Here is a 417,607-nt window from a genome sequence, read left to right on the forward strand (position 1 = left end):
TAACCCGTTCAAAAACCAAGGCATGGCTTCCGATTGGCTGCATGATTGGCCAATCAGAAGCTGCAGAAGCCACGACGGACATTTGGCTTCCAAAAAACATTGCAAACTGGAACACTTACTTCCAGGTTTGCAGTGTTCGGGAGCCAATTTGTTCAGGAGTCAAGCCGTTTGACAACCAAGGTACCACTGTAGTAAGGTAGATCAAAAAGATGGATAGAAAATCTCCAGCCAGCATCTGACCTGTCGTGAGAAATCTGACCTGTCGTGAGAAATTCCCCCGTATATTGAAATACCCAAGGTTGATTATTTGAAGAAGTTTTCTTTCAAATTTGTGTTCCGCAGAGTTGAGAGTACATTGTTGGTTATCCAAGACCATTCCTGTTATTGAATTTGTATCTTTTCAGTTATGCTGAAACAATGTGTGTTTGCGCGGATTCCTTGCATGCAGATAATAAAGAACATACTTTGCTCATCCACACTTGCTTTTTCTGATTTGTTATCCTGCTTTCAAACATTGCTTCATCCTATAAGGGCGGTAGTTCACCACCACCTTAGTTACGATGTGCCTTATTTGGGAACGCAAAAAAAACATGGTGGACGAGAACCTCCCGTGACAGCAGATAGTTCTTTGTAGGACATTATGCAGCGTGCAAGAGCCTGTTGAATTTGCCCCAGGAGGACCAGCGCTTCTTCGCTGCTCTCTGTTTCTGAACAGCGATGAGTGCAAGAACAGGAAATTCCTTGCCGCTGACCTGCGCAAACTCGTCCCAGAGGTCTCCAACCTCTGTTCCCCCATCCCTGCCCAGCCGTGTGCTAATGAAGGGGGGGAAAGCAGAGTAATGTGAATTCCTCAGATTCCAGCCTTAATCTGTCGCTCTGGATTCCATCTCAAGCTTAGCAGACAAGGAGGGAGGGAGCTGCCTTCCAGACGTCTTGGAACGGGGGGAGGGGGGGCTAGCTTTTCCGGGAATCGCAAGGCCAACATGACCCAGGCAAAGGTGTGGTGGAGCAGCAGTTGCCTTGTATTGAAGCCGAAGAACGAGAGAAACCTGGCAAGGAGTACAGTTTCCAAGCACTTAGCTAAGAAGTGTTTAAAATGCAGAATAGGACCTGTTTTTTTGGGGGGTGGGGAATGTGTCAAAGCCCTAGGTCAATATAGCTGCTTCGAATTTTTTCACTTTGCGTAATAGGTAAAGGGACCTCTAACCATTAGGTCCAGTCATGACCAACTCTGGGGTTGCAGCGCTCATCTCGCTTTACTGGCCGAGGGAGCCGGCGTACAGCTTCCGAGTCATGTGGCCAGCATGACTAAGCCGCTTCTGGTGAACCAGAGCAGTGCACGGAAACGCCGTTTACCTTCCCGCCAGTGTGGTACCTATTTATCTACTTGCACTTTGACGTGCTTTCGAACTGCTAGGTTGGCAGGAGCAGGGACCGAGCAATGGGAGCTCACCCCATCGCTGGGATTCGAACCGCCGACCTTCTGATCGGCAAGTCCTAGGCTCTGTGGTTTAACCCACAGTGCCACCCGCGTCCCTTGCGTAATAGATGTGCTTATGTTAGGACCGGTTGATGTTGCCATGATTGGTGGTGTTTTTTTAGTGTTTTCTCAACTGACCCTTATTATGGTCGTGGGGGGGGGCTAGCATTTTCATCAATTTTTGAAACTTACTCTTTAAAGAGAGGGTTGAATTCATGAGAGAGACAACATCGATTTCAAAAAGGAGTGGGAACCATTTATAAACTACAGTGGACGCTTGGGTTGCGAACGTGATCTGTACGGAATGCACATTCGCAACCCGCAGCAGCACTTCTGTGCATGCACGGGTTGCGATTCGGCACTTCTGGGCATGCACAAAGCGCGATTTAGCGCTTCTGCGCATGCACGGCCGCCGAAACCCGGAAGTAACCCGTTCCGATACTTCCGAGTTTTGGTGGGTGCGTAACCCGAAAAAACGCAACCTGAAGCTGCTGTAACCCAAGGTATGACTGTATATAAAAAGACAGTATAAAGATTTGGACTCATTGGCAGGTTTTGACTAAACTTTCACAACTATATAAGAGGTAAAACCAGCAGGGTATAGAATTTGTTTAATAAATTAATACGGAAATACGTGGGAAGACAAAGTGGGGAGGGGGGAGAAATATGGATATATAAATTGTTCGATTAAGATTTGTGGAAAATTTGTTCTTACAATTTGAAAATTTAATAAAAATTATTAAAAAATAAAAATAAAGAGAGGGTTGGATTCCCCAATGTATATCGTATAGAGAAGAGCAGGGCAGACTTCAGCACATTAGTTCCTGCAACATCCCTGCCCGACCCCATCCCACCGCTGCCAGGAATTTCTGCAGCACCCTGTTCCCTCTGTCTGGCTCTCTTGGAGAAACCACCTAGGCAGACAGAAAGACAGCGGCTGGATGGTGACCTTTGTAAACGCAGAAGGAAGGCTAGCCAACCAGTTGCTTCTACTCATTTTAGAAGGCGCAGCTGTCTACCTTTTCCCTGCTCCTGCCAGGCGCAACTCCATGCTTAAAAGCACCCTGTCTGAGCATTGCTGCTGCCTCTGCCCCAGCTGCAGCTGTTACCCCCTGAGCTTTCCCCACGAAAACCTGCTCTTTAGCGCTCCATCGGAGCAAACGTCAACTTGTGTTTCAATCGGATTGCTGTTGGCTCCGATGGAGCTTTAAAGAGCGGGTTTCCGTGGGGAAAGCCCCAGAGCAGAAAGGACAAGTGGAAGGAATTGTGGGGTATAGGGAACCGAGAGGAGCCCTCGGTGGCCCAGAGATGGAAGGAAGATAAAGTCCCTACCAGAGAAGAATGGCAGATGAAGCTGATGGATTATGCCGAAATGGCTAAAATTACCGGAAGAACCAGAAATCGGGAAGACCAAAATTTTCATAAGGAATGGGGGAAATTATAATTTATCTTAAGAACCATTGTAAACAGCTAAAACCGTTAGTAGGATTGGAATGACACTTGTAGTTTAATGGTGAATTTTGGACATAACGGAGATGTAAAAGATTTGGATTAGCATAAAAGATGCAGGAGGAGATGATTAACAATATGTTTCTGAACACAGCATGTTTCCGAGCACAATTCAAAGTGTTGGTGCAGACCTTTAAAGCCCTAAATTGCCTCGGTCCTGTATATCTTAAGGAGCGTCTCCACCCACTTTGTTCATCCCAGACACCGAGGTCCAGAGCCGAGGGCCTTCTGGCGGTTTCCTCAATGTGAAAAGTGAGGTTACAGGGAACCAGGCAGAGGGCCTTCTCGGTAGCGGCACCTGCCCTGTGGAACGCCCTCCCATCAGACGTCATATAAACAACTATTTGACTTTTAAAAGACAACTGAAGGTGGCCCTGTTTAGGGAAGTTTTTAATGTCTGACGCTGTATTGTTTTTCATATTCGATTGGAAGCTGCCCAGAGTGGCTGGAGAAACCCAGCCAGATGGGCGGGGTATAAATAATAAAGTATTATTGTTATTGTTATTCTTATTCTTGTATGTTGGGTATGTGATTGTAAAACTTTAATCTGAAAGACCAAATAAATAAATAATAATAATAATAATAATAATAATAATAATACAGTGGTACCTTGGGTTACATACACTTCAGGTTACATACGCTTCAGGTTACAGACTCCGCTAACCCAGAAATAGTACCTCGGGTTAAGAACTTTGCTTCAGGATGAGAACAGAAATCGCGTGGCAGCAGCAGGAGGCCCCATTAGCTAAAGTGGTGCCTCAGGTTAAGAACAGTTTCAGGTTAAGAACAGACCTCCGGAACGAATTAAGTACTTAACCCGAGGTACCACTGTAATAATAATAATAAAGAGGAGCCCTTCGTGGCTGTGGCGCAAGAGTTTGCTCCGCCATTGGCTGCTTGCAGTCCAGGGCCATTCAGGAGAGCCTTCTTTGCAGAGAGATCTCCGGAAGAAAGCCCGGGTTCTGGTGGCGCTTCTTTCCCCTGGGGGCAGTGGCGTAGCATGGGTTGTCAGCACCCGGGGCAAGGCAAGTAATTTGCGCCCCCTAACCCGTGGATTTGCGCCCCCTAACCCGTGGATTTGCGCCCCCTAACCCGTGGATTTGCGCCCCCTAACCCTAACCCCCAGATGTTGCGCCCGGTGCAGCTGCCCCCCCCTGCACCCCCACGCTACGCCACTGCCTGGGGGGGTCAGGTGATTGTTGGAGACCTTCCCAATTTTCTACTTCCATGGATTTGCTCTCCGATATGCCACCGACCCCCCCCCCTTCCCAGCCGCTTCTTGTTTCTCTCTCCTCCCATGGTAAAGAATCGCAGCCCCCTTCAGAGGCGTGTGGTAGCCTCTGGCTTTCGTCAGGAATGCCTGGAATGGCTGTTGCATGTGGTCATTTTTCACCTTAGGCCTTTCCTAATCTGCAGGCAAGAGGCTGGATAGAATGTGCTGAGTTTTGATATATTTTCCGGACCAACTAGAGTTTAATTTGCAGAACCCCCCCCCCCATATTCTATCAAAACAGTGTCGGGAAATCCAGTTCGCTTACGCCAATGCGACTTTTAGTCTAGCTTCTCAATTTTTATTTTTATTTTGTGAATTTAAAGTTTAACGTGTAATTTCCACGTATAATTCTCGGTCGTTATCGCAAACCATCCAATTCCGTTCGTCTAATCCTACACAACTACAAATTTCAGATTATAATGCTTAAAAAAAGAAAGAACCGGACCCGCCTCAAAGAGCTAAACGCGACAGCAACATGAAAGTGTGTGCGAACGAGAATAACTACATAAATATCTGTCTTCCCATAAGGAGACGCGCACTTGGCCCAGGGTTCCTGATCGCATGGAGGAGCTCCTCGTGTGTTTTCACTAGCACTGAATGGTGATTTCAAAGACGCACTTGGTGTGTGCGGCCAGATGGCACGTCCAAGGCATTATTGCCAGCAGCAAATAATTATAATTATAATTATAATTATAATTATAATTATAATTATTTATTATTTGTACCCCGCCCATCTGGCTGTGTTTCCCCAGCCACTCTGGGTGGCTTCCAACAAAGATTAAGAATACAGTGGTACCTCGGGTTACATACGCTTCAGGTTATATATGTCTCAGGTTACAGACTCTGCTAACCCAGATATAGTACCTCAGGTTAAGAACTTTGCTTCAGGATCAGAACAGAAATCGTGCTCTGGTGGCGCGGCAGCAGCGGGAGGCCCCATTAGCTAAAGTGGTGCTTCAGGTTAAGAACAGTTTCAGGTTAAGAACGGACCTTCGGAACGAATTAAGTACTTAACCTGAGGTACCACTGTACACCACATTGGCTCTCAGTGTTCAGTAAAGAGGCTGGAAGATTCCCCACTCAACTCAGTGAAAACTGATCTTGGGGAAAGGTCTCTAGGAATGGCATCGTTTATTCCTGAGCGGCCCGTTTTATCTTTCGCCTGTCCTATCCCAAGGGACGCGGGTGGCACTGTGGGTTAAACCACAGAGCCTAGGACTTGCCGATCAGAAGGTCGGCGGTTCGAATCCCCACGACAGGGTGAGCTCCCATTGCTCGGTCCCTGCTCCTGCCAACCTAGCAGTTTGAAAGCACATCAAAGTGCAAGTAGATAAATAGGTACCGCTCCGGCGGGAAGGTAAACGGCATTTCCGTGTGCTGCTCTGGTTCGCCAGAAGCGGCTTAGTCATGCTGGCCACATGACCCAGAAGCTGTATGCCAGCTCCCTCGGCCAATAAAGTGAGATGAGCGCCACAACCCCAGAGTCAGTCACGACTGGACCTAATGGTCAGGGGTCCCTTTACCTTTATCCCAAGTGTTACACCTCATACCTTGGTAAATTTCCCCTTTTTGAACTCCCAAGTGCTTTCAAGCCTGGAGGGTGTTAGATGGGAAGATCTTGTTGTTCTGCATTTGAACCCCTGGATGCAAGGATTTAAATATTTATCAGGATCCCGAATAGCTGACGCCCAGGCATACTTTTGTACCTTTTTTCTGTTTGTACTTCTTCACTCCCCTTCCAACTCTTGCCTCTTCTGGAGGACAAAAAGGTTGCCGCCATTTTGTGACACATTTGGCTGGTCCTAATAAAAAATATTACGCTACTGTGGATTACTTCTGCCCCCCTTATGGGCCAGCGTGGCTCCCTTTCCTCATTGTTCCTGCTTTGTGGCTCTTAGATGTTCTGAGAACTTAGTTAGGCCCCCTGTCTTCCCCCACAGCCTGATTATGGATGGCAAAAGGGTAGAGTTTCTGCTTTTTTAAATAGCCTCTGTGGAAAATAAAGGAGATGCTGAAGACAAAGGTCAGTTTGGAGAGGTTGGGGGACTCCCATCCACTCCCCCTGGCCCAAATTTTATATGAATATTATATAACCGCCCTGGATGTGTGTATGAGTTTGTTTTACTTGTGTAAACTATTGAGAGGTGGAAGCAGTGTGCATTAAACTGATGAATTCTGTCACATGTGACCTTTGAAAACAGGATCTTCCTGATTCTATGATCTGATGTTGGCACCAGGCCCATGTCCTTCTGTGACATTGTTGACAAGGAAATCCAGCTTTCTTTCACATTGCCATTCCCTGTTCCCTGCCCCGAAATGATCAGTATATGCCCCTCTCTTGGCAGTTTGCAAATGCAGAATTCTATGCTGGTCCCCTACCTGGAGCAAGTCTGACCCATGGAGCGATTTTCTGGATAAATAAGGGTCATGCAGATGACATGAAGCAGTTTCCCATGGTTCAATTCCCTTTAGGAGATAGTTACACTCGGACAAGTCTTTGTAAATGTGCTTCTCAGCAGCCCAATGGTCACTTAAGGCCGGTATCTGGCTTGAGGACATGCCGGTGGCTAACCAAGCCAGAAAGCAGAACTGCCGACTCAGGATTTAACCGGGAGGCATTGACGTTTTTATTAAAGATAAGATACAACGTTTAAGAGTTTGCATTGTGGTTACAGAAGTGGATGTTTTTTACAAATGGTACAGATCTGTAACTAATAAAGAAAATGAAGATCTACTTGAGCCCATGGGAATGAAATGCAATGCAAAATAAACTTGAGATAAAACAAAAGCTATGCAGTTTGCGAAGCTGGCATTACAAATATAGGAAGCAAGCAGCCAACTGAACCACGTCCGTCGTTGATTAAATAATTTGCTCTACTTGGTCCAAAGTGCAGAAATGCAGTGGGGAGAATAATTCTCAGTCTGGCTTTTTATACTTCTGTTCTGGTTAAAGGAGGAGCTGTCATGGTTGGATGATGTGCCCATCACCAATGGAGGAGCTACCTCCAGCTATCGCAATGGCCCTTGCGTTTCCTGACAGGAATGTCTCGCCCCTGACTTCTTACTGTGTGTTTGGACCCTCCCAACACCTGGGTATCTTGACTGATTCAAACATCCTTCCTTGGCACCATCTTCTGTCATGGTTCTGACAGCATGAAATAATCTGCGTCTCATCTGCAGTATTGCTGTTCCTTAAGAACTGATGTTGTTGTTGTTTGGTTGTTTAGTCGTGTCTGACTCTTCATGACCCCATGGACCAGAGCATGCCAGGCACTCCTGTCTTCCACTGCCTCCCGCAGTTTGGTCAAACTCATGTATGTAGCTTCGAGAACACTGTCCCACCATCTCGTCCTCTGTAGTCCCCTTCTCCTTGTGCCCTCCATCTTTCCCAACATCAGGGTGTTTTCCAGGGAGTCTTCTCTTCTCATGAGGTGGCCAAAGTATTGGAGCCTCAGCTTCAGGATCTGTCCTTCCAGTGAGCACTCAGGGCTGATTTCCTTCAGAATGGATAGGTTAATTCAAAAGCATCAATTCTTCGGCGATCAGCCTTCTTTATGGTCCAGCTCTCACTTCCATACATCACTACTGGGAAAACCATGCCTTTGACTATACGGACCTTTGTTGGCAAGGTGATGTCTCTGCTTTTTAAGATACTGTCTAGGTTTGTCATTGCTTTTCTCCCAAGAAGCAGGCATCTTTTAATTTCATGACTGCTGTCACCATCTGCAGTGATCATGGAACCCAAGAAAGTAAAATCTCTCACTGCCTCCATTTCTTCCCCTTCTATTTGCCAGGAGGTGATGGGCCCAGTGGCCATGATCTTCATTTTTTTGATGTTGAGCTTCAGACCATATTTTGCACTCTCCTCTTTCACCTTCATTAAAAGGTTTTTTAATTACTCCTCACTTTCTGCCATCAAAGGTGTGTCATCTGCATATCTGAGGTTGTTGATATTTCCTCTGGCAATCTGTACTTCATGCCACATGTACTCCTGAGGCTTGTGCTTCATGTTAGTTCTGAGACAGCAAGTTTGTCCCATCATCCATTTGTACTTTTCTGATTTGTACAAGTTAGAAGTGGCTCAGAAACTAGGAAAGGGTACGTTCTATCATATGTGGTGGACCTTGAAAAAGGGAAAAAGAGTGATGGGAAATAATTCACAATGAACTGAAAAAAATGTTTAAAAGCACTCTCCCCCTCCCCCCCAAAAAAACACACAAACCCAGAGTCCTTTCTGTTGGAGATAATTCAAACTGAAATTCCCAGGTGTCAAAAAGGGTTATTTATGTATGCCACTACTGCAGCCCGTGTTTTGTTAACCCAAAAATGGAAAACGAGCGTGGTCCCAACTAAAGAAGAGTGGCAAATTAAACTGATGGAATATTCGCAGCTTGCGGACCTAACATATAGAATAAGAGAACAAAAAGAACATATGTTTAGAGAAGATTGGAAAAAGTTTATTGAATATATGGAGGAAAATATTTGAAAACGTGGGCAGCATTAAGATAAATCCAGCAGTGTAAATAAGTTTTGATGGATGTAATAATGGAATACTGAATGGTTTAGTTTATGTAAAATATTCAGCAATTTATGTTGTGCAAAATGAACCATGGAAAGAGAGGAAGGGAAGTCGTTGATATTTTAAGGTTGTTTAAGTGAACATTAGGGACGTGGGTGGTGCTGTGGGTAAAACCACAGAGCCAATCTGAAGGTCAGCAGTTCGAATCCCCACAACGGGGTGAGCTCCCATTGCTCAGTCCCTGCTCCTGCCAATCTAGCAGTTTGAAAGCACGAAGTGCAAGTAGATAAATAGGTACCGCTCCAGCGGGAAGGTAAACGGCGTTTCCGTGCGCTGCTCTGGTTCGCCAGAAGTGGCTTAGTCATGCTGGCCACATGACCCGGAAGCTGTACGCCGGCTCCCTCGGCCAATAAAGCGAGATGAGTGCCGCAACCCCAGAGTCAGTCACGACTGGACCTAATTGTCAGGGGTCCCTTTACCTTTAAGTGAATATTAAGTGAATATTCTAAAATGTAAAACAGAAATTCATAAAAATTATTTTAAAAAAAGAAAAGGTCTCTTCCTCAACAGGCAGACAGCTGGCCAGGCCTGCGGAATCTCCCTGCTGGGGTATCCCCTCCTCCCCTCCAAGCACGTCGCATCTTCCGCTGACACTTCCCTTGTCCGTGGCCCACCTGTCTGGCCCCCTTATGAGGTTGCTTGCGCATACCAGGGTCCACACAAAGTGCCCCTAGGAAACATGGTAGCTGTGACATGGGGGCTGCCTTCCGCATGAAATAAGTCTCTGGGGGTGGCAGACGGAGGGGTGGAATCATGTGCCTCACAAATAGCTTGGAGACGCTGCTGAGGGGGCCTTCCTTCCTGTTGTGCTTTTGCTCCCCGCAGTACGAGTTCAAAGCCAAAAGTATAAAGAAGAAGAAGGTCACTCTCATGGTGTCCGTGGACGGCGTGAAGGTGCTGCTGAAGAAAAAGAAGAAGAAGAAGGTGAGCTCCCGATTTCTCAGGCTGCAATAAGCTCTGGGCCCCGTCTGTGCAATTCCTCCCTTAGACTGGATGGAAGGAGATTTTCGTGCAGGAAATCGTTGACTTTCATGAGGCGGGACTGTCCTATCTGGCTCCGTGAGGTAAAAGAGAGCCGTCTCTGCTCAGCAGGACGCAACCTGGGTGGCAAGGTTTCTTTTTGTCTCTGCCGGACAGGCCCTTACCAGAATTGGTCAAATCAGATGTTACAGAGGGGGATGGCCCAATCTTACAGGCAGCAATGGCAGTGGTGGGGGACGGGGACGGACGGACAGACAGACAAGACAGAGGACACTTCTTTCTCTCCTTAGTGGTCCCTGTCCCTGCTGCTGTTGCCATGAGAAGAATAAGCAGTAGACCTGCATTTTCAAATGCACAGCAGCATTTCTTATTGCGTTGAGGGGGAAATGAAGGAGAGAACGGATCTTGTGAGAGGTACAAAAAGGTGCTTTGAAACGCAGTCTTCTTGTGCTTCCTGCAGCCAGGTGGGGTGGGGAAGAGACCAAGGAAAGAAAGAATCTTCCTTCTCCTCTTTGCTCCCCTTCAAACCCCACTGCCACTGCTTCCGGGTGCACAAAAAAGGGACGCGGGTGGCGCTGTGGGTTAAACCACAGAGCCTAGGACTTGCCAATCAGAAGGTCGGCGGTTCGAATCCCCACGACGGGGTGAGCGCCCGTTGCTCGGTCCCTGCTCCTGCCAACCTAGCAGTTCGAAAGCACGCCAGTGCAAGTAGATAAATAGGTATCCCTCCGGCGGGAAGGTAAACGGTGTTTCCGTGCGCTGCTTTGGTTCGCCAGAAGCGGCTTAGTCATGCTGGCCACATGACCCGGAAGCTGTACGCCGGCTCCCTCGGCCAATAAAGCGAGATGAGCGCTGCAACCCCAGAGTCGGCCACGACTGGACCTAATGGTCAGGGGTGCCTTTACCTTTACCTTTACAGCTTACAGGCCTTGTTTGGCTGTGCGCTCCTCTTACCCGAGTAGAACCTAAGCCTTGCCCATCAGCTGGCTACTGTGGGCCATATTCTGCTGCATTGGCTGCAGGTGCCTCTTCCTTCCTGTCAAATGAGAGTCAAATCTCATCCCCCCCACCCTGCGGGTTGCAGGTGACATCAGCTGATGCCAGGTCACCTGAAGGATGATGGGTGCACCAGACCTTCCTTGTGAGCTTTGTAAAAACACTGCCACACAGTGAGGCATCTGTCTTGCTTATACGCAGCTCTCTTTTGCAGAAGAAAGAGTGGGACTGGGACGAGAACAAACTGCTGGTGATGCACGACCCGATCTACAGGTGAGATCTCAGGAGCAGGGAAGGAGTGTCGGCTCATAGAGCACTTAATTTGGGTCGGTCGGTGTCTGGCCAAAGGAAATCTACAGTTGGACCTCTGGCCGCTGCTGGCAGGTTAATGAAAGGGGAAGCAGAGCCTTGTCTCTGGAAGAAGGGAACCTCGCACTGCAGACGAGGCACAAGGGGAGGATGGGCTCGGTCACTTTAAAAGCAAAAAACCCCCACATAAAATGGAAAAGGACATGGTCTTGCTTGTCACTATTCACAAGACTATTCACATGCCCCCTGCAGGCTGACAGCAGGTGGACTCTTCTGGGTGAGGGATCCCCTCGTCACTCTGAGCGTTCCCACATGAAGCCTGGGGTCCTTCATTAGTGCCTGATGTCCTGTATGCAGAGGGATGCGGGTGGCACTGTGGTCTTCACCACTGAGCCTCTTGGGCTTGCCTATCAGAAGGTCGGCGGTTCGAATCCCCGCGATGGAATGAGTTCCCATTGCTCTGTCCCAGTTTCTGCCAGCCTAGCAGTTCGAAAACACGCTGGTGCAAGTACAGTGGTACCTCAGGTTACATACGCTTCAGGTTACATACGCTTCAGGTTACAGACTCCGCTAACCCAGAAATAGTGCTTCAGGATGAGAACAGAAATTGTGCTCCGGCGGCGCGGCGGCAGCAGGAGGCCCCATTAGCTAAAGTGGTGCTTCAGGTTAAGAACAGTTTCAGGTTAAGAACGGACCTCCAGAACGAATTAAGTACTTAACCCAAGGTACCACTTTAGATAAATAGGTACCACTGCGATGGGAAGGTAAACGGCATTTCCGTGCACTCTGGTTTCCGTCATGTCCTGTTGCGTCAGAAGTGGTTTAGTCCTGCTGGCCACATGACCTAGAAAGCTGTCTGCAGACAAATGCCGGCTCCCTCGGCCTGAAAGCGAGATGAGTGTCGCAAGACCATTGTTGCCTTTGACTGGACTTAACCGCCCAGGAGTCCTTTACTTTTACCTTTTATGTTTATGCAGGTAAAGGTAAAGGGACAACTGACCATTAGGTCCAGTCGTGGCCGACTCTGGGGTTGTGACGCTCATCTCGCTTTAGTGGCCGAGGGAGCCGGCATACAGCTCTGGAGGTCATGTGGCCAGCATGACTAAGCTGTTTTTGGCGAACCAGAGCAGCGCACGGAAACGTTGTTTACCTTCCCGCCGGAACGGTACCTATTTATCTACTTGCACTTTGAGGTGCTTTCGAACTGCTAGGTTGGCAGGAGCAGGGACCGAGCAACGGGAACTCACCCCGTCGTGGGGATTCGAACCGCCAACCTTCTGATTAGCAAGTCCTATGCTCTGTGGCTTAACCCACAGCGCCACCCGCGTCCCTTCTTTATGCAGAGCCCATCCCAAATAACCATTCCAAGACAGGAGTACTTGCCCTTGTCCTGATTTCCTCTTGTGCCCGGGTGGGAAGCTCTTATTGGACTCCCACCCAGGGCAACCAGTATGGCCAGTGCCCAGGGGTGATGAGACTTGTGAGTCCCCCACACGTGGAGGGCCACAGGCTCCCATCCCAGCCAAAGTGCATGGGAGCCTCATTTGCACATTCTTGGGCACCTGTACAATTATTGTGCCGTTCCTGCAGGATATTCTACGTGTCCCACGATTCCCAGGACCTGAAGATCTTCAGCTACATTGCCAGGGATGGCTCCAGCAACGTTTTCCGCTGCAACGTCTTCAAGTCAAAGAAGAAGGTGAGCTCCAAGCTGGTCTGGCCTGGCCAGCAGCAGGCAACCCTTGGGGTGGGGGCCTCTGAGTATCTCTCTTTGCGGGGCAGGATCCTGGTGTAAATGTGGAGATAGCACCTCTGGCAGAGCTTGCAGCTGGAGACACAGTGTGGAACCTGAGACCTACTTAGATGGGGATTGTGAGCAGGTTACAAGGAATGCAATTTTCTCCCCCAGATTGAAGCTAGTATGAGAAAAGACCACCTCTGGTGCCAAAGGATTTTTCCTTTCTTCTACTCTTTCTTTCTGTTTTTACATGCTATGGTAGACTGAAATATCTATAGGGCCCCCCTCTGGACTGAAGAATTGGCTTCCCATGGAGATGCAAAGAGGTGGAGGGAATGTTCTTTCATATGTGGGGGAGTTGTAAAAGGGTAGAAGAGTATTGGGAAATGAGCTATAACAAATTGGGGAAAGAATTAAAAGTACTTTCCCAAAAAAACCAGAGTCCTTTCTGTTGGGGATAATTCAGACTGAAATTCCCAGGTGTCAAAAAAGGTTATTTCTATATGCCACTACTGCAGCCCATGTTTCGTTAGCCCAAAAATGGAAAACGAGTGAGGTCCCAACCAAAGAAGAATGGTAAATTAAACTGATGGAATATGTGCAGCTTGCAGACTTAGCCTATAGAATAAGAGAACAAGAAGAACATACTTTTAGAGAAGAGTGGAAAACGTTTATTGAATATATGGGAAATAATTGTGCACAGCTGAAAACCCTGGCAGCATTAAGATAAAATCAACAGTGTAAACAAGTTTTGATGGATGCAATAACGGAACACTGAATGGTTTAGTTTATGTAAAATATGCAGGGATTTATGATATGCAAAATGAACCATGGAAAGTCATTGATATCTTAAGGATGTTTAATGAATATTTTAAATTGTAAAATGGAAAATTTAATAAAAATTATATGAAAGAGAGAGAGAGAGGGTGGGGGAGCTGGGGGCAGTTACTTGGGCACAAATGCCTTGCCTGGACTGCTTGAATGGTCAGGATCCTGTGTGGCGCTACCCCCGGTTGGAGTTGCATCCTTGAGTTTCTCTCCAGTTTGCATCAGGGCAGAGGTGGCAGGAGGTTCTCGATTTGGCAAAGGGTCCGTGGTTCTTTGTGTCCCGGGAAGAACCTCTTTCCTTGCCTCTCTGCAGAGTCAGGCCATGCGCATTGTCCGAACTGTGGGGCAAGCGTTTGAGGTCTGCCACAAGCTGAGCCTGCAGCACACCCACCAGAATGCGGACGGCCAAGAGGACAGCCAGAGCGAGAAGGGCAGAGAAGACCCGGAGGCGCCAGGTGAGTGGTCGAGGGCAAAGAGGTTGCTGCTAGCACCCCCAGTCTGGATGTTCCTCCTCCTCGGACTACCGTCTTTTTCGCTCTATGAGACACACCAGACCACAAGACGCACCTAGTTTTTGGAGAAGGAAAACAAGAGAAAAAAATATTCTGAATCTCAGAAGCCAGAACAGCAAGAGGGATCACTGCACAGTGAAAGCAGCAATCCCTCTTGCTGTTCTGGCTTCTGTGATAGCTGCACAGCCTTCATTCGCTCCATAAGACGCACACACATTTCCCCTTACTTTTTAGGAGGGGAAAAGTGAGTCTTCTAGAGCAAAAAATACGGTAAGTCCTGAAGAGAATCACTCTCTTCTCAGAGCAACAGGGCTGGAGAAACCACTGGGGTGTGTGTGGATCTGTCATAGATGCTTCAGTTGAGATTCCTGGAAGGGTCCCTTCCAATGCCACAGTTCTGTGACTCTACGATTCTATAACCACCCCCGGGTGGGGAGGAAGCCCAACACCGTCCTCATAGTGTCAGCCTGCAGCAACGTGACGAGGAAAGTTTGAGAAACTCACTCTGACGCCGAGTTGAGAGGGTGTGCAGAGCAAAAATCTGGCTCCATTCTGTCAGGGACTGGGCAGAGGAGGAATGGTGGAGACGGCCTCCCCGGCCTGACCCTTCCAGAGAAGAAGAAGACAGTTCAGAATTACAACAGGGGTTTGAGGGAGGTCACAGCTCAGGGGAAGATGAGGGGGAAAGCTGGGAAATAACGGGAGAGGAGGAGGAAGAAGAAGAAGCACCAAAGGGGCATCAGTTGATGGACTCAGTGTCTTTAGAAAGCATTCCAGACCACCCTTTCCCAGAACCTGGCGAGCCTTGAAAGTAGGAGAGCAAAGAGCTCAAAGGCAGGGGGCACGTAGCAGCACCCGTAGCTGTGACACATGAGAGAAGAACGGGGGTGGACACTCACTCGGGGCAACACCATAATTCCGAGAGGCTGCATTCCCAAGCCTCTCTCTGTGAATATTGAATAAAAAGCAGTTGGTAAGAACTTTCCCTTGCCTTATCCGTTCCTGGCGTCCTGCCATGGGGGTTGGATCTTCTGCCGCCTGACACAATTCCCCCACAACCCACTGCCTGCCCCTTGGCAAGCAGGCCACCAGGAGCCACCACCAGCCCCCTTGACCCTTGGAGGAGAAGCTTGTGGACTTCCTTCCATTTTCTACCAAGAGTTTTTGGGGATAATTCCCTCCATCACCACCCTGCCCTCATGTTACCCTTTGTTTTCTCCTAGCCTTGCCTGAAGCCGAGCCGGTTGTCGCCGCCGAGGAAACGGACATTGATGCCGTGGACTCTGGGCTGCCGGGGAGGCACCACTTGGAGTTCAACAGGGGAGTGACGGACCTTGATGCTGTCGGGGGAGAGCTGCCTGGACTGCTTTGCACCAAGGTACATTCTTCTTGAGGGACGCGGGTGGCGCTGTGGGTTAAACCACAGAGCCTAGGACTTGCCAATCAGAAGGTCGGCGTTTCGAATCCCCACGACGGGGTGACCTCCCGTTGCTCGGTCCCTGCTCCTGCCAATCTAGCAGTTCGAAAGCATGCCAGTGCAAGTAGATAAATAGGTACCACTCTGGCGGGAAGGTAAACGGCATTTCCGTGTGCTGCTCTGGTTCGCCAGAAGCGGCTTAGTCATGCCGGCCACATGACCCAGAAGCTGTACGCCGGCTCCCTCGGCCAGTAAAACCAGATGAGTGCCACAACCCCAGAGTTGGTCACGACTGGACCTAATGGTCAGGGGTCCCTTTACCTTTACATTCATCTTGGGGGTGGGGAGGACTGCAGCCTATGGAAATCTGTTGGCTCCCATTCCGTAGAACCATGGACCTGCGAAAGAGCAGGCTGTAGCCACAGCACAGGAGCAGAAGAGAGGCCTGCAGAGCAAATTTCCCAAGCCTTAGAGTCATCTCGGGGGGTGGGGGAAGACCCACGTTTCTGTGGATCTAATCTTGGGCGGGGGGTTGATCTTTCTTGCCTTAGATATGGCAAATCAAAGCAACTCCGTGGTGTCTTCCCCCAGTCCAGTGCCGAGGGCCTTCTGGCAGTTCCCTCGCTGTGAGAAGCCAAGTTACAGGGAACCAGGCAGAGGGCCTTCTCGGTAGTGGCACCCGCCCTGTGGAACACCCTCCCACCAAATGTCAAAGAGAAAAACAACTACCAGACTTTTAGAAGACACCTGAAGGCAGACCTGTTTAGGGAAGCTTTTAATGTTTAGTAGATGATTGTATTTTAATATTCTGTTGGAAACCGCCCAGAGTAGCTGGGGAAACCCAGCCAGATGGGCGGGGTATAAATAATAAATTGTTGTTGTTGTTTCTGATCCCCTGCACCTTGTTTGTCTTTTTCAGGGCTTGCTCCACAACGAGGACATCCTGGCGGCTTCTCCCAAGATGCTGCTCCCGTCTTCTGCCCCGCTGTCTGAGCCAGGGACTCCTCTCTCTGCTCACCACCAAAGGCAGCTTCTGCAGCAGCTCTTGCAGCAGCAGACGCAGCAGACGCAAGTGGCCGTGTCCCAGGTAGTTATCTCTGTTCTGCGGGAGGGAAGAGCACAAAGGGATCCACGGGGCAGAGCCGGTGCATGAAATTCTCCTGTCCTAGAAATCACCAGATGCCTTAAAGGGCCAGTGGCTGGTGTCATGGGAGAGATGCCCTATTGGGTCCCCGTGACTCTGTGGGGTGTAGTGGTTAAGAACGGTGGACTCGTAATCTGGTGAACCGGGTTCGCTTCCCCGCTCCTCCACATGCAGCTGCTGGGTGACCTTGGGCCAGTCACGCTTCTCTGAAGTCTCTCAGCCTCACTCACCTCACAGAGTGTTTGCTGTGGGGGAGGAAGGGAAAGGAGAATGTTAGCCGCTTTGAGACTGCTTCAGGTAGTGATAAAGCGGGATATCAAATCCAAACTCTTCTTCTTCTTCTTCTCATTCACTCTCCTGCGTTTTTTTTTTATTGCTCATTCAGTATTTCCACAGAATGTTGCTCAGGAATCAGTTCCTCATTCCTAACTATTTTTAATTCTGCCTGCTATCCCATTTTTTTAAAAAACTTTTTTAATTCAAAATTATAATACATATCCAGAAACATATCATCCTTATTTCCCCCCCATTTTTCCTCCCTCCCCCTTCCTCCCCCACAAAACCCACCCACCCCCACCCCCAACTTCCCTCAGTTCCAGTCTCTAAAAATGCTGTTTTCCGCATGTTACGCAGTTGTATAGATCCTCAAACTATTTAGCTGATTATTATCGATAAAAAGTTTGTGAATGTTTATTCAAAGCCAGCCTAGGGGTCCAGTTCGCTTTGTTGCGTCTTCAAATACTTCCTAAAGGGTTCCCATTCATCTTTAAAGTCACAGTTATCCTTGTCCCGTAGCTTGTATGTCACTTTTGCCAGTTCTGCGTAGTCCATCAATTTTTCTTGCCATGATTCTTTAGGTTTTTATTATTATTATTATTACTCGTTCAGTGTTTCCACGGAATGTTGCTCAGGAGTCTGTTCCTCATTCCTAGCTATTTTTAAATGTGCCTGTTATCCCAGCATGGCTTCCAACAGTTATCTTGGCTTTCAATATCACCAGAATACTGCTGTTCTCCCTCTTTGCCCCCGCTCATTCTCCCTCCGTTCAGTCTGGCACCTCCAACTGCTTATCCTGCCTAATTGGATGTCTCATCACAATTTCAAACTCAATATCTTTTCTCCTAAGCCTTCCTCTGCTCAGTTACTCTCTGTAGCCAGTAGCAACAGCCACGGCTTCTTCTGTTGTCCAGGCACCAAGCCTCAATTTCAGCTTTGAATGCTCCCTCTCTCTGGCTCTTAGCATCACTCAGTGCCCATCACGTTTCTCCTCCCTGTGCCATGTTGTGAAAATCCACTTTTCCTGGGCGCATTTTCTACCCACTCTTTAGAAAATGGTGGCGCTGTGGGTTAAACCACAGAGCCTAGGGCTCCTCAAACAGTATTTGGTTGTGCACAGCCTGCCTTGGGACGCGGGTGGCGCTGTGGGTTAAACCACAGAGCCTAGGACTTGCCGATCAGAAGGTCAGCGGTTCGAATCCCCGTGACGGGGTGAGCTCCCGTTGCTCAGTCCCAGCTCCTGCCAACCTAGCAGTTTGAAAGCACGTCAAAGTGCAAGTAGATAAATAGGTACCGCTCTGGCGGGAAGGTAAACAGCATTTCCGTGCACTGCTCTGGTTCGTCAGAAGCGGCTTAGTCATGCTGGCCACATGACCCGGAAGCTGTACGCCGGCTCCCTCGGCCAGTAAAGCGAGGTGAGCGCAGCAACCCCAGAGTCGGCCATGACTGGACCTAATGGTCAGGGGTCCCTTTACCTTTACCTTTAGCAGTTTTGTGACGGCCGTAGCAAGTGTGTGCCTACATGGGTGCAGAGTGTCTTCCGAGAAGATTTCCCTTTGCTTCCTTCCCCGCTTCCTCTGAGCATCTCACCTGAGTCTTCCTTTATCTCTGTTCCTGCAGGTGCACTTGCTGAAGGACCAGCTGGCAACAGAGGCCGCTGCCCGCCTTGAGGCCCAAGCCCGAGTGCACCAGCTCCTGCTGCAGAATAAGGACCTCCTGAACCATATTTCGCTTCTGGTGAAGCAGGTGCAAGAACTAGAGGCAAAGCTGTTGGGATCCAACCCCAGTAAGAGCTCCTTCTCCTCCATATTCCTCGTCCCTTGTCATTCTTCTGCTCCTCCTTAACGCTTAGAGCAAGCTTTTCATCTGACAGTTGCTCTTCCACCTTTGTGCTTACCATCGCAGTGACACTGCGAGCAGGGGCGGAGGAAGGGGGGTGCGGTGGGGGTGGGCCGCCCTGGGTGTCACCACTGGGAGGGTGACAAAATGCCAGATGGCACTCACCGTGGGGTCTGCAGCGCGCCTGAGCCACCTGTCTCTCCTGGGAGTGAAGCGATGGCTTGGGCACCTGCAGGCTCAGCTCTGCCCCAAACGGTCCGCCCACCGCCTCCCCCTCAGGTATAGGGCGGCTGAGTGGGAGGAGGTAGGCAGACTCTTCGGAGGCCCCACGGAGCGTCCTGCCCTGGCTTGCCCCGCCCCGTGGGTGGCTGGCCCCGTCCCTAGCATAGCTGTCAACCGTCCCTTATTTGGCGGGAAACTCCTTTATCCCAGCGCCATGTCCCGCTGCTGTCCCGGATTGATGATGTCCCTTAAATTTCCCGGGTTTCATGCTCGCCCGGCAAGCAGCGGCTCGGGGTCCTCCACCACGAGAGAGCGCCCACATGAGATGCCGCATCTCCGTCTCTCCCTTTTCCCCCTCAGGGGCGCGTCGTGAGGAGACAGGTGGTGGCGGGCGGGCAGGCAGCCCCTCTCTTGCGAGACTTCCGCCGCGCTGCCAGGGGAAGCCGGAGGCGGCTGAGGAGGCGGCCTGAGGGAGGAGGAAGAGGAGGGGATGGGGAGGGACGCAGAAGGGCGGTGCTTCAGCGGCCGCCGTGGTGCCACAACTGCCTCATGCTGGGCTTGCAGGCGAGAGTCTCTCTTCCTCCCTCCCTCTCTCTCGGGTAGACAAGGGCCAGTGGAACTCCTCGCGCCAGGACGACGGCAGCCCCGACGTGCATAAGCTAAGCAAAATCTCTTATTTTGGCTGCTGATCCCTTATTTTCGAGGCTGCTGGTCCCTTATTTTCAAATCTGTAAGTTGACAGCTATGGCCCCTAGGCGCAGGGCACATGCGCCACCCCAGGCGCCCAATCGGCTTGCTCCGCCGCTGACTGTGAGGCAGGGATTTCCCCCGATCTGTTCATTAAAATATTTATATACTGTTTTCCCAATTGCTAAAAGCAGTTTGCAAGGCAATCAAAGCAAAACAAATCAGAATGCACCAGCAAAATCCCATAAACAGACACAGGAAGATGTCACCCGAAATCCAACCTAAAGAAACATGTATTTTCAGCCCATATAAAATGAAAATGGGGGGTTAGCTTGTACCAATAGAGGGAGTCTGTAAAGCACCAAGGAGGGTGGTGTTCTCAAATACTGACTGTCCAACTGACTTGACTTTCACAAGCCTCATTCTCACCAGCTCCCCGAAGGTGGCCATATTCTCTCCATTGGGTTTCAGGCTCTAACGCCATGGACCCAGCTGCATGCAATTTCCCTTGTGTTGGACAGTCTCCTCCACTTGGCTGCCCCAGTGCTCATCCCTAACCCTAGATCATTAATGAAGAAGTTAAGAAGCACAGGTCCCAATCCTGATCCTCGGGGAAATTCCACTTTCTACATCCCTCTGTAGGGAGAACTGTCACTTTTCCCCCTGCTCTCTATTTCCTGTTGCTTAGCCAGTTGCTGACCACAGGTGGCACTGTGGTCTAAACCACTGAGCCTCTTGGGCTTGCCGATCAGAAGGTCGGCAGTTCAAATCCCCGCGACGGGGTGAGCTCCTGTTGCTCTGTCCCAGCTCCTGCCAACCTAGCAGTTCGAAAGCACACCAATGCAAGTAGATAAATAGGTACCGCTGCGGTGGGAAGGTAAGCAGTGTTTCCGTGCGGTCTGGTTTCCGCCACAGTGTCCCGTTATGCCAGAAGTGGTTTAGTCCTGCTGGCCACATGACCCAGAAAGCTGTCTGTGGACAAACGTCGGCTCCCTCAGCCTGAAAAGCAAGATGAGCGCTGCAACCCCGTAGTTGCCTTTGACTGGACTTAACCATCCAGGGGTCCCTTTACCTTTGTTTACCTTTTTTTACATGACATTTGCTGTCGACCTAGAGGATCTCCGGCCTGAGCCTCCCTCTCTCCCATCAGGCAGACTGCATCATTGGCGTGACACTGCTTCTTCTCCCTTTGTCTTTCAGGAGGCTCTCGGGACAGCTTGCTGGAGATCACCTTCCGCCCCGGCGGGCCGCCCGTTCTGTGTGACCCCAGCACCCCTCTGCCCGAAGACACTCGCCCCCTCCAGCTCCACCCCAGCTTCTCCAACGCTGTCAGCTCTCTGGCCAGCCCCTTAGGTAGGAGTGACTGCCTGGCGAAGCTGGAATGTTTCTGCTTCCTCCCTGGCGACGGCCCTCCCTTGGGCAGCTTGGAGCTCCTCAAGTTCCGTGAGTCGGGGATCGCCTCCGAGTTCGAGTCCAACGCGGACGACAGTGAGGAGTGGGATTCGTGGGGCCAGGAGGACTCGCTCCGCCTGTTCAGCGTTCTCAACAAGCAGGGCCTGGGAGATAGCTTGGATGAAGAGGTTGCCATTTAAGAGGAGGCAGAGATCTCAGGCCCGCGGCAAGCAGCAGGGGAGGAGAGCGTGGGGGGCTCAGGCCTCCTTGCAAACAGGCCGGGGAAAGCCTGCTTCTCTGTTTTTCTGTGTCTTGGTACCTGAAAATCAGGAGTAGGGTGGCGGTTTTCCTCCTGAAGGCAAGAGCCGCTTTCCAGGGCGCCCAAAGCTCTCAGGAATTGTTTTCATTTATTTATATATGTATTTTAATGCCATATTGCACCACCAAAAAGGGATACTGGGTGCAAATGACAGCATCTTGAGGATCCTCATCTTTCTTTTAGAAAAGGTGGTCATGAAAGTGTGCCGGCAGTTCCTGGTGAAACCTTAAAAAGCCAGCAGTGAGAGTGTGCAAGGTTGCCGGTGTCCAGGTATCTCTTCATAACACTCCCCCTCCCCCAAAGACCTATTAGACGCTGGATAAATTATGCAGATCTAGCAAGGACCTTCAAGTTGGCCTCCTTTGCATCATGCATACAGGTGGCAGAATTCAGAGGGGCCTTTTGTGTACCTAGTGGGTTAGATTCGGCTACTGAGTCGCATCCGCAAAAGCCCTGCAGGGGGATTTCCCCTCCTCCTCCCTCGCTGCGTCCCATACTTAGGATAATCCCTAGTCAACTTCCAGACAGGACAGACAGCCTTACGTTTCTGCAAACCTCTGAAAGAAACAGTTCAATTATGACAGGGGTTGTCTGTGGAGAAATGATCGAACCTCGGTTGGAATTTGTATTAGAACTGTGGGCCTGATAACGTCTCCTACAGTTTTTGAATCCCGTTGAAATTCTTGACACGGCAGCCTCGGTTCCAGAAGCTCAATTCGTACTCTTTTGTCGTAACTCTGGCACCTTGGTCCCCTGAACGTATAACTGCAGGAACATAGGAGCGGGTTCCTTATGGAAGCAACTCCACAAAAGAGGCCTGTGTGCCTGAAAGCTCAGGCTGCCTCTGCGTTCGTCCCAAAAATCTCCTAGACGAGTCAGAGCTACAGTTGCGCTTGGAACTGGGCACGGGAAAAGTTAGAATTTCTATGTCTAAACTCAGAAAACGGCTCAGTTCTTTCTAAGCAAGTGTGCGGAATGGATGGGTGAGAGGCAGAGCAAAGACTATGGTTGTTCCTCTCTAGCTTGGATTTGAACCTGAGCCAGAGAAGAACTTTTGTGGGGTTGCAATGCGTGTTTTGTATGTAGGCAAGCGTTATATACACTTTGCTGTATTTGTTCTCTGAGATGCACTCAGGCAATGCTTGGAGTCATCGGTAGTTAAGCGTTCCATTGGCTCCATGTTGTGATTGTCCTTTGGGAAGTAGCATCTCAGCCCTGGCCTTCCATTGGCCAGGTTCTTTTCCCCACATGGGACATGGCCTTTCCCGCCCTGCTTTCTCTTTTGTGGCTTTCTGAGGGATAGGGCAAGCGGTGTACTGCAAGCGAGAGGTCCAGATTTTTTAGTTTTAACTTAAGACACAAAAGAATCCTAAAGGAGCTTCAGTGTTCAGAACAGGTAAAGGTAAAGGGACCCCTGACCATTAGGTCCAGTCGTGGCCGACTCTGGGGTTGCGGCACTCATCTCGCTTTACTGGCCGAGGGAGCCGGCGTACAGCTTCCGGGTCATGTGGCCAGCATGACTAAGCCGCTTCTGGCAAACCAGAGCAGCGCACGGAAACGCCATTTACCTTCCCGCCAGAGCGGTACCTATTTATCTACTTGCACTTTGACGTGCTTTCAAACTGCTAGGTTGGCAGGAGCTGGGACTGAGCAACGGGAGCTCACCCCGTCACGGGGATTCGAACCGCTGAACTTCTGATCGGCAAGTCCTAGGCTCTGTGGTTTAACCCACAGCACCACCCACGTCCCTGCAAAATGGACTTCTCACTTTCAGGGAGCTGTTGAGTAAAACAACGGGGCGGTTTCTTAAGGGTCCCTGCACAGCATAAACTGAACTAGAACTCAGTCGTGCAAGACAGCATTTCAATCTCTGAGGACTGGCCCATATTATGACAGGCAACTAGAAGAAGCATCAATGCCCCTCTTCCTTCCAGCTCTTACCCTGACCAGAAGCTGCAGCAAAGGTGGTGCAGAGATCCCTGCTGCCGTCTTAATACTGCCCTGAAGAAGCATCATGTGCTCAGAAACATTATGGGGCTGTTGGGCTTTTGCTCACTTTGACCTTTCCTTAGGTGTTTCCATAGCTCAAATTTTGTTCTATTCTCCTGCAAGCCGCTGCAGACTTTGCCATTATTTAATTTGCAGGCCGTTGCCTCGGTTTGTGAGGAACGATCGCTTCCGGCCTTCCCTGTTGGGGCACCAAAGGAAGGTTTACAATTAATATTTGCCAGGGCGTTCTGCAAATCCTCCCAGGGATTTGCTTGCAAACAAGGGTCATGGGATGTAGTTGGAGGAACTGCAACGATAAACAGGGAGAGGGGGAGATACAACTGCACAGGGAGGCACGTTGCATTTAACTGCTGTGCAGTTCTTATTAAGCAAATTGGATTTTTTAATGATTTTTATGCAAAACTACTGAATTGGGGAATGCAGTTTTCACATAGCATCCACAGGATTCCACCTGCGTCTGCAAGACAATACCTTTCTTTTGCGGCTGCTCTCCACCCTTTCCCTCCACCCCTGTTTCAGATGAAGCAATGCAAATGTGATAAGCCATTGAACAAGCTGCGTCCCTTCCCCTCTCTTGCGCAGCTTCAGCAAAGCTTTCTTGGTTTCCTGTGGCATATCCAGGTTTGGAGGGAGGGAGCCCTTAAGCTACTGTTTCCTGGTCTGGATCTCACAGGAAACCGTGGCTTAGGAAAACAAGTGAAGTTTCCTGTGAGAGGGAAGCGGCACATGGCTCGGCCTTAGGTTGAGAAGCCACGGTTTATCTGACCAGGGTTGTTACATCCGGAGCTAGTTTATGTCTGCCACTTAAGAGCCAGTGTGGTGTAGTGGTTAAGAGCGGTGGACTTGTAATCTGGTGAACCGGGTTCGCTTCCCCGCTCCTCCACATGCAGCTGCTGGGTGACCTTGGGTTAGTCACACTTCTCTGAAGTTTCTCAGCCCCACTCACCTCACAGAGTGTTTGTTGTGGGTGAGGAAGGGAAAAGGAGATTGTTAGCCGCTTTGAGACTCCGTAGTGGAGTGATAAAGCGGGATATCAAATCCAAACTCTTCTTCTCTTCTTAACCCGGCGAGTTTGAAGCCAAATTATCTCCCCTGAGGAAGTCAGGCCCATTGTTTGCTCAGCAGTTTGGACTTTCAGGGATGCAGCTCAGGGAGAAAGTGCCTTTGGGGTGAATTGAGAGGGAGGGCATAATCCTGCTGGTCTTGTTCAGGAAGAGGAAGGGAGCATCCGAGATACTTCTGTGTTTTGGCTAGAGCCATGAAGGGGCTGGGCTGCTGCTCTCAACCTAGGTCAGGCCCTGATATCCCAAGACTTTGCTGAAGACGGGAGGGGGGCATGAAAGTGGGAAGGGGGTGAGCAGGACTGTGCTGAATGAATGCTTTTCGAGATGGAATGAGTGTGTGTCGGTCGTAAGGGCAGGAAAGCGCGTGCCATGGAGCAGCCGGGGCAGAGGTGCCAGCATGTCCAGCAACACTGGCAGATGCCTCAGGCAAGAAAATGCAATTTGAAAAGGAAGGCACCTGCTCTCCGTTCATGGGGCAGCTCTCTCACAGCAGCCCAGACTGCTTAGAGCAAGGGCAGGCAAACTAAGGCCTGGGGGCCAGATCCGGCCCAATCACTTTCTAAATCCGGCCCACGGACGGTCCGGGAATCAGTGTGTTTTTACACGAGTAGAATGTGTCCTTTTACAGTGGTATCTCGGGTTACATACGCTTCAGGTTACAGACTCCTCTAACCCAGAAATAGTACCTCGGGTTAAGAACTTTGCTTCAGGATGAGAACAGAAATTGTGCTCCGGCGGCGTGGTGGCAGTGGGAGGCCCCATTAGCTAAAGTGGTGCTTCAAGTTAAGAACAGTTTCAAGTTAAGAACATACCTCCGGAACGAATTAAGTACCTAACCCGAGGTACCACTGTATTTAAAATGCATCTCTGGGCTATTTGTGGAGCCTGGCTGGTGTTTCTACATGAGTAGAATGGGTGCTTTTATTTAAAATGCATCACTGGGTTATTTGTGGGGAATTTGTTCAGTTGTTTTTTTCCCTTCAAAATATAGTCCGCCCCCCCAAAAAAGGTCTGAGGGACAGTGGACCGGCCCCCTGCTGAAAAAGTTTGCTGACCCCTGGCTTAGAGGGACTCTCAGAGGAAGGTCTTTCTCCATCTCCTGGCATTCCACAGATGGTTCCTTCATAAAGCCTCTTAGGAGTTTCCTCTGCATTTTCCCTTTCGTTCTCTCCTTTTGCAAAAGCAGTGGATGTTATGGAATTTCTTTCTCTGTAAGTGCACTTAAGCCCCGGCTGGTGGTGTTAGAGCTTCTTGCCTATTGCTAAATAAATCTTCCTTATTTCTAAAGCTGAACTGTCGTCTCTGCTTCCTTTGCTTTCCTTGTATCTTTTCACACTTCCCTCCTTTCTTCTCGATCACCTCGAGTGTTACAAGAAAGATGGCTGGTTTGTTCAGGGTTCCTTACAAGGAGTAGCACAGCAACCTTCAGTTAGAGAACAGGGACCCAAATTTAACACCCTGAGTGGAAAAGAGAAAAGGTCATGTGAAAATCTGTGGCTAACACTGGCAGGTCCCAAGGCAGGGTAAAGGTAAAGGGACCCCTGACCATTAGGTCCAGTCGTGGCCGACTCTGGGGTTGCGGCGCTCATCTCGCTTTATTGGCCGAGGGAGCCGGCATACAGCTTCCGGGTCATGTGGCCAGCATGACTAAGCCGCTTCTGGCGAACCAGAGCAGAGCACGGAAACACCGTTTGCCTTCCCGCCGGGCCGAGGCCATTTTGGGGTTTAAAGGTCAGCACCAACACACTAAATTGTGCTCGGAAACGTACTGGGAGCCAATGCAGATCTCTCAGGACCAGTGTTATGTGGTCCCGGCGGCCACTCCCAGTCACTAGTCTAGCTGCCGCATTCTGAATTAATTGCAGTTTCCGGGTCACCTTCAAAGGTAGTCCCACATAGAGCGCATTGCAGTAGTCCAAGCGAGAGATAACCAGAGCATGCACCACTCCGGTGAGACAGTCCGCAGGCAGGTAGGGTCTCAGCCTGCGTACCAGATGGAGCTGATAAACAGCTGCCCTGGACACAGAATTGACCTGTGCCTCCATGGACGGCTGTGAGTCCAGAATGACTCCCAGGCTGCGTACCTGGTCCTTCAGGGGCACAGTTACCCCATTCAGGACCAGGGAGTCCTCCACACCCACCCGCCCCGTCCCCCAAAAACAGTACTTCTGTCTCAATCTCAACTTCAATCTCTTAGCCGCTATCCATCCTCCAACCGCCTCCAGGCACTCACACAGTACCTTCACCACCTTTACTGGTTCTGATTTAAAGGTGAGGTAGAACTAGGTCCGTGCTTTCCAGGTCCAGGTCTGAGCACTCCCCCTCCCCCACCCACTGCAAAAGCCCGCTTTTTAATGCTGAATTGGAACAAACGGAAATTTGGGATTTCCCCAGATTGCTGTTTGCTCCAATTTAGCATTAAAGACCAGCTTTTTGCAAGGCAGGTGGCCAAAAAGTGGGTGAGGGGGCTCAGACACAGTGCAGGCCTGTACCTAGAAATGCGACGCAAAAGGAAGTCTGGATGAGCCCTCGGGCAGCTGTCCCGGACGAGAGTGTGCCTTGAGGCGTGCAGTAATGTTAATGGTGTGTGCCATCCGGAATTATGGTGCTTGGGCTGTTCCCAACATCCTCACCAAATGGTCTGGGAGCTGTCCTGATTGTTCTTCTTTGCTTAGCAAAATGCACACCCGCCTCTACGACTGTGCACTCCTAGGTGGGGAAACCCTGTGAAAAGGCTGCACTCAGAGGCCTACCGTAAGTAGCCGGAATGCTGTGCCTTGGAGGCCCTGGCTGACCGGTGAAAAACCGGCTCTGAGGAATAGCAAAGGGAAAGAGACACTGGGAGGAAAAAGCAGGAACCAGAACAGCCTTTTAAATGGTGGCACGAGAGGGTCAGGCCACCCTGCTTAGTCAAGCTGCCGGAATAACATGGTCTTCGCCTGCTGACAGAAGGACAACGAGGAGGGAGCCAGTTTGGCTCCTCTAGGTAGGGAGTTGGCACCACCGAGAAGACCCTCCTCTCCCGCAGCCCCACCTGCGAAGGTCTAGGGACAGAAAGAAGAGCCTTCTCCAAAGATCTCAGGGCCCAGGAAGGTTCATATGGGGGATTAGAGTCCTTCACACAACCTGGGTTTCAGCCAGACTCTACGCAGACGTTGCTCCTTCGCACCGGGGGCAGGGGCGAGGAGACAGACCTGGCTGGGCCGTGTTCCCCCTCGTGTGGAGGAACTCTGCCCCATCCCTCAGGGTATAGGCACAGAATCCATTCCCCCACATCTGCCAAATGTGAGGATGATAGCAGGGCGTTTCCCCCCTACACTAAATGGTCCCTGCCCCCCCTTTAATCTTTCTCCCTAGGTAAACTGCTCCTGTCCCCTGATCATTGTAATTGGCCCCTTGCTACACGTTTTTCCGAAACACAAAAATCCTTTGGTGATGCTGCAACCAGGACAGGACCAGGACTGAACTGGAAGTGACCCCATACCTTTCCTCTCTAGGAGAACCCCGGACCGGGCTGGCTGGGGCAGATGAGAGTTGGGGGCCCAAGAATGTGGAGGGAGACACCAGATTGGCTACCCCTGTTTTATAGACCTCCCACCACCCCCATTTTACCACCTCAGTATACAAAGTCAACAGTCTCATTGAGCATTCCTCCATGAGCCAGCGTGGTGTAGTGGTTAAGAGGGGTGGACTCGTAATCTGGTGAACCGGGTTTGATTCCCCGCTCCTCCACATGCAGCCGCTGGGTGACCTTGGGCTAGTCACACTTCTCTGAAGTCTCTCAGCCTCACTCACCTCACAGAGGTGTTTGTTGTGGGGGAGGAAGGGAAAAGGAGATTGTTAGCCGCTTTTCGACTCCTTAGGGTAGTGATAAAACGGGATATCAAATCCAAACTCTTCTTCATGATTTTTTCCTAGTCACTTGCAAAGCTTACATTTGAAGTTAGGGAGTGAAGCCTCAATGTACGGGGCCTGCCCACTGGATCTCAATTTTCATTTTGTTTTCCGTTCACCATGTTTGTAGCAGCTCTGAAAGGACCATCTGTTTGGATTTTCACTATTTTAGTAAATAACTCAAGTGTCCTCTTCAAACCTGGCCACCTTGCTGCTCACCCCATTTCTAGGTCATTTAAGAATAAATCAAATAGCATCACTCTCAGGACAGATCATTCTTTGTGTTGTGGAATCTTATCAATTTATAACTGCTGTCTCTGTCTTCTTTCTTAACCTTTTAAGGATCATTAATGCTGGCCCAATCCAGGGAACGTTCCCAAAATGATACCTTGGAGGTTCCATCCTATATCCAGCAACCCAGAATTTCTGTGCCCCTGCATTAGGTAATTAGATAGCTAATTTATTACAGTCAAAGACCAGGTGCCTGCATTGTTTCTCACTAAGTGCCTGTCCTCCTTCCCATTGCCATGCAATCCTTTTAGACCAGACATGTTCTAAATCAGGTACGTCCAACAGGTAGATCGTGATCTACCGATAGATCACTGAACGTCTGAGGTAGATCACTGGCCGATCACAGGCTCCCCCCAAAGAAGCTCAAAAACTTTGGCTCCCCTAGAAAAACCTCAACTTTTGTGCCCTGCACCCTTAAAAAATGGGCCTTCCTCCTCTTCCTTCCCCAAAAAACAACTTTTCTTCCTAAAAAAAGCTCAGCAACTTTGACCTGAACCCCCAAAAAGGGGGGGTAGATCACTGCCAGTTTTTAACTCTGTGAGTAGATCGCACTCATGGGAGTTGGCCACCCCTGTTCTGAATAAAGTGCTCTGTGCCTGTTATCTAGGGTACCAGCCAGGTCCATAACAAATTATGCAGCTGACCCAGTTTATTTTTCTGCTATCTTCCCACTTCTCCTGCCTGATACTTCTCTTGCCTGATTCTAAAACGTGTTTCGGAAGCCAGAGATGAGGGCACCTCTCCGATAGCCAGCCTTAAACACTTGCCACAAATGAACCTTCCTGCTCATTCTGCTGTGGCGTCTGCTCCAAGCCTCTTCCAGAGCTACTGATGGTACAGGGCTAGGGTTGAGGAAGGTAGGGAATGAAGCATGCGTGTGTAGCATGTAACTGGCAAGACTGCAGCCTCTCCTGCCATGCAGGGCCAGGCCTACTCTAGTCCCACAGTGAGGGCAGGCGAAGGGCCAGTTGAAGGCCAAAGCCCCCTGAATCGGCACAGAAGAGCTGCAGGCAGTCCGCCCCCCGTCTCATGTGCAGACATGCCCTTGATGCCTCTGTGGCCTATAGGTTGAATCTGCTGCCTTGGTGTGTCTCCAACTGGAGCGACTGCCCTTTCATGGCAGCCAGGCGCCCTGAAGGTGCCAGGAAGAGGCTCCTGGAATGGTTTTAGCCAGCCTTGCCAGCCTCACTTGCCTTGGTGACTGTGCCAGAGAAACACAGGAGCCTTAGTAAACAGCCACCAGACGAGCGGTGGGGATGCTTCGGGACAGGGCGAGCCGAGTTGCGGGCAGGCCTCAGCCAGCACCAGAGTTTGTCAGCAATGTCTAGGCAACACGATGACCATGTACATACGCAATAGACAATCTTTATAGAATTCCTTCAAACCATAAGAAGTACAAAATGAAATCTTTCGTCTCAAAGTCTCTGAAAATCTTTAAATGAGGCGAGGTACCAGACTTTGTACGATGAAAGACAAGCTGTGAAGCTTTGTGTATTCAGCGAATATGATGTCCAACACTGGACAGTGATTCCGGATATTGACTACTGTTTTGTAGAATTCTTTGTCAGTGTGGTGGGAGGATATAGAATTGCATTCTACATTATTACATGAGCACTGTTCCACAGCATTTGATATTTTCATTTACATAAAAAGGTAAAGGGACTCCTGACCATTAGGTCCAGTCGTGGCCGACTATGGGGTTGCAGCGCTCATCTTGCTTTATTGGCCAAGGGAGCCGGCGTACAGCTTCCGGGTCATGTGGCCAGCATGACTAAGCTGCTTCTGGCAAACCAGAGCAGCGCAAGGAAACGCTGTTTACCTTCCCGCTGGAGTGGTACCTATTTATCTACTTGCACTTTGACGTGCTTTCGAACTGCTAGGTTGGCAGGAGCTGTGATGCAGCAATGGGAGCTCACGCCGTCACGGGGATTCAAACCGCCGACCTTCTGATCGGCAAGTCTTAGGCTCTGTGGTTTAACACACAGCGCCACCTGTGTCCCTTTCATTTACATACATTCATCCAAAATAAGATGGATTTATGAAGCAATTCTATATCCTCCACCACGCTGACAAAGAATTCTACAAAACAGTAGTCAATATCCGGAATCACTGTCCAGTGTTGGACATCATATTCGCTGAATACACAAAGCTTCACAGCTTGTCTTCCATCGTACAAAGTCTGGTACCTCGCTTCATTTAAAGGTTTTCAGAGACTTTGAGACTAAAGATTTCATTTTGTTCTTCTTATGGTTTGAAGGAATTCTATAAAGATTGTCTATGTGCATGGTCATCATGTTGCCTAGACATTGCTGACGTTCTCTTTGCAACACAGGGGTTTGTTTGGTTACTTATTGCGGCACCCAAGTTTGAGCAGCATCAACTGTGGAAATAACCGTGAGGGGCAAGCTCAGGGAGGAGGAGGTCTGAGAAAGAGGCTTCTCCCTTTTGGGAACAGAGACCCCAGGCGAGGAAGGGAGCGGGGCTGCGGTGGAACAGCGAGCTTGCTCTAAGCGGCATCAATAACTTGCTTTATTTTGGGGCTGCGGGGGAGAGGACGGGCGCCCGGTGGCGCCTCTCGCAGACGGACATTGCTATTTGAGCATTTTGTGGCTGCCCGCTGGGTGATTACTGGGGCGCCATTTGCGCTCCTTCCCCCACAGGGCTTTGAGCTTGTGGTAGTAGACCTGGCAGCTGAAGCCCTCCCGGGCTCCGCGTTTGATGTGGGCCTTGAGCGAGCGCAAAGTCGGAAACATTCGGCAGCAGGCCACACATTGGCACCCATGCGGGGGCCGCCACTTGGAAGCCAAGAGGATGTCCTGGGAAGTGATGCAGTCCGTGGCCTTCCCGCTGCTGCTGCCACCGCCGCTCTCTTGGGGATATGTTTTCTCCAGGGATCCGGACGAAGAGGAGCCACTGTCCACGTTGTCTCCGGCAGGCCCAGTGTCCGCTGGGACTTCTTGGCTGTTGCCTCCCAGTGTCCCTGGGAAACCACAGGAGTCGGTTTGGCTGTCTTGGTCCATGCACACAAAGTAGCTGTAGGGGGAATACCAGGGGCGGTAGATGGTGCAGTTCTGCTGCGGTGGCTCCCCGCTCTGCAGTTCCACGAGGAGGCAGTCTGGCAAAAGAAAAGGGGGAGTGAGCCTTGTGATTTTCTCATACCTGGCCAGCACCGTGTGATGGTTGGTGTGGTAAGCTAAAAGGTACAGGCAATGGTGGAGCAAGCCGATCAGGCGCCTGGGGCGGCATGTGTGCCCTGTGCCCAGGAGCGGGGCCAGCTACCCGTGGGGCAGGGCCAGCCGGGGCCGGACGCTCCGCAAGGCCTCCAAGGAATCTACCTTCCTTCTCCCACTCAGCTGGCCTACAGCTGAGGGTGAGGCGGCAGGCGGGCCGATTGGGGCAGCGCAGAGCCTGTGGGCGCGCTGCAGGCCCCGCGGTGAGTGCCGCCTGGCATTTTGGCACACCCTCGGTGGTGACACCTGGGGTGGCCCACCCCCACCGCACCCTCTTCCTCCACCCCTAGGTAAAGGACCCCTGGATGGTTAAGTCCAGCGAAAGACGACTATGGGGTTGTAGCGCTCATCTCGATTTCAGGCCGAGGGAGCCAGCGTTTGTCCACTGGCAGCTTTCCGAGTCATGTGGCCAGCAGGACTAAACTGCTTCTGGCACAACGGGACACCGTGACGGAAACCAGAGCGCACGGAAACACCATTTACCTTCCCGCCACAGCGGTACCAATTTATCTACTTGCGCTGGCGTGCTTTCGAACTGCTAGGTTGGCAGGAGCTGGGACAGAGCAACGGGAGCTCACACTGTTACGGGGATTCGAACTGCCAACCTTCTGATCGGCAAGCCCAAGAGGCTCAGTGGTTTAGACCACAGCGCCACCCGCGTCCCATACATTCCTATACTACCACAGGCTAGGTTCCTCCTCATCCTTCTACCCCATTTCACATTTCATTCAGAAAACATTTGCTTCTGTTCAAACTGTTCCGGGGGTACTTTTTCCCGACACTCCCCCCTCCCCCTCCAGCTCACCTGGCAAGCTGCTTTTGTGCACAGGGCATGTTAAGTCAGGTACACTCTTCAGGGCAAAGCTGGGGAGGCGTGGCCCAGAGATTGTCAAGAGGGAAAAATTTTCCATGTCCTCTCAGACACTCCTTCATTAAAAGGGCCCATTTGTGGAGCAAAGCTTTCTCCGGGAAAGGACCAGGTAGCCAGCTGGCCTTGTGACATCATCTCCTGACCTAACAAACAGCGACTGCTGGCACCTGGGCATGACTTTGTGGAGGCTGTTGGCTGCCAAGGGCAAGTTGTAGGGGGAGCCTTTCTATGTGGGTCTCATGCTGAATCCTCCTTGAGGGGAGAGATGCGTAGGACAGGCTATACAGATGCAACTGAAAGTGGTTCTGTGTCCTTCGCGAGGTATCTCAGCCCCATCGTCCTAATTTACTGCCTCTAATGAGAAAGGCAGCAATCGGTGGATTAAAATGAGACACAGGCTCTGAGCTCAGGCTCAGGAAGGATTTGCCAGGAAAATCTCAGCTAAAGAGATGCCTTGCGATAAGTTTTTTAATGAAGTGATTGAAGTGGCTTAATCACGGATGAGAAGAGTATTACAAAAACAATATGGTATAACCAGGGAGAAGGGGAAGGAGGCAAAAACTGAGGTAAAAATATTTGGCTTGGCAAGCAGATTTAAGTCAGAATGTGGAGGGAGAGAGGAAAAGAGTGGAGAATTAGAGAAGAGACACTTAAAAGATAATGAGAGCTTGAAGCAGATCTGAAAGGAAAAGGGAGTCGAAGGGAAGAGGAGAAACGTGATCACAATGACACGCGCTCTAAAGGAGACCATTGGCCAAATTTTGAATAGGAGTAAGCAGAAGGGGGAAATGGTCAAGGTGAGGTGTGAGGAAGTTCAAGAGAGTTTGAGAATACTCATGAAGAGGGGAAAGAAACAATGGAAGAAGGGTAATGGGAAATATTTCCATCTGGAGAGATGGAAACCAACATGCCGAAATGGAATGAGGGTAATAAGTGCCAAAACACAACCAGCTGAGTGAACTGAAAAGGGAAGAGGAAATTAACCAAATGGAAAGAGAAAAGGGCGAGTAAATGAATCGCTAGTGAAGAGTAGATTAAAGCAACTTGAAATGGAGTAAATTGTCGTTGGCATCCATTTGTCTCGAGAGACAATGGAGTGCGCCTCTGGGGGGTGAAGTCAAACCACTGTGTTAGCAGCACCAAAGTGGTCTCTCCAGGGCACAAGCCTGGGCAGTGGTATGTGAAGGTCCTGGGAGGCCCAGACAATAAGACCTACCTCTTGGCCTCACCAATGCATAGCTGTCAACTTACAGATTTGAAAATAAGGGACCAGCAGCCTCGAAAAGAAGGGATCAGCAGCCAAAATAAGGGATTTTGGCTTAGCTTATGCATAAATCCGCCACTCATGGAGCCATGCTGCTTTGGCTGCCACTGACTGTGTTTTGCAGGGGGTTTGGACTAGATGATCCTAAGGGTCTACAACTCCGACCAAAGAAGAGGGGCAGACAAAACTGATGAACGACATTGAGATGGCAAAGCTTACAGGCAGAATTAGAAACCAGGAAGAGGACCTCTTTCATAAAGAATGGGGAAAGTTTATAATTTATTTGAAAAGCTGTTGTAAAGAGTTACATGGGTAGGAGTGACAGAAAACTTGTAGTGTAGTAAAAACGTGAACTATGGATGGACAAATGATTTATAAAAATAGAGTTATGAAAGGGATGCAGAGGAGGAAATCACTACATTAAGATGCTGCACTGGTTGGAGGGTACGCTAAGCAGCACGTCGGGGCTGCCATCGTCCTGGCGCGAGGAGTTCCATTGGCCCTTCCCCGCCCGAGAGGGAGGGAGGGAGAGAGACTCTCGCCCACGCTGCCCGCGAACCCAGCATGAGGCGGTTGCGGCGGCGCCGCGGCCACTGAAGCACCACCCTACTGCATCCCTCCCCATCCCCTCCTCTTCCTCCTCCCTCAGGCCGCCTCCTCAGCCACCGCTGCTGCCTCCGGCTTCCCCTGGCAGCGCGGCAGAAGTCTTGCAAGAGAGGGGCTGCCTGCCCGCCCACCACCACCTGTCTCCTCATGACGCATCCCTGAGGGGGAAAAGGGAGAGACAGAGATGCGGCAGCTCGTGCGCTCTCTCTCTCTCTCGAAGCAGAGGACCCCGAGCCGCTGCTTCCCTCCCAAGCCGGGCGAGCATGAAACCCGGGAAATTTAAGGGACATCATCAATCCGGGGCAGCAGCGGGAAATGGCGCTGGGATAAGGGAGTTTCCTGCCAAATAAGGGACGGTTGACAGCTATGCACCAATGGGGTCCAAAGGAAAGCGGAGATTTATAAGCCTGCTTCTTAAGGAAGCAGGAAACAAGAAAGCCTATGTACCAGAAGTGTCCTAGGACATAAAACTGGGAAAGTAAGTATGGGCTTTTTAATTAGCTGAACAGAGTCTTCCCTTTGGGGAACTTGGTTTCTTAAATGCACAGCTTCCCCTTCCTTGTGTCCCTGGTGAGAAAAGCCAATCATGGCTTTCTTCTTTTGGCAACTGAGACAGCAATGGCCATTTCTAGACTGGGAGAGCCTCGCCACAGCCATCCACGCAGTGATAATCTCCATGTTGGATCGTTGCAGTCCACTCTATCTGGGGCCCAGAAAAGCTGCACTTGGTGAAAAATACAGCGATGTGGCTACTCACTGGGGCAGAATATGATCACGTTATATGTCTTGCTGAAAAAATTGCACCGGCTTCCAGTTAGCTTCCGGCTCAGTTCAAAGGGCTGGTGTTAGTTATAGGCTCTTGAGACCAGTATAGCTTAAAGTTGTCTCACCCCTGATAACTATGTTCCTCAAGAGAAGGCCTCCTGCAGATACCAATTCACTAGGAGGTCCATCCCATGCCGTGTTAGAATTGGGATTCTCTCTTACGCTGTGTTTCAGGCAACCACCATCTCGGTTATCATTTCAGCATCTATTGAAGTACTCACTTTTCTTTTTCCTTTTTTAAAATAATTTTTATTTGTTTTCAATTACAATCCAATGATAGCCTCATTATAACAATGCCAAATTATAACATAATTACTAATACCAATCATTCAGGTACCAAATTATATCATTTAGGTGGCCCCCGCTTGCTATATATGATGGTTTGATTTAATTTATTTCTGTGTTCCAAAATCTTATTAATTTCAATTACACTCCGGTCAAAATAATTCCTTATACAACCTATGATATTAACAACATCCATTCGTATTGACACATTAAATAGTTTATAAAAACTACAAGTGAGGCAGTCAAACTATATCCTTGTTCTTCCGGTGTGTGGCAATTATTCTGTCTGTGGTATTACTGTATTTTTCGCTCCATAAGACGCACCTGACCATAAGACGCACCTAGTTTTTAGAGAAGGAAAACAAGAAAAAAAATATTCTGAACGAAACAGTGGATGTATGATTTTTGTGGTTCATGCTGTGGCCACAGAAATGTGATTTGACTGTGAGTTTGGGGTAGCCCAATGCAAAAATCCTGAGAATCCATGTGGATCCGTGCTTTGTAACCACATTTTTGAACCATTGCAGCCCCAGGAAACAGTGGATGTGTGATTTTTTTTTGTGCAGGCTGTAGCCATGGACATGCTATGTGATCTGATGGTGAATTTGGTGGGACCCAATGTAAAAATCCTGGGGATCCGTGGGCTTTTACCTCCCCCCTCCCAGGCAGCCTCCTTTATTGCTAGCGTCCCTTATCTCGCTTCCGATCACTTGTGATCAACAGCTTTGTTTCAACACCCACTTCCCTCTTTCAAAAAAAAAAAGCATGATCTGCTTTTCGCCCCTGGGCAATTCGGCTTCAGGGACCATGCATGCGCTCCATAAGACACACAGACATTTCCCCTTACTTTTTAGGAAGAAAAAAGTGTGTCTTATGGAGCGAAAAATACGGTATGTCTACCTTTTCCCGGTTGTTGCTGTTCTCCATCATGCCTTGGGCGAAGCTAATAGCCCATTGTTGTTTCAGAAATTCTCCCTTGCTCCATCCTGTATTTCATTGCTTTGCAACTTTAACAGCGGCTGCAAAACTCCCACTGTCCCAATAAATAACTTGCTTTCGCCATTTTTTCCTCTCAGCCTGGGAAGGAGAGTGATTTGAAGAACTCGCTTTTCCAACAAGCCTCTCAACAGAAGATTTTCATCCCAGCTTGCGTTTATATTGGACTTGAAGTTGTTTTAAAATATGCTTTGGTTATTGATGCACATAGATTAAATCGCCTTGTGTTCTATGGGAAGAAATTCATTCATTAAACAGATAACAAATGCACATGAAAAACAATTGGTCAGGCTAGGCTGGGTAAAGAGGGATTTTCCTGGCAACTGTCCCACTCACACGGGTGCCATTTTGTTTCTTTTCTAGTTGACCAAAATACGTTTGAGAATTCAAACACTACCGCTGCAACAAAACTGCCAGCTGCCAAATCGGTCTCCCTTCACCCCAGATCCTCCCCCCGTGTGAGCCCTCGAGGCCACCCTGAGTGGGTGGGGGGCAGCCAGCACTTAAAGAACCTGAGCAAGACGGTGGGTGCGAAAGTCAACGACTTGCTACGCAGGAAAGAGACCAGCAACCACAGCAGCTTTGGGGTAACCGAAGTGAATGAGCGTGCTGGAGCTGCCCTCTCCTGTGGGCAAGGCCAGGACCAGGAGGAATGGTAAGTGGGCTCAATAATAATAATAATAATAATAATAATAATTTATTTGTACCCCAGCCACTCTGGGCGGCTTCCACAAAGACCAATAAATACACTAAGATGTCACACATTAAAAACTTCCCTGAACAGGGCTGCCTTCAGATGTCTTCTGAATGTCAGGTAGTTGTTTATCTCTTTGGCATCTGGTGGGAGGGCGTTCCACAGGGCGGATGCCACTACCGAGAAGGTCCTCTGCCTGGTTCCCTGTAACCTCACTTCTCGCAATGAGGGAACCGCCAGAAGGCCCTCGGCGCTGGACCTCAGCGTCCGGGCAGAACGATGGGGGTGGAGACACTCCTTCAGGTATACTGGGCCAAGGCCGTTTAGGGCTTTAAAGGTCAATGCCAACACTTTGAATTGTGCTCAGAAATGTAGGTCTTTCAAGACCAGTGTTACGTGGTCTCGGCAGCCACCCCCAGTCACCAGTCTAGCTGCCGCATTCTGGATTAGTTGTAGTTTCAGGGTCACCTTCAAAGGTAGCCCCACGTAGAGCTCCATAGCCATTAGTGGTCACTACTGTTTGCGGCTTTCGCAGGTCATGGATATAGGAATTTGGGACTTTACCTGAGGCCCCCCTCCCTCACTGCCAGAGGACGCAGGTGGCGCTGTGGTCTAAACCACCTGAGCTCAAAGCCTGTGTCTCATTTTAATCCACCGATTGCTGCTTTTCTCGTTAGAGGCAGTAAATTAGGACGATGGGGCTGAGATACCTCGCGAAGGACACAGAACCAGTTCCAGTTGCATCTGTGTAGCCTGTCCTACGCATCTCTCCCCTCAAGGAGGATTCAGCATGAGACCCACATAGAAAGACTCCCCCCACAACTTGCCCTTGGCAGCCAACAGCCTCCACAAAGTCATGCCCAGGTGCCAGCAGTCGCTGTTTGTTAGGTCAGGAGATGATGTCACAAGGCCAGCTGGCTACCTGGTCCTTTCCTGGAGAAAGCTTTGCTCCACAAATGGGCCCTTTTAGTGAAGGAGTGTCTGAGAGGACATGGAAAATTTTTCCCTCTTGACAATCTCTGGGCCACGCCTCCCCAGCTTTGCCCTGAAGAGTGTACCTGACTTAGCATGCCCTGTGCACAAAAGCAGCTTGCCAGGTGAGCTGGAGGGGGAGGGGGGAGTGTCGGGGAAAAGTACCCCCGGAACAGTTTGAACAGAAGCAAATGTTTTCTGAATGAAATGTGAAATGGGGTAGAAGGATGAGGAGGAACCTAGCCTGTGGTAGTATAGGAATGCATGGGACGCGGGTGGCGCTGTGGTCTAAACCACTGAGCTTCTTGGCTTGCCGATCGGAAGGTTGGCAGTTCAAATCCCCATGACAGTGTGAGCTCCCGTTGCTCTGTCCCAGCTCCTGCCAACCTAGCAGTTCGAAAGCACGCCAGCGCAAGTAGATAAATAGGTACTTCTGTGGTGGGATGGTAAACGGCATTTCTGTGCGCTCTGGTTTCTGTCACGGTGTCCCATTGTGCCAGAAGCGGTTTAGTCCTGCTGGACACTTTGCCCGGAAAGCTGCCAGTGGACAAACGCTGGCTCCCTTAGCCTGAAAGCGAGATGAACGCCACAACCCCATAGTCGCCTTTGACTGGACTTAACTGTCCAGGGCAGGCATAGGCCAACTCGGCCCTCCAGATGTTTTGGGACTACACTTCCTATCATCCCAAGCTAACAGGACCAGTGGTCAGGGATGATGGGAACTGTAGTCTCAAAACATCTGGAGGGGCGAGTTGGCCTATGCCTGGTCCAGGGGTACCTTTACCTTTTTGCTGCCAGAGGACTCTTGGCTGCACTGGGGCTGGAGTTGGAATCGTCACAACATCTGAACTCCCAAAACTCACAACCCCCAGGGGCTCACACCTTTCAGAGGTTTAAGTCCCAGGACATACAGCTAACAGAAGGTCGTGAAAGTGGTACTAGGCCATTTTGCCCATCGCTACACTTGATTTAGGGACGCAGGTGGCGCTGTGGGTTAAACCACAGAGCCTAGGGCTTGCCGATCAGAAGGTCGATAGTTCGCTCCCGTTGCTCTGGGTGAGCTCCCGTTGCTCGGTCCCTGCTCCTGCCAACCTAGTAGTTCGAAAGCACGTCAAAGTGCAAGTAGATAAATAGGTACCACTCCAGCGGGAAGGTAAACGGCATTTCCGTGCGCTGCTCTGGTTCGCCAGAAGCGGCTTAGTCATGCTGGCCACATGACCCGGAAGCTGTACGCCGGCTCCCTTGGCCAATGAAGTGAGATGAGTGCCGCAACCCCAGAGTCGGCCACAACTGGACCTAATGGTCAGGGGTCCCTTTACCTTTACATTTGGTTTACTTGTGCACCAGAAAACAGTACACCACAATAGGCAGGCGGAAGATGGGACAGGCCTCTCCACCAGATCAGCCCTGAAGAACTAAGGACCTGCACTCTTACGAGGTGTATTCCTTCAAAGAGCTGGAAGAATTTGTGCCACTTTTTAAGCTGTGCTGCCCCAGTAGGCGAAGTGCTGGCTGCACTTTGCTGTCTCCTGCGTGCTACGCGTTCTAGCTTTGGTCGAAATGGAAGCCATTAGCTCTTGCCATCTTGTTTCTTAGAAAGAATCTGGTGACACGGAAGACCTGTGAGCCATGATTGGTTTCAAGCCACACTTTTCAAAGGATTCGGTAATGCACCGTTCTCATTGAGTGCCTCCCTTAACCATTTCTTCTTATTCTTGTAGGCAGGTTCCTGTCGATGCCATTCCGCGGCTCAATCCACCCCCGGAGATTGCCAAGAAGCGCACCCCAAGAGCTCTGAAGACCACCCAAGATATGTTGATTGCCTCCCAGCCATTGGTAGGTAGCGTCGAGGCTTCTTTTCCCGAGGGAAGCCAGGAACACGCATGCCAGCCTTCCAGGAGAGAGACAGCGCAGAGCGAAATGGGTTTGTTGACGCAGGAGGATGTTGGGACCAGCCACAGCCGGGCCTGTGAGGTGCCTGATCTCATCTATAAGGAGAATTTGGAGCCTAAACAAAACACTGCTTACAGGATACCTCCTTCCCCGGAAAATGTGGCGCTCCAGCTCAGTTTGAGTGCAGGCAAGAGCCCTCCCGAATGCCAGTTTGAGAGCAACGTGGGCCCCTCAACGGCGGAGACGTCCACCCTGGAAGCTGAAGGTCACAGTCCAGATTTGCTGTCGTTTGAGTAGAATCATCTCGGCTGCTCCCGTTTCGTAGCAAGACTGTCCCTGCTTCGGCTGCTCCTTTCTAACATTTCTTGAGCCTGATGACGGAACAGACCCCACATCGCCAGAGGGTGGCTCCAGTTGGGTAAAGTTGTGGGCAGGAGGTCAAGAAAGCCAGGTGTCCTTTCCAGCACCCAGAAATGTTTGCATTTGGCATGGGAAGCAAGCCATTGGGGGCTCTGGGCTGCCTGGGCTGCTCTGCTAACCAGTGGAGCATCTGTGGACCCTCCTGAGCAAACATCACCTCCGTTGGGGCGTTGGGAATGCTGAAACTGCACAGCCAGAATGAGAATCACTTCCCTCCAGAGACCGGTCCTTGTGAGCAGAGCTGGAAAGTGCTGTTGTTTAGCTGTTGTCCGGCTGTTTTACCGTAGCGCTGTGCCTTCTTCATGCCAGTTCTGCCACCCGGGACTCTGAACCCTACAGCTGTCTATATTCATCAGAGCTTCACGGTGGCTGGGGAACAATTCAGAGTCAAATCACCGCTGTGCCGTTAGCCTTGCCAGTCGCTAGCCTTGCCACCTAGGAGTCTCCTGTCATGAAGCATCTTCATCTCGTGCCGAACTTCTGCATAAGGAAGCACTTTAAGCCAGCTTCGTTGACGAATCCCTTAAAACCTCACGGTGAGAAGCAAAAGGGTCTTCTGCTTACAGCCACTCTCACAGTCTTGTTCCTGTTACTCCTCTGCTCGGACCAAGACCCACCTTCCTCTATTTGAGCTGCGTTTGACTCCAACAGGCCTTCTAATAAAACTCTTCTTTCTGGAATTCCTAGCAGAGTCCTATTTATTCAGATGACCAGGGACCTTAATCTCTCTTGCCAAGTTGATGTTCTCGTTAAGCACACAAGATTCCTAGACCTTGTGGGGGGAAATCCTTCAGGATTATGCTCAAGAGCCGCCTGTCCTGTCAGTGTCTTCCAGGAATATAGTCTTTGCTGCTTCTGTCTCCCTTAGGAGTATGTACCTCATCGTCTTTCTAGAAGTCTTCAGTCCTGGCCTTAACCTTTTCCTCCCCCCTTTGCTGTCCAGACTCAGCGCTGGGTGTTTTCAAGCCAAAGAGAGAGCAATGAGCAACTTGTACTGAAATCAGTGTGCTCTTTGTCATCTGCTGGTGTTGCCTTTACTCTTCCTCTCAATTTACCTCAGGATATGAAGATGGCAAAAGCCCCTTCCATCTGACTTGCACTACAGATGCCCGGCTACATTTCAGATGGATGGCAAACGTACTCAGCAATACTATTTGCAAATGCCAATCAAATGGCTTTAACTCTGTTGTGCGTGAAGAGCTGATGAAACGCCACAGCTGCACAATCACCACAGATGCTCAGATGATTTCCAAACAGTCTCAGGCCACCAGACATTCTGGACAAGGGAGTTTCACCTCGCTGGTGAATTTTCACATACCTGGTTACATCATTTGTCTTGTATACAAGCATTTGAAATTCAGCAAACCTTCCTATTTATCGCCAAAGTGTTTATGTTACTTAGCAAGTTTTATATACCACTTAAACAGAAAAAAAACAATCTCTTAACAGTTTACGTAAAATGGTACAAAATGTTAAATGAGATACTTGGATTTCAATGTGCAATTTTTAATTAACATTGGTAAGGCTCTTCCCCATTCCCCTTTTTTTTTAATCTCTCAATTTTGCTGGGTTTGAAGTGAGAAATTCCACGAGTTGTCAGTTACTGAAAAGTACTAATTACGACTGCACGATATATCAAATGCTGTAAGAAGAATTAGACACACAGAAAAAGAAAGAGTAGCTGTGTGCCTAAGAGTCAGACAAATTCCCGATCTGAATCAAGCTGATTTGGAGAAATTCAGGAGATGTCTGAGCCAAACTGGGCTCCCTCCAAAATGTTCCAAACCAAATTAGATCCCCTCAAAGCCTTGCGCACATTAATCCAGAGATTTGGAGGCAGAGAGAGAGAGAGAGACAGGCAGTGTATCTGCAAAAACTGCAACATTTATTCCCAAGTTTGCTTTTATCAGGAAAACACAAGGGTGGGAAATGTGGGGCCGTAGTTTTGTGATGGACAGCTTTCATTTTTAGCTGGGGAATCTTTCCCAGGGTTCTCCATTCTTCCTTCCCATCGCAGTGTGAGTGTCTGGAAGCGGTTGGAGGATGGATGGCGGCTAACAGATTGAGGTTGAATCCTGACAAGACAGAAGTACTGTTTTTGGGGGACAGGAGACGGGCAGGTGTGGAGGATTCCCTGGTCCTGAATGGGGTAACTGTGCCCCTGAAGGACCAGGTGCACAGCCTGGGAGTCATTTTGGACTCACAGCTGTCCAAGGAGGCACAGGTCAAATCTGTATCCAGGGCAGCTGTTTACCAGCTCCATCTGGTACACAGGCTGAGACCCTATCTGCCTGCGGACTGTCTCGCCAGAGTGGTACATGCTCTGGTTATCTCCCGCTTGGACTACTGCAATGCGCTCTACGTGGGGCTACCTTTGAAGGTGACCCGGAAACTACAACTAATCCAGAATGCGGCAGCTAGACTGGTGACTGGGGGCGGCTGCCGAGACCATATAACACCGGTCTTGAAAGACCTACATTGGCTACCAGTACGTTTCTGAGCACAATTCAAAGTGTTGGTGCTGACCTTTAAAGCCCTAAATGGCCTCGGTCCAGTATATCTGAAGGAGCGTCTCCTCCCCCATTGTTCTGCCCGGACACTGAGGTCCGGCTCCGAGGGCCTCCTGGCGGTTCCCTCACTGCGAGAGGCCAAGTTACAGGGAACCAGGCAGAGGGCCTTCTCGGTAGTGGCGCCCGCCCTGTGGAACGCCCTCCCATCAGATGTCAAAGCGATAAACATCTACCTGACATTCAGAAGACATCTGAAGGCAGCCCTGTTCAGGGAAGTTTTTAATATGTGACATTTTAGTGTATCTTTCATCTTTGTTGGAAGCCGCCCAGAGTGGCTGGGGAAACCCAGCCAGATGGGCGGGGTACAAATAATAAATTATTATTATTATTATAGTGCTTTTGGGAGGGATGCAGAAGCAACTTGTCAGAGGCTGATCCTGTGCTTTCGGTGCATTTTGCGGCTACATGTCTGTGGCAGCAGCAGCACACAGTGCTCCAAGGATGCTCAAGGCCCATCACTGTGCTTTCCGTGTTTGGGTACTGCTGGCACCAACTCCCCTGGCAGCACATGGAGTTCCAGGGGATCTCCACAAACCGAATCAAGCTGTGCCAGCTCCCCTGTTGCCTGGCAGCGAAGGGCACGGCACCCCTTCCTGCTAAAAGCAGCTTAATAATAGAGGACCACAGGTGCCAGGCAGCCAGCCTGGCTTGCCATTCTGCTGCCTCCTCTCCCACTGCTTAGCATAAAGGCCAGGAAAGCGCTCAGCATCTTGCTCTGAAACGGAAAGTGGGTTGCATACCTGTTCTCGGGCTGAAAGAATAAAAGTGTAAGGGAGTGCCCTGGGGGCAAGCGGGGTTGTATGGTTGCACTAAGCACTAATATAACACTGTGCGGGTGTGGGTGTAGCACAGTCACACAACACAGAACGCAGCAAATTGCCTACAAAACGGGGAGGGGGGGTCCCTTTTAGAAACACCCCAACTTTAAAGCGCAGTCTATTTTATTCTGTCAGGGATGAAACACTTTAAAGTTTCTTTCTGCAGAAAGAAGAAAAGAAAAGAAAAGTTAAACAAAACAAATCAATACATTACAATACATAGAAAAGAAGCAACAAAAAACAATACAGCAAAACAAACAAAAAAGCAAAGACAATTAAAAACACATCCAATATTTCCATATCTTTATCTTTCATTTACTTGTTTCATCGACCTCCTCACACCTCCCTTTTTTGTATTCTAGTTCAATTAGCTATTTCAGCAAATCCTTTCCATCTTTCTCAATTTTTGTTCTATAATTTATCTTAACACAATCTAACCCTAATTTTTCCACTTTGGCCCATTAACAATCTATTTTTACTTAATTCTTTATAACATTTCTGCTAAAGCCATATAACTTCATTCCAGCATCCTTCTAACATTCAGTAATTTTACAGTATTTCTGTAGATAGACTTTAATTTTTTTCCAATCCTCTTCCACCGACTCTTCCCCCTGGTCTCGGATTCTGCCAGTCATTTCCGCCAATTCCATGTAGTCCATCAACTTCATCTGCCATTCTTCCCAGGTGGGTAGATCTTGTGTCTTCCAATACTTTGCAATGAGTATTCTTGCTGCTGTTGTAGCATACATAAAGAAAGTTCTATCCTTCTTTAGCACCAATTGGCCGACCATGCCCAGGAGAAAGGCCTCTGGTTTCTTCAAGAAGGTATATATATATATATTTAAAAAGTTTCTTCCTGCAGTGTTTTCAGCTGAGCAGGAAAACTAAAAGCACCCTAAAAGTGTTTTTCATTCATCTTTACAGCCATTCTCCTTCAGATTCGCTGCCTTCTTTACTGTATATGGATATAAATTGCCCACAAAACCACAGAAGGGAGAAGGAAATAAATCCCTTTGTAGTGCCCACCCCGCTCTAAACATACCTAGCACAAAAAATCCCTGCACCTGTCCATCTGAAATTTTCCAGGTTTCTTACCAAGAAACACTTCTATGTTTTCATACAAACTGACCCCAGAATAGGGAAGGTTAAGTTACACCTTTTAAAAACTACCCTCAAACTTGCAGGAAAAGCCATCCTCAAATTTGGTGGGAATTATCTTCTGGGAAGGGACTTCTGGGCCTGAAAATTTCATCCAGTTCTGCCAGAAAAGTTTGTTAAAATAATAATAATAAGCCAATGTATCGAAGATGCCCAACACACACACAAAAGTCTCCAGTTATTGATCTGGAATTTGACAAGCTTCATCCTCTCAGAAAGAAAGGATATCATTCAATTCTGTCAAAAAAGGGGGGGTGGTCAACTAACACAGGGAGATCAAGAAATGGCTATAACATTTCCCCCTCTTTTTAGAGGGTAGTAAAAAAAATGGATTTACTTCGTCTTCCCTATTCTGCAGTCCATTTGTATGAAAAGAGGGGTTCTTCTAGGTTAAGAAAGCAGTCTGAAGCGGTCAGTTCTATCAATCAAATACAATTAAATAACCTGCGAACTATCAAATATTATTAAATAGCAAGGCATGCCAGCTTTCTCGACACACCATATAGTTTTCAAACTTTTTCCCAGGGGACCCCGAGTTGTTTGGAATCTTATGGCCTGTTCCGCAGTGAGGACAGATCCACAATGGCCTTCCTTGAAAAACAGTGGCTAAAGGCTGCTACTGATCTTCTTTTGCATTGTGCAGCCGCAAGGGAACGTTGGGTGTGTTTGTGGGCACAATTCCCAGTCCATGGTGTGCAAGAGAAAATCCCAAGAGTGCCCTTGCGTCACTGACTCTGCCCTCGCTTTAGGGCATGCCCCAGAATCCTTTGCGACTTCTATGGAGTCCTTGGCCAGTAGCTGATGCCGCAATGCTCCCTGAAGGTTATGAAAGGTTATGGGACGCGGGTGGCGCTGTGGTCTAAACCACTGAACCTCTTGGGCATGGGTAGGCAAACTAAAGCCCGGGGGCCGGAATCGGCCCAATCGCCTTCTAAATCCGGCCTGCGGATGGTCCGGGAATCAGCATGTTTTTACATGAGAAGAATGTGTCCTTTTATTTAAAATGCATCTCTGGGTTATGTGTGGGGCCTGCCTGGTGTTTTTACATGAACAGAATGTGTGCTTTTATTTAAAATGCATCTCTGGGTTATTTGTGGAGCATAGGAATTCATTCATATTTTTTTTCCAAAATATAGTCCAGTGCTCCACAAGGTCTAAGGGATGGTGGACCGGCCCCCTGCTGAAAAAGTTTGCTGACCCCTGCTCTTGGGCTTGCTGACTGGAAGGTCAGCAGTTCGAATCCCCGCAATGGGGTAAGCTCCCATTGCTCTGTCCCAGCTCTGGCCAACCTAGCAGTTCGAAAGCATACCAGTGCAAGTAGATAAATAGGTATCACTGCAGCAGGAAGGTAAACGGCGTTTCCATGCGCTCTGGTTTCCATTACAGTGTTCTGTTGCACCAGTAGCGGTTTAGTCCTGCTGGCCACATGAACTGGAAAGCTCTCTGTGGACCAACGCCAGCTCCCTCCGCCTGAAAGCGAGATGAGCGCCACAACCCCATAGTCACCTTGGACTGGACTGGACTGGTCCAGGGGTCCTTTACCTTTTTTTTAACCTATGAAAGGAGCTATGGTGGGACTAGGAAGCAACACTGCAAGCTTGCTGTCAGATAACAGCTACTGAAGTAAAATATTACTGAGCATGAACTACGCACATCAGATATTTAGAGAATATTCTCTATTAACGTTTGTAAATAATAATTATGAGAATTATTAACTCTTAGGACAGGCAGAAATTCAGCAGATGATGTTTTCCCCATCGATGCTACTGAATTCTTACTACCTTAAGACATAGTGCCTCTTTTAAGAAACAACCCAAAACCTATTCACGTGAAGAGTTAGACACAACTAAACCCAGTGGAATCATTGTGCTGAAGCACAATAACTCTTCATAGGAGTGGGCTGTGATCCATCCAGCACCTCTGAGCGAATTGTAATTCTGGGTAACAGGTCTACTCAGATTGATGTTTGCGTGTGAGATGATGAACTGTTTGGACATGTATTTGTTTAGGTACAGTTAAAGAAAGATAGTTAAACATTGCCTTGTGCATATTTTCTCAAAAGTAAAGCCCCCGGTGGTGATCAGTGGGGGCCTACTCACAAACAAGTGTGCACAGAACCGCAGCCTCATTTTCCTGAGAAAAGAATTACCTGGGGAAAGTATGAAAGTCGAATCAACTCCTGCTGAAGTGTATTCATTCTTCAGATGTCTTAACGTTGTCGCTCAGAGACCTGTTTCAGATATGTATGTGTTTATGCGTATGTCCTATATAAAATTATAATGTATTTTGTACTGATATGTAGAAATTGAAGAAAGAAATCTTCATCACTTTTTAATGAAGGAGAATCTGCAACAGCACTAGTATTTGAAAATCACAGGTGATAGAGCTTTTAAACTCTGTAATATAAATGTGTTCTGGTGTGGGCAGTTCATATTGCACAATAAACTCTTTTCACCTTATGAGTTGCGGTGGTTTTCCCCTCCTCTCCATAAACTGAAACACCACAAAAACAGGGTGCCTACATCTGACTTTCTCTTGCTGTATGTCTGCCTGACCTTCTTGCACACATCTTGTGCCTTAAGACCTTGAGCATGGTGCAAAAATGTTCCTTTTATGTTGCATTTCTTATGTGGAGAAAGGATCCTAAAAGAAGGCATGGCTGGCTGCAACACCTGAATACCAACACTGCACCCCAACAGAAATCCTTGCAGGTAATCTGTTTTATGTGTATAAAAAGAAACACAACCACTAGCATCCCCTCAAACTGTACCCTTAAAAATATTTTATCTCCCCCTGAAGTCTTTTCAGTGCAGCTGGGGCTTCATCCAAATGCTGGACTCTCCATAGACCATTTTCTAGTCTTGTCTACAAAGGCACCTATGTAGATGGTCACAGTTTGAAAAACAAGCACAGAATAGGGAGGGTTTTGCTGTATCAAGGTAGTTCTTGCACTTTAAAGCTTTAGGTTAGTTGGACTGCCATCTTCTGGCAGTTTTCTGTAACTCTTCACACAATAAAAGCAAGTGCCAGAAGAGATTTGTTCATCTGGGGAATCCCTCTATATCTTAAGAACTAAAATACATGTGATAGTAACCACTACCATGTCCTCCTTTGAAAGGAAGCAGGTGCTGATTTTTATATGATTTTTAGCGCAGCATATCTTGGATTCAAATCTTCACAGGCAACTCAACTTATTTGTTCATTAGCCTTTTTAAATTTATTTTTTGCCATTGCATCGCCTACACCAGCTCAAAGGTGGCGCTGTAGGTTAAACCACAAAGCCTAGGGCTTGCCGATCAGAAGGTCGGCGGTTCGAATCCCCGCGATGGGGTGAGCTCCCGTTGCTCGGTCCCTGCTCCTGCCAACCTAGCAGTTCAAAAGCACGTCAAAGTGCAAGTAGATAAATAGGTATGGCTCCAGCGGGAAGGTAAACGGCGTTTCCGTGCGCTGCTCTGGTTCGCCAGAAGCGGCTTAGTCATGCTGGCCACATGACCCAGAAGCTGTACGCCGGCTTCCTCGGCCTATAGAGCGAGATGAGCGCTGCAACCCCAGAGTCGGCCACGACTGGACCTTATGGTCAGGTGTCCCTTTACCTTTACACCAGCTCAAAGGCATTTGCCACAGAAAATTAAGCATTAATCTTGAATATTGTGCTGTCTTATAAATATTACGGGAAATGCAAAGTACAGTCCTATGCTATTCCCAGAGCATTCGCTCATCTCTTCTGGAGGAAACATCTCATTAATGTAGTCTCCATGTTGGAGAATGTTAGCAGTATCGGATTTTGATGCAGAGGCTAAAAACTCCAGCATGCTTGCTGCAACTTCAATAATATCCTTTTCTGAAATTGACGTAATTCCCTGCAGTGGTACCTCGGGTGACATACGCTGCAGGTTACATACGCTTCAGGTTACACACTCCTCTAACCCAGAAATAGTGCTTCAGGTTAAGAACTTTGCTTCAGGATAAGAACAGAAATCGTGCTCTGGCGGCGTGGCGGCAGCAGGAGGCCCCATTAACTAAAGTGGTGCTTCAGGTTAAGAACAGTTTCAGGTTAAGAACGGACCTCCGGAACGAATTAAGTACTTAACCTGAGGTACCACTGTACTCTTTACAGTTCTGAAGCCTATAGAGTACATTCAAGTGAGCTTATTTCAGGATTGAGGCCCAAATGCTATTGTTTGTTTGTTTGTTTGAAGGAGCAAAAGTGATTTCTTTATCCTGGCTCCTTTTAATCCACATCTTGAGTACTTGAACGGCACTTAAATTGTTGGATAAAAGCTTGAAATTAAGGCTACAGTAGGCTTCCGTTGTAGGATTAAGGTAAAAATGCATTGCACCCTTTCCCCACCACAGTCTGCTCAAAACTTTTAAAGGCCAGGAGATTTAAAAGAGAGAACATATTGCTGAGAGAAACCAGATATTCAGGTACTTGATAAGGCATACCTTCCCCAAAACATCATGCTACCCCCTCTATTAATAGCATCTTTGAATCAAGTCACAGGGAGATTCAGCTATTCAGTGTGCCATGGAGAGCTGCTGCCTAAAATAGCTCCGTAATCTTTTATGATTCTCTAATAGGAGGGTACATCACACACATGCTTATGTTCAGCTCTGTCCAACAAAGCAAGACCAATGCCGAAATTAAATTAGGGGGTGAAATGGTATTATCTGTGCTGAGACCATCGTCGCTTCGCTTCTAATGCTTCCTTTTCTGATTATATTTCCCACTTAACCATGTATAGACAGCGGCTTCACACTTTTACTGTAGCAGCTAGCTACATAACCAGAAAAGCCATGAGAGGAATGATCTGTTCCCTTTCAAAGCAATTTAAACATTTCTGAACCCAGCATTGGATGTGTCATTTGAACGGGAACAAGAATTTGCATCTGAGTCTTTAATTTCCAACGTATTTGCAAGAGAGTTGATTGCATCCCAGTGTTGGTGCTAATCAGATACTTAAGAGACCACCATGTTATATCTCTTTGGCGATCACTCATAGCCGAGTAATAATAATAATAATTTATTATTTGTAGCCCGCCCATCTGGCTGGGTCTCCCCAGTCACTCTGGGCAGCTTCCAACAAAGATTAAAAATACATTAAAATGTCACACATTAAAAACTTCCCTAAACAGAAAGATTGTCTTCCATGAAGTCTTAACAGTGAGTCCATAAGTGACTGTGGAGGCCAATTCTGGATCCACGCGTCCTTCCACAGTGGGGACATTGGTTTCTGGGTGAGAGTTGATCACGGTGTGGATTTGCCAAGCGTGCCTTCCTCTTAGCATGTTTCTCCCTTCTGTCCTGAGTTCGAGTGTCTTCAAAGCCCATGACACCTTTGGTAAAGGCTGTTCTCCAACTGGAGCACTCGCAGGCCAGTGTTTCCCAGTTGTCAGTGTTTATACTACATTTTTTAAGATTTGCCTTGAGAGAGTCTTTAAACCTCTTTTGTTGACCACCAGCATTACGCTTTCCGTTTTTAAGTTCGGAATAGAGTAGTTGCTTTGGAAGACAATCATCAGGCATCCGGACAACGTGACCAGTCCAACAAAGTTGATGTTTGTTTTTTTAATAATTTTTTATTAAGTTTTACAATTTTATACACATTACAATCTCCAAGAAAAAATACAATTTCCATATTCCCCACCCCCATGACTTCCCTCAACTTCCTCTTCTGGTTCTTTACGTATTAACTTCTCCTGCTTGCTTTATCATACCTTAATATTAAATTCTTTAGATTAAATATTGTTCTATTCTTATACTTTTTATAAAGTAATTGTTTTCAAATTGCCTCTTACACTTTATTATTTCCCAATTTTTACACCTCAATCTCTATGTTCATTTTGTTAATTGTGTTTACCCAAACCCTGCTAGTGAGTTCACTTCATTACAATGTTTTTGTAAGTATAACATAAATGGTTCCCAGTCTTTTTTAAATTCTCTATTGTCTTTGTCTCTACGTTTCCCAGTTAGCTTCGCCATTTCCACATAGCCCATCAGTTTATCCTTGCCGTTCTTCTTTAGTTGGTATCTTGTCTTTCCGTTTTTGGGCCAGTAGTATCCTAGCCACTGTTGTGGCGTACATAAATACCATATTTTTTGCTCTATAGGATGCACCCGACCATAGGACGCACCTTGTTTTAGAGAGAAGAAAAAAAATCTCCCCCTCTCTGCGCAGCGCCCCTTCAGCGAAGCAGCAGGAGAAACGGAGCCCCTTCCATTTCTCCTCCCGCTTAGCTGAAGGGGCGCTGCTCCTTAGCTGAAGAGGCACCTACCCTTCAGCAAAAGGTACCCAAAGGTACCCAGTGCTCAGCAACCCCTCTTGCTCTCCAGGCTTCAGCGAAAGCAACGCGAAGCCTCCGGAGCGCAGCGGGACCGCTCCCGCTGCGCTTCAGAGGCTTCGCGTTGCTATCGCTGAAGCCAAGGAGCCTGCATTCGCTCCACAGGACGCGCACACATTTCCCCTTAATTTTTGGAGGGGAAAATGTGCGTCCTATAGAGTGAAAAATACGGTAGTTTCCTCTGTTCGTTTGGCAAGTCTTGACCTATAATGCCTAGCAACAAAGCTTCTGGTCTTTTAACAAACGTTATCTTAAACATTCATGTCATTCGACGAAGTTGATGTTGAAGAATCATTGCTTCGACACTGGGGATCTTTGCTTCTTCCAGGACACTGGCATCAGAGACAGGCTTTTAGTGTAGCTGCCCATTTTGTGCAATAGCATTTCTGTTGAGAAGCAACAAGTTCCTACTAATATGCGCTCTCTGGAAACAACGGAAGAGATTTTTGTTCTGATAACCTTCCCCAGCTGGACTAACAGGTTTCTGTCATGAGAGACTCCTTGGCATGGTTTCTGAATTCATTTGTTGCTTTTGTGTTGCTTCTTTTCAGCTGCTTTTGTGGTTTGAGCGTTGCCTTGAAAGATGGGTGGAAGGTGATTTTTTTTAAAAAAATAACGAAAATAAAATTATGAACTTCGATAGATACTTCCAGGGCAGTTCACATAAATACAGGGGTACCTCTGGTTGCGAAAGGGATCCGTTCTGGAGCCTCGTTCGCAACCTGAGCAGAATGCAACTCGCGTCTGCACGTGCGCAGGTCGCCGCTTCTGCGCATGACGTCATTTTGAGCGCATGCGCGAGCGGCAAAACGCAGAAGTATCCCATTCCATTACTTCCGGGTTGCCGCGGGACGCAACCTGAAAAGATTTAACCCGAAGCGACTTTAACCCAAGGTATGACTGTACAAAAAAAAGAGGGCATCAAACATCTCTGTGTAAATGAGACTGCAAAAAGCACTTTAACTGGTACCAAAAAAAGACAAAGACTCTACCAAGAACACCAAGACACGCCATCATCAGTGTAACCACGCATCTTTTGTTATCCTCCTCTGGACATGCCCCAGAATGTGTCGGATAAATGTGGGGCCCAGACCTGACCTTTATGCTTGTTTTGCTGTTCCGACACATTTGCTGTAGACTGAAACCCATATTATATTCTTATATTAAACAATGCATACCAGTAAGGTCTTGGCAGCTTACAGAGCTTTGAGAGGTCTTTTAGGGTCTGTTTTTATTTTCTGGGAGGGGGGAGCAACTCCTCTACAAGGCATACGAGAATTTTATAGAGCTGTAAAAAACAGCAACTCTCTATATTTCTTCCGTGCCTTTCGGATAATGTCACTTATGGCCTCGAAAGGACACCAATTCCTTCCTCATGCCTGAGATTACACTTATGCTACATTTTGAAGGGAGCATCTGTTAGATTTGGCATTGTTTATATTTGAAGATAAGGCAACTGGGAGAAACTTGTTTGCTTGTCACCTGCTTTGATATACAAAGCAAAGTAATAATAAAACCCTAGCATCCTGGTTAGAAATCCAAGAAGAAGACATCTCTATCTGCATGGACAGAGCATTCCGAATTAGGTCAAGAACTGCGGGACCCAATAGGTGGCCTGGAGATTGCCTAGTCTTTCTTAACTCACGAATTTTAAAAGATAAAATAACACAAGCAAAGAAGAAGAAAAAACTCAGAATTGGAGAACAAGAAATTATAATCACGCGTGAAATACCATCTAGGTTGAGGAAAATATAAACGCTTAACAGATGCACTCAAAAAGAATAACATCCCCTTCCGCTGGGAATTCCCAGAAGGAATTTCATTCACTTATAAACAGAGCGGGAAGAGGCTGAACTCAGAGGAAGAAGCAAAAATTTTTTGGAGGAGATATCATAAAGCATTAGGAGGGGGAAATGGATGGGACAGGAGAGATACGAGAGACGAACAAGAGAGTGACTAGGGGGAAACAGAGGAAGGTACAAGACGTTAATGGCAGAGTAGAAATAAGGAGGAACTTTTAGACAATATACGAAGCAAAACACTTTGACCAGAATATTTACATATTTTATTAAATCTTTACAATCAGCAATTATAATTAGGTACACAATTTTATATACAAGGATTATATATACACTTTGAGCTCAGACTTCTACATCACAGTACACAGTTGCCCTTAGGAATATTGTACACACTGAAAATTACCAGACAGTAAAACCCAACAACGGTCGTGTTGCAGCACCCCTTATTACACTTTTCATAAATTACATCATAAGAAAATATATGGCTGTAAATTGGGCTGGTAAAAAGTCTTATAAAATCTGGATGTACGGTTATGCATTCATAGAATGTTTCCTCTGTTGTCCTAACTATAGGGTTTCTCTGGGATCTCTATGAACCTGCTATAAATAACTACGCCGAAACAAGCACAAGACAGCAGGTTTAGGAAGATCCTGATTAGAAATTAACCCTGTTATTGTGCCAGCTCATTTGATACCCTTTCCTCAACGAACGCCCCAACCACATGCAGGAATGCTTGTCCAAAAAAAGGGCTTCTGTTGTGATATGAAGATATTAACTCATAATTGGTAAGCTCTCTCCAAAAGACAAGTCTCCAAATTTAGCTATTAACATGTAACCCTTTTTTGCTATTGTCCAACAGGCTTATGGCTATGATGAAGAACAAAAAATATATAAAAGGGCAACCTATATCTGAGGTAGACTCTACCACCGTTCAGATGCTCCTTTCTAATGGCAAGGGAATCTTTCAATAATCCCTGAATCAATGAGGAAAACTCAAAAGGTGTGCAGATATTTCGATGTCAATACATCAACTTAAAAATCCACATTATGGACTATGTACAAATAAGCAACAGGTAGCTCACTTTCTTAATAAATTATCGGTAGGAAGAAATGGAATTTAGCAGCTGCTGTTTTGTCTAAAACACTTGGTGAAGATACAATGACTAAAGATTCAGTTCACCAGAAACACCAGTTCACCAGAAACACCAAATGAGCCGTAACTATTGAAGGCCTAATAAAAATAGCAGTTTGATGGGGTAAGTTATAGCCTAGGACAGAGTTAATATTGAGAAGTTTTTTACGAGTGGCACTATTACTCAGACATGCAGAACATCCCACTTGCTTTTTACAGTTCTAACTTAAAATTAAGTGCATTTGGCCCGAAACGCACACATTCTCCTCTAAGCTCTAGGCCTAAGTTACTAAAGGACACTTTAGAGAAGCCTCTATTCAAATTCCCTGAAGGAACAGTCCACGTACAAAAAAAAATAATCATTACAAAATTAAAGCCTCCGGTCTAAACATAATTCATCTCTGGGAACTCCACAAAAAAAATGCTGAAGGCCCCACACCTAACACTCACATGTGCAAATGGGAAAAAAGAATTGAAAAAAGTTAAAGGACACTTTTATTCATTTGTCCACTAAGATTTCGCACCACTGTTTCATCCATAAGAATAAGGTCTTTCCACCTGGCTGATATGTTTTTTAGAAAGGTGCCTTTGCACCTTTTTGTGCTAGGATCAATCCTCGGGTGCGGACCGGAAATGAACCTAACTGTTATATAGCCAGTTTCTAAGGATTTGTGTTGCACGCGACATTGACGCAATCTGGGACTGGACGGATAAAGGTATACTTGCCCTTTGAACTGCTCAGTTCACTGGGGTACAAAAGCAGAGAGCAGGTTTAGTTCACATACCAGTAGAATCCCAAGAGATACAGCTTTACTTTCTCCCTATATGTATGTCTAAGTCAACGGTTGATAATTCACTTCTATGGGGAAGGTAAAGTGCTGTCTTAAGAAAAAGTCTGTGCGCTCCAAAAACGCCCGTCGCCGAATGAATTTCGGTTGAGAGCACTGGGGTACAACCCTGCTCTCCCCACATACAGCCCAGCACCCTAACAGGGATTCTGCTAGTTCTCAATTAAAACAAAAACACATTTATACATAAAGTGGCAGAACAGGGCACAGCGCATACTGTGCCGTGTCAAATCGGTTTCCTACAGCCAAAAAACCCGAGAACAAAAAAGACAAACATAATCAAGACTGGATATAAATAAGCAACGTCTGGCAGTCTTGCGTAGATGCAGCTGTATTGTTTTTCTTTGTCTTTTAGCTACACGTGGGTTTGTAAAAAAAAGAAGCTCACTTTAAGACATTTGTGAAACATGATCGCTGTCAAACACACTAGGATTTCTACAACTTTTTTTTTAAAAAAAAAAATCTACACATGATACCAGTCTTTCACTGACTTCATACTTTCCTATGGACATACTGGCCTTTTTTGTGCACAGAAATTTAAGCTGTATACAGGAATAGAGAGATGTTACTGATGTAAGGCTGATTTAAAGTTGCAAAAAAAATGAAATGAAATAAATTCTATCCCAGCACTATCTGATTTGGTACCTTTCCCAGGAAATCGGCAAGGAAGCAAGTTTGGCTTATTTTAGCTCACGATTCACTGTGCAAGGTGCAAAATCAAAGTAATGGGAGTGTAGAGAAGAGGCTATGCCCCATTACTCAGATTCAAGTTTCAGAATTAACTGCGGTTTTAATCTTTTTTTTGCTAATCGAGCACATAGTCTGTAAATCAAAGGCAATCTTGACTTGAACTAGGAACTTAAAAAAAGAATAAACCCAAGTTATCTTGGTCGCTCTTCAAAATAATAAATGGAAGATGTGATAAAGGAGGTACAGCACACTCGCTATATAAAGTGGCACAGGACACGTCAGAGCTGCCTGCTGTTCTGCCCTCGCTATAAAGGCCACCACAGCCTGAAGTACCTTCTGCCGTGTCTCCATAAAAAGGCTTCTGAGATACGGTATAGACCCTTGAAAAAGCATCATCGCCGACAGCCAGCCTGTAGCCATCATGTGCAGTGCCCCAACTAGCCATCCAGACTCGGTGGTGCATTGAAATCCCCGTTTCATTCATTCTCTGCTTCCTAAGGCTTAGACAAAGCTCACTTACAGCAACGTGGAACGCAGGAGGAATCCAAATCATTCCCTGAATGAACCTCCTGTGCTACAGCACCATGCAAAGGAACCCTGCAAATGGGTCAATTGCACATTCCCATTTTCCATAAAACAGGGGGAAGAAAAACAATACAAATTTTAACACATGCTGGCTTTTGCCAATGGAACCTGGCTGCTCCTCCCAATACTGAACAATTCTCTTTTTTTTAATTTTCAGATGCTAGGGTCTTTACTATCCTCCATCAAGTTCACCACTTTGTAGTCCCACAAGCACTTTATTAGAAGTTATAGTTCATCCTTTTCCATCATTTCAAAAGCTTCTATGTCTTCATTCCAATCAGCTAATATTGATTCCATAGACTGTCCTTTATTATTATCCCAGCTATCAGTGGGATTGGAGTCAGTTTCAATCTTTGATTGCTCCTCGGGGTGATTTTCCAAGTCTGATGCTTGACTACTGGTTTCCTGGAGTTTATTAGTTTCCTGGAGTTTAGGGATACAGGATTCCTGATCCATAAGGGAAACACTATTGCTGCCCAACTCTGCAGGTGACTCCAACCCACCTTCTCCTTCTGGGTCTTGATTGACCAAGTTCAAATCTGCTGAAATCTCTTCTGACCTCTGGTTATGAGAATCATTGTCAGATGACTTCTGATCCATGCTTTCCATTTCCAAATCTTAAGAGGGGAAAGGAACACAATGATTTTTTTTTAAACAACTGTAGTTTATGGCTCTTGAGTACAGTCGTACCTTGGAAGCCAAGCGGAATCCATTCCGGAAGTCCGTTCGACTTCCAAAATGTTCAGAAACCAAAGCGCGGCTTCCGATCGGCTGCAGGAAGTTCCTGAAGACAATCAGAATACGCGGAAGCCCCGTCGGACGTTTGGCTTCCAAAAATAGTTCGCTAACTGGAACAGTCACTTCCAGGTTTGCGACGTTCAGGAGCCAAAATGTTTGGGAACTAAGCTGCTCCATTTCCAAGGTACAGCTGTATCTGTTTTCAAGTTTTTATCAAATAAACACAGCTATTAATAATGTCATAATTAACCCTCTTATTACACATGTTTAGTGTATAAGAGTTTGAGGCTGATAGTTATTTTTGGAACAATTCCGAAGAAATTTTCTGCAAAGAAAATATATGCATGGTTTCCAACGTCTCTAAAAATCAATTACTATAATCTGCCCAAAGGACCCTTTCGGTCTGAACTAACCAATGGCTGATCTTTCAAGTGGTTTATCTGCCCCAAAGTTCCTAGAGATTATTAGTGTCCATATGTCACCTATGAGACCAACATGAGAACAGCACCTCAATGACTTGAAACATACATTACTCATGAATCAAGGATTAGGCTGGTTCGTTTTGCATCACAATTCAGCATTGTCAAAGCGAACATCCCAAAGGAGAAATGCTTTCAGAATTTTGGGCAAAAACATACAGATGTTTGATACTTACTGCTATCAATAATGTAGTTTGGGATCATTTTATCTTTAAATATAGTTGCTGACAATCCAAGGGTAGCACAGGAAGAAGGGAAAAAGCACATATGCATTTTAAATTCAGAAATTTCCTAACTTACAATGGCAATTCATTCATTAACATAGCTGCTGCTTTAAAAAATGGTTTGAAGGGACCGCACACCAACACAAGAATACTGTTGACATGCCCTCCCTGCGTACAAAGGCATCCTCGCTTTTGACTTTCAGACATCTCTGGAAGATTATTTTTATGCTATGGGGTCTACGACATCCTTTAAGCAGCCAATCATTTTAATTATTGCTTTGTATTGCTTTTAAATGTCTTTATGTTGTTGTACACCAACCTGCTGTTTTGTGAGAGGGCAGTTCCCAAATGCTTTTATAAATAAAATGTGATACAGCGGTCAGAAAGTTGCCACCCGAAGAGAAATATTCTAGGAACATAAAAGGTGGGAGAAATCTAGGGAGCTTTAAGGAGAATGCTAAAGGTAAAGGATCCCTGACCATTAGGTCCAGTCGTGACCGACTCTGGGGTTGCAGCGCTCATCTCGCTTTATTAGCCGAGGGAGCCAGCGTACAGCTTCCGGGTCATGTGACCAGCATGACTAAGCCACTTCTGGCAAACCAGAGCAGCGCACAAAAACATCGTTTACCTTCCCGCTGGAGCAGTACCTATTTATCTACTTGCACTTTGACGTGCTTTCGAACTGCTAGGTTGGCAGGAGCAGGGACCGAGCAACGGGAGCTCACCCCGTCGCGGGGATTCGAACCGCCGACCTTCTGATTGGCAAGTCCTAGGCTCTGTGGTTTAACCCACAGCGCCACCCACGTCCCAAGGAGAATGCTAACTTGGCCCTAATCAAGAAGAACCTACTTGCATCTTGAAATAGATATGACAAGCCTGCAAGCCATCTTAAGTCAGCCTTTTAAATTACGTTCCTGCTAAAACACCCCAATGGGAATCAACAGGACTTCAAGGTGGGATAGTGCTCAAACTGAGATTCATCATGCCCAAGGCATATCCACTGATTTACATGTTTAACTACTGTAGCCTTAAAATTTTCTACCAATTACCTGAAAAGTTAGACTGAGAAGTGTATAATTTCTTGGATTCTTACTTAAGTTGGTGTTCTATTGGCTACCTCCTCAGCCCTTTGGGAAGACTGACCTTACTGCTGTTATGCCAGGCATAGGCAAACTCTGCCCTCCAGATGTTTGGGGACTACAACTCCCATCATCCCTAGCTAACAAGACGAGTGGTCAGGGATGATGGGAATTGTAGTCCCAAAACATCTGGAGGGTTGAGTTTGCCTATGCCTGTGTTATGGGTTTGCTGATCTTCCTGAGACTCGCATTCATCCTGTTATTTTGGCCTCCTTTGCTGAAATTTGGACTGAATTAACTGAGCCGAGGCCACCTTTCACACGCTAACATGGTTTTCGCTCTTACCTCTGTCTTTTGCTTTGTCAGAAAGCAGCACTTCTACAGCTTCATATTCCTGGATGGCATCAAGGATAATACTGCCTTCCTTGTTGAACAGAAACAGCATTGGCACAGTGATGTCGTCTGTATTCTTGCCGTCACCCGCCATCTGGAAGAGAGGGGCTGTGTCGCTGCTGCTTCCTTCGTTGTCATCTAGGTGAAATGAGCAGGGTTTCCATTAATATTAACTTTCACCCACTGAATTCTCAGTGCAACTTGAAAGTTACTTGGGACCTTCAATCAGTATAAAACCTGGTTAGCAGAATTCAGATCAATACAACCAGATTCACTTATACAGTGGTGCCTCGGGTTACATATGCTTCAGGTTACAGACTCCACTAACCCAGAAATATTACCTCGGGTTAAGAACTTTGCTTCAGCATGAGAACAGAAATCATGCTCCAGCGGCGCGGCGGCAGCAGGAGGCCCCATTAGCTAAAGTGGTGCTTCAGGTTAAGAACAGTTTCAGGTTAAGAACGAACCTCCAGAACGAATTAAGTAAGTAACCAGAGGTACCACAGTAAAGGTAAAGGTACCCCTGACCGTTAGGTCCAGTCATGGACAACTCTGGAGTTGCAGAATTTGTCCACAGACAGCTTCCGGGTCATGTGGCCAGCATGACTAAGCTGCTTCAGGCGAATCAGAGCAGCGCACAGAAACACTGTTTACCTTCCCGCTGGAGCGGTACCTATTTATCTACTTGCACTTTGACGTGCTTTAGAACTGCTAGGTGGGCAGGAGCTGGGACCGAACAACGGGAGCTCACCCCGTCACGGGGATTTGAACCGCCAACCTTCTGATCGGCAAGCCCTAGGTTCAGTGGTTTAGACCACAGTGCCACCCGCGTCACTTATAATACATACCAATTTTAAATAAACTTCTAGCTGCCTCTTTGTCTACAGGTGCTGGTCCTTATCTTTAAAAATCCTAAATGGCTTGGAACCTGAATACCTGAAGGCATGCGTCTTCTCATACAACCCACTGTGAGCTCCTCAGGAAAGGTGGGATATGAATGCAATCCAGGCAACCAGACCATCTGGAGGTCTTCGACAGCCCTTAACCAACCACCTACTCTATCAGAAATTCATTATTCAACCACAAGGGCTTTTTCACCCATGAGGCATCCTGGTTTTTGGAATAAACTCAGTATGAGGCACCCATACTGTGATCCTTTAAATGCCAAAGTATTTCATTTTATTTTATTTAATGAGACAATTTGCATTGCCCAAGCCTTAACCTGGGTAATAGTTTGCATTACTTCATGCCGTACACTGAATTAGAAGGAGGGTCGTATACAGTGGTACCTCGGGTTAAGAACTTAAGAACATTCTAGAGGTCCGTTCATAACCTGGAACTTTTCTTAAATCTGAGGTACCACTTTAGCTAATGGGGCCTCCCGCTGCCACCGCTGCGCGATTTCTGTTCTCATCCTGAAGCAAAGTTCTTAACCCGAGGTACTATTTCTGGATTAGAGGAGTCTGTAACCTTAGGCGTCTGTAACCCGAGGTACTACTGTATAAAAGTTTAAAAGGTTTTAAATACAGTAGACATCTGCGCACGCGCGGGTTGCAATTCGGCGCTTCTGCGCATGCGCGACTGCCAAAACCCAGAAGTAACCCATTCCGGTACTTCCGGGTTTCAGCGGTCCGTAACCTCAAAAAACGCAACCTGAAGCGTCTGTAACCCAAGATATGACTGTAAATAAATATTATAGATAGGCTGGGGTACACATCAAAACTGTTCACATTAAAATTATTAAAGTGCACGAGTCACACCTGCCTTAACATTTCAAGTGTCTTACTGTTAACCAAAAAACCTTTATATAAGTTTTCTGTTTCACTTACCGATAACAATGCCACCTATAGCCCCAGCTTTTTGGATGTTCCGTGCCTTTTCAGCAAACATGCACTGCCCTCTTTGCATCAAAGCAATTTTATCCTTCAGCGCTTCAGGGTTGGTGATCTCAGAGCATCCATTATATGGTTTACTGACTGCTACAAATCCTCTTGCCTGTTAAAGAGGTGAAAGGCTTTAGTATACGGTATTCAAGCATGTAAACATTTGCATCTTTCGCACTAAAATATATGAAGAGCATAATACGAAATACAACCCTCATCATCAGGGCCAGATTTAGGTTTGATGAGGCCCTAAGCAGTAGGTAATGGGGCCTGTTATATGCCCAGCTATCCTTTGTCAACAACAAATTGTCACTGTTTTTTCTGTTGAATATATGCTATATGGTAATTTATGGACCTAATAGGCATCTAAAGCCATTTGCACATGCGGAATGTAGGCACCCTATATATAGAAATAAGCAAACCAGTGATATTTTAGGGAGCAGGCTAGCAGGCGGGGCCCATTACTTACATCACAGGAGCCTACACAACACAAAACACTGTTGCTGTATGTAGGTTTTGTTTTATTTGTTTTTTATCTTATATTTTGGAATTGTACATCCAGGGTTTTTTTCTTTAAATTTTTTGGGGGCCCCCAAGAGAGTGGGGCCCTAAGCTATAGCTTGTTTAGCTTATATGTAAATCCAGCACTGATCATCATCCAACCCAGGGTTGGTGCTCTTAAACCCAGTGAAATCTAACAGCTTCGGCACACTGCACTGGATTGTGCCCAATAACTGCAGTGAAGGCAGTTATTGCAGAATTCATTCATAGAATCATAAAGTTGGAAGGGACCCCAAGGGTCATCTAGTCCAACCCCCTACGATGCAGGACTCTACCGACTCTCATGCTCTACCGACTGAGCTACCCCAGTAGGATAATTCATTGCATGCTAAATTAGAATAGTGGCATTTGAAGCTACTGCACTTTATAAAAACGTGTTGCCTGCAACAAATCATGCATCAGCTAATGCGCAGGAAGTTTAACACAGTTGCACTTCTATCTGCCCCACACCTGACATCACATACGCTGTCAGGTATGGGATGGGTGGATATGGTTTGGGGCAAATGGCCTGGTGAGCAAAATTGGGAGCCTCAACTGGCTTCATACATAAAACAATCTTGCCCAGCACCTATTCAGACTGTTCCTCTCCGCTCCATCTCCTGACGAATGAGTTAGCCATCTACTTTTGGCCTTAGTTATTCAGAGTTGCTATGTTTTCTTGACTTAGGGGGCTTCTAGAACAACTCTTCTTGTTGTTTTTTTTAGACTTAACATATAGAATAAGAGAACAGGGAGAACATACGTTTAAAGAGATTGGAAAACATTTATGGAATATACGGGAAATAATTGTGTACAGCTGAAAACGCTGGCAGCATTAAGATAAATTCAACAAGTTTTGATGGATGCAGTAATGGAATACTGAATGGTATAGTTTTTGTAAAATATGCAGGGATTTATATATGTAAAATGAAGCATGGAAAGAGAAGAAGGGAAGTCATTGATATCTTAAGGATGTAAAAATGAGTATTTTAAATTGTAAAACAGAAAGCTTAATAAAATGATATGGAACTCTTTCTTTTAGATACAATAAATTTCTGTATGTTAACAATTTCCCATAAGTTCCATATAAACCATACAAGTGGGGGTTTTTTTAATCACAAGGCTGTAAAGACAGAACGCACCCCTGATTTGTGTTTGGAGAGATCCATTCCAAACTGCGCAGGGCCAGCTGTCAAAACCACTCTGCCAAAGAACGGGTGGGAAACAATTTGAACGGCACGAGGAGGTAGCTGCTGCTCTTTTTGTTGTTGACTGGACAGCTCAATCATTTCTTGCATGAACCGTAGACCATCTTCCGCATCGAGTGAGCTTGCTGCCTAATGAAAAAGGAAGCAAAATCTAGCATTTTTTCATTCTAACCCTGCAGACAAAACATGCAACAGTATTTCCTGAGGAAACATGCTAATTAGTTTGTTCCGAACTTCTAGACATCCAGCGTTAGCCAAAATATTTTAGAATTAGTTTTTGGTTTTTTTTAAAAAAAGTAAATAAACAGTTATTTGTATCTGACAACACTTCCAGGGGTATTTTCAGTATAAAATTCCACGTGCATACTAAAAATATAAAAACACAGGCAAAAGAACCATTACACTGCCAGCAGCAAGACACAATACTCCTCAGTAAAAAAAAAACAGTTCAGAGAATTCAAGATGCCCTCTGGAATAAAGCAGCCCTACTCGGTGCCAGAAAGTCCTCAGAACAAGTGAGGAGAAAGGCTAACCTGGAAAGTTCTAGAGCATCGGTGTCACCACTGACGAGGACCTGTCATGGTAATGACCTCAAAATTTGAAACATATTCAATTCAACTTTATAGCTCAAATATTTTGAAAAACCTGTCTCCCACTAAAAATTCAAACATGATTGAATGGACTACTAGACAGTACAACTGTGTTACTTGCAGAGTATTTGAAGAATACTTTATTGTGTGCCTAAATTTAAGAGTGCCAAATTCTACAAATATTTGTAGAATTTTTACTGTTAAAATAGAAAGGGGTCGAACCATCGCAAGAGGTGTTGAAATTTTGGGAGGTTGGATAGTTACAATGGTCTCGAGGGTGGGGTGCACATATTTATTTATTATTATTACTTTGTCAAAATACAAAATAAAAATAAATGATGTGAGTGTATAAGGATTAGTAAACAAACTCAATGACTTAAGGGCAATACCCTTATAGGTCAGTCCGACTGAAATACAGTGGACCCTCCGGATACGAATTAAATTCATTCTGGGGGTCCGTCCACAACCCAAAAAGTCTGTAGGCAGAGGAGCCGCTTCTGAACACGCACATGGTGTCATTGCTTCTGCGCATGCAGCAAAACCCGGAAGTATATAGTTCCAGGTTTGCCGCATTCGTAACCTGAAAGTTACATATCCAGAGCAGTACGTAACTAGAGGGTCCACTGTATAAACTTATTAAGTTTTTTTCTCCCAATAGTTCAGATGAACTATTGGTATCCAAACTGGCAGTGTCTGGAGCAAAATGAATTGATTATAAATTAAAAATGATTATAATTAAAATCGTAATTCTAAATAAATCATTATTTTATATGCAGGTAGTTTGTTCATAATGGAAAGTCTTAATTTATTCCAATGTATTATATCCATATTTATACCTCTCCGACCTTACTATAATTAAACTGAAACTTGTTCCAAATAAAATAAAATAAAATGCCTGCATGTGAACTTCCTACTGAGGACAACTACACTGAGGTGCTATGACAGGGCAAGATCAAATCAAATTTTATTAAACGGTCACAGACCAGATTAACTTGTACAGCTAGTCAGCAAAGCATAACACCGAAAAAAACAAAGGACAATTTCAATACAGATTAGGCCATAACAGCAATTTAAAATTAGACAGCATAAATAAAATTAAGTATTTGCCTTCGCCTGCATATTGGCATTGGAAAGCTCTTGTTTCCTGAGCCTAATAGCGGCTACACAGAATTTGGCAACATTGATCGTAATTTCAGGAACCTTATCTTCTACCAAGGCTCTCATACGTTGGAGCTCTGGTTCATTTTTAAGCTTTTGTAGAACTGGGGCAATAAAGGTCAGGCGTAGATCCTCGTAGTAACTACAGTGCAGCAATACATGCAGACTTGTTTCCACTTCCAATGAGCCACATGGGCAAACACGTGACTCATATGGTTTGCCCTCATATCTGCCTAACAGCAGGGCAGAGGGCAGAACGTTAAATCTGGCCAGGGTAAAGGAGTGTCTATACTTAGGGCAAGATCTTACTTGAATAGCATGTTGCACCAGCTGAACTCTTCCATCTTTGAGGTGTATCAAGCTGACTCCCATCTTCTTTAGGATCTCTAAATGCTCAGGATTACTGGCCATGAAATCCCTGGCTCTCAGGGGGGGCTTTGGTCCGGTGCCCAAACTCTCTTCCCTGCAAGAGAAAGCATGCCACCTACATTTTAAGAACTGAATTGATGGTACCTGAATAATATACATGAGGTGCATAAGACTAAAACATGCTATGCGTAGCCGTCAGAGGCCACTGAACGGATAATAAAATGCATGAAAAGGCTTCTGGAAGTTGGCAGGCTGAAACACAAGCCGTGCTTTCTCTTATTGCACGCAGATCTTTTTGACTACAACTCCCATCATCCATTGCAAATAGACAAGCTGCAATCAGGCTGGGAAATTCTGATACAAGAACCTTAGGCATATTCCACTGCGTGGAGTCATCCAAACCAAACTGTATCGAATGATTTCATCGTTATGCGTTAGTCAATGCATAAAAGTATATCAGCTCAATATAAGCAGCTGTATCACCTAGTTAGGGACGTGGGTGGAGCTGTGGTCTAAACCACAGAGCCTAGGGCTTGCCGATCAGAAGGTCGGCGGTTCGAATCCCCGCGACTAGGTGAGCTCCCGTTGCTCGGTCCCAGCTCCTGCCCACCTAGCAGTTCAAAAGCACGTCAAAGTGCAAGTAGATAAATAGGTACCGCTCCAGCGGGAAGGTAAATGGCATTTCCATGCGCTGCTCTGGTTTCGCCAGAAGCGGCTTTGCCATGCTGGCCACACGACCCAGAAGCTGTCTGCGGACAAACGCTGGCTCCCTCGGCCTATAGAGTGAGATGTGCACACAACCCCAGAGTCGTCCGCAACTGGACCTAATGGTCAGGGGTGCCTTTACCTTTACCTATCACAGTTCTGAAAGGTATAAACAATGCTCTTACGCTCTGGAAACACCCCTAGGACAACTCTTGTCCACCACATTTTTCAGAGGTTCCCTGATGCTCTGAGCATACATTGGGTCATTTGGAAAGAGGATCTGAGTGTTGGGGCATGTCCAGTCAAAGTTGCTATCATCCAATTCTGTGTATTCTGTAGTCTGCAAAGGGGGAAAGAGGTAGAATTTAAGTGTTGTTTTCTCTTTTTTTCTTTAACCATGTGCAGTCACAATATCCAAATGTGTTTGCAACAAAAGCACAATTATAAACCTTCCAACCACAAAAAGGAATATGCAGAGTTAAAATGTCAATCAATATATTGTTACAACTGTACAATTCTATGATTCTATGTCAGGAATCAAGTTACAAAAGACCAAATTTTCATTTAGAAACTCATTACCTAATTTATGTTTGCATAAACAGCAAAGAATGGCACAGCTTGTGCAACAACAGAAGAATAATCTAAAAATATTCTAAGAGTTACTTTTACTGAGGAAGATAAAAGCTAGTCTGCAATTAAAGCAATTCAAAAATATGAAGCAACACTCACAATGTTTTTCCTAGGGGCAGTTTGGTTTGCAGTAGATAGCCAGAGAGGTAACAAATGAGCTTCTGTGGTAAAGATATAGTCTTCTATATCGAAAGTCAGGTCTTCCTTATCAGCAAAGAGCAGGTATAAATATTTAAACATTTCAGCCAGGAAGAAAGAATCCATCCTAGAAAGAGGGAATAAATAGACTAAGTATCATTTTTCATTCTTGATACACAGTCGTCCCTTGGAAGTCAAACGGAATCCATTCCAGAAGTCCGTTCAACTTCCAAAGCGTTTGGAAACCAAAGCGGGGCTTCTGATTGGCTGCAGGAAGCTCCTGCAGCCAATCGGAAGCCCCATCAGACATTCGGCTTCCAAAAACAGTTCGCAAACCGGAACACTCACAAGCAAGACATACTTTTGAGTAAAGTCAAAATGACAACCAATGGGAAGAACTTTGCTAAGTTTTTCCAAAGAATGCATACATGGCTAAAGACTAAATAGCAAAAATTTCACGTAAAGGATCGCTTAGTCTCACATGATCCTGCCCACCCACTTGGGTCACTGATAGAAATCCTGCTCTGCGCCAGCATCTTAAGGGCCTTCTCAGACGCTGCACCTAGTGGCGGCGCGTGCAAACGCTGCGGCTGAGAGCTCCCGGGTGGGGAGTCAGGGTTTGTTAGGACGAATTATTTATAGTCGATACGAAATGCTGTTGTACAGAGACAGAAGTAGCAGCAGATACAGATGTAGAAACTGTGCTGTGTGGGAGCAGCTACGGGCGTGCGAGATTCCAGAAATCGTAAATCACTGGTGTTGGAGGAGGAGGAGGAGGAGGAGGAGAGAGCGGAAGCAGAAGAGAGGCTGCAGAGGACAAGGTCAAATGAAAGAGAGAATAAAGATAAGGAAGATAAGGAAACAACGATGCAAACTACCTCTTCCAAGTATCTTTTACGCTAATGTGAGATCATTGGCAAATAAACTTGACGAATGGAGGCTTCGGGTAGGAGTGGAGGAAGACATCCGGGATTGTTGTGTGCTGATACTCACAGAGACATGGTTAAATTCAGCTATTCCAGACACAGCTGTTGAATTACAAGGTTTTACAACGTACCGGTGGGACAGGACACAGGATTCTGGCAAGAAACAAGGTGGGGGTGTGTGTATTTTTGTAAATCAAAACTGGTGTACGGACTCTGTCAAGTTGGATACCTACTGTTCTCCGGATGTGGAATTTCTGACAATTAAATGCAGACCTTTCTATCCTCCCCGGGAATTTACAACAGTGGTGTTAACAGCGGTGTACATAGCACCAACTGCAAATGCATGCAGGGCCATGAGCAGTATGCATGAAAACATCAATGCTAAATTGAGCAGATACCCGGAGGCTGTGCACATTATTGCGGGAGACTTCAATCACACAGATGTGAGGGCAGTACTCCCAAAATTCCATCAGCACATTGAGTGTGCAACAAGGGGAGAAAATACTCTTGACAAGGTGTATACGAACATTAGACGGGCATATGAGGTCAAGACCTTGGCGCACCTCGGTGGTTCAGATCATGTGTCCCTGCTTCTGACACCAGTATACACACCCCTCAGGAAACAAGGCCAGATACAAACACGGATGGTTACGGTGTGGCCTGAGGGAGCCTCTCAGCAACTGCAGGACTGTTTCCAGGAGACCGACTGGAATATCTTCGACCATCAAGATCTAGAAACTTATACATCAACGGTCCTGGATTATATTAGATTCTGCACAGCAAATGTCACCAGGGAAAAGTATGTTAAGTTGTATCCGAATAGGAAGCCCTGGATGACAGGAGAGGTTAGGAGATTATTGAAGGCCAGAAATTCTGCTTTTAGAACTGGGGACCGGGTATTGTATGGCATAGAAAGAGCGAACTTGAAGAGGGGTATCAGGAAAGCAAAAGCGGAGTACAGAGGAAAAATTGAGGACCATCTGAGAAATCATGATACTAGACAAATGTGGCAGGGAGTCCAACATCTGACTGGTTATAAATCAAGGAATTTATCAGTGGTAGAGAGTACTGCTTCCTTGGTGGGAGAGTTGAATACCTTCTTTGCCCGATTTGAGGTGACACCAACAGTGACTCCAACAGGGATGCCAGAGCTATTGGCGTCACTACCTACAGGAAATGCTGCCAGGGTGGAAGAGGGAGAAGTGAGGCGAATATTAAAGGAGGTAAACACAAGGAAGGCTATGGGCCTAGATGGGGTGGCTGGCAGGGTGCTAAGAGATTGTTCGGACCAACTGGCAGGAATCTTTACGAAGGTTTTTAACCAGTCTCTGGCCCAAGCCACTGTTCCACCCTGTCTGAAATCCGCTACCATTATACCCCTGCCAAAAACATCAAAGATAGACAGTCTGAATGATTTTTGCCCTGTGGCGCTGACACCCATTATAATGAAATGTTTCGAAAAACTGGTGAGGAAACGCATCTTATCTTGTCTCCCAGTGGGACTTGACCCTTACCAGTTTGCGTACAAGGCAAAGAGATCCACAGAGGATGCTGTGGCAATGGCTTTATATGCTGTCCTGACTCATTTGGAGAAGCAAGGGAACTACGCGAGATTGTTATTTGTAGACTTTAGTTCTGCATTTAATACTATTCTTCCGCATAGATTGGTGCCCAAATTATTAGACCTGGGACTTCCACCATGTTTGTGCAGGTGGATATTAGACTTTCTATCAAACCGTTCCCAAAGGGTCAGGTTGGGTTTCCACGTCTCTGCGGATCTCATCACGAATACAGGGACGCCGCAGGGGTGTGTGTTGAGCCCGCTTTTATACATGCTCTATACAGCTGACTGTGCCCCCAAATACCCCAGTAATAAGATCATTAAGTTCGCAGATGATACAACGGTGGTTGGTTTAATTACGGCTGGAGAGGGGGAGACGGCCTATAGGAAGGAAGTTGAGCAGTTGGGGGAGTGGTGCAGGAAAAACAACTTACTGCTTAACTTAAAGAAAACAAAAGAGATCATTGTGGATTTTAGGAAATGTAAATTGAATATTCAGCCACTTATTATTGAGGGGAAGTGTGTGGAACAGGTCTCAGTGTTTCGTTTTCTGGGAATGGAGTTGAGAGACGACCTAACCTGGGGAGAGAACAGCAAAGACCTGGTGAAGAGAGCACAGCAGAGGTTATATTTTCTGAGAATCCTCCGGAAAAACAATCTCTCAAAGGACCTGTTGATGGCATTCTACCATTGCACTGTGGAGAGCGTACTAACTTATGGTCTGTGCATGTGGTTTGGGAGCTGCACGGCCAGGGAAAAAACAATGCTATCCAGGGTTGTAAAGACTGCAGAGAGAATTATTGGGTGCACTCTTCCCACCTTAGATCAAATCTATGCTGCCAGGTGCCACAAGAAAGCGGCAGAGATAGCACGATAGTACGCACCCCGGAAATGATCTCTTTCAGCTTCTGCCTTCTGGAAGAAGGTATAGGGTTATAAAGGCCAGGACTAGCCGCCTGAAAAACAGTTTCTACGCTAATGCAATTCTGGTTCTAAACGCGGCATAAGGGGTCTCTGTAGTACAGTGTATTTTAAAATGGGGTTTTAGAGTTTTTAGGGGTTTTTGAATGTTTTATGTAGTTTTATGTAGTTTCGTGGTAGTTTTATGTAGTTTTTATGTAGTTTTATGTAGTTTTTCAATTTCATTGTTCCGCAAGGGACAATGACAATAAAGATATCGTATCGTAGTGGCAGAACTTCTTCCCCCAAGGGCCTAGTCTGACCGCCTCCTTATTGACATTTCACAGCAACTTAGTCCAGACAGTCCAGTTTGGCTGTGCCTTCAATTATTTGTGTGCTGTTTTGATCTTCTCACCTTATTTTCTGCTTCTGACGAGGGCTTGGACCCCAAAAAAGTGCCTTTTCACTAGCAGACAGCTATTTCTGTTCATAGAAGGGCTGTTTCTGCTGTGAGAAAAGTGACCCCAACTTCTTCTGCGTCTACAAGCTTGAAGACCATTTGATTTCCCCCAATTATGCCACAACTGTAGTGGGAAACTTTTTCTGGCTAGTGGGCCAGATCCTAACTTCCTAGACAGCAATTTTGTCAGGTGGGTGGGATCACCTGACATTATTATGAGGCAGGAAGTTCCCCATGCCTACAATTCATCTTCCGTTAGGGTAGCACAAGTTTACAGAACAGCACTATTTTCCCACCTGTGGCTGTTTGGATCTAAGCCCTTGTTTTCATGCTATTTAAATGTCTATTGTTAAATACATTAACAAGTTAAATACTTAAGTTAGTTGCCTTGAGGAGGATCCACTATATATATATATATATATATATATATATATATATATATATATATCTTAATAAAATAAAAATCATGAAGCACTTGCTAACTTTTACTAAAGTATTAAGCCAGAGAAGATTTAATGTACAAAGAAATCCTACCAGCATGAAAGCATGGTTGCAAGATTAAATTAGCAAAACCTGGCAATACTTTTCAGCTAATTACCTGTCTTCATGGCTTCCAGTACGAACATCTTTCATAGCAGCAAATCCACAAGGTACACGAGCGTATTTATTTAAGTTTTCAATCAGTGTTTTTCCTACTTCTAGGTAGTAAGGATCTCCAGTAGCCTGTTTTTAAAGGAAGATTTGTTGCACTTACTCCTAGAGATACGCTATACACACAATACATTCTTATCTGTTATTATACTTTGATATTTGACTTCTGCCCACATTTTAAAGTCTTGGATTTAAAGTCCACCTGCACTGCTAAATACATCCTAGCCTGGACGGAAGAATATTCTCAGAGGGAGAACAGAGCTGAGAAACTGTTTGCAGTCGGCAATTCAAGGGGCTTTCCAGACTCAATAGAAAGCTCCTTTATCTTGCGCCACAAGTTAGAAAGTCTCAAGCTCATCGTATTGTTAAAAATACTTGCTCTGCATAAGTATTGTTCTTGAGCATGCATAAGAAGGTGTCAACCCTCTGAGACCGGAAGTACAGCCAACCCGCACCACAAACAGGGACAAATCAGGAGCCCAGGGAGGAAGTATAGATGGAAATTACCATTCTCTGCTGCTTGGCCTAAGCTTCTGATAATAATCCTACTTATATTACCTTTCAGTTTGGAAGCTGCACTTAGCTATCCCAGTTCATAATCATCAATAGGCCTCCTTTTTCAAAGCCCTCTAAGGTTAGAGGCTGTGTGAAGTAGTACCTGCTGGCATAATTTCAGAGCAAGTGAAAGAGAAAAATCTCTTCCCACTATTCATGATTTTGAAATACTTTCATATCCTTCCCCCTAGCCCCAATTCATTCATTCATTCTAAGCGAACAAACCTAATTCTCTTTAGTCTTTCTTTATGGGGAAGTCGCTGCATATTCTTAACCATTATAGATTCCTCTTTTTGTACCTTATCTGTGCCTGTAATATGCTTCTTGAGATAAAGCAGCCACTTCAGTACAAAGTATTTTAGTGCAACTGCATCACAGTGCCATAAAAAGGTGTTAACATTTTCAATTCCTTTCCTAAGATTATCAAGGATTTAAGACACCTTGAATTGGATGAATGAAATCTTACTTTATACAAGAAATAGGTACTCTCTGCAAATTCTGGCCTTAAAGGATGTTGAGCCCAGTGAACCCGGAAGTCTGTTGTGAAAGCCTGAAGGAGAAAAGAAGAAAGACATAGGGAAATACTAAACTGTATAGTACTTTGGTCACAAATGCTTTTTTTATAATTATTATTATTATTAGTAGTAGTAGTAGTATACCACACTTCATCCGAAGATTGCAGGGTGGTTCACAACATAAAAATACAAAATGAGAACATAAAATACATAATAAAAACAAGAACAGAACAAAAGCAATAACCCCACCCTCACCCCCACTGAAAAGGACAGAGAATGCTAATCAGCCAAAGACCTGGTAAAAAAGAAACATTTTGCCTGGTGCCTAAAAACTTATCAAACAGTCCCTGTTAGCCAGGTAGGCAGGTGTTTTCCTTTGCGGTAGTCCTCACCTGTAAAATGAGGAGTAATCATCTACATCACAAGGGTTTTGTGTGGATGAAAATAGGATTCCTAATACGTTAGGTGCTATTTTATTATTCCCGTTACAGATTAGCTATCAAGAGAAGTTTGCAAAGTTCACTCAAACATGACAACTCTATGCTAGGCCAAGGTATTCCATGCTCTCATCTGACATTATCCACTGGGTCGCATAATTTCAGATACAAGGAAAGGAAAGAGAACCAAGATATAGGATAGCATCCAATTAGTCCTATTCGGAGTAGATCTACTAAAATTGATGGACTTTAGATGTGTCCAATGATTTCAAAGGAAATACTCAAAATGACTTAGTTGGATACCACTCATAAAACTAGATTCGAAAGTAAATGAGTTGTGCACATATGGCAAAGCTTTTCACTGTATGAGTGTGATGTAGTGGATGAAATGGTTAAGAGCTGAATATCTGGGTTTGAATCACTGTCGTGCTGACACATTAGCCAAACCCTGGCTTCCACATTGCATTTTGTTTGGAAAGAACCAGGAGCGCTGGTTCGGATGAGACACTAAACCAGTCTCCCCCCATTCATGTGCAACCATTGTGTGAACAAGTGAGCACAAATATGAAAAAAGGAATTGCAGGCAGATGTAGTGATGCATGGAAATATCAAGGTCAACCATATGAGCAAGAAATGCACTAGACTCCAGTTCCTACAGGAGGAACAGAAAGTTAAAAAAAGATCAAAATATGCAAAGGGATGCTGATTAGTGCATGAATGACTAATCAGTAATTAGAAATCAACATCTCCCCTTTCCCAGTATTATTATTATCCCCACAATGATAATAATACAAGCCTACCGCCTTACCTCTGGAAGAAAGTTATGCTTTTTTATCACCTGATACAGCATCTCGTGAGTTTCTATAGCTGGCCTGATATCACCTTTCAAGACCTATAATCCAAACAGATAGTACCAATGTAAGGCCATTTAGATATGCCACTTTCCTGCCAGATAATGACCAATTCCATATCTCCCACCACCTGCCCCCAGCCCATGGTTATTTCTTTTTCTTACACAGGCCACGGCATAAGACAAGGAAACATGAGACAGCAGAATGGCACTTGGTTAATTAAGCAAAAGACAGAATAATCATATGTACATATGTGCTGAAACCAGTGATTAACATATATTTGGTTTGGTCTGTCAGGTTGGCCATATGTTTATATTCTTAGCATTAAAGCTATTAGCTCAAATTTGGGTACTGCTTTGATAAAGTTGCTTTCTGGAAATCTTAGATGCCAAACCAGATATTTCCAAGAGTACTCATGTGTATAGAGGAACCTGTGAATTAAACAATGTTTATGTAATTCCTAATGCATTCCCAGCCACAGAAATTTCTACTCCAAAATGATGGGGGTGGGGACAGGAAAATTCTCTGAAACCTTGCAAAAGGCAAATAAGGAAGGAAAATGTGCTCTCTTATTTGTGCAATGTCTCCTTCCTCTTCCTCCTCCCACCATGGTTTTTGGCAAAATGGCTGCTGCAGACCAGCAAAACACAAAAAAGTAAGGCTTGTTGAAGGCTGTTTATTTGTCTGCAGTATCATAAGCCGGACCAAATTTGGAAGCTAGCATTTATAGAGGAAGGAAAGGAAGATTTACCAATAAAGATCAAAATACTGAGAGAATATTCTAGTCAAAAAAATAATAATTTTGGAACACTGTGTATAAGAGGCAAGAGAAGGAAGCAGCAGCTAATAACATAAAAGAAAGAATTTAAGGATGTAAAACAAAATATCAACAAAACTCCTTAAAAATGTGAGAGTAGGGCATTTGTTGGGCTATTAGTAAGTAAGCATTATTGTACGAAAGGCCATGACAAAACCATTAGAGCTATTGCTCTAATGATACTATGAGCCTATTTTAGATGTTTGATATGCTTTATATAATATAGAAATGAGAAACATGTGCTCCAGGTTAGTGGGATACAAAAGATATTTAATTTCACAAAAATCTGATTTTATTTGCAGAACACAGCCACCAAGTGTTGACTGCACAATGCTAACATGGCTAAAGACAGCAATTGTAAAAGATTATTCTTCCCCACCAGATGACTACTTTTCCATGACATCATATTTCAAGTTCAAAAGCTTACACCAACCATTCTTTGCTATTTTTTTCCAATTACAGCGTCCTGAACATTTATAGAGCTTTGAAAACAAATACTTCTCACACTCAAGCCCACAACTAAATAGTCATCATTGGACAGAAAAGTTAAATGCTTCTGCACCTCTGATAAACCTACCTGCAAACCAGGGAAAAAGGCTAGTAGGGAGTCCATCCAGGTCCGAGCATTAAGCATTGGTTTGTGTATGTGCACATCAAGCAGGAGAGGTGGTTGGCTAATGTATCTCATTATGGCATCATAATGCTGCAAAACATCAGACCCTGGTGAGTCCACATTCATTTTTCATACCAAATTCATTTGCAAAGTTAAGATCTAAACACACTAAATTGTATGTTGCACTCGCCTCTCCTTAACGTCATGCAAAACAGCTGAGAGGACACCGAACCACACAAGAGAATAAAGGTAAAGGGACCCCTGACCATTAGGTCCAGTTGTGGCCGACTCTGGGGTTGCGGCGCTCATCTCGCTTTATTGGCCGAGGGAGCCAGCGTACAGCTTCCAGGTCATGTGGCCAGCATGACTAAGCCGCTTCTGGTGAACCAGAGCAGCGCACGGAAACGCCGTTTACCTTCCCACCGGAGCAGCACCTATTTATCTACTTGCACTTTGACGTGCTTTCAAACTGCTAGGTTGGCAGGAGCAGGGACCGAACAACGGGAGCTCACCCCGTCGTGGGGATTCGAACCGCCGACCTTCTGATTGGCAAGTCCTACGCTCTGTGGTTTAAGCCACAGCGGCCACCCACGTCCCTGATTAAGTCATAGAGGCTTCGTAATCAACAAGAGCTCAGCTGAGAAAGGAGGGTAGGAAGGTCTCATGCAACTGGCTGCAACAGCAAGGGGTCTGCCACGCTTGGCTTAACGTTGGATAATTTTAGTGAAGTGCATTGATTAAATGAAATTAAACAGACAGGAAGGCTGGAGGGGGGGATTTATTCCAGGGATTTCTTGTTCCTCTTTGAATGATTTAAAGCTTGAGCTCCCACAGCCCTGCCATATAACAAAATTGTTAAATATCACACAGATTAATTGTTTTACCCTCCCTTCGTGTTTGAGCCGGATTGTGACACATAAGCTGCTCTGCCTTTAGCACATCGCTGCTCAGTAAATTCCCTCAATCTTTTAGCCAGGGTGACATCCAGATTTAAGCTATACATCTGATGCTAGAACTTAAGTATTTTAAAGTTGATGCATCAAGAGTTCATGTAAGGAGGCTAGCAGCCTTTCACCTGAAAAGGGTTTTACCCAGGGAGAGTAGCTTTAATAAAAAGCAACACAGTCCAGTCTTCATGTTTCGCAAATATATTGCATTGTGTTTGTTTATAAAATTTACATTTCCAACTCACAAATGTAGCCAATATTTCACTACTAAGCCACTTTGAATAGGGATACTCAATTAAATTCAAAGGGAATCCTTTTACAAACCCTTCCTGTAGATTTATTCATGTCTGGAGCCAGATGGACTTTTATGGCAAGCAGATACACTGGCCAGTGGTCGCTTCTTAGGATATGCCAGAGTACCATGGCAAAAAATATTTTCTGGCTCTGCAATAATACATTACTGAGGGAAGAAGTACAACCAATGCTGCAAGGAGCCATACAACTCATTATACTTCATGAAATGCACAACCCCTAAGTCATGCAAGAGACTTACCGTGTTAAATCTTTCCAGAAAACTATCATCTCCAAGCAAGACGTAAGCCTTTAATAAATATTCGTAATATGAATCTATACCTGCTCCAACACCACTATCTAGGAAAAAGATGAAAAACCTGTTATATATTTAAGATTGACCTTACAACTAGTTTTCATTCCTGCGAAAGAAGCCCCCGTTAAAGAGTTTTGGCAGGAGTGCAGCCAAGAAACAAATGAAGAAGCTGTGAGAAGCTGCACTCAGCACAATACAATATTTTCTGTTTTATTTCTTAAAATCCACATGGATCAGGGGTGGGTAGCCTTGCCACCCTGATGGGCACCTTCCACCTTGCCAGCTCTTCAAGGGCTACACACAGGTAGGTGCAGCTAAAATGGTTCTGCCGCACATGCATAGCCATGAATACAACACATTCATTCATTCATTCATTTGTTCGTTCATTCACACCCCACATTCATTCCCATCACTGTGCTGGACCGAGAGCAAAGGTTTAGCCTTCTCCAGGGCTGCAGTGGGACTATTTCCCCACCATCGCTGGGTGTGGAGAAGCCGTCCAGCACTCTGACAGGGAAGAAGATGGGGACTGGCAGTCCACTTCACACAGCTTCGCAGGCCTGATCCAGGCCACAGTGTAGTTTAAGATTAAGGGGAGCAGCCACAAGCAGCTCATCTTATTTATAGCCCATACATTTAAAAGGTTAACCACTCATTCATTAGGTTGCAGCCTGACAAATCCTAGGTCTCTCATGTCAGGGTCAAGCATACAGACCTCCCCAGCATGAAAGAGGTCCAAGACTGCATATGTGCTTTGCAAATTCCCCTTTCTGCATGAGCCACAGAGGGCACACAGTTGCAAAGTGTCATACCTTTGCGGACCCAATCACCCGTATGAATATTAATTGTGACTCCCACCAAGTTGCTGCTGCGTTGCCTTTTCTCCCAAAGAAAATCAAGTGCCTTCCGTGCATATTCCTGCAGCAAACAAAGTCAACATTTCCAGTTAAATGCTGTTTAAATACAATGGTGAAAATGAAAAAAAAAAATTCTGATGCAAACAACTGGTGTATCAATTCATTCCACATTTATAATTAGAGAGTTCTGAAGTATTTTGCATAGCTAAATTAAGGTACAAAGGAGTAAGTTAGACCCACTGAAATCATGGAATTAGGTAACTTACCAATTGATTCCAATTAGTCTATGGAGAGCATAGATCATGGGTAGGCAAACTAAGGCCCAGGGGCCGGATCCGGCCCAATCGCCTTCTAAATCCGGCCCGCAGACCATCTGGGAATCAGCGTGTTTTTACATGAGTAGAGTGTGTCTTTTTACTTAAATTGCATCTCTGGGTTATTTGTGGGGCATAGGAATTTGTTCATTATTATTTTTTTCAAAATATAGTCTGGCCCGCCACAAGGTCTGAGGGAAAGTGGACTGGCCCTCTGCTGAAAAAGTTTGCCGACTTGTCATAGATTAACAGAATCAATGATAATCACCCAAAAGCAACTCTCTGCTTTCACAATTATTCCACTCTTTGCTGCCAGTAATGGCTATTCATTCCTGATTCCACATATGTCAATGGAGATTCTATCCATCAGCTGGAACGGCAGCCCTTCCAGTTTAAGAACCAGTCATTCTTTAAGACTGGAAGGAAATTACCCAAGTGCCAAATGCACAGCCTTTAGATGCTACCCTGTGTAAATTGCTACTGTCATAAGCAACTAGAAAATTGCCAAATTACAAGGCCGCCCTAAGCCTCACATAATACCCAGATAGTAATAGATAGCAAACAATTCCACAAGCAAAGTTATTAACAATGTAAGGGGGAGGGGGAAGAGAGAGACTGAATAGCTTAAGGCAATTTGGGTAATATTTAGGAGAAATCTGAACTGGGGATTTTTGGTCCAGCGTTCAGTCTATTTTGGTACAGTAGAGCAAAGCTACAAGAATATTGGGGTTGCTACTGTTGGGAATCAATATCAACATAATCAGTACACCATAAGAGAAAAAAACATTGGTTTCTTCCTTGATGCAAGTGCAATGCCCACCATAAATACAAATACATGCCAATAAATAGCAGCTCACGGTATACAAAGGTTTAACAATAAACTGCTGCTTATACCATCAAGTTTATGCCAAGATGTTTACAATACTGATTAGAGTACAACAAACAAGACACTGATAAGAAAATATACATTACAGAGCAATCCAAGTACAGAATTTCTGGAATATTTATCACAAAGCCTCCAAACAGACAGAGAAACCATTTACTAAACTCCTATATCACAGATTTAGTTACCAATTCAGCAATAGATATACTGACACTGAAACGCTATAAAACACCACACTAACAGAAGTTATAAATTAAAAAAGGAATGATGAATTATAACCCGTATTCAAACCTCAAATATTGATGCTCCTGTGAAGCGGCTCAGAGCAGCAAACTCCAAGATCAAGGTACCTGCACAAGCTGTACAAGTGTCAGTCTCTGTTCCTGTTCGAGCTTCTGGACTCCTTACACCAAATTTTAAGTTAACCTAGAAGAAAAGGCACCAAAACTGTTTACTGCTACAGTAGTAAATTAAGCAATCATTGACAGATAAAATGCAACTTATGAAAACTGCAAGAAAAAAACGTTCCTTGAGTTCTGGATAGAGTTTAAAAGCAAAGTACCCGAGGCACCAACAAAGGTCCGTATAGTTAAAGCTATGGTTTTCCCAGTAGTGATGTATGGAAGTGAGAGCTGGACCATAAAGAAGGCTGATTGCTGAAGAATTGATGCTTTTGAATTATGGTGCTGGAGGAGACTCTTGAGAGTCCCATGGACTGCAAGAAGAACAAACCTATCCATTCTGAAGGAAATCAGCCCTGAGTGCTCACTGGAAGGACAGATCCTGAAGCTGAGGCTCCAATACTTTGGCCCTCATGAGAAGAGAAGACTCCCTGGAAAAGACCCTGATGTTGGGAAAGATGGAGGGCACAAGGAGAAGGGGACGACAGAGGGTAAGATGGTTGGATAGTGTTCTCAGAGCTACCAGTATGAGTTTGACTAAACTGCGGGAGGCAGTGGAAGACAGAAGTGCCTTGCGTGCTCTGGTCCATGGGGTCACGAAGAGTCAGACACGACTAAACAACAACCCGAGGCACCATGAACAGTTGGTAAGCTGGCTTTCAGACAAATGTCAGAATTTGGTGCCATACATACACAAACAGACTTTATACAAACTACCAAAGTTAACATTAATCCTTAAGGTTTCCATTACCTGACAATGTGGACCAAGACATCTTGACAAACACAAAAGTGCAACGTTCAAAACATTTATATTTGTTGGCATCGTGTAAAAGTGCGTTAGGCTTTAGACACGAGATAGATAGATAGATAGATAGATTTATTGCGGCCATTGGCCCATATCAGAAACAATACATCAAAATTTATCCATAAACAATACAATTTAAACAGTTCCAAAATTAAAACACCCATATAAAACCAATTTTACTTCAGTTAAGTAAACACTATACACAATAAGCTCCCTCTATGTAAACTGCAATTCAAATCCATCAGATTTTGGGGGGTATGCGTCTTAGTTCTGGCACTTATTGATGGTACTTAAGTTTAGCTAAGCTGTCAGAGTCATACAGAGATCCATTTCTCCTCTTTTGAAATAAAACATTAATCAGGTATCTAGCGACTGCAAGGGATCTACTTGTATCTTCGTCGTTTAATAAGTATATTATTTGGGCTTCCTGAGGTCTATCAACTATTCTCGATAAATATGGGGCCAGAAACTTGGACCGTGAAGCCGAATGTAATGGACAACAGAAGATTATATGGTATAACGATTCTATAGATCCACTTTTACAGTCACAGAGGAGTGAGATCTGTCCTTTGGAGAGTCTGTTACCCAACACGTTTGATGGGAAAACATTGAATCTAGCCTTTATAAAGGCATACCTGTGCGTCACCACAGATAAGGTAGTTAAATAAGATGGAAGTTTCGTAGGTGGTGTTAAGCCAAGGTTTATCGGCGAACAGGTGCCACCACCTGTCGCAATATTAAATTGTAAATCCATCTCCTCTAATTTGTGAGTTATAATTCTCTTGGCAGAAATTAAATCCAATTTTAATAGTTCAGATGGAGATAGTCCTAGGGACACAAGTTTCCCATGTAGTATTTTTGCCCAGGGGCTAGGGAAGTCATCTCTCCAGAGACACTGTATCAAGAGGAGATTTGGAAGTTTATGCCATAATGCCAACCAGTAACAAAGGATGCATTTCCATAATGTGGTTTCTAGAGATGTAACATTTAGTTCCAGACGTATAGCAGTATTGCTTACACACCTGGGTAATTTTAGCAACCTTCTTAGAAGCTGGTTTTGGATTACCTCCAAATGGGTTAGATTAACAAAGGGCCCCCATATTGGGATTGCATATGCTATTGTTGCAATCACCTTTGCCTTGAAAACTTTTAACATTGATGGAATATGGAAAGCCCCATCTGAAAAGAAAAAACGCAGTAGCGCAAAGGCAAGGGCTTTTGCTCTGTTTAATACATATGCAAGATGGACCTTCCAGCCCATGTTGTGTTGGAGAAGGACTCCCAAGTACTGAAATTTAAAGACTTGGTCAATAGCTTTTCCGTCTATTCTCCAATTATAGGTTTTTCGACTCTTGGAGAAAATTAGGACTTTGGACTTAGCATGGTTAATTGTAAGAAAATTTGATTTGCAGTAAACATCGAAAATTTTTAATGCCCTCCTAAGGCCGACTCTTGAGAAGGAAAGGATCACTGCATCGTCTGCGTAGAGTAGAAGGGGGCAACGATATTGGGCAAGACGGGGGGCGTGGATCGTTTCTTGAGAATCTATCAGAGGCACCCTCATATCACTTATAAATAGATTAAAAAGGGTCGGAGCAAGGATACATCCTTGACGAACACCTCTATTGATAGTTACTGAATTTGAGAGGTCGCCGGCCGGAGTGATTCTCACCCTGGCGGCCGATCCGTCGTGCAATTTAGTTATTAGCCACAAAAGTCTTTTGTCTATTCCCCATCGGGCTAATTTTCCCCAAAGTAATCCTCTGGGGATGCTGTCAAAAGCGGCCTTTAAATCAATGAAGGCCGCACAAAGTTGGCCTCTATTTGGGGAGGAATATTTCCGGGCAAGGTGGTATAAAACTAAGACATGATCAACCGCTGACTGATTCGCTTTAGACACGAGAATGCTTGCACATTTTTTATGTCATCTAGACTAAAATAGGAATGCTAACAGCACACTTCCAGATGACTATTTTAAAGCAACTTTCATGGCTAAGCATGTAGCTCACCACCTATAGACTATGGCCATAGCTTAGGGTTGCCATATTTCAAACAGTGAAAATCTGGACAAGACAGTTGTGGAGCTTGCTTGGGGGGGGGGGCAAAGTTGTTGACCTTTTTGAGCTATTTTTATGGAAAATCAGCGAAAACAACACTGACAACATGGGTTGCCATAGATCTGCCTTCTCCCAGACATTTTGCCGATTTACACCTGGACACTGCTGCCCCCCGCATGTAGCTATAATCGTTTATGAAGTTTGCGGCAGCAGTTCCCAACACTGAAATCTCTGGTGCTTTGAGTTCAAGAACAGCTTGCCGTTTAGAGTGGAGAGAACAGCAAGTTCACAGTAAACTCTGGCAGTACTCCTGACTTTCAAGCATACAGCGTGCTTGGAACAGAGAACTTGAAAATTATTTAATAAAGGGCACAGGAGAGAAATGGTGGCAATTGTTTTAAATACGAAATAAGCTACAAACAGGATTAACTGGCATCGTATGCTTCTTAACAGATTTATATCTTGCAATCAAGAGATATGGAAAATATACAATGAGATAGTTCAGTCAGTAGAGCGTGAGACTCTTACCCTTAGGGTCGTGGGTTCAAACCCCACATTGGGCAAAAGATTCCTGCATTGCAGAGGATTGGACTAGATGACCCTTGTGGTCCCTTCTAACACTACAATTCTAGGATTCTATGAGAATTCACATCTAAATCAACAAGAAACAAAATTATCAACTGCCCTCACAATACATTATATACTTACTCGTGGATATGGAAGACCGCTGGTGGTGTTAAAAGCTGGCAAAAGCTTGTAGCCCAACTGTTTTGCCATATGCAGAAGTTCTCCGTTGTACCATTGCATGTCTTCGCCCTTCTCTTTCAGCATAATTGCTACTGAGTGCCCACCTAAAAGACCTCTTAAAACACAGAAAGGACAACAATAAAATTCAGCACATAAAAATACCAAACTCAAACATGGTATTGCTTAAGAGCTGGTGCCAAACGTTCAAGCACTGCAGCAGAGCAGAACCACAAGGTGGGGAGGATGGATTACATCTCCCTGCAAACCGCTTCCTTAAACTGTGGTTAGCACATTTATTTCACATATTTATTACATTTCCCATTCCCTTCCAGGAGCTCAAGGTGGTGTACACGGTTGCCCACCCCCGTTTTATCTTCAGAACAACCCTGTGAGGTAGATTAGGCTGAGAGACAGTGATTGACCCAAGATCAACCAGTGAACTTTGTGGCTGAGTGGGGATTCGAACCCCAGTCTCCTAGCTCGTAAACCAACACCCTAACCATTACACAACACGATCTGTATCAGTTCCAAATGTAAGTCGAGTAGCAGAAAATAAAGTCAACAGATCTAAATGCTCTTCACTTCTGGAGAAGACGTTTAAAATGGGGCTATGTATATACAGTCGTAAACTTCAGGATACGTAAGCGGCGAACCTGGAAGTATACTTCCGGGTTTTTGCCGCACACGCATGCGCAGAAGCACTCTACCGTCGCACGTGCGTGAGCAGAAGTGGTCTCTCCAGTTGTGAAAACCTCAGGATCCGGCCAGACCTCTGGAACGGATCCCGTCTGCAACCGGAGCTACCACTATACTGCTATTCCACTGGAATGTAGAAATCACACAAAATATGCAGTACAGAATGTAACTTCCTGAGAACTTGAGAAGAGCTCTGCCAGGTTACACTAAAAGCCTAGATTAGTCCAGGATCCGGTTTCCTACAGTAACCAACAAGGGGTCTGTAAGAAAGCAGGACAGAAGGGCAGACAGTGTCTCTTGCTGTTGCGCTCGAGCAACTTGCATTCAGAGGGCTGTTGCTTCTGGGCATAGAGGCAACATTTATCCATTGCTAGTTTTATCCCACGTGAATCTGTCTAATCCCCCTTTAAAGCCATCCAAATCTTAGGCCATCTCAGCTTTTAGGTCTTTAACTTATCTAGTCCTTATGCAAACATTTCCCACAAGTATGGGGAAATGCCCACGGTATATATTATTTCAGCTATCAAACTTTCACCAAAGGACACTTCTAAGGATTTGAGCATGCAAGGTTGCAGCTAAGTTGAGATGAATGCAGGAAAAGCTAGAACTAAAACTTTTGCTGCCTGTTTCTTAAGGTAACAGATGCACCATTTCTATTATTCTTAAACACTTATGGAACAGGCATATTCACCTCCGACTAAAAAGCAGCACAGAAAGTACCAGAACTCGACAAACTGAAATGTGGTTTATTTTCCTCTGGCATCAAACTTACCCAAGGACTCTTATGTTAGTTTCAAACACTGATACTACAATGTCGTTGTCTAAATTAACATCTCTGATCACTTTTTTGACAGCCTCTTCAAACTCTTTGGTTTTATTTAACACCTGCAAAACAAAAATTAGCTGTAAACAATTTCACCCCCCTGCTGTGAAACTTATTAATGAAGAGGTAATTACAGGTATCCTCCCAAACCGGACAACTGACTTTTTGGCAGGTTTCCAGCTTCCAGTATATTACACAAGACCTGTAAGATTACTTGGATCTGGGGAAACTGTACTCGTGGGAAATTGAACCTTACCTCCAGAGGTCAACTTATGTGGCTAAATAAACATATCAGGAATGTGGATGTTAGGCACATGATCAATTCATCATCCGATACATTCCACATACTGAGCTGGCATATTTACCATGCCACTCACTGCTAAACCCACTTTCAGAAGTTTTGTAATGTCGCAATTAAGTGTGGGCTGAATTGTAAGGTGGGTGTAGGGAGAAGGGAAATTAACTACACTTATTTCAAAAGCACCCACAGTTCCTCCTGAGTCATCCAAGTCTGTGAGGGCAAAAAGAAATAGAATGTGCAAAAGAAGCAAGGAGGTGATGCAAGCAGGAAGAGATCAAGTACAAGTTGACAGGAGAGGGATAAGTTCAAAAGAGTTCCTGCTATGGAAGAGGAGAATGCGATACAGAGCAAGAAGGCTGGTCGGGTCTCACAGTATTTAGAAATACTCTTGTATTCTCCAAGGCTGGTCCTAAGTCTGAGACTATCAGGGAACCACTTTTTATTTGCAATACAATGCGGAAACCGTTTTTCTTCATAATAATATAGGTCTCTAAAGCCATCTGATTAAAGTAGACTTAAACCATAAGTTACACACACGCACGTCAAAGAATTTACTTCTAAAAAATGGAAGTGCAAGTATAACATTCAGAAGTGACCCATCTTACCACAAGAGTGTCCAAAGTATCAATCAGTGTCAGTGAAAACCTGAGTGAGGGAGAAGCAAGCAGAAGAACACATTAGAACCCAGTACACTTCATCTGTAGTGACAGCAAAACATCCAAAAAACAGTATGACACATTATTACTAACAAAGAAGACATCAGTTTGAATGGAGAAGTTCCGGTGCAAAGGAGCCAGAACTTCATTGTGCATGTTTTGAGTGCGCAGGAGGAACAAAACTAGCGCTGTCTTCATAGTCCTCACACCTAGTGAAACAAGATGCTGTCTGCAATTCTTGTATTTTCTGTGTAGCGTCAAGACCATTACACATTGGTACCTGCCCACTCCCAGACAAATGCTGCCACAGATGTCAGAACTCCACCATTTTCAGTATCCACTTTTTAGACCAAATGTGCAAAAATTTACCACATATTTGGTGTATGGAATTTTATCCAAATAAGTACAATGGTACCTCTGGATGAGAATGGGATCCGTTCCAGAGCCCCGTTCACATCCAGAAGCGAACGCAACCCGCGTGTGCGGGTTACGATTCGCCACTTCTGCGCATGTGCGTGACGTCATTTTGACCATCTGCGCATGCATGAGCGACAAAACCCAGAAGTAATGCACTCCGTTACTTCTGGGTCGCTGCAGCACGCAACCCGAAAATACTTACCCTGACGCTACTTCAACACGAGGTATGACTGTACTACGAAGGAAGTAAGGTAAAAGGGTAAAGGACCCCTGAATGGTTAAGTCGAGACAAAGGCGACTATGGGGTTGCAGCACTCAACTTGCTTTCATGCCGAGGGAGCTGGCGTTTGTCCACAGACAGCTTTCCGGGTCATGTGGCCAGCAGGACTAAACCGCTTCTGGCACAATGGAACACTGTGACGGAAACCAGAGTACACGGAAACACCGTTTACCTTCTTGCCACAGCAGCACCTATTTATCTGCTTGCACTGGTGTGCTTTTGAACTGCTAGGTTGGCAGGAGCTGGGAGAGAGCGACGACAGCTCACTCCGTCGTGGGGATTCGAACCACCGACCTTCTGATTGGCAAGCCCAAGAGGCTCAGTGGTTTAGACCATAAAGGAAGTAACCAACTGCAACTTATTCCAGCCATGAAGCAATATAGCTAGATGGAAGGAGGGAGTGGCATTGACTTATGGCTCCACAATACAAACTTCGCAAGCTGTGTGGCATGGGAGTAGAGCTTTGCTCTACTTTCCATAAAACCCTTAGTGTAAGCTAGAGCTTGTATGAACAAAAGCCTTCGCTAATAGATTCTACTTATGTATTTTTTTGTGGCAAAAAAGGACTGCATGGGCAGGGCCCACTTCCCAATGAAGATTCCATAAAGTGCCTGGGTCCAGGGGTTATTTCCACATTATTATATCCAAAGACTGTGGAAATGAATGCATTTGCCTGTGTTTTTCTTTATAAGGCCCGTGGGGCTGTGTTTCTACAGCACCGAACCTGAAACAAGATTTTTGCTGTTTCACGGAACTAAAATTATTTCGAAGTACTAACTTTCCCAAGGCATCATCCACATCTCCACGACTTGGTTCTTGACCACGAACTCTTCCACGGCAAGTTAAAGGCATGAGCTCGTCGGCTGGGTAGGCATGTTCCTGTTTAATGCAAAAAAGTGCAAAGAGTATGCTGAAATTTGGGGTACATTGGTGGTTAGGGAACAACAAAATGGACATGATTACTGAAACATACACATATAAACATATGCAAGTATATGTGTATTGAATACAAAACACAAGTTACCCAAGCTGTGGCCACTGTATTAACAATGAAGTTCTCCAAATAATACAGATACTGATGGATGAGATCTCCAAGTTTGTATCTCATTTCATATTTCTTTGGAAGCAAATAGGAGCATTTGCACCTCCTTAGCATCACCCCATAGAAGTGTGGAAAATTCAACATTGATGCAAGGTTACAAGCCCTGTGCAATTCTTTATAAAACCCCCAATGGAAAACAGCTATTTTTAGGCTGCAATCCTAACCCCATAGAACTCAGTGAAACATATATTCAACTAGACACGTATGGAATTGCACTGTTAACCACAGGCAGAAAGCTTCCTGTTACATACTGTGTTTAATAATGGGAACATCGGTTATATTTTGCAATGTAGCAGATATACCTTCAAAACAAAACAAAATTAAAGCAGCAGTAAAAATCAGCACTTTATGGCAGCCTGCAGAACATGTCACTATCAAACCATCTGATAAAGTACAAAACCATAATCTCGCTTGCCAGGTTCGCAAACACAAGAAATACAATTCGTTTATTTAATACCCTAGTATACGTGGCAAATACATATCCTTTTGACTTGAAAGCTTCCAGGATATGCCAAGTCATGCTTTCACATAACCCAAACATTTCATGCTACAAATGTAAAACAGAAAGCCACTGTTTCCCTGCAAAAAGTACAATCCCAGCTCACTATGGTGTTTCCCTTCCACAAGAGAGGTTCAGTTTTAAAGTCTACTGAAGGACATTTCCTAACACCTTATGCACAACTGACTTTGTTTGTTTGTTGTGTTTCTACACTACCCTTCATTAGAGGATCACAAAGTGGTTTACAATATAAAAAACTCAAAAATACATAACATAGTAACAAACAAAAACAACAACCTTCCAACACACAGTATAAAAGGCCATAGAATTGTTTAATAATTAGGGTGCAAATCCACACCACTGTCTCAAAGACTGCATTTTATTCCTAAACACATAACAACAGAGCATCATTTATGTAAACTGTGCATGTGTCTATGCACTGTGTCTACAAGTATGCACACGTAAGCAAGTATGCACATGTAAGCAAGACAGCATAAAGCCAAAACACAACAACCACAAACAATTAATAAGATGCTATATGCACTTGTATTTCACATCAAGCAGTGTAAATTTGAATTCCATTGTTCCTTCTTCACAATAATCCCACACTCTAATTCAGATTCAGTACTTTGACCACTGTTGCTTATTGCCAAACTGGAGTGAACTATGTACAAGGAGATGGTATCAGCAGATTTAGGGAAACTCTGAGGTTTGCAAAAATATTTAGTAAAAAACATGGTTAGTAAAATCAGCGCCCACATAAAATGGATTGTTGAGAGCATAAACTGAACAACCAGAGGGCTGGTTTTTTTGGAGGGATAGTAGAATGGAAGGACTGGAAAATGAAGCCTGAGAATGAGGAAAACAGGTCTATAAACACCATCTAAATGTCTAGAGAGGCGATTTTCTGGTGTATACAAAGGAATTATTTTTATGTGTCCCCAAGAACAGAAGCGAAAATTATCCACATAAATAAAAGGACAGAGCCATGATTTTAAAGTAGCTAGGACGGGGCACCAGTGTGTGCATTCTATGCTCAGCAGACATGGTGTGGCTGGAAACCTGAACAGTAGCAATTATCACTGCAACATTTTGTTGTTGCAGAGGCCCACTTGAACTAACTACATGCTCCAAGTGCTTTTCATACACTGGGTCAATAATGTTTACCATACCCCTGTAAGAAGATTACTATTGCCCTCACTGAACAGAGGCGTAATTAAAAGAATAGTGGCTTGTTCTAGCATGTGGAGAATTTGTGGGAGGAGTGAGATTTCACCAGGAACTTGCTGGATCACAGAGCTTGCAATCCCAGGTGCCTGTGCCATGCTATTTGTTATCAGAACATAAGGTAAAAATGTTATCTGAACATAAGGATACCTTATCAGAACATAACTTATCAAACTACCCTTGTTAGCTAGGCAAACAGGTGTTTTCCCTTTGCCATAGTTCTCACCTGTAAAATGAGGATCATCTACATCACAAGGATCTTGAGGGGATAAAAATAGCATTCCTAGTATGTTCTCTGCTGGGTTTTTAAAAAAACTGCTATTGGCATTATTTATAAGTTTTATGTAGATTAGTCAATTCTCTCATCTATTAACTGTAGAACAGTTAACAGATGTAAGACTTAGGTGTGTACAAGTAACTCTCAAGAGATAGCTATTTAAGCAGGTGCAAGTTGCCCCGAGGGATAGCTCAGTTGGTAGAGCATGACTCTTACTCTCAAAGCTATGGGTTCAAGCCCCACATTGGGCAAAGGATTCCTGCACTGCCAGACTAGATGATCCTCATGGTCACTTCCAACAAGATGATTCTGCGATCTATTATCTAAGTGGCATCAAAAAGCAAATACAAAAACCCTGCAGTAATCACACTATGACAAATACACAGATTTGTTGTACTCTATGGCTGAATTTTGATAGCACACTAAATCATGGTTAATGCAAACCATAGTCCATCATTTGAGCTTCCTAATATTTAGAAACTAAGGTTCAAAGCAGTTTCTCTGCGTTCATTTTCCTTCCAGCTGTGGAGCATCAGTCACAACTACAATTTAATTCAGATATCATGCCAAACCGTAAGGACATGCTGATCCATCTCAAACCATGTTTCCAATTTTAGTCTGCTAGCTAGTCTGTGAATACAGACATTACATCAAACCACAACTATGCTCTCTCAACCATGGTTTAGTGTAACAACTAAATCAGGCGCATAAGTACTTATAGTTGCAACATTACAGACAAAACTCAGGAGTAAATCCTATTAAGACTATGCAGGACCACAACCATAGCCTCGTTGCGGTCTAGGAGTGTCACTTAACAGCAACTGAACTTGCTTCCATATAGGATTAGAACACAAGATTATAATCCTAAAAAATAAAATAATGAAATTCATCACCTATTGACCATATGTTTATACCTTATGTATCTCTCTCAGAGTGGCCTGGTTCATACGTCACATTAAACCATAGTGTAAAACAGACTATGATTCAATATGAACAAACAATATGTGGCCGCAAGATGCTGGCTGCAAGTCTGACTTGTTGTGTCATCTGAACCTAGGCTTGTACTTTATTTCCCCAGAACAAACCACAACCAGTGAGTGAAGAGCAAATTGTGGTTCTCTTCAAACTTGCCACAAAGATGGGTTTTGACTCTGGATTATTTGTCGGTGTCACGATGGCAGTAGGAGCACAGCGGGAACTTTGGAGCACCATGGACCAGAACACTGCTCAACCACAGATATCATAGTTTGTTTTAAGCTATGGCTTAACATGATATGTGATACACTGAGTCAAGGTAGAAGAAAGCAATTATTTAAAAGTACATATAGTCATTTTACTCACCATGTAATTACTATAGGCATGATCAAACATTTCCACTACTTGATTCCTGCAGAAGAGACAAAAACGAAAATGATTTAGCTGGTGAAGTAAAACCTTCTCTGACCATGAGGTTTAAACAGAAACAATTCATCACATTTAGGTCAAGCAGAGCACTGTTGCACCAACCTCAGTCCACCTTCATCTGCCTGCCTTTCTTACTTTCAACCATACCAGGTTTGTGCCACTGCCTGTCGCTTTCTGCCTCCTGAACTGTTGCTCCTATAGACCTCAGTAGGGAGGATGATGGAGGCAAACCTGGAATCCATTTGCTCTGCGTGCCATTGGCTCTGCCTCCATGTACTGATCGGCCTCCCTGCCTTCCACCCTACCAGTCTCAGTGGGCCTCAGCGACCACTGCACCAAGAGATTTTAAAAGACTATCAACATGTAGTAAACAAGATACTTAGGCTCTTATCAGTCATAATTTGTCAGTTCGGGGTATAAAGGAAAACAATACTACCTAAAGCTGCAATGTATTGTAGAAGACAAAGTATATTCAGTTAAAACCCAGCAAAGCAAATGATAGGGCTGATAGCAGTTGTGGTTCAGAATATCTAAACTTCTAAAGGGAACCAGGTTGGCAGAACTGAAAATATGGCTTGCAAAATGTAGGAAAAGATCCTTATTTCCTCTAATTACTAAAGAAGGCATAAGTGAAATGGTAAGTCTGAAAATGGGAGGGTGCAGCCCCACTTGGACTGATTAGCATAGCTTCTTGGGCCCTCCAGGGACTCAGCTAGATTGGTAAAGAAAAAGTATTTTATATGTTTTGTATATGTGATATACACTGTGACACCAGATGGCGCTGTGGAGTCCTGTCTTTCCCTACCAGATTTCCCTGTATGGGCTTACAAGGCATTTAACTGACTCACTTCTTTGACGTATCTAGATCCAGGCCAGCTTATTCACATGGCTTTTATTTCCCAGTGATGCCCATCACAAGAATTTCAATGCATGCCTATAATCTATAGGCGTGCCATTTTAATCCATTTCATCTTCCTATGCCCTGTATCTAAGAAGAAGTACTAGAAGCTCACCCATTTTGCCCTAGCTATTTTTCAGAAAGGCACATGTTGGGAAAGTCTGTTGCCAACAGTAGCCACAAATAATGAACCAACATTGAATATTTGCATAACTTGTCCAAGGTAGGAAGTGTGATGGACGGCATATTTCACACTGACAGTCTCAGAAAAATCCCACAGGTTATTGTCAGTGCTTCCACTTCACCTCCTTTGCTTTCACAGCAGGTTTTAAAGAAAATGCAGGAAACAGAAAACATTCGTAGCTCTGCTCTTTGTGTCCCTTCAGAATCTTGACATGATCACGTGCAGCATCACATGCCCTTTCTTTAAGTATCTGTCTTGCCCCCTTCCTCACCTTGAACAATAAATTAAAATATATAAACACCAAATAAAATATAAAAACAATTTGGAGCAATAAATTTCATATATGAGCTTTTATTCCTTTATTTTAATAATTCACCTTGTCAGCAATCATTGTTCAATTTATGGACAATTCATTACTTCAATAGGGCACCGCTGCTGTGTATTTATCCAAGCATCATTTTAACCAATTCTATACCCTGATCAAGGGACGCGGGTGGCGCTGTGGGTAAAACCTCAGCGCCTAGGACTTGCCGATCGCATGGTCGGCGGTTCGAATCCCCGCGGCGGGGTGAGCTCCCGTCTTTCGGTCCCAGTTCCTGCCCACCTAGCAGTTCGAAAGCACCCTTAAGTGCAAGTAGATAAATAGGTACCGCTTTATAGCGGGAAGGTAAACGGTGTTTCCGTGTGCTGCTCTGGTGCCGGTTTGCCAGAGCAGCTTCGTCACGCTGGCCACGTGACATGGAAGTGTCTGCGGACAGCGCTGGCTCCCGGCCTCTAGAGTGAGATGAGCGCACAACCCTAGAGTCTGTCAAGACTGGCCCGTACAGGCAGGGGTACCTTTACCTTTTATACCCTGATCATATGCATGTTTACTCAGAAGGAAGTCCCATGAAATCAATGAGATGCACTCCCAAATTGGTGTAAGATTTAGGCTGCTATCTTATGTACTTAGTTCAGAGCAAGTTTCACTGAAGCATGAGGTTTACTTCCAAGTAAACATACACAGAATTGCAATTTACAGGAGCAAGAAATGCTTTTTATCTCTATCAGCTGGATGACACTTTTCATACCAGCTGCCAACTTGGCTGCTTAGCCAGCTGTACTGCTCTAGCAGACCAGGCTACGAAACAGGAAAAACCCAGTTCATGGGGTTCATGATTTGCTAAATCAGACCAAAGGTCCATACACTCCTATTCCCCATAGTAACCCACCAGAATGAGCCTCAAATAGCTAACAACAGATACTTCACGTAAGATTAGACCTTCAGTCCCCTTGGAAATGCTAACTTATTTTTCATGAACTTTCAGCTCAAGCATGTGTAGCTCTCTACTGTAAGCTAAGCCTCAACTCTCGTACAGTATATGCCTATTTAGATATGTAGACAAATGAGCAAGTGCTCACTCCTCCAAAAATAAACCCAAGCAAAACCAAGTACCAAGAGAGTCACAGTCTGAGTAGACTGTTCACCTCCGGAGAATTTTGCATAATGAAATAGAAAAGTTGGAAGAGGAAAGCTTACTTGCACCACCACCCAACTCTGAGTTGTACCTGAGGAATAACCTTTATTTATGAAATGGGTGGTTTTGGTGGAGATCAAGACACACACACTTGCCAATCTTGACTTGAGAGAAACCCTATTATCTCAGACTTCTGGCCTAGTCACCTATAACAAACAGGAACTCCCTCAAGGCGACCAGGCAGGGAGGAGAAAAGAGAGGCTGAGAGGAGGAAGAGAAGTGACCAAACACTAATAAAACACATTTACAGGCTACCAAGATGAGGGGGCTATATTTGCAACACTTGCTGGGCCCTCTTCTCAACACACCTTGCTTTATCTTGCAGCCTGCTCTTTCTTAGCGACACACTTATTACTATTATTCCTCGGGAAAGCGTGGAGACGAGGGTCGTGGGTTCGAGTCCCACGCTGGGCGAAAGACCCCAGGGGGTTGGTCTAGATGGCCCTCGGGACCCCTTCCTTCCCAGCTATGATTCTAAAAACGAAAGCAAACCGTGTCAGGTTCGCCTGACGTGTCCTGCCCCCCTTTTCACGGACTACGAAACCCATGAAGACGGAGACTCGTTTGACGCAGGTTATCTCCTTCCTTGGAGATGTTTTAGGGTTGGATGGCCGCAGCGGCGTAGCGTGGGTTGTCAGCACCCGGGGCAAGGCAAATAATTTGCGCCCCCTAACCCGGGGCAAGGCAAGTAATTTGCACCCCCTAATCCGGGGCAAGGCAAGTAATTTGCACCCCCTAACCCCTAACCTGCCGCCGCTGCCAGCTTCTTCTTGCTGCTGCCTGGGCTGGTCTGGTGTGGTTCTCTCCCGCGCTCAGCGCTCCGCTGGGCGGCCGCTGCACTGTCCCTCCCCCAGATAGTCCCTCGCTCTCTCTCCACACCGCATGCCTGGCACCCACCCCCTCCACAGTGGGCGGCGACCCGGCGGCTCAGATCGGATTCGCACTGCAGTGAGAGAGTGAGTGAGCCAGGTAGGGGCAGAGAGCTGCGAGTGCGAGCGCGCCCCCCCCCCAGATGTTGCGCCCGGTGCGGCTGGCCCCCCTGCACCCCCCACGCTACGCCACTGGATGACCGCCTGCCAGGAACGACTTGAGTTGAGATTCCTGTGTTGCTGGGGGGTTGGGCTAGATGACCCTCGAGGTCCCTTCCCATCCCTAAAAGCAGCTGAAAGAACCATAAGGAGAAGCCGGGCTCGGGCCTCGCCTCTCCTCCCAACCTCGGCAGGAAGGCTTGGGTGACAGGCGAAGAAAACGCCGCCACTTCCCTGACAGGGCGACCTGCCCGGGGGCGGAACAAGGCCAGCGGCCAAGTGGAGCCCCCCCCCCCGCCTGAGGCAGGTTCTCTCCTTCCTCGGAGGTTTTTAAGGGTTGGATGGCCGCCTGCCAGGAACGACTTGAGTTGAGATTCCTGTGTTGCTGGGGGGGGGGTTGGGCTAGATGACCCTCGGGGTCCCTTCCCAACCCTAATAGCAGCTGAAAGAACCATAAGGAGAAGCCGGGCTCGGGCCTCGCCTCTCCTCCCCACCTCGGCAGGAAGGCTTGGGTGACAGGCGAAGAAAGCAGCGCCACTTCCCTGACAGGGCGACCTGCCCGGGGGCGGAACAAGGCCGGCCCCCCGCTCCCTCCCGCCGCCGCTCTTACCCGAGGCGCCGCTTCTCCTCCCTGCCCATGGCCTGCGCGGCCGGGGCTGCCGCCAGCACCGAGGACGCGGAGAGGAGGCCCAAGGCCAGCAGTTTCCAGCCAGCCCAGCGGCCTGAAGAGTCGCCGCCGCCTCCTCCTCCGCCGTCGCTCCTTCCCTGGCCGCCAACCGCTACTCCGCTCATGGCGGCAGCTGCCTCGCTAGGCCCGGCTCTGTGCCATCCCCTCAGCGCTGGTGCTGCTGCTGCTACTGCTGCCGCCGCGACATAAGAAGGGACCGGCCCTTTTTTTTTCCTCCCCCCCTCCTCCGTCGTAGCCAAGGAAACCGAGATCCGGCCTCTAGCCCGCTTCCGGGTTTTCCTTTCCGGCCACGTGACCCTCGCGCCGCTCGCCAGCCAGTAGGGAGGGAGGGCTCGCGTCACGTGGAGGCCGAGCCAGCGCGCTCCCGGATGCAGAGACGTGGCCCCGGCGCGCGGTGCGCGCGCAACGGACCCAGGCGCCTCTTTTCAAGGCCCCGCCCCCGGGCTTGAACGTGACACGTCCCGTACGGAGATTTAAAAAAAGGGAAGAGTAGCCGGTCCTTATTGTTCTGAGTGGGACTTGCGAGGCGCGTTTGCAGCGTTTCCCTCGGGGCGGAAATCAATAGAAGGAAAGAATTGTAGAGTTGGCTATAATTAAATAAACGGGATTTAGAATGTTAAGAAAAGTGAATAAGATGGACTATAATTGGAAATTGTTTTAGTTTAATAATGATATTGGAAAGCTGTTACTTTTAATTACAAGGAAACTCAGAAGGGAGGGAATTGAGGAAGTCAACCAAGATGTTTAAAAGGTTGGGTTTGTGAAGAATTAAGTTTGTTGTTATTGTTTATCTGTTTATTCTTCCCTTTTTTTCCCCTTTTCTGTTTTTGTGTATCATTTTGCTTTGTGGTTAGATTGTGGAAAATCTAATAAAAATTATTTTTTTAAAAAAAAAGAATTGTAGAGTTGGAGAGGACCCTTTGTTGTTTAGTCGTGGCCCCATGGACCAGAGCACGCCAGGCACTCCTTTCTTCCACTGCCTCCCGCAGTTTGGTCAGACTCATGTTTGAAGCTTCGAAAACGCTGTCCCATCATCTCGTCCTCTGTCGTCCCCTTCTCCTTGTGCCCTCCATCTTTCCCAACATCAGTGAAATATACTCAGAGTCGCAAAGTGATTTCATGCTCTTTATTCAGCTCATAGTGGTGAGGAGGAATGAATGAATGTCCCCTCAAAGTATCTGCTTTATATACATTATTTACACAATGGGCTGCACATGATTGGCTAATTCCGGAATTCTACTGTAAGCCAATCAGGTTGTGGATTCACTTCTATCTGGAGCATGATTGGGTGGTTCCTGCCAACCAATCATACTGCTGTATTGTTCTAGGACCAATCAGACTGCTGCAGTTTGGATCCTATTCAACTCAGTACATAACAATCAGGGTCTTTTCCAGGGAGTCTTCTCTTCTCATGAGGTGGCCAAAGTATTGGAGCCTCATCTTCAGGATCTGTCCTTCCAGTGAGCACTCAGGGCTGATTTCCTTCTTCTTGCAGTCCATGGGACTCTCAAGAGTCTCCTCCAGCACCATAATTCAAAAGCATCAATTCTTAGGTGATCAGCCTTCTTTATGGTCCAGCTCTCACTTCCATACATCACTACTGGGAAAACCATGGCTTTAACTATAAGGACCTTTGTCGGCAAGGTGACGTCTCTGCTTTTTAAGATGCTTTCTAGGTTTGTCATGGGACGCAGGTGGTGCTGTGGTCTAAACCACAGAGCCTAGGACTTGCCAATCAGAAGGCTGGCGGTTCGAATCCCCACGACGGGGTGAGCTCCCGTTGCTCGGTCCCTGCTCTTGCCAAACTAGCAGTTCAAAAGCACGTCAAAGTACAAGTAGATAAATAGGTACCGCTCCGACAGGAAGATAAACGGCATTTCCGTGCGCTGCTCTGGTTTGCCAGAAGCGGCTTAGTCATGCTGGCCACATGACCCGGAAGCTGTACGCCGGCTCCCTCGGCCACTAAAGCGAGATGAGCGCCGCAACCCCAGAGTCAGTCATGACTGGACCTAATGGTCAGGAGTCCCTTTACCTTTAGGTTTGTCATTGCTTTTCTCCCAAAAAGCAGGCGTCTTTTAATTTCGTGACTGCTGTCACCATCTGCAGTGATCATGGAAGCCAAGAAAGTAAAATCTCTCACTGCCTCCATTTCTTCCCCTTCTATTTGCCAGGAAGTGATGGGACCAGTGGCCATGATCTTAGTTATTTTGATGTTGAGCTTCAGACCATATTTTGCACTCTCCACTTTCACCCTCCTCCTCACTTTCTGCCATCAAGGTTGCGTCATCTGCATATCTGAGGTTGTTGATATTTCTTCCGCCAATCTTAATTCCAGTTTGGGATTCATCCAGGTCATCTAGTCAAACCCCCTGCAATGCAAGAATCCCATCCCCAACGTGGGGCTCCCACGACCGTGAGATTAGGAGCCTCATGCTCTACAGACTTGAACTGTCCACACAGGACTCTCCTCCCTTGGAGGTTTTAAAGCAGAGGTTTGGATGGCCATCTGTCATGGTCCATGGACGATTTAGTTGAGATTCCTGCCTTGCAGAGAGGGTTGGACTAGATGACCCTTGGACCCCCACAGAAACTACAATAGGAGCGGGGGGGATTCATGCTCTTTCAAACTCGGGACTTATTTAATATTGATATTATTCATATTTAATATTTAATAGCCCTCTGATACTAGTTCTTTTTCTTTCTGTTTTTTTAACAAGCAATATTCTCCCCAAAAGGGAGGTGCACCGTTCCTGGAGGTACTGCAATACAGTCATACCTTGAGTTAAATATGCTTCAGGTTGAGCGCTTTCGGGTTGCGCTCCACAGCAACCCAGAAGTAACAGACCAGCTACTTTTGGGTTTCGCAACTTGCGCATGCGCAGTCAAAATGGTGTCACGCACATGAGCGGAAGCGGCAAATCGCGGAACGCGCAGGCGTAGGTTACGTTCGCTTCAGGATGCTCCAGGTCGATGCATGGAGTGGAAGGATCAAGTCCCTATTCCAGCTCCAAAAAGACATTTAATATACAGTGGTACCTCTGGTTGCAAATGGGATCCGTTCCGGAGGCCCGTTCCCAACCTGAAAAGAACGCAACCTGCGTCTGCGCACGTGCGGGTAGCAATTTGCCGTGTCTGCACATGTGTGTGATGTCATTTTGCACATCTGCGCATGTGGCGAAACCTGGAAGTGACCTTTTCCGGTACTTCCGGGTCGCCATGGGACGCAACCTGAAAACACGCAACCTGAAGCAAACGTAACATGAGGTATGACTGTATAGTCCTCAAATACAGGACATATCAGATATTAAACTGATAAGAATAGATACTGCACTTGATCTTAGCCAAAAGGCCGAGACGAGATGTCTGATACTAGTTCTCAGCGCTACACTATTTTGTTCTCATGATATTGCAAGGTTTGGGTGTAAACATCACAAAGTTTGGGTGACTTGAGAGGGTGGTTTGCAGCAGCCTTGGGATGTAGTCTGTTGTTGATACTGCAGGCTAGGGTTCAGAACAAGGCCGGTTTGCAAAAAATATCTGCCCCCACACCATGCAAATCCACCATCAAGCTACAGCAATTGCTCAGTTCTGCAACATTCCTTCTTCGGCCACTCTCAGAGCACCAATCCAGGATTCAGTTGCAAACTACTGCTCTACTCACATTCATGAAAACCAATTGCATTTTTTTTTTTACACAACTAAGATTAGTTATAATGACTAAAAACTCTTGCATTTATTATTTACTTGATCACAACTATGGTAGTTTTGCAAATTGAGGTTGGAAGTCGACATCGATCAATTCCAGCTGCTGCGTTTGTAAAGTGATCTTCAAATACGCAAATTTTAGTATCTGGAACGACAGTTTGAATGTCTTGATCGCACTGAGTAGTCATTATGAATTATTAGGTGCAAATTTTATGATAGAGAACACCAGAATATGAGAGAAGCGCCTTCTAGCATAGTAAGACAGGAATGGCGTTGTGGGTGAGCAATTTGTAGACTGCTCTGGACTGTTCAAACTGTCAATTTTGACCAGGACTTCAGGGCAGACATTATTTAATTTTCAAACAAAAATATTAGGACTTTTGGAGCACGACCTTTCTAAAAAGTACATGACAGCATGAAGAAATTATGTGACAGATCTAACATTCCTCATACGTACCAAATCACATTTTAAAGAAAAGACGCAATGGAAGAGATAATAATATATTTTATTTTGGCTTAAGTACTTGAGAAATGTTAAAAACAATACACTGTGTTTCATAATTTATCTGTTCAGAAGAGTTAATCAAATGAAATAAAGAACCCACATAAAAACCCTGACACCTGGGAGATCCTGCCCATGGGAAAACAATTCTTTACACGTGAAGCTATTACATATTAGCTGTTGGTTTGAATTTTTCTTAGAAAGTCAGCTTCTGAATTAGCAAAACTGGGAGGGGGGGGCACAACTTAAAATACGAGTTGGTTAAACAGATTAAACAGAAGAATTAAGGATTTGCCTTTTTAAGGCTGCAGTGCAAGATTTGCTTCATTAGAAGGAGGAAGTATGCCCAACCAAAACAAGTGGGACTCGTCTCCAAAGAAACAGGGTTAGGATTTGATTACAAAACAAGCTTTATAGAGCTCCAGTTCCTGAAACCAAACAGGGGAAGCAGAATGACAGCATGTATTGTACACATCATCGTAAGCCAGAAACCAAAGCTTATTGTGAACAAGCAGTATTCTGGTGCATAACTGCATGGTCACTCCTGATTTCTTCCTTCTCTACTGTAAGCTACAAGGCATGTTCTTTGGAGTATTGTGATTCCAAAACCTGGAACTGTGACTTGTTTACGGAGAAAGAAAACCACAATCCCAGGCCTTACTTTCTGGAAGAGGACACTCTCCAAATCTGGGGAAATGGAACAATATAGCCATAGATATAAAGTATCTCCAAAAATCCTTTCATTTGTTAACACTTTTTGAATAGTAAAGCAATGGTTTGTGACTGCAGAAACAAAATTACAGGTGTATGCAATTCAAGCATATTTAGGCAGCTCGCAAACGTCCGCTAAGAGATCAAGGATTCCTAATATTTAAGGCTGCAATCTTATGGACACTTGCCTGAGAAGAAATCTGGCTGAAATTGCTTCTCAGAGGACAACTGTAAAAGTTTCTAGTTCTCAGGATAAAATGTGGTGTATGATAAAATGTGGCGTCCATCGTTTTAAACCCTCACTGAAATGTTCAACTTTCATTATTTTCAAATCCAAATATAAAGGTTCTCCAAGACGATTAGCCTGGAGAAGAGGAGGTTAAGGGGTGATATGATAGCCATGTTCAAATATATAAAAGGATGTCACATAGAGGAGGGAGAAAGGTTGTTTTCTGCTGCTCCAGAGAAGCGGACACGGAGCAATGGATCCAAACTACAAGAAAGAAGATTCCACCTAAACATTAGGAAGAACTTCCTGACAGTAAGAGCTGTTTGACAATGGAATTTGCTGCCAAGGAGTGAGGTGGAGTCTCCTTCTTTGGAGGTCTTTAAGCAGAGGCTTGACAACCATATGTCAGGAGTGCTCTGATGGTGTTTCCTGCTTGGCAGGGGGTTGGACTCGATGGCCCTTGTGGTCTCTTCCAACTCTATGATTCTGTGATTCTACGATGGCTTTTCAGATTTCTCATATGTGATGCGAATGTCAAATATACCGTACACTAACTTATATTTTCACCAATGATAAGCTTTCATCTCTGCCATGTTCAAGATATGCAAAATCAATTAAATGCCATTAAAATATACAAATTAACTCCAGTCCGGCTTATGACACATTTGCAATATGGTTCTTGGGGGGGGGGTTGTTTTTTAAGTTGCCAACTCTTTGCACTCGTGGGTCTACCGCTCTTCAACTGAAGTAACTTTTTAATGTCCCCTTGAATTAATCCACTGGTGTTGCCTATGTCAAATACAGACAATTCAGAGCTAGTTCCATCAGGTCCTGTTATTTTATTTTATTTTATTCTTGCATCATGGTAGCGATGCCAAACTTTCCAGTGGGTATATCACAGACTAAGAGAATACCACACATCTGACACAAGTTTTCTGTGCCACTCTGACCCTCTGCCCTTGCCAGGCCCTCCTAATTCACTCTAGGCATGTCACAAGATCCCTTTGCCTATGCCACTTGAGGCAAAACACCCCCACACACTATTTTGGGCATATTTACTTGGCAAAGAAGAATCACTCAAAAGATGTTAACGATGTACGTTTCTGAATCTATGCTAAGGATGAAATCAGCTTCATAAGTGCTACCTCTTAATTTAGGACCTTTGTTCTGGTGTATTATTTGTTATCCAGATAGACTACATTTCTACCTTGGTTTTAGACAGCTGAACCGTCATATTTAACCACAAAACTAAGAGTCTCAGAGATAACTGTAACCTGTCCCTGCTTCTAGGATGTCCCAGGACCCCTCCCTGGATTTTCAACTTGACTTTAAAAAAAAAAAATTTAAAAAAAATGTAAATCTCCAGACCTTTTATTTATAGAGGTACAAGAAAAAATGTGCACGCCATTTTGCCTGCTTCTGGCTTCCAGCATTGTGACCAATAAGAGCAAAGGTATTTATTGGAGGGATCTGACATCGTGCACATTTTCCATGTCTAAAAGGATAGGAATGAATTATGTAATGTAACAAATATGCATATCTCCTTATTTTGCATAATATATGCATTTTGCATAATGCTGCTCTTCTTGGTATAGAACGTAGACTGTTGAGACAAAAATTGGTTTATTTTTGGTTTTTTTTAATGGCCCTGGCGAAAGCACCTAGCTGTAGACACGGGTTACCAGTCGCTGTAAACATCTGTCATTTTCTTTGGAAAGAAGGTATAAAGTGCTCTGCAAAAGGTGCAGAAGAATAGGATAGAGAAACCTCCCCCAACTATTCCAGCAGTTTTAAATATAGCAACCACAACGATGAGGAATGGAATCAGACCACTCCACTGTCAAAGTATCTGCCAAATGGGGGGTGGGGGTGGGAAATCTGCCCAAGCTTTTAAATACAGATGCAATCATTCAGCTATATCAAAGGTCAAAACTACATGCACAACAATGTTGTGCAAGACTTCAATAAGCAAACCCCATCATTTGAGATTTCCCAGCGTTTTCTTCTTAGCATGTTTCATGCAGTTTTTTACTCTCCCTTAATGGTTATTTGATTTTATCAGGTCCTTGTAAGTTCTACTGACCCCTGACTACAGGTCTCATTCCCGTGCGTGGGTCATCAGCCTCAATGAATATATTCTCAGTTTTAAAGCAATTTCAAATGTTTAATGAGTTCTGTCGCTGACAGGTCACTCAAGTCTTCACCACTTTGGTGAGAGCAAGTAATCTTTGGAGGCCAGCTTCCAAGTTGTGGGAACGAACGACGAACAAGAAGTAGTAAGTGGCAGAGGAAAGATGATTCAGACTATCAGCATTCTCAAGGAGCTGGAGATTCAACATGTAAGAGTGCTCTCGAATAGGATTTGAGAGTTTGAATAGACCTCTCTCTTCTAATTTTAAGGGTACTCCAATCATAAAACCTGCAAGGATGGGCTTTAGATAGCCAAGATAACCTTTTTCATTCCTCAGACCGTGGCTCAAGACAGTTGCCCCCGGTATCTCCCCTTCTGTCTTTTTCCCCTTCGACTGCATCTTCTGCAATTGGCAAAGGCACACTTGCTTCCTTCAAATCTTCCTCCTGAACAGAGCTGAAGCCTTTGGCGTCTAAATTCACTGACACCTCCGCATCACTACCTTCAGTCTCTTTGGCTTCTGGAGAAACTGGCAGATTTATTGACGCTATTGCCAACTTTGCAATATTCAAAATGGACTCCTGTGCTTCAGCAGAGCAGCCCGGGAAGGAGAGAGAATCCACTTCGGTCAGAACAGAATGAAGAGAGGGGACTTCTGTTTCCGGAAAGTCAGATCTTGGATCTTCAACATAATGCCCTGTTTGGAAATGGTCATCTACTGGGACTGACTGAAGAGAAGGAAGCTCTTCTCTTTCCTGGTCATGTTTTCTAATTTCAGCATGTTGTTCTACCTGTGACTTCTCTTCTATAGGGACATGAGGAAGAGGGGAAAGGTCTCCTTCCCTCTGGCCAGATTTTCCACTTTCAGCATCTGGCTTTGTATGAGATTGGTGATCAGGGCTGTCACTCTTCACATCGGTGTACCATACGCTGATCTTTGACTCAGACTCTGCCCCTGGGCTAAGACCTAGTTCTTCACACACCATGGAACGATCCGGGTGAGTAATGTAGCGTCCTTCCCCAGAGGCACTTGTCACGTTTATATAGTCCCCTTCCTCATTGGGTGGAAGGGAAATTCTTGTCACGTTTATATAATCCCCTTCTTCACTGGAGGGAAGAGAAATTCTTGTCACGTTTATATAATCCCCTTCTTCACTGGGTGGGAGAGAAATTCGTGCCACGTTTATATGACCACTTTCTTCACTGGGTGGAAGAGAAATAGCTGTTGTGTTTGTATCGGCAGCTTCTGTGCTGGGTGGAAAACGCTCTTCAGAAGGTTCATGCAACTCATCTGTTTGGCATACCTCTACGTTCCTTTCCTCTTCCTTATCCTTCGCTTCTGCAGGTTCCTGTGGCGTTAGAAGCCCACTTTCATGAACTTGTTCCTTCTTCTCAGACGGAGGATCTGCTGGCAGTTCAATAGTCACAGTGAGCAATCTTCTTATTTCATCCACACCTCCAAGAACCGGAAGATTTTCCTCTTCCTCGGGTACCTTATTTTCACTTTCTGTGCTTCCACCCAAACTTGTTTCTACCACAGTGAGAAGCTGTGGGTCCACCTTCTCTTCCCTTCCTCCAGTAGGAATGCTAGATAGAGTACTGGATATCTCTTCACTTTTGTTCCTAGCCTCGTGGCATCCATCCTGAGCCATTTTTTCCGGGGCAAACACTTCATTACTCTGAGCGTCAGTAGCCAATGTCTCTAGCAAGCTGGTGGAAGGCTTCCTAGCTGGGCTGGCTTGCGCTGATCCCGAAGGGGTCTTTAGATCACTCAGACTGGAAACACTTTCACAAGGCAAGTGCACTTCCTCATAAAGGTTATGTTTCTTCAAGTGGGCAGCCTCTTTTATCACTAAGCAGGAAATAAACAAAAAAAGTGGGGAGAAAAGAAATTCAGCCAAAGGATGTGTAAGGGTGGAGAGGAAAGCAGGAAAATGACACACAATCCTAGAAAACCCAGGAGGTGAGGATTGTCCCTTCCCAAATAAATTGTTGATTTGCTGGGTTTCTGTCCTTGAATCCCACTCGTGAATAAGCTTGGCTAAGTCTAGAGGGCAGAAGGGACTGGCAAGAGCTTGACAGGAGGTAAAGGGGGCGTTACACAAAGGCTCCTGCTGGATGTGGTTGCGAGAAGTAGGTCAGGGACGTGGACTTCATGGCATCGAGAGCTGGGGGGCAGATATTGGCGGGGTGATAAGGCATGGCTTCAGGAGCCTAGACTGTCTCCACCCCCTGAAAAGTTCAGCCTGTTAGGGGGGAGATTAAGGGTCTGGAAGACATCTTAGAAGATGGAGCAGAGTCGTTCTGTGTTGCTCCAGAGGGCAGGAGTAGAACCAATGGGTAAAAATGACAGGAATCAAGATTTCAGCTAAAGATTAGGATAAACTTTATAATGGTGAGAACTGCTCAGCAGTAGGGCAGACCATCCAACTCTCTAAAAGCTCTGAGGTTTCTTTTTTTTGGGGGGGGTGGAACCCGTAGAATCAGTAACCATCTAAGGAGGGCCACCATCTAAGAAGAAACTAAATGGATAAAGCCAAACTTCCTATCTCGAGAGCGGCTGCCAGTTTCTTACTTCACAGAAAGCGAAGTTACCTTTGAGGGCTTCGTCGAGCAAAGTTTGCAGCAAAATCTCTTCGTAGACGTTTTCAACTTGGATCACGTTGTTGTGCTCGGCAAAAATGAACTGCTCGTATTTCTGGAGCTCCTGTGTGGTGAGACACAATGTCAAGAGGATTAAAAAGGACCACGTCCCGACTGCAGAAAATCGGAGTTCTTCCTGCATGTGTGAAAGAGGCCCAAGCCAGATGTGTGCCAAAAGAAATTTCAGAGGGAGTGGGAGAGCAGGGGAGGGATTTGCAGGAAACAGTGAGCAAGCCAAGGGAGCAAAGTTCTTTCCAACGAGGCAAGAAACCCAGAGCACTGGCTCAAGTTTGAGAGGAAAGAAAAAGGAAGAACTGGTATCATTTGGCAAATAAAGCAAACAAAACAGACAGAATCCCTAAACTAGCTCAAGAACATAGCCTGGAGATAAGGTAAAGGTAAAGGTACCCCTGAACGTTAGGTCCAGTTGCAAATGACTCTGGGGTTGCGGCGCTCATCTTGCTTTATTAGCCAAGGGAGCCGGCGTACAGCTTCCGGGTCATGCGGCCAGCATGACTAAGCCGCTTCTGGCAAACCAGAGCAGCGCACGGAAATGCTGTTTACCTCCCCGCCAGAGCGGTAACTATTTATCTACTTGCACTGGTGTGCTTTCAAACTGCTAGGTTGGCAGGAGCAGGGACCGAACAACGGGAGCTCACCCCATCGCAGGGATTCAAACCGCCGACCTTCTGATCGGCAAGTCCTAGGCTCTGTGGTTTAACCCACAGTGCCACCCGCGTCCCTCAGCTTGGAGATAAGTCTGTACTAATAACTACTCTCTCCACCTCTCTTATCGGCTGCTTTCATGCCTCCTTTGTAAAGACAGCTATACCATCTGCATCTATTTCTTACCATTTTTGCCGTAAGGACCAATACTGGCAGAATTCAGCTGATGGCTGACCAAATTTATTGGTTGATAACATGGTAGATAGATAATGTAAGGAGATTTATAATTTCATAACATGCAGAGAATAATATGTGCTGAGAAATCAGAGAGAGGAGCTGAGGATAGTCTCGGGGGGGAGGGTTCGAAGGGGGGGAATAATGAATATGATATATTTTGATAATTTGTTATGTTGAAATTGCTAATAAGAACATTTTTTAAAAAAGAATTCAGCTGATGGCTCCACAAGGGGAAACGACGGGCATTTCCCGCCCCCCCCCCGCCCCCGCCAAGCTGTATACTTGCTGCAAATTAGACACATACGTTGTGCACACATTCTCCTTCACAAAGACTATTATCTCTGTGTGGGGCATGGAATATGCGAAACAGCAGCTAACTAAGGAAAGACCTTGTTATGTACTAAGTGGAATAGGATCCAGAATGCAGCAGTCTGATTGGTCCTAGAACAATAGGATCCAGAATGCAGCAGTCTGATTTGTCCACAGGAGCCACCCAATCCAGCTCCAGGTGGAAGTGAATCCGCAACCTGATTGGCCTACAGGTGAATCCCGGAATTAGCCAATCACGTGGGGCCCATTGTGTAAATAATGTACCGTATTTTTCGCCCTATAGGATGCACTTTTCCCCCTCCAAAAATGAAGGGGAAATGTGTGTGCGTCCTATGGAGCGAATGCAGGCTTTCGCTGAAGCCTGGAGAGCGAGAGGGGTCGGTGCGCACCGACCCCTCTCGCTCTCCAGGCTTCAGGAAGCTCTGCACAAGCCTTGGGAGCCCGGCAGGAGTTCCCGCCAGGCTCCCAAGGCTTGCAGACAGCAGCCTGCAGCCCGAAACCCAGGGAACGCAGCGGGGCGCGCCCCGGGCTTCGGGCAGATATCCACAAGCCTGGAGAGCCAAGGCTTGCGGATAGCAGCCTGTTCTCCCGGACCCGTTCTGGGGTCGGGGGTCGGGGGAAGCCCGAGCTGCCCCCGCCCCCAGCCCCACAAGCTCCGGGAGCGATGGCAAGGTTGAGCACCACCTCGCCTTCGCTCCCGGACCCCCAGCCCCGAGGCTAAAAACGAAGCCAGGACAGCAAGCGGGATCCACCCCACTCGCTGTCATGGCTTCTTTGCTCTTTGGGGCTTGGGGGGGATAAAAAATTTTTTCTTTATTCCCCCCCCCAAAAAAAATAAGTGCGCCCTATGGGCGAGTGCGCCCTATAGGGCGAAAAATACGGTATATAAAGCAGACATTCTGGCGGAACTTCCATCCCTCCTCACCACTATGAGCTGAGTAAAGAGCATGAAATCCACTCTCGACTCCGAGTATATTTCAGACCTGTTCAAAGGTAAACATCATAGAGTTGCAGAGTTGGAAGGGACCCCAAGGGTTACGTAGGTGAGTCCCCTGCAATGCAGGAATCCCATGCCCTGAGATTAAGAGTCTCGTGCTCTGCTGACTGAGCTATCAAGCCACCTTGTGGGCTAGCAGTGTTGTGCAGCAGGCTGCCTCTTTTAAAAACCTTTCACGGAACTTATTTCAAGAAGGGCAATGGAGCTTATTTCAAGTAGTTGTTCTGGCATTGCCGGGGGTTGGACTAGATGACCCTCGGTGTCCCCTTCCAACTCTAAAATTCTATTATTTTATATGTGCTTCTTGTGCCTCCTGCTTTCACCCAATCAGATCTTATGCACCCCTCCATGCAAAGGAGATTGGGAAATGCAAGGAAGAGGAAATACAAATGAATCAATTTCCTGTGTTGCCCACAGCTTATCATTATGACCAAAATGGCTCATATGTATGTGTGTATGATACTATCTTTTCATATGGCTTCATCTGTGTCTAGATCAGTGAAGATTCCCACCTCCAACGAACCTTGGATCAATCACTACATCTTCCAATGTTGGTGCAGTTTGGTCACAGAATATGTAAAAGGGAAAAGTTCCCTGGACAGTTAAGTCCACTCAAAGGCGACTATGGGGTACAAAGGAGCCATAACTTCATTGTGCATGTTTTGAGTGTGCAGGAGGAACAAAACTAGCGCTGTCTTCATAGTCCTCACGCCTAGTGAAACAAGATGCTGTCTGCAATTCTTGTATTTTCTGTGTAGCTTCAAGGCCATTACACACTCCCACTCCCAGACAAACACTGCCACAGGTGTCAGAAATCCACAATTTTTAGTATCCACCTTTTAGGCTAAATGTACAGAAGTTTACCACATATCTGGTGTATGCAATTTTATCCAACTAAGTACTACAAAGAAAGTAAGGTAAAAAGGTAAAGGACCCCTGGATGGTTAAGTCCAGACAAAGGCAACTATGGGGTTGCAGCATTCATCTCACTTTCAGGCCGAGGGAGCCGGCGTTTGTCCCCAGACAGCTTTCCAGGTCACGTGGCCAGCAGGACAAAACTGCTTCTGGTGAAATGGGACACCATGACAGAAACCAGAAAGCACGGAAACGCTGTTTACCTTCCCGCCACAGCAGTACCTATTTATCTACTTACACTGGCGTGCTTTCAAACTGCTAGGTTGGCAGAAGCTAGACAGAGCAACGGGAGCTCAGCACATCACAGGGATTCAAACTGCCAACCTTCTGATCGGCAAGCCCAAGAGGCTCAGTGGTTTAAAGCACAGCGCCACCTGCGTTTATAGCTCCCTTGAGGCCACAGAATATAGAGGGTTGTCAAAATGTAAAACTCGTCTGCTTGTATGGCTGTGGTCAGGAATACTGTTTGGGGTGTGGCGCACTTGCCCCTCTCCATCCTACACGCTGTTGTTGGTCAGTGCCAGACTACAAAAGTATCTTCCCACCCTGATCATTCTTCTGATTGCAACCACTTGTGTTTTGTAATAGAAGTCAATGCCACAAATGCACTAGCAATGACTTACTATGCCGAACTGTACATAACAAAAAGGGGAAAGGGTACTGTCTGTTTTTGAGAAACGCATCCTAAAGTCAGAATATATTTCCTTGTCTCCAAGAGCAGGAAAGGAGGATGACCAAGGCTTCATAAGCCCATTCTGTGATTTAAAAGACATTGTAAATTTTTTTTTGGAGGATGGATGGCAGCTAACAGATTAAGGTTGAATCCTGACAAGACAGAAGTACTGTTTTTGGGCGACAGGAGGCGGGCAGGTGTGGAGGATTCCCTGGTCCTGAATGGGGTAACTGTGCCCCTGAAGGACCAGGTGCGCAGCCTGGGAGTCATTTTGGACTCACAGCTGTCCATGGAGGCACAGGTCAAATCTGTGTCCAGGGCAGCTGTTTACCAGCTCCATCTGGTACGCAGGCTGGGACCCTACCTGCCCGCGGACTGTCTCGCCAGAGTGGTGCATGCTCTGGTTATCTCCCGCTTGGACTACTGCAATGCGCTCTATGTGGAGCTACCTTTGAAGGTGACCCGGAAACTACAACTAATCCAGAACGCGGCAGCTAGACTGGTGACTGGGAGCAGCCGCCGAGACCATATAACCCTGGTCTTGAAAGACCGACACTGGCTCCCAGTACGTTTCCGAGCACAATTCAAAGTGTTGGTGCTGACCTTTAAAGCCCTAAACGGCCTCGGTCCAGTATATCTGAAGGAGCATCCCCACCCCCATCGTTCTACCCGGACATTGAGGTCCAGCACCGAGGGCCTTCTGGCGGTTCCCTCACTGCGAGAAGCCAAGTTACTGGGAACCAGGCAGAGGGCCTTCTCAGTAGTGGCGCCCTCCCTGTGGAACGCCCTCCCACCAGATGTCAAAGAGAACAACAACTACCAGACTTTTAGAAGACATCTGAAGGCAGCCCTGTTTAGGTAAGCTTTTAATGTTTGATGTATTATAGTATTTTAATATTTTTTTGGAAGCTGCCCAGAGTGACTGGGGAAGCCCAGCCAAATGGGCGGGGTATAAATAAATTATTATTATTATTATTATTATTATTATTATTATTATTATTATTATCTAAATGCCCATTCACAGTGATAAGCCCAGTAGCTTCAGTATGCAAATCCTTCCTCTCCTTTCAATTCAAATACAGGTATTGTAACTTACCGGTTTACACGTTGAAGCCAATGTCCGCTGAAGTGTGGGCAATGAGATTTGGACCAAGGCATCCTGAAATATCTTTTTCCGGGCGGTACTGCTGTCATAGTCATATTGCTGTCAATATAAAAATAAATAAATAGAATCAGCTGTGAGATCTGAATGTGCTGGCAAACGTCTCCCAGCTTTCTGCCCAAAATCAAAATAAACCCCATCTAAAATCATGGCAATCATGGTTTCTTTTCGAACTATTCCAGGAAGTCTTTGGAAACAGTTGCTTTAACCAAGTCCCTTCTTTTGTTCTTGCAAAGTATAATGTGCACAATCTATAAAATCCACATGTTAAAAATAAATGTATGTGTTTGTGTGTGTATAAGAAGTGAACACACACACCTCCTCAAAAGATTCCTTGTTCTATCACTCATGACTCACTTATCTTAAGTGTTATTAATAAAATAAGAAGCATCTGATGCATTTTTTATTACATTTACTCTACCTTCAGATTGTTTCTAATCTTGTAGATTAGAAAACCTCAGATTAATTTTTGCTTTCATTCCAATCAACAACTGGATACGCACCAACCACACATTTACAAAATGGCTACAGCAGGGTGAAAGGCACAAAGAAGGACAGGGCTTCGGGACCTTTTAATAACTGGGGGGGAAAGGAAAGCACAACTTATCACGCACTATTAAAACAACAGAAATTGTGTCTTCTTTTGCAACCGAGCTAGAGCTGTTGCATGATTACATTCAGAATGAGACAACCAATAATAGCAGGAGTGGCCGGTATGATGGAGCGGCGTTGCAGAGTCCTTCAGATCCACTGAAGATATTTCTTCCCCGAATATCTATTAATATGTACTATGAACACTTTAGGAACATTAGGGACGCGGGTGGCGCTATGGGTTAAACCACAGAGCCTAGGACTTGCCGATCAAAAGGTCGGCAGTTCGAATCCCCGCGACGGGGTGAGCTCCCGTTGCTCGGTCCCTGCTCCTGCCAACCTAGCAGTTCGAAAACACGTCAAAGTGCAAGTAGATAAATAGGTACCGTTCCGGCGGGAAGGTAAACAACGTTTCCGTGCGCTGTTCTGGTTCGCCAAAAACAGCTTAGTCATGCTGGCCACAAAGCTGTACGCCGGCTCCCTCGGCCAATAAAGCGAGATGAGCGCCGCAACCCCAGAGTCGGCCACGACTGGACCTAATGGTCAGGAGTCCCTTTACCTTTATGAACACTTACCGTATTTTTCTGTGTACTGGACGAGGTTTTTTGACACAAAAATCATGTCAAAAAACTGGGGTCGTCCAATACACAGACATGCTGTGCACAGGGAGCGATCCGGGGGCGCTGGCTAGTGGCGCGCAGCTTCCCCCGATGCCGCTGCGTGAGGGAAGCACTCCCTACCTGCGCGCAGGAAATGATCTAGGGAGTGTTTCCTTTCCGCAGCTACGTGAGGGGCGAGGCTCAACAACTTTGGGCCTTCTCCCCTCATTTTCTTAAAATTGAGTCCCCCAAAATGGGGGGGTGTCCTTATACACGGGGGCATCTAATAGACAGAAAAGTACGGTATTTCCATTTCTTAGCATTGGACAGGAGTGCCTGGCATGGTGGATTTGCGTCGCTACAGCTCACCTGGCCAGGCGCAGGGCAGCATTGAAGTTGCAACTGTGTGAACGCATTGGCAAGGCCGCTCCACTTCCTTGTGGGGCGGTGTTGCGGACAGGCCACATGGCCTCCTGCACACAGGGAGCCCCCGGTCGCGTCACGGACCCCAGCCAGCCAATCCAGCTGGCCAAGGGGCATGGCTTAGCTCATTTAAGCAGTCGCCGGAGGCTCTCCCTTCTTGTTCCTTCTCCTGCCCTCTTTTCATGCGTTCGACATCATGGCCTTGCTATGGACCTCGGTTGGTCGCCTGTTCAGGGGGCCTGGTAGGATTTTTTCCACTTGGCAAATTGGCACTGGCCATTCAGTTTTCACCTACCTCGTAGCCATCCTCACAATTTTTGTAAGGCTTGGCGCATTGGTAGAACCTGGTTCTGGGGAGTGGAGATTGTGACCATCACCTGCCCCTCCATTTTAAGGGTATTCCGTTAGAGGGATCCGGGGTTGTGGATCTTGTCCGAAGCCCAGCTAGGGCCTAGGGCCATGCCATGACCCCATCAGGGACCCTGGGGGAGCTCTTAGTTGATGTACATCAACAGGGCTCCCCCTATTGGTGGTTGACCCTTACTGGACTACCTGCATGGCGGGCAGGAGTCAGATACAGTGGTACCTCAGGTTACAGATGCTTCAGGTTACAGACTCCACTAACCCAGAAATATTACCTCGGGTTAAGAACTTTGCTTCAGGATGAGAACAGAAATCGTGCTCCGGCGTCGCAGCAGCAGCAGCAGGAGGCCCCATTAGCTAAAGTGGTACCTCAGGTTAAGAACAGTTTCAGGTTAAGAACGGACCTCTGGAACGAATTAAGTTCTTAACCCAAGGTACTACTGTATAGTCGATTCAATTCCAATGCCTAATAAGCCAATACCACTCACATTCTGTAACCAATAAAGTTGTGACCTTTATTTGCCCATTAACCTAAAATACTGTGTCCAGGTGTTATTATTCAACATAAGGGGGAGGCCTCGGGGTCTTGACACGCAAGAGAGACAGACTGGTTTTGCCAGTGCATCTTCACATCCCTGACCTCACAACCCCCCCGCACCATTTGGTCTAGCTGCAAGTGGGAGTGGGGTTCAGTGGCAGCGTCCCTTCACACACCAGCTCCTTACCAATGCTAAGAAATGGAAACACATGTCCAAGCTATACATTAAAAGAAATTTAAGGAACGTACCTTTTCTCCTAGGCTTCTGATAGACCAAGATGATAATTTATTTTTAAACTGTAAGTGTGCTGTCGTAATTTTTGCACGGATGTGTTCATTTTTTAGTATTTAGTGTTTTTAAAACATATGTTTGAAGCTGCTTGGAGACCTCCGGGTAACAAGCGTCGTAATACGGTGGCTCTCAAACTTTTTTCCTCTGGGCCACAATAAAAAATTGGTTTGCCCCATGCCAAATTTTTAACTGTTAACAAATACAATGGAAAACAAAAAGAAACAACCCCCAGGAGTGCTTGATTTGTAACATAGAACTCAACTACTTTATAATATGAACATGTTTATAATATGAGCAGTGGCTGTTCCTAAGAGGGAGCACTGAAAGTATGAAACAATGCAACTACGTAAGACCATGAGTCATTCCCAAAATATATTATTAACAAGCCTGAAATGTTTAAATATCTCTTTGATTCTCCTTGTGTCTTCCCACCCCATTTGCCATCCTCTCCTGCCACACCCTTTGTGAACCACTGGACTAACAAGTCTAAATGTGGTGATATATATAATTATAATAGACGCTACACCCCTAGATTTCCTTTGCAGAGGACAGGAATAAGTAAATAAACAGCATACCTTAAGAACACGGAGTTTGACTTTCTCAATGGCTGTTGACACTTTGGCCGCATCCCTATGATGACTTAGACTCAGCAGGTAATCGAAGGTATATACAGCATTTTCCATAAGCTATAAACACATTGAGAGATAAGAGGCCATATTTATTTGCCTGCAAAATTCCGAGAGTCACCAAGATGAACCTACATCAACCTCAAGGCACTTCTGGCAACAACCCATCATCATCTTGGTTCTGTCAGAGACTCTACGGCCTAATTCAGGAGCCTTGCGGTCTGGGGATGGGATCTAGCCTGGTGATTATTGTGAATCCTCTGTGAATCCTCTTCAGGCACAGAAGGGAACAGTGACATCATCTCCTGCGATGGGCAGGCAACATGAAGTCTTTGCATCAATCTGGTCTGATATAGTTTCCATTTGCTTGACTTTCTTCCCTCGCCTGATACAACAGTGACTTCTATAATCTTCACTTCCTGCTCCAGTAACTGAACTAAGAGCTTAGGGACCTTGGCTTAGAAGGCACACACTCCAGATCTGGATTTCTGAGACGGCTGGTCAGAATGCGGGTTTGGCTCTGACGGGGCGAAGCATTTTCCAGATAGCATTTGGGAGTGCTTAACGCCTTAGAATGTAGGGACACGGGTGGCGCTGTGGGTTAAACCACAGAGCCTAGGACTTGCCGATCAGAAGGTTGGCGGTTCGAATCCCTGTGACGGGGTGAGCTCCCGTTGCTCGGTCCCTGCTCCTGCCAACCTAGCAGTTCGAAAGCACGTCAAAGTGCAAGTAGATAAATAGGTACCGCTCTGGCAGGAAGGTAAACGGTGTTTCCGTGCGCTGCTCTGGTTCACCAGAAGCGGCTTAGTCATGCTGGCCACATGACCCGGAAGCTGTACGCTGGCTCCCTTGGCCAATAAAGCGAGATGAGCGCCGCAACCCCAGAGTCGGTCACGACTTGACCTGATGGTCGGGGTCCATTTACCTTTAATGCCTTAGAAATCAATACTACCCCACTGGAAATTGGCCAGTAATCTGAATGTGTGTTGAGCCCACTGACAACAATAAGGGGTGCACGCACCAAGACCAAAAACTAGGCTGACTGTCAAAATAAATGTGAATTTTACAGTACCTCCTGCATGACGTTCTGGGTCATCTGAATAACCAAGCCAATATCATAGAATTTGAAGCGGCTCTTGAGGTCCTGGAGTTGCTCTTGAAGGAAGTCAACTTTCAGATAGCAAGGTTCCATTTTCACAGAGTCATAGGGCAGGCTTGTCAGGTGCTTCACGTTCTGTCAGGAAGACAGTATCCATAGGTTTTCAGTAATGTTTATGCAACTACTTTGCACTGGGGAAACACAGTGGCTAAGAGTGTTATCCCAGGCAAAGAATTGATTGCTCAGGAGCCCTGAAGATCCAGTGGTAATGACTGACCTAGCAGCCAAGAGAAGGTAGAGCTGGGCTTCTGAGGATGTCAGCCCCATAGAATAGGTCAACCAATAATGCGACTGATCCATTATTGACCTAGTTGTCATTGGGTTAGTTGTATTGATGTCATAAGGATAGTGCAAATGAGCTAAGTAGTTGAGTGATAAGGGGCTCATAGTGTCAAACTAAACTTCAAATTTGCCACCACGGGAACTTTCCTCCCAATGTGAACAGCAGGCACATGGTGACAGCAAGTCTGACCAAGACAAAAACAGTGGCAAAGGGTGAAAGATCCTCTACCCAGATGCCACTATCTTAATTCGGCCCAGTATACCCGAAAGAGCGTCTCCACCCCCATCATTCAGCTGGGAAACTGAGGTCCAGTGCTGAGGGCCTTCTGGCGGTTCCCTCACTGCGAGTTGAGGTTACAGGGAACCAGGTAGAGGGCCTTCTCGGTGGTGGCTCCCGCCCTGTGGAACACCCTCTCATCACATGTCAAGGAAATAAACAACAATCTGACTTTTAGAAGACATCTGAAGGCAGCCCTGTTTAGGGAAGTTTTTAATGTCTGGTGTTTTACTGCATTTTAATATTCTGTTGGGAGCCGCCCAGAGTGGGTGGGGAAAGCCAGCTAGATGGGCAGGGTATAAATATATTGTTGTTGTTGTTGTTGTTAATATTATTGCTCCCAACTAGCTACTTGCTTTCTGTAAATGTAAAGTGGCAAGGGCAAGCTACAGGACAAATGCCATATACAGTATCACCTTGAGATGATCTAAGAATTGTAATTCCAATTGCAGTAATGACTATATACTGCCACAGCCTTTACAATTATGTACATTGGCTCTTTCTGAGCCTTTGAGTAGGAAGATAATGGCTGCAGACAAACAGATGACAATTACGGCTTATGGAATGTAGCTTAGCATTTGTAACCTTGTTCAATAGGCTTCTCGGCAGGCAGCAATATTCCCTTATCCTATTCCTCCTGAAAAGAATCCTGTGAGACAGGTTACTGTTACCTTTTGGGTGAACAGGTGGGGACTGAACCAAAGGTCACATCACGTGGCTATCATACCTCTTTCAGCTTTGCAATGTCATTTGTCTCTTGGAAATTTTGGCTGATCTCGTTGACCTCTTTTTCAAAGAGAAGACGGACTTCGCTGAAGCCAGAGCTCACTGGGCCCATGAGCTCCTCCAGGATGGAAGCCAGAAAGGGCTGGATGCTCTCGCCGCAACATGTCTGCATGGGCTCAGATATACTCTCTGAAAGTTTAAGGCAGGCCAGAGTTAGAGGCTCCAAGGACAAGAAGAGCTATCAAAATCCAAAGGACACCTAAAGTCATTTATCAGTGAGGTACCAACTAAAGAAGAATGGCGACTTAAGTCAACAGAATATGCACAACTCGCAGACTTAACATATAGAATAAGAGAACAAGAAGAACATATGTTTAAAGAAGATTGGAAAACATTTATTGAATATATGGAAAATAACTGTGTACAGCTGAAAACGCTGGCAGCATTAAGATAAATTCAACAGGGTAAATAAGTTATGATGGATGTAATAATGGAATACTGAACAGTATAGTTTCTGAAAATATGCAAGGATTTATGATATGTAAAATGAAGCATGGAAAGAGAAGGAGGGAAGTAATTACTATCTTTAGGATGTAAAATTAGTATTTTAAATTGTAAAACAGAAATTTAATACACACACACACACACACACACACACACAGTTGTACCTTGGAAGTCGAACGGAATCCATTCCGGAAGTCCATTTGACTTCCAAAACATTCGGAAACCAAAGCACAGCTTCCAATTGGCTGCAGGAAGCTCCTGCAGCCAATCGGAATCCGCAGAAGCCCCATTGGATGTTCGGCTTCCAAAAACAGTTTGCAAACTGGAACAGTCACTTCCGGGTTTGCGGCGTTCAGGAGCCAAAACGTTTGGGAACTAAGCTGCTCCAAAAGCAAGGTACGACTGTATATAGTCATTTATCAGTGACAGATTAATCAATACACAAACCTTTTTCTATATCCTGCACGTCATGAGAATATGCAGATTGTGTCTAGCTTAGTTAGCAGTGTCTCCCATTGAGTTCTATGGATCAAAGTAATAGGACTGCACTATGAAGTACAGTTGTAACTCTTGACTCTCAATCCAGACACTGGAGTCACTGGCAACAAGGGCAGCACTTGTTCTATGGGACTGGAACAGTGCCTCTCTATGCGTTCTGAGAAAAGGATGCATCAAGCAGACTCTCACACAAACAAGCATATTGCACATCATGCGCACAAGCATTTTACAATATCCTTGTTCAACATGACTAGGGGAGGAAAGAGTCTGATAACTACCAGATCTTTCCTAGACTGACACTCTTGATTCAGTTTCTTAGTCATGATGTAAAGAGAACAGGAGAATTATACATGTAGTTTTGCAAAACAAGCTAGTTGATTGGCTACCGGCAAAATAGCAATGTAGGTGAGATGCGACTTGTAAACTTCATACTGTAATCAAAATTTCTGAATGTTTCTTTTACCAGATGTGAAAGTCTGGAGCACTTGATTTCTTAGCTCAGTGTGCTATCACTGTATCAGTTCCACAGAGCTTTAACACTTAGAAAAGCCAGTGTGGTGTAGTGGTTAAGATCAGTAGTCTCGTAATCTGGGGAACCGGGTTCGCATCTCCGCTCCTCCACATGCAGATGCTGGGTGACCTTGGGCTAGTCACACTTCTCTGAAGTCTCTCAGCCCCACTCACCTCACAGAGTGTTTGTTGTGGGGGAGGAAGGGAAAGGAGATTGTTAGCCGCTTTGAGACTCCTTAAAGGGAGTGAAAGGCGAGATATCAAATCCAAACTCTTCTTCTTCTTCTTCTAATTATGGTAACCCTTGGGCATATTTAGGCTTGCTCAACTCCCTTTGATGAACAAGAATGTAGCTTTTATCTCTGACTGGCCAGCCCAATTTAAAATAAGTTGCAAGCTTTAAAACTATGGATTAGTTTATTATTAAGTACAGGGAATCAAGGCAAATCAAGATGTCCAAGATACAGAGGCTGTTCTGTTCCTAATAAGCCTTGGTCATTTGTTACTGTGAAAACACAGGATACTTCTAGACCACACTGTAAACTGTATTCCAGTTCAATTCAACTGAAATCTCCTAAACAAGGAAATGGCTAATGGTTACGGAAAGAACTGAAAGATGAGGTCACTAATATATTTTTACTATCAACAGTAACATAGGCAACACCCATCACCAACTGGGAATTCTAAGTGAAGTTTGTGCCCTCACACACATTATATGATGGAAATGAAATGTGTAGTGTATTCAACATGCCGGACAAAACTGGAGAAGGACACCCTTTCACTAAAAGGCACAAAGGTGGTCCTACTTCATCTTTCCATAATACAAGGAAGAAACCACCAATTTGAATTCAACCAACACGATGAGGGTTTCATAACTATCTAACTAAAGTTTAAGGGGAAGAAAACATTATAAGCAGAAAGTAAAAGACATGTTTTCTTGGAGTTAGTTCATATTAATGCAAGTGAGCATAAGATTCATTGTCCTTTATTGAACTGGTCACCTGAATGGAAACCCCCCCAAAATAATATGTGCCCTGTCTTGTAGGCTTATTGTGTCACTTTCCTGCCAGCTTGCAATCGAGTAACATACTTTCCAGAAGGCAAAGGAAAAAGATTTTTACACGTGAACATACCCTACATCAAGCAGTTTTCTGAGGATAAGCCTCTGATCCGTGCTGTCAACTCCCGTGTCTCCAAAGTATGACGATGCAGCAATTCTTAACCAGTTCATGGATTGGAAATTTGGAAATAGCAAGGCCAAGATGTCGAAGCTTTTGCCCAGAGCATAAATCTTAGGTTTGCAAACTAGTTTTACTAGTTATGCTCCTGTGACCTTCACACGTAACAATTTAGCAGGTAAATTTCTCCTTATCACAGTTTCTCCGAGCCAAGAAAAAGTTTCACATGCTAATACTTCCTCTAGCGGTCAAAGCAGAAGTAGAAAAATACAGATTTTTAAACAAAATCCTGTCTATTTAAGATTAGAACAGGCTTTCTAGGGCAGGCCAAAGGCCCCACCCACAATGGCGGAGGAAGCGAGTGCTATGAGTGCAGTCCGCCCTGGGTGTCATCCCAGGGGGGGGTGACATCGCATGCCACCCCCCTGGGACGCTCACTGTTTGCGGTGCCCTCCTGGGATGCTAGCCCCGCCCCTGCACACCCATCGAGTACTCTGTTCTCCCAGTGGCCAACCAGATGTTCATGTGTCACGGGGGGGGGGGCTACCCAGCCAAAGGAAAAAACACGGAAGAGAGTTACCGCATTTTTCACTCTATAGGACGCACCCGACCAAAGGACGCACCTTGTTTTAGAGGGGGAGAACAAGAAAAAAAATTCTCCCCCTCTCTGCTCAGCGCCCCTTCAGCGAAGCGGCAGGAGAAATGGAGCCACTTCCAGTTCTCCTCCCGCTTAGCTGAAGGTGCGCTGCGCAGCTCTCCCTCTCTGCTGAAGCCAGCAGAGTCCTGCTCTCCTGGCTTCAGTAAAAGGAACCCGAAGCCTTCAGAGCGTAGCACGAGTTCCCACTGCGTTCCGGAGGCTTCAGGCAGCCATCCCTGAAACCTGAAGAGAGAGAGGGGTTGGTGCGCACCGACCCCTCTCGCTCTCCAGGCTTCAGCGAAAGCAACGCAAAGCCTCCGGAGCGCGGAGGGAGCGTTCCCTCTGGTGCGCTTCGGAGGCTTCGCGTTGCTATCGCTGAAGCCAAGGAGCCTGCATTCGCTCCATAGGACGCACGCACACACACCCTTGATTTTTGGAGGGGGGAAAATGCGTCCTATAGAGCGAAAAAAACGGTAACTCTTTAATGTTAAAGTTCTGAATACCCCAACACACCAGTCTAGCCGCTAGGCATTTATTCCCAGATCTTTGCTCTGCAGAGCAGTTGCAGCGACAGGGGATCGCTCCCTCTCCACCAGTTTATGTACCTCACCCCAACACACATACAGGCACACATACAGGCGGAGACTATACCTGAGTATAAGCTTCCTCTGCTCACCCCTCTTCAGTCCCCTCCTGCTTCTGGGAGACAGTGTGGGGAAGCACCTGGTCCTTCGCTTGCCTGACCTGCTGCCTCCTTCTCTTCTTCCAACCCATCCCGTACTCCACCCTCCAGCTCTGATACTTCCCCTGCCTCTGACTCCTGCCTCCTGGCTGGTACAGTTCCCCACAGATCACAGGCCCCCTGTCCCAAGTCAGACTCCAGCCCCCTTCCCCCTGCTGCATTCTCATCAACGTCTTGACACACCAGGGGAAGTCCACAAGCAAAGCACAAATCCTCTCCCCAACCTGTGATTCCCAGCAACCAGTAATTAACACCGCCAACCTTTTATTTTCCCAGCTAAGTGATTCTTGGAGGTCAGAATTTCATCCATATTTGACCGAATGGTTCCTTCAAGGCCTGCGGCGACTTCTTTGCATTCGTCCTTCAGGGAACGTAAGCCTTCGGAAACCTGATTTTGGACCAAATGGTAGGTTTCTTCTAGTATCTAGGAGAAGGGAAAGCACAAAAGCTGATCATCAATGGCAACACAGGCCAGCTAGCTACTCTACAAATTACCGTATTTTTCGCTCCATAGGGCACACAGGACCATAGGGCGCACCTAGTTTTTAGGGGGGGGGAATCAAGAAAAAAAATCTTATTCCCCCCCCCGCCCCAAAGAGCAGCGTACAGGCTGCGCGCAGCCTCTCCCTGCCGGAGGGGTTGCATGTGGCTACGGCACAAGCCAAGACAGCGCTGTCTTGGCTTCCTCTTTAGCTGTGCGCAACCTCTCCAGCCGGGAGAGGCTGCGTGGGGCTAAAGAAGCCATAGCCCCAAGCAGCCTCTCCTCTATGGCACAAGCCAAGGCAGCCAGCGGGATGGATCCCGCTCGCTGTTTTGGCTTCCTCTTTAGCCCCGCGCAACCTCTCCCTGCTGGAGGGGCTGCACGCGGTTATCCCTGAAGCCTGGAGAGCAAGGGGGGTTGGTCCACACTGACGCTCTCACTCTCCAGGCTTCAGCGAAAGCAATGCGAAGCCTCCGGAGCGTGGAGGGAGCGCTCCCTCTGCACTTTGGAGGCCTCGTGTTGCTATCGCTGAAGCCAAGGAGCCTGCATTCGCTCCATAGGACACACACACATTTCCCCTCAATTTCTGGAGGGGAAAAAGTGTGTCCTATAGAGCGAAAAATACAGTAACCATACAGTTGTAAGCGTGTTCTCTGAATCAAAAAGATCGCTTTCACTGAAGTATTTTGTATATAGCTGGAAAGCTGAGAGAGCTTGCTTTAATAGCCTTTGATCGCCGGTGGTTACTGCAAGCCACTGGAACTTTGGAAAAGCACCCCAGCTTCCTGGAGTGGAGCTGAAACAAACAGTTTTAAATATATTTCCTGCAAGAGAAAAAAGTCTTAGCATTATAATATAAGAAGCAGCTCTGGGTATGCTTGTAGCTTTGAAGGACTGATTTCAATACTAGCATTGTCTCACACTAAATGACTGTTTGCTTCCCTCTGCTCAGCCTATAGACTTTATTACAAAAGGCACTATAAGTCTCTGAACTATTCAACCTGTAAAACGCTGCCCAGAAACTTCCTACTGCTCAGGAAATAGGGAAAACAATACTTACACCAAACCATGCCCGCTTTCGATCATGTCTCTTCCCTTTCATTTTAGGAAGCATCATAGTCTGAAGGCTAGGTAAAAGTTCCTCCATTACAAGGTTGCTGAGAATCTAACAAGGGAGAAAAATGAAACAATTATATTTTCAGCCTCAAAAGTATGTACCGTATTTTTCGCTCCGTAAGACACACTTTTTTCCTCCTAAAAAGGAAGGGGAAATGTCTGTGCGTCTTATGGAGCGAACGTGTGTGACTGGCTGATTAGATTATCTGTCTGGAAAGAAGCTGCAGAACTATGAGTTGAACCCCATAAAAACAGGAATTTTTCCCTTTGCAAAGTAAACTCAACAACTTTGAGCTGATCCTCAAAAAAACGGGGCTTTTCCCCTTTGCAAAAGAAGCTGCACAACTGTGAGCTGATCCTCAAAAATAACGGGGCTTTTCCCCTTTGCAAAAGAAGCTGCACAACTGTGAGCTGATCCCCCCAAAAAACAGGGCTTCCCCCCTTTCCTCCTCTAAAAACTAGGTGCGTCTTATGGAGCGAAAAATACGGTGCCTGAACACTGTGAATGAAGCTATCTTGGCAGAAACTCAGAGGCTAAGGAGCTGGTTCATGTGGGAGATTGCTGTCAAGCATAACTATACATGACTTCTAGTTAGTGCATGAAGAGGTTAAGGACCACAGAGCTGCATTGCTAGATAGATTCAATGAGATCACACACCCTCTCCAGAGGAAGCGAAGCTTTCCCTCCCACGCATCATGTAACAAAGGATGAGTGTAAGCTTGCTCACAAGCTTACACACATGTTTGGAACTATATTCGATGCTTTCTGCCCAAGAGTATTATGCCTATGCTTCTCCTTGCAGTTGCATGGAACAACACATGTATCAGACCTATGAATCTGTAAGTAAAGCATTTTTAACCTAGCAGTAGGTGGCCTGTTCCTTGCGAGACGGGTAGAAAGAGGGAAGTATTGTAAATGGGATAATAAAGTTCTGACAACCTATATTCACAACACTATACTGTTGTTCAGAGTCAGATGGGCAGGGCAGAAATAAAAATAATAATTATTATTATTTTGCCAAATCATTTTTTTTGTTTTTCCAAATTTTAACAAATCAACCACAAATTAAAACTAATACAATTTTTCCAAAAACGGTTCCCCTCACTACGTTCTCAATGTGTCCATAATATCCTCTAGTTGCTGCACAGTTTTCCCAAGTATTTCTAATTCACATTTCATTTCTGATAATTATCCTTACAGTACAATAGTTTTTTGTTATTTTTAACTTATTATCCAGCAGCTATCCATTTGCCAATTCCTGCATGTACAATATGATGATGATGATGGTTTTAATACTCTGTTTTTAATACACTTCGCACAAAAAGAGCAGGCACTAGCAAACCACGTGACTCATGACTAAGGAGATAATAATGTAATCTATCTAAGCTCTGTTAAAATAGGGCTCAGGGGAGATATGGGCTGTGAGTAATTCCCACAGCTTGCTAAATCAGCTAATGAGATGCTATAAGCTTGCCAGGTGAATGCGGAGCTGTGAAAGTTTCAAATAATACTTTAATCCCCTCGGGTACATCAAAATGTCCAGATGTTATCACGTTTGAGGTGAGTGGAAGCACCTTGTAGAATCATTTAACCTGCAGCTAGACAGCATCTTAAAAAGTAGAGACATCACCTTGCCAACAAAGGTCCGTATAGTAAAAGCTATGATTTTCCCAGTAGTGATGTATGGAAGTGAAAGCTGGACCATAAAGAAGGCTGATCGCCAAAGAATTGATGCTTTTGAATTATGGTGCTGGAGGAGACTCTTGAGAGCCCCATGGACTGCAAGAAGATCAAACCTATCCATTCTGAAGGAAATCAGCCCTGAGTGCTCACTGGAAGGACAGATCGTGAAGCTGAGGCTCCAATACTTTGGCCACCTCATGAGAAGACTCCCTGGAAAAGACCCTGATGTTGGGAAAGACTGAGGGCACAAGGAGAAGGGGACGACAGAGGACAAGATGGTTGGATAGTGTTCTCGAAGCTACTAGCATGAGTTTGACCAAACTGCGGGAGGCAGTGGAAGACAGAAGTGTCAGGCGTGCTCTGGTCCATGGGATCACAAAGAGTCGGACACGACTAAACGACAACAACAACATAGAAGTATGGATATGGGGCTGAAGCGTGGCTTTTAAACTCTATGAGAAGCTAAACTTTTAATAAATATGACTATACTCACGCCTTAGTCCAGTATTCCTAAAGGAGAGTCTCCACCCCCACCGTTCTGCCCGGACACTGAGGTCCAGTGCTGAGGGCCTTCTGGCGGTTCCCTCACTGCGAGAAGCCAAGTTACAGGGAACCAGGCAGAGGGCCTTCTCGGTAGTGGCACCCGCCCTGTGGAACACCCTCCCACCAGATGTCAAAGAGATAAACAACTACCAGACTTTTAGAAGAAATCTGAAGGCAGCCCTGTTTAGGGAAGCTTTTAATGTTTAATAGATTATTGTATTTTAATATTCTGTTGGAAACCGCCCAGAGTGGCTGGGGAAACCCAGCCAGATGGGTGGGGTATAAATAAATTATGATTATGATTATTATTGCATATGATTTTTTTAATCATAGTTGAACACACGTCCGAGTATCACCTAACCTCCAACTTGCAGCCTAGTCTTATTCTGGTGTTCCATTTTCCTGTTATGAAAATGGAAGTGTCCTAGCGGCAGAAAGGATGTGAGGGAAGAGAGTCTTTGTGCTTACGACCTCCATCACAAGGATCCTTCAGAAGGGAACTACTGCCAGAAGCATTATGCACAGGTGGATTTTGATGCATTGAATAGAATGGAAGTCTATGAGTCATGGCGGAGGGAAGAGCACGTGCACAAAATCAACAGGGCTTTGTTTGTTTTGTTGCTATTTTGTTAATGTTGTTTTATAGCAGGGATGTCCAACAGGTCGATCGCGATCGACTGGTCGATCCCCTGGTGGTTCTGGTCGATCGCGGTCTCCTTTTCCTTTGCGGTGGCATAAGAGCATCCGGCCCTGGCCCCTCGCCCCGTCCTCCATTTGCGCATGATCGCTAGAACGGAAGACGGAGTTATCCCTCAGCAGCGGTTTGTTTCCTTAGCGATTTTCTGGTGAGCAACTTTTCCCCTCTCCCCTTTAATAAATTTTGACATTTTACTCTCCAAATAAAGCTCAACCACTTTGACCTGAACCCCCTCAAAAAGGGGCAGATCACTACCAGTTTTTTATTCTGTGAGTAGATTGCAGTCTTTTGGGAGTTGGACGTCCCTGCTTTATAGATATGAATGCTGTTGTACTTTGTGAATCCTGTTCTATGATTTTTGGTGTAACTGTGATGTTTATCCTGTTTTTTAGTTGTTTTGTTAATAGTGTTACACAGATGTTAATTGTTTTATTTGGAATTTGGGACTGTTTTACAGTTGATTTATTAAGTATTCTATATGATTTATGCTGCATTCGTGATGTTCCATTACGTTATTTTTATCTTTTGTTTGTAAGCCGCTTTGGGATTTATTTGAATAAAAACTGACATAGAAATAGAATCAATCAATCAATCAATCAATCATTTCTGGTTAAAACCTGCCCTGCCCCCTCCGGGTAATCATCCCTACATTCTAATACTGGTATCATAAAGGATACAGGTATCGTAAAGGATAACAATCAGTGCTGTTCAAGTATTTAAAGTCAATCGCATACATTCTTATCTCTGTAAGCCTTTGGGTAACGCAGGTCAGCCTAACTGTCCCTGTATTTCACATAAAGGAGAGGTTGGGGCTGAAGTGGGCATCACCCACAGGGCACCCAAGGCTTTTAAGTGTGTACTTAGAAGTTTCAAAATCTTTTTGCTTTTGCCTTTCTCACGAACCCATAAATAATCATCTGTGAACAAAACTAAAAATAAGGTAAAGGTAAAGGGACCCCTGACCATTAGGTCCAGTCGTGGCCGACTCTGGGGTTGCGGCGCTCATCTCGCTTTATTGGCCAAGGGAGCCGGCGTACAGCTTCCGGGTCATGTGGCCAGCATGACTAAGCCGCTTCTGGCAAAACAGAGCAGCGCACGGAAACGCCGTTTACCTTCCCGCTGGAGCGGTACCTATTTATCTACTTGCACTTTGACGGGCTTTCGAACTGCTAGGTGGGCAGGAGCAGGGACCGAGCAACGGGAGCTCACCACGTCACGGGGATTCGAACCACCGACCTTTTGATCAGCAAGTCCTAGGCTCTGTGGTTTAACCCACAGCGCCACCCGCGTCCCTTAAACTAAAAATACCCCCCCCCCTCAAATACACCTAAAGTCATTTTAAACACTCTATAACCATGTTGGCCACTTGTCATTCTATGCAACAACTCAGATCCATTATTGGAGGTAAAACTATTCCCGTAGCAGGTATCACTTGCTAGAAAAGCTGAAGAAGAAAAAAATCAAGGGGGAGAAAAAATGTTAACAGCTCCCCTGAAATCAGGCTTCTTGAACCTATTGCCCTCCAGATCTGCTGGGCTACAATGAGCCCCGACCAACACAGACTGTTGTAATGAAACATATCAGGAAGACACCAGGTTGGGAAAAGGTTGCCTGAAATTATTCGTGACTAATAATAATAGTACAGTGGTAACTCGGGTTACTTACTTAATTTGTTCCGGAGGTTCGTTCTTAACCTGAAACTGTTCTTAACCTGAAGCACCACTTTAGCTAATGGGGCCTCCTGCTGCCGCGCCGCCGGAGCATGATTTCTGTTCTCATCCTGAAGCAACGTTCTTAACCTGAAGCACTATTTGTGGGTTAGCAGAGTCTGTAACCTGAAGCGTATGTAACCTGAAGCGTATGTAACTCCAGGTACCACTGTAGATCTAAATGGATTTATTGACTTATGTTCAGCACTCTGCATTTACAGGACATAAACTTTGCAATGGAATTCTACTCAATATTGATCCAGAGCAGAACCCCAATGTATAGTTAGCAGAGTAAAAACTTAAATATGTTGCAGGATTCCCAAAAAAAATAGACCAGAAGCTATTAATATTTCATCCAACAGAGCTTTACTGCTAGTGAAGGCAAATGAGCATCGTGGTCACAAATCCAATACATTCAGGACTGGCACCGTCCATAAGAAATGCAGTTGCAGCAGACTTAAACTTATAACTTTTAAGAAGACTAAAACTTAACACTACATACAGAAGGAAGAGAGATAGAAATAAAACGTGGAACCAAGCTCTTTCTGGCCTTATTATATAGTCAGCATAACCTTGAAGAAATAACCCAAACATCATGAACCTTCTGCTTGTTTCTTTCACACAGAGAAGATTCTTGAATTAAATAGAATAGGAAAGATCTCTACACATCAGATCAATACTTTCTGTACTAAGAAATGCAAACTGACATACTTTGACTTTTATTATTTGTTGTCCTGGGGTGGAAAGGCATGCCATGTTGGTGCTGACCTTTAAAGCCCTAAACAGCCTCGGTCCTGTATACCTGAAGGAGCGTCTCCACCCCCATCATTCTGCCTGGACACGTAGGTCCAGCTCTGAGGGCCTTCTGGCGGTTCCCTCATTGCGAGAAGTGAGGCTACAGAGAACCAGACAGAGGGCCTTCTCGGTAGTGGCACCCTCCCTGTGGAATGGCCTCCCATCAGATGTCAAAGAGATAAACAACTACCTGACATTCAGAAGACATCGTAAGGTTCAGGGAAGTTTTTAATATGTAACGCTGTATTGTTTTTAACACTTGATTGGGAGCTGCCCAGAGTGGCTGGGGAAACTCAGCCAGATAGGCGGGGTATAAATAATAAATTATTATTATTATTATTATTATTATTATTATTATTATTATTATTATTTGGAGGGGAAAGCAATATTCGGTGCATGGCTCAACAGCCATGGCATTTGACCCAATTTGGGTTTTTGTTGTTTTTTCTTTGATCCAAACTTTCTGTACAGTTCTTCCTTTATTGTTACCACAAGTATCCTGGCTAGTACCTGAATTTCGTTGCCAGTTATCATTTCCGATGACCCGTAGTGGCCCTTCTCCTGACGGAAAAACTGGACAGCTTCCAAAAAGGCTTGAGATTCAAATGAGGCCTTCTTGAAATAATCTGAAAGAAACAAAGAATAGGAATTGTTGATTTGGATTAGCAAATGCTAATATTTTGGGGCAATCCTCCCCCCAAAAAACTCAACAACTTGCTATCTCCCTCCATTTTCTGAATTTTCAGTCCCCCAAAACAGGGGGCATCTTATACATGGGGGCGTGTTATACACAGAAAAGTACTGTACTTTTCCCCAATATCTTCTATAAGACAAAGTCAATCATAGAATGAAGAACAATAATAATTAATGTAACCATCATCCCTAGAATGTTTCTAAAATGTTTTTTGATGAATACTTTACCTAAACATATTCAAGATTCTGTAGATTTCTGGAAAACTCAATCTACAGATAATCAGTAACACATTAAACCATATAGTTCACGAAGATTTCTAAGCCAGCAGTTAGAAATGGCTACCATTTTGTACAACACTTTAATAAATGTGTCCTTATATAGAGAAACTGGAATTTTGAGCGCAGAGGCAAAGGTACATTTGCAGATTTCAGATGCTGACGATTTTCATTAGGAAAAAAAGAGTTGTATTTGTACTCCTACTTCACCTCATGGGAGCATCGATGCATTGTGATCATCTGAAACCTCAGTAAAAATTGACTTTTAAATTCACTCACAGGGTTGAGTTTCTTATTAATCTTCTTCATGAAGAAATACGCAGGGGAGTCCTGTTCTGTCAGCAACAGTTCTCTTTCCTGATATTTAATGCAAGTGGCAATAACTTGATTTTGCCCCCTCCCATTTGGAACGCTCATTATTAGGTATCTTATTGTCCCATCATAGAGAAATCTTGCAATAACAAAGGACAGTCCCAACTGCTTCTCCAGTTGGTCCAACGACAATGTAAAAGTTTGTGTTCCGGGTTATTAGTTTATTTCTGTTCTTGTGTTTGTTATGTATTTTGTGTTCTCATTTTGTATATTTATGTTGTGAACTGCTGTATGATCTTCAGATGGAGGGAAATAAACACATTTTAATAATAAGAATTTTAATTCTAATTAAGTTAAATTAAATAAAAGACAGAGAAGGAAAGCAGCTTAAGGCAACTTCACACTTGGAGAACTATACCTTCAGCTCAGCCACCAAGCAAATCCCATTTTTAAGTGATACAATATTGTGCTAGCACAGCAATCACTAGGTGCAGCCACAAGAAGTGTGAGGTTGTTAAAGCATCCACTTTTCTGCAGGCAAGAGCACTTGTAAAAACCATTTTTGCCACCAGAGGGACCAGCTGCTTGGAAGTTCCCAGCCAGTGCAAGGTTTTGGGCAGAGGAAGACAAAAAAGCTGTAATTACTGCCCTGGTGGTGGGGACTCTGAGTCATGTGTTTTCATATTTAAGAGCTGTGCTCATCCCTATCCAGGGCAAGGACAACGAGACCAACAAGAAGGCTGGCATTTGGATGTAAACAAAGATGTTTCCACCCCAGCTAGCAATGATAGGACTTCTCTCATGTCCACAAGCTTTCAGATGTAATGATAGAATTAGTCCTTACATCTTTCAACAATTTCTATTGTCTGACTGGTGGAGGGAAAGGGGTATCTTGTAAAAGCTGCAAGGGAGTCCGTGGCAGCTGGCTCCTTCGAAAAATGAGGGGGCTACGTGTGTTCCCCCACTCTGCTAAACCTTTTTTTTTTGCATCATGCATGACTGTGGCTTCACTGATGGCTAAATAGAGCTTCCATGTTCAGAGGCAGTATACCAGATGCTAGAGACAAGCAACAGGGGGAGACTGCCGCCCTCAGTCCCACCTCATAGGCTCCCCAGACATGTTTGGCTGGCCACCGTCAGAAAGGCTGGACTAGATGGAGACAGGTAACCTGCCCAATTACAGAAACTGAGAAGAAAGCACACCGAGAATTTCTTGACAATTGGATAGAGACGGTGAATGGATCTTTTTTTTTAAAAAAAAGTCATCAATTTTACTATTCTGCAATTATGACATGGCCATTTTATTTTTAATGATGTTTTGGTGCTCATAATTATGTCCTAATTTCTTTGAGCCCCAACTGGGGCTCAGCGGTTCTTGCTTCTCCAAAGTGTGCACAAATCTGGTCCCAAAATCTCATGTGCAAGTTAGATGTAGCAGGTGAATCGGGTCTGGTAACTCTATGTGTATGTGTGTGTGTGTGTGTGTGTGTGTGTGTCTCCTGCTAAAACCACTCCTTTTTTTGCCAAGCTTTTGGTGTGAGTTTTGGGTTGCTTGTTTTAACACCTGCTGCTATGAATTGTGTTTTGTTTTTGTTTTTAGCTTACTTTGATTTTTAGCTCTTGCTCTGTTGTACCGCTGTTTCTGCTGTATTGTACTTTAGTTTTACTTTCTGATTGTGAGCTGCCTTGGGGACTTTGTGGGATAGGAAGGTTTTCTTAAAAATATAAACAAGCAAATAAATAATATTCATTTAAGCTGGCATCACAGGATCTCAGCTCAACAAGAGAGCAGATCCTTCTAAAATGGGTTAACTTCCATAGTGCATATCATTTCCTTAAGTAGCTGAATAGTTCAATTCACTATGCTTCTTTGACAGCAAAACAGGTTTGACCGCAGTTTGGGGCTATTAGTCATTTTTCAGGGCAGATGCTAGGAACATGGGGTCATCAATTTACCCAAAGGCTATTTTCCTTTTTAAAGGCCACGAAGGAAACTGATGGAAGTGTTTGGCCTGAAATATTATGGGACACATAGCAACACTGCACAAAATGTCTAGGGCAAGAACAATTTACACATCAGTCGCATTCACGTGATGATGTCTCTCAGAGTAATCAGAATGAATAAAGACATTCAAAACACCCATTACTACACTACTAAAGACTTTTCAAATACTGGAAAAAATCAGTCAAAGCAACACTGCATGAGATAAATATTTGGCAATATAGCATTATTTGACATAATCCTGACCAACTGAGCATTCATTCTATCACCACTGAACTTAAATATAGATCTGTCCAAACTTGCTTTTTCTAACTCTTCAGCAGATGGCGGCGGCAGGGGGGTGGGGATCCATGTTTATAAGTGATTCCTAAGAGAAGCCCTACAAAATAATTATGTAATCTTTGGACGTTTCATTACTGAGATCCGAAAACTAGACTTATACCAAAATTTATGAGGTAGATTTGCCTGCTCTGTAGCACATCACAATTACATCTTGTTTCATTCCACAGGGCTGAGGCACAATGACTCACTTTTTGGAAGCAAAGTTATTAGTTTGATATGTTAGCTAGCAAAAAAGAAAAAAAAAACGAATTTATTTTGTGAGATGTGGGAGCTGAGCACAGCTAAACTAAAAGCACTATTCTTAGCGGAAGGGTAAATGCTATTTTTCCGGCCTAAACACGACGGTAATGCGCTAATAAAAATATTTTTCATTAAGATCCTATTTTCTTCATATGTTCTGTTAATTTACATCTGGTCTGTTTTGGTTCAGCGGAGAGAGAGAGAGAATGAGAATTAATGTGTGCGTGGAGGTTGGGATAGTACAGCACCAATTTAAAATACTGAGCTACTGAGAGAATATTAAGAAAGACTAAGAAATTAAGATCCCAATATTATGGGCTACCACTGGGATTTGGTCTTGATATATCCAACAGTATGAAGTTACCCTAAAATCAGTGTTAGAAACTGGGATTTGAAAGCGAGGAGCTAAATGGCACCTTAAACCTAGGTTATGGGGGCAGCAACTGACTGCCTAGGCGCACTTTTTTTATAAGAACACAAAGCTGAAAATGAGTATTCGCGCCTAGTATTGCACCTAGAGCTCAGGAACCGCTTGCATTCATGAAATTCCCTGTCGCAAAACGCACCTAGAACAATAGGAGTTTAGAACGCTGCCCACAATTGCATATTATAGAATTACACTTGATTTTTATTTCATTTTTTGTCCTGACACTCATAGCTGAATGTGTGCACTGCCTCCACTGAAAAACATGACAAATGAGGCGATATCAAAGTTCTCTCTGCCGTTTTTTTGATTCCTCAAGTCTTCACCTCTGTGGTGATGACTCATCTGTGATGCCTCATTTGCAGATAAGTATCCATTTGATGGGTGAACTGTCTCTCACTTAGTCACTATGCAGCATTTTCAAACACCCTATCTCATGGGTAGGCAAACTAAGGCCTGGGGGCCAGATCCGGCCCAATCGCCTTCTAAATCCAGCCCGCGGACGGTCCGGGAATCAGCATGTTTTTTACATGAGTAGAATGTGTCCTTTTATTTAAAATGCATGCCTGGGTTATTTGTGGGGCCTGCCTGGTGTTTTTACATGAGTAGTGTTATGTACTGAAGTTCTCACCCTGGGCCAGCAGGGGGATACTATAGATAGTTATGCAAATGAAGGATCGAAAGTGACGTTCAGTGATTGGCTAGTTACAGAAAATGGTTACTGTTGCATTCTAGTGGAGCTCTATATAAGCAGGCTGACTGAGCTCCTCAGTTCAGTTCTGGCCTCAGAATAAAGAAGAGCTGTTTGAAGAATCGCTGTGTTGTCTGATATGTTCGCCCACAACTTAACAAGTAGAATGTGTGCTTTTATTTAAAATGCATCTCTGGGTTATTTGTGGGGCATAGGAATTCGTTCATTTTTTTCCTTCAAAATATAGTCCGGCCCCCCACAAGGTCCGAGGGACAGTGGACTGGCCCCCTGCTGAAAAAGTTTGCTGACCCCTGCCCTATCTTGTTGTTTTATTGCAAAAAAAATTGGCAATTTGATGTAATTTCATTATATTCTCTTTTAAATCACGGAACCATACAGGCATGTTTTAAGTAAAAAGCAGCATGTAAATCTTTTATTAAAGAAACGGAAGTGCAAAAAATATATTCTGTGTCATGTGTAGTTTTTTGAGCCTCAGACAGTAAAATCTGAATGCAATTCAAAGGTGGTGAATTTTGGACTCCCGCCACAGCCCCACCCCCTGAGATAGACAATGCGCGAGTCCGGCACCATCTTGAAATTCATTCCATACCCCCAGATTTATAAAGCCAACCAGGTGCAGGTTATGTGTGTGAGGTGAAAGATAAGGCATGCAAGCTAAGGTGATGGCTGTTAATTCCCTTTTTCTGATCAGCAGTAAGACCAGCAACTGCTGATTTTCCATTTTAGTTTTACACAAAGAGGCTCGTGACATTCCAACCCTTTAGAGTCAAGTCACTGGAAGGCAATGAAATCCAAAAGGTTTTTCTCTTCAGACAGTTTGTTATTTAGCACAAAAGCATCAAGCCCAAAATCTTAACATGAAATTAAGGACAACCCAGCCAAATCAATTGTTCCCGATTCTGTGACTGCCATAAACCGCAGGATTACGTTACAGTTGAGCAAATAGCAGAAACCTGTCGAGCAATTTGCAAGCGGAAAAGTAAGGCTTTGATCCATGTTTGCGCAAGGTAAAATCCAAGTGCATAAAGATGAATGTCAGACTTCGGGTATGCTCCCATTACCACAGTAAGAGAGTGCAGTGAAATTACAACCCATCATGCATTTCACAGGTCTTTTCTATCTAGTTGTTTGCATCAGCAAACAGCTTCGATTTATTTCTGTTTGCGTACACACCAGGGAGTGTTGACAGGGCCAACGGATGCCTTTACTCTGTGTAAAGGTTTGTACCTTAGCTTGAGACAATTTAGGAATGGCTAAAGACTTCAATCTGTGTGAAGCTGGTTTGAGAAACAACTGCATCAGACAGTAGTATCTTATAACAAACTACAGGATACATAAGGATTTTGGATAATGTCAGGTGAACACGGACTGACAGGAGGAGGCACTGAGAGCAGTTTTGTGGCAGGTGGGGAAAAAAGGGGTAAAAGGTAAAGTACCCCTGCACGGGGTCTCAGTCAAAGGTGACTATGGGGTTGCTGCGCTCATCTCGCTTTCAGGCCAAGGGAGCCAGCGTTTGTCCACAGACAGCTTTCTGGGTCATGTGGCCAGCAGGACTAAACCACTTCTGGCGCAAAGGAACACCGGGACGGAAACCAGAGTGCACGGAAATACTGTTTACCTTCCCGCTGCAGCGGTACCTACTTATCTACTTGCACTGGCATGCTTTCGAACTGCTAGGTTGGCAGGAACTGGGACAACGGGAGCTCACCCTGTTGCAGGGATTCAAACAATAGTTTGAATCAATAGTGCAGGCATTCAGCATATGTGTTTCTCTGATCACTCTGCCTGCAACGGGATGAGCCAACTTTTTAAGAATTCTCAGTTATGACCGAAAACTCCATGCTAGCAAAGCGAGCGATGCATACAATCCCTGAGTTTTGCCTGAATGCTGACAAAGCACGTGGTGAGAATGGGAAGACAGACACCTCCTGATGTTACACTTCCTAAAGCAGTCTTCCTCAATCAGCCACTTCACTGCCAGGCATGAAGAACTCAAAACTCCCAGCTTGGTTTCTGCCAAAGACTTTAAAGCTTAAATCAGAGCGCTAGACAAGCAAGGCACGGTTGCAAGTTATGGCAGGTGCACAAGAGGAATAGACACCTGGCTAGGTGCAAGCTAAGTGGTTGATCAAGCAAACAACATGCTCCCTGCAATGGGGGGTGGGCACAGCATTTAGCGCAGCAAACAGCCAAAGTTTATGAGAATGGGCAAGCAAATAGGCACTCCTCTGGGTGGGGTGAGTTTACGAGGTCTGTTCATACCTTGTATCCAATGTCCTAAGTCACTGTGGCAGACCTTGATGTCAGCTCAACATCCAATTTACTCTAAGTCTACTCATCACTGACAGGAGGAGGCACTGAGGGAAGTTTTGTGGCAGGTAAAAAAAAAAAAAGGTAAAGGAGCCCTGGACGGTTAAGTCCAGTCAAAGCTGACTATGGGGTTGCGGCGCATATTTTCTCTAATATAATGCATTTTACTAAGTTATTTTCAACGATACATACATTTTCATGCACACTTTACCTTAACACACACATTTTTTGCACATATTACTTTGCTGGAGAGCTACACTCCAAAATTGTGCAAATTTCAAGCCTATGGCTTTGTTTTGGTTTGTATATTATTTCCGAAGGGGTAAAATGGTAAAGTCGCTTTTAAATGTGAACTGAGCCAAGTTTTCCCCTTAGCCCTACTCCTAGGGTAGCTTACTATTTTATTAGTCTGTGCTTGCCTGAAGTCCCTGTGCACTTTGACCAAAAAATGGGTCACTGTGCAACATGAATGCAAGGGATGATGAATGTAACTTATGACTATATCATGCATGGTGCTTAGAAATCACTGCTTATTTTCTTTTGATGCAGTTTCTAATTCCATCTTATTTACTTACTTGCTTGCTTATCTTGAACCCTTTTCCTTTAACCAAAGTCTGGAGTTGACTGAGTACTTGCTAGCTCACAGAACTGGTTTCCACCCACATGCTGGCTGCTCATGTTTAAAGCTAGAGGGTTAACAGAAGGAAACTGGCCCAGATTCCCCTATCTTCTTAGAATTATCACATGGCTGAATTCCCACATGTTCAGAATACGATAAAATAAATTGGGTAGCAACAGTTACCGATAACTGCAAGCAAGACTGGAGAGATTTTCTTTCTCATCCTGGTGCCTAAAGGGTTTGCTGCTCTTAAGGCAAAGAGAAGCAGAGATGCAAAACGATCAGGTTTTTCAGCAGAGAATCCTAGATTTAATGAGTCACTAAACACATCCACATTCTGAATGTGTTCCAGGCTATCAGATGGAGCTACATGCAAGCATTCGGCCTGGCATTGCCGTCTTAAATGAAAAGCAGACCACTCCTAAATGAGAAACGTTTAACATTGGGGATAAAGGGCCAGATTCAACTACCCCAGTGCAGTAGGGGAAGCTGGCAAAATAACTCCTGTTAGCGTAACAGGGCTTTCCCCTCTCTTCTCCCCCTGTACCTCCCACAAATCTGTTGTGGTGGATCGGGAGAACCCACAGAACATTCGGCAGGGGTAGAAGAGAGATCATCCTGTCAGGCAAGCAGAAATGGTTGTGTTGATGGAAGAAATGGTTGTGTTGATGGAGAGAGCCAGTGTGGTGTAGTGGTTAAGAGCGGTAGACACGTAATCTGGGGAACTGGGTTCGCTTCCCTGCTCCTCCACATGCAGCTGCTGGGTGACCTTGGGCCAGTCACACTTCTCTGAAGTCTCTCAGCCTCACTCACCTCACAGAGTGTTTGTTGTGGGGGAGGAAGGGAAAGGAGAATGTTAGCCGCTTTGAGACTCCTTAAGGTAGTGATAAAGCGGGATATCAAATCCAAACTCTTCTTCTTCTTCATTTTCTCAGCAGCATGTTGAATTCCACCCAGCACTGTGATTCAACAAGTCTTCTGTGTATCTTCTGTGTACCAGGTGGGCGGGTATTATTACCTCTAATCATAGCTGTCAACTTTTCCCTTTTCTTGTGAGGAATCCTATTCGGAATAAGGGAATTTCCCTTAAAAAGGGGGAAATGTTGACAGCTATGCCTCTAATTGTCCACTTTGATCCAGTGGTTTCTGCCATAGGGAAAAAGTAAATGTAAAGGACCCCTGGACAGTTAGGTCCAGTCAAAAGTGACGATGAGGTTGTGGCGCTCATCTCGCTTCGGGCTGAGGGAGCTGGTGTTTGTCCACAGACAGCTTTCTGGGTCATGTGGCCAGCAGGACTAAAGCACTTCTGGTGCAACGGGACACCACAACGAGTGCCAGAGCGCACGGAAACACCGTTTACCTTCCCGCCGCAGCGGTAGCTATTTATCTACTTGCACTGGCGTGCATTCAAAGTGCTAGGTTGGCAGGAGCTGGGACAGAACAACGGGAGCTCAGCCCGTCACGGGGATTTGAACTGCCAACCTTCTGATCGGCAAGCCCAAGAGACCCAGTGGTTATGGCAAGGAAGGCACATGGCTGGTGTGAGTGCTTTGTCTAAATAGAAAGGATTAGAACCGTGTCTAATATTGTATAGTATTTTGCATTGGTTTTCAAGCTTACCGCTGCAAGGTTACAATTTTATTTGTTTTTTAACGTTTAAAACCCTGAGAGCTGTTTTATTTTTTAGGCGATAGTAGTTGTGTATACAATCACATTGTAGGAATCGTTGGGTAGAAGTGGGAAACTGTTCCCACTTCTTGGGCGGGGTGTGGAAATGAGGAGAATCCTGTATGAGCTGGATTTTCAATTTCATGCAATCACAGCTTTATGATTCAGCATTTGACTGTAGTCTGCAAACCCAGAAGAATAAGCAAGAGCTGATATTTGCAGAGCAGGAATTAAAAAAACAAAAAACCTCTGTGCCATCCATTGTAATGAGAGCTGAATTGCCTGGTACACAAAGAAACAGGACTGTGAGGCTTCCTTAGCCAGATCATGCGGTATAAGAGCTGCTAACCACCAACAGAAACTAGATGAGGTCACTTCCAAACAGGATGCGGGCCTGCAATCATGCGCTGTTTTTATAGCAACAGAAAACTTGCAAGCTTCATGTACAAAGCTTGCATACCTATAGGATTCAGCAGTCCTCATCTTGCAGGATTTGCTGAATCCTAATGATCTGCAAAAAGCGTTGCTTAGTTGCAAAACTACAGCTTCCAAAAGCATGGAGAGCATGGGGTAGGGGCTGAATATTAAGGCACCTCTTCATTTATTCTTTCTACCTTGCTCTATCACAAAGGCTCAAGGACGGCAACAACCTGGGCTGCCACAGAAATTTTGCCTAAAGCAAAATGTGGAGTGAGTGTTCGGTTTCCTCTTCCAGCAAAACATCTGAGGAATCCCAGAGTAGCTGAAAATGTGGTCCGATAGGACGAGTGAAATATCTTAAGGGGAAAATACATCCCTGGTAACAACTTTTCTAAAAGAGAACAGAGTGGTTTTTAAAATAGGTATATACTGTATATATGCAGAAATCTATTAGAGATATCTTCAAAACTCTATGCAAGTGCTAACTGTGTTGTACGAAAACAAAGAATGAAAAAAGCAAAGGAACACTGTGTAGGTATGCAGGACACAGCCAGGACTGCTTCAGCCCTGAGCGATCAGAATTCAGCAGGGAAGCAGGAAGTCAGTGCTAAAGGAACACATATTTGCCAAACATATAAATTAAATAGTGAGTGGCTGTTTTGCAGAACTAAGAGGAGAGTGGAGACAAGCAGCAGTGTGGTGACAACTGGATTAACATCTAGGGCTGATAGCAGAATTATCAGCATGTGCAATATGAGCAGCCACCATAAAGGAGAACGATAAAGGGCATGACAGTTCTAAACTTCCAGAGTTGGTTCTACAGTTCTGTGAGCCTAATTGGAGACATCTATAAACTTAAATACTTGTTTTCAAATGTAACTCCACAATTATGAGGGTTAGAACCTTTATCAAATGTGGAAACTATGGGTTGTTTCAAACGTTAATTCGACTCAGAGTAAACACTTGGAAGTTAATGACTAATTTGGGTTCATTAATTTTAATAGGTCTATTCTTACCTGGTTTGGACCCTGAGTGAGAACCCAGAGGCTGAGAGGGAGGGTGTGTCAGAAGGAAAATGAACTGATATTTTGATATACTGATATATTGATGTATCGATACATCGATTGATATATATTATTAACTAATGTAACATTTTATATGTAACTGTGTATTTTTGCAATATTTTGTTTAAGTTTGTTGTATCTTCAGCTTATTGTACACCACTTAGAGATATTTTTAAAACGCTAAAAATTCTGTCATTGATGTTAACTTCTTGTATCTTTATTTTGTATCTTTATGATTTCTGTATAAACTGTTCAATTTGGTTGCAAACTTCCTGGTGTTTTGTTTATTGTTTAGGGCTACTTTTGTCACATTTGTAGTTATGTCATTTAAAAAAAATATATTGTAAGCCAACTAGAACATAATTTTAACCTTGGAAAGGAGGCATACAATAAAATCGGGGGGGGGGGGAGAGAGTTAAATGATATAGAAGTTAAATAATCAGTTAATTGGTAGGAGCCTAAATTCTATGCAAAATGCGAGATTCCATAAAGATGGATGTAGTCAGACAATTACAGCCACGCATACCAGGCTGCACACTACAATAGCACTCGCACAAGCCGCTGTCTGCACACAAATCGGGTCCTCCCTTAAAGAGGGCACGTGTTGCGGTGAGACCTGGCAACCTAACCCTGTGTTGTGGGTGGGTATGTTTAGATAGCCACAACACCCGATTGGTAGGTCCCTTGATGCAGGGTTCAATCAGGCCAATGGGACGCATGCTAAATGGTTTGAGGGACCTATTTATGCCCATGCACATGACCCAGAGCTTCCTCTTTTGGCGCATGCATTCGGAACACCCGCCCACCTCTCCCTAATTTTAGGGCATTGTGTGATTGACCTTGCTATGCCGTCGTGTGTTGTCTGTCGTTGGGACACGGGCATGGCAGGAATTTCCCCCACTTGGTTGATTGGCTGTTGCCATTTGGGTTTCGTCTGCTGTGTAGCAAATCGTCACAACTTGTAAGGTTCCGGATAGGCTCTGGTTCAGGTGATAGGGATGGGAGAACACTCTCGCCATCCCTATGTGAAGGGTATTCCGTTAAAGGAATCCAGGGACTCGATGGTTTGGTCAACCCCTGAGAGGGGGTTGTGCCCGTGCCTGAGTCCAGGGGGACATTTGGGTGGTGGAGATAGCCCCTTCCCGGCTTTCCGCTTATCCAGGTGTTCACCCTTGGCTGACCTATGCTCGAACCCTGGGTCAGCGCTACCTGCATGGCAGGGAGCTAGTCGAACCAGAGCCTATGCAACCAGTCACTTTCTGTAATCAATAAAGTTGTGGCCTAAATTCTGCCAAAAACCAAACCAAAATTTGAGCCTTGTCTGAATTTATTTAAGGGGGAGGTTTAAAGGTCTAAACACGCAATGGGAAAGTGCAATTTCACTGAGTCCAGGAAGGGTCTGCTCACACTATTCCATCACTTCCCCCCTAGTGTTCCAGGATATGATTATTATTTTTACAGATTGTGGCTGTGTGCACAAGCCCTTTCCAACAGTAAGCCCAACACAGCAAGGAGAGGCAGGCTTTAGGAGGGGTGCATCCTCCCCCCCCCCCCGTGTACACACAGCATATATGGGGGGCGGGGGTCTGTGTGAATAGGGAATTTATTACTACAAAATATGGTTCACTCACCAAGAGAAATCTATAGTCCTTCCATTTCTGCTTTACACTTCCTACAGGCTTAATAAATTCTGCCTTGCCTTTAATACTGCAAACGAGGTCACAATCACAAATCTAACATGCTTGGAATTAACAAACAGACGCGAAATAACAAGGTCAGGAACAGAGTGCATAATGGCAGTAGCCTTGTTTCTCTTTAACAGTGTAGTTCTGACTAGATTTGCTGATGTTGTGGGCATTCGCTTTTAACTAACTACTGTTTAGGATTTCAATGTTGTTAGTTATTTCACTGGGGTAGCCACCCAGTGAAAGGGAAGGGCAAGGCAGAAGCTGGTGAAATCAATAAGGGTGCTGCTTTCTTGTTGCCAAAATTTCTCTACCGGCCTTTTGTTTAACGTGTGTTGCAGTGTCTGTCATTCCTTCCCCTAAAATGAGCAGAATGAAGTCAGCCACACCGAAATCTCAGTTCGTGCAACGACTCCACCCGTCCCCTAAAGCAACTCTGCTCTCGTAAGTTTCCAGTCAAACATCCAGATATTTAATATGTGAAAGATCCTTCCACAGCGTGGTAATTTCATGTGACAGAAATAAATAAAAAATGAAGGCGCAAGCACGAAGAGAGCAGGAAATAAATCCAGAATGTTAAAGATAGAAAATACTTATTAGGTCATTTACTCCACACTTTGCTAGCACATCACTGAGCAATGGGCTGAAATTCAGCTAGGAGCGGAGGCAGCCAAGGGAACCGCGAGTCAGCTAACATTTCTGCAGAAAGATATCGACCTAGCTAAACCCACTGTGCAGGTTCTGAGTCAGAGAAGATTTGCAGTGTGCCAGGAAAAGTTGATCCGCTCTATTACTGGCCCAGTACAGAACAAAAGAGATTATATTTCACCCAGATCACTGTATGACCAAAGTTTCAAAAGATGAATAATGGGGATTACAAGCCATGCAAAATAAATGCTTCCCCTTTAAGTATGCATCAGAGGAAATTGACTTCAGCTGGCTGTTTTACAGGGCGCATTCATGGGAGGCTTATAGAGATTCAGGACTCCGTGCCATGCCAAAAATGTGTGTTCCTCCCAAAAGCAGAAGCTTCACCATATATAGATGCTTCACCACATATAGATCTTGCCTCAGTGCTGAGTACATTGTCTGCCCAAGTAAGGTAAAGGTAAAGGGACCCCTGACCATTAGGTCCAGTCGTGGCCGACTCTGGGGTTGCGGCGCTCATCTCACTTTATTGGCCAAGGGAGCCGGCGTACAGCTTCCGGGTCATGTGGCCAGCATGACTAAGCCGCTTCTGGCGAACCAGAGCAGCACACGGAAACGCCGTTTACCTTCCCGCCGGAGCGGTACCTATTTATCTACTTGCACTTTGACGTGCTTTCGAACTGCTAGGTTGGCAGGAGCAGGGACCGAGCAACAGGAGCTCACCTCGTCGTGGGGATTCGAACCGCCAACCTTCTGATCGGCAAGTCCTAGGCTCTGTGGTTTAACCCACAGCGCCACCCGCGTCTGCCCAAGTACAGATCTGTAATTTAAAAGAATTGGGGTCCCTTGCTCATGAAGGATCAGAAAGGTATAGGAAATGATTCCTTGAGGACCTTGTGGTTGCTAGAAAAAGGTTGCACCAGCAGAGACAACTTCCAGTCTTAAAACTGGCTGGGCATCGCCCTTTACTCTAACACTCATCTGTAATTAAAATGGCATTTTGAAAAACATTCAAAAATTGTGTGGGGGAAACACACATCCCAGTTTTGCACCTGGAATTCAAATGCTGGAATTCTGGATGTGAAATCTGTACCTCCAAAGTGAAATTCAAGTGCTTTTGTCATATTTTGATTGGTTGTTTAGCCAGTTAAAAAAAAGGAAAGGAAAAGCATTAGCTGTGATAAGAAAGCTGCCAAATTCATTTAATCAGGAGCTAATCGCCCATTCAGGCAAACCAAGCCTGAGGTGCCTGTCTCAGTTATTCTCTACATTCAAGAGCTTGTGTTTTCCTGCATTCCCTTTCTTTCTGACCTCGCTCTCTGTCATTCCTCCTCTTCCACCATATGTGTGCACAACTCAAGGTAACATTTCATGCATCTTATGAAGTGGTCTGTAATCTACAAAAGCACTTGGCACAATAATTTTGTTAGTATTTAAATGGCTTGCACCCTTTGGTGCTGTTAACACAGCATTTTGACTTCACCCTTGGAGGCGCACTCCATTGTCTCTCAAAGACAGACAAATGCCAAAAATTTAAAAGTGCCGCAAGATTCGAAGTTGCTATTGTCTTCTTGAAGAGACTAACACGGCTGACCCTCTGCTTGGAACAATTTTTAATCCAGATTAAACTCAGTAAGCACAGAGCACTTCTTTTAAAGAAACTCTGTACGAAGTCATTCCTCACCATCTAAGTCATGGGTAGGCAAACTAAGGCCCAGGGGCCGTATCCGGCCCAAAGGCCTTCTAAATCCGGCCCGCGGATGGTCTGGGGATCAGCGTGTTTTTACATGAGTAGAATGTGTCCTTTTACAGTGGTACCTCGGGTTACAGGTGCTTCAGGTTACAGACTCTGCTAATCCAGAAATAGCACCTCGGGTTAAGAACTTTGCTTCAGGATGAGAAAAGAAATTGCGCAGCGGCAGTGGGAGGCCCCATTAGCTAAAGTGGTACCTCAGGTTAAGGACAGTTTCAGGTTAAGAATGGACCTCCAGAACAAATTAAGTTCTTAACCTGAGGTATCACTGTATTTAAAATGCATCTCTGGGTTATTTGTGGGGCATAGGAATTCATTCTTCTTCTTCTTCTTCTTCTTCTTCTTTTCAAAATACAGTCCAGCCCCCATAAGGTCTGAGGGATAGTGGACCGGCCCCCTGCTGAAAAAAATTGCTGACCCCTGATCTAAGTGTTTTGGGTAAGGAGCCTGAGCAAGTCCCACAGCCAAACCCAGACACAACCACTGTACTTTTCTGTCACCATGAAACTCAAGATGGCAGACGTAGGGTTTGTGGGCAGTCACTGAAGAACTGACCAGGCCTAGGCCTGCTCAACGTCAACAACGTGTAACAGATACCTTCTGACCACAGCCTCGGCAGTACCCTCATTTGCACGGATACTCAAAAGAACCAAGTCAGAAAACAAATCATGGGATTGTAAATCCAATGTCCATCTTCCTTCCCCAAGCCTGACAAAATAGTCGGCTGAATACAACATGGAATAATATCACTTCCTTAATTTCATATTGCACTTTCTTTCTCTAGAGCAGAGAAAGGCCTAACATGGTATTTCCACGTCACCCATAATTTGAAGTTCCCTCCGGCTCCATACAAGGGAGCGACGTAGTAATTTTTGCGAAAGAATATTGGCCCGCTAGCTGGTGACAATCAAATATGTAGACACAATAGCAAGGATGTTGAACGTAGCCTTTTGCACCTACCATGGTTTAAGTGTCTGATACAGTCGTTCAATACGGTGCTGAATTTCTTCTGTGACTCCCGATCCGGGAAGCAGAAGCAACTGTGTCGGAGGAAAGGTTGCCACACGTAGACCGGAAATTCCTTTGGAAGGCCAACAAAAGCCTGTGCATTTTCCTTTTCATTGGAACCTTTAAGAGAGAAAAAAAGACATTTAAAAAAACTAGTACAGTGGTACCTTGGTTACCTTCAGTAGCTTAGGGCCTCAGCAAACCTAAATCCGGCCCTGGGGCTGAGAGTTGAGTGTCCCACTACCTTCCCCAGGAAAATCTGCTGTTTATTGCTGAATCAGAACAAACCAGGGTGGATAAAAATCAAGGAGTTAAAATTAATAAATAAAATGGATTTTTAAAAAATTAAATTGGACTTTTTTGTAATAGGATTTTTTAAATTTAAATTGGATTTTTAAAATAAAATGCTTTTGGAGGAAAAATATTTCTATAGATAATTTTCTATTTAAGCTATATCATAGTCCAAAGGCTATTCATCAGGAAATAAGGATCTTTTTTCAATTTTTCATGTGTGCTAAAACTCAGTCTAAGTTTTTTTTTTAAATTGTTTAAGTTAACATGGATACATATCCTATAATGTTATTGTTTTAGTTACATAAATTGTTTAAATTGTTATTTAGGGAATGATTGTTTTTCTCCTTCCAATAAAGTACAGCAGAAAAGTTGTCCAAATATAAATAGTTAACTTATTAAACCTCACAATAATGTCATAATTATCGGTCTATGTATTTCTAATAGTATAACCAAATCAGTAATTTTTGATATAACTGTAAAAAAACTACTCTGGAAATTTATTTTTCCAAAAATGAAACCTTCATCCAGTTGTAAATATTAAGATTATACCAGCAAGAGTCTTTCTTTTAAAAAGAAAAAAAAGATTTAAATTAAGTCTTACTGACTAGTGACTTAAATCAAATCCACCCTGGAACAAACTCTATTGATGTGAAGGCACCCACAAAAGACTGCTGACTCATATACCAGTCCTCCCTTTCTAGGTCTTGCCAATAATCAAACGGGGCAGTTGGGATGGAAATTGGCCACTCTACTTTCACTTGCCCCTTCATGGATTTGCCTTGCCGTGGCAAAGGGGCTTGAATAACTCAGAGAAGCTATTAACTATGCCGAGTAGGGCACCCAAGGTGGACAGATCATAGTGGAGAGTTTTGACCAAACGTGATCCACCTGGAGGAGTGAAAAGCAGAGACATCACCTTGCCAACAAAGGTCCGTATAGTTAAAGCCATGGTTTTCCCAGTAGTGATGTATGGAAGTGAAAGCTGGACCATAAAGAAGGCTGATCGCCGAAGAATTGATGCTTTGGAATTATGGTGCTGGAGGAGACTCTTGAGAGTCCCATGGACTGCAAGAAGATCAAACCTATACATTCTTAAGGAAATCAGCCCTGAGTGCTCACTGGAAGGACAGATCGTGAAGCTGAGGCTCCAATACTTTCGCCACCTCATGAGAAGAGAAGACTCCCTGGAAAAGACCCTGATTTTGGGAAAGATTGAGGGCACAAGAAGAAGGGGACGACAGAGGATGAGATGGGTGGACAGTGTTCTCGAAGCTACAAACATGAGTTTGGCCAAACTGCGGGAGGCAGTGGAAGACAGGAGTGCCTGGCGTGCTCTGGTCCATGGGGTCACAAAGAGTCGGACACGACTAAACGACTAAACAACAACTTTCACTTGACAGGCCTTACCACTCGGGTCTGGAAAATGTTTATCAGATAACAAGTTATACTCCTCTTCTGTCGTCAGTACTTTGCCTCCAACAGGTAAAATGCAGCTTTTAGGACTAACGCCCTTCTGGAACGCCTGGGTTCGAGGAAGAGAAATAAGGTTAAGAAAACAAGCTTTTGATATTTCTTCAAGTTACTTATGTTAAAATGGATGTACAGATATGAGAGAAGGATTGTGGCTTTTTAAGGGGTGCACAGAAACCACAGCTGGGGGTTTCCATCTTTTCTGGGGGTGTCTGCTTTATTAAAAAAAGGAAAGAGAAAACAAGTTTCTAGTCCCTGTGGGCTGTGCCTCCTGAAAAGCTCAGAAGTGAGAGTAGTGGCCGAGTAAGACTTGGAGGAACCCATATATTTCCTTGACCTGCTTAGCAAAATTAAAAACCTGCATTTAATTTATTTGACTTGCAGCTCCCCTTCGATTTCAACAAGCTCCCAGCACAGCTTGCAGCAACTCAGCACTTACACAGAATAAATAAAAACAATATCAAATTAATTATGCAAACATTTTCCGTATGGATAATCTGTGCAGCTCAGGGATTTCAGTTTTCCGTGGCACAATATTCAGACTGCCTGATGCGAGAATTTAATATACCGTATTTTTTACTCTATAAGACTCACTTTTTCCCTCCTAAAAAGTAAGGGGAAATGTGTGTGCGTCTTATGGAGCGAATGCAGGCTGCGCAGCTATCCCAGAAGCCAGAGCAGCAGGAGGGATTGCTGCTTTCACTGTGCAGTGATCCCTCTTGCTGTTCTGGCGCCTGAGATTCAGAATATTTTTTTTCTTTTTTTCCTCCTCCAAAAACTACGCGCATCTTGTGGTCTGGTGCGTCTTATAGAGCGAAAAACACGGTAGTTTTTGAGCACAGCCAACATGCTGCCCTGACCACGGGCAGCTTCTGGTGTTACTTTTTTCATGGAGTAAAAATTTGCTCCACGAATTATGTGGCATGGCATATTCATGGTTCTGTTCCTACCTTCAGGACTAAGGTCAGAGAGTAGAATTGAGAGAGTGCCTTTCAGCCCCTGGGCTATTTAACATATACATGAAACCATCTGGAGTGGTCATTAGGAGTTTTGAGGCGAGGTGCCATCAGTAGGCTGATGACACTTAGCTCCATTTCTCCATAACATATGAATAAGAAGAGGCCTTGCTGGACACAGTGGTGAAATGGACGAGGAAAAACGAGCTAAGCTTGAATCCTGGTAAGATGGAGGTACTGTGGCTGAGCAGTTCCCAGGTTTGAGAAACTGGTCACAGTTGCTTATCCTTGATGAGGTTATAATAATAATATAATAATAATTTATTATTTATACCCTGCCCATCTGGCTGGGTTTCCCCAGCTACTCTGGGCGGCTCCCAACAGAATATTAAAAACCTGATAAAACATCAAACATTTAAAACTTCCCTAAACAGGGCTGCCTTCAGATGTCTTCTAAAAGTCAGACTTGACATTCCTTGACATCTGATGGGAGGGCGTTCCACAGGGCGGGCGCCACTACCGAGAAGGCCCTCTGCCTGATTCCCTGTAACCTCACTTCTTGCAGGGAGGGAACTGCCAGAAGGCCCTCAGAGCTGGACCTGAGTGTCCAGGCTGAACGATGGGGGTGGAGACGTTCCTTCAGGTATACTGGACCGAGGCCGTTTAGGGCTTTAAAGGTCAGCACCAACACTTTGAATTGTGCTTGGAAAAGTACTGGGAGCCAATGTCGGTCTTTCAGGACCGGTGTTATGTGGTCTCGGCAGCCGCTCCCAGTCACCAGTCTAGCTGCCGCATTCTGGATTAGTTGTAGTTTCTGGGTCACCTTCAAAGGTAGCCCCACATATAGCACATTGCAGTAGTCCAAGCAAGAGATAACCAGAGCATGCACCACTCTGGCGAGACAGTCTGTGGGCAGGTAGGGTCTCAGCCGGTGTACCAGATGGAGCTGGTAGACAGCTGCCCTGGACACAGAATGACCCGTGCTCCATGGACAGCTGTTGCACTCTCCCTGAAGGAGCAGGTTCACAGTTTGGGGGTGCTTCTGAATCCTGCTCTGTCACTGAAAGCTCAGATAGCCTCAGTGGCTGGAAGTGCATTTTACCAACTGCAACTGGTTTGAGAGCTACGGCCATTCCTGGACTGGGAAAGCCTAGCCGCAGTAGTTCACGTTAGTTACTTCAAGACTGTATTGTGGCAATGCACTCTATGTGGGGCTTCCCTCTGAGTGCAGTTAGTGTAGAATACATCAGCACAACTGCTGACAGGAGTGAGGCCTTGCCTGCAGGGCCAAATCAAGGTGTTACTTGTAGCATCGAAAGCCCTTAACAACTTGGGACCAGTTTACCTGCAAGACCACCTAACCTATACGTTGTTAGAATTCCTGCTCCATGATTGCAGTCATGGGATTGTTGTCTATCACATGACGGTGTATGTTTTGACTCCACAAAGTGGGAAGTGACGGAGACAGGATGTTTGTGTTACTGTGTTCCGTGAAGTGGGACTATCGTCCTTTGTTCTTTCTCTTTGCTGTCTGATGCTAGAGAGAGAGAGGGAGCCATGTTGCAGTGCTCCGTGTGTGTTTATATGTAAATAAAGTAGATTAGCCACAATGCTGAGTTTGCTGAGGTCTGTTACGCATGATGTGCAAACTCTGCGGATCCCTAAATGTGCCAATGTCTGTTGGCATCGGTTGCTGTGATGTTCGGGCGGAAGAAAGCTTTTAAAGCTCCCGAACGATCGACCAGGAGGGACAGAACATGCCCGTCGGGCATGTGTCTCTGCCAGGGTCCTACTCGAGTGTAGGCTGAGCTCCTGACATATGTGCCCACTTGACTGCTTTGATCGGCAGAACTGGCTACCTGTTTCCACATTTGTAAGAACTCGATCGTTTCGTGTGGCACTTTGGAACTCCCTGCCTATTGAGATCAAGCAGGAGCCTACACCATAATTATTATTATTATTATTATTATTATTATTATTATTATTATTATTATTTATTATTTATACCCCGCCCATCTGACTGGGCTTCCGCAACCACTCTGGGCGGCTTCCCAAAAAATATTTAAATACTGTAATACATCAAACATTAAAAGCTTCCCTAAACAGGGCTGCCTTCAGATGTCTTCTAAAAGTCTGGTAGTTGTTGTTCTCTTTGACATCTGGTGGGAGGGCGTTCCACAGGGAGGGCGCCACTACCAAGAAGGCCCTCTGCCTGGTTCCCTGCAACTTAGCTTCTCGCAGTGAGGGAACCGCCAGAAGGCCCTTGGTGCTGGACCTCAGTGTCCGGGTAGAACAATGGGAGTGGAGACGCTCTTTTTGGCGCCAGACCAAAACATTCCTGCTTAGACAAGCCTACCCAGATGCTTAGCTAGTCAAGGCAATCCACTTTAGTATTTTAACTTTGGTGTGTTTTAAAGCAGGGTTGTAAATCTTTCTTGATTTTCCTGTTTTATCTTTTGTAAACTGTTTTGAGGTTGTTCATTTTTTAAAAGAACAATAACCAAGCAGTGTATAAATGCGAAATAAATAAATAACAATGGAAACGAGCAAAGGAAAAATGCAGGGAAGTGGGGACAGACTGAATTTCATGGTGCCATAAAGTAAAGAATACCTGGGAGGTCAATATTCAGATGTGATCCCTTGTAGCAGCAAGTAGGAATCGCTCAGTAGGAAAGAAATCAGAGTAACACTGGATAAAAGTGTTTTGCATTTATTATGTTGTCACTATCTACTAGTCAGTGAAGCAGCACAGAGGATCTCAAAACTGAACATGATGAATCAATGCACCATAACATCAAGCTTCAGCACCCGGTAAACTGACGATTTACCTCTTTGTTTTCAAAGCTCTCCACGGCATATTTGCTGTTAACCACTATATATCTGTCCTTCCATTTCTTCACGTCTTCAGCAAAATGTGACACTTCTCCTTCATAAAAGACCATGCTGGAGTCTGCAGGTGGCTATAGAAAAGACAAGTTACTGAGAAATAGAAATGGCTTCTTTCTGCTTCTTTGTTTGTAAAAAGAAAGGGGTGTGTTTTTTCATGGGGGGGGCGTGTCCAAAACCTGACTAGAATAGAAACTGAAAGCTTCTGGCCTATAGCTTCTGTTGTTTGGGAGCTGGCATTGACAGCACAGTGCGAAGATACACTGGCTAGCGAAATGTTTGCTTGAACTCTGCATGTCTTTGGTGTACAAGCCCATCTATAGTTCTGTTTTAAGCTGTTGCTTTAGTTTAGTTGTTTTTTTTAAATTAGCTTTAAGGATGAAATATACTCTGAGTCCTCTAGTGATTTCATGCTCTTTATTGCAGCTTGTAAAACAGTGATTGAATTACACCCCCAAGCCTCAGGCTTTTATATACATTATTTACACAATGAGTCCCATCTGATTGGCCGATTCTGCTTCCTTCCTGGAGCCTGATTGGTCTTTTCCTGCAGGCCAATCAGTTGTTGCATTCTACGATCCTACCAGCCTAATAGGCTGATTAAATTCTTCCTGGAGCCTGATTGGTCTTCTCCTGCAGGCCAATCAGTTGCTGCATTCTAGGATCCTACTTGCCTATTGCTCTAGGATCCAAGGTTAGTAAATAACAAAGGATTTGTTCCAAGTTGCCTCAAATAGTGAAAATGTACTATTAAACATCTAATAAAACAAACAAACTTAAACGCGCTCTGTACTTGCTCAGAGACACCATATCTCGTTATCAGCCCCCAATCTGAGGCCTCAGCCTCTCTCAGTCCAGTTTCAAATTAAAGCCTGAGTTTCCAATTTAAAAACATCTCCAGGAGGTCTTTTAGCAAGGGTGATGGTGTTCTTTGCCCTCTATATAAAGCTGATAGATGGGAAAAGGAAGGAAGGAGACGGACTGAATTACATAATTTTACACTGCAGCCTGACTGGGGGTGCACTAGTTTTCCCCCTCCCCACTCGCTACCCCTGATAAAGAGACCTTGTAGCTAAAAGTGTGTTGTGGCACTGAAAAATGTGTTGTGTGGCACTGAATACAGGGAACAGGACCACTGCCCTTTTTGTGGTTTTCATGGGATACTTGGGAAAGGTAAAATGGGAAGAGAAGATAGGAAACTTTTGCTAAATAAATAAACAAACAAATTTCATTCCTGGGTGAGGACTTGCAACTTGTTAGAATTCCTGCTCCATGATTGCAGTCATGGGATTGTTGTCTATCACATGACGGTGTATGTTTTGACTCCACAAAGTGGGAAGTGACGGAGACAGGATGTTTGTGTTACTGTGCTCCGTGAAGTGGGACTATTGGCCTTTGTTCTTTCTCTATTTGCTGTCTGATGCTAGAGAGAGAGGGAGCCATGTTGCAGTGCTTGTTGTGTTAATATGTAAATAAAGTAGATTAGCCAAAATGCTGAGTTGCTGAGGTCTGTTACGCAAGCTGCACAAACTCTGCGGATCCCTAAGTGTGCTGATGTCTGTTGGCATTGGTCGCTGTGATGTTCGGTTAGAAGAAAGCTTCTGAAGCTCCCAAACAATCGACCAGGAAGGAGAGAACATGCCAGTCGGGCATGTGTCTCTGCCAGGGTCCTACTTGAGTGTAGGACGAGCTCGTGACACAACTAACATTAACAGCTATTGTGGTTTGCCAAAACCAGGAAGTGCCAAGGAGAAGTGGCCCATGTGAGCAGGGGGTAAACAACCAAACCTGTGATCAATAGCAAACTCTTCTTGTAGTTACCTTTGTTTTTAAGAAATGGGACTGCAGGTCCCTGTTTTGTTCCAGCTCATTCTGGATGTGCTTGCAAAAGGAAGCTGCATATTGGCGTTTATAGTGCGGACTGAAGTTCTTGATCACAGCCTCCGTCTTTCCTGAAATGGAACATTAAAATTTATTATACATTCAGCAGCTCGCTCGCTCTCTTTTTTCCAGGCTTCACAACTGTGAAGCTCTCAAAACTGCATTTAATACCACACTCTGCAAAAGACCTACACGATGGCGTGTACTGGGTGATGTTGCAAGACGAGGGAAGTTTCTAACGCACACCTTTGAAACAACAAAAACATTACCTGAACTAATAGCCTTTTGTTATGTCTGACAAAGCACTGTTTCTAGTCCTTCCTGAAAAGCTTAGTGAGATAGGATCTTCTAAAGAGATCTTCCTGTTCTTGTTCCAGCCCTTCTGATGGGCTGCGGCAACATATAAAGTCCTGAAGCACAACATTTTAACATACTTGAGTCCAGATTGCGAGTCTCGTTCCAATAAGTTTCCCTTAAAACTCTCAAAGAGGTCTTTATTTGTCTCCTGGCCACCATCTCAGGGCCTTCTTCTTCTAGAGTAGTGAATCCAGATTATCTAAATTCACCAAAAGGTTGGTTCAAACATGGGTCTCATTTTAATGGGCTGCATGTAGTGAGGTGTGGGGATGAAGTTTCAACTTAGCTACATATATAGTGTTGTAAAGGTAAAGGGTAAAGGGACCCCTGTCCATTAGGTCCAGTCGCGGATGACTCTGGGGTAGCCTTTTGTTATGTCTGACAAAGCACTGTTTCTAGTCCTTCCTGAAAAGCTTAGTGAGATAGGATCTTCTAAAGAGATCTTCCTGTTCTTGTTCCAGCCCTTCTGATGGGCTGCGGCAACATATAAAGTCCTGAAGCACAACATTTTAACATACTTGAGTCCAGATTGCGAGTCTCGTTCCAATAAGTTTCCCTTAAAACTCTCAAAGAGGTCTTTATTTGTCTCCTGGCCACCATCTCAGGGCCTTCTTCTTCTAGAGTAGTGAATCCAGATTATCTAAATTCACCAAAAGGTTGGTTCAAACATGGGTCTCATTTTAATGGGCTGCATGTAGTGAGGTGTGGGGATGAAGTTTCAACTTAGCTACATATATAGTGTTGTAAAGGTAAAGGGTAAAGGGACCCCTGTCCATTAGGTCCAGTCGCGGATGACTCTGGGGTTGCAGCGCTCATCTCACTTTATTGGTCGAGGGAGCCAATGTACAGTTTCCGGGTCATGTGGCCAGCATGACTAAGCCGCTTCTGGCAAACCAGAGCAGCACACGGAAACGCCGTTTACCTTCCCACCAGAGTGGTACCTATTTATCTACTTGCATTTTGATGTGATTTCGAACTGCTAGGTGGGCAGGAGCTGGGACCAAGCAACAGGAGCTCACCCGGTCACGGGGATTCGAACCGCCAACCTTCTGATCGGCAAGCCCTAGGCTCAGTGGTTTAACCCACAGCGCCACCCGCTTGTACATGAGACCTAAAGCCACTTCTGGCATTTTGGTACTGGCTAAAAGGGGACAAACTGCATGTTACAAACATAATGTGTAAAATGAAGATCTGAATTAATTATTTGTTGTTGTTGTTGTTGTTTTTAAATGAAAAATAAGCTTGAGAGTCTGCACTTTTGAACACAGGAGCTACAAGGGGGAAAGGGGCACTTAACTCTTTTCCTGAAATACATTTTTCAACATTGCCATCTCCAAAGCTGCTCCTTCATTCATTCATTCATTCATTTTACTTGTATAACGCTCTTCATAAAAATAAATAAACCACAGAGAAGATAAAATACAGTTGTACCTCAGAAGTCGAATGGAATCCGTTCTGGAAGTCCGTTCGACTTCCAAAATATTCAACAATCAAGGTGTGGCTTCCAGTTGGCTGCAGGGAGCTCCTGCAGCCAATCAGAAGTCGTGCAAGTCGTGTCGGATGTTCTGGATCTAATGAACGTTCGCAAACTGGAACACTCACTTCCAGGTTTGCGGTGTTCGGGAGCCAAAACGTTCGACTGGCAAGGCGTTTGGGATCCAAGGTACGACTGTACACAAGCACCAATAAAACAATCACCTTAACATTCCAAGAAACACATCAGTTGCCCAAGAAATTCAACAATTCTTAAGAACATAGAACGCAGCCCTACCTAGAGAACCTGGGGTGTTCTGTACATAAGGCAGAAGCTCTACTACCATTGAGCTATGGTCTTTCCCACTGTTGTCCTGTTTCCACTGAATTTGTACAAGGGTAACAACTGCAACCTAGCAGTTCGAAAGCACAAAGTGCAAGTAGATAAATAGGTACCACTCCAGCGGGAAGGTAAACGGCGTTTCCGTGTGCTGCTCTGGTTCGTCATGCTGGCCTCATGACCAGCTGTACACCGGCTCCCTCGGCCAATAAAGCAAGATGAGTGCCGCAACCCCAGAGTCAGTCACGACTGGACCTAATGGTCAGGGGTCCCTTTACCTTTAACAGCTGCACATATGGAGCCTAATTCACAGGGGAAAGCAATTTCAGGAGGCAGATCCGAGTGGGGAAATGGCGGGTCGAGAACAGCATTCATCCAGTCATTCGTTGACTTCTATCCTGCCTTTTTTCACAAGGTGAATTCAAAACAGCTTACAGAATAAAACACCATATGGAGCATAAAACACATCCAATATAAAACTACCCAAAAAAATCCTAAAGGTCTCACCCACCCACACAGATACCATTCATGGAGGTAACATTGCAAAAGTTAATGAAGACAAGGAAACAATTAAAAGCCTTCTGGAACAGCCGTGGCTTTGCCAGATTATCTGAAAGAGTAAACTATGAAAGGGTTAAATACACTTTCTCCCCTGCTGCTCTGGTTAAAATCCAGAGGCTGGGTTTTTTTTTGGAGGGGGGGAGCACAATTAAGATTTCATCACACACATCTGCAAGTAGCATGTACTTTCCAGAGTTTGTATCAAGAAGTTCTAGATTAGAAAATTCACTTTTGCCATGAGCTGACAGGAAGTAAAAAGGTAAAGGTAAAGGACCCCTGACTGTTAGGTCCAGTCGCGAACGACTCTGGGGTTGGGGCACTCATCTCACTTTACAGGCCCTGGGGTTGGGGCACTCATCTCACTTTACAGGCCGAGGGAGCCGGCGTTTGTCCGCAGACAGTTTTTCCGGGTCATGTGGCCAGCATGACTAAGCCGCTTCTGCCGAAACCAGAGCAGTGCATGGAAATGCTGTTTACCTTACGACCGGAGCAGTACCTATTTATCTACTTGCACTGGTGTGCTTGCAAACTGCTAGGTTGGCAGAAGCTGGGACAGAGCAACGAGAGCTCTCTCCATTGCGGGGATTCGAACCACCGACCTTCCGATCGGTAAGCCCAGGCACCAGGGAATCTGGAAGACTGCAAAAATCTACCTTACAGAATTGTGAAGGGTTGTTCAGGGACCGTAAATTGCCACATAAAATGCTACACACAATTTCTATTTACAAGTAATCATTCGTATTAATAAATATTTCTGTGCAATCAGAGGGTAAAATTTTAGAGGTAACATTTTGGGGTTTTATTAGCAAGTTCTCCACAGTTTCTGAAAGCCACACACACAAAGCAATAATATCCATGCAATATTCCATATTCTAAAACTTTCAAGGTGCTCAGTTTGTTTAATACAGTTGCCCCTCTCACCCAAACTCCTCCATAGGTTCTCTCGCTTGCACACATTTGTCAGCCCTTTCCATCAGCCTTCTGAAAGAGTTCTCAGCCTTTTTACATATGGAAAACATGAAGCTGCATAGTTTATTGTGTTTTTTTTAAAAAAGAGACATTACTACATCTGGCCGCTGTTTACAGTATTTCTTCCTTGCAGCTGTTTCAAATTGTTTAAACACTTCCATTGTGCTCTCTCTCCTCTTGTTATTTGGGTAGGGTCCGCATCCTTGCATTTTACGGCAGAGATAATTGAAGGTCTCAAAGACATTCGCAGTGCTTTCTGCATCTCAAGTCTCTCTCTCTCTCCCTATCTGTGGCTCAGCGGTAGGAAAATATCCTCATCTGTTACTGGTCGCAGGCCATTCCTATGGTAACCTCAGCATTTTAGCACATGGGGAACTAGCATGATTGAATGAATGCATTTTCATTTATCAGTCTCTTTAATAGCCTTATAAGGAGCTCTTTACTATTAGCAATTATTCATTATTACAGTGGTACCTCGGGTTACATAGGCTTCAGGTTACATACACTTCAGGTTACAGACTCCGCTAACCCAAAAATAGTGCTTCAGGTTAAGAACTTTGCTTTAGGATGAAAACAAAAATCATTACAATTTGGAAGACAATTGGACTTTTTTATTGGATTGGATTTGATATGATATGTGAATTGGATGTTCTTATTGGAAAATTAATAAACGCTTTTAAAAAAGAGAACAGAAATCGTGCTCCAGTGGCGCGGCAGCAGCAGGAGGCCCCATTAGCTAAAGTGGTGCTTCAGGTTAAGAACAGTTTCAGGTTAAGTACGGACCTCCGGAACGAATTAAGTACTTAACTTGAGGTACCACTGTACTGTTGTTGTTTTTTTCCCCACCTTCCAACAATAAGCTCCATTAGGATTGGATTGGCTTTGCCACAATGGGCAATGCATTACTAGTCTACTTAAGACAAGGAGATTTTAGGCAGCATAATGTTTTCGCCTTCCATTCTGTAAAACAGGCCTCAAGTCACTCTGAATCTCATTTCCACGCTTTGTGTTTGTCTTTTCCTGAGCGGTGGGAAGTCCAGAGCAGCCGCTATGGTTTCCTTTGGGGCAGAGAACACTTGGGAAATTTATGATCTGTGCAATCATCTCGTTTATTCCCAAATGTGCAGGAAGCGGTGGCAGAAGGGATTTGCAGGCAGCCAGGCGGTCTTCAAAGCAACACGAGTCCAACACTGTGAAATTCTAAACAAACATCCCTGCTGCCATACTAAATATACTTCTTTTGGAACAAATTTCCCTCCCACGCTGCAGGTGAATGTCTTTCGAGACACATTTCAAGGGGGCTTTAGATAAAAATATTAGACAGGTTGCTCAATCGCCAAATATCTATCATTCACCATCAGCAACCAGGTCATAGAAAAAACTTGAGAAAGGGCCATGTCTCTCTGCAGAACAAAGCAGTTTACAACAGATAAAACAGATAAAATCAATAAAAATGTACAACCCTACTTTAAACCATGAGTAAAAAGGTAAAGGTAAAGGTACCCCTGCCCGTACGGGCCAATCGTGACCGACTCTGGGGTTGCGCGCCCATCTCGCTTAAGAGGCCGGAGGCCAGCGCAGTCCGGAGACACTTCCGGGTCACGTGGCCAGCGTGACGAAGCTGCTCTGGCGAGCCAGCACCAGCGCAGCACACGGAGACGCCGTTTACCTTCCCGCTATAAAGCGGTGCCTATTTATCTACTTGCACTTAAGGGTGCTGTCGAACTGCTAGGTGGGCAGGAGCTGGGACCGAACGACGGGAGCTCACCCCGCAGCAGGGATTCAAACCACTGACCATACGATCAGCAAGTCCTAGGCGCTGAGGTTTTACCCACAGCGCCACCCGCGTCCCTTGCAAACCATGAGTACCATATAGTAAAAGCTATGGTTTTCCCAGTAGTGATGTATGGAAGTGAAAGCTGGACCATAAAGAAGGCTGATCGCCGAAGAATTGATGCTTTTGAATTATGGTGCTGGAGGAGACTCTTGAGAGTCCCATGGACTGCAAGAAGGTCAAACCTCTCCATTCTTAAGGAAATCAGCCCTGAGTGCTCACTGGAAGGACAGATCCTGAAGCTGAGGCTCCAATACTTTGGCCACCTCATGAGAAGAGAAGACTCCCTGGAAAAGACCCTGATGTTGGGAAAGATTGAAGGCACAAGGAGAAGGGGACGACAGAGGACGAGATGGTGGGACAGTGTTCTCGAAGCTACCAGCATGAGTTTGACCAAACTGCGGGAGGCAGTAGAAGACAGGAGTGCCTGGCATGCTCTGGTCCATGGGGTCACGAAGAATCGGACACGACTAAACGACTAAACAACAACAAAAAGTACTTTCAGAAAGTGATCCTGTCAGATTGTGGCAGGATGGGGTAAGGAAGAAGCAATCAAGAGTTTCCTTGCTACTGAAGCAAATGAGCAAGCCTGACCTGAAAGCTTTGACAGGGGTCAGGGAATACCATGTTATCCATCTGGTCATCTAGTTAGGACACTCTGTCACTTCCTGCTCTGGCTAAAACTGGATGATGGCACACGGACCAAATTCCTCCTTGATATGTATCCTTCAATTTTGAGGACTGGAATTATATGTTGCGTTCAACCAACACCGATGAGCCACACCAAAAGGAGGAGACAGCATGTACAATAATAATGCCTCTCTGTGTATTGGGAATGTGTTCCAAGGCATGAAGTCCTCTACCAGTGAGAAAAGTAAAGGATTCGCAGCCCATGAAAGTGTTTATTAAACCAAAGTAACTTCGCAAAAGAATATGGCCCGGGAAACAAGAAGTTTACTAATTCTTGCTCATGCTTTGTTTTTCCTTCAGATTTCCAAAAACTTGACAAACGAGCTTCTTATCCCATTTCCAAATTTAGTCCTGATTCTTTGGTATGGATGTTAAGAGTTGTTTGAGGTGAAGCTAAGCCAAGTTTTTCCATTAGTCTGCTTGGCTGGATTGACTGGAGCTAGCCTGGGGAGGGAAAAGCAACGCCAAGAGCTCCAGGAGGCGAAAATCTCTTCTGGGGGAACGATGGCCAGAGTCCAAGGGGGAAGAGCCATGGCTCCATGGCAGAACACATGATTTACATGAATAAAAGTTTCAGGCTCAATCACCAGCATCTCTCAATCGGGTTGGGAAATGACTGTCTGAAATGGGCTCTCCGGGACTTGTTTCCTTTATGAATAATTATTAAGATTTTTCTAATTATAACTTAAATATCCACAAAGTCTCCTGCAGACATTAATCGAAACAACTCCAGGTATGTATTTTAGGGCACTGTTTTGTGAAGTATTCTCTGCATTTTCCCCATGCTTTTTGAAACTATTGTCTAGTGTGATCTCTAATTGTCTCTGCTAATCTAGCCAGTTCAATATAGTCTAACAGTTTATCTTGCCATTCCTTTTTTGTTGGCACAGTTTCTTTTTTCCAATTTTTAGAAATTAGGATCCTTGCCGCTCCTGTGGCATAGAGGAATATTTTCTGATCTTCTCTTGTTATACCTGTGTCCATTGTCCCTAGTAGAAAAGCTTCTGTATTTTTCATAAAGTTATACTTAAACATTTTTTTAAGCTCATCATATAATGTGTTCCAGAAGCTTTTGACTTTTTCACAGGTCCACCAAACATGTATAAGTGTCCCCTCTGTTTTACCACACCTCCAGCACAGATTTGTTTTTGTCTTATACATTTTAGCTATTTTGGTAGCTGTTAAGCACCATCTATAAAACATGTTGATTAGGTTTTCCCTCAGTACTTCACAGTATTTAAATACACCCACAAACACCTCACCAGAGATGAAAAAGCAGCTCTAAAAAACAGCCACAACAACTGGCTCATTTTTGACGGCTGAAAGCATGCGATACACCCATCAATGCAAGATTCACATGAGCAGAAAATCCCGTTGTGGGATTAAATATTCGTCGCTTTCTTAATAGTTCCGATGATTTGGTCCTGTGGTGATATAACTGAGTTTTTTCCTTCCTCCAAACCAGGCATAGGCAAACTCAGCCCTCCAGATGTTTTGGGACTACAATGCCCATCATCCTTGACCACTGGTCCTGTTAGCTAGGGATCATGGGAATTGTAGTCCCAAAACATCTGGAGGGCCGAGTTTGCCTATGCCTGCTCCGAACGCACACAAATATTGGTCTCCCTTATTGCATGTGCAGAATAGTGTATTGCTATACTGGGCTGAAGTTTTTACAGCTTTCCTTCTCTTTATTCTGATTTGTCAGCCTCTTCCACCTTGCTCCTTAAAACAAAACAAAACAAAAACAAATAAAACATGGCTGAGTCATGAGTCACATGGGCTGATTGCTTGCATCAATCATCTGCAATATAAAACTGGGGCAGCTGCTGAATTCATGAAATTCTTCCCCCTCCCTGAGCGATTTCATTCCCTGTGGGCTGAAAGCATGAATAAAGTAGCCAATTTCTTTTCTGCTTCGACTCCCCAGCCTTTAACAGCAGCCAGACACAGGGAACAGTCAAAGCGTCTTCTGTCACTTTGATCTCTTCCCCTGGTACCTCCATTGGTTAAAGAGGAATACAAAGCAAAAACCACAATCCCATCAATACCGCCATTTTTTAATATATATATTTCTGCTGCTGCTCTAATAGATGTAGTTTGGAAAACAGCAACACGTTGGCTGTGGCGTGTGTCTACTTGCTTCACATGGCTGAACAGCTACAACCTGAAATTCTAGATAGACTCATTTTCTGCCATTTATTTCAAAATGTACACTGTGCCTCATTTTCACAAGTGTCAATGGTAAGTCTCTATTTCCTAGCAGAAAAGGTGAAGTCATACAGGCGGCGGAAGGGGGTGGGGAGAGCTGCCCACCGCTGCCGTCAGCAAACTGCATTGTAAGATTATGGTGTCTTGTAAATCTGTTCTTGGGAGAAAAGCAATGACAAACCTGGACAGCATCTTAAAAAGCAGAGACATCACCTTGCCAACAAAGGTCCGTATAGTTAAAGCTATGGTTTTCCCAGCAGTGAGGTATGGAAGTGAGAGCTGGACCATAAAGAAGGCTGATCGCCGAAGAATTGATGCTTTGGAATTATGGTGCTGGAGGAGACTCTTGAGAGTACCATGGACTGCAAGAAGATCAAACCTATCCATTCTTAAGGAAATCAGCCCTGAGTGCTCATTGGAAGGACAGATCCTGAAGCTGAGGCTCCAATACTTTGGCCACCTCATGAGAAGAGAAGACTCCCTGGAAAAGACCCTGATGTTGGGAAAGATGGAGGGCACAAGGAGAAGGGGACGACAGAGGACGAGATAGTTGGACAGTGTTCTCGAAGCTACCAGCATGAGTTTGACCAAACTGCGGGAGGCAGTAGAAGACAGGAGTGCCTGGCATGCTCTGGTCCATGGGGTCACAAAGAGTCGGACACGACTAAACGACTAAACAACAACAAATCTGTTTTATCCACGCTCAGTCAAATCTATTCAGATTAATTCTATATGAGAGCAATCAGCAGCCTTGTATAATAGGAGAACAAGTAGATAAGATTCCACAGGCTAAGAGCCTTTTGGCTTTTGCTAAAAGCTCACACCTTTGTCCTGGTACTGGAAGGAAGGTGAGATCCCCTCTCTTAAGAACTTCATTAAGAGTCCCAAGTGAAACAGCATTTCCTGCTAACCACTTTTGCGCTCACCCCCATATATACTGTAGTGGCCTCTACGACATACCTTGCTGTCTGCTTTTGCAGGCGACAAGCCATACTTTTATCTCGAATGAGCCATGTGCTTGTGAATGCTTCAAGCTCACTTCCGCTTTGCTCCTCCAACAACATGGAAAGAAACCAACAAGGAGGCAGGCGCCATAGTTGGTTGCTTCCTAACAAACCACAATCTGTAAGTGAATAACAAACCACTGCCTATGGCTGGCTAGAAGTCATGGCTTGTTGGGGACAAACAACCCACAATCTGTACTTTAGATGTAACCCGATTCTAAGGCTTTCTGATTTGTTGATCATGATAATTTTCTTAATTTTTGGTTCCACACTATCCCATTAATGCCAGTGGAAGTGGGAGTGATGGGGCAATATCCATTAACACACTGCTTGGTCTAAAATCTACATAAACCATGATAAGTCAGAAAGTCTGGCTAACCATCACATGCGAGTGCCACCTCTCTCTTATCACTACGGGGCCTTTGCTGTGGTTTGCGTCTGAATACTGCCACCCATGTGGAAAATCCACCGGGATAATGAAAGCCAAGTCCAAATTTTATCCCCTCTCCCGCTATTATAGAGAAATTCTTGAACCAATCTTTAGCCTGTGTGCATATATCAGAGGAACAAGATGTGTTTTCTTTTCCAGTGCTCAACGAAATCCAACAGCTTCTCTGAAAGTGCTGCCACAAAAGGTTCTGCTCGCTAAAAGCAAACCTATTCGGTTTCCTCTTCCAACAATGTGAAGTTAAGTATGAACACACAGCAGCCCCATAGAGGTCTAGCATCTTTAATACAGTGGTACCTCGGGTTACATACGCTTCAGGTTACATGCGCTTAAGGTTACAGACTCCGCTAACCCAGAAATAGTGCTTCAGGTTAAGAACTTTGCTTCAGGATGAGAACAGAAATTGTGCTCCGGCGGTGCGGCAGCAGCAGGAGGCCCCATTAGCTAAAGTGGTGCTTCAGGTTAAGAATAATTTCAGGTTAAGAATGGACCTCCGGAACGAATTAAGTACTTAATCAGAGGTACCACTGTATGTGCCTTTATAAACGAAGGGTCCTACAAGTCTTGATTCGCTGTCGATGGGTAGATTTCAGATTCTTGCTGAGCTTCTAGCAAGGCACTTCATTACTCTTTAAAATGACATTCTAAATCGACTTGCTCTCTTCTTCCCACACTTACTCACTAGGGCGTCATAGAATGCGAGCCTGGGCTCTAATTCACCCTGCATACAATCTCATCACCCTTTCATTTTTGTTATGCGTGCTAGATTGGAAACTCCCCAGCCTTAGGAATGTCCCACAAGGGTGAGAATCGCTGCTTTACCCTGGGCAGAAAGCCAAGCCAAGTTTTCGCTATAATTAGAGAACAAGTCTTGCAGACATGGTTTAAGTGAAAATAGACCAAAATTGGTCGGAATCCAAACCTCCTCACTCCTTTCAAGTCAAGAGCAAAGTTACAGTCTTTAGAAGCGCATGAATGCCGCTCCAAAGAACCAAGACCAAAAGGGCGAAGGGGTTCCCTGGATGACTAGGGAAGCAGTAAACAAGCTCCATATGGGACACATTCACACAAGGTGCCAAGATGTGTTTCAGTGCTACATGGAATGAGCCCAAGCTAAGCATCAGGTTTGTATACTCCCCCATATTCCACATGATCAGGAGAAAGTCTCTGACATGGTTTCACTTTTACTTAACCCTGGGCTTAGCGTTTGCATTGAAACCAAGGATTTTGGTTCAAAACAAACTCTTGGTTAGTTTAATAAGCCAGCTTCCTAACCTATGGTTTGAGGTTGGTTTGTTATGAGCAGACACGCACACACGCACACCTTTATTGAGGTCTATGAACCCAAAATACACAATACAGTGGTACCTCGGGTTAAGTACTTAATTCGTTCTGGAGGTCCATTCTTAACCTGAAACTGTTCTTAACCTGAAGCACCACTTTAGCTAAGGGGGCCTCCTGCTGCTGCCGAGCTGCCGGAGCATGATTTCTGTTCTCATCCTGAAGCAAAGTTCTTAATCCGAGGTACTATTTCTGGGTTAGTAGAGTCCGTAACCTGAAGCGTATGTAACCTGAAGTGTATGTAACCCAAGGTACCACTGTACAGTCGTACCATGGAAATCTAACAGTATCCGTTCCAAAATTTCGTTCAACTTCCAAAACATTTGGAAACCAAAGCACAGCTTCTGATTGGCTGCAGGAAACTCCTGCAGCCAATCGGAAGCCGCGGAAGCCCCAAAGAACATTCGCAAACCAGAACACTCACTTCCGGTTTTGCGGTGTTTGGGAGCCAAAACCTCCGAGTACCAAGGCATTCAGGATCCAAGGTACGACTGTACAACAATAATAAATAATAATAATCAACAGTTACTAAGGTGTAAAATCGGCCTTGCTAGCCAACAGAGGAGCTTTAACCTATACGTACTGATTTCTGATTTTTACTGCCTCCTCAGAGCCACTGTGATAGTGTCAAATTTATCCTCAAGGAGAACCTTGACATGAAATGAGTCAGCAATTTCAGGTTGTTCTGTTAGTATAGGATTGATTAGACGCTGTCTAACCTGTTTATACAGACTACAGTACAATGCAATAAAATGCGTTCCACACATTCAACATCCTAGGAGCATGGGCACAGCCTATCTTGGTATGGGACACCAGCCAATCTTCTTCTCAGCACTTTAGAAGGGAAAACATTTAATCTGGCTTTAGAAAACAGACGGCAATAGTTAGATACGGTCAAATTCTTAAGGTAGGGAGATAACAAAAAACCCTGTTTCAGATTACCAGGCAGAAGGAATGGGTGAGAAATTCAGTTTGCATTTAAATGCCAATCCACCAAATTTTGCACTTTCTGAAATAATTCAGGAACCAAAACACAGCTATCCTGCAGCCTTTGCACTTACCTGAATTTTGCGATGCAAATAAAGTCTGCAAAATGCATATATTAGGGGAAACTGAGCATTAAATGAATGTATTTGTGAAAATTTGTGTGCGTTACTCAAAATTACATACAAAAATGCATTCACAGTAAAATACTGGTGGATTTTCATGAGGACAGCAACTGCGAATTGCTGCAGAAATGTGGAGAACTGAATTTAAGATTAGAAAAATGAGAAACAGAGAGGAATTCAGCGTAGCACTAAGCAGGTCTCTCAGTTGGTGCAAACATTTCCGATTGCCTGATGGGATAATCTGCCCACACACTGTTCTGGGGGTTCTCTCAGCATCCCCTTAAGCCAATTTGGGGGGCACAGGGAGTGTGGGGGGGAGAGGGAAAGAAGCCCTGTTGCACTAGTGGACGTCCTTGCATGGGCTTCCACTGGCCAGGGTTAAATCCTGCCCTGAAAGAACTGATACTTCCTAAAAGAACCGATACGTCCATCTCTACATGGTAGTTCAGTAAACAAGAACTGGCATAATACTCAAAGTCTGGGAAAGAGAAGTTCCATAGCCCAGCATGGGGAGTAAATCCTTGATACGGTTTCAGTCAGATGGCTAGAGTAGACACTGTGTGTGTGTGTGTGTGTGTGTGCGCGCGCGCGCGCGCACGCGCACGCGTCCCCAGAACATTTTTTTCCCCATATAAATTTTTATTGGTTTTCCATTGATTATACATATATACAGTCTAGATTACATAAGTTGCATATAACATAGCTGTTACAGAATCGTATATATAGTACACAGTTATTTGGGGCTCCGCCGAGCCTCGGACTTCCCTTCACTTCATTGGTAAGTATCAGATAATTTCTAAAGTTACGTGTTTTATCTCCTTTACATATTTGCCAAACACTGTTAGAGTTGTTCTAATCCTGCCAGAGTCATCGAAGTTCTATACTTATCTCTTATATACGTCAGATATTTGTTCCAATTTTCATGAAACTTCTGGTCATCCTGGTCTCTTAGTCTTCCTGTTATTCTAGCTAGTTCAGCATAATTTATCATCTTGATCTGCCAGTCCTTTATAGTAAGTATTAATTCCATTTTCCAGCTTTGGGCTAACACAGTTCTAGCGGCCATTGTGGCATATAGAAACAGATTTTTGTCCTCTTTTTTGATTTCCTTGCCAACTATTCCTAGCAGGAAAGCTTCAGGCTTTTTGGGAAAAGTATACTTAATTTTTTTTTTAAGTTCGTTGTAAATCAGTTCCCAAAAGCCTTTTACTTTACTGCATGTCCACCACATTTCTGGTACGAAAAGTTTCAGGATATTTGCTGAAAGCCACAGCCCATGCATAGATTGCTAATTATGCCATGTGACTGTCCTGTTGTGAGGGTGCAAATCAGGGATGCGGGTGGTGCTGTTCTAAACCACTGAGCCTCTTGGGCTTGCCAATCAGAAGGTCAGCGGTTCAAATCCCCGCGATGGATGGGGTGAGCTCCCATAGCTCTGTCCCAGCTCTGCCAACCTAGCGGTTCAAAAGGACGTCAAAGTGCAAGTAGATAAATAGGTACAGCAGCAGCAGGAAGGTAAACGGCGTTTCCATGCGCTCTGGTTTCTGTCACGGTGTCCCGTTGCGCCAGATGTGGTTTAGACATGCTGGCCACATGACCCAGAAAGCTGTCTGTGGACAAACGCCAGCTCCCTCGGCCTGAAAGCGAGATGAGCGCCGCAACCCCATAGTCGCCTTTGGCTGTACTCAACCATCCAGGGGTCCTTTACCTTTTTACCTGTTGTAAGGGTGCAAATCAACTTGAAGGCCACAGCACATGTGACCACCCTGATATTGTTAAATACACAAAGCATTCTGAATGCACAATAAAAAGGATGTCCAGAGGGAACGTGGCTTAGACTGGATTTCTCATTCTTTTGTGTTGTCTGTAAACCTCTCACATGTGTGCAAAAAACAAAAAACCCTGTACAGTGGTACAGAATCTAGATGCAATCTGGCTGGCCATTGAAAGAACACGTTGTGGGACCAGAGTCCAGGAGGACTCTTCTTATGTAATACTCCTATGTTTGCACTTCCCTTTTAAGAGACTGAGCCAAGACGACACTCCTTTCAATGTCAAGGCCTCCCCAGATGGATTCTCCCCATCTGAATTCGTCTGAATGAATTGGACAGTGCCAAATTCCTCCTCTCCACTACAGCTCCTTATGCATGCAAAATCCATCTCAGGCCATCTGTATCTCCTTGTCTTATGGAAGAAAGATTGGTCACCTATTTGCCAAATAACGAGAGTTGCGCACACAGAGGAGAATTGCATAAATATAGCTCTGGAACAGCAACAACAGCACAGCTTCAGCTGGAGCAAAGGGAGCCAAATAAACAACAGCAAATTTGGCTCTGCTGCCATGCTTTTTTCGTTTTAAAAAAGGCACGTACAGTCAAAGCACAGTAAAGAAAGGAAACTATGAAACACGCCGAGACAGGAACTAACTGGGGAAAGGGGAGGCAGGATTCAAAAAAAAAAGGTTGCCAATGTCCAGTCTCACATCAGCTACAGTGCAGGCGGCCCACCTGGTTTTTGAACACTTGAGATTGTTCAATAACCCTTACAATTTGCGGTTTTTTCCGCTCCCGATGGAGTTTATGTGTAGTTTGTTGGCTCCTGAGGCCTGTACCACCATTCCTAGATACCTGTAGTTTGTGACTTGTTCTAATTTATCGCCTTGGTGTTCCCAGCTTCTAAGCTTTGGTTTTTCCCCAAAAGCGAGTATCTTGGTTTTTTGATAGTTGATTTTGAGACATTCAGATTCACAGTATGCTGCGAGCTTTCTTAGTGCTCTTTTGAGTCCAATGGGGGTTCTAGATAGAATTACCGCATCATCGGCATATAGCAGGACCGAAATATGCCGATTTGCAAGCTTCGGCGGGTGGAGTTCTGAGTCATTGAGTGCAGATACTGTTATTTAGATAGAAATTAAATAGTAGAGGGGGCAATAGGCACCCTTGCCTGACTCCTTTGAAGGTTTTAATGGGGTCCGTTAGGTGTCCTAGGCGGCTGCACCTGACTCGAAGAGCCGTGTTGTTCAATAACCCTTAAACTTTTCATTAAGGAAATAGAGAAGGACACATGGCGCATCAGTGGCAGAGCATGTGTCTTGAAAATATTAAGTTCGGCTCCTGGCGTCACTAATTCAAGAATTCAGTTTTCTCAGGAGAAAGACCTCAGCTCTACCCACGAGTTTTTACTGAGTAGCAGTCAGAAAAGAGGAATACGATACAGTGGTACCTTGGGTTACATACGCTTCAGGTTACAGACTCCGCTAACCCAGAAACAGTACCTCGAGTTAAGAACTTTGCTTCAGGATGAGAACAGAAATCATGCGGCGTCAGTGGGAGGCCCCATTAGCTAAAGTGGTGCTTCAGGTTAAGAACAGTTCCAGGTTAAGAACGGACCTCCGGAACAAATTAAGTACTTAACCCGAGGTACCACTGTATATGGGATGTTGAACAGGGAAGTTCAGCTGGAGAGCAGCGTTTAGGAAATAAAACTCTGTATAAAAACTAATGAGTTGTGCATCAGGCGCATTTCAAAATCCCTTTGTCATCCAGATTGGAATAAATCTGTTTATGTTCAGAACACTGTTTCCAGAGCAAATAATGTTTGCCACAACAAAGTTAGCATCAGGCCAGTTTAGTTCTCTTGAGTTTCCTTCCCGTTTTTCTCAGATGCTCTTTGTGGTACAGTGGTTATAGCAGGGCAGTAGTTGTTGTGGTATTGCCACAACAGTGTTTCCTAAAGTGGGGTGTGTGAGTGACACTCAGCTACAGTGGAAGGAAGAAAGGCTGTTAGTCATACTGAAAAATATTTGATGGAACTGCTGCTAATTTGCACATCCTTGTCCCCTGCACATACCCTATACACATTCCATGTGCATAATACAATTTAAAACATTTCCGGGCAAAATGGGAATGGCATATTGCTAGGGACTGAGCCCTTTGCCCTTATAAGACCACTTAGAAAAAGTTAACTTTTAAAGGACAGTTCAAACATGCCAAGTCATCACCTGATGCCTACAGCATCAAATGATGGTTTATGATTTTAAAAATTTAAGCTGAAGTCCTATGTCAGGGTCAGTTCTTGGATTAAAATGAGAGTCTCTTAGGTTGCTGCCCAAACTCACTGCATAACACAAGGCTAGGCAGCCCGTGGTGCTTCAGATATTGTCATATTACAGCTCCTAGCCAGCATGGCAAATTACTGGTACCATGGTGCCTTGGTTCTCAAACGCCTTGATTCTCAAACTCCGAAAACCCGGAAGTAAGTGTTCCGGTTTTCAAACGTTTTTCGGAAGCCAAACATCCGATGCGGCTGTCAGCTCAGGTTTCCGGGGCACTTGCGCCAATCAGAAGCTGTGCCTTGGTTTCTGAACATTTCAGAAGTCAAATGGACTTCCAAAACTGATTAAGTTTGGCGCTTTTGTTTTTGCTATTTATTTTGCGTTTTTGTTTTCGAGGCTTTTTCGGTTAATTTGTTTTTGTGACTGTGTGGAACCCAGTTCAGCTACTGATTGATTGTGTGACTGTGGAAATGGATAAAAGCCCCTCATCCAAACAATGACTATTAACAGTGCAGGTAAGAAAAAGAAAAATTTAACTTTTATCATCTACAATACTGTCTTATTTATTTTATAGTACAGTACATGAAACCCAGTTCAGCTACTGATGGATTGATTGTGTGACTGCAAGTACATTGTTTATTGCTTTCATTTTATGGATCAATGGTCTCATTAGACAGTAAAATTTATGTTAAATTGCTGTTTTAGGGGTTGTTTTTAAAAGTCTGGAACGGATTAATTTGCTTTGCATTACTTTCTATGGGAAAGTGCGCCTTGGTTTTGGAACGTTTTGGTTTTGGAACGGATTAAGTTTGAGAACCAAGGTACCACTGTATTAGGGAGTTATAGACCAACAACATTTGGCAGACTGAAGTTTGTCCAAGAGATATGGGGAAGAAACTACAAGTGGGAAACTTTGGCCATAATTGGCTTTCCCAACTGGCTGGTAGCAGTCCCATTTCACAGGCTGTCTAAAAATTCAATCTGTGAGTTGAATGGTTTTGGGGGCATGGAAGTTCACACCCAGGAAAACGGTAGTTGGAGTTAAAAGGTAAATGGACCCCTGACCATTAGGTCCAGTTGTGACCGACTATGGGGTTGCGGCGCTCATCTCGCTTTATTGGCCGAGGGAGCCAGCGTAAAGCTTCTGGGTCATGTGGCCAGCATGACTATGCCGCTTCTGGCGAATCAGAGCAGCGCACGGAAACGCCATTTACCTTTCCGCCGGAGCGGTACCTATTTATCTACTTGCACTCTGACGTGTTTTCGAACTGCTAGGTTGGTAGGAGCAGGGACCGAGCAACGGGAGCTCACCCCGTCGCGGGGATTCGAACCGCCAACCTTCTGATCGGCAAGTACTAGGCTCTGTGGTTTAACCCACAGTGCCACCCGCGTCCCAATGTTTATTCGGCAAATTCAGAGCAGAGTTTGAGGATAAGGTAGCCAAGAGAAAAGCAGTGAGAAAGCTACAGCACATTCTGGCTCCCAGTGAGCCACCAAAAACCACAGGAGAAGCGATGTTTCATGAGATCATTATTTTTTTACTCAGTAATAATCATAAATAAATGAGAATAAAAATGTGCACCCCACCACTGAGACCATTCCATTGTAACTATCCAACCTCCCAAAATTCCAACACCTCTTGCGATGGTTTGACCCCTTTCCATTTTAACAGTACAAATTCTAAAAACTCCCTTCATTATCTCCTCAAAATCATTTCTCCAGCATATTCCCCGTCTTACCTTAATGGCACATGTTAATTTATCATTAATAGCTATATCCCACACCTCTTTATACCATTCTTCCATTTTATATTCTGCTTGCCCCTTCCACTTCCTAGCTATCATAATTTGTGCAGCTGTCAATAAATTTGTGAGCAAGTCTTTCATAGCTTTTGAACCTTCCACCCCATCGTAAATTGATAATAATTGCTACCTCTGGACTTTTGGTCAGCTTTAACCCAGTGATTTTTGTTATCTCCTTAAACACCCTTTGCCAAAAAAAAAAAAAATTACATCCCCACCACATGTGAACATAATTCCCTGTTTCCTGGCATCCCCTCCAACATAACACTGAATATTCCTTGTTTATTTGATTTGATCCGACTCGTTTCATGAGATTTTAAAAGCATAACAACAACTTTGTACTTGTTTCAGGAGTTTTCAAGATGCTCAGAAACAACTCAAATTTGTAGTGTTCACCAAAAGACAACAATACTGAAAAGCTAAAATCTATTATCAACAAGCCTGGGGCTAGAGTTTAGTAAGTCTCAACCAACATAAATTTAAGATTATATTGCATACCGCTCAGGGGGCCTAAATTGCCGCTCGCTCTCCCAAGTCATTTCCCCCGAATTCTCGATCTCTATATGGCATCAGAAAATACACTATAGGAAAAACATTTCTAATCGCCATAATGATAGTTTTAGACTTTTAACATTCCACAGTTATTGTAACAGGAAAATGGTCTTAGGCTAGCCAACAGCTGGAAAAGTAATTGGCTGATCCTAGGAGGAAAACTATATTGGTTTTACAGATGTCACCATTCTCCTCTTTCTAAGTGGATTAAATTGCTGATTGCAGATGGAACCTTAAGTTACAAAACTGGATTTTTCAACCTTAGCTAGCACTGGAAAGCTTTAAAGCACGGCAAAGTCACAATTTGGATCCAGCTCCATATTTTGTATAAAACCAAAGCCCATTTCAATCAAGCATTGCTTTACATCCTTTACAGTGCGTTTGTTTCTCCAACGGGGCCATAGCCCAGTGGCTCCTCACCTGTCTGCCCCACTTCCTAGCCATGCCAGAGTCTTTTGTCTGGACCAATGCCAGCGCTGGGAACTTCTTGCATGCTGTGTGAAGGTGGTCAGAAGGCAGGACCCTCCTCTGAGGAGAAAGGGCCAGAGGATGCGCCGATGGAGATAAAACGCTGCTTGTATCATATCATATTGGGATATGATTTATAATGAAATTAAGAAAACGTTCAGGTTAACTTTTGCTAAAAGACCAGAAGCCTTTTTATCAGGCATTTCAGGCCAAGAGAGAAGATCTGCCAAGAGAGAAGAAGAAACTTTTCATGTACCGGTATACAACAACTGCGGCCAGGATGCTTCTAGCGCAAAGATGGAAAACCGATGAAATACCGACTTAAGGAAGAATGGCTACAAAAACTGATGGAATATACAGTAGAACCTCTACTTACGTCCCGCTCTACTTAGGCCCGTTCCAAGTCATAACCGCGGCAAACCCAGAAGTAAACACTGGGTTTGCCGTGATTCATGCATGCGCAGAAGCGGGCTGCCGCCGAATGTGCATGCATAAAACAGCGCTTCTACCAGCGACCCATTTCGCCATATGGAAGGGCGTCCAGAATGGATTGTGGTCGTGAGTAAAGGTTCCACTGTACCAAAATGGCAAAGCTAACAGAAAGACTTAGAGACAAAGACAACAGAGAATTTTAAAAAGATCGGGAACCATTTACCGTATTTTTTGCTCTATAGGACGCACCCGACCATAGGACGCACCTTGTTTTAGAGGGGGGAGAACAAGGGGGGGAAAATCTCCCCCTCTCTGCGCAGCACCCCTTCAGTGAAGCGGCAGGAGAAACGGAGCCCCTTCCATTTCTCCTCCCACTTTGCTGAAGGGATGCTGCGCAGCTCTCCCACATTGCCTTCGCCTTATGTGAAGGCAACCCGAAGCCTCCAGAGCACAGCGGGAGTTCCCCGCTGCTCCCTGGGGCTGGCGGTGGGGGGAAGCCCGGCTTTCCCCCACCGCCAGCCCCTAAGAGCAGACCGGGGCTGGCGGGGGAAGCCTGGGTCCCCCCCCCCAGCCCCAGGGACCACACATTTGCTCCATAAGATGCACAGACATTTCCCCTTAGATTTTAAGAGGGAAAAGGTGTGTCTTATGGAGCGAAAAATACTGTATGTTGTACCTACAGAAGCAATGTAAAGAAATAGACTCACTAGCAGGGTTTGAGTGAACACCTGCAACTAACAAAAACCAATACAGAAAGTATAAAGATGATATGAAAATGCCTCCATTTCTTCCCCTTCTATTTGCCAGGAGGTGATGGGACCAGTGGCCATGATCTTCGTTTTTTTGATGTTGAGCTTCAAGCCATATTTTGCGCTCTCCTCTTTCACCCTCATTAAAAGGTTATTTAATTCCTCCTCACTTTCTGCCATCAAGGTTGTGTCATCTGCATATCTGAGGTTGTTGATATTTCTTCCGGCATATTCTTAATTCCGCCTTGGGATTCATCCAGCCCAGCCTAACTGCCCCCAGAACTGTTTCTCTCCGTAAGATTTTCTTCTATTGGTGCTCTTATTTGTGTGGGGAGGAAAGGCTCTCATTAGCACCAATGCTCTCAAGGATCAACCTTTGAAGAACTGCAACAGGAGAGGCAGGGATAAAACTCTCCCACCTGCTGCAATCCCAATAATTATCGCACACACCCCACCCCTGTCTGCTGGCTGTTCACATTTTTAAAATGCGCACATTAAATCCAAATATGAATTTGATAGGGCTGCCATACACTCAATTTCCCGGGCGGAGCTGAGATTCCTCCATCAAAAATGGTGTCCGGGCAGAATTTTTGAAAATTGCTTGAAATGGCCATATTGGAAGTGTTGCTGTTGCTGTTGTTTGCGGATTTTCTTAAAAACAACTCTGACAAAGCTCAACAACATTTGTGTCCTGAATTTCACTTTTTGAATTATGGCAGCCCTACGTTTGACATGTCTGTTTTGGCTCCTGAGCTACCATTTACCGTATTTTTCACTCTATAGGACGTACCCGATCATAGGACGCACCTTGTTTTAGAGGGGGAGAACAGGGGGAAAAAATTGTCTCCCTCTCTGCTAAGCGCTCCTTTAGCGAAGCAGCAGGAGAAACGGAGCCCCTTCCATTTCTCCTCCCGCTTCGCTGAAGGGGCGCTGCGCAGAGAGGGAAAACTGTGCAGCACCTCTCCAGCGAAGCGAAGCCTGGAGAGCAAGAGGGATTGGTGCGCACCGACCCCTCTCGCTCTCCCGGCTTCAGCAAAAGGAACCTAAAGCCTCCGGAGCGCAGCGGGAACTCGCACTGCACTCTGGAGGCTTCAGGCGGCTATCCCTGAAGCCTGGAGAGCGAGAGGGGTCGATGCACACTCCGGAGGCTTCGTGTTGCTTTTGCTGAAGCCAAGGAGCCTGCATTCGCTCCATAGGACGCACACACATTTACCCTTAATTTTTGGAGGGGGAAAAGTGTGTCCTATAGAGCGAAAAAGACAGTAGATGCTGGGTTGAGAATACATGCATGGACTAGGAAATGTGGTGTAACATTTCTAGGAACAAGCCCTGAACCTGTTTAAATTACTGGGTGAAGGAAGGACGCGGTAAGTCTTAAGCCGGTGGCAGAAAGCAGCAACTTTTTCATTTTAATGAAGAATGTTCCATACTGCACCACACAAAACTATTTAATGTGTGGCTGGCAAGCAAGGGGTGCTGTGAATATGCCACTGCCCTGCCTCTCTCCAGTCCACACATGCCAGTGGCAACATTGCCCGGTGTCCAGGTCCACCGTACCCCCCACCCAACCAACCACTTCTAGACGCTTGGCAGCATCATATTTCTGAGGAACAAAGAAAATGTCACAAGAGAAAGAACGGGGATGCCAACTTCTTGTTTTCTCACTTTGCAATGCTCACGAGGCAGCTTCCGCAAAGGAGAATCAGAGCGTGGTCCACAGATTTTCCTACCCCCTGAAAATGTTCCCTCCTGAGCAGATTTTTATTTTCCCACTTGGGGTGGGTTCTGGAACTGGGCTAAGAAACGTGGACTTGTAAGAGACAGAATTGCTGGATGAGAAAGAACCCCTCTCCCCATCTTTCCTGTCCTCCCCTTTATTGTTTCCCCACCCCATCACGTTCCCTCTTGTATTGGCAAAATGGGATGGCCTCATTTGCTGAGATAATCTCTTCAGCTACCTGATTATATAGGATGCATTTTTTTATTTGCTTGCATTCCAGCCAATCTTACTGCAGAAGGCAAGGTTCAGCGGGACTTAAGATCCTTTAGAATCCTTGAAGATTTTAATCTGATTATCACTATTCCTTAGGGTAAAGCCCTCTGCTGCGCTTGTGTTAATGAAACTAACACCTGCTAGAGCCGACTCTTACAGGAAAAGCAGAATATTTCAGTTGACCACATTTCCTGTTGCTAAAATATCAGGCGTGCAATGTGGGCAGGATAAACGCTTAATAACTCTCAAGCCGCAAGCTCTTACTCAAGTTACCACACAGAATTATAACTCATGCAAGATACGCTTTGGAGTGTTTGTTTACGCTGAGAAGCCCACTTGTATCCAAGTGCAACTTATGTGAGGGTGAATTACGCTCGGTTTGGTGCAGCATTCATGATGGAGCTTCACATTTTCCTTTCTGCAACCAGGCAACAAGCAACAGAAACAAAACAAAATGCATCATCAAGGACTCCATAGCATGGGTCAGTATAACCCGAGACCACATAACACCGGTCTTGAAAGACTTACATTGGCTCCCAGTACGTTTCCAAGCACAATTCAAAGTGTTGGTGCTGACCTTTAAAGCCCTAAACGGCCTCAGCCCAGTATACCTGAAGGAGCTTCTCCACCCCCATCGTCCAGCCCAGACACTGAGGTCCAGCTCCGAGGGCCTTCTGGCGGTTCCCTCGCTGCGAGAAGTGAGGTTACAGGGAACCAGGCAGAGGGCCTTCTCGGTAGTGGCGCCCGCCCTGTGGAACGTCCTCCCATCAGATATCAAGGAAATAAACAACGATCTGACTTTTAGAAGACATCTGAAGGCAGCCCTGTTTAGGGAAGCTTTTAATGTTTGATGTTTTATCATGTTTGTAATATTCTGTTGGGAGCCGACCAGAGTGGCTGGGGAAACCCAGCCAGATGGACGGGGTATACATTATTTATTATTTATTTATTTATTATCTCAGTGGGATGGTATTGATCCATCTATAATGGTTATGGCTGAAGATAGGCTATTTCTAGTGGCATCCCACTGTTGAAGCTGCTGAGAAGGTGTAATATTGCACCTTTTGTGCTGCCTGCAAATTCTGTGCCGCCAGGGCTCACCCAATACATTTTGTCACCGGAGGCGAACCACAAAATGGTACTCCCCTTCCCCGCCAGGGAAGAAGGGGCGAGTGAGATCTACATTGGGAACTGCTGCCCCTGTGTGGATCCTGCCACCCGAGGTGGCTGCCTCATCTTGCCTCATGGTTGTGCTGGCCCTGTATGCTGCTATTATGCTAGAATCCTATGCCAGAATTTTAGGTGCAGTGTAGTAGTTTGGCGAAGCCATCTGATTTCTTTTAGCACCATCATCCTCAAAGTGACACAGAATAAAGGAAGGAGCGCTCCACGTATTGATGCAGGAAAGGGAATAAACTCTGTATCTCTTCCAATTCTCACTGAAGCATATTATGATTGGGCCAGGGGGACAGGAGGCTAGAGTAATTGTTATGTTTTCAGGTGTATGGCCTCACTTTCTCTGTTTAGAATTCTTGCCTCTTAGAAGTTTGAAACAGATCTCAAGGTTTTCGTCTGGCTGATGTGACTTTGCTCTAGTCTTCTCCCATGTTGTTTCCTGTGCCAAAGCTCTGGATGCAAGGCCAAGTTTGGCTGAATATATTTCCTGTGGGCTTATCCAAGTTTAAGGCTCTCTATTAAGAAAGTTAGGGACACAGGCGGCGCTGTGGGTTAAACTACAGAGCCTAGGACTTGCCGATCAGAAGGTCGGTGGTTCGGATCCCCGCGACGGGGTGAGCTCCCGTTGCTCGGTCCCTGCTCCTGCCAACCTAGCAGTTCGAAAGCACGTCAAAAGTGCAAGTAGATAAATAGGTACCACTCCGGCGGGAAGGTAAACGGCGTTTCCGTGTGCTGCTCTGGTTCGCCAGAAGTGGCTTCTTCATGCTGGCCACATGACCTGGAAGCTGTACGCCGGCTCCCTTGGCCAATAAAGCGAGATGAGCACCACAACCCCAGAGTCGGTCACGACTGGACCTAATGGTCAGGGGTATCTTTGCCTTTATTAAGAAAGTTAGGAGGGAGCGGGTGGTGCTGTGGTCTAAACCACAGAGCCTAGGGCTTGCCAATCAGAAGGTTAGCGGTTTGAATCCCCGCGGGTTTTGCCCTAGGTTCTGCATGTTCAGACATGTTTTGCACTTCCCATTACGTAATGCCCAGGGCAATACCCGTCTTTGGAACAGGATGTAAGGATTAGCTTTTATGAAGCACCGTGAAGATTAATCTAAGGCTTAATCATTAGCCCTTTTCATCTTCAGGTATAAATATTTTAATCCACCCACAGATCTGAATAAGTTTTTTAAAAAATAAATAAATTGGGAGTTCCCTTTTAGATGTCTTAATAAACTAGATGAGTGGCAGGAAAAGAAGATGCTTGAGGGGTATTTGTTGAAGTGATATATGATGCTCAACTATAAACTGCTGCTGCATCTCCTTTCCTTCAACACGGTGCCAACAATTAATTCTTAAAGCAATTTCACCCATCATTCAGCATCCTCATTCAGAAAATTCAAATGTAACACCGCATGCAATAATGTCCTCCAGTTGAACCTAATAAAAGAGAGTTGCATATGAACTAGGGCAGATGTATTCTGCGACTTAGGCACAGAATTACATGCAGAATTCAGCATTCTGAGAATCTCAGGGGCTTGTTTTTCATAAGTTAATTTACTGGTCCATGCAGGACACAGCCGTGAGTTGGATCCGGAATGAAGCTGCAATCCTAAACTAGCATAGGAAGAGAGCTTTATTTTTACAGAGTGAGACTTGCCTTTGAGTAAGCGTACACAGAACCCCACACTCTTAGGTCCCATGGAAATTGCCCCATTGATTTCAGCGGGAGCCAAGTTTAATAAACCCAGGCTTCTCTATGAGCAGGCAGGGCCTGGTAAAATCTCAAGAGATCAGTTTGAGTCCAAGCAGGATTTCCAGTCAGCGTAGAGCACTGGAGGGCACATTTACGACGTCCTGAGGTCGAGTTAAAAAGATCTGCATGGAGTTTTCCCAAAAGCTGCATTTAAATGTAGCACAAAACCATAGTTCAGTACAGTGGTACCTCGGGTACAGACTCCGCTAACCCAGAAATAGTGCATCAGGTTAAGAACTTTGCTTCAGGATGAGAACAGAAATCGTGCTCCAGCAGCGCGGCGGCAGCAGGAGGCCCCATTAGCTAAAGTGGTGCTTCAGGTTAAGAACAGTTTCAGGTTAAGAACAGACCTCCAGAACAAATTAAGTACTTAACCTGAGGTACTACAGAAATGAGCGTGGGTAAGACCTCGGGCCCATGTCGTCCGGCACAGCCACAGGAAATGTCCAGAGGGCCCCAACACCTCACCCCTTTTTTTGTGCACAGCCCAGGATCCCCTCCTTTGTTTTAAACTTAATTTTTGAAACCTTTGTTTGCAGGGCAACTGGGTCCATGGCAAAGAGGATGGTTGGTGAGATCCCATTGTAGAAACCTGCACATAAAGGTAAAGGGACCCCTGACCATTAGGTCCAGTCGTGGCTGACTCTAGAGTTGCGGTGCTCATCTCGCTTTACTGGCCGAGGGAGCTGGCGTACAGCTTCCGGGTCATGTGGCCAGCATGACTAAGCTGCTTCTGGCAAACCAGAGCAGAGCACGGAAATGCCGTTTACCTTCCCGCCAGAGCGGTACCTATTTATCTACTTGCACTTTGACGTGCTTTCAAACTGCTAGGTTGGCAGGAGCAGGGATCGAGCAATGGGAGCTCACCCCGTCACAGGGATTCGAACCACCAATCTTCTGATTGCCAAGTCCTAGGCTCTGTGGTTTAACCCACATAGGTAAAGGTAAAAAGGTAAAAGATCCCTGGATGGTTAAGTCCAGTCAAAGGCAACTATGCTCATCTCGCTTCAGGGAGCTGACGTTTGTCCGCAGACAGCTTTCCAGGTCATGCAGCCAGCAGAACTAAACCGCTTCTGGCGCAACAGAACACCATGACAGAAATGAGAGTGCACGGAAACACCGTTTACCTTCCTGCTGCAGCGGTACCTATTTATCTACTTGCGCTGGCATGCTTTCAAACTGCAAGGGGTTGGCAGGAACTGGGACAGAGCAATGGGAGCTCAGCCCATCGCGGGGATTCGAACTACCGACCTTCCGATCACCAAGCCCAAGAGGCTCAGTGGTTTAGACCGCAGCGTCCCATCTAATTCTGGGGACAGCAGCTTTCTCATCACAGAGCTACAAGTCCCAGTAATCTTAAACTATAGTTCCCAGGGTTCTTGAGGGAAGTGTTTTAAATGTATGCTGTTCATTTGCCTAGACGCATCTGTAAATATAAATTAGCCTGTGCAAATCTTATGCGGATTTTTCTCAAGGACTTGTGCTTTAAGTCCTTTAGCTATCTCGTAAACACCCCAGGGCAGAGCCACGAATTAAATGCAAGATATTGCTTCTGTTTTCAATTTACACCTTACAGAACTACAATTCCCCGCACCCATAATAAGCTGCAATCTCCAGTACTCTTTGTGGAAAGCCATATACTTTAAACATATGGAAAGCCAGCCAGAATAATTAAACATGGTTTGAAGTTGCCTTGTTTCTAAACCATAGTTAACACGGACCATACTTTGTCTGGGTCCAAACACCACAAGAAAGGTCTTTCCAATCACCTCCTCATTGCCACATCAGAGGAGACAGGAGTATGCAAGCCGAAGAGCCTGTGTACAGTATGCTAAATTTACTGTCATGTGGAAACCAGGCAAATGACTAGCAAAGTTAAGCGAAATAGATGCAAAATTGCTTACATTGCACAATTTATATTGAATGCAGAATTCAGCTTTCCTTGGAACGGAAGTTTGACCACTCTAACACATGCTTCCTAGAAACAGATCTAAACTGCCATCCACCCCAAAAAAATCAGAGTTTGTTGAAAATCTTATTTTCAAATACAAAATTTACAACTAAGCCCCCCCGCCCCCCGATCTCACAAACAGCAAGTGAGAAGGTACAGTAAATCAGTTTCTCAGCTGTATCACTTCAAACTGTTTCCCTACAATTATGATCACACAGAAAACACGCACTTCAGGGAGAAGGCTAGAATAGAACCATTCTCCATGCTGGCAAGTTAAGTTTTCTAAGCACATGGATTTCTTTTGCATGGCACAAGTAGTCAAGGTGTGAGTATCCCTTCTTTCACAGCTCTCTAGGAAAACTATGCCTGAACTTCAGTAAAAGAACTTATGAAGGCTCTCTTCTGGAGCACCCCCCCCCCCAAAAAAAAACCTGGATAGGGGAATTTGATATATAGGCCTAGGCCTATTTAAAACATATTGTGATCTGGTGCTCAGGCAGATATTCAGAACTGGTTTTGCCGCAGAAAGAAATCCAAGACCTCAGAACTATTCCCTATTTTAGAGACTCCACACGGAGGACGCTCCAGCCAACTTTGGAGTGGCGAAGGCTTCATGAGCAGACTACAATGTTTGCAATCATCTTGCCATGTGACCAGATAAACTAGATGGGAAGTTTAATAATAATAATAATAATTTTTTATTTATACTCCGCCCTTCCCGGTTCAAAAACCGGGCTCAGGGAGGCTAACAACCAATTTAAAACACTTAATTATAAAAGCAGCATAAAATACAGTATAAAAACATGAATAACAATAAAATTCAAAATTCAAAAATCAATTTAGGGGAAATAAGCATTAGATAATCCCCAGGGCTAGCTGGCTGAATTGGTCCTACTTGGGCCAGCGAGGAGGCCAGGGGAGAATTAGCTGTGGGGTCTCAGAGTGAGTAATCTTCATAAAAGGGGAGGGGGAGGGAAGAGAAGGGAAATAAAAGATCAGGCTGAATTCAAATTAAAGGCCAGGAGCCATCACCGAAAAGGCCTTGGCCCGGTGGAGGATAGTCTGACTTCCTTAGGGCCCGGGACCTCTAAACTATGGTTATACATTGACCTTAAGGTCCTCTGCGGGGCATACCAGGAGAGATGGTCCCGTAGATACGAGGGCCCTAAGGCACACAATCATGCAGCAATGTATTTCTAACATTGCAGCCCCGTCCTGGAAGACTACCAGAGAGAAATTATCTCTTTCCTCCTAGGGCAATCACAGCACAACAACAGCTTGAATCGGCTTTCGCTGAGATTCCTGCATTACAGGGGGTTGGACTAGATGACCCCTGGGTCCCTTCCAACTCGAAGATTCTATGCTTCATAAAAAGGAAGAGTTTGCTTTGGTGAAATCTCTGGTCTGGATGACGTATTGCCCTATAGTTGGGTTAAGAAACTGGAGCCTCCAGGAAAGCTATCTTAATTACACACCTTGGTGTCTGTTTCCTTTGGGACGCTAGACACAGGGCTGTTCCAGACTGTCACTGTTTTTGGCTGGGATTCAATTAACCACCTACCAGCAAATTCAGGCTGTGCAATTATAGAAGGCCTAGTTCTTCAGCACCTGTATATGATTACCAAGTTTAACCAATCCAATTAACACAAGAAATTTTGATCCTCAACAAAACAAACAATCAGAATCCTACCCATCCGTTGCACATTTTTACCCACCTTTTGCTGAACAAAAAGCACTGATTTCAGAATTTTGCATGCAAGTCAACTGTGAAAGGGCATTTGATTCCAACTGACGTTCTTGAGAGATGGCGCAAAGCAAAGAGAGGATCGTAATTTTAAGTGGAATTTAGCTTCAACTCTCAAGGGTCAAATCAAATCAGATGTTCATGCTCTTTACTTGGGGGGAAGGCTCTTCCGAAATTATGGCTGCACACTGGAGCTTCCACTAAAACCTGTAGAGTTTATTTCCACATAATTTGTTTATAAGACAGGAAGCCACTTTAAACAGCAGTCAAGCTGTTGGTCCATCCAGCTCTGACTTTCTGCTTAGAGACGTGGGTGGCGCTGTGGTCTAAACCACTGAGCCTCTTGGTCTTGCTGATCAGAAGGTCGGCGGTTCGAATCCCTGCGACGGAGTGAGCTCCCGTTGTTCTGTCCCAGCTCCTGCCAACCTAGCAGTTCAAAAGCATACCAGTGCAAGTAGATAAATAGGTACCACTGTGGTGGGAAGGTAAACGACGTTTTCATGCACTCTGGTTTCCGTCACGGTGTCCCATTGTGCCAGAAGCGATTTAGTCCTTCTGGCCACATGACCCGGAAGGCTGTCTGTGGACAAACACTGGTTCCCTCAACCTGAAAGCGAGATGAGTGCTGCAACCCCATTGTCACCTTTGACTGGACTTAACCATCCAGGGATACTCTACCTTTGCCTTTACCAGGGTACATTCCCAGTCCTCCCTAAAGATACCAGAGACCGAACCTGGTTATTGGCCATCCCTAATCTCAATACCAAACTGAGCAGTGACCTTCTTTGAAGGTATCTTGTAAGGTTATGAGGCTAAATGATATTGGCCGAGCGCTCAAACCACAACGTATGGCAAAAATTAACATTAATCACTTTTGCAAGCTCTGCCCTATCATTTTCCCACTCTCCTATGTGCACAGAAGGAACAAGGTCCAATTATTATTATTATTGCTTCAATATGGCATGTCTCATGCTGCAAGGACTCATTTCCGCTGAAGACTTTAAGATCTAATTGCCAAGGTTGTTTTTCTTGACATTCAACCTTTTTTGTTGATCATTTTGCCCTGTTCTCTCAGTGCAGCACTGTCCCACCCTAAACTGTTTGTACACTTGTTTAGAGCCACACACCCATTTAAATGTTATTAGGGACACACCAAATTGCAGGCTATACTTAGTCAAGCAGACTGCAATGGCTGTGTGAATTTTTTCTAGCATAAATCAGTACCTGAAACCCTTTGAATTTCTTCCAGGTGCACTGCGGCCTTCTTTGGTGATAATGCCAAATGGCCTCAATGTGGCCCCAATGGTCAGTTTCTAGAAGAAGAAATCTCCTCAGAAGAAACACTAGTCAAGAAGGAATTATTCCTGGCAGAAATGACTGGCAGAATCCGAGACCAGGGAGAAGAGGCGGTGGAAGAAGATTGGAAGAAATTTAAAGACTATCTACAGAAATATTGTAAAATTAATGAATGTTAGAATGATGTTGGATAGAAATTAAGTGGTTTCCAGCTGTAATGCTTTAAGAGAATATGAAAAAAGGGTTATAAATAGGTAAAAACATAATTAAAATGATGTTGGATTGGAAATAAGTGGTATTAGCAACAAAGTTTAAGAATATGCAAAAATGAATTGATAATGGATGAAAATACAGAGTTATAAAATGTTAAGTTATAGAGTTAAGATAAATGAAAGAGGGTAAGGATTTGCTGATTTGATTATTTAAATGGGAATACAAGAAGGGGAGGTGTGAGGAGGTCAAAGAAACAAGCAAATGAGTTTTAAGTTATGAAAAATGGAATTGTTTTTAATTTTTCTTATTTTTTCTGTGTGTTTATATGTTGTACTTTTATTTTTCTTTTTTCTTTTATTATGTGTTCTTGTATATTTGTTTTTGTAAAACTTCAATAAATATTTCTTTAAAAAAAAAGAAAGAAGGAATTACTCCTGTTCTCGTGTGTGTGTGTGTGTGGACTCTTTGTAATTACACAAACTAAAGCTAGGCAATATATTTGTGCTAGACAATTTCTTCAAACAGTAGGCTTTAAGTTCCACAGGTGTAAACCTGAAGTGGAGTGTGCCCCCAAAGCAATAACAGTTGCTTCTCACCGACCCTAATATTTCATCTGCTGTTATGATTTATGGCTTTGTGGTTTCAAGTGCTTAAACCAAATTACAGTGTAGGGCCATATCAGAGGGCAGCTGTAGCTTTCCCCAGAAAGAACAGGCTTTCGTGTATTAATGTGGTAAGCAACAGTGCTTTTCTCTCAGAAAACAGATTTAAATTGTTCCCCATCTGTACAAAACAGTGGTTCTCAAAGGGTGTGGTGTGCCACACTGGTGTGGCAGAAGAGGATGGCAAACATGGCGGGAAGATTCACAGACAGAGAAACATTTAAACATTTCAGTATGCTATTTTACACATCACTTGGGAAGGCTGGGGAACTAATGCCAGTGTACTGGTAGAAGCAAAAATCACCAGTGTCAAAGCGACGATTCTTCAACATCAACTTCGTTGGACTGGTCATGTTGTGCAGATGCCTGATAATCGTCTTCCAAAGCAACTGCTCTATTCCAAACTTTAAAATGGAAAGCATAATGCTGGTGGTCAACAAAAGAGGTTTAAAGACGCTCTCAAGGCCATTCTAAAAAAAAATTAAGTATAAACACCGACAACTGGGAAACACTGGCCTGTGAGTGCTCCAACTGGAGAACATCCTTTACCAAAGGTGTCATGGGCTTGGAAGATGCTCAAACTCAGGACAAAAGGGAGAAATGTGCTAAGAGGAAGGCACGCTTGGCAAACCCTCACCATGATCAACTCCTGCCCGGAAACCTATGTCCCCACTGTGGAAGGATGTGTTGAGCCAGAACTGGCCTCCACAGTAACTAATGGAGTCACTGCTAAAACCGTATTCATGGAAGACAATCTTACTCGGCTATGAGTGATCGCCGAAGAAGAAGAAAAAGACTATAGTATCAAAATAATATTTTATTTGCGGAATATAGTTAGATATATTTTCAACATGAGAGCAAGACCTAAAAGTGATACTGAAGTTAACCCTAGTTGTGATCCAGAATCGCCATTTGAACAGAGTGCTGGAGAAACACTTGTTTATATTTTGAGAATAAGTCATGTTCTTATGTAGCTGCATTGTCTTATACTTTCTGGATGCCCCACGATCCTTTTATAAAGTAGTTGTGTTCTATGTTATAAATCAAGTACTGCAAGGAGTTGTTTCTTTTTGTTTTTAAATGTATTCCTTATCCATAAAAATTTGGTTTGAAAGTGTGCCCCGGAGGAAAAAAATGGGGGAACCACTGGTATAGAACAAGACGTTCCAAAACAGCAAATCCTTTAGCAAAATTCCCATCACCACTGCCTACAATGGCTGGGGTCAATGGAGCTGCCATCCACCAGCATCTGGAGGGCACTAGGTAAAGGTAAAGGACCCCTGGGGTTGCAGCGCTCATCTCGCTTTCAGGCCAAGGGAGCCGGCGTTTGTCCACAGACAGCTTTCCGGGTCATGTGGCCAGCAAAACTAAACCGCTTCTGGCGCAACAGATCACCGTGACGAAAACCAGAGCACACGAAAACGCCATTTATCTTCCTGCTGCAGTGGTACCTATTTATCTACTTAAATGGTGCTTTTGAACTGCTAGGCTGGGAGCTCACTCCATCACCGGGATTCGAACCGCCGACCTTCTGATCGGCAAGCCCAAGAGGCTCAGTGGTTTAGACCACAGCGCCACCTGCATCCCATCTGGAGGGTACTAGTCTTATGCAAGAGCTGTTGGGAGACCTGCATCTTTGTGTTGGCAGGTGTGGGGTAATGGCAAAATCTCCAAGTATAACCCTTTACTTTTCTGTAGAGGAGTAAATGGTAATAAATCACTTACAAAGGAGGGAAACATGGGATGAGGGCTAAACCAACCGCTACTCCATTGAGATTCCAATTGCTGCCATGTAGCTTCATCCAGGATTCTGTTTCTTAATCACACTGGTGCGTGACAGAATCTTGGAAATTCTAGCTTTTATTAACCAAAAATCTACAAAGTACCGCCGATCAGAGTGTACTGCTTTGTAAGGTGAAAGGTCCCTATCCTTGAAAACCACAGAATTTAAATTATCTCACAGGCAAGAAGGAGGAAGGAAGAGACAAGGATTATGCAAAAGCAGTGAGTCAATGCCATTGCGTGAACAAGGGAAGGAGGCGGAAACGTTTATGGAAGTAGGTTTGAGATAACACATGAAAGACGGTTGTTGACAATGTGTTTCTTAAGACAAGCCTCGCCTGCCCTTGAAGCAAGTTCAACAAGTGATCAAACAGGTAGAGCTGATTGAAGAACTTGAAGTTAAGGGAGTGGAAAGGTACCAAAAGCTAGAATATTGGGCAAGGACGTTGGGGGGGAAAAAGCAGGGTGGGGGAAGTTCATACAGGGACCTGAAAGAAAGGGTTTCCTATTAGACGCTGCCAAGCCCAACTCAAAAGGTGTCCACGTTGGTTTATAAAGCCCTAAACAATTTAGGACCCAAATTCTTGAAGTGGTGTCTCACTCTCTACCAGCCTGCCCATATACAGTGGTACCTCGGGTTACATACGCTTCAGGTTACAGACTCCACTAACCCAGAAATAGTGCTTCAGGTTAAGAACTTTGCTTCAGGATAAGAACAGAAATCGGGCTGCGGCGGCGCAGCGGCAGCAGGTGGCCCCATTAGCTAAAGTGGTGCTTCAGGTTAAGAACAGTTTCAGATTAAGAACAGACCTCTGGAACGAATTAAGTACTTAACCCAAGGTACCACTGGACCAGAAGGGAACAACTTTCTGACTTGTTGGAGGGTGCAGCCCATCTCACTGACACAAAATAAGAGTCTTCTCTTCCACTGGAGGTATAGCTGATGCCTTCACTATTTGGCTTTTGGTATCAATTTAAGACATACGCGGGTGGCACTGTGGGTTAAACCACAGAGCTTAGGACTTAACGATCAGAAGGTCGGTGGTTCGAATCCCCACAATGCAGTGAGCTCCCATTGCTCGGTCCCTGCTCCTGCCAACCTAGCAGTTCAAAAGCACACCAAAGTGCAAGTAGATAAATAGGTACTGCTCCAGCGGGAAGGTAAACGGCGTTTCCGTGTGCTGCTCTGGTTCGCCAGAAGCGGCTTAGTCATGCTGGCCACATGACCCGGAAGCTGTACGCCGGCTCCCTTGGCCAATAAAGCGAGATGAGCGCTGCAACCCCAGAGTCGGCCACGACTGGACCTAATGGTCAGGGGTCCCTTTCCCCTTCCCTTTTGGAAGGAGCTAGCATGATAAAGCCAGCTGTAATGAACCAATGTCCATCTGAGGTATTGTTATTTCATATTTTAAAGTGGTTTTAAACTAGTAGTAGAATGTTGTTATTTTGAGGTTTCAGATTGCAAACCACCTTGGGATCACAACTGACGTACCGTTTAAAGATCAAATAATAAGCAGATAAGAAGGTTTTTTTTTATTTTTTTCAAACCCTGTATTTTCACCAGCATGTTTGTGGACATCTTCTGATTTTGCTTATTTATTTACAGGATGGAATTAGGCTGCATGAAGTCTAAAGATTGCAGGATACTCCTGCCTGCATACTCATATCTGAAACTCACGTAGGTAAGGATTTCTTCTAAGGTAAGACAAGGTAAAGGTAAAGGACCCCTGGATAGTTAAGTCCAGTCAAAGGCGACTATGGGGTTGCGGTGCTCTTCTCTCCAGTGTTTGTCCGCAGACAGCTTTACTTATTTCTTTTAAACAGGTCCCTAGAACTTGAAACAAATTGAGAGAGCATAGCCGGTACCTAAAAGTCATCAGCAGGCAGAAAAAGACCCTAAATGTTCAAAATGCCTTCATTGGATAAACTTTGCCTCTGAGAGTTAGGGTGAATTCAGGTAAGTTACCGTATTTTTCGCTCTATAAGACGCACCAGACCACAAGACGCACCTAGTTTTTGGAGGAAGAAAACAAGAAAAAAAATATTCTGAATCTCAGAAGCCAGAACAGCAAGAGGGATCGCTGCGCAGTGAAAGCAGCAATCCCTCTTGCTGTTCTGGCTTCTGGGATAACTGCGCAGCCTGCATTTGCTCCATAAGACGCACACACATTTCCCCTTACTTTTTAGGAGGGAAAAAGTGAGTCTTATAGAGCAAAAAATACGGTATATGTGGATTATCACCATGAGAATCGTTGAAGAAATCTTACACAAATTGACAGATGTTATTTCACAGACCAGGTGAATGAATGCATTCTCTCACACACCCTGACCTTAATTCAAAATTATCATGCTGATTTCAGCTGAAATTCTTTGTGTTTACTTTAAGAGTGATTCCACCTGAATTTGCTGGAGTTTACTTCTGAGTTTACGCGTAACATCATGCAGTAAGGCCAATTTACCTAAGGGTAAGCCCAGCTGAGTTAAGTAAGACTTACTTCTAAGTAGACTTGATTCAGATTGCGTTGTAGCATATGAAATCTGGAGAAGCTGTCTACCTCTCTTTCTACAACCTTTCGTTACAATTGGGTTGCAATATAATGAAAGTTTACATCTGGTGGCTGGTTTCTGACATTTTTGCTGACATTTTTGTTCCAACTGGTTCAACAAGGATCAACTTTGTATTTTTGCAATGGAAGATCTTTGCTGAAGGGCAAAATAACCAGTAACGCATCTTATCTTGATTTTTTTTTATTTTGTGTAACTTTTTCCTTTTCTTCCACCTGAAACTGTGTTCTCACCGGCTCCCGTATCTCTTGCACAAGCTTCACATATATGTAAGCTTGCTAAAGTTGCAGAGATGGAGTCCAATTTGTTAAAAACAGCCCCAGGACAGTGTGTACAAAGGAAGGGTAAGCAAAAGGACTGGTAGGAAATATGCCATTTGCATAGCTTCCTGGCACTGCAGGTATTTTAAAGAAACAGACACAATAACTGTGCACGTAACAATCTGGTAACCCTAAATAAAATGCTTAATTCAGGCATCCTTTATATTTCAAGCCATATCATTCAAAGCTGAGATGACTATTTGAGGTTCAGCTATATGCACTGATGAACAACCTGATCTCATGAACAACCATCCTATTTATTGAGGCTAAATCACACATGCTAAGATCTTTATGCAACGGAAACAAGTCTTATAGCCATACAGTATATTTTTGTCCACTGATTTAATAAAACCCAGCAAACATCAAGATGCATGGCAGCGAACGTTAAGCATTTTTAAGCCTCGTTGATTTCAAAGGCAAAGGTTTAAGTGTGTGCTTAATTTTACCATTCAGACTAACAGGACTGGAAACGACTGCAGCTGGATTGTGACCATGCGACTTCACTCTTTAAGGCCGATTCCAACTGATCCTAAGAACTATTCTACACCCCTTGCACGTCTTTAGAGCTGCCATGATGCACTTGCTGAAATAGATCTACTTGCAAACAAGTGCAAGTAGCATAAATGTGCGCCTTCCCGATTCCCCTCTCTCTCTGTGTGTGTGACGTGTATACAGTGGTACCTCGGGTTACATATGCTTCAGGTTACATACGCTTCAGGTTACACACTCCGCTAACCCAGAAATAGTGCTTCAGGTTAAGAACTTTGCTTCAGGATAAGAACAGAAATTGTGCTCCGACGGTGCAGTAGCAGCAGGAGGCCCCATTAGCTAAAGTGGTGCTTCAGGTTAAGAACAGTTTCAGGTTAAGAATGGAGCTCCGGAACGAATTACCATATTTTTCGTCCCATAGGACGCTCCGTCCCATAGGACGCACCTAATTTGGGGGGGCGGAAATAAAGGGAATTTTCCCCCTTTATTTCCCCCCCAAAACCAGGTCGGGGAACAGCAGGATGGCGGCACTGCGCCTGCTTCAGGACACCCCGCGTGTCGGGCGGCAGGATGCTATCCGCAGCCTAGGGAGCTCCACAGGAACTCCCGCGGGCTCCCCAGGCTTGCTGATAGCTTCCTGAAGCCTGGAGAGCGAGAGCGGTCGGTGCGCACCGACCCCTCTCGCTCTCCAAGCTTCAGCGAAAGCCTGTATTCGCCCCATAGGACGCACACAGATTTCCCCTTCATTTTTGGAGGGGGAAAAGTGCGTCCTATAGGGCGAAAAATACGGTAAGTACTTAACCCAAGGTACCACTGTACTGCAAACAGCAACACAGGAACAAAATGAGGAACTTAAAGCAAGATTCCAATGAGGTATTGAAAGTCCTCTGTTTGCCCACCTAGAGTAGTAACCCATTGAACCAGTCTTTGTCTAGGACAGAGCCTTCCAAACTATGTGTCACGACACATTAGTGTGTCGGCCGCAGTGTGTAGGTGTGTTGTGGGAACACTCCCCACAGGGCTAGAAAGGGAGCGAGCAGCCCGCCAGTTTGCTAGCAAAACTGTATTACTGTGTCACGAAATGATTCACGTTTAAAAAGTGTGGCACCGACATGAAAAATTTGGAAAGCTCCGGTCTAGGGGCAAATGAATGTTTGCAATTCCACGGACACATTTGTGGTATTTAATACAAAATTCAGGTTTCCATGAGCAGCTTTCTTTTCTTTAAAAGCAAGTTTCCAGTCCTTATGGTAACGTGGGATATAACTGCAATAAATACTAAGTAAATAATATAAACAGCTGCTTACTTCTCCAAAAGACTACCAGAAGCAGTATATATCTAAGTCATAAAAATCTGCAGAACTAGACAGAATAAGAAATTATGCAACTGGTATATTCAATAGAGGTGGAGTTTCTCTGTAGCTATTGTGGCTAAAGTTAAGGCTCTTATTTTCAATTACCTTAGTCACCAATATATACCGAGTTGATGTTCTATTGACTTGTCCACCACAATGACAATATCTCCTTTTTGCTTAGCCTCTGTCAGTTCAGACCTCATCAGTTTATAAGTAAAAGTCTTCCCCCATCGCAACCTGCATCAGGTCACACTAACGAGCGCTGAACCTCATTTGCTATTATTTCCCATTCACCCAGGTTTGGAGAGATCCTTTCAGAGCTCTTCCCAATCTGCATGGGTTTTCACCGCCCTTGTTGTCCACAAAATTGGCCACTTCACTATTCATCCTCAACGCCAGATTATTGGTTGAAAAATAAAAGACTATCAGTCTCAACAGAGATCTTTTTGTAGGGGAGCATTACTCTCTGTTTTGAGAACTGTCGGCTTACTCCTATCCTCAGCTTTCCATTATTTTTAACCACGTACTGATGCATAAGAGCACCCGCTCTTGTATCCCAAGACGGTGAATGCTCAGGAATCTCTGGCGAGGCACTTTGCATGTCAAGGACCCCCAAGACACCCCTGAATAAAAACACGGTTCACACATCATTTTTGTTTTAGTTTTTGGCATAATTTTGGCCACAACTTTATTGAATTACAGTAAGTGAGTGGTTGCTTAGGCATTGGTTAGCGACTATCTGTTCCCACTTGGAGGTAGGAACAGAACTGACAACCACACCCGTGCGGAAGTCAGTAAGGGTAAACAATTTTGGGGAGAGAATAAAGCTGGGTGCCAGACCCTCACCTCTCCCCAAATGCTCCCTGGAGCTCTTGCATGGCCCTAGCCCTTTGTTAGGGATACGGACAAAAGCATGGCGAGCCCCTGGATTCCTTTAACGGAATTCCCTCGCAGCAGCAGCATTGAAGGGGCAGGCACAGCCAATCCATACCCCTCCACCAACCAAAAAATTAACCAATGCCTAACCGCAACCTTACAAGTTGTGACGATTTGCTACTCAGTAGGCAAAAACCAAATGGCTCCAGCCAATCAGCCAAACGGAGAAATTCCTACCAGGTCCCTGCTCCAAAGCAGACGACACCATAACAGGCATAGCAAGGTCAGCGCAAACAAACCCTAAATAAAGGGAGGGTGGAAGGGTGATCTAATGTGTGCAGCGAAAAGAAGAAGCTCAATGCTGCACCCCCATCAATCAAATAAAATTGCAACCATCAATTTTCCCCAGCAACATTGGGGATGCCCAATCAAATTAATGGCCATCCAAACTAACCCGCCCAGCAACAGGGGATGTCATGGTTTCTCCCACCGCAACACATGCTCTCCATGAAGGAGAACCCGCTTTGTAAAAAGGAATTTCAAAAGTCCAAGTATATGACCCCTTTGAGATTGTCTCTATTGACACACTTGTTGACACTCTCAACAGCCACACTGGTGACATAACACTTCCCTTTGCATAAACCATGCTGCTGTTTCCTCAGCGAGACTTGTTCCTCTATATACTTAATGATTCATCTATATCGGGGTCAGTAAACTTTTTCAGCGGGGGGGCGGTCCACTGTCCCTCAGACCTTGGGGGGGGGGGATGGACTCTATTTTGGAAACAAAAATGAACGAATTCTTAGGCCCCACAAATAACCCAGAGATGCATTTTAAATAAAAGGACACATTCTACTCATGCAAAAACACGCTTATTCCCGGACCGTCCACGGGCCGGATTTAGAAGGCGATTGGGCCAGATCTGGCCCCTAGTTTGCCTATGCATGATCTATACAGTGGTACCTCTGGATACGAATGGGATCCATTCCAGAGCCCCATTCGCATCCAGAAGCAAACGTAACTAGCGACGGCAAGTCTGCGCACGCGTGCATCGCTTTTTGGCGCTTCTGCGCATGACGTCATTTTGAGCGTCTGCGCATGTGCGAGCAGCTAAACCCGGAAGTAACGAGCTCCGGAGCGCAACTCAAACGCGCTCAACATGAAGCATATTCAACCCGAGGTATGACTGTATATCTAGATCAGGCATTAAGGTAACTGGATTGTAATTTCCTGGTACCCTCTTTGAAAAAATGAGCATCACGCTGACTACATTCTAATTCTCCAGTAAGGAGCCCAGCACTACTGATAATTGCATGTTATTTGTAGGAGATCAGCGACAGTCACATTTCAGTTCTCAAAGAGCTATCAGGCCTACGCCACCTGGAATGTGGCTTGTGCACTTTTAATCTGTCACCGAGTTCCAGAACCTTCCTTCTTTCCACCTCTATTTGACTCAAACACGCCCTGTAAAAGCAGCTCAGGCATGAGTATCTATCCAACACCTTTCACAGCAAAGACTTAGGCAAAGAGAATCATTCTGAAATTTCCTTGTTCTCCTTTAATCATTATTTCGCTCCTTCCTTGTCTAAAGGTCCAATCACCTCCACACAGGGGTCTCTTGCTCTGAATGCATTTAAAGAGTTTTGTTATCAGCTTTAATGTTTTTCTTCAGTAATATGCTCCTCAAATTCACGTTTTCCCTATTTATGCTCTTGTCAATTTACCATTAAGGCACCTTTCTGTTTTCCTCTTCGAAGAAGATTTCCACTTCTAAAAAGCAGCAACCTTGCCTTTGATAACTTCCGCTACTCTGCTTATTAGCCAGGCTGGCATCGTTCTGGATTTATTTGCTCGTTTCCTAATCTGCGGTGTAAATTCACCTAAGCCTCTATTATTGTGGTTTCAAATCACCTCCCGGCATCCTGAAGAGATTTGACACCTTTGACTCTTCTTCTTCAAGATCCTTTTAACTAATATGCTCATTTTAAATATGTTTCCTCCTTTGACCGATCTAAGCTTCCCTTTTGGTTATATATTTAAAGAAATACTGATTTATACTGATGTTTTCAGCCATAAACTCTTTAAATTATTATTCCCACCCCTCCCTCAGCTTTCTTGTCAGTGTATATTTTGGTTTTGACTCCCATGGGGGCAAAATAGTTTCCTTTGGTGCAGAATACAAGTTGCATTATTTCCCTAATGGCAGTAGGTAGCACAAGCAGTGATCTAAAGCAAAACAGGAGACAACCCTCATACCTTTCCCAATTTGGCAGAAAAAGGAATTTGGACAGAAGGAATCTCATTCCTGCATGTTAAACTACATCTCCATCTTAACTTTGCATTTGTCCATCTCTGCTTTTCAATGAAAGCTATAGCAACACTTTTCCTTTTTTTTTTTTGCACACCAGAGTGATCAACCTGCAATGTCCTATTACAGCAGGGGTCAGCAACCTTTTTCAGCCATGGGCTGGTCCACCACGTCTCTCAGACCATGTGGTAGGCCGGACTATATTTTGTAAAAAATATATGAACGAATTCCTATGCCCCACAAATCACCCAGAGATGCATTTTAAATAAAAGCACACATTCTACTCGTGTAAAAACACCAGGCAGGCCCCACAAATAACCCAGAGATGCATTTTAAATAAAAGGACACATTGTACTCATGTAAAAACACGCTGACTCCCAGACCATCCATGGGCTGCATTTAGAAGGTGATTGGGCCGGATCCGGCCTCCAGGCCTTAGGTTGCCTACCCCTGTATTAGAGCATGGTGCAGTTTTTTGGATATGTTTTGGGCTTAATTAAACATTTCTTAGAAACATTAACCTACTGCCAGTCTGCATACCCTCCTTCATTTTAACATGTCTTTAAATAATTATATATTATAATTCTGTTTGTTCTTAAGTGAAGCCATCGTGGGCTCTCATCCAAAGACTGGCCAAATCCATACCTGCTTTGCTTCAGCCTGGTCTACCTCAAAGGGATGTCACGAGCAAAGTTTGTCAGAGTTGTAAAGCGCTATGTTCTGTACTCAATGATGTTACAGAAAGGACTGAAAGAGATGTATCCTCTTCTATGCACCCCCACCTGCTCAGAGATCTTAGAGTCAGGCAGGTGGCAGCTGGGGTTTCTTTTACTTGGTGGCAACAACAGCTTCGTGGAATGCACTCCCACCCTAATCACTGACGATCTCTTTTAAAAAGCTAGTTAAGGCGTATCTATTCAGAAGGGTTTTTGCAACAGTGTTGTTGGCATCCGACTGTCTCGAGGGATGACGGAGTGCGCCTCTGGAGGTGAAATCACGCTGTTTAGGGAACTTTTTCATGTTTGGTGCTTTATTGTGCTTTTAATTCTGTTGGGAGCCGCCCAGAGTGGCTGGGGAAAACCAGCCAAATGGGCGGAGTATAATAAAATAATAATAATAATAATAATAATAATAATAATAATAATAATAATTAGCACCCAAGTGACCTCCCTGGGGCACAAGCCTGGGTGGTCTGTAAGAAGGTCCTGGGCTATAACCATTGGTTATGGAATGGTTATGTAAGCTTTCAGAATATTTAGAATTAGCCAAACTGACAGATATAATAAGACAAAAACCAAAAAGTGAAATGAAAAAGGAATGGGAGTGCCTAAATGAATACCTTAAAAGCCAAGGTCTGAGGACAGAAATCTGGCTGAGTCTGGAATAACCTCGTGAAGTGAAAGGATAAGAAAGAGGGATTTATATCTAGATGCTAGGATAGAGATAATAAGGAGAACAGGAAGACACAATGAGAGGTAAAGGAGGTGCTGTGGGATTGGTGGAAGTCAATGTTTGTTTTTCTTTTTAGTGTTTATATTATTCACTTGTAAGATATGGATTCGTTTTTTCGTATGCTGGTTTTTGTGTTTTGTGTATTGTTATTTTTCGATACTTTTCGTGTTGTTGTTGTGTGGGAAATACTAATACAAATTATAATAATGTAAGATCCTGGGCTGCCCAGAAGACAAGACCTCCCTCTCAGCCTTGCTGATGTGGTCCAAATGAAAGCAGAACAAGATATTTTGGTACCTGCTCGGCTGCTGGAGTTGCCAGGAGGAAGTGTACCGTCCTCCAACTGTCTTAGCAACTTTGGATTTGTTTAGCATTTAGCATTTTCTTCTCCCGAAGATATCCCACAAGGCTGCAGAGATTTCGGATCACAGCTTTCCTTCTCCGTGATGGGCTACATTCCAAGGTCAACGAGCCCCATCTGCGCCCAACTTCCCTTTACAGCAAATGCAGAAACTGCCTTCTTGACCACTGGACCCACGATTGGGTCTCGTCCACACAATCTACCAGATCCTGTCTTCACAAAGTCCCTAATACACCAAGAGTTTGAAACCTCTTGGCTACCCTTACCTGATTTAGCCGACCGATCAAGACTGTTCCCAGGGTGTGGCCACTGTTGCACACTGACAGCACCTAGGAGCCATAGGTGGGGGCTGAGTGCAGGATGGGGACCAACACAAACCACCCCAAGTAGGAACACAATGTGTCCCCAACAGAGGTACCTCCTCTCTCCTAACACCCCATACAGTAAGGTAAAGGTAAAGGGAACTCTGACCATTAGGTCCAGTCGTGACCGACTCTGGGGTTGCTGCGATCATCTCGCTTTCTTGGCCGAGGGAGCCAGCGTACAGCTTCCGGGTCATGTGGCCAGCATGACTAAGCCGCTTCTGGCGAACCAGAGCAGCACACAGAAATGCCGTTTACCTTCCTACCAGAGCGGTACCTATTTATCTACTTGCACTTTGACGTGCTCTCGAACTGCTAGGTTGGCAGGAGCAGGGACTGAGCAATGGGAGCTCACCCCGTCGCGGGGATTCGAACCGCTGACCTTCTGATTGGCAAGTCCTAGGCTCTGTGGTTTTACCCACAGCACCAGCTGCGTCCACCCCATACAGTAGCTCACTGTTAATTTTTCAGCTAAGTTACGTTGTTCAGGTGTCTGGTTTGCTTTCTTGTAAATGAAATGATTTTATTGATGTTTTGGTACAGGATGAAATACCCTGAAAGCGTCTGCTTAGGGGCAACATCAATGGGATGCATATTTTGATGGCGTGGTCACCCAGTTAAATCTACATCTAAGAAAAATAAAGCAGTAGACATTATCCTACAGCAGGCATCCCCAAACTCAGTCCTCCAGCTGTTTTGGGACTACAACTCCCATCATCCCTAGCTAACAGGACCAGTGGTCAGGGATGATGGGAATTGTAGTCCCAAAACAGCTGGAGGGCAGAGTTTGGGGGTGCCTGTCCTACAGCAAGCATTCCCCCTTCTGTCTTGTATAGGAGGGAATCCCGATTTTGCTTCCCATCTGCAATTTGTATGAAAACTTGTACTCAACGTATTTTAGCTATCAAGACGTGCTACTAATGGATTAACTAACTGATAAATGGTCGCAGTAACTGACACAATGTCTAAAATCTCCTTTAGGGGGTTTTGAGCAGCAATGAGAAAATGCATTATAGGGTTAAGTTGTAATTACTCAGTCCAAAGCTGCCTGTTCCCTACCTAGAGATGATTGTAACAGGTAAGTGCTATATATTCCACCAAATATCAGAATTCCACCGTTGCACAGCTGCCACAAATCTACCATTCTTTTTCCATTTGCAGACTGTAAATAGCAAAGTAGCACCTCTCTGTCAAATTCCTCCACTCACCACTTTCTCCTATGTACTGTATATATTTCTAGCTGGTTTGCGCCTCCAACCGCCACCCCGGCAGCTGAACCCAGATTTGACTGCGCGGAACTTAGGGTGCAACGGGGGGGGGGAATCCTAGGCCACGGTCCGGGTCTACTCAGAAGTAAGTCCTGCTGAGTTCTATGGGACTCACGCCCAAGTTAAAGTTAACACACTCACGGGCACCAAAGCCTGCTTCGCCCGAGCGTGAAAACGCATAGGATCGCGCTGCACGCGTTATGTTCAGACGGCGAGCAAAACAAACCCCCGGGAGCCCGATCCCCCCTCCGCATGGTCTCCTTCCCACGTGCGTGTCAGCTGCTATCCGTGTCCGCTGCTATTTAGAGCCAAACCGCTAAAAGAGCCCGGAATCGGCCCCGAAATAGCACGCACGCAACAACCACCCAACCCTCCTTCATCCTTGGAGAGGTCCAGGGATCATCTCCAGAGTCGACGCTCCTCCTTTCGGCTGGATGCCGCTTTCGCACTTCCAAGCTCCAGGGAAGCTGGCAGCCCAGCCGAGCGCGTGGCAGCGCAGAGGGGGATCCCCTTTCCAAACGCGAGTTTGGAAAAGTTCCTCGCTGCCTGGCGCAAGGCTTTCACACGACCCCGTGCGCCCCAAGCGCGCGCGCAAAAACGCACACTTCTTTCTCCAAAGTTGGGGTTCTTTTTTCCCCTTGCAAAGTTCCTTTTTTGCCCATTCCCCGAGCCTGGCTTACCTCGGATGTAGGTGCACTTGCTCTCGTCGAGCAAACTGGATCCCGATCCGCCCATGGCTGGCCGGTGCTCGAAGGGGCGGCGGAGGCAGCGAAGGAGAGTGGCAAGCACAACAACAAACCCGGGAAGGAGTTGGCGATCTTGGCGAGCTCTTCTTCCTCGCCGCGTTCGCTCTGTCGGGCAGCGGCTGCAGCCCGGGCGCTTTTCTCCTCTCGGTCTCCACCTCCGCCGCCCCGGCGCATAAACTTCCTACCGCCCGAGGGCGCCGCCCTCGCAGGCGCCTCCTCCCCGCAGCGCCTCCGGGCAAGAGGGTCGCCAGGATAGGGCGAGAAGTGCTCGAAGCTGCTGCTTCTCTTCTGCTATCTTTGGCGATCCCTCGTAGCTGAGTAAGATGGTCTTCCACGAACACGGTTTTAATCCAGCCAGGGGGGCAGTTCCGGATTTTCATATAAGATAAACAAGCTATAGCTTATGGCCCTACTCTCTTGGGGGCCCCCCAAAAAAAATTAAAGGGGGAAAAATCCTGGATGTACGTTTCCAAATTAGAAGTTCAACATTGACTTTGATAAAATACATATTTTGTTATGTGCAAATGGCCTTAGATACCTATTAGGTCCATAAATTACCATATAGCAGACATGTCCAGCTTTCAAGAGACAAGAGATCTACTCCCACTATATAAAAAAAAACTGGCAGTGATCTACCAAAGTTATTGAGCTTTTTTGGGGGGGTGAGGTGGGGTCCTGCGAACTACCACAATCTATCTTCCAGTAGATCATGATCTACCTATTGGACATCCCTCCCATATAGCATATGGATTTATAGTATGCCGGATTTACGTATAAGCTAAACAATCTATAGTTTAGGGCCCCACTCTCTTGGGGGCCCAAAAGAAAATTAAAGGAGAAAAAAAAACCTGAATGTACGTTTCCAAAATGTAAGTTCAACAATGACTTTGATAAAATACATATTTTGTTGTGTGCAAATGGCTTTAGATACCTAAAAGGTAAAGGGACCCCTGACCATTAGGTCCAGTCGTGACCGACTCTGGGGTTGCGGCGCTCATCTCGCTTTAGTGGCCGAGGGAGCCAGCATACAGCTTCCGGGTCATGTGGCCAGCATGACTAAGCCACTTTTGGTGAACCAGAGCAGCGCACGAAAACACCGTTTACCTTCCTGGCGGAGCGGTACCTATTTATCTACTTGCACTTTGACGTGCTTTCAAACTGCTAGGTTGGCAGGAGCAGGGACCGAGCAACGGGAGCTCACCCCGCCGCAGGGATTCGAACCGCCGACCTTCTGATCAGCAAGTCCTAGGCTCTGTGGTTTAACCCACAGCGCCACCTGCATCCCATTTAGATACCTATTAGGTCCATAAATTACCATATAGCAGGAATGCCCAACTTTCAAGAGACTGAGATCTACTCCCACTATAAAAAAACTGGCAGTGATCTACCAAAGTCATTGAGCTTATTTTAGGAAGCTAAGGTTGTTGAGCTTTATGGAGGGGGAGGAGGGGGGTCCCTGCCATATAGCATATATTCAACACAAAAATCAGTGACAATTTGTTGTTGACAAAGGAGAGGTGGACATATAAAGGGCCCCATTACCTTCAGAAGCTTAGGGCCTCATCAAACTTAAATCTGGCCCTGAGTTAAATTACTGGGCATTGTGTAATTCAACACTGGCATTTCTGATGTTCTGTAACTTGTCGTTACTGATTACTTGTGTTTTATTTCCTGGAAATAATAGCATTTATTTTAAACTTTATATTGATTTTCTTTGTGTTGCACTGAAAATACTGCACCAGGTAGATATACTTATTAAAGAACATGCTCATATAGCTGGCCTGAGTTTTTTAAAAAAATATTCCTTTTACTTTAAAAGCTTCATTTCATACATACACAACATAATTAGAATTCAAAGTTGATGGTAGATATACGGTTAGTGGCAGGCTTAGTGATTAACGTGAGTCATTCACGCTGAATTCTCAGTTTCAGTCTGGTGCAAAAAAAACCTAAGAATGGAAATTCACTACATTGCCCCATTGAATAGAAGTATCTGTACAGTTTTTGGTTGCCATCTGAGCAAGTTTACCCATGAATAAACATGTATAATAACTAATTGTATCATTTTCATTGCCATCTGATTGGATTTTATTCTGATCCTGATCTGATTTGAGGATGTATTTTAATTGATTGTCTGATTTTATGTTAATGTGTTATACATTTGATGTTAGCCGCTCTGAGCCCAGCTTCAGCTGGGGAGGGCGGGATATAAATTATTATTATTATTATTATTATTATTATTATTATTATTATTATTCAATGCATTAAAATGAATATTCTCCTATTTTAAATGTAAATTCTCTAATGTTCTCATTAATCAATAATATTCTCCAAAAGATTATTCTCGAGAATTTAACATCACCAGCTCAGTCATGGATACCTGTGGTCTAAACCACTGAGCCTAGAACTTAATCTCTTCTCATTGTTATCTGCCTCAGTTCCTCAGTGTTCCAAATTTAGTTCCGGCACTGGGATCTGCCCTATAACTGCCACTGCAGAGATGCAAAGAATTGATTCAGCTTCTCTGCACCAATTTTGCTAACCCTGAGGTAAGGTAAAGGGACCCCTGACCATTAGGTCCAGTTGTGGCAGACTCTGGGGTTGCGGCGCTCATCTCACTTTATTGGCCGAGGGAGCCGGCGTACAGTCATGTGGCCAGCATGACTAAGTTTCTTCTGGCGAACCAGAGCAGCGCACGGAAACGCCATTTACCTTCCCGCCGGAGCGGTACCTATTTATCTACTTGCACTTTGACGTGCTTTCAAACTGCTAGGCTGGCAAAAGCAAGGACTGAGCAACGGGAGCTCACCCCATCACGGGGATTCGAACCGCCGACCTTCTGATCGGCAAGTCCTAGGCTCTGTGGTTTAACCCACAGCGCCCCCCACGTCCCTAACCCTGAGGTATACCTCTGGTAATCCCCCTGCATGTAATTTTTTCACAGCATTCACATTTGCCTTTAGAATGGCAGCCTTTACCTCTCCCTCTCGTCCCCCAATCCCCACCCCTTAATCCAGATCATAGGAGCCAACTCCAGCCCACCCAATAAAAGATTTGAAGGGGCTACCCCCCCACCCCCAGTTCCACAAATAAACTTGCCCAATTTCCCCCAGAACAGGTAAATCCGGATCAGGGGTGCCAACTTGAATAAAATACAGTATTGGTGGGCCAGCATGGATGTGGCCAGGATTTATGTTGCAGGGCAGGCTGCAAAAATGGTTTCTAATTGGTTCTCTCATAGCAATGGAGACAGCACAGTCTGGCATGCATGAAGCACATGTTTTGATTCCCCCCCACACACACCTCCCTCTTCCTCTTTGGATCATGGCCATAGAGTGCAACTCAGACATACTAACCAGCTTTCAAAAGCCTTTACAGTGTTGTCATGTCAAAGGTATGGTTGTGGAGATATAGTGGCAGAATGGTGTAATAGATATGTGAGTTTAAATCATACTTCGCCATGAAGCAAAGCTTCAGGCAAGGTGCTCCATCTGGGATGCTACAGGGAGGACCCATAGCTGAGTGGCAGAGGGCAGGCTTTGCATGTGTCTCTGTTTAAAAGGATCAAATAGCAGGTGATGTGAAAGATGTGGGATGTGATACGTAAGTAGCAGTCAAGTACAACATTCCTTGTTTTCCTAGAGTGGACATGTGGGGGAATGTTTGGTCCAGCTAGTCAAAAACTTCCTGTTTCCTCCTGGCTGTGACATACTTCCTTTACATGTGACTAGAGGTGGGCGTGACCTTACCTGTCCAGGTAACAAAAGGGACAAGGCCTGAAGCACTCTCTCTTTGACTTCCTCCGTTGTTGGAGCAGCTTTTAGCTAGAGATGCTCCGTTGGCTTCCAGCCAACAAAAGAGACTAAGATTATCCCCATATGGAATAGCTCCACATGTATATACTTTGTAACTAAGTCTGCCTTCAGGGATCCATCTGTGAACTGAATGTGAGTAAACTACTTTTATATACTTTACACAAGATTGTGGTGTGTTTATTCTTTTAAGAGGGATATAAGGGAACTTACCAGGAACCTGATAGTGAGAGGCTTACACAATAATAATAATAATAATAATAATAATAATAATAATAATAATAATTTATTATTTATACCCCGCCCATCTGGCTGGGCCTCCCCAGCCACTCTGGGAGGCTTCCATAGAAACCAAAAATACAGTAAAATATCACACGTTAAAAACTTCCCTGAACAGGGCTGCCTTAAGATGTCTTCTGAATGTCAGGTAGTTGTTTATCGCTTTGACATCTGCTGGAAGGGCGTTCCACAGGGCGGGCGCCACTACCGAGAAGGCCCTCTGCCTGGTTCCCTGTAGCTTTGCTTCTCACAATGAGGGAACCGCCAGAAGGCCCTCGGCGCTGGACCTCAGCGTCCGGGCAGAATAATGGGGATGGAGACGCTCCTTCAGGTATACTGGACCGAGGCCGTTTAGGGCTTTAAAGGTCAGCACCAACACTTTGAATTGTGCTCGGAAACGTACTGGGAGCCTGCAACCAGCGTTTAAAAGGGGAATGTGAAACTTTGCTAAGTAAAGGAACTCGGTAGCGCAAGTTTGGAAGGATATTAATAAACAATATATCCTCTCCTGCCTCCTTGAACATTCCCACAGAAGATCTCTGCCCTGAGATTTTGGAGAGCTACCACCACGCAGAATAAACAAGACTGAGCTGCATGGGCGAATACCTTGTAAATGCAGCTTACAATTTTCATTCTATCACTCAGCCTAACCCACATCCCAGAGTTATTGTGGGGGTAAAATGGTATGCTGCCCTGAGTGGAGCCCCATTCTGCCTGGAAATTCTAGAGAGTAAATGGAGCTCAGTTTTGAGTGTGCATAGAATCACAGAATTGCAAAGTTGGAAGGGACACAGAGGATCATTAAAATCCAACCCCCCAGCAATGGAAGAATATGCAGCTGTCCTATATGGGGATCGAACCTGCAACCATGGCATTATCAGCACCATGCTCTAACCAACTGCGCTATCTGATATTAGTGTTGCTGTTGTCTTTCTATTGAGCTCTGCCCAGGAAGTCGGTAGCTTTTCGTGCCCAAGCCTTGGGATGCTGCTCTTCTGCAGAACAACCGCTTGTCAATGCCAACCATGTTAGTGCCTCAATCCACAGACTTTTGTCATAAGCAGCCAATTGCACGTGCACAAGTGTGTGTAAATAGCTCTGCTGGGAGGTGGCAGTAGCAAGACCTCTTCTGTTACATTTTTATTTTTCAATAAAACATATAACACAGGCATAGGCAAACTCGGCCCTCCAGATGTTTTGGGGACTACAACTCCCATCATCCCTAGCTAACAGGACCAGTGGTCAGGGATGATGGGAGTTGTAGTCCCAAAACATCAGAAGGGCCGAGTTTGCCTATGCCTGATATAACACAATAACCATATAAACATACAGCACGGGCTTGCAATGTTTTCCAACTCTGATCCAAACTATGGGTGATTGTGAGAAAACGAGCTTATGATAACATACACATGCCGTCGGGAGTCCTTAGGTCTGCAAATACATTTGGTCCAGATTTCTTAAATTCAGTGGATGCTCGGGTTGCGCACGTGATCTGTGTGGGATGCACATTTGCAACCCACAGCGGCACGTCTGCGCACACGCGGGTTGTGATTCGGTGTGTCTGCGCATGTGCAAAGCACAATTTAGCACTTCTGTGCATGCACTACCGCCGAAACCAGGAATTAACCCGTTCTGGTACTTCCAGGTTTCGGTGGTCGGCAACCCGAAAAAACGTAAGCTGAAGCGTCTGTAACCTGAGGTATCACTGTATGGTCTTTTCTGTGGCTTTGCAGCACCACTAAAAAAGGCAGAAACAGTAGCTCTGCTGGGTGCAAATGGCGGGTACCAAGGAGATGGGATGTTAAGACAGTGCAAAGTTTAGGATCATAGCGGAGGCAAAACTCAGCACAGTTTCAGAAATGCTGCATTAAGCAGGCATGATGTGTTTTTTTTCCTAGATAGCAACTGTTACCAATGTGAAGCTATGTAAATACTGTGGGCGATGATTATCTCAATCATACACTTCCTCCAAGCCTGAAGACAACAAACAGCCAAAGCTAGTTCCGATGAAGAACTGAGCTTACACAAGTAGATTTATTAATCTTAAAGTGATGGGACTCCTAAAACACACACACACACACACATACACATACACAACAAGCCCGATGTAATGTATTGCTTTAAAACCACAGTGAATTTGAAATGCTAACACATGGCTTAATTCTTATTTCAGAATTTATTAAACATAACAACTTGCAATTATAGCTTGTTACAACCATGCAGAATGTAATGTTTTCATGTTACATATTACCTAACAATAACAAATTCCTCGGTTGATTCACGCATGTGTATTCACTCATTTCTCAATTTTTTTATCATTTATTTATTTCCAGTATTTATAAATGGCATTTTCAATTACATCTACCCAATGGAGAGGGAAAGATTGGTCCCTTTTATCCTGGATGAAGATCTGCAATCCTACATAAATTTATCACGAAGCAAGTTCAATTTAATTCACTAGGATTTATTTCTGAGTAGACGGGCATAGGATTGCAACTTGCTGCAAGCCCCTCTTGTCATATCTGGGAGATCTTGCGGTCTCTCCTGCCACACAATCCTCATGGAAAATCTCCACAAGGTGGCAGTGCATAATAACACAAGAGATGTCTTGAGAGGATTTGAAGTGTGATATTTCAGCTCAACAGAGGGTTTATTTTCAGACTTATAGGTAAAGGTAAAGGGACTTATAGGTAAAGACTTATAGGTAAAGGTAAAGGGACCCCTGACCATTAGGGCCAGTCGTGGCCAACTCTGGGGTTGCGGTGCTCACCTCGCTTTATTGGCTGAGGGAGCCGGCGTACAGCTTCCGGGTCATGTGGCCAGCATGACTAAGCCGCTTCTGGCGAACCAGAGCAGTGCACGGAAACGCCGTTTACCTTCCCGCTGGAGCGGTACTGTTATGTACTGAGTTGAATCGGATCCAAACTGCAGCAGTCTGATTGGTCCTAGAACAATAGGATCCAAAAGGCAGCAGTCTGATTGGTCCTAGAACAATGCAGCAGTATAATTGGTTGGCAGGAACCACCCAATCATGCTCCAGATAGAAGTGAATCCACAACCTGATTGGCTTACAGTAGAATTGCGGAATTAGCCAATCATGTGCAGCCCATTGTGTAAATAATGTATATAAAGCAGATACTTTGAGGGGACATTCATTCATTCCTCCTCACCACTATGAGCTGAATAAAGAGCATGAAATCACTTTGCGACTCTGAGTATATTTCAGGTACCTACCGTATTTATCTACTTACACTTTGACATGCTTTCGAACTGCTAGGTTGGCAGGAGCAGGGACCGAGCAACAGGAGCTCACCCCGTCATGGGGATTCGAACCGCCGACCTTCTGATCGGCAAGTCCTAGGCTCTGTGGTTTAACCCACAGCGCCACCCGCGTCCCTTTCATAGGTACAGATATGCTAACAGGATGGGGCTCCTGTACCTGTCATGCAAGCTACGTCCCCTGATATCTCCTCTTCTAGTCAACTAGAACCATCTCCTGGTCAGCACCTGGTGTGGGGGCAAAGGTAAAAGGATGGGGGGGGTGTGCTTGTGTGCTATTGACCCCGCTGTACAGCAGCCTCAATGACTGAGCTGGCAAAGGCAGTCTCTGGCATGATGTTGGAGAAATTCATAACTGCTGTCTTGGGGAACAAATGTCCTCACCAAGGTTGTTATTCAGGACTTCCTGATCGCCAGCTCCATGGGGTTATCTCAAGAGGGCATTGGTCATTGTTCAGGTGTGTCCTTGGGTGAGACTCAGGTGGTGCTGTGGTCTAACCCACTGAGCCCACCAAACTCTGAATATAATTGCACATTGTATTAATTAACATTTATTTTTAAATATATTAGTGGCCATGTGATAATTTTAGCTTATAAATTTTATTGTTTAATATCTTAATTTGTATATTAAGGTACTTTTATAGCTCTGTTTAGAGTAGGTAAAGTCTTGTTAATATAAGTAGGTAAAGTCTTGATAATATAAATATTTTAAGTTTTTTGTATCAATTCAGTATATTTTCTTTTAATTGTTGAATGATTCTGTGTACATTGCGGCAGCCTTTGGCTATGTGCAATAAAACTGACTGACATTATTGGAGGAAACTGATTATCTTTTAGACCCGTTCCAAACTATGTTTGGGACTGAATCAGCTCTGGTTGCCCACCGTTTTTCAGGAGAGGGAAGGGTGCATTTCTTAGTGCAGAAAGTATTTGATCTGATGTGTAGAGATCTTTCTTATTCTACTTCATTCAAGAGCGTTCTGGAAGCTTCCCTGTGTGAAAGAAACAAGCAGAAGGTTCATAATAATAATATAATAATAATAATTTATTATTTATACCCCACCAATCTGGCTGAGTTTCTCCAGCCACTCTGGGCGGCTTCCAATCGAGTGTTAAAAACAATACAGCATTAAATATTAAAAACTTCCCTAAACAGGGCTGCCTTCAGATGTCTTTTAAAGATAAGATAGCTACTTATTTCCTTCACATCTGAAGGGAGGGCGTTCCAAAGGGCGGGCGCCACTACTGAGAAGGCCCTCTGTCTGGTTCCCTGTAACCTCACTTCTCGCAATGAGGGAACCGCCAGAAGGCCCTCAGAGCTGGATCTCAGTGTCCGTGCAGAATGATGGGTGTGGAGATGCTTCTTCAGGTATACAAGACTGAGGCTGTTTAGGGCTTTAAAGGTCAGCACCAACACTTTGAATTGTGCTCAGAAACACACTGGGAGCCAATTCAGATCTCTCAGGACCGGTGTTATGTGGTCCCGGCGGCCACTCCCAGTCACCAGTCTAGCTGCTGCATTCTGGATTAATTGCAGTTTCCGGGTCACCTTCAAAGGTAGCCCCACGTAGAGCGCATTGCAGTAGTCCAAGCAGGAGATAACTTCATGATGTTTGGGTTATTCCTCCATAGAAGCTGAGTACAGATGGCTTAAACTGGCTCTGTTATCTCTGCTTTGAGGTCATGCTGACTATAATAACAAGGCCAGAAGGAGCCGGGGTTTCCTTTTTCTTTCTATCTCTCTTCCTTCTGGTGTGGTGTTCTGTATATAGCGTTAAGGTTTAGTCTTATTATAAGTTATTGTCAGTTTGTTCTGTTTGGGAAGTGGGGCTGAGCTTCCTATCTCCTGTATTGGAGGTGATGTCATCAATATTATGTACTGAAGTTCTCACCCTGGGCCAGCAGGGAGATACTGTAGATAGTTTTCACTCAGGTCCACATATGCAAATAAGGGATTGAAAGTGATTGGATTCAGTGATTGGATAGTTACAGAAAATGGTTACTGTTGTGTTCTAGTGGAGCTCTATATAAGCAGGCTGGCTGAACCCTTCAGTTCAGTTGAAGAATCACTGTGTCGTCTGATATGTTCACCCACAACTTAACAATCAAGGTGTCTAAGGTCCATGAATAATAATAGCTTAAATGTCCCGGGCCCTAAAGATGCCAGACTATCCTCCACCAGGGCCAGGGCTTTTTCAGTGATGGCTCCGACCTGGTGGAATGCTCTGTCCCACAAGACTAGGGCCCTGCAGGACTTGATCTCCTTCCGCAGGGCCTGTAAGACAGAGCTATTCCGCCTGGACTTCAATTTGAATTAGCCTGATCCTCTATTCCCTTTTCCCTTTCCTCTTCTATGAAGAAACCCTTTCTGGGACCCCACATTTAAATTCTTCCCTGGTCTCCTTGCTGGCCCTAGTAGGACTAACTTGGCCAGTTAGCCCGGGTGATCATTTGGTGTCTACTGACTGGGTGTCCCCCCCGACCCCTGAATTTTTGAATTTTATTGATATCAATGCAGCATTTTATCTTGTATTTTATCCTGTTTTTAAGTCACATTTTAATCAGTGTTTTATATTTGCTGTTAGCTGCCCTGAGCCTGGTTTTTAAACCAGGAAGGGCAAGGTATAAATAATAAAAATATTATTATTATTCTACCAAGGGGGAGAAAGTCGTTCACTGAGGCTTGTGTGCCCAGATTACAAAATCAGCTGATGTCACTAGCTGCCAGGGTTTTGAGAACCCGTTTCTGCTAACCAGGAATTCACTCCTGCTTCCTTCTCTCTTTCTTTGTTGAAAGTATCTTTTCGCACCTGTCCGCCAGCTCTTAACTGTACAGAGAACATATTTCAGCACTGCCACTTTGGTTCGCACTTTCCCCTTGGCCATTACCATTCAGCTGCATAGAACATAATAGGGCTTACTGTCTAACTATCGCTGACAGGCGATCACTTCCCAGCATCCACTAATCCCTCAAACCCACCAGCTGCGCAGGGCACAACAATGGTCCTACAGAAAAAAGTTGATTCTGTATAAAGAAAAGTACTGCAAACCAGTCCAGAACTGAGCAGGAGAAGGTTCTAAAATCCTGTTCCACATTCTCCGCCCCAAGGGGGGGGCGGGCGGTAGCTACCCCCTCTGTGAAACAGGTGAAGATCTAACATCAATTATTATTATTATTGTTGTTGTTGTTGTTAATTATTATTTATACCTCACCCATCTGGCTGGGTTTCCCCAGCCACTCTGGGCGGCTTCCAACAAGAGATTAAAAATACAGTGGTACCTCGGGTTAGATACGCTTCAGGTTACAGACTCCGCAAACCCAGAAATAATACCTCGGGTTAAGAACTTTGCTTCAGGATGAGAACAGAAATTGTGCTCCGGCGGTGCGGCGGCAGTGGGAGGCCCCATTAGCTAAAGTGGTGCTTCAGGTTAAGAACAGTTTCAGGTTAAGAACGGACCTCCGGAACGAATTAAGTACTTAACCCAAGGTACCACTGTACATTAAAACATCAGTCATTAAAAACTTCCCTATCTGAAAGCCAGATAGTTGTTTATTTCCTTGACATTGGATGGGAGGGAGTTTCACAGGGCGGGCGCCACTACCGAGAAGCCCCTGTGCCTGGTTCCCTGTATTGCAGGGAGGGAACCGCCAGAAGGCCCTTGGAGCTGGACCTCAGTGTCCGGGCAGAGCGATGGGGGTGGAGACGCTCCTTCATTTCAAAAACTGTAGCACAAACTCGATGCACGTTCATTAACAGTGGTTAATGCCCACAGTTAGGGGCTACTTGCCCACTTCCAGAAAAGGGGGGGGGGAGAGCTTAGAAAATGCAAAGGAATAGTCCAGCTATGGCTGAACACGGAAAGATGAGAATCAACAAATGGAAGCTTCAAAAGCATGCAAGATTTTAACAACTTGCTGGTCCAAAACCATTTGGATAATCACCCCAAAATGGAAAACGAGCGAGGTCCCAACCAAAGAAGAATGGCAACTTAAGTTGACAGAATATGCACAACTCACAGACTTAACATATAGAAAAAGAGAAGAAGAACATAGGTTTAGAGAAGATTGGAAAATGTTTATTGAATATATGGGAAATAATTGTGAACAGCTGAAAACGCTGGCAGCATTAAGATAAATTCAACAGTGTGAACAAGTTTTGATGGATGTACTGACGGAACACTGAATGGTTTAGTTTTTGTAAAGTATGCAGGGATTTATGATATGTAAAATGAACCATGGAAAGAGAAGAAGGGAAGCCATTGATATCTTAAGGATGTAAAAATGAGTATTTTAAATTGTAAAACAGAAAATTTTATAAAAATTATATACAAAACTGTTTGGATAATCTTACATAACATAGCAATGCACTCAAGGTGAAAACAGTCATACCTCGGGATGAATACGCTTGGTTTTAGGCAAATTCGGTTTGTGCTCCGTGGCGATCCGGAAGTAACGGAGCGCGTTACGTCCGGGTTTCGCTGTGTGCGCATGCGCAGACCGTCAAAATGACGTCACGCGCATGCGCAGAAGCGCCAAAACGTGACACGCGCAGACGCGCGGACACGGGTTACGTTTGCTTCGGGATGCAAACAGGGCTCCGGAATGGATCCCGTTCGCATCCCGAGGTACCACTGTATATTCGGAGGTAGCAATTTTGCAGGACATTTTTAAGTAGTTGCAGAAGAGACAGTGTTAGACCTGGGGCTTGGCTACATCAGGGCTTCAGATTGTTTTGCAGGTGTTCCAGGGGCATGGCATGCCGCTCCCTGCAAAGCCCTTTCCACTGGCCTAGGGGGCGAGGCCCAGACTCACCCAGCCCTACAAAAGGGGTTCCTCTTGAGCACAGCTGTCAACTTTTCCTTTTTCTTGCGAGGAATCCTATTCGGAATAAGGGAATTTCCCTTAAAAAAGGGGAAAGTTGACAGCTATGCTCTTGAGGCTGGAGGAACATCGCCCCGCTATTGTTTTAATATTCTGTAAACCGCTTTGGGATGCGGGTGGCGCTGTGGATTAAACCACAGAGCCTAGGACTTGCCGATCAGAAGGTCGGCGGTTCGAATCCCCACGACGGGATGAGCTCCCGTTGCTCGGTCCCTGCTCCTGCCAACCTAGCAGTTTGAAAGCACGTCAAAGTGCAAGTAGATACATTGGTACCGCTCCGGCGGGAAGGTAAACAGCATTTCTATGCGCTACTCTGGTTCGTCAGAAGCAGCTTAGTCATGCTGGCCACATGACCCGGAAGCTGTATGCAGGCTCCCTCGGCCAATAAAGCGAGATGAGCGCTGCAACCCCAGAGTCAGTCACCACTGGACCTAATGGTCAGGGGTCCCTTTACCTTTACCTTTTAAACCGCTTTGAGATTTTTATTATATGTATAGTGAATACTTATCTACTTTTAAAAATTTTCACCTATGATCCTTTTCTTTTACTTCTTTATTTTTTCTTTGTTCTTTTTTTCTTTTTTCTGATATCTTATCTTTCATTTCCCTCCTTTATTGTGAATAGCATTTTATAGAGGTATAAATAACTGTAAATATGAAAAGAGGCAAAGTATTCTCTAACTTTTTTCCTTGGTTATATGTATTTTCTTTTTCCTTTGTACCTATTTTCTTTTGTTGTAAATATGTATGTTTTCCAATTTGTACTTGATAAAAATTTATTTTAAAAAAGAGAGATTTTTATTAAAGATAGAAAGTGCTATGGAAATTAAAGAATAAATAAAATAAAATGGAAAATTAATTTTAAATTTTTGATATTTTTTTTTAAAAAAGGAGGCACCCTCAGAAATCTATAAGATATATATATGGACTTCGACAACATGCAGATTTTTGGTGTGTTTTATATATATGTGTTCTCACATATGCATGTTGTCAAAAGTCCAGCACTTGCCCAATTAGCCTAATGACAGCGCAAAGCCACGCCACCCAGGCGACCTCGGCGCGCGGCGGGGACGGAGGAAGGCGGGGCTTGGTGGGCGTGGCTCCGCCGGAGCCGCCCCGCCCCCGCGTTCGAGAGCAAGTCACCCGCTCGCTTGCTCGCTTTTTTTTCCTTTCCTTCCCAGAGTCCTTTGCGGCGGCGGCGGCGGCTCGCCATATTGTGTCGCTCGCTGAGGCGGAGAGGAGGCGGCGGCGGCGGCGGCTGTGGGAAAAGCGGGCTGGGGCGGCCGCTGTCGACTCGCCTCAGCCCTGGCTGCCGGGAGAGGAGGAGGCGGCGGCGGCGCCGACGGCGGCAACGACGACGGGCGAGAGAGCCGAGGCGCGGGGAGGGAGCGGGCCGGACACCGAGAGGCGGCGAGCAGCGGGGCCGGTGAGGAGAAGGCGGAGGAGGCGGAGGGAAAGAGGGGGCGCAGCTGGGGTTTTTTATTGGGGGGGTCTCTCCCTCCCACATGGAGCTGGAGAAGCCTCCGTTTTGGGGGGGTGCGGATCCTGCGCACGTTTACGCGGGTGTAAAAGGGGTGGGGGTGCTTGCTCCTCGCCTCCACACACGGTCGTCTTTCTCCTTCTCCTCCTTCTGTTATTAACCCGTCCCCCCCCCAATAATAACATTTAAGGAAGAGAGAGAGAAAAAGGTTGAGGCGATTTCCTTCCTGCCGTCTCTGTCGCGGTTGTCCCTCCCCGCCCCCTTTCGATTTTATGTCATTATTATTATTATTATTATTTCGCTTTCAATTTGTATACCGCCTTTCTGTGTTAACAATACGCAAGGCGGTTTTCCTCCTCCTCCTCTTCTTCTTTAGCCATTAACCCGCCCACTCTCCCAAAATAATAACATTTAAAGAAGAGAGAGAGAGAAAAAGGTTGAGGCGCTTTTCTTCCTGCCGTCCCTGGCAGGGTTGTCCCTCCCCGCCCCCTTTCGATTTTATTTAATCATCATCATCATCATCATTATTATTATTATTATTATTTATTTCGCTTTCAATTTGTATGCCACCCTTCTGTGGCGGTTTTCCTCCTCCCCCTCTCCCTCTTCTTTTTCTTTAGCCATTAACCCGCCCACTCCCCCAAAAATAATAATAACATTGAAGGGAGAGGAAAAGAGCTGGGGCGATTTTCTTCCTGCCGTCCCTGGCGGGGTTGTCCCGCCCCCTTTCGATTTTATTTCATTATTATTATTTTCATTTCGCTTTCAATTTGTATGCCGTCTTTCTGCGTTAGCAATACACAAGATGGTTTTCCTCCTCCTCCTCCTCCTCTTCTTCTTTAGCCATTAACCCGCCCACTCCCCCAAAATAATAACATTTAAGGGCGAGAAAAAGGGCTGGGGCAATTTTCTTCCTGCCGTCCCAGGCATGGTTGTCCCTCCCCGCCCCCTCAATTTTATTTCATTTTAAAAAATTATTAATTTGTATACCACCTTTCCGTATTAACAATACACAAGGTGTTTAGAAGCTACAGAAACAACAGAAGGATCGTGCACGCCTTAGAACAGTCTGATCCTATGCAAATCATAATTGGGGTAGGAAGATGGTGGTCTCATATTTTTTTTTAAAAAAATTATTATTTAATTTTTTATTGATTCAATTTGTACACCAAACCCTTCGCCTGAAGATTTCCCAGCGGTTTGCAAGCATAAGAATATGGAATAAAAAACACAAAAATGCACAAGACAATGGCATTTTAGGAAAGGTGCCCCCCAAGATGTTGGCCTCGCTCTTCCATTGCCCTCCCTGCCCTTGTTCCCCTGGTTGCATTAATGGGAAGATCTCTAGAGGAATTATTTACTTATCATGCTATATTTGCAGCTAACAGTAGTACATGGGCTCTTAGGTGGACAGAGGGTGTGTAGGAGTACACTGTCTCTTTAAAAGAGGAAAAGGTGTTCTTTAGGGTGGCATCTCACTTGGCACCCATCATCTTTGTGAGCAGAAGGTGTTAAAGGTTGCCTTTGTAGTATCTGTTGGTGGAAACACAGGGAAGAGTCAAGAGTTTTGACTGTTGTATGTTGTTTGCAGAACATTGCTTGGCTGATTTCTTGTTTCCCTTGGTAGGTTAGAACTATGCTTGCTCGAGAGAGGCCCGTAAATTTAAAGGGATGTCTCCTGTGAGTTCTCGCAGAATTCCCAAGGATGATGTGGGATGTCCCAGCTCAGAGCGCCTAGACTAGAAGAAGTGCTAAAAGTATTTCAATATGACAAGGATGCCATTTCATTTATGTGTCGCTAGGCTTATCAGAAGAGTAAAATGGCTTTGTGATAATGTGTTCATTTAAGGTGGTGCTGGTGTGTTTTTCTTCACAATACCGAATCTAGTTCCATTAGTAGTTGAACCAGAGATAGGAGATTTCTGATGGGATGTCCTGCAGGTTTGTGTTTTTTTTTTGTTTTTTTTTTTGTAATATAAAAAACCCTATTTACATGGTTAAATGTTTGACTGTTCAAAAAAGGATTTGCTCAACTGAACATTCAAATAATGGTCAAAAAGCACTAGCACATAGAAAATATGTTGTACCTCTGCCCATACCAATCAATATCCTGCCTATACCAATCAATCAACAGGTTTAATATATTATTCTAATTTCAAAACCATGAAATTAAAATGTTACGGTTAATGCATTATTATAATCTTTAACAAATTTTACCTTTTATAAATGTTAATGTTTTGCTGGATTTCTCTTTGAAATTTACCTTGGAACAACAGTGTCAACCTACAGTTCAATTTTTAAAAAAGGGGTTAGGGTGAAATTCAACACTGCACAAGTAGAATACAAGCTCATGCAATGAATCCTTACCATGAAGCCCCCAGTAAAATACCTATTTATCTACTTGCACTGGTGTGCTTTTGAACTGCTAGTTTGACAGGAGATGGAACAGAGCAATGGGAGCTCACCCCGTCTTGAGCCAAAGAGGCTCAGCACCACCCGCTCCCTCTGAAGCACCCAGTACCCCCTTAAAAAAAAAAAACCTACTCCAGAGGACTGCTAGGGACTTATCAAACACTGGGTTGCAGGAGTGGAGGAATCTTCCAAAATTGGAAGGTAGTTTTGTACTCCGCTAACACAGGATTATTCCATCAGATTTTGGGGTGTTCTCTCACTGCAGTGGTGTACAGCTCATCCCACAATGCTGGTAAGTCTCCCCTCTGACTCTCCAGGGAGGCTTTCATGGGGGTAGTGGTGGCTGAAAGGTGAGGAAAAGAATCCATGTGTGAGCTTGTCCTCTATGTGCACAATGTTGAATATTACCCAATGTAATTAAAACAGAAATAAAGCAAAGTAACAGTGACTACAAAGAAATGGCCAGTGTCACTTTAAAAGTGACTTCTGCTAAGTAGGCAGAAACCCCGTTCTTCAGGCATAATTAACTTAATGCAATATTTGACTGTGGTCAAATAATAGCGCCCAGCTGACAATATCTGACCAGCGTCTTGCCAAAGGCAAGGTAGTTCTTTTAAAATGAGATTCAGAAGCAATACAAAATACACAAGTGAGTGAGAAGATCAAAGATTTTGTTCTAAAACAGCAAGCAATGTATATATACCAAGTAAGCACTGCAATCTGCCATTTGGAAGCCCTCAAGAAGTGTCAAAGCAACTCCCCCAGGTAGCCACAGTTTGCACAGCCCTGTGGCCGATCAGTCCGTGCATGAGATTCAGAGAAACTGCCCAAACTGTCAGATTTTATAGACAGCCTATGTGGCTTCAAAGACTGGCTGCGTACAACTAATCTATTAGCCACCCCCTCTCAATGCCTCACTTTTTCAAAACATGTCAAACATGAGAGAAGGTACCCAGCACTATCCTCCCAAACTGATTAGGCAGCTGTGGGGGTATGGACTTCACCTCTTTACAACGTTCCCAGAACATCTAAGCCTGTTCTCAAAACACTCCTCATTAAAAACTTAACAGGAGAAGGAGGGAGAAGGAACAGAGGCAGGGAGGGCTCCATGCCAGATCACTAAGTCCTTGATATATTTTATCTTCCGGGTGCATTTTCCATACAACCAGTCAGCTAGCCAAGATGCCATCCCTATTTAAAAGATGTGTGGGGAAGAATCGGGTTGGAGGTGGGGTAAATCTCCCCACGGCTCATCATTTCCCCTAACAACTCTCTCCCATATCTTTTGTTTGTCTTAAGGGGAAAACATTCTCAGGATGCAAAAGGGCAAAAGAATTAACCTATCCCAGCACCCTACTTTTCAGTGCTTCTGGGGAGCAGGACATGAATGCAACATTCGTAAAAACTTAGGAACATCAGACGTTCCCTGCAACTGGGTCTGGCCAAAGGGGGCCCATCTAGTCAAGCAGTTCTCACAGTGACCAACCCTCTCTTTGTTTCCAGTAGCTGGTATTCAGAGCTATACTGCCTGTGAACATGGAAGCTCAGTTAATAACTTATGGCTAATTGGCAAATGTACTACAGAGGAGGTCTGCTGGATTTGATAAAATGGGCCATCTATTCCAGCATTCTCTGGGGAGCCCACAAGGGCAGGACAGCCCCTGTTGCCCATGATGCAAAAGGATTAATCACTTTCCACAGTGCCTATGGGACACCCTCCTCACCCAAAGCCATTTTCCCCAATCTAAATCTCCTCTCAAAGGTCTTATTTCTCCCATGGGAAAAACATGCTCATGATGCAAGAGAATTAACCATATTCTTCAAAGCATCTTGTCGGTTTTTTCATTATATCAGGAACCAGTTTCAACCTGAGGGTGGCATTCCATCATGTACAGTTGGCTATGTTTCCGGCTGTGCAAAAACCAGAGGTTTCGACACATCTGACCCTGCATCCAGACAAATGAGGTATTATGACAGTTCCAGGACACATTAAAGCCAGACAAGAGCACTCAAGGAGTGTGTGGAACCAGACCAGTGAGGGGTGTAGTCTAGGGAGGAGGCATGGCCTGTAAAGGGTCACAAAGGCAGGCACAGAAACCTGGGGCCACATTTGGTTCCCAAGCCTGAAGTTCCCCACTCCTGCTTTACATGAATCTCTACTTCTCCTCAGCTAAGTGAGGTATGGGGGAAACAGCATGTGAGGTTATTGGGGGCAGGGTATTCTTTCTTAAAAGAATAGAGGTGCAAGAGTGAAGTGTGCCTCCAGTCCTAATACAGAAGTGCTTCGACTACAGTCGTACCTTGCCTCCTGAACGCCTTGGGAGTCAAGTGTTTTGGCTCCTGAAGGATTGAAAACTGGAAGTGAGTGTCCGGTTTTCGAACGTTCTTTTGGATTCTGAACATCGGACGGGGCTTCTGCTGCTTCCCATTGGCTGCAGGAGCTTCCTTCAGCCAATCAGAAGCTGCGCTTTGGAAGTCAAATGTTTCAGAAGTTGAAAGGATTCTGTTCGACTTCCGGGATACGACTGTATTGGAAGTGAGAGAGAGACTGTTCAAAACATATCGTGACTGATCAATGCTACACTCTTGCCCTTGCTTCAAAAGAAAACAATTACAAGCTATAATTTTTTCATCCAGTAAGGCGCTTCCAAAATGAAATGCAGAAATATTCAGTGTGGTATCAAGACAGTATAATTTTGCTATTAAGAACAGGATAGCACTACCCTGTGGTCTGTTTTACTGTCATTTAAATTGGTACAATGGTGTTTGTCCTTTTTTCTGGATTTTTTATGAGTAGTTGTTTTTTATTTTTCACTTCCTTTTAAAAATAGACAGGTGCTTAAAACATATTCAAAGCATTTTTGTTACCTTCATCATACAACTGCTTGTTGAAATAAATGGGCATGATTTAGCTCTCCACTTTTAATGAACTCGTCTGTAAAAATTTATGAATTATAACATAATGGGGAAATATTTGCTGGTGCAATGGATGCAGAATATGTAGTCTTGTCTGAAAGGTTTCACAATCTTCTCTTGCTTTCCTCCTCCCGAATCACATAAATCTAGAATGCAGACACATTTCTTTCACTTGTGTGTGTTAAACAGCAAAAATACAGTAGCTTGCCTATCTACCTGTCCAACCATTATGAACTAATTGAGAGAAATAAGTGGTTCAGTCTTGAATGGTTTACTGCTTTTTACATTTGGCTTTGACAGTCAATGGAAAAAAGAGAAGTTGGTGTTTGTATGAGTAGGTCAGGTCAGTAGGACAGTTGCTTAAGCTCAGGCAAATTGATCATGACTGAAGGTAGAGCAGAATTCAGATAAATTTGGCATGGGTAATTAGAGTTGCCACCATAGATTGTTTAATTAGCCCAGTGTTTCTTTAGGCACCAGGCAAAAATGTTTCTCTATAACCAGGCCTTAGGCAGATTAAACAAACTATGCCTTTTTAAATGTGGTTGTGGAAGCAGGGGTTATTGGCTTGCTTTCATTTTGTTTTGTTGCACATTTTGTGTTCTTATTTTGTAATTTTATGTTGTGCGCCACCCTGTGATCTTCAAATTAAGAGTGGTATACAAATTTGATTAATAATAATATCTAATAAATAAAAGCTTAAGGGTCACTTCATACAAAACAAGCATTAACTGTGGTTTCCATAATATAAATTGCACCTTCCCTCCCCTCCTCTTCAAAATGTACAAAACCGAAGGCTTCCCAATCACTGTTTATACTTGAAAGCAAGGAGCACAACTTGCATATGTGGATGTACTTAATAAAAGCCGCTGTGTGCATATTTTATACTGGGAACTGATCTTAGAGCCCCATACGGTATGTGAATTGGTCCCAACAAAGCAAATATAGTTTCTCTCTCCAGGCGTGGGGCTAACTAGGCAAATGGAAAATGAAGAGGCCATTCTTTATTTTACTTAAGCCATTTATACCATACCCTACAATGTTTCCACTTGCAGGGCAGCTTACACGAAATAACAAAATTAACAACAGCTCAGAATATAATCAAAATGTGTGCGCTTCATGAGCTTTGAGAAGAGGAATGTGGGAAGGAAACAAAAGCTCTGCAGCGCCATAGCATTTCTCCCTTGGTCCCTAGCAGCAAACAGTACAGTGAGGTGTTTATCTGTAGCGGACTTTTTCAGACCCAGTCAGGCATTCAGCTTATCTCTTCTTTCCCCCCCACACCCACCCACTCCCCGCCGCGCATCATGTGTTGCTCTGAGTAGTTGTTAAACTAACTGCCAAAGCAGCATAGTGTTCTAGTTGTGGTAATTTACATCTGCTTGTGTCCTTGGGGTGCTGGACATGTTCTGTCTAGGAGATTGCTGATTATTAGCCATGATGCACGCTTAACATTTAGAGATAGTGTGCCTTAATGCTTACAAGCTTTCTGGAGGCACAAGTCATCATGTTGAATGCTTTTGAAACGTGATACAGTGTGGATTTATTGAAGGAGTTGCATTCCTCCAATCTTGCTGTACTCCACTTGTGAGTAGTAAAAGGTTTTTAGAAGAATTTGGAACAAGAGAAAGTTCTTAGAGAGCTGGTCAGTCTGTATCAAATCACGAAAAGTGCTGCAGTTGCTACAGTCTAACCACAGCCAAGATATATGTTGTGTGGAAAATGGAATTTAAAAGGTTCTTGACTGAGTGCTAGGTCAGGTATTTGCTTAACAGATTTCACAGAAATTTTATTTATGGTTGGGGTTTTTAAAAAAAAGTTTGAGAATTACTTATTTTTTCCTGTTTGTCATTTAAAAATAATCATTCTGTACCTGTTGAAAGCCTCCCTTCAGAAGCTATATGCATTTGAAGTAATGAGGTAACCTAGCTAATGTAGGGTCCCACTCTGAGAAGTGGGATGTACAAGAAAGAGGTATCAGCAGGCTTGAGGGAATCCCAAGATTTCCAGAGGTAAGCGCCATTTTAAGAAAAAATAAACATGGGGGGGGCGGCCAGAATAGCCCACTGAGAACTGAACATTCTTGGTGGACATGAAATACTGATAGACGGGTGGGTGGGTGTAATTGAAAGCCAGGAGGACTGAAGTGGCTGGGAAGCTGAACAGGAAAACATAACACATTGCAATGTTTTTGTTGCATGGCCCACTTGTAAATTCTGGTTATTTTTGGTTCCTGCCCCAAGACTTACAGGATCATTCTGCATATTCTCTCACTTCCACTTCCCTTAATCTATCATATAATTAGGAAAATTTTGTTTGTTTATTATGCATTTGGACATCTCTTAACAATACTGTAACTAATTTTTTCATTATTGTTCCAGAGATCAAGGAGCAAGTTATTCTTTAGATACAGTTGGGCATTATTTTGAACTACAGGGGTGAACTGAACCTTTAAAAACGGCACTGATATTTTTTGTTTCTTAGACTTCCTGAGCAGCACTGGTTATGTGCTTGCTAGTTGCTAATAATGTGAGGGTTTTCATCCTTCCATTACTTGAAATAAGAGAAGCCTGACGAATGACTGTTGCAGTAACTAGACTCCTTTACACAATATAGTGGCAGTGTATTGCAATAGGATTTGGGGATCTGCTGGAGTTCTGGGCATATACAAATAATATTTTAAAATTAATGATGTTCAGAAACCGAATCTTATTTCAACATTGCAGCTTAAGGGACATTTATATTTTTATAAAATTTGTCAGCTAATTTTTTTTATAAATTAAGCACAGCTTCATGGAAGATGTTTGCATATTTGTGTGATAGAAAATGTGTAGCTCTAATGACCTTATTAAAACTTAGTAGTTTCTGCTGACAAATATAATAAACTTATTATGGCTTAGTGACACTTAATGCCATAAACATGTTCTTAATTTTCTGCCTTGACATAAGAAATCCCGCCATGCCTATTAGTTATAATATTGGAGACAGCTGCAGCAGTATATTAGTATTTTCTGTAGATAATCAGTGTTCAATATTGATAGAAAAGAGGAGCTAATAAAGAATGAAATGGAATCTGAAATGGAAACAATATGCAGTGCTTTGGACTCTAAACCACTTTAGTTGAGCTGGAAATTAAAAAGGAACAAACACAGCAGTGTTACTAGTTTGTAGAAGTTGCTTGTTAGCTGGCATATGTCTTCGTAATAGAAGAGGCAATCCTACTATCGCTTCAAATGCAGCATGGGAGCGAGATGAGGACTTAGTATTGGCCCGTCGGTTCACCTAGGAATATTGACTTCTTGCTCACTTGGGAGCCCACAGTTTTGGCTGGACTTGGTAGCCAACCACAAGTCATCTAACTACTGCAGAAGAACGTGAGGAAGGCAGATACCTGCCGATTGCAATGCATATTCTCAACTAGCTACTATTTACTACTAAGAACAGCTAAAACTTGATTTCCACTTCCATTGGACCTGAGGGAAGAATGGGTCATTATTCCACTTCAAACTGACTCTTGAGTGGTCAAAAGTGGCAAGACTCCTTCATGAAGGCCTGGCATGATTGCTGTTGCTTCTTATGAGAAGTGATGAGAGACATTCTGCTTCTGGCAGGGCCTGGCTTTGAGGAGGAAGTGAGGCAATGATCCCAGACCTTCCCAAGTCCTCTGGAACAGAGCAAAGGGGCTGGGTTGGTCTCTTACTACACACAGTGCTATGCAGACCCCTGGAAGCAATGAGAATCACATTGTGTTTCTAAATGTTTATGGAAGGCTTTGCTAATTAGCTGCCTTGAAGGTTTTTGATAGGGTTTGCAGATTTCAAAATTACCTTCTATGGAAACAGATAGGTAGCCAGGTAGCCGTGTTGGTCTGCCATAGTCAAAACAAAAAAAAATTTTTTCTTTCCAGTAGCACCTTAAAGACCAACTAAGTTAGTTCTTGGTATGAGCTTTCGTGTGCATGTATCTGAAGAAGTGTGCATGCACACGAAAGCTCATACCAAGAGCTTCTATGGAAAGATATTGGAAAAATACTTTGTTTGACTTAATTACACATGGTGTGGGTAGAGAAGTAAAATACCAACAAATGGGAGTTAAGCAGCTCTAGACAGCTTAGAAAGTTGCATGGTGTCAAATATGGGGTAGATTAGAAAATTGATTCTATTATTATTTACTTTTACATTCCAACCTTTCTCTCTGTGTCTGTATCCGCAGACTAATACTGTACTGCATTCCAGTATAAAAATAAAGATATAATCAAATGCTGATTGGATATGTACCTGAATATGCAGTAGGCATGTATAATTGTATGAGTGTGGTCAGGTGCAGTCATTTTTACTTCTATTTGGTTTTAATGATGAAATGAAAATGTACTACTAGAAAAACTGTTGGGTGTGAATGATGTTGAATTTGGGCAATTTCCCATCTTCCTGGGATGTAAAAAAGAAAAAAATTGGGACCTGTTCTGCAGATATGTGACTCTCTGTAAAAGGGATGAGAAAGTCCCAAAGGTGGGGTCTGTCGTTTTCACTCTATCTCCGGAGCTCCACTGTCTCAGTCTCATTTACTTCATGAAGTAAATAGCTTTAGTCAGAAGACTAGGCCAAGACCTCTTGTCTGTATATTGCTTTTTAAAGGGAGGAAGATCTAACTGCAGCTTCTGAACTCTTGACATGTGCTCTATTATGTCCATCCAGAGGTGCCATATATTTGCTGAAATTACTCTGTAGCATATTGGTGGATATCCTTGTGCTATAGGTACTTTTCATGTGAAATGGAAATGAGTGAGAAATGAACTGGCAATGGTTTGAGGGGTGTAGTCTGCTGACCTGTCTTGTGAAATATGAGTCCACCTGTGAAAATGCCCAATCTGCATGACCTCTTAAAATGCTTGATTTTCATGTTTCTCTTTTCTTCTAGCCATGTCTCAGGCTGTGCAGACAAATGGAACGCAGCCTTTGAGCAAAACATGGGAGCTCAGCTTGTATGAACTTCAAAGAACACCTCAGGTACTAAAGAGTTGTTGTGTTTTTTTAAAAACATCTTTGCTTAACTTACAAAAGATGTGAATGCCCACTGCCCTCCAAAATGTTAATTTATCAGCTAGAGCATTACAACAAAACTCAAATCTTATTTGCATTTGCCAGAAATAAAGAGGAAATGTTTTTCATCATCATCATTATTAATATTATTATTATTAATAGCAACTTCAGCTTGAACAGGAAAGAATTGCTTGAGAAAATAATAATAATAATAATAATAATAATAATAATAATAATAATAATAATAATAATTTTATTATTTATACCCCGCCCATCTGGCTGGGCTTCCCCAGCCACTCTGGGCGGCTTCAATTTTTTTTAAAAAATACTGTAATACATCAAACATTAAAAGCTTCCCTAAACAGGGCTGCCTTCAGATGTCTTCTAAAAGTCTGGTAGTTGTTGTTCTCTTTGACATCTGGTGGGAGGGCGTTCCACAGGGAGGGCGCCACTACCGAGAAGGCCCTCTGCCTGGTTCCCTGTAACTTGGCTTCTTGCAGTGAGGGAACCGCCAGAAGGCCCTCGGTGCTGGACCTCAGTGTCCGGGCAGAACGATGGGGGTGGAGACGCTCCTTCAGATATACTGGACCGAGGCTGTTTAGGGCTTTAAAGGTCAGCACCAACTCTATTTAACTTTTATCATTAGGAAGCAATAACAGATGGCTTGGAAATAGTAGTGTCACCACGAAGCCTCCACAGTGAGCTGATGTGTCCCATTTGTTTGGATATGTTGAAGAACACCATGACTACTAAGGAATGCCTGCATCGTTTTTGTGCTGATTGTATCATCACAGCCCTGAGAAGTGGGTAAGTATGGTGATACAAGATTTTTTTTTTAAAAAAAAAACCTCTATCTGGATTGGTTATAGTACTTGAGCAGTACCTTGGGATTCTGGGTAAAATGTAAAGAACCTGCAAAAAAAAAAAAACCTTTAGGTGGTATTCAATTAGGTTTTATTCAGTGTAGACGCATTGAAATTAACAGAATGCTTAAGTTGAGATTCCTGCATCGTGGTCCCTTCCAGCTCTCTGCTTATATGTTCATTAATTTCAGTGCGTCTGCTCTCAGTAAAGCTTAGCTGAATATCACCCTTTTACTTTACTTCCCTCCCTCTCCAAAGTTGACAGCCAGCCAGGGCCATAAATCCTAAATCTTAACTGTTTAGCATTAGAGGGTAGAGAAGCATTTCCAGTTACAGTGGTACCTCGGGTTACATACGCTTCAGGTTACATACGCTTCAGGTTACAGACTCCACTAACCCAGAAATAGTGCTTCAGGTTAAGAACTTTGCTTCAGGATGAGAACAGAAATCGTGCTCCGACGGCGTGCCAACAGCAGAAGGCACCATTAGCTAAAGTGCTGCTTCAGGTTAAGAACAGTTTCAGGTTAAGTACAGACCTCCAGAACGAATTAAGTACTTAACCTGAGGTACCTCTGTACTTTATTTTTATTCTGTCCTTCCTCCAAGGAGTTTACGGGGCATGGCTCCCCCTGACGGATTGGATCCTAAAATTCCTAGGCGCTCTGTGTCCTGATGAATGGCGGAGTCCCAGAAGCATATATTAGGAGTGGATGCATCGTGTAGTAATAAAACACGCTGAGTCAAAGAAAAACTTTTACTAAAGGCAAAAGGGCTTTGTTTTACACACACACACACACACACAACTTCAGAGAAAAAACTGCAAACATGTGAGGTACAAACAAAAGTAAGAGAATGACCAGCTCGCTGAGTGCACAAATTTATCTCTCCTGGCTCAGCGTGACCTTCAGATAGTCAAAACCATGGGTAGACAAACTAAGGCCCGCAGGCCGGATTAGGCCCAATTGCCTTCTGGATCTGGCCTGCAGACGGTCTGGGAATCACCACATGGATCACCAGCGTGTGCGTTCTTTCCCTCTCCCTCCCACGGCAGCAGTGGCGCCTACCTCCCTCCTCCAGGCTTCTCCCCACCCTGCCTAGAGAAGGAAGGGGGCTGGGCTTTGTTGGTGCCAGCAGCAGCGGTAGTGCTTGAGCGGCCGCCATTTTAAGCAGCCTCTCTCCAGAGCCTTTTCATGCGCCACTCATCGTCCCTTCGCCACCACCAACCCCTGCTGCTCGCAAGACACAGGTAAGCAGCCACCAGGGCTCATGGTGCTCTTGCATTATTCCCCCCCCCCCAATATAGTCTGGTCCCCCACAAGGTCTGAGGGACAGTTGACCGGCCCCCTGCTGAAGAAGTTTGCTGACCCCTGGTCAAAACAATATTTGCAACAGAAATGAACCTTCTAGAATGAGCTAGAATCTTCCAGCATTTTCCAGTTTCTGCCCTCAAAGACTTTAGCCATGATGCCCCATCCCAATTTATCATCTCAACCAACTTGTAGAATAGAGAATTGACTCAGTGTCACCCAGAGAACTTCATATCAAAGTTTTGAACCCAGGACTCACTGGTTCAAGTCAGGTACTGCACTGGCAGCAAGAAACTTCTTGGTGTTTTTTTCTGACCGAGAAGGGGACGTGTAAGGAATTGTGTCTCTTTATTCTCATTCCCCACCTAATGAGGGATTAGCTGTAATAACTCAACAGCTAAGTTAAGGAACTGAAGTGAAATATCTCGAAATAAGCTTAGCCTTTACCAACTAGTCTAGAAACCTGTAACATCTAACTGAAGAGTAGTAACTGAAAAGAAGCAACTGTGAAGTGAGTATAACAAATCGGTTTGCATCAGGGGCTTGAATTGTGTGATGTGCAAAACTGGTTTGTGACTGTATCCAATATGACAAGGGTTTGGTAAGTCATATTTCAATAAGAAGGGACTAATCAAGACTGCAGACTGTCACAAAGCATGATATGAAGAGCATACTTGTGGAACTGCTTTTCTCCTTTTCTCCTCTTAGGAACAAAGAATGCCCTACTTGCCGTAAAAAGCTTGTTTCTAAGAGGTCACTGAGACCGGACCCAAACTTTGATGCCCTTATCAGTAAAATTTATCCAAGTCGTGATGAATATGAAGCCCACCAGGAGAGAGTTCTAGCAAGGATCAGTAAGCACAATAACCAGCAGGCTCTGAGCCACAGCATTGAGGAGGGTCTGAAAATCCAGGCCCTGAACAGGTAAGAGACTCCAAGTAATCGGGAGTTAGAAATTGGAGGCTGTGGGGAGGTGCAGCTTAGTGATTGGGTTTTCAATCTCAAACCCATGTTTTTAGTTTAAAAATTATGCTACCAGAGTTGTGAGAGATACTTGTTTAGGTTTTGAGAACTGCTGTTACAAGTAGACAGAAGTGAGCTAAATGGTTCCTATTCTGCAAGGCAGATTAATCTGTGTTATGTATGATCCTGCCCATTTTTGTCTATAATTGGAAGATGACAGACTAAGCTTAGTAAGCTCGTTTCATTTAATGAGCTTTTGCAGAAAAACAGAAACCTGTTTTAGTGATATCTGGGGTTCTAGAGTCCACTTCTGCACCAGTCATGCCTTTCTACATTTGGCATTCTTGCACTGTGCTTCAGTTCCATATGAATGTTTTTTTTTGGATCTGAGAAACTTAATTCTTCCATAGTGGAACATGCTAAACGGTGGTTCTGTACTGATTGTGTCAGCTGGCAGTTTGTTTTGAGATCATGGGAGTCTTATTCATATATTTGATAGCTTGTGTGAGGTCTTTGAAAATGAAGAGGTTGCATGACTTACTTGAACATGTTATGTATGCTTCTTAGGTTACAGAGAGGCAAGAAGCAACCGATCGAGAATGGCAGTGGAGCAGAAGACAATGGTGACAGCTCGCATTGTAGTAATGCTTCAACTCACAGTAATCAAGAAGCTGGGCCAAGTAACAAAAGGACAAAAACCTCTGATGATTCTGGGCTAGAATTGGATAATAACAATACGACAGTTGCCATAGACCCAGTATTGGATGGTGCAAGTGAAATAGAACTAGTTTTCCGACCCCATCCTACATTAATGGAAAATGATGACAGTGCACAGACAAGGTAAGCAGTGTTTTTTGTCCCTATTTTCAGAAGGTGTGTACATGTTAGCGATCTAGTCTTTTGCGAAGGGGCGTGTGTGCTATCTGATTATTCAGGACAAGCTCTTGCAAGTGCTCAGTTCCTGCCCTTTACCTATATTTTGGATCATTTTGCTTGTGGGTGTTTCTCAATTGCAGCCATTTATTTATTTTTGTACATGGGTTGTCTTTGTTCTTGCTGCAGGTACATAAAGACCTCTGGCAATGCCACAGTTGATCACTTGTCCAAGTACCTAGCTGTGAGATTGGCCTTGGAAGAACTCCGAAGCAAAGGAGAGTCAAATCAGATGAATCTTGAAACAGCCAGTGAGAAGCAGTACACAATTTATATTGCTACAGCTAATGGCCAGTTTACTGTGAGTAGCTGATTCAGCTAAAACCATAATTGGGAGAAAATAAAGTGCCACAGCTTTAAGATACACCTGAGTCCTATTGAGAAATTCTCCATGCACAGGGCTTAGTGCATGGAAGGGAAGCAAGACCACATCTCCTGCTCTGCTGCCAAAGCCCTGCATCCTCTCCAGAACATCCACAAAGGGGCACCTACTTGTGTTCAGGTGAGCATGCCTAGGCACCCCTTTGCTTGCCCTGTTGATGTCAGAGATGGATCTGCTATGGCAAATGACTTAAAAGGGAGAATGTGCGGAATTTCTGAATAGGATTTTGATGTACTTCTGTTCCTCTTGAGGCTGATCACGCAACTTGTATGAAGTGGGCCTGTGAACTAGGAAAAATAAGCACAACATTGGTATAAAATCAGTGTAAATAATTACATGTCATACTGCTTGAAGAGAGTGTGTGGTATATAGCAGCTGGGGCTTGGATTTGAAGAAATCCCAGATTCAAATCTCTGCTCATCTGGAATGCTTTCTGAATGGTTACTAACAAGTGTTCATCTTTGAGCCGATCCTGTTTGTGTAGTTATTTTTAAACCAGGGGTGCGGGCATTTTTGAGACCAAAGTCTGCATCCCCTCTTGGGATTTGGAAGTGGCCAAAGTGGGTGTGGTCACCACCACAGATTTACATGCACACGGCTTCTCCCTGCCAACCATGCTGTTTTTAACTTATTGAAGGAAGGACAAATGAAATGGGTCTTTGTTAGAAAAGGATTGCGATGTAATTTCTCTGCATTCGGGCTGCTATAGAGCCCGGAGAGCTTTGGGGCAGTTTCCCACCCCGAGTTTAACAAAGTAAGCTTAGCATCAATCCTAAGTGCTGTAGTTATTTAACTGCTTTCCGCAGGTAAACAGGTACCTAATTACTGAGGTAGTATATGTCCTATTCTGCTAGCAAGAATCATTTTGTAAAAGAACTGTAGACGTGTCAAAATACAGCAAAGCGTCTTAACTGTATTTGTAGCTGCTTCTTGCTTTGGAATTGGGAGTGGAATTGACATCTGGATTATATTAGACTATTTATAGATTGCTGTGCCTAAACACACTGTCTCTTTAATGCTGTTTGCAAGCTGTGGTTTGTCAAATGTTTTGTTATTTTCCTAGCTATGTCTTCTGTTCATTTTCAAGTGGTAGCAAATACTGGCTTAGTTTCTGATTTTGGCACTAATTCTGACTTTGTCTTTAGGTTTTAAATGGCTCCTTTTCCTTGGAGCTGGTCAGTGAAAAGTACTGGAAAGTGAATAAGCCCATGGAGCTGTACTATGCGCCAACAAAGGAACACAAATAAGACTGACAAAGGCTTTGAGTTGGAACTGTAATGGCTTTTATAGCTTTGGTTTACTTTAACTAAGCGAAACACCATCTTCTGCATCATGGAGAACTGCTTCGAGACTTGGATTCCTTGATGAATACCCTTATTATTAGGCAGTATTTGGTGTGATACTTGTATATATTTCCCTGCCCCCTGGAGGACTGAATGATCTGTACATTCCACCATTGCTGTCCAATCTGCTTTTTTGATTTGGTAGCTCTTGTTCCATGTGCACGATCCTAGGTGCAGCAAAGATTCCCTAGGGGTATGTGTTCATGCTGACGGGCTTCATGTTGGCAGACATGTACTAGCACCTTGAGAAGTGTTGACAAGAGGCAACAGAGTTGGTTGTAACGTATTCTTTTCCCTACAGCAATGTTAAAGCACATATGGCCAGAGTAGGCTTGCTGATAAACTGGCTACCTGTGATGCTAAAGGAACTGCTGATGCTGGGGGCCAGAAGGGATATTCAGGGCAGTAAGTGAACTCTTACACGTTGTTCATGTAATGAGTTGTTCCATTTGTTAAATTTAAAATAGCTACTTGTAACACCAGTTATTTCCACATAGGCAGCAAACCAGGGAATGCGTACTTTCCCATCAGCCCTGGTGCAATTCTTCTTTCTCTGCCTTTCTTAAGTTAGGGTAACCAGAAACACACTTCACATTAAGAGAACCATAGTTAACTTTAACAAAGGTTAATTTTGGTGTTAATGTACTGATTAACAGTTCAGGAGTGAGGGGGAGGGACTGTAGATTTCTGAGGCTGGCTCACAATTCCACTGTGCTGTGTGAAGCTAGTGTTATAATATATGCATTGGCCTATTAAGGGGAAAACCATGAGTACTGTTACATTTTAGAACTAGTAACCCTTGCTACTAGCTCAGGTGGTTTCAATATCAAGTAACTAACTAAAGTAAGGCAAACATCCCTCTATACCTGCACACCTTATAAATTTGTGGGATTATTGATGTGGAATCTTCAGTGTTTTAAAGTAAAAGGCACAAAATCTTTTGCAGAACAATGAGAAAGTTCTTCAAAAATATTATTTATTAGCCATATTAACAACACTTGGCACTTACAATCTTAATAAATAAAATGTATTTGCATTTTTAAATTTCACTTGGGCATGCTTTCAGTTGTTGGTTGCTGTGTGCACCAGTAGTTTTTCATTTTGAGCATAATTATCATAAACAGTGGTACCTCCGGTTAAGAATTTAATTTGTTTCGGAGGTCCTTTCTCAACCCAAAACCGCTCGTAACATGAGGTGCGCTTTCACTAATGGCGCCTGTCAGTGCGCGACTTCCGCTCACATCCCGGGGCAAAAGTCGCAACTGGGAGCATCTACTTCTGGGTTAGCGGAGCTCGTAACACGCAGCGTTCACAAGGGGGATGGTACGTAATACAAGGTTCCACTGTAGTGAAGAGTGCCACCATTCTGTAAGGACGAAGATCACTTTCTTCCACTGTAATCCTTCCATTCCCACTGCAGTATATAGATATTTGCCTTTTGTATTGGGAAAGGGAATGTTCCTAATTAGGGTTGAACTTCAAAATTGCACACTCAAGTGTCTTGCATTCCCTTAATATACTGGCCTTTTAGGAAGACCTTAGGAGGAAACATGGCTTTCAGCTCTTCACTTTCTTTTAGCACTGCCATAGGAGAAAACTGTCGTAAAATGCTCCCGTTATGAATATCTCTTCAATATCAGACATTCCGAAATTATGCTAGCAGTTTGTGCCATGAAACTTACAATTACTAGAAGTCTGGGGTGGGAAGGGAAGTTGTACCATGCCTGTTTTGGTTTTGTTCAGTATATTTGGTGTAATGTACAATTTATATAGATTGCTAGTGCATGTCCACTAAATATAATAGGTTTGTTTTTATGTGAAAAAAAATGCTTTTGTATGGGCAAATACCTGCAGAGAAACAAATCTGCATTGTGATTTACCCTGTAAGCGGATGAAGTGTCTGTAAAATTCTGAAAGCTTATCTACCTAGGGGATGTGTGGTGGTCCCAGCTTAGTGTGGGAGAATGTGAATTTTTACTTCCATGTTACAGTGAATTCACTAAGTATTTATATTCACTTTAATACATAAAGTAGCTGTTTTGATCAAACCATTGCTCTGTGACTTTAGTACTGTGACTAATTACACACATCAGAACATGTTGCACCTGCATGTTCGTTACTGCCACACTTTCACAAGCAGAACCTTTGGAATGCTGTGATTCTTGGACTTCAAGGCGCGCACGCGCACACACACAGAACACCTCAAGGGAGGTGGGAGAAATTGCAGAGAGGAATAAGATGTAGAGCAGGTGGTATCTACTTCCTGGCCAGCCAAGAACTGACCCCTTGGATTTGTGAGGCTGTCTGCACCCTTTTATAACCCCATCATTCCTGTGTTAAATGTAATTTAAGAAGAAGAGCGTTTAGAGCTGCTGCTCTTGTACATTGTGTGTGCCTTTAGGAGAGGGTCAAATAACTTGTTTTTATTCCTATTCTACTACCAGTGTGACTCCATTCTGGAGCAGTTGCCTGTAGGGATGGACACATAAGTACATGCAAGGATCCTCTGCCATTTCACGTAAGGAATAGATGACTGCCTCTTTAAAATAAAATCTACTTTCAAAAACAAAATGGGTGTTCATGGGAAGCCATGAATAATTGCATATTAACATCTGCTTATATTGGAGTATTTACAAGTACAGTTGTACCTTGGTTCACGAATGCCTTGCAAGTCAAACGTTTTGACTCCTGAATGCTGCAAATCCAGAAGTGAGAGTTCCAGTTTGCGAACGTTCTTTGGAACCCTAATGTCCAACACTGCTTCCGATTGGCTGCAGGAGCATCCCGGAGCCAAGCCTTGGGTTTCTGAACATTTTGGAAGTCGAACAGACTTCCAGAACAGAGTCCATTTGACTTCTGAGGTACCACTGTAGTCTGCTGCTATATTAGCATGTACTCTCAATTAGAATTGGTCATAATTTACCCAGTCTTGGATTTTCTGGAATGACTATTTCACTACTAAAATCAGTAACCTCAGTAAATGTATAGCTGTGTCCAGAACTAATCTAGTTGTAATTTTGTATAATATAAGAAAAGTTAGAACACTAAAAAACTTAACCAAATGAAGCAGTCCATGAAAGGTGCTGCAGTACTAAATGTAAAAATGGAGAGGAAATCCTGATCTGAGTATTTACACTCAAAGGAAAAAAGGGGGCAGCACCAAACACGGGCAAAGCCTCAAAATGGTATTGAAAATATGATTTTTATAAAATGCATTCAACACATTTTGGTGATGTCAAGAGTACTTACTGAAAGAACCATATAAATAAAACCGGAATACATTATATACATCATCACTATTACATTAAAAAACATGTGAAGAATATGCCTTCTTAGTACAAACTTCAAATACAAACCAACATCAGTCACATCTTAACATACTTTTCAGTAATAAAACTTCCTAATGTCATAGTTAATACTTTTATATGCATAAATCCCTAAAAACTGGAATTGCAAACAAATCTCTTGATTTTCTTGGTAAATATACAAAAGGGAGGGAGTTCGAAAGTCAAAGAAATAGCTTTACTTTTCTATTGTAGCTTAATTTCAAGTTGCTGCCCTAAAACTAGTCCTAGTAATTATAAAATATTTTAGTTTTTGACTAGTTGTTTATATACATTAAAATGGTTAGTCTTATTTGTAGTAAACTTTTTGTTCCTTCCTCTTCTTCAGCACCCCCTTTTTATAAATCTAAAAGGTCAAGAGATTATTAGAAGAGTGTGCAAGACAATACAGCAATGGCTAATACTTGCAGCTGGTACAACACCACCAGTGGGTGGGGAGCTTTGGTGCTGTGAGACAAAAGGCAAGGAGAAAGAAGCTCACTGTCTAGATCTCTGGGTTCTTGGGTTGGAAATGAGAAAGGAAGCAACCGCTGGGCGAGTCCCACAACGTGAAAACTTGTGGGGTGGGAAGAAGAGAGTGCTGCAAATGAGTTAAGAAAATGGGCAGGGATGGGAAGCACCAGGTGTCAGGGTTACGTTTTTTAAAATCCAGCATGTCTAAGCGGCAGGCCAATTCTAGAATGGCAAGTATGGGGAAAGCACAGATTCCTAGCAGGAGGAAAAGGAGGTTGCCACAGAGGCACTGAGAGGATGGGGTAAGCTACTGCAAAACAATCTCCAGTTTATGCCCCCCTTCCATCTTGGCAGGAAGTGAGCAGTGGGGCACAGTCACCCTTCTCAATTATACTTTTAAAGGGAGTTATTCATATGAACTGTAAAATAGATTGACAATTTAACATGGATGGTCTTGTGATGAGGAAGTTGGAGTTTGGTAGTGAAAAGTGTTCAGATATGATGTTGTGGTTTGTATGGTTATTAGCATGAGTTGGGTATTCAGTATCTGCCTTTCTAGGAATATACCCAATCTTGGCTTGTTCAGCTACCTTTCCTTTGTTACCTTGAAGCTTCTCAAAGGCATATCAAATGAGGGGCTTTCAGTCACAGCTGAACAGAACACTTTATTAAAAGGCGCTGGTAAGGCTTGCACCCACACCCTCCGTCCCCCTCAGCTCCCAGCTATGTTCTCCTCTTAGGAAATATTATAGATCTGAAGAAGGAATTAAAAGGAGACGGAAGTTTGTGGTCACTGTAGGATAACCTTATAGCATGCATTAACATATAAATAAACTTTGTAGCTGAATTGTGATATTAATAGGAGCACAGGTGCTCTTCAATGGTCTTCTAAAAGTGTCCTGAAACAGGTAAAAAAAGCTGAGGGGTCACAAACAAAATACTACATCTTAAGGAGACTGTTGGTTCATTTATAACACAAATCTTCAAATACGACCATTTTTGCAGAGGTTACTTTAGAAGAGGAGTTTGGATTTGATATCCCGCTTTATCACTACCCGAAGGAGTCTCAAAGCGGCTAACATTCTCCTCTCCCTTCCTCCCCCACAACAAACACTCTGTGAGGTGAGTGGGGCTGAGAGACTTCAGAGAAGTGTGACTAGCCCAAGGTCACCCAGCAGCTGCATGTGGAGGAGCAGGGAATCGAACCCGGTTCCCCAGATTACAAGTCCACTCTTAACAACTACACCACACTGGCTCTCTTTATGTGCTTTCTTCGGCAAAGTCACCATCAGCTCCTACCTGAGACTCGTCAGAAGCCTGCAGAGAGCCCTCCGATTGCGCTCCCATATATGTGGGTGTACTGTACTTCACAAGGATAGATTTAAACTGCACCAGGGGGGCATTCGTTCGAACACCCATCGGATCAAAATGAGTCCGGCTTACTCGATAGCCAGCTTGAGAGAGATAATGCAAGAACTTATTTAACCTGGGGAGAAAAATGAATGCACAAAATCAATGCCCTTTTCCTCCTTTCAATCGGATACGTTTAAAACACAACAGGTTGCTTACTTTGGCATGTTCATTCCTTTAATGCTGTGCCTGTGAATATTGTAATAAAAGGCAGGATGCTCAGCATTGCTTTCTGATTTCTGACGCTTTGTTCCATTTTGGCTGTTTTCATTATTTTTTCTTTTTCCTGGAATATAAGAGTAATTTAAGGATAAGAAACACACAAAAGCCTCTAAAATCCAGTTAATCTGAACAGTGTGACTTACTTACAGTGGGAAATCTTCACATTTCACAAATTTACATTTAAGAACTAGTTTGCTTAATGAATGACTATAGTAAGAGAACTCCTGCCCACCCCTCTTTGGTTCCACATACTATGCTAGATTGATAGGGACCTACCATGTACAACGTAGTAATCTGCTGCAGTATCTGGTGTCTTAATAAACACACCACATTCTTCTAAAATGAAAAGAAATCAGATTTACACTGAAGTCATTAAAGGAAAAAAACAAGTTAATTTGTGAGCAAATGGCTATCAAAGGGGAAATGAGTGGAATGTTATTGCTGTAGCAAAAAGGTTTAGTTCAAATTATTGATGGTTACCACGGCTTTGATGCTTTCATTTGAGTAGCATGGCACATGTTGAAATCTCAAGGTCTTATCTGTATTTTGATCACACTTTTCTGACACTGAGTTAGCAATCCCCCTTTAAATTTTCTTACTAAAAAAGCAAGTCACCACTACAATTCACAATTGCTGCCTGGAGTGCCCCTTTTACCTATCAAGGTTTGTAAAACCTTTCACTGTCTTCTTACCTTGTTTGTTCTGGCTGGTAGGACCATGGATTGAAAACTGCTTGAGAATTGTGCACTCTGCTTCACATATTAGTGTTTTTAGAAGAGTCTGGATGTCTTCTAAACCATACTGAACTGCTTCAAACAACATTCTTCTGAGAAATCCAGTGTTGAAGAGGGATCCTGACCTGCAGGATAACAGAATTACAATATCTACCTAGATGAATTTATTTCAAAAGTAGAACTTCTGTTCCTTTAAAAGTAGGAGAGCAACATCACAGTGGAAGAAAAACACAGCCCTGTTAGCTGACTTTGTTCCTGTTTTAAAATCTGTTCCATGTCTGCATAGCAACCAGCCCAGAGCCCCAGTAGGGCAGGACTCAGGCCAAAGATCAGCTGCACTTTTGGGACTTCTGGTTCCATTCCATTAATAATTACATTTTGAGAAAGCATTTAAATCAGTACTAGAATTTACTTATGTGTGTCAGGCGCACAACTCTTTTTCTCCAGGCTGCAAATGGGCCTGTGGGGCCCCAAGAGGCTGGCAACTCTTCAGCTCAAATAATAACTGGGAACTTGCTAAAGCAGTAACTTGCCCAATGCTTTTGGTGAAAACCTGCTTTCCGGCACTGAAAGAATAACAACCTGTAATTCAAACAATGTAATTCCTAATGCAAATTGAATGTAAGAGTTCTGTCTCATTAAAACTACTATGTCTATTTCATATACAGTGGTACCTTGATACTCGGAACAGCTTGGCTCCCGAATGCCGCAAACCCGGAAATGAGTGTTCTGGTTTGCAAACGTTTTTCGGAAGCTGAACATCCAACATGGCTTACACGGCTTCCAATTGAGTGCAGGAAGCTCCTCCAGCCAATCAGAAGCCTTGCCTTGGTTTTTGAACCATTTCAGGAGTTGAACGGACTCCCAGGATTAAATTCAAGAACCAAGGTACCATTGTAATTAGTTCTGAATATTTTTATATTGTTTGAATAATAAAGTTGGCTAATTTCAGTGTCCTCAGAGAAGACTTCTGCCAAATACATTGGGCAGTTAATTTTATTAAATGTTTCCTATAATTCTTCACTACCACTGAGTCTCGCCTTTCTCCTTTTTTATTTGGTGCTGCCATTCCCCCTCCCCTTAGCCTTTTCTAAAAGTGCTTTGGTGAATCACATCTAGATAGGGGCAAGCACTTGTTAGACATAACACATTACATGGGCTCCCTCCCCTCAAGATTCTGTCCCATACCTGCCTATTCAGAAGTAAGCCCTACTAAGTTCAGTGAGATTTACTCCCAGGTCAGTGGGCATATACTGCAAGCCAAGTTACAATAGGACACAGAAATTAAATGGTTTGCTCATTTCCTACCCTTCTCAATATTTGTCACAGTGAACTGTCCTGAAAGTGAAGAAAGAACAGTATGATTCTCCCTAGTCTGACATTAGGGGAGAGGTCTTGTAGCTACATCACTGCTTTCACAGCCACCTGCACTGCACTGATTTCTGAGAGTGTCTTCACCCTGCCAAGACATGGGTGGCCAGAGAGTATCTCATAGCTGCTGATGCTTCCGTAGGAATGCCAGCACCCAACTGAGGATCTAGAAAAATACATACCACAGAGGACCAAGTTCCACTGCTGTCTTGCCTGTCATGCGGCTGTGGCAGTCGCAAGGGAGCTGCCGGTAAGGGTTCTCTGTAGAAAACAATATTGGCATTTATTATCTAAACAAATGTTAGAGACTTGTATGTATAGAAAACAATGAACATAGTGGAAACTTGGTAATAGGGTATGTCCATTAAAAAATAAAGCTTGAAAACTGTTTTTCACAGTGATTTAAATATAACTCACATGGTAGCTATTATTAGGCCCAGGAGGAGTCAGGACAATTTCAGAATTGTGTGCAGTGGCCCAGAAGATGGGGTCAATTTTTTTTTGGGGGGGGATAATTATGTGTTACACCCCACAAAAGATAGTAAGTTCAGGATGTTGATTTATAGCCAGAGAGTGAGTATAATACGGTGGATAGTTTTGGACTTGGACTTGAACAGAGATTTTTGGCTTCACTCCCTGGATTATTTAGGCTAGATGAGAATGATAAATCACACAGGCTATTTTGGAGGGTGAAATTGTCCCAAATGAGCCTCCCAGTGCATTAAGATCATTCACAGAAGCCCTCTGGCCAGTTTTGAATACACATTTAGTTGTTTGTTTTTACTCAAAGCAGACCCACTGAAATTAATAGACACGACACACTTAGGATCATTGATTTTAGAAAGTCTACTCTCTGCAAAACTCTTTGTTGGTGGCGTTGCACTGTAGAAGCAAAGGCAGGGTACAAATATTTGAAATAAATTAAGCTTATGCTGGACCAATTATATTTTTTTTTAAAATCCACAGCAAAGAAATTAAGCAGAGAAAAGTTTAGCTTTTTAAAAATAACCACTGGATTGTGTGTGTTTTGTTTTCACCAGCTGAACAGCACTGGTACATGAAGTTACAGCATATATGATTACCTTCTATCATGTTGCCATCTTTCTTGAATACCCTTTCCTCACACCACTGACAGTGGAGCAGGTACCGAATTTTCTTCACAGTATCATCTGCAGGAGACGGCCCCCTCAATACTCTCACCTCCACTAGGACAAAATGTTCGAGAGCCACAGCAAGCAAAACTTCAATGCCTTTGTTGCATCGAGCAGCAGCTCTGCAAAAAATACTCACCATGACTAACACAGTTCATGAAAGACTAAAGCAGTGTTCAGGCAGGGGAACACATGCCCAACATCCCTGCCCATGCAGGCTGCTCTTCAGACCCTTCTGGAATTAGTGTGAAGGTCTGAATAGAAGAGTTTTTAAGTGTGTTCGATTAGCCACACTTAGGGATCTCACTCATGAAAGGGTATCTATCTTATCAAGATTCCTATCACACACAGAGATTAAGTACATTCACCTGGGCACAATTAAAACCACCTTCAGATCTCTGGGGTTGGGAGGGTAGGGACTTCCATGTCCCCACCCCCATTTTACAACTCACACATTCAGGTATATATATATGATTGAATGTGTCAAGTCTTCTCACTTAATGCACAAGTTTGATATCACTGGAAAGTCTTCTAACTTCTGAGTACCTCTTGCACCCTGTGAAATTTTACAATCCCAGCACATTGACCCCACTAATTTCCAGACATGGCTCCTACACTTAAATGTCTTATTTCAATGCCAATACACTGCTAACAAAATGCTATGGATAAACACAAAACAAACAAGCTAAAGTGTTCACGTTGCTTTTTAATCATGCAATGACCTTCATGAAATTGCACCCATGACTAAAAATCTAACCTAACGATGTAGTTCTAGGATCTGCTTCTGAAGAATTTAAGATTTCCAAATTAGTTCCAATCAGAGGTGATTGCAGTTACTTGCTTCAGTTACTGCTGAGCAGTGGAATAAATCCCCTAATGAAGTTTCTTTTTACTAACGCTTTTGAGCAAGACGTTTTCTGGAAGACGTGCACACAATCCTAAGGAAGTCAAATCAAAGGAGATATATTGTGCACAGTTGTACTCTAGGTCCACACAACTTGCAATTCAATGCTCAGGTCACCAGCCACTTATGGTGGTTATGAGGAGTTCAATGGACCTCTTTTTCTTGCGCATTGGGGCGTGTAAAAACAAGGAGGCCACAAAACATCTGGCAGACCACAATATATGGCGTTCAGCAGGGTGAGTTACAAGGCTTGCAATTCTGCTTTAGGCTGTTTATTATCTGCTTTACAGTATTCATGCTTCCAGATATAATTTCTGAAGGCTGTCAGAAAGCAAGATGCAGAGAACCAATTTTCCCCAGCTGCTACTAAAAGTTTCAATTAGCAACTTTAGGTGGGAGAGACTACAGCCCCCTTATACTTAAATGGGAGATGGCCACAATTCAGAAACTAATTGTACCTTGCCACAGCAGCAACTACCATCCTAGCAGCCAGTTCCTTGAAATACTCCGTCCTGACAATGTTGCAGCCATAGTGACGCTGGGCCACATGCTGTGCCTTTGAATAGAGAGAACTGATATCTGTTGATGTCACTGACACAATTCCAAGGTTTCTTACATTTCTGAAAGCTGCATCTAGATAGTTCACTGATGACCCAAATGGGTCCAGATGTCTGTAGAGTGGAGTAGGAGAGAGATAAAAACACATTAAAGAGAGATTCCTAATCTTGTTTACTCAGAAAAAGGGTTTCACTGTGTTCAGTAGAACTAGTTTCCAAGTAAGCCTGCTTAGGGCTGCAACTTAGCTACTACACTTTAAATATTTCTGATTTTCAAAAGCCATATCCATGCTCAAGTTAGAAATAACACAGAATATAGGTTATGCTGTGACCACGTTTCACATATGTAGTTTCAGTCAAGACTATAAATCTAAAGAAATACTAAGCTACCCCCACTTAATAAGGATTGTTAGCGAATAGCATCTTTGCCCCGTGGTACAATTTATTATCATTATTTATTTGTAAAACTTAGGAACTAGCCATATCTTCTAGGAAAGGAGGAAAGGACAGAGATCAAAAGGCACTGTTGAGAAGAGGAATAACAGTGTCAGTGGCTTCTTTGTCTCCCTATCTCACCTTCCCTCTAGGACCGGGGATGGAGAATTTGTGGCCCTCTAGATGTTGCCAAACTCCAACTCCTATCAGCCACAGCCAGCATGACCAATATTCAGGAAGGAGGGGAATTGGTGTCCACACGTTCCCCATCCCTACCCTAGACAAGGCTTTAACTAAAAGGTGCCAGAGTTGGAGTCTACCAGGCAGTGGTAGCACCAGCTTGGAATCCTTATTCAGTAGTGAGGGAGGCACTCTGTGTTGCTCTTTCTTCTCCCCATTCAGATGCCTATTTTTAAGGTGCAAGTGGCTTCTGGGCACTGGGATTTTTGCAACCGTGTGCATGCCTGATAAGCAAGGGAGATGGGATTTTTATAGGAAAATTGCAATAATGTATGTTACAAGACTGGCACGTGAACCTTGCTAAATATTCCACATAATTGTCTCCACCACAAGGGTGTAGCTTTGGTGACTTGGAACACTCTGCTGAAGCACTGGTATGATTTTACTCACCACTTTGTGTTATCCAGTGATAACAGGATTGGTAAAGGGTACAGTTTCTTGAGAAAAACATATGAATATGCAGCTGAGCAAAAAACCAGTCTGCAAATGGCTCACAAACAGAAACTGAAAGGCTGAGGATGGTTCTGCAAGCTGCCCACCCAAGTCCTAAAGTTGCAAGTAAACATTAATATATCTTTAGCAAAGTAATCATTTATTTGCATATATATAAATGACAACTGTGCAGTACTGTGAACTAATATTTTTCTAGCCAGTAGCTCTTGTAAGAATCCCCACTTATTTTGACTAAAACCACAGGTGCACAGTGCCTAATGGTGTATGGATAGGCAGAAGGTAGACTGGGATAAATAATAATGGTATAAATGAAGCAACATCCTAGTTGCAGTACAATTCTATTACAGATTAGACCCTGCTTTAAAAGTTTGGACAACAAAGTTGCTTTCATTTTTAGATATTAAGAAGGCTCATAAAGTTTTGCTTAATTAATTTTACAATATTTATAATATATCTGAATAATACATTACATGGAGCAACATGCTGTTGAAGCAGCTCCAGCTGAGATTATTGCACTGGTCTGGAAGCAGCTGAGGCCACCACCTTATGGAAGCTAAGCAGATCTGGTCAGTGCTTTAACTTCCATGAGGGAAGAAAAGCAGAATATAAATGTATGAAAATATATAATGGCATATACAAAGTTTCATCAGGGCTGAAGAGTAAACAGGAGATGCCATGAAACATCAATTTAGGTTGATTTTATATTGACAAGTCTTGCACTTTGCACAGTGCTATTGTTTCGATTGTGCCACACTTGATCTCGTCTCCACTTACCAAACCCTAGGTGTTGGGGGGGGGGTCTGATCCAACAGCAAATGCCACTTACATAAAATCAAATGCTCTCAAGTGCATGATGACATTGGCATCCATTTTTGTCACCTCAATGGCAGGCAAGTTTTCCTCCCCTTCTTCTATTGTTTCATCACAGTCTTCCTCCTCTTTGAAGTTCATCACCACTTTCATTTTATTTAAGTGACAGTTCTCCTGTATCATTCTTACAGAATTTTCATTGTAGTCATTAATTGTGACCTTCACGGAGTTTCCAAGATGCTTTGCCCACTGTAATCCCATTATACCTGGAAGCAAGAGATGTAAAGGTAGTGACTGATTTACATGTGTCCAATTGACTCATGAGCATGAACATGCACATCATGGCAACTCAGAAGTCGCCAGATAAGGGGGAATAATGGGGGGGGGCAGGCAGTAATGGGCTTATGCACGCTCTGCTGTCACGCATGATGACCTGGAACACAACCCCTGTGTAGATTGGCGGTTACTTGTGTACAGTTAGATGCATGCAATAAAGTAAGAGTTTGCTCGTGTGGAGCATACTGCATAGAAACATGCTAATGTTCTTAATATACACAATGCACATTAAATTATTATTATCCCTAACTGAAAAATATGTATATAATTGCTTTCACTAAGGCTAACAAATCAACATGATTGTTTGCTAATTCTATTCCAATAAAGTATTTATTTCTAAAATTGACAACCCCTCTTTTCTTTTCCTGAATGCCAGAGCAACTAACAGAACAACGGTGTAATCAACATGTTTTTTGCATAGTATATCCCAGTGACCTCAGTAGGATTTACTCTGCAACAATTTCCCTTTACAAGGAACACATGAACCAAAGCACAGAACAGCACCCTACCAGTGGCTCCAAATGCGTCCAGACATTCCAAAGGTTTCCGTTCCTCTGCTAGAACAGCTAGAGCACAGACTACGAGTTGCCTAAAAGAATAAAAAAGTGATCTTAATTTAAACAAAGATGTAAACTCCAAATTTATTCTTCCTCTCATAAGTTTCCGGACAGTTTCTTCAAATTAAACAGTAATAATGATAACAGTAATAATAATAATAATAATTTTATTGTTTATACCCCGCCCATCTGACTGGGTTTCCCGAGCCACTCTGGACGGCTTCCAGCAAAATATAAAAAATAATAAAATGCCAGACATTAAAAACTTCCCTGAACAGGGCTGCCTTCAGATGTTTTCTAAAAGTTGTGTAATTCTTTATCTCCCCGACATCTGATGGGAGGACGTTCCACAGGGAGGGTGCCACTGCTGAGAAGGACCTTCGCCTGGTTCCCTGTAACTTTACTTCTCGCAGTGAGGGAACTGCCAGAAGCCCCCTGGAAGTGGACCTCAATGTCCAGGCTGAATGATGGAGGTGTGATGCTCCTTCAGGTATACTGGGCTGAGGCCGAAAATGTACTGGGAGTCAGTGAAGATCCTTTAGGACTGGTGCTATATGGCAGGCACGTCCAACAGGACGGTTGTGGCAGATCACTGGTAGATCATGGTCTTCCCCCAAAGAAGCCCAACTACTTTGGTTGCCCCAAGGTCCCAGCTCACAAAGGACCAACGCTGCTCCGTTGTTAAGTACAAAAGTCTTTATTGAAGTTCAGTTTCACTTCCAGAGCCGCAGCGCGCAGCTCTACGTCTCAACTGTCAGACCGCTGATGCTCCGTCTGAGTCTCCTCCCCCCTGACACCAATTTAAGACTCTAGCCTTACTCCACCTCTTCCTCTGTTCCTTCCGCCTCTGGTTCCGCCTGGCCGTTGGGGTCTCGCCCTTTCTAGACTCTTCTGACGCTGAGTCCCCTGAGCCTTCCCCCTCCCTCCGGCGGGCTTTAGGAGCTGGTTCCCCATCCGGGTCTCCTGCTGTTCCCCGCGCCTGTACATTTGAACTTGGCGCGCGCGCCCAGCCAGTAACTTTTCTCCTGACCGTTTCACTGCTGCTGCTGTCACTGCTTCCCCCTCTGGGGGGGCTAGCTGCAACTGACCTCCCCTCCATTGGAGGCGTGGTCAGCCCTGACTCACTTTCTCTCCCCGCTGGAGGAGACGCTGGCCCTGACACATGTGACTCTTCCCCCCCACTACGCTCTGGTGGGGAAACTGGTCCCGATCCCCCACTGCTGCTTTGGGGTTCCCCTCTGGCTCCTTGTTTCTGGTGTGTCCCCCCTGGGACCCCCCTTGCCCTGACCATCGGCGCCCCCTTCTGGGAATCTTCTGATTCGCTGGAGAAGCTCATGGAATCTCTCGGGCCACTGTCATACTCCCCTATGCTGCCCTCGGATTCTTCCCCTTCGCTCTCCATTTCCTCTCTCCCCAGTGCTCCTGCTCCTGAGCCCCTGACAAACTACTTAAGACCTGAACCCAAAAAAACAGGGCTTTCCTTCCAAAAAAAGGGGGTAGATCACTGCCAGTTTTTAACTCTGAGAGTAGATTGCAGTCTCTTGGGAGTTGGCCACCCCTGCTATATGGAATTGGTGGCCATAACCAATCACCAGTCTAGCTGCCGAATTCTGGATTAGTTGTAGTTTCCGAGTCACCTTCAAAGGTAGCCCCATGTAGAGCACATTGCAGTAATCCAAGCAGGAGATATCCAGAGCATGTACTACTCTGGCAAGACAGTCTGCAGGCAGGTAGGGTCTCAGCTGGCGTACCAGATGGAGCTGGTACACAGCTGCTCTGGACACAGAATTGACCTGTGCCTCCATGAACAGCTGTGAGTCCAAAATGACTCCCAGGCTCTGCACCTGGTCCTTCAGGGGCAGTTACCCCATTCAGGACCAGGGAGTCCCTCACACCCGCCTGCCCCTGTCCCCCAAAAACAGCACTTCTGTCTTGTCAGGATTCAACCTCAATCTGTTAGCCGCCATCCATCCTCCAACCGCCTCCAGGCACTCACACAGGACATTCACTGCCTTCACTGGTTCCAATCTAAAGGAGAGGTAGAGCTGGGTATCATCCACATACTGGTGGACACCCAGCTCAAACAATAGGTAAGATCCAACTGTTCCCCACCCCCCTGAAATTTGCATTCTTGTTGTTTTGGCAGATTTGGAAACTGCACAATCATGATATTTTGGGTAGGACTTAAACGTCTCAGTACTTTTATGTTCCAGCAAGTCCAATGAATCACACTCGATTTCTGTCTTGGTTCGAATCACACTGCAGCCATGGGCTTCACGTACTTGGCTTGGCTAATCCATATATTTCACCTGTGCCACAGAAATATCCACCATGTACTAGTTTCTGTTAACATGAAAAAATATAAATGAATTTTTTTTAATCCCCTCCATAATAATCCTCAAATTTCTTACCTGTTAAGTTTCATTTTAGGATTAAAATAAGAATCAGTTTTCTGTGGTGTGGAATAATTAGGAAGGACTTGCACATCTGTATCTGCTTCTTTTAGTATTTCATATGTAGATTTGGGAGCAGGGGCTAAAAATAATTTTCAGAATGAAAGAGAGTGTTAGAGAGACTATAGCTTAATTTAGACCATCACTCAAGGCTTCATAAACTATGAATCAGATGCTGGTTTATTAACTTCACATTAAGTTTTCCCATTTGGATGTAAAGAGGAGCTCTGACTTAATAACAAGCCAGAATCTAGGCTTTAAACCAGAACCCAAAGGAAGGAATGTTTGGCTTCAGTGCTTTTTCTCAGCTTCGTAAGGCTTGTGAAGCCTCAAACAATGTTTGAACTGGGTCTCTATATGTTTGCCTAGTCTGTAATGTTCAGGAACCACCAAAATCATTAGATCCACAGTACTGTTAACACAAAATATGACAGTTATTAAATAAAAGACATCTTAACAATAATAATTAATTTTCAGAACACTTGGAAAATCTAATTTATGCTGAGAAACTGCCTCAGTGCTGTTGTATTAAAGAGAAAAGCGCTGAGCACAGAGCTCACAAAGCATTTTATGCAGTACAGTGGTACCTTGGTTCTCGAACAGAATGCGTTTCAGGAGTCCGTTTGACTCTCAGAACTGTTCAAAAACCAAGGTGCAGCTTCCAATTGGCTGCAGGAGCATCCTGTAGCCAATCGGAAGCTGCGCCGGACATTTGGCTTCTGAAAACCGTTCGGAAACCGGAACACTCACTTCCGGGTTTTGGTTGTTCAGGAGCCAAGGCGTTTGAGATCCAAGGTCTGACTGTACTTCCCAAGAGCCTGGCAGCCAGCTGACTTCAGATGAGTTTTTCCACTAACCTGTCAAAGTTGGCCAGCAGGGTAAAGTCAGATAAGAATCTGCCTCTCCGGGTCAAAAAGGTTCCCCACCACTAACCTAGGGACATAAGCTTTGTCGGCAGACAAGAAATTGGCTATGAACTATGAACTATGTATAATATTTCTTTTGCCATGACTAATAAAGCCAAAGATATGTATTCTTGTTTTACATTTAGGGGTTTGTTTTGTTTTTGCTCTGTTCTACTGTGCCGTACAATTTTATTGAATACAAACTGCAATACAATAAAATACAATACAGAAGAAACAAAAGAAGCAATTTGGGAACAATTTGGTAATAATACATGCACCAATGTCAAAAATTCATGACAGTTTATCCAGTTTAGATTAATAAAGGAAGTTCTGTAAAAAAAATAATCCCTTTAAATGGTACTAGCAACAAATCTGGGTTCTTTAAAGTAGCTTTAATTCCTTGTGAGTTAGAAAGGAATACAAACTCAAACAAATACACTGTCACCTATTCTAATTTCATCATTTATTCTATCTATAATAGCCAGTGATAAAAATACAATATCTTCATGCAGTAAAAACAAAGATGTTTAAATACTTACCTGGCATAAACCTTGATTCAGTTTCTCCTTTATTCACATGACGTTTAATATGCCCTATCATATCTGTCCTTCGGGTAATAGTTGCCGAACAGATAATGCAGTGATAATGGGCTTCCATTTTTATCTACAACACACATTGCATGCATAGTTAAAGTTGATTAGAAAAATAATTTTAATATTAATATTATACCATATCTTATAATACTTAAGACAACAACAGTAAAAACCCATATAAACCAATTATAGTTGATACCACGAAGGATGCAGTTTACAATTCAGCAACAAAGCTTAATGTTCAAATGCAGCCTTTATGTAACGTATTAAATTTTAGCTTCCTCTTATAAAATTGCTTATATATAATAATAAATAAATAAGCATGCTGCCAGACCAAAAAGAAATCCACTATAAATATTACAGTGGTGCCTCGCAAGACGAAATTAATTCGTTCCGCAAGTCTTTTCGTCTTGCGATGTTTTTCGTCTTGCGAAGCACGGTCAGTCGCAACTGCACCTCTTCAAGCGGTTTTAAGAAAAAGGAAACAAACTCGCAAGACGTTTTCGTCTTGCGAAGCAAGCCCATAGGGAAAATCGTCTTGCGAAGCAACTCAAAAAACGAAAAACTCTTTTGTCTTGCGAGTTTTTCGTCTTCCGAGGCATTCGTCTTGCGAGGTACCACTGTATATTTAAGACGAGGGTCATAACCCAACCCATTCGGATCCTCAGTAACAGTATCAGATGTGGAACAATTGATAACATTTTCTGCTTTTCAAAGTAATAGCCATTTATATAGCAATTACCTGGTCTGCAGCAACATTTGGTTTCACGGGGCGGCAAGGTAAGTGACAGATGCACATTCTGTAGCCTAGAATACAGAGAGGACATTGGTAGTCTCACAATTTGATATATACACCAAACAAGTAAGGCAAAGACAGCCAGTTCTGTTGGTGCACCCTCACTGTAAATTATCCACAGCTACATCTGCAAACAAGTATTTTTTGCAACATGAATCAGATTGATCTGTTAAGCTTGAACTTTAAATATGGCATAATTTATGAGGAGTTTCCCTGTGGCTGTAAGCGTTCTCATAGAACTTGAACTGCTGGGAAAGGTTTAAACAAAGAACTAAAATCTGCTACCCATAGACACTGAATTGTGTTGGCATCAACAATGGCATTTTAGCCATTTTTACCTTCAAATTCAACAGACACTTTCCAGTGGAGATTCTGTAGGTGGCGATGGAGCTTGTGACTATAACAAGCTTTGAACTTCTCTTCAGGGCACAGTGGACAAGACTTCTTGCCAGCTCCTAATTCAAATTAGATCAAAAAACAGAGACACAACAACCCATCCATTGATTTGAAAATATGACAGCAAATATACACCACTATTGACCATTCAAAGACACTGCCAAGTAACTGCACTGTTGCAAACAATTTAAGACTACAAAGGAACTGAAATTCGTTGGGGACTCCTGCACCATTGTCACTTGCTTCCCTCCCACTTTCCTTTGTGAAGTTAGCTTGAGTGCATCTCTTGGCTTGGATAGCCAATAGCAAGGATAGAGCTGCAGATGTAATCCCACCCCCAGGTTTGTTGGTTGGTTGGCATCCATCTCTCTTGGGACACAATGGAAAGAGTGTGCCTTCAGAGGTAAAGTCAAACCACTGGAGAATTACAGCTCTTGCTGTGGCTCTAGAGACCTCCGCCCAAGGACTACACATGGAATTATATTCAGCTATCTTGCTCTTTCAAAGAATCCATTTATCTGCAAGCACTTAACCAATATGTTCTCTCTCATCTAACACTAGGAGCATTATCTTTCAGCCATGCAATGCCTAGCTCTGGAGCTAGTTTAAATACCTGCCACAGAGTGATCTGCATTCTGGGAAGCAGCTGAGATTAGACAACCTTCCTGCAGGTCAGCCAGTTTCTCTAAATCGGCAAGTGTTCTTTGAATTGAGATATGCTTCTCTGGAACAAAACAATTACATGGATTTTTCAGTAAATATCCTTTGTTATATAGTAATTTACAACTAAATGCCACCGTAACAGTTCTTTCTCAAAACTTTGTGTCCCACATCACTATAGCCAGTGCTTTTTTCTGGAGGGTACGCAGGGTTACGCATACCCCTAAACATTTTGTGAATCTTTGTGCTTTTGTCCCTTTACTGTATTTATTTCCCCCGATTTGAACTATGAAATGATGATTTTCATGAGTCAAAATGAGAGCACCCCTAAACATTTTTTTAAGAAAAAAAGCACCGACTATATCCATCCTCCACTTGCATAATAACATAAACTGAGAACATTTACACAATAAGCTAAATAGGAATAGGATAGGAATAGGAAAAGGATAGGAATTAAAAGTTCTCACTGTAAACTTTCTCTGCTCCTGTACAAAACAGAATGATGGTGCCAAAGCTATTCCTATTAAATCTACTTTTTATTTTCTTATCCATTAATTGTTTTTTTAAAAAACTTGGTTTCCTATTATTCACAAAATAGCTTAACTGCATGATTCAGTACTAATTCTCATTCTGTCTATATTACATATTTTGTGCATATCTTTCAGAGGTAGATGTAGGGGAGCGTGACTGGTTTGCCCACACTGGATACCGAGCTGAGAGGGGCGGCAACAATGAGAAACAACAAAAAGTGAGAGGCGTTGGAGTGCGGGGCAGATTTTGGCGTTGCATAGGGTACCACAGAAATTTGAAAGCCCAAAGTGTATTTCTTATAGGAAGAAAAACATTTCAGAAATGCCAAAAACAAATATTAGCCTCTTTTTGCACTGAACTATGCTGTCCTTTCTTAGGGAACCTGGAATCTTTGGTACTGAACACATCACTTCTACTGTGGAATCCTATGCATGTTTAATTGAGAATAAGTCTCACTGTGTTCATAACCGAACTCCTCTTTGATGCTTTGGCTTTAAGTCTTGAAAGTTTTGTAAGTGTATAAACACTTACAAAAGAGAAAGTGGCACTTTTGATTAGAAGTATAACATCTCTGACTATTCCCACCTGGAGGATGTACCCAAAGAATCCAAGGCGAGAAGAAATAGCTATTTATTTTTATTTATTTATCTTTGAGGGAATTATTGGAAGGATGGAGCTGCAGACTGATTTTCTAGAGCATGTACACATCCCCTACATACTAGAGTCGTACCTTGGATCTCAAACGCCTTGGCCCTTCACCAAATCGGCTCCCGAATGATCGAAACCCGGAAGTGAGTGTTTCGGTTTTCGAAGAATTTTCAGAAGCCAAACGTCCGGCGCTGCTTCTGATTGGCTGCAGGGTGCGCTTTGGTTTTTGAATGGTTCTGGGAGTCGATTGGACTCCAGGAACGCATTCTGTTTAAAAGCCAAGGTACGACTGTACAAGGATTCCAGTATTAAGTTAGCAAACCTCTTTGAGAGTCAGATGATGCATCCAATAGGTTACTGTTGTTAGGCTCTTTTATAGACTCTTGCTCTGTTTCTTCCTTTTTGCCTTTTACTTCTTCCTCAGATATTTCCACATCTGCCCTGAGGCTTTCCATTTCAATGCTATCTAGAGAAAGGCAAAAAATTATAGTTACAATCCATTTTAATTAGCTGCATCAGTAGCTGTTTCAAAGGCATTATTACAGCTATATACAATGAAAAAAACAAATCTTTGACAAAAGAAAGTAGGATTTTCTAAGCCAGGCCTATCGGAAATAACAGATTTGTGCTGACATTACACTTTATGCTTCTAACCAAGCTTAAGAAAGCAGGAACAGGAAAATGTACCTTCTACCTCTTACCCCAGCTTCTCCCTACTTGGATGCAAATTTTCCCCACTATTACATTAACACTGACTAGTAGCAAAGTTACTGTTATGTACTGAGTTGAATAGGATCCAAACTGCAGCAGTCTGATTGGTCCTAGAACAATAGGATCCAAAAGGCAGCAGTCTGATTGGTCCTAGAACAATAGGATTCAGAATGCAGCAGTCTGATTGGTCCTAGAACAAGGCAGCAGTATGATTGGTTGGCAGGAACCACCCAATCATGCTCCAGATAGAAGTGAATCCACAACCTGATTGGCTTGCAGTAGAATTCCGGAATTAGCCAATCATGTGCAGCCCATTGTGTAAATAATGTATATAAAGCAGATGCTTTGAGGGGACATTCATTCATTCCTCCTCACCACTATGAGGTGAATAAAGAGCATGAAATCACTTTGCGACTCTGAGTATATTTCAGCTACCATTAAGCAGGGTTCTATTTGCTACTGTAACTGCAATGTGAAATTGGCTGCAAAACCTATTCAGTTTAGACTAATGAAGTCATAATGGAAGTTCTGTAAAAATAATCCCTTTAAATGGTACAACAAAATACAATATAGAAGAAACAAAAGCAGCAATCTGGGCACCATTTGGAAAAGAAGAAGATTGTTTCCAACCCTGGAGGATGCCTTCTGCTCAGAAGTAAATCCCAACCAGGTTCAATTGGGTTTCCTCCCATGTAAAAATGTGCATGGATCGGGGACCTGAATGGCTAAAGTTGTGTGTGTGTGTGTGTGTGAGAGAGAGAGAGAGAGAGAGAGGGAGTGAAATTAAGGCAAGGGAACTTCCATGCTTTTGCTATAAAAGTACTATAGATATTTTTTTATAAAAAGTGTCTCTCCCACCCCAAAGAACCAGGAAGGTGACCAGTTTTGCCCCCGCCTATCTCATGCATGGAAGGTCTCCTGTAAAGCGGAGATTTTCTTTCTCTCTCTCTCTTTTAAATGTCAAAACAAAAACAAAAAATTTCTTCCAGTAGCACCTTAAAGACCAACTAAGTTAGTTCTTGGTATGAGCTTTCGTGTGCATGCACACTTCTTCATCTGAAGAAGTGTGCATGCACACGAAAGCTCATACCAAGAACTAACTTAGTTGGTCTTTAAGGTGCTACTGGAAGAAAAAAATTTTTTTTGTTTTGACTATGGCAGACCAACACGGCTACCTATCTGTAACTGGATCTTTTAAATGTGTTCCACTTTTGTGTGTGGTAGCACATGTGGATATGCTGAAGGAGCACTTGGCGAGCAGCTGATGAATCTTAAGAGTTCCTAACACCAGGCGTCACCTCAGGCGTGAGTGTGAAACGCCGACCTGAACACGTAACGTCTGAACGCGCCCCTCTGAGATGAGAAGCTTCCCTCAAAACGGACCGAAGGAGGGAGAACCCACCACACGTACAACCCGCCCCCCGCAGGCCCAACTTCAAGGCAACAACAACCACAACAACCCCTCGCCCATCTGACAGTTACTGAACCGCCCCCTTCCTTACTGAGCGCCTCAGGTTCTCCCTCCTTGGCGGGCGGCGGGGGCAACACCGCTCCCTCGGCCGCCATTTTCCACACAGCGGCGGTGAGGAAGCGGGGGAGAGCGAACCCACTTAACTCGGCGGCTCCCTCGGCCTTTTCCTCCGGCAAGCACAGGCCGCGCCTTAGTCACGGGACGCGGCCCCTCAGCTGACTCCGGTTTCGGGTCAGCATGTTGTGCACAAGCTCGTCTCCCCCAAGGGCCCTCAGGGACTCAGAACTACGTTACCCAAGAGGCCCCGCGGCTAATCCCGCGCCTCAGAGCTACATTACCCAAGATGCACAACGGGCGGCAATAGAACCGAAGCAAATACGCGTGCGCTCTCTCTCTCTCTCTCTCTCTCTCTCTCTCTCTCTCTCTCTCTCTCTCTCTCTCGCGCGCGCGCCTCAGGTGCCTAAGAACTACGTTACCCAAGATGCCCCGCGGCTAATCCTACGCCTTAGCTGCCTCAGCGCTGCGTTACCCAAGACGCACCGCGGCAGCAATATATAAATATTGTCAATACTGTAAATATTGTATATAAATATTGTAATACAATATAAATATTGTAAATACGGAAATAAATATGTAAATACTTGCGCGCCCGCGCTCTCGCGCGTCTCAGGTGCCTAAGAACTACGTTACCCAAGTTGCCCCGCGGCTAAGCTTATGCCTCAAGCGCCTCAGAAATACGTTTACCCAAGATGCACAACGGCAACGCTATACTCGATATAAATATGTAAATACGTGCGGGCGCTCTCTCTCGCGCTCCTCAGGGGCTTAAGAACGACGTTACCCAAGATGCCCCGCGGCAGCAATATACCCGAAATAAATATGTAAATACTTGCGCGCGCTCTCCTCAGGCGCATACGAACTACGTTACCCGAGATGCCCCGCGGCAGGCCTATACTGTACTCACATTTTCCCTGAGGGAAGAAGGACTCCATAGGGGCGTGGACCGGATACCGCGGGTTTAAAGGCTAAAAGCTGGGCTCGCTGACTGACTGACGTCTGTGCTTACAATCTCCCTATCAATATCGGCGTCGCCTTTCGAAAGGGAGGCCCTTTTTGCTGTGGGAATCCATTTCCAAGTAATCCCCCCTCGGGTTCAACGGGGCTTATTTGCTCCCAGGTAATCGGGAGGTGCCGCTTCGGAGCGAGTGCAACCTAGGCAGAGAAAGACGACTGCCTCGTGTCTGAAAACGTGCATAGGCGTTTTGCTTAGCTAAAGCAAGAAGTTTTGCCCGCTTGCAGGTCAAGACTTCCTGCCTGGCTATTATTATTTCTCTCTCTCTCTCTCTTTCCCTCTGGTTAGAAGGGCGAAGGAGACAATTGCCAACAGGGAAAGCCACAAACTGTGCGAGTTGGCAAGGAGCGCGTTGTTGCCCCCCTCCCCCTCCCCCCAAAAGGCCGAAGCAAAGAGGGAATTTTATGCTCGAAGTCAGCTTTTCTCAACGTTGGGGAGCCTTAGAGGTTGCTGGACTACAACTCCCATCAACCCTAGTGAGGAGGACCGGCAGTCAGGGATGATGGGAGCTGTAGTCCCAGGGACGACTAGCAGTATCGTGTGTGTGGGAAACGTGGCAGCGCTCTCTCTCTCTCTCTCATTAGTACCCTCCTAATGGTCTCTGTTCTAGCAAAAAAGAAATAATCCGACTGCTGTCATTGCAGATGCGAGGGAGGAGGTTGGGGAGTTCGGTATATTCGGCGCATGCTAAGTTTACTTGTTGTTTACAGCCTGTCTCAAATTTAGGTCCCCAGATATTAGTGGCTGAGGAAACCCAGCCAGATGGGCGGGGTATAAATAATAAATCAGTATTATTATTAAACTACAACAGGTTTCCTCCACCTCGGGCCTCTGGATGTTTTTGGACCTACAACTCCCATGATCCCTAGCTAGCAGGACCAGTGGTCAGGGATGCTGGGAATTGTAGTCCCTAAACATCTGGCGGGCCGAGGTTGAGGAAGCCTGAACTACATATCCCATTGTCCCTAACCACTGGTCTTGTAGGTAGGAATGATGGGAGTTGTAGTCCAACAATAACGGGGGACCCAAGCTTGAGAGAGGCAGGACTACATCCCTATGGCGCAGGCGAGCCGGGAAAACTACAGTACCCAGCATGCTTCGCAGCCAATTGCCTCCTAGTTTTGTTTTTTTTAATAAAAGCAAAAGCAACAACAACGCCTCACTGTTCATTGTGATGATGTTCATTGTGACGCGACGAGAGGAAAAGGGGCCGAGTGTGAAGAGAGAGGGCAAACCGTTCTAAGCCTGGGATCTGAGGTCGTTTACTAGAAAATAAACTCTTGGGGAGGAAGGAGGTCAGTGCCTGGGATTCTGAAGGAAGATTGGTTTTGCTGTTTAGCACTGGGGAAACTGCCTTTCCTCTTGAGGAAGTGCCATTTGGAGTTCACAGTTGGCCCTTAAGCCCATAAAGGTACTGACCAGCTGTGGATTTGGGTGTTTTCTTTACTTTTCTCGCATTCATAGACCAGTGGTTCTCAAAGGGTGTGGCGCGTGGGAAAGATTCAAGGACAATCAAAGAAATATTTAAACATTTCAGTGATGTATAGTGTTGTTGTTGTTTAGTTGTTTAGTCGTGTCCGACTCTTTGTGACCCCATGGACCAGAGCATGCCAGGCATGTATAGTGTATGCAGTGCTTTTTTTCTTTAAAAAAATGTTTAGGGGTACTCTCATTTTGACTCAAGAAAATTACCATTTTATAGTTCAAATCGGTGAAAATAAATACAGTAAATGGACAAAAGTACAAAGATTAACAAAATGTTTAGGGGTATGCGTCTCCCCAGAAAAAAACCACCGTGTGTGTGTGTGTGTGTACACACTATACATCACTGAAATGTATATATGTTATTTGCAGAACAGGGATAGATAGCTTTTCAAAATGTGTTGATGAGTTTGTTTGCTTTTGCCATGTAATCTCATTTATACTGGTACTAATTTGAGGCAAACTCACACCTCTCATTGAGTTTGTGTACATACTTAAGGTACATACGGAAGAGGCTTGTTTATAGTTAGAGAATGATTCACGTTCTCACGTGGCTGCATTGTTTTATACTTTCTGGATGCCCCACGATCATGCTATAAAGTAGTTGTGTTCTGTTTTATAAATTAAGCACTGCCAGGAAGTGCTTCTTTTTGTTTTCCAACAAAAATCCAATGTGACACAAGCAAATTTTAATTCTAAAAGTGTGGCCCAGAGAAAACCCCTGGCCTCATCTACTAGCCAAAGCAACAAGAGGGGGAAATGTAAAATGCATTTGGAAATAAGATTATATTGCCTTTCTCTTTTTTTAGATTTTGAAACTTGAACATTTGAAACTTGAACATGTACAAAAAACGCAAAAAGAAATCCAGCAAAAAGGAGGATATTTCAGATACCAAGGTAGGAAAGTCTGTGGAGATGCAAATGTGGAGTGGAAATAAGTTTGTATTCACATAATGGCCTTTTTTGCACAAAATGGTAAGCTAGAGTATTGGCTTTGTTTATCTCTGTGTTTTAGTTCAGTGCAGAATAGCAGCTAAGCAAGATATGATTTAGTGTGTCCTTCAAACCTGGGATATGGTTAAGGTCTCTCCTGCTTAATCACAATCTGTTGTTAAGGTTTGTATGGCTGTGTGAGAGAGACAAGGAAGGAAAGGAAGCACTGTATGTCCTAGCTGAACTTAATTTTTTTTGGCTCTGATTCTTGTCCACCCTACGTGTTTCCAGGAGTTGGTTGGTGGAAAAACAAGACCTGTAGGAGGATGTATACCCTCTTGATGTGCATAATTAATTCAGTATGTGTGTTTATGGGGTGTCTTAAGAGAAGTGTCCTTTCAAAACATTAATTCAGTGCATATGTGTGTGATTGAGAAAGAGAGATCTTAAACCCAAAAAGAAAAGGTTAAATCATAGTTACAGAAAACAATGCAAATTTGTCACTGCATCTTTCTGTTTGTTCGCGTAGACAAGGTAGATTTCCAGGGGGGCCTCAGTATTATTATTTTTTCATTTTGTGTTTTAGCATTCTTATTCCAAGACTTCCAGTGAAAAGCGATCGCACCAATCATCTAGCTCATCTTCACATCGAAGTGAAAAGGTGAGACTTGGAGATTTGGAGAAGAAACCATTACAGTCACTTTTATTAGAGTGGTGTACTAGAAGTTTGTCTGTTGCCTTTAGATTTGCTTAAATTATCCTTGGCTTAAGTGTTTCAATTGCTCTGACTATAGACTCTGTTCAGCTGTATTTATAATGTTAAATATAAGCTGGGTTGATGCATGCTTTAATTTAACCCTGATAGCTTAATATATTTCTTTAATCAGAAAATGCTCGTGCACTGTAGCTGCTGTGCTACCTTGTGAAAGTCTGGGACACTGCTCTGTATTTAATTGGAGGCTTATTACCAACCTGAGCTTCTTTTGGAGGAAGGGCGGGATATCAATTTAATGTATAAATAATAATGCAGATTTTGTTTTAACTCTTTCAGAGTCATGAAAAGGCAGAAATTAGGAGTCATCATGCAAAAGAGCAGCCAACGAGTAAAGGGTAAATTGTTACTTGGAATTAAAAGCACTCATTTAAAAATATTTATGCTTATTCTGAAAAAATAATTGCGATTTCTTGCGGATTCATAGTGCAATCCTATACTTATTGACTCCGAAGAAAGCCCCATTAAGTTCAGTGGGACTTCTTCCCAGATACGTTTTTATTGAACTGCAGCTTCAGAAAGTAAAATAGTCTGTGTGGGTGGTGGGGAACAACACTATGTGAAATCTGTTCATTCATTTGAGGTCTTGGTAAATTAAAAACAAAAGCATATTGTCTGGCTTTTCACCAATTAAATTTATGTCCTGTATTGCTAAAGGTAGCTTTAAAAAAAGATAAAACATATTAACATCAAATTTAAAGATTATTTTAAAAGTTGCCACTCAGTCTAGAGAATGGAAAACACTCTACAGTAATTGCATATTATGACAATATTTAGGTTTTTTATTTTTGAAACGATTGTAAAATACAAAACTATAGTCCTTTCCACCAGCTGCTATTCTTTCACCATTATTTAAAAGTCCCAAGTGGTTATTATTGGAAGAACTGAGATATAACTACCTGGCTCACAATCCCAGCAGGACTTAAATTGCTGCATGGGCAGCTCATCTATATTTCCTACACATAGACTCTAATCTGCAATGGCCTTGTCCTTTGCAGCTCATTCAGTAATAGTACATTGGTGTTACTATGGTTGAAAGTGGCACTTTTTGTATGACCATAGGAATTGCCAGGTACAGATACAACATATGAGTCTTTGAGGTTCTGGTTTGTTTTTATAATACAGTGGTACCTTGGGTTAAGAACTTAATTCATTCTGGAGGTCTGTTCGTAACCTGAAACTGTTCTTAACCTGAGGTACCACTTTAGCTAATGGGGCCTCCCGCTGCCGCCGCGGTGCGATTTCTGTTCTCATCCTGAAGCAAAGTTCGTAACCCGAGGTACTATTTCTGGGTTAGTGGAGTCTGTAACCTGAAGCGTCTGTAACTCGAGGTACCACTGTATTGTATGTAATAGAGTAATTAAGGTAAGTATGTTATAAGTATTAAGCTATGTGTATTACAAGTATTTAGGCAGGGAGGGAGAGTGAATTTGAAATGTTTGGGGGGTGAGACAGTTGAGAGTCAGCAGAGTTTAGGATGGAGAATGCAGTATATGGGAGTTAATGGATGTGAAGCAGGGTTTAATTAGTTTAGCTGCAACTTTATAACTACTGAATAGCTTCTGTAAGCCTGTTTACCAGTCTCTCAGTTCAGCAGGAAACCTCTTTCTGTGCATCCTTTTCGTATTAATTGCTATTTCTTAATTTCTAGTATAATATTCGGGGGTGTATTTTAACCATGGAATGTTCATTTAAAGTTAGGTTTTTAAGATTCTAAGTGTGAAGTTAAACTTTGCATTTTAATCCTGTTATCCTTATCTTTTTGTTCCTGTTAGAATAATGGCAACTCTTGTCTTCAATCTGCCATAACAGTTTCTACGTCTTGCTTGTATCCAGTGTGCCCCTAAGTAATTATCCCATCGGTGCAAGGATTTCTTCTTGCTCAAGGGATTTTTCTCACCTCCCTTTGCCCCACAAACGTCCTCAGAACAGATTTGGAAGAGGGGGGAAGTCCCATCGCAGAAGCAGAAATCCTTTCACTGATGAGACAATTACTTATGGCTGAAGTGGATGTAACCCCTCTTAACTGATGCTTATGTCAGCAGTTAATCATTTTTTAGTTTGATTTATGACTCTCGTGCCTCAAAACCTCAGTGAAGGTGTTAAATGGCTAAATTAGTCTGGCCTGATGGCAGCGGCGGAGCGTATACCCGCACTGCCCGCAGCGGGCGCAGCCTGGCTCCTTCTGTTGGAAAAACGCCCCTGGGGAAGGGTGCCAAGTTCCCAAGGCACCGGGGCTTCTCTCCGGTGGTCACTCTCTGGCTGGAATTCTCCCTCAGTCCAGAGACACCGGTGATAAGTGACCCCTCCCCTCCTGAGAGGAGCACACTCGCATTCTTCTGCCAATCCATCACAGAAGAAAGAGACAGTCCATAGTTTACTCAGCTACTTTAAGACTGTACAAGCATGTCTGCTCTCCTGAGCAACATAACACAAGAGTCTCCGACTCGACTCAAGCTTCGACTCAGAAGCGAAAGTAACTCACAGTAACTCCCTGGTTACAATGAGAACTGGCAGAGACTTCCTGTCTCACGCTCAGAGACATCACATGATGTCAACAATGTAGCCGCCTGCTCTCAGCTGGTGGGAACTGAAATCCCAACACCTTCCACCTCACCGTGGCCAAGGAGGGCTGCTCTCTGCTGCCAGGCTAGAAGTGACCTGGTGGCAGAGCTGCTGCTGCCGCTGGGCGCATGGTTCGCTGCAGCCGAGGAGGGTGGGTGGCAATGCTGCCGTCCTGGTGGGAAGTTTTGCTTCTGCACACGACTCTGGCAAACCGCTCTAAGCTGAAGCATTCCTTCCTCATCCACCCTAGAATGTTCAGTTCACACTGAGTTCACATTGAGTTCATGAAACATCGTACCCTGACCTGTTGTTAATGCATGGTTGACCACATCTATGGAATGCGATAGTTATGTTCTTTTAAGTCTTGCTATATCAATCACTAGTAATAGTTTAATAAGGAGGTTTTCATGCCTGTCCAGTTCTGTGTTCCCTTTCCCAACCTTTAATCTATTGGTGATTAATGCCTATATGCAACCCTTGTATTGTATTTGTGTTAACCAATCAGCAACAAGCACATATGTGGCAATGCTGTAATATTCAATAAAAGGGACTCCCCGAGACATGCTCGAGAGATGCCTCCCATATGACACTTGTCATTCGTCTGTCGTTTATTTCAACCCAACACCGTCCACTCACCTGCTCTCCTCCCCTGGGTCAGGCTTGACCCGGGGTGGAGCTGTGCCAGGCACAAGCGCCACAGCCAAGGCGCAGCTCCTTCTGGCACAGAGCCAGGCTCCGATGAAGGAGCCTGCTTTCGGGGTGCAAAATTGCTCCCAGAGCCACAGCACCCCCCATGCTATGCCTTTGGCTGATGGAGGTAAACATCTGATTGCAGATCTTCATCTGCATTGCAATCATCTTCCTGATCACATTAAAAACTCTATATTTACTGATTGAAATAGATGCGGATGCTCATCGTTATTCATGGCTGCTGTTTGTTTTGCTCAGAATTAAAGGTGGAGAAGGATCAGCTTCTCTACTTTAACCTGGTGTAAAAATAAGTTTAAACTTTTTATATTGTCTGCCACATTTTCTAGTACACAAGTAATTAATTCTCTTTCAACATTTTCCCATTGAACTTAATCCTGAGTTTGTTCTGTAAGAAACTGCCCTGTTTCTGTATGAAACTTCCACTGTCAAATTTCTTTGTACAGTAATAGTTTTTTCTTGCTGATCCTTCCATAGGTCCTATGATAGTGCTGGATACACAAAAAGAAAAAAGAGTCTGGATCTCAAAGATACTACTAAAGTTATCCCAAAAGAAGCTTCCAAAGATATCCATCTTGTCTGTGGTACTATAAGGCCTATTGAAGAGCGTGAAAAGGTCACCATGCATTTTAAAAATAAAGCTGAACGTGGAGGAAAGACAAGCAGTCTGGATTCTGCAGCAGCCTTCCCTCGGAAGGAGGGCTCCAGCAAAGAGATGTGCAGTGATCCTGATGTGAAAAGAGGGAAAAGGGAATTGCAGGATTTGAGGATTCTTAACAGCCAAAAGAAGAAAAAGAAGGTTGAGGCGGAATGTGCCAAATTAAAAGAAACTGTAAAACGTGTTCTGGAGTTCAAGGAAACTTCACAGAACACTTCAAAAAAGTCACACCCCACCTTTTCATCCTTTAGCTTATCAGGTGCTAAACTACCGTCTTGGCAATTCTCTGTGCACACTCCCGAAGGAGTCAAACATGCTTCATTAGAACTACCTCGCAAAAACGACAAAGGAATGAAACGTGCACCCTTGCACCACTTGCGTGAACTATATCACCAGAGAGAATATAAACAGGAAGAACAATTTCATCATGAATCCCACAAGAATGTTAGTAATGCAAGGACCCAAGGGGATAGATTTGAGCCTGCAGCATTTCAGATGAGTCAGGTAAAGCTGTTAAAAGTTTGCTATGAGAATTGAGGTGGTAGTTTTGCTTTGTGCAGCAACAATGGTGGTGGCTTTTATAACTTCCCCAGCAAATAGCTTATTTAATTTAGACACCGGAATGAATCTGAGATAACTCTTAAACCCTATTTTAGCATTATAAGAGTGAGCCACTTGAATTTTGCACCTCCCTCCTTCCTCTATCACCTTCAGAGCCGCCATAAACAAGGGTTCAGATGCTTTTGCTTAATCACAACTTGCTGTGCCATCCAAACCTTCACATATGGCCAATCAAACCATAGCTTATGAAGTGGGTTTGTTTCCATGAACTGTAATTAAGATTATGTGCAGTTTAGGGTTTGGACAGAACCCTAAACTCGGATTTAGATGACAACTGAAGCAATAGCTTTGATTGCATCTGAAAACAGTCATTGCCATCTTCACTTCATAAACAAAAAAGGTAGCTCTTGATCAGGGGTTGGCAAGGTTTACTGGCCATGGGCTGGATCACTCCCACGGAGATCGTCCGTGGGTCGGACTGGCGCAGCGCAACGCCGGAAATCATGTCTGCGGCTCCGGAAATCGCTTCTGCGCATGCCCAGACGCTGAAAATCGCAGCTGTTCAGAAGTGATTTTCGGTGTCTGGACATGCGCAGACACAATTTCCAGTATCTGCACATGCGCAGACGCGATTTCTGGGGCCGCTTGGCGAGTTCCCGCACTGTGCTGCGCCGGTTTAGCGCAGTGCATGGGGGACAAACCAGGTGGCTCGGTTCGGGGGTGGCTCGTGGGCCGGTAAAACAGTCTTCGTGGGCCGCATCCGGTCCATGGGCTGCACGTTGTCGACCCCCGCTCTTGATAGAAAGACCCTGAAGGATCTTAAATCTTACAGTGTTAAAAACAATAGTATCAAAGGGTGATTGTGGTAATTGTGTGTACTTGTGCATTGTTGTAGTTGGGGAATGAGAATTAAATCAGTTAACCCAAAGACCTCTCAGAAAAGGTGAACTTTAAGGATATAGACTGTGGGCTACTCCAGATACTAAGAAGTAATCAGTGTGCAGAACGTGCAATCAAAGTGATGTAGGAACCTTACGATGCTTGCAGCAGAAACAAAGGCAAACTGCAACCTCAATTTATTTTAAGCAATAAGAAGTGATGTACAATGTACAAAACATTGTACAAGTATTAGAAAATTTGCAAGCTCTATTTTCCTGCGTTGTAATACATGTTATGCTTATTACCTAATACATTATACAGTTACATATACAAAAATCAGATTATTGATTTTTGGGGTGACCTTTTTTCAAAAGATTTGGAAACGACAGTTCATTCCTTTGCTTTTAGGCAAAGGTTCGTGTAACTAAGCTTCAGGAACATGAGGCTGTAAATTAGTTATAACCCTAGTGTTGATCCTTACTAGACCTTTCCATGAAGATTACTTTGAATTCCAAGGGTCTCCTCATGGCATTTGCTTGCTGGATTTGCTCTCACCTTACAACCTCGCCAACTCCAGCCTCCCTGGAGCTTCTCTATATTTGACTCACAATCTACAATTGTGTTGTCAGGCGCTGTCAGCTCCTGCCCTCTGTGACAAGGACATTGTATCTTCTCAAGTGCCAGTGCCGTTTTATGCCCCCGTCAAGGAGGCACAAATTTATAATCTTATGACTGTGGCATCTGTCATATAACCTTTTGGGGATATGCGCTCTCCCACCTCCTGGTTTGCTAGCTTGTTACTCTCCCGTGTACGTGACTGTACCATGAAGAAGAGCCGATTGCTCACGTGCAGCCATAGTCCTTCGAGTGGAACATCTGTGCAGCCACAAAACTTGCCTTCTTCCTCACTGCAGCCTAGCTCATAGTTTGCACTTGCAGTGTCTCTAACTGAGGTGAGGGTCTTGGCCTTGACCCTGAGCAAGGGTTCGCTGCTCGGGGGCAGGGGCCACAGGTTCAGCTAAACCCAAGAAGTTTCTGAAATAGTGTTCTGCATAGACAAATTCGGTGTATGTTGCTGCTCAGATAACCACTCAAAGAACTATGGTTACAAGGAAGCTACCTGTTCATGTCTAAGCCTCGGGGAATTTTCTTTAGCCTTTTTTGTGTTCTCTAGAAACTGTGTGTGCATGTGCATGTGTGCACACATCCGTTGTGGTGTATGGCTGTCTTGCACTCTCATTTGCTTCTCCTCCCCTCTTGAAATCGCTTCCATCTCCCAATAAACTTCCAACCCTGCAAATAATATTTACTCGGGCTTTCTCTTTAGTGCAAAGCTTTTGATACAGTACAGATACTTGAGGTGATTAATTGTTGTTACAGAGCTCTGAAGCCTCGTGCCACACTTCTTCCTGTGAAGCTACTGAAAGCCCTGACACAGACCAAGAGGTTAGTGGTTATGTAACCTAGCAGGTTCACTTTAACATTCCCTAGCTGCGATTCTTGCACCACACACACTGCCTTTTGCTTTACGATTGGCTCCATAACTTGTCAAGAAGCCTAAGCAGGTCTGTGCTATATAATAATTACAAAGCTCAGTCATTAGAGCATGGTACTCTTAATCTTAGGGATGTGGGTTCATGCCCCATGTTGGGCAAAAAGATTCCTGTATTGCAGAGGGTTGGACTACATGACCCTCATGGTCCCTTCCAACTTTACAATTCTGTGATGCCCTCTCTAAGCATGAATCCTCATGCAGCCAAAATGGCCCCATCCAAAAATGCAGGGTCATCAGACTTGGGGAAACCCCATGTTTAAAAAAAAAGTCCCAGGAACAACGATAACCAAGAGAAGGAACCCAAACGTAGCCCTCAAGGACTGAGCATACTCGGTGGCCAAGGAATATGCAAGAGAGTGTAATTCTGGGAGTGGGGTGTGAGCCTTAGTTGGTGCCCAGTGACGTGAACTCCCAGTGCCAGCCTTGATTTCAAGTTTATATTGCTCTTTTCCATAGATGCAGATTGTAGAAGAACTGCATGCTGCTCGCATTGACAAAACGATGGCTTTGCCTGTGGTTCAGACTTGTGGAGAGCTGACCAACATGGAGATAGATCTTCCAGATGATGAATCAAATATGTCTGCTAGTAAGTTCATATGCATCAAGTATTTTTGATTTCTCTTCCATAACAAGGCAATAAACAGGGGAATAAATCAATACAGAATCCAAATAACAGAATTTCTCTCTGTGTGTTTCTTCTTTTGTAACAGGAACTCTTTCTGGCCTGAATAGTTTGATTGTGATTGATACTAATATAATGATCAGCCATCTGGAATTCATCAAGTCTTTGAAGAATACAGATATCCCAGGTGTGTGTGGATTTATTAATTCCATTTCCATTTATAAACTACTTACTATCTGAAGATCTTGACGTGGTTTAGAATACATAAATGTATATAAACATAATAAGTACATGCCAAATGATTTCCACAAAAATGAAACAAATACATAAACAAAATCAATATATGAAGCACAATATCAACATAAAGGCAGAGTGCATTACGAGGCACTATAGTGCAAACTTTCAACCAAAGTAACACACGTTCTGCCACTCACCCAGACTCACTTGCCATCCTTTCTGTATGACCATGACAGTAATCAATTGCCTCAAACATCTCTGTCAACCAACCACTCACATAAATCTCATAAAATTATACACAACAATATTACAGCCCGCATGAGGTTCACAGCCAAACATACACATGTAAGATATTATCGCTGTCTCTGAAGCACTAATGGTATCATGCCCCACACCCACTAGACTATCAAATACTCACCTCCCTCACCTGAGAAGGATCTGCTTTTAAACCTGAATAGGCTCTCACCTTGGTGGGATAGAAAACTACTTTCGTCCATTCACTCACAACTACATAAATGTAGCATGCACAGTATCGCACAACCTCAGCTCCTGATAAATAACCAGTCAGCATTGGCGGCAGATACAAACATCAACCTCACACTCAAGGTGTCTCTGAAGGTCTTCACAGACTCAGGTGGTTGTACCCAACCAGCAGCTATGCTCTCCTTTTCCACCAGAACATTGGCTCACTCCATCACACAACAAATCGACACAATATTGGCCAACATCTTGTGCTCTGGCTGTTCACCTTTGACTGAGAGTCACAGGACGAACCTTTTGGCTCATGCCTTTGCCAGGCACAAGATTTAGGTACAATACCAGAGGAGGTGGGAAAGAGAAAAAGCAAATCTCATCAGGATCCCGAGCTTTGGAAAATACAGATCAAATTTTACCTTGTCCAAAGGCTACACTTTCCCTATCAGATGCATACGTCCTGATTCTGTTAAATGTGGTCAGTGCTATGCAGATCCACTGGCAGAATATCCAACAGTGAGCTGAATTAGTTTTTTAATCACAGTTAAAAGATGTACAGCATTTTGAAGAACTACCATAAATTAATAACACGTAAGCTATTTTTCTCCTGTTTAGGAGTTGGCAGATTTGTGCTTGTCATTCCCTGGGTCGTTTTGCAAGAACTGGATAACTTAAAAAGAGGGAAAATATTGGCAAAGGTTGGGCAAAAAGCAATCCCTGCAGTTCACTTCATCTACACTTGCCTGAAAAACCAAGATCCAAGGTTGTGGGGTCAATCTATGCAACTTGCTTCTCAGCAAACACGTAAGTTGTGACAGAGCTGGTGGATTCTAGCAGAATTCGCCCTGTAGCCTGGTTAAGACAGTTGACATCTTTTGTGGATGGAAGAACCTTTGAAAATACTGTGGTGATACTGTTTGGAACTACTGTTTATATGCTGTCTATTTTTTAATCACTTGGTTTTATTCTCTCCTGGAAATCTTTGGGCTGCAAGTTGGGCTGCAAGATGACATAACGGTTTGTGTCCAATGCTCCATGCGAATAGTTTCACTGGTGCAATGGGACTGCTGTTTCCTCCTCTCACAGACCCAAAAATCTTCTGTGGAGGGAATTGTGTAGCATTTGAACATAGCCTACATTTCCAGAGCAAGTTAAATATATTGCCTGTGCTTCGAAGGCAAGTAAGTGAGAGCTGCTAGGTGTCTCCTTTGCCTGCTTTAACAATGATGTGTAAACACTATTCATTCAAGTTTTTTTAAATCATGATATGCTAACTCGCTTTTGCCAAATTTACAGGTGGTTCCTGTGTTGAGAACAATGATGATCGTGTGTTGCAGTGCTGCCTGCAGTATCAGAACCTCTTTCCTCAAGCTGAAATTGTACTGATGACGTAAGTTCTGTCCAACTAGAGAGCTAAATTTGGTAAGAATCCACAACCGTTATGCTGGAATTTTAAAGACAAAAAAATGCAGAAAAGATATTCCCAGCTACATACCATTGTTTTTTAAAAAAGTGTGATTATGTAAATCTGAGTCCTTGAGGTTCTCCCTAAGGCCTCATTTCTTCCGTCTGTGCTATTGAATTTTGCATTCCCTGCTTAACTGAAGATGATGTTTTCATAACACAAATCCAAGAAGTTTGCATCCTGTTTTTAGAAAGGGTTGGTGAGAACATTTGTAATATCAAATAAAGGAAGAAGCAGTCGAATCATACAAATGAAAGGTATTCAAAACAGAGCCTGACTATAGCTGAAAACTGCTCATGTACGAATTCTGTGGAATCTGTACAAAAATAGGTGGCCTCTGTCTGGAAAGCCAAGTCTCTCCACTAGAGTGTAAAAAATGCCTATCTTTGAAAACAAGATTTTTGCTATGCTAGTTTTGTAGAAGTTATATTTTAAAATAGCTCTAAATAGACATAGATAAACGAATGGGACCAGATGTTGGCTCTTTTGCCATGGAAGAAGGTGTAATAATCCTGTCCTACTTACCCCTCAAGTAATGCAAAATGAAAACAATTTTATTTTCACAGGGATGATAAAAACCTGTGCAGCAAAGCCCTTGTCAGTGAAGTTAAGGCACTTAGCAAAGCAGACTTTGTTACTGCACTCCAGAAGCTGACTAGAGACACCATCATGCTGACTCAAGATGCTTCTAGCGGCCAATCCCAGTCGGAAAGAGGTTTGTTTTTCTTGATGTGTTAGGATTACCATAGTGGCCGCACAAGTTAAATAATTCTGCAATCCTGTACACATCTGCTCAGAAGCAAGACCCACTGAATTGAACTGATCTTATTCTCAGAAAACGAGGGTGGTAGTCAAGTAGGTTTTACTCACAGTAGACCTGTTGAAATGAATTGACCTAAATTGCTTGTGTTCAGTTTTTTAAGTGGGTCTGTCCTGAGTAAAACTTAGTTGAATGCCACCCACAGCCTAAAGCTGATAAATAGTAGTTTGCAAACATTTTTATTCTCTTTGAGAACCTGACTGACAATGACAAACATTTCCAATAACTTTCAATATTTCACGTAGTTCTTCTAACAGATAAATAATGCTAAGCTGATGTATGAAGGACTGAAATACTGAACTTCATTGGCATAAGATCCTTCCCAGTAGTAGCGCCCACCCTGTGGAATGCCCCTCTCATCAGATGTCAAGGAAATAAACCTCTAAGACATCTGAAGGCAGCCTTGTACAGGGAGGTTTTTAATATTTGAGGGTTTTTTGTGTTTTAATATTTTGTTGGAAGCTGCCCAGAGTGGCTGGGGTGACCCACACAGATGAGTGGCATAATATAAATAACTATTATTATTATTATTATTATTATTATTATTATTATTATTATTACTACTACTACTATTACTATTATTACTGCGCCACACAGAAACTTTTATAAGATTAAAGGAGAGGATATGTTGGCCGTTCTCAACTATAGAACTACATAGAAAAGAGCCAACAGTTCTTTATCGGGCCAGTTAAAACGAGCAGGTAGATATTGGATGAAATAAGATTCTGATTAAACTCTTCAGGGAACTTGGGGAATCTCCTTTTGAAGTGACTGCCAATAGTCGATTGGGTAAGCATCAGAGATCGCTTAAGTGTAGTGAATTCTAACACTTTCCCAACACTGAGGCCCGAGGTGGTGTTGGACTACAACTCCCATCATCCCTACCTAGCAGGACCAGTGGTCAGGGATGATGGGAGTTGTAGTCCAACAACACCTGGGGACCCAGTGTTGAGAAAGGCTGCTTTAGAGGCTGCACCAACCATGTGACCCTCGAAGTGCTCTCCATGTTGTGGCAGTGCTTCATTTGTAGTGGTAGAAACCATTTTAATTGCACTAGTGCACTTGAAATACAACCCCAAGAGAACTGAAAATGAGCCATTTCTCTCAGTGGCAGAGGTTGCCCCGAGATTCCTCCTCCTCCTCGCCTCATGGTCAGGGCCATGATCATCACTGCAGACTGTTTAGCTTTGGTTGGGGGAGATTCCACCCAGTTTTGGTCCTGCCTTCTTCACAGTAGCAAGATTTGCCAACACAATAAAAACTGTATGTACCTGCAACTCAAAATACCTGTGCTTAGTATGCCACATGTTGAGCAGGATAGCGTTTCATGCATTTGATGAAGTGGACCATAGTCCATGAAAACATATGCCATTTTTTTAAAATAAAAAGTTAGTTTTTAAGGCACCACAAGACTCTTCATTGTTTTATTGCTGCAAGAGACTGACCTACCTACCCCTCTGGAAATGGATATAGTTTCTAAAATAGGGAAGGGAGGGCTTTTGAAGCAAGCAAATGGCAGTGAAATTTTAAGCAGACTATTAATGGGACTTAATTGTTAATGTTTTGATTTTTTATAGCCTCAAGTGAACAAGGAATTTAAGATCCATTGTGCTTGCTTAACAGATACGATAACCCAGAAGGCTGGGGATGAATTTGCTGATCCTGTTCCAACGATTGTTGTTGACATTAAAGAAAGCTTGCAAGAAGTTTTATCTTGTATACTGGAAACTGAAATGAAGATTGCTTTTGGAGACCTTTGGGAAGAGGTGATTACCTTCAAGTATTCTTACATGCTTTTAAAGCAGGGATGCAGAGCCTCTAGCCTGTGGGCCAGATTAGGTGTGTCAAATATCTGCTTAAGAAGAAACTTTGCAAATTTGAGCACGTTTTGGAATACACTCTTCATAAATGCTTGTAGAATGTCTGAACCGTTGGTTCAGAGTTTGCACAGTCGCAGTGAATGTGCTGTCCCTTCAACCGGAAGGGAGTTACATAAAATTGATAAGGTCTGACATAATTCATACTTCAAGAAATGGAAACCTGACCACTAAATTATCTGAGATTAATATTTGAACTCCCCCCCCCCTTTTTTTTAAGGTAGTGTATCATCACCCACCCTGGACATTAGCAAAGGTGTTGGAGTGCTACAAAAAACACTGGATGGCTGTTTTTGGAATGGTTATATCAAGAAACTTTATTTCAACCATTGAATATCTACATGAACATCTCTGTAAAGGTAAGAAAATGTTTTTTTTTTTAATATAATATTTTTATTTTTCCATATAAACACAATACAACAAACAAAAACATACAAAAAACAAAAACAAAACAAAAAACATGTATCATTTCATATCCTAATTTCATATCCTATCTTCCCCGACTTCCTCATGCCTCCCCTTTCTGTATTCCAAATTATTATCGATTGTTCAGCAAATCTTCCCTTATTTTAATTTAAATTTAGGCTATTCTTTCTTATTCTCCTTGTCTTAACCATTACTAATAGTAACCATTTACTTTCCAGTCCAACATCATTCTAACTTTCATTAACTTTGTAATATTTCTTTAAATAGTCCTTGAATTTTTTCCATTCTTCTTGCGCTGCTTCTCTTCCCTGGTTTCGGATTCTGCTCGTCATTTCTGCCAAGCCCATGTAGTCTATCACCTTCATCTGCCATTCTTCCAGTGTGGGTAGCTCTTGCGTCTTCCAGTACTTCGCAATGAGTATTCTAGCTGCTGTTGTAGCATACATAAAGAAAGTTATATCCGTCTTTAACACCCCTTGGCCGACAATACCCAAGAGAAAGGCCTCTGGTTTCTTGGGGAAAGTATATTTAAATACCTTTTTAAGTTCATTATAGATCATTTCCCAGAATGCCTTAATCTTCGGGCAAGTCCACCAAAGATGAAAAAATGTACCTTCAGTTTCTTTACATTTCCAACATTTATTGTCAGGCACATGGTAAATCTTTGCAAGCTTGACTGGGGTTATGTACCACCTATATATCATTTTCATAATGTTTTCTCTTAAGGCATTACATGCCGTAAATTTCATCCCGGTGGTCCACAACTTTTCCCAATCAGCAAACAAAATATTATGACCAATGTCCTGAGCCCATTTAATCATGACCGATTTAACCGGGTAAGAAAATGTTAACCCTTGAAACTATTTGAAATCCCAAAACCTGCGCCAAAGGGCATATCAGTACTGAAAACTTCAAATGTGTTTATCATGGCTTCCTCCAAGGAACCTTCAGAGCTATGATACAGGTTTCTAGCAATCCCAAGCACTCCCAAATTACTAAAATATAATAGGATTCATTTGTATAAGCCAATCTTATACAATCTTAAACATGTTTACTCAAAACTAAGTTTCTTGAGTTCAGTGTATAGCAGGGGTGTCTAATCTGTGGGCTACACCCAAGCATTTTTGTGCACCTATATGATGCCAAAAGTATTTTGAGGTTCCCGAAAGCACCCTGTAGTTGGTCCATTAAAAATATGTACATATTGACCACCAGCATATTCTTTTCTGTGGTTCTGTGATGCTAGAAGGTTTTGGTGACCTCCCAAGTCATGCAGAATTGTAGTGAGTCCCTGTTAGATCCAGGATCTTCAGGAGATGTGTGTCAGTGGTAGATGGTAGCAAGATAATAGCACCCTTTGAATGCACTCCTTATCAGTTGTTGTTCCTGAATAGTTCAAATTGCAAATATACTGGGTTGTATTTGAGGATTACTTATGGTATGGTTGTATTTTGTTTTCTGTCCTCTTTCAACTTTTTCCTCCTTAACATCTCTCTCTCTCTCTCTCTCTCTCTCTCTCAGCTTCTGTGGTTAAACCTTCAACATTGAATGAGGTGCTCCAGGAATCTAAAATGCTGTTGGAGGAGTTCAGCTCAAGGTCAGAATATGATGGTATCCTTCCCAAGGCTTTAGCTCAGGTGAATAAACTGCTCAAGACGCTTGACAAGGTAAGAGCTGCTTAGTTTTGACAGAAGTCATTCCTTTTTACATGCACATGCATGTATCCGATTGCAGCAGCAATGTTGCTGTTGCTTATTTATCATCATCATCCAGGGTTAAAAGCTACTTGTGTTAGAAAACTTCTTTTTAAAGGCAACTTGAAATACACTTTCAATGTCATCTGTGGAACAGATGGTCAAAATAAATCTCAGATGTAACTTTTGAACAAAATGTGTTTGCTTTTATCCTTTTCTTGCAGGGGAATGGATAAGGGTGGGCGAGTCTGCTAGACTCTTGGGTCAGCCCCTGCCTGGGAGGAGTTGAAAGCCAGGAGTGAGGATAGGATAAAATGCTGCTTGCTTTTTTATTGAGCTTATTATTAACTGCATTGTTATAAACCACTTGAGGGTTTTTTACAGGGAAAAGCGAGATTAAAAAGTTTAGGTACCGTATTTTTCCATGTATAAGACTAAGTTTCTCCCCCTAAAAAGTATTGTCAAAAATTAGGGGGCATCTTATACTCTGGGCCATCTCCCCCCATTTTCTTAAATCTGAGTCCCCCAAAATAGGGGGCGTCTTATACATATGGGGGCATCTTATAGACAGAAAAATATAGTAAATAAAACAGCACCCTTGGGTCTTGGTTAGGATTAGGTTCTCCAACACTTTATCTAAAGGAATAAAGAAAGGGGAACTTTTAGCTATAGGTTCTTTCTATCTCCAAGGAGCTCTGATCTGCTCTTTCATTGCATTAGCTAAAGGTGACATAGAGCCAAACAGCCCCCCCCCCCCCCCGCACTGATGTTCTTGTGAAATACTTTGGGTCAAAGTATGAAGGGTGGTATATAAATGTCTTTAAGTCAGTGAAATGTTTTGAAGTAAATCTCATTTTTACTGTGGTTATATCAGTCTTAGTGTGTCATTCCTTTAAAAAATCTGGTAGCTTGCAGCTTTAGCACATCAGATCCAGTATATTTACTGCTTGCTTGCTATATTTTCATAATATTCAGCCAGGTGCTGGACCAAATACTCCAGACACCCTCAAATCTACTTCAGGAACTACTGCTTGTGAACAAATGGAAGATGTAGCTTTGGTCCAGCACACTCAGGATGTAGATACGTCCTTGTCGCCTAAGCCTTTAGCCCAAGGAAACAGGCATGTGGAAATCTGGTCTGTCCTTGAAAGCGTCTGGAACACAATAAACCTATTCAGGTAATAAAAGCTGAAAGAGAGTGTTCTTCTTGAAATCAAGGTTGTCTTATTTTTAGGCAAAATGTAAAGCATCCTAGGGTTAGTGCAGATGTGCTTGTATGCTGCTTGATGACTGGCGGCCAAATTTGTGAATTTAATCCACTGTCAAGAAAATTATGTTCAGAGAAGAGAAGAGATTATTTGGAAGTTCTGGCTGTACTGGTTCATCAGTGGTGACTCCTTCATGTATGCATGCTGTCACCTGATACAGTCACTGCAAATACATGTGTGAACAAGCCCTTAATGAAAACTGTAAAAACATAATTTGTGAAGTGGGCTTCAGTCAACCACAAGGTTTGATGGCAAAAAGTTTTTTTAAAAAAAAAGTTAGTGCAAACTGGAAGATGGCAATGCATACATCTGAAGGAGAATTTTAAACAGCTCAGTAGTTGTTTAAAAATTTCTGCAATGGAAACCTAATGCAAAAGGTTGTGTGTCTTTCTGAGGAAATAGTCCTATTATCACAGCAGCTATACCCTTGTTCACTATGAATTTATGAATCGGATTAGACAGAATGCCTTTGCTTCAGTGAGCTCTTTTGAAAAAGAATCCGTATACATGCAGTAGGATTTCCTGCCTCTGATTCTGTCTGTCTGGGTTTTTTTTTCTCTCTTTCCATCCTTGCCTCCCCACCCCATTCCTGTCTAGGACAATAGGTAGTTCATTGCCTGTTTTAAAATTCATTCTTTTACTTTTCTTAGTCTAGAACTTTTCCAGAAGCTGGACCTCAATACGGCTACCCCCACTCAGAATATGGACTCGTTCAAAGACGCTTTCGTTGGTCTGCAGAAGTTAATGGCAGCAGTGAGCGAAATCCTAGCAGGAATTCGGCAGTAAGTTTATGTGAGCTGAATGGAGTACAGCTGATTCCCACTTATGTGGGGGTTACATCCCCAGATAACTGTGAAATTGTGAATAGTGGGGAGCGCCATCTAAAAACCTGTGAAAAATCCTCTAAACGTCTACAAACCTTTGAAAAACTTTTAAAAACCATGAGCACTTACAAGCCATCTTCTCTCCCCCTCCCCCCCCCCGGTCTTTTCATACCATTTTTCAGTTTTTGTGCTCTTTTTCAGGTTGTTTTTGCCCTTTGCGCACCTTTTCGCAGTTGAAATGGAAATATTTATTTAGTTATTTCCCGGCACTGCAGGTGTACACGGTTGCACACGAGTCAAAAGTGCATAAGTGGGAAATTGCCTGTATGTTACTCTGATGTGTAATCTCATATCTTCACAGGTGTTTGTTGGAACCACTGTGTTGAAATAAGTTTCTTGGTACTTTTAGCTTGTATTGTATTGATGTATTGATCCCAGGCATCTGAAATAGTACCCATTGGAGAGCCAGTGTGGTGTAGTGGTTAAGAGCGGTGGACTCGTAATCTGGTGAACCGGGTTCGCTTCCCCGCTCCTCCACATGCAGCTGCTGGGTGACCTTGGGCTAGTCACACTTCTCTGAAGTCTCTCAGCCCCACTCACTTCACAGAGTGTTTGTTGTGGGGGAGGAAGGGAAAGGAGAATGTTAGCCGCTTTGAGACTCCTTCGGGTAGTGATAAAGTGGGATATCAAATCCAAACTCTTCTTCATAGTTGCCTGTTAGCAACTACCTGTTAGCTAGTTCCAAAAACTGAACCGCCACTTTCATGTATTGGTACTAGTATTTCACAAGGCAAGGTGCCTATATTTCAATTGTTTTATCATGCTCATGGTTTTTATGATTTTAGTGATGTGAATTTTATTTTATTAGAACTATTCTGTTATGCGTTGTGGCTTTTATGATTTTTAAAAGCCACATTTAGTTTGTTTTATAAAGGAAAGCCAGGTACAGTGATACCTTGGGTTACATACGCTTCAGGTTACATACACCAGGTTACAGACTCCACTAACCCAGAAATATTACCTCGGGTTAAGAACTTTGCTTCAGGATGAGAACAGAAATCGTGCTCTGGAGGCGCGGCGGCAGCAGGAGGCCCCATTAGCTAAAGTAGTGCTTCAGGTTAAGAACAGTTTCAGGTTAAGAATGGACCTCTGGAACAAATTAAGTATTTAACCCGAGGTACCACTGTATAAAGAAGTTATTAAGTTAGCTTTATTTTTTATGCCAAATTACAGTAGTACCTTGTTTTGCGACCAGGATCCGTTCCGGAGCCCTGGTCGCTGGCTGAAAAGGACGCTGGACAAAGCGCTGCGTCTGCGCATGCACGCGGAGTGGTTTGCGCTTCTGTGCATGTGCGAGCGGCGAACCCGGAAGTAACCCATCCTGGTACTTCTGGGTTTGCCACAGACGTTCGACGGAACGGGCGCTCAAAGAGGCGGACGCTAGACAAGGTACCACTGTAATCCACACACATACAAGATTTTAGCAGGTGACCTGCTAAGAGGTGGGACCAACCAAGGATGTTACGGAAGCACTTCTATAAAAAAATTAACTTTATTTTTTTTATTGCATACAAATAGATATAGGATCTCAGTCCTTCTCATTAACTGCTTTGGAAGGTTGTCAATCTAATGCCAATCTTCTTTGGTATGTGATTTTTTTTCAACTTTTAATAAAAAATAAACACTAGAAAACTTGGGTCTGCTGCTGCGAATTTGTGGGCATGTATATTTAGGTGCCACAAAACATTCCTCCTCAAAACTGCTGCCGTTAGCCAACTGGCAGTCACATACATGAAATTCAGTAAATAAGTTAAAACTTTGGTAAACAAATCACTATGCATAATATGTTGTTCTTGGGTCAGTACTTGCCACCGCGGTCAGTCGTCTGCTGTGTGGGCCTACTTTCTGCTTCCACAGGGCTTGATGCCATGTATTCCGGTCGGTACTAGGGCTGTGCATTGGTTCTGTGCGCGGTTTGAATTACAAAGTGAATATGGGTAATCTGAAGGAGGCTTTCACATTCTGGAGTCAGATTGCACCATTGACAAGGCATTTGTAATAGTTAAAGTCCTGAATCACACACACACAATTTGCAATATAGTGCAGGCGTTCTCAAACATCTCTGCTCTCAGAGCCAACTTGAGATGGCTGAAAATTACTGATGCCAATCACCTACCAAAAAAGGTGATGTAGGAGCAGAATCACAAAATGTTGTCACATACGGAAATGGGCATAAAGTAAGGATGGATGAGACCACAGGGCCCACCTGAAAGTAGCCTGAGGGTCGAACTGAGAAACATTGCTCTAGATTAATGGCGTGCAAATGTCTGCTGCCATCTAATGGCTATTTAGGAGACAGCAGAAGATATATGAAGAGATTTGGCTGTAGATGAAAATAATTGTTATACTCTGGGGTAAGCAGAGAGCCTTGAGTAGTCTGTAGAATGAAGTGTGCAGCAAGAACTGGATCTTTTGAGTTCCATTGCAGAGCACACAAAAAAGTATATGCGTCCTACAAAAGAGACCTAAAACTTTGATTCCTGAGTATGCTAAAGCTGTCCAATATTAGAAGCGCTGGGGGAGGCAGCAATATGTATTTTTTTAATCACAGGTTTTATAGGCATTTCCTTTGTGCTGATGAACTGTGATACCGAAAGAACACACGTTTCATCTTTGCCGAGCTAGCCTCCAAGAGATCTCCCCGCTTGTTTGCAAATGGATGTAAATTGCTTTAAATTAAAATCATGCTGCAGTGTGAACCAAGGTCATTTGGAATATTTATACAAGGTGTCAGGAAGAAAAATATAGGCAGGATTGAAAGCCACAAGAAAAAGACAAGGAGCCGTCTGTGGCTTGGAAGTTCAATGCTGAATGCTTAGGAGGAGAGGCATTCATACATGTCAGACGTCACTTGTTACATACTGTGACCCATGAATCATGCACTGGTTAGGCCTGCACATAGGAGTTAAAATCTCTAAGCAAAGTTTTCTGTGGAGTGCAAAAAAGAAGAAGAAAAATAGGGAGGAGGTAGTGAGTGAACTTGGGATTTCCGGCCCCTTCAATATGATCAAGAATAATATTTTGGACAGGATAAGATATGTTGCAAAGTGTATACACACAGATCCATAATGGTCATGAGGCTGTGGCATTGGATCTGAAATACAACAGAGGTTTCCTGTTAATCCTCATACCCTGTTTGTAATACATCGGGTTGGCCACTGTGAGAACAAGATGCTAGGATAGATAAACCTTTGGCCTAACTGGCAGGGGTCTTCTTATGTCTTCAATAGTGTTTCTCCTGAGAGTAGACATGAATGGGCAGGAACATGCAAAGTAAGGTATCCTGGTCCCAAGTTATTCAGGGTTTTCTATGCCAAAGGCAAGCCCTTAAACGTGACCCAGTAGCACGTGCGATGTGCTGTCAATAGGGCTCCCCCTTCAACAGCTTTGCTGCAGCATTCTGCACTAGTTGCAATTTCTGGACCAATATTAAGGGAAGCCCCAAACAGAGCACATTTTAGTAATTGAATCCCCTACTGCTTGAATTTACAGGGAGAATCTTTTAACAGAGGCCCTGTGGAACATGTGTACTCTGTGTCCACGGGGCCAATAATAATAATCATAATCATAATAAATTTTTATTTATATCCCGCCCTCCCAGCTGAAGCCAGGCTCAGAGCGGCTAACATCAGATGTCTTTTAGAGGACTCGCCCTGTACAAATTAAGAACACGTGTTTTAAGCTGATTTTATATAGCTTTAATTCTATCGGTGTATTTTAATGATCAGTTTTCTATGTTTTTAGCAGTTCTTATTTTTATCTGTAAGCTGCTGTCCTGAGCCCCATCAGGGAAAAAAGGCAACAAATAAATAACTAAATAAGAACCTCATTCATGCGGTATAAGCAACGATGTGAACTTCTTATGTCATTGGGTCATCCATGTTTAAAATCCTTTAATGAGTTTTCCACTGTTTGTACTTATCTTTTTCAGGGTTTTAGTGCCAAACAGTAGCTTTCAAGATGTCTGGGCTCTCTATAGCTTTTTAACTAATAATAAGGTAGGTTTGATTTCCGCTTTAAAGTATTTTGTAGGTGTTAGAGTACTTTATGTTGACCCCAAACCCCGAAATTTTGTGTGCAGATAGTCCAGGGCAGACTGATTACTGGGCTAGTCTAATAATTTCTTCCTTGAAAGGGGAAACATGAAGTGTCCCCCAAATGCTTAAGGTATTGTCACACGATTTGGGAAGCAAAATCCTTGTAAGTTTACTTTGTGACCATAGCTCGCATCACATCAACCCGTAGAGCTGTCTAAATCAAGTCAGCTCCTATGGGGATGGCGGATTAAACTGGCAGCCGAGAAAAATATCCCTCCACATTCTTCAGACAACTTTCACGTCATCTGACAAGGACTGTTGCCTCTCCAAAGAAGTCAGTTGAGCCTGCTGCTGCTTCACATACATTGGTCAGCCAGCCTGGAAGCAGGGTAGATTTGCTCCCTGCAAGTCTAGAAACATGTTTCTGGCTGCCTCTGCATTTACACATTCCAGTATATATTGTTAGTCCGTAATAACCGTAAGTCAAGCAACTCATTCTTATTTCTGGATACTCACAGAGCTTTCTAAAACCAATAATAGACCTGAGAGTTGTTGCTAACCAGGAATGAGAGTGCTGCACTGTGGCTCTTTCCTTTGCCACTCTGTAATGTTGGAAGACCAAGGTCACATGGGACTACTACTTATGTGACCTCAGACACCCAGTGTTTACTGAGCAGCATAGGAAGAAACCACTATAGAATCATTGGGCCAGCTCACACAGCCCGCAGTGGTGCAGCACATTCCCAGAGACCATCACTTGGAGCTGCTGGCTGTTTGAACCAGCCTACTATTTTAGCAGCCAACAAACCTGAGATGGAACTTCCAAGTTCAGATTGAGAGCAAAGTGCTCTGTTAGTAGAACTTAATGCCACCTGGATACTATGGCAGCCAGTGAGCTGGTTTGCTAAGGGGAAGCAGCCAGTGCCATGGGGAAACGTTGAAGGGGACCCCTTCCCACCTCTTACCTTTTGCTGTGTGAAGGTGGAGGTGGCAGAAATCGGCGTCATGTGCAGTTGCTGAGTGTGGACGATTGTCCTGGCAAAGGTATTGGCTGAGAACCTTGAAATATTGGATCTTCCTGCATTATAGAGCCCTATCTCCTAACTCTCTCCTTTACGACTTCTTAAGTGATAATGTAATTTACAATTTATCATTGATTTGTAGGGGGAAATTGAACTCAATAGGGCTTCATCTAATTGACTTTGAAAATTCTGACCCCAAAGATACTTGGGAAATTATCAGGAAAAATCTTACAGGAAAAAGTGTTCTCTCCACTTTTGAGGTTGCAAAGCACAGCACTTGCTCTCCTCTCTATTTAAATCTCCATTTGTGTAGAGATTTTCAAAAGGGTTACATGACAAATCTAAAGAATCATGAACTGTGCAGGCTGTTTATGCTAGCCAGATTTAATTTGTTTCCCTCGATGATGGTAAGAGGAAGATATTTAGCTCTCCCAGAAGCAGAGCGTCTCTGCAAATGTGGTAGGCAGGAACCTGATACATTGGAGCATATTTTCTTTTCTTGGGATTTTGGCATTTATGCCAGAAGACAATTGTTAGAGGCCTTACAACCGCCAACGGTTCAGGACCTGCTCTCGGACAGGAATGATCAAATTACTCTAATAGTGGCTAAATTTTTGAGTGCTGTCCATGTGGAAAGACTGGGCCATTATAGAGAGATTTAGTGGTTCTTGATTAGTCGGTGATGTGGTAGTGTTATACTGTATTATTTATGCAAATTGTTATGCCGAATTCGTATTTTCCACAATCTGTATATGGTGTTTGTTTTAAAATGTGTGGTTTGCTATGCCTAATAAAGGATTGATTGGTATTGGCTGCTGATGTTGTCATGGGTGACCCTCCACTCAGCAGCTGGGCTTTTGCTTGGCACCCAATGCTATGCTTACCCCTTCTTTTTATGGTAAAGAGAAATAAGAGTGGAAAGGTTCCTCCATGGCCAGTCATAGTTTTGCTTAGCAGACTCTCTCACTGGCATGAACAACCAACGCAACAGGATGCATTTATGTTGTCCATAACATGGCTTTGTATTAGAAGTTGTTTCCTTTTAGAGGTCTAGTGTAGTTCCATAATTTCAGTGATTCAGTTCACCAAGACAGAAGCACATTTTCATTTGAGTCAAGCAAGGGAGACTTCCATTTCCAAGGTGGTTGATATTTCACTGCCTGATTAATTATTGCATGCTGTTCCCCAGAGACTGAACCAGAACTGTAACCATAGAAAAGTGGCTTAGAGCCTCTTAGGAATATGTGAGAACACCACATCTTTCCTCTTGGCTGGTTTTTCTCTAAACTTCTTTACAGCTTCGTTCTAGAGTGAATTTGACATCACCACATTACTGAATACGCAGCTGCATTTGCTGCCTGAGTCCACAGTTATTAAGCCACAGGAAAACACCATATATTTTCTTTCTTGTTTCATATTGATTGATTGGTTAGAGCTAGGATAAAGAGATATAATTCAAGGCAGCTTCTTATGAGTAAAGTGACCAAAACATTTGCAGGAGAAAACAAATGCAGGCTGCCAAGTTATTAGTCGGCCACCAAATTTCAGCTTTGTGGTATGGAATGCAGTTAACGCAATTGGGCAAAGAACTTCACCAACAGACTTTGCTAGCCTTTAAATTATGGGAATATAGACTCTACAGAGATTAATAGAAGTTTGCTTTGGAAGAGATGCCTTGTGTGTATTGAACTAATGGCTGTCTGCTGTGCTGGTCTGCATCAATAAGTATATCTTTCAGCTGCCATTTCTGTCACCCGTGAGCTTGTTACCCTTTCTCTAGTCAATCATAAATGACATTGATTGGTACCATACTGCTCAATAAGTGCTCTGGAGTGATGGGTCAGCATCTTATACCCTATAAAGTAGACTGCCAGCAAATTATTTTGCCAAAGATGCCACTTTTTCACACTTGTTTTGCAGACCAGGCTGGCAAAGTGCAGGGGCTGTGGCTTGACTTGGCAAAGGGGCTAGGTGACAACTCTTATTTTAAGGACTTCAATAAAAAGATAATCTGAAGCAGTCCTTAGTTCTTTTACAGCGATGAATAATTTCCAACAGCTAATATCCACATTTCATGATTGGCGAGTCTTCCAAGACATTTCAGTGTGTTTCCCCCCCTCCTTCATAGATGCACAATAATACGAAATTTACTGCTGAGGAACTTTATGACTGCATTTCCCAAGAGGTGTACAGGTAAGCTACTTTTTATACATCTGCAATTGCTGGCCACAATCGTTTTTCACTAGTTTTTTCATTATGTTGAAAACATATTCTATGTGGCAGCGTCTCCTCTTCCTTTCAGAACAGAGTAATTTTAGTTTGCAAAATAGTGATATTGGGATCTCTTGACAGCAGCAGTCTGAATCCTATCTTCAGTATTCCTGTGTACTTAATAGAGTAAATGTACAAAATATCGTCTGAAACAGATGTATTATTTTAAGATCTTTCAGTGAAACATACCTTGTGTTGAACCTTGCTTTTTATCCTGTAATCAAGCAGTGTTACAATATTTGAAAGAAGGCATAATTAAGGCATTAATGTTCATTCCCTTATATGCTGCCTTTATGTTCCCTGAGGTTTTTCAAAGAGACAGTTTTTTTAAGTTGTGTTATCAAACAATCTTGATTGCTTTCCAAGATCACAATTTGCATTAGCATCAAACAAAAAGCAGTTTCTTTTCTTTTCAGCACAGCTGCTGTGGAGCAGAATGTTTGGATGCTAATAAATGCAAAACTGGGGAAAACAATACAATTGTAACCTGAGCAAAACATAGACATTAGGGAGAATGCTTATGTAAACCAAAGCCTTTATGCTTCTGTGTGTCTCCAATTAAATTATTGTATAGAAATAAAATCATGCAGCTTATTAACATGGCCTTGATTGGCAGAACTGTCCTGTTTCATCTACCATATTTTTCGCTCTATAAGATGCACCAGACCACAAGACGCACCTAGTTTTTGGAGGAGGAAATCAAGAAAAAAATTATTCTGAATCTCAGAAGCCAGAACAGCAAGAGGGATCACTGCGCAGTGAAAGCAGCAATCCCTCTTGCTGTTCTGGCTTCTGGGATAGCTGCGCAGCCTGCATTCGCTCTATAAGACGCACACACATTCCCCCTTACTTTTTAGGAGGGAAAAAGTGAGTCTTATAGAGCAAAAAATACGGTAATTCAGGACAATAAAATGTCATGTGTTATTACTTGCCAGTACTTTATACGTTACAATTAAAACAAAACAAAACACAAGGGATAAAAATTAGGAATTGAAGTGTAATAAACTGAGTTGCACATTGAAAAGAGAGCACCAAGGCTTGATTAAAATAAAGCCAGTAAGTAAAAGTATCTCCCTTAGTAAGGAATTCCAGAGCCTGGGTGCAGCCACCAAAAAGACACTCTTTCCTCCTCACCAGCTGTACTGCGGAAATTGAAAATGCAGAGTAGAGACTGTCCTGATTTCAATATATGGGGCAGACTCGGGTAGGAGAAGACGGCCTTTCAAGTAGTCTGGTCTTCAGCAGTATTGGGTTTTGAAAGCCATAACCAGCACTCTTATGAATTGGACCCAGAAATGAGCTGGAAGCCAATACAGTGGATGCTCAGGTTGCGAACGTGATCCATGCAGGATGCATGTTGCGATTTGGCGCTTATGCGCATACGCAACTGCCGAAACCCGAAAGTAACCCGTTCCAGTACTTCCGGGTTTCGGCAGGTCCGTAACCCGAGAAACACAACCTGAAGCATCTGTAACCCAAGGTATGACTGTACTGCCATTGTAACAAAGCAGTTGAAAAGTTGTTAAAAGGTAATAAGTGATCGAATTGGGACAGGTTTTAGTAACTAAATCTATGCGTTTTCTTCTCTCATCCCCCATCCCCCCTCCCTTCTCCAGGGACCGTTTATCGGTTGGATGCTGCCAACTAGCTCAACTGGACAACAATATTAAACAGTGCTATGAATCTGTCTGTCTGGAGATAAAGAACAGGGGTTGGCTCTAATTGTGCAATCAGCTGCAGCTTTTGAATTGTAGAGTTGAAAGGGACCCTGCGGGTCATCTAGCCCAACCCCCTGCAATGAAGGAACACGTCAGTTTGATGGCCCAGCCAAAGATGGACCTTAGAGCAGTGTTACTAAATGGCATTATTTGCGCTCTCGGCAGCTATGCTTAAGGTCCCAAACTACACGTTACATTAATTGTGTAGTTTGGTGCTGTTCTTCCCCACCCACCCCTTATCTATATAGCAGCTGCTGAGGGGAGGGGGGTGAGGGTTAGGATTGGGGCCCAACGCATATTTGTATTAGGTATATGTTGCCATTGGTGCCAGCAGAGTGAGGGAGACAGATTTAGTCAGGATAACTCAGCACGAGACTTTTAAACTCGGGACTGTAGTGTGAGGGTAAAGAGCAAACCCCCTTTTCCCCCAATCCTGATTTTTCAGTACATTAAAAAAAAAAAAACTTGCAAGATCCAAACGGTTGTTGTTAAGATAACGCACAATTTATCTAAAGAAATAGTAGCAGGAAAAAAAGAGTCCACATCGCAGTGATGGTAGCTTACCTCAGCAGAGATCCTGCCAACACAGTGGTCTCCCAACAGTCACAACCTCTCTTCCAACGAGGCCCCCACATCACTTAGGTATGTAAGGCACCAATTAGCAATTGCGGAAATCACTTAAGCCCCCTCTGAGCTCCCTCTCAAACACAAAGCATAGCCCCACCCCACAAGCGACTTTGACAGATGAGTGGGATCACTTGCCTGTGAATCACCTGATAGGTGCTCACAGCAAGCCCCGCTTTGGGCATGGATCGACTGCGCCAGCGAGGCTCACTTGTAAGCACCGATCAGCTGCTGGGTGCCGACAAGCCTTGCTTACCAAGGAGCAATTAGGAGCACACACTATGGCTCCCAGTTGTTCCTTTGCAACCATGTAATTCCTCCCCCACCCTCCATGCAGCATCTGACATCAGTTGAAGGGTAGGGGGATGTGGTTTGGGGAAAGCAGACTGGTGGGTCAGAGGTCCTAACCACAGTAGGTGGTTAGGCCAGACGCTGGCTAGGCCTGCAGGCAGGATTTCAAATCCTCCGGCATCCTGAGCAAGGGCAATAGCAGTAGCAATAGCAATAGCAATAGCACTACAGCATTTTTGCTAGTGCAAAAGCAAAGGTAACTCATCAGTGGAGTGGCAGAGGCAGGATCAGGCCCTGGTCACAGACTCCTAGGAGAGAAGGCTTGGAAGAAACCCCCAAAGACCTCCAGGAAGCATGCATTTTCGGTCCAATGGGAGGGATACAACCAGAGAGGGTTTGTCTCCAGCTACTCTCTGGAACAGGGACCTGTGATCAACTTTGGAAAATTTGGCTGGGGCTGATTGGCGCTGTAGTCCAAAACATCTAGTGGGAACCAGGTTGGTGAAGAATGCTCTATATCTTCATCCCGTTATTGAATTTCTGGCATTTTATCCTTTCTAACCTCTCTTAATTAAAACAGCGTTTTTTCACTTTATTATATTCTTCCCTATTGTTTACTTCTTGTCCTCTTCACTGTCTTCTCCCTACCTACCCCCTCTCCCGCTCGGCCATGGGTCCTGGCAGGAGAATCCATTACGTGGGAGACAGAATAGAAGCAAGGCTAAAATCTCACTGTCTTGTGTGAGGTGTGTATCAGTGCCTTGAGCGCAGCTGCTATACCTTGATGACTACAGTGGGTCCGAACCCATGGTGGGTCCGAACGGAAGCTTGCCCCAGAAGCACTATGCAATGGAATTTGGAGATCCAGTCAACCGTCCCTGCCCCCCCCCCTTTGGAGTGGTGCTCCTAGAGGCAATTGGTGAAGAGAAATGTAGCTTGGGATTTGCTCAAGTAGTATGACTGGCAAACGTATTGCCAAGGTGGAAGGGGCTCATCGGGGCAGGGACCATTTTGAACTGGTTTGATGACCGCTTGCCACTGGACGGTGCTCCACACCTCTGCCTTGCACTTTTGAAACAAAATTGAGCGTCGTTATTTATTCGTTTATTGTATTTGTATTACCCCCCATACTTTATGCTATAGCTTACTCCTGCCCCCTCCAGCCCTTAGCAGATTCTGCCTGTGGAAACATTCGCCCCATTGTTATGCCAAAGTACCCAGAAACGAGCAAAAAAATGGCTGGTCATTCTAAAACCATTGAGCAAGCTTGTGAAAGCAATGTGGACCTCCCACCCCTCTCCTGACACACGGCGTGCTTCTAATTCCTCCGAGGAATGTGATGGGGACTCCCCATCCCCCAGGACTTTGCTACAGACAAAAGTTCCAGATAGGATGTCTTTCCTTCTCTCAAAGAAAGAAGATGAGAAGTGGAGAGATGCCATTTGCAGTAAGTAACAAGCGTTCCCATTTTTCTGCTTTACGCTGGCCTAGTCATGGCAACACAGGACTTGTGAATTGTTAAAGTGTATTGTGAGTTCCCTATGCTGGCACAGTATGGAACTACCTTGGCAAACTTGACTTTCACCCAGTCAATTTAACTCAAGGCTACGATTGCAATCCTGTGCTTATTTGTTTGGGAGTAAGTCTTAAGTAAATGTATGATTTACTTTTGAGTGAAGGAACCTAGGATTGCATTGCCCAGCTTCATTTTTTGTTTAGAAGGATACTACACAAGCATTTTTGCGTCGCTGTTTTGGAAGGCTTGCCTTGAGGAATTTGCTCAAATAATTTCTGCAAGCGGCTGTTTTGATAAACAAAAGGTGGCACAAGGTGTGTTCAGTCTTTCTCCATCGTGGCACATGGAGGAGGGAGCAGGACCGCAACCCCCAACATGCTTGTGCAAATGTGTGCAAATGCAACTTTGTCAGTGCAGCGATGGGCAAGATTCCCTCATTGCAGTGGGTTGGACTAGATGACCCTCGTGGGCCCTTCCATCTCTACAATTCTGTTATTCCAAGTCGATTATGGCTAGATGGGACGCGGGTGGCGCTGTGGGTAAAAGCCTCAGCGCCTAGGGCTTGCCGATCAAAAGGTCGGCGGTTCGAATCCCCGCGGCGGGGTGCGCTCCCATTGCTCGGTCCCAGCGCCTGCCAACCTAGCAGTTCGAAAGCACCCCCGGGTGCAAGTAGATAAATAGGGACCGCTTACTAGTGGGAAGGTAAACGGCGTTTCTGTGTGCTGCACTGGCTCGCCAGATGCAGCTTTGTCACGCTGGCCACGTGACCCGGAAGTGTCTCCGGACAGCGCTGGCCCCCGGCCTCTTAAGTGAGATGGGCACACAACCCTAGAGTCTGTCAAGACTGGCCCATACGCACAGGGGTACCTTTACCTTTACCTTTACTATGGCTAGATGCAAATAGTAAAAGGCTAGTTTTAGGGCTGATATCTCTGACTTTGAGGGGCCAGAAGCAGCAGACCAGAGACCTAGAGAAGTCTCACTAAACTGAAAGGGATTTCACTAATTAAATAAAGATACTGACTGTGGCTATGCACATTTTGGGGTTCAGAAGAATATAGTGTTATATTCAATGACACATGGAACCACCGTTTTTGTTTTGGTTCTAATTGATTATGGATAAGCAATGTCTCAGCTGCAGTCAATGTGTGCAAGCCACTGCAGAGGAGAGTTTTTTTTTTAATTTATTGTCAATAAATACTGTATTTTGTCTTATCTACCTGTGCTGGTCACATGGTTAGTTTCTGCTGAATGTTGGCAAATGAAAACAGGGACTTTGGGGGGGGGAAATGGAATAGGTGTTGAAGTGAAAGCCAAAATTAGTTGTTTTATATTGATCTGTCCAAAGCTCATATAAATTAGCAATACTCTCACATACCTAAAGCATATTTTTTCAGCCCATTTATAGCTGTTACCTAAACAGCAGCCAACTTTTCATTGTATTAACATGTACTGAAATAAAATTTGATATTATTTTTATTCTGATATTCTTTTTAAAAAATGTTAAGATCTTAATAACTTGAGCTATTCTTTTATTACATAGCAGTTCTCTGCTGAATTGTCCTCTCTTTGTTACCTGTACATTCGTCGGTCAACTAAACCGGGGGTTGCAAAGCTTTTTGGACAGTTTGAATTTTGAGGGAGTACTGGGGAAACCAGTCACTAAACGACTGCCATAGGACATGGCATAATTCAGAATTAGAAAGTACAATCATGGTGAAGTTTCCCCCATAATTGGTATTTCCAAGCTAGGAAAGGCTTCAACCTGAATTTTTGCCTGCCATAGAGCTGTTAATAGCACATGGACCCTGCTCTCAAGCAAAGTCTGCCATCCTGTACCCTTTTGCCTGGTAGTAAGCCCTATTAAGGGACGCAGGTGGCACTGTGGGTTAAACCACAGAGCCTAGGACTTGCCAATCAGAAGGTCAGTGGTTCGAATCCCTGTGACGGGGTGAGCTCCCGTTGCTCAGTCCCTGCTCCTGCCAACCTAGCAGTGGACTCATAATCTGGTGAACTGGGTTCGCTTCCCTGCTCCTCCACATGCAGCTGCTGGGTGACCTTGGGCCAGTCACACTTCTCTGAAGTCTCTCAGCCCCACTCACCTCACAGAGAGTTTGTTGTGGGGGAGGAAGGGAAAGGAGAATGTTAGCCACCTTGAGACTCCATAGGGTAGTGATAAAGCGGGATATCAAATCCAAACTCCTCCTCCTCCTCCTCCTCCTCTTCTTCTTCTTCTTGACAGTGCAGTCACATATGAGCAAGAAATGGGGGCCAGTTTGCAGGAATCACTCAGGTGAATCTTTTTTCCTGGACTGCACCGTTTTTTGGCTAGAGGAAGAATGGGCATCTTGTGGAGTATAGCATCAGTGGCAAGCATGAATTTGCTACTCTATGTAATAGATAATCCATTACCCCCTCCCCACAATATTTGCAGATGGGCTGCTCCTTTGACGTTCCTCAATAGGCCAATGTGGACCATCATATATTTAAAAACTGGATTTTGGCAGTTCTGTGTAAGCAGCCTGCTGCAAGCCAGAAATGCCATGGTTTGTAACTTTTTTGTTTGGTAACTTTAATGTTGAAGGGATGCGGGTGGCGCTGTGGGTTAAACCACTGAGCCTAGGACTTGCCGATCAGAAGGTTGGTGGTTTGAATCCCCGTGACGGGGTGAGCTCCCGTTGCTCGGCCCCTGCTCCTGCTAACCTAGCAGTTTGAAAGCACGTCAAAGTGCAAGTAGATAAATAGGTACCGCTCCGGCGGGAAGGTAAACGGCGTTTCCGTGCGCTCCTCTGGTTCGCCAGAAGCGGCTTAGTCATGCTGGCCACATGACCCTGAAGCTGTACGCCAGCTCCCTCGGCCAGTAAAGCGAGATGAGCACCGCAATCCCAGAGTCGTCCATGACTGGACTTAATGGTCAGGGGTCCCTTTACCTTTTAAGCCCTATTAAGCATAATGAGACTTAACTTACATGCTACATGTCTATTCAGATGCAACAATGCAGTGAATTCTTAATGAGCTTCTGGTCTTTAGCTCTGGCATACCAGGGAACATGGCTAAAGCCTCTTTTAAAAGTTTTCAGGTTTGCATTTTTGGGGGAAGAGGGGATTCTTTAACATAACTTACTAGGAACTACCAGATCTCAGACACATATACTGGAAGAAAGATGTATTCTGGTTGCAAGGGAAAAAAGGAAGGGCAAGCTAGAGCTTCCATGGACTAGGAAATAAGGACAGGAGCAAGAGTACACTATAATGGAATTAGGGAAAAAACAGCTCTTTAAAACCCCAAGGCTTTCGATTGCTTGGTATTCAAAACAACCCCCTTTTCACTCACAGGTCTGACTTCACTCATTGGCTAAAAACACTGAAGTAAAACATACTTGACCCTATGGGTAGTAATTTTGTTTTTCATAATTGTTTTCACAAAATGTAAACGCCCCTGCCTCAAACCATAATACATGAATGTGATAGAAATAAGGGAATTGTCACTTAATGTAAAGCGCTCTGTTATAGTATGTAGGAAACATGTTAAATTTAGGAAGTGAGACTCTGTTTACAACTTCAGTTTCAATCTTTGGTTGACTATAAACGAAATCCTTTTTAAAAACAAAAAAACCCAATTCAGTCTTTCGTTTCTACACCCTAAAAAGTGTTCTGCTTCCTTCATAAAGTCCAGGGAAAGCCCACCCTGCTTTTTAGTGTACTTTCCTAATTGTGTTAATTTTCTAAAAGATGGGAGTATAAATCCATAAAATACCGTATTTTTCCCTCTATTACACGCAGATTTTTTCTCCTAAAAAGTAAGGGGAAATGTCTGTGCGTGTTATAGAGCGAATGTGTGGTCCCTGGAGCTGAGAAGCGTGAGTGAAGGCAAAAATCAGGCAAATATCAAATCGTCCGGAGAAGGGAGGAAAGAGGAAGCTGCGGCTTTCCTGCATTCTGCCTCAGGGTCTTACTGCCCACCCGCTTCTGTTTCCTTACTGTGTTTGCTCAGACGGAACAAAGAGCAGAGAAAACCCCTCCCCTCCAGGCAAGCAGAGTGGAAAACAGATTCCTCTCCGTGCGTCTGGGACTCAAAGGCAACATGCAGGTTGGGGGGGGGGGGGAGAGAGAGAGCTGGTTGGCTTGTGGGGGGGGGGACTTTTGCCTTCCTTTCCTCCCTCCGGTAAAACCCCTCTCCTGCATTCTTAGCCAGCTGCTTCTCTGCACACCCCTCTCCTTGTCGCTTCTATGTTTTTCCTTCCCTCCCTACTTAAAACGTGGTTCCAATCACGGATCCACATGGATCCTCAGGATCTTTGCATTGGGCTACCCCAAACTCACCGTCAAATCACATGTCTGTGGCCGCAGCATGAAGCACAAAAATGATACATCCACTGTTTCATTCAGAATTTTTTTTTCTTGTTTTCCTCCTCTAAAAACTATGTGCGTGTTATGGTCAGGTGCGTGTTATCGAGCGAAAAATACGGTAATCTTGAGTGGCTTATGTATTCTTAGATGTTTATTTTTTATATTTAGCCAGGGGGAGCTTAATTTTTGGCACTGCTAGCATTGGAGAAGTATAATAATCTAGGAACAACATAAATCAATAATCCTGCAAAGTTAAATATGTACAGGCACCGAACAGAAAAATCTCATTTTTCTTTTCCTGGTGAAGCTGAAAACCAGTTTTCTCCTGCAAAATGAACTAAGGTTAGACACGTCCTGGTTTGATTCTTGTCCCAACGAGGGTGGAACTACATGCATATATTTGTTAAGCTGAAAAATGATGATAGGGGTGTCCCTATCAAGAGCACTGCCAACTAGACCACTAGGAGAAAACACGATGCAAGGATACTAAACAGCCATTGTTAAACAAATGAAGCACAGTTTTTAATTATAGCATGTTTTTTTAGGTTGCAGTAGAAAGATACAAACTTATACAATAATTTTCAGATAGGTAACTTTGCTAACACACCACACAATTTTAGCATTTTGCAGCTTTGCATGTTTATTACAACTGCTTAACCTAACAACCATACAGAAAAAGCACCCTCTCTAAATCAGTTGAATTTCAGAACCAGATTCCCCCCCCCCCTTCCTTACACTACGGCCACGTTCAGAAACTCCACTCGAAGGCAATGAGAATCAATATTGCATACTTGGATTTCATACAATGTAGCAGGAAAACAAAAATGAAAGGCTCTCACACATGAAGAAACGGCATGTTTCACTTCAGTTTATGAACTTTTGAGATTTTACTCACTTTTTTTTTGTTTCAACATATTATTTCATGTCACTTCAGAATATAACAACTGGCTAGGACTATATTTATATATAAAAAGTTATAAAAGGCAGTCAAATTGGCAGGTGTGTCAGCTTTCTTTTATATAAAGCCAAAATCTATTTAAATAAGGCTTATTAGATTTCCCCAGTTAAGATTAAACAAAAAAACTCGAACAAGGCCTAAAAAGCATTGCTCACATTGAAGACTCACTATATTTCCTGCTTGTACCAGAAACAAATTCTAAGGTTAAAGTATTTGTGTGTGCAAATTGGCAAAACAAACATTGGGGGAAGCTCTTGAAATGATATGCCATCAGCTTTCATTCTAATTCTCTCAGAATTATCAACTTCCAGCCTAAAGTAACAAATCCTAAAACAAGGAACACCCTGCACGTTTTCTAAAATAAAAATATGTACAGCATATTAATAGTATGCAATATGCAAAAAGCTTTTGTGTTGCTGATGGCAACTTAACACCCCCCCCCCTATTCACATGTGTACCTCTACTGACAATTACATCACTAAGCCTGTTAGTTTTAAAGACACTCCTCCTGTCTGTCAGAATTTGTAGATCTTTGTGTATGGGCTCCACTCGTTTGACTCTGGGTTGTAGACTTCGACTGTGTTCAGAAACTCATTGCCGTCAAAGCCGCCCACTGCATAGATGGTGTTGGCCACGGTTGCAAAACCGGCATTGCTTCTTGGAATGGTCATGCTGCCCATCATCTTCCACTCGTTCTTAGCAGGGTCATACATCTCCACGCAGCTGACAGCACGCGAACCATCGAAGCCGCCGCCAACGAAGAGTTTTCCTGTAGAGTGGATAGCAGTCAATCTTCAGTAAAGTGTAGAGGGAAAAGACCACGTTCTGGGTACAAAAGCTATACCGCAACCGAAAGGTTAACCCGAGTATTTTCCCGGTTTTTTGCTGTGCGGGCATGCGCAGAAGCGCTCTACCGCTGCGTGCGCAGAAGCAGTCTCTCTGGTTGCTAAGACCTTGGGATCCGGCCAGACCTCGGGAACGGATTCCATCTGCAACCAGAGGTGCCACTGTACCTCCATTGTAGAACTCTCAGCCAAGTTTTCTGTACATACTGGAGTTGGTGGTCAACCGGAAAGTTACATTTTTATTATATTATGTCTTGTTGTTGATTCTGACATTATGAGAAGGGGTATCTAATTTTTGAGACGTAGTTCTAGTAAATAACTTTGCGATTGTTACTATACGGCCCATTACGTTTACGTGTGTTTTCAATTGGATTTGCGTAATATAGGCATTCTGATGGTTTATAGTTCACAATCTGTCTCTAGACATCTTCAGCCGGTGTGAACTGGGCCTGCAAACACAGAGAGCTGTTTCCCCAATTGCTCTGTCATGTATTCTGATTTGCTGTGCCCCATTTCTCGGCCACAAGCTCTATATCCTCCCCCCACCAAAAGGGGCTTACTCTGAATTGCGGAGCTCCACTCACACAAACTTACCATCAAGTACGGCAACACCTGCACCACGCCTAGCCACGTTCATAGGTGCAATCAGGGTCCAGGTATTGTTTTCTGGGTTGTAACGCTCCACGCTGTTAAGGCAGTTCCAAGATTCGGCTCCTCCGATGATGTACAAATGTCCACCGAGCTCACATACAGCAGACTGGTGTCTTCCTAGAAACGAAAAGCCAACAGAAGATTGCAAATCAGGGGAAGGGGGTTTTAAGCTGCTCTCTAACGGCAGAAGCATCACAAAAACTGTAGGGGACATTTTTCACGCCAGCCAAGAGTCAACTGCCAATAAGTCAGTCCAAAAGGTCCCAGAAAGTGATTCCACTTGTTGCCACTCTCACTAATGCAGTCTGCGAAAAACAACCCTCAATACTAAATACTGCTGCAGCAAAGGATGCAGCTTCTCTCTCAAAATCATAGAATTATAGAGATAGAAGGGACCACAAGGGTCATCTAGTCTAGTCCAATTAATGAGTCTCGTGCTCTACCAACTGTCAGGGAGTTGATTCTCCCCAAATTTAATTTAAAAACTAGCAGTAGCAGACCTCTAACAGTGGAGCACTGTAGCTGAAGCTGCCCTAAGACATTTCCATCTCCTAAAGAGCTTGAATTCTTAAAGCCATCCCAACCTCTAAAGGTTAACGGGAAAGGTAAAGGACCCCTGGACCGTTAAGTCCAGTCAAAGGCGACTATGGGGTTGCGGCGCTCATCTTGCTTTCAGGCTGAGGGAGCCAGCATTTGTCCACAGACAGCTTTCCAGGTCATGTGGTCAGCAGGACTAAACCACTTCTGGCGCAATGGAACACCGTGACGGAAACCAGAGCGCACGGAAACACTGTTTACCTTCCCGCCGCAGCGGTACCTATTTATCTACTTGCACTGGTGTACTTTCAAACTGCTAGGTTGGCAGGAGCTGGGACAGAGCAACAGGAGCTCACCCTGCTTGCAGATTTGAACTGCCGACCTGTGGTTTAGGCTGCAGCGCCACCTGCATCCCTTCCAACTTGAAAAATGAAAGCACGGACTTACGGATGTTAAGTGAAGCACAGCTTGTCCAGGATTTTGCTATGGGATCGAAGACATCACAGTTTTTCAATCCTTTCTGACCGTAAGGATCTGAGCCGCCAACAATATACAGCTTTCCATTCAGGGCACAAACACCTGTTAATCCATGGTGGGGAGATAGAAAGGAACGAAACAACTTAATTGCCTGAATGCTTAGAAAGAAATAATAACCTTCATAGGGCATTGTAGACTCTTACCTGCATTGCAACGGTTGGTTCTTAGCTCTGGAACTGGAGTCCAATCATCAATCTCCGGGTCATACATTTCTCCGCAGCTCAAGTCATCTGAATGGCCGTTGGACCCACCAACAACATACAGCTGCCCCTAAGTTGAAGAAGCAATAAATATTACAACAAAGATCCATTACATTGTTTTGGTTAAACACACATGCCTGGGCCTGGTGGGTTAGTAGCGAATAGTTTCTAAATCAGACAAGGAAAGCCTCCAAGAAAAGGAATTGTTCTGTCATTACAGGCAACTATGAACCTAGGTGTATCCTTTCAGAAAGTGCAGAGGAACACGTCACCATCACCTTTGTGCTGAACTGCTACAAATTTTAAGTCGGGGAAATCAGATTCTTGGGTTGCTCTGTACGATGAGCTCTTCTGGCAGGGACAGGAAGTGTGTGGTCCTGTTGATTCTCCTTGATCACTCAGCAGCTTTTGATATCCTCGGCCATGGTATCAGGGATTGGGTGTCTCTGTTTTGCAATGGTTCTGGTCCTACTTGGGAGGACTGTCATCAAGAGTGGCACTTTGGGGGTGCTGTTTGGCCTTGCGGAACCTTCAAGGTGGCGTTCCACGGGGGTCAATTTTTCCTCGTGTGTGCCTCACCTTTGCTCTGCAGGGAAACTCACTGGAATCGTGACTGTCCATGTTATCAGGTGCCAGAAATACATTTTTATTTATCCTTGCTTTGGGCATTTAAGTTTTTGAGATCATACTTCAGCATTACAGTGGAGGCTAACATCAGACTAATCTATTAGTGTTTGCGTGTGTAGGATTTATTTTTATTATATTGTTGGATGAGCACTTTGGCTAGTGTTGAACTTTCTGCACTCTTCTTCTTTTAAAAATCTGGTTTTTAACTGAATTTACTTGGATTTGGCATGTAATCAAGAGCCAAATCCAAGTAAATTCAAATATTGGGGGAAAGCTGAAATTCCAGCCTACCTAGAGGGTGCCAGGGGGCATGGCTATTTACCCCACACGTACCATTAACACTGCCATCTGGAACCGGGCTCTTGGTGTCCTCATCGGTGCAACGAAAGTCCAGCAATCCTTTCGGGGGTCGTAACATTCTACGGTGCGCAAACATTCTTCTCTGTTATAGCCACCTAGCAGGAATGCAAAGTACACAAGAGGTATTTAAGATAACAGAATCTCCTCGGGAAACCAATGTTAGCAAGCAATTACTCCGCAAAACACTTCCCATGGCATTTTGCCCAAGTATGAGAAAATGCAGAGGCCCGCATTGCATGAAGCGCTAGTAGATTTTCCTTACCTGCGGCTATGAGCTTGTTCCCAAGCTCTGCTGTTCCTAATCCAGATCGAGCATACTGCATCGGAGACATGGGCTTTTCAATAAGGTCACCTGGCTGGATCTCAAAACTCAAGCTTTTCATCAACCGTGGAGTGCTGGTCGGAGAACTCTGGGGACTGTTACGCCCGTGAAGGAAAATCACACAAAACACGCCATCCAGAACAGCGAGACACAGGTAGGTATTATCTGGGGGGAGGGGGGGGGGAAGCAAGGGGGGGAAAGAGTACATTTAATTCCAAAATATGAACATGTTTTCTTTCACTAAAGCGGGTTTCTTCAGGCTCGGCCCTCCAGATGTTTTGAGACTACAATTCCCAGCATCCCTGACCACTGGTCCTGCTAGCTAGGGATCATGGGAGTTGTAGGCCAAAAACATCTGGAGGCTGAGGACGCCTGCACTGAAGCCATACCATTACCCTCTAGGTAGGCTGGAATTTCAGCTTTCCCCCAATATTTGAAGGCGAGAAAAGAACACTGCGTTTATTAACAGTTACAGATAGGTAGCCGTGTTGGTCTGCCATAGTCAAAACAAAAAATTTTTTTTCCTTCCAGTAGCACCTTAAAGACCAACTAAGTTAGTTCTTCGTATGAGCTTTTGTGTGTATCTGAAGAAGTGTGCATGCACACAAAAGCTCATACCAAGAACTAACTTAGTTGGTCTTTAAGGTGCTACTGGAAGGAAAAAAAATTTTTTGTTTTGCGTTTATTAACGTAATTGCAAAAAATGGCACTGCCTCCCGCAACTTCCATATTTAAGCATGGGTGCACAGTGGCTTAAAAATAATATCCCCAGAAACAAAGTTCTGCTTACTTGAGGTTTTCTCTGAAGCAACAATTTTCCACTCGTGTTTAGGACTCTGCACTGCTGCGTTTGGAGAAAGACTTCCAGAGGAACTGCTACTTATCTGCTTGAGATCATTCTCACGGGGGGTCTTTTTCTGCAAAATCAAAAGGCAGCTACAGAAACCCGGCCACAGAGCGTACCGTGATCTGCCTTTGTTTCAGAACTATTTCCTATTTTTACCTCTGTGCAGCCTCATTTATAAGAACACCTGCACAGACAACTTGACGAATCAAAATCTCAGCAACGTGATGGAGCACGTAATGCACCCCTTACTCGCAAAAACCATTTCATCCCAATACTCAACTCACAGTCCTTAGCTTCTGAATCAAATGAATGACTCAGCTTCATGTAAGCTATGCTTTCTAATGGGACGATCTTCACTTTGTTTCAATGTACCTGCAACAACTATTATTACTACACAGGTTTCAGGGGTGCATAGCCTACACAGCAAATCTCTGAAGACTTATTGTATAAATCCAAGGTATTACATAAGGTTTTCCACCAAATCGCATATATTTTGTCTACTTTTTTCAGCACCGTTCTTCCTATCTGTACCAAACCATCATCTTTAATTTGCAAGTGCCTTATGGTTTAAGGAGTGGGGTGGATGCAATTCAAGCTTCCTGGAGGTACTTGTTTCAACTAGAACCCCAAAATCTACCAACCAGAGCTAGATGCACGGGACGTATGGCTAGTTGTGTTTTTTAAAGAAGAAATGGTGCCTAGTCTTGAGGACATTCCGAGCCTAGAAATTAGTAAACAAAGCCGTATCCTTTCACGCAAAAATCCACTTCCGCTTAAGCTTTCTCCATTTGAACTTCCTTGAAATTGGAAGGGTTTTGTTATTGCTATTGTTAAAACAATTAAAGACAGAAAGCTTTGCCAATCTCCTGCAGATCACCCAGAGATCTAGGAGAGGATCCCAATCTACCTTCTGCCCACCTTGGGTCTATGAAACCCATCTCTGTTGTTTCAGAATAATTACACCAGGTTCCTCTATTGGAGCCATTTCCCCTTTTGTCTCAGATACTTCATTTCCACTCTCCTCTCTCCCCCAAATGGGATTTAGACACCTCCCTTGGTGCCCCTGCTCCTCTGAATGTTTTAATTTTAATTCATTTGTTTTTAACCTTTGGGAGTTAAGACTCCGCCATCTTTTCTTCTTCTTTTTCTTCCCAGAATGTCTCTGGATCCCACATGGTCCCAGAGGCATTCTCAGAGAAGGAAAGTGTGACTACTTTGCAGCTGGCGTTTTGCTTTCCAGTGAACCCAGTCCAACTGCCTGCTGCTTTTTTAAACAAAAATGGGGAGAGAAAAGTAGACTGATTGCTGCCTTATAAGCTTGTGGGGTTTGGGGGGAAAGCAGTGAGTTACATCTGAAAAAGGATCCCCATGTTTTCAGAATGTGATTTTGTCATTTTTTTAAAGTGGGGTGAGAGTTCTGTCTGCAACACATGCTTTGCGGGTGTTCCTTCTGGGAAATGGGTATTTTGCAGTTATTTAGGAATCAAGTATGGGGTTTGGCATTTGGACTTAGGCTCAGCCTCTGCCTTGCACTTAAGCAAGTGTCTATTGTAACTAGCCAGACCCCCCATGGTTGCCATTTGAACACTTTGGTTTTAAAGGGACAAATCATTTAATTGAAGTCTGAGAATTCTTGCTCACCCCTGAAAGACTGATTTGCATCTAGGTTCTACCGACACCTGTACAGACTTTTTTTTTAACAGCTCCCAAGTATTAGGAGATTTAAACTTCTTCAAATCTCAACTCCTGCTAACAAACCTATTAAATTAGCAGCTGAGAGAAGGCTAATATTATCACCTCTCTGTTTTTTGCAACTCCAGATGCCAGCACCTAATTACATTTAAGTTGCAAAATGAACTGAACTCTGCTTCGTCACAGATTTGTTTCTAGTTCAAATATCTTGACTCATTTAGGCTGCTGAAACTCAAAGCTCCCATTTGAAAATGTGCTTTGAAATTGAATTATGGCAACAGTGGCAGTTATCACATCCAGAAAGTGAAATTTTCACCAAGTTACTAATGCAGTGCACTACAGTATTCAGAACGTTCCCGCTGTTTGCAGGCTACCTGAAGTATACCATTATTCTTGCAATTACAAATTGGTTCTGCTCAGTTTGTGCCCTGTATGGCAGGTTTCCCAAAGGAAATCTCCAGGGCTACTTCATGACGTGCTACTCCTAGTCACGTGCTGGATAACCTGCTGCAACTGAAAGCCTGCACTTCTATGCTACAAAGCTCTGCTTCCAGATACTTATTCAGCGCTCCTTGTTTGCCTCGGATCGCTTAAGCTCTATCTGCAAACTCCTGCAATTTTTAGCACTGCGATCCCTTCTCAACATTCCAGAATCTTAAGATGAACCTCCATTAACTTCTCTTGTTCATTATGCCGTGCTTTCAGTACTAAGGCATATTTACAGTCGTACTTTGGAAGTTGAACGGAATCCACCCGACTTCCAAAACGTTCAGAAACCAAAGCGTGGCTTCCAATTGGCTGCAGGAGTGTTCGGCTTCCGAAAAACGTTCGAAAACTGAAACACTCGCTTCCAGGTTTTGATCATTTGGGAGCCGATTTGTTGGGGAGCCAAGGTACGACTGTATTACGTTACAGCTTGAAGGAACTAAATCGGGGGTGGCTGACCTGTGACCCTACAGATGTTGCCGCGCTATAACTCCCACCGTCCCTGCCCACTGCCCATGCTAGCATGGGCTGGGGCAGATGCATTTGGCAACATCTGGAAGGCCACGCTTGCCACTCGTGAACTAGACCACACGAGCCGTCTAAGGCAGCTACTGTTCTGAGACTGTTATTTCTTCCTTTTACTACTCTAACCAGTTTTACCTGAGGTTACCTCAGACCATGTGCAATTTGTACCTGCACAAACTGAATGTGGTCATCATCACTGCCATACACCTCAGCCTGTCCTTCTAGCAGGTTTCCATCAAGCAGCTTGTGATCGGCTGAGTAGTACAACGTTTGAACCTGAAAAACAACAGAACAGCCATGTGGCTACAGTCTCCATTGCCTAATTCAACTATCGGTACATAGAACACAAGACTCCGTAACGGCTCCAAGTCTCAGTCAGGTTCTCTTCTTTCCATCTAGCAGAATGGCAAAAAAATAAAAAAATAAAATAAAAAGAAGTTGCTCTCATGATGACAGATCTTCCAGTTATGGCATGACGGATCCCCGCTTCCACAGCTCAAAAGAAATCTTCAGTTGCCTTGACTTCCCTGCGCCGTAACATTAAGATGTGTGACGGTGTACATTATCTTGCAGAATAAACTGTACAGGCTGACAATCTCAAACACACACAAAAACTGTTGCCGCAACCCACATTCTTCTTATTTGCAAAATACAAACATTTTCTCCTTGTCCAGAATGTGAATAAAGCATGTAAACCAAGCACAATTGGATTATAAAAGAGTTCATGCTAAAGATGAGCTGTATCCGGCTAAGTTGTACTTTTGAGTAGCCCTGCTCACAATGTCACTTAGCTGGGTACAACCCATAGGGGCTGATTTTCCATTTAGGAAAGTCTACCGCCCATTACTAAATACGAGAACTTTAAGGGGAATCTTAAGACTATTTGACTGGGCTTCTAAGGAAGGGCAGAATAAAGCAAACATAACCATTCTCAAAGGTTGCTCGTTTGATGGCAAGCTAGGTTATATTTTTGCAAACAATTCAAAATTTCTATTATCTCCACAGCGATTCTCAAGACGCTGGCATTTCTGATTGAGACTACACTGACTGCTGGGTATGTGAGAAAGGCTATTTAATTACACAAGTTTTGTCAAAAGTTAAGATATCCTGTAAAGAAGTAAACACCATTAATCATCATCATCGTTTTTTGCCCCCAGCGGATTTTCTTAGGAGAACTGGGGCACGACTGCTGCTTCTTTACACTTGAAGTTTCTTCTATGGTTCTTCAGCGTTGAGTATCCTAGTTTTGTTAATAAACCTATGGGGAGATAAATCAATGGGGAGGAACAGCCATTAGAACCTTTTACCTACTGTCTGTCTTTAAGCAAAAACCCTGCAAAAAGGAACACATTAAGGACATACAGTGAGCCTTAAAAACCACCTCCCCGTTTTCACCAGAGTGAAGTTGTTAAAAGAGTAAAAACAGAAACAGAAAAACCAGATCGAACAGTTTATGCAGCTCACCTGGAAACCCCCCTAAGTTTCTCAGCTTAGGGATACCTACAGTGAGATTTAAATTTTTCAAATAGGTTTTTTTTTAAAGAAAAAAAGAAAAGAAAAAGGATCATCCTTAATTTCAGAAAAGCTTAATTGTTAAAGGCTGCCGAAGCTCGTTTTTAAAAGACTAACCTCTTCCATCAGATCTCCTAGACTGTCTCCATTCTCCCAGATGCTTCGTTGCACCCAGTTGATTACCTTTGTGTATAATTTGCCATTGCTGGGCAAGCTAACATTGTCTTCAAGCATGACCTCCAGCTGGAATAAAAAAGAAAAGGGTTTAGCGGCCAGGAGAGATAAAAGACCTGGCTTGTTTTTTTGTTTGGTCACAAGGAACACAGGAACGTGCAAGCCCACGCACCACAACAAGGTGATGACCCAGCAAATGAGGGTAGGGAATATGGTACAAGCTGAGTGTGGAAGAATGGGAGGTGGGAAGGGAAAATATGCAACAGAAAAGCCTTCTCCACTTTTAAGAGCTGCCAGGTCAACTAATTCTGTCACAGGACCTCCAGAGCAAATGTCTACACCAGCGGTAGGCAACCTAAGGCCCGGGGGCCGGTTGCGGCCCAATTGCCTTCTAAATCCGGCCCGTGGATGGTCTGGGAATCAGCGTGTTTTTACATGAGTAGAATGTGTGCTTTTATTTAAAATGCATCTCTGGGTGATTTGTGGGGCATAGGAATTCATTCATTTTTTTTTTTCAAAATATAGTCCGGCCCAGCACATGGTCTGAGGGACGGTAGACTGGCCCCCGGCTGAAAAAGGTTGCTGATCCCTGGTCTACACTTTGCTTTGGGAAAGACAGATAGATAAACTTTATTCGCATTAGCCAACGGCCATAGCAACATAAAACAAGCAATATATACAATTAAAAAGACAACAATGGGTAAAGAGAACAATCAAATGACCAATGGGAAAGGAACTCCTTGCCACAAGGAAAACGCTGTGGTAAAAGAATGCAGCAATTCCCCAAGATTGATTAGGTATCTCTAGAAGATGTCAGTGCTTGCCAGCTGATTGGAACAAACACTGCCTCCACCCACTGCTGTTTTTTGACTGGTGGGCTTCGATAATTTTCAGCCATCTCAAGTGGGTATTGGGAGTAGAAAACTTGAGAATCCCTCTTCTATGGAACGAAGTAAAAGGGCTGCAATTCTGGACACAACTGAGAGGGGGCTTGGAATTGGGAGGGGGTGGAATTAAATGCTGCACTTTTGAGACAGCTGTAGTGACAAGACTCCTGGGACGTCCAATATGTGCATGTAAAATCACTCAGCTGTTCTGGAAAAGTTCATGGAAGGAGTGACAATTCCAAACCGAGCAACTCAAAATCTGCAAGACTGTTTGCCCATATGTTTTAAGAAAAGCAGTTTTGTTTAATGATTTCCTGGTAGCATTAAAACGCGAACAAGACTAACGTCCATTTTTTTTACGGTGAAATAGAAAGGAGCATGAGATTGCTCACCTTTAAACGTGGCAATTTGAGAAATTCCTCCTGGTCAGAGATCTGTAACAAGTGCTCCTGAAGGTAACTATCAATCTTGCTCAGTAAACGCGAATCGCCCATGGTGCTTGCAAAGTTCCGATAGGAGATGCAGCTTTCGACGCTCATTCTGGAGAGCAAATAATCTCCACAAACCTTTTAGAAAGGCATACAATTATGTTATTTTTTTAAGAAGAGGTTCAGTACACTTCTGGGGCACTTTCTGTTTCTCACTTCTTATACCCCACCAACCTGCCATGGCACCCATTTCAGCAATTTTACATCTTCTCTTGCCTTTAACGTATTGCTGCTCTTAATTTAAGACAAACGGCATTACTGTTAATCAAACTTTTCTGAGACATCACTCTCAAATGCCTTTGCTGGTACTATCCAGCAGCGATAATGCTAAATTGAGCTGCAGAAATGGGAGTGGCGCTGCCTGTTTTTTCTTCTAGGAAAACGGGACCAAATATAATCAGCCTTTTATTTTATATTTTGCTGTTAACATTTTAAATAAGCCAGGATATGCATTATCTGCAAGCATCACCACTTTGCTGCTGTTTGTGCAAAAGCAGCACACAGCTCATGTGTCTACAGTCACTATCTGCTACAATTAAAGGAACTGAGGCCATCTATATTTGATTGCCCGGTTCACACATTAATCTGCGCAAGTGCGCTGCCAGAACTGCTGACATCAGCAAACAAATGTATTTTACGAAACTGTCCCCAAATCCATATAGCGGACCAACAATTAATCAAATGAAATCCTTAGGCTCTATTTCATCATCATCATTGATCCTAATCTATAAATGAAATGCTTTAAAGATGAACATGGCTTTTTTGTGGAAAAAATATAGGCGTATTAATCAATATGCCTATTCAAATGCTTGAGTTGCTCATTAAGATTAACGATAGAGCTCTTCCTCCAACTAGGGTCACAGAAACTTTGGTTTCTTAAGTGTCCAAAATTTATACCTGCTTGACTCTCTCCATCTTCAGTTTCTTGGCTGCAGAGTACACATCTTTGACCAGTTCTTTATCAGCTTTCAATCTATTGAAGTTATATGGTTATTTTAGAATTTGTTCTTAACAGAGAGCATAAGATAAAAATGCCTATCGTATGTAAAACAAAAAACCAAGTCACTTACTGAGCAGTGTAGGCATAGTTTAACAGGACTTCAACAGCTTCTGGATGAAGATCGTCAAACTTTACATGGGAAACTCCGTGGGAGTCGCTGTCGTTATTGAAGATTTCAAACAGATAAGGACTGCAGCAAGCTAGAACAGCTCTATGTGCCAACATCTCATGTCCACAGACCTGTATTAAAATAAGAGAAAGACTTGTGTTAAACCTAAATAGTTCAGCCTAACAGATGGTATGCAATGTTACGTCTTACAGAATACAAAACCACTGAAAATCCATGGATTTATTGCAGTGGTTCCCAATTAGCTAAATACTTCAGACCCCATTTTTCAAAAAACAAGCCATGGACCACCTATTTTTTGAAAGTTTTTGTTATGTGAATGGTGCCACAGACCCCTTGGGGGTCAATCAATCAGGAACCAATAATTGAATGGATTTCAGAGCTGTAATGATTAATTACAGATGGTCTCTTTTTTACCAATCGCTTTCGTTCATGACCCAGTTTCTAGTCTCGTGGATTTAAATAAGGTAAGCACATTTCTACCACTGATTTCAGTTAGAATACTTAGTTTTGGCTGGATCAGGCTCATAATTTTAAAAGGAGACTTCAAAAGAATTCCATCTAATGGTGTAGTGAGTTTTCAGAACATGTAGGGCCAAGAAATTAATTGACACCATAAATCGCCCCCCCCCAAATCCAAACTCAAAACATAACACCCAGTTGTCACGCTGTTAAGTTACCTGGAGTCTAACATCACAGAACTGGCCACTTTTTCGCAAAGCATTTAGCTTGGCAACAGACGACTCGATGAAGTTTTCATCTTCGAACATCAAATAGCCATTAGGAATCATTTTTGCTGTTTCTGTGGCTGAAGAGGAGAATTTGCAATTGTAAGTAGAACAAAGCGTAATGTATAGGATGTACAGGATGTAATCCTATACAAACAACAACCCCATGCTGCTACCCTATGCCTACTACCTGCGAGTAAGCATCTGTGAAAGCAGACACACATGCACAAGGCTGCAAATAAACTGGAGGAATTCAATGTGCAATTCTGATCATCCCGTCGGTTCGGTAATTGTGCCTTCCAGACGGAATCATCTCCCCACTTGCAGCAATAGGGGTGTTCTCCAGAGACACACACACCAAGCCAATCTGCAGGGGATGTGGGGTTAAAGTGATAACAACTACAGTGGACCCTCTGGATATGAATTAAATTTGTTCTGGGGGTCTGTAAAGGTACCCCTGACCATTAGGTCCAGTCGTGACCGACTCTGGGGTTTCGGCGCTCATCTCGCTTTATTGGCTGAGGGAGCCGGCGTACAGCTTCTAGGTCATGTGGCCAGCATGACTAAGCCGCTTCTGGCGAACCAGAGCAGCGCACGGAAACGCCGTTTACCTTCCCGCCGGAGCAGTACCTATTTATCTACTTGCACTCTGACGTGCTTTTGAACTGCTAGGTTGGCAGGAGCAGGGACCCAGCAACGGGAGCTCACCCCGTCGCGGGGATTTGAACCACCGACCTTCTGATCAGCAAGTCCTAGGCTCTGTGGTTTAACCCACAGCGCTACCCGCGTCCCTTCTGGGGATCTGTACTTAACCTGAAAAGTCTATAACTGAAGGCGCCGCTTCTGCGCACGTGCGATATAGCGCTTCTGCGCACGTGGCGAAAGCCGGAAGTATACACTTCCGGGTTTGCCGCGTTCGCAACCCAAAAGTTACGTATCCAGAGCAGTATGTAACTCGAGGGTTCACCGTACTAATTTCACTTGCTACTGAAATGGGAAAGTTTAGTGAGAGCACCCAAGGCATTCTGCCCTCTCAGCCATGAGCAGTGCTGGCAGAAAGACTGCCAGAGTTATCAGCCACTGTCACACTGCAGGTCTGTAATAATAATAATAATAATAATAATAATAATAATAATAATAATAATAATTTTTTATTTATGCCCTGCCCTTCCCGGTTTAAAAACCAGGCTCAGGGCGGCTAACAGCAAATATAAAACCTTGATTAAAATGCGACTTAAAAACAACATAAAATGCAGCATCAATATCAATAAAATTCAAAAAATCTGGGGTAATTTTGGGGAAAAAGGCAAGAGGGGAGTCACCAGTTTGTTTGAAGGCAATTTTTAATCAGTTTTCCAATTAAGCAGCTTATATCAAAAAGTGATTATGTAATTGCTATCGGGTGCCAGTTTGCATGACTCTCTGTTTTTTATTTGGGCTTACGGTATCAAAATCAGATCAAAGTCTATCGTACTGTACAGCTGACTAATCAATACACTCCACGTCACAAGAAATGACATTATATATGCGTCGACCTGAGTAAAAACGTATCAAATAAATTTATGTTGTGGTAACTAGGAGACCTTGAATAATCCGAAGTCTTCTTGTGTGTTAATATGAGAGCACGTCAATTTATATTCCTCCTAAGTTAAACAGCAGCTTGGAATAATGCAGGCAGTTGCGTCTTCTAAACGGATGACTCCAAAACTACCAGGCTTTAAAACGATGTAATCAAGTCCTTAAAAGCTATAGATACGAATTTCTTCTGTGGTAGTCGTGCATCATACTCTGCAACAGAAAACAAAGAATAAACTGATTAATTTGGGATTTCTGCATGTTTAGAATCCGTTTAGGACTTGATTCTATGCCAACTGTGAAATGCCTGAAAGACTATGAAAACAAAAGCCAACATTTTCTAAAATTAAGAGGTGTTAATGGAAGCCTGCCGCTATTAAGGAAATCAGGACAATTTTGCATGAAATATTATTTACCCCGAAATCAGTAAATGGTACATAAAGACTGCATCCTCTTTAGATCTGTTTCAATCACCCAGCTATATCCTACAGTAATTCAGTTACAGCACATTCGTATTACTGTAGTTGACCCAGCAAACAGAGATTAGTCTGGGCAAAGTCTACATACGGCAGCTTTTATTGGATAGACCTACATCTTAAAGCAACTCTTCTTTAAAAAGTCTCAGAGCCCTTAAGTAACCTGTAACACCCACACTGTAATATAACAACCGGGGTGGGGATATTTCTTATAAAATGTAAACCCCACTGTGATTCAAGCTCTACCGTATTTTTTGCTCTACAAGACTCACTTTTCCCCTCCTAAAAAGTAAGGGGAAATGTGTGTGCGTCTTATGGAGCGAATGCAGGCTGCACAGCTATCCCAGAAGCCAGAACAGCAAGAGAGATTGTTGCTTTCACTGCGCAGCGATCCCTCTTGCTGTTCTGGCTTCTGGGATTCAGAATATTTTTTTTCTTGTTTTCCTGCTCCAAAAACTAGGTGCGTCTTGTGGTCTGGTGCATCTTATTGAGCGAAAAATACAGTATTCTATTCCCAGAACCTTATCTCTTACAACTGTTCGCAAATATTCCTCACCGATAGGCTTTGAAGGTTTTTAAATATTTTGGAGTTACCGTATTTTTCTGTCCATAGGACGCCCCCATGTATTTTGGGGGACTCAGATTTAAGAAAAGGGGGGAGATGGCCCCATGTATATGACACCCCCTAATTTTTGACATTTTTTAGGAAAAAACCCTAGTCTTATACATAAAAAATACGGTAATTACTTTTTATATAATATGTAAATATGCAACCAAGTTTTAATCCTTGGGTGGTACCACATTTTCAAAACAATCTGGGAAACTACTTATTTTCTACTCACTCGGAAACAGCAGTATTTCCCCCAACCGATATTCCTAATATACGTGAGCATGATCACAAAAGAAAGTTTCTTGTGAAAGTGTCTCATCCTGTAACTACACACCTAGCAAACCAAGTGGAGGAAATCGATGTAAGATGGGAAACGACGGAATCTTTTGACTATAAAATTTAATGGAAGCAAATGCTAGGGACTTCGTATCTGTACTTGTGTAATATGGCTAAAGGGTTGGGATTAACAAAAATGGAGAGATGTGATGTCATGGGCCTAGCAGCTGGAGAGGTGAGACATGGAAGGCAGGGGTGAAAGAAGTATCTGCTAGGTGTTGCTGTTGTTTAGTCGTTTCCGACTCTTCGTGACCCCATGGACCAGAGCACGCCAGGCACTCCTGTCTTCCACTGCCTCTCGCAGTTTGGTCAAACTCATGCTGGTAGCTTCAAGAACACTGTCCAACCATCTCATCCTCTGTTGTCCCCTTCTCCTTGTGCCCTCCATCTTTCCCAACATCAGGGTCTTTTCCAGGGAGTCTTCTCTTCTCATGAGGCGGCCAAAGTATTGGAGCCTCAGCTTCAGGATCTGTCCTTCCAGTGAGCACTCAGGGCTGATTTCGTTCAGAATGGATCAGTTTGATCTTCTTGCAGTCCATGGGACTCTCAAGAGTCTCCTCCAGCACCAGAATTCAAAAGCAGCAATAGATCAACCTAAATCCTTCCAGAAATGTTGTTTCCAAACTGGTTTTGGAACTAAATCTGTCTTAGTTTTACGATCCTGCTCAGTGGCCAAACTGAAAACTACACAAATTTGCACCAGTATGATTTAAAAGGAGAAGTTTTGATTTCAAATTTACTGTTAATTGCTTTGATTTTTTTTGGGGGGGGGATATAATTTATTTAGGAGGCCACTGTAAGCAGATGAAAACATTAGCAGGATTTTAATAACACTTGTAATGCAGCAGGAAGACAGGAGTGCCTGGCGTGCTCTGGTCCATGGGGTCACGAAGAGTTGGACACGACTAAACAACAACAACAACAATGCAGCAAATAATATTGATAGATTCATAAAATGGATTATGAAATAATACGCAGTTGAAAAGGTTGCAAGAGGACCCACAGAGGGGATGGTGCGAACTCTCGAGATTCAGAGAAATCTCTAAATATGGGTATCTATTTTGTATTGTTATAACGCTACACTTGTAAAAGCAAATAAAAATTATTTCCAAATAATAATAATTATTGTTCTGATTTTTCTTTGTGGAACAGCTTAATTTGCATCAATATTTAAGTGGTCTCTCCCCCAACTAGAAGACCATTTACACAAGCCATAGGAGGTTTGAAGATACTTTAAGGTGTCCTGCTGTACTTTATGAAGTACACTGCTTGTTTTAACTCCAGCTTTTCAAGGGTTACTACACAAAAAGTAAAAGTCACACCTTGTTGCTCCAGGAAAGTCAGGGAGGCTGAGAGGGGCATCTTGTGTCCTAGCAGCCCAATACCTCCATAGACATTGCCCTTGCTTGCTCCCCCTGGGAGGTCGCTAATGCAAGTGGCTTGACTTGAACCCCAGAGGCGCATACTCCATTGTCTCTCAAGACAGATGGATAATAATAATAATAATAATAATAATAATAATAATAATAATAATAATTTATTTATACCCCGCCCATCTGGCTGGGTTTCCCCAGCCACTCTGGGCGGCTTCCAACAAAACACTAAAATACAATAACCTATTAAACATTAAGGTGGGACGCGGGTGGCGCTGTGGGTTAAACCACGGAGCCTAGGACTTGCCGATCAGAAGGTTGGCGGTTCGAATCCCCGTTGCTCGGTCCCTGCTCCTGCCAACCTAGCAGTTCGAAAGCACGTCAAAGTGCAAGTAGATAAATAGGTACCGCTCCGGCGGGAAGGTAAATGGCGTTTCCGTGCGCTCCTCTGGTTCGCCAGAAGCGGCTTAGTCATGCTGGCCACATGACCCGGAAGCTGTATGCCAGCTCCCTCGGCCAATAAAGCGAGATGAGCGCCGCAACCCCAGAGTTGGCCACGACTGGACCTAATGGTCGGGGTCCCTTTACCTATTAAACATTAAAAGCTTCCCTAAACAGGGCTGCCTTCAGATGTCTTCTAAAAGTTTGGTAGTTCTTTTTCTCTTTGACATCTGGTGGGAGGGCATTCCACAGGGCGGGTGCCACTACTGAGAAGGCCCTCTGCCTGGTTCCCTGTAACTTGGCTTCTCATGGCAACAGGAAGGACGTGGCCCCAGAAAGTTGCTCCCAAGGGACGGCAGGCTTTGGGCAGACCTTTAAAGCCCTATGCGGCCTAGGACCCACGTACCTACGGGACCGCCTCTCTTGGTATGCCCCACGGAGGACCTTAAGGTCCACAAATGACAACACTTTGGAGGTCCCGAGCCGCAAGGTGGTTAGATTGGTCTCAACTAGGGCCAGGGCCTTTTCAGTACTGGCCCCGACGTGGTGGAACGCTCTGTCGCAAGAGACTAGGGCCCTGCGGGACTTGACATCTTTCCGCAGGGCCTGCAAGACAGAGCTGTTCCGCCTGGCCTTTGGTTTGGACTCAGTCTGACCTTATGTTCCCCTCCCCTTATGGTTTTGATCTACGGGCTACTTTTAAAATGAGGCTGCATTTTAAATCGCATTTTAACCTGTATTTTAAATTGCCCCCCCCATTATGTTTTTACTGTAATTTTACTGGCGTTAGCCGCCCTGAGCCTGGCTCTGGCCGGGGAATAAATGAAACTGATTATTATTATTATTATTAAAAGATTCTACGCACTTTATCTAAATTCTATTCAATCTCTTGCCTGAGGACCATCTACCTCCATCTAATTTCAGAGTGGCTAGATTTCACATTTTGGCTAGACTTCTTTTCTTCCCACCTTTCTAAAGAAGCTCAGCTGAAACTTCACAAAAAATGGATCTGTTTTTTCAAAACCACCTCAACAGGATTCAATACAAGTGGTACCTTGGTTTAAGAACAGCTTGGTTTATGAACAACTTGGGTTAAGAACGCTGCAAACCTGGAGGTATAGGTGTTTTGGTTTGTGAACTTTGCCTTGGAAGCAGAACACGTTTCGCTTTCTGTTGAGTGTGCTCCATTTGTAAATTTGAGTCCCCCACTGCTGTGGGAAAGCACACCTTGGTTTAAGAATGCTTTGGTTTAAGAATGGACTTCCGGAACGGATTAAGTTCATAAACCAAGGTAACACTGTACTCTGAAATTAAGCAGATTTCACTCCACAGAAATTCTCGGTAAAACTTCTGAAGGTTGGGCCACACGAGACTGAAATTAAAAGTTCCATAATACACGCATAACTTCCTTTTAAAATTATTTTTTATTGGTTTCATACGAACATTCTTTCCAGAGACAACTGGGCACAGCATTAATTAAATTTTCTGCCCATCATCAGTTCATTTGGATTTCTTCTTAAATCTATTTCCACTATTTCTGACTCGGCTGAATGCTCTGCTTCTACTTCAACAGGTTCTGAAGATTAGCTTCGTCATCCTAGGGAGTTTTGTCACTGTTCCTCTTGTTAACAAACATGATAAAAATCAAACTACAGTAAGTACTCTTGAACAAATCCATCCTTTATAATTCCCCTATCCCTCCTCTGTTGGTATGTTTCTCCACTAGTGCAATACTCCAATTTTGGGAGTTTTAGTGAGGTGTAGCACCATCTATATGTCGCTTTTAATATTTAGGTGGTGCTCAACTTCTGTGGGGGTCACATTCCAGGGACAGCGTGTAAAGCCAAAACATACCGTATTTTTCACTCTATAAGACGCACCAAGTTTTTGGAGGAGGAAAGCAAGAAAAAAAATATTCTGAATCTCAGAAGCCAGAACGGCAAGAGGGATCGCTGCGCAGTGAAAGCAGCAATCCCTCTTGCTGTTCTGGCTTTTGGGATAGCTGCGCAGCCTGCATTCGCTCCATAAGACGCACACACATTTCCCCTTACTTTTTAGGAGGGAAAAAGTGAGTCTTATAGAGCAAAAAATACGGTCTATGGCCAAAACATTATGGGTTCAATGGCGGGTGGGGTTGCCAAAGTCTTTTCAACCCAAACACCTGCCCCGCCTTTCCAATTAAAAAAGAAAGAAAATCCAAGTGCATAAAGCTTGAATAATTGCAAGTTGCTAGTTACCTGCGGTTTCTTTAAACAGTGTGGAAACTGATTTAAGGCCAGCCATTCCCACCGCGAGTTGCAGACGGCCTCTTCTATTTCTCTGCCTCAATCCATTTCCCATTATTTCCTGGGACTCTCTCGTTGTACCCCTATCTAGATCTAACAACACACCGCTCGTGAGCCCAAACTCCTTTCACTAAATTCACAGCTGTCCAACGAACAGCCAAGAAGTAGTTAAGTGACGGAGCGATTGCTCTTTCATCTTTTGTCTGAAAAGATTGAACATGGGAGTTTTTGCATCCAAAATTTAGTTCCCCACATTCCTTTTCCGTTAAGGAGCAATGCACTGTAGGCACCAGGCAAAAGCGGTCCTTTTTAACCAGGCCTTTGGTTAACGTCCAATACCCTTTTAAAATGTAGCCCCTTTTGGGGGGAATACTATTGGGTTATTGCTTTTATTTTTATTTTATATACTGTGATATTTTTATGTGAACCGCCCTGAGACCTCCAGGTATAGGGCGGTATATAAATTCAATTAATAATAATAATATTAATATTAATAATAATAATGGAATTTAAGCTTAGGGTATTCCTTTCTCCATAATGCCCCCAAATTGCAATGCCGGGCGTCTCACCCGCGATTCCACTGGCCTCCCGCCTGAGTTCAAGTTTTCGTTCCTGCTTTTCAAAATTTTCAGCACAGACATAAACTGACTGGCAAACTATATCAGTTGATTTGTTTTATATATGGCACTCCCATACTCAAGACCAGCCTTATTTGAGTAAGGCTCCAGAGTGAGTCATTGTTTCTTCAACGTAAGTACAAGTCTTAATTGCTTGGCCTCCTATAACTTTTTTTAAAAAAATGCTTACGATGCATACCTTTCAAAGAGTGCCAGGCTAGACGTAGATTTAAAAAGCTGGAAAACCAGAAAGCTGTTGCCCCAAACTATACTGATGTTCAAAGTGATTGTTTCACAGCTTAAACACAAAGTCATTCTTAGTGACAGAAAGAGCAATGCGGTCACCATTCATCAAGAGGAGGGGCAAAGAAAACCGCCCTGCAAAGTTCACAGCACAAACTAAATCCAATTACATCCAGACACTGGTTAACTACAGAAACTCTCTTACACCTTTCCTGGAACACAGCTCATCTACCTTGGCCCATACGCGTATAAAAGTTTAGCCATCATAAGCTCATGATGCATCAGACCCAAAACAATGCATGACGCATGAGAGATTGCTCTACAACCTCTGAAGCAGATTTTGATAAAAAGCAACACTCCGGGACGGCTGCTTACCCTCCTTTCCAACCTTGCACAATGTTTCCCAGATCTAAATAACCTCCCTGAAGCTGTTCTTAGATTGGAGGTGGGGGGGGGGAAGAATGCAGGTACCGTACCTTAAAAACCGTACAGGTACTGTACCTGCATTCCCCCCTTCCAAGATGAACAGCAGAGTTGGCTGCAGACTCACGTGAGATTTAAGATGGGAAACATGGAGTCCCTTACAGCTGCTAGCTGCTTTAAAATAAGGGAAAAAATGTATACAGTGGTACCTCAGGTTAAGTACTTAATTCGTTTATGAGGTCTGTTCTTAACCTGAAACTGTTCTTAACCTGAAGCACCACTTTAGCTAATGCGGCCTCCTGCTGCCGCTGCACAATTTCTGTTCTCATCCTGAAGCAAAGTTCTTCACCTGAGGTAATATTTCTGGGTTAGCAGAGTCTGTAACCTGAAGCGTATGTAACCTGAAGCGTATGTAACCTGAGGTACCACTGTAGACCTCAGAGCTCCCACATCACATCCTAGTTTGAGTCTCAGAAAAATGTTTTGCATGTTTGTACTACTACTAGCTAAACATGATACTGCTAACCGTATCTTGGGGGGGGGGGGGCAAGGCAGTGCATGCTAATCGGTGCTATAAACTTCTGCAAAACACTGCAATTTTAAGTAAAACTGGCCAGGTATTTTGTCTTTCCCTGCTGGCTGCTTTCTCACTTAAGAGTCCCACAAACACAGTTCCCGATATATAATTTACTTTTACAGACAATTCATCAAGAATCTCAAAGGGTGGGAGGAAGCAGTTGGCAGCGGCCAGGAGGATTTTGAGCACAAAAAAGGCTGATGGATTAGAAGTTAAGCTTGTTTCTCTCACTCCTACCCCTCCTCAACGTAACCTAAAGGGGCTTCCAAACACACATTTACATGTAATGTGTAATTTTCCCACTAGTGTGTTTACGTATGATTCTGCTACTGTTTTAACTTGAGCAGGTCAATTTGGAGCACTGTAGATATTATAGAGCAGGGGTCAGCAAACTTTCAGCAGGGGGCCGGTCCACTGTCCCTTCAGACCTTGTGGGGGGCCGGACTATATTTTGAAAAAAATGTATGAATGTATTCCTATGCCCCACAAATAACCCAGAGATGCATTTGAAATAAAAGCACACATTCTACTCATGTAAAAACATGCTGATTCCTGGACCGTCCATGGGCCGGATTTAGAAGGCGATTGGGCCGGATCCAGCCCCCAGGCCTTAGTTTGCCTACCCATGTTATTTAGAGGCTAGCTGTCCCCTTCACCACCAGCAGCCAATCACGTTATTGTACAACACTAGAACTTCACATCCTGAAATCACAGAACAATTTTCCCCAATATGATTTTTATATATAGCTATATATGACCGTCCAACTGAAGGGCTGGACTAAGATAAATGCACAGTTGTCTAGAAGACATTATGGTCCTTGACATATGGCTGACTGCCTCTGTGGGCAGGCCAAGAGCAAAATCCCAGACATTTATTTAATATGTGATGCAAAATATGGGTTTCTCCCACTGAAGCAAACGGAAAAAACAGAAACATAATCCAGAGAACTGCTCAGGCCTTGCCTAATTATAACACAGAGAAACCGTATCTGCCTCCGGATTGGCCAGCGTGGCTTTTCCTCCCCACCCAATCACGCCTTCAACTGCAGCAAGCATTTTGGAACAGATGCTTTTCAGCTCCATGTGCTTGGCAACAGGACGGGGGGGCAACGTGGAGACAGAACAAAGGCAAAGAAGGGGAAATAACAAAAAGAAGGGGAAATAACAAAAACGCAAATAACAAAAACCCTTCGAAACTTGCGGTAATCTCCTAGCTGCTTCTTAAGAGATTGTAGCAAGGTAATTGGCAAAATGCTTCCTCACCCCAGACAAAAACAAAAAGGAACATGCACTGGCTTCCTGTCAGCTCACCCTTTACAGAAACAGCCTTCAAAATGGGGGTGGGAAGAAATGCACTATGGGGCAAATGTGCCATAAACCTTTGAAGCTGCTGGGATTAGTTAGAACTCTCCAACCTCACTTTCTTTTTTCCAAAAATTTTATTAGTTTTCACAATATTATAAACAAACAAAAACACAAGACAAACAAACATAAACCATAGCCTTATTGAAAATTACAGTTATTAACTTTGTTAAGTGACTTCCTCGCTTCCCCTTGGTTGAATTTCATTGCATGTCCTTTTAACGGTTTTCCAAATCCCAATTTTTATGAAATTTAACTTAAACATTAACATCCTTAGATCTTCACCTTATGGAATCCTTAGATCTTCACCTTATTTATATTAAGTGATGAATTAACATGTTTAATTCCAACCTCGCTTTCAAGGCTGCCCCACCTGGCAGACCATCCAGAACCATTTGACAAGGAGAATCTAGCTTATTTTCTTTTACACAGGTTCTCACCTTCTAAATCCCTGGTGGACTTTCCTTCCTTGGAAGAGGCTGGATGGTCCACCTGTCAGGGATTCTGTAGGTGAGATTCCTGCACTGCAAGGGGTTGGGCTAGATGAGCCTTATTCACCTTTCCTAACTCTATTTGCTGGCACAATGGAGTCAGCACAATAAACCACACCAAAATGAAGGGGCTGGGCACCCCATAACCAACATGAAGCCTACATCTACTTCCCGGTGTCCTTTATCCATGACGCCACGAAACATCGTCAGCCACTACTGCGAAGAGGGTCACGCCCACCACTGCAATAACCCACCTAAAAAATCGAGGGCAGCATGGCACAGCCGCGGTTCCCTTTCTCTCTGGGGGAAAAAGTACGCAAGCCTGCGCACACCTCAAAATAAAACAAGGTATAACCTCAATTCCAACGCACTTGGAGGGTGCGCGAGGATCATCCGTCGGCGGAAATAACAGCAGAAATTAACAACGACGAGAGACAGAGCGCGCAAATCCTCCTTCTCCAGACATCCCTTCCGCCATTTGCGGGAAAAACCGGGTTGCTTCTAAAAGCACATTTGCACACACTACAATGGGTCTATAGACCGCTCCTCCTACTCCAAAGTATTCCTCCTGCACCATTAAGTGGCACCACCCAACGTTTCAAGTCAGCACCCCACGCGATCCGAGCGCCCTTCAAAGGAAAAGAGGTCTCGCCCCTCTTTTGGCTTCCCCAGCCCTAAATCGCCTCGCCGCGCGGCAAGATCCTCCCGCCACCGCCCCCGTTTACTCGGAGGTAAGCCCCATCGCGATCAAGGAATGGGACGGGCGGTTTCACAAGGTTGGGGAATAAAAAAAATCCCGCGCGCGCCGTGCGCCTTTACGCACAAGGAAGCCCGATTCGAGTTCGACTGCGCCACGCGGTCCCTCGCTGGAAGGAGAGGCTCTGGTGGGCCTCGCAGCCCCTGCTTACCTGGTGTCTCTCGACGCAGGCGATGCCGCTCATATTGAGAACGTCCAGGCCGCTGAGGGGGAGAAGGAGAAGCTTTGCGCTCCGGCTGTGCGCGCAGCGCGTCGAAGGCGGGGACGCTTGGGGAGGCGGCGGCCACCAAGGGCGCGACGACGCCAGCCGCGGCGAAGGGAAGGGCGCTTTCTGCTGAAGCTCGGCTGGCTCCGGGCCTGGGCGGAGAGAAGGAGAAAAGGGGGAAAAAGAAGAAAAGGAGCCGCTTGGCGCGCAGGCAACAATAGCCGAGAAGGGCGCCGAGTGGCACGGGCAAGACAGACGCAGAGGCCTCCACACCCTCCTCCTCCTGCAACGACTACCCGCCTTCTGCGGCTACCGCAGCTCGGGCTGGAAGGAGGCGGGTGGGGAAGGACGTTCCTGCCGCCGCCACTCCTCCTCCCTCCCCCTCGAGGGGACTCTTCGCGAACCAGTAGCCTTCCGCCTCTCCAAAACTAAGCGCGTTTGGAGAGGGGGGGAGCTGCGCGAGGAGAACGCGGATTGCTGCGCTGGCCGCGGGGGAGGGAGGGCGGAAAAGGAGTCCCGCCGCGTGCGAAGCTGCAGAAGCGCCTCTTGCGCCTCCCCCTCTTTTTTCCCTTCTTCTTTGCATCTCCTCCCGCTTGCTGCAAAGTGGGTCAGGACAAGAAGAAGGCGATGATGGGGGAGAAGGGAGTTGTTATATTTCTTGGCGTCCTTTTTTTCGGGGGGGTGGGGAAGAGAGGGCGTCGCTGCCAACCTGTTGTGCGTTTTCTTGCGCAGCAAACCGGTGGAAATTCATTGCGCTGTCATTTGCAGCCGTCGCGTATTTTTTTGTTCCCCTTCGGTAACGGGGAAGAGGAGGGAAAGAAACCGATATAACCATTTATTTTTATTATTATTCTTACTTGATTTTTCTGCAATTCCTAAACCTGCCCTGCTGCGTGCTTGTTCAGCTGCAGAGGGTGAGCTGTTTACATTACTGTATGCCCAAGTTGAGTGGCGAGTCTGTACGCAGCTTACTCGGGAGTAACAATTCCCGGTGCAAGCGGCGCAAAAACACCCGTCCATTGAGGCAGTGCGCAAAAGTGCGCTTCATTTTGCAGGGACGCAAAGTGTTTTTGCGGCGCTTATAAAGCACGCTTCACCTTCAAAACAACCTTGTCAGGCTGGCGTGGCAGGCGTCCTTTGTGACTTTAGCAGTAGTTACGCGGCGATTTTTTAAAAAGCCTACATCTCCAGCTCCACAGTAAATAAACCTCCGTCCTTTTCTAGACTCTAGGCACGCCATGGCCGCCCAACGCACATTTGGGAGCGCAAGGCCGATTGGACTTGCTTAGAAATAAAAACGAACATTTAGAGAGTAACGCATTTATTCTGGCATGCGCTTTCTGTCTTCTCTCTGTTACTGACCATGCCTGGTAGCCATAGTTGAACAAAGGAGCTTAAAAGGTGAAACTGCTGAACAAGTCCAGTATTGATTGGTTTACCATGGTGCTGGGATGTCTGTTTATCAGCTCAACTAGTCTTTATTTCTTGTGAATGGCCACTGCTAAATATATTATCATCACCCCGATACTTTTCTGCATTTTCTTTCCTCCTTTACAGTTTCTACACCTGCCCCAACCCCAACTATGTATACTGTACATGCAACTCTGGGTGTATCTGAAGAAGCAGACTGTAATCCTTTAAAGTTTGTGCCATAAGACTCTGTTGTTTTTACTACAAGAGACTAACAGAGTTATGCCTCTGAAAGAGATTAGCAGTGCATACAAATTACAATCCTGTGACTTTCTGTCTTTTCTTCCCTCCCTCCCTTCAGGCAGTAGGTACCTAGTATGTTGACTGTCAGATAGGAGCCACTAAATTGCCAGACCTCATGATACCAGTTTTTTTATTCCAGTGAAATATGGGCTGTTTTATCTACTAGATCAGGAACAATTCCCTGTGACAGAATTTGCTTTAGACTTACTTGCACTCTATCTAACAACAGCTTCTCGCTGATAGACATGGAAATATGCCCATAACATTTTTTCTTTCTTTGGAAATGTCAGCCTTTAATGATTAGAAACCAAAGCTATACATAAAAGGTAAAGGGACCCCTGACCACTAGGTCCAGTCGTGACCGACTCTGGGGTTGCAGTGCTCATCTCGCTTTACTGGCCGAGGGAGCCGGTGTACAGCTTCCGGGTCATGTGACCAGCATGACTAAGCCGCTTCTGGCAAACCAGAGCAGCGCACGGAAATGCCGTTTACCTTCCCGCCAGAGTGGTACCTATTTATCTACTTGCATTTTGACGTGCTTTTGAACTGCTAGGTTGGCAGGAGCAGGGACCGAGTAACGGGAGCTCACCCCGTCACGGGGATTCAAACTGCTGACTTTCTGATCGGCAAGCCCTAGGCTCTGTGGTTTAACCCACAGCACCACCCGCATCCTTATATATACATACTGCTCAGCATAACAAGCACTATAATCCAGTTGACCAGCCAGCGTCCTTTGTCCTCAGAGCAAAAAGGTAATGATAGATGCAAGAGAACTCAATATGTAACCAAATGATCTATTTATTTCTGTTAGGCCATTAGCAGAAATGGCTGACAGAAGGATCTCTGAACATTTTATAACCTGCAAAAATTAGGAGGTCGCTTAAACTATGCGATAGTTTTCGCTTTAGAGATAAAAATATTTGTTTTGCTGCTATGTGGGCTTTGCACACAAACGGTTGTAATGAGTGATAAGAAGAGAAGAATTCGCAAAACAAAGTTGGGACTCCAGCTTTTGTCACAGGCTAGTGCACAGATCACAGTAGGCGAATTGCAGGATTTCAAAGAAGTTGCTTTTAAAATAACCACATGAATACGCCCACAACAAAGCTAGCTCCCCCTCCGGACACCCTCAAATACTTTCCACGCTCCTTTCCAATGTTTAGATGATGCCGCCACGCCTTCGCTTGTGCAATTTTTCTCCCTTTCTCCTGCTCTGATGTTCTTTTGAAGTTTCAAATAGGTGCATCAGGCACCTTGAAATCAAATAAGAACAGACTGGGAATATCAAGATTGCAAGGGAGGCGGGGATGCTGAGTGCTAGGCGTTGGTTAGCAATTTCAAGGTGGTGCTTGCATGACACTTTCCTCTGTTTCAGCATAGTACCTTATACTAAGGTGCTAAGTTACGTAGTTATTGGTTGTCAGGCCAGATTCATACTTCATGGTAATCCACTCTGAGGAGCAGGCGTGGGGGCCTGGCACACATTTTTCCTCTCCAAGGGGGCATCCATTAAAACCAGTTCCCGAGGTCTTCTCCTTTTTTTAAAAAATAGTTTTTATTTGCTTTTACAAGTATAGAGTTATAACAATACAAAGTAAAAAGGCAAAGGACCCCTGAAAGTTAAGTCCAGTCGCGAATGACTCTGGGGTTGCGGCGCTCATCTCGCTTTACTGGCCGAGGGAAACGGCGTTTGTCCACAGACAGTTTTCCCGGGTCATGTGGCCAGCATGACTAAGCCGCTTCTGGCGAACCAGAACAGCGCACTGAATCGCTGCTTACCTTCCTGCCAGAGCGGTACCTATTTATCTACTTGCACTTTTTGGCGTGCTTTCGAACTGCTAGGTTGGCAGGAGCAGGGACCGAGCAACGGGAACTCATTCCATCGCGGGGATTCAAACCGCCAACCTTCCGATTGGCAAGCCCAAGGGGCTCAGTGGTTTAGACCACAGCGCCACCTGTGTCCCTTTCAACAATACAAAGTATATTTCCGTATTTAGAGATTTCTCCGAATCTCTGGACTTCCTACCTTCCCCTCCATGGGTCCTATTGTCAACCTTGTCAACTGCATATCAGTCCATAGTCCATATTTTATGTCATCCATTTTGTCCATAGTGTTTGCTAGATTACAAGCCGCCTGAAGCCTTTGGAGCGCAGCGGGAACTCGTGCTGTGCTCCAAAGGCTTCACAACCTTGCCGCCACTCCCGGACCTGTTCTGGGGGCTGGAGTCGGGGGAAGCTTGGGCTTCCCCCGCCCCAGCCCCGCGGCTAAAATTGAAGCCAAGACAGCGATCGGGATCCATCCTGCTTGCTGTCTTGGCTTCTGCCAAAGCCACGCGCAGCCTCTCCCGGCTGGAGAGGTTGAGCGCAGCTAAAGAGGAAGCCAAGACAGCCAGTGAGATGGATCCCGCTCACTGTCTTAGCTTCTTTGCTCTTTGGCGCTGGGGGGGGGGGGGATAAGATTTTTTCCCCCTTGATTTCCCCCCCTAAAAACTAGGTGCGCCTTATGGTCCGGTGCGCCTTATGGAGCGAAAAATACGGTAAATACAGACTTATGCCCCACACCTTTCTCCTCTTCAGTTGAAAGGGAAAAATGTTTCAGAAGTATAGAGAAAGGCTGTTGAACAAGCTTTTTTATTGTTTTGACCACTTCACAAACGATTCATCTCTGAAATTAAATGCAAAATGCTGTACACAAGAATAGCATGAAGAAATCCAACCTGCCACAGTCATGAGCTTAAAAAGCAACAACAACCCTGTAGCAGTGCAGAAATAGGCAGCAACAGGAGGCGTATTTTGGTCATAGCTTATTACCTGCTTCCCCACCTGTCTATGGTAATATTGTAAAAGTTTCTCAAGTTTTAATCTTAATGACTGCAAACCTAAGCATATACTTGGAGTCAGGCCACGTTGAACTTATTGACACTGACTTCCAAGTAAAAACACGAGGAGGATTAGCCTCTAAGGTATACTTTCTTTTTTTTTAAGGTCACATGAGATGACTTAACAGAGCCGATTCCCAGAATTAGCAGGCCACAGCCTACAGATAACAGAGGCCTTGTTAACCTTAGATACTGGCAAGTATTTCAGTGGTGAGGAGTAGAGGAGGCCTGGTGGCCAACTGCCAAATGAAACACAAAAATCACAATGCTAGAGAAATTGCAATGTTTACAATATTCTGTTATTCGGGGCTGTTCACCTGTGGAACTTAAAGTAGCCTCTTGGTCCGTCTTAACATCTTTGCAGTCCAACAAACCATTCAGAGAGTTGTGGGAGCAGGCAAAATCGCGGTGCAAATAGTTTGGCCATTTTGCAAATAGGCTGCAGCGCTCAGGGGGCAGACTTGACATGGCTTGTGGTTCTGCCTGTAGGGCTGACTCAATTTCATGACACGTTCCGATTACCACTCCGCACAATGCACTGAAATAATCCATCCGTGTGTTGGGCTGGTATGTGAAAGAGATCCACAGTGGTACCTTGGTTCTCAAACTTAATCCGTTCCGGATGTCTGTTCCAAAACCAACGCGTTCGAAAACCAAGGCGCGTTTTCCCATAGAAAGTACGGTAATGCAAAACGGATTAATCCGTTCCAGCCTTTTAAAAACAACCCCTAATCTGTATTGAAATTGTCCTTTGTTTTTTCCGGTGTTATGCTTTGCTGACTAGCTGTACGAGTTAATCTGGTCTGTGACCGTTTAATAAAATTTGATTTGATTTGATTTGGCTCTCGAGATGTTTTGGGACTACAATTCCCACCATCCCGACGACTGGTCCTGTTAACTAGGGATGACGGGAGTTGTAGTCCCAAAACATCTGGAGGGCCAAGTTTGGCCATGCCTGATCTGACAAGACCATTGATCCATAAAATGAAAGCAATAAACAATGTGCCTCAGTCACACAATCAGTCAATCAGTAGGTGAACTGGGTTCCACACAGTCACAAAAAACAAAGAAGAGCTGCAGAAATGCAAAATAATTAGCAAAAACAGACCGCAGCGTAACACTCAAAACAGAAGCGTAACACTCAAAACTCAGCACGTTTCGGCTTCCGAAAAATATTCGCAAGCCGGAACACTTACTTCTGGGTTCGCAGTGTTTGGGTTCCAAGTTGTTTGAGTAACAAGGCGTTTGAGAACCAAGGTACCACTGTACACACAAACTAGTGAACCAGCATGGAACTTGGCATGAGGACCACATCTGTACACAGAACGTATTTACATGCATTCATCCCCTTCCTTGCATTATTCAGCAGAACTGCATGCTTAGCTACAGCTTGAGTTTCCTGTTTTGTATTTGAGCCAGGAAATGCCACTGCAGGTGTTCATGGGTAACATCATAAAACAAATACCTTTACCCCACCGTTTTCCTGAGGCAATGCAATCTACAAAGCTTACAGTGATGTAGACTTTTTGTGCTGGTCCCGGGGGCTAACCGAGAGGTGAGGTCCGAGTCCAGTCCAAGGTCGATGGTGTGGTATGGAGGCTGTCCATCAAAGCTGTAGCTGGGTCCAAGGCAGGGAGTTGGGTGAGGTCAGGAACTCTGGCAGAAGAGCAGGACAGGGTGCAGGCAGGAACAGGCTAGCAACAACATTGCTCCCGGGACTGGGGCTGACTGGATTTTATCTGCCCTGAGGCATAGGGCGGCCCCGGTCCACAGGTGACTTGCCTCTCCTGGCCTGGAGGCGAGCACTCCTCCTGTAGGAACTTAGTTCCCTCCGCCTCTCTGCCCTGAGCCTCTGCAGCTCAGGAGAGGCTGGAGGGTTACCGGACCCAGAGGCAACCTCAGCTTCCCCTGACGGGGCTGAGAGTGGAGCACCTGCAGGCAGTGGGCCCTCCATCACCTCAGGGGCCAGAGCAGACTCAGCTGGTGCCTGCACCTGAGGATCCAGCACAGGTGAGGACCCTTCAGGTTCAAGCCCCAGCCCCAGCTCAGCTGGTTCTGTAGGAGGGGACTCCTGTGCAGGCTGGGATTCCTCAGGTTCAGCCTCTGAGTCTGAATCCCAGGCCATCACACTTGTAGACAGATGGTCTGGATAATGTGCATCAAAAGTTTGGTTAGGAAACCCGTCTTGAGATCCTGTCTCTGCCTCACAGAAACAAAACAGGTGCTTTCTACTTTGCAATCTTAAGAAACCATTTCCCCCCTCACAGAATATTTATCCTGCGACATTTGTTTCTCTGAAAAACAGAAAATAGACTATGCTTTCTAAATGTGAAGTCAGAGATTATTCTTGGCAGCTGTTTTCTGTTTCGCTGAATATTTTTAGCTATCTTGTTGACCATATCTTGAAGGTCTGAAAACAACTCGCCACCCTCTTCGTCAAAGATAACATGCATTTTATTTACTATAGTGCGACACAGTTTTTCCTTACACGCTCAGTGCAGCACATAAAAGAGTTAACAGCAAACTATAAAACCCAGCTGGAACAGGGAGAACTGATAGTTCAAAGTGCTTCGTGCAGATTCTCATTAGCACGTAGCACAAGACTGATAGGTTGGTGCTTTTTATTGCCATTTTCCAGACATGTCAGGCCAAGCCTGCGCTATGCTTTCCCTGTTTCAAGGCCACTGAGCTCTCTTATGGCGGACACGATATTTGAAGCAGAGCTTTCCTGGGTCTCTCATACGCTACACCTACACTGCTGTTTGCACTGCACCTTCGCTTGCTTGTACATTTTATGTTTATTTCAGTGTGGGTTTATATTTGCTCTCTGTCCTTTCTTGGGCTCCGTAACAGACTGACATTCTGTCTACAGCACGTTAGAAATATCTGGGCATTATCTGAATATGAGAAACATAGTTCAGACCGGTTTGAACTGGTCCAAGCAGGTTGGAACCAGTTTAGACCGGTTAGAACCGTTCCATGCCGGTTTTAACCAGTCTAGGCCAGTTTGAACCGGTCTATGTCAGTTGGAACCGGTTCTGACCAGTTGGAACCAGTCCAAGCCGGGTGGAACCCTTTCAGACCGATTGGAACCGGTTCAAGCCAGTTGGAACTGGTTCAGACTGGTTGGAACTAGTCCAAGCCAGTTTGAACCGATACAAGCCGGTTGGAACCAGTATATTTTATTCAAGTTGGCACCCCTGATTAGAAATATCTGGGCATGATTTGAATATTGTCATCCTCCCAGGTCCTTTCCTTCTTTTTGTTCCTATTTCTCATGAGTAGAGCAACATGGTTCCATACATCACTACTGGGAAAACCATAGCTTTTACTATACGGACCTTTGTTGGCAAGGTGATGTCTCTGCTTTTTAAGATGCTGTCTAGGTTTGTCATTGCTTTTCTCCCAAGAAGCAGGTGTCTTTTAATTTCGTGACTGCTGTCACCATCTGCAGTGATCATGGAGCCCAAGAAAGTAAAATCTCTCACTGCCTCCATTTCTCCCCCTTCTACTTGCCAGGAGGTGATGGGCCCAGTGGCCATGATCTCTGTTTTTTTGATGTTGAGCTTCAGACCATATTTTGTACTCCTCTTTCACCCTCATTAAAAGGTTCTTTAATTCCTCCTCACTTTCTGCCATCAAGGTTGTGTCATCTGCATATCTGAGGTTGTTATTTCTTCCGGCAATCTTAATTCCGGCTTGGGATTCATCCAGCCCAGCCTTTCGCATGATAAATTCTGCATATAAGTTAAATAAGCAGGGAGACAATATACAGCCTTGTCGTGTCTCTTGGTGTTTACCCACCATTATTAGAATAATAATAGTATTTAGGAGTTCAGGGATATTTTTTTTAAAAAAAAGTTTTATAATTTGTGTGTCCTTGTTTCTCAATTTCACCCTTTTACATGGTTTTTTAAATGTTTCCTATGTATTTTATGCATCGTGATTAGCTGTTACTTTTATTGATTATAGATTGGTAATTCTTTATTGTGGTTGATAAGTGTAAATTGTTTAGTTATTATTTGCTGGTGTTGAATTTTACTGTTTACTGTTCAATTCTGATGGATTGTTAAATGTTGCTTTGTTTGATACAAGTTCTTTATTGTGTAAAGTTATTGTGACTTTTTATATTAGATCAGTATTAATATTAGTACGTATTAATGTTTGATGTTTTATTATGTTTTTATATGTGTTGGAAGCTGCCCTGAGTGGCTGGGGCCACCCAGACGAAATGTAACTTGAAAAAAGAGACATTTTTTGTAAACCAAGAAATCTATAATAAAAATATGTTTTTTTAAAAAAAATACTGTTATTAGGATAAAAGTGGATAACCTTATGTGTTCTGCCCAAATCTCCTAAGAAGGAAGGACAGAATAGAAACGTGATAAATTAAAAAGCACTAGTCTTTTATAATACAATATTCAGACTTTCTCCTTGTTGGGGCCTCTGTCTTGCAAGAGCCTCGGATGGGCACGCTATCAGTATTGACCAGGTTGACCTAAAAACCACCAAAACGGAGTGTTTTCCCCACCCACTCACATTTGTTCTGCAAGTGTCATCTCTTGAGAAATCCTTGCCTAGTTCATAACATTTAAGCGAAGCTGACAAAATGCTGGTTTTTGACTCTTCCCCTTCCGTTGCGCAAGGTGTTTAAGTTGAGATTGTTCAGCGGGCTAAGCGCTGGTGTAGCAGAACTAAAGCAGCATTTAGCAAAGAGTGAGAAATGAAGAAAGGAATTGGAAATCCCCCCTTTCAATCGGCTACTATTCCTGGTGTGTGTGTTTTCTAGTCATGGGACAAAACACCAGGGAAAACTGGTTTGAGGGAGTGGAGGGGCTGGGGCAGGAAGCACATCTCTCGGCCTGTTTCCAATTCCTTAACTGTGCACCAGATCTCTCTGCGTGAGCCCCTTCCTGTGATAAGGAAAATACACATGCTTGCTTTGGAGGGCTGTTGGGATGATTAAAATAGTTAATGTGAAGGGGTATGAGAACTTGAAATGGGATATAAGTGCTTGGTATTTTATCTTTACTACAGTCAGGAACTGCCTTTCCAGCACCATCACTAACAGCAGCAGTGCTGTTGTCTCAGTTTGCTCAACATCTAAACTACAAAGCGCTCTCTCTCTCTCTCTCTCTCTCTCTCTCACACACACACACACACACACACACACAGATAAAATTTATGGTGTACAATTTAGAATATTCATTTAAACAACCTTAAGATATCAATGAAAGGACGCGGGTGGCGCTGTGGGTTAAACCACAGAGCCTAGGACTTGCCAATCAGAAGGTCGGCGGTTCGAATCCCCGCAACGGGGTGAGCTCTCGTTGCTCGGTCCCTGCTCCTGCCAACCTAGCAGTTTGAAAGCACATCAATGTTCAAGTAGATAAATAGGTACCGCTCTGGCGGGAAGGTAAATGGCGTTTCCGTGCGCTGCTCTGGTTCGCCAGAAGCGGCTTAGTCATGCTGGCCACATGACCCGGAAGCTGTGCTCCCTCGGCCAATAAAGCGAGATGAGCGCCCCAACCCCAGAGTCGGCCACGACTGGACCTAATGGTCAGGGGTGCCTTTACCTTTACCTTTAAGATATCAATGACTTCCCTTCTTCTCCTTCCATGGTTCATTTTGCATAACATAAATCCCTGCATATTTTATATAAACCAAACCATTCAGTATTCCATTATTACATCCATCAAAATTTATTCACACTGTTGAATTTATTTAGATGCTGCCAACCTTTTCAAGTGTACATAATTCTCTCCCCCCCGCCCCATATTCAATAAACATTTTCCAATCTTCTCTAAACCTATGTTCTTCTTGTTCTCTTCTTCTACATGTTAGGTCCACAAGCTGTGCATATTCCATCAGTTCAAGTTGCCAATCTTCTTTAGTTGGGACCTTTCTCGTTTTCCATTTGGGAGATAACAAAACATGGGCTGCAGTTGTTGCATACATAAATAACCTTTATTGACACCTGAGAATTTCAGTCTGAATTATCCCCAATAAAAAGGACTCTGGTTTCTTTGGAAAAGTGCTTTTAAGCATTTTTTCCCCAATTCATTATAAATTATTTCCCAGTACAGTGGTACCTCGGATTAAGTACTTAATTCGTTCCGGAGGTCCGTTCTTAACCTGAAACTGTTCTTAACCTGAAGCACCACTTTAGCTAACGGGGCCTCCCGCTGCCGCCGCGCGATTTCTGTTCTCATCCTGAAGCAAAGTTCTTAACCAGAGGTACTATTTCTGGGTTATTGGAGTCTGTAACCTGAAGCGTCTGTAACCTGAAGCATCTGTAACCCGAGTTACCACTGTACTCTTTTACCCTTTTACAGGTCCACCACATATGAAAGAACCTTCCCTCAACCTCATTGCATCTCCAACACTTGTCTGATTCAGTCTTATACATCTTAGCAAGCCTACTCTCTGGTCGGGGACAGAGGGTGGCGCTTGGGGGGGAATTGTCATCGCGCCACTCCTTGGTGTGTGGAGTGCCTCAGGGTGTGATTCTCTCCCCGATGCTTTTTAACATCTTTATGCGCCCCCTCGCCCAGCTTGTTCGGAGTTTTGGGCTGGGTTGCCATCAGTATGCCGATGACACCCAACTCTATCTGTTGATGGATAGCCATCCTGACTCGGCCCCAGACACACTGACCAGATGCCTGGAAGCGGTGGCTGGATGGTTACGTGGGAGCCGGTTGAAGTTAAATCCTTCGAAGACAGAGGTCCTCTGGCTGGGACGGGACGATATGGGATTGAGGGGGCAACTCCCATCTCTTGCGGGGGTGCAGTTAGTGCCAGCACCGTCCGTTAAGAGTTTGGGTGTAATCTTCGATACCTCCCTCTCTATGGAGGCGCAGATTACAGCTATAACAAAGGCGGCATTTTTTCATCTCCGCCAAGCTAAGCAGTTGGCCCCTTATCTCTCTCGCCCTGACCTAGCCACTGTGATCCATGCGACGGTCACCTCCAGACTGGATTATTGTAACTCGCTCTACGTGGGGCTGCCCTTGAGACTGACCCAGAAACTCCAGCGGGTGCAGAATGCCGCGGCGAGACTCCTTATGGGGTCTTCGCTGCGAGACCACATTCATCCGGTGCTATATCAGCTGCACTGGCTCCCGGTGGAGTACAGGATCAGGTTTAAGGTGCTGGTTTTAACCTTTAAAGCCCTATACGGCCTAGGACCCTCGTACCTACGGGACCGCCTCTCCTGGTATGCCCCACAAAGAAACCTACGGTCTGCAAATAAAAACATCCTGAAGGTCCCAGGCCTCAGAGAGGTTAGGCTGGCCTCAACTAGAGCCAGGGCCTTCTCGGCTGCGGCTCCAATCTGGTGGAACGCTCTGTCACAAGAGACTAGGGCCCTGCGGGACCTGACATCTTTCCGCAGGGCCTGCAAGACAGAGTTGTTCCACCAGGCCTTTGGTCAGGGCGCAGCCTGACTCCCTCCTCTGGTAACCTGCACAGAGTTTTGCTTAATGGTTGCCATCAACTTGATTTTAATTAATTTTTATAGTGAAATATTTTTAGAATGTTGTTTTATTTGATTGTTTGAATATTTGAATGTTGTTAGCCGCCCTGAGCCCGGCTTCGGCTGGGGAGGGCGGGATATAAATAAAATTTATTATTATTATTATTATTATTACTCAGAGTTAGTTACCATCTGTAAATCATTTTCAAGTAGCTGAGCTACAACTCCTGATGCCTGATTCTTCTCTGTAGCTTTATATCCCACAAATCTAAGCTGCTGCCTGGGGACTCCCATTTGCCTCCATCTGCCTAGACATGCAGTTGCTGAGAGCAGTGCAGGGACTAGGACCCTTGGCGGGCAGGCAGTATTGGAACACCTGCTCCCCAGTTAGGTGTGCACCAGCTAATGGGGCAGCTCTATCAAGCCTGCCTGGCTTGGGGGAGAGGCTGCCCCTGGACAGGATGAAACCCTTTGGGGGTAGAACAAGGGCTTGGGCCACCCCCACCCCCCGTGATAAGAAGTGTGCCTGCACACGGAAGCTTATACAGTCATACCTTGGGTTCCAGATGCTTCAGGTTGCGCGTTTTCGGGTTGTGCACCACACCGAACCCGGAAGTACTGGAACGGGTTACTTCCGGGTTTCGGCGCTCGTGCATGCGCAGAAGCACTAAATCGTGCTTTGCGTATGCGCAGAAGCGCCAAATCGCGACCCGCTTGTGTGCAGATGCTGCGCTGAGGGTTGCGAACGGTGCGGGTTGCGAACGTGCCTCCCACACGGATCACGTTCGCAACCCGAGCATCCACTGTACAGTGGTACCTCAGGTTAAGAACTTAATTCGTTCCGGAGGTCCGTTCTTAACCTGAAATTGTTCTTAACCTGAGGTACCACTTTAGCTAATGGGGCCTCCCGCCGCCGCCACGCGATTTCTGTTCTCATCCTGAAGCAAAGTTCTTAACCCGAGGTTCTATTTCTGGGTTAGCGGAGTCTGTAACCTGAAGTGTCTGTAACCTGAAGCGTCTGTAACCTGAGGTACCACTGTACCCAGAACAAACTTAGTTGGTCTCTAAGGTGCTACTGGGCAATTTTTAAAATTTTTAAATTTATTTCAACTGCGTCAGACCAACACAGCCACCTACCTGAATCTAGACTCTAAGATGACCTGCTAACCTTAAGACCTGAGCAGAGATTTTAGTGCAGGTCCTCCTAGTTTGAGCCCAAAGCTCTATTTGCTGTATCAAACGGTTCTTTCGGGTAACTTTTGCAACAGTTCACATGAATACATTAATAGGCCTTTTCGGTGAGCAGCCTTGTTGCTTAGCAACCAGCATTCCCACAGCCCCCAAATTGTCCCTATGGCACCGGCAGGCAGGCAGATGCCACACTGAGATCATTTGTGAACAAGTTGCTGGAAAGACTCAAAGGTCAACTAACTCCCTACCCTTAAACCGGACTCTCCTACACATCATATCCATGCATATTAGCCGGCATAATCCAGTTGATGTTGAGCTACAAGCAGAGAATGGATGTAAGTCTCTCGCCATCCTCCAATTAGGCTGAGCATTTTCTCAGCTGGTAAAATTTTTTCCATGGGAGCAGGCCACAGGAAATAAATACTGACTCACAGGAAATCCTAAGCCACCATGGAAAAAACAATAATAAAAGCAACGTCTCCGGAATATATGAAAATGAATCCATTCATGGACCAGCTAACATTTTGAAACGAGACTGCTTCCTTTTCTTTACAGAAAGTAGCCTTAGTGCTGAGCGCGAACGAATGTTTTTAAAGTCTTTTTTTAATAATTTGGATCATGCCACGAACTGGGATGCTGAAACAATAACGAAGTTTCAGGTCTACTTAAGATGAAAACAGCATGACACAGCACTGGAAAGCACCTAGGAACATAAGCCCTACGTGGTTTATTTGTTTGTTAGGTTTGGGTTTTTTGTTTTGTTTTGCATCTGTCCATCAGCTTACAGAGGCAACATGCAACAAATAGGTTTAAAACTAAAGAGAAACATAACATGGGGCAAAAGGTTCTTGCATTGCAAGAGGATAGACTACAGGACCCAACTTTATAATTCTATGATTCTATGTAATGTATTGATTGGAAATGCTATTTTAGAAGACATCTGAAGGCAGCCCTGTTTAGGGAAGTTTTTAATGTTTGATGTTTTATCATGTTTTTAATATTCTTTTGGGAGCCGCCCAGATGGGTGGGGTATAATTAAATAAATAAATAAATAAATAAATAAATAAAATTATTATTATTATTATTATTATTATTATTATTATTATTATTATTCCAGGCATGTTTCAAAGCTTCCCCACAGTAGATGAGTTATTGCTTTATCAGAGCAAAGGCACTGTGCCCAACATTATGTCTGTAGGCCAGTGATTCCCCAAATCCCACCACCACCGTTTGAAATTTGCTGATGATCTTGGTGCAGAACTGTGCTAGAAGCTATAGGATTTTTTAAAATTGCATTTTTAATCGCTTGTTTTATTTCTGATATTGTATTTTATTGCATTACAGTTTGCATTCTGTACATCATTTACGTCATCCCTTACAACACCCCAATAAGGGAGACAAATATTTTCATCCTCCTGTTGTAAATGGCAGCTGAGGCTGAAAGAATAGTGTCTGGGTTTGGAGGGATGCGGGTGGTGCTGTGGTCTAAACCACTGAACCTCTTGGGCTTGCTGATCGGAAGGTTGGCAGTTCGAATCCCCGCAACAGAGTGAGCTCCCATTGCTCTGTCCCAGCTCCTGCCACCCTAGCAGTTTGATAGCAAGCCAGGGCAAGTAGATAAATAGGTATCACTGCAGTGGGAAGGTAAACAGTGTTTTCATGCGCTCTGATTTCCATCATGGTGTCCCATTGCGCCAGAAACGGTTTAGTCCTGCTGGCCACATGACCCGGAAAGCTGCCTGTGGACAAACGCCGGCTCCCTTGTCCTGAAAGCGAGATGAGCGCAGCAACCCCGTAGTCACCTTTGACTGGACTTAACCATTTTTTTTACCTTTTTAGTGTCTGGGTTTACATCACCCAGTGAGGTCACGGCTAAAGCAATGAACTGTGGATGTCCCAGCCATTAAATTCCTCCAGCTTTCACCAGCAACGTTGTTCCTCAGACTTTCCTCAAGTCTTGCAGTCTCCCCAGAAAGCATCCTTTTACCCCGCCCCAATTTAGAAGACGTGCCTTCAGATATAACCTTGCTAAGGAGCCTTACCTCCCCCCCCCCGAGAAACCAACATTAGCATAAACTGACATGCCATTTCATTTTCCTTGCATTTATTTTTAGTGAAGGATTATTAAGCTGCACAGGCTGAACGGTTTGGCATCAGCAGCTGTCATTGCATAAGCTGATGTTGCCATGTTTGCTAAGCCTTGGAAAACTCTGGGAGAAGAAATGGCCCCATGGAAAAGGGATGGCAGCACTTTGCCATTGGGGCTGAACTTACTCTCACAGCGCAATCCCAACCCTGTCTACTCAGAAGTAAGTGCTATTGAATTCAGTGGGGCTTGCTTCCCAGGGAAGTAAGGTTGCAGCCTCCGTTTTTTAAATGTGGCCAATGCATAGGGCTGTCAGCGCAGTGTCTAGGGGAGAAATAATTGCACGGAATCCAAGAGCATTTGCAAGTTTCTGAGGAAACTTCGGCTTGAATGCTGCTGCTTAGGAGAAGAAAGCTTTCAAGCTGTTATGTACTGAGTTGAATAGGATCCAAAAGGCAGCAGTCTGATTGGTCCTAGAACAATAGGGTCCAGAATGCAGCAGTCTGATTGGTCCTAGAACAATAGGATCCAGAATGCAGCAGTCTGATTGGTCCTAGAACAATAGGGTCCAGAATGCAGCAGTCTGATTGGTCCTAGAACAATGCAGCACTATGATTGGTCCACAGGAGCCACCCAATCCAGCTCCAGGTGGAAGTGAATCCGCAACCTGATTGGCCTACAGGAGAATCCCAGAATTACCCAATCACGTGTGGCCCATTGTGTAAATAATGTATATAAAGCAGATATTTTGGGGAAACGTTCATTCCTCGCTACTATGAGCTGAATAAAGAGCATGAAATCCACACTCGACTCCAGAGTATATTTTGCAAGCTAAGGGTGTAGACTTGTCTACCATCATCTACAGTACCCTTTATAGTGCCATCAATGTGCATGATACAGAAAAGCGTTAACTGAAACGGAAAAGCTTAAACAAAAAGACAGACCCCTGCCCCAAGGATCTTACAATCTAAACAAAATGTTGACAGTGGAAAGAGAAGCAGAGGAGAGCGAAGCAATGGTAACAAGGCATCACAGCTCACATTAATCCCTTGCTATTCCTCTCCCCCCCCCCCATGTGCAGATTTGTTCCAGCCACCGAATCCCTATAAAAGTGGGATGATGATAATAATAATAATAATAATAATAATAATAATAATAATAATAATAATTTTTATTTATACCCCGCCCTCCCCAGCCAAGGCCGGGCTCAGGGCGGCTAACAAGCAATAATAAAAACAAGTTGAATGAAAACAAGATTAAAATACAATATTAAAATATTGAAACATTAAAATATTAAAATGCAGCCTCATCACAGGAGGAGAAAGGAAAAAGAAATGGGGTGCTATTTCAAGCCCGTCATGAGTTTGAGAGAAAGAGCCTAATCTTTGGTGCTCCTCCCAGAACCAGCATTTCAGCTCTTTTCATTCCTCTGGGAGAAAAAGGTGGACTGAGGTGAAAAAGCACAAGGGCGAGAAGGCTTCTGTTCGTACCTGCCCATCCTGCACTTTAAACGAATCCCACCCCACTTTATGGGGAATCATAAGGAGCAGGGTTGGGTCAAGCATGCCATGTCACATCCAGTTACGCCCTGATGTGTTGTTTCAGTTGGGAACGGATTTAAGGCAGTGGTTTTCAACCAGGTGCGCAACCTGGGAGTCATTTTGGACTCACAGCTGTCCCTGGAGGTGCAGGTTAATTCTGGGTCCAGGGCAGCTGTCTACCAGCTCCATCTGGTATGCAGGCTAAGACCCTACCTGCCTGCGGACTCTCTCGCCAGAGTGGTGCATGCTCTAGTTATCTCCCGCTTGGACTACTGCAATGTGCTCTACGTGGGGCTACCTTTGAAGGTGACCCGGAAACTACAACTAATCCAGAATGTGGCAGCTAGACTGGTGACTGGGAGCGGCCGCCGAGACCATATAACACCAGTCCTGAAAGATCTTCATTGGCTCCCAGTACGTTTCCGGGCACGATTCAAAGTGTTGGTGCTGACCTTTAAAGCCCTAAACGGCCTCGGCCCAGTATACCTGAAGGAGCGTCTCCACCCCCATCGTTCAGCCCGGACACTGAAGTCCAGCTCCAAGGGCCTTCTGGCGGTTCTCTCGCTGCGATAAGTTGAGGTTACAGGGAACCAGGCAGAGGGCCTTCTCGGTAGTGGCGCCTGCCCTGTGGAACGCCCTTCCAGCAGATGTCAAGGCTATAAGCAATTATTTTACTTTTAAAAGACAACTGAAGGTGGCCCTGTTTAGGGAAATTTTTAATGTTTGATGCTGTATTGTTTTTAATATGCGGTTGGAAGCCGCCCAGAGTGGCGGGGTATAAATAAATTATTATTATTATTATTATTATTATTATTATTATTATTATTATTATTAAACCAGGGTGCCGTGGCACCCTGGGGTGCCTTCAATGATGGTCAGGGGTGCCGGCAGGCAACACTGGACTCTGTCTCTCTTTCTTTCCTTCCCTCCCTCCTCTGATGCTGAAATATACTCTGAGTGTGGATTTCATGCTCTTTATTCAGCTCATAATAGCAAGGAATGAAAGTTCCCCCAAAGTATCTGCTTTATATACATTATTTACACAATGGGCCGCATGTGATTGGCTAATTCTGGGATTCTCCTGTAGGCCAATCAGGTTGCGGATTCACTTCCACCTGGAGCTGGATTGGGTGGCTCCTATGGACCAATCATAGTGCTGCATTGTTCTAGGACCAATCAGACTGCTGCATTCTGAATCCTATTGTTCTAGGACCAATCAGACTGCTGCATTTTAGATCCTATTGTTCTAGGACCAATTAGACTGCTGCATTTTGGATCCTATTCAACTCAGTACATAACAGATGCCCTCTCACATCTCTGCCTCCCAAAGGCTTGCACAGCTGTTTGTTGCAGCAGCCCTGGCTACAAGCTCCTCAGGCGAATGGAGCCACTGGGAGGCACCTCTCTTAAGGGCGTGGGGGGGGGCAGCTCAGAGACCAGGGATGGCAGCAGCTGCTGCCCATAGGACTCCCAAGGAGAGGAGAGAGGAGGCGGAGGGAACACTCCACAAGGGAGGGTGTTTGAAAAAGGGCAAGAGGCAAGGGGGGATACAACTGGGCTCCTGAGCCCCACAGGGGTGCCGCAGAAAGAATGGAGTTGGTCAAGGGAGCTGTGGACTCAAAAAAGTTGAAAACCCCTGGTTTACAGAGTTAAGCCAGTGAAGTGTGCTTTGAAAGAGAGGCGATAGGATGTGGATGTTCTGAAAAAGGAAGGAGCTTCTGGCAAAGGAGAAAGGGCAGTCTTTTAAGAGACGAGGAGAACTTTGAACCACTGGGGGTGATAGTGCAATTGCATATGTTGTCCGTGGGATTAAAAATGCTATAGGATGTTAGTTTGCATAATAAGAGACTGAGAGCTCAGAAGGCAGGTTTCGCTGACATAACATTTACTTATTTGGGGCATAGTATGAATACATAATCAAGGGGGCTGTTTTTCAGACTATAAATGTCCTTGATTCTCCCGCTCGAGACATACCGATGTCATGTTGTGTATTGAGTCCCTATCCTTGCATATTCAAGTATAGGAATGCAGCTTTGCATGACTAAAGCACTGTGCCTTGTAATGGACTGGGAGAACAAAGCAAGTCCTGTCCCACATTGTTGTAGCAATGCCAGTAAATAGCACTAAGCAACTGTGGGCTTTTGTAAATGGGTAGAAAAGTCCAGAACAAGCAGGGCAACGCAATGTTGTGCTCATATGCAGAAGACACTGAGTTAACAAGCACAACCATTACATACTGTGCTTCAGTGGGGGAGCCAGTGTGGTGTAGTGGTTAAGAGCGGTGGACTCATAATCTGGTGAACTGGGTTCGCTTCCCTGCTCCTCCACATGCAGCTGCTGGGTGACCTTGGGCTAGTCACACTTCTCTGAAGTCTCTCAGCCCCACTCACCTCACAGAGTGTTTGTTGTGGGGGAGGAAGGGAAAGGAGAATGTTAGCCACTTTGAGACTCCATAGGGTAGTGATAAAGCGGGATATCCAAACTCCTCCTCCTCCTCTTCTTCTTCTTCTTCTTCTTCTTCTTCTTCTTCTTCTTGACAGTGCAGTCACATATGAGCAAGAAATGGGGGCCAGTTTGCAGGAATCACTCAGGTGAATCTTTTTTCCTGGACTGCACCGTTTTTTGGCTAGAGGAAGAATGGGCATCTTGTGGAGTATAGCATTAGTGGCAAGCATGAATTTGCTACTCTATGTAATAGATAATCCATTACCCCCTCCCCACAATATTTGCAGATGGGCTGCTCCTTTGACGTTCCTCAATAGGCCAATGTGGACCATCATATATTTAAAAACTGGATTTTGGCAGTTCTATATAAGCAGCCTGCTGCAAGCCAGAAATGCCATGGTTTGTAACTTTTATGTTTGGTAACTTTAATGTTGAAGGGATGCGGGTGGCGCTGTGGGTTAAACCACTGAGCCTAGGACTTGCCGATCCGAAGGTTGGTGATTCGAATCACCGTGACGGGGTGAGCTCCCGTTGCTCAGTCCCTGCTCCTGCCAACCTAGCAGTTTGAAAGCACCTCAAAGTGCAAGTAGATAAATAGGTACCGCTCCGGCGGGAAGGTAAACGGCGTTTCCGTGCGCTCCTCTGGTTCGCCAGAAGCGGCTTAGTCATGCTGGCCACATTGCCCGGAAGCTGTACGCCGGCTCCCTCGGGCAATAGAGCGAGATGAGCGCCACAACCCCAGAGTCAGTCACGACTGGACCTAATGTTCAGGGGCCCCTTTACCTTTAACGTTATCTTCATCTACGTGTGAAAGGTTTATCTGCTCCTCTCCCAGCAATTTAACATTAGGCTGCTACTTGCATGGAATTCAGTGACTCGACACCGCAATGCATTAAAATTGGGATTAAGAATTTAGTTCTTTCAGGTAGTGCTTTCTGTTCGTGACAGAACATATTCCCAGCACGGACCACAGTATTTTGCCACTGGGAAAACGCAATTAACACATTTATTCCTGCTGCAAGTATTGCTTTGAATGTGGTTGAATTAATGTGTCAGTACTGCCCAGCAAACGAGACTACAGTTCTCAGCAAAACTGCACCCCAAGTGAGGATGGGGTATGGGCCTGGATCAGTGGTCAGCAACCTTTTTCAGCAGGGGGCCAGTCCACTGTCCCTCAGACCTTGTGGGGGGCCGGACTATATTTTTTGGGGGGCGGGGAGAAGAAAAGAACGAATTCCTATGTCCTACAAATAACACAGAGGCATTTTAAATAACAGCACACATTCTACTCATGTAAAAACACCAGGCAGGCCCCACAAATAACCCAGAGGTGCATTTTAAATAAAAGGACACATTCTACTCATGTAAAAACACGCTGATTCCCGGACCGTCCGCGAGCCAGATTGAGAAGGCAGTTGGGTCGCATCTGGCCCATGGGCCTTAGGTTGCCTACGCCTGATGTAGATGTTTGCTCTGGAGGTCCTGTGACAGAATTAGTTGACCTGGCAGCTCTTAAAAGTGGAGAAGGTTTTTTCTGTTACATTTTCCCCTTCCCACCTCCCATTCTTCCACACTTAGCTTGTACCATATTTCCTAGCCTCATTTGCTGGGTCATCACCTTGTTGTGGTGCATGGGCTTGCACATTCCTGTGGCCAGCGGACCTGATGGGATACCTGCTAAAGTGTTCAAAGTGGGCAGAATTGAACATACACAATGACGTTACAAGCACAAAAAATTCTGGGAGAGACAGGAGATCCCAGCAGACTTCAGGGATGCCAAAATTAGTTTGTCTACCCATGGCCTAGATTCTCCAGCTGGGTCAGGTCTTATTTTAGGAACTCTGCACCTAAACTTAGAACAGAATGGTCAATCTGGAGGCACATTCATTCAGAAACCATGTCCAAATTGTGGCGTTTGCAGGAGACTGCAGGAGGGATGGAAGAGAATGGCAGGCAAAGAAAGAGATTAGGGAACCATGTAGATAAAGCCACAATCTGCCTGTTGCATAAGCAATGATCCAAGACTGACCGGGAAACACTTACAACTTGTCCTTGTCAGGGAGATGCAACAGGTTGATTGAAGGTGGAGTCACACTGATGTCTAGGAAGGATAATTCTTTCTTTCTATTGAGCAGCCTTGAATGACTCATTAGAGTGAACTGGAGGGCACAAACTGAAGGGACATAGTTCAAGTTGTAGCAAATCCTGACATAATATCGTAATATCAATGGGCCTATGGACCATTTCTACTGACATACACACTAACTCCTCTCGTTGTGGCTACAGTGCTACCTCGGGTTAAGTACTTAATTCGTTCCGGAGGTCCGTACTTAACCTGAAACTGTTCTTAACCTGAAGCACCACTTTAGCTAATGGGGCCTCCTGCTGCTGCCGCACCGCCGGAGCACGATTTCTGTTCTCATCCTGAAGCAAAGTTCTTAACCTGAGGTAATATTTCTGGGTTAGCGGAGTCTGTAACCTGAAGCGTATGTAACCTGAAGCGTATGTAACCCAAGGTACCACTGTAATTGAAACAAGAACTCCAGGGCTGTTTCTTCTTTGACTGCGGCTGTGTCACAACAAGCAACATCGCACCTGAAGCAAAGTTCTTAACCTGAAGGACTATTTCTGAGTTAGCGGACTCTGTGACCTGAAGCGTATGTAACCTGAAGCGTATGTAACCCGAGGTACCACTGTATTTCCACACCATGCTTGCAGCCTTTTAACATACTTAAAAATTAAAATAAAATAGTTTTGCTGCATGAAGATATATGTGCTTCATCTTTTCTCCCCCCTCCCATGACATTTAAACTTGACCACCTTCCAAAACAATGCGGTCTCATCTCACTAATTCAGCTTTATTTCCTTTTTTCCTTTACTCCCTTGTCTTCTTATCCAGACTGCACAACATGGATGCTCATCTATTTCAGCTTATATTGTTTTGCTATAGTCTAGGGTGGCTATTATCCCACTCATACTACAGTGTCCGAAGCCAGACAACTTCAATTATGTAGCGATGTCTGTAAATCTAGACAGAGCGGAAAACTTTAGAGACCAAGGGAGGAAAGGCCCTCACAGCAGAAATTCTTAAGCCACAATCCTGTGGTACACATAATGACTGCAACTGACAAGTGTTAAAATGACTGAAGGGAGAACATTATGTAAGTGGGATAATTAAATATTCCATCAAAACAAACTAGGATAGTCTGAAAGTCATTAGAAGTTGACTCCCAAGGAAAGAGACAAGACAGTCCAACTTTGTGCACTTTTATCCAGAATTTTTACAGGAATGCAAGCTTATTTTAAAAACCATAAAAAGGTAAAGGCCCCCTGGAAGGTTAAGTCCAGTCAAAGGCGACTATGGGGTTGTGGCACTTATCTCGCTTTCAGGCCAAGGGAGCCGGCGTTTGTCCACAGACAGCTTTCCGGGTCATGTGGCCAGCAGAACTAAACCGCTTCTGGCAGAAGCACTGTTTACCTTCCCGCCGCAGCACTACCTATATATCTACTTGCACTGGTGTGCTTTCGAACTGCTAGGTTGGCAGAAGCTGGGACACAACAATGGGAGCTCACCCCGTTGCGGGGATTCGAACCACTGACCTTCTGATTGGCAAGCCCAAGAGGCTCAGTGGTTTAGACCACAGCACCACACACATCTCATATCTTAAACACCTATGGCAAAGGAAGCAACGCAATAAGAAGAAATGCATAAAAGCAGCCATTTTTATGCCATTTAGAGTAAGGCTGTGCATACAGTGGTACCTCGGGTTACATACGCTTCAGAACAGAAAACGTGCTCCGGCAGCGTGGCGGCAGCGGGAGGCCCCATTAGCTAAAGTGGTGCTTCAGGTTAAGAACAGTTTCAGGTTAAAAACGGACCTCCGGAACGAATTAAGTACTTAACCCGAGGTACCACTGTACAGCCAAAATTGTGTGCACATTCAAGTTTACTCTGGTTATAGTATAATGGTGTTTGAAGATGAGTACACATGATGTTAGCCACAATCCACATGCATCCTTTAGTTTCATAATACTGCTTTTGGATGCATTTCCCCTCAAACCAGCTTCCATTTTATTTGAAAATGTAAGTAGCGGTTGAGCTGAGGTGTGTATATTCCACACATCTGTTGCATATGCACAGATGAAGGCTTAATTGAATAGGACTTGGGACAGGCAAACAGATCAGGTAATGCGCAGGAAAGTAAATCAGGGTAATGGTGTGTACAGCAACATAAAACGTCACTTGCAGCGGGGCAAAAGGATCTCGCTGCATTTTCAGCTGCTAACGTGTACATGCCTCAAGGCCTTTCTTTTTCTCAATTCAGGTTGAAGCAGGTGGGGGAGGCACATTAAAATAAGAAAAAAATAGGATATGCATGGAGTGTGGCTCATGCTGTGGCAACACTTCTTCTCAAACTAGTGGTGGGATCACGGCGCATGCAGAGTAAACAGGAGTGTGTACACAGCCAGACGTTCAGCAGGAAATTCCTTGCACATCATTTTACTAAGTTTTCTACTCTAATAAAACTAAAACAGACATAAAATCAAAAGAACAACAGAGTTTGAGGAATAAATAGCTATGCTAATACTGGCAGGAAGGGACGTGGGTGGCGCTGTGGGTTAAACCACAGAGCCTAGGACTTTTGCCGATCAGAAGGTCGGTGGTTCGAATCCCCGTGACGGGGTGAGCTCGCATTGCTCGGTCCCTGCTCTTGCCAACCTAGCAGCTCGAAAGCACGTCAAAGTGCAAGTAGATAAATAGGTACCGTTCCGGTGGGAAGGTAAACGGCGTTTACGTGCGCTGCTCTGGTTCTCCAGAAGAGGCTTAGTCATGCTGGCCACATGACCTGGAAGCTGTATGCTGGCTCCCTCGGCCAGTAAAGCGAGATGAGCGCCGCAACCCCAGAGTCGGTCATGACTGGACCTAATGGTCAGGGGTCCCTTTAACTTTACCTTTAATACTGGCAGGAAGTACATATGGCATTGGTTTTCAGCTCTCGTTTGTTAATAGCAACACATGCCTCCCAAATTCCAAAAAAAGGATGTTGACATTCCATTTCTGTCTCTGATTCACCACTCAGCCATGCTCAACCTTTGGAAATAACTTGATTTCTCTTACAAGTTAAACTACAGATCAACATCTTTGATTGCAATTTGATTAGCTAGTTGGTGTGTCGGATGCCAGCTGGCTGCCCCTGATGCCGAATTATCCCTTTAAAAAGATGCATGAAAGAAACCCAAAGGCACAGTGTATTCTGGGGGGGTGGGCACCTGCCGTACCTCAAGGCTCATAACTGTTCGTCACCCGCATCCTCCCACATACTCACCCAAACAAGGCTCACAAAATATTTATCCAGCAATACTGTTAAATATATTCCCGTAACATGCTGTCAAAGCCTTCTGCCGGATAAAAAGAAACAGAGATCAGGAAGAAAGTCAGCCGCTTAGTAGGTTTGAAAACACCCACAATCTTGTATCCACAACTCACACAGTGCAGCCTCAAAACATAATAAAAGTGCAGCGTACGAATGAATGCCCCGCTTCATTCTTTATCCTACAAACATGTTTTCAAAGGTGGGTACATCTTGCACTTTTATGGATGGCCGAAGTTCAGGCTGAGACACGTTTTGAACTGTCTCGAAACAATCATTTACCTCGGGCAGCTTGAAAATTAACCACCGATATATATGGAATTAATTTTGTGTTTCTTTCAGAAGGGAAAGCTCAAGCCCAAACTAATTTCATAGTTTGAGAGTTTAATAATAAATGATACCAGTCTGGCCTGCAGCAACATGTGGCTGTATTCCACCCTCCTAATAGCAGGCTAAAGGGACGCGGGTGGCGCTGAGGTCTAAACCACAGAGCCTAGGACTTGCCGATCAGAAGGTTGGCAGTTCGAATCCCCGCGCCGGGGTGAGCTCCTGTTGCTCATCGAAAGTACGTCAAAGTGCAAGTAGATAAATAGGTACCACTCCGGCGGGAAGGTAAACGGCGTTTCCGTGCGCTGCTCTGGTTTGCCAGAAGCGGCTTAGTCATGCTGGCCACATGACCCGGAAGCTGTACGCCGGCTCCCTCGGCCAGTAAAGTGAGATGAGCGCCGCAACCCCAGAGTCGGCCACGACTGGACCTAACTGTCAGGGGTCCCTTTACCTTTAATAACAGGCTTAGGATTCCAGCCAACTGTGTTTCCCAAGTACAGCATTCTGCACACTTTGTTTTCCAACTGATACTCAATATACGATAGCTACATAGCAAGTCACATCCCCTCTGCTTCTTGGAGTGTATTATTTTATTTAAGGTGTTGGTGGGGAGCTACAGGTTTGAATACTCTCTCGTGAAAATGAAATAAAAAAAGATCCATTGCTGGAAAAATAAAAATAGCATATCTGGGAAAAGGCTTAGAAGAACTCTACCCCATGAAATGTTATTTTTTTTACATACAGATGAATCTATTTTTCCACAGAAGTGGAAGCTTTTCCACAGAGGAATCTCCAAACATACAATTCTCCATGTTCAGCCTGAACAAAATGAAACAGGCAACCAGTTTGCTTGTGAACTGGATCCTGCTTGAAAGCATTTAAACTAGTGAGGTTGTATTTGCCTTTCCCATATGTATAACCATCTCTCTCTCTCTCTCTCTCTCTCTCTCTCTCTCTCTCTCTCTCTCTCTCTCTCTTGTTGTTGTTTAGTCGTTTAGTCGTGTCCGACTCTTCGTGACCCCATGGACCAGAGCACGCCAGGCACTCCTGTCTTCCACTGCCTCCCACAGTTTGGGCAGACTCATGCTGGTAGCTTCCAGAACACTGTCTAACCATCTCGTCCTATCTCATCCCCTTCTCCTTGTGCCCTCCATCTTTCCCAACATCAGGGTCTTTTCCAGGGAGTCTTCTCTTCTCATGAGGTGGCCAAGGTATTGGAGCCTCAGCTTCAGGATCTGTCCTTCCAGTGCGCACTCAGGGCTGATTTCCTTCAGAATGGATATGTTTGATCTTCTTGCAGTCCATGGGATTCTCAAGAGTCTCCTCCAGCACCATAATTCAAAAGCATCAATTCTTCGGCGATCAGCCTTCTTTATGGTCCAGCTCTCACTTCCACACATCACTACTGGGAAAACCATGGCTTTTACTATACGGACCTTTGTTGGCAAGGTGATGTCTCTGCTTTTTAAGATGTTGTCTAGGTTTGCCATCGCCTTTCTCCCAAAAAGCAGGCGTCTTTTAATTTCGTGACTGCTGTCACCATCTGCAGTGATCATGGAGCCCAAGAAAGTAAAATCTCTCTCTTTAGTTTCCTGTAAACTAAAGTCTGTTTGCATACTGGTAACCAATGCATGATAAATATCTTAACACAAAACTAGCTTTTTCTTCAAGCCAAACACTTTTGAAACATGTTTGAATCAGTCCATTTCAGCAGAGGGAAAAAGTGATGGCCAGGATAGCAATTAATAATGGCACCAGAACATACACCAAAGGCAAGTGCCTCAGGATAGTGTTTGGTCCATCCTGTGTCTCTGGCATATATTCTTCTAGCTAACTCCAAGACTAGTTACATTCCTAAACGTGCCTCTCCCTCACATCTTGCTGAACTGGTTCAATTCAAGCTTAGGTGCTCTGGATAGCTCAGTTGGTTAGAGCATGTTGCTGATGTGCCAAAGAAGGACAGAACTTTCTTTATGTATGCAACAACAGCAGCAAGAATACTCATTGCAAAGTATTGGAAGACACAAGAGCTACCCATCCTGGAAGAGTGGCAGATGAAGGTGATGGATTATATGGAATTGGCGGAAATGACTGGCAGAATCCGAGACCTGGGAGAAGAGTTGGTGGAAGAAGACTGGAAGAAATTTAAAGACTATTTGCAGAAACACTGTAAAATTAATGAATATTAAAATGATGTTGGATTGAAAATAAGTGGCATTAGCAACAAAGTTAATAAGAATATGCAAAAATGAATTGATAATGGATGAAAATATAGAGTTATAATATGTTAAGATATAGAGTTAAGATAAACGAAAGAGGGTAAGGATTTGCTGATTTGATTATTTAAATGGGAATACAAAAAGGGGAGGTGTGAGGAGGCCAAGGAAACAAGCAAATGAGTTTAAAGTTACAAAAAACGGATTTGTTTTTAATTCTTTTTTATCTATTTGTTTTTTGTATTTCGTATTTTTATTCTTTTTTCTTTTTTATGTATGCTCTCGTTTTTGTATCTTTTTCTTTCTATATGACTTTTTTCTATTTTGTAAACCTATGTTTTTGTAAAACCTCAATAAATATCTTAAAAAAAAAAAGAGCATGGTGCTGATGACACCAAAGTTGCAGATTCAGTCCCCAACTGGGACATCTGCCTATCCCTGCATTGCAGAGGGGTGAACTTAGATGATCCTCAGGGTCCCTTTCAACTCTATGATTCTATCTCTCAGTGTTTGGCTAGAAGAAAACACCGGTTGTAGTAAGGGATGGATAACCATTCAGCATGTAAGTAGACATTAAGGTAAATGGACCCCCGACCATTAGGTCCAGTCGTGACCGACTCTGGGGTTGTGGCGCTCATCTCGCTTTATTGGCTGAGGGAGCCGGCGTACAGCTTCCGGGTCATGTGGCCAGCATGACTTAGCCGCTTCTGGCGAACCACAGCAGCGCATGGAAACGCCGTTTACCTTCCCGCCAGAGCGGTACCTATTTATCTGCTTGCACTTTGACGTGCTTTCGAACTGCCAGGTTGGCAGGAGCAGGGACTGAGCAACAGGAGCTCACCCCGTCGCAGGGATTCGAACCAGTGACCTTCTGATCAGCAAGTCCTAGGCTCTGTGGTTTAACCCACAGCGCCACCCACGTCCCTGTGCCACCCGCGTCCCTGCGCCACCCGCGCAGGTAGACGTTAGTTTGCAGCAAATGTTTAAAAACAGAGAAGTATGCATCAAGAAAAGGAAAGTACTGCAACATCACAACAAGAGGAATTGTGGTTCGATTATCAGAAGCCTTTTTTGCTCAAAGCCAATGGAATTACCTTCTGCACACTGTTCAGAAATACCTTGCCTTAAATTTGTCTTGTCTGTTCTTGTCCTGCTGGGATGGGCCTCTCCTTTTGTTCTTTGGCCTTGCCAATTCTGCCCTGCCCTGCCCGCTCAGCTTGCTTTCTTGGAACTGACCTTGGCTTGGCTTCCTGATTATACCTCCATCTTTCAACCCTGACTTAGATGCCTCAGTTTGGCTCCTTCTTTTGGAAAGGTTCACACAGCCAGTGCCACCTACCCTACCGCCTCATTTCATAGGCCAGTATTTATAGATTTGCTTCATCAGATTTCCTTCCACATACAGTGGTACCTCGGGTTACATACACTTCAGGTTACATACCCTTCAGGTAACAGACTCCGCTAACCCAGAAATAGTACCTCAGGTTAAGAACTTTGCTTCAGGATGAGAACAGAAATCGTGCTCCGGCGGTGCGGCGGCAGCAGGAGGCCCCATTAGCTAAAGTGGTGCTTCAGGTTAAGAACAGTTTGAGGTTAAGTACGGACCTCCGGAACGAATTAAGTACTTAACCTGAGGTACCGCTGTAGTTAGAAATACTCTTTCTAGAATAAAATTTCCCTTCAGATGCGCATTACATACGATTATTTGGAAGTATCTTTTTATTTCTTCTTATTTTTTTAAAGAAACTTTGCTTTCTTTCCCCCCATTCTCCTTTATGTTCATTCCTCACCCTTAGCAGAAAATCCCAAGCCAAAAATCCATGCCATCTTGCTCAAGGGAAAATGAAATACACTGTGGCTGTAAGCCATAAAGGTTAAAAAGGTAAAGGACCCTTGGATGGTTAAATCCAGTCAAAGCTGACTATGGAGTTCCGGCGCTCATCAAGCTTTCAGGCCGAGGGAGATGGCGTTTGTCCACAGACAACTTTCCGGATCATGTGACCAGCATGACTAAACCACTTCTGGCGCAACAGAACATTGTGGCAGAAACCAGAGTGCACAGAAACACCATTTACCTTCCTGTCACAGTGATACCTATTTATCCACTTGCACTGGTGTGCTTTCGAACTGCTAAGTTGGCAGGAGCTGGGACAAAGCAATGGGAGCTCACCCCATCACAGGGATTTGAACCGCTGACCTTCCGATCAGCAAGCCCAAGAGGCTCAGTGGTTTAGACCACAGCGCCACCCGCGTCCCATACATCATAAAAATTATGCGGAGATGCAACATTATATGGCACTAGAAAAATGCAAGCTATGAAACAGCTGTGCGAATTTCCTTCTATGCCCACCTATAGCCTATACTGACCCTTTGTTTCCAGATCTGTTAAGCATAGCAGTCTTTGCTCCTTACTGTGGCAGGACGTGTGCTGTTGCTAAGCAGCTAACCAGTTCTGAAATATGTGTAATTGGGCAGAAATGACTGGCAGAATCCGAGACCAGGGAGAAGAGGCGGTGGAAGAAGATTGGAAGAAATTTAAAGACTATTTACAGAAATATTGCAAAATTAATGAATGTTAGAATGATGTTGGATAGAAATTAAGTGGTTTCCAGCTGAAATGCTTTAAGAATATGGAAGAAGGGTATAATTAGGTAAAAAAAATAATAACTAAAATGGTGTTGGATTGGAAATAAGTGGCATCTGCAACAAAGTTAATAAGAATATGCAAAAATGAATTGATAATGGATGAAAATACTGTTATAAAATGTCAAGTTATAGAGATAAGACAAATGAAAGAGGGTAAGGATTTGCTGATTCGATTATTTAAATGGGAATACAAGAAGGGGAGGTGCGAGGAAGTCAAAGAAACAAGCAAATGAGTTTTATGTTATGAAAAATAATTGTTTTTAATTATTCTTGTTTTTTCTGTATGTTTTACTTATCTTTTTATTTTTTATTTTTTTATTATTATGTGTTTTTGTATATTTGTTTTTGTAAAATCTTAATAAATATTTCTTTTTAAAAAAAATGAAATAAGTGTAATTGGGACTGGAGTAATTGCTGCTGAGGTCCTGATGGTTTCCTGAGGGGGGAAGAATTGCTGTTCCCCTTGGTAGTTCCCAGCAACTCATAGGGGGACATATCGGGGGGGGGGGGTTCTTGCCTCTCATCTCAAGCTCCCAGAGTAGAATCCCTTTTCCTCTCAACTTTCAGAGGGCGTCTTTCACAACCACACAGGTTCAGGCTACACAGCATGTCATTAAAGCATATTACCCCTCCCAAATTGGGAGATTAGAGAACTGGGCCAAAACAAACAAGATGAATTTTAACAGGGAGAAATGTAAAGTATTGCACTTGGGCAAAAAAAATGAGAGGCACAAATACAAGAGGGGTGACACCTGGCTTGAGAGCAGTACATGTGAAAAGGATCTAGGAGTCTTGGTTGACCACAAACTTGACATGAGCCAACAGTGTGACGCGGCAGCTAAAAAAGCCAATGCAATTCTGGGCTGCATCAATAGGAGTATAGCATCTAGATCAAGGGAAGTAATAGTGCCACTGTATTCTGCTCTGGTCAGACCTCACCTGGAGTACTGTGTCCAGTTCTGGGCACCACAGTTCAAGAAGGACACTGACAAACTGGAACGTGTCCAGAGGAGGGCAACCAAAATGGTCAAAGGCCTGGAAACGATGCCTTATGAGGAACGGCTAAGGGAGCTGGGCATGTTTAGCCTGGAGAAGAGGAGGTTAAGGGGTGATATGATAGCCATGTTCAAATATATAAAAGGATGTCACATAGAGGAGGGAGAAAGGTTGTTTTCTGCTGCTCCAGAGAAGCGGACACGGAGCAATGGATCCAAACTACAAGAAAGAAGATTCCACCTAAACATTAGGAAGAACTTCCTGACAGTAAGAGCTGTTCGACAGTGGAATTTGCTGCCAAGGAGTGTGGTGGAGTCTCCTTCTTTGGAGGTCTTTAAGCAGAGGCTTGACAACCATATGTCAGGAGTGCTCCGATGGTGTTTCCTGCTTGGCAGGGGGTTGGACTCGATGGCCCTTGTGGTCTCTTCCAACTCTATGATTCTATGATTCTATGAAATCCTGGGAACTGTAGCTTTGTGAGGGTGGGAAGCCATGAGATTTAAATGTATGGTGTGTTCGTAGCCACCGACTCACTATCGTCATGCTACAAGATTCCATTTTTCAGCATAGTACTGGATATGAGGAAAATAGGGACAAAGGTCCGTATAGTTAAAGCTATGGTTTTCCCAGTAGTGATGTATGGAAGTGAGAGCTGGACCATAAAGAAGGCTGATCGCCAAAGAATTGATGCTTTTGAATTATGGTGCTGGAGGAGACTCTTGAGAGTCCCACGGACTGCAAGAAGATCAAACCTCTCCATTCTGAAGGAAATCAGCCCTGAGTGCTTACTGGAAGGACAGATCCTGAAGCTGAGGCTCCAATACTTTGGCCACCTCATGAGAAGAGAAGACTCCCTGGAAAAGACCCTGATGTTGGGAAAGATGGAGGGCACAAGGAGAAGGGACGACAGAGGACGAGATGGTTGGATAGTGTTCTCAAAGCTACCAGCATGCGGGAGGCAGTGGAAGACAGAAGTGCCTGGCTTGCTCTGGTCCATGGGGTCACGAAGAGTCGGACACGACTAAACGACTAAACAACAACAACATGAGGGAATTATAGGGAAGACAGCAATAGAGCAACCCACAGGCTTCTGAAAGGAGAAAGGCTTTCATTTGTGAATCTCTTCTTCTGGGAGTTTTGCCTAAAGCAAGTTGGCACTTTGCCATACCCTCCGCCAGTTAACTGGCCCTAGTAGTCAGTGCCACTGGCCAAAGTTTCTAGGTAAAGAAGAACTTGCTTGCGGATCAAAGAAGTTGTGCCTATATTCACTTCCTATACCACGGCTGAATGATTCATCAGCTTATTCAAATAAATACCGGTGAGAACTGGAATACTGTGTGTGTTACATAACCGGACAAGTACTGTAAATCAAAAGGACATACGGGGCAACCATATGTCGTCATGTTACCTAGCAATCTCAGCTGCAATAATGTGACACCACACCTAGGTGGTTTTCTTAGTACGGACACGGCATATTACCACACAAATTATGCCAGTGCTATGGGATGTGCACTGGAAGTACATTAACAGAAGAAGAAGGATTATTATCTGCATTCTGACTGTAAGCTGAAAAACAAAATTAAGTCAGTACCTAACATGGCACTTAAACTTTAACTTCTATCAAATGAAAAAGCAAGGATATTAATAATATAATTATTATTTATACCAGTTTCCCGAGCCACTCTGGGTGGCTCCCAGCAGAATATTAATATTATTAATAATAAAAACGATAAAACATCAAACCTTAAAAACTTCCCTAAGCAGGGCTGCCTTCAGATGTCTTCTAAAAGTCAGGTAGTTGTTCATTTTCTTGACATCTGATTGGAGGGAATTCCACAGGGCATGCGCCATTACCGAGAAGGCCCTCTGCCTGGTTCCCTGTAACTTCACTTCTCACAGTGAAGGAACTGCCAGAAGGCCCTTGGAGCTGGACCTCAGTGTCCGGGCAGAACGATGGGGGTGGAGATGCTCCTTCAGGTATACAGTGGTACCTCAGGTTAAGAACTTAATTCATTCTAGTGGTCCGTTCTTAACCTGAAACTGTTCTTAACCTGATGTACCACTTTAGCTAATGGGGCCTCCCGCTGCTGCCGCATGATTTTTGTTCTCATCCTGAAGCAAAGTTCTTAACCCGAGGTACTATTTCTGGGTTAGCGGAGTCTGTGACCTGAAGCGTCTGTAACCTGAGGTACCACTGTACTAGATAGGATAGGATGAAGAACTCAAGTCCTGAGCAATTTTAGGCACTCTGGCACTGAACCAATTCTTGGCCCAGTCAGGATGTCATAAGAACATCTAATTCCACATACACACCCTGAGCCCCAGAATGGGTCTGGTGTTTTGGGAAGAAGAGATTTGGCCCTTTATTGCAAAGCTGTCCACGTGCGTAATGTTTGAAAGACTTCTCTCTCTCTCTACTAGCAGTCTGCTGCTATTCCTGGCATTTCCCGTACAAATACACATTCTCTATTCTAGAGAATCTAAGCTTGTACCTCACTGTTCAGAATATTGCTTGTTTTGATATAACACTGCTTCTGACTAGTCCCAGGAAATCTCACAGGAACTCATGAACAGAACCCGTGAACCTCAGAACTTCAGCCTTCAATCTTCCTCATGGAAATGGATTTGGAGCCCTGACTAGGTTGCCTTGTTCCTCCGTGTACAGTAAAGGTAAAAAGGTAAAGGACCCCTGGACCGTTAAGTCCAGTCAAAGGTGACTATGGGGTTGCAGCGCTCATCTCGCTGTCAGGCCGAGGGAGACGGCATTTGTCCACAGACAGCCTTCCGGGTCATGTGGCCAGCAGGACTAAAACACTTCTGGCGCAACAGAACACCGTGATGGAAACCAGAGCACATGGAAAAGCCATTTATCTTCTCGCCGCAGCAGTACCTATTTATCTACTTGCACTGACATGCTTTTGAACTGCTTTTTTGAAATCATTTTTATTAGTTTTACAAATACAAAGTACAAATAAAGAAAGTATAGAAAAAATATATTTAAAGAGATTCTCCCTCTACAGCCACACCAACCACTGCAACCTTCCAACAGTTTGAGTTTTGACTTCACCCCCGAAGGCACACTCTTCCATCGTCTCCTGAGACAGATGGGCTCTGTAATGGCTTTAGGGGTTGCTTGTGCGTAGGTTGCCGCCGCTCTGGGCTAGGTTGGCTGGTTAAACCATTTCTCGCTGGACAGCCATCCACTCCGTGGCTGTTCAGTCGCTGGCAGAATCCGTCAGTGGGCGTTTCTTAAACCTTTTCCAACATAAAAGTTGTTTGACGCCCAGTCTCCTCCTACTCTCCCTGCGCGGAAGTCTTCTGCGCAGGGAGGGCGTGGGTAGCGGAGGACCTGTGCTCTCCCCGCTGGTGTCCAGTGAAGAGTCCCGGAGCCTGCTCTCTGCTTCCCCCATTGGCCCCCCCTCTATCCCTGGTGTTGCGCTGATTTTCTTCCCCAACAGGAGACCTGCCTCTCTCCCTGCTTGGCCCCTCTCCAGCATCGCTGTGGAGCCTCGCCTCCTCCTCTAGTTCCGATGGCAGTTCCCTAACAGGTTCCAACAACAGTTTGCGTGGATTACATTTTGCACTTGTGCGATCTTGGGTTAGTTGTACTTTACTGGATCAATAAGCAATTTCATCAGTTTTAAATTTTGCGATAAGCAATTTCATTAGATAACTGACAAGCCAAAGGGTGAGGAACAGCCATGTTATCTATATTTTGTTACCGGTAATTTTATTAAGTCAACTTGTTTCTAAAGTCTGTTGATTTTGTCAGTATAGTCTTAGGTATTTTATAGCACTTTATGCAAGCTGCTTTGAGGGTGTGTGCATGTGTATGTTTACTAAGCAGTCTACACATTTTTATAAATAAAACAAGCTTATGCTGTCATTTAATTCCAAAAGGTGATTTTTAGAATTGGAATTTGACACTTTTGAGGACGAGGCCAGCAACAGCTCCGAGCCCAAGAGGAAAGCAAAGCCATTTGAGGATGACAGCAGTACAAGAACAAAAAACAAAGGACGTGTATTGCAATATGTTTGTTGGATAAATACATTTGTTTCCCCTTTATATTCTTGCTTCAGAGCTGTACAGCATTCCCATTAGAACTGCTCAAATCTGGCTTATACTTGCACATTTAGAACCACACATCTGAAAAAAAAAGCAACAACAGGCCTCAGTAAGGCAGCATTTATGGGTTTAACTAAGGAACTTCATCCTTGTTTCAGTGCCTTATTTAGACCTTCCTCTTTTTCCAGAAGTTTTGTGGATTTTGATGGGTTACATGCTGCCGCTTTGCTGCTGGTGTCACTGATGTGATTCTTGAGCTTGTTGCTTTGTTAGTGACCTGATAACTGCTGTTTTTAACTCTGCATTGTTATTCTAAGTTTGTAAGGTGCTGCCATAGAGCCCCTGCCTGCAGACAGGTGTTTTGTTGCGGGCATATTCTGCAATATTTTCTTAATGCAGTAATAGCGCAACAGTGGTGGATTTATTCTGCAATCCTTCCCCAGTGCTATTCAGACTGGCTGCAGAGGAAGAAGAGTTTGGATTTGATATCCCGCCTTATCACTACCCGACGGAGTCTCAAAGCGGCTAACATTCTCCTTTCCCTTCCTCCCCCAGAACAAACATTCTGTGGGGTGAGGGGGGCTGAGAGACTTCAAAGAAGTGTGACTAGCCCAAGGTCACCCAGCAGCTGCATGTGGAGGAGCGGAGACGCGAACCCAGTTCACCAGATTATGAGTCTATCGTTCTTAACCACTACACCACACTGGCTCAGGACACAAATAAACGTGAGCGTTTGTGTTATAAAAAGTTATGGGGTTACAGGAAGAAGTTACAGGACATGCACTGGTTGGTCACAGCAGTGTGACAGCCCCAAAACCTTTGCAGGCGCAAGCAGTAATGAACATGCAATTAAAAAAAGATGTCGGGGGGGCATGCAGATTACTTTTGTATTAAAGGCAAAGGGACCCCTGACCATTAGGTCCAGTCGTGACCGACTCTGGGGTTGCAGTGCTCATCTCGCTTTACTGGCCGAGGGAGCCGGCGTACAGCTTCCGGGTCATGTGGCCAGCATGACTAAGTCGCTTCTGGTGAACCAGAGCAGCGCACGGAAACGCTGTTTACCTTCCTGCCGGAGTGGTACCTATTTATCTACTTGCACTTTGACGTGCTTTCGAACTGCTAGGTTGGCAGGAGCAGGGACCGAGCAATGGGAGCTCACCCCGTTGTGGGGATTCGAACCGCCGACCTTCTGATCAGCAAGACCTAGGCTCTGTGGTTTAACCTACAGCGTCACCCGTGTCCCTTGCAGTCAACCCTGTAACAGGTGCTATTTTTCTAGAAAAAGAGGTGCCGGAGCTCACCAGGAACGCCTCCCTCATTTTCTTACAATGGCGATGGTGCCCATTTGAGAGGACCTGGAACCAAGTTCCAGTCCAGATGGAAAAAGAAGCATATATGCCAGGAACAACCCCTCTACAGTTAGTGGCTCTGCTCCCTTTCAGCCCAGTTAAGCCCTCCGAAAGCAGGAATCCTCGCAAATTTCCATCCCAGCATTAGTGCCATGATATCATTCCAAGCTAGGCTCGTATGACCTAGTTTCACCTCGCAGATTATTAAAATTAAGCTGATGAGAGCAGCAAAGTGTTCGGCGACTAAATCCAGATTAATTTTTTTACAGTCAGACCCAACCCTCGTTGGCAGGTCACCGTTTTGATCCCTCGCCCGACGGCTGCCGTGGAAGCTCCTTGCTCCGAGGAGATGGGAGAGGTAGTGGTTGTGGTGTGGTGAACCTCACCACCTTCTGGCTCCCAGTGGCGGCCAGCCCTCCATCTTCAGCATAAACAGCTGCTAGTCTTTCCCCCCCAATGAGCTGCATGCTTTTCAATGGCGCTCAACATCTTAATGATTTCACGTAAACCACTTTGTGAGGTCACCTTAAAAAAGCAGTATGGAAAGAAGATAAAAGGCCCAGCCAGATAAGAATGGCAGATTAAGTTGATGGATGATGACAAAATGGCTAAAATGACTGGAAGAATCAGAAATCAGGAAGACCAAAACTGTAATAAGGAATGGGGGAAATTTATAACTTATCTTAAAGACCATTGTAAACAGTTAAAACAGTTAGCAGGATTGGAATATCACTTGTGGTTCAGTGGTGAATTTTGGATACAATGGAGAGATGAAAGATTTGGATTATTATAAAAGGCGCAGGAGGAAATGATTAATAATAGGTCCCACAAAGGGGAGGAGGGAAGTCTAAGAGATTCCTTGGAATCTTGTTTTTATGTTGTATGTTGGGTATGTGATTGTAAATAATAATAATAATAAGAAGAAGTAGTATATGAAAGTGTTCAATAAATTGAAAATACCAGCTTTTCAAAGGCCGCGGCTTTCTCGGCCGCGGCTCCAATCTGGTGGAACGCTCTGTCACAAGAGACTAGGGCCCTGCGGGACCTGACATCTTTCCGCAGGGCCTGCAAGACAGAGCTGTTCCACCAGGCCTTTGGTCAGGGCGCAGCCTGACCCCCTCCTCTGGCAAACTGCACAGAATTTTGCTTAATGGTTGCCATAAATTTGATTTTAATTTGATTTTAATTAATTTTATAATGAATGTTTTTAGAATGTTGGATTATTTTGATTGTTGTTAGCCGCCCTGAGCCCAGCTTCGGCTGGGGAGGGCGGGATATAAATAAAATTTATTATTATTATTATTATTATTATTATTATTATTATTATTATTATGGAAGTGAAATTTGGTGGGCATCCCAGTCGTATGGATTTGTACTTGGAAATAATCTGTCTTGCTATATTAAATGGACCCTACACATATACAAGTGTGTGACTGTGATACTGCAGCCTGATATTATATACAGTTTTGATCTTCCTAGTAATAGAAAAATGTTTGAAAGTCAAAACTTAAGCTTCCCACATCTTCAGTCAATCCTATCTCTCAGCGTCGCCCACAGCTGACAGATCTTCATTATTTTAGGCTGCAATCGTATACACCAGTGGTGGCCAAACATGGCCCTCCAGGTGTTTTTGGGACTACAATTCCCATCATCCCTGACCACTGGTCCTGTTAGCTAGGGATGATGGGAGTTGTAGTCCAAAAACAGCTGGAGGGCCAAGTTCGGCCACCACTGGTATATACCATGGGTAGGAAAACTAAGGCCCCGGGGGCTGGATCCGGCCAAATCGCCTTCTAAATCCGGCCCACAGACGGTCCGGGAATCAGCATATTTTTACATGAGTAGAATGTGTCCTTTTATTTAAAATGCATCTCTGTGTTATTTGTGGGGCCTGCCTGGTGTTTTTACATGAGCAGAATGTGTCCTTTTATTTAAAATGCATCTCTGTGTTATTTGTGGGGCCTGCCTGGTGTTTTTACATAAGTAGAATGTGTGCTTTTATTTAAAATGCATCTCTGGTGTATTTGAGAGGCATAGGAATTTGTTCATTTTTTCCCCTTCAAAATATAGTCCGGCCCACCACATGGTCTGAGGGACGGTAGACTGGCCCCCTGCTGAAAAAGTTTGCTGACCCCTGGTTTAAATTCTACAGGTGGGACCTGCAACAAAAATGTCGCACTACGGAGCACAACTATTCAGGTTTCCTGCTCCCCTGCCAACCAGCATTCACCAGCGACCAAGAATGCTCAGCCCTTATTTTGGGATTCCCCATTTAGAAAAAACGACTGTACTTCTCCAAAACTTGTGGTACCTTCAAGCTGCTGATACGTAAGTTATATTTGCTGTTGTTTACACGGTGAGTCAGATTGGCATTGACTAGGTGGCTAATTTTCAACAACGAAAACTGCAGTGGGTGGATTGTGTGGTTTCGAGGTTGCTAGTGTAATAATAAAATTTAAGGTCTTATATTGCTTTTGAATTATGGTGCTGGAGGAGACTCTTGAGAGTCCCATGGACTGCAAGAAGATCAAACCTATCCATTCTTAAGGAAATCAGCCCTGAGTGCTCACTGGAAGGACAGATCCTGAAGCTGAGGCTCCAATACTTTGGCCACCTCATGAGAAGAGAAGACTCCCTGGAAAAGACCCTGATGTTGGGAAAGATGAAGGGCACAAGGAGAAGGGGACGACAGAGGACGAGATGGTTGGATAGTGTCTTCGAAGCTACAAACATGAGTCTGACCAAACTGCGGGAGGCAGTGGTAGACAGAAGTGCCTGGCATGCTCTGGTCCATGGGGTCACGAAGAGTCGGACACGACTAAACGACTAAACAACAACAAGGTCTTATATATATAATAAATGTTCATAAATGTACCAACCAAGCATGTACATAGATCAGCACAGGAAGACCAACCTGAAACCATTTTGACTCCTACACCGACCAAATGTTTTCTCTGCAAGGAGGGAGGGCAGGAACTGGGTAATCACCATTTCAAAGGAATGGCCAGACTACCAGGAAAGGCAATCAGATACGGCATTATCAGATAACCTGGCAGACAGGAAAAACAACAACATTCAAATTTCTGTTGTAGACCACCTTTTCTGTGATGTAGGTATGATGTTGTGGGGGGTGGTCTTGGGTTACACCCCTTCTGTGATGTATGTAGGATGTATGGAGGGGTGGTCTTGAGCTCCAGGGCAGGGAATTTAAAATATCTATATAAGGGCAGGCACACCTTTGTTCGGGGTCCTCCTCCTTTCCTGCATGTGAGGGGAGCACCCTGTTGCAACAGATCAACAAAGATCAGGCTTACTAGCTGCTTTGCTTCTCAATTCTCTGGTTGGCCTCTGTTATTTTCTCCTACCAATAGGGAACCTACATAAGGACTCTATATGGGCTCTTGGATACCCCATAAGGGAAAAAGGGCAGATTTTGTTTACAACACTAGCATGGAGGCCGTCATTGGTGCTCATGAGCCCGGGGGCCAGAGACTCTGAGCACTAAAGGAAAAATAAAGATAAAACAAGTCTTTAGCTTTTCTAGAAAGCAAGTTACAATTTTTAATGTGCAGTTAAGCAATTTCTCTTTAAATCACTCCACCTGTTATGTGTTTTTAAGCCAATGAGCGAAGTCAGAGCTGTGATTGGTAAAGGCCCTCACCTGGCTGTTCGGAGACAGCATAAGCTGACATATGCAAACTCTGTGGAAAAAAATAAAATGCATTAATGCAAATATGGGAACAGGACGAGAGCAGGGCCGAAAGGTCAGCAGACTCCAGCAATGTAACCCTGGAGAGAAGAGATTGCCTTTCATTTGCAGATTTGCCCCACCCTCCAGGTACGTTGAGGATCATGGTGCAGTTCTCTATCAGATTACACCTGCAGGAAGCAAAGGACACCCAGAGCAGAAAGAAATCTACAGAGGAGACATGAATCGTGGAGAATTTGAGCAATGTCAGGCTGCTAATGCTTAGCCAATGACAATTGTAGGGATTTGAGTCAAATCTGTTTAAGCCTTCCTTAGTTAGACTAAGCCATCTGGTGGGGGGAGGGGAGGGGGGAGAAGTGGGATATATCACTAAGAGGAAATACCGTATTTTTTGCTCTATAAGGCTCACTTTTTCCCTCCTAAAAAGTAAGGGGAAATGTGTGTGCGTCCTATGGCGCGAATGCAGGCTGCGCAGCTATCCCAGAAGCCAGAACAGCAAGAGGGATTGCTGCTTTCACTGCGCAGAGATCCCTCTTGCTGTTCTGGCTTCTGGGATTCAGAATATTTTTTTTCTTGTTTTCCTCCTCCAAAAACTAGGTGCGTCTTATGGTCTGGTGCGTCTTATAGAGCGAAAAATACGGTGCTGTCTAAAGTAGGAAAGTGGCAAAAATAAATCTCTTTCCTCTCATTTGAAGGAATTCTAACTAGATGTAGTAAGTAAATACCATTACAGTAGAATGGTGGGTTTGTGCATGCAACCGGGGGGGGGGGGATATATATATTTAGTTGTTGCATTTATATCCCACCTTTTTCCTCCCTTGTGCGCCAGAGCCAAGCTCTATTGAGGGAGATTTTGTGGGGGGTGGGGGGCGCCTGGTCATGCCGTCTCTCAAAAATGCACCTGGCCCGATGTCCCCCCACTCTATACCCCTGGCTCCTGCTGTTTGGGGGGTTTTTTATTTTTGCTCTAAGCTTCCTGTTCTCCATGCTGTCCCATTTTCGAATAATCTTTGGCCCTCGCATGCACGGCGGATACCGTTGTTGTAAACAGAAATCTGCCCTTTTTCCCCTAATGGGGTATCCAAGAGCCTATATAGAGTCATTATGTAGGTTCCCTATTGGTAGGAGAAAATAACAGAGGCCAACCAGAGAATATTGAGAAGCAAAGCAGCTAGTAAGCCTGATCTTTATTGATCTGTTGCAACAGGGTCCTCACTCACCACACGCAGGAGGGAGGGGGAAGCCAGAGCAAAGGTGTGCCTGCCCTTATACAGTACAGTGGTACCTCTGGTTACGCACTTAATTCGTTCTGGAGGTCCATTCTTAACCTGAAACTGTTCTTAACCTGAAGCACCACTTTAGCTAATGGGGCCTCGCGCCACCGCCGCACGATTTCTGTTCTCATCCTGAAGCAAAGTTCTTAACCTGAGGTACTGTTTCTGGGTTAGCGGAGTCTGTAACCTGAAGCGTGTGTAACCAGAGGTACCACTGTATAGACATTTTAATTTCCCTGCCCTGGAGCTCCTGACCACCCCTCCATGCATCATATCTACATCACAGAAGGGGTGTAACCTAAGACCACCCCCCACATACCTACATCACAGAAAAGGTGGTTTACAACAGAAATTTGAATGTTGTTTTTCCTGTCTGCCAGGTTATCTGTTTAATGGTCACTTGTTTGGATTGCCTGGGCAGCCTGGCCAGTCTTTTGTAATGATAAATACTTAGTTCCTGGGCCAGGTCACAGGCTCACACCCTATTCATATCTTAAATGTGCCCTTAAGACAGGATTTGTGAAGGAAAAGACAATGGGGAGGCTTTTCCATTTTCCTTTGACCTTGCAGAGAAAACATTTGGTCAGTTTGGGAATCAAAAATGGTTTCAGGTTGGTTTTCCTGTGCTGATCTATGTACAGTGGTATCTCGGGTTACATACGCTTCAGATTACATACGCTTCAGGTTACAGACTTTGCTAACTCAGAAATATTGCTTCAGGTTCAGAACTTTGCTTCAGGATGAGAACAGAAATCGTGCTCCAGCAGCGCAGCAGCAGTGGGAGGCCCCATTAGCTAAAGTGGTGCTTCAGGTTAAGAACAGTTTCAGGTTAAGTATAGACCTCCGTAACGAATTAAGTACTTAACCCGAGGTACCACTGTACGTGCTTGGTTGGTACACTTATGAACATTTAACATATATCTAAGACCTCAAAATTCCTATCACAATATCTACCACCGAAAACAGCAGCTCCATGCCCCTATCTGGCTGTGCAAAATGTGTAATGTGATTTCAGCACAGGGTTTGAGTTTTCTCACCCCCATAAGCGCCGTCAACTGATGCAAAGTAGGTTTGTAGAAAGTTGTGATGTGGTGATATCAGCCTGTGTGTTTTTGTGGCATTAGAGTATCAGGGAACAGAAGATGCCAGATTGATCTTTTCTGTGGCAGCCTCGTGCCTCGCTTTTATTGCCAGGCTCTTTAGTCACTCCCGGTGTTTCTGAGTGCCTTTTGGTGTTCTGTGTTGCTCCCAGCACAAAATAGCGGCCGATGTTTTAGCAAGGATGTCTGGAACCTGAAACTCGCTTCTCTGCCCTCCCCGCTTTGAGAAGGGACCGTGAATCGCCATTCTGAGGACACATCTCGTCTAGCGAATTATCCCTGAGAGAACAGCTGGTGTCTAGCTGACAGGATGAGTAATGCCGATGACTCATAAGGTTGAGACTGTAGGTCTGCAGCAATTTTTTAATTTTTTAAAAAAGCCGTTGGAAAATGAAATAATGAAGGAATAGGAGGAAAAGAAACAAGTGATGATATTGCGCTTCACCCATTCGTAAAGCTTCGTCAGTGCTGTAGTGAACAGTGAGGAAGCAGGGGATCAGGAGTAAAGTTATGGTAGGTCAGCGGATATCTGCTGCTGCTAAAAGGGTTTGTTCTGTAACTTAAAATGCTTATTTCACAGTTGGCAAACTAAGCAGACAGCTTTTGTTGTTCAGCAGGAGACAACCAGGACTGGCCCTGCTTGAGGCAAAAAGGCCAGACTGCAGGCATAGGCAAACTCCAGCCCTCCAGATGTTTGGGACTACAATTCCCATCATCCCTAGCTAACAGGACCTGTGGTCAGGGATGGCACCTTAAACCTTTGTTATGGGTGCAACAATGGAATGTCTAGGCGCTTATAACTAGAATAGAAAGCTGAAAATGAATGCACTGCAGCTAAAATATTATGTTCATTTTTCACATGGTCTAGTCCTTCCCCTGTCCACCCCAATAATATTCTTAAGAGGGTCTCTTCTCCAGTCTTCAGAGAGTAGCTGGAAGTGGGGAGGCAGAAAAGGGGCCTCCTTTTTCTTCTAGCAGTGGCAGCTTTAATCTGAATTTTTCGGTCCAGTACTGCGCCCAGAGCTCAAAAACGGCTCGTGCTAATGAAATTCCCTGTCACAAAATGTGCCTAGAACAATGGGAGCGTTGAATACTGGCCTCAGGTGGTCAATGGGGGGGGCAGAATGGGACTCCAAAGACTGTACCCCGATGTCTCCAGACTCCCACAGAGACCCCAACCGCTTTTTGCTCATTCCCCTTCTATCTATCTGTACACTGCTATTTTTCTAGAAAAAGAGGCGCTGGAACGCACCATGAACGCCACCCTTGTTCTCTTAGAATGGCAATGGCACCCACCTGAGAGTTGCCAGAATTAAGTTCTGGTGAGTTCCGGCCAGTGCTTTTTTTCTGGGGGGACGCAGGGGTACGCATACCCCTAAACATTTTGTCAATCTAAGTTTGGCCTCATTGAGAGGCAGTATTTCAATATGAGTAGGAAAATGAGAGTACCCCTAAACATTTTTTTGAGGGGGGAAAGCACTGGTTCCAGCTGAAAAAAGCCCTGTATACATGACCTGACATATTCTTCTGACTAATTTCCTTTAAGCTATTTTTAATCTTGTATTTTTAAACTGCTGTAACCCTCCACCGGACCTTATGGTGAAGGGTGGGTAAGGAATTGAAATAATAACCATAATAAATAATGTTGTTGTTGTTGTTTAGTCGTTTAGTCGTGTCCGACTCTTCGTGACCCCCTGGACCAGAGCATGCCAGGCACTCCTGTCTTCCACTGCCTCCCGCAGTTTGGTCAAACTCATGCTGGTAGCTTCGAGAACACTGTCCAACCATCTCATCCTCTGTTGTCCCCTTCTCCTTGTGCCCTCCATCTTTCCCAACATCAGGGTCTTTTCCAGGGAGTCTTCCCTTCTCATGAGGTGGCCAAAGTATTGGAGCCTCAGCTTCAGGATCTGTCCTTCCAGTGAGCACTCAGGGCTGATTTCCTTAAGAATGGATAGGTTTGATCTTCTTGCAGTCCATGGGACTCTCAAGAGTCTCCTCCAGCACCATAATTCAAAAGCATCAATTCTTCGGCGATCAGCCTTCTTGATGGTCCAGCTCTCACTTCCATACATCACTACTGGGAAAACCATGGCTTTAACTATACGGACCTTTGTCTGCAAGGTGATGTCTTTGCTTTTTAAGATGCTGTCTAGGTTTGCCATCACCTTTCTCCCAAGGAGCAAGCGTCTTTTAATTTCGTGACTGCTTTCACCATCTGCAGTGATCATCACCATCTGCAGTGATGGCTTCTCATCAAATAATGGCTTCTCATCAAATGTTACTTCTAGCCAACCTGCTTTTTAAGCGTTCATCCTGAGGTGTTTGCGCAGTTTATGGGGATGACACTGGCTGTTTACTAAGCAATCAGTCCCTCACACTTTGCAGTGCATTGCATCACCACTTTCTTCATTGCAAAAAGTCTGTTTTTTGGGGGGAAGTGGTTTAGTTGTGCAAGAGAGCCGATTCAGTTTTCATTGTGCAACCTGAATTTGCGGGTGGTGATTCAATCCCAGAGGAAAATAGCAATAGTCTGAATGCCCCATTGACCTCACTGCAGCCCTGCTCAGTGATAGAGTGATTGGGCAACCTTATTTTGTTAGGGAGAACGGGTTTTCAATTGTCCAGGATGGCCAGGGGAACGTTGAGAGCTCATTTGTTTGAAAATGGCTTTGATACAGAGCTTCCATTGGAATGCTTGGAATTTTGGCAGCCATCAGATTCTGATGAAGATGTGTGCGTATGTAAGTGAAGAAACTGGCTATTTTGGAGATAGAGGCAGAAGGTTAGCAAAAAAAGGCTTGGAACATCTTTGGTGCATAATATCTCTCTGGGGATATGTGAGAGATTGCAGGCCTCTGCTTGGTTGAAGTGCATATTTTGCTGGCCTTCATCGTCACCTGTCTTGTACTAAACCAAATACAGTCGTACCTTGGAAGTCGAACGGAATCTGTTCCGGAAGTCCGTTCGACTTCCAAAACGTTTGAAAACCAAAGCGTGACTTCTGATTGGCTGCAAGAAGCTCCTGTAGCCAATCGGAAGCCCTGTCGGATGTTTGGCTTCCAAAAGAACGTTTGAAAACCGGAACACTCACTTCCGGGTTTCGATTGTTCGGGAGCCAAAACGTTTGAGAACTAGGTACAACTGTATGAGAAAAATGCTATCATATATTCAACATGATAAGGTAAAGGGACCCCTGACCATTAGGTCCAGTCGTGACCGACTCTGGGGTTGCGGCGCTCATCTCGCTTTATTGGCCGAGGAAGCCGGCGTACAGCTGTGGCCAGCATGACTAAGCCGCTTCTGGCGAACCAGAGCAGCGCACTGAAACACCGTTTACCTTCCCGCCGGAGCGGTACCTATTTATCTACTTGCACTTTGACGTGCTTTCGAACTGCTAGGTTGGCAGGAGCAGGGACCAAGCAACGGGAGCTCACCCCATCGCGGGGATTCGAACCGCCGACCTTCTGATCGGCAAGCCCTAGGCTCTGTGGTTTAACCCACAGCACCACCCATTCAACATGATACCTATATGCAAATATATGCTATTATGCCATGTGTAGTCCTTTTTTCATGTCTCTGCAGAGTGTGTCAGGGAGCATAACAACACAAACTCCTGTTTTCCTATCTTTGTTAGGCATTCTTGAGTCATGGGCTTGTCTTTTTTGCTTATGTATAAAGTACCATTGATGTCACTCATGATATGAAAGTAAAATATTTATCATCCTGATAGTGTAATAGGGTGACAGAGAGATGTATTCTACCCTTCAGCAAACTGTAGCCCTGATTCAATCTGCACTATACATTTAAGGCAATACCAAAGAGTCACAGCACTTTAAATCTAATCCTCCAAAGAATTTTGGAACTGTAATTTGTTAAGGGTGTTGCAGGTTGTTTAGAGACCCCCTTTCCCTTCAGAAAGCCATAATCCCTGGAGTTTGCTTCCTTAGCAAAATAAAATTCCTCAAGATTATTTGGGGGTAGCCACGTCTGTTTAAAGTGTTATGACACTGCTTTAAATGTATAGTGCAGATGAGGCCCATATTAGTGTGCAAAGGAAGGGAAGCTGTAGACCTATTTTCCATGGCTCCCATCTGTTATGGAAATTACCAGGGGGGGGGACACATCTTTAAAGTTGTTAACAGTTACAAATATTATGCCTGAATGTATCCTTTCGACTTGACAGCTCAGGGAATGTACCTAGCTTTATGAATCACATAAAATCAACACCTTTGCCAAGTTCCTCCATTCACCACCATTTTGCCCTTGGAAAAAGGACTCTTTCCCCTGCCACCTCCCCAAGTTGGAAGATATGTATACACTCCAGGAAATGTCCAGAGGTGACAATTGCTGGGCTCATAGTTCTCCAAGGGAAGCCAAATCTCATCACCAGACATGCCTCAGGCTTCAGACATGCAAAGGAAGTTCTACTGTACTTCTATTGGGTCTTGCCCTGACATGTCTGCTTATGCTAATCTTGTACCAAGGACTTGTCTGCACATGTTTGCCAAGGTTAAACTAGTGTAACCCCTGTCTACCCCTCCCCTTTTGTGACATGTCAGTGATGTAGCAGTGATGTAGCAATGATGCTGTACAAACTGTATTCTGGGATATGGTGGGAAAGTTTTAAAAGTCATTGTCACCCCATCCTCGGGGTGCAAAATTCCTCTTTGAACCTGTTGCGCAATAAACTTTGGTCTACAGCTATTTGCTCCGTTTGGTGGCTTGACTCCTCCCTTTATTCCGAAGGGACCTGCGGGCTCTGCCCGACGAGCTGGGTGACTGAGCAGCCTCACACCTAGATTTTTCCGTAACGCATCTGATACACCTTTTTGCTCTTTGTGTTTTGGTAGATGTATGGAGGGTTTATGGCCTGTCTGCGTGTGCCTGGGTGGGACAGTGGGCGTGCAGAAAGCCACTAAAACACAAAACAAAATGTGACAGATATCCACTCCACTGTTAAAAAACGAGCTGCATATGACGTCACTTTCCAGCCATTTTACGTATTTGGAAAAATACTTGGAAAGCTCTTGGGAAAAGAAAGCCAACGCCACTGGTGGCAGACTCCCAGGAAGAAGAAGGCTGCAGTAAAATGCATGCTTACTTGGGCGTGTTATGTTAATGTTGTGGGCATGGGCCATAGCTGTCAACCGTCCCTTATTTGGCGGGAAAGTCTCTTATCCCAGCGCTGTGTCCCGCTGCTGTCCCTTATTGATGATGTCCCTTAAATTTCCCGGGTTTCAAAGGAAGCAGCTCCTCTCCCTCCCTCCCTGCTTGCCAGGGAGGAGGGAGGCTCCAACTGTGTTGCTTGGCTGCGTTGCTCACCCAATAAGGAGTCTAAGAATGACTGGGGGGTGGAGCTTGCATGCCTTGTGCCGATCAAATCTGCCGTGTTGCCTGGGGACTCGCCTTTGCTCAGCGCTTCCCAGCGGAGAGGTGACGGTGGTTTTCCTTGCTGCATCCCCTTTGCCGGGTTGCTGCACTGTAGGAACCACCACTTGAGGCTTCGTTTGGCTGCTGGCTGGGCTTTCTGCCTTTGGCTCGGAGGGGCTCAGAAGTTGAACATATCTGTGTTCAAAAATCCCTTATTTTGGCTGCTGATCCCTTATTTTCAAGGCTGCTGGTCCCTTATTTTCAAATCTGTAAGTTGACAGCTATGGCATGGGCAAATTCCCAACAAGCCAGTTGTTGAGCCGGTACAGATGTGAAGTATGCACTGAGCATGTGGACCATGGATTGCTGGTACAAATATGAAGTATGCACTGGGCAGGATTCCTGAGGACCATGTGGTTTCTATGTCTATTATCCCAACCATTGATTGGACCCCCAAGTCTGGGTGGGGTTTACTCTTAGGATTAAACATGCCTAGGATATGACTGGACACCAACAGTATTTACGCTCAGAGAGACCTGGGTTACTCACCTCAGCCAGAGTGGCTGGGGCAACCGAGTCACATGGGTGGGGTACAAATAATAAAATTATTGTTATTACTACTTCTAAAGAGTGCCACCCACTGCTTTGTTCTCGAGTGCATGTTTGCTGTACTTAACAAAGGGGGTAATCTTATTTGCCTTCTTTGCTGAAATTGCATAACCACCCTTACCCAAGAGCATGTCTCCTTGAGTTTTTTATGATACCTTAGTCCTAGAGGGCATAATGTCCTAGCCATAATCACTACCTTTGTCCGCTCTTCTCAGTCCACCAAATGTAATAATGCCCACAAATAATTATGTCACCACATGACTTCTGTCCTCGTTATTTATATAATATTTTTGTATTATATAATACAATTGTGTTGTTACATAATGCAATCTTCTCTTGCAGATGCTGCTTTCACCTGAATGCTGAATTCTGTGCTTCACAAGTCAGTATCAGATTGGATTGCAGAAAGCTTTGCCTTCAGGTACTTCTAACCATTTGGGATGAAGACTAGCCTGAGAGACCAATGAAGGAAACACTTACCCCTCAGTGAGCAAGATTATATAGGAATTTGGGACTCTCTGGTCCAAAGGAATGGCACTGCAGTAGTGTCAGCCCATGGGATGTGGGTGGCTCTGTGGGTTAAACCACAGAGCCTAGGGCTTGCCGATCAGAAGGATGGCGGTTTGAATCCCCACGACGGGGTGAACTCCCGTTGCTCGGTCCCTGCTCCTGCCAACCTAGCAGTTCGAAAGCACGTCAAAGTGCAAGTAGATAAATAGGTACCACTCTGGCGGGAAGGTAAACGGTGTTTCCGTGCGCTGCTCTGGTTCGCCAGAAGTGGCTTAGTCATGCTGGCCACATGACCCGGAAGCTGTACGCTGTCTCCCTCAGCCAATAAAGCGAGATGAGCGCCGCAACCCCAGAGTCGGTCACGACTGGACCTAATGATCAGGGGTCCCTTTACCTTTACCTTTAGTGTCAGCCCAGCACTTCATGACCTTAAAAAGTGGCTTCTGTCGGTTAGAGGTTTTTTTTTCCTTTTTCTGTTGGTTAGAAATATTGAAGCATTGCCGCATTAAAGTGCTACTGGTAAGTTGGCAGCATTCTTCAGCCTAACTCACCTCTTTCAGCATTTGTGCTTATCCATATTTCCTCTTGTACCACTGCTTCCCCCAGGGAAAACCGCTCTTTAGTGCTCCATCGGAGCAAACAGCAATTCAGGTTGCCCACAGATTGCTGTTTGCACCGATTCAGAGGCAAAGACAATGTTTCCCCTGGGAAAGAAGGAGAGCAAGGAGAAGACCGTCCGACACTGAGATATGGGAATGATAATTTGATAATATGTGCTTAGGACGCACTTTTGCATTTTGGCTTCAACCACCTGCTCAGCCTCCACATCTGGTTTCAGAGTGGCAGGGGACAGAGGAAAAAATGCAAAATACATGACGGCGCAAACTCTCATCTGAGACGGTGCATGTTCAGAATAATGTTCTGCCAATAACTGCCACCGGCGATGCTCCGTTCCTTTTAATGCTAAGCACTGTTTTCAAGTTGCAGCACTTATTTGCTGCACTTCACATGAACAACTGGCTGATTAAACTAATTGTATGGAAACTGTTGTATTCCAGCCAGTTAGGGGCACTATGATATGGCGCTGCGGGAGCTGACTTGTGGTGAGTTGCAACGCTTTGCCTCATTAGCATACAAGCCCTGCCCCTGCTGAGTTTTATTGCAGCGTTTGCTCCCTGAACCACAACGGTGACTTCTCTTTGATTGCTTGGCTAAGTATTAAGGCCATCGGGCAACATAAACACAGGTTTCATATCTGCGCATTACTGCTTCGCCATTAGATTTCCATTACCCTTGAGACGCAAGGATATCTTGAAGAGCGGCAGTCATGTTTGAAATACGTATTTGCTAATGCTGGTGCAGCCCCATTACAGATAAACTGATGTGATCAAATTGCAGGGTGGTTTTTCCCCCTGTCCTATGTAATACTTTAACAAAAAGAAAGAGCCGGGCTTAGAAAGCCAGGTGGATCCGAGTTCTAAAATACAGGCAAAAACTGGAGGATGGCTCCTGATTGCCAATCAGAAGGTCAGCAGTTCGAATCCCCGCGACGGGGTGAGCTCCCGTTGCTCAGTCCCTGCTCCTGCCAACCTAGCAGTTCGAAAGCACCTCAAAGTGCAAGTAGATAAATAGGTACCACTCCAGCGGGAAGGTAAACAGCGTTTCCGTGCACTGCTCTGGTTTGCCAGAAGCAGCTTAGTCATGCTGGCCACATGACCCAGAAGCCGTACGCCGGCTCCCTCAGCCAATAAAGCGAGATGAGCGCCGCAACCGCAGAGTCGTCCGCGACTGGACCTAATGGTCAGGGGTCCCTTTACCTTTACCTTCCTTTTGAAATCATTTTTATTTGATTTTACAAGTATAAAATTATAACAATCCCAGTGCGTATCCATATATAGAGATTATTCTGAATCTCGAGCCTTCCCCCCACCCCCTCCATGGGTCCTATTGTCAACATTTACAACTGCATATTATTCCATAATCTGTATTTTATATCAATCCATATTTTACTTGTTACATTATAGGTGAGATTAAAATCCTGCTAATGTTTCCATCTGCTTGCAGTAGTCTCCTAAATAACTTACAATTTTTTCCCATTCTTTTTAAAAGTTTTTGTCCTCTTGGTTCCTGAGTTTTGCCATTTTGGTGTAGTCCATCAGCTTAGCTTGCCATTCTTCTCTAGTAGGGACTATTTCGTCTTTCCATCCCTGGGCTAGTAGCATCCGTGCGGCTGTTGTAGCGTACATAAAAAGCTTCTTCTGCTTCTTTGGAACATCTGTACCTATAATTCCTAATAGAAAAGCTTCTGTTTTTTTAACAAAAGTTACTTTAAACACTTTCTTCATTTCATTATATATCATCTCCCAGAAAGCTTTTATTACCTTACATTTCAGTCTGAATTATCCCCTACAGAAAGGACTCTGGTTTTGGGGGGAAAGTACAGTCATACCTCAGGTTGCGTTTTTTCGGGTTATGGACCGCCGAAACCCGGAAGCACCGGAACGGGTTACTTCTGGGTTCCGGCAGTTGCGCATGCGCAAAAGTGCCAAATTGCGCTTTGCGCATGTGCAGAAGACCAAATTGCAACCCGCGCGTGCGCAGATGCGCCGCTGCAGGTTGTGGACACTGCGGGTTGCGGACGTGCATCCCACACAGATCACGTTTGCAACCCGAACGTCCACTGTACTTTTAAACATTTTTTTCAGTTCATTACGGATAATTTCCCAATACTCTTTTACCCTTGTACAAGTCCACCACATATGAAAGAGACTGGGTTTCCTATCATTCGTGCAAGCAATGTAACAACAAAATCACCTTTTGAAAGAGGAAAGGAGATTGGAATCTGGCATGAAGGCCTGGTGACAAGGACTTGGATCTCAGGCCCACTGTCCCATCCTCTAATAACACTCCCTGTACTTCCGCAGTCAGGTGCCCTGGCTCAGGGTCAACAGAGCATGTTATGTGAAGTACACTGTGTTAAGGGGAATGGAAGAGAAGCTGCTATTTGCTGTTGAATCGCCTCTCCTCTCTAGCAGCAGCTGCTGATCAGCTGCTTTCTGCACCTGATAAGAGTGGCAATGTGATGAGCAGCTTCTAAAAGGTGTAACTTTAGTACGCAGTTCAACTCCCAGCCTCTCATTCCTATCCTAAATAATTCTTTTTCCTCCGCTGAGCAGCCGATGGCCCTGGTCGTGGGATAGCGGCTTTGGGTCTGGCACATTGCTTTGCTCACGTAGCCTGGTGTTATAAGAATTTTAAGGTCATATATATATATAAAAATTAAATGTTCATAACTGTATATATAAACCACATGTCTGAAACCCCACAGATTAGGTCCTGAAGAAATCGACCTCAAATATTTCTCTGCAAGGTCAAAGTGGGAAACCTCCTCATTGTCTCTTTCCACGCAAATCCTGTCTTAAGGGCACATTCAAGATATGGACAGGGTGTGACCCTGTGACCTAGATTGAGGGATTAAGTAGTTATAATAACAAAAGAGTGGCCAAAACCCAATGCAATCAGGTAACTTGCCAGATAGGAGATAAACAACTCACAGAGATTTCTGTTGTAGACCGCCTTTTCTGTGATGTAGGTATGATGCATCTGGGGGGTGGTCTTAGGGTACACCCCTTCTGTGATGTATGTATGATCTTTCTGGGGGTGGTCTTGGACTCCAGGGCAGGCAATTTAAAATGTCTATATAAGGGCGGGCACGCCTTTGTTCGGGGTTCTCCTCCTCTCCTGTGGGTGAGGGGAGCACTCTGTTGCAACAGTTAATAAAGATCAGGCTTACTGGCTGCTTTGCTTCTCAATATTCTCTGGTTGGCCTCTGTTATTTTCTCCTACCGATAGAGAACCTACAGAAGGACTCTGTATGGGCTCTTGGGTACCCCATAAGGACATAGCTGTCAACTTACAGATTTGAAAATAAGGGACCAGCAGCCTTGAAAATAAGGGATCAGCAGCCAAAATAAGGGATTTTCCAAACACAGGTATGCTCAGCTTCTGAGCCCCTCCGAGCCAAAGGCAGAAAGCCCAGCTAGCAGCCAAACAAAGCCTCAAGCGGTGGTTCCCACAGCACAGCAACCCAGCAAAGGGGGTGCAGCAAGGGAAACCACTGTCACCTCTCCGCTGGGAAGCGCTGAGCAAAGGTGAGTCCCCAGGCAACGCGGCCGATCTGATCGGCACAAGGCATGCAAGCTCCACCCCCCAGTCGTTCTTAGACTCTTTATTGGGTGAGCAACGCAGCCAAGCAACACAGTTGGAGCCTCCCTCCTCCCTGGCCGGCAGGGAGGAAGAGAGAGGAGCTGCTTCCTTTGAAACCCGGGAAATTTAAGGGACATCATCAATAAGGGACAGCAGCGGGACACAGCGCTGGGATAAGGGACTTTCCCACCAAAAAGGGACCGTTGACAGCTATGCATAAGGGAAAAGGACTAGGGTTTTTTTACTTTTATCAGCTGGGCTCAGTGTTGTGGCACAGGGTGGGAGGGGAAAGCCACACAGGAAGGACTACCCAGGCACAGGTTGCTGCTAGTTTTATTAAAAGCCATGCTTATGGAGTGTTGAGTTCAAAAGACACATTGCAGCAATTCTTCTGTGACTTCCTGAAAGTCATTCTGCATTCAGATAACTGCTGTGGTTAATCTGTGCTCGTGCTCTTCCCCTGTCGAAATATTTTGTATGCTTGCAGAGCAAGAAGAATTCTAGCACATTTTCCGCCACCCCCACCGCCACCCCCTGGTCGCTTCTGGTTATTTTCCGTGGAAGAAACTTGTGTACCAAGGGACTTAGCAGCAAGGATGACTTAAAACTTCCTTTCTGAGTCAAGAATGTATTCATAAAATGTTCCACCTCCGGAATGTTTCTTCTTCTTTCGGTGGTTGAATTTTGTGACTTTGTAGAGGAAAGCAAAGCAAAAAATAAACAGACTGGCCTTGGTTCACGCTATTTGTTAAGAGCAAGAGTTGGCTATTTATTTTTATTTTTATTTTGCAGCAGGCTGGTCCACTGTCCCTCACACCTTGTGGCGGACCAGAGAAGGGCTGCTTAAATTGGTGCTTAGCCAGCTCAGCCCAGCCCCCTTCCTCCTCTAGGCAGGGCGGGGAGAAACCGGGAGGAGGGAGGGAGGAGGTGCCACCACCGCGGTGTGTGTGAGGGAGGGGGGGAATGGATTGGTGCAGAGTGGGAATGGCTGCAGCCCGAACAAACAGAGTCCCCACGCCGATCCATGGACAGTCCGCGGGCCAGATCCTGAAGGCAATTGGGTCTAATCCAGCCTGCGGCCCTTAGTTTGCCGACCCCTGCTTAAGAGTACAGTGGTACCTCGGGTTACAGACGCTTCAGGTTACAAACTCTGCTAACCCAGAAATAGTACCTCGGGTTAAGAACTTTGCTTCAGAATTAGAACAGAAATTGTGCAGCGGTGGCGCAGCAGCGGGAGGCCCCATTAGCTAAAGTGGTGCTTCAGATTAAGAACAGTTTCAGGTTAAGAACGGACCTCCGGAACGAATCAAGTTCTTAACCCGAGGTACCACTGTATCGAAAAGCACGGAGAAACAAATGTACTTAGGTGAGATTTGCTCTCTGATATTTGCTTTATACTTCCTGAGTGAGACAGATAAGTGTTAAAGGCGGAGGCTTGCTGTTAATTCACTTTAGTAAACTGTGGCACACTTTCCATTTTCTCTGACTGCTCCTTTTCCTAAAGCGAAGCAAGTAGTTTTATTCCTGATTCCTGTTCTGCTTGTTTGTTGTTGTTATTGCTGGAATGTGGCTCTTGCCTAGGTCCATGTGGTAAGTTACTGGGTAGGTGACAACTGAACTGCAGGGATAGCTCCTGCTCTCAGTCACAACACCACACCAGTGTGCCCTGTGAGAAACCTCTCAATCGTGGTGCATTCCTCCAAGGATTGGGGAGAACCAGTGCTATTTTTGTAGAAAAAAAGAGGTGCCAGAACTCACCATGAATGCCTCTCTTGTTTTCTTATAATGGCAGTGGAGCCCACCTGAGAGTTGCTGGAACTAAGTTCCAGTGAGTTTATTTAATCAAAATATAAAACCACAATATAATCAAAATACAAACAACAACCCAATAACCCCCCCCCCAAAAAAAACCACATTTTAAAAGGGCACAGGATGCTTTGCCTTGCCAAGTTAACTGCATTGAGTTCCAGCTGGAAAAACACACACCAGGGGGAGAACATCAATTTAGTTCACTTTTATTTTTAATGTTTTATTTATAATTTTCATTTTACAATAAGCAAGCACAACATTTTCCACAATATCTTATTTTGACCTCCTTCCCCCTCGTTCTGCGGTTGCTTATGTTTATAATACTTTTACTGCATTTCCAAGTTAAACCTAATTATTATTTATCTCCTTTAATTCAATATTTATTATGTTACTGCACGTCTTTACATCAGTCCTGCTAATGATTTAATCTGTTTACAATAATTCTGAAAATGTACAACATATGATTTCCACTCTGTATTAAAGACTATATTGTCTTAATTATTTAGATCACATTTAAAGGCCATTTGGTTTGCATTTTCCCAAACTGTATGCTAACTGAAACGAGGCCATTCTTCGGAATTTGTCCTTCCTCCGAGTTTTGCAATATAGCAGCGTGCACACACAAAAAATGCACCTACCGGGGCAAAGTGAAAATTAGTGAAAATAACAGAAAAAACACATGAGGGAAAATTGATTTGCAATGTACATATTAGGCAACATTACACACATAGGAGAAAATTGCACTAAAATGCAGATATTCACAAGGACTTTTTGATAAAGTAGAATCACAAACTTATGTGGAGAACTGAGCTTCAGATTGGAAAAATGAGAAAAACTAAAATGGACAGATTCACCCACCCTGAATTCCTGTCTCCTTGGTCCTTTGCTGCAGGAGTACATAGACTTCTTTCTGGACATATAATGTGAGTTTTGCTGTCTGGTTACAGTGAGCGGATTGGAGCCATGAACTTGGCAAAAGTACTGTTCCTTTTATGGCTGTGGAAGTATCCCGCATGCAAAAATTTACCATTTGCCCGATAATAAATGTTGGAAATGTAAAGAAAATGAAGGTACATTTTTCCACCTTTGGTGGACGTGCCCTAGGATTAAGGCTTTCTGGGAAATGATTTATAATGAATTGAAGAAGGTATTTAAATATACCTTTGTGAAGAAACCAGAGGCCTTTCTCTTGGGCATGGTCGGCCAATTGGTGTTAAAAAAGGATAGAACTTTCTTTATGTATGCTACAACAGCAGCAAGAATACTTATCGCAAAGTATTTGAAGACGCAAGATCTACCCACTCTGGAAGAATGGCAGACGAAGTTGATTGACTTTATGGGATTGGCAGAAATGACTGGCAGAATCCGTGACCAGGGAGAAGAGTCGGCAGAAGAAGAATGGAAGAAATTCAAGGACTACTTACAAAAACACTGCAATATTAATGAATGTTGAGTGATGTTGGATTGAAATTAAGTGGTTTCTAGCTGTAATGGTACAAAAGAATATGAAAAAATGGTTCTTTTTTCTTTGTATATAAGTAAAAGTTTAAGCTACAATAATTTAAGAAGATGGATAGAAAATAAGGGGTTTTTTAGCTGTAATGCTATGAGATAAGGATTTGCTGGATAAACAATTTGAACTGGAATACAAGAAGGGGAGGCATGAGGAGGTCAGGGAAATATGTTATTGAAAAATAAGTTATGAACTTTATGTGTTTTTATTATTTTTTCTTTTTAATTTTTTCTTTGTTTGTATAAAATGGAAAATTCTAATAAGTATCTTATATAAAAAAAAGGAAGTATCCCGCATGGGTAATTCCACCACCTGGGGGTAAGTATTGGTAACTATTGTTCTGCAGGAGGTGAGGAAAGCAGCAATTATTTGTTAGGTTGAGAGTGGAGAGTTTCTGGCTGGAGTTAGATAGAACTGGGAGACCTGCGTAAGGCTGCTTTGGGAATCCATTGTAAAGGCCGTGGGATCTGCTGCTGGCGAGAGGAGGGCCTGTTTACGTGTGCCTCTTGCTTGTGCTATTAGTAAAGCAAACATGGTAAAGAACACCCTTAAACTCCACTGCTCTCTCATCTAAAGGGAACTAAACTTGAGCTGTGGCTCAGTTGTCAGAGAAGCTGTCTCAACAGTTTTGCTACAGCATAAAGCAGGGGTAGGCAACCTAAGGCCCGGGGGCCGGATGCGGCCCAATCACCTTCTCAATCCGGCCCGTGGATGGTCCGGGAATCAGCATGTTTTTACATGAGTACAGTGGTACCTCGGGTTACATATGCTTCAGGTTACATACACTTCAGGTTACAGACTCCGCTTACCCAGAAATAGTGCTTCAGGTTAAGAACTTTGCTTCAGGATGAGAACAGAAATCGTGCTCCGGCGGCGCGGCAGCAGCAGGAGGCCCCATTAGCTAAAGTGGTGCTTCAGGTTAAGAACAGTTACAGGTTAAGTTTGGACCTCCGGAACAAATTAAGTACTTAACCCAAGGTACCACTGTAGCACCTCCTAGCATCTTAAAAAGCAGAGACATCACCTTGCCAACAAAGGCCCGTATAGTTAAAGCTATGGTTTTCCCAGTACATAGTGATGTATGGAAGTGAGAGCTGGACCATCAAGAAGGCTGATCGCCAAAGAATTGATGCTTTTGAATTATGGTGCTGGAGGAGACTCTTGAGAGTCCCATGGACAGCAAGAAGATCAAACCTATCCATTCTGAAGGAAATCGGCCCTGAGTGCTCACTGGAAGGACAGATCCTGAAGCTGAGGCTCCAATACTTTGGCCACCTCATGAGAAGAGAAGACTCCCTGGAAAAGACCCTGATGTTGGGAAAGATGGAGGGCACAAGGAGAAGGAGACGACAGAGGACGAGATGGTTGGACAGTGTTCTCGAAGCTACCAGCATGAGTTTGACCAGGCTGCGGGAGGCAGTGGAAGACAGGAGTGTCTGGCGTGCTCTGGTCCATGGGGTCACGAAGAGTCGGACACGACTAAACGACTAAACAACAACAACAAGAATGTGTGGTTTTATTTAAATGCATGTCTGGGTTATTTGTGGGGCATAGGAATTCATTCACCCCCCCCCCGCAAAAAAATAGTCCGGCCCACCACATGGTCTGAGGGAGGGTGGACCGGCCCACGGCTGAAAAAGGTTGCTTACCCCTGGCATAAAGTTTCATGGACTACAGTCTACTTTATCGGATGCAGCATAACTTGTTGTGCTGCAGGGCTGAGATTAGGTGACTGGCCCCACATCCAGGATGGGATGTCAGATGCTTGCAGTCCACGGAAAAAAAATCAGAGACAATTCCAGCAGAATAGGAAGAAAGCTTTTCTGTCCATGGATAAATAGAATGCCAGTTTCTTTGAAAATGCATAAAACTCCCATCGCCTATATATAGCCAGCCTCATCTGTGCCACTTGATTCTAGCAACGTAGCAAATGGAGTGGTTTCAAAGGTGCCACGTGGGAAGGAACGGATAGGGAATATTAATATCCGTTCTTTTATTGGGCTGCCCAAGTTGGCATTGAGTGAAAGCGATCTCTGCCAACAGCAGGAGGGTGGAAGACCTCAACCAAAGCCGCTGTTCACTTGGGGTTGTAGAAACATTCATTTCCACAAGAAAGGGCTGACTTGTTTTCACATGTGGGCTACCTGATGGCTAGCTTTGGTATGAATTAAAGCCAGAGTGTTCTTTTTTAAAAAAAGAACAAACCAGCATTCTTGCAAAAACTACCGTATTTTTCGCTCCATAAGACACACCTGACCATAAGACTCACCTGGTTTTTAGAGGAGGAAAACAAGAAAAAAATATATTCTGAACGAAACAGTGGATGTATGATTTTTATGGTTCATGCTGTGACCATAGACATGTGATCTGATGGTGAATTTGGGGTGACCCAATGCAAAAATCCTGAGGATCCATGGGCTTTTATCTCCCCCCTCCAAGGCAGCCTCCACTAGCTCCCTTATCTCTCTCCTGATCCCACTGATCAGCTGTTTCCTTTCAACACACCCTTCCCTCTCCTTTGCCTTAGTGTAGTATCTTTGATCGCAAATGATCAGCGGCTTTGTTTCAACACCCACTTCCCTCTTTCAAAAAAAAAAAGCATGATCTGCTTTTTGCCCCTGGGCAATTCGGCTCCAGGGACCACACATTCACTCCATAAGATGCACAAACATTTCCCCTTACTTTTAGGGAAGAAAAAAGTGTGTCTTATGGAGCGAAAAATACGGTAACTGAAATTCTATGATATCTATAAATTATACAAACTTGCATGTTTTGTAAAAAAAATTCTGCAGTTAACTCTAGTTCTGAGCTATGCAAAGCTGTTGGGGCACCATTAACACGCAGGCAACGACCCTGGAAGTGGCCGGAAAAGGGAGTGGAACAGGGTGGAACAAGGGCAGGGACAGTGCGGGGCGCATGGGACAGAAACACAACCCACACTCAAAATGGCCATTGCTTCATGCAACCCCCATCTCCACAAGCGATGCAAGATTCCAGGGGTTGCTGGTAAACTTACCAGGGTCTTTGTTCCTTTGGGGGACAATGAGGCACAGTGGAGACTGTGGTGTCTTTATGATATATGGTTTATTTATGCACATATATAACCTGAACCTAGATGAAGGAATTGCAGAGCGTTCACACTCCAAGCAGGCCCGGCTTCCTCCATAAACACAGCATTGGATTCAAAGGACAGCAAAAAGCCATGTTCTATGTCCCTCTTTGTTACATCTGTTCTCAGTGACGTAGCGTGGGAGGGACGGGACACAGGGGACGGTCGCCCAAAGTGCAAAATTGTTAGGGGCACAAAATTTCAACATCTGGTACTGCCTCAATACAGCTATGTGCTTCTGTCGCTGGGCTCCATTGAAAACACCTTCTCTATGCGAGCCAGGAAGTGACCTCTCCAAAAAACGCAATGGCTCTTCTTATCACTGCAGCTGTGATCTCCTAGGTGACACAGACACCATTAGACAGTTGAATGTGCATGTGTACTCTGTTTGTTTCCCTCCCTCCCACTCCAGCCATCTGTGCGGCCCCGGGCACTGGCAACCTGCCCTATGCCACTGGCTGTTCCCAGCCAGCCCACATCGTGGCCTGCCCCCTATTATCTGCTTGCTAAACTGACACCTTTTTCCTGTTTGCTTATGTCATACACACACATCCTGAAATCCTACACCCCTTTGGTCTCTGTCCACAAATGCACAGCTGAAGGAGGGGCCCCTCGCTTCGTCATCTGGTTTTTGCTGTGTCTTTTTGCTGTGTTTCCTGTGTCCTTATGGTTTCTTTGAAGGGCGATCAAGCAATCTTTGTGCCTTTACAAAGTGAGCCAGTGTGGTGTAGTGGTTAAGAGTGGTGGACTCGTAATCTGGGGAACCGGGTTCACGTCTCCGCTCCTCCACATGCAGCTGCTGGGTGACCTTGGGCTAGTCATACTTCTTTGAAGTCTCTCAGCCCCACTCACCTCACAGAGTGTTTGTTGTGGGGGAGGAAGGGAAAGGAGAACGTTAGCTGCTTTGAGACTCCTTTAGGTAGTGATAAAGCAGGATATCAAATCCAAACTCTTCTCCTTCTTCTTTAATGATGGCTTACACCCAGCTAGCTCTGCTAGGCTAGCCTGGTTGTTAACATAAGCTTGACTTTCCTTGTTTGGCACAATTTAATCAAACCTTGATTAAATTTTACTAATTCTAAGAATTGTGGGTGACTTGTAACCACAAACCACAGCATCCAATGATAGCTATAGACATCTCTCTCTCTCTCTCTCTCTCTCTCTCTCTCTCTCTCCCACTCCCACACCAAAACCAGGACTGGGACACCTCATTAGCAATTCTGTGAACTGGTCTCATCCCTCCACTAGATACAAAACAAACGAGGAGGGGATGCTTGTATACTTCAGCTCGCTTTGAAGAGAATATCCAGAGTGCAGATTGCCAGCCAACATCTGAAGCAATGTGCTCTGACAGTAAGGAAGGGGAAAGGAATGGAAAGAAAGGAGTAGAAGCATTGTAAGAATTGATCCCGCCTTATTTGTGAGCAACTGTGAATGCTTTGCATGTGTGATGAGATGTTTAAAAAGCCACAATTAAGTCGGGTGGACTCAGTTGGACCTTACAGCGAGCTGAACAAAGGCCTAATTACCACAAGCTTGTTTTGCACCCAAGGGAGAAATATTACAGTCTGGAGGAGTTGCTATGGGAGCAGAAGCAGTTGTGTTTTAAGTGCCACAGTGAGTGTGAGGCGGTTCTGTCTCTCCCCTTCTCCAAGGAAATTGTTTCTCTGTGTTTTTCCATTTGCAGAGGGGGAAAGGTATTTAGAATTGCTTTAGCAGGCGCTGTTAACTGATGTTTGTAAATTGCCTCTTACCACGGGAGCCTAGAGAATTATTCTGATCTAAAGTAGATAATTTTATTTTTTTTTTTTTTAAATAATATTTATTAAAATTTTTCAAAAATACAAAAAATATCACTTTACGGGACTCCCCCCTTCCCCCACCCCTACCATATTCCCCTTTCATATTGTTGGCCAAACAAGTTCCCCATTCAAATTGAAACTTAATTTGTTTTACAGTAAAAAAAAAAAAAAAACCCAGTGTTCTTTCCCCAAGACCCACCCCATGTCATTCCACAATTTCCATTTTTTAATAAAAGAAGCACCCCAGATAATAGAAACAGAAAAGGTAGAGAATAAAAAAAATATAATGAATAATAGACCAATTCAGCAAAAAATAACCAAGTTGGCAAGCCTTTGGAGTTTTAGTTCTCCCCCCCCTGTCCCCGGTTTAATTTCCCCCTGACCATCAACCCCTGGTGTCTGCCTGGAATTCTTAAGACCATAAATCACAACTTTTCCCCAACTCCTTGCTGGCTTTTTCTTTTTTAAAATTAAAAATAAATTTTTTTGAAAATCAAAATTATTATTATTATCATTATTTTTCAAAACTTTAACTTCAGTCTTTAATAAAACTGTAATAGAACTCCCTCCATTGTTCTTTCCAGGTTGTAGTCTGATTTCCCTTTGTTCCGCTGCTAAAACGTTGTAGTTCGAAAGTTTGGTAAGTCTGCAGGGATGGTTGTTATTCAGGGGCAAAACCTTACGTTCAGTCCCTTCCTTTCTTCAATAGAAAAATCTATTGTCTCCTTTAAAAAAACAAAAAAGAAAACACCCTGAAGACGAGATGTTATTTCCGTTTTGCAGCTTTCCCAGAAGATAACCAGTCCTGTAAAGTTCCATTGGTGTTTTTCCACTTTCCCAATCCTTGTAATGTCCCGAAACTCCTCAAGGGGGATTGTTGTATCTTTGTTTCCTCTAATCCAAAAGTCAATTTGTTATCCATATTCGCCATTTTGTATCCAAATTTTAACAAGTTGTAGCAAATTGTATCAAATTTAACCAGCCAAGTTCTCATAATAAAATCCACTCCGCTTTTCGACTTTGACAGCTATTTTGACAGCTGTCAAGATCTCCGACTCCTTTCACCAGGCTCTCTCTTCAGTCACCCCGGTTCCCAGGGGGGGGGGTTGCGTTTCCCTTCTCCAGTTCCTCCTCCAGCACAGTTCTTGTAGTTCCCCATCGTGAAATTTTGGATTTTTATCAGCAATGCAAGCCTTTTTGGGTCTTGGTTTCCCCGTCCTTGTTTTGGAAAGTTTACAATAGGGAGGGGACTGACTTCCTTTTTGGATCCCCCCCGCTCGTATCCAATTCGAAAAAAAAATTTTTTTTTCCTCCTTTTGAACCCGATTTCCAAATTTACTCACGGGTTGTTGTTGAAAAGTCCGAATTTTCAATGGAAGAAGTCAGCGCTCTCCGCCGAATGGCATGCGGCTTCGCTCAGCAGGGGAAGCAGAGAACTCAAGGCACCACGCTTCTCCCCGGCACCCGATCCGTAGCCTTTAAAAAGGCTCCTTCACGAGTCGGGAGGGCGCTAACGGTGCAAGCCGAGTCTCCATGTCCACGGCCTCCGTGGCCGTGGTTTCTAAGGGTCCCCGCATCGCCGGTGCGGTAGAACCCAGCCCCTGCCGAGCAGACTCCCTCCGGAGCTCGGAGGGAGTCCGCCATTCGGCGATGGCGCCAACCCGGAAGTCAAAAAGTAGATAATTTTAAACAGGCCACAAATTATTCTGGTTCCTCAATGTCAGTGGGTTTTGGGGTCAAGCAAGGGGCAGACTTCACAATTTGCAAAGCCCCCGTCCCAAGTGCACACATTGCACTCCCTCATAGATCAGTTTGAGAAGCTCATTCATAGAAGAGCAAAGTAATTTCCCCTTCTGTGGCTGCTCAGTGACCACCCACGCCTGGCAAAACCCACCTTGCTGACTGACAGGAACATGAGGACTAGTCTCCTGTTGTTCTGGAAATAGCAAAACAGCAAAAAAAATATATCCTCCAATGGTCTTTCTTTGGCAGGGAGCAACCTTGTTTTCTGTTACAGTCATACCTTGTATTGCATTCCACTCTTGTTATGGGCTTTCAGTTTATGAACGTGGCAAACCCAGAAGTGTTTGCTGCCTGCGCGTGCGCAGAAGCGCTCGATCGCACCGCGCACAAGAGCAGAAGAGGCGCGCTAGTTGCAGACATTTCGGGGTGCGAACGGCACCCCAAGACGGATTAAGTTCGCAACTAGAGGTACCACTGTATCTCAGCCTAGGAAACCACTGTCGCTGTTTGGAATCCGTTTTGCTTGTTAGGCAGATAAAGTTAGGGTCTTTTGTGGGCACCGGGCACTAAGGTCTAGCGCTGAGGGCCTTCTGGCGGTTCCCCCACTGCAAGAAGCCAAGTTACAGGGAACCAGGCAGAGGGCCTTCTCGGTAGTGGCGCCCTCCCTGTGGAACGCCCTCCCACCGGATGTCAAAGAGAACAACAACTACCAGACTTTTAGAAGACATCTGAAGGCAACTCTGTTTGATGCATTACTGTATTTTAATATTTTGTTGGAAGCCGCCCAGAGTGGCTGGGGAAGCCCAGCCAGATGAGCGGGGTATAAATAATAAATTATTATATTATTATTATTATCACCAAGAGAGAGAGAGAGAAATTGGCATAAAAATCTGCATATGTATACAGTGGTACCTCAGGTTAAGTACTTAATTCGTTCTGGAGGTCTGTACTTAACCTGAAACTGTTCTTAACCTGAAGCACCACTTTAGCTAATGGGGCCTCCCGCTGCTGCCACGCCGCCGGAGCACAATTTCTGTTCTCATCCTGAAGCAAAGCTCTTAACCTGAAGCACTATTTCTGGGTTAGCGGAGTCTGTAACCTGAAGCGTATGTAACCTGAAGTGTATGTAACCCGAGGTACCACTGTACAGTTCATTTCTCCACAGTGTGGGAACAGTGAGACTGCTTAGTCTGTTGCCCAGGTGCGAACTGTGGATGGGCAGCTTCCAAGCTCCCCCCTGATCTCCTTGCATATGGTATGGTCCTTAATCTTTAAACTAGACTTGAACTAGGCAGCCTTTCGGACTGAGGACTGCCCTCTGAGAAGCATCACCACATTGGCCCCACCCTATTTGAGACCATGCAGACACTTTCATTAAAGTCATAATATGTGGTGGGGGTGCAAAGTGGTGAAATGGTTCTGGATTACGATACATGAAGAGCTTAAAAAGATATTTAGGAGTTCAATCTTTAAAAAACCAGTGGCATTTTTGCTGGGTTTAGTATCGAGTGACATCCCTAAGGATAAAAGGAATGTATTCTTTTACGCAACCGCGGCAGCCAGAATCGTAGTGGCAAAAAATTGGAAATCTGATAAAATACCAGAATTATTAGAATGGAGAACCAAATTTCTTGAATTCGCGGAGATGGCAAAATTAACAGCATCAATTAGAGGCTACTCTAATCAAAAAAATAATAAAGAGTGGGAGTGCATTAAGGAATACATGAAAAAAGTCTGTGCTGGAGATTAAAAATTAATATGCAAAAGTTTAAAAGGTGCAAGGAGATAGGATAATAATATATTAAGGATGGAATAACAAATAAAGTGAATAACGCAAGAATAACAAAAATAATAGGAGGTGAAGAAGATCGCACACAGGTGGAGGGAAGTACTGGGTTGTGGGGGAGGGAGGTGAAGGGATTGATTGAAATTGTTAAAGATTGGTATAGGATTTAAGAGATTTAAATTTTCATAAAGATTCTTTAAGGAAAGCAGAAAGCAGCAAGAAATATCAAGTAAGGGTATCGGAGAGGAGATCAGTGTCAATGAAAACATGAGACTTACGGTTTTGTTACATATGATTTTATTTTGCAGTTGTCTGTTTATTTTGGAGTTGTTTGGTGTAAAGAATGTATATTATTTGAATAAAATCATAAAGGATTTGGAAATTTTAAGAAGTCATAATTTTGCCATAATTCAGGAGGAAGCGACTGGTTTATAAGCGGCAGAAGGGAAAGACTGCATTGAGCAGGTCTTGTGACCCAGAAAAGAGATGATCAGAAAACACAGATGAGCTTTTCGTCAGCACGGAGAGAGCAAGGTGGTAGATATAAAGTGGGATGCAGGAGCTACTGTAGAAGTACCGTATTTTTCGCTCTATAGGACCATAGGACGCACCTTCTTTTAGAGGGGGAGAACAGGAAAAAAAATTCTCCCCCTCTCTGCGCAGCGCCCCTTCAGTGAAGCGGTAGGAGAAACGGAGCCCCTTCCATTTCTCCTCCCGCTTTGCTGAAGGGGTGCTGCGCAGAGAGGGAAAACTGTGCAGCGCCTCTCCAGCAAAGCGAAGCCTGGAGAGCAAGAGGGATCAGTGTGCACCGACCCGTCTCACTCTCCAGGCTTCAGGTGGCTATCTGCAAGCCTTCGGAGCGCAGCGGGAACTCCTGCTGCGCTCCGAAGGCTTGCGGATAGCTGCCTGAAGCCCCTGGAGTGCGGGGGGAGTTCCCACTGTGCTCCGGGGACTCCAGGCGGCTTCAGCGAAAGCAACGCGGAGCCTCCGGAGCGCGGGGGGAGCTCTCCCTCTGTGCTTCGGAGGCTTCGTGTTGCTATCGCTGAAGCCAAGGAGCCTGCATTTGCTCCATAAGACGCACACACATTTCCCCTTAATTTTTGAAGGGGGAAAAGTGCTTCTTATAGAGCGAAAAATACGGTAGCTGTCTTTGCATGCTCCCTTGCTCTGTGGAACAGAGAAGCCAAAGACTCTGGAGAGGATCTGAAGCCTATGAACCTGTGGGAGACAGCTGTCTCTCCAACTATGTCAGGGCTGGGGGACAGAGACGATAAGAACTGACTTGATGGATCAGATTGGCAAACCTTTTCTTTTCAACAGCAGTCAGCCAGATGCCTCCAGAAGCTAGAGAATGAAGACGAGAGCCTTCCTCTTCTAGTTTGTATGGGGAAGGTCCCATTTAGCTTCCATGCCTAAGAGTTGTTGATAGAACAACTCTTAATGAATTTGCTTTGTTCATGTATTAGAGCAGGAAGCTGAGAAACACAGACTTCGACATCCCAGGCAGTAGGTTACCCAGGAGGACATGACAGCGAGGCTATCAGAGGGGGGCTATCAACTGCTGCCAGTAACATGGAACAGCGGATATTTCCTAAGTGATGGCTTGTAATTTTTATGGTGGGGCAGTGGGGTGTATGGGGTGTTAGGGAAGGGGTAGTACCTCAGGTGGGGGACTTGTCATGCTCCTTCTGGGGTACCTTGTCCTCCTTTGATCCCCACCTTGCAGTCAGCTCTCACCTGTGGCTCTTAGAAGCTACAGTATACCTGCATACCTGAAGGAGCGTCTCCACCCCCATCATTCAACCTGGATTCAGCTCCAGGGGCCTTCTGGCAGTTCCCTCACTGCGAGAAGCGAAGTTACGAGGAACCAGGCAGAGGGCCTTCTCGGTAGTGGTGCCCGCCCTGTGGCACGCCCTCCCACCAGATGTCAAAGAAATAAACAACTTTCTGATGTTTAGAAGACATCTGAAGGCAGCCCTGTTTAGGGAAGTAGTTAATGACTGCTGTTTAAATGTATTTTTAATCTTTTGTTGGGAGCCGACCAGAGTGGCTGGGGAAACCCAGCCAGATGGGCGGGGTATAAATAATAAATTATTATTAGTATTAGTATTAGCATGCAACAGTGACATACCCCAGGAATGGCTTTGACTGGCTGGCTAAACTAAGTGAGGGTAGCTGAAGGGACTCAGCGCCTTCCCCCTGCATGCAAAGACAGGTTCTGGCAGATTGAGCAGACGAAACCAATACAGTGGTACCTCGGGTTACAGATGCTTCAGGTTATAGACGCTTCAGGTTACAGACTCCGCTAACCCGGAAGTAGTACCTTGGGTTAAGAACTTTGCTTCAGGATGAGAACAGAAATCGTGCTGTGGTGGTGCAGCGGCAGTGGGAGGCCCCGTTAGCTAAAATGGTACCTCAGATTAAGAACAGTTTCAGGTTAAGAACGGACCTCCGGAACGAATTAAGTTCTTACCCCAAGGTACCACTGGGTCCAACTCCAATGGTCAAGAAGGAGGTTTCTGCACGTGCTGTAGAGGGAAGCGAGGGGCAGATGGGGCTTGTCAACCTGGGAAGGTTGCCCATCTAGGAGAAGGAAAACTCTGATCCTAAATCTCTGGGCCTTGCAGGATATCTTTGGGAGAAGAAAAGGCTAAGGAGTACCGTATTTTTCGCTCTGTAGGACGCATTTTTCTCCTCCGAAATGTGTGTGCGTCCTATAGAGCGAATGCAGGATGCGCGGCTAAGCCCAAAGCCAGAACAGAGAGACGGAGCGCTGTTCTAGCTTGGGGTTAGCTGTGCAAAGCCTCCGCAGGGCAGCGGGGTGAAGGCACCCCGCTGCTCTGCGAAGGCTTCAAAGGCTCCGCTCCGGGGGCTTCAGGCAGCTGTCCGCAAGCCTTCAGAGTGCAGCAGGAGTTCCCACTGCGCTTGGAAGGCTTGCGGATAGCCACCTGAAGCCTGAAGCCCCCGGAGCGCAGCGCGAACTCCTGCTGCGCTCTGGGGGCTTCAGGCAGCTATCCGCAAGCCTTCGGAGCATAGCAAGAGTTCCCGCTGCGCTCCGAAGGCTTGTGGATAGCCGCCTGAAGCCTGGAGAGCGAGAGCGGTCGGTGCACACCAATCCCTCTTGCTCTCCAGGCTTCGCTTCGCTCGAGAGGCGCTGCACAGTTTCCCCTCTCTGCGCAGCGCCGCTTCAGCGAAGCGGGAGGAGAAATGGAAGGGGCTCCATTTCTCCTGCCGCTTCGCTGAAGGGACGCTGAGCAGAGAGGGGGAGATTTTTTTTTCTTCCTGTTCTCCCCCTCCTATGGTCCGGTGCGTCCTACGGTCCGGTGCGTCCTATAGCGCGAAAAATATGGTAAGCCCTACAGAAGATGGAGTCCCTAAGACAGTTGGATGGGGCCTTGTAAGCCTCCTTCTGGCAACTCCTGAAGCCAAGCCGGTGCCAAACATTCCTCTGCTTTCCTTTGGAGCACATCAGTGAGTCTTGTCATCTGGGCAGCCCAGAACCTCCATACACAGGACCCAGACTTGCATCCCAGGGAGGCAGCTTCAGTGCTGCTAATGCAGCGGTTTGACTTCACCTCCCGAGACAGATGGATGCCAACGACAAGTTGAACCCAAGCAGGGGATGCCATTTTTTGCAGCCTCCCTATGGCATGAGTAATATGTTTGTTGTTGGCCATTGCCTCTTGGACCTAAAGGACTTGAACACTGAGAAGCTGGGTAGATAAATAGACTTGAAAGTCATTTAGCATATTCAGTAGTCAGTCTTCTGCATTGTTTCCCCTTTGAAAAGCTTTGGCTTGCTTGCTTAATGTGATTTAATTCTGAATCAGTTGTTGGCAGCAGTGTTGGAATTCACATTGACAAAGGTTAAACAGTATATTTCTGTTCTCATGCTGAACGGAGCCTATTAATAAATAAACTGAGCTGTGACCGGACTTCAAACATGCCAGAGGAAGTCAGCAATAAAGCAGTCGATAATGTGCTTTTGTCATGCTGCCCAGTATGTTATATAGGTCACATGTCTTGGGCTAGATAAGACACTGAAACTAATTGTACGAGGCAGGCTTGGAAACCTTATTGGAGCCTCTTGTGCTTAGGGAGACCATAAGGGAGACTAAATTGAACTGGAGAGCAAGGAATATAAATAAGATTTGGTGGAAACTACATATCCCAGACAGGGACGCAGGTGGCGCTGTGGGTTAAACCACAGAGCCTAGGTCTTGCTGATCAGAAGGTCGGTGGTTCGAATCCCCGTGACAGGGTGAGCTCCCGTTGTTCGGTCCCTGCTCCTGCCAACCTAGCAGTTCGAAAGCACGTCAAAGTGCAAGTAGATAAATAGGTACCGTTCCAGCGGGAAGGTAAACGGCATTTCCGTGCACTGCTCTGGTCCACCAGAAGCGGCTTAGTCATGCTGGCCACATGACCTGGAAGCTGTACGCCGGCTCCCTCGGCCAATAAAGCGAGATGAGCGCCGCAACCCCGGAGTCGGTCATGACTGGACCTAATGGTCAGGGGTCCCTTTACCTTTACCTTACATATCCCAGACGGCTGAAGCAGAAAGTAATTGGCCCACCATGTCGAGGCCCCCCAGGACACCCCCAAATAAAGACACAGTTCACACAACATTTTTGTTTTGGTTTTTGGCATAATTTTGGCCACAACTTTATTGAATTACAGCATGTGAGTGGTTGCTTAGGCATTGGTTCACGACTGTCTGTTCCCACGTAGAGGTAGGAACAGAACTATAACCGCAAGCCTGTGGAAGTCAGTAAGGGTAAATATTTTTGGGGAGGGAATAGAGCTGGGTGCCAGGCTCTCACCTCTCCCCAAATGCTCCCAGGGGCTCTTGCGTGGCCCTAGCCCCTTGCCAGGGGACAAGAGCATGGTGAGCTCCTGGATCCCTTTAACGGAATATCCTTGCAGCAGCAGCAGCATTGGAGGGGCAGGCACAGCCAACCACATCCCCTCCACCAACCAAAAATTAACCAATGCCTAACCACAACTGTCGGTGGTGCTGTGGGTTAAACCACAGAGCCTACGACTTGCCGATCAGAAGGTCGGCGGTTTGAATCCCCGTGACGGGGTGAGCTCCCGTTGCTCGGTCCCTGCTCCTGCCAACCTAGCAGTTCGAAAGCACGTCAAAGTGCAAGTAGATAAATACTCCAGTCATGGACGACTACTCTGGGGTTGTGGTGCTCATGTCGCTTTATTGGCCGAGGGAGCCGGCGTACAGCTTCCGGGTCATGTGGCCAGCATGACTAAGCCACTTCTGGCGAACCAGAGCAGCGCACGGAAACGCCGTTTACCTTCCCGCCAAAGCGGTACCTATTTATCTACTTGCACTTTGACATGCTTTTGAACTGTTAGGTTGGCAGGAGCAGGGACCGAGCAATGGGAGCTCACCCCGTCGTGGGGATTCGAACCGCTGACCTTCTGATCGGCAAGTCCTAGGCTTTGTGGTTTAACCCACAGCGCCACCCGCGTCCCTTTAAATAGTTTGCACCAATAAAACCTGTAAAAGACAGGTCGGAGTCCTGCCTGGTTACTCACAAACAACCACCACCAGCACCTGACAGTAACCTTACAAGTTGTGACGATTTTGCTACGCAGTAGGCAAAAAACCAAGTGGCACCGGCCAATCAGCCAAATGGTGAAATTCCTAGCAGGCCCCCGCCCCCAAAGCAGACAAGCCCATGACAGGCATAGCAAGGTCAGGGCGAGCAAAACCTAAATAAAAGGAGGGTGGGCGGGTAATCCGATGCGTGCTCAACGCTGCGCACAGGGAATAAATAGCACCCCCATCAATCAAACCATTTTGCAACATTAAATTCTCCCCAGCAACAATTGGAGGTGCCCTATCAAATCTGTGGCCATCCATACTAACCCGCTCAGCAACAGGGGATGTCATGGTTTCCCCCACTGCAACACGTGCTCTCCATGAAGGAGAACCTGCTTTGTGTGAATAACCCGTTTCTGGTGGAAGAGGACTGAGGGGAATTGTGGCTAGCAGTGAAAATCATGATGAGATGCAGCAGGCAGCTGCGTCCTGTGGGTGTCTACTTTTCTGCAAAGTAATTAAATAAGTCTCACGGCATGCTAACGTTTTTCTCAAAGCACAGTGTTGTGCCTTGGAATTTATACAGCATGGGAATTACAGGTCCAGGCTAGAAGTATGTGAAAGTGAATGAATGTAATTGCGTTAAAACTGATTAAGATTTTTTTAAAAATATAATTTCATCCCCCGTCACCTCAAGTATTTATATATATATATTTTTGTGGTAATTTGAGACTGTCTCCCAGACTTAGGGTACTTTTTAAATGAAGTACGCTGCAAATTTGAAAGATAGCAGGCCAGATATGGAACAGGTTGGTTTCGTTCCTCTCTGCAATAAAAATACTACAAATAATTGCCTCCGTGTAGCAAGTTCTTGTTGTTGTGTTTCTTTTTGTTTTGCCTCTTGTGATGTCCTTGAGGAAGGAACAAATAGTTCTAGTTCACACGGAAGCTAAATAAGATGATTGTAACTTTAAGAAGGGGGGGGGGGGAATAGCCCATGCATCCACATTCCAAAGCTACCTATATCAACAGCAGTAAAAGCTTTCATAAAAGCAAACATTTCCTTTGTTATGCTAATGCGGATGTTTGTCAGAAGCAAAAAAAACATACTTTGCTGCGGCATTCTTTCTAGAATAAAGCAAGGCTCAAGGCGCCGGTGGGATTTTGAATGACATGTTTTTGCAGTGTTTTGGAAGAATCTGACTTGAACTTTTCCTCACATGAAAGGAGTCGGATCTGCTTGTCATAGTGAAGGTGGCATTAGGGATGGGGAATAAATTTGGTTCTGTCGGCAAGTGAACCTACCTAATTCTCATTTCCTGGGGGCAGCGGCGGAATGCATTATCCAAAGCACAGCTATCCTTCAAAATTAAGAAAAGTACTATTCTCCACACAAAGCACGTGAAAATGCATATGAGGGGGAAGTTTTCATAAAAACACACAGGGAGGGAGCCAGTGTTTGTCCACAGACAGCTTTCCGGGTCATGTGGCCAGCAGGACTAAACCACTTCTGTCGCAACGGAAACACCATGACGGAAACCAGAGCGTACAGAAACGCCATTTAACTTCCCGCTGCAGCAATATCTATTGATCTACTTGCACTGGCGTGTTTTCAAATTGCTAGATTGGCAGGAGCTAGGACAGAGCAACGGGAGCTCACCCCATCGCAGGGATTCGAACCACTGACCTTCTGATCGGCAAGCCCAAGGCTCTGTGGTTTAGATCACAGCGCTACCTGTGTCCTTTTATGCACCATGTACAACAACTGTGGGGCGCTGTGGGTTAAACTACAGAGCCTAGAACTTGCCGATCCAAGGGTCAGTGGTTCGAATCCCCGCGAAAGCACGTCAAAGTGCAAGTAGATAAATAGGTACCGCTCCAGCGGGAAGGTAAACACCGTTTCCGTGCGCTGCTCTGGTTTGCCAGAAGCGGCTTAGTCATGCTGGCCACATGACCCGGAAGCTGTACGCCGGCTCCCTCGGCCAGTAAAGCGAGGTGAGCGCAGCAACCCCAGAGTTGTCCGCGACTGGACCTAACAGTCAGGGGTCCCTTTACCTTTACCTTACAACAGCTGTGGTTGCTCCTGCCATGTCTAGCTTGGTGCTGAACAGCTTCACCGTTCATATGTTTTGTACTTGGGATTAAATGTACAACTGGGACTAATCTACTAAATGAGTGTTCTTGAAGACGCTTATCAGGACAGAAGAATTAAACTGCTGGCAGTTGGAGTCAAAGGGTTTCCAGAGAGGTTGCTTCATTTTAATTACAGGCTCATACATTCTTTCCCCTGCTTTTCCACAGACTTGAAACCCCTGTTTTCAATGTTTTCTATTTACACAGCAAAGATCCTAACCATTCAGTCAGGGCAATGAAGGTCAAATAGCTACCCACAGCCCACATGGCTCAAGGATGCTGCGTAGGCCTGAAATGGCACCACAAAAATATCTCCGTTGGCAGAGATGTCAACAGCAATTCTGCGCAACGTTTATCTCTGAGCACCACACAAGACTGAGCCTCAGAGCTGCATCAACAAAGCTTTAATTTTAAAAAATCCCATCTGTTTAGTAGCATGAGGGGGTAGTTAGTCTCAGTTGCTTTGAAGCTGGTCTCCTTCAAATATATGATGATTTAAAACTCCTTCCCAGCCATGCTTGTTGGCTGTACAAAGTGAAGCATTTAGTTTAACTACATTTCTGTTTGTTTGTAGTTTATAGACATTGACATGAGAGGTAAGAAAGTCATGGTGCACCTGTAACAGCGAAACCGGACGCCTTCATCTGCCCCAGCTGCAATAAAACATGTCTCTCCCATATTGGTCTCTACAGCCACAGCAGGCACTGTAACTCTCCAGTGGTTTGACTTTACAGAGTCAAATATTCCGTGCCATTTTTAACAACTTGTTGTTGTTGTTTAGTCGTTTAGTCGTGTCCGACTCTTCGTGACCCCATGGACCAGAGCACACCAGGCGCTCCTGTCTTCCACTGCCTCCCGCAGTTTTGTCAGACTCATGTTTGTAGCTTCGAGAGCACTGTCCAACCATCTCGTCCTCTGTCGTCCCCTTCTCCTTGTGCCCTCCATCTTTCCCAACATCAGGGTCTTTTCCAGGGAGTCTTCTCTTCTCATGAGGTGGCCAAAGTATTGGAGCCTCAGCTTCAGGATCTGTCCTTCCAGTGAACATTCAGGGCTGATTTCCTTCAGAATGGAGAGGTTTGATCTTCTTGCAGTCCATAGGACTCTCAAGAGTCTCCTCCAGCACCATAATTCAAAAGCATCAATTCTTTAACAACTTACATTGCTGCAAAGGTCTGTAAAAATGGCATGAAAAATTTGACTCTCTTCCAATCAAATGTGATTTGTTCTTCCACCAAAATAGGAAGAGGTAACTCTTCAAATATGTTAATAATTCTGCCATTTTTATACTTTTATAGAACGGGTATATTGATGGTGAATGCATTCTTCCCTTGTTAATCTCAGTAGTCTTAAATGTATTCTATTTGACATTATCTCCCTCTTCTTAGATGCCTTCTAGAGCATTAACAAGGGCAAAGTAATAGTTACCAAACTATTACACCAAACATTAAGGGCAAATGGGGGTAGGTTGGTTTGCTTTTAATCCAGTTTGAAGAACTTGACGCATGCTCTTTATATTTCACAAGAATGAGATAACTGGATATATGCTACGGATATGTATTATGAGCTATATAGGACCCACCAGCCCATTAATAACTATTGTGCGCTGAAACCTTGGTTAGAGTGCGATCAAACAATGAATAAGCAGAATGAGTGACTGATAATAGCATCTTAGTTATGTTTAAGATTTGTAGGAAGAGAAAAGCAACCACATTCTTCCAGAGAAAGAATGACTCAAGCCATTTTGTTTGTTTATTTCAAAGGGGCAATCCTTTTTTTTTTGTAAATAATTTTTATTAAATTTTCTGTTTTATAATTTAAAGTACTCACTTTTACATCCTTAAGATTTCAGTGACTTCCCTTCTCTTTCCTTGGCTCATTTTACATATAATAAATCCCTGCATATTTTACAAAAACTATACTGTTTAGTGCATCCATCAAAACGTATTTACCCTGTTGAATTTATCTTAATGCTGCCAGGGTTTTCAGCTGTACACAATTATTTCCCATATATTCAAATAAACGTTTCCCCATCTTCTCTAAATGTATGTTCTTCTTGTTCTCTTACTCTATTTGTTAAGTCCGCAAGTTTATGTTTAAAATTACTTTCCCCCCAAAATCAGAGTCCTTTCTGTTGGGGATTAATTCAGACTGAAAGTCCCAGGTGTCAAAAAAGGTTATTTATGTATGTCACTACTGCAGCCCGTGTTTTGTTAGCCCCAAAATGGAAAACAAGCGAGGTCCCAAAGAAGAATGGCAGCTTAAGTTGACAGAAAATGTGCAGCTTGCAGACTCAAGCCATTTTTTAATGAGTGCGCAGGGTAGATGCTACAGACAAACAGGGATGTATCTTGAAGACTTTCTAAAATAGGTTAATCTAATCATGACAAGAGTTTTGCTGAACAGGTAATCCTTACTCGAACCATTCATACCGCTGACGTCAATGGAACTCTTTTCAGGAGATGGGATTATTTGTGTGACGAAAAGTTTGTGTCAGGCTGTAGCCTTTGTGCTGACCTTAATCTGTTATATCTGTGACATTCTCCGTTCTCTACCTACTTCTTCCCTGTTCTCGAACTAGGAGTTAGGTGTGTTAGTCATAAGCAACGGTCGTGATCATGCTTAGCATTTGGATAGAGATAGTATTTCATATAGGATGCCTGCATTATCTCAGTAAACCTTCAAACTGCCGTATGGAATAGTTCTTACTTATCCTCATATTGCAAATTCCCGTACTGCAAACTGAGACTAAAAGATAAAGTAGTCGCTCAAGTGAGTTCATGGTTGGTGTGAGATTTATTAATTAGCTAATTAGTTTATTAGTTCATGCTCCAACCTGCCACGCTATATTTAGCTGATACAGTAAGAAGACTTGCAAAAGTGTCCCGATGAGTTTGAAAGGTAATATGAGAAATTACCCTGAATGGCTTGTTCAAAACACATCTAGCTGGAGGTTTAAAAGTATGGAAAGTCAAGGGTGATGGTCCTCATTTGTCTTTTGTTCAGAGAACAATACTGCAAAGTCACAATCTGCTTCTCAAGAACCGTTCGTTCCCTAACTCTGTGTTTCTCAAACACAAAATTGAATTGCCCCTCTTATTTACTAAACATGCTGCACCTTCTGGGTCCCCACCAAGGGTACAGGTTCAGTTTACATTGTGAGCAAGACCTCAAGGGACTGGTGCTTGATTTGCATGAAGCTGGCCGCCATGAGCTGGGGGGAAACGTGCATTTTGAATCAAATAAATATTAATGTTGTAATAAACAAAAATCTGCCCTTATTCCCTTATGGGGGACACAAGAGCCCTTATAGAGTCCTTTGCAGGTTCTCCATCGGTCGGAGAAAATAACAGAGGCCAACCAGAGAATATTGAGAAGCAAAGCAGCTAGTCAGCCTGATCTTTATCAAACTGTTGCAACAGGGTGCCCCCTTCACACGCAGGAGAAGGAGGAGGACCCCGAACAAAGGCGCGCCCGCCCTTATATAGACATTTTAAATTGCCCGCCTTGGAGTCCAAGACCACCCCCAGAAACATCATACATACATCACAGAAGGGGTGTAGCTCAAGACCACCCCCCAGACACATCATACCTACACCACAGAAAGGGCGGTCTACAACAGAAATCTGAGTGTGTTTACCTCCTGCCTGGCAGGTTACCTGTTAATGTTAACTTGATTGGATACCCTGGGAAGCCTGGCCAGTCTTCTGTAATGATAAATACTTAGTTCCTGAGCCAGGTCACAGACTCACCCTATTCATACACAGACATACCCTTAAGACAGGATTTGTGAATGAAAAGACAATGGGGAGGCCTTTCCATTTTCCTTGACCTTGCAAAGAAATCATCTGGTCAGTTTGGGAGTCAAAATGGTTTCAGGGCTGTTTTCCTGTGCTGCTTCAGACATGTGGTTTATATATTTATGTACGTGTTTGCTTGGTACATTTATGAACATTTATTATATATATAAGACCTAAAATTTTTTATTTCAATGTAAATCTGTTTATTGTGGGTTGAAAAATAGTCACGGCATCTAAGTGTAAATGTGCTGCTCATCTGAAAGGCAGTTTTTTGGAAAGTTTAATCCACAGGAGGAAGGAGCCATCATTTTTCTGAAAATGCTATCTTTAGCATTAAATTCCCAGTTCTTAAATAAGGCTTGGCGCAAAGTGTAGCAGCCAAATGCAGAATCCGAAAGCTCATGTAGCTAGGAATAAAGGCCGGCAGCTCAACACTATCGGCTGAGATGGCTGAGGGCTAAAACTTTGCCAAATGGATACAAGGGATTCTTATTGGTTTGGAAAGTCATAAACTGCACCTGGAAATTCTGATAAAGAGAAGATGGGCTGTTTCTAAAAACAGTCCCTTGCAAACAGACCCCTCCCAAATTGGCAAGCTGCTCTCTGGAGTGCCTCCCACTCGCCACCCCCATCATCCAGCCTCTGGACTGGAGGTCCAGCACCGAGGGCCTTCTGGTGGTTCCCTCACTGCGAGAAGTGAGGTTACAGGGAACCAGGCAGAGGGCCTTCTCGGTAGTGGCGCCCGCCCTGTGGAACGCCCTCCCATCCGACGTCAAGGAAATAAACAACTACCTGACTTTTAGAAGACATCTAAAGGCAGCCCTGTTTAGGGAAGCTTTTAAGGTTTGATGTTTTATCGTGTTTTTAATATTCTGTTGGGAGCCACCCAGAGTGGTTGGGGAAACCCAGCCAGATGGGCGGGGTATAAATAATAAATTATTATTATTGTTGTTATTTTTATGGTACCAAAGAGAGCGTTGAGTGTTGTTTTGTATTAAGAAGAAAATTGAAATGTCCCCTCTACCACTGAGTTGCATCTACCTCAAGGCTTTGAAATGTTTTTGGCCCTTCGTACAGAGAGCTCTGGTTCACCTGTTAACAGGGAGAAATGTAAAGTATTGCACTTGGGCAAAAAAAAAATGAGAGGCACAAATACAAGATGGGTGACACCTGGCTTGAGAGCAGTACATGTGAAAAGGATCTAGGAGTCTTGGTTGACCACAAACTTGACATGAGCCAACAGTGTGACGCGGCAGCTAAAAAAGCCAATGCAATTCTGGGCTGCATCAATAGGAGTATAGCATGTAGATCAAGGGAAGTAATAGTGCCACTGTATTCTGCTCTGGTCAGACCTCACCTGGAGTACTGTGTCCAGTTCTGGGCACCACAGTTCAAGAAGGACACTGACAAACTGGAACGTGTCCAGAGGAGGGCAACCAAAATGGTCAAAGGCCTGGAAACGATGCCTTATGAGGAACGGCTAAGGGAGCTGGGCATGTTTAGCCTGGAGAAGAGGAGGTTAAGGGGTGATATGATAGCCATGTTCAAATATATAAAAGGATGTCACATAGAGGAGGGAGAAAGGTTGTTTTCTGCTGCTCCAGAGAAGCGGACACGGAGCAATGGATCCAAACTACAAGAAAGAAGATTCCACCTAAACATTAGGAAGAACTTCCTGACAGTAAGAGCTGTTCGACAGTGGAATTTGCTGCCAAGGAGTGTGGTGGAGTCTCCTTCTTTGGAGGTCTTTAAGCAGAGGCTTGACAACCATATGTCAGGAGTGCTCTGATGGTGTTTCCTGCTTGGCAGGGGGTTGGACTCGATGGCCCTTGTGGTCTCTTCCAACTCTATGATTCTATGATTCTAAGACTCCACCTGGTGAGGGACTTCCAGGTGACTCCAATGATTGCAGCTGCTTCCTACTCCAGTTTTCCAACACTCATTGTTGCTGCTTGCCCATCTCGGCTGTGAGTCCTGGAAGACCTTCTTCTTGGCTTGCAGACTCTCCCCCTCCAACCTGGCCTTGGAGAGGGGGCCCCTGACTGACCCCTGCACAAAAACTGAAGCTGCGCAAGAGGCTAGAGACCACATTGACAGTAAGTGCTAAATCCCTGCTCCCTGCCTTGCAGGCCTTTTCAAAAAACTGAAGCGCTTAGGCTAGAGTGTTGTTGGTTTTTTGTGTGGGGGGGGTGTTGTTGCTGTTGGTCTTTTGAATATTTTAGATCTTTATATGGAAATTGTTCATCTTGGTTGTACATTTTAAAAATGTTTTATTTACTGCTTATGACTGCTTTTGTCACGTTGTGGGTTTTTTTTCCTGTTATAAGCTGCCTCGAGCATGGTTTGAAAGGCAGAAAGGTGGCCTACAAATTAAATTATGTATTTAGGCATGCATGTACAGTGGCACCTCAGGTTAAGTACTAAATTCGTTCTGGAGGTCCGTTCTTAACCTGAAACTGTTCTTAACCTGAAGCACCACTTTAGCTAATGGGGCCTCCTGCTGCTGCCGCGCCGCCAGAGCACGATTTCTGTTCTCATCCTGAAGCAGAGTTCTTAACCTGAGGTAATATTTCTGGGTTAGCGGAGTCTGTAACCTGAAGCGTATGTAACCTGAAGCGTATGTAACCTGAGCTACCACTGTACTTGCTTGCTCACCTTTCCTCCAACTGCACGTCCTCCAACTGCACGTGTCCTCTTCTCTGACTCCCCCCAAAATGCAAGGGACTATTGGGAGGGAAGGGAAGTAACTGAGTTCGAGTAGCAATAAGAGAAGGTTGGTTAAACTTTAGCCAAAGTCACCTGGAGAAGGCTTCTGGTCTCATTTACAGGCTGCGATGCAGAGAATGCAGCCTATGCATAAGAACTTTGGTGTGGAGGATGTGTAAGAGTCCACTTGGGGGAAGATAGAAGATAGATTCTGTAATGATCTGATTCAACATTCCCAACAATGTGTGATTTTTGCCATGAGATCATTTACAAGTAACTGCTTAATAGGGTTTCCTGGCATTTTGTTTTTGCGATTTATTATTTGCTATACAAGTTACTAACAGCCATGAATTTTACTGGAAAGGGACACAATTTCTGGGCTTGCTTTTAATCCTCGTGCAGCATCTATCTCCTGTACTACCAGTAAAATAGTTCTTGCTTGCATGCTTTGAGGCCGTGCTTTACGAAGACTCCTCTTGGCTTGTGTGCCATTTGAACAGCTGCCCAGAAAACGCAGAAGGAAATTCATCCTGGTAAAGTTCTGTTATTACCGCCACCGTCCTACAACATCTTCTCTTGCGCTCTGTTCTCTTTGGAGACAGAGTCATCAGAAAGTTAAGAGTCCTGCATAACCAGGCAAAGGAGCCGTTGATTTATTTGTTTCATAAATTTTATATGTGCTTGACTGTAAAAGAAAAGGGCGGGGGGACCAACAACCTCCAAGTGGTTTAGAAACGACAACAACAACAAAAATAATGAAAAAAATTACAGGACTTGAGAACATAAAAAGTTAAAATACTAAAAATAGTTTAAAATTCACACCAGCTTTCTACTGTTTGTCAGTGTTTGATGACTTCCCCCCATTTGTCATTATTTGGAGTGGCAAGAACAGCAACAAACAAAGCAAACTGATAAATAAAACCGTATATTTTGTAAGACCATAATTATTTTTTCTATCAACGATGCCAACACTGAAGTTCCAACCCTTTCCTGGGTGCCAAGAAAACTGCAAACGTCAATTATATTTTCACTAACATGATAGGGCAGAACTAGAGTTGCTTGCAGAGGTGTATCTGGGGGAACAATTTTCTGGGGAGTATCTAAACCCTTTCTCTGCCTTCCATTTCCTCCATGATTTATTGAACACATGCCTGAGAACACCCATTAAGGAAGAGGGGCTGCAGAAAGCGAAAGGGTAAATAAACATTCCTTTGCTGCAAACCTCAGCTACCCACACCTGCTTTGAATAGTTCAGTGAGCAGAGTTCCCAGATTTCTGCATGCTGCCAGTATCTAGTTTGATCCTAAATCTTCAGTCAGATACAGTCTGCTCCACGTGGTTCCATATTTACCTGAAGCTTGTCTGGCATCCATCCCTATGAAATCACTGTCCATGTTCTGGAGAGATTTGCAGGGTTACTTTTTGAAAGTGCTATAACCGTCTTCTACTTCAGCTGTCACTTCTCCCCTTCTACCTCCCTTTCCCGTTTCTTTAGAAATTAAATCTGTGGACAGACGGGGAGTTGTATCTTGCCTCTAGTGGAGATGCGTGTCAATCTGTGCATTTGACAGCTGTGGCTCCATCTTGGTGCGATGCCATTTCACATTCTGCTGCTGGTGAAGTTTATTTTGAAGTGTCAGTAACCGATTATAGCAGGTATCTTCTGTTGGTTGCAAGGGGAAAAGTAGGTATAAGACAAATAATTCCCTGGATGCCAAGATCCCAAGTACCCCAGCAGAGATTTAAAATCACAAAATATGCAGCAAAGTGTGGAAATATAGACTGTTAGACCTTTAAAATATGCCTTTGTGATTCCCATAACTTCCCTCTTCCTCCAGCATAGGTGAAGGCCACACGTTTGGCAAGTTTAAAATTGGTTTATTTACAAACTCTTCAAAGGTCTGATTCATGTGCTTTTCCATACGGCATTCAGAAAAAGTTGCACAGGCAGTAGAATTTGATTTAGTTCCAATGGTGAAAGTTCCTAAACTATTGATATACGAACTTAAGAGAGAGCCATGTGGTCTGAACTGCAACAACCAGCTCAGACCTCCTCACACTTTGGAGATTATCAGGTAGACTGAAGGTGTTTTTGTGTGAAAAGGCTTTTTTAAAAAAACCATATATCTGTATGGCGGGTGGTGCTGTGGGTTAAACCACAGAGCCTAGGACTTGTAAGGTTGCTGTCAGGTGCTGGTGGTGGTTGTTTGTGAGTAACCAGGCAGGACTCCGACCTCTCTTTTACAGGTTTTATTGGTGCAAACTATTTAAAGGGATGCGGGTGGCGCTGTGGGTTAAACCACAGAGCCTAGGACTTGCCGATCAGAAGGTCAGCGGTTCGAATCCCCGCAATGGGGTGAGCTCCTGTTGCTCGGTCCCTGCTCCTGCCAACCTAGCAGTTCGAAAGCATGCAGTGCAAGTAGATAAATAGGTACCGCTCCAGCGGGAAGGTAAACGGCGTTTCTGTGTGCTGCTCTGGTTTGCCAGAAGCGGCTTAGTCATGCTGGCCACATGACTGTACGCCGGCTCCCTCGGCTAATAAAGTGAGATGAGCGCCACAACCTAATGGTCAGGGGTCCCTTTACCTTTACTGCTCCTGTTGCAACCTACTCACCAGTTGTGCACCAGTGCATTATATGATACAAGTGTATGTTGGCTGCATGCTTTTAAACAGAGGACACATTCCTTTGTTGACTTTTTCTAAAGCTTAGCCTCCGGCTCAGCCCTTAGAGCTGGAGTGAACAATAGGGGGTCTATCTCTTTATGGGGTCCTTGCCACGGGATCACATTTATCCAGTGCTTTACCAGCTGCACTGGCTCCCGGTGGAGTAGAGGGTCAGGTTTAAGGTGCTGGTTTTGACCTTTAAAGCCCTATGTGGCCTAGGACCCTCGTACCTATGGGGCCACCTCTCATGGTATGCGCCACAGAGGACCTTAAGGTCCACAAATGACAACACTTTGGAGGTCCCAAGCCGCGAGGTGGCTAGATTGGTCTCAACTAGGGCCAGGGCCTTTTCAGTACTAGCCCTGACTTGGTGGAACGCTCTGTCACAAGAGACTAGGGCCCTGCGGGACTTGACATCTTTCCGCAGTGCCTGCAAGACAGAGCTGTTCCTCCTGGCCTTTGGTTTGGACTCTGTCTGACCCTTATGTTTCCCTCCTCTTATGGTTTTGATCTATGCGCTACTTTTAAAATGAGGCTGCATTTTAAATTGCATTTTAACCTGTATTTTAAATTGTCCCCCCCCCTTATGTTTTTATTGTAATTTTACTGGTGTTAGCCACCATGAGCCTGGCTCTGGCTGGGGAGCGCGGGTTATAAATAAAATTTATTATTATTATTATTATTTTGTATTACCTGGGCCATCAGGCTTGCAGGGCTTGGGGAACATTTAATGACAGACTGTATACTTCACAGCATGGAACATGCAAAACCGGTCCATTCATAGGCCCAAATACAGATTTCCAGGTCTTAGTGTGCTAATATTGATATTTGGCGAAATATCATGCATGCAGTTGTGCATCAAAGTTGTGTAATGTGCTATCAATGCAACAAAAATTCAGGCGTGCAAATGTTGAACAAATGGATGAGGGTACTGAAAAATGCTCCTTGCTTGGGAACCTTTTGGTGTTAAGACTGGTTCTATTCTGTATTGTAGAATCCACTATTGACATCCTGGGTCATGGCAGATAACCCTTTTGGCACTGGAATCTGGAAATAAAAGCAGGGTTGAGATCCTAACACCTGTCAGTGTGGAAACCACGCTGGACTTTGACCTTTTTTGCTTTTGGAGCTGCAGACATCTGTTCAGGGCTTTTACATTCTGGACACATTTCAAATTAATGCGAGCAGGAAGGCAGATAGGAATGGCCTTTGGATCACATGCTGGGTGGAATGGCATCATGTGGGAAGACAGGAAGTCTCTTCCCTCTGTGGAATTCACATGCTGGATTCCAGTAGAGATCAGCCCATGAGATCTGGAATGTGCTATCTAAGCAGCCTCCCAGGCAATGAATTCCCCTCCAGATTTCAATAGTTCAGCAAAACAAGGGAGAGAGAGAGAGAGAAAGGGAATGCAGTTACTGATGGAGCATTTGAAAATAGATGTGATCACCCGTCCTTCAGTTGTGTGCAGTATGGTAATCCCATAAATCCCGAATCTGGCACTAGATCCATTATTGCTTAGTGCTTCAGTTGTCTTATTTCTGTGGATGGATTCAGTCAATGGGGAGTTCTTTAAATCTCCTGTTAAAATACCATTGTGAACTCAGTTCAATCAAACCCACTGTTTGATTCTAAACCCCCACCCCACCCCAATATCTGTCTTACCATCCTAATTGGTCAAATGATGTTTCTTTAGGAATCATTGTCTGAGCCTTCAGTTATTCCTGCTATTGATGTGAGGCAGTTTCTGAAACTTGGTCAGCTACATAAATAAAGTATTGGTTCAGCCACAGCATTTTCACTGCCGGAGAAAAAAATTACTTCACCTTTGTCCCTTTGCACATGCACAACGTGTTGGTGGCTTTTCTTTTAAAAAAAAAAAAAATATTTGATTTTACAAATATGAAATTATAACAATCCAAATCATAGCTGTCAACCGTCCGTTATTTGGTGGGAAAGTCCCTTATCCTAGCACTGTGTCCTGCTGCTGTCCCTTATTGATGATGTCCCTTAAATTTCCCAGGTTTCAAAGGAAGCAGCTCCTCTCCCTCCCTCCCTGACAGCCAGCCAGGGAGGAGGGAGGCTCCAACTGTGTTGCTTGGCTGCGTTGCTCACCCAATAAGGAGTCTAAGAACGACTGGGGGGGTGGAGCTTGCATGCCTTGTGCCGATCAAATCGGCCGCGTTGCCTGGGGACTTGCCTTTGCTCAGCGCTTCCCAGCGGAGAGATGACTATGGTTTTCCTTGCTGCATCCCCTTTGCTGGGTTGCTGCGCTGTGGGAACCACCGCTTGAGGCTTTGTTTGGCTGCTAGCTGGGCTTTCTGCCTTTGGCTCGGAGGGGCTCAGAAGTTGAACATAGCTGTGGTCTGAAAATCCCTTATTTTGGCTGCTGATCCCTTATTTTCAAGGCTGCTGGTCCCTTATTTTCAAATCTGTAAGTTGACAGCTATGATCCAAATTACATATCCATATTTAGAGATTTCTCCGAATCTCTGGACTTCCCACCTTCCCCTCTATGGGTCCTGTTGTACACCTTCTCCAACTGCATAGTATTTCATAATCTATATTTTATATCTCCATATTGTCCATAATATTTGCTATTTGTTGTTAGAATCCTGCTGATGTTTTCATCTGCTTACAGTGGTTTCCTAGGTAAATTATAAATTTTCCCCATTCTTTGTTGAAGTTTTGATCTTCTTGGTTACTGAGCTTTCCGGTCAGTTTTGCCATTTCAGCATAGTCCATCAGCTTGTTTTGCCATTCCTCTCTGACAGGGACTTTGTCTTCTTTCCATCTCTGGGCTCATAGCATCCTTGCAGCTGTCATCGCATACACAAAAAGTCTTTTCTGCTCCCTTGGGATATCTGCACCTACAATTCCTAATAGAAAAGCCTCTGGGGTTTTCTTAAAATAAAAGTTAATTTAAACATTTCCCCCCAATTCATTATACAGTGGTACCTCGGTTTAAGAACAGTCCGGTTTAAGAACGATTTGGTTTACAAACTCTGCAAAACCGGAAATAGTGTCTTGGTTTGAGAACTTTACCTCAGTCTAAGAATGGAAGCCGAATGTTGGAAGGGCATCTGTGGCGGGAGGCCTCATTAGGGAAAGTTTGCCTCGGTTTAAGAATGGTTTTGGTTTAAGAATGGACTTCTGGAACGGATGAAGTTAATAAACTGAGGTACCACTGTATATCATTTCCCAGAAGGCTTTTACTACCTTACAAGACCACCACGTACAGTGGTGCCCCGCAAGACGAATGCCTTGCAAGACAGAAAACTCGCTAGACGAAAGAGTTTTCCGTTTGGGAGGTGCTTCGCAAAATGAATTTCCTATGGGCTTGCTTCGCAAGGCGAAAATGTCTTGCGAGTTCCTGCGGGTTTTCTTTCCTCCCCCCCCCTTTTCTAAGCAGCTAAGCCGCTTATCCGCTAAGCCGCTAAAAGCCGCTAATAGCGCTAATCCGCTAATCCGCTAATGGGCTTGCTTCGCAAGACGAAAAAACCGCTAGACGAAGAGACTCGCAGAACGGGTTCTTTTCGTCTTGCGAGGCACCACTGTATGATAAAAGATGCCTCCTTTTTTCTTTACATTTCCAGCAGTGCAATGGACTTCCACTTACTGGAATCTGTGCTGGTGCAAAATGATTCTGATGAAGGGCCTGGCCTGCTTATGATGTCATGCACAGTGATGTCACTTATATGTGCACAGGGTAATAAAGGCCCTAGCAAGGTCAAGACTGAACAGTGGCGATCATGCACCACTTGCATGACCCTGCAGGCAACAAGGAGTTCCTCAAGCCTGATGTTTAGGCTGCAGCCTGCTTCAGTGCTTCAGGTATGCTTCTGGGCATGGTTAACAACAACAACAACTTATTTATACCCCGCTCATCTGACTGGGTTTCCTCAGCCACTCTGGGCGGCTTCCAACAGAATATTAAAATACAATAGTCTATTAAAATTAAAAATTTCCCTAAACAGGGCTGCCTTCAGGTGTCTTCTAAAAGTCTGGTAGTTGTTTTTCTCTTTGACATCTGGTGGGAGAGCGTTCCACAGGGCGGGTGCCACTACCGAGAAGGCCCTCTGCCTGGCTCCCTGTAACTTGGCTTCTTGCAGCGAGGGAACTGCCAGAAGGCCCTCGGAGCTGGACCTCAGTCTCCAGGCTGAACGATGGGGGTGGAGATGCTCCTTCAGGTATACTGGACCGAGGCCGTTTAGGGCTTTAAAGGTCAGCACCAACACTTTGGATTGTGCTCGGAAACGTACTGGAAGCCAATGTAGGTCTTTCAAGGCTGGTGTTATGTGGTCTTGGCGGCCGCTTCCAGTCACCAGTCTAGCTGCCGCATTCTGGATTAGTTGTAGTTTCCGGGTCAAAGGTAACTCCACATAGAGCACATTGCAGTAGTCCAAGCGGGAGAAAACCATAGCATACACCACTCTGGCGAGACAGTCCATGGGCAGGTAGGGTCTCAGCCTGCGTACCAGATGGAGCTGGTAGACAGCCACCCTGGGCACGAAATTGACCTGCGCCTCCATGGACAGCTGTGAGTCCAAAATGACTCCCAGGCTGTGCACCTGGTCCTTCAGGGGCACAGTTACCCCATTCAGGACCAGGGAGTCCTCCACACCTGCCCACCTCCTGTCCCCCCAAAACAGTACTTCTGTCTTGTCAGGATTCAACCTCAATCTGTTAGTCGCCATCCATCCTTCCAACCATCTCCAGACACTCACACAGGACCTTGACCGCCTTCACTGGTTCTGATTTGAAAGAGAGGTAGAGCTGGGTATCATCGACATAGTGATGAACACCCAGCCCAAACCCCCTGATGATCTTTCCCAGCGGCTGCATGTAGATGTTGAAAAGCATGGGGGAGAGGACAGAACCCTGAGGCACCCCACAAGTGAGAGCCCTGGGGTCTGACCTTGGCATCATTGCAGATGGGAACTGTGCTCTGGTCAAAACAACAGTAATGGCGGCTGTCTCCCCCATTATGTGTTCTGGTACTATAAAGAAATCTGTGGTGGAAAAGAATAGTAGGGAAGATCCAATCCCTATTGGACATCAGAGCTTGAACTCTATCTGGCATCCTCTCTGATCTTGAATGATGAGTAAGTACGGTGGTGGAGGGAACCAAGGCTGCGTACTAGGAACAGGTACCAAAAAATAGGGACCATTTCTGATAAATAGGGAAAATATGAGGTTTTTTTCTAGTTCAGGCGAAGATTTCCGGCTCTTGTAGGAGATAGGATTAAAATAACTTGTGTTCTGGTGCTGAGCCAGAATCCTGAATTAGATCTTCTAAAAACAGATGCCTTGATTTATTGCCTGTTTTCTCTCAAAGGGTGGTTATCTTTATTCTTTTACTTAGTACCTTGGCAAATTTAATTTTCTCAGTAGAAATTCAACAGAGAATAGCAGAGTCCAAGTTAAACAGCCTGCTCTATATATAGAAATTTTCAAACCCCCTCACATTAGCTTTATCATCCAAATATGTCACCTAAACTTAGATAACAAGTTGTAAACAAATAAATACAATAACCAACAGCAGCTGGCTGAGGCTGCAATCCTAACCATACTTTGGCTGTATGTAGACTCCATATGTTTAAAGTAAAAGGTAAAGGTAAAGGTACCCCTGACCATTAGGTCCAGTTGTGACCGACTCTGGGGTTGCGGCGCTCATCTCGCTCTATGGGCCGAGGGAGCCGGCGTTTGTCCGCAGACAGCTTCCGGGTCATGTGGCCAGCATGACTAAGCTGCTTCTGGTGAACCAGAGCAGCGCACGGAAATGCCGTTTACCTTCCCGCCGGAGCGGTACCTATTTATCTACTTGCACTTTGACATGCTTTCGAACTGCTAGGTTGGCAGGAGCAGGGACCGAGCAACGGGAGCTCACCCCGTCACGGGGATTCGAACCGCCGACCTTCTGATCAGCAAGTCCTAGGCTCTGTGGTTTAACCCACAGCGCCACCCGCGTCCCTAACATGTCTAAAGTATGGTATAGCAACTCAAGAGTGGCTTGTGGTTGCCCTATGGTCTGAGCTGAAAGCTCAAATCTCCTTACACACTGAACTTCTCAGGTAGACTAGTGGTTGAACAATAGGCTTGATTTCCTATTTCTTCCCAAGGTAAGGGAAGTGGACATAGTTAAGCCTGACAGGACAGCTTACTCTATGGTGTTAACCCCTTAGTGCATGTTAGTTATATAAGGCTGGTTATCCCACAAATCCAGGGACGCGGGTGGCACTGTGGGTTAAACCACAGAGCCTAGGACTTGCCAATCAGAAGGTCGGCGGTTCGAATCCCCGCAACGGGGTGAGCTCCCGTTGCTCAGTCCCTGCTCCTGCCAACCTAGCAGTTCGAAAGCACCTCAAAGTGCAAGTAGATAAATAGGTACCGCTCCGGCGGGAAGGTAAACGGCGTTTCCGTGCACTGCTCTGGTTCACCAGAAGCGGCTTAGTCATGCTGGCCACATGACCCGGAAGCTGTACCCGGCTCCCTCAGCCAATAAATGAGATGAGTGCCGCAACCCCAGAGTTGGCCAAGACTGGACCTAATGGTCAGGGGTCCCTTTACCTTTTACTATCCCCCATATCCAACTTCAAATGTCATGTCCTTGGGGATTCTAGACCAGGCATGTCCAATTCCCAAGAGACTGCGATTTACTCCCACTATAAATAAACTGGCAGTGATATACCCACTGGATTGACCAAAGTTGCTGAGCTTTTGGGGGGGGGAGGGGAGGGCGATCGACCAGGATCACATGATCCACCAGGATTGACCACGGATGCCCTGAGATTGACCGGTAGATCGCGATCGACCTGTTGCACATCCCAGTTTTAGACCATTAATGCTAGAATGTAATGGAACTCAGGAGCTGGCCTTATTGCTAACCTTTTCTCTCTTTTCTCTTTTTAAAGTTATGCACACTTGTGAACTCTTGCCCGTCATAGTTGCTGTGCTCATGTGTGTGTGTGCATGGTTGTTTTGTCATCTTAAAGATCTACTTATTAAATGACTAGGGAGTTATTGATGGTTGTAGGGGTGGGACAGGCAGGAATCATGGGCTCCCAGTGTTAATTCTCTTTCTTTTTCACACGGCTAGTGCATAGACATTTATAGCATACGATTCTGTCCCTCATGAGTCACACTCTGCTTCTTGAATCTTCATTTCTTATCAGTTCCTTAATGCAATGTAATTGATTAGCTTATCTCTGGGCAACAGCTGTAACAATGGCATCAGATTCTGAAAATGGTGACGCCCTCATCCCACTGGTTTAGACTGCGATTCCGAACCATTAAAATTAATGGGGATGTTGCGAATGGTATTAAGAGAAGTATCTTCATTCAGTAGAATTCAGCAACATTATGGTTCATTAATTTACGGTGAGAAAAGTGTGAACAGAAAGGGTTCTGCCAGCTCTCTCTGTGTCTATTATTAAATTGCCTTGCTACCAGGGACGCGGGTGGGGGTGTGGGCTAAACCACAGAGCCTAGGACTTGCCGATCAGAAGGTTGGCAGTTCAAATCCCCACGGCGATGGGGTGAGCTCCCGTTTCTCAGTCCCTGCTCCTGTCAACCTAGCAGTTTGAAAGCAGGTCAAAGTGCAAGTAGATAAATAGGTACCACTCTGGCGGGAAGGTAAACGGCGTTTCCGTGCGCTGCTCTGGTTCGCCAGAAGCGGCTTAGTCATGCTGGCCACATAACCCGGAAGCTGTATGCCGGCTCCCTCGGCCAATAAAGGGAGATGAGCGCCGCAACCCCAGAGTTGGCCACGACTGGACCTAATAGTCAGGGGTCCCTTTACCTATGTTAAAGGACAGCACTGATTCAAAACAATTTACAACCATTTAAACGCACAAGAGAAGAAAATATACAATACCCATCATTAAAATTTCCTGCTGCAACAGCCAGTTTGTGGCCAAAGGCGTGTCTAAACAAAAAAAAAGTATTTGCCTGCTGGTGAAAGCAAAGCAAAAGAGGAGGATGGTCTAGCTTCCTGTGGAAGGGAGTTCTACAGTCACAGACCCTCCAAGTGTCCCTATTTTCCAGGGGCAAAACTGGATTTACAGAAGCTGTCCCACTTTCTAATTTGATCCCAGAATGTCCTGCTTTTCTTTAGGACTTCCCTATTTTCATCCGATCCATGTTGGAGAGTGTGCAGGCGTGGCCAAACTTGGCCCTCCAGCTGTTTTGGGACTACAACTCCCATCATCCCTAGCTAACAGGACCAGTGGTCAGGGATGATGGGAATTGTAGTCCCAAAACAGCTGGAGGGCCATGCCTGGATGGAGTTATCTGACCCCTTAGCCATCTGAAGGCAGCCCTATACAGTGGTTCCTTGGGTTACAGACGCTTCAGGTTACAGACGCTTCAGGTTACAGACTCCGCTAACCCAGAAATATTACCTCGGGTTAAGAACTTTGCTTCAGGATGAGAACAAATCGTGCTCCGGCAGCGTGGTGGCAGCGGGAAGCCCCATTAGCTAAAGTGGTACCTCAGTTTAAGAACAGTTTCAGGTTAAGAGCGGACTTCCAGAACGAATTAAGTACTTAACCTGAGGTACCACTGTATAGGGAAGTTTTTTAAATGTTTAATGTTTTAATATATGTTGGAGGCTGCCCAGGGTGACTAGGGAAACCCAGTCAAATGGGTGTGCTATAAATAGTAAGATAATAATAATAATAATTAATAATAGAATAGGATGTCCCTATTTTCATCAGAGAAATGTTGGAGGGTGTGCAATCAGGGATCAGTCATCGAGGAGGCCCTCTCTTAAATCTTCACCAAACTTGCCTGTGAGGGTGGCAAGATCTCCTGTTAAGATCTCAAAACCCGGGCCAGCTGTAGGAAACTAACACAGCTGCCACTCTGAAAATAGAAGATTCTGCAAAATAGTTCTCCATCTGTCTTTTCTGGAGCTGGGTCTGTATGAACAGCTCTCTTTGCAAAATGCTGCATGAGCCTAATAGCCTCCAGCAGAGCTTGCAACATCCATGGTGATGGGCTTGCAGCCCAGGTCAGACTCACTTTGGCTCTCTTAGCCCAGGGAAAACTGCCCTCTTATTCTGTACCCCACCACGTTTTGACCTCGGCTGCACACCAGTTTGTATCCTTTTGCACAGTGCTTTTTTTAATAAAATAAAAAAAAATGTTTAGGGGTACTCTCATTTTGACTCAAGAAAATCACCATTTTATAGATCAAATCAGGAAAAATAAAAACAGTAAATGGACAGAAGTACAAAGTGTTATGTACTGAGTTGAACAGGATTCAAAATGCAGCAGTCTGTTTGGTCCTAGAACAATAGGATTCAGAATGCAGCAGTCTGATTGGTCCTAGAACAACAGGATCCAGAATGCAGCAGTCTGATTGGTCCACAGGAGCCACTCAATCCAGCTCCAGGTGGAAGGGAATCTGCAACCTGATTGGCCTACAGGAGAATCCCGGAATTAGCCAATCACGTGGGGCCCACTGTGTAAACAGTGTATATAAAGCAGACATTCTAGGGGAACTTCCATTCCATTCCTTCTCACCGCTATGAGCTGAATAAAGAGCATGAAATCCACTCTCGACTCTGAGTATATTTCACAAAGATTCACAAAATGTTTAGGGGTATGGTTACCCGTGTGTACCCCCAGAAAAAGCACTGCTTTTACATCTACCTACATAGACTTCCTTCACCCTCTGCTCTATATTTTTGCCTTGTTTTTCCCCCACCCCATTTTCTGTTCCTTATCTCACATGCCTTCCTCTTTCTGCTTCCCCTTTGCAGTGTTCCTTGCCTTTTCGTAGTATTCAAGTCTTGTCTCTTTGTAAGTGAAATGCAGAGGGGCGGGGGGCGGGGGGAGGCGCTAAACCCAGTGTGTTTATGCAAGTTCAGCAGAGCTTGCCAGGCCAGTTCCCATATTCAGAAGCCAGCAAGTGACCGGTTTCAGCAGGGGTTTTTATTTTCCCCAAGTTCTGAGAAAAGTGCGACAAAAACAAATGAATACTGAAGCATCTGGGAGGCGTGGCAGTGATGGACAGTTTGGAAAGGCAAGATCTGTACACACCACAAACTTCCTTTTATCTAGAGCAGAGGTGGGGAATTGTAGATCTACGAACCAAATGTCAGACCCTCTGAGTGTTCCAATTTTTCAGGAACAGCCCCAGGATTACACAAGCCGTCCCGCTTTCTGATTTGGTCTCAGAAGGCCCTACTTTTTGATGTCCCTATTTTCACCAGAGAAATGTTGGAGGGTATGGAATAGGATGCCCCTTTTTTCACCTGAGAAATGTTGGAGGGTATGGAATGTGGACCTCCAGGCTTCTCATCAGCCCTTGCTCCCTGAGACGTTCCCCTTGCTGCATTCCCATTCCATACACATACAAAGTACAGTGGTACCTTGGTTCTCAAACTTAATCTGTTCTAGAAGTCCGTTCCAAAACCAAAGCGTTCCAAAACCCAAGGCACGCTTTCCCATAGAAAGGAATGCAAAACGGATTAATCTGTTCCAGACTTTTAAAAACAAACCCTAAAGCAGCAATTTAACATGAATTTTGCTATCTAACGAGACCATTGATCCATAAAAGGAAAGCAATAATCAATGTACAGTGGTACCTCGGGTTACATACGCTTCAGGTTACAGACTCTGCTAACCCAGAAATATTACCTCGGGTTAAGAACTTTGCTTCAGGATGAGAACAGAAATCGTGCTCCGGCGGCGCAGCAGCAGCGGGAGGCCCCATTAGCTAAAGTGGTGGTTCAGGTTAAGAACAGTTTCAGGTTAAGAACGGACCTCCGGAACGAATTAAGTACGTAACCAGAGGTACCATTGTACTGTACTATAAAATAAGTAAGACAGTATTGTAGATGCTAAAAATTAAAATTATTTTTTTTTTCTTCCCTGCACTGGTGATAGTCATTGTTTGGATGGGGGGCTTTTATCCATTCAGTCAACCAGTAGCTGAACTGGGTTCCACATAGTCACAAAAACAAATTAACCGAAAAAGCCTTAAAAACAAAAACGCAAAATAAATAGCAAAAACAAAAGTGACAAACTTAATCCATTCTGAAAGTCTATTTGACTTCTGAAATGTTCAAAAACCAAGGCGCAGTTTCTGATTGGTGCAGGCACCCTGGAAACAATAGCCGACAGCCGCATCAGATGTTCAGCTTTCGAAAAACATTCAAAAACAGGTTTTTGGCGTTTGAGAACCAAGGCATTTGAGAAGCACGGTACCACTGTAAATGATACAGTCAAGCATCATGCAAGTTTGTACAATAATTGATTACAGGAACCAGAATGTTTTATTGACCCATAACTATGCCTCTTGCATCCGTGGAAGAGGGTGGAAGAGTTTTACAGGTAGAAGCCTCTGATTTCTTTCGTGGCTGGAATGTAGCCTACTGCAGAAAGGGAAGAATGAAATTTGTTGCTCCACCCACATTTTCCTCTTGCACTGCTGGCATGTGGCCCCCAGAAGATTGCCCACGAGCCAATGTGGCCCTCAGACTGAAAAAGCCTCCTCTTTCCGTGAACTGCAAAATTACTTTGGCAGGCCACAGTTTTTTAGCACATGCATACATATATATAGAATTTGTTGTTGTTGTTTAGTTGTTCAGTCGTGTCCGCCTCTTCGTGACCCCCTGGACCAGAGCACGCCAGGCACTCCTGTCTTCCACTGCTTCCCGCAGTTTGGTCAGACTCATGCTGGTAGCTTCGAGAACACTGTCCAACCATCTCGTCCTCTGTCGTCCCCTTCTCCTTGTGCCCTCCATCTTTCCCAACATCAGGGTCTTTTCCAGGGAGTCTTCTCTTCTCATGAGGTGGCCAAAGTATTGGAGCCTCAGCTTCACGATCTGTCCTTCCAGTGAGCACTCAGGGCTGATTTCCTTCAGAATGGAGAGGTTTGATCTTCTTGCAGTCCATGGGACTCTCAAGAGTCTCCTCCAGCACCATAATTCAAATGCATCAATTCTTCGCCGATCAGCCTTCTTGATGGTCCAGCTCTCACTTCCATACATCACTACTGGGAAAACCATGCCTTTGACTATACGGACCTTTGTTGGCAAGGTGATGTCTCTGCTTTTTAAGATGCTGTCTAGGTTTGTCATTGCTTTCCTCCCAAGAAGCAGGCGTCTTTTAATTTTGTGGCTGCTGTCACCATCTGCAGTGATCATGGAGCCCAAGAAAGTAAAATCTCTCACTGCCTCCATTACTTCCCCTTCTGTTTGGCAGGGGGTGATGGGACCAGTGTCCATGATCTTCGTTTTCTTGATGTTGAGCTTCAGACCATATTTTGCGCTCTCCTCTTTCACCCTCATTAAAAGGTTCTTTAATTCCTCCTCTCTGCCATCAAGGTTGTGTCATCTGCATATCTGAGGTTGTTGATATTTGTACAAAGGTTTGCGAGGGTACAGATATTAAATATGTGTCTCTTTTATACATATTTAATATTTGTCCTTGAAGCTAAGCAAACCCAGTTCCTCCTGATAATTCCTGCTTGTGACTGCCTCTGGCCGTTTTCACTGTTGTGGCAGCTTTTGGCAGTATCTACGCCGCGGGCATCTTCTGCAAAGTAAAAGGCCAAGGATTGCTGGCTGTTGTCCAGTGGAAGAACACCAGTTATCCATGCAGACCTGTAGCCTTGCCTTTTATTAGCAATGCATACTTTTCACCGCCTGCATTTCTACAGTGACGGAGACACAAGAAAGGCAAATACAGCAATAGATAAATGTAAGCAAATGCAGTTTCACGAATTTAGCGCCAAACTAGATGAGGCATGAAACGTGAACTAATCCCTCTTTCTATAGAAATAAATAGCAGTTGCTGGAGAGGATTGCAATTGGGGCTGTGCTTTACAGGAAGCCTGTTGCATGTCGAGGTCCCCAGGGCCACCCCAATAACTCACACATCACACAGAATTTTTGTTTAAGATTTTTGGCATAATTTTGGCCACAACTTTATTAAAATACAAATTTGTGAGTGGTTGCTTAGGCATTGGTTGCGACTATCTGCCCCCAACATGGGGGACAGGCTGACATTCCGCACGATGCGAAAGTCAGAATAGGGAAATACACCTGGGGGTAGAATCCTGATCACCACTCATCCATGGTTGCTATTTTAAAAATATTTAAAACGTGAAATGCATGAATGTATTTATTCTTTGTCTAGTGTTTCATCCTTTGTTTCACTTGGAGACGATGACTTCTGGTGGGATGACCTACCCCGTGGGTAGGCAAACTAAGGCCTGGAGGCTGGATCTGGCCCAATCGCCTTCTCAATCCAACCTGTGGACGGTCTGGGAATCAGCATGTTTTTACATGAATAGAATGTGTCCTTTTATTTAAAATGCATCTCTGGGTTATTTGTGGGGCCTGCCTGGTGTTTTTACATGAGTAGAATGTGTGCTTTTATTTAAAATGCATCTTTGGGTTCTTTGTGGGGCATAGGAATTCGTTCATCCCCACCCCCCAAAAAATATATAGTCCGGCCCCCCACAAGGTCTGAGGGACAGTAGACCCGGCCCCCTGCTGAAAAGGTTTGCTGACCCCTGACCTACACAATGGACCGACCCATATCTGTCCCAGCCAGCATGGATGATGAGCAGGACAAATAGCAGCCGGGGGGGGGGCACAATTTTAATCAGGGCTGCAGCAAAGGATTCAAGCACTTAACATGAAGCAGTCCAAAATCTCAACGGCTCAGCAGTTCAGCAGCATCTGGAGGGGCCACTGATTCCCAAGGGTCCAATGCAGACTGGTTTGTTTTTCTTTCGTTACGTATTTTGTGTTCCCATTTTGCAATTTTATGTTGTGAACCGCCCCGTGATCTTCGGATGAAGAGCGGTATACAAATTTAATTAAAAAATAAATAAAGTGTGGCGGGGACGCAGGTGGCGCTGTGGGTTAAACCACAGAGCCTAGGCCTTGCCGATCAGAAGGTCGGCGGTTCGAATCCCTGCGACGGGGTGAGCTCCCGTTGCTCGGTCCTAGCTCCTGCCAACCTAGCAGTTTGAAAGCACGTCAAAGTGCAAGTAGATAAATAGGTATCACTCCAGCGGGAAGGTAAACGACGTTTCCGTGCGCTGCTCTGGTTCGCCAGAAGCGGCTTAGTCATGCTGGCCACATGACCCGGAAGCTGTACACTGGCTCCCTTGGCCAATAAAGCGAGATGAGCGCCACAACCCCAGAGTCGTCTGCGACTGGACCTAATGGTCAGGGGTCCCTTTACCTTTTACTAAAGTGTGGCCAAATAAAACTGAGACAGAGCTAAAGAAAAACACGTGAGCTGCAGGCAGTGCTCGGTTTACAATACTACTTGCAGCCTTTGAAAAGCATACGGCCTCATTCCTGCCCCCCCCCATCTGCATGCTGAGAGCAGGTTTGAGAGCTGCTCCAACTGGGAACCAAGGAGACTTACTTGCCCTCCGTCTCCTCCTCCCCACTCTCAACTTGCTGCCATGGTAGCTGTTTGCTATAGATGCTTGCAACAGACTTGACACCCATTTGTTTGGGTTGTTTTTTTGGGGGGGTTGGTTTAAGAACGAGAAAAAGAAAATCCTTTTCAGCAAGAGATTAATTGAGGCAGAGAATCGGCAGCCAGGGTAGTGATGGTGTTGGTGGTGGAACAGAAGATGCTCTCCCTTTTTCTGTCCACTGTTTCTCTCCTCCGAACTTCCTGTTCCCGAGGGCTTTTCTTTCTGCTGGGTTCCAAAAGTGTGCTCCCCTTCACAAAGACTTACTTGGAATTGTGAGTGTGCGACATGAAAGGTTAAACACCCCCTCCCTACACAGATTCTCCACTCTTAATGTTTCCTCCCAAATGAACAGGCATCGCCTTATTAATTGCCAAAAGAGGGGGAAGCTTTAGAGAAAAGAAAGCATCAAATTTCTCTAGGGATTGAACCAAGGTTTCTTGTTGACATCACGAAAGGTAGTTATGCATAGTCAGTCACGTTCTGCTACGAGCTTGCAGATCCCCTTACGCACTACCCTGAGTTCAGTTCTGGAAAGGAACAGGTATGTTTGGATCAAATCCCCCGAGGGTGTTTCTAAATCAGCTTCCGTGATCTATTCACGTTTTGTTTCCCTTCTCCCATAACTGTGCATAATGGAGGACTGGAGCGCAGCCAGTGTCATGAGAACAATAGATCATAACGTGCCCTTTTTACACATGCAGGGACTTCATAACTTTTGCTAGGGCTTTGTTTTCTTCAGAGCAGGAAATAATTTCCCAGTATATATTTACACGTTGTTATTTGCAGCCTGCTAGGAACCGGAAGTGACTCTTTCACAATGATGGGGAAGCTGTCGGTGCAGCCAGAATTGCCACTGCGTTGGAGGAATTTAGCTGCCATGGTTTGTTGCGGCCAGCCGCTCAGACCAGTGTTTCCCAACCTTGGGTCTCCAGCTGCTGTTGGACTACAATTCCCATCATCCCTGACCATTGGTCTTGCTAGCAAGGGATGATGGGAGTTGTAGTCCAAAAACAGCTGGAGACCCAAGGTTGGGAAACACTGCCTCAGACAGAGGTGTAGCAGGAACAATTCTGCAGCATTCGCTAGCATGTTGGTTGTTCATGGCCAGCCAAGACTTCCAATTCGCAGCGGCATGAGAGTGAGACTACTGCTTAGACACGGGTGGCGCTGTGGTCTAAACCTCTGAGCCTCTTTGGCTTGCTGATCAAAAGGTCGGCGGTTCGAATCCCCACGACCAGGTGAGCTCCCGTTGCTCTGTCTCAGCTCCTGCCAACCTAGCAGTTCGAAAGCACACCAGTGCAAGTAGATAAATAGGTACTGCTCCAGCAGGAAGGTAAACAGCGTTTCCATGCGCTCTGGTTTCCGTCACGGTGTCCTGTTGCGCCAGAAGTGGTTTAGTCCTGCTGGCCACATGGCCCAGAAAGCTGTCTGTGCACAAATGTTGGCTCCCTCAGCCTGAAAGCAAGATGAGCGCCACAACCCCATAGTCGCCTTTGACTGGATTTAACCATCCGGGGTCCTTTACTGCTTAGACAGGTCTGTCCACCAATACATAAAGAATGCTACCATAAATGCATACTGGTTTGACTGTACAAACAAGGCAATGCTTACGTTGACTAGGGAGGAAGCTCCTAATATGTAATTACTTGAGTGGTTTAGAAGATCCTTTCATCTCGTCTCAGTTTAGCCCTGGGCCAGGGTGATGGTCTGAAAGCGACACAATTGACTAACCCTGCTGAAGCTCTGGGTTGGAAGGAGCACAGAGGGAGAGCTAGAAATGTAATAAGTAATAACATGTCCCAGGCTCCAGGGGTTGAACTGGGAACATCACAGCCCAAGGCTGGGACTTTGAGTTACCTGGAACAATGTGTGTTCAAATCACAGAGCCGATTGCAAGATCAGAAGGGAACAGGGATAGGAAGCTTCAACCCACTTATTACTGACAGGCCATATGAAGCCTTTGGATATATGGTATAAGATTCACTTTCCCCCTCCTATAAAGAAAGGGAAATGTGTGTGCATCTAATGGAGCGAGTGCAGGCTGCGCAGCTATCCCAGAAGCCAGAAAAGGAAGAGGGATGGCTGCTTCGCTGCGCAGCAATCCCTCTTCTTGTTCTGGCTTCTGAGATTCAGAATATTTTTTTTCTTGTTTTCCTCCTCCAAAAACTAGGTGCGTCTTATGGTCTGGTGCGTCTTATAGAGTGAAGAATACGGGATCGCTTTCTTCGGGAAACCTGAAGAAAGGTTAACAGAACAGTCTGTGCAACTCTAAAGCTCCCTGCACACTTAGTCCAGCAAAAGGTATAATCCCACATAGATGTCTTATCCTCCTGAAATATGCGAGTACTTTGTTCTGGGAATTTGTATGTGTAGATGAGCGAGTTCCCTGTGACTCATGCTAGAATGGCCCAGAAATAAGGTAAGATGCTTTCTGGAAAAACATAGAGTAACTTGGATTATTATTCATGAGCTGACCCAAATTCACTGAAACCTCCACTGAATTTAATACAGACTTTTAAAGAGTCTACAGCCCCCAATACAGTTGTTTGGTGGAGACAAGCAGCAGCCCCTACACATCCCATCCATTCTTTCTAGTTGTATATACGAGCACCTGGCAATTTCTTAACTTTTGTTAAGTGGGACAATTAAAAACAAGTGGTTTGCAATATCCCTTGGCTGTGGTGGAAACTGGGAGGAGAAATCAGAATCTCAGCAACAGGGAAAAGTAAACACCAGCTTCCTACGTTCATGCAAAATAAATGCCCATTACCTAACATATTATTGCAGTGCTTGTTGCAATTTTTACTGAATTTCTCCTTCTGTTTGTCAGTGCGGGTGGAGAAGCTCCTACAAAGGGCACTTCAGCCTTCTTTGAGGCCTTTGAGATTACAGTATAGTTTTTCAAGTATGTTGTTGTTTAGTCGTTTAGTCGTGTCCGACTCTTCATGACCCCATGGACCGGAGCACGCCAGGTGATACTGTCCCCTGATTTAACAGAAGAACAGGAAAGGCAAGTTAAAGCTGTTCTTACAGAATACCAGAAAATCTTCTCACATTTTCCTGGGAAGACTAATTTGGCTCTGCTCAAAATTGAGACCGAAGAGGCTAGACCCATAGCGTTGCCTCCATATCGGGTAACGGGTCCTCAAACTGACATCATCGCCACTGAGATTTGGGAGATGTTGCACCTGGGTTTAATAGTCCCATCAGACAGCCCTTGGGCTTCCCCGGTTATTCTGGTTCCCAAACCAGACCAGACTATTCGCTTTTGTGTGGGCTGTTGTTGTTTAGTCGTTTAGTCATGTCCGACTCTTCATGACCCCATGGACCAGAACATGCCAGGCACTCCTGTCTTCCACTGCCTCCCACAGTTTGGTCAAACTCATGCTGGTAGCTTCGAGAACACTGTCCAACCATCTCGTCCTCTGTCGTCCCCTTCTCCTTGTGCCCTCCATCTTTCCCAATATCAGGGTCTTTTCCAGCGAGTCTTCTCTTCTCATGAGGTGGCCAAAGTATTGGAGCCTCAGCTTCAGGATCTGTCCTTCCAATGAGCACTCAGGGCTGATTTCCTTCAGAATGGATTTGTTTGATCTTCTTGCAGTCCACGGGACTCTCAAGAGTCTCCTCCGGCACCATAATTCCAAAGCATCAATTCTTCGGTGATCATCCTTCTTTATGGTCCAGCTCTCACTTTTCAAGTATGCCTTCATTCATATGTTATCTATATCTGATCCGTGATTCTCAGGCTCATTGAACACAACGGGACACGCTTCTAATTAAACATGCATAGTATTGCACAGCCGGTGGTACATATTTTTTTGTGCACTTCTGTGAAATTGCAATGCAAATTTGACCTAGTTGAAAAGCATCCCTTCCCCGCTTTTCCTTTGCCACCCATTACTCCCTGTAAGCACCAGATTTGTTACATTCAGATGGTTGCAAATAAGACAGGCCCCCCAAGCTGAATGTTTATGCAGCTCTGCGTCGTCTGTGACTTGGTTTGGGATTTATTCACTCCCAGAACCATTAAAAATAAAGAGAGAGTAATGAAGCCACTAGTATCTCGCAGCAGACCTGGCTTGTTTGTGTACACTTTTATGGGGCTTAGCAGCCTGTTTGCAAAGCGAATGTTTGTGTATACTAATCAGTCCCCGGGAGAAAGGCAATCTCATGAAGAAATACACGTTGCGACGCAGCCAGCTGAAGATACTGCCAGCCAAGCAGCAATCCACAAACATTGCTACCAGCCATGTCTGTTATACCCAGTTCAAGCACTGCTGCCATCAACGTGCTCTTTTATTGGCCAAAATGACATCTTGGGTCTTGCTTTATGGCTTTGACTGTGCATTAGATCATGCCTTCTAGATCAGTCCAGCATCTTGCATCTCCCCAGCATGAGATGTGGCCAATATCTTTCACCCCACTGTTGTTCCCCGGTAGTATTCAGAAGCATGTTGCGTCCGATCTTGGGGGTAACATTGTGCTTTCATGATAACTAGAAGCCATTAATAGGCTTATTGAAATATACTCGGAGTAGAGAGTGGATTTCATGCTCTTTATTCAGCTCATAGTGGTGAGAAGGAACGGAATGGAAGTTCCCCTAGAATGTCTGCTTTATATACATTATTTACACAATGGGCCCCACATGATTGGCTAATTCTGGGATTCTCCTGTAGGCCAATCAGGTTGCGGATTCACTTCCACTTGGAGCTGGATTGGGTGGCTCCTGTGGACCAATCAGACTGCTGCATTCTGAATCCTATTGTTCTAGGACCAATCAGACTGCTGCATTCTGAATCCCATTGTTCTAGGACCAATCAGACTGCTGCATTCTGAATCCTATTGTCCTAGGACCAATCAGACTGCTGCATTTTGGATCCTATTCATCTCAGTACATAATACTGATGCCTCATTAATTTGTCTAATTTGAGGCAACTTCGACAAGTCCAAAGGTGCTGTTATTAGGGGATTCCCATGCTTGGAAAGTGGGGAGGTAGCCAGTTCTAGATGAGATGCATCATTTGGGGTGTTCTTGATTCCGCCATTGTTGCTGGAGGCAACAGTGCTGCTTCTAACTACAGCTGGTTCACCAGCTATGTCCATTTTGGGGCTGCGATAGACGTACCACGTTAAAGCTATGGTTTTCCCAGTAGTGATGTATGGAAGTGAGAGCTGGACCATCAAGAAGGCTGATCGCCGAAGAATTGATGCTTTTGAGTTATGATGCTGGAGGAGAGAGTCCCATGGACTGCAAGAAGATCAAACCTATTCACTCTTAAGGAAATTAGCCCTGAGTGCTCACTGGAAGAACAGATCCTGAAGCTGAGGCTCCAATACTTTGGCCACCTCGTGAGAAGAGATTTAATCTGATGGTATTAAATACCATCTCCAAACTAATTTATAATATTTTTTTTTATTCTTAAAGACAACAATTTCAACATACGTTTCTCCCTTATTTCTCCCCAGCTTTGACTATCTATCTGCCGTGTTGTCTCCTTTCCCCACACCTCTTTTAACTGATCTTCTTGATCCTCCATTTCTACTAGTATTTTATAAATTTCACTGGTTTCCCCTTTTTAAACTGCATTTTCTTCATCTCCCACAGGGGATATCTTGATGGTTGCAATGGCACTGTTTTGCATTACGTTGCTATTTATTGTAAGCTGTGCTGTGGTGTTTCGATGTAAGGCAAGTCTGTGAATGAGTTAAGCAAATAAAGAAAGAACCGTCTTTTCAAGCAGTGTACATGTTATGAGCTTAAAGCACAGCTCGGTTGTTTACTCAGCTTGGATCAAAGCAGGTTTGGGGGTGGGGAATGCATCAAAATGCAGTATTTCATCAAAACAAAAGGACGGATGTGGAGCATGGCTAATGTCACAAGTACACCGCTTCTCAAACCAGTGGTGGCCAGCGCTGCATTTTGTGACGGTGAATTACAGAGTTCAACGGTGCGCTATGCGAAGGTGTGGCTGGCTGGTGGCTACTCAAAGGCCACTAGAGTTTATGTCACACACCTGCGATGGGACCAGAATTAACCACGATCCGTTTGAAGGCAGTCAAGAGAAAAACAGCCTGAGTTTGAAGTTTGCCCGAAATGGTTGCTAGCGGCTTTTGAGGTGCATAAATAGCTCCTAGGATTTGGGAACGAAGGTTGTTTCGAAAATAGTGCTGCTGCTTTTGACAAAGCATGTTCTCCTTCACGGAGAGCATGTGTTGCGGTGGGGGCTGCCAGGACACTAAAAAGTTGGGGGCGGGCTAATCGATCGTTGGCCACTGATGCGATTGGGGCTTTTGGGAAGAAGTTAATGTTGCCATTTGTTGATTGACAGCCAGAAATGCTAAAACTCCTTCACCGAGGCTAGGGCTTCCTCTTTTTGACCGAGCATTGGATTGCCCGTCCCCCCCCCCTAGAATTAGGGTTGTTCGCTTTGACCTTGCTATGCCTGTCATGGGGTCATCTGCTCTTGGGGCAGGGGCCAGGTAGGAATTTTGTCCATCTGGCTGATTGGCTGGGGCCATTTGGCTTTTGCCTACTGCGTAGCAAATCATCACAACTTGTAAAGTTGCGGTTAGGCATTGGTTTATGGTTTGGTTGGTTGAGGGGCATGGATTGGCTGTGCCTGCCCCTCTAATGCTGCTGCTGCAAGGGATTCCGTTAAAGGAATCGGGGGCTAACTATTGCTTGTCCACTCTGTCAAGGGGGCTCGGGCCATAGCAATGAGCTCCTGGTTGCATTTGGGGAGGGCTGAGGGCAGGTTCCCTGCTCCATCGCTACCCCCAAGTGTATTCCCCTTTCTGACTTTCACATCGTGCGGAATGTCAGTCTGTCCCCCATGGAGGGGGGCAGATAGTCGCAACCAATGCCTAAGCAACCACTCACATGTTTGTATTTTAATAAAGTTGTGGCCAAAATTATGCCAAAAACCTTAAACAAAAAATTCTGTGTGATGTGTGAGTTATTGGGGTGGCCCTGGGGACCTTGACACGCAACCATCAGCTCAACACAGGCACATTTGTAAGCAAGTAGTTAATTACATAATATACCAGAAGCCTCCAGTTCTCTTTTCGTGCAAGGAAACTGACCTTGAAGAAGAATGCCCCTGGCATTTCCTACTGCCCTGGGAACAAGAGACTGCAAAAACAATACATTTCTCCATGACTGCCTGACCAGGCAGGCTGGATCAAGATATGAACACGAAAGAAAGCGTCTTGTAAAATCTGCGCGATAAGTGTGTTGATGTACAAGGGATTTATACGTGAGTGCAGCAGTCTTTGCAGAAACCGGAGTGAAGAAAATTCCTTCCCAAACCTGCTTGCGTTTTTCCTTGGCTCATGTTTAAGGTACCTGATGCCAACAGGAAGAAATAAATACGTCAACTGGCGTGTGAGGCTCAGGCAAGCCAGAACTGTAACCTTCCTTTCTTTGTTCCCAGGCTCATGAGATGATGCTGACTTGAGAAATCTCTCTCAGATGGAGAACAAAAGGACCTTTGAGTCTATATATCTGTTATCACAGTGCGCCAACACTAGCCCGTGCCGTCTAACAGCTGGTGTTTTCAGATGGGGAATTAAATATTGTAAGTTATTTGTTCAGATATCGCAAAGGGGTGATTTTGGTAACAGAGTGGCGGTGGTGTTTAAAAAAACGTATCTGACTTTTCACCGGAAAAGTTTGTAAATCTGGGTTAAATGGGGGAATATATGGCATTGTCGTGGTGACTATAGCAGCAAAAGTGGCATGCTTGAAGCATCTGGAAGCAGGCTGAGCAGGCAGTGTGAGAGAACCTTCTAATCCTTGGATCCAGCAAGTGGATCCAGACTAGTTTCCTGATGAGGTAATTGTCTGGGTCAGGGGTCAGCAAACTTTTTCAGCCGTGGGCCGGTCCACCATCCCTCAGACCATGTGGGGAGCCAGACTATATTGTGAAAAAATAAATGAATGAATGAATTCCTATGCCCCACAAATAACCCAGAGATGCATTTTAAATAAAAGGACACATTCTGCTCATGTAAAAACAAGCTGATTCCCAGACCGTCCGTAGGCCGGATTGAGAAGGCGATTGGGCCACATCCGGCCCCCAGGCCTTAGGTTGCCTACCCCTGGTCTGGGTGAGGGGCCTTTAAAGGGAACAAAGGAAAGGGGCTCTGTGCAAGATGGCAAATGGGTGCCCCCCCAACTCATGTGTAGTAAGAGAGACAAAGCCAAATTTGGAACAGAGTTTGAAGTCTGTAAGCTAGAAGCTGGGGAAGAAGCAGGCAGAAGCCAGAAGGAGAGAGAGAGAGAGAGAGAGAGAGAGAGAGAGAGAGAGAGAGAGAGATATGCTTGATTTCTGTTTGAATCTGAGGTTGTGCCTATGGCTGATGCCAGGTCCTTCTGGAGTCGGTCGTCGTCTTCTTCTTCTTCTTCTTCTTCTTCTTCTTCTTCTTCTTCTTTGTTGACCACTTGTAGCCGAGTAAAATTGTCTTCCATGACCACGGTCTTAACAGTGAGTCCGTAAGTGACTGTGGAGGCCAATTCTGGATCCACACGTCCTTCCATGGTGAAGACATAGGTTTCTGGGCGAGAGTTAATCACGGGGAGGGTTTGCCAAGCGTGCCTTCCTCCTGGCACGTTTCTCCCTTTCATCTTGACTTTGAGCATCTTCAAAGCCCATGACACCTTTGGTAAAGGCTGTTCTCCAATTGGAGCACTTGCAGGCCAGTGTTTCCCAGTTGTTGCTGTTTATACTACATTTTTTAAGATTTGCCTTGAGAGAGTCTTTCAACCTCTTTTGTTGACCACCAGCATTACGCTTTCCATTTTTAAGTTCGGAATAGAGTACAGTGGTACCTTGGTTTACGAACTTAATCTGTTCCGGAAGTCCGTTCTTAAACCAAAGCATTCTTAAAGCAGCGGTGGACTCCATTTACAAATGGAACACACTCAACAGGAAGTGAAAAGTTCTTATTCCAAGGCAAAGTTCACAAACCGAAACACCTACTTCTGGGTTTGCAGTGTTCTTAATCCAAGTTGTTCATAAGCTGTTCTTAAACCAAGGTACCACTGTAGTTGCTTTGGAAGATGATAATCAGGCATCTGTACAACGAAGTTGATGTTGAAGAATCATTGCTTCGACACTGGTGATCTTTTCTTCTTCCAGTAGACTGGCAGTTCACCTGTCTTCCCAAGGGATGTGTAAAAAATTTCAGAGACACTGAAAAATGCCATGCAGGCTCAGGTTGTATGTATCATAAAGACACTCTTAGTCTCTGCTGTACCTCATTCCAAAGGAAACATGAACCCCCTGGGTAAGTGCCAGGGATCCCTGGAATTTGAGGTTCCAAACCTGGAGATTCGGGTGGTGTGGAGCACACAAGATAATTGCAGGCAACGACAAATTTAAGGTGCATCTGAAAGATTTGTGATCACGCCAAACCTGGAAGTGACTGAAAACATCACAAAATACGTCACTAAAAGGGTACAATGGAGCAGGGCACACTTTTACACACTCCGCTGACACACACAAGGGCCGGGAACAGAACCCCCGTGCAAAGTGGTTGTCAACTGTAAAACTTTCAAAAGCTACAAAAGTCACCATTAAAAATTAGTCCCGTTGATGAATATGTAAAATAAAATAATTTTTGAGGCTTTTGAAAACATTTTGTAGTTTCAGGAACCCTGGAGGCTATGAGAAAGTGGGGAATTTTGATATTATAAACCTTCTGAAAACGTCTAACCTTCTGAAAATTAGTGAAATCCTAACCATTCAGGCTTCATAAAATTGCAAAAGGTTTGTAATTAACTGTTTCCTGCTTGCTATTGCAATGTTCCTTAAACTTTTGGCAGTCTTGGGACTCAGCTACATTGGCAAAGATAAAGCGCTTTGTATACGTTATAGGTGCATTATAACACTGTGGCCCCAGATGGTGATGTGGAGTTCTGTTTTTGCCAACCCGATTTCTCATAAAAAGTTTACAACGTGTTTAACTGCAACGCTTCTTTGATGATCCAGCCTTGGTCAGATTTATTTATCTTCTTTCTCTGTTGTGGAATCCAAAGGACCCAAGTGATCTTACTGAAGGTAGCCATTTCCCACAATTTAATGGACAATTCTCTTCACCCTCCTCCATTATTTTGCGTATTGCATTCTTGCCCCTGATACCACCATAGGAGCCAACTCTTAGAATCTGAGGTCCCTTCACCCCCCCATAAAATATTTGAGGCGATTGGGACCCCCAAAGTTGATGGGCATTGCCATTCAAATGGTTTGTGTGCACCGTGTCATGTCATCAATTAAGCAGGGTGGGGCTTACCTGGACCCCCCAATTTTTTTTTCAAGTTCCCCTCCCTGGACACCACTGATACGAAGGGATTTATTTTACAGTGGTACCTCGGGTTAAGGACTTAATTCGTTCCGGAGGTCCATTCTTAACCTGAAACTGTTCTTAACGATTTCTGTTCTCATCCTGAAGCAAAGTTCTTAACCTGAAGCACTAGTCTGTAACCTGAAGCGTATGTAACCTGAGGTACCACTGTATTTTTTTTTACTCTCAATTGTTGGGACAAACTTTTCATTATGACCGGTCAGGCCACTGGCAGAATGAGTTTGATATCAAAGGCCTTAATGGCATGACAAATAATCTTGGGTGTTTCATTTCCTAATTTCCATTGTTTTAAATTATTAAACACGGGGGAATTTGAGCAATCAGAAGTGAGGGAACTTAGCCGAGTTGACAAGTGGCACAAATTAGTGGCTGCCTCGTTAGCGCTGGCACTGAGGTTTTATCAGTCTGTTGGAAAGAGAGGGAGCAAAGTTGTAGGCTTCTCTAATCACCGTGTGGTATGCAAAGAATTAGAATGTTGTGTAATTTGCTTTTTGTAGCGACGAAGGTGGATTTTGTACGGAATCCAGGAGAGCTTTTATGGATTTAGCAGCCTCTGTGCGCAGTGATGTGTGGTTCAGATGGCAAAGCAGAGGAAACAAAAGAGAGATTGATAATCAGTTATTAAAGTTGGAACAATGGAACTGCACATCCTTGATTTCAGCCACGCAGCAGATTTGATACGACGGCAAACTTGAGCACTTGCAGACTCTGGGTTGCATAAGGGATGTGTTCTGGTAATGTGCACAGGGATTGCATAGCACACTAATTATTTATACATAATATGTGGCTCCATGAATGCCCAGAGCAAAAATTGGGCTGATCTGTTGGGTTGTTTCACTCTGTTAATACTTGTGACCGAGGGATAAGCAGTGGGGAGGAGTTTTAACACAACAGAATTTGGAAACGTACAATGCGTGCCATGCTTTTTTGGATAGTGGTGAATGTGAGTTGAATAGGAACTGTGCATAAATTCCAGCAATGGCGCACAGACGTTGTTAAGAATGTGAACAAATGAATGGCTGGATGGATGAGGAAAACTGGTGGGTGCCAACCGCTGAAGAGCCCTGCCCCCCAGGGAGGACTCGGAAAAAGAAGATTTAGTCCCTGGATTTCTACCACTGTAGCGGTTGCAGTTTGTGTGGCATAAGAAGTTCTGCCATACTAGTTAAAGGCGCACCTCCGAGCAGACTTACAGCAGCATGCGCATAGTTTTTCATGCTTGTTTGTCAAGTTGACAGTGTAAAAAACAGAGAACCGCCAGTCCACACATTTCTCTGTGAGTTAATAAGAACAGAAAAAAGAGAGAATTTTAGGATTAGTTTCATGGTTGCAAATTGGGTTAATTCTGTCCTTGGGAGAGCTACTAAAAATGTGCTTGGAGTGTGTGTGCAGTAGTTTAACGGTGAATTTTGGACATAATGGATTGTCATAAAAGATGCAGGAGGAAATGAAAAATTGGACCCACAAAGGTGAGGAGGGAGGTCCAGGAGATTCTCTGGAATCTCATTTCTATGTTGCATGTTGGATATGTGATTGTAAAACTTTAATCTGAAAAACCAGATTAAAAAAAAAGTGTTTTGAGATAAATATTAGGGTACATCAGTGCCTGCAATCCA

General features: G+C 44.6%; 8 protein-coding genes and 2 long non-coding RNA genes across 25 annotated transcripts; 3 read left to right on the forward strand and 7 right to left on the reverse strand.

The window, feature by feature from the left end:
* The first annotated feature begins 9,579 nt into the window (after nucleotides 1–9,579).
* On the forward strand, nucleotides 9,580–41,496 carry LOC310765302 (carboxyl-terminal PDZ ligand of neuronal nitric oxide synthase protein-like). 4 transcript variants are annotated; one of them, XM_083620100.1, is made up of 10 exons: nucleotides 9,580–9,765; nucleotides 11,033–11,091; nucleotides 12,718–12,826; nucleotides 14,007–14,148; nucleotides 15,429–15,583; nucleotides 16,542–16,709; nucleotides 18,663–18,828; nucleotides 20,991–21,143; nucleotides 37,201–37,492; nucleotides 40,225–41,496. In XM_083620100.1, the coding sequence occupies exons 1-10, from the start codon at nucleotides 9,595–9,597 to the stop codon at nucleotides 40,691–40,693; spliced, it is 1,884 nt and encodes a 627-aa protein (XP_083476226.1). In that variant the 5' UTR covers nucleotides 9,580–9,594; the 3' UTR covers nucleotides 40,694–41,496. The 4 variants fall into 4 exon arrangements, with proteins under 4 accessions (XP_083476226.1, XP_083476229.1, XP_083476227.1 ...); XM_083620101.1 differs by having other exon boundaries at nucleotides 9,666–9,765; nucleotides 11,020–11,091; XM_083620102.1 differs by lacking the exon at nucleotides 11,033–11,091 and having other exon boundaries at nucleotides 9,666–9,765.
* Nucleotides 31,249–33,000, reverse strand: SPATA46 (spermatogenesis associated 46). The gene is made up of 2 exons (XM_083620125.1): nucleotides 32,796–33,000; nucleotides 31,249–31,875 (listed from the first exon to the last, which is right to left on the reverse strand). Exons 1-2 carry the CDS (start codon nucleotides 32,899–32,901, stop codon nucleotides 31,352–31,354), a joined length of 630 nt encoding a protein of 209 aa, XP_083476251.1. The 5' UTR covers nucleotides 32,902–33,000; the 3' UTR covers nucleotides 31,249–31,351.
* Nucleotides 41,497–53,746: 12,250 nt separating the features above from the next.
* On the reverse strand, nucleotides 53,747–95,082 carry EDEM3 (ER degradation enhancing alpha-mannosidase like protein 3). 2 transcript variants are annotated; one of them, XM_083620084.1, is made up of 21 exons: nucleotides 94,717–95,053; nucleotides 90,417–90,462; nucleotides 86,749–86,849; nucleotides 85,223–85,262; nucleotides 84,266–84,378; nucleotides 82,759–82,912; nucleotides 79,079–79,213; nucleotides 77,546–77,651; nucleotides 76,680–76,777; nucleotides 75,144–75,269; nucleotides 73,707–73,790; nucleotides 72,413–72,496; nucleotides 71,339–71,463; nucleotides 66,855–67,020; nucleotides 66,311–66,465; nucleotides 65,361–65,514; nucleotides 63,238–63,432; nucleotides 61,502–61,667; nucleotides 59,625–59,810; nucleotides 58,153–58,200; nucleotides 53,747–57,376 (listed from the first exon to the last, which is right to left on the reverse strand). In XM_083620084.1, exons 1-21 carry the CDS (start codon nucleotides 94,896–94,898, stop codon nucleotides 56,985–56,987), a joined length of 2,856 nt encoding a protein of 951 aa, XP_083476210.1. In that variant the 5' UTR covers nucleotides 94,899–95,053; the 3' UTR covers nucleotides 53,747–56,984. The 2 variants fall into 2 exon arrangements, with proteins under 2 accessions (XP_083476210.1, XP_083476211.1); XM_083620085.1 differs by lacking the exon at nucleotides 58,153–58,200 and having other exon boundaries at nucleotides 94,717–95,082.
* Nucleotides 95,083–98,986: 3,904 nt separating this feature from the next.
* NIBAN1 (niban apoptosis regulator 1) lies at nucleotides 98,987–195,700 on the reverse strand. Its single transcript, XM_083620083.1, has 15 exons — nucleotides 195,320–195,700; nucleotides 150,269–150,399; nucleotides 148,390–148,521; nucleotides 144,543–144,657; nucleotides 142,794–142,961; nucleotides 127,176–127,291; nucleotides 121,182–121,286; nucleotides 119,902–120,064; nucleotides 115,573–115,760; nucleotides 114,200–114,361; nucleotides 113,077–113,187; nucleotides 109,630–109,737; nucleotides 104,668–104,779; nucleotides 100,440–103,924; nucleotides 98,987–100,076 (listed from the first exon to the last, which is right to left on the reverse strand). Exons 1-14 carry the CDS (start codon nucleotides 195,372–195,374, stop codon nucleotides 102,399–102,401), a joined length of 3,192 nt encoding a protein of 1,063 aa, XP_083476209.1. The 5' UTR covers nucleotides 195,375–195,700; the 3' UTR covers nucleotides 98,987–100,076; nucleotides 100,440–102,398.
* A 13,120-nt stretch (nucleotides 195,701–208,820) lies between these two features.
* RNF2 (ring finger protein 2) lies at nucleotides 208,821–227,322 on the forward strand. 2 transcript variants are annotated; one of them, XR_014549515.1, is made up of 8 exons: nucleotides 208,827–209,062; nucleotides 219,362–219,450; nucleotides 220,130–220,290; nucleotides 222,362–222,577; nucleotides 223,184–223,456; nucleotides 223,679–223,850; nucleotides 225,077–225,467; nucleotides 225,576–227,322. XR_014549515.1 is itself a non-coding variant. In XM_083620121.1 (7 exons), the coding sequence occupies exons 2-7, from the start codon at nucleotides 219,364–219,366 to the stop codon at nucleotides 225,176–225,178; spliced, it is 1,011 nt and encodes a 336-aa protein (XP_083476247.1). In that variant the 5' UTR covers nucleotides 208,821–209,062; nucleotides 219,362–219,363; the 3' UTR covers nucleotides 225,179–227,322. The 2 variants fall into 2 exon arrangements, 1 of the variants encoding a protein (XP_083476247.1); XM_083620121.1 differs by having other exon boundaries at nucleotides 208,821–209,062; nucleotides 225,077–227,322.
* Nucleotides 223,857–248,619, reverse strand: TRMT1L (tRNA methyltransferase 1L). Of its 6 annotated transcripts, none has more exons than XM_083620095.1 (17): nucleotides 248,380–248,619; nucleotides 245,556–245,695; nucleotides 244,008–244,118; nucleotides 243,337–243,453; nucleotides 242,945–243,009; nucleotides 242,149–242,272; nucleotides 240,663–240,786; nucleotides 238,204–238,283; nucleotides 237,375–237,624; nucleotides 235,322–235,534; nucleotides 233,891–234,081; nucleotides 232,991–233,069; nucleotides 231,396–231,562; nucleotides 230,980–231,039; nucleotides 230,641–230,767; nucleotides 230,371–230,557; nucleotides 223,857–224,218 (listed from the first exon to the last, which is right to left on the reverse strand). In XM_083620095.1, the coding sequence occupies exons 2-17, from the start codon at nucleotides 245,686–245,688 to the stop codon at nucleotides 224,048–224,050; spliced, it is 2,199 nt and encodes a 732-aa protein (XP_083476221.1). In that variant the 5' UTR covers nucleotides 245,689–245,695; nucleotides 248,380–248,619; the 3' UTR covers nucleotides 223,857–224,047. The 6 variants fall into 6 exon arrangements, with proteins under 6 accessions (XP_083476221.1, XP_083476220.1, XP_083476223.1 ...); XM_083620094.1 differs by lacking the exon at nucleotides 248,380–248,619 and adding an exon at nucleotides 247,447–247,767; XM_083620097.1 differs by lacking the exon at nucleotides 248,380–248,619 and adding an exon at nucleotides 247,447–247,600 and having other exon boundaries at nucleotides 245,556–245,699.
* Nucleotides 248,451–278,925, forward strand: SWT1 (SWT1 RNA endoribonuclease homolog). Of its 6 annotated transcripts, none has more exons than XM_083620088.1 (19): nucleotides 248,451–248,592; nucleotides 250,779–250,866; nucleotides 251,489–251,563; nucleotides 251,954–252,012; nucleotides 255,425–256,109; nucleotides 258,426–258,491; nucleotides 259,057–259,186; nucleotides 259,311–259,409; nucleotides 260,549–260,737; nucleotides 261,230–261,323; nucleotides 261,965–262,113; nucleotides 263,842–263,984; nucleotides 264,316–264,454; nucleotides 266,043–266,188; nucleotides 267,191–267,393; nucleotides 268,134–268,265; nucleotides 272,299–272,365; nucleotides 275,555–275,619; nucleotides 277,314–278,925. In XM_083620088.1, exons 2-19 carry the CDS (start codon nucleotides 250,810–250,812, stop codon nucleotides 277,417–277,419), a joined length of 2,604 nt encoding a protein of 867 aa, XP_083476214.1. In that variant the 5' UTR covers nucleotides 248,451–248,592; nucleotides 250,779–250,809; the 3' UTR covers nucleotides 277,420–278,925. The 6 variants fall into 6 exon arrangements, 4 of the variants coding, with proteins under 4 accessions (XP_083476214.1, XP_083476215.1, XP_083476213.1 ...); XR_014549513.1 differs by lacking the exon at nucleotides 248,451–248,592 and adding an exon at nucleotides 249,619–249,782 and having other exon boundaries at nucleotides 268,139–268,265; XR_014549514.1 differs by lacking the exon at nucleotides 248,451–248,592 and adding an exon at nucleotides 249,621–249,782 and having other exon boundaries at nucleotides 275,485–275,619; nucleotides 277,314–277,419.
* A 5,767-nt stretch (nucleotides 278,926–284,692) lies between these two features.
* IVNS1ABP (influenza virus NS1A binding protein) lies at nucleotides 284,693–310,118 on the reverse strand. The gene is made up of 15 exons (XM_083620099.1): nucleotides 309,416–310,118; nucleotides 299,282–299,486; nucleotides 297,651–297,778; nucleotides 296,914–297,083; nucleotides 296,741–296,816; nucleotides 295,748–295,921; nucleotides 294,412–294,537; nucleotides 292,951–293,058; nucleotides 290,023–290,149; nucleotides 289,173–289,397; nucleotides 288,884–289,005; nucleotides 287,867–287,993; nucleotides 287,634–287,765; nucleotides 286,593–286,766; nucleotides 284,693–285,922 (listed from the first exon to the last, which is right to left on the reverse strand). Exons 3-15 carry the CDS (start codon nucleotides 297,759–297,761, stop codon nucleotides 285,669–285,671), a joined length of 1,926 nt encoding a protein of 641 aa, XP_083476225.1. The 5' UTR covers nucleotides 297,762–297,778; nucleotides 299,282–299,486; nucleotides 309,416–310,118; the 3' UTR covers nucleotides 284,693–285,668.
* A 3-nt stretch (nucleotides 310,119–310,121) lies between these two features.
* LOC310765316 lies at nucleotides 310,122–316,323 on the reverse strand. The gene is made up of 3 exons (XR_014549524.1): nucleotides 316,200–316,323; nucleotides 315,573–315,592; nucleotides 310,122–310,260 (listed from the first exon to the last, which is right to left on the reverse strand). It is a non-coding gene; the product is annotated as an uncharacterized lncRNA (long non-coding RNA).
* A 29,279-nt stretch (nucleotides 316,324–345,602) lies between these two features.
* On the reverse strand, nucleotides 345,603–368,249 carry LOC310765315. Its single transcript, XR_014549523.1, has 3 exons — nucleotides 367,520–368,249; nucleotides 348,685–349,471; nucleotides 345,603–346,295 (listed from the first exon to the last, which is right to left on the reverse strand). It is a non-coding gene; the product is annotated as an uncharacterized lncRNA (long non-coding RNA).
* Between the last annotated feature and the right edge of the window lie 49,358 nt (nucleotides 368,250–417,607).

Source organism: Podarcis filfolensis (assembly GCF_964270895.1).
Source record: "Podarcis filfolensis genome assembly, chromosome: 6".
In the NCBI taxonomy this organism is placed as follows: Eukaryota; Metazoa; Chordata; class Lepidosauria; order Squamata; family Lacertidae; genus Podarcis; species Podarcis filfolensis.

Coding starts and splice junctions, on each gene's coding strand:
- LOC310765302 (XM_083620100.1), top strand. CDS start 9,595: ATGTGCCTCACAAATAGCTTGGAGACGCTGCTGAGGGGGCCTTCCTTC. Junction 9,766..11,032: donor AGAAAAAGAAGAAGAAGAAG/GTGAGCTCCCGA, acceptor TCTCTTTTGCAG/AAGAAAGAGTGGGACTGGGA. Junction 16,710..18,662: donor CGCAAGTGGCCGTGTCCCAG/GTAGTTATCTCT, acceptor CTGTTCCTGCAG/GTGCACTTGCTGAAGGACCA.
- SWT1 (XM_083620088.1), top strand. CDS start 250,810: ATGTACAAAAAACGCAAAAAGAAATCCAGCAAAAAGGAGGATATTTCA. Junction 259,187..259,310: donor TGAATCAAATATGTCTGCTA/GTAAGTTCATAT, acceptor CTTTTGTAACAG/GAACTCTTTCTGGCCTGAAT. Junction 262,114..263,841: donor CCAATCCCAGTCGGAAAGAG/GTTTGTTTTTCT, acceptor CTTGCTTAACAG/ATACGATAACCCAGAAGGCT.
- IVNS1ABP (XM_083620099.1), bottom strand. CDS start 297,761: ATGATTCCTAATGGCTATTTGATGTTCGAAGATGAAAACTTCATCGAG. Junction 296,817..296,913: donor AACTATGCCTACACTGCTCA/GTAAGTGACTTG, acceptor TAACTTCAATAG/ATTGAAAGCTGATAAAGAAC. Junction 287,766..287,866: donor AACCAACCGTTGCAATGCAG/GTAAGAGTCTAC, acceptor ATGGATTAACAG/GTGTTTGTGCCCTGAATGGA.
- SPATA46 (XM_083620125.1), bottom strand. CDS start 32,901: ATGGAAAATTTTTCCCTCTTGACAATCTCTGGGCCACGCCTCCCCAGC. Junction 31,876..32,795: donor GCACAAAAGCAGCTTGCCAG/GTGAGCTGGAGG, acceptor TTCTTTTGCCAG/ACTGCCTCCTCGTGGAACTG.
- RNF2 (XM_083620121.1), top strand. CDS start 219,364: ATGTCTCAGGCTGTGCAGACAAATGGAACGCAGCCTTTGAGCAAAACA. Junction 219,451..220,129: donor AACTTCAAAGAACACCTCAG/GTACTAAAGAGT, acceptor TTTTATCATTAG/GAAGCAATAACAGATGGCTT. Junction 223,457..223,678: donor GATGACAGTGCACAGACAAG/GTAAGCAGTGTT, acceptor TTCTTGCTGCAG/GTACATAAAGACCTCTGGCA.
- EDEM3 (XM_083620084.1), bottom strand. CDS start 94,898: ATGAGCGGAGTAGCGGTTGGCGGCCAGGGAAGGAGCGACGGCGGAGGA. Junction 71,464..72,412: donor GTACCTATTTCTTGTATAAA/GTAAGATTTCAT, acceptor CTTTAAAAACAG/GCTACTGGAGATCCTTACTA. Junction 63,433..65,360: donor TGGTGCAACATGCTATTCAA/GTAAGATCTTGC, acceptor CTTTTTCATTAG/GCAGCAAGCTCACTCGATGC.
- TRMT1L (XM_083620092.1), bottom strand. CDS start 247,510: ATGGCGGCCGAGGGAGCGGTGTTGCCCCCGCCGCCCGCCAAGGAGGGA. Junction 233,070..233,890: donor AGATGGCAACATGATAGAAG/GTAATCATATAT, acceptor TGTTTTCTACAG/AGAACCCTTACCGGCAGCTC. Junction 230,768..230,979: donor AGATTACTACGTTGTACATG/GTAGGTCCCTAT, acceptor CTTATATTCCAG/GAAAAAGAAAAAATAATGAA.
- NIBAN1 (XM_083620083.1), bottom strand. CDS start 195,374: ATGGGCGGATCGGGATCCAGTTTGCTCGACGAGAGCAAGTGCACCTAC. Junction 144,658..148,389: donor AGAGCTTTGAAAACAAAGAG/GTAAATCGTCAG, acceptor CCTCGAACCCAG/GCGTTCCAGAAGGGCGTTAG. Junction 120,065..121,181: donor GAAAGCGGGCATGGTTTGGT/GTAAGTATTGTT, acceptor CCCTTCTCCTAG/ATACTAGAAGAAACCTACCA.